Below are 576,716 nucleotides of genomic sequence, written 5' to 3'. Positions count from 1 at the left end.
CTCTTTTTTCAGGTAGGCCTCTATCACTATGAACTTCCCTCTCAGAACTGCCTTTGCTGTGTCCCATAAGTTTTGGGTTGTTTTGAGTTCATTTTCATTTGTTTCCAGAGACTTCTTTTTGATTTCTTCCTTAATCTTATTCTTGACCCACTCATTGTTTAATAGTATGCTATTCAATCTCTATGAGTTTGAGTGTTTTTGAGTTTTTTCCTTGAGGTTGGTTTCTAGTTTCAGTCCCTTGTGGTTTGAGAAAATGCTTGGTATGATTTCAATTTTCTTGAATTTGTTGAGGCTTGTTTTGTGTCCTATCATGTGGTCTATCTTTGAAAATGTTCCATGTGCATTTGAAAAGAATGTGTATTTTGCTTCTTTGGGATGAAAGGTTCTATATATGTCAGTTAAGGCCATTTGATCTAGGGCACTGTTCAATGCCACAATATCTTTGTTGACATTTTGTTTGGAAGATCTGTCCATTTTTGACAGTGGGGTGGTGAAATCCCCTACTATAATTGTGTTGCTGTCAATACATTTCTTGAAGTCCTCCAAGATTTTCTTTGTGTATTTGGGTGGTCCTATGTTGGGTACATATATATTTACAATGTTTATGTCTTCTTGATGGGTTCTTCCCTTGAGTATTATGAAGTGACCTCCAGGTCCTTTTTTATGGCTCTTTTTTAATGTCTATTTTGTCTGATATTAGTATCACTACCCCTGCTTTTTTTTTCCTTTCCTTTTGCTTGAACAGTTTGTTTGCAGCCCTCCACTTTCAGTCTGTGTAGGCCTTTTGTTCTGAGGTTGATTTCTTGTAGGCAGCACATGTGTGGGTCATGCTTTCTAATTGATTCAGCTATTCCATGTCTTATTATTGGAGCATTTTATCCATTTACATTAAAGGTTATTATTGATAGGTACTTATGCATTGCCATTTTTTCGTATTTGTGTTCCTCTCTATCTCACTCTTTTCCTTTGTTTTCTTAAAGCACTCCCTTTAGCATCTCTTGCAGAGCTGGTTTGGTGGAAGTATATTCTTTTAGACTTCTTTTGTCTGGGATTCTCCTTATTTGGCCTTCCATTTTAATTGAGAGCCTTACTAGATCAAGTAGTCTTTGATGCAGGCCTTTGGTTTTTATTACTTGGAATATTTCTTGCCATTCTCTTCTGGCTTAGAGCATTTCCATTGAGAAGTGGCTGCTAGTCTTATTCATGTTCCCTTGTATCTTACTTCCTGTTTCTCCCTTTTTGCCTTTAAGATTTTCTCTTTGCCTTGAAATTTTGCCATTTTAATTATGATGTGTGTTCAAGTGGGCCCGTTTGGTTTCCTCTTTATTGGAACTTTCTATGTTTCCTAGATTTGTGTGACTTTTTCTTTCATCAAATTGGTGACGTTTTCCATCAGTCCTATTTCAAACAGGTTTTTTATCCCTTGCTCTTCTTCCTCTCCTTCTGGTATCCCTATTATAAAGATATTATTGTGTTTCGTGATGCCTTGCAGTTCCCTTATCATCTCTTCATTCTTCCTAAGTCTCTTTTCCTTTTCTTGCTCTTTCTGGATGTTTTTTTTTTCTACCTTGTCATCTAATTCACTGATATGATCCTCTGCTTCATCTATCCTGCTTGTATTTCCTTCTAGTGTGTTTTTTATTTTGAGATTTTATTGTTCATTTCTTCCTTTTTTGTGTATCCTATTTCATTTTTCATACTGTTGTAGTTCTTACTCAGTTCCTTGTAGTTGTCTTTGAGTTCCTTGAGCATCTTTATAACTATTATTTTGAATTGTATACCTGAGAGTTTGCTTACCCCCATTACATTCAGCTTTTAGTAGGGAGTCTTCCATTCCTCTTGATTGCATGTTCTTTTTTTGTCTCCCCATTTTAGGTGACTCTTTTGTTTGTTTGTTTGTTTGTTTGTTTCTTTGCTTCCTGATATTTGGCTTTACTAGCTGTCTTTGTAGGGTGAACCTCTATGGTAGGATTTCAATGGGGTTCAGTGGTGTGGTTTCTTTGACCTTCTTGTCTGGATAGTCTAGCGTTGCCCTTCCTTCTGTTTGTGTGGGCTGTCTTGTTGTCCTTGGGTTTTTACTTTTTGGTGGTTCATTTTTTGGTGTTTTTTCTCCTCCAGCAGGTATACTGATGTTCTTAGCTCCCACCTATTCTTGCATATGATCACTGGGAGGGTGTAGGCAAAATTGATTAAGACTGCATGAGAGTATTTTTGGGGATTTAAAGTACCAGCAAGTAGAGAAGAGATAGGGGATTCTTTGGATCAGTATAGTGTTAATTGTGATATTTCACCCAACTAGCCACTTTTTATGAAAGGTGAAAGAGATAAGACTCTTGTTAGAGGGGAGGAAGATTGTGAGCTGAATCTGAAGAGCAGAGCACTTGTGCAAGGTTAGATGATGAGATATAGTGAGAGTAAAGGATAGAAAGCAGGCATAGTGTGAGATAGAATAGAGTTAACCACAACAATAATAATGCTCAGGAATAAAGTGAAGTGGGCTAAGGTGATGGAGGCTTGCTATGTAGTATGTAGAATTGTATGGAACAACAATTATTTAAAATAGTACTGGAACAACAATAATATGACAAGAAATATATGATTTGGATAGCCAGAACAGAAAGTATATGTTGAAGAGTAGTGTGTTATTGGAATATGAGTGAAGTAAAAGAAGGAAAATTAAAATACATCAAAAAGAGAATAAGGAAAACCAGTCAAACAATGTAATTAACAGAGAAATAAAACAGGGAAAACTAAACATACGGAAGAGATATAAAAATGCTAATAAAATAAAAGTAGTAAAATAATGAAAAATTATAATAATACACATAAATAATAAAATGCCAGCTCTATGGAATGGGAAAGTGAAATTTGTCAGTTTCTCAGTTTTGGGGGTTAGCTTTGTGCTCCCCCTTGGGTCTCTCTCTAGACCCTTCGTATCTCCATGTCTTATTGTCTCACTTGGGGGAAGAAAAAAGAGGAAAAGAAAGATAGAAGAAAGAAAAAAAAGCCTCCTGCTGACTTTAAACATATTCAGTGAGTTCTGCTAGTCTTCCTGGATGCCACAGGAAGAGGAGGCTCTGCTTCCCTTTTCTCCCTTCCTATGGTTTTGAGAGGATAGGGACCAGGTCTGGACCTCAATATTCAGTTGCCCAGCCCCTGGACCAGGTCTTCTGTGAGTTGCCAGTCTCAAATCAGCTACTCAGCCTCTAGGTGTGCAGTGTGAGACAAGCTCGGGTGGGTGATTCCACACAGCCACTCAGTCTCTGGTTGTGTGTAGCTCAAATCACCCTCGGGGTGAACCAGTTGCTGCTTGAGAGTTCCTTATGAAGCAGCTGTCTGCCATTTGTAACAAGTGCACGTCTTTTCACACAGCCCAACTTCCCAACCAGTGTGGAGACTATTCGAGTCAAGTACGACATAGCCCAATTCCTCCCTTCTCCAGGTGTCACCTGGCACCTCAATTTCTCTGCTGCCGGCGTTCATGGTCCCAGCGGGTGTATACCAGGTCTGTGTGTCTTCCACTTCATCTCTATTTTCTCTAGTGACTTCCAGCATCCAGGTCCCTCCTGATCCCAGGCTGCCCTACTTGCTCTGGTAGGGGAAGGAGCTGGTAATCTAACTCTCCTCCCCATATCCTGTGGCAGGTACCGGGCCAGTGGCCACAGCCACCTAGATCCCTGTGCAGATCGCAGGGACCTTACCATCCCAGTGCAATCTGCTCTATGTCTGTTTATAAATGTCCCCTACAATTTTGGGCTTCCAAACTTCATATAAGCTGGGATTCCATTGGCTGTTCACTCTGTTTCTCAGATTGGCTAGGTGTTCCAGGTGGGCACAGGGAGAACTGGGCTCCACTCTCATTCACCTTGCCACCATCTTGCCATAAACTAGGAAATGTCCTTTTGTGTCAAACTTCAAATCTCATATGCTACCACTTAAGCCATTTTTATTTGCCATATCTTTGCAGATATAAAGTAAGTCAGTAAGTATCACCCCTTAGTAAAGTGGGTACAGGATATGACCAGGAAATTCACTGAAGAAACACAAACATGCAATGATCATGTGAAAAAAAGCTGAAACTAATATGTAGTCTGGGAATTGGGATAAGTTTCAACCATATTAGCAAGAATATCAAGTGCTGGCAATTACACAGAAATGTAAGCACTCTTATACCATACTGATTCAAGGGCAAAGAAGCTTTTGTGGGGTAATTGAGCACTGGCTTTGAAAATTAAAAATGCCTAATACATTTGTATCTGGTAATTTTGATGCTTAGTATCTATGTTGGAGATGTGTACAAGGTGGCCTGTTAAAGGATTTCCACTGTAGCACTACCATTTCTTAAAATAGCAAGAACTTTAAAACAACCTAAGTGTTCATGAAAATGGAATGGCTAGACTAAGCTATGGGAGGGGAGATCTTAAAGACATATCCAGTGAACAACAAAAACAAAACAAAGCAAGGTGAAGTATATATATATAATATACATATGATTGTTATAATATATAATAGATATAATTTATATTATATTATATATATTTTGATGCAAAAACATAAAATGAAACTTTTTATACATATTTGTACATATCTCTGATTATGCACAGAAAAAGACCAGAAAGACAATAATGGGATGGAGAGAACATCAAGGGAGACTTTTGCATTGTTTTCATTGCTTGCTGTAGATAATTTGATTTTGGGTGGTGGGCACACAATGCAATATAAAGGGGTTGGAAAAAGTAGGTTTACAGTTGTAATACAAATAAATAATACAATAATTAATAAATAATACATTAATAAACTCTGTTTCACATACTTACAACTGTAAACCTGTTTTTGTCCACCTCTGTACAGATCAAATATCATAGATATGTACACTTGAAACCTATATATTAACCAATGTCACCCCAATAAATTTAATTTAAAAGAAAATGTATTCATATATTTATTGTCAAATTGTTTTTTCTAAAGTGTGTCTTGGTTGTTGATCAGAGTCAAGGGCATGGATCTTGGTGGCTATAGTGAACATGATTTACCTGGTAGACAGTGGTGGGTAAAGTAAATAGGGAAGAAATCAAAGGACCCAGGTAATAACTCAAAGTTGTCATCAATTTGCTGTGTGATACTGGGAAGCCATTTTCTTTTTCAGAATATCTGTACAATCAGTGGATAAGACTAGAAGCTCACTAAGATACCTTCCTTTTCTGGTATTTTGTGATTCTCTAAATGTATGACTTTAATGTAAAACGGGTCTGGTTCTTTTAGATAGGGAGATGACTTTTTATTCTCTTCTCTGAATTCTGGCATAGTTTAACATTTCACTTTACTGCAAATGGAAGATAATGAAAGAGAAGGTAGAGCAGTCACTCCGTTCCCTGTTTGGCTATGTTTTTGAGGATTTTGTTGACCTGTTTATGCTACCTTCCTTTGACAGTGTAAGCTCTTAGGCTTGTTTGAGTGGTATAGAAGTGTAAATACAATGCTGGAAGTCAGAAAATCTCAATTCTACAGTATGGCCATAAATTCTGGAAATATTTATTTATTTATTTTACAGGTTGAGTCCCCTTGAATACTTTTCTGAGTTATACTAAAGATACAGATTTATTCAGTGAAAGAGATACAAATCATCTGGGGTAATGCATCACATATTCATATACAAGGATTGATGGAAATGCTGCATGAATGCACTGTATTCATTGCAATCTACACAGTTTGAGCTGTGCATTGTTAATAGGGGACACTACATTGAATATTATCACATAATATTTTCACATATTCTATGTTTTAATATAATACCTATAAGTGACTCTTTATATATACTCACCTATATTTTTGGACTTTATGGATACCTTGTACTCTTGATATTGGATGAGTTCTATCCCTACTTTGTAGATAGCAATTGGACCACTTGATCCCCAGAGTAATAAGGAAGAACCACCTGGGTATAAATGAGCTATAATGATTTATATATATCTACAAACATATCATAATTTGGTTCTGCACAATCTAACTGGCTTTTGTAAATACTCCAAATAAAATCTTGAGGAAACCTTGGCATTAAGTCAATGAAGAAAACCTCTTCCTGGTCCCTCAGAAATTTTGACCAATTTAGTTCTGCCTATTAGTCAGCAAAGCTCCTTCCAGTTGGTCATTACTTTGCTTGTTCTATGAGGTCATAAGAGGAAATTCTAAGCAGTTTAATTCTTTAAAAACACACAGACTTCAGATCACTGCTCCTGTTACTATTTGTCTTTCAACAATGAAAGAAACAACTTACTCTCACTCCTTTCTCAGAAAAGCATTTACAGCCCCCACTGCAGTCTTGGCTTCCACATGGCTTTCCATAGGGTTTCTTCTCTCCCTATTTAAAAAAATAAAAGGAAGTTAGTAAACCATGTGAACCCAGAAAGAATGTTGCCCCAAGAAACTTAACCTTTAGCCACACTCCTCCTAACCAAGTGAATGTAGAATGTCTTTAATCATCTCACTTGATGGTGTCATGGGTCACACAATATAAAATGTCATCTTAAGCTCGTACCATTTTAGGTGAGTTTTTTACCTCACTAAATAGCCAGTTTGGTAGTGGGTGTATGGCTGTGATGCCCTCTTATTGGTAGAAATTCTGGTCACAAAATACAAAAGACTTTCTTTACATGGGGCTCAAAGTAGACCCTTGACATATCTCTGTGCCCCACTGGACTTATGTATTTGCCCTCATTGAGAAAGCAGTAGATGTAACAGAGAACTTGAGAAAATTCAAGTGCTAGAAATGTAATGATAGATGAAAATGGGCACCCTGTACTCTGCTCTCAGAATTTTCCCCCTGAGGCTGCACTGTTAACACTCCATTCAAACCTTACAGTGACACCACTGTGCCCAGTTATTCAGATCCAAATTCCTCGGGTGATATTGCATAGTATCCTCAAACTCTCCAACTTCTTTTTGTCTTCTCTGCTTGATGATGATGATGAAGAAGAGGAGGAGGAGCTGAATTTCTACAAGACCCCTGCATGACCTGACCCGTGCTGACCCTCTCCAATTTCATCTCCTCATTCTCTCCCGTGTTTGCTTTGCTTCAATCACAACGGCATTCATTCTATTTTAAAAACTTAAACTTTGCCTTGGCTGGCATAGCTCAGTGGATTGAGCGCGGGCTGAGGACCAAGGTGTCGCAGGTTCGATTCCCAGCCAGGGTACATGCCTGGGTTGCAGGCCACAGCCCCCAGCAACCATACACTGATGTTTCTCTCTCTCTCTCTTTTTCTCCCTCCCTTCCCTCTCTAAAAATAAATAAATAAATCTTTAAAAACAAAACAAAAAAACAAACAAAAAAAACCTTAAACTTGTTTCTGCCTCAGGGCTTTTGCCCTACTGTTACTTTTGCCTGAAATGGTCTTCTCTTAGATATATTTTATTGCTGGCTTTGTGCAGGTCTTACTTCAATCCTGACCACTCACCCTGAGGTAGCCCCTCATTACTTCCAATCATATCACTAGGTTATCTTTCCCACATTAAACATTCTGTCTTTCTCCACTAGAATGTAAGCTCCATGTTAGAAGGGACCTTATCTGCATTGTCCAATATTGTATCCCCAATGTCTAAAACAGTGGATGGCACATAAGGAATATTTGATGACCACATGAAAGGAGCTGGTTGAACCCAGGGCTGACAAACTCCAAAGTCTTGATTTTGACCCTTATGCTTTAGTGTTTTCTAAGTCCTTTGTCTACCAGACCCTTAATGTGAAAACCAAAAAATGAGGAAATTGCCATTGTGACCCTTTCCACCTTGGAAAAAAATAAAACATAAATTCTAACTATTACCTGTAATAACAACTTTATCTCTGGGATGGATTTAGTATAATCTAACTTTTTTTTTAATGTTGGCAGTTTTTGTTTTTGTTTTTGTTTTTGTTTTACAAAAGAGGAAGGCATATTTATGAACCAGCCTCATACTTAATCACTCTTACCTCTTTGTGCTGTAAGCCTTTTCCTAATTCACAGGGAATTTTTTAGATGGTCTCTTATCTCTTTAGACATTCCCACAATGCTTTATCACCAAAACACCTTAGTAATAAGGTAGTGATGTCAGAACTATGACAAAATATTGCTATTTTAGATTCCAAACACCTTCCTGATATCAGACATTTTCTCTCTCTTATATGGCTTTGGCATGGTAAGTGCTATGGTGCACTTTGCAGTTTTCCTCCCATTTTATGGGATATAAGACAGGCAAGTTTTCATAAGCTTGAGATCAAGAAGTACTGTGGGAAGAGGAAACTAGGGGCTGGCAGAGAAGAAAGACAGAGTATCATTGAATTTAACCTTCACCTATGTTGTCATATTGTCTAATGTTGAGTACTATATTTCTTCATATAATGGATAATTTATATTTGCTTTTCCAAATATTTCTGTACTTTCCAAACAGTCTTCAATGAGTACATATAATTAGAAAGAAGAACAAACAATATGTTACTAAATGATAAAAAGCCATTCCTTTCAAACAGAAAGGACTGAACAGGCATTGCCAAAGTTGAAGTTGTATCTGTTTGGAGCTACGGTCTACTTACAAACAATGACTTTTGAGTGTCCCATAACTCTGACTATTGTGAACCAAAAGTTTCCATATCTCTAGCACAGAGCAAGAAGGCCTGAGGTAAGAGAGCTGAATAAGGCAAGGGATAAACTCTCAGTAACAGGAGCTGAACAAAAATGTTCTTTTGGGTCCTTACCCAAAGTTATGGTTTTTTGGGAACTTGGCAGGAAACAAAAGGGCAAAAGCATCCATCTAACAGACAAGAAGCCATCACTGTCTCTGTCACTGAGGAAAGTAACCAGAGAAACTTCTGGCCACAAGCAATTTCCTGTAATGCTAGCTCTGGCAGTACCCCCAGGAGACTTCAATTACAGTTGAGGGGAAGGCATAAAAGGAGTGGCTTCCAGGGATCATTACAGGACCAGGCTTTAAGGAAGTTTCTGCCCTAACCTGCTTTGTCTGGGGTCATTTCAACCACTGCTTAATCAGGCCATATCACTGATGTCATTCCCACACTGGAATGCTCTCCTCCTTTCTCTCAAAGTCCAACCCCTCCTTGTTATACTCACAAAAATTTAGAACTAGAAATGCCCTAAGAGATTGTCTAATACAGTGGTTATTTCAATTGATTGATTGACTGATGGATTTGAAAGATAGAAACATTGATTTGTTGTTCCACTTACACATATGCATTCATTGGTTGCTTCTTGTATGTGCCCTGACCAGGGATCGAACCTGGTGTATTGGGATGATGCTCTAAACAACTGAACTACCCAGCCAGGGCCAATAATACAGTGGTTCTTTATCAGACCAGAACATCATTTTTATTATAAGTATTTATTATTCTTTCTTGCTATCCTGAAAAGAAAGAACATAAGAACAACATAATAAAGATGTAAATGATAATTTAAAACATACATAGTATGCCATAATTGTATTGCAAAGAAAAAATAAAAGTAATTTATAATGAAGCAATACATATTTTAATATATAAATGATTAGATATGGTCGTATTAGAAGATATAATGAAATTGTCGGAGGCTAGCAGCTCAATGCAGAATCACCGTGAAGGGAACAACCTGCCGAAGCAGAACGAGAGTGGGAAAACTTTATTGGTGGCTCAAATGCTATGGATGGAGTTGCTTTTAGTGTGGTGATTCTCTGAAATGGAGAATAACTCATGGGAAAGTTCTGAAAAAATAGTTCAGTCTTTTCTTCATTTATAGGATAATTTTAATCAATAGTAATAAAGCCATGAAAATATATTTCAATATGTAAAATGTGGTTATGTTATAGGATCAGATAAACGCTTTTCAACTCCATGAATGTCCAGAGATCTTCCAAGTGTAGGGCAGGATGCAGGACAATTCTTTGTAGTGTACAGAATACCTATCATTCCTGGCCCCTACCTCAGAGCCTCACCTAATTGTTTTGACAAACAAAATGCTCTCACAACTTCCAAAATACCTCATGGGGTTAGGGTACATCTTAAGAGAACCACTAGTATAATCCAAATCATCCATTTTACAGATGAGAACTCTGAAGAAAATTTCTCTGGCCTAGGTCACACTGCTAGCTAGTGGACCCTAGCACCTCTAACCCTAATTCCATGTTCTTTATACTATTCCATATTTCTCAAGGCCAAACTCAACTTCCATTTCTTACATGATCACTCCAGCTCAGTGAAAGGACACAGCACACATTATATGTCTCACTCATTGGGGAAGTGTCCTGTGTTCCCGTAGGATAGTCCTTGCAATGTTCCTTAGGTTGCATGGCTGAGAGTCTTGTTTTTTCAACCAAAAAACAATGTCTATAATGGAAATGTCAACCTATTTTACCTCTTTCTATATCCCCACAGTGTTAGAAGCCAACTATCTTCTAGCCCTTACCTGAGGCAATGTACCTTAGTAAAGCATATAAGCTCCGGAGTCAGCCTGTATGGGCTTAAATTCCAGCTCTAATATTCCTGAGTTGTGTGATTTTTGGCAAATGACTTAATATCTTTGATATCCAATTTTCAGTCTGTAAAATTTGTATGGCAATAGTATTTACTGTATAGGGGTTGACTGGAGTATTCTATGAGATAAAGCATGCAAAGCACAGTGCCTGGCTTATAGCAAGCACTCAGTTGCAGCTATTATTATTACATTAATATCAGCCATGCCATACTACTCGGAATTTCTGTAACACCAATACCCTAGTCTTTCTTTGGAGCTGATAATGAAGTTTGTATTTAATAATGTGGTCATGTCAGTTTGTTTATGGATGATGTCTACTCTACTTGGTTAGGATAACATTTGGATTTGTTGTCTGCGTATACCTGATTATTAAACATTTTCAATATCACCAGTATTGTACACATCTCTCCTTTTGCTCATGCTGGTTCTTTTGTATTACATTCCTTTCTTACCCTTTTTTGCCATTTCCCACAATACCACAAACCTAATTTCTACTCATTTGTCAAAACCCAGTTCAGTCACCATACTCTTGGTGAAAAACTGCCCCCCACCCCTGCCAACCTGTCCAGTCTTTCCCTCTCAGAAATTTTAGGCAGCAGATCTTACTCCCTCCTCTTTGTTAATGGTACCAGCCATATTTGACTCCATCTATATGGTTATACCATCAGACTGGAAATAAGACTTGATATTTGTATCAAGTCTTCTTTGTATTTTTCTTTGTATTCTTCTTTGTTTTCCTTGCACAAGCAGGTGATGAGTAAAGGGGTGTGAAATAATTACTCTCAGAACAATTGATTACCAGTGTTAGATGAGCTCCACTTGAGATTCTCCCTCTCCCTTTGGTTTCCTGAAACAGAGTTAACTCACAGTGTCCCTTCTACAAACTAGCATGCTTTTTCACACATCACCAGTACTTTCTGGCATGAGCAGTAGCAGGGGTGACAATTATACAATAGGTAATCCAGGAAGCTGGAGATGAAATATAAGAGCAGCTTAGCTGCAATGACTGAATGATTGGCAAAGGTGAGCTATCCTTGTGAGTAATTTCTCCAGAATCTTGGATCACAAAAAGCTTGCTGTACAATTTTATTTTGACCATCTAATCAACAAATATTTATTAAGCACCTATTATATGCCAGGCACTGTACTACACATAGGGGATAGAGGCTACATCATAGAGCCACAAATGAAACCAAATCCCTCCTCTCATGGCATTTACAATCCAGAAAGACACACAGTAAACAAAACATTACATGTGTAATTGTTAGATTGCATGTGTTATGGAAGAAAATATAGCATGTTAAGGGGCATACAAAAATGTTGGGGTCAGATTGTTACTTTATTAGGGTAATCAGGGAAGGCTTTGCTCATAAGGTGACTTCTGAGCAGAGAATAGTGCTTCTCAAAGCAACAGAACTTGGGATTGATGATGTCCTGAAAACTTGTTTAAAATGCAAATAATTGCTCCTCAGTCATAAACTTAGAATGGGGCCCAGAAATCTGTGTTTTAACAAGGCCTTCAGGTGATTGTTATGCACAGTAAAGTCTGAGAACATATGTGGGTGATCAAGCTCTGTAGTAATCTGGGGAAAGAGTGTTTCAGGCAAAGGAAAAACTAAAAGCAGGGACACTAAATAAGAAAACATACTTGATGTTTTGGCTGAGCAGAAAAGAGGCTAGAGTGCTGGAATGGAGTCTAAGGGGATTAGGGTTGATGATGAGGTCAGAGATGTAGCAGGGACCAGGTCATGTAAGATTTTTATAGACCACTATAAGAAATTTGGCTTTGGAAAAACATTGAATTGTTTTGAACATAGGAGTGACATCTACTGATTTATTTTTCAAAATGGATCACTCTAGGTGCTATGTGAACTGAAGTGGGGCAAGGGTGGAAGCAAGAAGGCCATCTAGGAGACTGTCACAATAATTCAGAAAAAGGAGGATGATGACTTGAACCAGAGGGGCAGTTGTAGAGACTGGCAAAAATAGGAAGATTCTGGATATGTTATAAAGTTAGAGCTCATAGGAATTGCTGATGGACTGGATATGGGGTGTGACTGAAAGAGAGAAGTGAAGGATGACTACAAAGTTTCTGCACTAAGCAACTAGAAAGATGGCATTGTCATTTACTCAGGTGGAGAAAACTTTTGGAAGGGCTGGCTTGGGAAGCATCAGGAATTCTGGTTTTAAGATGTCTATTAGACATATAAATGGAGAAATGGAGTACATAGCTATCTGTGGTTGTCTGGAGCTCAGAGGAAATGGCTAGCTTGGATATGTGCATGTGATACCTTAGTCAATATAGACTCAACTATGCTGTGGTAACAAACCTCAAAGTCTCAGTTGTTCAATATAACTAAGGTATATTTTTTTTGTTCTTGTCACAAACCAGTGATGACACACTGCTCTCCTTAGTGTCTTTCTTCCAAAGATAACTTAGATTTCCAAGCTGCTGCTTTTTTAAAAAGATTTATTTATTTATTTATTTTTAGAGAGGGAAGGGAGGGAGAAAGAGACAGAGAGAAACAGGAATGTGCGTTTGCTGGGGGCCATGGCCTGCAACCCTGGCATGTGCCCTGGCTGGGAATCGAACCTGTGACACTTTGGTTCCCAGTCCAAGCTCAATCCACTGAGCTATGCCAGCCAGGGCTCCAAGCTGCTTTTGTCTAGCAACTACACCACCTCAGATGCTAGTAGTTGCTCTTAATTGCCCCTGAGTGTGTTTATATGCCTCTTAACAGGAACTACACACTGGGCAACCCAACAGTATGGAAAGTAGAAGAGAACAGGACTATTTGATGAGCACCATCTTTGCCAGCACTGCTATGTAAATAAACCTACAAGACTAGATGGGATCATCAAGGGAGTGAATGCAGATAAAGGGAAGAGAAGACATTCTGGAATTGAGACTGAGGTACTTCGATGTTAAGAGAACAGGAGGAGGTACCAGAGAAGGAGTAGCTATTGTGGTATGGAGAGAATCGACATAGAGAGGGGGGCTTGGAGGCATGTCAAGGAAGTATTTCTAGGAGAAAAGAGTACTAATAAACTGTGCTAATTTGTTAAGTCAAATAACATGGGGTATGAGGACACATCAATGAATTTAGCAATGTGGTGATATGGACCCAAGCAATTTCAGGAAGAAGAACTAGAGAAATTTGGTAGGACTGCAAGGAAACCCAAGGGTCCACTTGAGGGCAATGGTCATGGATTTAAAGGAACAGCAGTTATAAACATTGTGAGGTTTCCTTTAGTCTCGTTCAGCCATGTGGGTACAGATGCACATTAGTGGAAGGATTGGATTTAACCAGGGTTGTGTTCTTAAAAGTGAGAATGGTAAAAAAAAAAAAAAAAAAGAGGGGCAAGGAATTCAAAGGCTTATGAAAAAAACAATTATGATAATGAATCACTGACTTTAGGCTTCCTAAAGAGGAAACTGAGCACTGGCAGTGGGTAAGAGGCAGTAAAAAAAGGTAGTAGATCCTTTGTCCACTTATTATTATTTATTTATGTATTGCTTTTTATTTTCTTTAATTTTTATTTTGACTTTTCATTTAGTGGGATCTAATGGACTGGGTAGACCCAGATCTGATTTTCTTTTTCTTTTCTTTTTTATTGTTGTTCAAGTAGAGTTGTCTCAATTTTCACCCCACCACGCCCTCCTGCCCCACCCATCCCCACCTCTCAAACTTGAACCTACCCCATTTGGCTTTGTCCATGTGTCTTTTGTACATGTTCTTTGATGGCTCTTCCCCTATTATCCTCTATTGTCCTTCTCCACCCTCCTCTCTGGTTCCTGTCAGATTGTTCTTTATTTCAATGTCTCTGGTTATATTTTGCTTGCTTGTTTGTTTTGTTGATTAGGTTCCACTTATAGGTGAGATCATATGGTGTTTGTCTTTTACCACCTGATTTATTTCACTTAGCATAATGTTCTCCAGTTCCATCTGTGCTGTCACAAAGGGTGGGAGTTCCTTCTTTCTTTTTGTTGCACAGTATTCCATCATGTAAATGTACCACAGTTTTTTGATCCACTCATTTGCTGATGGGCACTTAGGTTGCTTCCAGCACTCGGCTATTGTAATTGTGCTGCTGTGATTATTGGGGTGCATGGGTTCTTTTGAATTGGTGTTTCAGGATCCTTAGGATATAATCCCAGCAGTGGGATTGCTGGGTCAAAAGGCAGCTCCATTTTTAGTTTTGGATTGTTTGGGTTTTGGCGTTGAGTACTATAAGTTCTTTATATATTTTTTCTCTTTATTGAATTTATTGGGGTGGCACTGGTTAACCTAATTATACAGATTTCAGGTGTACAATTCCATAACACATCATCTGTACACTGTATTTTGTGTTCACCATTCTAAGTGTCTGTCCACCACCATTAATCCTTCCTCTACCCCCTCGTCCCTTCCCCCTCCCCCCAACAATCACCACACTGTTGTCCATGTCCATGAGTTTTTTTCTTTTTTGCTCAATCCCTCCATCCCCACATAGCCCCACAACCCCCTCCCAACAGTGTCAGCCTGCTTTCTCTCTATGAATCTTTCTCTATTTTGCTTATTAGTTTATTTCAGGGGTGTCAAACTCATTTTCACTGGGGGCCACATCAGCCTCAAGGTTGCCTTCAAAGGACCAAATGTAATTTTAGGACTGTATAAATGTAACTACTCCTTAATAGTGATGCGAGAACTCAGCGCTGCTGCTGGGTAGAAACAAGGTGCCGGGCTGGATAAAACAAGGTGGAGTCGGCCCTTGGGTCTTATGTTTGCCACCTGTGGTTTATTTGGTTCATTAGATTCCATATATGAGTGTAATCATATGGCACTTATCTATGACTGGTTTATTTCACTTATCATAATGCTCTCCGTGTTCATCTATGCTGCTGCAAAAGGTAATATCCTTTTTTTACAAATGAAGTAGTATTCCATTATGTAAATGTATCACAGCTTTTTATTTCATATTAACCCCCTATCAGATGTATCATTGGTATGTTCTACCATTCAGTGGGTTATCTTTTCATTTTATTGATGGCTTCCTTTGATGAGCAAAAACTTTTTAGTTTGATATAATCCTATTTATTTTCTCTTTTGTTTTTTTAAACACATTTTTTAAAGATTTTATTTATTTATTTTTAGAGAAGGAAGGGAGGGAGATATATACAGAGAGAGAAACATCAATGTGCGGTTGCTGGGGGTCATGGCCTGCAACCCAGGCATGCACCCTGACTGGGAATCGAACCTGTGACACTTTGGTTCACAGCCCACGCTCAATCCACTGAGCTATGCCAGCCAGGGCTCTCTTTTGTTTTTCTTTGCCAAGGAACTATATTAGAAAAATATATTCCTAGGAGAAATGTCTGAGGTTTTATTCCCAATTTTTTTTTAGGATTTTTATAGTATCTAGTGTTACATTTAAGTCATTATTCCATTTTGAGTTTATTATTGTATATGGTGTTAGAAGATAGTCTAGTTTCTTCTTTTGCATGTATCTAATTTTCCCAACACTGCTTAGTGAATAGACTGTATTTACCCCATTGTATGTTCTTGCCTCCTTTGCCAAATATTAATTGACCATATAGACATGGGTTTAATTCTGAGCTCTCTATTCTGTTCCATTGACCTATATGTCTGTTTTTATACCAGTGCCTTGCTGTTTTGATTACTATGGCCTTGTAGGGTATTTTGATATCAGGCAGCATGATTCCTCCAAATCTGTGTTCTTCTTTCTCAAGATTGCTCCGGCTATTACAAAATAATCATGAGGATATCAAGTAAAGCATAGGAAATATAGTCAATAATATTGTAATAACTATGTATGGAGCCAGTTGGGTAATGCAAATTTAAGGGGAACACTTCATAAAGTATGTAATTGTCTAACCACAATGCTGTACACCTGAAACCAATACACAATACCATTGACTATAAACTGTAATTTCAAAAAAATTTAAGAAAAATTTTGATTTAAACATTATTGTATTTTTTTCCATTACTGACAAAGAGAGATCTGATCAGATCACTGGGGAGATGTAGGGAGGGGCCGTACAAGGATTTGCCCGAGACGATGGCAAACAGTCTAGGATGGGATTGGCTGAGAAGCTGGATGCCTCCAGAGTGCATAGAAATAAAAAGAGGGCTGGCTCTCTGGCTGGCTGGCTCTTGGGATCATTCGCCAGCTCTCTCTTCCTTGAGGATACCTGGATAACCATGCTGCAGCTTCCTATGATATTTTTAATGGGAAGGAACTCCAGGTGCAGCTTAGGATCAGGTTGGCCTTGCAGAAGGTGGCAGGGTTATTCTTCTTTGGGTGTTCTGGAGGGCGACCTCTGAGGCAGAAGCCTGCCATTCTCCCAAGATTGTGTAGCTTTTGTATCTTATGTTGTTTTAGTGTATAAACTAAACCTATAGAAATAAGATAATTAAAAACTAGCAGGGGCATGATAGGAGAACTCAGGTGTTAAGGAGTTTATCCTTAATTGATAGGTTTAAGTGATTAAAGCTGTATCTAAAGAGTTAAAGAGTTTAGCCTTAATTGATAGGCTTAAGTGACTAATACATATGGAAAGCTGTTATTCCAAAATTGTGAAACTTTTGAATAAAAACTCCTTTATCACCAAACCCTTGACTCTGGAATTTTGCCTAGAGGGTGGTAGCAGGCAGAAGGACTACACTCACTGTTCCATAAAACATTACCATTTACTCCCTTATACCCCCTTCCTGACCACAATCACCACACTGTTGTCCATGTCTATGAGTCCTTTTTCTTTTTTGCTCAATCCCTCCCCCCCTCTAGCTGTCATCCTGCTCTCCATTTTATATGTCTGTCCCCATTTTCCTTGTTATTTCAGTTTGTTCATTAGATTCCACATATGAGTGAAATCATATACTACTTGTCTTTCTCTGACTGGCTTGTTTCACTTAGCATAATGTTCTCCAGGCCCAACCATACTGTGGCAAAGGGTGAAATTTTCCTTTTTAGTGGCTGAGTAGTGTTCTATTTTGTAAATGCCCAATAGTTGTTTTATCCACTCATCTACTGATGGACACCTGGGCTGCTTCCATATCTTGGTGATTGTAAACAATGCTGCAGTGGACATAGGGATGCTTTTGTTGTTTTGAATTAGTGTTTTGGGTTCCTTCAGATATATTACCAGAAGTGGGATCACTGGGTCAAAATTTTTAAAAGGTAGTAGAATCAATGAATGATTGATTCTGTTGAGGTTGAAGAAATGTGTGGATTTTAGTATTGTGACCAGGTCTCAGAAAAAAGAAGAGGTGGTGCTGTAAAGAGGCTGGGGTCTGTTAATACCCTATTTAGTTCAAAACAAGACTTTCCTTGGAATATAAGTACTTCTGGAATTAGCTCAGTAAGTGGTTGTTGAAATGTATGCTAATTTCAACATAACAAAACTATTTCTGTTTTAATAACATTAGGTTTCTTTAACACATCTTTCATACCAAATCTCGTGTGCTTTTCTACCACAGATCTGAAATAGGTAATGTAGATGTATATGTATGTGTAGAGACACACACAATATTACAATAATTTCATTATACCTTCACCTACCCTCCTAGACAGTAAGTTCCTCTGAGAAGACCTTGGTTTGTTCACCATAGGCAAATCAATTTAAACCCTCAAAGCCTCAATTTCCTCAACTCTACAATAAGGATATGTCTATTTTAAATTACTAGGGCATTGTAGGGTTAGAGAAATGCCCCTAGCAAAATTGTTGGCACATATAGTATGGTCAGTGTATTTTATATTAGTTGATGTTATTTATAATTATAACACCTATTAGATACTGTGCCTGCAGGTACCTCATAGGTGCTTACCCAATGACTGATATATATTTTAAATATGATAAAATGGAGGTTCAGCTGTTAGTGACTTCCTCAATATAAGAAATTAAATATCAGAGTTGGGATATGAAACCAGTTATCCTCACTCTCAGCGTTTTTCCCCCAACTACACCCAATGTCACTACTTCCAGTAATTGGCCTGAAGTTAAGAAGTTAGGAAAAGAGGAATGTCAAGAGAAGTGCCTTTTTAAAAATCAACATTGTTTCACTGACTTTACAATATTACTTATACTGTTTTTACACTTTCTGAAGAATCTTCATAGATGATTCTCGTGCTTTTGAAACAAAGGAAGAATTTTATGTCCCTTTTCCAGATTTAAAAAGAAAATTTGATGCTAAGAAAATTTGTGTCACTTGCTAGCTATATGACAAAGCAAAAACTCAATTCTCCTTTTTTCAATGCACAACTAAACCTCTAAAAGGGAAATAGAATACAGAATGCTGAGGTTCACTTTAATAACCTTAATTGCCTGCCAGTGGCCTCAGGATCTAGAAACCCAGAGAGGTATCTCTGGTGGAGGCATATTCCTGAGGCCCACATTCACAATAATGGCTACCACTTATTGAACATCTGCAATGTGCCTTGCTAAGTACTTCATTTTCGTTACCTCACAGAACTGACCCAACTACACTGTGAGGTAAGTGCTATTACCAATGTTATTTCACAGACAAGGGAGATGAATGCTAATATTAAATAGTTTGCCTACCCAAGGTCAGACATGTAGGGAGTGACACAAATTCAAACCCAGGTCTTAGTGTTTTTCCACTAAGCCAGGTCCTGTTTAATATCATCCTAGGTTTCTGAACTTTGTGCTAATAATATGGAGAGTCTGGTTTTACTTTGACCAATTCTACAAGAACCTGTCCACTGAAATTTAAACATGCACACATATTTAATGTGCATTGCCTTTTAAGAACATAAGAATTCATAGCTCCCTATGAATTTATAAATGAAAGGATCTCAGAAGAGAAGTGAGTGATCTATGGGAGCTTGTTCCTACCAGGTAGAACTTGTTACCTACACTTTATTTTAAGGATGAAGCTAACACTGGACACTGCTGAATAGTTCAGGAAGGTATTTCCCTCCAACATCTATCTGACTGTGTTCACACACATATGCAAACATAACTGACAGGGTCAGGAATGTGGGAGAAATAGGCATGCTAGATTTCACTTGGTAAAGCCCCAACAAGCTGCAGTGAACCAGGGCTGAAAGAAACACACTGTCCAGTTAGACCTTGAAGTGAATTCACCAAGCAAATGCCTAACACACAAATAGACAAACTAAATGTTGCTCATAATGTTCTTAAAATAGATACCTCCTTTTCCTTTGCAAGTTAGTACCTAATGAACAGATATGAAAGAACAGCAATTTCTAGGGCCAGTCACTGGAGCAAGTGAGGAATCTTTACATTTTAAGGCTAGAAGGGGTTTGAGGATCAGAGGACTAAGTTCACAGTTAGAGTGAACAGATTTAGGAAATAAAAATTCAGAATGCCAAGTTAAATATAAATACATTTCAGAGAAACAACAAGAACTTTTTATCATAAGTGTGTCCCAAATTAGTATAGCTATGTTCCATACAATGTTTGGGATATACTTATACTAAAAAATCTCTGTCAGCTGTGCATCTGAAATTCAAATTTAACATGGCGTCCTATATTTTATCTGGAAATCTTACAGTTGGCACCATGACACACATGTGACAAGTTTAGTTATGAGGTACATCAAAAGTAATTGTTAGTAATAATAATAACAAAAGTACAAATTCTGCAACTTTTTAGAAAATTAAGAGGGTATTCAAGTTTCTTTCTATAACTGAATCACTCTTACTAATTTTATTCTAATATGCTTTCCAAAGCAGGAGGGGAAGGTAGGCATTACTAACATTGTGATAATTAGAATCATTCATTTCCTCAACAAATATTTATGGAGTGCCTACTGTGTACCAGGCACTGTTCTAGGTGCTGGGTATATGATGATAAAAAGTTGAATATGACTTGTACAGGAATATTCACAGCAACTTTATTCATAATAAACCCAAAGTGAAAAGAGCCTAAATTTCCAACAGTAGCTGATGTATAAACAAGTTGTGGTATATTTGTACAATGGACTAGTATTCAGGAATAAAAAATGAACAAATTATTGATATGTATAACTACATGAGTGAATCTCACAGACATTATATTGAGTGAAACAAGCTAGAAACATTAGGAACATATTCAGTATGTGTCCACTTATATATGCTCTAGAATAATAAAAGTGAATACATGATGATAGAAATCAGAATAGTGGTTTCCCCAGGGGTTGGGGGTGAGGTTGACTAAGGGTGTAAGGGGATTTTCTGGAATGATGGATATATTATTTGGGGTGATGTTTATGAATACACACATTTGTCAAAACTTATCAAACTGTACAATTATAGTCAGTATATTTTATTGTTTGCAAACTATAACTCAATTAAAAAATATCTATAAACCATCACAGAGCTTACATTTTCATATGAGATAAAGATAAATACAGAAATATTTAAAGAATAATGATTGTGAAAAGTGTGATAGAGAAAAACAGGATGCTATGAAAGTTTACAATGTTTAAGTCATTAAGATATAAGCATTAATTCTTCATTCAACAAATATTTATTGAGCTCCTACTCTACACCAGGCACTGGATTATACCCTGAGAGTATACTGTTACATAAAATAGGCTAGATCCCCTGCCTTTATATTCTGCAAGTAAGAAAGGCATTAGAAAAATAAATAATAATCTTTTAATTATAATCGTGCTATGTAATACAATGTTGACTGATGGAAGGATATGAAAACATAAAACAGTGGCACTTGGCCTCCTTGGTGGGATCAGAGGAGGTTTATGTATGAAAGTATGGTTAAATGAGGTCTGAAGAATGAGAGAGCATCAATTAGGTTAATAGTTGGGAGTGAGGTAGAGAATCTTCCAGGCTGAGGGAACAATATATGCACATGTCCTGTGGTGAGTGAGAGCATGGCAAATAAAAGAAACTGAAAGAAAGCCAGAGTGACTGAAAAAGGAATGTAAGTGGGAAAGTGACATGAGATGATACTGTATAGGCAGGTAAAGACGTGCTCATGCAGAATCTTGTAGGCCAAGTTAGGGAGGTTGGTTTTTATCCTTATGGCAACAGAAAGTCATTGGATAATTTTAAGCAGAGAATAACATGATCAGATTGATATTTTAGAAAATATTTTTTTTCTAGTGGCAATATGTATGGTAGTGAGGTAGGAGCCCAATTAGGAGATTGTTGCAGTGACAGAAGGTGATAGCCTGAACAAGGATTGTGGCAGTTTAATGAGGAGAAGTGAATGGGGTCTAAGACATATTTAAATAGAGGGGACACAACCAGAAAGGGACAAGACTAGAACCAAAGCCTTCTCACAACAAGTTCACTTTACTGTTTTGAAGACAATCTTTAACACACAGCTGCAGAATATAAAGGCACTATATTTGATACTATGGAAAAAAAGGTAAATATTTAGAACACATTTATTGCACTGAAGGAACTTAAAGCTTAATGAAGGAAATAACCAGAATCAAAAGAACTGAGAAGTATCATTGGAAAAGGTATAGATACCTTTCTAAAACTTAGATGTGACCGTGTCCTATTTTGTCTCAAAAACCTTTGATGGCTCTTACCTGCAATGTTCAAAATCCAAGCAGGACATTTAAGAGCCCCTCTAAATCAGGCTCTACCTACCATTGAAGACCCACCTATCACCTCCAATATTCTACTTATAGATGTCTATTTTTCAGCGATTCCATTTTACTGGTTTGTCTTTTGTGACCCATCCATTCTTCTGAAAACCCTAGACATACCCTTTCTTTTTCATATATGATATACTCACACATCCTTTCTCAAATGTCACCTTCACTCTTCCAAAAATACCATTTATTTATGTTTCATTATGGTATTAATTGTCCACTCTAAAATCCTCCCTTTTGACTGCTTCAGAGAAATTGTGATGGCAGTTTTATAATAAAAATGTACATGATTATTTTGAGTGGTTAGCCTGAGCCTCAGTTTGCTCGGCTGTGTAATGAAGGGTGGAATGGATATCATTCTACTTACTGTGTGCCTACTTTTGCTACTGGAACTTATGTGCACAGTATCATAGGCTTTAGAGGTTTGGCCCAAGGCCTTATCACTTATTGATAATGTGATTCCTTCAAGAAAATTGTCTCAAGTTGGAGACAAAAATCCTTTATTGTTTTTAGTTGGGGGCCTAAGTTAGAAGGGAAGACTTGATAAGCACTCTTTGAGTTGAGCCTACAGGAATAGAATGATTACAATTCCAGGATAGAGACTACAGCTTGGTAGAAATATTTTGATAGACTGTTTCATCTGTTATTGAAGCCAAATAATCAAGGACACTGCCCTTTCTGTCTTTCATACTAGAGGGAAGTAATCTAACAAGTGCTCAGCTGATATGGACAGTGAGTCCATGTGGAGTCCACCAGCAGTAGCAACTATAAGAAGGAGACAGAATGGGAAACAAATATAGGTTGTCTCCATAAAGATCATATGTAGCTAGATATTTAGCTCATGATTTAGATAGTCTCTAAGACCTACTGATGTAGATGAGGCTAAAGATGTTTTGCCTTGCTCAAAGATGAGGAAAGATGACCTGGGATGGAGCATCTAAACCAGGAAATTAGAAATTCTCATAGCAAATCCATCCCTCATAAATAGAATAAAAATGATAGAAACTCCCTTGACCCCAAGTACAAAACCCAGTAAATAGCAGACTAAGATCTCTGTCTTCATTTGCCAAGAACAGCATAATACTTTTACCTAATTTTATGGCTGCAATTTTAATCTGTAAATCCTCTCAAAAGTTAATTTTAACTTGCTCACAGGGTGAACAAGACAAATCAACTTGTCATGTACACCTGGCACTTCTAAAATTAAGACAAACAACCCTGCCCTGGCTGGTGTGGCTCAGTGGATTGAGTGCCAGCCTGTGAACCAAAAGGTTGCTGGTTTGATCACCAGTCAGGGCACATGCCTGGGTTGTCAGAAAAATCAAACTGTATGGAAGCCTGACAAGCAAGGAGTTAAAGAAGAAAGATGATCAGAAGGAGATTAAATGCTCTTTAATCTCTTAAGATTAAATGAATTAAATGCTCCAGTCAAGACATGTGGTTGCTGAATGGACAAGAAAACAAGATTCACATATATGCCGTCAATAAGAGACCCACCTCAGAACAAAATATCTGCACAGATTGAAAGTGAAGGGATGAAAAAAAAATATTCCCAGCAAACAGACATGAAAAGAAAGCTGGGGTAGCAATACTTATATCAGACAAAATAGACTTCAAAACAAAAGCTATAAAAAGGGAAAAAAGGTCACATAATATTTAAAGAAACAATCTAGTAGTAAGATATAACCCATGTAAACATAAATGCACCCAACATAGGAGCATATGTGTATATATATATATATATATATATATATATATATATACACACATAAAGAAAATCTTGGAGGATTTCAGGAAAGATATGGATAGCAACACAATCATCATAGGGAATTTCAATGTCCCACTGTCAACAATGTATAGATCTTCCAAACAAAGATTCAACAAGGATATTGTGGCACTGAACGACACTCTAGATCAAATGGACTTAATTGATATTATAGAACATGTCAACCCAAAAAAGCAAAGCATACATTCCTTTCAAATGGACATGGAATATTTTCAAAGATAAACTGCATGGTGGGACACAAAACAAGCCTCAACAAATTCAAGAAAATTGAAATCATATCAAGCATGTGCACAGGTTACAATGGATTGAAAGTAGAAACCAATCTCAAGAAAAAAACTCAAAAACATTCAAATGCATGGAGACTGAGCAACATGTTATTAAATAATGCATGGGTCAACAATGAGACCAAGGAAGAAATAAAAACATACTTGGAACTAATGAAAATAAACACACAACAACCTACAACCCATGGAACACAGCAAAGGCAGTACTGAGAGGGAAGTATATAACAACACAGGCCTACCTAAAAAAGATAGAAACATTTCAAATAAACAACCTAATCTTTCATGTACAAATACTAGGGCAAACAATGCCCAGAGCGACTAAACAGAAGGAAATAAGCATGATCAAAGAAGAATTAAATGACATAGAGACTAAAAGAACAATTCAAAGGATCAATAAATCAAGGAGGTGGTTCTTTGGAAAGATAAATAAGATTGACAAACCATTAACCAGACTCATCAAGTAAAAAAGAGAGAGGACCCAAATAAATAAAATTAGAAATGGAAGAGGAGAAGTTACAATTGATACCACAGAAACAAAAAGGATTGTAAGAAATTACTATGAAGAACTATATGCCAAGAAATTTGAAAACCTGAGATAAACAGACAAATTTTTAGAAACATACAATCTACCAAAACTGAATCAAGAAGAAGCAGAAAGCCTGAGGAGAAAGATAACAACTAGTTAAATTGAAGTAGGAATCAAAAACTCCTGGCACACAAAAGCCCTGCACCATGTGGCTTTAGAGGTGAATTTTACCAAATATTTAAGGAGGAGCTAACTCCTATTATTCTCAAACTACTAAAAAAAACCCAAGAGGGAAGACTCCCAAACTCTGTTTATGAGGCCAGTATCATCCTTATTCTAAAACCAAGTAAAGGCTGAAGAAAGAAGGGAAACTACAGGCCGATATCTCTGATAAGCACACATGCTAAAATCCTCCACAAAATACTGGCAATCTGGATTCACAAAGACATTAAAAAGATCATACACCATGATCCAGTGGAATTCATCCCAGTATTAGAAGGATGATAAAATATTCACAAATCAATAAACATAATACACCACATAAAATGAAGGACTAAAACCACATAATCATATCAAAGGTGCTTAAAAAGCATTTCATTAAATCCAACACCCATTTATGGTAAAAACCCTCATCAAGGTGGGAATAGAGGGAGATTATCACAACATAAATATAAGCCATTTATGAGAAACCCACAGACATCATTATACTTAACAGGCAATAATTAAAAGCTTTCCCCTTAAGATCAGGAACAAGATAAGGGTGTCCACTCTCAGCACCCTTATTTAACATAGTACTGGAAGTTCTAGACACAGTGATCAGAGAAGAAAAAAATAAAAGGCATCCAAATTAGAAAGTAAGAAGTAAAACTGACATTGTCATTACTTACAGATGACTTAAAAATGTACATAGAAAATCCTATAGTCTCCACCAAAAAACCACTCAACCTAATGAGTGAATTTGGCAAAATGGCAGGATACAAAGTCAATATTCAGAAATCAATGGCACTTTTGTACACACAAAAAAATGAAATATCAGAAAGAGAAACCAGGAAAAAAAATCCCATTTGCTATAGGAGAAGAAGAATAAAATACCAATATATAAATTTAACCAAGGAAGTAAACAACCAGGACTCAGAAAAGTATAGAACACTGAAGAAAGGAATTGAGGAAGATACAAATAAATGGAAGCATATATCATGTTCATGGATTAGAAGAATTAACATCATTAAAATGTCCATACTTCCCAAAGCAATATGTAGATTCAACACAATTCCTGTTAAAATACCAATGGCATACTTCACAGATTAGAAAAAATATTTCAAAAATTTGTATGGAACCAAAAAAGACCCTGAATAGCCTTAGCAATTTTGAGAAAGAAGAACAAAACAGTAAGGGTCACAATACCCTGTATAAGACTATACTACACGGCCACTGTAATCAAAACCATTTGATGCTGTCATAACAACAAACACATCGATCAATGGAACAGAATAGAAAGCCTGGAAATGAATCCAGGTTCTATGGTTAATATTTGGCAAAGGGGGCATGAGCATACAATGGATTAAAGATAGCCTCTTCAATAAATGGTGTTAAGAGGACTGGAATTGTATATGCAAAAGAAATGAAACTAGACCACCAACTTACATCATATATCAGATTAAACTCAAGATGGGTAAAAGACTTAAATATAAGTCATGACACCATAAAAGTCTGAAAGGAAAACATATGCAGGAAAATTTCAGATATCCCATATAGCAATATTTGTGTATATATCTCCTAGAGAAGGGAAATAAATGGGAAAATAAACAAATGAAACTACATAAAACTAAAAAGCTTCTGCACAGTAAAGAAACCATCAACAAAATGTAAATAAACTGACTGTAAGAGAGAACATATTTACCAATTATACATCACACAGGGTTTCATCTCCAAAATATATAAAGAACTTATATGATTCAACACTAGGAATACTAACAATCCAATTAAAAGGTGGCAAAGGACCTGAATAGACATTTCTCCAAGGAGGACATAGTGATGGCCCCATGGACATAAGAGTAGATGTTCAACATCAATCGCCCTCAGAGAGATGCAAATTAAAACCACAATGAGATATCACTTCATACTGGTCAGAATGACCATCATTAATAAATCAACAAACAACATTGCTAGCAGATCCATTTTTTTAGTTTTCTGAGAAAATTCCATACTGTTTTCCATAGTGATTGTACCAGTCTGCAATTCCACCAAAAAATGCACTAGGGTCCCCTTTTCTCCACAACCTTTCCAACACTTGTTTGTTGCTTTGTTTATGATGGCCATTCTGACCCATGTGAAGTGGTATCTCATTGTCCTAAGAACCCTGAAACACCAATCCAAAAGAACCTATGCACCCCAATGTTCATAGCAGCACAATTTACAATAGCCAAGTGCTGGAAGCAACCTAGGTGCCCACCAGTAAATGAATGGATCAAAAAACTATGGTACATTTACACAATGAAATTCTATGCAGCAGAAAGAAAGAAGGAGCTCCTACCCTTTGCAAAAGCATGGATGCAACTGGAGAGCATTATGCTAAGTGAAATAAGCCAGGTAGTGAAAGACAAATACCATATGATCTCACCTTTAACAGTAACCTAAACAACAAAACAAAGAAACAAGCAAAATATAACCAAAGACACTGAAATAGAGAACAGGCTGACAATGACCAGAGGGGAGAGGGGAGGGAATTTCAGGGGAAAAGGGGAAGGGTTTACAGGAACAAGTATAAAGGACACATGGGCAAAAACTAGGGGTGGTGGAAATGGGAGAGAGGTGGGGAGCACGGGGGGGGGGGCTGGGATGGGAGTAAAAGACAGAAAACTGTACTTGAACAACAAATAAAATAAAAAATAAAAATTATAAAAAGATAACCAAAACACACACACACACACACACACACACACACACACACACACACACACACACATTGCTAATGGAGAAAAGGTAACCCTAGTGCAGTTTGGGTGGGAATGCAGACAGGTGCAGCTGCTGTGGAAAAGAATATGGGATTTCTTTGAATAACTAAAAATGGAATTTCCTTTCAATCCAGTGATTCTGCTGCTAGTAATATACCCTAAGAATCCCAAAACACCAATTCTACGAACTTACATGCCCCTGTGTTCATAGCAGCACTATTTACAATAGCCAACTGCTGGAAACAGCCTATGTGCCCATCAGTAAATGAGTGGATCAAAAAACCGAGGTGCATTCATACAATGGAATACTACACAGAAGAAAGAAAGAATGAACTTCTACCTTTTACAAAAGCATGGATATAACTGGTGAATATCATGCTAAGAGAAATAAGCCAGTCAGTGAAAGACAAATACCATATGATCCTACCTATAAAAGGAATCTAATGAACAAAGTAAACTAATAGACAAAATACAACCACATGGAACAAACTGAGAGTGACCAGAAGGGAGAGGGAAGGGGGATAATAGTAGAAAGAAGGGGGAAGGACTAAACAAAGAACATATTTGAATGACCCATGGAAATGGACAACAGTGTGGGAATTGACTGTGGAGGTAGGTGTTGGTATGGGCGTAGGAGAGGAAAGGGGAAAAATTAGGACAACAATAATAGAATAACAAAAAACATGATTTAATTTTAAAAAGATAAAAAACATATTTGAATTATATCAAGTATTAACAAATTAGTTCCTAAGCAATATGTACCAGTTATACTATTTATTGTACAACCAAAAAATAAGAAATAAAAAATAAAAGACATCAAAATTAGTGAATTTTTGTGTAACCATTTTATTATTGAACATGGAAAATGTACACAACATTTTTGGCATATTATGTTTTATTATTTCAAGAAAGGTAAAAATGCAAATGAAATACAAAACAAGACTTGTACAGTTTATGGAGAAGGTGTTGTGATTGATTGAACATGTCAAAAGTGGTTTGCAAAGTGTCATGCTGGAGGTTTCTCGTTGGATCATGTTCCACAATCGGGGAGACCACTTGAAGTTGATAGCGATCAAATTGAGACATTAATTGAGAACAATCCACATTATACCACGTAGGAGATAGCCAGCATACCCAAAATATTCAAATCAATAAAGTTACTGGTGAAAATGAAAATTGTATCTTTTATTTTACAGAATAAAAAACATACAGAATTTTTGGTCAATCCAATATTTTGGCTGAAAAAAATGGAATTGTACATGGATGACACTGTGCAAAGAGAGAAGAGGTCCTAGGACAAAGACCTGAGGAACACCCACATTAAAGACCTGAGCAGAGGATGTAAGGCCCAAATTGTATGAATACAAAGGAGAATCAGACAAAGACTTTGCTTACATTTTAGCTTAGAGAAATACAGTTAGTAAGTTCTATAGGCCTGGTACTAACCCAGATACAATATTTTTAGAATAGGCATATGCTTTTTCACCCACCCATTCCTAATAATCTCTCTTCTGGTGACCACCAATTTGTTCTCTGTATTGACCAGTTTGTTTCCATTTTGTTTGTTCATTTATTTGGTTTTTGTAGATTTCACATATAAGTGAAAGCATATGTTATTTGCCTTTATCTGACTTATTCCACTTAGCATAATACACTCTAGATGCATCCATGTTGTCACAAATGGAAAGATTTCATTCTTTTTATGGCTGAGTAATATTCCCTTGTATATAAGGTGAAAGGGACTACTAGGAAGTACAAATTGCCCTTTATGAAAATAGTCATAGGGATGGAAAGTACAGCATCATAAATACAGTCAATAATACTATAATAACTATATATGGTGTCAGATGGGTACTAGACTTATTGGGGTATTACTTCATAGGGTATATAAATGTATAATCACAATGTAATATTTTACATCAACTATAATTGGAAAATAAATTAATTTAAAATAAAACATAAAAATTTAAAAATAAAATACTCACATGCTGCCTTGCATGGCTTTCTAAATATTCTATGGGCATTAGTCTTCTCTCTCCTGAGACTGTAAATGACTCTAGTACAGGGAGTCAGAGAAAAGTTTGCATCTTTGGTAATACATGGAATTCACATTTTAAGCCTTCTCTAAAATACCCAGGGTCAGCCTTTTTGACAGGCAGTATATGCAAACTGGACACTGATAGAGTATCAACACTGAGGAAGCAGTTCTGGAAACCAAGAAGTAGAAGGCTGGGGACAGGTTACTGACCCAGCCAATAGATACATTATCTAACTGGACCTAAATCAAGTTGTCAGAGAGACAAGTGGGCTGACCAGGAGCTTCCATGTGTGTGGTTTTCACTTCATAGCTACATCAACTTCTTTCCTGACCTGTTTCCAGAGATTAGGCCAAGATTAAGGAGAGGCCCTGGCAACCTTGAGATTTCTCAGACCATCACCACTTTGTCATTACACACTGTGCACAAGGCCAAGATTCAGTAAATATTTACTAGATTAATAAATTCAATGAATAGATTTAAATACTCAGGGTAGTCTAAAGAGAGGAGGGGAATCTATTTTTCCTAGTGGCAAGATTTGTCCTTCAGAATTAAGTAAATTGTCCACTTAAACTTTTAGTGTTAATATTGGCAAGTGTAAAGGGTATTAGGAAATACACATGGGTGCTTTCCCTTTTTAAAAATTTTCAATTACAGTCTATATTCAATATTATTATGTATTAGTTTCAAGTATACAGCATAATAGTTACATAATCATATACTTTACAAAGTGGTCCCCCCAATTTTTGGAGTATCCACTTGGCCTAATACAGTTATTACAATATTATTGACTCTATTCTCTATTCTCTTGTGGCTTTACTTTCCCATTTTGTCTTACTTTTGTCCATGTGCTTTGTCATATTTCACCAGATTGTACACATCTCTTTATAAAGAGATCTCTTCTCTATATCCCCAGAGGCTGTGCATGTTTGTGTGAGAGAGAGAAATATTATCTATCTATTTATCTACATATTTATTTATTTAAAATAATTCACTCAACATCAAAGTGAGACAGAGACATAAATCAGTTGCTTCTTGCACGCACCCTGACTGGGGACCAAACCCACAACTGAGGTATGTGCACCCAACCAGGAATTGAGTTTGTGACCCTTTGCTTTGTGGGAGGATGCCCAATCAACTGAGCCAGAACATTTAGGGAAAGAACATACACTTTTAACTACTACACTGAATTGCCTTTTCTTGAAAAATATTTCTAAAAAACACACAGGTGGAAAGAAGGGGCAAGGACTAGACAAAGAACATGTATACCTGATCCGCGAGCATGGACAACAGTGTGGGGATTGACTGTAGGAGCAGGAGGTGGGATGGGTGGGGGAGAGCAAAGGGGGGAAATTTGGAACAATTGTAATAGAATAACAATAAAAATAATTTGAAAAACACACACAGGATTTAACATTTTAGGAAAGCTTTTCCACTAGAATAATTACAGTGTATATGTGTGTGTGTATATATACATATATACATACAATTTAAATAATTAAAAAATTGAGGGGTTAAGGAACCAGCGTAGCTCATTTTTTTCCCCTGAAAATTTTGATCATCTCTTGAGTTTTACAATGAGGAGGGGCAAGGATAAGTAGCAAAGTCAATGAGAGGGCTGCTGTTTCTCTACTATCTGTATGTTGACTATACATTATATTTATTTAGCATGAGACTTACACAGGCTATTCCTAGTAGCTGCCATTTATATAATGCTGTCTATGTACCAGGCATTGTGATAGGTGATTTATGTGCTTTATGTCATGTAATCCCTGATACAACCCTATTCAGCACATGAGAAAACTGAGGTTCAGAGGTTATTTCACACACTCAAGATCATGCAGTTAGTAACTAGCACAGCCAGTATTCAACTCAAATTTCAAACCCTTTGTTTTTAACCCCTATGCTAGATTTTCATGAAAGAACATGGCATTTTTCAATAAATTTAACATGTAATCGCCATATGACACAAATTCCTTTGCTAGTTAATACCCAGAAGAATTGAAAACAAGTGTTAAAACAAAATCTTACACACCAATGTTCATAGAAGCTCTAGTCACAATAGCCAAAAGGTGAAAACAACACAAATGTCTATCAATAGATGAATGAATAAAAAAATATGGTATATATCTATATAATGGAATATAATCCAGCCATATAAAGCAATGAAAATTTTGATATATACCAAAACATGGGTAAATCTTAAAAATATTATGCTAAGTGAAAGAAACCAGACCCACAAGGCTATACATTATATGATTCCATTTATATGAAATATTAATAATAGGCAAATTTGTAGATACAGAAACAGATTAGTGGTTGCCAGGGGCTGGGAAGAGGGGGGAATGAGGAATGAGTGCGTAATAGGTATGAGGTTCCCATTTAGTGTGATGAACACTTCTGGAACTGGATAGTTGTAATGGTATACAACATTGTGAATGTACTTAAATGCTACTGAATTGTACACTTTAAAATGGTTAAAATGGTAAATTTTATATGAATTTTACCACAGTAAAAAGCAATCAATTAGTTTAATAGGCATTGATTTCTCCTGTGCCTAACTTTGTGGGTCTTGCTCTTTAAAACATTTGTGAGTGTCTCCTCTCTGCTGGCCCATATACACTCTAGGCTCATCTCCCCCTCTCTGCCATAACTCCTACTGTCTCTTTCCTATTCTTCCTTGGACCTGTAGTCTCTTCTGTCCTCTCTACCAATATAAATTTTAGACATCCTTAACAGTTCAGCCCATCCATGAAGACTTCCCTGATCACTTCTTCTCTTCTGCTTCTATTCATGAAACCCAGAATGATCTAAGTTGGCCCACTTTATTTTTAAATCAACATTAAAAGTTAACATTATACAACTATTTCTAAAACAATGTCTTTTGGTTTTCATGACAATGTTCTTTCTATTAACACCTCAGTCTCCTACAGCAATTAGAGTTGTCACGTGAGTTAACATATTATTTTCTATGAATATATATATTCTAGGAAGGATTCCTGGAAGTTAGCCTTATTTCTGCAGTAAGACAGTCACTTCTTGATGATAATGCCCATTCTTTATACACCCTTGAATCACCCAACATGTGTTTGCACATAATAGATGCCCAATCAATTATTATGGTGAATGATCTGCAAATTTTTACAACCTGCCTCAAACTCATTGTTGACATGTAAAATAGGTCAGCATAAGCCATTATTTCATCAGAAAGGAAACATCTGTTTATTCTACTGTATTTTACTTTCTAAGAAATTAAAATCAGGTGAACTCTTGCCTGCAAAGCAAGGAGCAAATAGACACTTTCCAAAAAGAGGCAACTCAGTGTTGTAGTTAAGAGTTTGTGATCTGAATCAGAACAGAATGTGAATAAATTCCAATTCCGTGTTTATTATCTGTGTAGTCGTGGGCAAGTCACCTTACTTCTCTGAGTCTCATTGTCCTCATCCATAAACATGGGATATTTATAATAGTAGCTTCCCTTGTCTTTTTTGTTGTGAATATTAAATGAGTAATACAAGTATAGGGCCAGACATATAACAGCATATATATGTTACTGCTTATGATTATCAATTGCTTTTTCAAAACTTATTCCTAAGTAAACAGTTTATTCACTGACCTAGGGCTCAGGGAAGCATTAAACCTAGTTGTCTATAATATAGTGGCTTCAACCATTGGGTCATAATGGTGGCACTGGGACCCAGAGATATACATTAGGAAGGTTCAATAATCAAATCCAGGAAAATATAGCCTGATGCTGTGATACTGTAATTATAACCTATAAAGTTCAATTAACTGTGCCAGCCAGATTCCTTTTGGAATAACTGCAGTATTCCTAAGCCTGAGAACAAAAGTGGAACTTCAAAGAAGGGCTAGTTTGCACCCTGGCAGATGAACAAGGGATCTGTATGTGGTTTATCAGCTGACAATAGAGAAATCAATGAACAGGAATGAGATGGCAGTCCCAGTGTTTAACCACAAGAATAATCCTTTTAATTCCCTAAACTTTATGGGTCTCTTGGACACATGGCTATTCACCAACTGTCTGCAAATTTCTGATTGCCTAGCTATGCAAAGACCCATGTTTCAGTAGATTAGCTCATGCCTGGGCACAGGGACTTGAGGCTGAAGAGTGAAGTTACATGAGCTGGAAAGAAGTAGGGAGTCAGAGAAAGAAATGGCCTGGGGAACTGAAAAGCTGTGATCTTTGTAAAGAATTAGCAATGTACACACACAGCTCTTTCAGACTGGTCTTGCTCAGGAATCCAAACTTGTGTCAGCATTGCTAGAAGGTATAGAAAACCATTAGGAAAGATTTGGGATTGTAAACCAATGCTGGTAACAGTTGGCTGCTCTTATGATGCATAATCTCCATTTAAAGGATTACTTTCCTAAGGCCAGATAGGTTTGTTTGCCCCTTTGAGTGAACTCTACTTCTTCTGCCACATGCTGTAATTCTCAAAAGCCATGGTTAGAAATGAGTTTTCCCTGTTATAAAGAAGCAAATAAGCAGAACTTTGTTTGCTCTGGTCCTAGAATTGGTTATACCTTTATTTGTTTTGAAGAAAGGCACTTATCTGATCATTGAGTTTTGAAAATAATAACTGAGTTTGGACTACTTATAGTATGTATGTAAAAGGACAGGGTTGGGCAGGAGAGATAGACTTTTATTGTCAAGCTTAGCTTCACAAGAGTGACATAGAATATCCTGCTTGACTCACACACATTAAAAAATAGATGTTTCCAAAAAAAAAAGATGTCTTCATGAGTTTTTTCTCTTTTTTTTGCTCAATCCCTCCACTGCTCCACCCAGCCTCCCAATCCCCACTCCTGACAGCTGTCAGCCTGCTCTCTATCATGAGTCTGTCTCTATTTTGCTTCTTAGTTCATTTTGTTCATTAGACTCCACATATGAGTGAAATAATATAGTACTCGCCTTTCTCTGACTGGCTTATTTCACTTAGCATAATGTTCTCCAGGACCATCCATGCTGTCGCAAAGAGTAAGAGTTCCTTCTGTTTTTATGGCAGAGTAGTATTCCATTGTGTAAATATACCAGAAGCTTTTTTTAATCTACTCATCTACTGGTAGATACTTGGGCTGTTTTGAAAGTTTGGCTATTGTAAATAATGATACAATGAACATATCAGTGCATGTATTCTTTTGAATTAGTGTTTTGTGGTTCTTTGGATAAATTCCCAGAAATGAAATAATACAATGTACAGATGTTGTGTTGCGGAATCATGTACCTGAAACCTGTATAATTTTGTTAATTAGTGTCACCCTAATGAATTCAATAAAAAGGAAAAATAAAAATAAAAAATAAAATAAATGTCTCTGATTTTTCACTCATACTCAACTTCCCCTGTAGCCTCATACCTGTCCCCTCCCTTCCAAAAATGTTGGGAATCAGAATTCTTAAATCACTGCCTCTGACTTGTGAAGGTAATGGAGTTGAGGGTAAGAGCTAGAAAATCTATGAGGAAAACCAGGAGTGGACAATGCAGCAGCTCAGACAACTTCGCAGAAACCTGGGGCTAGAACTGTACTTCCCATCTAAAGCAGACCCATGGCTTTTAAATCCCACACCACATTCCTGCTATGTCATTTTAATTTACAAGAACTGTACAATTAACTAAAAACCAATATTAAGACCTGTATAATGTCACCTCTCTCCACCTGTACTCTGTCTCCACCTGACCATTGTTCTTCTCATCCCCCTTTCCTTTTTGATATGTTCTTCTTGTACTACATGCTCCCTCCTTGGTCTCTGACTCTTCCCAGAGTAATTACTGTCTTGGAAATGCAGTTCTTAGCAGCCTAGTCCAGGTCCTGCCCTCCTTCACCCATCCAAATGTTCACAGCTACTTAAAGTGGAAGCCAAATCCTAATCTTCCTCCACATTGTTACAGATAACCTTCTCCTAACCATAGCTTTCACTATGGCAATCTCCTTTGGAAATGAATACACTTTTTTTTTTCCAATTAATGAAGCAATATGAATTTATTTCATGAGCTCAAGTTTATAATTTACATTAAGACTCACTGTTTTTGCTGTACAGTCTTATGGGTTTTGATGAATTCATAATGTAATTTATTCACCATTATAATTATAATCCAGAATGGTTCTACTGCCCCAATTCCCTACACTTCACCTATTTATTTCCTCCACACCCTCCCTCTGCTTCCTCCTTGAAGTCTTGGAAATTACGGATCTTTTCATTATCTCTATAGTTTCCTTTTTCCAGAATGTTGTATAGTAGGAAACAGTATGTGCTATTTTCCTTTCACACAGCCTTATTTTATTTAGCAAAATGTATTTAATATTCCTCCATGTCTTTTTGTCGCTTCATAGCCTATACCCTTATTTCTGGACAATATTCTTTGTACAATGCATCATAGATTGTTTATACATTTTCCTATTGAAGGACATCTTGACTGCCTCCAAGTTTTGAAAATTATGAATACAGCTGCTGTAAACATTTGTGTACAAATTTTTTTAGTGTACTTAAGTTTTCAAGTCATTTGGGTAAATACCAAGGAGTGCAATCGCTGGATCATATGATAAGCCTATGTCTAGCTTTGTAGTAAAACAAACAAACAAACAAACAAAAACAGAATAAATCCATGGATATATAATCACATGATCGTTCATAAAGAAGCAAAGTTAATTCAGTGGAAAAGAATATTTTCCAAAAATGGTTCTGAAACAATTGGACATTCATATGTCAAAAAAGAATCTCAACATACAACCTAACTTTTCACAAAAAATAACTCAAAATAGATCATTTACCTAAATGTAAAACTATAAAATTACTAGAAGATAACATAGGAGAAATAATAGGTACAGTGGGCTTGGCAATGAATTTTCAGAGGTAACATCAAAAGCACTATCCATGAATGAAAATATGATGTTACACTTAATTAAAATTAAAAACTTCCTCTTTGTGAAAGACATTGTTATGAAAATAAAATGATAAACCACAAATTGGGAGAAAATGTTTGCAAAACAGATAACTAATAAAGGGCCATTATCTAAAATATACAAAGAATTCTTAAAAGTTAGCAATAAAAAAAATGAACAATCCAATTAAAAAATGAGCAAAAAAAAAAAGCCCTGAACAGATATCTCACTAAAGAAGGTATACAGATGGCAAAGAAGCATATAAAAAGATGTTCTATATCATACATCAGTAAGGAATTGCAAATTCAAACAACAAAGATACCACTGAGCAACTATAATAGCCAAAATCCAAAACACTGACAGCACCAAATGCTGGTGAAGGTGCAGAGCTACGGGATCTCTCTTTTATTGCTGGTGGTAAGGCAAAATGGGATGGTCACTACAGAAGACAGTTTGGACATTTACTAGAAATGAATAGGTTTTGATCTCAAAGCCAGGAGCAGAGGCTTCAGAGACCTACATATTTTCCACAGCCTCTGTCTTGAATTGCTCTCTTTGACCTGCCTTGCACTCCACCTCTTGGCCTCCTTTTAATCTATTTGGCTTCTGACCTCATGATTCATTTTCCCCACTCACAGTCATGCCTTGGATCTGATTCTTGCTACAGCTTCTCTGTTTTTGAGCTATCTGATTTCCTCCATAATAGTGATTCCAACTCCTTCTCCTGCTATGTTGCAGTTGACTTCCCTGGATAAACACCTTATTCAATTCCCCTCCAAACTGATGAATAGGACCCTGAAACTCTGCTCAAATTTTACCTGCTCTAAACTTGTTCTGTTATTATTCCTGGACCTCATTTAACACTTACTATATATAGAGTTGTAATGCAATATTTTGATATTCATTTATCCCATTGATATTAAGTGGTTCTTACATTCATGGTATAGTGGGAATATGCAAATAAAGTCTTTCTCCAAGAGAATGTTGCATAATTTAATAGAACTTTCTGCAATGCTGGAAATGTTCTATATCTGCATTGTTCGATTCAGTAGCCACTAACTATTTGTGCCTACTAAGCCCCTGAAAAGTGGCTAGTTTTACTGCGGAACAGATATTTGAATTTTACTCAATTTTGATTCATTAAAATTTAAATAGCCATATATGATTAATGGCTACCCTACCTGAACAGTGTGGATCTAGTGTATATATCTAGGAATTGATTGCTTGGGTTCAAGAGTGTGTATATTTTCGGTTTACTAGATATTGCCAAATATTTTCCAAAATGGTTGTCCCAAAAATGGAAAAATAAGTTAAATATTCAACAAGAGACAAAAAGATAAACACATTATAGGTATATACATAAGATGAAATACTACATAACAGTTATAATGAAAGAAACAGAACTATAATATAGATGACTCTTAAGACAATGTTCAATGGACACAGCACTCTGTAGAATGTCGTGTCTCATATCATTTACATTAAATTTATGAACATGTAAAACAATACTCTGTGTTTTTGAGGAATGTAGTGAAAGTATAAAGACAATCATCAGAATGACAAGTATGTAAAATCATTCATTAAAAAATAAAGTTTAAAAAAGAGTCGGAAGATGGTGGCGAGGTAGGTGGGAGTGGAGCCCAGTTCTCCCTGTGCCCAGCTGGAACACCTAGCAGATCTTCTGAGGAACAGAGTGAGTAGCCAATAGAATCACAATTTATAGGAGGCAAAAATTTGCGGCGGACATTGAAAAACAGACGGTGAGGAGAGTGTGCTAGAATGGTAAGGTCCCTGGGATCTGCGTGGGGACCAAGGCTGTGGAGGCCCCCAGCCTGGTACCTGCCACAGGATATGGGGAGGAGAGTTAGAGCACCAGCTCCCTCCCATACCAGACCAGGGAGGGCATCCCAGCACCAGGAGGGACCTGGATGCTGGAAGTCACTGGGGGGGGAATAGAGGCAAAGTGGGAGACACACAGAGGCAGTACACATCTGCTGGGACTATGGATGCTAGCACCAGAGAAACAGGGGTGTTGGGCAACACCTGGAGAAGGGAGGAGTTGGGCCATGTTGGACCCTGACTCAGATAGTCTCTAGACTGGTTGGGAAGTTGGACTGTGTGAAAAGCTGTGCACTGGTTAATAACTGTGGGCAGCTGCTTTATAAGGAACTCTCCAGCAGCTGCTGGCTTGCCTCAAGGGTGATTTCAGCTGTGCGAGCCCAGAGACTAAGTAGTTGAGCAGAACTATGCATCCCACTTGTCTTGCACTGCGCACCCAGAGGCTGAGTAGATGAGCAGAACCAAGTGCCCAGCTTGTCTCCAGCTCTGTGCCCAAGATTGACTCATGCTGTGAGAAGCTGAGTGGCTGATTTGAGCCTGGAACCTCAAGGAGAACCTGGGCCAGAGGCCGGGAAACTGAATATTGCAACCCAGACCTGGTCCCCATCATCTCAAAACCACAGGAAGGGAGAAAAGCGAAGCCCAGCCCCCATCTTCCTGTGCCATCTGGGAAAACCAGCAGAACTCGCTGAACAGGTTTAAAGTCTACAGGAGGCTTATTATTATTTTTTTGTTTTGTTTTGGACCTTCTCCTTTTTTCCCCTTTTTTTCTTCCCCCCAAGTGAGACAATAAGACATGGGTTATAAAGGGTCCAGAGACAGATCAAAAAGGGAAGCACAAGGCTAACCCCCAAAATGGAGAAACTGAGACAAATTTCACTTTCTATCCCATAGAGCTGGCATTTTATTGTTTATGAGTATTATTATTATTTTGCCATTATTTTACCACTTTTATTTTATTAGTATATTTTTATTTTTCTTTCTTATGTTTAGTTTTCCACATTTTATTTCACTGTTTACTTGCATTGCTTGACTGGTTTTCCTTATTCTCTTTTTGTTGTATTTTAATTTTCCTTCTTTTACTTCACCTATGTTCCAATCACACACCTCTTGATTGGGCACTTTCTATTCTGGTTACCCGAATCATATATTTCTTGTCATATTATTGTTGTTCCAGTAGTATTGTAAATAATTGTTGTTCAATACAATTGTACATACTACACAGCAACCCTCCATGATCTTAGCCCACCTCACATTAATCCTGAGAATTATTATTGTTGTGGTTAATACTATTCTCGCTCACACTATGCCTACTTTCTATCCTTTACTCTCACTATATTTCATCATCTAACCTTACACAAGCACTCTATTTTCTGGATTGAGCTCACAATCCTCCTAACCTCTAACAAGAGTATTATCTCTTTCTCCTTTCATAAAAAGTGGCTAGTTGGGTGAAATATCATAGTTAATGCTATAGTTATCCAAAGAATCTCCTATCTCTTTTCTACTTGCTGGTACTTTAAATCCCATAAAATACTCTCCCATGGTCTTAATCCATTTTGCCTACTCCCTGCCACTGATCATATACAAGAATAGGTGGGAGCTGAGAACATCAGTGTACCTGCTGGAGGAGAAAAACCACCAACAAAGGAACCACCAAAAGCTAAAAACCCAAGTACAATAAGAGAGCTCACACAAACAGAAAAAAGGGCAATCCTAGATGATGCAGACAAGATCAAAGAGACCACACTAATGAACCTCACAGAATTCCTACCATAGAAGTTCACCCTACAAAGACAGCTAGCAAAGAGAAACATCAGGAAGTGCACAAACAAATAAAAAGAGTCACCTAAAATGGGGATACAAAAAAGAACATGCAATCAAAAGGAATGAAAGACACCTTACTAAAAGAGCTAAATGAAATTTAGGTAAACAAACTATCAGGTATAGAATTAAAAATAATTATTATAAGCATGCTCAAGGAACTCACAGACAACTCCAAGGAACTGAGTAAGAACTACATCAGCATGAAAAAGGAAATAGAAACTATACACAAAAAACAGGAAGAAATGAACAATAAAATCTCATATAAAAAACACATTAGAAGGAATTAAAAGCAGGCTGTATGTAGCAGAGGATTGAATTAGCAAGTTGGAGGACAAGGTAGAAAAAAACAGCCAGATAGAGCATAAAAACAAAAAGAGACTCAGAAAGAAAGAAGAGATCGTAAGAAAACTGCAAGTCACAATGAAATGTAATAATATCTTTATAATAGGGATACCAGAAGGAGAAGAAGAGCAAGGGATAGAAAACCTGTTTAAAAAGTAATGAAGGAAAACTTCCCAAATTTGATGAGAGAAAAAGTCACACAAATCTGGGAAACACAGAGAGTCCCAATCAATAGGAAGCCAAAGAGCCCCCTTCAACACACATGACAATTAAAATGGAAAAATTCCAATGCAAAGAGAGAATCTTAAAAGCAGCAAGGAAGACACAGGAAGTAACATACAAGGGAGCCCCAATAAGGTTAGCAGCTGACTTCTGCATGGAAACTCACCAAGGAAAAAGAGAATGGCAAGAAATATTCCAAGTAATGAGAACCAGAAACTTGCCACCAAGACTACGTCACTCAGCGAGGCTCTCAATTAAGATGGAAGGCCAAATAAGGAGCTTCCCAGACAAAAGAAGTCTAAAAGAATACACCTCCACCAAACCAGCTCTGCAAGAGATGTTAAAGGGACTGCTTTAAGAAAAGGAAGAAAAAGAGTGAGAGAAAGGGGAACACAGATATGAAAACATGGCAATGAATAAGACCTTATCAATAATAACCTTAAATATAAAGGGATAAAATGCTCCAATCAAAAGACATAGAATAGCTGAATGGATAAGAAAGCATGACCCACACATATGCTGCCTATAAGAGACCCACTTCAGAACAAAAGACCTACAAGACAGAAATTAAGGGCTCAAAACAAATGTTCCAAGTAAATGGACAGGAAAAAAATGCTGGGGTAGCAATACTCATATCAGACAAAATAGACTTCAAAAATAAAGGCCATAAATAGACACTCAGTAGGTCACTTCATAATACTCAAGGGAAGAATCCATCAAGAAGACATAAACATTGTAAGTATATATGCACCCAATATAGGAGCACCCAAATACATAAAGAAAATATTGGAGGACTTCAAGAAATATACTGATAGCAATACAATTATAGTAGGGGATTTCACAACCTCATTGTCAAAATGTAGGGTAGATCTTCTAAACAGTATATCAAGAAAGGTATTGCAGCATTGAATAATATAATAGAAAAAATGAAATTAACTGATATATATATATATATATATATATATATATATATATAGAGAGAGAGAGAGAGAGAGAGAGAGAGAGAGAGAGAGAGGAGAGAGAGCATCGTTCATCACAAAGAAAGAAAATATACATTCTTTTCTATTGCACATGGAACATTGTCAAACATAGACCAAATAATAGGACATGAAACAAGCCTCAACAAATTCAAGAACATTGAAATCATATCGAGCATTTTCTCTGACCACAAGAGACTGAAACTAGAAACCAACCTCAAGGAAAAAACTAAAAAACACACAAATGCATGGAGATTGAATAGCATGGCATGAAATAATGAATGGGTCAAGAATGAGATCAAAGAATAAATCAAAATGTTTTTGCATATAAATTAAAACGAACTCAAAATTACCCAAAACTTATGGGACATAGTGAAGGCATCCAGAGAGAGAGGTTGATAGTGATACAGGCCTACCTAAAAAAGATAGAAACATTTCAAATAAACAACCTAAATCTACATCTACAAGAACTCGAAGGACAACAAGAAAGACAGCCCAGAGCAAGTAGAAGGAAGGAAATAACCAAGATCAGTGCATAATTAAATGACATAGAGACTACAAGCACAATCCTAAGGATCAATAAATCCAGGAGGTGGTTCTTTCAAAAGATAAACAAAATTGACAAGCCTTTAAACAGACTCATTAAGAAAAAAAGAGAGAACCCAAATAGACACATTCAGAAATGAAAGAGGAGAGATTACAACTGATACCACAGAAATATAAAGGATTGTAAGAAATGACTATGAAGAACTACATGCCCAGAAATTTGAAAACCTAGGTGAAATGGAGAAATTTCCAGAAAAATATAATCTCCTAAAACTGAATGAAGAAGTAGAAAGCCTAAACAGATCTTTAAACCTGATGAAATTGAAGCAGTAATCAAAAATCTCCCAGCACACAAAAGCCCTGGATCAGATGGTTTCACAGGAGAATTCTACAAATCATTTAAGGAAGAGCTAACCTGTATCCTTTCCAGACTATTCCAAAAAGTCCAAGAAGATGGAGGACTCCCAACCTCTTTTTATGAAACCAGAATCATCCTAATCCCAAAACCAGATGAAGACACAACAAAGAAAGAAAACTTCAGGCCAATATCACTGATGAACATGGGCTCTAAAATCCTCAAAAAAATATTGGCAAACCACATGCAACAATACATTAAAAAGATCATACAACATGATGAAGTATGATTCATCCCTGGGATGCAAGGATGGTACAATATTTGCAAATCAATAAACTTAATACATTATATAAACAAAAGCAAAGACAAAAATCACATGATCATATCAACAGATGGAGAAAAAACATTTGGTAAGGTACAGCACCTATTTATGATCAAAACACTCAACAAAGTGGGAATAGACGGAGCATTCCTCAACATAATAAAGGCCATAGATGAGAGACCTACAGCCAAGAACATACTCAATGGGCACACACTAAAATCTTTCCCACTAAGATCAGGAACAAGACAAGGTTGTCCATTTTCACGATGTCTACTCAACATAGTATTAGAAGTTTTAGCCGCAGTGGTCAGACAAGAAAAGGAAATAAAAGGCATCCAAATCAGAAAGGAGGAAACAAAACTGTCATTTTTTGTAGATGACATGATAGTGTACATAGAAAATCCTATAGACTCCACCAAAAAACTATTGCACCTAATAAATGAATTTGGCAAAACAGCAGGATACAAAGTCAATATCCAGAAATCAAAGGCATTTTTGTACACCAACCATGAAACATCAGAAGCAGAAGTCAAGAAAAAAATCCATTTGATATAGCAACAAGAAAAATAAAATACCTGGGAATATACCTAACCAAAAAGGTAAAAGACCTGTACTCAGAAAACTATACAACACTGAAGAAAGAAATCAAGGAAGACACAAACAAATGGAAATGTATACCATGTTCATGGATTGGAAGAAGTAACATCATCAAAATGTCCATACTACCCAAAGCAATTTACAGATTCAATGCAATACCTATTTAAGTACCAATGGAATATTTCACAGACATAGAACAAACACTTCAAAAATTTATATGGAACCATAAATAACCTTGAATAGCTGCTACAATTTTCAGAAAGAAGAGCAAAGCAGGAGGGATCACAATATCTGATGCCAAACTGTACTACAATGCCACTGTAATCAAAACAGCCTGGTACTGGCATAAAAACAGGCACATAGACCAGTGGAACAGAATAGAGAGCCCAGAAATAAACCCAAGTCTCTACAGTCAATTAATATTTGACAAAGGGAACAGCAACATAAAATGAAGTAAAAACAGCCTCTTCAACAAATGGTGTTGGTCTAACTGAACAGCTACAGGCAAAGAAATGAAACTCGAGCACCAACTTACACCATACACAAAAATAAATTCAAGGTGGATAAAAGATTTAAATATAAGCGGTGACACCATTAAAGTTGTAGAGAAGAACAAAGACAGAAAAATCTCAGATATTACATGCAGCAACATTTTCAGTGATATGTCCCCTAGAGCAAGGGACATAAAGGAAAGAATAAACAAATAGGATCTCATCAAAATAAAAAGCTTCTGCACAGCTAAAGAAAACAGCATTAAAATAAAAGAAGACCAACCATGTGGGAAAACATATTTGACAATGATACCTCAGACAAGGGTTTAATCTCAAAAATATATAAAGAACTTACACTATTCCACTCTAAGAAGACAAGCAACCCAATTAAAAATGGGCAAAGGACTTGAACAGACACTTCTCCAAGGAGGACATACAGAGGATCCAGAGACACATGAAAAGATGCTTAATATTGCTAGCTATCAGAGAGATGCAAATTAAAACCACAGTGGGATACCACTTCACACCAGTTAGAATGGCCATCATAAACAAAGCAACAAATAAAAAGTGTTGGAGAGGTTGTGGAGAAAAGGGAACCCTAGTGCACTGTTGGTGGGATTGCAGACTGGTACAACCACTATGGAAAACAGTATGGAATTTTCTCAGAAAACTGAAAATGGATCTGCCATTTGACCCAGCAATTCCACTGCTACTATTATATGCTGAGAACCCTGAAACACCAATCTAAAAGAACTTATGCACTCCAATGTTCATAGCAGCACAATTTACAATAGCCAAGTGCTGGAAGCAACCTAGGTGCCCATCAGTAAATGAATGCACCAAGAAACTATGGTACATTTAAACAATGGAATTCTATGCAGCAGAAAGAAAGAAGGAGCTCCTACCCTTCATAACAGCATGGATGGAACTGGAGAGCATTATGCTATGCAAAATAAGCCAGGCAGTGAAAGACAAAGACATGGACGGAAACAACAGTGGTAGTGGGAAAACGGAAGGGATGTGCTAGGGCTTGGGGTGTAGGAGGCTGGGATGGGAGTATAAGGCAGAAAACTGTAGTTGAACAACCATCAAAAGTAAAAAAAATTAAAAATTAATATAAATAAATACATAAATAAAAAAGAAACTCAAGCTAGAAATGATAACCTAAAATAATGAGTAGCGAGAAAGAGACAAAGAGAGATTATATAAGTGTAATATAAGATAAAACTTAACAGGATTTAGTGAGCAATGTGATATGTGGGATGAGGGACAGGAATAAAGGAAGGATGATATGCAGGTTTCTCCTTCAGCACAAAGGTGGATGGTAAAACCATTCACTGTGATAAAGAATAATGGAGCCCTGGCCATTGTGGCTCAGTGGATTGAGCACTGGCCTATGTTCGATTCCCACTCAAGGCACATGCCTGGGGTGTGGGCCAGGTCCCCAGTTGGGGACATGCAAAAAGCAACCAATCAATGTTTCTATCTTGCACATTGATGTTTATTTCTCTCCCTTTCTCCCATCCTTCCCCTCTCTCTAAAAATAAATAAATAAACTCTTTAAAAAAAGAAAAAGGGAAAAAGGAATGATGCAGGAGGGCCCGTTTGGGTTTGTGTGGGGAGGGGAAAGGGGGATGTCTTTTGTTGAGTTTCAGATGCATTTGAGATATCCAAGATGAGCTATTAAGTAGATAATTTAATATATAATCTCCTACTGGCCTTCCTCATCTATTCTTGCCCCACCCCGGTGGCAGCCAGTCATCCTTTTTAAACATAGTGTTGGAGTTCTGACCAAAATGAAGGTGTAGGTAGAAACACTTTGCTTCCTCGCACAATCAGAAGAAGGATAACAACCAATTTTAAAATAATAAAAACCAGAAGTGCCAGAAAATCAAATTACATGGAACTCCATCAACCAAGGAATTAAGGAAACATTCTTCCAGCCCAGTAGGAGGGACAGAGAAAAGGAAACCTACCAGAGAGGATGTGTGACAAGGTGGCAGACCTGTGGACAAGGTGGGGCTGGCTGAATGGGAAACCAAAGACTCAAAACCTCTAGCTGCAAAATACTGTGAGGTTTGTAACAGTGGGAGAAATTGCAAGCCTCACAGGAGCGTTCATTGGAAAGTGGGGCTAGAGCAGAGCGAGCAAGAGGTATTGTTCTCTCCCTGAACCCTTCCCCACACAGAGCGCCACAATGCAGTGAAAAGGGTTACCCACCCTGGTGAATACCTAAGGCTCCACCCTTTACCATGAAACAGGTGCTCTGACACAAAGAAATATGACTCAAATGAGAGAATAGATTAAGACTCCAGAAAAAGAACTAAGTGACGATTAGATAGAAAATCTATCTGATGCACAGTTCAAACCACTGGTAATCAGGATGCTTGCAGAAATGGTTGAGTGTGGTTGCAAAATGAAGGAAGAAATGAAGCCTACAGAAAGTGAAATAAAGGAAAACATACAGGGAACCAACAGTGAATGGAAGGAACCCAAGAATCAAATCAATGATTTGTAATAAAAGGAAGAAATAAATATTCAACTGGAACAGAATGAAGAAACAAGAATTCAAAAAAGAAATGAGGAGAGGTTTAGGAACCTCTGGTACAACTTCAAATACTCCAACATCCAGAGCACAGGCACGCCTGAAGAGGAAGACCAAGAAATTGAAAACTTATTTGAATAAATAAAGAAGGAAAACATCCCCAGTCTGGTAAAGGACATAGACTTCCAGGAAGTCCAGGAAGCCCATAGCAACCCAAGAAATTGGACCCAAGGAGGAACACACCAAGGAACATCAGAATTAAGTTACCCAAGATGAAAGATGAAAAATCTTTCTTTTTAAAATATATTTTATTGATTATGCTATTACAGTTGTCCCATCCCCCCCTTTTATTCCCCTCCATCCTGCATACCCACTTCTGCCCACATGCCCAGTCCCCTTAGTTCATGTCCATGGGTTGTACATATAAGTTTGTTGGCTTCTCCATTTCCTATACTATTCTTAACCTCACTCTGTCTATTTTGTACCTACCCTTTATATTTTTTATTCCCTGTACCTTATCCCCCATTCTAAACCCTCCACCTACCAGCTGATAACCCTCCATGTGATCTTCATTTCTGTGATTCTGTTCCTGTTCTACTTGTTTGCCTTTGTTTTTGTTTTGTTTTGTTTGTTTATTTTTGATTTTTTAGGTTCACTTGTTGATGCTTGTTAGTTTGTTGTCATTTTGCTGTTCATATTTTGATCATCCTCTTTTTCTTATATAAGTCTCTTTAACTTTTCATACAATAAGGGCTTGGTAATGCTGAACTCCTTTAACTTGACCTTATCTTGGAAGCACTTCATCTGCCCTTCCATTCTACATTATAGCTTTGCTGGATAATCTTGGATGTAGGTCCTTGCCTTTCATGACTTTTAATACTTCTTTCCAGCTTCCTCTTGCCTGCAAGGATTTTTTTTTTTTGAGAAATCAGCTGATAGTCTTATGGGAACTGCTTTGTGGGTAACTGTCTCCTTTTCTCTTGCTGCTGTTAGGATTCTCTCCTTCTCTCTAATCTTGCATAATGATATTATGATGTGCCTTGGTGTGTACTTCCTTGGATCCAATTTCTTTGGGACTCTCTGAGCTTCCTGGACTTCCTGGAAGTCTATTTCCTTTCCCATATTGAAAAAGTTCTCTTTCATTATTTGTTCAAATAAGTTTTCAATTTCCTGCTCTTTCTTTTCTCCTTCTGGCAGCCCTGTGATTTTTATGCTGAAGTGTTTGAGGTTGTCCCAGAATTTCCTAAGCCTCTCCTTATTTTTTTTTGAAGTCTTATTTCTTCATTCTCTTCTGGCTGAAAATTTTTTCTTCCTTGTGGTCCCAATCATTGATTTGAGTCCCAGTCCTTTACTGTTGGTTACCTGTATATTTTGCTTTATTTCAATTTACATAGCCTTCACTTCTTTAACTATTTTGTGACCATACGCAACCATTTCTGTGAGCATCCCGATTACCAGAGTTTTGAACTCTGTATCTGATAGGTTGGCTGTCTCTTTATTGCTTAGTTCTATTTTTGAAGTTTTGATCTGTTGTTTCATTTGAGCCACATTTTTTCTTCTTGGTGTACCTCTCACATATTATGGGGCAGAGACATAGGTATTCACCAGGGCAGGGCAACCTTCTTTGCTGCTTTGTGGTGTTGTGTGTGGGTGATAGGTGTGAATGGGAACAATGCCACTCATTCCAATTCAGCCCCACTTTCACTCAATTCCTTCACTATTCACTAGCAAATTGGGCACTCCTGGTGGTGATTCCCATGTGGGTAGGTTTGTGCACAATCTAGGACCCTATGGGTCTGTCCACCGAACTTTCCTGTGAGACTGGGAGTTTCTCTTCCTGCCACACCCTGACAGGTTTTTATAGCCAGAGGTTTTGAGGCTTTATTTCCCCTCATTGGAACCCTGGGTTGCACACTCCATCTCGCTCCCTAGTTGTTACTCCCAGTTTATCCAGACACAAATGTGGAACCACCCAGTCTGCCAGCTGCCGCCTCACCAACCCCGGTCCTCCAGTCTGCCACCTCTCTGTGAGTTGTCTCTGCCCCAGCTGCCTGTCTCTGCCCCTCCTACCAGTGTGTGTGAATTTTTTTTCATTAACTCCTTGGTGGTCAGTCTTCCATTCACTGCAATTTTCTGGCAGTTCTGGTTATTTTTTGTTTTTAAATTTGTTGTTCTTCTTTTGGTTGTGTAAGGAGGCAAAATGTATCACCCTACATCTCCATCTTCAAAAATTAAGGCATATTGTACACTAGCAATGAGATATCAGAAGAATAAATTCAGGGGAAAATCCTATTTATTATGGAAACAAGAAAAATAAAATACCTACGAGTAAACTTAACCAAGGAGGTAAAAGATATGTACTCAGAAAACTACAGAACACTGAAGGAGAAAATTAAGGAAGACACAAATAAATGGAAGCATATACCCTGTTCATTGATTGAAAGAATTAACATCATTAAAATGTCTTTACTACCCAAAAGAATCTATATATTCAATGCAATTTCTATCCACACACCAATGACATATTTCACCAATGTAGAACAAATATTTCAAAAATTTATATGTAACTGTAATGACCCTGAATAGCCTAAGCAATTTTGAGAAAGTAGAACAAAGTAGGAGGGATCACAATACCTGATGCCAAATTGTACTACAATGTCACTGTAATCAAAATAGCCTGGTACTGGCATAAGAACAGACACATAGATGAATGGAAGAGAGTATTGCACCCAGAAATAAACCTATGTCTCTATGGACAATTAATATTTGACAAAGGGGGCAGGAGTGTGAAATAAAGTAAAAATAGCCTCTTCAATAAATGGTATGAGGCAGTGTGGACAGATACATAGAAAGAAATGAAACTTGACCACCAACTTACACCATATCAAAATAAACACAAGATGGATAAAAGGCTTAAATATACATTGTGACACCATGAAAGTCCAAGAAGAGAATGTATGCAGGAATATTTCAGGTATCCCATGCAGCAATTTTTCACTGATATGTCACATAGGACAAGGCATTTAAGGGAAACAATAAACAAAAAGGACAGCATCAAATTAAAAAGCTTCTGCACAGATAAAATAAACAACATCAATATGAAAGGGAACCCACTGTATGGGAGAGCATATTTATCAATGATATATTGGATAAGAGTTCAGTCTCCAAAATATATAAAGATTTCACATGACTCTGCACCAGGAAGACAAACAATTCAATTAAAAAATGGGAAAGGACCTGAATAGACAGCTCTCCAAAGAGGACATACAGATGGCCCATAGACATGTGAAGGAATGCTCAACATCACTAGCTCAACATCAACAATGATGCTGAGTGAAGTAATCACTCAATGTCATTTGCATCAGATTGATGCAAATTAAAACTACAATGAGATATCACCTCACACTAGCCAAAATGGCTGTCATTAATAAATCAACAAACAACAGGTGCTAGTGAGGATATGGGTAAAAAGAAACTCTAGTACACTGCTGGTGGGAATGCAGACTGGTGCAGCCAGTGTAGAAAACAGTATGTAGTTTCCTCAAAAAATTAAAAATGGAACTGTCTTTTGACCCAGTGATTTCACCCCTGGGAATATAACTTAAGAATCATGAAATACTAATTCAATAGGATTTAAGAATCCCTATGTTCATAGCAGCACTGTTTATAATAAACAGGATTTGGAAACAGCCTAAGTGCCCATTAGTGGATGAGTGGATTAAAAATCTGTGATACATTTGAGGAGGGGCAAGATGACAGTGAAATAGGTGGGGGCAGAGCCCAGTTCTCCCTGTGCCCAGATGGAACACCTAGCCGATCTTGTGAATAACAGAGTGAACAGCCAGTGGAATCCCGGCTTATATGAAGTTTGGAGGCCAAAAATTTGTAGAGGGCACTGTAAAAAGAGGGAGAAGAGATTGTGTTGGGATGGTGAGGTCCCTGGGATCTGTGCAGGGACCTAAGCCACTGTGGCCCCAAGCCTGGCACTGGCCACAGGATATGGGGAGGAGAGTTAGATCACCATCTCCCTCCCCTACCAGAGCAGGGAGGGCAGCCCGGCACCAGGAGGGACCTGGATGCTGGAAGTTGCTGGAGGGGGGGAATAGAGACAGTATACATCTGCAGGGACTATGGATGCCAGCTAGGTCATTATAAAAAATTGGGGTGCCAGGTGACACCTGGAGAAGGGAGGAGTTGGGCCATGTCAGTCCCTGACTCAAATAGTCCCCAGACTGGTTGGAAAGTTAGGCTGTGTGAAAAGTTATGCACTTGTTAAGAACAGTGGGAAACTGCTTTACAAGGAACTCTCAAGCAGTGGCTTGCTAGCCCCAAGAGTGATTTGAGCTGCATGCAACTAGAGACCGAGCTTGTCTCATGCTGCCTGCCCAGAGGCTGAGTGGCTGAGCAGAGCAGTGTGCCCGGGCTTGACCCACACTGCCTGCACAGAGACTGAGTGGCCGATTGGAATAGCCTGCCTGAGCTTGAATCACACAGTGCGTGCAGAGACTGAGTGGCTGATTTGAGCCTGACAGGTCACAGAGGACCTGGGCTGGAGGCAGGGCAACTGTGAATATTGCAGCCCAGACCTGGTCCCTATCCTTTCAAACCCATAGGAAGGGAGAAAAGGAAGCCCAGCCCCTGTCTTTATGTGGTATCCAGGAAGACCAGCAGAGTTGGCTGAATGGGTTTGAAGTATGCAAGAGGCTTATTTATTTTTCTTTCCTCTATCTCTCTTTTTCTTCCCCAAAGTGAGACAATAGCACATGGAGATACGAAGGGTACAAAGGCAGAACAAAAGTGGGAGCACAAGGCTAACCCCCAAAACTAAGAAATTGAAACAAATGTCACTGTGCCTTCCCATAGAGCTGGCATTTTATTGTTTATGTGTACTATTATTATTTTTCATTATTTTTACCACTGTTATTTTATTAGCATTTTTTATTTCTCTTATGTTTAATTTTCCTCACTTTATTTCTCTGTTAATTTCATTGTTTGACTGGTTTTCCTTATTCTCTTTTTTAAAAATATATTTATTGATTATGCTATTACAGTTGTCCCATTTCACCCCCTTCATTCCCCTCCACCCTGCACACCCCCTCCCACCCACATTCCCCCTCGTTAGTCTATGTCCATGTGTCATAAGTTCTTTAACTTCTACATTTCCCATACTATTCTCACCCTCCCCCTATTTTCTACCTACTATCTATGCTACTTATTCTCTGTACCTTTCCCCCCTCTTTCCTATTGATAACCCTCCATGTGATTTCCATTTCTGTGGTTCTGTTCCTGTTCTAGTTGTCTGCTTAGTTCGTTTTTCTTTTTGTTTTAGATGTGGTTGTTAATAATTGTGAGTTTGCTCTCATTTTACTATACATGTTTTTTATCTTCTTTTTCTCAGATAACTCCCTTTAACATTTCATATAATAAGGGCTTGGGGTGATGAACTCCTTTAACTTGACCTTATCTGGGAAGCACTTTATCTGCCCTTCCATTCTAAATGAGAGCTTTGATGGATAGAGTAATCTGGGATATAGGTCCTTGCCTTTCATGATTTGGAATACTTATTTCCAGCCCCTTCCTACCTGTAAGGTCTCTTTTGAGAAATCAGCTGACAGTCTGATGGGAACTCCTTTGTAGGTGACTGTCCCCTTATCTCTTGCTGCTTCTAGAATTCTCTCCTTCATTTTAATATTGGCTAAAGTAATTATGCTGTGCCTTGGTGTGTTCCTCCTTGAGTCCAACTTCTTTGGAACTCTCTGAGCTTCCTGGACTTCCTGGAAGTCTATTTCCTTTGCCAGATTGGGGAAGTTCTCCTTTATTGTTTGTTCAAATAATTTTTCCACTTATTGCTCTTCCTCTTCCCCTTCTGGTACCCCTATAATTCAGATGTTGGAACGTTTAAAGATGTCATTGAGGTTCCTAAGCCTCCCCGCAGTTTTTTGAATTCTTATTTCTTCATTCTTTCCTGATTGTATGTTTTTTTCTTCCTTCTGGTCCACTCTATTGATTTGAGACCTAGTTTTCTTTTCATCACTATTGGTTCCCTGTGCATTTTTCTTCATTTCACGTAGAGTAGTCTTCATTTTTTCATCTAATTTGTGACCCAAATCAACCAATTCCGTGAGCATCCTGATCACCAGTGCTTTGAACTGTGCATCTCATAGGTTGGTTATCTCTCAGTCACTTAAAAGTACTGGCTCTGGGGCATTGATTTGTTTTTCCGTTTGAGCCATCTTTTTTTTTTTTTTTGTCTTTTTGTGCCTGTTACATAGTAAGAGGTGGAACCTTAGGTGTTCACCAGGGCAGGGCAACCCAGTGGCTGGGTTGAGATGCTGTATGTGGGGGTGGGGTCAGAGGGGGAACAATGGTGCTTGCTCCACTCTCTGTCAGATTTCAGTCCCTTCTGCCACTTCCCACAAGCAAATTGGGCCCTTCTGGTGCTGGTTCCTGGGTGGGTGGGCTTGTATACATTCTAGAACCTTGTGGGTCTCTCCAGTGAACTATCCTGTGAAGCTGGGAGTCTCTCCTGATACCTCAACCTCCACGAGTGTTTTCAATCAGTGCTTTTAGCTTTTTTCTCCTGGTACTGGGGCCCAGGGTTGTGTGGTCTATCTCGCTGTCTGTTTTCATGCTGTTTATCTGCGCATGAATGTGTGACTGCGGACAGCCAGCTGCCTTGTGTGCCTCACTGGGTCTGATCGTTGGCTCCCTGCGCCAACCACCACCTTTGCCCTGCACTCCCAGGGCTGCCAGCCATCACTTTTCCCTGTCTTGACCCCTCTCTGCCGGCTGCCAACTCCACCCTTCTTAGGCGTCTGGATGAATGGTTGTCGGACTTCCGTACAGTTCAATTTTCTGTCCTGGTTGTTTTTTTGTTTCTAAATTTTTGTTGTCCTTAATTTTGGTTGTGTGAGGAGGCACAGTGTGTCCACCTACACGTCCATCTTGGCCAGAAGTGTCTTTTTATTCTATTAAAATTTTCCTTCTTACACTTTACTTGTGTCCCAATAACACACTACTCTTCACTGTGTACTTTCTATTCTGCTTTTCCAAGTCATATATTTTGTGTCATATTATTGTTGTTTCAGTACTATTGTAAATAATTGTTGTTCCATACAATTGCACGCACTAAACAGCAACTAAGTATATGTGCTGGAGGAGAAAAACCACCAAAAAATGAACCACCAAAAAGTAAAAACCCAAGGACAACAAGACAGCCCACACAAACAGAAGAAGGCAACCCTAGAGTGTCCAGACAAGGAGATCAAAGACCACACCACTTAACCCGATAGAATTCCTACCATAGAGGTTCACCCTACAAATACAGCTAGCAAAGGAAAATATCAGGAAGTGCACAAACAAAAAGAGTCACCTAAAATGGGGAGACAAAAAAAGAACATGCAATCAAGAGGAATGAAAGACTCCCCACTAGAAGAGCTAAATGCAACGGAGGTAAGCAAACTATCAGATATAGGATTCAAAATAAGCTTATAAAGATGCTCAAGGAACTCAAAGACAACTACAAGGAACTGAGTGAGAATTACAACAGTATGAAGAGGAAATAGAAAAGATAAACAGAAAGAAGAAAGAAATGAGCAATAGAATCTCAGAAAAAAAAACACACTAGAAGAAATTACACGCAGGCTGGTTGAAGCAGAGGAATGAATCAGCAAGTTGGAGAACAAGGTAGAATAAAAATACACCCAGAAAGAATAGGAAAATAAAGAGACTTAGAAAGAATGAAGAGATGGTAAGGGAACTGCAAGACAACATGAAACATAACAATATATGTATAATAGGGATACCACAAAGTGAAGAGGAAGAGCAAGGAAGAGAAAACCTGTTTGAAAAAGTAATGATAGAAAACTTCCCTAATTTGGTGAGAGAAAAAGTCACACGAATCCAGGAAACACAGAGATTCCCAATCAAGAGGAACCCAAAGAGCCCCCTTTCAACACACATAATAATTAAAATGGCAAAACTCCAATGCAAAGAGAGAATCTTAAAGGCATCAAGAGAGAAACAGGAAGTAACATTCAAGGGAGCCCCAATAAGTTTAGCAGCTGACTTCTCAATGGAAATGCTCCAAGCCAGAAGAGAATGGCAAGAAATATTCCAAGTAATGAGAACCAGAAGCCTGCAACCATGGGTACTTTACCCAGCAAGGCTCTCAATCAAGATAGGAGGCCAAACAAGGAGATTCACAGACTAAAGAAGTCTAAAAGAATACACCTCCACCAAACCAGCTCTGCAAGAGATGCTAAAGAGACTGATCTAAGGAAAGGAAGAAAAAGAGAGAGAGAGAGAGAGAGAGAGAGAGAAACACAGGTATGTAAATGGCAATAAATAAGTACTTATCAATAATAACCTTAAACATAAAGGGATAAAATGCTCCAATCAAAACACGGGATAGCTGAATGGATAAGAAAGCATGACCTACACATATGCTGCCTATAAGAGACCCACTTTAGAAGAAAAGACCTACATAGACTGAAAGTAAAGGGCTGGAAACAAATATTCCAACAAATGGACAGGAAAAAAAATGCTGGGGTAGCAATAATCATATCAGACAAAATAGACTTCAAAAATAACGGCCATAAAACAATATTCAGTGGATCACTTCATAATACTCAAAAGAAGAATCCATCAAGAAGACAAAAACATTGTAAATATATATGTACACAACATAGGACCACCCAAATACACAAAGACAATCTTGGAGGACTTCAAGAAAGATATTGAGAGCAACATGATTATAGTAGGAGATTTCACCACCCCATTGTCAAAAATGGATAAATCTTCCAAAAAAATATCAACAAAGATATTGTGGCATTGGCAATGTCCTAGATCAAATGGGCTTAACTGATACATATAGAGCCTTTCATCCCAAAGAAGCTAAATACACATTATTTTCAAGTGCACATGGGATATTTTTAAAGATAGATGACATGATAGAACACAAAACAAGTCTCGAAAAATTCAAGGAAACTGAAATCACATCAAGCATTTTCTCTGACCAAAAGAGATTGAAACTAAAAATCAAATGCCAGAAAAAAATTGAAAACAGTCAAACTAGTGGAGATTGAATAGCATCCTATCAAATAATGAATGGATCAAGAATGAATTTAAGGAAGAAATCAAAAAGTATCTGGAAACAAACGAAAATGAACTCACAACAGTCCAAAACTCATGAGACACAACAAAGGAAGTCCTGAGAGAGAATTTCATTGCAATACAGGCCTACCTAAAAAAAGATAGAAACATTTCAAATAAAAACTCTAACCCTACATCTACAAGAACTGCAGGTACAATAATGAAGACAGCCCAGAACAAGTACAAGAAAGGAAACAACCAATATTGGAGAAGAATTAAATGACATAGAGACTACAAGCACAATCCTAAGGATCAATAAATCCAGGAGATGGTTCTTTGAAAAGATAAATAAAATCAACAAGTCCTTTAAGCAGACCCATCAAGAAAAAAAGAGAGAGGACCAAAATAAACACAATCAGAAATGAAAGGGGAGAGATTACAATTGATAGCACAGAAATACAAAGGATTGTAAGAAATTACTACGAAGAAGTATATGCCAAGAAATTTGAAAAGCTAGGTGAAGTAGACAAATTTTTAGAAAAATATAATCTTCCAAAACTCAAGGAAGAAGAAGCAGAAAGCCTGAACAGACCAATAAGAGATGATGAAATTGAAGTGGTAATCAAAAATCTACCAACACAGAAAAGCCCGAGACTAGATGGTTTCACAGGAGAATTCTACAAAGCATTTAAGGAAGAGTTAAACCCTATCCTTCACAGGCTTTTCCACAAATTCCAAGAAGATGGAAGACTCCCAAACTCTTTTTATGAAGTCAGCATCATCCTGGTAGCAAAGCCAGATAAAGACACAACAAAAGAAGCAAACTTCAGGCCAAAATTGCTGATGTACATAGCTTCTAAAATCCTAAACAAAATATTGGCAAACGGCATCCAGCAAAACATTAAAAAAATCATACACCATGACCAAGTGGGATTCATCCCAGGGATGCAAGGATGGTTCAATATTCACAAATCAGTAAATGTAATGCATCATGTCAACAAAAGCAAAGACAAAAATCACATGATCATATCAATAGATGTGGAAAAAGCATTTGGTAATATACAGCACCCATTTATGATAAAAAACACTCAGCAGAGTGAGAATAGAGGGAGCATTCCTCAACATCATAAAGGCCATATATGAGAGACCTACAGCCAACATCATCATCAATGGGCAAAAATTAAAAACTTTCCCACTAAGATCAGGAACAATACAAGTTTGTCCACTTTCACCACTTCTATTCAACATAGTATTGGAAGTCCTAGCCATAGCAATCAGACAAAAAGAGGAAATAAAAGTCATTGAAATTTCAAAAGTGGCAGAGTTTGCAGAGGGCATGATAGTGTACATAGAAAATCCTATAGACTCCACCAAAAAACCTGGTGGGCCTAAGAAATGAATTGGGCAAAACAGTGGGATACAAAGTCTATATTCAGAAATGAAAGGCATCTTTGTATACCAACAATGTAATATCAGAAATAGAAATAATGAAAAAAATCCCATTTGATATACCAACAAGGAAAACAAAGTACCTAGGAATAAATCTAACCAAGAAGGTAAAAGACCTGTACTCAGAAAACTATACAACACTGAAGAAAGAAATTAAGGAAGACACAAACAAATTGAAACATATACCATGTTCATGGATTGGAAGAATTAACATCATCAAAATGTCCATGATGCCCAAAGCAATTTACAGGTTCAATGCAATACCTATTAAAGTACTAATGGCATATTTCACACACATAGAACAAACACTTCAAAGCCTTATATGGAACCATAAATGACCCTGAATAGCTGCAGTAATTTTGAGAAAGAAGAAGAAAGTAGGAGGGACCACCATACCTGATATCAAACTGTATTACAAAGCCAATGTATCAAAACAGTCTGGTACTGGCATAATAACTGACACATGGACCAACGGACCAGGTTAGAGAGCCCAGAAATAAATCCAACTCTCTATGGTTAATTAATAATTGACAAAGTGGTAGCAGCATAAAATGGAGCAAAAATAGCCTCCTCAACAAAGGGTGCTGGGAGACCTGGACAGTTTACATGCAAAAAAAAAAAAAAAAAAAAAGAAAGTAAGAAACTTGAGCACAACTTACACCATACACAAAAATATATTCAAGGTGGATAAAAGACTTAAATATAATTTGGGACCCCATAAAAATCCTTCAGGAGAACATAGGCAGGAAAATCTCAGATATTCCATGCAGCAATATTTTCACTGATATGTCCACTAGAGCAAGGGACATAAAGAATAAAGAAATGGACTTAATCAAAATAAAAAGCTTATGCACAGCTAAAGAAAAGAGCATTAAAATGAAAAGAGAACCAACCATATGGGAAAATGTATTTGCTAGTGATACCTCAGACAGGGTTTGATCTCCAAAACATATAAAGAACTCAAAAGACTGCACTCTTGAGAAGCAAGCCAATTAAAAAATGGGCAAATGACTTGAACAGACACTTCTCCAAGATGCATACAGTGGGCCTAGAAACACAGGAAAGGATGTTCAGCATCTCTACCATCACAGAGATGCAAATTAAAACCACATTGAGATAGCACTTCACACCAGTTAGAATGGCTACCATAAACAAATCAACAAAAGAGTGTTGGAGATGTTGGGGAGAAAAGGGAAACCCCGTGCACTGCTGGTGGGATTGCAGAGTGGTGCAACCACTATGGAAAACAGTATGGAATTTCCTCACGAAACTAAAAATGGAACTGCCTTTTGATCTGGCAGTTCCACTGGTAGGATTATATCCTAAGAACCCTGAAACACCAACCCAGAAGAACCTATAAACCAGAGTGTTCATAGCAGCACAAATTACAATAGCTAAGTGCTTGAGGTAACATAAGTGCCCATAGTAAATTAATGGATCGAAGTCTATGGTACATTTACACAATGAAATTATATGCAGCAGAAAGAAAGAAGGAACTCCTACCCATTGGGACAGCATTGATGGAACTGGAAAGCATTATGCTAAGTGAAAATAGGTAGGTGGTAAAAGACAAATACCATAGGATCTCAGGTTTAACTGTAACCTAATCAACAAAACAAACAAGCAAGCAAAATATAACCAAAGACATTAAAATTAAGAATAAACTGACAGTAACTAGAGGGGAAAGGTGAGAGGATACTAGGGGAAAATGGTGAAGGGTTTACAGAACTATAAAGGACACATGGACACAGAAAAGAGGGAGTCGAAATAGGGGAGGGAGGTGAGGATGGCTGGTATGGTGGGGAGTAGTGGGGGGGAAAAGTCAGAACACCATAGTTAAACAAAAATAAAATTCAAAAGTATTTAATAAAAAAAGAAAAAAGAAAAATTCAGCGATGATCAAGCATGTTTTTCTGCGATGCCAAACATCTGTATGGCAATTTGAAAATTGCATAAATAAATCTAAATATTGCTAAATATGCAGAAATTTAGTGTTTAAGCCGAGATCTTAGTTCTTCATTTCATTTTAATTCTTCAAATTAAAAAAAAAAATCTGTGGTACATTTACAGAATGGAACACTACACAGCTTAAAAAAGGAAGGAATTTCTGCCTTTTTAAAAATTTTTATTTTAATCATTATTCAAGTACAGTTTTCTCCCTTTTAGTCTCATTCCAGCCCACCCACCCAAACCTCCGCACTTCCCTCCCATTACCACCCTCCCCCTAGCTTTTGTCCATTTGTCCTTTAAATTTATTCCTGTAAACCCTTCCCATTCCCCCCTGAAATTCCCTCTTCTCTCCCTTTGGTCACTGTCAGACTGTCCCCTATTTCAGTGACTTTGGTTACATTTTGCTTGTTTCTTTGTTTTGTTGTTTAGGTTCCTGTCACAGGTGAGATCATATGGTATTTGTCTTTCACTGCCTGGCTTGTTTCGCTTAGCATAATGCTTTCCAGCTCCATCCATGCTGTTGCAAAAGGTAGGAGCTCCTTCTTTCTTTCTGCTGCATAGAATTCCATTGTGTAAATATACCATAGTTTTTTGATCCATTCATTTACTGATGGGCATCTAGGTTGCTTCCAGCACCTTGCTATTGTAAATTGTGCTGCTATGAATATCGGGGTGCAAAGGTATTTTTGTATTGGTGTTTTATGTTGGGAACCACCCTGACTGGTATCAGAAGCTGAAACCCCCACCTACGCTAAGGCTAAGGGAACGCCCTTGGAACCCTAAGCCAGCAAGGAGACAAAAGCTTATCTTCCTGGCAGGAATGCTGCTTCTGCTGCTTTATTCATAACTGAACCCCAAAAAGCTTGGTCGGTTAGCCAAAGACGGGTAAGATTCCCCACAGGGGGAACGACCTAAGACAGGCACGATCACTTTGGGAGGCCCCCCCCAAAAGGAAGGACTTGGGGGGCTGCAGCAAAAGGGGGGTGATGGACCCTCGCTCCTCGGCTTTGACATAGCCTGAGTTCTCAGCATCTGGGGAAAAAACCTCCTTGTCTCCCAGTTGCCTTAGTTCCCTTGCTCCACCTAAGCCTGAAACAATGACAGGGTGGTGCAGCTCTGTACTGAGAAGTGCGGATTCCCCGGGGCGATCAGGCCTAAGAAAGAACATGTAAATTACTGTGAAACCTTCTTTGTTTAGAATGCTCTCAGTTGAATGAGAAGGGTCTTAGGAGGAAGTTATTTTGTTCCTCAGTCTTACAGCTCTTTGACCCCCAACTCAATAGACCAGCAGAGTTCTTTGTTTTCTATGGTTCCTTACTTCCCCCTAATGAGTAATATACTTTACCTGAATTATTATGCAGAATGAGCCCAATAAAAGCAGGTATGGACTGTAAATTGGCGCGCTCCCCACTAGGTGGGGTGGCCATTTCGTCCCTACTTCCCCACAGAAACTAGTTTGTCTCTGTGCATGTGTGTTTTTTCTCGCATGTTTATCGTCGAGCCATCCACAGCGTTCCGTGGTCACTGCTGGCCGGAGACCCACGCGCAACAGTTTTAGTGCTCTTAGGATATAGACACAGCAGAGAATTGCAGGGTCAAAAGGCAGATCCATTTTTAGTTTTCTGAGGAAGTTCCATACTGCTTTCCATAGTGGTTGTACCAGTCTGCAGTCCCACCAGCAGCACACTAGGGTCCCCTTATCTCCACAACCTCTCCAACACTTGTTGTTTGTTGCTTTGTTTATGATGGCCATTCTGACAGGTGTGAAGTGGTATCTCATTGCGGTTTTACTTTGCATCTCTCTGACAGCTAGTGATATTGAACATTGTTTCATGTGTCTTTGGATCTTCTGTATGTCCTCCTTGGAGAAGTGTCTGTTCAAGTCCTTTGCCCGTTTTTTAATTGAGTTACTTCTCTTCTTAGAGTGGAGTCATGTAAGTTCTTTATATATTTTGGAGGTTAAACCCTTGTCTGAGGTATCATTGGCAAATATGTTTTCCCATACAGTTGGTTCTCTTTTTATTTTAATACTGTTTTCTTTAGCTGTGCAAAAGCTTTTTATTTTGATGAGGTCCCATTTGTTTATTCTTTCCTTTATGTCCCTTGCTCTAGGAGACATGTCAGTAAAAATGTTTCTGGGTGAAATATCTGAGATTTTCCTACCTACATTCTCTTCTAGGACTTTAATGGTGTCACAGTTTATATTTAAGTCTTTTATCCACCTTGAATTTATTTTTGTATAAGGTGTAAGTTGGTGCTCGAGTTTCATTTTTTTGCATGTAGCTGTCCAGTTCTCCCAACACCATTTGTTGAAGAGGCTATTTTTATTCCATTTTATGTTGCAGCTTCGTTTGTCAAACATTAATTGACTGTAGAGACTTGGGTTTATTTCTGGGCTCTCTGTTCTGTTCTATTGGTCCATGTGCCTGTTTTTATGCCAGTACCAGGCTGTTTTGATTACAGAGGCCTTGTAGCATAGTTTAGTGTCAGGTCTTGTGATCCCTCATACTTTATTCTTCTTTCTCAATGTTGCAGAAGGTATTTGGGGTCGTTTATGGTCCCATATAAATTTTTGAAGTGTTTGTTCTATGTCTGTGAAATAAGCCATTGGTACGTTAATAGGTATTGCATTGAATGTGTAAATTGCTTTTGGTAGTATGGACATTTTGATGATATTAATCCTTCCAATCCATGAACACGGTATATGTTTCCATTTGTTTGTGTCTTCCTTGGTTTCTCTCCTCGGTGTTATGTAGTTTTCTGAATACAGGTCTTTTACCTCTTTGGTTAGGTTTATTCCTAGGCATTTTATTTTTCATTTTGCTATTTTAAATGGGATTTTTTTTTATTTCTGCTCTGCTGTTTCATTGTTGGTTTACACAAATGCCTTTGATTTCTGGATATTGACTTTGTATCCCGCGGTTTTGCCAAATTCATTTATTAGTTCAAGCAGATTTTTGGTGGAGTCTATAGGATTTTCTATGTACACTATCATGTCATCTGCAAACAGTGACAGTTTTGTTTCCCCCTTTCCGATTTGAATGCCTTTTATTTCTTTTTCTTGTCTGATCGCTGTGGCTAAAACTTCCACTACTATATTGAATAGAAGTGGTCAAAGTGGACAGCCTTGTCTTGTTCCTGATCTTAGTGGAAAAGATTTTAATTTTTGCCCATTGAATATGATGCTGGCTGTAGGTCTCTCATATATGGCCTTTATTATGTTGAAGAATGCTTCCTCTATTCCCACTTTGCTGAGTGTTCTTATCATGAATGGGTGCTGTACCTTATCAAATGCTTTTTCTGCATCTATTGATATGATCATGTTGTTTTTGTCTTTGCTTTTGCTTAGGTGATGTATTACATTTACTGATTTGCGAATATTGTACCATCCTTGCACCCCTGGAATGAATCCTACTTGGTCAAGGTGTATGATCTTTTTAATGTACTGTTGGATGCAGTTTGCCAATATTTTGTTGATGATTTTAGTGTTAATGTTCATCAGCGATATTGGCCTGAAGTTTTCTTTCTTTGTTGTGTCTTTATCTGGTTTTGGAATTAGGATGATGTTGGCCTCATAAAAAGAGTTTGGGAGTCTTCCAACTTTTTGGATTTTTTGAAATAGTCTGTGAAGGATAGGGGTTAGCTCCTCCTTAAATGCTTTGTAGAATTGTCCTGTGAAACCATCTGGACAAGGGCTTTTGTGTATTGGGAGTTTTTTGATTACTGCTTCAATTTCTTTTGCTGTTATTGGTTTGTTCAGGCTTTCTGCTTCTTTTCCATTGAGTTTTGGGAGATTATATTTTTCTAGAAATTTGTCCATTTCATGTAGGTTTTCAAATTTTTTGGCATACAGTTCTTTGTAGTAATTTCTTACAATCCTTTGTATTTCTGTGGTATCTGTTGTAATCTCTCCTCTTTCATTTCTGATTGTGTTTATTTGGGTTTTCTCTCTTTTTTTCTTGATGAGCCTGCTTAAAGGCTTGTCAATTTTGTTTATCTTTTCAAAGAACCAGCTCTTGGATTCATTGATCCTTAGAATTATGCTTTTAGTCTCTATGTCATTTAATTCTGCTCTGAGCTTGGTTATTTTCTTCTTAGTGCTTGCTTTGGGCTGTCTTTGTTGTTGGTCCTCGAGTTCTTGTAGACGTAGGGTTAGGCTGTTTGTTTGAAATGTTTCTAACTTTTTCAGGTTGGCTTGTATCGCTATGAACTTCCCTCTCAGGACTGCCTCGGCTGTGTCCCATAAGTTTTGGGTTGTTGTGAGTTCGTTTTCATTTGTTTCCAGAAACCTTTTGATTTCTCCCCTTATTTCATTCTTGACGCATTCATTGTTTAATAGCATGCTATTTAATCTTCATGATTTTGAATGTTTTGGTTTTTTTTCCTTGGGGTTGGTTTCTAGCTTCAGCCCCTGTGATTCAAGAAAATGCTTGGTATGATTTCAATTTTTTTTGGAATTGTGGAGGCTTGTTTTGTGTCCTGTCATGTGGTCAATCTTTCAAAATGTTCCATGTACATTTGAAAAGAATGTGTATTTAGCTTCTTTGGGATGGAGGGCTCAGTATATATCAGTAAAGCCCATTTCATCTAGGGTATTGTTCAGTGCCACAATATTTTCGTTGATATTTTGTTTGGAAGATCTGTCCATTTTTGACAGTGGGGTGTTAAAATCCCCCACAATAATTGTGCTGCTGTCAATATCTTTCTTGAAGTCCTCTAAGATTTTCTTTATGTATTTGGGTGCTCATATGTTGGGTGCATATATATTTACAATATTTATGTCTTCTTGGTGGATTCTTCCCTTGAATATTATGAAATGACCTTCTCGGTCTCTCTTCATGGTCCTTTTTTGGAAGTCTATTTTGTCAGATATGAATATTGCTATCCCGGCTGTTTTTTCCTGACCATTTTCTTGGAAAATTTGTTTTCAGCCATTCACTTTCAGCCTGTGCAGGTCTTTTATCCTGAGGTGAGTCTCTTGTAAGCAGCATATGTGTGGGTCATGTTTTCTTATCCAATCAGCTATTATATGTCGTTTGATTGGAGCATTTAATCCATTTACATTTAAGGTTATTATTGATAGGTACTTATTCATTGCCTTTTAAGTACGTGTGTTACTCTCTCACTCTCTCTTTTCCTTTCTTTCCTTAAAGCAGTCCCTTTAGCATCTCTTGCAGAGCTGGTTTACTGGAGGTGTATTCTTTTAGACTTCTTTTGTCTGAGAAGCTTCTTATTTGGCCTCCTGTCTTGATTGAGAGCCTTGCTGGGTAAAGTAGTGTTGATTGCAGACCTCTGGTTCTCATTACTTGGAATATTTCTTGCCATTCTCATCTGGCTTGGAGTGTTTCCACTGAGAAGTCAGCTGTTAGCCTTATTGGGGCTCCTTTGTATGTTACTTCCTGTTTCTCTCTTGCTGCCTTTAAGATTCTCTCTTTGTCTTGAAATTTTGCCATTTTAATTATGATGTGTCTTGAGGTGGGTCTCTTTGGGTTCCTCTTGATTGGGACTCTCTGTGTTTCCTGGATTTGTGTGACTTTTTCTCTCATCAAATTAGGGAAGTTTTCCATCATTACTTTTTCAAATAGGTTTTCTATCCCTTGTTTTTCTTCTTCTCCTTCTGGTATCCCTATTATACCGGTATTATTACATTTCATATTGTCTTGCATTTCTCTTAATCCCTCTTCATTCTTTCTGAGCCTTTTTTCCTTTTGTTGCTCTTTCTGGGTGATTTCTTCTACTCTGTCCTCTAGCTCGCTGATCCGATCTCCTGCTTCATCGATCCTGCTTTTCATGCCTTCTACTGTGTTCTTCAGTTCAGAAATTGTATTCTTCATTTCCTCTTGGCCCTTGTTGAGAGTTTCCATTTCCTTTTTCATGTTGATGTAGTTTTCAGTGAGTTCATTGTAGCTTCCCTGTAGTTTCTGGTGGCTCATTATGAGCTCACTGAGCTTCCTGGTAACCATTGCTTTCAACTCAATATCTGATAGTTGAATTGCCTCTATTTCATTTAGCATTCTTTCTGAGGCTTCCTCCTTTCCTTTCATTTGGGGATTGTTTCTTTGTCTTCCCATTGTTTGTGAGACTCTTCATGTTAGGCTCAGCTTCTTAAATTGATCTGTTCTGGCTCCCTGGGTTTGTGGTGTGAACTTCTTCAGTAGAATAGCAGTGAGTTTTAGTGGTGCAGTTTCCTTGATCTCCCAAGCTCACTGGTCTTGGGCTGTCATTTAAATTGGCTTTGTGTTTGCCTTTGGGTTTTGATTGTTGTTGAGTCTTTCTTTGGTGGGCCTTCCCACCAGCTGGTTAAATGAGGGTCACTCTGTCCACCACCTCCTGTATTTTGTTGTGCTGGTGAGGGCAGGTTGTGTTGAAGCTCGTTCTTCTGTGTGTATAAGGTTTAATGAATTCTCTCTTGCTCTGTTCAATTGTTTGTATTGGGTACTGTCTCTACTGTTTAGGTGTATTTCCAAATAAGTCCTGGATTGAGGTTTGTGTGGTTACTAGTCCCTCCTTCACCTTCTTCTGTTGTTATCTGTTAGTGGTTTCTTTGTTGTTGGGTTTCCTCTTCCAGTGGGTATCCTGGTGTTCACCACCTCCACCTATTCTTTTTTGTCATCAGTTGAAGGGGGAAGGCAAAATGGTTTAAGACAGCAAGAGAGAATTCTATGATATTTACATTAGCAGCAAGTAGGGAAGAGGTAGGAGATCCTTTGACTATGTATAGTGTTAATCGTGATCTTCCAATCAGCTAGCTGATTTTTAGAAAGGATGGAAAGAAGATAAGACTGTTGTTGGGGAAGGAAGGATTGTGAGTTGGATCTATAAAGCAGGGAGGTTGTGGGAGGTCAAATTCTGAGTTAAGGTGAGAGTAAAGGATAGTGAATGGGTGTAGTGTGTGAGAGAATAGAGTTAACCACTACAGTAATAGAGTTCAGGAAACTTTGAAATGGGCTAAGAATCGCGGCGGGGGGGGGGGTGTTGTGAAGTAATTACAATTGCTTGGAACAGCAGTTATTTACAAAAATATTATGGCAACAGTCATATGACAGAATCTCTGAGATCTAGGTAACAAGAATAGGGAGTACAGAACCTCGAGTAGTGTGCTAATGGGACACAGGTGAGTTAAAGGACAGTAGATTAGCAATACAGTATGGAAAGAGATATCAGGGGAAAGCTGTCAGATAATACAATATATCCAGCGTAGCAAAGGAGACTATACAAAAAGAAGAGGGATACAAAAATGCTATTTAAAAAGAGTAGAAATACTGGAAACATAATAATAATACAAATATGCAATAACTTGCAGGTTCTCTGTAATAGCAGAGTGAAATTTATCTCACTGTCCCAGCTGTTGTGATGTCCCTTCTTTGGGTTCAACTTTGGTCTTTTCGCAAATCCAGGATTTTGTCTCACTTGTAGGTATTTAGCAAAAATTTTAAAAAGTAAAAATAGAGAAGGCAGATGAAGGAAGGAAGAAGAGATAAAATTGGAGGAAAGGAAGGAGGAAGGAATAAAACAAGAAATCAGGAAAGAGACGAAAAAGAAATCAAAAGAGAATAAAAACAATAAAAATTAAAAAAATAAAAATTATTAAAAAAATAGAATCAAGTTAAAAAGTCTCTTGGTTTCAGAGTGGCCAAACCAGTTTTTCTGCTCAGCAGGCTGAGGGGTGATTGGTATGACTTTTCTTCCTTGGCCAGGGGAGCTCACACTGGCTCCTCAGCCTTGCGCCCTGGGTTTGGGAATCAGGTCTTTCCCCAGGGTTACTGCTGTGGACTGGGGTGCGGGGATGCTCTCCCTGCATGCGCGCCTGTGTGCCTGGTGCCCACAGCTGGGTGGCAGGGAGGCTGGAGCCACTGATCACTTTAGGAGAATTCCCCAAACAGTGTCTGTGTCTATTCACTCCTTCCTCTTGGGAAATTCCTTCTGTTCAAGATTGCCGCTCCCCACAGTGGCCTGGCTTCTCCCTCCGCCACCAAACTCTCCAGCCAGACTGGTGACTCTCGGCGTCGGGGCCTGCTGCGTGACCCAGCCTCTCCGGTGTCCACCGCTTCCAAAGGTGCTCACAGCCCCTGTGTGTTTGCTAGCACCTGGATTCTTTCCACTGCCACTCAGACCTTGTTTGGCTGGGGAGGGAGCAGTTGTCCCAACTCTCTCCCAAAGACTCTGTGGCAAACCCAGCAGGGGGCCCTGGGCCTGGGGCTGCAGCCCCCCGGACCACACGCTGGTCCCCAGGACCCTACCTTGTTGCAGCACTCTTCCTAGGGTCCTGTTTTTTGGTTCCGCCACAATCCTTGGTCTCCTATTTTCACATATGCTGAAGTCTGTTGGTTGCTTGCTTCTCTACTCCGTATATTGGTCAGGATTTTCTCCCCTGAGCAGAGGGAAGCCGAATCTGCTCCTTCCTACTCCGACACCATCTTAGCCCTCTGCGGAATTTCTGCCTTTTTTGACAACATGGATGGAACTGGCGACTATTATGCAGAGTGAAATAAGCCAGTTGGTGAATATCAAATATTATATGATCTCAGTTATAAGAGGAAGCTAATGAAAAAAGTAATGAGCAAAATGGAACCAGAGGCATGAAATGATTGAATAGGCTGACAGCTTTAAGGGGTTGTTGGTGACTAATTGAAGGAATGTAAAAGGATTAGTCAAAGAACATATATGAATGACCCATGGACATGGACAATGGTATGGGGTTTGAATATGGAAATGAGGTACAGGGTACATGGAGGGAAGGAAGGGGAAAAATAGGGTATCTGTAATAACATAAACTATAAAATATCAAAAATGAAAAAGTATAATAATAGTAATAGTAAAAACAATGAAATAAAATACTCTGAAATAAATGAGAGTGAAGAAAAAATCCTGGAACTTATAGAGGGGGAAGGTCAAGTTGTGATTAAAGAGGAATTTATAGCTCTAAATACCTATATTAAGAATGAAAAAAGTTATCAAATCCATAAACTAATTTTACATTTTAAGGAATTAGAAAAGAAAGAAAATTAAACATAATAAATTATGTAATACACTATGTCACATGATTATCTCACATACTTAAAGCATTTGATAAAATCTAACACCTTTTAATAATAAAAAAGCACACATTAAACCTGTTAAAGGACATCCACCAAAAAAAAATATACCACTAACATCATAGTTAGTGGTGAAAGATTGAAAGCTTTCACCCTAAGGTCAAGAATAAGATAAAGATGTCTGTTCTCATAACTTTTATTCAACACTGTATTGAAAATTCTAGGTAGAGCAATTAAACAAGAGAAAGAAAGTCATACAAATTGTAAAAGAGCAAGCAAATCTAAAAGCTATCTCTCTTTATCAATGACATACTCTTGTATATAAAACATCTTAAGTAATTCATTAGAACTAGTAAAAGAAAAAACTATTAAAACTAGTAGAGTTCAACAAAGTTTCAGTTTACAAGACCAAGTTACAAAAATCAATTGTATTTCTATACAATGTGAAGAAACAACTTGCAAATTAAATTAAGAAAACAATTCCATTTACAGTAGCATCAAAAAATTAAATAATTAGGAATTAGTTGAATAAGAAGAGTCTAAAATGTATATACTCTGAAATTTATAAAACATATTTGAAACAATTATAGAAAGTCTAAATATATGACAAAAATCTGTTTATTGATCAAAAGACAATATTTTTAGTGGCAATACTCCCCAAATTGACATAGATTGAATACAATTCCATCAGAATCCTATATGGTTTCTTTGTAGAAACTGAGAAGCTGAGTCTACAATCCTTGTGGAATTGCAAGTATCTCAAAATAGGCAAAACACTTTTGAAAAATAAGATCAAAGTTGGAGTATTTATGCTTCCTGATTTCAAGACTTACTACAAAGCAACAGTAATCAATAAGTATATAACTCATGTACAGAGGATAATCACACAAATAAATGGAATAGAATGGAGACTCCAAAAATAAACCTATACATCTTAATCAATTCATTTTTGACAAGGGCTCTAAGATCATTTAAGGGGGAAGAAAGTATTTTCAACAAATGATGCTGGGACAACTGGATATCCACATGCAAAAGAATGAAGTTGGATTCTTACCTCATACCATAAACAAAAATTAATTGAAATGTACCAAAGTCCTAAATGTAGTAGCTAAAACTATAAAGCTCAGAAGCAAATGCATAAATCTTCAGATTTGACAAATGGATTCTCATATATGATTTCAAAAGAATAAGCAAAAAAGAAAAAAATATAGACTTTATCAAAATCAAGAATGTTTGTGCCTCAAAGGACATTGTCAGCAAATTAAAAAATACAATTCAACCCTGACTGGTGTGGCTCAGTGGGTTGGGTCCTTTCCTGCAAACCAAAAGGACACCAGTTCAATTCCTGATCAGGGCACATGCCTGGGTTGTGGACCAGGTCCCAGGTTGGGGGTATGTGAGAGGCAAATGATCAATGTTTCTTCCCCTCTCTTTTCCCTCTCTTCCCCTCTCTCTAAAAATGAATAAATAATATCTTTTTTAAAAAGATAAAATCCAGGGAATGAAAGAAAATCATATATCTGATAAGGAACTCATATCTAGAATATGTAAAAAGGTTTTACAATTGAATAATTAAAAAACAACCCAATTAAAATGGACAAATGATCTGAACAGGCATTTCTCCAATGAAAATATATAGATGGCCAAAAAACATATAAGAAGATGCTCAACATCATAGCTGTGAGGGAAATGCAATCAAAACCTCAATGAGATACTATCTCACACCTGCTAGGATGGTTATAATCAAAAGGTCATGTAAGAACAAGTGCTAAAAATGATTGGAAATATTTGAACCTTCATACACTGTTGGTGGGACTGCAAATGGTTCAGTCACTTTGGAAAACACTCTGGCAGTACCTTAAAAATGTACAGAGTTACCATTTGATCCACTAATTCCACTTCTAGGCATATACTCAAGAGAAATGAAAACCTGTCTAAAACAAATACTTGTACATGAATGTTCATAGCAACATAATTTATAATATTAAAAAAATGGAAAAATTCAAATGTCCTTAAAGTGATGAATAGATAAACACAATGTGATATATCCATGTAAAAATATAATCTTATTTGACCATTAAAAAGAATGAAGTACTAAAACATTGCATAAATTAGTGAACCTTGAAAATATGCTAAGTGAAAGAAACCAGTTATAAAACACCACATACTATATGTTTGTATTTACATGAAATGTCTAGAATAATCAACTCTTTAGAAACAGAATGTAGATTAGTTGTTGCTGATTGATAATGGGTAAAGGGTTTCTTTTTGATACGGTGAAAATGTTCTAAAATTAACTGTAGTGATGTTTGCACATATCTGACTATGCGAAATATCATGGAATTGTACTCTTTAAATAAGTGAATTGAATATTATATTATGTAAATTATGTCACAATAAAGCTGTTACAAAATAATTATGAGGACATAACTAGGTCGAATGTAAAGGATGGGAAAGGTACACCTTTCAAACATTCATCATAAGAAAAAGGTGTAGCTATATTATTACTTTTAACCTGTAGATATACTATTATTTTAAATCTGTGGAGTTTCTTGAAGGCAGAGACCATATATAACTGGACTATGGATTCCTAATCCTGCATAATGCCTGCCATGTAAGAAACATTTATTATCTATTTGTGGAATCACTGAATTATTCACTAATTAATTTGTATTAAAATAGTAAATGCTACTTGCAACAACATAAATGAATCTCATAGACCTGATGGCACAATAAAACTAGAAATAAAAGAGTACACCTGTATGATTCCATTTTTATGAAGTTCAATAACACTCATAACTAATCAATAGAAAGTATACAGAAATGAGTCTCATACAATTCTGGAAATGTTCCATATCTTTTTTTAAAATTTTATTTAAATTGTTGTTGCAGTACAATTTTCTGTCTTTTACTCCCATCCCAACCCACCAACCCAACCCACTCCTCCTCCCTCCCATTTCAACCTGCCCTTAGTTTTTATCCTTGTGTCCTTATACTCGTTCCTGTAAATCCTTCCCCCTTTTCCCCTGAAATTCCCCTGAAATTCCCTCTCCTCTCCCCTCTGAACTCTGTCAGTCTGTTCTTTATTTCAGTGTCTTTGGTTATATTTTGCTTGTTTCTTTGTTTTGTTGTTTAGGTTCCTGTTAAAGGTGAGATCATATGGTATTTGTATTTCACTGCCTGGCTTATTTAGCTTAGCATAATACTTTCAAGCTCCATCCATGTGTCCCAAAGGGTAGGAGCTCCTTCTTTCTTTCTGCTGCATAGAATTCCATTGTGTAAATGTACCATAGTTTTTTGATCCATTCATTTGCTGATGGGCACCTAGGTTGCTTCCAACACTTGGCTATTGTAAATTGTGCTGCTATGAACATTGGGATGCATAGGTTCTTTTGGATTGGTGTTTCAGGGTTCTTAGGATATAATCCAAGCAGTGGAATTGCTGGGTCAAATGGCAGATCCATTTTCAGTTTTCTGAGAAAATTCCATACTGTTTTCCATAGTGGTTGTACCAGTCTGCAATCCCACCAACAGTGCACTAGGGTCCCCTTTTCACCACAACCTCTCCAACACTTGTTGTTTGTTGCTTTGTTTATGACGGCCATTCTGACTGGTGTGACGTGGTATCTCATTGTGGTTTTAATTTTCATCTCTCTGATAGCTAGTGATATTGGGCATCTTTTCATGTGTTTCTGGATCCTCTGTATGTCCTCCTTGGAGAAGTGTCTGTTCAAGTCCTTTGCCCATTTTTTAATTGGGTTGCTTGTCTTCTTAGAGTGGAGTCATGTAAGTTCTTTATGTATTTTGGAGACTAAACCCTTGTCTGAGGTATCATTGGCAAATATGTTTTCCCATACAGTTGGTTCTCTTTTTATTTTAATACTGTTTTCTTTAGCCATGCAGAAGCTTTTTATTTTGATGAGATCCCATTTGTTTATTCTTTCCTTTATGTCCCTTGCTCTGGGGGATGTATCAGTAAAAAAGTTTCTGCGTGAAATATCTGAGATTTTCCTGCCTATGTTTTCCTCTAGGACTTTAATGGTGACATGGCTTATATTTAAATCTTTTATCCACCTTGAATTTATTTTTGTGTATGGTGTAAGTTGGTGCTCGAGTGTCATTTTTTTGCATGTAGCTGTCCAGTTTTCCCAACACCATTTGTTGAAGAGACTGTTTTTACTCCATTTTATGTCGCTGCCCTCTTTGTCAAATATTAATTGACTGTAGAGACTTGGGCTTATTTCCGGGCTCTCTGTTCTGTTCCATTGGTCCATGTGCCTGTTTTTATGCCAGTACCAGGCTATTTTGATTACAGTGGCCTTGTAATACAGTTTGGTATCAGGTATTGTGATCCCTCCTACCTTGCTCTTCCTTCTCAAAATTGCAGCAGCTATTTGGGGTCGTTTATGGTTCCATATAAATTTTTGAAGTGTTTGTTCTATGTCTGTGAAATATGCCATTGGTAATTTAATAGGTATTGCATTGAATGTGTAAATTGCTTTGGGTAATATGGACATTTTGATGATGTTAATTCTTCCAATCCATGAACATCGTATATGTTTCCATTTGTTTGTGTCTTCCTTAATTTCTTTCTTCAGTGTTGTGTAGTTTTCTTTATATAGGTCTTTTGCTTCCTTGGCTAGATTTATTCCTAGGTACTTTATTTTTCTTTTTGCTATGTCAAATGCGATTTTTTTTCTGATTTCTGCTTCTGCTGTTTCATTGTTGGTATACAAAAATGCCTTTGATTTCTGAATATTGACTTTGTATCCCGCTGTTTTGTCAAATTCATTTATTAGGTCAAGTAGTTTTATCAGAGTCTATAGGATTTTCTATGTACACTATCATGTCATCTGCAAACAGTGACAGTTTTATTTCCTCCTTTCTGATTTGGATGCCTTTTATTTCTTTTTCTTGTCTGATTGCTGTGGCTAAAGCTTCCAATACTATATTGAATAGGACTGGTGAAAGTGGACAGCCTTGTCTTGTTCCTGATCTTAGGGGAAAAGATTTCAATTTTTGTCCATTGAGTATGATGTTGGCTGTAGGTCTCTCAAATATGGCCTTTATTATGTTGAGGAATGCTCCCTCTATTGCCACTTTGCTGAGTGTTTTTATCAAAAATGGGTGCTGCACCTTATCAAATCATTTTTCCGCACCTATTGATATGATCATGTGATTTTTGTCTTTGCTTTTGTTTATGTGATGTATTACATTTACTGATATCCAAATATTGAACCATCCTTGCGTCTCTGGGATGAATCCCACTTGGTCATGGTGTATGATCTTTTTAATGTATTGTTGAATGCGGTTTGCCAATATTTTGTTGAGGATTTTAGCGTTAATGTTCATCAGCGATATTGGCCTGAAGTTTTCTTTCTTTGTTGTGTCTTTATCTGGTTTTCGGATTACGATGATGGTGGCTTCATAAAAAGAGTTTGGGAATCTTCCATCATTCTGGATTTTTTGGAATAGTCTGTGAAGGATAAGGATTAGCTCTTCCTTAAATGCTTTGTAGAATTCACCGATGAAACCATCTGGTCCCGGACTTTTGTGTGTCGGGAGTTTTTTGATTACTGCTTCAATTTCATCTGCGCTTACTGGTCTGTTCAGGCATTCTACTGCTTTATTGAGTTTTGGGAGATTATATTTTTCTAGAAATTTGTCCATTTCATCTAGGTTTTCAAATTTCTTGGCATACAGTTCTTCGTAGTAATTTCTTACAATCCTTTTTATTTCTGTGTTGTCAGTTGTAATCTCTCCTCTTTCATTTCTGATTGTGTTTATTTGGATCCTTTCTCTTTTTTTCTTGATGAGCTTGCTTAAAGACTTGTCGATTTTGTTTATCTTTTCAAATTAGCAGCTCCTGAATTCATTGATCCATAGAATTGTGATTTTAGTCTCTATGTCATTTAATTCTGCTCTGATCTTGGTTATTTTTTTCCTTCTGCTTGCTCTGGGCTGTCTTTGTTGTTTTTTCTCAAGTTCTTGTAGACGTAGGGTTAGGTTGTTTGTTTGAAATGTCTCTTTCTTAGGTAGGTCTGTATCGCTATGAACTTCCCTCTGAGGACTGTCTTGGCTGTGTCCCATAAATTTTGGGTTGTTGTGACTTTCTTTTTGTTTTTTTCCAGAAACTTTTTGATTTCTCCCCTTATTTCATTCTTGACCCATTGATGGTTTAATAGCATGCTATTTAATCTCTATGAATTTGAGTGTTTTGGGTTTCTTCCCTTGGAGTTGGTTTCTAGTTTCAGTCCCTTGTGGTCAGAGAAAATGGTTGGTATAATTTCAATTTTCTTAATTTTGCTGAGGCTTGCTTTGTGTCCTATCATGTGGTCTATCTTTGGAAATGTTCCATGTGCATTTGAAAAGAATGTGTATTTTGCTTCTTTGGGATGAAGGTCTCTATATAAATCAGTTAAGTCCCTTTCCTCTAGGGCATTGTTCAATGCCACAATATCTTTGTTGATATTTTGTTTGGAAGATCTGTCCATTTTTGACAGTGGGGTGTTAAAATCCCCTACTATAATTGTGTTGCTGTCGATATCCTTCTTAACGTCCTGTAAGATTTTCTTTATGTATTTGGGTGCTCCTATTTTGGGTGCATATATATTTACAAAATTTATGTCTTCTTGGTCGATTCTTCCCTTGAGTATTATGAAGTGACCTTCTAGGTCTCTTTTCATGGCCCTTTTTTGGAAGTCTATTTTATCTGATATGAGTATTGCTTCCCTGGCTTTTTCTCCTGTCCATTTGCTTGGAATATTCATTTCCAGCCCTTCACTTTTAGTCTGTGTAGATCTTTTGTCCTGAGGTGGGTCTCTTGTAGGCAACATATGTGTAGGTCATGCTTTCTTATCCATTCAGCTCTTCTTTGTCTTTTGATTGGAGCATTTAATCCATTTATGTTTAAGGTTATTATGGATAGGTACTTATTCATTTCCATTTTCATACCTGTGTTCCTCTCTGTCTCTCTCTCTCTCTCTTCCTTCTTTTCCTTAAAGCAGGTCCTTTAGCATCTCTTGCAGTGGTGGTTTAGTGGAAGTGTATTCTTTTAGACTTCTTTTTGTCTGGGAAGCTTCTTATTTGGCCTTCTATCTTGATTGAGAGCCTTGCTGGGTAAAGTAGTGTTGATTGCAGACCTCTGGTTTTCATTACTTGGAATATTTCTTGCCAATCTCTTCTGGCTTGGAGTGTTTCCACTGAGAAGTCAGCTGCTAACCTTATTGGGGCTCCCTTGTATGTTACTTCCTGTTTCTCCCTTGCTGCCTTTAAGATTCTCTCTTTTTCTTGGTATTTTGCCATTTTAATTTATGATATGTCTTGACGTGACCCACTTTGGTTTCCTCTTGAGTGGAACTCTCTGTTTCCTGGATTTGTGTGACTTTTTCTCTTATCAAATTAGGGAAGTTTTCCATAATTATATTTTCAAATAGGTGTTCTATCCCTTGCGCTTCTTCTTCTCCTTCTGGTATCCCTATTATACCGGTATTATTACATTTCATATTGTCTTGCATTTCTCTTAATCCCTCTTCATTCTTTCTGAGCCTTTTTTCCTTTTGTTGCTCTTTCTGGGTGATTTCTTCTACTTTGTCCTCTAGCTCGCTGATCCGATCTCCTGCTTCATCGATCCTGCTTTTCATGCCTTCTACTGTGTTCTTCAGTTCAGAAATTGTATTCTTCATTTCCTCTTGGCCCTTGTTGAGAGTTTCCATTTCCTTTTTCATGTTGATGTAGTTTTCAGTGAGTTCATTGTAGCTTCCCTGTAGTTTCTGGTGGCTCATTATGAGCTCACTGAGCTTCCTGATAACCATTGCTTTCAACTCAATATCTGATAGTTGAATTGCCTCTATTTCATTTAGCATTCTTTCTGAGGCTTCCTCCTTTCCTTTCATTTGGGGATTGTTTCTTTGTCTTCCATTGTTTGTGAGACTCTTCATGTTAGGCTCAGCTTCTTAAATTGATCTGTTCTGGCTCCCTGGGTTTGTGGTGTGAACTTCTTCAGTAGAATAGCAGTGAGTTTCAGTGGTGTAGTTTCCTTGATTTCCCGAGCTCACTGGTCTTGGGCTGTCATTTAAGTTGGCTTTGTGTTTGCCTTTAGGGTTTGATTGTTGTTGGGTGTTTCTTTGGTGGTTCCTCCCACCAGCTGGTTAAATGAGGGTCTCTCTGTCCATCACCTCTTGTATTTTGTTGTGCTGGTGTGGGCAGGTTGTGTTGAAGCTCGTTCTTCTGTGTGTATAAGGTTTTAAGAATTCTCTCTTGTTCTTGTTCAGTTGTTCGTATTGGGTACTGTCTCTACTGTTTAGGTGTATTTCCAGATATGTCCTGGATTGAGGTTTGTGTGGTTACCACTCCCTACTTCACCTTCTTCTGTTGTTATCTGTTAGTGGTTCCTTTGTTGTTGGGTTTCCTCTTCCAGTGGGTATCCTGGTGTTCACCGCTTACACTTGCCCTTTTTTGCGATCAGTTGGAGGGGGAAGGCCAAATGGTTTAAGACAGCAAGAGAGAATTCTATGATATTTACAGTAGCAGCCAGTAGAGAAGAGATAGGAGATCCTTTGATTATGTATAGTGTTAACCGTGATCTTCCACTCAGCTAGCTGATTTTTAGAAAGGATGGAAAGAAGATAAGACTCTTGTTGGGGAAGGAAGGATTGCGAGTTGGATCTATAAAGCAGGGAGGTTGTGGGAGGTCAGATTCTGAGGTAAGGTGAGAGTAAAGGATAGTGAATAGGTGTAGTGTGTGAGAGAATAGAGTTAACCACTACAGTAATAGAGTTCAGGAAACTTTGAAATGGGCTAAGATCTGGGAGGGGTGTTGTGAAATAATTACAATTGCATGGAACAGCAATTATTTACAATAATATTAGGGCAGCAATAATATGACAGTATCTCTGAGATCTAGGTAACAAGAATAGGGAGTACAGAACCTCGAGTAGTGTGCTAATGGGACACAGGTGGGTTAAAAGATAGTATATTAGCAATACACTATGAAAGAGATATCAGGGGAAAGCTGTCAGGTCATACTATCTAACCAGCCTAGCAAAACAGACTATACAAAAAGAAGAGGGATACAAAAAATACTAAAAAAAGATGTAAGAATACTGGAAACATAATAATAATACAAATATGCAATAACTTGCAGGTTCTCTGTAACAGCAGAGTGAAATTTATCTCACTGTCCCAGCTGTTGTTATGCCCCTTCTTTGGGTTCAACTTTGGTCTTTTCGCAAATCCAGTTTTTTTTTCTCACTTGTAGGTATTTAGAAAAAACTTAAAATAAGGGAGACGAAGGAAGGAAGAAGAAATAAAATTGGAGGAAAGAAAGGAGGAAGGAATACAACAACAAATCAGAAAAGAGGGTGAAAAGAAATCAAAAGAGAATAAAAACAATAAAAATTAAAAAATTAAGAATTGTTAAAAAAATAGAATGAAATTAAAAAGTCTCTTGGTTTCAAAGTGGCTAAATTGTTTTTTTCTGTTCTTGCTGGCTGCGGTAGAATGAAGGGTGATTGGTATGGCTTTTCTTCCTCAGTCAGGGACCTTGCGGACTGGCTCCTGCACTGGCTGGGAAGCTAACATTGCTCCTCAGCCTGGTGTTCTGGGTGTGGTTCAGGCCTTTCCCCAGGGTTACTACTGTGGACTGGGGTGAGGGGATGCTCTCCCCATGCGCACATGCCCGTGCACCCTAGGCTGGGTAGCAGGGAGGCTGGAGCCACTGATCACTTTAGGAGAATTCCCCAAATAGTGTCTGTCTTTTCAGTCCTTTCTCTTGAGAAGTTCCTCCTGTTCAAGCCTGCCGCTCTGCACAATAGCCTGGCTTCTCCCGCAGCCGAACTCTCCAGCCAGACCAGCGTCTGTGGGGATCAGGGCCCTGCTGCACGACCCAGCCCCTCTGGTGTCCACAGCCTCCAAAGGTGCTCACAGCCCTTGTGTGTTTGCTAGCACCTGGATTCTTTCCACTGTCGCTCAGACCTTGTTTGGCTGGGGAGGGAGCAGTTGTCTTGGCTCTCTCCCAAGGACTCTGTGGCAAACCCAGCAGCGGGCCCTGGGCCTGGGGCTGCAGCCCCCTGACCCCGCTCTGGTCCCCAGGAGCCTACCTTGTTGCAGCACTCTTCTTAAGGTTCGGTTTTTCGGTTCTGCCACAATCTTTGGTCCCCTATTTTTGTATATGCTGAAGTAGGTTGGTTGCTTGCTTCTCTACTCCATAGATGGGCCAGGATTTTCTCCCCTGAGCAGAGGGAAGCTAAATCTGCTCCTTCCTACTCCAACACTATCTTGGATCTGTGTTCTATATCTTTATCTAAGTGATTGTTGTAGATATTAAACTGAACAGCTGTTTGTATACTTCATTGAATGTATATTATTACTCAGAAAAAATTGATACTAAAAATGATCCATATATAAATATAGATTCTGGGTTCTATGTTGCCATATACTACTTTCTTTAGTAAGATATATTTACATCGATTATTTAGAAAAGCTTGTTTTTATATTGATAGCATAACCATCCCATCCGAGCCTCAACTAATTTACTACTGCTTGCCTTCATGTCTTAATGCACTACAGAATAGAAAAAAAAGTTAAGAAGAGTACCCTTTCCTAGCAAAGACTAAACATGTTACTATATGACCTTCCACATGTTACCTTGAACATCAGATTCTTACAGCTTAAAATGGAAAACACTTACCATTTTGGAGGTTGTGAGAGACTATGTGCACTATGAAACATGCCCATCAGCTAAAAGAATCATTCTTTTTTAAGTATTTTATTTTTTATGCTGTTATAGTTGTTCCAATTTTTCCCCCTTTGTCCCTGTCTACCCAGCTTGACCCCCCTACTCCCACAATCCCTATACCATCCATTGATGTATGTATGTTCATTGATGTATATATGTATATACCATACATATATGTTCTTTGACTAATCCCTTCACCTTCTTTCAACCAGCCCTCACCCCCCACCACTCTTACAGCTATAAGTCTGTTCCATGTTTCTATGCCTCTGGTTCTATTTTGCTTGTTAGTTTATTTTATTCATTAGATTCCACTTACAAGTGAGATCATATGGTATTTGTCTCACTGACTGGCTAAAAGGATCATTCTTTAGGTAGAAAGAAAAATGCTCCCTGACTGACAGTATTCATCAATCTCAAAGGAAAAGTACTATAGATGGGAAAAATCACAATGAGTGCATACTATAACTGTAGGTATCTCTTATTTATTATTAACCCAATAACTGTGGCATATTACATCGGATTAAATAGAAATGACTTGACTTCAGTTTACCCTGTCACTCTGATGAAGCACTTTCCACATTTCTTTTACCTTTTTATGTGCTCTAAATTATATTTGCCTTTACACTTTACATGGCAACTAAAACAGATGTACTATGCTTGTGCCAGCAGATGTTTTGAATTTTCTGAATTTAACTTCTGTCCCAAAAGTCTCTCACTGAAGCAGTTTAAGATACATTTAACTAGACTTTTCCAGAAGATTCCATAATAAGAGGGGCTGACCTCATTTTCTTTCCCAGTTAACCATCTTGTAGTTTCTTGAGGAATCAGACACAATTCGTGCTCCTCATATTCCTCATTGAAACATGACTGATCCAGGAAAGATTTAACCAGCATGAAACCATTCATGTTGTATTTCTGGATATCCTTATAAACATTTTAAAATGTTGTTTCCCTCTTCTCTCCTTTTCAAGGTAACCCCCTCTCATTTCCCAAGCTCTGGGATAGGGAGCTAAAGGCAGAAAAATATTAATTCTTTGGAGCAAACTGTCAATCGTTATGGAGTAATGGGAGTTGGAGAAGAGGTGCTTTCTCCAGGTATGTGAGAGCACTAGCTTGTACCCGTGCCTTTTGCTGTTCATACATTCTTTTGTTGTGGAATTCAGGTCAGAAACTCTGTATCACCTATCTTCTACTCCTCTTTCTACTGTTTCCACCCTCCTTTCTCAAAGCCTTCCAAGAATGAATTCACGACCTTGGAATGAAGAGAGTGAACAGAGCTTTCTCTTCATTCATCTTAACTTTTGTGCACTGGCTTGAGCTCTCCCAAACTGAGTGGATTCATCAACTGTGTCAGGACAGAGGTACTCTTGATCATTAAGTGCACTCCAGCACAAAGGCACTTCTCTTATCTAAATTCTGTGGCCCAGTGCAGTGAGATACTTATAGAAGCCCTGTTAACTCTTCCTGGACAGAAAGGTATGATACAGCACTACCTGCACATGCAAAATAATCCTTCAACAGGCTGGTTGGGGAAATAAAGCTTACAATTCAAAAACAATTCAAGGCACCATTCATTTAAGATTCATAAAATGATGTCATTCAGAAGGTGAGCCCCAGGAGGAAAGTTCAATGATAACTAGGAAGTTAGGGAAGGCAATCAATGTAATTCTGCCTGGGCTCCCTCTTTCTGCCTATCCAATTACCATGTTTCTTTCAAGGCCTACATAAAGTTCCACTTGATCTAGGCCACAAAAGTAAATTCTGAGCTCTCTCTTTTTTGATCAATTATTGCTTAAACTTGACACATTTTCATATCATACCTCTCCATATAGGGTGCAACTTTCTTGAGAATAAGAACCCTGTGTTACATATCATATCCTCCACAAAGGCATTTATACACACAGTAGATTCTAAATCCTCAATGAAGAAGACCCTCTCTCCATCCCTAAGCCAGACCTCATCTATTCTTCAAGATCCACCACTAATAAGCCTATAATCCATATACAAATACTGCATTTGTAATGTAAATGCAACTTCAAGACAAGTCCTCCAGCCTTCCCTTCTAATCAGATTGCCAGCCCCTAAGCCAGGGGTGTCAAACTCATTTTCAGCAGGGGCCACATCAGCCTCTCAGTTGTCTTCAAAGGGCTCAAGTAATTTTAGGACTGTATAAATGTAATGACTCCTTAACTGTTAAGGAGTTGAAATTACATCCAGCCCCTTGAAGGCAATCGTGAGGCTGATGTGGCCCCTGGCACAAATGAGTTTGACAACCCTTCCCTAAGCCTCTCCTGTATAGAAATTCTGAATCAGCTGAAATAGTAATGATCTTTTTTAAGGCCTTCTCCAATCTCCCCAGAGGGGAGTTACTCATTTAATATTCAGTAATTTTATTGTCTTTACCATTTATTGTTGTTGTTTAAATATAGTCTGCCTCATAGCTTTCTTTAGCTCTTTTTTGTTATTATATATTGCTTCTCAAATTAGTTATTACATTATTGGATGATTGGCCTCAGCATATTCTATTGATCTTTCATCTGCCACAGCCCTTGAATGTAGCACTGGGTGCCATAGTAAGCACTCGAAATGACATTAAAAGAATAGAAGATATTTAGGACAACAAAAATGCCAGGCAAAAAGAACACAATTAGGTAGATTAGTCTCTCCCTATATTTGGAGGTCTGTGTAGTGTTGTTCATCCTCAAGTGCAAACATTTCCCTACAAATGACACCAAACAAATAAATTCCACTGGAGTTTGATTAAACACAGCCACTTAGATGAGACAGGTCTTTTTGAAAGAACTTATTAGTTAACATTTTGTTTCAGGATGACCAACTGAAGCAAAAAAATGAATAATCCTGTATTTATTGTGGTCCTTTTCCATGTAAGACCCTGTGCTAGGTGATGTGAGAGTTTAATCCCCAAAACAGGTGACTATCCTTAAAATTATTTTGAAAGAGAAAAACACAAAAGCTTGAGCAATATATGATAAAAGAGTTAAATAAAGCTTTATGACATGATGCAGTTCCATTTCACAAACGTTTACTAAATTCCTACTAGATTTAATGTATAGTAGTAATCAGCTAGAATCTTCTCTGGTTCATGGTTTTAAACAGACCCTAAGAGTATCTGCTTTGTGCCTTTTATAACTACTAGAACTATCAAATTTGTAAATTGAAGAATTATATTTACATTATATGTTGGTATAAATTAAGACTGCTGTTTATTCAAAAATGTGATCTTTAGATACTACAAACCAAGCAAAACTGGCAAAAAGACAATAGAATATGTTCCTACTTGGGTTAGGAACATGCCTCAAAGATTTTAGATGGATTGTTTTCAAGTGCCCTGGCCAGTGTAGCTTAGTTTGTTGTGCATGGTACCACAAACTAAAGGGTCAATTCCTAGTCAGGGCTCATGCCTGGGCTTCAGGTTGGGTCTCAATTAGGGGCATGTGCAGGAGGTAATCAATCGATGTTTCTCTACCTCTTTTTCCCTCCCTTACTCTCTCTGGAATCAAGTTTTAAAAAGAAAACAATGTTTTTAAAAACCCTGTTTGTCCAAGTGTTCCTCCTTTAGGCAATGTTCTTTTCAACATAAAAATTGCTAGGGCTATATAGAAGATGAGACACACTAGGAGGGCAGCAGACTTTAATAACCACTAAATTAATCCAATGATTCACTCTGGCATCTTCTATTATTAACCATTTTCAAAGCTTGATGATGAAAAAGGACCATGGAAAAGTCCATCCAAGTATAGAAACCCAGATAATGGAGAAGCTTCCAAACTTCACAACCTTCTCTGTTTTTCTATTATCTAACATGAAGGTCACACTGAGTTTTAAGTTAGGAATAGTCTATTTCACATTGAGGAAGATAGTAGAGATGGCTAAATTCAGGGAGCTTGCTGTGTTTCTTTCAGTGCCTAAAAGCTATTCTATCTTTGTCATCATGACTACCAGTCAAGGAATGTTTTATAACAGACTACATGACTGCCAATAAAACTTTTTTTTTTTCAGAAAACCAACACTAAGTGTCCTATATTATGTGGTGAAGTTTAGTAAGGGTTACTATTTAATAGGAAAATATGTCTAAGACAACTCTAAAGAAATAGTTTCTCTGCAGCAGTGACTGCTGGGCTAATATTTTGCTGTTACTACCTTTAGGAAACAGAAGTCCCTAGGTTCGTAATTTAATTCTGCTCTTTCTCCTCTCCTCTTCTCTCTTCTACCCTTCCCTACTGTCCCCTTTCCTCTCTTCTGTTTCTTTACTCTATCCTTTCTCCTTCAGAGTATTTTATTTTTTAATATTTGATTTTTATTGTATTTTTCCATTACCATTTAGTCTCCTTATACCTCCTTACCCCTGCAATCACCACACTGTTTTCTATGTCTATGAGTACTTTGTTTTTTTTTGCTCAATCCCTCCAACCCCTAACCTCCCTGCCCTTAGCTGTCATCCTGCACTCTATTAGTGTAACTTTATTTTGCTTCTTAGTTCAGTTTGTTCATTAGATTCCACAGTGAGTGAAATCATACAATATTTGTCTTTCCCTAATTGGCTTATTTTACTTAGTTTTTGTTGTCCAGGTCCACCCATACTGTTGCATAGGGTAGAAGATACAAATAAGTAGAAGAACAAACCATGTTCATAGATAGGAAGAATTAACATCATTAAAATGTCCATACTACCCAAAGCAAGCTATAGATTCAATGCAATTCCTATCAACTTTCCAATGATGTATTTCATAGAACTTAAACAAATATTTCAAAAATGTATATGAAACCACAAAAGGCCCCACACAGCAACAGTGATCCTCAGAAAGAAGAAGAAAGTTGGAGGAATCGTGCTACCTCATATCAAACTATACTATAATGCCATAATAATATGGCATTCAAAACAGCATGGTACTAGCATAAAAACAGACACATAGATCAGTGGAACAGATAGAGAGCCCATAAATAAACCCACACCTTTAGAATCAATTAATATGTGACAGAGAAAGCCAGCACATACAAAAGGCTAAAGATAGTTTATTCAATAAATGGTGTTGGGAAAGTTGGACTGACGTGTGCAGAAATATGAAACTAGACCACCTTTTGAAACCACACACAAGAATAAATTCTAAAAGATTGAAGACTTAAATGTTAGACCCCAAACCATAAAATCCTAGAACAAAACATGGGCAGCAAAATCTCGGACATTGCTTGTAGTAATATTTTAACAGATATATATCCTAAGGCAAGGGAAACAAAAGAAAAAATAAACAAATATGACTACATCAAACTAAAAAGTTTTGCACAACAAAGGAAATCATCAACAAAATAAAAAAGACACCTCAGAGAATAGGAAAACATATTTGCAGACACATATGATAAGGGGTTAATATCCAAAATTTATAAAGAACTTACAGAACTCAGTATTTAAAAAAAAACAAAATCCCAAATAACCCAATTAAAAAATGAACAAAGGACCTGAATATACACTTCTCCAGGTTGCAAACAGATGGCCCATAGACATATGAAAAGAAGCTAAACGTCATTAATCATCAAAGAAATACAAATTAAAACCCCACTAAGATACCATCTCACACCTGTCAGAGTGGCTATCATCAATGAACCAACAAACAAGAAGTGCTGGCAAGGATGTGTAGAATGTTTGAAAGTGTAAGACTTCTTGTTACAATGTATAAAGATTGTCCATATATGTCACACACAGGGGGTTCTGTTTCATTACTAATTTTATCTTGGAATAGTTTAAATTCCCAGCATTTTATTAGTCACACCCAGATTTTTCATAGCCCAATTGTCTTTGCCCTTAGCTCAACACTACTGCTGCATTTCAGAGAAATGTGCCTTCCATGTGGGCTCCAAAGTATAGCAAGGTGAAACTGTCAAGCCTCGTGTCACCTTAACCCCAGAGTAGAAAACCTTTTATAATTTCCATGTGGTCTCAGAAAATCTGTTTTCCAGCACTCAGAAGGCCAAAAATGAAAGCTTGGATTCCTTTCTTGAAAAAGAGCCAAGTATATTCAGAAAACTATAGGATACTGAAGAAAGAAATTGAAGAAGATACAAACAAGTGGGAGCATGTACCGTGTTCATTGATTGGAAGAATTAACACCATTAAATGTCCATACATCTCAAAGCAATCTACAGATTCAATGAAATTCCTATTAAAATACCAATGGTATATTTCACAGATATAGGACAAATATTCTGAAAATTCATAAAGAACTAAAATAGACTCCAAATAGTCTCAGCAATCTTGAGAAAGAAAAACAAAGTTAGAGGGATCACAATACCTGATATCAAACTATACTATAAGGCCACTGTAATCAAAACAGCCTGGTACTGGCATAAGAACAGACACATAGTAGACTATGTTGTGTTTCCTAAATTTGGGTATTTATGTCTTTTATCAGTTCTGAAAAATTATCAGTAAACATGTCTGCAAATAGTGCCTCTCCTCTATTCTCTCTAGTCTCTTTATGTATAGATATAAATTAAGTGTTTGCACTCTGTATTCTATCTCCTTTTTTCATTCCAGCTCCTTTTATTTCTGTTTCCATTATAAGTAATTCTTCTAGGTTTTTCTTCTAGCTTGCTAATTCTCTCTTCACCTGTGGTCTGAGCTGGGGTTTTTTGTTTGTTTTTTACCATTCAATGAATTTCTTATTTAAATAAATATATTGCTCATTCCTAATAATTTAGTTCCATTTAATAATTTTTCAAAATTTCCATGCAACTTCTAATAGTTTTGTTGCTTCCTCATCTTAGTGATAACATCCTTAATTTTTAAAAATATTTCACACATAAGTATTCTAAATATCTGGAGTCCTCAGGAATATAAATCTGCTCATTATTGTTTTTGTGGACTCTTGCTTATGGTGTTTTCCTTTTATAGGTGTTTGGTGATTTTTCATTATTGTTAACTCATATCTGATATTCCATAGTCTATCATAAAACTTCAGGCCTAAATTGGAATTTTTTTCAGAATACATCTTTATGCTTCTCATAGGGAGGAAGGACACTACTAACCTGCAATCACATTAGTTCTTTCATGTGTTCTGGTTTAATGAGGGAGTCTCAGGTTCAGAGCCCCCTTTCATGTGCTCCCAATCTTACTGCTATTTTAAGTATTAATGAACTGAAAGCAGAACTACCATATTATTGGTATTTAAACTCAGAGCAATGCCCGTGTATCTAATTTTATTACCCTTACTCCTAACTTTTGTTTCAGTTCATGGTCTATACCTTTTGAACTGAGGTGGTTTTTGCAATCTCCCCTCTATATTCTGTAATCCAAGAAGTACACAAAAACTATATTTTATCCAGGATCTTACTTTTTTTTTCAATTAGTAAATATTCTCAGTATGTCCATTACATTGCATGGCTGGAAGCAGAAGTATCCAGGCAATGTAAAGTTTTATACCCAATTACCATATTAAATGCCTTGACTCTTGGCTCAAACAGACTACTATAAACTACTACTAATTCTGCACCACTAATAATTTCGTAAAATGTATAACTTGTCTTCCCTGCAAATAACATTAATTGTTGAACTTAAACTATTGATAAATCAGCAACAAATGCAGTATGCCTTTCCTGAATATTTGACTTGGCAGATAGATAGTCATACAAGAATGGTTTGTCCTAACCTTATCAAATCTAAACAAATAAAAGTTTTCTCTTTTCTACTTGCTGGGAGCAAATCTTCTTGCCATCCTACTCCCCATGACCCTATTAAAGTTCTTCCTCCATTTCTGCTGCAATATTTAATGTATGGAATTTCATTTCACAATGAAATTGACTAGAATAGAGGTTTTCCACAAATGGAGGGAAACCTATAAGCTTTTATAATAATAATGCAATAAATAAACAGAATTATTGTATTTTAATGAATTTTATAGCATATTTTAATAATAATAATGATTTGCCAATAATTACCTCATTTTTAACAATTTTAAATATGCAAACTTAATTTTTTAAATTTTTAATTAAATTTATTGAGGTGACATTAAAGATTATATAGGTTTCCTTTTTAAATAATATTTGTTAATTATTTTAAAGAGAGGGGAAAGGAGAGAGAAAGAGTGGGAGTGAAACATCAATATGTGGTTGCCTCTCATGCATCCCCAACTAGGTACCTGGCCTGCAACCAAGCATGTGCCCTGGCTGGGAATTGAACCTGCAACATTTTGGTTCATAGGCCGGCACTTGATCTACTGAGCCAGACCAGTCAGTGCATATACAGGTTTCAAATGCACATTTCTATGATACATGATCTGTATTTTGGATGGTGTGCTCACCACCCAAAGTTAAGTGATCTTCTGTCAATGTATATTTTGCTCTTTACTACCCTCCAACCCCCTTCCCTCTGGTCAAATATGCAAACTTTATTAATCCATTCCTATCAGAGAACTGTACCACTGATTATCTTTATATGTTTGATTTCCAGGGATTTATTTCCTCTGCTAATAAGTCATAAAGCTGATCTATGTTTTATTTCTTAATTACTGAAGTGGAATGGAGGGGAGACAGAAGCCATTATTCCCATATAAAATCATCCTTTTCCCAGGTTTTCAGATGAAACATTGACCAATATCCCAGGAAAAAGTTTTAGTTCATGGAAATTTCATAATTTAGAATGGTAATAGTCAATTCATCTTATGTGTTATATGTAATTAGTGAAAAAGCTGAATGGCAGAGGCCCACTGGAGAACAAGTCTTCTAATTGTTCATCTGATCATATCCAGAATCAGGAGCATAATATTTAAATATTACCTTATTTGACCTTATTTCAATGTCTCTGGTTATATGTTGCTTGCTTTTATATAAAGATAATCAGTGATACATAGATCAGCTTTATGACTTATTAGCAGAGGAAATAAATCCCTAGAAATCAAACATATAAAGATAATCAGTGGTATAGTTCTCTGATAGGAATGGATTAATAAAGTTTGCATATTTAACCAGAGGGTGTTTCAGGTCTTAATACCTCATCTGGCAGGCACCTCCTAAAAAATACATACCCCACCTTCCCATCTAGTAGTTTATATTTAGCAATATGTGATGATTTTTAGAAGATTTTATTTATTTAATCTTAGAAAGAGGGGAAGGGAGAAAGAGAGGGAGAGAAACATTGATGTGCCAGAGAAACATCAATTGGTTGCTTCTCCCATACGCCCCACCTAGGACCCAGCCCACAACTTTGAGGCATATGCCCTGACTGGGAATCAAACCAGTGACCTTTCATTTTGTGGGACGATGCTGAACCATCTGAGTCACATTGGTCAGGGTGATATGTGATGATTTAATGAAGCTGAGTTGAATGAAATAGAACTGAATGCTGAAAAAATATCATTATCATGTTTTTAAACATTACTCTCATCCTTTGCTTTTCATCAAAAGTAAGGTTTGAGCCATATGTTTATCCCACATATTTGGATTCTTGATAATATTTAAATCAGTCCTTTAGAGAAGTGGTTGCCAAATTTCTCTTTTTTAATAGTAGGGTTATGATCCTTCCCCACCCATACCAAAAGTACAATGAAAACAGAAATATAATAAGCTAGGAGGTGGAAGAAAAATACCACATGATCTCACCTTTAACTGGAACCTAACCAACAAAACAAACAAGCAAGCAACATATAACCAGAGACACTGAAATTAAGAACAAATGGACAGTAACCAGAGGGGAGATAGAAAGGGATAATTGGGGGAAGAGGGAAGGGGTTTATAGGAACAACTATAAAGGACAAATGGACAAAACCAAGGGGGTTGAAATCAGAGGAGGGAGATGAGGATGGATGGAGTGGGGGAAATACATGGGGGGAGGCTGAAAACTGTACTTGAACAACAATAAAATTTAAAAAAAAATTTGAGGTATTGGCACTTTTATGCTACCCATTTTGGATAGTGTGTGTGTGTGTCTGTGCATTTGTGTGTGTTTGAGATATTAATGATAAAAGGCCAAGTTCTAAGTGAGGACACTTATCTTTTACTAATGTGTCTTGCTAGTTCTAAACACATTATAGATGCTCAACAAACATTTTCTAAATGAAAGAAAAAACATAAATACATACACAGACACAAACACACACACAAAGTAGATGTGAAGCATGTTCTAACATTAGTTAAGGGGGCTGGTCAGTCTCTTCCTTGCCCCATGCTAAAATCTGAATGGTAACTCCTCAGAACTCTGCCACTTTGAGGGAGACTTTGAAATTCAATATCATTGTTAACTAGGTTGCAAAATGCTCAAGTTGAGGGTCTTCCTATATTTAGTATAGACACTTAAGAAATATTTGTTAAATATTATTGTACCAGAATTATGTTCTCAGATCTCTGTTGCTTTTATTCTACATGTTCTCTCTGAGTAAGCTAATTCATTATTATAGTTATAATTACCATCGATATATATACCATTCCTGTATCTATATTTAGCTCAATCATCTACCAAGAATTAGAATTTCCAACTACCCTATGGTTATTTCCACTCCTGTGAACCTTGCAAGGACAGTCAGGCATCACACACTTAAAACTTCCAAAATTGATGTCAAGTCCATCCTAAATCTTTTCTTCTTCCCATGTTGTCTCTATCAGTCATTGCCATCAATAAATTAGACACCTAGGGTGAACAGTTTTCTTAATAATTGACATATCATGACCTCATGTACACTAAATCATAAAATCCTGCTAATTTTATCTACTAAATATTTTTAATCTGTTTTTTTCCACTTTGTTTTGATAATCCTTGCCTTAGTTTGTGCCCTTATTGCCTCTTACTCAAAAGAGTATTTAGGAAAATTTTTTCCCAACCATTCTACTAGCCTTACAGTATCAAATCTCATGTTAGAATCTTCTAGTAGATCACTAACACTAACTTAATGTACTTCAGTTTTTATGTTATACAAGTCCTTCTTTATCTGGTGCTTGCTTATTCTGGCCTTTTTAAAAATTGTTCTATTCAAGTTGTCCCAATTTTCCCTGTTGCTCTCCACTGCCTTGTCCACCCTCCGCTCCCACAGTCAATCTCCACCCTGTTGTCCATGTCCATGGATCATTTATACCTGTTCCCTGACTGTACCCCTCCCCTTCTTTACCCCATTACTGCTAGTGCCTCCCCTCTGGTGGCTGCCAGTCTGTTCCTTGTTTCTATGCCTCTGGTTCTATTTTGCATATTTGTTTGTTTTGTTCATTAGGTTCCTCTTACAGGTGAGATCATATGGTATTTGTCTTTTGCAATCTGGCTTATTTCACTTAGCATAATGCTCTCCAGTTCCATCCATGCTGTTGCAAAGGGTAAGAGTTCCCTGTCATTCTTCTGCATAGTATTCCATTCTGTAAATGTACCACAGTTTTTTGATTCACTCATTTACTGATGGGCACTTAGGTTGCATCCAGCACTTGACTATTGTAAATGATGCTGCTATGAACATAGGGCACACAGGTTCTTTTGAAATGGTATTTCGAGATTCTTAAGGTATAATTCCAGCAGTGGAATTGTCGGGCCAAAGGCAATTCCATTTTTAGTTTTCTGAGGAAATTCTGTACTGTTTTCCACAGTGGCCACACTAGTCTGCATTCCCACCAACAGTGAACTAGGATTCCATTTTTCCACAACCTCACCAGCACTTGTTGATTTGGCTATGATGGTCATTCTGACCCGTGTGAAGTGGTATCTTATTATGGTTTTAATTTGCATCTTTCTGATGGCTAGTGATGCTGAGCATCCTTTCATATGTTTCTAGGCCCCCTATATGTCTTCCTTGGAGAGGTGTCTATTCAGGTCCTTTGCCAAACTTTTAATTGGATTCTTTGTCTTCCTGGTGTTGAGTTGTATGAGTTCTGTATATATTTTGGAGATCAAACCCTTGTCCATGTATCACTGACAAAGAAGTTTTCCCATACAGTTGGTTCCCTTTTCATTTTGATGATGTTTTCTTTAGCCATGCAGATGCATTTTAATTTGATGTAGTCACATTTGTTTGTACTTTCCTTTATTTCCCTTCCCCTAGAGGATATACTAGCAAAAATATTGTTGCATGTGATATCTGAAATTTTCCTGCCTATGTTTTCCTCTAGGACTTTTATGGTGTCGTGGCTTATGTTTAAGTTTTATATCCATTTTGAGTTTATTCTTGTGTATGGTGTAAGTTGGTGGTCTAGTTTCATTTTGTTTGCATGTATCACTCCAGTTCTCCCTACACCATTTGTTGAAGAAGCTATTTTTACTCCATTTTATGCTCATGCTTCCTTTGTCAAATATTAATTGACCATGAAGACCTGGGTTTATTTTTGTTCTCTCTATTCTGTTCCATTGATCCATGTGTCTGTTCTTATGACAGTACCAGACTGTTTTGATTTCAGTGGCCTTGTAATAAGTTTGATATCAGGTATTGTGATCACTCCAACTTTGTTCTTCTTTCAAATGATTGTTGAGGCTATTCGGGGTTGTCTTGGGTTCCTCATAAGTTTTTGAAATGTTGTTCTCTATCTGTGAAATATATCATTGGTATTTTAATAAGGATTGCATTGAATCTATAGATTGCTTTGGGTAGTATGGATATTTTGATGATGATAATTCTTCTAATCCATGAACACAGTATGTGCTTCCATTTATTTGTGTCTTCCTTAATTTCTTTCTTCAGCATTAAGTAATTTTATGAGTACAGGTCTATTATTTCCTTGGTTAGGTTTATTCTTAGGTACTGTATTTTTCTTGTTGCTATAGTAAATGGGATTTTTTTGCTAGTTTCTGTTCCTTATTTTTCACTGTTATACAAAATGCCTTTGAATTCTGAATATTGACTTTGTATCCTGCCATTTTGCCAAATTCACTTATTATGTTTAATAGTTTTTTGGTGGAGTCTATAGGGTTTTCTACATACAAGATCATGTCATCTGCATATAATCACAGTTTTACTTCCTCCTCTACAATTCAGATGCCTTTTTATTTCTTTTTCTTGTCTGATCACTGTGGTAAGAACTTCCAATACTATGTTGAATAACAGAGGTGTAAGCAGAGATTCCATCTTGTTCCTGATCTTAGAGGGAAATATGTTAGTTTTTCCAGCTGAATATAATGGTGCCTGTAGGTTTCTTATATATCACCCTCCATTATATTGAGGTATGATCCTTCTACTCCTAATTTCCCTAGCATTTTTATCACAAGTAGGTGCTATAATTTATCAAATGCTTTTTCAGCATTTATGGATGTGATCATGTGATTTTTGTCTTTCATTTTGTTTATGTGGTGTATTATGGTTATTCATTTGTGACTGTTATAACATGTTTGCATCCCTAGGATGAATCTGTTTTTATCATGGTATATGATCTTTTTAATGTATTGCTGGATCTGGTTTGCCAAAATTTTGTTTAGGATTTTAGCATCTATCATCATTGCAAATATTGGTCTGTAGTTTTCTTTCTGTGTTGTGTCTTTACCTAGTTGTGGAATTAGGATGATATTGGCCCTGTAGAATGAATTTGGGAGTCTTCCCTCTTGTACTTGTGGGGTAGTGTATAGGGGTTAGCTCTTCCCTAAATATTTGGTAAAATTCACCTGTGAAGCCATCTGGTCCAGGGATTTTGTATGCTGGGAGTTATTGATTACTGCTTCAATTTCACTACTTGTTTTGGGTCCATTCAAGCTTTCTATTTTTTCTTGATTCAGTTTTTGAAGAGTGCATGCTTCCAGAAGTTAGTCCATTTTGCCCAGGTTGTCCAATTTCTTGGCATATAGTCATTCATAGTACTTTCTTACAACCCTTTGTATTTCTGTGATATTGGTTGTAATTTCTCCTCTTTTGTTTCTGATTTTATTTACTTGGGTTCTCTCTACTTTTTTCTTGATCAATCTGGTTAAAGGCTTGTCATTTTGTTTATCTTTTCAAAGAACCAGCTTCTGGACTTATTGATCATTTTGATTTTTCTTCTACTCTCTCTGTCATTTAATTCTGCTCTGATCTTGATTATTTACTTTCTTCTACTCATTCTAGGTTTTGTTTGTTGTTGTTCCTCTAGTTCTTATAGATGTAAGGTTAAGTCCTTTTTTGAGATTTTTCTACCTTCTTTAGGTAAGCCTGTATTGCTATAAACTTGCCTCTCATGACTCCCTTTGCTGTGTCCCATAGGTTTGGGGTTGTTGTGTGTTCATTTTCATTTGTTTCCAGAAACCTTTTGATTTCTTCCTTGATCTCACTCTTAACACACTAATTATTTAATAGCATGCTATTCAGTCTGCATGAATTTGAATGTTTTTGAGTTTTTTCCTTGAGGTTTGTTTCCAGTTTCAAGCCATTGTGATCCGAGAAGAAGCTTGATATTATCTCAATATTCTTGAATTGGTTGAGACTTGTTTTGTCTCCTACCATGTGTTCTATCATTGAAAATGTTCCATGTGCATTTGAAAGGAATGTACATTATGCCTTTTGGAGACGAAACATTCTATAATACCAATCAAGTCCATTTGATATAGAGTGTTGTTCAATGCTTTAATATTCTTGTTGATTCTTTGTTTGAAAGATGTATCCATTGTTGACAATGGGGTGTTAAAATTCCCTACTATGAACGTGTTGCTACATGTAAGTATCCTTCTTGAAGCTCCAAGATTTTCCTTATATATTTGGGTGCTCCTATATTGGGTACATATATGTTTACAAGGTTTATATTATCTTGATGGATTATTCCCTTTAGTATTATGAAGTATACTTCCTTGTCTCTATTTATGATTCTTGTTTTGAAATCTATTTTGTGTGATATAAGTACTGCTACTTCAGCTTTGTTTTTAAGTCTGTTTCCTAGGAATGTTTTTTCTATCCCTTCATTTTAAGTCTATGGAGATCTTTTGTTATGAGGTGAGTATGTTGTAGGCAGCATACATGTGGATCTTGTTTTCTTATACATTCAGCTACCTTATGTCTTTTGATTGGAACATTTAACCCATTTTCATTTAGGGTTATAATTGATAGGTACTTATTCATTGCCATTTTTGCCTTTGTACCTGTGTTCCTCTCTCTCTTCCCCACCCTTTTTTTCCATTTTAAAACAGTCCCTTTAGCATGTCTTGCAATGCTGGTTTGGCGGAGATGTATTCTTTGAGCTTTCTTTTGTCTGGGAAACTTTTTATTTTGCCCTCCATTTTAAATGAGAGCCTTGCTGGGTAGAGTAAGGTTGGCTGTAGTCATTTGCTTTCATTACTTGGAATATTTCTCGCCATTCCCTTCTGGCTTGTAGTGTTTCTGTTTAGAAATCATCTGATAACCTTATTGGAGCTCCCTTGTATATTACTTGGTATTTATTCCTTGCAGCCTTTACAATTCTCTCTTTGTCTTGGAATTTTGACATTTTGATTAGATGTGTCTTGGAGTGGGTCTCTTTAAATTCATCTTGATTCAGACCCTCTGTGTTTCTTGGACTTGTGTGACTTTTTCTGTCATCAAGTTATGGAAGTTGTCTGATATTACTTTTTCAAACAGGTTTTCTATTCCTTGCTCCTTGCTTCTATTCTTCTCCTTCTCATATCCTTATTATACAGATACTATTATGTTTCATGTTGTCTTGCAGCCCCCTTTACCCCTTCATTCATTTTGAGTTTCTTTTGTTTGTTTTGTTTCTGTGTCTGGGAACTTTTTTTTTTACCTTGTCCTCCAGATCATAGATTCAATACTCTGCTTCATCTAGCCTGCTTTCAATTCCTTCTACTATGTTCTTTATTTCAGATACTGTATTCTTCATTTCCTCCTGGCTTTTATTGATAGTTTCTATGTATTTTTTCATGCTGGTGTGGTTTGCATTAAGTTTCTTGTAGCTTTCCTGGAGTTCTTTGTGGTTCTCACTGAGCTCATTGAGCATTTTTATTACCATTTTTTAAACTCTATGTCTGATAGTTTACTTGCCTGTATTTCATTTAGGACTCTTTCTGGGGATTCATCCTTTCCTTTCAATTGCAGGTTGTTTTTTGTCTAACTATTTTAGGTGACTGTTCTTGTTTGGTTCTGTTTCTTAGATTGATCTGCTTTGACTCCCTGTCTTCATGATGTGATCTTCTGTGGTAGGAGAACTGTGGGATTCACTGTTGTAGTATCTTTGATCTCCTGAACTTGATGCTCTTGGGATGGACACTCTAGATGTAATTAGGTTTTAGTTGTTTTTGGATCATTCTTTGGTCAGTCCTTCCCTCCAGGTGGCTGTGAGTCACTCCACCAAACATGTCTTGTATTTTCTTGTACATGTGCTGCCAGAACAAAACCACAAAGCCCAGAAAACAAACCCACACCTGCAAAAATAACCTCCACCCACAATCATACCATCAATAGCAAATGAACCAATATTAACAGAGGTATAAAGAGATTAAGACTATCATAAGAAAGAAAAAATGAATATGAAATGACTAACTGAAACAGCAGTGGTTTTGAGAAGTTAGAGAGAAGAAAAATAATAAGTGTAGAGAATATAGACAAGGTGAAGTGTGAACAAAAGTAAAATGTACATCATAAATAAAAAAGGGAGGGAAGAAAGTGGAATGGAATAAGACAAGGGAAGCATATAGTATTAGGTTTAAACTGAAATTTATAATATATAGTGACAGAGAGAAAAATAATATGAACCAAATTATAGAAAAAGATCCATCACATCACTATCAATAACAAATGAGCAAAGATTAATATAAGTGGGATGGGAATAAGAGGCAAGAAAGAAAGGAAGAAAAAAAGAAGGAAGGAAGGAAGGAAGGAAGGAAGGAAGGAAAGCTTAATAGATGTTTAGATGAAAGAGAAGTGATTTTGAGAGGATAAACGGAGAAGGAATACTAAGAGTGAGGAATGAAAACTAGCGTAAGGCAGGGAAAATGAAAATTTAAGATGAAAAAAGAAAGTCAAGAGGAAGGTACAATGGAGTAGAAGAGGGGAATGATAAAATTTGAGATTTGAAATATAAAAATAGTAAAGGTCTAGAAGTAAAATTCTAGAAATGAAACAACCACCACCATATCCACAACCAACAAGAAAAGACTGACAAATGTGGAGAGTGAATAAGGGCATTTTAAGAACAAGAAAAAGAATGTGAGGTGACTAATGGCAAGAAAAATGGTTTTGAGAGTCTGCAGGAGGGAGAATTAGTAATAGTAAGGAATGGAAACAAGTCATAGCTAGAGAGAAAATAAAATTTAAAATGATAATAATCAGAATTAATAAGAAGGTGAAATGGAGTAAGAGAAGGGGGAATAAAATATGAGACTTAAAATAAACTAATATAAAAACTAGTGTCCTAATAGGCACAAACTTGAAGGACAAGAAATGAGTATTAAAAAGCTATGCAGGAGAAAAAATAATGCAAATCATGAAGACTGTGGTGGAATTCATCTCAGGAGAATCTAGTGTATACCACTGTCTTTTCTTTCTGGATCCACCTCTGGTGATATCAGGTGGTGTCCCAATCTGACTCTAGGCAGCATGTTCGAAACAACCAGTGATCAACAGTCTGTATCTGTCTCCTTCAGTTGCTAGTCTAGTCAATTTGTAATCAGCACTACAGGGTGGGGCAGAGTAATTCCTGCAGGCAGGGCTATTACTTCCTGTCAGGCTGCTGCCATTTGGAGAAGAGTACTCTGCCTGAGAAAGATGGCTCCTGCATCATGGGGATGACTCAGTGCCAGGATCCTAGTGGCTGCTCTCTCCATTTTCTCCCCAAAGCCTCCATCCCGAGTGTCTCCACCACTGTCTCTAGTCCACTCTGCCCTCCATTTGCCTGCACCCAGGGTAAGTGGCTGCAAACTAAACTTTGTGTGTTGGCCCTTTAAGAGGCTCTCTATATCTCCAGCTATTTTTCCCTGGCAGACAGAAACCCTACCACTTTTCACAGCTGAATGTTTTCTGGATTCCATTCTGGCTCTGGTGCTGTAGGCTGGAGAGCCCAACTTGGGGTTCAGACCCTCATGCTTCTCAGCAGCCCTCTCCCCCAGCCACTGAAACATCCCTCTTGCACTTCAGCTGCCACCTTGGGAGCCCAGACAACCTCCTTGTGTCTCCTCTGCACTCTGTACCAATCATGTTGTGGTGAAGTGGTTTGCCCTGTCTGTCCACGATTATAAGGCTTCTCTCCAGCTAATGTTCAGTTGTTTATTCTGGATGATTTCTGTACAAATTAGTTATAATTCCAGATTGGTCCAGGGAGGAGGTTAGTGTAGCTTCTACTTACTCCTCCACCATCTTGGATCCTCTCTTATTCTGGCCTTTTTAAAAAATTAATTTCTACCTGGCATATGGTGCTTTTCTAATACTGAATTCCTTGGAGTTTTCTAAATACCACTCTGGTCTTTCTGTGATTTTATGCTCAGTGCAGTAACTTCTGCCTTAAATAATCTTTGTTTGTACCTTCACTCTTTTTCTGGAAGACTCCTTTCTACCTTTTAGAATGTCCTATGCAGGTTGCCTTGGTGCTTCCCTCCTCTGTGCTTTCATAATATTCTTTGCATATTTTAATTAGAATGCTATGCAATAAATGCAACAGAAATCTTTTTGTGTGTTTGTGTCCTGTGTTAGACTTTTAACTATTTGAGGGCAAGGACTAATGGTGGTGGTCATAATAGTGATGGTCACACAACATTTTTGGAGGGAAAGAAGGAATGAAAACAAGAAGAAAGGAAAGCAAGAAGGCAGGAGCTCTGTAACTATTTTAGAAATAGCAATATAAATTTGCCTGCTGGATTATAAGAACAGGTTGTATTAATATACAATTATCATGGTTTTATGACATCTGTGAATTTACTACCAGAAACCTCAACTCTGGCAGCAAATTACATGTAATCAAATGACTTTGCTATGACTGCTAGTGACTTTTATTTTATCTGTCTACTTATTTATTTGAGAGAAGGGAACGGAAAGAGAAAAGAGGGAGAGAAACATCAGTGTGAGAGAGAAACATCAATTGGTTGCCTCTTGAACATGCCTTGATCAGGGACTGAATCCACAACCTAGGCATGTGCCCTGACCAGGAAACAAACTAGTGACCATTTGCTTTGCAGGATGACACTCAACCAACTGAGCTACACCAGTCTGGGCTGACTGCTAATGACTTTAAAAGGGTGCTAAAAGCAATTTGTATAACCAAAGAGTGTAAAGCATAAAATAAAACATTTCTTGCCTCTCCCATGAGCTATTAATGCTAAGTGCACACTCATAGCATGAACACAAACTATGGTTTGAGAAGGTAGGCCAGGAACCTCTTAGTGACTATTGAGCAATAGTAATTTGCTTTTCTCCTTTAGAGGATGTGAAGGCCTTAAAAATCTGGAGGTTCCAGCTGAGAAACTGAGGAACTCCTTAACTACAAAAGGTTGGGATGCTTGATTCAGGAGACAATACAAAGTATAGTATTATTGGAGGTAACAGAGAAAGAACAGGAAAAAATTAATTTTATATAGGAAGTTGATTAAGAGTGATTTTTTTCATCCAGAGTAATAAACTTGAATATAATCTAATATTCAAAACTGGAAATAGTTTTTGAACACCTATTGTCTGGGGCATATAAGGAATATACAAATAAATAAAATATAGCTCTTGCTCCCAAAGAGCTCATAATCTGCTAGGTGAAGACTTTGCAGAAACCTTGTCAATTGTCTATATCAATCATTTCCAAATTGTGTTTGACCGAACCTAGAGTTAGTATCTGATAGAGATGGACATATAAAATTGAACATTTTACAATGTTGTAAGATACATTTGCAAAAGTGTTTCCCACCAAACACTGAAGATGAAAGGAATAAAGGAATCTGGTGATCAATTCTGCTGCTGTATGATTTAAGGAATTCAAAGTGATATAGCTGCTAGTGACCATGCCAGTGCCAGTTAGTATTTACTGAGTGCTTATTATGTGTCAGGAAATCTGAAAAGCCTGCAATATTTTACAGACTTTACATATGGTTTCTTACTTAACCCTCATAACATTTTGAGATAGGTATTATTATGCAAACAAGGAAAAAAGGCTCAAGGAAATTAATTAACTTATACAAGTCCAGGCAAACTGTTTCTATTAACATTCTTTTAAGCTTCTAGATCAGTTATTAAAACAAAGAAAGAAACTGCAACTATGAACAATTACTACATCTATGTAAATTTTATGTTAAAAACTGTAGAAAATGTTTTCCCTAAGGTGGGCATGATCAACTCTTCTCTGTATCTTAAGCAGCTTATTCTAAGGTGGCCCCTTGAAGTCTTCCCCTGGTTCCTCCTATCATCCAGGAGAAAGATCCTTGGGAAAGGTAACAAATTGAAAATAAAGAGTTTCTCAAGTGGCTGTTTAGGGTCTAAGGGTGTTTGGGAAGTGATGAATAAGTTTACTGAAGGTTCCTATCTCAAGGGCAATGACACAAAGTCCTGAAACAGTGAAATTCTCTCCAAACATTTTCTGGTAGGCCTAAGAGTAAAGCCTGAGGAAGATATTGTTATATGGTCACTAAGTCAATGGGCTTTATATCACTCCTTACCCTCTATGATTTTGTACCTCTCGGTATTTTAAACTTCCTGATTAACTAATTTTGTATTTATTGAACACCTACTCTGAACAAAAGCACTTTGGTAGGTACATAAGAAAGAATATGCTATCAATAAAACAGTTCAGGAAATTAAACATGTTTTCAGCCAGATGGTGAAGCAGACATATAAAAGAGGTAATATGCCAGACATCTGGATGGTTGGCCTTTACTAGGGTTTTACAGAAGGTATTGATATATAACTTTCTCAATTAAATAAGCACACAGCATTTGCTGGTCAGTAGTAGTACCTGAGACCTGTAAATCCAGGGTACCTGTGCATAATCTTTCTGGATAAAACATGATAAAATTAAAACATATCCAAGTTAGAAGATAACTCAAAAGTCATCTTAGTCAATTTCTGTAGGAAAAGGACTGGGTATTACAATTAAAAATAATTAACCCTACTCCCTAATATGTTATCCACAAATACATAATTAATATAACTGATCAATAAATATCTCTTCAATAACTGATTATCACCATGTTAGGGTAAACAAAGTCTTGCTTTGCACCCTCTCCAGTAGGACTCCAACCTTTCATGTCAGTTTACTATCTCAAATTTCTATTTTCTGAAGTGACATTTGCATCAAGAACTCAATTTTCATTTCAAATTAATGACAAATGAGTTGTGATTTTTAAAAGTTTACACAGAGAATGTTTACTCTTAAGCTAACCCTACATCAGCCGAACTGAGACAACAATCATTTCCCAAACTTTTAATAACTGTTATCTATCTAGATATCAGTTCATACAATAAAGGAAGAAGAAGCTTTCAAAGGGTAAAATAACCAGCATCTGCAAATATGAAAGATTTGAGCACAACAGAGGTAGATGAGAAATAAATAAATTGCACACAAGAAAGATAAGCCCAGAGGTGGGCCAAGGCAGGCAGTATTAAATATTCTTCTCTTATAAATCTTACCAGTAAGCTATAATTAATACCAGGATAATAGTCTTTTTGAGGCAGTACCTTTTAATTGCAAATAGACAGAGCCTTAAAAATATAATACAACTACAGAAAAGATTGATGATTATAATAAGTTTACCCTTTGACTTCTAGCTGCCAACTGATTGGAAATGGTAGGCAATTTTCTCTCCCCTGTGATAGGAAAGGGAGGTGTCTGAAATAACATAACTTTAAAGTTCTGTGGGGTCTTGTGTACACATTCACTATTATGTGGGAACTTGTGAGGGATGCAGAGCAGGTACTGTTAGCACCATTTTGCAAAAGAAGAAACTCAGGAAGAGTTGAATTGCCTAAGGCCGTAGTGGTAGGGCCAGAAGTCCTCCAATTGGTTCCCAGAGAATTTTCATTACACCCCATCCCCTTGAAACAAAGTGTTAGTAAAAGATCCTAGGTCATCTATGAATTTAATGTATCCAGGGTATTCTAATCCATTAGCAGCAAAATCAGCGAGAGAGTGAGATGTACTTCAACTGCTTTAGAACTGAAAATATCTGAGATCTGTAAATCCAGGGTGCCTGTGCATACCAAAGTTGATGCTTAGAACATTAAGCTTTATTTTAAAACCTACAAACATTTTTTATCTATACATATTTATGTATGAAAACTAACCTATATAATACAAGGGTTATGATTCCAGTTAACACAGAATTATAACACTTAACGTACTCTTTCCCACGGAATGCAGCTATAAAACCTGAATAGAACTCATGGAGCAACTATTTAAGGATGCTCTTTAAAAAAAGTTTATTTTATTTTAATTGTTGTTCAAGTACAGTTTTCTGCCTTTTACCCCCAACCCAGCCCACCCCCAGCCCTCCCCACCTCCCTCCCGTTTCCACCCCCACCTTGTTTTTGTCCATGTGTCCTCTATACTTGTTCTGGCAAACCCTTTCCCTTTTTCCTTAAAATTCCCTCCCCTTCCCCCTCTGGTCACTGTCAGCCTGTCCTCTATTTCAGTGTCTTTGGTTATATTTTGCTTGTCCATTTGTTCTGTTGATTAGGTTCCTGTTAAAGGTGAGATCATATGGTATTTGTCTTTCACCACCTGGCTTATTTCGCTTAGCATAATACTTTCCAGTTCCATTCATGCTACCAAAAGGGTAGGAGCTCTTCTATCTTTCTGCTGCATAGAATTCCATCGTGTAAATGTACCATAGTTTTTTGATTATTCATTCACTGATGGGCACTTAGGCTGCTTCCAGCACTTGACTATTGTAAATTGTGCTGTTATGAACATTGAGGTGCATAGGTTCTTTTGGATTGGTGTTTCAGGGCTCTTAGGGTATAATCCCAGCAGTGGAATTGCTGGGTCAAAAGGAAGATCCATTTTTAGTTTTCTGAGAAAACTCCATACTCTTTTCCATAGTGGCTGCACCAGTCTGCAATCCCACCAACAGTGCACTAGGGTTCCCTTTTCTCCACAATCTCTCCAACACTTGTTTGTTGATTTGTTTATGATGTCCATTCTGACCAGTGTGAAGTGGTATCTCATTGTGGTTTTAATTTGCATCTCTCTGATAGCTAGCAATACTGAGCATCTTTTCATGTGTATCTGGACCCTCTATGCATCTTGGAGAAGTGTCTGTTCAAGTCCTTTGCCCATTTTTTAAATTGGGTTGCTTGTCTTCTTAGAGTGGAGTCGTGTAAGTTCTTTATATATTTTGGAGATTAAACCCTTCTCTGAGGTATCATTGGCAAATAAGTTTTTCCATACGGTTGGTTCTCTTTTTACTTTAATACTATAAAACCTACAAGCATTTTAAGTGCTTCTTTGTATTTTCATGTTTTTCCCTCTACTACTATAATTGGGTAGAGTAGGTGCTCAAGATGAGGATGGGGTGGGATCAGATGGAAGAGAGATATATGGAGGCCATGCAAGGGAGGCCATCGGGTCCCTGTGTTTTTTTTTTGGGGGGGGCGCGTTTCACATGCTGAAATAGGCATTTTCACAAAAGCATGCCTAGGTCTTAATGAGGAAGAGCAAGAGATAAGTCTTATCAGGGAAAAAGAAAAGAATCACAAGAATAACGTTAGTGTTTGTTTTTATAGAAATTCAGGAAATGTGTTTTGGGACTTATCCAAAATGTTTGTCCAGTAAAAGAAATGAGACATGATGTCAGTAGATCTGTGGGCTTATCTAGCTTTCCCAAAACAAGTATTATATGTAAATATTGGTTTATTATTTATTACTCACTGTATATTAGTTAGAGGATCTGGCATAACATAGTATAAACAAAGATCTACATTCTCTCAGAAAGATGAGATGCAGTACAGCACACCAGACATAATTTTTGTGTCCCTCTCACTGAAAATTTGAAAATATAGTTTCTCATTGTTTAACATGTTTTAAGCCTAGTGTGTGAAGAAACACTCTACTAAATCCAGGACTGCCATAAAGTCAGAAAGAATGAAGAAGCAGAGGTGAGGCTCAGGGTGCAACATCATCAACATGGACCATTTGAAAAACCATTTTTGATTTGTAGGAGAACTGCAGAAAGATAATCCCACCCACTTCTGCCCCACTAATTTCACAAAAGCACTAAATGCCTTTGCCTCTCCTGTGATCTTCTGGCCCTCAATCACCTCAGGCACCACCTCTGTTAAATGAAAAAGGAGCCCAGATGACATTAAAAAGTTTCCAGAATTTTGACAACCAGTATGTATAATGACCAAGTGGATAAACACCTGTTAGCCAAACAACCAGTGCATAACAAAGGCATCTCTATGATTCAGCAAACAACACAATGAATTTCATATTATAGCTAATTCAGAAAAAATCTGGCATAATGCAAAAGTCAGCACTGCTCAAGGTCCCATGAAATTAATTTGGTTTATGAATGCCAAATAATGAAAACCATTGGTTAAATTCTTGTAGCTAACAGGCAAATTGAATATAATATTTTCCTCTTCAACTTATTAGTCACCAACTACGGAGTGTAACTCTGCGAGGTTTTATTAGAATATTCCATTGAAAATTACTATATAAGAAAGGTCTTGTTAGTCATTGCTGGACAGTCTTTATCATTTGACACTTTTGCTCCTGTTTGGGAAAAGCTGAGGTTGGTAATAACTTATTTGTGGGATTTGGAAGAGCAGGTTACATATCCTGAACATTTAGTAGTCTTAATGGCACACAAGAGGATTGCTACATTGGTTAAAGCAAGACAAGGTAAAAACGCTTTTTTAGAGATCTTCATATTAGAGTTAGCAGCATGATCCCACACAAAATTAGTTTGTAATAATGTGAATCTCCAAAAGAAAGTACAAATGTTAAAATCCAGGTGCAAGATGCTAGGTTTAATCGTAATGCATTTTAAAAGAGAAGAAATAATCTTCTTGCTGGAGCTGAGTCCATGGATTGCCTGGTTTACAAAGTTCATCATAACACTGGGGGCTAGGGTCAGTCCAGTCCATCTGAGCTGATTAAATATGCTCTACAGGCCCCCAAAAGGAAGAGATAACTGGACCTGCTATGTTTCTAGCATCTTTCAGGCAGTTTCCACTGCTTTTCTAGAAATAAGATGCACTAGCCTTACTTGGCTTATAGACAGTTCAGTCAGAACTAGTTCCCCAGCCTAGGTCCATGGAACTCTGGAGATTCACAAAGACTAAAGGCAGGGTAGGAGTTAAAAAAAATCTATGAATACTGGTTTTCTGACACAGTGTAGACAATATCAGGCAGGTGACCACTTAAAATCAGTACTTTTTTTCTATACAAAGCTGCTCAGAGCCATCACATCCTGAAGAGACACTATCTAAATGTTTCATTCTCTCCCAATATCATTTCTTACAAAGTGCATGGGCTGAGGGTTAAGTCTATGGCCAACACACAAAGTAAAGGGAAATTCATAGAGACAAGGAAAATGCATTGGATGAAAATTTTTAATGGAACATTTTAATAAAATCTCTCAGAGTTATGCTCAGTAGTGAGTGACTAATAAGTTGAAGAGAAGAATATTATATGCAATCTGCCTGTTAGCTACAAGACTTTAATCTATTTCAGTGGAGAATGCTCTGAGGAAGAAAGAAATATAAAGCAGTGATCTAATATATCAGAAAGCTTGGTGCCATTTTCTGTTTTCTCTGCAATTGGGAAGATGCTTATGCTGAGACCATTCCTAAATGTATTTTACATCATTGCTAAGGAAATAGTGGGCCATCTTTCTCAATGAATGACACATGTCTTTAACTGTTGGGAACCACCCTGCCTGGTTTCAGAAGCTGTAACCACTCCCCACCCCCATGACTAAGGCTGAGTGAGAGACCTTGGGAACATAAGCCACTAAGGAGACAAAGTTTATCTCCCTGGCAGGAGCACCGCCTCTGTCCATTTTATTGCACCCTGCCTGGCCCCCAATGCTTGATTGGTTAGTCAATGATGGATAAGATTCCTCAAGGGAGGATTGATCTAAGACAGGCACGATCACGTGGGAAGGCCCTCAGGGAAGAACTTGGGGGGCTGTAGAAAAAGGGGGTGATGGACCCCCGCCCTTTGGCTTTGACATAGCCTGAGTCCTCATTCTGTCTGCAAGAAGTGTCCTAATCTCTTGGCTGTCTTAGTTCCCTTGCTCCACCTAAGCCTGAAACAATGCCAATGGAGAGTGCGGCCCTGTGCTAGAAAGGGTAGGTTCCCTGGGGCAATCAGGCCTAAGAAAGAAAGCATAAAATCCTATCAAACCTGCTTTGCTAATACCCTTAATTTAAATGATAAGGGTCTAAGCCTGAAAAGAGTTTGTTTCCCCAAAGTTACAAGGCCCTTTAGCTATCTGACCCTGACTCAAAATAGACCCTCAGAGTTCTTTGAATGTTATCTATTTGATCATTACTGCCTGACAATGATTGATGGGGTTAATCTGAGAATGTGGGTCTTTGGAACTGCTGGTTGCTTACTAATTGTAATAATGCTCTGTGTACTTTGATGTATTTGCGAATTATTTTCCCAGAGTCCTGTGAGAGACCAGCAAATAGCAATCTTTGTGGGATCTATAGTGGTCCTAACTAAAAACAAAGGGGGGAGAGATGTAGGAGACCATTCTGCATGGCGTGGGCCCAGCTCCCACTCAGAGATGCACAGGACCCATGCCCACAGATAGGTTCTCCCATGGGGAATCAGGCCTGCAATGTACCAAGGCTGCTATGAGTCTTGCTTGTTGCTAAAACTCCCTCACCCTGAATTGAGGACATTTACTGCTAAGCAACTTCCTAAAATCCATGCTAAACCTTCCAAGGATGAGTGTAACTGGTTCAACCACTTTTGCCTTTTCATTTGCAAATATCCCTCTCCTGTGATGTGATTAGCAGCATTGCCTCCTTTGTTTTCTGTAAAGGTAACCACGTAAAGGAAACCAGTGCATAGTAAATGAGGACCATCATGCAGTGGGCGGAGAAAGCCAATAAAGGCCTGTTATGGTGGAGACAGCAGCTTTTGCTTTTCTAGAGAGAAAAGCTGTACTCTCCCTTTTCCTCCACCAGATTCAGTAATCCATGTGAATGTCTCATTTTATCCATAATGATGTGGACACTGCGGGCCGGTGTCTGCATCATTTAACTATGAACTTAGTTAAAGTTCATAACTAAGTTGGACTTTATCTCCCAGTATAGTTATATTTCATCACAGAAGAACATCTGGAGGGTCTTGTTGCAGGGGGTATGACAAGCCAGTGTGGTCAAACTTCTGCCCTCCTCTCCAAAGAAAGCCAATAAAATCTTACCTCTAGCAGAGAAGCAGCACTGGTGAAAACAGTACATGTCTTTGAAACACATCTGGAGTATGGGTCACCAGTTTATAACCTCTAATCTACAGCATAATTATTAAAGGATTTCAGAGAAAAGGGAGATTAATGGAGGCCAGAACAGTTATATTGTATTTTGTGGAGGTAGTATAATTTGAATAGACCTTGGCAAATGAGTAGGATTTCTTTTCTCTCCAACTATTTTGTCTCATGCACACAAACTTTCAAAAGATCTATAAACATTACCTCCTCATATACTCATCAATCTCTATCAGCACATAATCTATATCTCCCATCATTTACAATAGAATCAAGGAAACATGCTCCTTTCCCACTTATAGAATTTACTAAAGAAGGAGGAACATTGATCAACCATCCTTTCATGCTGCAATTCAAATTTCATCTCCTCCAAGAAAACTTTCCAGATTGCCCTCTTCCCAAATGGGGTCTCTCCTCTACCACCCCAATTGAATACTCTAGGGTTTAATGCCCATACCATTTAATATTTGGTTCACAGAAGAGGCTTGCAATTAAGTAACAAGTTCCTTTGTAAGATGGGATGTATCAAGTCCGACTATGCACAGAAAAACAAACAATTTGAGGTTGTCGGAAAACTACCAGGTTTAGGTTGTGGCTCTGTAAATGGCTTTCCTACCTATCAGACAGGTAACCACTTAAAATCAGTAAATCTGCCCTGGCTGGTGTAGCTCAGTGGATTGAGTGCAAGCTGTAAAGCAAAGGGTTGCAGGTTAGATTCCCAGTCAGGGCACATGCCTGGGTTGTGGGCCAGGTCCCCAGTGTGGGGCACGAGAGAGATAACCACACATTGATGTTTCTCTCCCTCTCTTTCTCCTTCCCTTCCCCTCTCTCTAAAAATAAATAAAATATTTTTAAAAATCAGTAAATCTCAGCTTATTTCATCTATAAATAGGTATAATAATCTTTACATATCTTATATAACTGGTGAATAGCTCAACTCAGATAACATGAAAGCCCTAAACACAAATGTAAAGGTAATGCCATCATCATTATTATTCATCATTCCAGATGGTGGGAAAGGATTGTTTAAAGTTCACTCTTGACGAATTATCAAACTTTAAATTTACTAGTTGTATAAAGCAACACTCATTGTGTATTATCAATTATTCCTAATAGTCTTGTATGCTAATTTATAAGTAAAATGTTTGAGATGCACATTGAAGATAAGTCTTATATGGAGGAGATCTGACTATATTGTGTTGGCTCCACTTGAGAAACAAGCACAATGAAGACCAAACTAGGTAACCAAATGTGAAGTAGCTAGAAATGCTGAATGAAAGGGAGGTGATTACTTAGGGGAAGCAGGGCCAAAATACCTGCCATAGAACTTGAGCTCACAGAGTTACAGTTTCCACTGTGACTTCAGTAAATTTTTAACTTGGGTTATCTTCCTAGCAACCCTTTATATCTCCTTTTCAATTCTTCTTCAGGTAGTATAGGGTAATGGTTGAGAATGGGAGATTTGGATAAGCATATTTTGGTTAAAAATCCCAGTTCTGCCTCTTTATAGCCTTGTGACCCTCAGAAAATTATTTAACTCTTTTGAAGCTCAGATACCTCATTTGTAAAATGGAATAATTATAGCACAGAGTCTGGAATAGAGCTTATGCTAAACAAGTATTAGGTATTGTTATAGTAGATAATAAACAATTTGTTAATATTCTCCTTCACAACTCTCCACATTAGTGATCCATGCTCCAAAATGATCTTTTAACTTTTTAAAAAGTACTCTGGCCAAATTCTCAGGAAAGATTAAAAAACTATTCTACACTAGTATGTAAATGGCTTTTATGTTCTAAAGATATATGTAATTTAGGATAATGTCTAGGGGTATCAGTTACCAAAATAATGGCTCTATAACAGCCAATTTTAGACAGTGTGTGATAAACAAAAGGAAAAATATTTAAGGTCTTCTGCAGTAGGGAGTTCTTAGGAAGATTTAGAGATTATACATCTTAATTAATAGCCACATAGTAACTAACAGAAAGCCTTATTTAAAATTTATTTTATTCTCTTAGCTCTTCCTCCATTTAAGTATAAAACCTAACAAGCCAAGTCAACAGGCATTTATATATCTGTTGTATGCCTGACATCATGCTTGGTGAAGGATATAGTAAATGAGGATTAGTTTCTGTCTCCCTCTTAAGCAATTTATATGTATATATGTGTATACACACACACACACACACACACATACACACACTTTGAACAGTTCAAGAGCAGTCAGTATTGACATAATGGTAGCAGAAGGTGATGTGAAGAAGACCTGTACCTTGAGCAAGTAAGAAGTATCTGAGCCTTCATTTTTTTTCATCGTAAGTGCATATAATACAGTATAATATTTTCCTTTCCTTTTTCAGAGTTCCTGCCAAAATCAAATGAGACAGCATGCATAAAAGAGATTTTGTTAACTGAGTACACTTACTAGATGCTGATGGAGTACTCATAGTGTGACATGGGAATGGGTATTAAAGCAGTAATAGCCCATTGCAAAATGGAAAGGAGTAATAGCCCACATAAAATACAAAAAGATGAGTTCTAGGGACTTCCACCAAAGTATACTACCTGACAGCACTTTAAGATCCTACCATCCTACTGCCTTGGGTTGTTGTGAGGACGAAATGAAATTATAAATAAGATTCTTAGTATGATGATTAGCACATGGTATTATCATCATCTTTTTGCTATTGTTATCATATTATCCGTAGTAGCAAGCATTAATTTGTATACAATAGTTTAAGCTAGTTATTGTTTTTCAGAGTCAGTGTAAAATAAAAGCATTAGTAAGTTTCTATCCCCAAACCTGCTCAGAATTCTCCAACTGTCACTAAGTAACATGTGTGCCAGCAGAGGGGTATCCTCCTCCTAGCAGATTATTGTTCCATGTAACATAGGTATAAAAATAAAATAATCAACTCTGCATGACAAAGAAGACTAAAATCTTCATTATTGTCAATTTCAATACTTATTAATGGAAGCAAATGTGGGGAAAATATTTTATTTACACAGTACTATACTCATATTCTTGGGAATCCTTTCATCTCTATCAGAATGCCACATTCTGTTCACTGAAGAAATCATAACCTTTAGGGCCTGTGTATTTGTTTCAACGGCAACTTGTTTGCTAAAACTCAAATTTTTCTGTTTTTCCATTAGAGTGCTACTTCTCATCCTTCAGAACTCTAGAATGGATTCATGGATTTTTTGAGAAACACTGACATAGGGAGGTTAAATCTGATTTTATGAAAATGCCTTCAAATAATATGTAGCTATTTTAAAAAACAAGTACTGGTAAAAGAATTCAAAATGAGTGCAAAAGTAAACACTCAGAAGGATTTTTATCAGTTTGATATTAGAAGAATGTTTCTTAAACTAAAGAACTTGTAGATCCCAAAGAATAAATTTGCTGACACCCCAAGGTTGATAAAAAATATGAGAAACTTGATTTGATATAATGTATAGATCTTAATAAAAGGACGCTGACACCTTTGTCTCCAAAAATTTCTCAGGAAACTGGTTGGTAATATCTGTGGCTGAGCAAGTGAAATGAATATTTTAGATACCATTTTATAGTGGTGTAAATAAATTATTTTTCTTTACATAAAAGCTTAAAATTTATACTTACAGTTTTCATAACAAGTGAAAAGACATTAAAAAACAGTTCACAGCCATGAAATGCAAATTATTATAATAATCTTTATAAAGGTCTCATAGTAGATTGGCCATGAGTTGATAATTATTGAAGCTGGGTGATAGGAATGAGGAGTCTTATTTTACTATTCTGTCAGCTTTGTTCATGTATAAAATTTTTCATGATGAAAATATTGACCTGGTAGTTAAATGACTACAACAAAGGACTCTCTGTAAGAAAATATTATGGAAGATATTCTATCACCACAGGTCGACATCGCTTTTGATTTTGCACTAATAACCAGTGTCCTCATATATCTAGTTCTGTGATTCAATATATGATAATAATCCAGGTTTTAGCATTAGAAGAGTACTCAAGATCACCTGATGCCAAAAGACAAAGTATTGGAACAATGCAGAACATCATTTTAATGAGCTTTGTGGTGGTATTCATTGAAGAGTTTCCTTCTTCCTAACCTACAATTTATATAGTAGTCCCTCTTTATCTGTGGGGGATGCTTTCCAAGACCCCCAATGGATTCATGAAACCAAACCCTAATATACAGAATGGGGAAAAATTTGGATTACAGTTGTGAGTACTGAAAAATCAGAGTTTAGCCTTGACTGGTATGGCTCAGTGAATTGAGTGCTGGCCTGCAAACCATAAGGGTCGCTGGTCTGATTCCCAGTCAAGTCACATGCCTGCATTGTGGGCCAGGTCCCCAGTGGGGGCCACGTGACAGGCAACCACACATTGATTCAATCTCTCCCTTTCCCCCTCCCTTCCCTTCTCTCTAAAAATGAATAAATAAAATCTTTTAAAAAATAAAAAAGGAAGAGCTTTCCTTTCATTAAAAAATCAGTTTATTCTTTATTATTTGTTAATAATATTATTTACTTACTATTTATTTATTTATTATTGCATTATTTTCCATATGAACAACTATAAACCTACTTTTTGGCTTTACCTTGTACTATTTTTTTCCTATATATGCATACATATGATGAACTTTAGTTTAGAAGTTAGGTATAGTAAGAAATTAACAATAATAAAATAGAAAAAGTATAACAATATATTGCATATGAATGTGGTCTCTTTTCCCCTCAAAATATCTTATTGTACTTTATTTATCCTTCTTGTGATGATGTGAGATGATAAAATGCCTACATGGTAAGAAGTGAGGTGAATGGCATAGGCATTGCGGCATAACATTGGGCTGCTATTGACCTTCTGATGATAAGTCAAAAAAGGGATCATCTGCTTTGGGTGATCCTAGATCATGGAACAATAGTATTGTCAGTGATTGAATATCAGGTGCAGATGATGTCTATGGTTGGGAAAATTTTATATTATCAGGCTGCAGTTGATAATGGGTATCTGAAACTGTGAAAAGTGAAATTGTGGGTAAGGGATGTATTATCAAATCTACATAAAACCTCAGTGATGTACTCCTCTACTAAGCCTGGGCTTGTGGTACCTCAGATACCCTGAGACCCCCATGTCATATCTGATCTTTTTCTAAAGCTTTTATTAAAATATATTATTTTTTATCCTCACCTGAGGACATTTTTCCATCACTTATTTTAGAGAGAGGTGAAGGGAGAGAAGAAGGGGGAGAAACATGTGAGAGAGAAGCATCAATCAGTTGCCTACAATATGTGCCTGGACCAGGGATTGTACCTGCCCAGACAAGAGATTGAACCCACAACTAGGCATGTGCCCTGACTAGGAATCAACCTCAAAACCTTTCAGTTATGGGACAATGCTCCAACCAATTGAACAACACTGGCCAGGGCTCTGATTGATATTTTGACAAGAGCTCCATTCGTCTGTGTTAAGACTTATTTTTATATGAGAGATGCCTCCTTTATTACCTATGATTTTTAGTGGTAGTCACCTTGACCTGGGCCTTTGCCTAAGCCATTATAAATAGTAAATTTGGTTAAGATAAGAAGCATTATTAAAGAACTTTATAGTAAACTATACATGAGGAGAGCCCACAGCAGTTCACAGAAAAACAAACTTCAAATTGACACACGTTGACACATCTTATTCATTAATACTTTCACCAGGCCATTCATGTTATTTGTAAATTTTAATCCATTGTCTCACATTCTAAGTACTAGTAATAAATAAACCTGTAATAACACAAGCATACAATTCTTATTATAGATTGAGATGCAGCAGAGGTGGTGAAAGTCCTTCTTTCGGTCTTACAGATAGTCAGGATCATGTTATTGAGTTATTTAGAACAAGTCATTTGTTTCAAGAAAGAATGCGAAACTTATCAGCATAGGAATCTCAGAAATCTGATGTCATGGCCTGTATGGAACTCATCAAAATACTCAAAATGAGACATTTAAATGGAAAATTCCTTCCGTTCAAGATTAAAGACCAGATTCTGTTTTTACCAGTCCTGTTTGGGAGTACATTATACAGCTGCCAGTTATACAGCTTTCTTTATAATAGGACCTGGTGTAATAAAAAGAAAACAGACTGTGAGTCAGAAAACCTGAGTTCTAGTTCAGATTCCTCTAATACTAACTATGTACCCTTGGGCAAGTCATTTAATCAGATTTTTATGGTCAGAGGATCACAGAATTTTAACTATTCTGTTACTAGCAGAATGTAAATAGCAGGAGGTGAGGAAGAGCCCAAAAGAGAAAATTTTATTGAAACACAACCATTCTAAGGTAATACCTTTGTATGTCACTGCACAAACAACTATAGAAACACCAAAGAGACAGAAGGAACTCAAATTAAGGGGGAAAAACACCTTGCATTAAACAGCCTAGCCTACAACGTACACAATAATTACCAAGCTGATAAGAAGTACTTTGATTTCTGCAAAAGCAAGGACATGAGAATGAATAATTGAAAGGAATTGACTTAGCAAGATGTCCCAGGGTAAGAGAAGGGGCAAGAGAAACCAGCAATGTCTTTCTATAAGGCACATCAAGTAACAGTGTGACTGAATATTTCTAGCTCTTTACCTTTGGAGCACATGGTAGGCTTGTGTTTCCTCGCCTCCAACTGGTCCTTAACCAAGATTGATCAATAGTACATGAGAAAAGTGACATGTGTCACATGCAGAAATAAGATTTAATTGGTAGTGCAGTGTGACATCTCGAGAGCTCTTTCTCTCTGCCCTGACAATCAGAAATGTTCCAAAGGATGGCTGCTCCACCTGGATTCTAGCTTGAGGACTACATAATATTCCTTAGGTGACACATGATAGGCATGCAGTATAAACATAAATAAACTTTTCTTATTTTGAGATACTGAGATTTTGGGAGTCTTTTGCTATAGCAACATAACTTACTGTATCCTGACTAAAGGGATGGGAGGTATGAAGTCAAGCACTCTACCTAACAGAAGTCAAAGGTAACTTGGCAGCTTTGTTCTTGACAGAGTTGCCACAATAAGGGCATTGGTGCTTCTCAGAGGCTTTGCTCCCAAATATTGTATGGTTCTATTATGCATACAAACAAAAGTATGTCACTGTTACTAGCAGCTAATAGTAGACATGAAAATAAAGAAGACAGGGAAGGCTTAAGGGACTGGTAACTTGATATAAATCTTTCCTGTCATTCTGTTCTAAGTAAATAGTGACTAAAAGTCTCATGGCTCTTCAATGGCCTGTCCAGAAGCCATCAGGTATTCTTCATAATAGAATTGGCACTTTCATTTGTCAATCTATTTAGTAGCAGAGTGGGCAAACAAACTGAACAAACTGGGAAGGGAAAATTACCTTTATACCATCTGAGCCCTTAAAAGGGACCAAGCTGAGAATAGTGTTACAAACTTTGGGGTATAAAATTTAAAATATGTATCCCTATGCAATTTAAAGCTAACTGGTCTTCACCTACATTATTTTCTTCTGAAAACTCTAATGATCATTGTTTCTGTCCTAACCTGAACTACTTATAGGTATAAGGCTACTACTAAACTAATAAACAGCATGGCAGGAAATTGAAGCAGTAATTACAGGCTCTCTTCTTGGCATGACCTTCCTCCATTAGCAACAACACCTTAAATAGGGTGCTAGGATATGAAAAGACACACAAAAGTGGTATGAGAATTAACTGTCAATATTGGCTACAGTTTATTAAACACATACAGCAACCAGACAATTTATAACAATGTTATAGCTCTATTCCTCACAACTACATGAAGCAGGAATTATATTTTTCAAATGAGCAGACTGAAGAATGTCAAGAGAAAGCAGAAGCAAGGGAGAGAGTCTAGAAGGAGAAGTGAGTCAAGAGTAAAATGCTATTGGTAGTTCAATAAGAATAAGGAATGAGAAAAAGTAATTGAATTTGGCAATTAGGAAGTAACCTTTAAGAAATGGATTTCAGTAAATTGGTTGGGGGAGAAAGCCAGATTGCAAACAGCTAAACAATAAATAAGTGACAGGAAAGGATATACACTAACTGTAGGCTATTTTTTCATGAAATATGGTACTTCACACATGGCTTACCTTTATTCATATAAATCTCATCAAAGCTATGAACCTTTCCCCAGAAAAATACATATATATATATATATATATATATATAACTTTGTATACAATTTCAGGGCATTCATAAATCCACTTAAAATCCCCTTAGGGACCTTAGCTTAAGAATAAATGATATATACCAAATTCAAGATAGTGGATCTGGGGCTGTGGGAATGGTACACATGTGATTTTAACTGCATTGGTAATATTTTGTTTCTTAGGCTGGGTTATTTATGGTCACATGTTGATTATCTTTATTTGTTATATAATGACATATGTTCACTACAGTTTTTATATAATTATATGTGTTATATACTATATGTATTATATATAGCATTTTAGTTGCCTAAATTTTTCGTAAATTTTTTAAATAGAAAAAATGATCATATAACACAATATCTTTGTTTATAGGAAATATACACTAAAACATTTGGGAGTCATATAACATCATGTTGACAATTTACTCTAAAATGGTAAAAGAAAAACGTTTTATTTTAAAAAATATTTTATGTATTTATTTTGAGAGAGAGGGGAAGGGAAGGAGAAAGAGGGCGAGAGGAAAATCAATGTGTGGTTGCCTCTTGTGCACCCTCTACTGGGGACCTGGCCAACAACCCAGGCATGTGCCTGAATCTAACCAGCAATCCTTTGGTTCACAGGCCATTGCTTGATCCACTGAGCTACACCAGCCAGGGCTAAGAAAACAGTGTTAGACTATCCATTGAAATGTTGCTGTGAACTGGAGAGTATTATGCTAAGTGCGATAAGCCAAGCAGTGAAAGACAAATACCATATTATCTTACCTATAAGTGAAACCTAATCAACAAAACAAACAAGTGAGCAAAATGAAACCAGAGACATGGAAATAAAGAAGAAACTGACAGTAATCAGAGGGGAGGGGGAAGGGGATAACAGGGGAAAGAAGGGGAAGGGTCAAGTCAAGGAACATACATAAAGGACCCACCTATGAAGACAAGAGGGGGAATGGGATTGAATTTGGGAGGTGGGTGTGGGTAGGGCAGCAGAGAATGATGGGGGAAAATGGGGACAACTGTAAGTGAACAACAATAAAAAAAAACTTAAAAAGAAAAAATAAAAGAAGAAGAAAAAGGTTGCTATGAGTTTGAGATTATTTCAAAATTTAAAAAAGACAGTAAAAGACACTTAACACTAAAAAGAAAACTGACAAAAAAAATCTTAAATACCTACATACTCTCAGAGATATATAGGAAGGAATAACCAAATTTACAAAGAAATGTACACTTAGAAATGCATAGAGAGATCCTTCAAAATAGAGAAACTGCTGTTAATTTGACCCTAAAGTACACTGTTTATATCAAAAGTGTCTTTCTCCTACTGGCTTAAATTCTGACTGAGAGAGTACAAGCTGGCTATCACAGACATTAGGGAAAGTTGGAGCCTCAATCTCCTGTCATAGCTTCAAGACAGAGTTGCAGACACTGAGAGCTCAAAACAGGAACTCAAAATCAGACCAGAGAAAACTACAGATCTCTTCCAACTTGACCATTATACCTTAAATTCTTCTGGTAGTCCATTATGGAGAGATTTGGGAGGTGCAGAAGGAAGATAATTTTTTAATTGCATAGGCATCTGTGTGATGTCATAACTTCTTGATCAAGAGGATAAAAGCAGTGATTTAGGAAGATAGTATGTAGAGGCAAAGGCTGTGGTTAGAGAGTCAGTCTTTATAATAAAAATATTTAAAAATGAATAAACAAATTAAATTTATGTGTATTTGTATCTGGTATGTATATTTATGCAGGCTACATAGGATACAAGGAGTTATATATATGTTCGGGTAATTGTCTGGCAAAAGACTGAACAAAAGACCCATTGATCATCTCAGTATTTCCTGCAAATAGCAATCAGCACAATGCTTTGCAGTAAAATTGATCTCTCTGTATGGTTTTTAGGGCCTAACCCTGTTTCAACTGCCATAGTCATTTCCTTCTACTGCTTTGCTTTAGCCAGGAAGCTGTTCTCATGGTCCTCCAATCAACCATATTTATTCTAGCTAGAGCTGCTTTGCATGGTTGTTCATAGGATTCACTGCAAAAGGAAACTTGATTAAGAGGGTAAGCATGGGCTGAAATTCAGGCTGCTTGCTGCTCACCAAAGAGTGAGGCCTGACAAGAGCTAGGACTGTCTAGAACAGGATTTCCCAAACTCAGCCATGGACCAATACCCATCTGTGGCCTGTTAGGAACCTGGCTACACAGCAGGAGGTGAGAAGTGGGCAAGCCAGTGAAGCTTCATATGTATTTATAGTCACTCGCATTGCTGCCTGAGCTCTGCTTCCTCTCAGATCAGCAGCAGCATTAGATTCTCATAGGAGTGTGAACCCTACTATGAACTGTGGATACAAGGGACCTAGGTTGTGCACTACTAATGAGAATCTATGATGATCTGAGGTGGAGCTAAGGAGGTGATGGTAGCACTGGGGAGTGGCTACAAATACAGATCATTAGCAGAGGGATGTGACTGTGCAGAAACCATAATAAATCAATTGCTTGCAGACTCATATAAAAACCCTATTACTGAGTGGCAAGTGACAATTAAGCTGCATCTGGTGGCAGACTTTAAGTCAGAATCTGACACTTATTTTAGTCTGTGCCTGGCCCGCCAATTATTTCATTTACCACTTCTGTTGGTGCCTCTTTCCGGCACTGTGCAGTTGTCTCAGTCAGTTTTTAGTAAGCCCACATGCTAACCCTAGCATGTGGAGAGTTGTATAATTATTTCATTGTATATTACAGTGTAATAATAATAGAAATAAAGTGCACAAAAATGAAATGCACTTTGATCATCCCAAAACCACCCCTCCACCCTGGTCTGTGGAAAAATTGTCTTTCATGAAATTGGTCCCTGGTGCCAAAAGGTTGGAGACCACTAGACTAGATGAAAGTGTGCCTTTTTCTAATTCTCTCAAAGACACCATGCCCTGATACCACCTCCATATTTTTGCTCATGTTCTAATAAGCTTGTCTTTCCAATATTTACTAGACTACATTTTATTTATTTATTTTATATGCTCACCATTTTTTACTATTTGTTTTCACATCTTGAATTTCCTCCTAGACATATTTTTGTTCTCCTTGAGGTATATTTTTTAATTCAGCCCATTAGTGAAAAGTCATTTTTAATTTGACAGTATTATTTTATTCTGTTTTTAACTTTTTGTATTTCATTTCATTTATTTTTAATATTTTTATTTTTTCAATTACAGTTTACATTCAATATTATTTCAAATTAGTTTCAAGTGTACCGCATAGGGATTAGACAATCATATATTTCCTATGCTGTACTTTATATTCCCATGACTATTTTGTAACTACCAATCTTTACTTCTCAATCTCTTTACCTGTTTCACCCAGCCTCCCATTCCCCCTGCCCTCTGGCAACCATCAGTCTGTAAGACTACATTTTTAAGTCAAAGATGAATCATCTGTTTTGACAAACACAAATATAGAGACCTAGAGAAGAAAACTTGAAATCTAAGATGTCCTGGAAAATCTAGAATATACAGTACCTACATTTATCATTTATTTTCTGCCAATCCTTTATTGCCCAGCATGAATCATACTTCTGTGAAGGCTTCCCTAAATATAATCCATAATGACCTTCTATATATATTGTTCCTTTTTCACCTTCTGTAGCACTTCATTCTGTCCCATCAAGTTTGATGCCTGGTTATCATATAATTTGGTGTTTTAAAATTGTAGACATATTTCAACAGTTCTACAGCATCTGATTTTAATTTCATTATATATATTTAAACTAGTAAAACACAGCACATATCATTCAAATAGGTTACATACCAAACATTATTAACACACCAGAAACTACCACTGGTGTGTTAATGTGTACTAACAAGTTAACAAGTTAACACTGTGAATGTATGTGTGTATGAAAGAAAGAGAGGTGTGTGTTGAGACCTGGGAATATACATTTTCTTGCTATGTCTGTTTAACTGAAGACTATCGTGGGATATCAGGACAAAGGGTTAAACAAAAAAGCCTTCACCCCATGGTGTCCAGTATTTATTTGGGTACATCAGAATTTTCTCCACACTCTGTAAAACAAAATAAAACATAAATAAACTGAAGACAGTGATTGCTATAGCCCTCAATTACAGATTTTATTTTTTAAAATATTTTTATTGATCATGCTATTACAGTTGTTCCATTTTTTGTAAGCTTTATTCCCCTCTGCCCTGTACCCCACCCACCTTCATTCCTCCAACTTAGTTCATGTCCATGGGTCATACATATAAGTTCTTTGGCTTCTCCATTTCCCATACTATTCATAACTCCCCCTGTCTATTTTGTACCTACAATTTATGCTTCTTATTCCCTGTACCTTTTGCCCCATTCCCTCTCCGCCCCTCCCTGCTGATAACTGTCCATGTGATCTTTACTTCTGTGAATCTGTTCCTGTTCTAGTTGTTTGCTTAGTTCATTGTAGCTTTTTTGGGTTTGGTAGTTGATAGTTGTGAGTTTGTTGTCAGTTTACTGTTCATATTTTTAATATATTTTTATTGATTATTAATATATTTTATTTTATTATATTTTATTAATATATTTTATTACAGTTGTCCCATTCTCCCCCTTTATTCCCTTCAGCCCTGCGCACCCCCTCCCACCTGCTTTCCCCCCCTTTAGTTCATGTCCATGGGTTGTACGTATAAGTTCTTTGGCTTCTACATTTCCTACACTATTCTTAACCTCCCCTTGTCTATTCTGTACCTATCATTTATGCTACTTATTCTCTGTATTTTTCCCCCTCTCTCCTCCTCCCACTCCCCCACTGATAACCTTCCATGTGATCTCCATTTCTGTGATTCTATTCCTGTTCCGGTTGTTTGCTTAGTTTGTTTTTGTTATTTTTAGGTTCAGTTTGTAATAGCTGTGTGTTTGTTATCATTTTACTGTTCATATTTTTTATCTTCTTTTTCTTAGATAAGTCCCTTTTACATTTCATATAATAAGGGCTTGGCGATGACGAACTCCTTTAACTTGACTTTATCTGGGAAGCACTTTATCTGCCCCTCCATTCTAAATGATAGCTTTGCTGGATAGAGTCATCTTGGATGTAGGTCCTTGCCTTTCATGACTTGGGATACTACTTTCCAGCCCCTTCTTGCCTGGAACATTTTTTTTTTTTTGAGAAATCAGCTGATGGTCCTTTGGGAACTCCTTTATAGGAAACTATCTCTTTTTCTCTTGCTTCCTTTAAAATTCTCTCCTTATCTTTAATCTTGGCTAATGTAATTATGATGTGCCTTGGTGTGCTCCTCCTTGGGTCCAACTTCTTTGGGCCTCTCTGAGCTCTCTGGACTTCCTAGAAGTCTATTTCCTTTGCCAGATTGGGGAAGTTCTCCTCCATTATTTGTTCAAATAAGTTTTCAATTTCTTGCTGTTCCTCTTTTTCTTCTGGCACCCCTATGATTAGGATGTTAGAATGTTTAAAAGATGTCCTGGAGGTTCCTAAGCCTCTCCTCATTTTTGTTTTTGTTTTTTTTTTGTTTGTTTTGTTTTTGGGTTTTTTTTTGAATTCTTGTTTCTTCATTCTATTCTGGTTGAATGTTTCTTTCTTCCTTCTGGTCCACACAGTTGATTTGAGTCCCAGTTTCCTTCCCATCACTATTGGTTCCCTGTACATTTTCCTTTATTTCACTTAGAATAGCCTTCATTTTTTCACCTAATTTGCAACTGTATTCAACCAATTCTGTGAGCATCCTGATTACCAATATTTTGAATTGTGCATCTGATAGGTTGGCTATCTCTTTGTTGCTTAGTTATATTTTTTCTGGAGCTTTGATCTATTCTTTCATTTGGGACACATTTTTTTTTTGTTTCAGCGCATCCGTTAAGTAGTAAGGGGCAGAGCCTTAGGTATTCTGCAGGGCTGGGAAACCCATGTAGCTGTGTTTTGGTGCTGTATATTGTGGAGGGGTCTGAGAAGGAACAACGTGAGTTGCTTAGCTCTTGGCTGACTTTCATTCACTTCCTCCTCTACCTACATGCAAATTGGGCCCTTCTGGTGCTGATTCCCAGGTGGGTGGGTTTGTGTGCATTGTGGGATGCTGTTGGTCTCCCCAAGGAACTCTCCTGTGAGACCGGGAGTTTCTCCTGCTGCCTCAACCCACACAGGTTTTTTTTCAGTTAGAGGTTTTGAGGTTTTACTACCCCACACTGGAACCCTGGGTTGCATGGTCTGTCTCACTCCCTAGTTGTTCCTCCTGGCTTATCCACACAAAAGTGGGACCTCTTGCCTTGCTGCACATCCTCTCTTCCCTCACTGCCTGTCTCTGCCCATACTACCAGTCTGAATAAATATTTATTCTTTAACTCCTTGGTCGTTGGACTTCCACACAGCTCTATTTCCTGGCAATTCTGGTTATTTTTGTTTTTAAATTTGCTGTTGTGCTTATTTTGGTTGTGTGAAGAGGCTACCTATGCTCAACTTCAGACTTTAATGTTTTCTTTAGTATATTCCTTCTTACTGACTTTACAAATAAATAAATGTTAGAAACTTGGACTTATTATAGAAACAATTATTTTAGTTTAGTTTTTCTATTGGGGGTCATATGACATCTTGTGTTTGGGGGAAAAGAATCTACTGCTGTAAATTTTGAAAAATGCTGTAATAATTCTTTTTCTTATTCATCACAATTATCAACATCAACATCATTATGTATAAGCATGTTCTGAATATGTAGTTGCATGCTAGGTGCTCGTAGGTATGCAACTTATTCATATCTCCAAGACAAGATCACATAGATCTTATAAATCTAGACATGAACCTCATCTTTTTTTTAAATTTTACTTTAATCATTGTTCAAATACAGTTTTCTCCTTTTTAGAAATCCAGCCCCCCTCCCACCCCTCCCCACTTCCTTCGCATTACCACCCTCCCCTTAGTTTATGACCATGTGTCCTTTAAGTTTGTTCCCGTGAACCTTTCCCACTGTTCCCTGAAATTCCCTCTACTCTCTTCTGTGGGCACTGTCAGCCTGACCTCTATTTCAGTGTCTTTGGTTATATTTTGCTTGTTTCTTTGTTTTGTTGTTTAGGTTCCTATTAAAGGTGAGATCATATGGTATTTGTCTTTCACTGCCTGGCTTGTTTCGCTTAGCATAATGTTTTCCAGCTCCATCCAAGCTGTTGCAAAGGGTAGGAGCTCCTTCTTTCTTTCTGCTGCATAGAATTCCATTGTGTAAATGTATCATAGTTTTTTGATCCATTCATTGACTGATGGGCATCTTGGTTGCTTCCAGCATCTAGCTATTGTAAATTGTACTGCTATGAGCATTGGGATGCATAGGTTCTTTTGGATTGGTGTTTTAGTATTCTTAGGATAGAGTCCCACCAGTGGAATCGCAGGGGCAAAAGGCAGATCCATGTTTAGTTTTCTGAGGAAGTTCCATACTGCTTTCCATAGTAGTTATACCAGTCTGCAGTCCCACCAACAGTGCACTAGGGATCCCTTTTCTCCACAACCTCTCCAACACTTGTTGTTTGTTGCTTTCTTTATGATGGCCATTCTGTCTGGTGTGAAGTGGTATCTCATTGTGGTTTTAATTTGCATCTCTCTGATAGCTAGCGATACTGAACATTGTTTCATGTGTCTTTGGATTTTCTGTATGTCCTCCTTGGAGAAGTGGCTGTTCAAGTCCTTTGCCCACTTTTTAATTGTATTCCTTGTCTTCTTAGAGTGCAGTCTTGTAAGTTCTTTATATATTTTGGAGATTAAACCCTTGTCTGAGGTGTCATTGGCAAATATGTTTTCCCACACAGTTGGTTCTCTTTTTACTTTGATACTGTTTTCTTTAGCTGTGCAGAAGCTTTTAATTTTGATGAGGTCCCATTTGTTTATTCTTTCCTTTATGCCCCTTGCTTTAGGGACAAGTAAGTAAAAAAGTTTCTTCATGAAATATCTGAGATTTTCCTACCTATGTTCTCCTCTAGGACTTTAATGGTGTTACGTTTTATATTTAAGTCTTTTATCCACCTTGAATTTATTTTTGTATATGGTGTAAGTTGGTGCTCAAGTTTCATTTTTTTGCACGTGGCTGTCCAGTTCTCCCAACACCATTTGTTGAAGAGGCTATTTGTACTCCATTTTATGTTGCTGCCTCCTTTGTCAAATATTAATTGACCATAGAGACTTGGGTTTATTTCTGGGCTCTCTGTTCTGTCCCATTGGTCTATATGCCTGTTTTTACGCCAGTACCAGGCTGTTTTGATTACAGTGGCCTTGTAGTATAGTTTAGTGTCAGGTATTCTGCTCCATCCTACTTTACTCTTCTTTCTCAAAATTGCAGCAGCTATTCGAGGTCGTTTATAATTCCATATAAATTTTTGAAGTGTTTGTTCTATGTCTGTGAAATATGCCATTGGTACTTTAATAGGAATTGCATTGAATGTGTAAATTGCTTTGGGTAGTATGGACATTTTGATGATATTAATTCTTCCAATCCATGAACACGGTATATGTTTCCATTTGTTTATGTCTTCCTTGATTTCTTTCCTGAGTGTTATATCGTTTTCTGAATACAGGTCTTTTACCTCTTTGGTTAGGTTTATTCCTAGATATTTTACTTTTCTTTTTGCTATTTCAAATGGGATTTTTTCCTTGATCTCTGCTTCTGCTGTTTCATGTTGGTGTACAGAAATGCCTTTGATTTCTGGATATTGACTTTGTATCCCGCTGTTTTGCCAAATTCATTTATTAGGTCAAGCAGTTTTTGAGTAGAGTCTATAGGATTTTCTATGTATGCTATCATGTCATCTGCAAACAGTGACAGTTTTGTTTCCTCCTTTCCGATTTGCATGCCTTTTATTTCTTTTTCCTGCCTGATTGCTGTGGCTAAAACTTCCAGTACTATATTGAATAGAAGTGGTCAAAGTGGACAGCCTTGTCTTGTTCCTGATCTTAGTGGAAAAGATTTTAATTTTTGCCCATTGAGTATGATGTTGGCTGTAGGTCTCTCATATATGGCCTTTATTATGTTGAGGAATGCTCCCTCTATTCCCACTTTGCTGAGTGTTTTTATCATGAATGGGTGCTGTACCTTATCAAATGCTTTTTCTGCATCAGTTGATATAGTCATGTGGTTTTTGTCTTTGCTTTTGTTTCTGTGATGTATTACATTTACTGACTTGCGAATATTGAACCATCCTTGCATCCCTGGAATGAATCCCACTTGGTCATGGTGTATGACCTTTTTAATGTATTGTTGGATGCGGTTTGCCAGTATTTTGTTGAGGATTTTAGCGTCAATGTTCATCAGTGATATTGGCCTGAAGTTTTCTTTCTTTGTTGTGTCTTTACCTAGTTTTGGAATTAGGATGATGTTAGCCTCATAAAAAGAGTTTGGGAGACTCCCATCTTTTTGAATTTTTTGGAGTAGTCTGTGAAGGATAGGGGTTAGCTCTTCCTTAAATGCTTTGTAGAATTCTCCTGTGAAACCATCTGATCCAGGGCTTTTGTGTGTTGGGAGTTTTTAGATTACTGCTTCAATTTCTTTTGTTGTTATTGGTCTGTTCAGGCTTTCTGCTTCTTTTCCATTGAGTTTTGGAAGATTATATTTTTCTAGAAATTTGTCCATTTCACCTAGGTTTTCAAATTTTTTGGCATACAGTTCTTTGTAGTAATTGCTTACAATCGTTTGTGTTTCTGTGGTATCTGTTGTAATCTCTCCTCTTTCATTTCTGATTGTGTTTATTTGGGTCCTCTCTTTTTTTTTTCTTGATGAGTCTGCTTAAAGGCTTGTCGATTTTTTTTTTATATTTTCAAAGAACCAGCTCTTGGATCATTGATCCTTAGAATTGTGCTTTTAGTCTCTATGTCATTTAATTCTGCTCTGATCTTGGTTATTTCCTTCCTTCTGATTGCTCTGGGCTGTCTTTGTTGTTGTTCCTCGAGTTTTTGTGGACGTGGGATTAGGTTGTTTGTTTGGAATGTTTCTAATCTTTTTAGGTGGGCGACTTGAACCTCATCTTTAAGGGATCTGCTACATTAACAAAAACAATTTAGAGATACTAGATATTTTAGATTTTTCCCTGCCAACCATTTTTCCTTTTGGTAAAAAATAGAAAAGTTCATTCAGAGCTTTATAGATCAAGGAAAAATACTACTTTTCATTTCCTTCCCCAGACACAATTTGTTTCCCAAAGCATTAATTCATCCTCTTGGCCAGAGGTCCCAGGTATTTCTTGTAAAAGCTGGTCTTTCTGAGGTAAATGCTGTGGATTTGTTATGACCAGGGAAATTTCCTCTGAGGAGCATCTACTCCCCCAAGTACAAGGAGGCCAGATTTAAAGATAATGACAAAGTAGTCTTATTGTTAAACAAAGGGAAACTGGGACTTCAAAGATGATGCCTGGAGAGGTTATCTTCAGACAAAAATCTTTAATTGGGAAGTTGTTTTCCACAGGAGGTTACTAAGGTAAGGCAGCATTGTAGAAGTGGATTTGGGGAACCTGGAATAAGTATAATAATTCTCTTTTTTCCTCCCCTAGGAAGTTTGAAATACAAATTCAACACACCATTAGCAATTTTCTTTAAACTGCTCCCAAAATGTGCTTACAACCAATTTGTAGCACAGAGGCAATCACAGTGAGTAGTAGGAGAATAATAACAGCAATAATTTTATAGCTAATAATATATTTAGTGATTTCTCTTAAGGTTATAGTTAGTGTTGGAGTCTGTATTCAAATTTTGGAACATTTGGCTCCAAGTTTGAAGCTTTGTATTTTTTAAAAATTATTTTAATTTTGTTCAATTACAGTTGTCTGCATTTACCCCCCACTACTCCCCCTGCACCCCAGCTAAACCAACCTCCCTCCCTTGCTTCCACCCTCCCCCTCGGTTTTGTCCATGTGTACTTTATAGTTCTTTCTGCAAACCCTTTTCCCCATTATCCCCTCCCACCTCCCCTGTGTTTACTGTCAGATTGTTCTTAATTTCCATGCCTCTGGTTATAATTTGCTTGCTTTTTCTCTTTTGTTGATTAAGTTCTTGTGAAAGGTGAGATCATATGGTATTTGTCCTTCACAGCCTGGCTTATTTCGCTTAGCATAATGCTTTCTAGTTCCATCCATGCTGTCATGAAGGGTAGGAGCTCCTTCTTTCTCTCTGCTGTGTAGTATTCAATTGTTAAAATGTACCATAGTTTTTTGATTCACTCATTTACTGATGGGCACTTAGATTGCTTCCAGCAATTGACTATTGTAAATTGTGCTGCTATGAACATTGGGGTGCATAGGTTCTTTTGAATTGGTGTTTCAGGGCTCTTAGGGTATAATCCCAGCAGTGGAATTGCCAGGTCAAAAGGCAGTTTCATTTTTAGTTTTCTGAGGAAATTCCATATTGTTTTCCACAGTGGCTGCACCAGTCTGCAATCCCACCAACAGTGCACCAGGGTTCCCTTTTCTCCACATACTTTCCAACACTCGTTATTTGTTGATTTGTTTATGATGGCATTCTCACTGCTGTGAAGTGGTATCTCATTGTGGTTTTAATTTGTATCTCTCTGATGGCTAGTGCTGCTGAGCATCTTTTCATATGTCTCTGGGCCTTCTGTATGTCCTCCTTGGAGAAGTGTCTGTTCAAGTCTTTTGCCCATATTTTAATTGGTTGTTTGTCTTCCTGAAGTGCAGTTATGTGAGTTCTTTATATATTTGAAGATCAAACCCTTGTCCTAGGTATCATTGGCAAATATATTTGCCTGTACAGTTGGTTCTCTTTTTATTTTAATGCTGTTTTCTTTAGTCATACAGAAACCTTTTAATTTGATGAGGTCCTATTTGTTTCTTCTTTCCTTTATGTCCCTTGCTCTAGGGGACATATCAGTGAAAATATTGCTGCGTGAAATACTGAGATTTTTCTGCCTGTGTTCTCCTCTAGGACTTTGTGTCACAACTTATATTTAAATCTTTTATCTACCTCAAATTTATTTTTGTGTATGGTGTAAGTTGGTGATTGAGTTTCATTTTTTTGTGTGCGAAGCTTTATATTTTTTAACCACACTATACTCTATGAAAGGAAAAAAATCAGGAAAGAGACCACTATACATAAGCATGGAACCCAAAAGAGCTTGAATAAAGACACATACATCATGTCTTGCCTACATTTTAGAAAATTGGATGGGGCAGATATTTGCTACAGGAGTGATCTTTTCATATATAAAAGGCATGTCAGTGCTGGATACAGAGTTAATGACAGGTAATAACCATAATGCCTACCATACCTCACCCAGGGAAATACACCTTCACTCAGGCATTAGGCAAATGCTCTGAGAAGTCAGGGAGCAAATAAGAGTACAGGGCTGGTCTGGCCCTATTCTATTCCTCCAGCCTCATCTCACACAGTGATCTGCCTACCTCCCTCCACTTTAACTTCCACCTGCTCCAGTCACACTGGCTTAGTACTTGCCATGGTCCTTCAAACAGGGATAATCAGGTGTTTGGCACATAGTAGACACTAAATAAATATTCATTGAAGGAAAGAAAGAAGGAAAAACAAAGAGAACTAAAAGGACAGAAAGAAGGGGACACTTCAGAAAAATGTTCACTGAAGTGGGCCTTCAGGGAAGTATATGTCCATCTGCTGAGACAGGAGGAAAGAAAAGAATGAGAAAAGAACAGTGTTTCAAACAGAAGGAAAAACATGTATATTGATTCACCATAAAAGTATAACTGTAATTTAAACATGAGTATAAGCACAATAACAGGAGATAGGGTCAGATGAGTAGGCAGGGCCAGATGATGACAGGTATAGGGAGCTTTTATAAATGTTGGGTGGCACGATCACATTTGTATTTTAGAATAGACCCTTTGCTTGCAAAGAGAATAGATATTAAGAAACAGGGTGGGGCCCTGGCTGGCGTAGCTCAGTGGATTGAGCACGGGCTGAGAATCAAAGTGTTGCAGGTTGGATTCCCAGTCAGGGTACATGCCTGGGTTGCAGGCCATGACCCCCAGCAACCTCACATTGGAAAAAAGAACAGGGTGGGAGACAGGGGATGGTTGAAATCAGAAGTCAGGTCTGTTGTGGGAATCCAGATAAAAGATGATAAAAATCCTGTTTTAGAGAGACAGCATGACATAGTGGGTTTTAACCCAAATTCTAGTCTTTGCTGGATTTGTAATTTTGGGTAAATCAGTTAATCTCTCTGGGCTGAGGATGTTTTCCTTACATATTTCATAGGGTAGTCTTGAGTAAATAAGACAATATTAGGAAGTGCTTCATAAAATTAAAGCACTAGAAATCATATGTCATTCTTAAAGTGATGGGATAGGGAAAAAAAGATGAGGGGAACAGTTAAGAAACATGACCATTCTTGTAGATATACCATCTACAATGTATATTCTTCTTTGATAGCTCCCTTTTACTCATCATGTATATCAGTTGTCAAAATTGGGAAAGGATTTTTAACAAGGTTAATTTTTCCATCAAAGCAATTGGTATTAGGGTTAACAACCCTAGTAGGCTTAGTAATTCCTAAGATAGACAGGAAAAAGTCAGTTGTTGCAGAATATTAGGAATAGATCTGTTTAATCATTTAAAATTCGTTATTGATCACTTAATATATGCCCGGCCTTATCCTGGACATTGTTAGTATAAGGTTGAAGAGGGTACCATAGACATACAAGCATAGAAATTTCACAGCCACATAGTAGGTGCTACCAAAGGAGCCCAAAGACCCTTAGAGGCACAGGGGATGAAAGAATGAATTATTTCTGGAGAGCTCTGTTTCACAGAGGTAATGACATTTTATCTGGGTTAGGAGTTCACTAAGTAGAAGAGAAGGTGTAAAATATGGAGAAGGGCATTCCAGATTCAAGGGGCATCATATGTAATCAAAGAAATGTAAAAAGCCATAAAGTGGTTTGGCAATGGAGAGCAGTTCAGTTGCAATTAAGTGTAATGTACACTATGAGTTTGAGATGAATGGGTAGCAGGAAGAGAAAAAACAGAGACACAAAGCTAGAAAAGTAGCTCTGGTCAGATAATGAAAGCCCTTAAATGTACCAAGGTGAGGAGCATGTATTTTAACTTTGGAAGAAGCAAGAAACCAAAAAAGGTTTTAAATCAAGAGATAATATAATTGAATTTGTTGCTAGTGAAATAACTGGTGGCAGTGGAGATATTAGAATGGAGTCAGGAGGTAGAAAAACTAGTTAAGAAGCTATTGATTTATTCTGATTATGAGGTTTGAAACTAACATAATGTGAATGGAAAAGCTCAATTCTACTTTTTTTGGTGCAACTAACAGAAGTTAATGAGACAGATGGAGATAATGAGAGTTGGTGGCTGATTCTATAGTTTCTTGCTTGCAATTAGGTGGATGGTGATATTTAACAAAGGTCAAAAAATGGTAGCATGAGGTTGAAGTATCCTAGAAGGACTAGCAATAGTTTTATTTTTGGATACACAGTATTTGGGGCAATACAAAATGAAAATAGCTGGCATTGGTTGAGTGCTTATACTAAGGTCTGGTTTTAAGTACTTTGTATGTATCAACTTATTGATATACAGGAACAAGAGCTTAGTAGGTAACTGGCAATATAGGTTTGGCGATTAAGAGATGTCTAACCTCAAAATGGCAGTTATCAACATATAGGAGGCATGGTTAATACTATTGAGACAAGAAGGCAAAGGATAATTTGGCATAATTTGGCAGTTATCAACATATAGGAGGCATGGTTAATACTATTGAGACAAGAAGGCAAAGGATAAAATGAAAAATCACCATTTTAGGACCAGGGAGTAATGAAAATTGTAAGCTTCACATCAGCAAAGATCATCCCTGACTTGTTCACCACTGTGTCACCAGAACCTCACATACTATTTAGGACATAGTGGTTGCTCAGTCAATAAATGTTGAATGAATAAAATAAAAAATATCAGAGAAATGTAAGGAGAAGCAAGAAGGTACAGTGTCTTGGAAGTCAAAGGGGAAAAAGGTAATTTCAGAATGATTATAATATACCAAACACTACAGAAGAGAAGTCAGATAGAATGGAGATGGAAAAGTAACCATTGGGTTTCTCATTAGTAACTCAAAAGGCTGTAGTTTTGGTGGAATAGGATTAGTCTAAATCGTTAGATGCATAAGGTTAAATGGTTGTTGAAAAAGAGTAGACAATGACCAGGAAATTGGCAATACTATAACTGAGGTCATTAGAGTCACGGAGGAAAATGAAGCCATGTTTTTAAGCATGTTTTAATAATGGAAGGGAGCCCTGGCTGGCGCAGCTCAGTGGATTGAGCTCAGGCTGCGAACCAAAGTGTCGCAGGTTCGATTCCCAGTCAGGGCATATGCCTGGGTTGCAGGCCATGACCCCCAGCAACCACACATTGATGTTTCTCTCTCTCTTTCTCTTTCTCCCTCCCTTCCCTCTCTAAAAATAAATAAATAAATAAAGTCTTTTAAAAAATAATGGAAGGGACTTCAATATTATGTGTAGAAATTAAAAAAAAAAAAGAAGTCCTGGCAGAGGGATAGATTAAAGATGGTAAGAGGGTGGATAATTGTTCTTAACTAATTTTCACATCATTGGTATTCTTGGGAATGCTTATCAGGTTTTGTATTTACATTTAGTTAAACTTTAAAACAAGTTAGAGCCCTAATATCTGCCTCAATGGGACATTTAGTTAAGCTTAAAAGGACTTAATAATTTAACACAACTTGTTGCTTTCTTATGTTTTTTCTATATTTATGTCCTGCCATCGATACAGCATAGGGCAAGTCTATACGATAAGCATGAATGGTGAAATTACTAGATTATCCATATAACACATGCAAACAAAAACTAATATATATCTGATATTTGAGGTCAATTTATTTGTTTCATTCTTTTCTTTAAAGATTTTATTTATTTATTTAGAGAGGGAAGGAAGGGAGACAGAGAGATAGAAACATCAGTGTGCAGTTGCTGGGGGTCATGGCCTGCAACCCAGGCATGTACCCTGACTGGGAATCGAACCTGCGACACTTTGGTTTGCAGCCTGCGCTCAATCCACTAAGCTACACCACGGCTTATTTGTTTCATTCTTATACTAATTAAATAATTAGAGGAACAGCATACTTTGTTCCTGTGATCTGGTTTTCCTATAAGTTTATAAAATATGGGGGTACATTTACTGAAGACTTAATAATATGCTTAAAATCTAAAAGATTGTTGATATTTGTAGTCAGTACAAATGCCTTCTCATGCCTGAACAAGCCTTAGAAAGTGACACTTTGTTTGCTGTATAATCTAAGGTTTCTATATTAATGTCATGTATCTCTTTAGCAATGTAGTGAAGCCTATGGATTCCTTCGCAGAATATTTTTAAATATATTCAATAAAATACATAGGATTGCAATAGAAACCAATTGTATTAAAATCTAATCATTAAAACTTATAAGAAAACAAATTAATATGGTAATATAGCTGCATATTTACTAACACATTAAATAATACCTATTTCCCCTCTTGTACTGTCTTAAAATATGTTTGTATTTGACCTGCCAATAATGTAACTATATTATCATTTGTGTATTATCTATTTATGTAACTATTGATAATTCACTTGATGATGTAATTATATATCTACATTAGTATCCCCATTCATCCCAAGATATATATTCTGTGTACATACATATACATATTATATATTTTAATTATTCATAACTAGTTGATATAGATAATTGTTAGCAGACAAAGCAAAAGGTTACCATAAAAATTCATATTAAGAAAATGAAAAGATAAGCAACAGACTGGAGGAGAATGTTGGAAAATCACATATATGGCTAAAGACTTGTATCCATAACATACAAACTCTTACAACTCAATAATAAACAGATGACCCAATTTTAAAATGGGCAAAATATTTGAATTGACATTTCTCCAAAGAAAATATACAAGTGGGTAATAAGCACTTGAAAAGATGCCTAAGACCTCTAGTCAATAGGGAAATGCAAATAAAAATCACGTCAAGATACCACTTTACATCCACCAGGATGGCTATAATCAAAACTAGATGATAACAAGTGTGGACAAAGGATGTGGAGAAACAGAAACTCTTAAGAGATTGCTGGTGGGAATGTGAAGTAGTACAGCCACTTTAGGAAACTGTTTTGCAGTTTCTTAAAAGGTTATAAATTTTTCAAAAGACCCAGCAATTCCATTCCTAAATACCTACCCAAGAAAAATAAAACTATATGTCCATACAAAGATTTGTAGATTAATATTTATAGCAGCATTAATAATAGCTAAAAATAGAAAGAGCCCCAAAGTCCATTAACTGGTGAATGCATAAATAAAATGTGGTATATCCATAATGGAACACCTATTAAAAAAAGAGTAAAATACTGACACATTCTACAACATGAATGAACTTAAAAAGCATTATGCTAAGTGAAAGATGCCAAACACAAAAGATTACTACATATTATTCTATTCTATTCTATTCTATTCTATTTCTATTTATGAATGTCCAGAAAAAAGCAAATCTATGAAGATAGAAAAGTAGATTCATGTTTGCCTGGGGTTATGGGTGGGAATGGGGATTTACTGTAAATGAAGGATCTTACTGGGGTGACGACAGTGTTCTAAAACTGGATATCATTATAGTTGCACAGCTTGGTAAACATACTAAAATCATTGAATTGTATACATAAAATAGGTGAATTTATGGTATGTAAATTATATCTCAGTATAGTTGTTTTTAAAAGAAAAAATGTGGCCCTGGCTGGTGTGGCTCAGTGGATTGAGTGCTGGCCTGTGAACCAAAGGGTCACATCTTCTATTCCTACTTCAGGGTACATGCCTGAGTTGCAGGCCAGCCAGGTCCCCAATAGGGGATGCATGAGAGGGAACCACACATTGATGTTTTTCTCCCTCTCTTTCTCTCTCCCTTCCCCTCTCTCTAAAAATAAATAAATAAACTCCTTTAAAAAAAGAAAACATGTGTACAGACATAGCCCCCAACAAGGCAAATACTCCTTTTAATCCACAGGGTAGGAAGGGGTTTTCTCCATCTCTGGAAAACCTTAACACTCAATTCATACTTTGATAACTACAATACCACAGAAAATTACAATGGAAGGAACCAACCTGAGCAAGTTACAACTTTAAGGCAAAAAAGTTGTGTTTCAATCTGAACTTGATTTGAATGTGGCTAAAGGCATTTTACTTATGCTTTTAGCAGAAGGGACAACAGATGACATGTTTTCTCCCCTTTGCCCATTCTCCACCCAAATAATACTCCTAGCAGGCTTTGACTTTTAAATATGCTTGGTTGTATTAGAGGCTTTCCTGAAAGTAGACTTTGGGTAAATTGGAAAGGATGCATAAGGACCCTGGCTACTTTGGAACACATTTTAACTCCTAGATATGTTGCCCTATGGTGAGACATGAATCTTTCTATTCTTTTGTCTAACACAATGCAGACACATGTAGATAATAATTTATCATTAATTACCCTATCTTTTAAGGAACTCAGTGACCACCATTGTCTAAGAAAGAAAACTTTTAGAGAGTTAGACTATGTTTAGATAATATTTTGTGTGTTGTATCTTACCAAAAACATTTATGGATATTCTGAAATCCTAAACTCTGTCTCATTCAGATAAATTGTGTAAATGCTTCACCTGAATGAAGATCATCACTCCTTTAAAAGAAATTTAATGATAATTCATTTGTCAATCCTGGGTCTTAACATTCATCTTTCCATCCTTTTAATAAAGAACACTGCTTTATAAATTCTGAAAAAGAAATAATTGAAAAGCACCTAAATGACCCTATCTTAAATGCTCACCAATATTCCATTATTGGCAGCTTAACTCTTACAGTGAAGACACTTTCTCAGAGTGAAGTACAACATAATTCCTGTCAATCTATTTATAATCATTATTTTTCACTAATATTAGTCAAAGGCTGTACAGAGAATTAAATGTCTAAAACTATGTAAAAGTTGAAAAACATTGCAAGTCCAGAGGATAAACTGGAATTGAGAGTAAAAGACGAGAACGAGCCAAAATAGATAAAAATCCAGTATAAAGAATACAAAGGAAAATAATAACTTCCCCTCAGAAAAGTCACCTTCTGAGAACTTACCCTGTGACTCTCCTCTTTCTCTTGCCATTTTTCCAAAAATTAAAAAAAAACAGCTTTACAACATTAAAGATATTATGCAGAAGTAAACAAGTGAAGGAAGCAGCTCTGAACTTAAGGCAAGAAAGTACTGTCAGTGAATCTCGAGGTTTATAAAATATGACAAAGCAGTTGAAATTGTAAAACAATGAATAAAAAAGCTCACCAAAGCAGTGCTTGATTTTGGAGACACACTTCAATACTTCTAAGAATTGAAGGCATCATCCTCTGTTGACTTTTAAGGATATCAAGTGATAGGATGTAGTGTTTGGGAAATTTACAGCTACATAATTTGTTAATGCTTTTCCCATAAGTACACTGAACATGATCAGCCAGTTTCTGAAAATAAAGATTTCTACTGGAGGTTATTCTGCCCAAGCATGACATTTTTACAAGAGGCAAGATTCTTGGAAAAATTGTTAACTAATCAAAATCTGGCATTTTCAATGCTAAAATGTAGTATTGAGCCTCAAGGTAACATGTAACTAAACTTGTATACTGGAGGAACCAGATGCAGAAGTGTGCAGAACCCTTGATCAATACCTCTTCTTACAAAGCCTAAAATTTACTTAAATAAGAGCTGATGTTCTGAGTTATGAGGTCACAAAATGTTAAAATTCAAAATTTCTGGGACCATCCTCTTTTCATAAGAGAAATCATTTCACTTCATTCTGATATCTTCTTGAAGACATATGTCAGGACAAAGTAATCCATTTTTTTCATAAAGTTATTAGGTAAAATTAATGGGCTAAATTAAGTGTGGTTCTAAAAATAGGATTTTAAGATATTTAAAGTAGAATCAATCTGTTAAAATAGTCAAAACCCACAAAGTAAATATTTGGAATATATAATCGTCATCTATATGTGCATGACTCGATCTATTAAGATCTTTTAAAAAAAATAGAGCAGTGAAATAGTAGTCAATAGTTGAAGAACTTCATATTTGAACTCAGCAGTTAACTTTGTATCTGTCCACATAAGTAGCTAATGAGACTGGAAAACTGCAGCACCTCTGATTACCGGAATCACTCCACCTTTGGTAAATTATCCTAGTAATTCCATTAGAGGTCTTTCTACTTTGGGGGATCCATTAAACTTTTCTTTACCAAATGTCTACAGAAATTCCTTTGCCTTCAATCACTAGCTGATTTTATGTAAGATATCTAAACGGTCTATGAAATGTTAATTTTAATTTTTTTCTATTCTAAGCACTTTAATTTTCCGATGACACACACACACATACACAAAAAAAAAAACCAGTAAGAGGAAACATGAGGCAGAAATTGAACATTATCTAGTGGTATCAGTTTAGTTCGGGTAGTTAAAGAATCCAGATGTTGTGTCCTGGTACTGTCAAAGGACTCACAAGCAAATACTTAAGTTTAACTCCCACAACATTCGCGGTACATTAAAGTCCCACTCCTAGTGCTCTGCTTTCACTCTTAAAATTGTGTGCCAAATTCATGTTCTTGTAGACCCAGGACAATTACATTTCTTCTGTCTTGGAGATCAATGTAGAGAAAAGTATCAGATGTCACTCATCTCAAGTGGTCCAGTAAAGGCTCAGAAATGTGTGTCTCTTGTGTCTTCTACAATACTTTTATTTTCCCAACCCGTTACAATGTTTTTCCACAGAAATATGCCTGATTCCCAATGTCATTAGTCTGACTCTGCAATTTCTTTCTAAGAACCCCATTATCTTCCACAATAAATGAGAGTGTTGTGACCTCTGTTTTGTGAGACAATGCTCTATAACCACCCCCACCCCAACACAAACACAAGAGGTGGGATGAGGGGGTGGTCAAAAGAAGAGGAGGGAAAGGGGTCAGGAAAAAAGACTCACCGCTCCTGCAAGTTTCTCTGTCAGGCCGAAAGTAACCAGAAGCAGCCACAACCTGAAACTGGAGGGAGGGTGAGTAACAAGGGATCTTTAGGCTCTGGGGTCCTGTGTCTGCTCATAGACCCCCGCCCCCTTTTTGCTGCCTAACCCGACTTTCTCAGCAATGACAAAAGTACACGTGTATATAGTCCCAGTTCAGCAAAACAGCCCAACCAAAGAAAGAGGAGAGGAGGTGGGGCAGCAAGAACTCACCCAGGGTGCGTGCTTGCCGCTCCTCCTTTGCCGGGTCCCAGGAGACTGCTAACGGGCTCTGTGGCGGGAGCAGTTGGTGGGGGTGGCGGCTTATTGGGTCTCCACCGATACTTGGAGGCTGCTTCCTTAGCCAGGAGTACAGGGTAGGGGGGTGGCGAAGTGGCTCACTTTGGAGGAAACTACATTCAGCTCCTAGGCAAGAACCCTGAAGGGAAACACGCTCAGCGGTGCCCCCTACAACTTGCCACACTCAAAAGAGTTCCATGCCCCAGGAGAGGAAGGAATGGAAGGGATGGGGGCGGAGCTGTCTGCTGTCAATCACCCCCCTACCCTGGACAGCCAGTTGTTATTTCTCACTTTCAGGCACCTCTGCACACATCATTCCCACGCATCTCCACAGCTTCAAGCACGGCCCATAGTGACTTATACTCTAAGATGTAAGCAATTATGCATCACACACTTCCATAAAAAACTGTTAACTGTTACACATAATACATATATAGATTAAGGCACAGGGCTTTTATGTAGACAAGTGAGCCTCAAGGTTCCCTTGCATGATTGTCCAAATACATACAACACTCATTCCAATGGATTGTATACCAAGCCCTTGGGAGTAGCGGGGTTGGTGCTGCTGCTGTTGGTGGTTTCTGGAGTTGTAAATCTGCTGTAAACTGAGTAGAACCTAAGGATAAGTGGGATGCCATGAAATAGCTCTAAAGCTTTGAAAGGCTCTAAAGTGGTAAATTCTAGGGTTTGAGATAAAAATGTCCTGAAGAATTTTTCAGTCAATCCTTGTAAGATCCTTCAAGGAGTCCACATCAAGTATTTTTTCTGGACCTGTTGGTACTTAAAAACATCTATATATTAAAACTATGAAAGTAATGTTCAGGTTTTTTTGGGAGACATCTATACAACTGACATAAACTCAAAGTAAATATTTCCAGTTAGGTGTTTGTGTTACTTTTAAAAAATGCACAATAACTATTTAAGTCTCTGTCCAAAATCCCTCTGAAACACAATTGCAATGAAAGTCAGTAACTTTTATGTTAGTTCAATATGAGATAAATATTAATTCTGGCATTCAGTGTAGCTAAATAAAAAGATATGACTCTATTACAATAACATTCAACCATATAATAATTACTAATAACTACCGAATTCTACCAAATGGCATATGTATATATCCTGCAGTGGAGTCACTTTCTTAATTCTTTGGTTATAAGCATTATTTACTTATACAAATATATTTATATATTTCTACTATTTTCACACATTCCGTTGTATGTAGAAACTCTTTCCCGTGAGCAGGTGGTAGAAAAATAACACCAGCAGTCTAAGGAGCGGTGATTAAAATTTGTTTCTAATCATTAACAATAAAAATTCCCGTTCTCCCTGAGATCCATCCGCTAAAAAATAGTCCCAGGTCCGGTCTATTTGTAATCGACTTGGATGCTTACGCCAATGAGAGGGGGACTGTGCAGAGAAGAGTAGTATTAACTGAACATGCAAGTGACAAATAGGGAAGCTTCCCGGTTGCACACGCAGTGCTTGGTCATTTGGTCTGGGAGATTCCCTTGCCAAATAACTGAGCTTCATTCCCTCACAGGTTGCTGGTGCAGTCTAAAGCTGTGGCGGAGTGATCCTCTAAATCCCCAGTGCTGGTGGGCAGGAGGGGAAGTGCGGAAGGAAAGAGGGAGGAAAGTAGATCTGTTGCTTTTGCGTGAGGAAAAAGTTTGCGAGTCTGGACGGAAGAGAAAAGTGCTCTGGAGAGCCTGGCTTTAGGAGTGGGAGGAGGAAAAAAGAATTGCTGCTGCTGCTGCCTTTTTTCTTTCTCTTCACTCTAAAAAAGCTTTCTCCTCACCCAAGCCGACCTGCACAATTGGCGAACCCTTGCTGTACTTCTCCGGCTCTAGCTCTCCTCCAATAACCCCTCAGGATTATGTCAGTTGGTCAGAGCCGGTCAGGGATTTCCTGTGGGTGCTGAAGGAGCTGCGGCAGCATGAGAATGAAACGGCGAGGAGTCAGCCAGGCTGCAGGCTTGTTCTTATTGGCCCTGAGTCTTTGGGGGCACCCAACAGAGGCTGCGGTAAGTCCTTACTTCTAACCCAACCCCCACTCCCACCGCCACCCTATCACCTCCCTCTCAAACTGAAATCATTTTTTGTCCCTTTTCCTTCCTTTATCTTAAGCTGTGGCTTGAGAATTCAAATTTGCCTTCACTTATTTAGGAAGAAACATTTGAATTTAACCTTGGTAACTCAAGTCTTAAATTCAATGGAGAGGTTTAAGTGTTTTAAAATAGGGCTGCTTGCTTTTCTGCTGCTAGCTGCTGTGCGGACTAGAGCAGAGCATGGGGTGGGGGAACTCAAGCTAATAAATCGCTAGTCTCTGGTGGGTATTTAAAATTTTTTCTCCCCACCCTTTCTCTTGGGTGTTTTGCTTCCTGCCTGCCTTCCGGCTAACTTTTTTCACTAGTTGTACGCAACGCACTCACTTTTAAACTTTGTCTATAGTTTGATATTTTAGCTTTTCTAATTTCGAGTTTCCATTCAAGTGTTAAGGGCGCCCATGAAGTTCTTCCCTTCTCCCCTTAAGCAACTTGAACCTACCCTCTCCTGTGGTCAGTAAAGCCTCTCTAACACACTGTGCCATCCTTGCCATCCTTGTTGCAAATGCTCAGGTACAGAAGAATGAAGAGGATGGCCTCAGGCTTTGGGTCTTCAATATCTTTTTTAAAAGTTCTGGGTTTGTTGTTTACTTTTGTTTTTAAAACTTACTAAGGCACCTGAACAAATTGAGAAAATTTCCGTCACCTGTTTAAAGGAAAATAGTTGCCTTTTTTCAAAGGAAAATGAGTGCTCTGATTCAAAGGAGAGTGGAGGAGGATGCACTTGTGAAATGACAGAGCAAAAATTTCCACTCTGTTTTAGGAATGTAGAATCAAAACCTCAATAAATCTTCTAGGCAGGTATCCGGACAGTCCCACCCAGCATTCTTCTGTGGTTGAGAGGCAGATGTAAAGGAATGAATGGCTTTGCCAGAGAAAATGTTTGCAACCCTAAAGCCTATCATCCTTAGTTTCATTTAACCTCTAACGAGTTTAGAAACTAAAATATCTCTGTAAGAATATTCAAGAAACTAATAAGACGGATTGCCTGGGGGAGGGGAAGAGTATGGTTTAGGAATAAAAATTTGAAGAAAAAAAGAACTGTGCATCAAATTATTTCAAAGTTATATTTGAATAATCATAATAGCTGATTCTAAAACCACTTCAGTATGAGATCATGGCTTAGGCCTTTATATGGTTGAGTGACTATCAATTATTTACATGTTATAGTTTGTCTGGGTCCACTTTATTTTTTTAACTTTTTAAAAAATTATTTTATTGTTCTTCAAGTACAGTTGTTTGCACTTACCCCCCACTTTTAAGTTAGCTGTCTAGCTTCTGTCTGCACTTAGGATGCCACAAATTACATTGCCCTCCATCTATCTTCCAGAAAGTATGTACTCAAGGTAGAAAAGCTAACTGTCATAATATTCTAAGTACACCACATATGATAGCACATCTGCTTAAAAGCCATGCATGTAAAATATTTTTAATTACACTTGCCATAATTTTTCCTCCATCAAAGTAGATGGATGACTTAAAATTGCTTTTTTATTTAGAGTATCTTAATGAGATAAGGTTTACACACTCCATACTCCTACAGACTCTTGGATAAAAGTACACTTGTGTTGTTGAAAATAGTTACTTCTAAAAACATCTAGGTGCTTACTGCTTATGGCATTTGGCCTAGGGACAAAGATTTCATAGATATTTGATTAAATATTTCAATTTTATTTTGATATTTCTATATGCAGCATGAAGGTTTTTTTTCCTTTCTTCTCCTATATAAGTTTTTACAGAACATTTTATATTACATTTCTATATCATTAGGATATTGTACCTTTAATAAAAGTGTTCTTTCTGCTTCATGCATCAATGTCATAGTTAGATGAATGTTTTATTCATTTCAAAGATATGAATGGTATCTGCTCTCCATACTAGTGCTGGGGACATTAGTGTCCTTTTCTAGAGTAAACTGGATGGTAGTGGGGCTGGTTGTTGACTGAAGTAGTCTAGTATTGGGATTTTTATATCAGGAAGAGCAGTGCTACTTAAATTGCTTTAATTTTTCACAGTTAAGTGATTTTATCTCTGAAGCCATGCCAAATTGGGATGTCACAAATATGTGGAAGTTTGTTTTTTTTTCTAGGTAAAGTGTGTATTAGATGGGATAAAATAATCCATATGCCAACAGGTTAGCAGTAAGAGAAATAGGCAGCTTTAGGTTGGAAAAGTCATTTCTAGCAATGGAAATAATGTATTTTTTAAAGATGATTACCTGTACTGACACTTGCAGTAGTATATGCAATCCTACTTTGTGCATATGGCCTGTAAAATTACACTATTCTTACTGTTCAAAATTGTGTGTATATGTGTGGTTAGTAGAGTAGATAGTTTTCTCTAATTCAAATGTACTATTTCCTTCTGTTCAGAGGCAACGACTCATTCAAGGTTGTAGTGTGGTTCGCAGCCATGGGATAATCTTTCCTCTGTGAAGTAGACTGCTCCGTAGGAAGAATTTGTCAATATTCTTATAACTTACTTTTTTGAGTGCTTACTATGTGCTAGGCACTGTGCTGATATGGTGATATACATGATCATATTTAATTTTCACCAAAAAAATCTACGAGGTATATGCCATTGATATCTCCACTTTACAGATCAAGAAGCTACAGATCGTAGAGGTTAAGTAACTTGCTGAAAATCACCTAGCTAATACATTGTGGAGCTGGAAATTTGAATCCAGGCAGTTTGATGTCAGTTTCTTTGCCCTTAACAACTGTCCTATACTGCCTCCTTTGTATGTGTTCTATAGAGATTTATTTGTTGTTTAGAGTATTTTAATTTCTGCTACTTTTTTGAGTGGGTGGAGGGGCAGACACAGGAGGTAAAAAGTAAATGATATAATGGGGATTACATCTGTTCCAGCTGATGTTAGAAGTGGCATGGTATAATGGAAATAGCTTTGGGCTTAGAATAAAAATATTAGAGTTTGATCTCTATATGCATGTATATATAGAGAGAGAATTTAGAAACAACCTAGAAACAACTTTAATTTGTGGTAGATGGTTATTTTGAAGAATGATTTGCCTTATTGTTCTTTTAATTAGTCAGTTTCCATAAAAAATGAAATACACTGAACTTTTCAGGTATATGTCCATTGTGATGAAACAGGGTATGTTTTCTTAAGATGTCCATTCATTTTTGTTGTTTTTATCAACCCATCATATCCAATTCTATTCACTCAACTGTATATAGTTTTGTGCACATATTTACATATGTATCTGTTCTGTGATTATGTAAGAGTGTACATAATATGGTTTTTGATGTCTCTATATGTAACACATGAAACTCTTTACCTTGAGTTAACAGTGGTAACTTGGTTAAGGTTGTGTTTGCCAGGTTTATCCACTGTAAAGTCACTTATTTTCCCTTTGTAATTACAAAGTGAGTAGATTTTGTGAGACTATATGAGCAATATTGTGAGACAAAGTAAATATCCTGTCTCACCAAACTTTGCCTGATAATTTTAATATCTATTGAGGATTCTGGCCTGAATAATTATTACTGTGATATTTGCCAAATGGTGATTTTGAGCTTTCAACATTTTCTGCATTTTAAAAGTATATTTTATTGATTATGCTATTACAGTTTTCCCATTTTTTCTCTACCCTTTATTCCCCTCTGCCCAGCAACCTCCCTTCCATCAGCATTGCCCCCTTTAGTCCATGTCCATGGGTCGTACATGTAAGTTCTCTGGCTTCTCCATTTCCTATACTATTCTTAACCTCCCCCTGTCTATTTTTTACCTACAATTTATGGTTCTTATTCACTGCACCTCTTCCCCCATTCACCCCCGCCTCTTCCCACTGATAACCCCCATGTGACCTCCATTTCTGTGATTCTTTCCTGTTCTGGTTGTTTGCTTAGTTTGTTTTTGTTTTCATTGTTGTTTTTTAGGTTCAGTTGATAGTTGTGAATTTGCTGTCATTTTATTGTTCATATTTTTGATCATCCTCTTTTTCTTAGATAAGCCCCTTTATTTAACCTTTCATATAATAAGGGCTTGATAATGATGAACTCCTTTAACTTGACCTTATCTGGGAAGCACTTTGTCTGCCCTTCCATTCTAAATGAAAACTTGGCTGGGTAGAGTCATCTTGGATGTAGGTCTTTGCCTTACATGACTTCAAATACCTCTTTCTAGCCCCTTCTTGCCTTCAAGGTTTCTTTTGAGAAATCAGCTGATAGTCTTATGGGAACTCCTTTGTATGTAACTGTCTCCTTTTCTCTCACTGCTTTTAAGATTTGCTCCTTTATCTTTAATCTTGGGTAATATGATTATCATGTACCTTGGTGTGTGTTTCCTTGGGTCCAACTTCTTTGGGACTCTGTGAGCTTTCTGGACTTCCTGGAAGTCTATTTCCTTTGCCAGATTAGGGAAGTTCTCCTTCATTATTTTTTTCAAATAGATTTTCAATTTCTTGCTCTTCTTCTCCTTCTGACACCCTGTGATTCAGATGTTGGGACATGGAATGTTTAAAGTTGTCTGGGAGGTTAAGCCTCTTCTTTTTTTTTTTTTTTTTAATTCTTGTTTCTTCATTCTGTTCTTGTTGAATGTTTATTTCTTCCTTCTGCTCCAAACCATTGATTTGAGACCCAGTTTCCTTACCTTCACTCTTGGTTCTCTGTATATTTTTATTTCACTTTGTATAGCCTTCACCTTTTTCTCTATTTTGTGACCATACTAAATCATTTCTGTGAGCATCCTGATTACTAGTGTTTTGAACTCTGCATCTGATAGGTTGGCTCTCTCTTCATTCCTTTGTTCTAATTTTGGAGTTTTCATCTGTTCTTTCATTTGGACCATATTTCTTTGTTTCAGTGAGCCTGTTATGTTGTGAGGGGGGAGGCTTAGGTATTTGCCAGGGCTGGACAACACACATCACTGTGTTGTGGTTCAGTCTGAATGAATGTTTCTTTCTTTTTTTTTTTTAATACTTTATTTATTTATTTTTAGGGAGGGAAGGGAGGGAGTGGAAGAGAGAAAGAGAGAGAGAGAGAGATCAATGTGCGGTTGCTGGGGGTTATGGCCTGCAACCCAGGAATGTACCCCTGGCTGGGAATCGAACCTGGGACACTTTGGTTCCCAGCCCGCGCTCAATCCACTGAGCTACGCCAGCCAGGGCTTGAATGAATGTTTCTTTAACTACTTGGTTGTTGGACTTCCATACAGTTTGATTTTATGGCTGTTCTGGTTATTTTTTGTTTTTAAATTTGTTGTTGTCCTTTTTTGGTTGTGGGAGGAGGCAAAGTGTATCTTGGCTGGAAGTCATTTTCTGCATTTTTAATTGAATTTTAAATGTAACAAATAACTTTACATTCTCTGCTATTTATTCGGTTGCTTGTTTATAGCAGTATAAATTTATGGATATTTATTTGTTTTAATTCTATGTGTTATAATAACTTACGCTATTTTCACATTTTTTTGTGGAAATTACCCCAGATTTGGCCAGTAGAAGCCCCTTTCAGTTGGCTCCTGTGTCTTTTCAATGCATCTCTTTTTTATTTTGAGCATTCCCTTAAATTCTGGCACCACAAGAAGTTCCAGGATCATTTTCTACTTTCCCTGCCACAGCCCTGGAATCAGACATTTCTCTAAGGAACTCTTAATTCTTTTCATTGGGTATTGGGATTTAGAGATCAGGATCTGGGTGCTTGGCTTATTCATTGCTGCTAAGGTATTATTGCTTTTAGACCTTTTCAGCAAACAAATCTAGGAAATATATGTGTGTATATATATACACTTCTATATTTATTTTTTAATTTCTCTTTATATGTGTGTGTATGTTAAAAAAAACATGATTTGTACTGATACCCCTGATTCTATATCTAGACCACAGAATAAATATACATCTTTGATGTCATGTAATCTCAACTGCTTTCTGGTATCTGTTTCCTCAGACATGTTTTGTGGGATTTGTAGAGGTCTCATACAGAATCTTTAAGAGCTTGGCTTCTGGAGTTAGACCTGCAGTTTGACTGGTAGATGTGTGACATTTAGCCAAGTAGTAATCTCTGAGCCATAATTTCCTCGTAGTCAAAAGGGGACTAGTTGTACATACCTGACAGATTCATTTGAGGATAAAATGAGAAAAGGCATGTAAAGCATTTAGAAAAGTACTTGGCACATAGTAAATGCTGAATAAATTTTAGATTTCATTATTGCCATTACAAGCTCACCATTTATTGACTCACCATTTGTTATTGCATTAATTCTGAAATTCTCTGCCTGATTTTCAAGGCCTATCATGATCTTTTCCTTTATGTAACCTCATTTTTCATTATATTTTACAACACACTCCATTCTAGCCTAGATTAGCTTTCCTATAATCTCTTGAGCATTGCATACATATTTTGTCTCTCCATCTTGATTAGAATCCTATGGATTCAAATCTTTACTCAATTTCAGTATAATGTTTATATTCTTGCAGCAGATATTTATTCAGTAACTTGTAAGTACTATAGAATTGTATTTATGTTGTTCATGAGTATGTACTGTCAACAAAATCATTTTGTGCTAGACACAGTGGATACAACAGAGTAAGATAGACAGGATCCCTGCCTTCATGGAGTTTACATGCTAGTAAAAATATATAAATAGTCCCTGTGAGAAAGTTTTTTTACTATTATATCAATTGCTGATTTACCCTTCTTTGAATGTTTGCAGTATTTAGCCTCTTCCTGTCTAGTATCTAAATGCATTTTTCCTAAAAATATTTTATTTCATGAGATTTCATCTGTTTTCCCTATTAATTCTAGACTCTTTGAGGACAAGAACTGTATATTTGTTTATTTATTCAACTAATTTACATGTTGATTTTGTCTAATAACAAAATTAATACATGCTGCTCAGTGTTAGAAACTTTCAAGATACAGAAAATTATAGAGAAGAAAATAATCTGTCTATAATTCTGCCAACTGTATAGGAATACCTCTATTACTGTTTTGATGATTTTCCTTCTTATGTATTTAATGTTCTTTAAAAAGTAAAATGGTAATATTACTGGTGATGTTAACCTTGATCAGTTGGTTATGGTGGTGTCTGCAAGGTTTCTCAAAAGTAAAGTTACTATTTTTCCCATTCAATAAAAGAGAGTAATCTTTATAGATTATTTAGTGATGTGTATATTCAGATCTTTTGCCCATTTTTAAAAATCTGGTTATTTGTTTTCTTATTACTTAGTTTTAAGAATTCTTTATGTATTCGCTATACAAAACCTTTATCAGATACATGATTTGAATATATATTTTCCAAGTCTATGGCTTTTCATTCTCTTAAAAATATCTTTTGCAGACCAAATGTTTTTAATTTGATAAATTTCAATATGTCAATTTATTTCTTTCATAGATATGCTTTGAGTATCATGTATTGTCAAACCCAAGGTGAGACAATTTTTCTCCTATGTCTTCTAGAAGTTTTATAGTTTCAGGTTTTACATTTAGGTCCACAGTTCATTTTGAATTAACTTTTGTATAAGGTAAGATATATGTGTCTGGTTATTTTTTTAAATGGACATCCAATTGTTCCAGTGCCATTTGTTGAAAAGAATTCTTTCTACATTTAATTGCCTTTTGCAACTTTGCCAAAAATGCATTGATTATATTTGTGCAAGTCTATTTTTGGACTCTCTTATGTTGTTTCCATCTGTGCTGTCTTTTCACCTATACCACCCTGTTTTGATTACTGTAGCTTTATAGTAAATGGTAAAATCAGCTACTGTGGGTTTTCTAACTTTTTTAAAAAATTACAGAATTGTTTTGTATATTCTAATTTATTTTTTCCATGTAAATTTCAGAATTAGCTTGTTGAGATCAGCAAAGAAGCAAATAGATGGGTCTCGTTTTTATCTAATCTGACTATCTCTGCCTTTTAATTAGCATTTAGACCATTCACATGTAAAATTAAAAGATTAATGTAAATTTTAACATTAAAATTTATCTTCTAACTGAAAGAAATGAAAATTGGTTAAAATAAAAAGTTAGGGGTAGTCTACATACAGCTTTATATCTTAATGGTCTTTCTACTTGTGAATCATTTTTTCATGTTATTACAATTATTGGTTTTAAAATAATTTAAAATGATTGCATGTAATTTATAGTTATACACACCACAATCAATTTTGTAGAGTAATGTATTTTTAAATTTCAATTTTTAAGCCCTTGTAAGAAATATTGCCATGAGCAATTTTTATTCTATATTTTGTATTATTTTATTAGTACTACTTTCTTCATCGGGAATTCAGTGGGTTAAAGGACATCAGTATTTTTAGTCTTTGGTATGTGCAATAGACAGTGACATTTAGAAAGGCTGTATCAGCAGGTAAAGTATGATAGCTAACTTTTTTTTTAGAGATTGCTATGTTATATCCTGTAGGTAGATAATACTATTCCCATTTTTATATACAAGGAATTTGAGGCTCACAGTGTATTTAGTATATAACTTGCTCAAGGTTACACAGTTATATCATTGCTCTAGAACCTGCTAATGAGATTTTCCTCAGTCTCTATTTTATACATGACAGATAATACAGAAAAATAAAGTTAATGTTTAAAAGTTGAATAATTCCTACTGCCCTTTCCATTACCCCTTCCTGTGACTTGTCATTTGACTTTATTCTAAAGATAGGCTCACCACCAGACCATTCTTTAACAACTTTACTATAATCGCTGGGCTATTTACGCTCAAGGCCCTAAATTTTAATTTTGTGAATGATGTGTCTCCTTACATTTCTCCCTTGGACAGAAGATGGAGCCTGCTCTCTAATAATACCATCCCCCATTTACCTCTTCATGGCTAGCTATAGCAATATATACATACCCACTGACATCCCCTCTCCCTGAAGAAAGTTTTGGAATGCATCTGAAATGGGAGCTTCTTTTGCCTACCTTCCCCAGCCCCTTCACCATCCCTTACCACATGGTTGCCTATAAGGCTTACATTTAAATGGCTGTGTCTTTTCCTAGTGCTATCCCTTGCTTTCTTCTCTTCCTTAGAGATACTCCAGAACCTTTCCCTCATTAATTGTAAATCTGTTTTTCCCACTTTCGGGTGATACTATTCCAGCTCCCATTTCCTTTTTAAAACTTACTTTTGTTTTTGTTATTTTTTTAAATTTTACTTTACTATATGTTTTCATTGCCATTTATCCCCCCATCCCCTCTTCCACCTCCACCCACCCCCTCCCCCATCTTTGTTAAGAAGCAAACTTGCAAGTACATACGGAATAAGTGTTTTCCACTCATTTTTTTTGTACTACTCCCACTGAACCTTCTCCTGCTCCCTTGCTAGTTGACTATTGCCTTTATGCAAGTATTGTAGCTTGTGCGATTCAAATGTATTCCTCCACAAAATCACAAATGCATTATGGCTTTTCCAGGTGGCATTTGAACAGCTGAAATTTAAGCTTCTGAATGACAGGGATCTGTTCTTGCCAGATTACTTTCCAGAGTGGTTCTGCCAATTATATTCCTATCAGTAGTGTATAAGAGCACCTATGAGACACTCTTAATGATTTTTTTTCTATCTAGTACAGTGACTATGGGATTGATGCTCAATTGATTGGCATTTGGTTGGCTGATTTGGTTTTATCATCTAATGATTTTTCTTTTTCAAATGTAATCATTCCATCATCTCATCCCCTCTGACAATAGCAACCATGGACAGAACTAATTTTTGAGAATATATTCTCTCTAATTAACACTATAAATGAACCACCCAGCCACCTAACTAAATCTTTATCACAAAGATTTCTTTTTCAATAGCAGTAATTCTTGAGGATTTTGGACAGACATCTTTAGTATAATCTCTAATGCATAGGTCCTGGTTTGTTCATTTTAATAAACCAGACTCTCATTTAATGCGTCAGTGCTTAAGTTTATTTACTTTCATAACCTGTCCAGGCCCAAATGGCCTTTGTTCCTTTAGCAGCTTCTGCTAGCCTTCAAGCAAAAGTGTAGTGTGTTATGGTCCCTGCTACGTTATCAAAATGGGAACTTTAAATCCCCTGCTTTCTGCTAACAAAAGACAACCAAGGACAAATGTTATAAAAAAAACAGGCTTAAATAAATTTTAACTTATTTTTTTATCTTACTGAATCTGATTGTAAACATTAGATTTATTTGTTAACTTGTAGAGAAAAACTTAAGCATCATTTATGAGCAAGTGCTAGCTAGTCAGGTTAATGGAACTGGTTTTATGACAGTAAATACTAAACTAGGACTTTAAGAAATTCTTTTGTCATTTGTATCATCTCATAATTAAGTAAAATAACACTCTTTCTACATGTTATGCAAACTAGTTGAATTGCTTCCTAAATTTCTTATAGCAGGTACTACATTAGTGGAATATAAAAGGAGATATTGGAACTTGGGGAGGCTGAGGAGGAATGGCGTTAAGAGTGGGGTACTAGTTAGAAATTGTTTCATGTATTCTGTATTTTGAGCTCTCTAGGACTTTGCTCAAGGAGGATGGGTCACTCTCTTTCCATTATTACATAATCTAATTGATGTAGTAAAACATTTCTGTATATGAAAGATAGGCATAATAGTGCTTTTTCATTATCAGATAGATTATTTCCTGTTGCAAGTGGTAGAAAACACTAATTCAGCTGTCTTAACAACAAAGAAAAATTTTAGCTTGCATAACAAGAATTTTGGAGGTGGAGTATTTCCAAGGTTAATTAATTCCACCAAACAATGACCTGGGTTCTTTCCACTTTCTGTTTCATCGTACTCTATCAGTTTACTCTCTCAGATTAGTGCCCCTCATATTTGCAAGGTTTATGCTGCAGTTCCAAGGATCACATGCAGACACCACCATGTCCAGTATAAGACGGGTATGAACTGTTCACTTGTGTCCCTTTTTATCTGTAATGAAACAACTCATCAGTAGTCCCACACCTCAACCCTGAAAATGTCCCTTATACCTCATTGATTAGAATTGTGTTATATGTATATGCTTATACCAATACATTGGCAAGTGGAATCAGACCATAAAGGTGGAGTTAGACCAGTTACTTATCCACCCATCCCCCAACTCCCCAACAAAGATCATTGCTGCTTGGAAAAGTTGGAGTTCCAGGAAAACTGAATAAAATCAAGGTTCTTTTAGGAAGAAAGAAATAGTTCTTGCTTTATGACCTCATGACTTTCTCTTCAGGATCAGTTGCATAAAAGCTTTGTAAGACATTGATATATGTGTTAAATATAGATGTATTACTTCAAAGGGAAAGGTATGTTTGGTAGAGTTGTACAAATGAAAGATGTTGACGTTTTACATACTTATAGACATTTCAGAGCTGAAGGGACGTTAGGGATCCTTTATGTCAGTGGTCCTCAATGTGTTGTGTGTGGACCCCTGGGATTCCTGCAGTCCTAGGAGGAGGAGCATGGCTATTTCAACAATGATATGAAGACTGTTTTGCCTTTATTACTGTGTTGACATGTGCACTGATGGTGGGTAAAACTGCTAATGCAGTGTATCCAATTGCCCCAGTACAGGCATACCTTGTTTTATTGCACTTTGCTTTATTGTACTTCATAGATGCTCTGTGTATGTGTATATATATGTTTATGTTTATGTGTGTGTGTGTGTGTGTGTATATATATATATATATTTTTTTTTTACTAACTGAAGGCAAGACCTTCCACTAGAAAAATGTTACAGCTTACTTGATTGCAGCAGCCTGGAACAAAATCTTCATATCTCCTTCCATCACCATTTATTTCTCCTTTATCCTCTTCTATCTCCCTCCATCTCCTTTCCTTTTGGTAATCACCATGCTGTTGTCTGTGTCTATGAGGTTTTTTTTTTAATCTCTTCACCATATCTTTTAAACAATCTGTATGATAAAATGGAAAGTGTATATAAGGCGATTCTATATGGTGATGTAAGATTGTTTCTAGGAAAAGTACGTGTGCAGTTGTTTGAGGTGTGGGCTGAACTAGCTCATTTTTGCATGGAACACATTTTTCCTTGAAAGAACAATTGAGACAAACTATGGTTATTCCAACTTGGGTACTTGGCTGGCATTTTCTTGCAAATGAGCAAAGTGAGTTTATCACTTCAAGGAAAGCTATTGCCAATATGTGTTGCCAATCAAAAAATTTGAACTTTTCAAGTAAGAATTGAAATTTTGGAAAACTTGAATCTACTGCTGTGAACTTGAAAGCTTCCCAAATCTCAGCCTTTTCTAATGAGATTGGTAATTATATTACTGTGTATGATTTTTGCTATTGTATAATAAAATGTGTTAACATTTAAAAGTTCTGCAAATCTCAGTGAACTAATATTTTCCAAATAACTAGTGCATGATGTTAAAATTAGGCATATGTAACAAATCCAGTCAAAAGCAAGATAGATCAATGAGTTTTAATATAATCAAGTCCAAAAGTTAATGAGGTTTCAGATTCTATATTGCAATGAACAAAGAGCCTTCCACTTGTATAATTTTGATATAGTGTCAAAGAATAGCCACAATTATCTTAAGGTTATTAACATACTCAGTTTTCCAAATATATAACTCTATTAAGCCAGATTTTCTTCATATATTTTCAACCAAAACAATATATTGTAACAGAATGAATGTAGAAGCAGACATAAAGGTATTGCTTTTTATAACAAGACAATCTCTTTTATCTCATAGTATAATTAGTTTTCATATAAAAATACATGATATATATTAACATGTGATGAGTTAATTGTTGTCGGTTTTTTAATGGTGAATTTCAAAATTTTTATTGTATTTTTAAGTATATTTTATTGATCATGCTGTTACAGTTTTCCCAATTTTTCTCCCCCTTATCTCCCCTTTGCCCAGCACCCCCTCCACCCTACAGCATTCCTGCCCTTGGTTTATGTCCATGGTTTGTACATATAAGTTCTTTGGCTTCTCTATTTCCTATACTATTCTTAACCTGCCTTTGTCTATTTTATGTCTACCAATTATGCCTCTTATTCCCTGTACCTTTCTCCCCCATTCTCCCCCTCCCCATCTCCACTGATAACACTCCATGTGATTTTTATTTCTGTGACACGGTCCCTGTTCTAGTTGTTTGTTTAATTTTTGTTTTTCTTGTTTAGGTTCAGTTGTTGATAGTTAGGAGTTTGTTGTCATTTTATTGTTCATAGTTTTTGATCTTCTATTTCTTAGGTAAGTCCCTTTAACATTTCATATAATAAGGGCTTTTAACTTGACCTTATCTGGGAAGCACTTTATCTGTCCTTCCATTCTAAGTGATAGCTTTTCTGGATAGAGTAATCTTGGATGTAGATCCTTGGCTTTCATGACTTTGAATAGTTTCCAGCCCCTTCTTGCCTGTAAGGTTTCTTTTGAGAAATCAGCTGATAGTCTTATGGGAACTCCTTTGTAGGTAACTCTCATTTCCTCTTACTGCTTTTAAGATTCTTTCTTTATCTTTAATCTTGGGTAACTTGATTATGATGTGCCTTGGTATGTGCCCTTGGGTCCAATTTCTTTGGGACGCTCTAGGCTTTCTGGACTTCCTGGAAGTCTATTTCATTTGCCAGATTACAGAAGTTTTCCTTCGGTATTTTTTCACATAAGTTTTTAACTTCTTGCTTTTCCTCTTCTCCTTCTGGCACCCCTATGACTCGGATATTGGAGTGCTTTAAGTTGTCCCAAAGGTTCCAAAGCCTTTCCTCATTTTTTTGAATTCTTGTTTCTTCGGTCTGTGGTTGGATGCAGATTTCGTCCTTTTGCTCCAAATCATTGATTGAGTCCTAGTTTCCTTCCGTTCATTGTTGGTTCCCTGTATATCTTGCTTTATTTTCACTTTGTGTAGTCCTCATTTCTTCCTTCGTTTTGCCATGAAGCTCATTCAATTCTGTGAGCATTCTGATTACCTGTGTTTTGAACTCTGCAACAGATAGATTGCCTTATTTTTTCATCACTTGAGCTCTTTTTCTGGAGTTTTGATCTGTTCCTTTGGTTTGGACATATTTCTCTGTCTTGCCACACTTGTTAAATTGTAAGGGGGCAGATCCTTAGGTATTTGTCAGGGCAGGGCAACCCTCTTTGCAATGTTGTGGCATTGTCTGTGGGGGAGGTGTCAGAGAGGGAACAATACCACTGGCTTGCTCTGCTCTAGCCCCACTTTCTAAGGAACCCTCCTGTGAGACTGGGAGTTTCTCCTGTCTTCACAGCCCCCACAGAATATTACAGCCAGAGTTTTTGAGTTTAGTTTCCTGGTGAGCCAGCCTCTCCTCACCCACACAGTCTGCTATCTTGCTGCAGGTCCTCTCCACCAACCTGGCTGCCATCTCAACCCCTCCTACTGGTCTGGATGAATGTTTCTTTAACTGCTTAGTTGTCAGAGTTCCATGAAGTTTGTTATTCTGGCAGTTATGGTTGTTTATTGTTTTTAAATTGGTTGTTATCCTTCTTTTTATTTTGCAAGGAAGCGAAGCATTAGTACCTACACCTCCATCTTGGCTAGAACTCTTATTGTATCTTTTCTCTTACCATTGTCAGTTTCAAATGAATAATTATTAAAATATTACTCAGTTTTATCTTATATGGTACATATTGATAGATATAATACATGTAAACATAAGTTATTGGTATCCTCAATGACTTTTAACAGAGTAAAAAAGTCTTGAGACCTGAAAGTTTGAAAACTACTCCTTTATAGAGAACAACTCCATCATTGATGAGAGTTATTTAGTTGAAGAGGCAGAGTAAAAGTCTTATTCTAGTCCTTTCGCCAGTATTCTTCATGAATTTATGGATTGGTAAGCTGATCATATGATTTTGTAATGTTTTAAAGATGTTATTTATTTGATGAGGTCCCATTTGTTTATTTTTCCCTTTATGTTCTTTGCTTTAGGGGACGTATCAGTGAAGATGTTGCTGCATGGAATGTCTGAGATTTTCCTGCTAATGTTTTCCTCTAGGACTTTTGTGGTGTCACAACTTCTATTTAAGTCTTTTATCCATCTTGAATTTATTTTTGTGTGTGGTATAAGTTGGTGGTTGAGTTTCATTTTTTTTTTTTTTTGCATGTAGCTGTCCAGATGTCCCAACACCATTTGTTGAAGAGGCTGTTTTTACTCCATTTTATGTTGCTGCCCCCTTGGTCAAATATTAATTGACCATAGAGACTTGGGTTTATTTCTGGGCTCTCTGTTTTGTTCCATTGGTCTATATGTCTGTTCTTATGCCAGTAACAGGCTGTTTTGATTACAGTGGCCTTGTAGTATAGTTTAGTGTCGGGTATTGTGATCCCTCCTACTTTGTTCTTCTTTCTCAAAATTGCTGCAGCTATTGAGGATCATTTATGGTTACATATAAATTTCTGAAATGTATGTTCATAGCAACATGATTTACAATAGCCAAGTGCTGAAAACAGCCTAGGTGCCCATCAGTAAATGAGTGGATCAAAATGCTATAGTACATTTACACAGTGGAATTTTACACAGCAGAGAGAAATAAGGAGCTCCTTCCCTTTGCAACAACATGTATGGAATTGGAGAGCATTATGCTAAGTGAAATAAGTCAGGTGGTGAGGGACAAATATCATATGATATCACCTTTAACTGGAACTTAATCAACAAAAGAAAAAAAACAAAGAAAATATAAACAGAAACATTGAAATTAAGGGCAATCTAACAATAGCCAGTGGGGCAGAGGGGACAGTAAGGGGAAGGGTTTTCAGGAACTACTATAAAGGACACATGGACAAAACATAGGGGGAGGGTGGAAGCAAGGGAGAGAGGTAAGATTGGCTGGGGTGGTAGGGGGAAAATACAGACAACTGTAATTGAACAACAATGAATTAATTTTTTAAAAGGTATTATTTATTTATTTTTATAGAGGCAAAGGGAGGGAAAGGGAGAGAAACATCAGTATGTGGTTGCCCCTCACGTGCCCCCACACTAGGGACCTGGCCAGCAACCCAGGCATGTGCCCTGAGTGGGGATCGAACTGGTCACCCTTTGGTTCGCAGGCCCATGCTCAATCCACTGAGCCAAACCAGCCAAGGCTGATTTTGTAATTTTATTTATCCTAGTAGATGCAGTTAAAATACCACATAGAAAGTGGAGAGTGGACTTGCGGCAAGATAGAGGCATAGGTGGACGCACCATACCTCCACACACAAACAAGATTGGAACAACAACAATTTAGAGGCAGAATAACACCCAGAACTGATAGAGAATTTATCTGAATGGAAGTCGGACAGCTAAGAAGTTGAAGTAGACCTATTTATCCAGACCAGTAGGAAGGGCGGAGAGGAGGAGCTGGGCACAGCATGGGGTGCGAGCGGAGAGTAGGGAGAATGGGGCGCCTAAGGCAACTGGGAGCGCGTTAGCCATCCAGGGCACGCAGGATCGCAGCGGGTAGACCCTGAGTACGCAAGCGGTGGCTGGTGGACCCAGTGTGGTGGCGATTGTGGACCAGGGCAGAGCGCTCAACCCAGGATCCCAGGAGGGGTACTGAGGTGCCAGGAGAGTGGAGATACTGCCATTGTTCCCCCCCGCCCCCACATACAACGTCACAATCTAGGGACACAGGTGCCCAGCCCTGGTAAACATCTAATGCTCCGCCCCTCACTGTAACAGGAGCGACCAGACCAAAAAAAAAAAAAAAGAGAGAGAGAGAGAGAGACAGAGAGGGACATGTCTCAAATAGAAAAACAGAGTGATGCCCCAGGGCTCATTCTTTTGAGCGACCAAGAGATAGCCAATCTATCAGATGCACAGTTCAAAACACTGGTGATCAGAAAGCTCACAGAATTGGTTGATTTTGGGTGCAAAGTACATGAAAAAATGCAAGTTACCATAAAAGAGATGAAGGAAGATGCACGGAGAACCAATAGTGATGCGAGGGAAACTGGGACTCAAGCCAATGGAGTGGACCAGAAGGAAGAAAAATACAGCCAAACAGGAAATAATGAAGAAATAAGAATTCAAAAAAAGGAGGAGAAGCTTAGGAACCTCCAGGACATCTTTAAACGTTGCAACATCCGAATTATAGGGGTACCAGAAGGGGAAGAGGACAAGCAACAGATTGAACACATATTTGAACAAATAATAAAGGAGAACTTCCTCAATCTGGCAAAGGAAATAGACTTCCAGGAAATCCAGGAAGCTCAGAGAGCCCCAAAGAAGTTGGACCCAAGAAGAAACACACCAAGGCACATCATCATTACATTAGCCAAGGTAAAAATGAAGGAGAGAATCCTAGAAACAGCAAGAGATAAGGGGACAGTAACCTACAAAGGAGTTCCCATCAGACTGTCAGCAGATTTTTCAAAAGAGACCTTAGAGGCAAGAGGGGCTGGAAAGAAATATTCCAAGTCATGAAAGACAAGGACCTAGATCTCAGATTACTCTATCCAGCAAAGCTATTATTTAGAATGGAAGGGCAGATAAAGTGCTTCTCAGATAAGGTCAAGTTAAAGGAGTTCATCATCACCAAGCCCTTATTTTATGAAATGTTAAAGGGACTTATCTAAGAAAAGAAGATAAAGAAAAAACATGTATAGTAAAAAGGACAGCAAACTCACAATTATTAACAACCACACCTAAAGCAAAACCAAAAGAAACTAAGCAAACAACTAGAACAGGAACAGAACCATGGAAATGGAGATCACATGGAGGGTTAGCAACAGGGGGGTGGGAGGAGGAGAGAGGGGGAAAAGGTACAGAGAATAAGTAGCGTAGATTGTAGGCTGAAAATAGATAGGGGGAGGGTAAGAAAAGTATGGGAAATGTAGAAGCTAAAGAACTTATAAATATGACACATGGACATGACTAAAGGGGAGGATATGGGTGGGAGAGGGTATACAGGGTGGAGGGGAGTGAAAGGGGGAAAATGGGACAACTGTAATAGCATTATCAATAAAATATATTAAAAAAAGAAAGTGGAGATACTAGATTGTACTTATATCTTTCCTGTCATTGTTGACATACAAACCACAGCAGAGAAGACACTGATGAGGAAAGACAATGAGTTAAAATTATAGTTATTTTAAAGATTTTTTAAATTTATTAAGGTGACGTTGGTTAATAAGATTATATAGGTTTCAGGGGTGCAATTCTATAATACATCATTTATATATTGCATTGTGTGTTTACCACTCCAAGTCAAGTCTCCTTCCATCACCATTTATCCCCATACCTTCTTCTGCCTCCTCCCATTCTCTTCTGGTAATCACCCAAAAAATAAAAGAAAATTATGGTTATTTTTAGATACTAAATTGGAAAATCCATTAAACCAGGGTCCTTGTCTTGAATATCTTTTATTCACCCCAGTGTATAGATTGGCTCCTTGCATATAATTGGTTCTTAGTAGTTACTTGTTGAATAAATTTTGAATTTAAGGAGAGGGTGGATTTATTTATATAGCACAAAGAAGGATGATCTGGAATCAGTGGGTTAAGTTACAGGAATTGTCAATGTCAATAGTTTTCTGTTAAGCTATTTAGGAATTGGAATGCCCCATTTAGGGAGGGAATACCACTTCCTATCCCCATTCCCCTTCCTTAAGTAATCACCTATCTGTATTCTGTACATTAGTGTTATTTTTTGGAGTTTTATATAAATGGAGTCATATGATATGTACACTTTCTTTGTTCTGGCCTCTTCCTCTCAGTATTTGAGATTCATCATGGTTGTGGTGAATTTTCATAGTTCGTTATTTTCCTACTGAATATTCCACTGTATAGCTATAATTAATTTTTTTGCTGTTCACCTATTGATGGACATTTTGGTTGTTTTCAGTTTGTGGCTATTACAGGTAAAGGTGTTATAAACATTTTATTTTTGCATTTTAACAGTTATATTTTTTAATCTTTATTTTTAATTATAGTTTATATTCTATATTATGTTGTATTAGTTTCAGGTGTACAGCATAGTGGTGAACAACTTAATTATTTGACAGTTGAATACACCAACCATGTCAAGATATAGAACATTTCCATTACTCCAAGTTGTGTCATGCCCCTGCCCTTTCAGTGTCTTTTGTGTCTTGTCTAAGATTAAAGATTGATCAGGATTAAGATTAATCCTGAACTCCAAGGCTGCAAAGATATTATCATATGTTTCTTCTAGAACCTTTATAGTTTCAGAGTTCATCTTTAGACCCATTTTTCCATATAACTAGTTGTTTCAGTACCACATATTGAAAAAATTCTCTTTTCATTGATGTTCTATGATGACTTTATCGAAAATCACTTGGATGTGTGTATATATATATAGGTCTAGGTCAGAACTCACTAGGCTGTTTTGTTTTTCTGTTTGTCTGTTCTTATGGCAATATCACACTGTCTTAATTATCTTTGTCATTATAAGTCTATAAACCTTGTATAAGTTCTTTAAATTTGTTCTTCAAGATTGCCTTGACTATTGCCTTGATTATTTATTACATATAAATTTAAATTTGCTTTATAAATTTCTACTAAAAACCTTTTGAGATTTTTATAAGGAGAGTAATAATTGTATGGATCAATTTAGGAATAATTGAAATCTTAAATTATTGTTTTTTTTCTAGTACATGAACACAGTACATCTCCCCATTAATTCACCTATTCTTTAGTTCCTTTCATCATAGAAGTCATGCATAGCATTTGGTCAATTTTTTCCTATGTATATGTTTGTTTCTACAGTAAATGGTATCATTTTTAAAATTTTATTTTCTGTTGCTCTTTGCTAAGATCTAGGTATATAATTAATTTTATATTGATATTTTTATCCTGAGGTATTACTACTTTTTTCTTTTTTAGGATATGGTGTACATATTATAAAATTCACCCGTTTTATGCACAGTTCTATGAATTTTTAAAGATGCATACAATAATGTAAGTGTAGTCTATAATCAAGATACAGAACAATAATGCTGAATTATTCATTAGATCTAGTAGTTACTTTGTATTTTCCATGTACATAATTAGATCATCTGCAAATAAAGAGAGTTATATTTATTTTACTTCTCCCTTTCTAGTCTGTATGCCTAACTGCACTGGCTAGGACCTCCAGTACAAGTTTTAGAAGACACCCATTTTTTGGCAGGGAAGTTATTCACTGTTTCATTCTTGTGCTAGATTTACTTTTTCCATAGTTGCAGATTGAAGAGGTCCCTTTCCATTTCTTTTTGCTGAGATTTTTTTAAAATGTTAAAATTTCATCAAAAAATAATTTGCACCTATTTAAACAATCTTATTGAAAGAGCCTCAGCTGAGCTGCTAGGTGTCTGAGTAGTTAATTAAAAAAATCCAAAATGAAAGTAACAGTCAAGTTTTTAACTGCTTACTGTGATTGCACAAGCAAGAGGCTAAACCAGGGTAACTGCCAACTTTCCCTCTTTCCCATTTACAGTTTTCTCCATGCAGTGGCTCCAGATCAGTGGATTAGTACAGACTTGGGGGGTCAGGTTTTGTCACTGAAAGTACCTGAAATAAAAATCTTCAGATTTATGGACCTAAGGACCTAGGGGAGGAAGGGGAGAAAGGCTAGGAGTGGAAAAGTACTGAGTGCTGAGTCAGAGTGGAGAAAAGCATCTTAAAAATTTTGCCTCACTTCTGCTATGAACCTGAGTAAATCTTTGTGTGAACATATGCTTTCATTTTTCTTAGGTAAATATATATATAAATAAATTGAATTGCTGGGTTGTATCAAAGTTTATTTTTAACTTTATAGGAAACTGTTAAATTGTTTTCCAAAGTGGTTTTAACACTATACATTTTACCTATGAATATACATACATACATTCTAGCTGTTCCTCATCCTCGCCTGCATTGGCTATCATTATTACTCTTATTAATTTTAGCCATTTTACTGTCTAATTATTTCTAGCTCCTTGTAGTTTTCTTATAGTTATCTTTTTAATTTATATCATGGCATTTACTGTCTTTGGTGTACCATTCTGTGAATTTTGATAAAAGCATACAAGCTTGTAACCACTGCCATAATCAAGATTCAGAACAGTTTTGTCACCTCAAAATATTTCCTCATGCTTCCCTTTGTAATTAGACCCTCCACTTACCCATAGTACCTGGAAATCATACATCTATTTTCTGTTCCTATAATTTTACCTTTTAAAAATAATGTCATATAGATTAGATCATCCACTATGTAACCTTTTTTAAATTTTAATTTTATTGTTATATTTTGAAACAGCTCACATTTAATATTACTTTTTATATTTGTTTTAGGTGTACAGTATAGTGGTTAGACAATCATGTACTTTACAAAGCGTCCCCTCACCAATATTTCAGTACTCACCTAGCACCATATATAGTTATTACAATATTTCTGACTATATAATGTCTGTCCTGAAAAAGTCCAGCCATTGTTAATACAATGAGAACAGTCAAAATGAGCCAGTAAAGGAACAAATCTGCATTAAACTTTACATTAAACTTCCTTCACGGAAACTATTTGGATGATTCAGAAGGCCGCAGCTATGATCAATTGGTGTTTGGCAGCTTCATCACAACAATGTGCCCACTCATGCATCATGTCTGGTGCAGAAGATTTTGATAAAACATCAAATCACTCAGGTGACTCAGTCTCCCTACAGTCGATATTTGGCACCCTGCAACTTCTGGCTTTTCCCTTTTTTTTTTCTAAAATTGAAATCTCCTTTGAAAGGACAGAGATTTCAGACTGCCAGTGAGATTCAAGAAAATACAATAGTGAAGCTGATGTCTACTGGAAGGACTGTGTGAAGTCCCAAAGTGTCTACTTTGAAGGGAACAGAGGTATCATTTTCCTCTGTTTAATGGTTCTTATATCTTCTTAAATGAATATGTCTATTTTTCATAGCCCATGGCTGGATACTTTATGGACACACCTGGTATTTCCTATGCTATAAACTTTGAGTCTAGCTTTTTTTTCTCTTAAGGTAATACATTTAAAATTTATCTATGTTTTGTATATCAGTAGGCAATTTATTTTAATTTTAATTGATTAATATCAAAAAGAGAGAGAGACAGATATAGATATGAGAGAGGAACATGGATCAGTTGCCTCCGTGTGTGTCCCGAGTGACTGGGGATTGAACCCACAAACTAGGTACGTGCCTTGGCTGGGAATCAGACTTACAACCTTTTGGTGTATGGGATAGTGTTCCAACAAACTGAGACTTTCGGCCAGGGCAGACCATTTCTTTCTTTCTTTTCTTTTTTTTTTTTAAGATTTTATTTATTTATTTTTAGAGAGGGAAGGAAGGGAGAAAGAGAGAGAGAAACATCAATGTGTGGTTGCTGGGGGCTGTGGCCTGCAACCCAGGCATGTGCTCTGACTGGGTATGGGACCTGCAATGCTTTGGTTCACAGCCCGTACTCAATCCACTGAGCTACGCCAGCCAGGGCAGACCATTTCTTTTTTAATGTTTTTTTTATAATTAAGTGATAAGAGCTCTATGTTCTGGATGTAGCATCTCTCTTTAAGTATATTTTATTGATTATGCTATTACAATTATCACATTTTGTTTCTACCCTGTATACCACTCCACCCTCTACCCCACCTCCAACCAGCATTCCCTGCCCCTGGTTGGTTCATGTCCCTGGGTTGTACATATAAATTCTTTGGCTTCTCCATTTCCTATACTATTCTTAACCTGCCCTTGTCTATTTTATGTCTACCAATTATGCCTTTTATTCCCTGTACCCTTTCCCCGACTCTTCCCCCACTCCTTCCCCGCTGATAATGCTCCATGTGATCTTCATTTCTGTGACACGGTTTCTGTTCTAGTTGTTTGTTTAATTTTTGTTTTTCTTTTTAAGGTTCAGTTGTTAATAGTTAGGAGTTTGTTGTCATTTCATTGTTCATAGTTTTTGATCTTCTATTTCCTACGTGAGTCCCTTTAATATTTTATATAATAAGGGCTTGGTGATGATGAACTCCTTTAACTTGACCTTATCTGGGAAGCACTATATCTGCCCTTCCATTCTAAGTTATAGTTTTGCTGGATAGAGTAACCTTGGATGTAGATCCTTGCCTTTCATGACTTTGAATACTTTCCAGCCCCTTCTTGCATGCATGGTTTCTTTTGAGAAATCAGCTGATAGTCTTATGGGAACTCCTTTGCAGGTACCTGTCTCGTTTCCTCTTACTGCTTTTAAGCTTTTCTCCTTATCTTTAATCTTGGGTAATTTAATTATGATGTGCCTTGGTGTGTTCCCCCTCGGGTCCAATTTCTTTGGGACTCTGAGCTTCCTGAACTTCCTCAAAGTCTCTATCCTCAGGGAAGCTTTCCTTAGTATTTTTTTAAGTAAGTTTTCAATTTCTTGTTCTTCCTTTTCTCCTGGAACCCCTATGATTTGGATGTTGGAATGTTTAAAGTTGTTCCAAAGATTCCAGAGCCTCTTCTCATTTTTTTGAATTCTTGTTTCTTCATCCTGTTCTGGTTGAATGTTTCTTTCTTCCTTCCATTCCAAATCATTGATTTGAGTCCTGGTTTCCTTCCCTTCACTGTTGGTTCCTAGTATATTTTGCTTTATTTCACTTTGCATAGCCTTCACATCTTCCTCTATTTTGTGTCTGTACTCAATCATTTCTGTGAGCATCCTGACTACCAGTGCATCTGCATGGGATAGGTTGGCTTAGTTCTTTTTCTGGAGCTTTGGTCTGTTCTTTCATTTAGAACATATTTCTTTATCTTGGTGAACCTGTTATGTTTATAGATACATATTTTATAGCTATGATCTTTCCACTTGGTGGCTTGACTTTTCACTTTCTTAACTGCTATTTTCAGAGAATAAAAGTTAAATTTTGTCACAGTACAGTTCATCATTTTTTTTTCTAGTTATGGCTTTGTGTCCTGTATAAGAAATCTGTAACTACCCCAAAGTCACTAAAATTTCTTTCCAGATTTTGTTCTAAAAGTTTTTATTTTAGTTTTAGCTTTCAACCCACTTAGTTATTTTGTGTGTGGTGTTTAATATGGATCCTTGTTCATTTTTTCTCCCATGTGTTTAACTAGTTCTAGCACCATTTATTGAAACGACAATCCCTTCTCCATTGAATTACCTTGGTACTGTTGTTGAAAATCAATTAAACATATATTTGTGGGTCTATTTTTGGAGTTTAGACTGTTCTATTAATCTATATATCTATGTTTCTGCTAATGCCACACTGTCTTCATTACTGTTCTTTTATAATAAGGCTTGAAATCAGGTGGTGCTAATTCTCCACATTTGCTCTTTTTTTTTTTTTCCAAATTTTTGGTCCTCTTCCTCCTCCTTTCTACTCTTCCTCCTCCTCTCTTTCCTCCTCCCATTCTTATTCCTATTCCTATTCCCTATTCCCATTCCCCTTCCTCATTCTCTCATCCCTTTACTTCTCCTTCTTCTGCTTCTCCTGTTTCTTTGAGTTTCTATATAATTTTACAATTAGGTTGTCAATTCATAGAAATAAAACTTTTGAAATTTTTAATGGGATTGGGTTTAATTTTCAGATTATTTTGGGGAAATTTTATTTCTTAACAGTACTCCGTATTCTACAAAATGAACATGGTATATTTTTCTGTTTATTATGGTCTTCTTTAATTTATCTCAGTAATGTTTTATACTTTCAGCGTGTAGGTCTTATACATACTTTGCTAGATTTATACTTAAATATACATGTGTTTGAATAGTATTATAAATGGTACTGTATTTTGTTTTCTGTTTTAATTATGTGTTGTTAGTATATATAAATAAAATAGATTTTTCTATTGATCTGTATACTGCAATTTTACTAAATGAATTTATTATTTATCATAGCTCTTTTATCATTTACTTAGAACTATCTACATACATGATTATGTTATGTATTCTCTGAATTAAGATAGATTTTCTTCTTCCTTTCTAGTCTGTGTATTACTTTCCCCATTTTGTTAGGACCTTCAGAAGAATGTTTGATACAGGTTTGAGACCACAGTCCTTGGTAACTCCAATGTCTGAAAATATTGTTTCTCATATTTTGTATAGTTTTCTGGTTGTTTATGGCAAGAGGGAAATCCAGTAACAATTGTTTCAACATAGCCATCATTTGTTTTTCCAATTAACACTGCTGTGAACTTTTTGAACAAAATTGTTTGCATTTCAGCTTATTTCACCAGACTTTTAAAACTAGATATTGTCGCCCTGGCTAGTGTAGCTCAGTGGATTGAGCACGGGCTGCGAACCAGTGTCGCAGGTTCGATTCCCAGTCAGGGTACATGCCTGGGTTGCAGGCCATGACCCCCAGCAACCACACATTGATGTTTCTCTTTCTCTCTCTTTCTCCCTCCCTTCCCTCTCTAAAAATAAATAAATACAGTCTTAAAAAAAACTAGATATTGTCATCTGTATACCTATAGCTCTATTTATCTAATTATATCTATCTATGCATCTATCTTTTATATACCTACTTATCTACTTACCTATTAATTAATTCATATATGTAAAACTGTAGTTTAAGAGTTACCTCAGGAGCATTGATCACATTTTCTATTTCTAATAACTAATGTCAGGTAGCTAGCTTTTCAGTGAATTAATAGAAGGTATTTTTTTCTTTCAATGATTTTTTATTCTTATATATTACAGTTTTCCAAATTTTCCCCCTTAGCCCTCCTATACTCATTATACCCCTTCCTCCTGCAGTCAGTTCCCACACTGTTGCTATGTCAGAGAATCATTCATACCTGCTCTTTAACTAATTCCTTCTCTATCTTGCTGCCATTATCCACTTCACCCTGGTCACTTTCAGTCTGTTCAGTGTTTTCATGTCTGTTATTCTGTTTTGTTCAATAGTTTATTTTGTTCATTAGATTCCTCCTACAGGTGAGATGATATGGTATTTGTCTTTTACTGCTTGGCTTATGTCATTTAGCATAATATTCTCCAGTTCCATCCATGCTGTCACAAAAGGTAGGAGTTCCTTCTTTCTGCTGCATAGTATTCCATTGTATGATTGTGCCACAGTTTTTTTATCCACTCATGTACTGATGGGTACTTAGGCTGTTTCTAGAACTTGGCTATTGTAAATAACACTGCTATGAAAATATGGGTACGTAAGTACTTTTGAATTGGTGATTTTTGATTCTAGGGTATATTCTCAACAGTGGAATTGTTGAGTCAAAAGGCAATTCTATTTTCAGTTTTTTGAGGAAATTTCATACTGTTTTCCACAGTGGCTGCACCAGTCTGCATCCCCACCAACAGTGTACTAAGGTTACCTTTTCTCCACATCCTTGCCAGCACTTGTTTGTTGAGGTACTAAAAATGGCCATCCTGTCAGATGTGAGGAGATCACTCATTGTGGTTTTAATTTACTTCTCTCTAATGGCTAATGACATTAAGCACTTTTAGACAGGAGAAGGGGAAGTGTGGGAGGAAGAGAGGGAGAGAAACATCAATATCAATGTGTGGTATGTTGAGCATTTTTTCATATATGTATGGGCCATGTATATGTCCTCCTTGGAGAAGTGTCTGTTCAGTTCCTTTGCCCATTTTTAATTGGATTGTTTGTATTCCTGATGTTGAGTCATATAAATTCTTTATGTATTTTGGATATCAAACTCTTGATTGATGTATCATTGGCAAATATGTTCTCTCCTACAGTTGGTTCCTTTTTCATTTTGATGATGGTTTCTTTAGCCATGCAGAAGCTCTTTAGTTTTATGTAGTCCAATTTGTTTATTTTTTCCTTTATTTCCCTTCCCTAGGAGATATATCAGCAAAAATATTGCTATGTGGGGTATCTGAAATTTTCCTGCCTCTTTTTCCCTAGGACTTTTATGGTGTCATGACTTATATTTAAGTCTTTTATCCATTTTGAGTTTATTCTGGCATATGGTGTAAGTTGGTGGTCCAGTATAATTTTTTTTCAATGTACCATTCAAGCTCACCCAACACCAATTATTGAAGAGGCTATCTTTAATCCATTGTATGCTCATACCCTGTTTGTCAAATATTAATTGACCATAGAGACTTGGGTTTATTTCTGTTCTCTATTCTGCTCCATTGATCTATGTCTGTTCTTACGTCAGTACCAGACTTTTGATTACAGTGGCCTTGAAATATAGTTTGATATTGGGTATTGTGATCCCTTCTGTTTGTTCTTCTTTCTCAAGATTGCTGAGGCTATTCAGGGTCCTTTTTGGTTCCATATAATTTTTTGAAATTTTGTAGATCTGTGAAATACGACATTGGTATTTTAATAGGAATTACATTGAATGTATAAATCACTTTAAGTAGTACAGACATTTTAATGATGTTAATTCTTCTAATCCATAAACATGATTTATACTTCCATTTATTTGTATCTTAATTTCTTTCTTCAATGTTCTATAGTTTTCTGAGTGTAGATCTTTTACATTCTTGGTTAAATTTATTTCTAGATACTTTATTTTTCTTTTTGCTATAGTAAATGGGATTATTTACTAGTTTCTGTTTCTGATATTTCATTGTTGGTACACAAAAATGCTATCAATTTCAGAATATTGACTTTGTATCGCATTATTTTGCCATGTTCACTTATTAGGTTGAATAGATTTTGAGAGAGCCTGTAGGTTTTCATATGTGCACTATCATGTCATCTGCAAACAATGAAAGATTTACTTCCTCTTTTTGAATTTGGATGCCTTTAATTTCTTTGTCTTGTCTGATCACTGTGGTTAGAACTTCTAGTACTATATTGAATTAGAGTGGTGAGAGCGGATACACTTGTTTTTTCCTGAAGCTTTTAGGTTTTGCTCTTAAAGTACAACGTTGGTTATAGGTTTCTCATATATGGCCTCTACTAAGTTGAAGTATGCTCCCTCTATTCCCACTCTGCTGGGTCACTTTATCACAAATGGGTGCTGGATTTTATCAAATGCTTTTTCAGCATCTACTGATATGATCATGTGGTTTTTCTCCTTCATTTTGTTTATGTGGTGTATTACATTTATTGATTCACAAATATTGTACCATCCTTGCATCCCTGGGATGAATCCCACTTGATTATGGTGTATGACCTTTTTAATGTATTTCTGACTATGAATTGTCAGTATTTTGTTGAGGATTTGAGCATGTGTGCTCATCAAAGATATTGCCTACAGTTTTCTTTCTTTGTTGTGTCTTTACCTGGTTCTGGAATTAGGATGATACTAGCCTTGTAAAAAGAGTCTGGGAGTCTTCTTTTTTTCTTGGATTGTTTAGAATAGTTTGAGAAGGATAGGAGTTAGCTCTTCCCTAAATATTTGGTAAAATTCACCTGTGAAGCTGTCTGGTTCAGGGCTTTTGAATGCTGGGAGTGTTCTTGATTTCTGCTTCAATTTCACTAGTTGTTCCCAGTCTATTCAATTTTTCTGCTTCTTCCTGATTCAGTTTTGACAGATTTTATGTTTCTATAAATTTCTACATTTCATCCAGGTTATGTATTCTTGTGGTATAGTAGTTCGTAATAATTTCTTACAATTCTTTATATTTCTGTTGTATCAGTTGTAACTTCTCCTCTTTCATTTTTTATTTTATTATTTGCATCCTCTCTTTTCTTACCTTGATGAGCCTGGTTAATGGTTTGTTAATTTTGTTTATCTTTTCAAAAAACCAGCTCCTAGATTTATTGATCCTTTGAATTGTTCTTTTAGTCTCTATGTCATATAAATCTGTCTTGATCTTTATCATTTCCCTCTTTGTACTGACTCTAGGCATTGTTGGTTGTTGTTCCTCCAGTTTTTATAGATGTAGGGTTAGGTTCCTTATTTGACATTTTTCTATGTTCTTTAGGTAGACCTGCATTGCTATGAAATTCCCTCTCAGTACTGAATTTGCTGTATTCCATAGGTTTTGGGTTGTTGTGTGTTCATTTTCATGTGTTTCCAGATACTTTTTCATTTCCTCCTTCTCATTGTTATTAAATACTGAATGGGTCAACATATTATTCAGTCTCTGTGTATTTGATTGTTTTTGAGTTTTTCCCTTGAGATTCATTCCTACTTTCAATCCATTGTAATCTGAGCACATGCTTGATATTATTTCAGTTTTCTTGAATTTGTTAAGGCTTGTTTTGTGTTCTGTCTTGTCTATTTTTGAAAACGTTCCATCTGCATTTGAGTAGAATGTATATTTTGCTTCTTTGGTGTGAAAGTTTTTATACATAACAATTAAGTCCATTTGATCTAGAGTATTGTTCAGTGCCACAATATTTTTGTTGATTCTTTATAGGAAGATCTATCCATTGTCAACAGTGGGTGTTAAAATCCCCTGCGATGACTGTGTTACTGTCAGTATCATTCTAGAAGTCCTTAATCATTTTCTATATATATATTTATATGCTCCTATGCTGTCTGCATACATTTTTACAAGAGTTATATCTTGCCGTTGGATTGTTCCTTAAAATATTAGATAGAGACCTTCTTTTTCCCCTTTTATGGCTTTTGTTTTGAATGCTATTTTGTCTCATTTAAGTATTGCTACCCCAGCTGTCTTTTTGTTTTGTTTTGTTTTGTTTTTTTGCTGGGAATATGTTTTTTTCCATCTTTACACTTTTAGTCTTTGTAGATACTTTGTTCTGAGGTGGGTCTCTTTACAGACAGCATATATTTGGGTCATATGTTTTTATCCATTCAGCTACCCTATGTCTTTTGATAGGAGAATTAAAGCATTTACATTTAAGGTTAGTATTGATAGGTACTTATTCATTTCCATTTTTTCCTTACCTGTGTTTCTATCCTTTCCCCTCTATCTCTGCCTTTCTCTCTTTTCCTTTTTATAGCAGTCTCTTTACCATCTCTTGCAATGCTGACTTGACAGAAATATACTCTTTTAGCCTTTTGTCTAGCATGCTCCTTATTTCACCTTTCATTTTAAAGGAGAGCATTGCTGGAAAGAGTAGTCTGGGTTGTATGTCCTTGTTTTTTATTGCCTGGAATATTTCATGCCAATCCCTTCTGGCCTGTACTGTTTCTGCTGAAAAATCAGCTGATAACCTTACTGGAGTTCCATTGTATGTTACTTGCTGTTTCTCTCTTACAGCCTGTATTATTCTCTCTTTGTCTTTAAAATTTACCATTTTAATTATAATTTGTCTTTGAGTAAACCTCTTTGGATTCATCTTGATTGGGATCTCTGTGCTTACTGAACTTGCATGATTTTTTTTTCCCTCACCAACTTAAGAAAAATTTCTATCCTATTTTTTTCAAACAATTTTTCTATCTCGTTTCTTTTCTTCTCATTGTGATGTTCCTATGATGCGAATGTTGTTACATTGCATGTTGTGTTGAAGTTCCCTTAAGGTATCTTTGTTCTTTTTGAGTCTTTTATTATTTTGTTGCTCTGACTGGATACTGGTTTATACCTTGTCTTCCAGCTCATTGATTTGGTCCTCTTCTTTATCCAGCCTGCTTTTAATTCTTCCTAGTGTATTTTTCATTTCAGATATTGTATTCTTCAATTCTTCCTGGTTCTTGTTCATAGTTTCTGTGTCCTTTTTTATGCTGTTATATTTCCCACTAAGTTCCTTATAGTTCTCATTGAGTTCCTTTAGCATTCTTATTTCTATTATTTTGAATACTATATCAGATGGATTGTTTGACTCAATTTCATTTAGCTCTTTTTCTGGGGAATTCCTCCTTTCCTTTTGATTGGGGGTTTTCTTCTTTGTCTCTGTATTTTAGATGACTCTTTTTGTTTGTTTCTGCATCTCAGGTTGCTTTGTTTTGCCTGCCTGGCTTCATGTAGTGGACTTCTGTGATTTGAGATTTTTGGGACTCAGTGGTGCAGTCTCTTTGACCTCCTGATCTGGATGCTCTAGGGTTGCCATTTATTCAGTTTATGTGAGTTCTCTTGTTGTACTTGGGCTTTGATTATGGATGGCTTATTTATTGGTGGGTTCTGCCCTCCAGCTGGCTGAGTGTCACAGCTTCCATGATGCTGTTGTACAGGTGCTGGTTAACAAAACAATGTTACCAGAAAACCAACCTACGCCAGGAAAAATACGCCCCCTGCCACATCAACAATATCAACAGCAATTGAGCAAAGTTAATGAAGGTGGAGAGAAATTAAGAATAGTATAAGCTAGGATAGAGGGACTATAAGATGATTAAAGGAGAAGATAATAATTTTGAATGGGAAATGGGGGAAGAAATAAGAGTAAGAAATACAAACAATGCAAATAAATGGAGATAATAAAATTTAAAACATAAGTAGTATAGGAAAGAGAGATGGCAAAATGGACTAAGAAAAGGGAAGAGTGTAATATGAATTTTGAAATAAAATAAAAAGGTAATGACCCAAAGGGAACAAAATTACAGAAAAACCACAGCAGGATCAATAACAGTGACAGTTGAGCAAAAATTAATAATGTGGAAAGGTTATAAGAGTGTTATACAAAATAGAAAATAGAATATGAGATGTCTACAGTAAAAAAAAAACGATTTTGAGAGGATGGGGGAGGGAACATATTAAGTGTCATATAGAATAGAATCCAGGCTAAGAAAGGGAAAAAAGATAAAAACCCTAACTCAAATAAGCAAGGGCAGGAGGGAGGCTATGTGGAGTAATATAGAGGAGCATAACCTATGAGATTTGAAGTATGAAAAAGTAGTGAACAAATAGGAATACCATTGAAGAACAGCCATAACTATAATCCACGTCAAACAAAGCACAATTTATAAAGGTGGGAAGGAAAAAAGAATGTTATAAGATGGGGATAAAGAATGTGAGCTGACTAAAGGAAGGAGGAATGCTTTTGAGAGGATAGAGAGGAGAAATAGTAAGAGTGAGGAATAGAAACAAGGTGTAGTGTGGGAGAAAATAAAACTTACAATGAAAATAAGAAAGGGCAGGAAGAAGATTAAATGGAGTTGGACATGGGAAGGGTGCAGTGTGAAATTTGAAATAACAATAAAATAAAAAATACTATGAAATCTAAATAAAAAGAAAAAATACACTGAATATCCCTTTAATCCTAGGATAGAGATTTCTGATCTTGCATATGAAGTTGAAGAGAAGAGAAAACCAGCATAATTACCATAGTTTTTATTTATTATTACCTTACTTTACTTGATGTAGGTGTGTGATTTCTCTTTAATGTTGTCATAAAAAGCATTTAATTAAACTATATGCAGATCTCAAATTTGGTCACTGAAAAAATATTTTAGAAAAAATAGTTAATTTTATTTTGATAGGAAGAAGTTTCTTTTTCAATCTTTCCTTCATTTTGACCTAATTTTATAGAAGAAATGTTCAAAGAATGATGCTGTAGGAAATGGCATTATCTATTTTGATTTCATTTAGTTTCAGGAAGCCCCATGAAATGTGAAGCATTTACAGTAGTCCCCCTTTATCTGCAGTATTCCTTTCCATGGTTTTAGTTACCTGCAGTCTGAAAATATTAAATTTATCCACCAATTGACATTTTCTGCTCCTGCCATCCAACCATTGGCATTGTTATGGTTCAGTGATCTAGGATGCAGTTGACCTTCTTTCTGATATATCATCAGAAGGTCAAGAGTAACCTAACACTACATCACAGTGGCTAGATCATTCACCTCACTTCATCTCAACACATAGACATGTCATATCTCACATCATTTACAAGAAGGGTGAGTATAGTATAATAAGATATTTTGAGAGAAAGAGAGAGACCACATTCACATAACTGTCACTGCACTATATTGTTATAATTGTTCTATTTTATTATTGTTAATTTTTTCACTTATTTATAAACTAAAATTTATGTATGTATGTATGTATGTATGTATAGGAAAAAGCAGAGTATATGTAGGGTTTGGTGCTATGTGCAGTTTCAGGCATCTACTGGGGATCTTGGAACATGCCTTCAGACAAGGGGAGGCTACTGTATTTAAACTTAATATTCCTTCATTGTGTAAATGTCCCATAGATGTTTTATCCACTCATCTCCTGATGGACACTTGGGCAGCTCGCATATCTTGGCACATGTAAATAATGCTGCAGTGAACATAGGGGTGCTTATATTCTTTCAAATATAAGTGTTTTAGGTTCCTTTGGATATGGGGTCTGTCCAGAAGGTATCCAGCCATGTAATATGAAAAAATAGAGACATTTATTGTTGAAAACATTTATTGGAGAAGATACAAGATACAAAACACATTTTACATAGGACAATGATGCCTCAGTCCCCTTAAAAATAGGTACCTTGGGACCACACACAGTTCTCCCAGTCACCATCAGCTACCCCATCATATTTTCCTGAATCTCATCAGCAGTCTGAAATCTCCTCCCTTTCAAAGGTGATTTTAGTTTTGGGAAAAACATGCAATTGCAGGACACCAAGTATGGGCTGTAAGGTGATTTGACATTTCACCAAACATCTCTGCAAGCAGAGACGTGATGAATGAGTGGGCATATGGTTGAGATGAAGATGCCAACTGCCAGGTGTCCATAGCTGTGCCTTCTTAATTATCTAAATAGTTTTTGTGGAGGAAGCTTAATACAAAATTTGATGCAGATTCATTGCTTTATTGGCTTAGTCATTTTGAATGCCATGACCACACAGTATACATGCTTACTCAGTGGCATTTACTGCCCCCACTGACTAGTACAGTGAAGTTGTCATTGTTCATGCAGGCACTTTCCAGTCCACACTCCTTGGCTTCCAGGTTACATCCGTATCACGGAAACCATTCTTGTTGTATTAACAATGACTGGACTTTCTCTGGACAGACCTTGTATTCCCAGAATTGGAATCACTGGGTCAGAAGGCAGATCCATTTTTAACTTTTTGAGGTACCTCCATTTTGCTTTTCCAAGTGGCTACACCAGTCTTCATTCCCACAAACAGTACAAAAGTGTTCCCCTTTCTCCACATCATTGCCAGCCTTGTCTGTTGATTTATTAATGATGGCCATTCCGACAAGTATGAGATGATATTTCATTGTGGTTTTAATTTGCATCTCTCTGATGATTAGTGACTTTGAGCATTTTTTCATGTCTTTGGACCATCTGTATGTCCTCTGTGGAGAAGTGTCTTTCCAGGTTCTTTGCCCATTTTAAAATTGGGTTGTTTGTGTGTTTGGTGTTGAGTTTTGTAAGTTCTTTATAAAGTTTGGATATTAACCCCTTATCAGATGTATTGGTGAATATGTTCTCCCATTCTGGGGGGTCGTCTTTTTATTTTGTTGATGTGTTCCATTGCTGTGCAGAACCTTTTTAGTTTCATTAAATCCCAAGGGTTTTTTTTTTTCTTTTGTTTCCTTTACCTGGGGAGATACACAGTGGAATATTACTGAGTCATACAAAAGAAGATGAATGTACCTGGGAAACATTATGCTAAGAGAAATAAGCCAGTCAGAGAAAGGCAAATACCATATTGTTTCACTCATATGTGGAATCTAATAAAACTAAACTAGCAAGCAAAGACAGACTCATAGATACAGAGCAGGATGATGAAAAGGGGAGGGAAGTGAGGGAGTAGGAGGATTGAAAAATAAGGAAAAAGGACTCATGGACAAGGACAACAGTGTTGTGATGAGGGTAGGGGTAAAAGGGGACTAAATGGCAATGGTAAAAATACAAAAAAGTGTTTTTTTTTATATTTTTCTGAATAGTTTTCCTAGGTGGCTATAAATGGGCCTTTTGTTCTAGCTTTAAGATCATGTTAATTTTCATTGTTTTGATTCATTAGGAAGAGCTGAGCTCCATTTATGTTGTCACTTTTAAAATAAGCTATACATATTCTTCAGATTGTGGGTATGTTGAAAGTTCCCACTCTTGTAAAATTTATCTCCCTAAGTTGTATATATCCCCATCACCTGTTTTCTTCACATTTTTTTCTTGTAGTTCTTATGGCCAATTAAATTCTTGCTTTTTTAAATTACTTTTTGCCTAAGTGAATATACTAAATTTATAGTGATTTCATTGATAGTAAATAAATTCATTCTTTTTACCTCTCTAAATTCTATTTGCTGGCTTATCTGTTACAGCCTACTTAGGCAATCCATTTTTTTCCACAGGTGCAGTGAATAATTCTTTTTGTTATAACACAAGCTTATTAGATCTTATCATAACCTTCATGCCTTCATTTGCATATACAAGTGATGAAAAAACCCACAGACTAATGTTGTAAAATAACAAATGAGATTAAACTGACAAAGATGACCTTTCTTAGATGAAAAAGAGGTTCATCTTCAGGGTCTTGCATTTGGTTTTCTAATTTGATTGATATGTTTGAATTTGCAGATTGATAACCCTTATATTAAAAACATGATTTTATAAACTTATCTGTATCCTAGCAGATTTTCACAGCTATAGTCTCATTTTTTCTCTACTCTGACATGCAGATAGGGAAAGGGAAGTATCTTTTTCTTCAGATGGTTATATTATAATTTGAAATTGATGATATGCTAAAAAACAAAGGTAAGTTGAAAATCAGTTTTTCCTGATTTTCATGTGGCATTGTAAACATTTTGTTACACAGGCTTTGTTTTAAAATCAAGTCCTGATTTAGGTTGAAAAAAAAATATTCAGAGGTAAAAATGATTAAGATATTTCAGGTTATATTCTTTTTCTTAGTTTTGCTTACATGTCTACTTCTTCATCTGTATTGTACTTCATGGCACTTAAAAATTCTGAAGATATGGTATTTGTCTTTCACTGCCTGGCTTATTTCACTTAACATAATACTCTCCAATTCCATCCATGTTGTCACGAAAAGTAGGAGTGTCTTCTTTCTTTCTGCTGTGTAGTATTCCATTGTATAAATGTACCATAGCTTTTTGATCTGCTCATTTTCTGATGAGCACTTAGGCTGTTTCTAGCACTTGGCTATTGTAAATAACACTTTTATGAAAATATGGGTGCATATGTTGTTTTGAATTGGTATTTCAGGATTTTTAGGGTATAGTCTCAGCAGTGGAATTGCTGGATAAAAAGGCAGTTCCATTCTTAGTTTTTGTGGAAATTCCATACTGTTTTCCAGTGGCTGCACCAGTCTGCATTCCCACCAACAGTGCACTAGGGTTCCCTTTTCTCCCCATCCTCACCACATTTGTTGTTTATTGATTTGTTAATGATGGCCATTCTGACCAGTGTGAAATGGTATCTCAGTGTGGTTTTAATTTGCATATCTCAGATGGTTAGTGGTGCTGAGCATCCTTTCATATGTCTCTGGCCCCTCTATATGTTCTCCTTGGAAAAGTGTACGTTCAGGTCCTTTACCCACTTTTTAATTGGCTTGTTAGTCTTTCTGGTGTGAAGTCATGTCCACATATAGTTCTTTATATATTTTGTAGATCAAAACCTTGTCCAAAGTATCATTGGCAGGGATGTTTACCCATATATTTGGTTCCCTTTTTATTTTGCTGATGTTTTCTTTAGCCATGCGATCTTACCTACAAGTGGACCTAATCAATAAAACAAACAAACAAGCAAAAAAGAACCAGAGACTTGGATATAAAGTACAAACTGATAGTGACCAGTGGGGAGGGAGGATGGGGATAATGGGGGATAAAAGGGGAAGGGTGAATTCAAGGAATATGTACAAAGGATCCATGGACAAGGATAATGGGATGGGGATTATCTTTGGGAGGGGGGCTTGTATGGTGCAGGGGAGAGCAAGGGGGACAATGGGGACAACTGTAACTGAACTGCAATAAAAAACCCTATTCTGTAAATATTTTATTTGGGTTTAAACATTAATACAACATAAAATAAAGTAGAAGACGAGTATAGGCATAGGTTCCTATTACATCACAATTAATAGGCATGTTTGCTGAATGGAACAATAACTTGGCTAACTTTGAGTAGAATACTCTAGGGCATAAAGTTTCATCTCCTTTATTGGCCTATACATGAATTATTTTTTATTGTTTTATTTCATGGAATCTGTTTTTTTTAAAGATTTTATTTATTTTTAGAGAGAGGAGAAGAGAGAGAGAAAGAAAGGAAGAGAAACGTCAATGTGTGGTTGCCTCTCGCACGCCCCCACTGGGGACCTCACCCATAACCAAGTCATGTGCCCTGACTGGGAATTGAACCTGCAACCCTTTGTTTCACAGCCCACGCTCAATCCACTGAGCTACACCAGCCTGGGCTTACATGAATTTTTTTATATTAATATCGGTCTTCTGTATGATAAATGTTTATTCAAAATTAAATGGAGAAAAAAGACTCAGAAGTGCTTTTTTCTTCTTCTTTATCTATATTTTCTCAGTAATATACAGTAAATGTTTATTACTTTGCCATTAAAATGTTTTAAAAGTACTGTACTTAGCTTATGGCTCTATATTTTAACATTTTTCATATTTAAACAATTTAACAACATATTTCACAGTTAACTATTTTTATGCCATTATTCTTGTTTTACTGTTTTATTTTACTTTTTATTGTTGTTCAATTACATTTGTACTAATTTCCCCCCCTTTCTTTCCCCGGCCCTGCCCATGTCCCCTTCCACTATTATTCTTATTAAAGGAAAAGAGGGCTAGGTGAATTGGTGAAAACTGAAACAGCTTTAAGTATTTTAATTAATATTTCAGATCAATTTTAGAGTGCTCCTTTACCAGCTTTTCTAAACTTAAAACTTCAGTGGTTGCTTTTTTGGGAAAAAATTCCAGAGGTTGTGAGTAATAATTAATAATTTTGGCATTGAACACAATGAAGAACTCATATTTAACTTGTATGCATTCTTGCATATAAAGTATAACACATATTGTCCTTATCCTTTCCCCTCTGAGTGACAGACATCTTTCCACTTTTCATGTTATCAACACTAAAAAGAGTGATTTCAATTGTTGGATCCACCTATTTCATTTATGTTTGGAGCAAAATGTGTAATGTATGTATGAAAACTGCTGTTATTTTACAGTCTTCTGAATGTATCCAAAATCTTTAGATAAATTGGCACAGAAGTTACTATAAAATACAAATTCCTTTCTGGTAAAAAAAAAGATGAATTTTAAACATTTATGATTTAATTCAGTGTCTTCTGATTGAATTAAAAATATTCAAGATATGTAAAAAGTATTACAGTATATAATACTTTTAAATTGTATAATTTATGCTAAAGCCTTAATACAATTACTTTAACCAATTTATGCTTTCCCAATATTGATTGAAAATATTGGTTTATATTACCTGTTCCTTCCCTAATCCCAGTCCAATCTTACAATTTTCCTGAGGAACAAAATTTTGTCAACCTCAGGGTGTGTTTGAAAGTTGCCTCAATAGTTGAACTGGAAGAGAGGATGTTGTGGAAGGGAGATAGAATTTTAGGGTTTTTATTGCTGAGAGGATGAAGATTTTTCTGATTCTGTCTGGAAAATGATAGCAGTGAATGCAGCTGGGAAACTGTGAATGGCATCCCACTAGTTATGTCATATTTATCCTCTTTTAGTATTCTGCACTTTTCATAGTCATTCCATTGTCAGGTAGTCAAAGTGTAGTGTGGGAGGTACATTTGGCTTCTCCACATTGTTGTAGTAGTTTATCACAGCAAATTATTGAAAAGAGCAGGATTTGGAAGTTAGGCCAGACTTTAGAACTAAGAGTAGAGAGAGAATGCTCAGAGAATTTATCCTGGACACTGTAGATTTAGGAATTAGAATGATGGTGTTTTGCAGTAGGTAGGTCAGATTCCTTTTTATGACAGTATAAAACCCCCATCGTAGCTAGTTCTAAAGTTACTATGGTAATATAATATAATGGTTTAGTTTACAGGATGAGCATTGACACAGGCTTGGTTTAAGTTATGACTCTTGCACTTACTAATTACGCTATGTGTCTTAATGACTAACACTGATAATTGTTCAATAAATGATAACTGATTTTTCCACAAGATCTGTATTCTCTTCCAGTATAGTTTAGTGAAATCTCATTGCCTTACATTAGGTATAGTAATTTGTTTTCCTTCTTGACTAGCTTTATTCATCTTTAGTCTTTACCATAAAGAGAAAAGATGACTTAAAAACACTTTTTTTCACACTTATTTCTGGAGGCATTGGTTAGATATTGTGTCATTTAAATATATATATACTAATCTTTGGTATATTAAAAAAAAGATGGAATTCCTTAAGTACTGTTGTCTGACTAGAGATAAAATGTTCCAAAAGAGAGATAGGAAAATTAGGGAGTGGGAATTGTTGTAGAGAAAAATAAAACTAATGTGTAAACATGAAAGCAAGTTTATCATCATAGGGAAAAACAGTTGAAACTATTCTGCCTACTTTACTTTTCTAAAACAGCTTCTTAAGGTTTTTAAATATTATTTATTATGTTGAAATTAAACATTTAGATAATTGCAGTATAGATATATGTCTGTATGCATATGTTACATATATGTAAGTTTGTTATTTCTTAAACTGATTTTGGGGTTCCATTACAACCAAAGGAAATTTAAATAAATTCTTTGCATATTTCAGGAAATACAGCATGCCATTTAGTAAATTTAAGGGAACAAGTGAATAACTTAGCTATTCCAACAATGTTTTGCCTCCACATTCCTTGGCACAAACAGGAACCTCAGTGAAGCATTTTTCATGGGAGTTGCCTGTGGAAGCCTTACTTAAGAGGGTCAAGTTCCAGTTCAGGCTCCCCTTCCTTCTGTTTTTTAAAAATCAATTTTGTTGAAGTAAGTTTGCATATAGTAAACTGAATCCCTTTTAAGTATACAGTTTAATGAGTTTTGACAAATATATACACCCAGAACAAGACATTAAATAGTTTTATCATCTTCAATATTTCACTTGTGTCCCTTGCCCATCCTATGTACCTTAGAAGCCATTGATCTGCTGTCTTTGCTATGAACATTTGTGTACAAGTCATTTCGTACACATAATTTTCATTTCTCTTGGGTAAGTGCAAAGGAGTAGAATATATAATGTGTTTAAGTTAAAAAGAAACAGCTAAAATATTTGTCAGTGATTGTATTATGTTAGCTAAAAAGTTCATTTGTTTTTTTCTGTAAGATGGCTCTAGTAGCAAATGCTAAGTTGTCTAACTTAATTCAAAACAATTTTGTTAGATTGTATTGGACAACTGTCATATCAGTGTGCATTTACAAAAAGTATTAAAATTGGTGAATTTTTGTGTAGCCATTTTAATATTGAAGGTGGAAGAAAATATGCAACATTTTTGGCATATTATGCTTTATTATTTCAAGAAAGGGGAAAATGCAACTGAAATGAAAAAAAAAAAGATTGGTGCAATATGTGGAGTACAGTGTGTGGAGAAGGTGCTGTGATTGATTGAACCTGTCAAAAGAACTTTGTTAAGTTTCATGCTGGAGATTTCTCTCTGGACAATGCTCTGTGGTCAGGTATACCAGTTGAAGTTATTAGCTATCAAATAGAGACATTAATTGAGAAAAATCAATGTTATATCATGTGGGAGACAGCTGACATACTTAAAATATCCAAATCAATAAAGTTATTGGTGAAAATGAAAAAAATCTTTTATTTTATGGAAAAACCATACAGACTTTTTGGCCAGCCAAATACTATTTTATGTTCCTACCAGCATCATATATGACTTTTTCAATTACAGCTATCATAGTAAATTTTAAGTGATATCTTGTTTTATTTGCACTTTACTGATGCTGAGCATATGCTCATGAAGTTATTGGCCATTCAGATATCTTATTTTGTGTAGTGTCTTCTCTAATCTTTGCCTATTTTTAAATAAATTTGATTGCTTTATATTATGTTCTTTTTTATATTCTGAAAACAAAATATTACACACAATGATTTTCCCATTCTGTGGGTTGTATTTTCTTTTCCTTCATAGTATATATCAATTAGCAGTGTTTTAAAATTTTGATAAAGTCCAGCTTATCATTTTTATTTTATTAATATTATTTTTTGTGTCATGTATAAGAAAACTTTATACTAAATTTTTCAGTTTTTAAAAAAATATATTTTATTGATTATGCTGTTAACAGTTGTATGCCATTATTCCCCCCTTTATTCCCCTCCACCTTACACCCCCGCACCACCTGCATCCCCCCTCAGTTAATGTTCATGATTTGTACATATAAGTTCTTTGGCTTCTACATTTCCCATACTATTCTTAACCTCCCGCTGTCTATTTTGGACCCACTATTATGCTTCTTATTCCGTGCACCTTTTGCCCCATTCTCCGTCCTCCCAGTCCACGCTGGTAACCCTCCATGTGATCTCTATTTATGTGATTCTCTTCCTGTTCTAGTTGTTTGCTTAGTTTTTTTTTGTTTTTTTTTTTGGTTTGGTTGTTGATAGTTGTGAGTTTGTTGTCATTTTACTGATCAGTTTTCCATCTTCTTCTTTGTCTTAGGTAAGTCCCTTTGACATTTCATATAATGAGGGCTTGGTGATGATGAACTTCTTTAACTTGACCTTATCTGGCAAGTACTTTATCTGCTTTTCCATTCCACTAAATAGCTTTGCTGTATAGAATAATCTTGGATGTAGGTCCTTGCCTTTCATGACTTGAAATACTTCTTTCCAGCCCCTTCCTGCATGGATGGTTTCTTTTGAGAAATCAGCTGATAGTCTTATGGGAACTCCTTTGCAGGTAACTGTCTCCTTTTCTCTTGCTGCTTTTAAGATTCTCTCTTTATCTTTAATCTTGGGTAACTTAATGATGATGTGCTTTGGTGTGTTCCATCTTGGGTCCAATTTTGGGGGGGAACTCTCTGGACTTCCTGGAAGTCTCTTTCCTTCCAAGATTGGGGAAGTTTTCCTTCATTATTTTTTAAATAAGTTTTTTAATTTCTTCCTCTTCCTCTCCTCCTTCTGGCACCCCTATGACTCAGATTTTGGCATGCTTAAAGTTGTCCCAAAGGTCCTAGAGCCTCTCTTCTTATTTTTGAATTCTTGTTTCTTCATTCTGTTCTGATTGAAAATTTATTTCTTCCTTCTGCTGTTGGTTTCTGTGCGTTTTCCTTTAATTCACTTTTCATAGCCTTCACTCTTTCCTGTATTTTGTGACATATCAACCATTTCTGTGAGCATCCTAATTACCAGTGTTTTGAACTCTGCATATGATAGGTTGGCTATGTCTTCATTGCTTAGTTGTATTTTTTTCTGGAGCTTTGATCTGTTCTTTCATTTGGGCCAAATTTTTGGCTCCGTGGGCCTGTTATGTAGTAAGGGACAGTCCTTAGATATTCGTCAGGGCGGGGCAACCCACATTGCTGTGTTTTGGTGTTGTATGTGGGGGAGGGATCTAAAAGGGAACAATGCTGCTTGCTCAGCTCTTGGCTGGCTTTTAGTAACTTCCTCCACTACCCACAAACAAATTGGGCCCTTCTGGTGCTGATTCCTGGGTGGGTGGGTTTGTGTACATTCTAGGTCCATGTGGGTCTCTCCAAGGAACTCGCCTGTGGGCTGGGAGTTTTTCCTGCTGTCATAACACCCACATTTTTTTTTTTCAGTTAGAGGCTTTGAGGCTTTATTTCCCTGCACTGGAACCCTGGTTTGCTCTGTCCGTCTCACTCCCCAGTTGTTCCTCCAGGTTTATCTGCATGCAAATGTAGACCAACCACTCCATCAGCTGCTACTTCATCCTGTCCCCCAGCTGCTGCCTTGCTGTGAGTCCTCTCCACCCGAGCTACCTGTCTATGCCCCTCTTAGTGGTCTGGATAAATATTTCTTCTTTAACTCCTTGGTTGTTGGACTTCCATACACTTTGGTTTTTTGGCAGTTCTAGTTGTTTTTTGTTTTTAAATTTTTGTTGTCCTGCTTTTGGTTGGAGGCACAGTGTATCTACGTATGGCTCCATCTTGCCCAGAAGTCTATATTTTTCAATTTTTAATATCTTCTATATGTTTGATGCTTTCAGCTTGTGAAACAGTTATTTTTGTGTGCAGTATAAGGTAAGGATTTTGCTTAAATCCTTTAAAAATTTATTAGGTGAAATTCACTTAATATAAAGTTAACCATTTTACATGAACAATTCATTTCTATTTAGCACATTTACCATGTTGTGCAACTATAGCCTCCATCTAGTTCTGAGTGTTTTATTTTACTCCAAAATAAAACCTCACACCCAGTGGGCAGTTTTTCCCATTTTTACCCCTCCCTACAGCCCCTGAAAACCACCAGTCGCCTTCTGTGGATTTACCTATTCTGGATATGTCAAATAAATGTATTCCTACATTTTGTGATCTTTTGAGTCTGATTTCTTTGACTTAGTAGTGTTTATAAGGTTTATATAACATTGCACAATATTATGTTCCAGTACTTCATTCTTTTTTATGGTGGTATCATATTGCATTGTATGAATATACTGTATTTTGTTTACCCATTCATCCATTGATGGACATTTGGGCTTTTTACCTTTGTGAATAATGCTGCTGTGAACATGTGTGTACATATATTTGTGTTGATCTTTTCTAAAAACTAATTTTTGTTTTGATTTTCTCTATTATTTGTCTATTCTCTATATCATTCATCTCCATTCTAATCTTTATACTTTCCTTCCTTCTGATAGCTTTGCATTCAGTTTGGTCTTCTTTTTCAAGTTTTCCTACACTTCAAGATTAGGTTATTGATTTGAAATCTTCCTCTCTTTTTAATATAAGCATTTGCTTCTATATTTTCTTGTGACCATTTCCTTTACTTCATTGTGTAAGTTTTGGTATGTTGTGTTTTCATTTGAATCCTTCTGTAAGTGTTTTCTAATTTTCTTCAAGATTTCTTCTTTGACCTACTGGTTGTTTAAGAGTGTATTATTTAATTTCTACATATTTGTGATTTTTCCAATTTTTTTTCCTTTTATTGGTTTTTAGCTTCATTCCTCTGTGATTAGGGAACACACTTTGTATGATTTCAGTCTTTTTATATTTATCGAGACTGTTTTCTGACCTAAAATATGTTCTCTCTTGGAGAATGTTCTATTTGTACTTTACAAGTATGTGCATTCTGCTCCTGAATGGAGTGTTCTATTTATGTCTTTAAGGTTTAGTTTTATGGTATTGTTCAATATTTCTATCTTTTTATTAATCTTTGGTCTAGATGTTCAATCTATATTGAAAGTTGGTCATTAAAGTCTCCAACTATTATTGTTTACTTATTTAATTATCTCTTAAATTCTGTCAATATGTTTTTCACATATTGCAGAATTCATCATTTGGTGTGTATGTTTATAATTGTTAAAATTATTAATGAATTCATCTTTTAACGATATATAATGCCCTTCTTTGTCCTTTGTAATAGCTTTTACCATTAATTCTAGTTTGTCAGATATTACAGCCAGCTACCTCAGTTCTCTTTTAGTCATTATTTGCATGAAATATCTTTTCCCTCTCTGGACCTTTCAACTTATTTTGTAACTTGGATTAAAGTGAATCTTTTGTAGAGAGCATATAATTCGATCCATGATTTCTTATCCTTTATGCTAATCTCTGCCTTTTTTGAAAAGATTTAATTATTTATGCTTTTATTTTTAGAGCTAGGGGAAGGGAGGAAAAACAAGATGGACAGAAACATCAATGTGTGGTTGCCTCTTGTGCACCCACCACCATGGACCTGTCCCACAACCCAAGCATGCACCTGACAGGGAATTGAACCAGCGACCCTTTGGTTCGCAGGTGGATGCTCAATCAATCCACTGAGCCACACCAGCCAAGGGTAACCTCTGCCTTTTGATTAGAGAGTTTAATTCATTTGCATTTGAAATAATGATTTATAAAAAGGAGTTCTGCCATTTAGCCTTTTGTTTTCTTTTTATAAACTCAGTGCTTGATGTATATAAGAAACTCAGCTCATGTTCATTAAATGAGATAATGAAATTAAAGTAGGCAGTAAAAATAACTTCATGAACTGAAAGTATCCATATTGTGGCCTTCATATTGCACTTGAAGACTAAAGGAGCCATGGACAATCTTTTTGTTTTCTGTATATCTTATAGACTTTTTGCCCCTCATTTTCTCCATTATTTCTCCTTTTCTGTTTAATCAATTTTTTTGTATTGTACCATTTTGATTCCCTCTTCATTTCCTTTCATGTATTTCTCTTACATATTTCCTAAGTGAGGAGTAAAATTAATGTTCCTAAAATTTAGGAATGTGTGTATAACATCTGATTTAAATTGATACTCTATTGTTGTTCTCACAAGTTACATCTTTATATATTGTGTCCTTTTTAACATATATTTATAATTGTGTTTTATAATGTGTTGCTTATATTATATAGGAAATAAAACATTATAAAATAAATATAGAAAATAAAATGTTACAAAATAAAAATACAGTATACTTGATTTTATATGTACCTATATAGCTATCTTTACCAGAGATGTTTCTTTAGAAGGCTCTGAGTTAATGTCCAGTGTCCTTTCATTCCAGTCTGAACATAAACCTTCAGCATTTATTATAAAGCAAGTCTACTGCTAATGAACACCCTCAGATTGTGTTCATCTAAACATGTCTTTTTTAAAGATTTTTTTATTGTTATTCTATTACTGTTGTCCTAATTTTTCCCCCTTTGCACTCCTTTGCCAATCCCGCCAACTCCCACAGTCATTTCTACACTTTCAACCCTGTCTGTGGGTCATTCATATATGCCCATTAAGTAGTCTCTTCCTCTTCTTTTCACCATTATCCCTCTCCCCCCACTCTCTGCTGATCACTGTCAACCTGTTTCATTTTTCCATGCCTATGGTTCTATTTTGGTTCATTAGTTTATTGTATTCATTAGATTCCTCTTACAGGTGAGATCATTTGGTATTTGTATTTCAATGACTGGCTTATTTCACTTAGCATAATATTCTCCAGTTCTATCCATGCTGTCACAAAAGGTAGGAGTTCCTCCTTTCTTTCTGTTGTGTAGTATTCCATTGTGTAAATGTACCAGTTTTTTGATCTACTCATATACTGATGTGCACTTAAGTTGTTTTTACCACTTGACTATTGTAAATTGTGCTGCTATGAACATTGGAGTGCACAGGTTGTTTTGAATTGGTGATTAGGGATTCGTAGAGTATATTCCCAGCAGAAAAGTTGCTGGATCAAAAGACAGTTCCATTTTTAGTTTTTTGAGGAAATTCTATAGAGTTTTCCATAGTGGTTGCACCAGTTTGTAATCCCAACAACTGCACTAGGGTTTCCTTTTCTCCACAGTCTCGCCAGCACTTGTTGTTTATTGCTTTATTTATGATAGCCATTCTCATGGCTGTGAAGTAGTATCTCACTGTGGTTTTAATTTGCATTTCTATTATGGCTAGTGATTCTGGTCATCCTTTCATATGTCTCTAGGACATCTGTATGTCCTCTTTGGAAAAGTGTCTGTTCAGGTCCTTTTTCCATTTTTTTAATTGCATTGTTTGTCTTCCTGGTATTGAGTCTTAATGAGTTCTTTGTATATTTTGGAGATTAAACCTTTGTCCAAGGTATCATTAAATCATATCCTTGCTGGATAAGAGTAGTCATGGTTGTAGGTCCTTGCTTTCTAATACTTGGATTATTTTGTGCCAGTCCCTTCTGGCTTATAATGTTTCTGTTGAGAAATCAGCTGATAGTTTTATCAGAGCTGCCTGGTTTGCTACTACCTGTTTCTCTCTTGTTGCCTTTAAGATTTTATCTTTAAATTTTGCCATTTTAATTATGATGTGTCTTGGAGTGGTCCTCTTTGAGTTAATCTTGATTGGGACCCTCTGTGCTTCCTTAACTTGCGTGACATTTTTCCTCATCAAGTTAGGGAAGTTTTCTGTCATTTTTTTTTCAAACAGTTTTTCTATTCCTTGCTCCTTTTCTTCTTGTGATATTACTATGATGTGAATATTGTTATGTTTCATGTTGTCCTGAAGCACCCTTAAACTATCCTCCTTCGTTTTGAGGTTTGTTTGTTTGTTTTTTTTTTCATTTTGTGCTCTGACTGGGTATTTCTTTCTACCTTGTGTTCCAGCTCATTAATTTGGTTCTCCGCTTCATCTAGCCTGCTTTTGATTCCTTCTAGTGTATTTTTAATTTCAGATATTGTATTCTTCTTTTCTTATTCTTCCTGATTCTTATTCATAGTTTATATGTCCTTTTTCATCCTGCTCTAGTTTCCACTGAGTTCCTTGAGCATCTTTACAACCATTATTTTGAATTGTATGTCTGATAGATTGCTTGCTCAATTTCATTTAGCTCTCTGAGGATTTCTCCTTTCCTTTCAATTGGGGTTATTACTTTGTCTCCCCATTTTAGGAGACACTTTTTGTTTGTTTCTGCTTCTCTGGGTGCTCTGCTTTGCCTGCTGTCTTCATGGGGTGGACTTCTATGGTAGGAGTTCTGTGGGACTCAGTGGTGTAGTCTCTTTGATGTCTTGATCTGGTTGCTCTTTATTCAATTATGTGGGCTCCCTTGTACTTGTACTTTTATTATTGGTGCCTCACTCATTGGTGGGTTCTCTCTTCCAACTGGCTGACTTGGAGTCACAACCCTTGCCAGTCTTGTTTGCTGTTGTACAGGTGCTGGTTAACAAAACAATAGTACACAGAAAACCAAACACACACCAGCAAAATTACCCCCTACCACACCAGCAATATCAACAACAAATGAGCAATGATTAATAAAGGTGGAAAGAGATTATGAAGATTATAAGATAGGAAAAAAGAATATGAGATGACTAAAGTAGAGAATAATGATTTTGAGTGTGAAGGAGGAAGAGGAATAATACTAGTAGGGAATAGAAACAAAGTAAAGAAAGGGAGTAAATAAAATAAAAATGTAAATAAAAAGGGAAGTGTGATTACAAAATGGAGAAAGAACAAGGAAGAGTATAGTATGAGGTTTGAAATTTTTAGAAAATAGTGAACCAGTGGGAACAAAATTGAAGAAAAACCACAACAGGGTCACTAACAACAATAGATAAGCAAAAATTAATAAAAGTGGAAAGAGAACAAGAATATTATAAGAAAGAGAAGAGAGAATTTACTTTTCTAAAGTAAAGAAAAATGACTTTGAGAGGATAGGGGATGGAAATATAATAATAGCAAGGAATAGAATCCAAGCTAAGAAAAGGAAAATAAAATTCCTAACTCAAATAAGCAAGGGCCAGAGGAAGGCAAAATGGAATAAGATGGGGAGAGTAACCTATGGGATTTGAAATGAAAAAAATAAGTGAACAAATAGGAATACAATTGAAGAAAAACAGCAATAACTGTAATATCCACACCAAAGAAGCCAAAATTAATAAAAGTGGAAAGAAAATAAGAATATTATAAGAAAGGGAAAAAGACTGTGAGCTTATTAAAGGTAGGAAGAATGATTTTGAGAGGATAGGGGGAGGAGAAATAGTAAGAGTAAGATATAGGAACAAGGTGTAGCATGGGAGAAAATAAGATTTACAATGAAAATAAGAAAGGGCAGGAAGAAGACAAGATAGAGTAAGGTAAGAGAAAGGTACTGTGTGAGATTTGAAATTAAAATAAAGCATTTAAAAATCTAAAAGAATGAAAAATAAAAGACACAATATAGTGAATTAATTGGAATACACTTGAAAAAAAAGAAATGTTAAAGAGCTATGCAAGAGAAGAAAAGAACACAAATTCTGAAGAAGAACAAGGTGGAATTTGTCTCAGTGGAGTTTGGTGTTTGCTTTCTTTCTTCTTCTGAATCTACCTCTGGCTTTTTTTCAGCTCAAGATCCATAAGTACATCATGCAACTTCTAGCACCACCATTTTACCACCTTCACCTGCCTATGGAGGGGGCTTGTATTACCTTTTGGAGGATGGGACCCATCAGTCTCCCCTGGGAGGCATTGTTCAGTCTTCTGGGAAAACTGTGGTTGTGTTCTCCTGCTCCTACGCCACCCATCTTGGTCTGCCCCATCTTATATCCAGTAATGTATAGTTTCTGGTGAACTAGTTGTCTGTTTCAAGGGAGGGGCCAACCTGTATAGGAGGGTCACCTCTTTCCTACTTGGTGCTCTTGGCAGCTATGTGAGAGCTGAAGCTGTGGGGAGGTGGCTTGATTACCACTTGCTTTGCTGACCTCAGTGGAATAGGGCCCTAGGAACCAATGTATTCTGTCTCCCTGAGAAAAGTTCAAAACAGTCCTTTCAGAGATTCTCTTCCTGCCTTTCTCCTGTGGATATGCACTCTGCATGGAGTTCTTGAGTCTGTCCTGCCTGTTCTGCCAGTCTTGTAGGAGGTAGAGGCTGGGTAATCCTTCCCTTCCCAGAGGTTTCATTTCTACCAAGAAATGGGCTCTGCCTGGCTATAAATAATCTCAGGTACTCAACTCTTTCCTATCTAATCCCCAGCCCCCTGTCCTCATAGTAGACCCAGTCCCAAACTTTGTTTTGCATAACCCCTGGCTAGCCGAGCTGGGCTGGGACCAGAAATCCCTTTGCTGTATAATTTTCTGATTTCCTTACCCAGCTGTATTCAGTAGGAGCAAACCATGGTCTCAGTCTTGTCCCTTTGTTGGCATGGCAGTTACACACAGGGTCCTTGCCAAGCATGTTTCAGCTCCCCTATTGCAAAGTCTTTATGAGGCATACCCACTGCAGCACCAAGTCACTGTCTGGCTTTCCACCCATACCACCTTTCTACAAAGCCAGAGTCTCTCAAGGGCATGGCTGGTCTCTCAGCCTGCCTCTGCCCAACCCAGGTGCAGATAGAGTCCTCCCCTCTCTCTCTGGCAGTCTCCCAGTTGGCATTTGGTGCTGTAGCTATGAATGATGAGCTCCTTGCAGTGTGTGACCTCACACAATCTCCCAAATCATTCCTGGCCTTAGTCTGTAGGCTCCCCTCTTGGGACTAGGGCCCCCTGCTTTGAGAGGAGAGGGAGCCACAATTTATGATCGATCTCCCTGCACCTACAGACACCACACATGGGGTGTTTCCCCTTCAATTTATAAAATCTCCTTACTGTCCATTGTGAAGCGTTTTCTGTACTCCTTGGCTCAGACTTTCTAGTCAGCTAAGATTCCATTGATTGTTCAGGTCTTTTGTCAGAAGATCACCTGAGAATCTGAGTTGGGTGCTAGATCAAATGGACTCAGCTTCCACCTACTTGGCTGCCATCTTGAAAAAGCTGATGCCTGCATCTAAACATGTCTTAATTTTACCTTCATTTTTGAAGGATGGTTTCTGCTAGGTAACTAGAACTCTTAATTTTTAAGGATTTTTTTTTTTAATTTACAGTACCTTGACATTGTAAACCCATTGCCTTCTGACCTCCATGGTTTCTGATGAGACATCAGTTGTTATTTATTTAAAATCCCTTCTTTGTGATGAGTTGCTTCTTTTGAAACTGTAAAAGACACCGGCATTCAGCTGCCTGTAACTACCAAACCCAATAAGCAATGACAGGGATAGAATCTTTATGGGTGCTTTATTCAGATGACCGGTGATCTGAGAAGATGGTGGGTTCATACCCTAACACACCATCTTGTCTCTTCTTTCCAGGCCAATGTTTTTATACCAGGGAATAAACAAGGTGTGGTGAGGGCTTTGAGATTTAGGGAGGATTAGGTGAAAGAAGCTGCAACATTCCTGTCCTGGGCAGTTAGCTATTCCCAGGGGAGAGTGGTCATCTGTCTCTCCCTGGAACATAAAGGCCTGGATGCCTCCAGTTGTCTCCAGGCAGTAATCTTTAGCAGTGCCCCAAGAGCCCGGCTCTTTTCCTAGGAGCCAGGATGGGCCTTATCTTTAGTTTCTGAAACAAAAGCTTTAACATACACATTACTTGCAAGGCTTATAACTTTTTACCTTGAACTAAAATTTTCCATTCTTGAGTCCCCTATCACTTTCTTGCAGAACAGATTGTCTCTATATCTTTGACTGTTGACAGTTTGATTTAAATTTGTAGTGAATCTCTTTGAAGTTATCCTACCTGGAATTCATTGAACTTCTTGAATGTGTAGATTCGTATATAATCCAACTTGGGATGTTTCATGCTACTATTTCTTCAAATATTCTCACTTACTTTCTTTTTTCCTGTAGTACTTCAGAAATACACAGTTATCAAAGCTGCACACATTTCACTTGGCATCTCCAGCACCTTCAGCTTTCTGTGCCTGGTCTATTTGGCATTTCCTTTTTCTACAGGGTTATTCCCATCCTTGCCAGCATCAGCTTTCCCCTTCTTCCTTTGGGTACCTTCTCCCTTCTTTGCAGGGGGCTTTGTAGGTTTGGGCTCTGGCTTTGGAGGAGCAAGTTTAGCCAATAACCTGGAAGGTCTTCTCTGTGGTTTGTTCTTCACCTCTAAGATTGCCTTCAACCTTTCTCTTGGTCATGATAATGAAGGTGGCAGGACATACGGGTCTGGGTGTATGATGCAGCAGAGTGTGGACTTTGTTCGGTCCAGGGGTTGTTCTTACCTCTTCTTCACACTGCTCACTCAATTCTTTTTTTAATGTGAATATCCAGTTTTTCTTTCAGTGTTTTTCTGAAAAACAATCCTTTCCCTATTGAGTTGTCTTTTCACTTCTGTAATAAGCCAACTGACCATATAAGTATGAATATATTTCTGGATCCTCTACTCTGTTTTGTTGATTTGCTTATCTATCCATATGCCAATACCAAACTGTCTTGATCACTGTAGCTTTATAATAAGGTTTGAAACCAGGCAGTGCAAGTTTGTTTTAACTATTTTAATTTTATTGCTTCCTTATACATTTTGGAAACAGTTTGTAAATGTTTGAAAATACTTCTGGAATCTTGATTGGAATTGCATTTAGTCTATAGATTAACATTAATAATATTGAATCTTATTTTACATGTCTATGATATATTTATTTTTATGTCTTTAATTTCCCTTAACAATGTCTTGTATATTTTAGTGTACCAGTTTTATTATTTCTAATAGAAGCTTTTTGGTAGGTTCTTCAGAATTTCTATATGCACACAATTACAGTGTCTTTTCAAAGAGAAAACTTTATGTTTCCATTTCCATTTTATGTGCCTATTAGTTGTTTTTTCTTTCTGTCCTGGCTAGGACCTCCAACACAATATTCAATAGAAGTGGTGACAGCAAAGTGGTGAGATCAAATCCTCCCTGCCTTGTTTCTGTTATTAGGGGGGAAGGATTCAGTTTCTTACCACTAAATGTGATATTAGTTCAGTAGTTGTCATTATGGAGGTAAATTTGTATGAAATGAACAGCTGACAATGTCTGGGGGCATTCTTTTTCTTTTACAACAAAATCAGTTACTTTTCTTTAAAAGAAACATTAAAAAGTATGCAAGAATAAATACTATGATTAAACACACATAAATGGGATATGCATAATTTGCATTGAAACCCACATGCAAAGTTCGTTGATCACCTGACAGTAAAAGAACTGGCATATTTAAGATACTTAAGAATATCAGATACAGACTGCAAGTAGTAGTAACAACAGTGAGCTCTTAACCTATTTTAGATACTAAATATTTAAAAATGTTATTTGTCTTCTCACTGTCAGAGAGATGCAAATTAAAACCACAATGAGATACCACCTCACACTGGTCAGAATGGCCATCATAAACAAATCAACAAACAAGTATTGGAGAGGATGAAGAGAAAAGGGAACGCTAGTGCACTGGTGGTGGGAATGCAGACTGGTGCAGCCACTGTGGAAAACAGTATGGAATTTCCTCAGAAAACTAAAAATGGAACTTCCATTTGATGCAGCAATTCCACTGCTGGGATTATACCCTAAGAGCCCTGAAACACCAACCCAAAAGAACCTATGCACTCCAGTGTTCATAGCAGCACAATTTACAGTAGCCAAGTGCTGGAAGCAACCTAAGTGCCCATCAGTAAATGAATGGATAAAAAAACCATACATTTACACAATGGAATTCTACGCAGCAGAGAGAATGAAGGCGTTTATACCCTTTGTGACAGCATGGGTGGAACTGGAAAGCATTATGCTCAGTGAAATAAGCCTGGTGGTGAGGGACAAATACCATATGATATCACCTTTAACTGGAACATAATGGACAAAAGGAAAAAGCAAACAAAATATAACCAGAAACATTGAAATTAAGATCAATCTAACAATAGCCAGAGGGAGGTGGGAGGGGACAGTGGGGAGAAAGGTTTTCAGGAACTACTATAAAGGACACATGGACAAAACTGAGGGGGAGGGTGGAAGCAAGGACTGGAGGTGGGTTTGGATGGGGTGGTGGTGGGGAGTGGTGGGGGGGAAATGCAGACAACTGTAATTGAACAACAGTAAAGTAATTAAAATGTTATGTGTCTTTCATTCTCAAAATGTTGGTGTTTAGCTCTTCTTTTTTTTATTGTTCAAATACAGTGTCTACATTTTCCCCTACCATTCCCTCCCACCCTACCCATCTCTACCTCCCACCCTCGAATCTACCCCCTTTGGCTTTGTCCATGTGTCCTTTATATATGTTCCTTGACTGCCCTTCCTCTATTTTCCCCCATTATCCCTCTCCCTCCTTCCCTTTGGTTACTGTCAGTTTTTTTTCCTTATTTCAATGTCTCTGGTTCTATTTTGCTTGCTTGTTTGTTTTGTTGATTAGGTTCCACTTATAGGTGAGATTATATGGTGTTTGTCTTTTACTAACTGGCTTATTTCACTTAGCAAACTGTTCTCCCGTTCCATCCATGCTGTTGGGAAGGGTAGGAGCTCCTTCTTTCTTTCAGCTGCATAGTATTCTATTGTATAAATGTACCACAGGTTTTTGATCTACTCATTTACTGGTGAGCATTTAGGTTACTTCCAGCACTTGGCTCTTGTAAATTGTGCTGCTGTGAACATTGAGATGTATAGGTTCTTTTAGATTGGTGTTTCAGGGTTCTGAAGGTAAGCCCAGCAGTGGAATTGCCAGGTCAAAAGGCAGTTCCATTTTTAGTTTTCTGAGGAAATTCATACTGTTTTTTACCCACTCATTTACTGATGGGCACTTAGGTTGCTTCTTATAAGTGTTGGGAAGAGGAAAGGATGGTGAGACAGGAAGGTGTAAACAGGGTCAAGGAATCTTGTCCCACTTTGTTTAGATGTCAGATGTTTCCCTTCATATCTTCTAAATTAAGTGATGCTTTTTCTTCTGTGACTAACTTTTAAAGTCCGTGCATTACTCTTCTCTGCATACAACAGTGAAACTCAGTTCTCACTGGGAATTTCACCAAGAGACCCCAGGTGATGCACAAAGCACCCTACTCACTGGGTAGGCCTGGTGTTTGCCTCGTTTCCAACAGCAAGACAAAATACCAGCATGTGCATGTACATGGCCAAACCGTAGGGTTACAACAGGCACAGAAAGGACCATGATACAGGACTCATGACATAAATGCCCACCTGTGTTCTCTAACACAGCTATGTCTCTTTTCTTCATTTTCTTATGGGAGAAAATCCCTTTTCTTTTCTAAGGCAAGCTCCTGTCATTATTATTCTGCTTAAATCTGATTACAATGTAAGAACCAACATTTACACATATCTGTTCATTTCCCCATTCTATAATGGGGAAACATCTATGAGTCTATACTCAGTTAAAATGATAGAACCTGTTGCCAAAAAACACATTTTGATTTGTCCATATTTTTCTCAACCCAGTTCCTAAGTTTGTATGGAGCCTTGAATGCATGTGTGAGGAAGCAGCTAGTGTCGCAGTTGAACTACAGGTAACAAGCCAGTAGTCAGGCGTGGGCTGCTCAGAGCAATTTGAGTGCTTATGGTGCCTCAGTGATTATTCTTCCTTTATTCTGAAAATACAAAGCACTGCTTAGGAAAACAGACAACTACCTATGGTTTCAAGACCAAGGTCCTGGGGTAGTCCCTCTGGTCTGTCACCCAGGAGGCCCAAGGGTGCTGGCACCAGCCTTAGGACTTGAGGGACACACTCAGCACTTTGGGGGCCCTCAGCCATGGGTGTTGATTACACCCCAGGTGAAGAATCACAGCTTGTCGTTGGTCATTTTTAGAAACTGGGTAGACATGCTGGATGCAGCCCCCTTTTTGTCCTTTTCGGTTGAACAGGAATTTGTAGTAGCTGCCCTCTGCACAAATTGCAGTGAAAGCATTTGCCTCTGTTCCAAAGGCACAAATGCATAGACAGCCCGAGGGAATCTGAAACTTGGAAAAGCTCTGGTTGGAACTGAAATATTTTGGAAGGAAACTAGCTCATGCCAAACTAGACTGTTTATTCCTTTTTGGATCTTCAGCAGCAAAAATGTGCGTTGTGCTCTGGTCACTGGACACACAGATAACGGACAAGTACAGTTGAAGTTAATGCAATAAATATTAGCTGCTTGAGATCCTCTTTGTAGTTCTTTGATTAAATACCCTGATGAAATATCCAAATTAGGTCACATTCTGAGGTTTTATGTGAACATGAATTTTGAGAGGACACTATTCAAACCACTGTCTCCATAGTGGTATATTTATGAAAATTTCTTATTTGTACTTTCAAAGGACACCAAGAAAATTATTTTCATTTTAATATATTTTGGTCTATATGCCAAATTTAAATAGTTTATGGGCAAATATTCAGATAAACTAACATTAAAATAGAATTTCTTGAAGTTTTTAAAACACAAAAAATGTAGGACATGATATCACTTTTATTTTTTTATTTTTTTCTGATTTAAGTTTATGAGAATAAAACACGCAATGATTCCATTAGAAAGTGTTTGGAAGAGGAAGGAGGTTGTGACACTGTCCTTAAACTTTTGCATTGCCACACATGTGTCAGGCTAAGTATATAATCTATTTCAGCCTCAAAGAGCTCACAGTTCTGTTGAGACAAATTACAATATAGCATGACTGCAACAGTAGAATTGTACATAAGGCACAGAGAGAATTACCTGTATTGACTTCTAAAACTCTATGTGTGTGTGTGTAAGAGAGGCAAAGAGAGATAGAGCATTAACCAATTAGTTTTGACAGGAAAAATAAGTAAATCAAATAAAATTGTTTATTTCAATTACACTAATTCAAAAATGATGACTCTTCCAGTGTTGTAAAATTGTTCCACTGTATATCCAAAATATTCACATACTTATTCCAAAATGTTGATTCTCTGACCAAATATTTTCTTTTGTTTCTTTTGTATCTGGAGGATCCATTAAAAGTAAAGCTATTACATACCTAATCACAAAATTTCATTGCAGAAAACATACCATAATACCATGAAACAAATATCAGCCTGATTACTGATTTTGCAACTGAAATAATTTGGTACTTTTGGTTCTTACTCTGCCTCAAGGCATTTTTTTTAGACAAGAGAAATTAGCTGTAATAATTTCCTCTGAAAGGTGAGCTGGGTTACTTTGGATTGTTTTTCTTTTTCTTCCCCACCCCCTTACATTTATTGTTGGTTATGTAATGCATTCAGGTGGTTCAAATTTGATCATTATAAAAGAGTATACAGTTAAAAGCTTTCCACTCTATGTGCCCAGACACAGTTTTCCTTCCCAGAAGTAATGTGTTAATATCTCTTGTTTTCACTTCTAGATCTATTTCATGCATATACAGCCATGGACATTTACAAACTCTCTCTTGTTTTATTCCTTGTTTTTGTACTTCTGTTTGTAATTTGCTTTAAATCATTCCATATTTTAACATAAAGAACTACAGCTACATAGTGTTATTTAATTATATGCTATGCCATAATTTTCTTAACCAATTCCCTATTGATGAATATGTAGCTTGTTTCCTGCTTTTCCTATTGCATTTCTACAATGAATAAGCATTTAAAGAATCATTTCAGATATATACTATCTACAGGATAAATTTCTAGAAAATGAACTACTGGTTTAGATGTTATATACCTTTGTCATTATGATGGATATGCCTTATTGCTCTTTATAGAGGTTGTACCAATTTACACTTATACCAGCAATAGAGACAAGTGGTTTTTCACCAACTTTCACCAATACATTGTGCTGTCAATATTATATGTTTCCTGGATATGATAGGAGAAAAATATCTCATTGTGGTTCTAATTTATATTTATGTTCTGAGTAAAGTTTAGTATCTTATTATATATTGAAGACTCTGTAATGTTTATAAAAATTTATTCTTTAGGATTCTTGGGATTTTACTGGATTGCAGGGTACAATGTCTTTTTTCCTGAACATACCAATGGGCATGTTCTTTTATGCAAGAACAATTGTAATTAAAAAGTGCATGTTTAGATAAAATAAATGTTGAGACATTTTATGTGTTTAAAAAAAAGTTCATTAGCTTTTCATAATTTACTTATATAGCTAAAATATCATGGTTGACAAACAACTAAACCAACATTCCTTAGTAATTTTAAATAATTTAAATTACTCATAAGTTGAACTTAATATTTTGTAACTTCTTAATATACATTGTATTTTATTTTATTTTTTACATTTATTTTATTAAAATAACATAATTGAGGTACCATTGCATAACTGTATTTCATCAGGTACAATAAAAACAAAATTAAAGCCCAAATCATCAAGAAAATATATTTCTTGTATTCCTGGCTTCCTTGCATACATATGTGATTATTGAGAGACTAGGCTGGCCGGTGGACCCACCCCATAGGGGCAGCTCCTGAAAGAAAAAATTCAGCATGATAGAAGACTGCTTCCTGAGACTGGGAGGGGCAGGCCAGGCACCTCCTCTGAAAAACCATCCCAATGCCTTGGAGATCTCCAAGAAATGGAAGTGTCCCCAAACTCAAGTTCCATAGTACCAAAGCAGACTCCTTTAACTGGTTGTGATATCAACAGTCCTGGGCTGTTTGGTGCATTATATGCAAAACTACCTGTTTGGTGCCATACCATTCTCTCTGATGAAAAGTACTTCCTGTGATATAAGTATTTTTCATAGGACCTGCTACTCAAAATTCATCCATGTATCTCCTCATCAGGGCTGGTTTGCCTACCATCATTTCCCCTCTGGCTGCTTTTTTTTACCCTAAAAGTACTCAGTTAACCAATAGCCTGGGGCCCAGATCATACATATATTGCCATCAGCAGCCACTGGTACAGCTAGAAGGGGCACAGCTGATGAGCATGGAGGACACGGGTCCCAGGGAGTAAGACAAACCAGCATCATGAATGGCATGTCTCTTCCAGGGCCAGACAGGGTAGAAAAGCAGACAGCATGAAGTAAGGCCCTATGAGTAGTCTAGAAAGTCCTTAGCAGGAGCTTCTCTGAAAACGAGCTCTCTGTTCCCATAGAAAGGGAGCAGAAGGGTGATGTCTGCTGACTTCCCTTTTTCCCCTGGTGGCATAAGTGGAGGTGCAGTCAGCTACAAAACAGGCAGTCTAGGGGACATGATCAGCATTGATATCCTCGGTGTGGGCTGCCTGATGCAGAGTTAGCTCAGAAGTGCTATCTTGATTTTTGGTGGAGTGTTGGAGTAGCGCAGTGGAAGGTAGGATCTTGGGAAAAAGAAACCTGTCTTCCTTTCTTCACATAGCCTGTGACAAGCTGCTTCATTGCTTTGGGGCAGTTCTTGTATAGCTTACTAAGGTCTGGGGAGGCATACTCTTGGCACACCATAAAGATGATCTGATCTCAGTTGTTGATGTGGGAATAAGGTAACTCCCCTGCCATAAGCTCATACAGCACAATGCCATAGGAGTAGACATCAGAATGGAAGCTGAAAGGGTTATTATTCTACATTTGGATTACCTCTGGGGCCATCCACAGAATAAAGTCAGTGGGTTCAACATGCTGAGAACCACTACAGTGTGACTTTACTGTTGCTAAACCAAAATCTTCAAATTTCACTGTCAGGCCTTCATGGAAAAATATAATGTTGGATTTCATGTCTCTTTGGATGATGTCCTTTGTATGCACTTATTCCATTCCCCGAGCCATCTTCTTGGCAATGTCAATCAACTGGAACATCTGGAACTTTGTCTCTTGGACATGCAAGTGATTCTAGAGGCTGCTGCCTTCGCACCATTGGGTCACAATCGCCACATTGTCTTTCATTGTGTACCCCGTGAAGACTAAGATGTTCATGCACTGTGTTTTGCACAGGACAGCTACTTGTTGCGCGTGGGTCACCGGCTAGCAGTGACCACGGCACACTGTGGATGGCTCGACGATAAACACGCGAGAAAAAACATGCACAGAGACAAACTGGTTTCTGTGGAGAAGTAGGGACGAAATGGCCACCCCTTCTAGTGAGGAGCGCGCCGATTTACAGTCCATACCTGCTTTTATTGGGCTCATGCTACATAATAACTCAGGTAACGTACAATACTCATTAGGGGAAGTAAGGAACATATAAAACAAAGAACTCTGCCGGTCTATTGAGTTGGGGGTCAAAGAGCTGTAAGGCTGAGGAACAAACTAGCTTCCTCCTAAGACCCTCCTCATTCAACTAAGAGCATTCTTGGACAAAGAAGGTTTCACAGTAATTTACATGTTCTTTCTTAGGCCTGATCACCCCGGGAAATCCGCACTTCCCAGTACCGAACTGTACTTCCCCGTCATTGTTTCAGGCTTAGGTGGAGCGCGGGAACTAAGGCCACCGAGAGATAAGGAGATTTTCTTCCGGACGCTGAGAACTCAGACTTTGTCAGAGCCGAGGAGTGAGGGTCCATCACCCCCCTTTTGCTGCAGCCCCCCCAAGTCCTTCTTTTGGGGGGGCCTCCCAAAAGTGATCGTGCCTGGCTTGGGTTGTTCCCCCCGTGGGGAATCTTACCCGTCTTTGGCTAACCGACCAAGCTTTTTTGGGGTTCAGCAGCAGAAACAGCATTACTGCCAGGGAGATAAGCCTTTGTCTCCTTGCTGGCTCACGGTTCCAAGGGCGTTCCCTTAGCTTTAGCCTAGGCGGGGGTCTCAGCTTCTAATACCAGTCAGGGCGGTTCCCAACAGCTACTTTGTTCCTGAAGGGCTGGAACTGCTCAGGTGTGGGATCAACAATCTTTAGGATACTTACTGTAATGTCTCCATGCCACTTGCCCTTATAAACAGTTCCAAAGGAGCCTGACCCAATCTGAGTTGAGAGCATCACCTTACTGGCTTGTTTCCCAGTGATAGCTTTAATCTCTCTGTCTTTGAGGCCTAATTTTGTTTTTCTCCTGGGTGCCAGATCCTGGTGCACACTCTCTCTGTGCTAGTATAGTGGTTTTTGAGCTGTGACCAGCCCATTGGGCTTAGATTGTTGGGACTACTGGACAAGACTGAAGGTGAGACTGATTCACTGTGACTTTGAATTGCATCCCCAATCATCCTGCTGTCCACAGGCAGGGTGGTGCTGACCACATGGACATTTGGTGTGGACATTGACCTCTGACTCTAGGAGTGGGAACCTTCAGAGGAGGGGCTGGATGTGCTGAATGTGGAAGTGTGAGGTGTGGAGTATCTGCTGGGAACTAACAGGCATCCAGGAAACAGACTCGCATCAATGTATTGTAAAAGAAGGTAGTATTGGGACCCCCCATCACCAATAGTGGAATTTGGAAACAATAAGAGTTGTCTGGCATTACTCCAGTCCACACACTTAGTAGATACTTTGGTGCTACAGTGCGCATGAAATTTGTAGTAACAAGTCTGACATCGAAATCCATTTTGCAGGATCTTCTGACATATGTCACAGAAGGCAAGCATCAGGAACGTCTTCCGAGCAAAGCTGTGTGTTGTGAGGGTAACATGATCTAGGCTATCTACTTGAAGTTCTTCTCCAATCAGTGAGGCAGCATCAGTATTCCAATTTAAATGTGCTTTTCTACCTTTGTGTTCATGAAGTCTGAACACTTTCAGGAGAAAGAGAGGGAGAGAAACATCAGTGTGTGGTTGTCTCTTGTGCACCCCCTACTGGGGACTTGGCCCACGATCCAGGCATATTCCCTGACTGGGGATTGAACCAGTGACCCTTATAGTTTGCAGGCCAGTATTCAATCCACTGAGCCACACCAGCCAGGGCATACATTGTATTTTATGAACATTTATTTCATATCCCAAGAAAAACAATTATTTTTTACTGAGAAACTTACCAATATGTTAGAATTTACACAGAATTATTTAAAATTATATATTTTTATATTTAATATGTATTTGTAATTTTCCTTCTCAACTCTTAAGCCACATTACAGAAAGTTTTGAAGTTCAGTGTATATTTAAATGTGTTGGTTGATATGTAAATGGCTCTGGACTCTTGCATCATACAACAAATCTTTCTCAAAGCTTTGTCCGTTGCACTGTAGATCACTACTGTTATAATACTTCATGTCTGCCATGTATCATCATTAGTTATTTATGTGTCTGACCTTCTAACTAGATTGTGAACTTCTAAGGAACAGGTAGCAAACACAAGGTCCATGGGCCAAATCCGGCTTTCCACCTTGTTTTATCCAGCCCAACACTTTGTTTCTACTCAGCAGCAGTGCTGAGCTCTCACTTAGCTGTTAAGGAGTAGTTACATTTCTACAGTACTAAAATTACATTCGGCCCTTTGAAGGCAACAGCGAGGCTGATATGGCCCCCAGGAAAAATGAGTTTGACAGCCCTGTTCTAGAGGATATAATTTGTATTCCCCTTCAGAACTAAGAGCACTGCATATATCACATATTCATAAAATGCTTGGTGAATTGAATAGAATCATAGTTACACTGGGTTCTAAAGTGGCATTTTTAAAAACATTTTTCCACATATTGTTTGATTTTCATTTTATGTTAAGTCTTATGATAATGTTGGCCAAGTTTGCTTTCTGCTAATATTATTGACTTTGTATTGAAAAGAATTACTCAAAATGCCCCTGAAATAATAGCATTGAAGAGGTAGTTTTTTAAATTGTGCATAATACCTTGCTGTTCTTAATTGTTTCCATCAAAGCCCTAGTTAATTATAGACACAGGTAGTTATAAATGTTTATTTGGCAATGGTGGGTAGATTGAACATTTTGGAAAAGTATATTAATTGTTTCATCTCAGTAAAATTCCCAGTTTAGGTAGGCAATTTTGAAATGTGCAATTAAGGTTTGGGTCATTGATAATATTAACTAATTTAGAAGGTTCTGTAGCAGAGTGAACAACTTTACAAATGCCTAAGATTTTTTTAGTTTTATATTTTATTGAAATAACTGTGATTAGAGAAGATGGTAGCAAGGTAGGTGGGAGTGGAGCCCAGTTCTCCTTGTGCCCAACTGGAACACCTAGCCTATCTTCTGAGGAACAGAGTGAACAGCCAATGGAATCACAGCTTATATGAAGTTTGGAGGCCAAACATTGCAGAGGACATTGAAAAACAGATGCTAAGGAGATTGCACTGGGACAGTAAGGTCCCTGGGATCTGCATGGGGACCAAGGCTGCTGAGGCCCCTGACCTGGCACTTGCCGAAGTATATGGGGAGGAGAGTTAGAGCACCAGCACCCTCCAATACCAGAGCAGGGAGAGCAGCTTGGCACGAAGAGGGACCTGGATGCTAGAAGTCACTGGGGGGAATAGAGGTGAGGTGGAAGACACACAGAGGTGGTACACATCTGCAGGGACTGTGGACGATGACACCAGAGAAACTGAGGTGCTAGACAACACCGGGAGAAGGAAGGAGATGGGCTGTATTGGACCCTAACAAAGATAGTCTCTGGAGTGGCTGGAAATTTGGGCTGTGCGAAAAGCCGAGCACTTGTTAAGAATGGCAGGCAGCTGCTTTGTAAGGAACTCTCAGCAGCAGCTGGCATACCCCAAGGGAGATTTCAACTTCACATGCCCAGAGACTCTGTAGCTGAATAGAAACATGCATGTGTGGCTTGCCTCAGGCTCTGTGTGCCCGAGAATGACTCATGATGGGCGCCCGGAGAATGAGTGGCTGATTTGAGCCTGGCAGCTCACGGAGGACCTGGCCCAGCAGAGGCCAGGAAATTGTGAACCAGACCTGGTCCCCATCCTCTCAAAACCATAGGAAGGGAGAAAAATGAAGCCCAGCCTGCCTTTTCCTGTGGCATCTAGGAAGACCAGCAGAACTCACTTTAAACTTGTTCAAAGTCTCCAGGAGGCTTTTTTTTTTCTCTTTGGATCCTCTCTTTTTGCTTCTTTTTGGATCCTCTCTTTTTGCTTCTTTTTGGATCCTCTCTTTTTTTTTTTCCTTTTTTTTCTCCCTCCAAGTAAGACAATAAGATGTGGAGTTATGAAGGGTCCAGAGACAGAATGAAAGGATGAGCACAAGGCTAACCCCAAAAAACTGAGAAACTGAGACAAATAACACTTTGCTATCCCACAGAGCTAACATTTTATTGTTTATGTGTATTATTATTATCTCTTCATTATTTTAGCACTTTTATTAGTATTCATTTATTTCTCTTATGTTTAGTATTCCGCCTTTTATTTCTCTGTTTAATTTCGTTGTTTGACTGGTTTTCCTTATTCTGTCTTTATTGTATTTAAATTTTCCTTCTTTTATTTCACCCGTGTTGCAATAACATACAACTCTTGATCATGTACTTTCTCCTGGTTATCCAAATCATATATTTCTAATCATGCTATTGTTCCAGTACTACTATAAATAATTGTTGTTCCATACAATTGTACATACTACACAGAAACCCTCCATGATCTTAGCATACTTCACTTCAATCCCGAGCATTATTATTATTGTGGTTAACTCTATTCTTTCTCATACTACACCTGCTTTCTCTCCTTTACTCTCACTATATCTCAATGTCTAACCTTGCACAAGCACTCTGTTCTCCGGATTCAGCTCACAATCCTCCTCCTCTCTAACAAGAGTCTTATCTGTTTCATCTTTCATAAAAAGTTGCCAGTTGGGTGAAATATCACAATTAATACCATTCTTATCCAAAGAATCTCCTGTCTCTTCTCAACTTGCTGGTACTTTAAATTCCATAAAAATACTCTCCTGCTCTCTTAATCCATTTTGCCTACCCCTTGCGCTGATCACATACCTACTGGAGGAGAAAAGCCACCAACAAAGGAGCCACCAAAGGGTAAAAACCCAACTACAATAAGAGAGCCCACACAAAAGAAGAAAGGGCAAACCTAGAGCATCCAGACAAGGAGATCAAAGAGACCACACCACTGAACCTCATAGAATTCCTACCATTGAAGTTCACCCTACAAAGACAGCTAGCAAAGTGAAACATCAGGAAGTGCAGAAATAAACAAAAAGAGTCACTTAAAATGGGGAAAAACAAAAAGAACATGCAATCAAGGTGAATGAAAGACTCCCAACTAAAAGACCTAAATGCAATGGAGGTAAGCAAACTGTCAGATATAGAATTCAAAATAATGGTTATAAAGATGCTCAAGAAACTCACAGGCAACTACACGGAACTGAGTGAGAACTACATCAGCAAGCAAAAGAAAATAGAAACTATAAAAAACCCCAGGAAGAAATGAACAATAAAATCTTAGAAATAAAAAAAACCCACACACATTGGAAGGAATTACAAGGAGGCTGGATGAAGCAGAGGATTGAATCAGCGAGCTGTAGGACAAGGTAGAAATATCACCCAGAAGGAGCAAGAAAAGGAAAAGAGTCTCAGAAAGAACGAAGAGATGGTAAGGGAGCTGCAAGACGACATGAAATGTAGTAATATCCATATCATAGGGATACCAGAAAGAGAAGAATAAGAGCAAGGAATAGAAAACCTGTTTGAAAAAGTAATGATGGAAAACTTGCCTAATTTGATGAGAGAAAAATCACACAAATCCAGGAAACACAGAGAGTCCCAATCAAGAGAAACCCAAAGAGGCCCACTTCAAGACACATCATAATTAAAATGGCAAAATTCCAAGACAAAGAGAGAATCTTAAAGGCAGCAAGGGAGAAACAGGAAGTAACATACAAGGGAGCCCCAATAGCCTAGCAGCTGACTTCTCAATGGAAATGTTCCCAGCCAGAAGAAAATGGCAAGAAATATTCCAAGTCATGAAAACTAGAGGCCGCAATCAAGGCTACTTTACCCAGCAAGGCTGTCAATTAAGACAGAAGACCAAATAGTGAGCATCCCATACAAAAGAAGTCTAAAAGAATACACCTCGACCAGACAAGCTCTGCAAGAGATACTAAAGGGACTGCTTTAAGAGAAAGAGTGAGAGAGAGAGGAACACAGGCATGAAAAAATGGCAATGAATAAGTACCTATCATTAATAACCTTAAATGTGAATGGATTGAATGCTCCAATCAAAAGACATAGAATAGCTGAATGGATAAGAAAGCATGACTCACATATATGCTGCCTACAAGAGACACACCTCAGGACAAAAGACCTACACAGACTGAAAGTGAAGGGGTAGAAACAAATTTTCCAAGCAAATAATCAGGAAGAAAAAAGCCGGGGTAGCAATACTCATATCAGACAAAATAGACTTCAAGAAAAGGGCAAAAAAAAAAAGACCCAGAAGGTCATGTCATAGTACTCACGAGAAGAATCCATCAAGATAACATAAACATTGTAAATATATATGTACCCCACATAGGAGCACCCAAATACATAAAGAAAATGTTGGAGGACTTCAAGAAAGATATTGACAGCAGCACAAATATAGTAGGGGATTTCACCACCCCACTGTCAAAAATGGATATATTTTCCAAACAAAATATCAACAAAGATATTGTGGCATGGAATGATACCCTAGATCAAATGCACTTCATTGATATGTATATAGAGAGAGCCTTTCATCCCAAAGAAGCAAAATACCCATTCTTTTCAAATACACATGGAACACTTTCAAAGATAGACCACATGATAGGACACAAAACAAGCCTCAACAAATTCAAGAAAATTGAAATCATATCAAGCAGTTTCTGACCACAAGGGACTGAAAGTAGAAACCAACCTCAAGGAAGAAATTCAGAAACACTGAAACTCATGGAGATTGAACAGCATGCTATTAAACATTGAATGAATCAAAAGTGAGATCAAGGAAGAAATCAAAAAGTTTCCGAAAACAAATGAAAATGAACTCACAACAATCCAGAAATTATGGGACACAGCAAAGGCAGTCCTGAGAGGGAAATTCATAGTGACACAGGCCTACCTAGAAAATATAGAAATATTTCAAATAAACAACCTAACCCTACACCTACAAGAACTTGAAGAACAACAACAAAGACAGCCCAGAGCAAGTAGAAGGAAGGAAATAACCCAAATCAGAGCAGAATGTAATGTCATAGAGACTAAAAGCACAGTTCTAAGGATCAATAAAACCAGGAGGTGGTTCTTTGAAAATATAAACAAAATGGAGAAGCCTTTAAGCAGGCTCATCAAGAAAGAAAGAGACCCAAATACCCATAATCAGAAATGAAAGGGGAGACATTACAGCTGATACCACAGAAATACAAAGGATTGTAAGAAATTATTACAAAGAACTTATGGCAAGAAATTTGAAAACACAGGAGAAATGGACAAATTTCTAGAAAAATACAGTCTTTCAAAACTGAATGAAAAAGAAGAAAGCCTGAACAGACCAATAAGAACTGATGAAACTGATGCAGTAATCAAAACACTCCCAACACACAAAAGCCTTGGACCAGGAGGTTTCACAGGAGGATTCTCCAAAGTATTTAAGGTAGAACTAACCCCCATCCTTCACAGATTATTCCAAAAAATTCAAGAAATGGAAGACTCCCAAACTTTTTCTTTATGAAGGCTGCATCATCCTAATCCCAAAATCACATAAAGACAACAAAGAAAGAAAACTACAGTACAGTATCTCTGATGAACATAGACGCTAAAATCCTCAACAAAATATTGGCAAACCACATCCAGCAATATATTAAAAAGATCATACACCATGACTAAGTGGGATTCATCCCAGGGATGCAAGGATGGTACAATATTCACAAATCAATAAATGTAATACATCACATAAACAAACGCAAAGACAAAAATCACATGATCATATCAGTAGGTGTGGAAAAAGCATTTGATAAGGTACAGCACCCATTTATGATAATGACACTCAACAAAGTGGGAAGAGAGGGAGCCCTGGCTGGCGTAGCTCAGTAGATTGAGCACCGGCTGTGAAACGAAGAGAGGGAGCATTCCTCAACATAATAAAGGCCATATATCAGAGATCTACAGCCAACATTGTATTCAATGGGCATAAAAGATGGTGCTTCATTGTTTAACAGAACCCCAAGTTGAATTACTTGCAAAGATTCATCTACGAAAAAAAATTCACTTGGGCACATGATTTTCTTTATTTTTTTAAATTTTTAAAACTATATTTTATTGATTGTGCTATTACAATTGTCTTAATTTTCCGCTTTTGCCCTCTTCCACCCAACACCCCCCCACTCCCTCAGGCAATCCCCTCACCATTGTTCATGTCCATGGGTAACATGTATAAGTTCTTTGGCTACTCCATTTCCTATACTGTACTGTACTTTATTTTTAAAATTCAGTTTGTACCAATTATAGTTGACATTCAATATTATTTTATTTTATGTCCAACATATTTTTTTATTGCTCATCATTTCATATAAAGGATCCTTATGGCAAGTGGGTGATAGGAAGGGCAAAGGAGAAAAGATCCTTAAGTAAAGATGTAATAAAGTGCAGTTAGCACAGGGGCAAAAAATGAAAAGAAATCTGGTTCTTCATCCTGTCTTTTTAATTTGTGGTGCTTAAATCTTTTCTAGACAAGAAAATATTTCAAGTGTTAACATTTATAGTAAATTGTTAATTTTTATTTCAGTATTTTATAACCATTTACTTTCAGAGAGACTGATCTATTGTATATAAATTAAATCACTGATGTTTTTATGTGTTATTTAGTGCATGTGTAGGTTAGATAATGTAGAGAGAGGTCTATGTGAAAAGGACTGATTTCACAAAATCACTCATCCAGTGTGTCACTCACATGTTCTCAAAATGCTTTATGTGAATTACGATATGGGAGTGGCAGTCCTTGCACTGCAGAAATAATACCAATTTTGTAACAACCTAAAATTAAACTTTTCATGGTCTCATTCTTTTCACTCCCCATGATTGAATTTTCTGTCTTTAAGAATAGGTATTTACCTGGCTGGCGTAGCTCAGTGGATTGAGCACAGCCTGCGAACCAAAGTGTCGCAGTTTCGATTCCCAGTCAGGGTACATGCCTGGGTTGCAGGCCATGACTCCCAGCAACTGCACATTGATGTTTCTCTCTCTCTCTCTCTTTCTCCCTCCATTCCCTCTATGGAAATAAATAAATTTAAAAAAATCTTTAAAAATAAAGAGTCCTACTTTCTTTAAAAAAAAAAAAAAAAAAAACAGCCAGAGTACCTGCCTGGGTTGCAGGCCATAATCCTCAGCAACTGCACATTGATGTTTCTCTCTCTCTTTCTCTATCTCGCTCCCTTCCCTCTCTAAAAATAAATAAATAAAATCTTAAAAAATTAAAAAATAAAGAATAGGTATTTATACCATATGATCTCACCTTTAACTGGAACCTAATCAACAGAAGAAAAAAGCAAGCAAAATATAACCAGATACATTGAAATAAAGAACAAACTGGCAGTAACCAGAGGGGAAGTGGGAGGGGGATAACAGGGGGAAGGGGTGAAGCATTTTCAGGAACAACTATAAAGGACACATGGACAAAACCAAGGGGGTTGTGGAAACAAGGTAGGGAGGAGGGTCTGGCTGCGGTGGGGTGGGGCGTGGTAGGGAGTAAATGCAGACAACTAATTGAACAGGAATAAAATAATTAAAAATAAAAAAAATAAAATAACAAGCTATTAAAATTTTTTTAAAAGAATGGGGTATTTACTTAGAGGTACATTTGATGTGTTCAGGCTCTAGGTTAGAGTAAGGTACTTAAAAACTCAGTTATGAATATTGAGAAATACAATAAAGGTGGGAGGAATTTGTCTGATATTAAGGTCTACTATAAAGCTACAGTTAGTCAACATAGCTGTGTTAATTGTAGAAGGATAGACACAGTGGTCAATGAAACAAGAAACAATTATGAAATTGACCTACGTGCATATACCCAGCTAATTTGTAACAGAGGAGGAAAAACAATTTGATAAGGGGAGCATAGTTATTTCAACAAGTAATGCTAGAGCCATTGGACATCCAATGAGAAAAAAATTAACCTTATTGACTGTGGAAGCTGGGGGTGGGTGGGGCAAGGGAGAGCAATGGAGAAAGGGGAAGGACCATCAAGGAAAATGTATGGGGGACACATGGACAAAACCAAGGAAGGGTAGGATCAAAGGTGGGAGGTGGGCATGGGTTTGGAGGGGGTAGTGAGGGAAAAGTGGAGACAACTATACTTGAACAACAATACAAAAATAAGGTGGGTAAAAGACGTGAACATACATTTCAAGTAAAATAATGTATAGATGACAATTAAGTACATGAAATGTTCAAAATCATCACCCATTGAGAAATGCAAATTAAAACCACAATCAATATATCATTATGTACCAGTAAGAATGATTAAAATTAAAAAAATAGTAACAACAACAAATGTTGATGAGGATGTAGAGAATCTGAATCATTCATACATTATTGCTCCTTTGTAGCACATGCTATTTCATAATCATTTCTATTACCTTAATGGTTCATGACATTGCACATCTTTTCATAACTTCTTTTGTGAAGTATCTGTTAAAGACCTTTTTTAATTTTAAATTAGGCCATTTATTTACGTTGTGGTGATATTTAAGATTTTTTAATATTGTACTTGGGACCCAAGTCCTTTACTTACTATGTGATTTACAACATTTTTTCCCAGTCTGTAGGTTTTCTTTTTATTCACTTAACAGTGTTTTTCCCAGTTCAAAAATTTTTAAATTTATGAAATCCAAATAATCCTTTTTATTTCCTGTGGAATGTGTTTTTTCTGGTCTCTAAGGAGTATTTTTTTGCATTAGACAAATTTTATTGTCTAAGTTTTTTGGTCTAAGATTTTCTTCTATACTCTCATAAAAACCTTATAGTTTTAAAGCTTATATTTAATTGTATCTTCCATTTTGTGTTAAATTTTGTATAAGATGTAGTATATCATTTAAGATTCTTGTTTTTGTATATAGAGTTCCAAATTTCTCCATTGAATTGTTTTTGTACTTTTGTTAAAAATCACTGGATCGTATTTGCATGCTTTTACTTCCTGGCTATTCTTTTAGGTTGATCTGTGTGTGTATCTCTTCATTAATACCATTCTGTGGCTTTGTTGTTAAGTCTTAAAATCCTTTAGTGAGTTTCTTACTACTTCATTTTAATTTTATGTTTTTTCACATAAATTTTAATAATTGTCTTTCTATTTCTACAAAAATCACTACTAAGATTTTGGTTGGTATTACACCAAATGTATGTATCATTTTGGGCAAAGTTGACATATTTACTATGTTGTATCTTCCAATCCACAAACACCATTTATTTATATTGTCTTTAAATTCTTTTGTGAGCATTTTATTGTAAAAAATGCTTAAAAACATAAAACTTTTCATATTTTTTTAGATTTACATTACAGTATTTTATTTGTTGGGGTAGCTGCTGTAAATGATCTTTTTTAGTTTCAGTTTTCAATTGCACATTCCTACTATATAAGAATAAAATTGAATTTTTCACTTATTTATATTAATTAATTTTAAATTGATTTTTGCATGTTGTTCTTTTATGCTACAGCCTTGGTGAACTCATTTATTACTTCTAGGAGATGTTTTGTAGATTCCCTGGAATTTTTTACATATAAAATCATATAATCTGTGAATTAAGACCTTTTTATTTCTTTTTTCCAATATGTATGATTTGTATTTCTTTTTCTTATCTAATTACTGTTAAAGAAGAAAAATTCAATCGAATACTAGCCTGAGACAACAAAGGATTGGCAGAAAGTTGTACTGGTTTGGTATACATTTGGTAAATGTAATAGTTGTACATTGGTCTACCAGTGACAAAGATCTAATTGGCCTGCTTGCTTGATTCATGAGTCATGAAGCATTCCATCTGGCATGGTGAGAGGTGATCTGAGAAACTGTACACACAATATGGAAGGCTTTTATAGGCAGATAATGGGTGGGACAAGAAAGTTATTAGCAAAATACATAAAAAATGTTTCAGGCAAGGTCACTTTCCTTTAGGGAAGGCAGGTGTTTGATCAGGCAGATTGCCCCAGCTTTGTTGCGGGGGGTGGGGGGGCGGGAATGGAGAGGGCCCATGAGACATATTACTTCATTGGTAGTTACTGTAAAATTCTAGATTTACTGATTAAGATTACATTTCTGAAGAAGGTTGAAGGTGCAATTGAGTTAGATATTAAGTTTAAGTTTGGTGTTTTGAGTTTTAGCACAAGGGACTCCATTTTGGGTCTGTGATTTTCTTTTTAATGATTCCTCCCTTTTGATCACACTCTCAGCTTGACTGAGAAGTATGATCAAAATTTAAAGCATTGGCACCACTGTCAGCTACCACTCTGTAGTTCTCACAGCTTTTATTGGCCCTCTTTATGAAATTCACAGGTCAGGATGCTCTTGCTTGAATTGATCCTTGTGATAATCTCAGATCACAGCTTCAGTTTCACAATATTTCTTTTCACACTATACAACCCCCTTCAGTGCTCACAGCCCACAGATGAGGCTGGGCAATGGTTCGAGGTTGCAATTTACTCTGGCATGGGTACACTATGAGAGGTGTTTCACAATCTTTAACTTGGTCATTCTATTCATTTCCCTTTTGACATTCCAAAGTTAAGGAGATCATTTGCTTGGTGGACAGTGCTGTGAACACACATGTAAAGCTTTTGAGAATACAATGCACCAGGGAGGTTATTTATAATTATAAGCAAGATAATTACCAATGTTTGAAGTACACATCTGGACCATAGTCCCCAAGACCCAAACCAATCAAAGAAAGACCCTGTTGAAGGAGTCACCATTTTATTTTTTTTAAGATTTTATTTATTTACTTTCAGAGAGAGGGGAAAGGAGGGAGAAAGTGAGGGAGAGAAACATCAGTGTGTGAGAGATATTAGTTTCCTCTCACAAGGCCCCCAACTGGGGACCTGGCCTGCAACCCAGGCATGTGCCCTGACTAGGAATTGAACTGGCAACTTCACAGTCTGGCTCTCAATCCACTGAGCCACACCAAACTTGGCAGGAGTCACCATTTTAAACCAAGTGGCTTGCTCAGTGATGGTATGTAATTGAGTTTCAACTTCCTCAGAAGTATTACTCCAGGTATAGCAGTGGTGTTGGCCACAGCACAGACACTTTTTCCTTAGCTAAAAGAAAATCAAGGACTATCCTATTTTCTAAAACAACTTTGGCCAGAGAGTCTAAGGATTTTTTTTTTTGAGCGGCTGTTGGATTAACTGGATTCTGTAATATTTTCAAGAGCTTATGAGAGGTTCCTGATTACAGCCTCATTTGTATTTACTTCTAATCAGGAAAGTATCTGTGTGTCAGAGGAAGCAAATTCTAAATCATGAGAAACCTAGTAGTTCCTAACTTGAAAATGTAAATTCAGGGAAGTTGACCAATGAGGTATCTCAGTTTTTTTTGTAAGCAATTAGTAGTATAGTTGGATAACCTAAGAGGCATTTCCAGGTTGTAGCCATTCATGTAGCCATTCATAGACCCAAGGAGAGTAATAATAACCACCAAAGACAAAGATGAATTCTCTAAGGCATAAACTACTTCCACTAAGGTGGCACTATTAATGAACAGATGAGCTTTTTGATGATGAAAACTGAAAAGCGATGACAAAATCTGAAAGTTTATAACCCTTGCAATGTAACTCCCAGCAATGACCTGGGAGTTGCAGATGATGGTTTTATCTTTCCAGGATAATACCAGTGAAAATGTACCAATACCATTTTTTTAAATTGATTCCAGAATTGGGGGAAGGGAGGGAGAAAGAGAGGGAGAGAAATATCAATGTGAGAAACATTAATCAGTTGACTCTTGCATGCGCCCCAACTGGGGTCTGAACCCTCAACACAACCATGTGTCTAGACTGGGAATCAGACGCTGGACCTTTGGGTTTGCAGGACAGTACCCAAAAAACTGAGATACAGCAGCCATGGCTGTTCCTCATTTTTGATTGGGGTCCCAGGGGACTTAAGAAACCCTTTTTTTTTTTCATAATATCCCAGAATCATGGATTATTCCAAAGACATACCCACTATCAATGTAAATAATTACAGTTTTTCCTTCTGATAACTGGCATGCTAATTTAAGGGAGTGAAGCTTTGCTTGTTAGACTGATTTAGCTTGTGGAAGGTTTCCTCTTTTGAGTACGTCAGTCATATTTGTTATTAATAGCATAACGAGCTTGACAACTCCCTATTCCATTTCTACAGTATGACCCATCAACAAGCAAGATTAGATTAGAATTATTTTAAAGGGTGTCTTGTAAATCAGGATGTAGTATCACATAATGGAACTTTATAACCTCAGTCATGCTGCTGGCCTTTGTAAGGTAGAGGTAGTAATGTAGGAAGATTAAGGATGTTACAGAGTTTAAGAAGGATCTTACATAAATGTTGTGCCAATTCAGAATTAAGATGACTTTAGAGAACATATGGAGTTTGCAAATCAACATCATTTCTCAGCGTTAAATCTGCTGGGTTTTCCACTAACTTTGCAGCTGCAGTTATGGTCCTAAAACAGCTGAGATAGGCACAATCAATTGAATTAAGTTATGTTTTTACCATGTTCTTCCATGAGATTTCCCAGTGCTTGGTTATTTCCTTCACACACAAATAAAGTAAACGGTTTTGGATAGGTATCCCTAAGAAAGGTGGTTCCTGCAGTGATTTAAGTCTTATAAGAACCTGCTCATTTTTTATCTTCCTAAGGATGTGGTTCAGGGACTGCAATTGTACTAATTTTATAGAGTAGGGAAGTTAATAGAGGAAAATTAGAAACCCATAGTCTGCGATAAGCAGCCAAGCCTTGAAATCTACAAAGCTGTTACTTAGCTGTGGGTCTATGAAATTCCTGGATTAGTTTAAATCTTTTAAGAGACAGTTTAGATCATGTCCCAGGTAATGAAGACTATCCAAAGATAATTGTTAATTTTTCCTTAGAATTTGTCTTTCTTCAGCTATCTGTTGCTGCCAATAAATGGAACCTTTTATGAATGCCTCTTTGGTAACTGAGCACAGCAATAGGTCATCTACATATTGTAAAAAGGCCAATTTCTCCTGGAACAGGTGGGTGTTTAAATCTTGGTGAAGTACATGGGTGGGAGAAATACGAAGGGTCCTCAGTGAATCCTTGAGGCCTAACTGTCGAGGTATATTGTTGATTGTTAATGTAATCAATGATAGGAGTAATGACTTTCTAGTTCTGAAGCTAAAAATACTATTTAATGTTGAGTTTTAGCTATTCTTTATATATTGTGCATACCACTCTTTTATTATATATAGTTTTGTAAACTTTTTTTCCAGTCTGTGGCTTGCATATTCACTTATAGTCATAGTGGTTAGACAATGGTCTTTTTGATGATCAGAATTTTTTAATTTTGATGAAATTTAATTTATTTTTCTTTTATTGTTTGTACTTTCTGTATCTTATTTAACAAATTGTTTACTATAAGGTCACAAAGATATTTCTAATTTTTCCTAGGAGGTATAAAATATTATCTCATATTTAAGGCATTATTGATATTGAAATAATGTTTGAATGAAGTGAGATAGAGACTGACATTTCTTTTTAAAAGTATGAATGTTTCATTTTATTAAAATTTATTGGAGAGAATTGTTTTTTCCAAATGAACTTTTCTGGTACCATTTCTGGAAACATTTGACTTTATTTGTGTGTCTAACTTTGGGCTCTCCATTTTGTTCCATTGATCTGTTCATTTACTATTATCACACTGTCTTTGTTGAAGTAGCATTATAGTGAGTAAGTCTTCAAATCAGGTAGACTTAAGTCTTACAACTTTCTTCCTCTTTTGATTATTATTTTGTGTAGATTATATCCTTTGCATTTCTAAATAACTTTTAGAATCAGTTTGTACATTTCTATAATTTTGGGATAATTGATAACAATATTTAGACCTCAATACATAAACTAGTATATATTTCCATTTACTTAAGAACCTTTTAATTTTTATAATCAATATCTTATTATTTTTATTATATAGGGACTGGACTTTCATTAAGTAATTTATGACTTTAGATGTTATTGTAAATGGTATTTAATTTTTTATCTTATAAATATTAATTGACTTAGTATTATTTTTACTTTTATATAATTACTTTTTATACTGCAATACTATAAAATTACTTCTTTTCATTTCATAGTTGTTTTAAAGATGACTTGGAATTTTCTGCATTTAACAATCATAACATCTTCAAATAAAAGCCATTTTATTTTTCCCTTTCCATTCATTTTACCTTTCTTATTATTTAACCATTGTGCCAATGCCTAGACACAATAACACAATGTTGAATAGAAATGATGAGAGGATATTTATGTCTGTCCCCAATCATAGGGAGAAAATTCTTCAATGTTTCATTACTAAGTATAATGTTAGATATATGGGTTTTTTTACATGCACATTATTATGTTGAGGAAGTTCCCTTCTGTTTTTACTTTGGAGACAATATTTATTATAAATGATGTTGAATTTTGTCCAATGACCATGTTATTTTACTCCATTACTCTGGTAGTGAACAGGATTATAGTTACTGATTTTTGATTGTTAAGCCAATCTTACCCTTTGGAAGTTAAACACTATATGACCAAGATGTAATATTGTGCACACACATTGCATTTGGTTTCGTAATATTTTATTAAATATTTTTAAATGTTTTATAGATTATGCTATTATAGTTGTCCCTTTTCCCCCCTGTATTCCCCTGTACCTTGCATACCCCTTCCCACCCACATTCCCCACCTTTAGTTGATGCCCATGGGTGATATATATAAGTTCTTTGGTTTCTGCATTTCCTATACTATTCTTAACCTCCACCTGTCTATCTTCTACCTATCGTTTATGCTACTTATTATCTGTATCTATTCCCCCTCTCTCCCTGTCCCTCTCCCCAGCTGATAACCCTCCATGTGATCTCCATTTCTGTGATTCTGTTTCTGTTTTAGTTGTTTGCTTAGTTTGTCTTTGTTTTTGTTTTAGGTTGTTGTTAATAACTGTGAGTTTGTTGTCATTTTACTGTTCATATTTTTATCTTCTTTTTCTTAGATAAGTCCCTTCAACATTTCATATAATAAGGGCTTGGTGATGAGGAACTCTTTTAACTTGGCTTTATCTGGGAAGCACTTTATCTGCCCTTCCATTCTAAATGATAGCGTTGTTGGATGGAGTCACCTTGGATGTAAGTCCTTGCCTTTCATGACTTGGAATACTTCTTTCCAGCCCCTTCTTGCCTGCAAAGTTTCTTTGGAGAAATTAGCTGACAGTCTTATGGGGGACTCCATTGTAGGTAACTGTCTCCTTTTTTCTTGCTGCTTTTAAGATTCTCTCTTTATCTTTAATCTTGTGTAATGTAATAATGATGTGCTTTGGTATGTTCCTCTTTGGGTCCAACTTGTTTGGGCCTCTCTGAGCTTCCTGGACTTCCTAGAAGTCTATTTCCTTTGCCAGATGGGGAAGTTCTCCTTCATTGTTTATTCAAATAAGTTTTCAATTTCTTGGTCTTTCTTTTCTCCTTCTGGCACCCCTATAATTCAGATGTTGGGACGGTTAAAGATGTCCTGGAGGTTCCTAAGCCTCTCCTCATTTTTTTCGTTTTTTGAAATCTTGTTTCTTCATTTTGTTCTCATTGAATGTTTCTTTCTTCCTTCTGGTCCACTCCATTGATTTGAGTCCCAGTTTCCTTCCTGTTACTGTTGGTTCCCTGTACATTTTCCTTTATTTCACTTAGCATAGCCTTCATTTTTTCATGTAATTTGCAACCATATTCAACCAATTCTGTGAGCATCCTGATTACCAGTGTTTTGAACTGTGCACCTGATAGGTTGGCTATCTCTTTGTCGCTTAGTTGTATTTTTTCTGGAGCTTTTATCTGTTCTTTCACTTGGGCCATTTTTTTTGTTTTTGTTTCAGCCTGCCTGTTATGTAGTAAGGGGTGGAGCCTTAGGTGTTCACCAGGGGAAGGCAACCCACCTTGCTGCATTGTGACACTGTTTGTGGGGGAGGGGTTCGAGAGGGAACAATGCTGCTTGCTCTGCTCAGCCAGTTTTCAGTCATTCCCCCACTACCTACAAACAAATTGGACCCTTATGGTGTTGATTCCCAGGTTGGTGGGTTTGTGTACATTCTAGGATTCTGTAGGTCTCTCCAATGAACTCTCCTGTGAGGCTGGGAGTTTCTCCCACTGCTGCCTCAGCCCCTACAGGTGTTTTCAATCAGAAGTTTGAGGCTTTATTTCCCTGCACTGTAACCCTAGGTTGGGCAGTCTATTTTGCTCCCCAGTTGTTCCTCCCAGTTTATCTGCATGTGAATGTGAGACTGCCATGTCAGCAAGCCACCGCCTCAGTGGGTCCACCAGCTGCCTCCTTGCCATGAGTCCTCTCTACCCTGGCAGAGAACATCTCCACCCCTCCTACTGGTCTGGATGTATGTTTCTTCTTTAACTCCTTGGTTGCCAGACTTCCATACAGTTCGATTTTCTGTCAATTCTGGTTGTTTTTTATTTTTAAATTTGTTGTTGTCCTTCTGGTTTTGCGAGGAGGTACAGTGTGTCTACCTACATCTACATCTTGTCTGGAAGTCCATATTTTATTAAATATTTTTGCATCTTATTCTTGAGGGATATTTTAAGTATATTTTATTGATTATGCTATTATGGTTGTCCTATTTTTTCCTACCCTTAATCACCCTGCACTCTACACTCCACTCCCACCAGCATTCCACCCCGTAGTTCGTGTAAGTTCTTTGGCTTCTCCATTTTCTATACTGTTCTTAACCTTTCCCTGTCTATTTTGTACCTACCAATTATGCATATTCCCCGTACCTTTTCCCTCATTTTACCCCTCCATGTGATCTCCATTTCTGTGATTCTGTTCCTGTTCTAATTGTTTGCTGTTTCTTTTTGTTTTTGTTTTAGGTTCAGTTGTTAATAACTGTGAGTTTGTTTTCATTTTACTGTTTGTATTTTTTATCTTCTTTTTCTTAGATAAATCCCTTTAACATTTCATATAATAAGGGCCTGGTGATGATGAACTCTTTTAACTTGACCTTATCTAGGAAGCACTTTATCTGCCCTCCCATTCTAAATGAAAGCTTTGCTGGATAGAGTAATCTTGCATGTAAGTCCTTGGTTTTCATGACTTGGAATACTTCTTTCCAGCCCCTTCTTTCCTGCAAGGTTTCTTTAGAAAAATCAGCTCATAGTCTTATGGGAACTCCTTTTTCCCTTGCTGCTTTTAAGATTCTCTCTTTATCTTTAACCTTGGGTAATGTAATGATGATGTGTCTTGGTGTGTTCCTCCTTGGGTCTAATTTCTTTGGGGCTCTCTGAACTTTCTGGACTTCCTGGAAGTCTGTTTCCTTTACCAGATTGGAAAAGTTCTCCTTCATTATTTTTTCAAAGACATTTTCAATTTTTGCTCTTTCTATTCTTCTGGCACCCCTATGATTCAGATGTTGGAGCATCTGAAGTTGTCCCAGAGGTTCCTAAGCTTTTCCTCATTTTTTTTTGGGGGGGGGAATTCTTGTTTCTTCATTCTGTTCCAGTTGAATGTCTCTTTCTTCCTTCTGCTCCAAACTGCTGATTTTGAGTCCCAGTTTCCTTCCCTTCATTGGTGGTTACCTGTATATTTTCCTTTGTTTCACTTTGCACAGCCTTCACATTTTCCTCTATTTTGTTACTGAACTCAATCAAATCTGTGAGCATCCTGATTACCAGTGTTTTGAATTCTGCATCAGATAGGTTGTCTATCTCCTTGTCACTTAGTTCTTCTTCTGGAGTTTTGATCTGTTCTTCCATTTGGGCCATATTTCTTTATCTTGGCATACCTATTATGTGGCAGGAGGTGGAGCCTTAGGTTTTTGCCAGGGCGGGGCCCACCCTCTCTGCTGCATTGTAGTGCTGTCTATGGGGAAGGGGTCAGAGAGGGAATTGTCTGGGTTGCTCCACTTTCATCTCACTTTCCCCCACTTCCCTCACTTCCCATAAGCAGATTGTGCCCTTTTGTGTGCTGATTCACAGGTGGGTGTGTTTGTGTACATTTTAGGACCCTGTGGGCCTTTCCAGTGGTCTCTGGGGTGAGACTTGGAGTCTACCCTGCCGCTTTAACCCCCACAGATTTTTTTGCAGCCAGGGGTTTTGAGTCTTTATTTTCACATGCTTAAACCCCGGGTTGGCTGATCTGTCTCACTACCCAGTTATTCCTCCTGGTTTATCTGCACTGGAATGTGGGACTGCCCAAGTGGTGCACTACCTTGCCACATGTCCTCTCAGGCCTGGCTGCCCGTCTCTCCACCCCTCCTACCAGTCTGGATGAATGTTTCTTAACTCCTTGTTTGTTGGACTTACATGCAAATTATTTTCTGGCAGTTCTGGTTGTTCTTTGTTTTTAAATTGGTTGTTATCCTTCTTTTGGTTGTGTGAGGAAGTGAAGCCTCCATCTTGGCTGGAACTACCCATTTATATGTCCCTGTATATTTTTCTTTATTTCACTTTGTATAGCTTTCATTTCCTCCTTCATTTTGTGAGCAACCTCAATTCTGGGACCATCCTAATTACCAGTGTTTTGAACTCTGCATCAGATAGTTTGTTTATCTCCTTGTCACTTAGTTCTTTTTCTGGAGTTTTTATCTGTTCTTCCATTTGGGCCATACTTTTTTGTCTCTGCACACCTGTTACATGTTCAGGGGTAGAGCCTTAGGTATTTGCCAGGGTGGGGCAACCCTCTTTGCTGTGTTGTGGTGCTATCTGTGGGGAAAGGGTCAGAGAGGGAACAATGCCACTTGCATGGTTTTCGCCCTGCTTTCAGTCACTTCCCCTGCTACCCACAAGTTAATTGAGCCCTTCAAGGTGATGCCCTGGTACTGATTCCCAGGTGGGTGGGCTTGTGTTGTTCTAGGACCCTGTGGGCCCCTCCAGCAGACCTTCCTGTGACACTGGCATTTTCTTCTTCTGCTGCTGCAGCTGCCACAGGTTTTTACCACCAAAAGTTTTGAAGTTTTCTTTTCCTGTGCTGGAACACTGGGTTGCATGGTCTGTCTTGCTCCCCAATTCTTCCCCCCCAATTCTTCCTCCCAGCTTACCTGCACTCTATTGTGGGTCTTCCTGGTCCACCAGCTGCTGCCTTGCCATGTGTCCTCTCCACTCTGGCTGCCCATCTCTACCTCTCCTACCAGTCTGAATGAATGTTTCTTTAACTCCTTGGTTGTCAGACTTTCATACAGTTCAATTTTCTGATAGTTCTACATTTTTGTTTGTTTGTTTTTAAATTGGTTGTTATCCTTCTTTTCATTGTACAAGGAAGTGAAGCTTATCTACCTCTGCCTCCATCTTGGCTGGAAGCCCCTTGGGGACATTTTTTGTACTTTAGCCCCTTTATTTATGAGGGATACCTTTCAATGCCTATTAGATACCTGAAACAGCAGATAGTGGCAAATTCTATACATACTATATTTTTCCTATACATATATATCTATGATAAACTTCAGTTTGTAAATTAGGCATAGTAGGAGATTAACTACTATAATTATCAATAAAATAAAACAATTTTATCAGTATACTGTAATAACACATGACTCTGGATCTATCTGTTTCTCTAGGTATCATAATGTACTGTAGTCACTCTTCTTGTTATGATGTGAGATGATAAAATGACTTACTAAGTCAAGAACTTATACCTTTTCACTTAAAGGAAGCGCATTAAGGCTTATCTTTGGCATATCAAAATTGCCAGCATCATTACTCTTGCAATTTGGGCCATTATTAAGTAAAATAAGGGCTACTTGATTACTCGAACACAAGCACTGCTATACCTTGACAGTCAATCTGATAACTAAGACAGCCACTAAGCTAATAGTGGGCATGTAGTTGTGTAGAGCATGGATATGCTGAATAAACGGATGATTTACATCTTGGGCTGGGCAGAGTGAGATGGCATGAGATTCCATCATACTACTCAGAATGACATGTAATTTAAAACTCATGAATTGTTTATTTCTGGAATTTCCCATTTAATATTTTCTGACTGTAGTTGACATCGGGTAACAAACTACAGAAAACAAAATTGCAGATAATGGGGGATATTGTATAATATTTTCTTGTGATTCATTTCTCTAGTTTTTGTATCAAGTTAATAGAGGTCTTTTACATGAATTTCTCTTTCTTTTTGCATTTTCTAAAAGTGTTTATAGCATTGGTATTATTTTTTTCTTAAATGTTTTATCAGATTCAAAAATGAATCCATCTGGTGGAGATTTTCATTTGTGCTATAATACAGTTTTATATTGTGCTTATTTAATTAACATTATAGCATGAGTAATCTATTCATGAAATATTTTTCAAAAACAAGATTTTTCCCACTTGCATAATGTTTATTAGGATAAATATACAGTAATGTATTAACTGGGCTTCTACATATGGATATATTGGTTGTTAAATATATTCCCCTCATTGGTTTCTTATTACCAGGCAACCAAACAATTTAATTATGATGATTTTTTCCTAAGGCATATGTCTATTGGTATGAATATTTATATATATTATATAACATATGATATATACTAAATGTAGTAAATATAACATTATATTGTATAAAACTATATAATGAAGAATATTATATTAGGTAACATGTAATAAACATATGTGCATATAAAGTATATATACACACACATGCACACACACTGAGAGATACAGACAGATGACAAACTCGTATTAAATACATTAATACATTAATGCAGTCCAATTTTGGATATTCAGAGTTTGGGAATATTTTTTTCTTTTTTGTAGTTTTTTGAATTTTTATATATACTTTTCTAGACTGAGAATGTCACTTTATAATTAGAAAGAGAAGAAGAAACCTGAACTGTTTGGTTCTTAGGAATTAAAAAAAAATAAAGGATTTCTTCAGGTATCACAGGCAGATTTAGAAATCACTATACTATATGATAATTAAAATTCCAGCATTGTTCACATTTGAGATTATATCCCCCAGCACCAACCCATTAAATGATATCTGAGTAAGTATAGCATTTCAGGTTCCTCTGCAAATTGCCAAATGATTAAGGGGATGCTTACCCTTTTTGGAAATAAGTCCCAAGTTGTATTTTTCTTCATCTTCAAAGGCTTAAAGAAATGGAAATCTTCACACCAAAATGTATTTTTCCCCTTTGATTTAGACCATGGAAGCTACCCAATATCAGGAGACATGATAAGAATTGGCTTGACTTTTAAAAGTTGTTTGAGAGGGGAAGGGAAATAAGAACTACTTAGAATATAGCCAATGACAGGATAAAGTAAAAACTTTAGAACATCTAATATATTGTGATTGCTCCAGTTTTCCAGGACAATTAAGAAATAAACTTTATTGCCTAAAGTTTCAAGAGACACTGGGAAATTTTTATGGATACTTCATTAGATGCCTGAAAAATTAAGTGAGTGACAGTTTAGAGGTGTTACATATACTGTTTAACTTCTTATTTGGCCTTTAACAAAGGTATATGACAGCTTTTAAGTTTTAGAAGTAAACCCTGGCTGGCGTAGCTCAGTGGATTGAGCGTGGGCTGCGAACCAAAGTGTCACAGGTTCAATTCCCAGTCAGGGTACATGCCTGGGTTGCAGGCCATGACCCCCAGCAACCGCACATTGATGTTTCTCTCTATCTCCGTCCCTTTCCTCTTTAAAAATAAATAAATAAAATCTTTAAAAAATGTTTTAGAAGTAACATTGAAAAAAACACAAATCAGAGGACTTTTAAAAGGGGGGATATACAGAGATCTGATATCAACCCTGTCTTCAAATAAAATTGTGGAAAGAAAGATATATAATCATTATTAGTCTGTTTACTTAGGCTGTTTCAGATCAACAGTGAGGGATGAGTAATGCAGGAGTAATGGAACCAGGGGACAGGTTGTTGGGAAGTGGAGAAAAACTAGAAACAAAATACTTACAGAAAAATCCTAAGGACATTGGGCATAGGGTGAGGAAGTTTTTTTTTTAACTTCCAAATTTGGATGATTTTCGGATGCTCCTATAAGCATCTGTACCTAAAATATGTTATTGTTAAATCAGTCTAGGATTAAATGATGCTAGGAACAAATAATGATGCCATAAGAAGGTGGAGAAAGAATGGAGAGGAGTAACATCTTATTTACCCAATTTCTCTAGCTTAGTATTTTATAATGTGTAGTTGGGAAAGTACCCACAGTTGCTTCACTTAGGGTACTTTACTAAATAAATATGTCCTGAATCCCACTTCAAACCTTACGAAATTCTGATGGTTTGAATTCAGGACCAGGGCCTGAGTACAGGTCTTTACCTCCTTGATTAAATTTATTGCTAAGTACCTTATGTTTTTGCAATAGTACACAGTCTTACTTACTGTATCTTTATGATAAGTCTTGAAATGAAGTTTGTGACTTCTTCCCTCAAGATTAAGCAAAAGATCTAATAAAGAAAACCAAGCTTTTAACTAATTTATAATGAATTCCTTCCTCTTCCTAATATGAATAAGGGTTGAATTTTAGTATTTTCAACTTGGCTAAATGAACCATTGTAATATTCACAAAGTCATTACCATTTACTGGGGAAACTGTTCTGATATATGCATAATTTGGGACATAATCCTTAGGGATATTTGAACTTCTTAATAGGTAACCTTTCCTGAAACTCTTTAAGACTCAGGCATCCAGGACCTCTGCACTAGTTTTGTATTGTTGAACTCCAGGGGGCACCATTCACTGGCATAGCTAGAAAAGTAAAGAAAGAAAATCAGAGCCCTGGCTGGCGTAGCTCAGTGGATTGAGCACAGGCTGCCAACCAAAGCATTGCAGGTTCGATTCCCAGTCAGGGCACATGCCTGGGTTGCAGGCCATGACCCCCAGCAACCGCACATTGATGTTTCTCTCTCTCTTTCTCCCTCCCTTCCCTCTCTAAAAATAAATAAATAAAATCTTTAAAAAACCTATAAAAAAGAAAGAAAAGCAAGAGTTTAGAAGAACAGAGAGGAAAGATGAGGAGAAAGATAAGAAAACTATATGTGATATAAACAGTAGTTCCTCACAGGTCTGGTATCCTTTAAATAGGCTAGGAGAGTTCATTTTAAATATTTATTTTAAATGCATCAACAAATTAAAGCAGTTAAAATTGGAGTATCCTCAAAAAATTAAAAATTAAAAATAGAACTACTTTTTGGCCCAACAATTCTGCTCCTGGGAATTTGTGTATTTGAAGTTACTGATATTTATCTATTTAAACTTAATGTAATGAATAAAGTGTAATTTTGCCCATACACTTACAAATATTTTATTTATTTGTACATTTCTCCCACTTTCTTTACATGTTCTGATAATGAAAAGATGCTTGAAAAATTGATACCAGCATGATCACCTCAATCAGAAGCTATTACTTTCTTCTTACAAGTTAAAGATTTAAAATTATTGTCTGTTACTATTATGTAAGTGGAAGAAATGAGAGAAGTTTGCTCTTGTTTTTTTTTTTGTTTTTTTTTTTTACTATTTTTCTATACATGGATGTTTGTCAGGCCAACTGTACTCATGGAGATACACTGCAAATGTTATATTCAGTGATAGCATTGCAGATGATAACATCATGTTGGTTTTAGGTATTGAGTTGGTCAAAAAATCCATTCCTTTTTTCCCATACAGTGGCTCTAGAAGTGCTTAGTTATTTTTAACTTCATTTGAAACAATTTTTTTAGATTGTGTTGTGACAGCTGTCATATCTGTGCATTAAAAAATCTTATCAAAGTTGGTGAATTTTGTGCAGCCATTTTAATATTGAAGATGGAGAAAATATGTAATATTTTTGGCATATTATGCTTTATTATTTCAAGAAAGGTAAAATGCAACTGAAATGCGAAAAAAATTGTTCAGTGTATGGAGTAGGTGCTGGGACTGATCAAACATGTCAAAAGTGGTTTGTGAAGTTTCTTGGTACTATTGACATTTTGGCCAAATAATTCTTTGCTGTGGCTATGTTGTGCATTGGAAGATGTTTAGCAGAACACCTGGCCTCTACCCACTAGAAGCCAACATACTCAGAATATCCAAATCAATAAAGTTATTGGCAAAAATGAAAAATGTCTTTTATTTTGTGGATAAAAACATAACAGACTTTTTAGCCAATCCAATCCAATAGTAATGTTTTACCTGTTTCAATTGAATATCAATGAAAATACAGACTTCTCACTGTTTAATAGTAATTATCTTGAAGATATATTATAAAGGACGTATTGGTATTGAAGTAAATATAAACATAATTTAAGGAACTAGCAATCATATAGTATGTGTTCAAGAAACTAGACTGGATTAAGTGATTAAATAGCACTGTAATAAAAAAAATAGTTTGTCACATGTATTTAGGCTTATCTGTTTTCTCTAAAATCACGTCTCTTTGAAATGGTGATTCACAATTTTTATGATTTCATTATGTATTTTATCTGGCAGTCCTTTATCACTTTTTGTATTATTGTCATCACTTCTTTCTGAAAATGTTAGAGCCTTCAGTAGGCAACACAATTTTAATACTTGGGCTAGTTCAAAGAGGTATCCTAAACTGCAGAGAGGCAGGCAGGGAACACTTTAAATTTGCACTGTAAGTATGACACCTGTGAAAAGACAGGGGGAAGGACAAACTGAATAGGAAACATGTCAGACTACAGTGAAGTTCTAACAAAATTTTGGCCAGGCAAATGTAAATCCTTTGATCCAACATCTCCTATCAGTGGAGTCCCTTGTCCTATAAAAATGAATCTGTTCTAATATCCCTGCTATTCTCAGTCATTTTCTGGGAGTAGCCTGGGTGAAGTGTGGATTTGTTCTGAACATATGATGGTGGATCTAGAGGGGTGGCAGCTTGGACTATAAATCAATCATGACCCCCACAGCAGATTTGAGTGGCACATTTCTATGACCTGCGTATTTCCATGTGCTACACAAATACATTTTTCCATATAAATTTTGGGGAGCAGTTTGTCCATGTATGGTGTCCATGGTCCTGGGTTCCTGAGGGCTAACTTAGAAGAGACATTATTTGGATGAACCATTATCTCCCATTCTTGTAGTTAATCTTGGAGCTTCTATCCTGGCAGGGATAATTGATGCTAATGAGGAGGAGGTTGGGCTCCTTTTACACAGTGGACTCAGAGAAGGATTTATATGGAACCCAGGGGATCTACTTGATGTCTTCTGGTACTTCCTTGCCCCATTTAAACTGTGAATGGACACTCGGAGCATCTCTAACATTACAGATTTATAATTGCCAAAGGAACAATGCCCTCTGGAATTAATATTTGAGTCACAACTCTAGGTTGTATAAGACCCAATAAGTGAATAGCTAATTATGAGAAGTATTTAGAATGTCTAGTAGAGGGTGAAGGTGATTGAGTAGTACCACTGTTTAAGATACTGGGATTCACTGGTGAACAAAACAAATGCACTGTCCCCATAAAGGTTGTGTTCTAGGTTAGAGATACTTATTTTGTCCTAACTTACTCCTTTATATTTTCTCCTGTAGCACTTTGTTTACACTTTTATTATAGCATTTCCTGTTGTTTTTATTATATTACAGTAATTGATTTGTCTGTGTATTTCTCCAACTAAATCATAAGGTCTCTGAAAGCATGTTCTGTCTATTATATTCATCTTTGTGCCATCTTTCCCCATCCCAAACATTTCTCATTGCTCTTTTTCTCATTTCTCATTGAGATAGTAAAGCATGCAATGAATGTTCATGGACGTGAATTGCATCCAGCCCATCTCTTGATGTGCCTACATGTTGCAGAGGGTTAATAACTAGGAATATGGTCAGTATTCCCTCAAGAATAAAGAGACATTCCATTTTCAAAAATCCAGACACAGGTCAAGATAGTGTACATTCTTTTCTGATTTTGTCTACTCACATATGCGTCCCTCTTGTTTTATCAGATGTAACATTTGAATTTCATTTTATGATTTTCTGGTATGCAATATTTCTTTCATTCTTTTTGTTTCAAATTCAATGTTGCATTGAATTATGTTTGCAGATGACAAGCCAGATAAACTTTGATTTCTAAAATTGTTTTACTAACTTATGTATAGTTCATAAAGGTTATTATCCAGCACTATGGTATTCATTCACTAGAAATGAGCTGACAATAGAAATCAGGTACAACATCATTATTAACAAACTTGGTTAAATAGCAAATTGCTAGGTTGTTCCTGTTTTTATTAAGACAAAAGCTCATTGATTAACTCTGTGTATGTAAAGTATATTGCGACTATTTCTGCCTAAAGAGGATTTTTCATCTTAACCTCCCAGATCTCTTTGTAAAATCATGTCTTTCTCACCTATACTTCCACCATTTTCTCTAAGAGGGGATAAAGAACAGACTTTTGTTGTGACAAGAGCATAAAGTGACAGTAGATTTTGAGTACTATATAAATTAAAGCTGCTTTGGAAATCATTGTTTTATTTGGCAAATATTGAAAAAGTACTGTCAGCTTTAATATTAGAGGAAGTTGTAAGTTATCTAAATATTAACTTGACAATTACCAGCCTATTTCATGGAGCTGGACTTCTTGTGATTTGGGAGGGGCTATGATACTGGGTAGTATACAATTTCTCACCTTTGGTATGTGATTTCATTTGATCAGTGCCCTATAATCAAATACATTATTAAAAGGCATTTTTCCCTGTTGATTATAAGTGAAACAGCTGGAACTAAAGCACTCCTGCTCTGTGTGATTGTACTAAACTAAGGTTTTCCTGATTTCTGCCTATGATGGAAAATGCCATAAAGGCCTTCATGCAGAACACTTGCATTACTCAAAGTGTTAGGAAGCTTTCCTGCTTTTATGCCTATGAAATCAAGATCATATTAGCTACTCTTACCATGAATGTCAGCTGCTGAGATGATCAGGAAGGAATTCTGTAAGAAGTGTGCAGGAAATGTTGGTCTACTCTGTGTAAGGGCAAAAACTACTTTTTTCTTTTTACATTCCTGCCAGCAGTCAGCAGAGAGGCCTAGGGCATGTTAGTACATTTTTTACATTGGCATAGAGCCCTGGAGTTGGATTCACTGTGTCTCAAATGCACTTAGAACACAGGTTTTGACTGCTTCATAGGAGACATTCCACACATATTTTATGCTCAGCACGATTCTGCAGTTTTTATTCTTATCATTCTACTGAGGTCTTTTCGTTTCTTTTGTCTGTGATGTTAGTACTTTTCCAAGGCCAAGTTAAGACAAATAACCACAGATAAATTCAAGTTGTGCTAATCTCCTTACTTTTATAGAACTACTTTACTGCAATTCTAAGAAAGATGTTGAAACTCAGGATATGTCAGTAAGGCCTGGTAGAATGGAAGGCTGCAGTGCTGTCAATAGCCAGCCCTTAAAAATCTCATTGCTGCACAATCAAGGTGTATCTTCTCAATTTTCTTTTCTCAGTAAAGACTTGCCTTTGGTTAACTCATTTATGTGAAAATAAATCATTTTAATGATATTGGAAATTTTTATAATATCCATAAATAAATGATAACAATCCAATGATTTTATTGTGTTATTTATGTTTATCATCCCATCATTCTGGACCACTGATCTTTAGTTGGAAGTTTTGGGTACTTTCTTCCAGCATTAGTAGCTGAAGGAACATGGCATTTGAAGGTAAAAGACAAAAATCTGTGTTCAAATATTACCCTACTGTGTAATCCTAAACAAGTCATTTAAACTTTCTAAACCTCAGTTTCTATATTTGAAAGTATAGATAAGTATATCTGCATACATCACAGCATTATTACTGAAAAGACCCAAACTATATATGTCATAGCATTCGTAAATTATAAAGAGCTACACAAATGTTGGTTATCACTTTTGTTTGGAAACCCTTTTACCCCCAAATCTTAATCTACCTCATGCATATAATCCCTTAGTGGCATGTTAGCTATGATAGTATTACTTGAGAATGTAAGTTTCATTTTATTGTCGAACATGTATAATATATATCACCAGATTTTCTTACCAAGGTTCTGTATTAAAAATGAATAATAATCATTGTGGCAATAACAATTTATAAACATGGTTTCTCTCTACCTATCCCTAAAGTAAAATAACTGCTTTCAGTATGAATATGGAAAGTTAATGTTTCTTCTGCTGCTTATACCTTTTAAGAAACAATTTTAAGTGACTTATTGGATTGATCTCATTTTAAGATGATTTTAATCTTTCACTTGCTTAAATTCCCATTGTTGAATTTTCTTTGTAAAGGACTTTACAAAGAAAGTCCTTTAAGCATATTAAGCATATTAAATCACTTAGACTGCAGAAGTGTCTTAAACCTTACTACTATGGGCAGACTTTATGAGTTCACCATCATTGGAAGTTTTAATGAGGTGAGGCTGAATGGTTAGCAGTGTTTTAGCAGAATATCATAGATCATGTAGAACTCAATACTAGAAAACTTCTAATTCTGCTATTCTTTGACGTTTACTTGTGTTTATTTTCAAATTTACATCATGAACATGCTTATCTATACTTATTTTCTTCAAATATTTTAAATATTCCTTGTTCCATTTAAAAGCTTTGGGGATTTTTGTTAGGGAAAAAATGCCTAGAGTAACATGTGAAAAATACATTTTGTGTGTGTTACCACTTTTCTTTTTCTTTTTGTAATTGAGAAGTAATTTTGTAAATTTGTTGGGATGATATTGGTTAATAAGATTATATATGTTTCAAGTGTACAGTTCTGTTATATGTGATCTCTGTCTTGAATTGTGTGCCCACCACCCAAAGTCAAATCATCCTTCATCACTATATATTTGACCCTGTTTACCCTTTACTACTGCCCACCCCCACAGTTACCAGTTTTCTAAACAATGTTTTCTCTTTGGAATGCTCATAATACTTTGTTTACATTCATCTTAAGTAATTTATCTCAGTCTGTCTAATGAGCATAATTTTATTATTTCTCTAATTCCTCTTTTCAGTTTATAAAATCTGAAAAAGTATTTAATAATATTCAGACATCCCATATTAATTTGTACAGAGCCAGGTTCAGGAACACTTGTCAAATTTAATTTATGGGGTGAGGGTGGCAGTGTTACAGGGTGCAGCCAAGAGGGGGGACCCCAAATGGGTATTTGAAATGGGGTCTAGAACTTAAGGTGTCCAGGAGATTTTAGGATGTCTTCACCCTCCCCCAGGGTGTGGGTTGGGGGAAGGGACAAATGGAGCAGGGCCTTTGAGAGCTGTTTTGCATAGCAACAGCCTTGTAGCTAACCTCTTGTGTGGTCATTTAACATATCTATAGCCTTTGGCTGGTCACTTAGATATGTTAAATAGCTGTGGCCATGCTCAGAGCCAAGGGAATGGAAGTAACTTCCCCACCAAGATGTAACTGGGGGGCAGGTCCCCTGAGTTACAGCGCCTCCGTGGGAGTTTGGAGATAATTGGCTTCAGGACTTGGGGCCACACCTGCCCAGACTCATGATGGCAGTCCAGTAAAGCTGGAAGGGTATGAGTTCTGGCATGTGAGGCCAAGTGTGGGAGGAGTCAGAAATGGGGCTGCAGAGGAAGATTGGCGCGGGGATTTAAACCCAGATGCAGCAGCCATTAGGGAGAAAACCACACAGCTTTAGCAGAGTGAAGACTCCCGCGGCCCTGAGGGAGAGAACCACGTGGCTCTGGCAGAGTGGGGACTCCCATGGCCCGGAGAGAGAGGACCATGTGCCTTTGCTAAAGTGGGGACCCCCGCAGCTTTAGAAGGGGGAACACTGCCTGGTTCTAGCAGAGATCCTGGCGACTCAGCTGAGGGTGCTGGGAACCCAGGGAGGTCTCCCAGTCGAAATCGAGTACTAACTGGGAATAACCAGAGGACTGCCTGAGCCATGGACTTCTATTTCCTTTCCTGAGATACGGTAGTCCGGACTGGGCAAAGGGGGAAGGAAGGAAGGACTGTGTCTGTTTGTGGTCACTACTTTAAGTCTGTATAGCATTAAATAAACATTTCCTTTCCTTTTCACAAATCTCTGGCATTGAAAGACGTCTTTCCACTGGTGGCGGACATAATGGACCTGGGGGCTTTTTTTTTCAATAATAGTATATCATCCCAAGCCCCCACTTTTTTGTTCTGTAACAGCAGCAGTGCTGGTGGTAGTTCATGGTGAGGGTGAATACTCTGAGGTAGAGTGGCAATCAGGTGGTGACCTCAGTTCCTTCCTCCGCATGATCCGCTTGTGAAATTGCTCACAGGGAATCTGAAATCAGTATACTGGAGAACCAGAGAAAAAACAAATCTACTTTTGAATTAACTTCTCTACCACATAATAGTTGGATGAATAGGTGTAGGAAGAGGATTTAAGATGGCGGAAGGGTGAGTAGATCCGTAGTATTCTCTAACAGGCTGCCTAAGGTCAGATTGGGACACTACCTGACATCACCAGAGGTGGATCCACAAAGAAAAAGAAAAGTGGTAAATACTAGATGCTACTGAGGTGAAAACCACCTTGGTCTTCTTCATGAATTGTGATATTTTCTCTCTTCCATAGTTTTTTAATATTCATTTCTTGACCTTCAAGTTTGTGCATATTAAGTCACTAGATTTTATATTATAGTTTATTTCAAATCTCATATTGTGCTCCTGTCTTCTTTTAGCCCATTTTACCTTCTTCTTTCCTTTTTTTATTTTCTTTAAATTTTGTTTTCTCTCCTGCTGCAACTTGTTTCCATTCTGCACTCCTACTATTTCTTCCACTCCTTCAGCCTCTCAAAACTGTTTCTCTTGTTATTGGTCATCTCACATTATTTTTCCTGCTCTTAAAATATCTGTGTTCTCCCACTACCTTTATCAGTTTTTGCTCATAGGTGGTGGATAAGGTGGTTGTTGTTACATTTCTTCAATCTTATTTCTAGATAGTGACTATCTTTGTATTTCATATCTCAGATTTCACCGTTCCCCTCTCCTACTCCATCTTTGTCTTCCTGCCCTTTCCTCTTTTCATTTTAAATGTTAATTTTCCCTCTTTTAGCTGGATTTTCATCCTGCACTCTTAGTATTCTTCCTCCCTTTGTCCCCTCAAAATAACTTCTCTTTCCTTTAGACATCTCTTAAACGCTTCTTTCTCTCTTATTCCCATTCCACTTATATAACTCTTAGCTCATTGGTTGTTGGTATCTCTGTAGTAGAGATTTTTCTGCAATTAGGGCATATGTATATATGTATATATACATATACATATATATATGTGTGTATGCTTATATATGTATGTATATACATATATACAAACATATATAAGCATACATATAAATAAATATATATATAGTGTTGTGATGATGGTGGTGGTTTCTTCTCTTACTAGATACATAAAAATATATACATTTTCTTTAAATTTCTATTTTAACCTATTATTACATGCTCATCCTCACTTACTCCATTCTACCTTCCCTCCACCTTTTTTTGTTACAAAGTAAATTTTATTTTCTTTCCTGCTCTGTCTTGTCTGTATTCCCTACCCTTATTATTGCCTCTCCCTCTGTGCTCACAAAATCTCTTTTCTTTCAGTTAGTCATCTTGTATTCACTTTTCCTTTCTTATAATAGTCAATCTCTATACCTTTATTAATATTGGTGCATTGGCTGTTGATAGTGTAATTGTGGGTAGGGGATATCTTTCCAGGTGTGGGTCTATTTCTTGGGCTGTTTGTTTTTTCTCCTGGTAGCACCTGTAAAACAGTAACCAAGACCTGGAGGGTGGAGTGACTCTCACTCAATCAGCCAGAGGGCAGAACCCACCAAAAACCAAACCAACAACAACCAAAACCCAATTACAACCACATAAAAAGCACAGAGGGAAACATAAGAACATCAAGCACTGTGGTCAAAGAGATTGCACCACTGAGTTCCATGGGTCTCCTGCCACAGAAGATCACACCATGAAGACAGGGAGTTAAGAAGATAAATCTAACAAGCAGAAAGAAAAAAAAAAAACAAGAAGAGTCATCTAAAATGGGGTGACAAAGAAACAACACCCAATCAAAAGGAAAGGAGGAATCCCCAGAGAGACTGCTAAATGAAACTGAGGCAAGCAAATTATCAGACATTGAGTTCAAAATAATGATTATAAGGATGCTTAAGGACCTCGGTGAGAACTTCAAAGAACTCCAGGGAATCTTCAAGGAACTTACTTGTAACTGCACCAGCATGAAAAAGCACATAGAAAATTTCAGTAAGAGACAGGAGGAATTGAGGAATACAATTTCTGAAATGAAGAACACAGCAGAAGGAAATAAAATCAGGTTAGATGAAGAAGAGGATCAAATCAGCGAGTTAGATGCCAAGGTAGAAAAAATTCCCAGAAATAACAAAACAATGAAAAAAGACTCAAAAAGAATGAAAAGGGTTAAGGGAGATGCAAGACAACGTGCAATGTACTAGTATCCATATAATACGGATACCAGAAGGAGAAGAAGAAGAGCAAGAGAGAGAAAACCAATTTGAAAAAGTAATGACAGAAAACTTCCCTAACTTGATGAGAGAAAAAAAAATCACACAAGTCCAGGAAGCACAGAGATTCCCAATGAACATGAACCCAAAGAAGCCTACTCTAAGACACATCATAATTAAAATGACAAAATTTGCCCTACTGGTGTGGCTCAGTGGAATGAGCACCAGACTGCGAACCAAAAGGTTGCCAGTTTGATTCCCAGTCAGGGCACATGTCTGGGTTGTGGGATAGCTCTCCAGTTTGGGATGCTTAAGAGGCAACCACACACTGATGTTTCTCTCCCTCTCTTTCTCCCTTCCTTCCCTTCTCTAAAAATAAGTAAACAAATAAATAATTTTAAATGGCAAAATTCAAAAACAAAGAAAGAACATTAAAGGCAGCAAGGGAGGAATACAAAGTAACATACAAGGGAGCTCCAATAAGGCTATCAGTTTATTTCTCAACAAAAACACTACAAGCCAGAAGGTAATGGAGAGAAATATCCCAGGTAATGAAAAAAAAAAGACCTGCAACCAAAACTACTCTGCCCAGCAAGGCTCTCATTTAAAATGGAAGGCGAAATGGAATTAAAGAGTTTCCCAGGCAAAATAAGGTTAAAAGAATATATACCCACCAAATTCTAAAGGGAGTGCTTTAAGAAGATGAAGAAAAAGAGTGAAAGAGGAACACAGGTACAAAGGTGGGGAACATGAACAAGTATCTATCAATAATAACCTTAAATATAAATGGATCAAATGCTCACATTTAAAGACATAAGGTACCTGAATGGGTAAGAAAACATGACCCGCACATATGCTGCCTATAAGAGACTCATCTCAGAACAAAATACCTACATAGACTGAAAGTGAAGATATGAAAAAAATATTCCAAGAAAATGGACAGGTTAAAAAAGCCAGTGTAGCCCTGGCTGGTGTGGTTCAGTGGATTGAGTGCTAGCCTGGCAACCAAAGTGTCACTTTTTTGATTCCCAGTCAGGGCACATGCCTGGGTTGTGGGTCAGGTCCCCAGTAGGGGGCACTCAAGAGGCAATCACACACTGATGTTTCTCTTCCTTTTTCCCTCCCTTCCCCTCTCTCTAAAAATAAGTACATAAAATCTTTAATTATAAAAAAGCTCATGTAGCAATACTTATATCAGAAAAAAACAGATTTGAAAACCAAGGCCATAAAAGGAGAAATAGTCACTTCATAATACTGAAGGGAATAATTCATCAAAATGACATAAATGTTGTAAACATATGCTCCCAATATAGGAGCCCCCAAATATATAAGGAAAAAATCTTGGAGGACTTTAAGAAAGATATAGGCAGTAACACACTTATACTAGGGGATTTTGACATCCCACCCCACTGTCAAAAATGGATAGATCTTCCAAAGCATCAACAAAGATATTGTGGCCCTGAATGACACCATAGATCAAATGGAGTTAATTGGTATATATAGAACCTTTCATAGCAAAGAAGCAAAATGTACATTATTTTCTAATGCACATGGAATATTCTCAAATATAGATCACATGATAGGACACAAAACCAGCTTTAGCAAATTCAAGAAAATTGAATTCACATCAAACATTTTCTTGAATCACAATGAATTGAAATAGAAACCAACCAAAAGCAGAAAAGTCAAAAACAGTCAAATCCACAGAAACTGAATAACATGTCATTAAACGATGAATGCATTAACAACAAGATCAGGAAGAAACCAAAAAGTTCCTGGAAACAAATGAAAATGAAAACAAAATAGACCAAAACCTATGGGACACAGTGAAGGCAGTCCTGACAGGGAAGTTCATAGCAATACGGGCCTCCATAAAAAAGAGAAACATTTCAAATAAACAACTTAACCCTGCAACTACAAGAATTGGAGGAACAACAAAGAAAGCCCAGAGTGAGTAGAAGAAAAGAAATATGATCAGAGAGAATTATACCTTTGTGTGGCTTTGCTGGGTTATATATTTTCTTGAGAAATTACCACTTTTCTAAAGCATTTGTACCATTTTGTACCCCCACTGGCAATATATGTATGAGGTTCCAATTTCTTTGGAATCCTTGCTAACACTTGCTATTGTCTGTCTTTTGCATTATAGCTGTTCTACTCTGAGTGAAGCGGTATTTCATGTGGTTTTGATCTGCATTTCCCTGATGGCTAAAGATATTGAACATTTTTTATGTACTTAATGGACATTTGGACATCTTTTTTTGGAGAAGTGTCTATTCAGATCCTCTGCTTATTTTTAAATTGGGTTATTTGCTAGTAAGTTGATGTTATAGAAGGTTTTTATATATTTTTGGTGCAAATCCCTCATATCCATGATTTACAAACATGTTTTCCCATTTTATGGATTGTCAATTTATTTTTTGATAATGCCCTTTAAAGCACAAAATTTTTTAATTTTGATGAAAATTTTAAAGAAAAAAATAGGAAATTAAAGTGTATAGCTATTGTTTTCTTTTATAACTGTGCTTTTGGTGTTTTTTATAAGAAGGTTTTGACTAACCCCAAAGGAAGATTTACTCCTGTGTCTCATTTTAAGAGTTTTATAGTTCTAGCCCTTGTGTTTATTTGGTGATCCAATTTGAGTTAATTTTATGAATAGTGTGAGGAAGAGGTTTAATTTCACTCATCTGCATGTATACATTTAGTTGTCCCAGCACTATTTTTGAAAAATCTATTCTTTTCCTTCAGTGATCATTCTTGACACCATTATGAAACATAAATTTGCCATAGACACATGGGTTTATTTCTGGACTTTCCATTTTATTCTATTGGTCTATGTGTTTAGGCTGATGCCAGTATCACACTGGTTTAATTATTGTAGATTTATAGTAAGTTTTGAATTGGGGAGTGTGTGTCTTCCTGCCTTGTTCTTTTTCAAGGTTGTTTTGAATTTTTAAAAAAGAATTTATTATTTTAGAAATAGGGGAAGGGAGGGAGAAAGAGAGGGAGAGAAACACCCATGTGTGGTTGCCTCTCATGCGCCCTCCACCAGAGATGTGCCTTGGAACCCAGGCGTGTTCCCTGAGTAGGAATCAAACCAGTGAGCCTTTGGTTCACAGGCCAGCCCTCAGTCCACTGAGCCACATCAACCAGGGCTGAATTTTTTTAAATTGGCCATTCTTAAGTTAGTTTTGTGTTTTGAAGTTTGAAATACCGTGTAATTCCATATACGTTCAATGTGAATGTTAGAGTCAGCTATCTATTTCTGCAAAAAAATCCGTTGAATTTGGTAAGGTTGCCTTGAATCTGCAGAATATTGGGTATTATTTTTATATTAGTAATGTTGAGCCTTCTGATCCTTGAACATGGGATATTTTCCATTTATTTAGGTCTTATTTGAATTCTTGCAACAGTGTTTAATAGTTTGAATGTAAATTTATATTTCTTTAGTTAAGTTTATCCCCAAGTATTTTATTCTTTATGCTATTGTAAATTAACTTTTACTTAATTTCATGCTAGTATATAGAAATACACTTGATTTTTTGTATATCAAATTTGTACCTTGTAATGTTGTGAACTTATTTATTAGCTAGCTCTAACAGGATTTTCTGTATACAAGATGATGTTGTATGTGAGTAGAGATAGTTTTACTTCTTCCTTTTTAATATGGATGGCTCATTTTTTGTTAAAATGCCCTGGTTAAAACTTCAAGGATGATGTTGGAATGAAGTGAGAGTAGAAATCCTTGTCTTGTTTCTATTTTTGTAGGGAAAGGAGTCAGTCTTTAAACATTAATTGTTATGTTAGTTAAGTTTCTTTTTGCCCAATCAGGCTAAGGAAGTTCACTGCTATTCTTAAGTTGGTAGTAAAGTCTCTTTCATTCCTGATTTTAATCATTTGAGTATTTAAATAAAAAAAAGTTTATTTTAATCAAAACTCAATAACTTTAGTGTTTCTCTTGGTAGTTTGTTGATTTTGATGATCTTTTTTCAAGAACCCCCTGTTGACCCTGGCTGGTGTGGCTCAGTGGATTAAGCACTAGCCTGCAAACCAGAAAAAGTTGCCAGTTTGATTCCCAGTCAGGGCACATGCCTGGGTTGAAGGCCAAGGTCCACAGGTGGGGGTGAGAGGCAACTGATCAGTGTGTTTCTCACACATTGATGTTAAAAAAAAAAAAAGAACCACCTTTTCGTTTCTTTGATTTCATATATTTCTATTCTGTATTTCATTAATTTCTACTCAAATCTTTTGTTAGTTTAATTTCTTTTCTAATGTCTAAAAGTGGAAGTTTAGTTTATTGATTTGATGTATTTTTAATACAGTCATTTACCACTTTATACTTCCCTCTAAGTACTTCTTTAAATGTATGCTACATTTGGTGCCTTGTGGTTTTATTTTCAGTTATCTCATAGAATTTCTAGTATACCTTGTGATTTCTCCTTTGACCCAAAATTAGGAGTTGTTTATTTTCTGCATGTGAATATCCCAAATTTCTTTGTTATTGATTTCTGATTTAATTTCATTGTGATAGGAACATACACTTTGTATGGTTTTATTACCTTTAAGTTTATTAAGGTTTATTTTATGGCCTAGCATATGACCTATCATATGACCTATCTTGGAGAATATTATATGCATTCTTGAGTAGAATGTATATTGTGCTCTTGTTAGATAGAATGTTGAATAAATGTTCTTTGGGCCTAGTTAGTTTATATTGTTCAAGCCCTATAATTCCTTACTGATCTTCTTCCTAGTTGTCATACCCATTAGTGAAAGTGGGGTATTGAAGTTGACTTCAATGTTTGTTGATTTGTCTATTTCTCACTTCAGTCAGTTTTTATTTCATGAATTTTGGTGCTCTGTTCTTAGGTGTATCTACATTTATACTTACAGCTTCCTGGAAAATTGAACATTTTAACATTATAAAAAATCCTTTATCTCTGGTAATATTTTTTTATTTTATGATATATTTTGTCTGTTTTTAATATATCGGCCTCAGCTTTCCTATGGTTATTGTCTTAGTCAGCTTGTGCTCTCATCATGAAGTTCCCCAAATTGGGTGTCTTGTAAATAACAGAGATTTCTTTCTTACAATTCTGGAGGTTTAAATTTCTATATTAGGCTGCCACCATGACTGGGTTCTGGTGAGAGTCCTTTTCCAGATTGTATACGGCTGACTTCTCCTTTTATCCTCACATGGCAGATAGAGGGCAAGGTAGCTCTTTGTCGTCTTCCTGAAAGGGCACTAACCCTACTCATGAGACACTTTCCTTCATTATCCAGTTACCTCTCAAATTTCCCCACCTCCAAATATAATAACATTGGATTAAGTGTCTGTTTAGGTCTCCTGCCCATTTTTTAATTGGGTTGTTTGTCATCCAGGAGTGGAGTAGTGTGAGTTCTTTATATATTTTGGAGATGAAACGCTTGTCCAAGGTATAATTGGCAAATGTGATTTCCCATTAGAGTTGGTTCTCTTTTCATTTTAAAGCTATCCTCTTTAGCCATGCACAAGCTTTTTAATTTGATGAGGTCCCATTTGTCTATTCTTTCCTTTATGTCCCTTGCTCTAGGGGACATCTCAGTGAAAATATTGCTGCATGTAATATCTGAGATTTTCCTGCTGCTGTTTTCCTCTAGGACTTTTATAGTGTCACGAATTATATTTAAGTCTTTTATCCACCTTGAATTTATTTTTGTTTATGGTTTAAGTGTGATCGAGTTTCACTTTTTTACATGTAGCTGTCCAGGTCTCCAAACACCATTTGTTGAAGAGGCTATTTTTACTCCATTTTATGTTGCTGCCTCCTTTGTCAAATATTAATTGACCATAGAGACTTGGGTTTATTTCTGGGCTCTCTGTTTTGTTCCATTGGTTTGTGTCTGTTCTTATGCCAGTGCCAGGCTGTTTTGATTACAGTGGCCTTGTAATACAGTTTGGTATCAGGTATTGTGATCCCTCCTACTTTGTTCTTCTTTCTCAAAATTGCTGCAGCAATTGAGGGTCATTTATGGTAACATAAATTTCTGAAATGTTTGTTCTATATCTGTGAAATATGCCATTGGTACTTCAATGTGGATTGCATTGAATCTATAAATTGCTTTGGATAGGGTGCACATTTCAATGATGTTAATTCTTCCAGTCCATGAACATGGTACATACTTTCATTTGTTTGTATCCTCCTTAATTTCTTTCTTCAGTGTTGTGTAGTTTTCTGAGTACAGGTCTTTTACCTCTCTGGTTAGGTTTATTCCTAGGTATTTTATTTTTCTTGTTTCTATATCAAGTGGGATTTTTTTTCTGATTTCTGTTTCTGATATTTCATTATTGGTATACAAAAATGCCTTTGATTTCTGAATATTGAATTTGTATCCCGCCATTCTGCCAAATTCACTAATTAGATCCATTAGTGTTTTGGTGGAGTCTGTAGGGTTTTCCATTCACACTATCATGTCATCTGTAAACAATGATGGTTTTACTTCATCCTTTCCAATTTGTATGCCTTTTATTTGTTCTTCTTGTCTAATTGCTATGACTAGGACTTCTGATACTATGTGCAATAGAAGTGGTGAGAGTAGGCATCCTTGTCTTGTTCCTGATCTTAGTGGGACAGCTTTTCATATTTTCCCATTGAGTATGATGTTGGCTGTAGGTCTCTCATATATGGCCTTTATTAGGTTAAGGAATGTCCCCTCTATTTCCACTTTGCTGAGTATTTCTGTCATAAATGGGTGCTGTATCTTATCAAATGCTTTTCTGCATCTATTGATCTGATCATGTGATTTTTATCTTTCCTTTTGTTTATGTGATATATTACATTTCTTGATTTGCAAATACTGGACCATCTTTGCATCCATGAATCCCACTTGGTCATGGCGTATGATCTATAAAACATATTCCTGGTTGTAGTTTGCAAATATTTTGTTGAGGATTTTAGCATCTATGTTCATCAGCAATATTGGCCTATAGTTTTCTTTCTTGGTTGTGTCTTTACCTGGTTTTTGGATTAGGATGATGCTGGCTTCATAAAAAGAGTTTGAGTCTTCTTTTCTTTTAAATTTTAATCATTCTTCAAATACAGTTTTCTCCCCTTGACTCCCAATACAGCCCACCCTCCCAACCCTCCCCACTTCCCTCCCATTACCACCCTCCCCCTAGTTTTTGTCCATGCGTCCTTTAAGTTTGTTCCCGTAAACCCTTCCCAATGTCCCCTGAAATTCCCTCTTCTCTCCCTGTGATCACTGTCAGCCTGTCCTCTATTTCAGTGTCTTTGGTTATATTTTGCTTGTTTCTTTGTTTTGTTGTTTAGGTTCCTCATAAGGGTGAGATCATATGGTATTTGTCTTTCACTGTCTGGCTTGTTTCACTTAGCATAATGTTTTCCAGCTCCATCCAAGCTGTTGCGAAGGGTAAGAGCTCCTTCTTTCTTTCTGCTGCATAGAATTCCATTGTGTAATTGTACCATAGTTTTTTGATCCATTCATTGACTGATGGGCATCTTGGTTGCTTCCAGCATCTAGCTATTGTAAATTGTGCTGCTATGAACATTGGGATGCATAGGTTCTTTTGAATTGGTGTTTTAGTATTCTTAGGATAGAGTCCCACCAGTGGAATTGCAGGGTCAAAAGGCAGATCCAATTTTAGTTTTCTAAGGAAGTTCCATACTGCTTTCCGTAGTGGTTGTACCAGTCTGCAGTCCCACCAGCAGTGCACTAGGGTCCCCTTTTCTCCACAACCTCTCCAACACTTGTTATTTGTTGCTTTGTTTATGATGGCCATTCTGACTGGTGTGAAGTGGTATCTCATTGTGGTTTTAATTTGCATCTCTCTGATAGCTAGCGATATTGAACACCGTTTCATGTGTCCTTGGATTTTCTGTATGTCCTCTTGGAGGAGTGTCTGTTCAAGTCCTTTCCCCATTTTTTAATTGGATTCCTTGTCTTCTTAGAGTGCAGTGCTGTAAGTTCTTTATATATTTTGGAGATTAAACCCTTGTCTGAGGTATCATTGGCAAATATGTTTTCCTATACAGTTGGTTCTCTTTTTACTTTGATACTGTTTTCTTTAGCTGTGCAGAAGCTTCTTATTTTGATGAGGTCCCATTTGTTTATTCTTTCCTTTATATCCCTTGCTCTAGGAGACATGTCAGTAAAAAAGTTTCTTTGTGAAATATGTGAGATTTTCCTACCTACGTTCTCCTCTAGGACTTTAATGGTGTCACGCTTTATATTTAAGTCTTTTATCCACCTTGAATTTATTTTTCTATATGGTGTAAGTTGGTGCTCAAGTTTCATTTTTTTTGCATGTGGCTGTCCAGTTCTCCCAAAACCATTTGTTGAAGAGGCTATTTTTACTCCATTTTATGTTGCTGCCTCCTTTGTCAAATATTAATTGACCATAGAGACTTGGGTTTATTTCTGGGCTGTCTGTTTTCTTTCATTGGTCTATGTGCCTGTTTTTAGGCCAGTACCAGGCTGTTTTGATTACAGTGGCCTTGTAGTATAGTTTAGTGTCAGGTATTGTGATCCATACTACTTTACTCTTCCTTCTCAAAATTGCAGCAGCTATTCGGGGTCGTTTATGATTCCATATGAATTTTTGAAGTGTTTGTTCTGTGTCTGTGAAAGAAGGTATTGGTACTTTAATAAGAATTGCATTGAATGTGTTAATTGCTTTGGGTAGTATGGACATTTTGATGATGTTATTTCTTCCAATCCATGAACATGGTATATGTTTCCATTTGTTTGTGTCCTCCTTGATTTCTTTCTTCAGTGTTATGTAGTTTTCTGAATACAGGTCTTTTACCTCTTTGGTTAGGTTTATTCCTAGATATTTTACTTTTCTTTTTGCTATTTGAAATGGGATTTTTTTCTTGATATCTGCTTCTGCTGTTTCATTGTTGGTGTACAGAAATGCCTTTGATTTCTAGATATTGACTTTGTATTCCACTGTTTTGCCAAATTCATTTATTAGGTCAAGCAGTTTTTTGGTGGAGTCTATAGGATTTTCTATGTACACTATCATGTCATCTGCAAACAGTGACAGTTTTGTTTCCTCCTTTCCGGTTTGGATGCCTTTTATTTCTTTTTCTTGTCTGATTGCTGTGGCTAAAACTTCCAGTTCTATATTGAATAGAAGTGGTGAAAGTGGACAGCCTTGTCTTGTTCCTGATCTTAGTGGAAAAGATTTTAATTTTTGCCCATTGAGTATGATTTTGGCTGTAGGTCTCTCATATATGGTTTTTATTATGTTGAGGAATGCTTCCTCTATTCCCTCTTTGCCAAGTGTTTTTATCATGAATGGGTGCTGTACCTTATCAAATGCTTTTTCTGCATCAATTGATATAGTCATGTGGTTTTTGTCTTTGCTTTTGTTTATGTGATGTATTACATTTACTGATTTGCGAATATTTTACCCTCCTTGCATCCCTGGAGTGAATCCCACTTGGTCATGGTGTATGATCTTTTTAATGTATTGTTGGATGCGGTTTGCCAGTATTTTGTTGAGGATTTTAGCATCAGTGTTCATCAGTGATATTGGCCTGAGGTTTTCTTTCTTTGTTGTGTCTTTATTTGGTTTTGGAATTAGGATGATGTTGGCCTCATAAAAAGAGTTTGGGAGACTCCCATCTTTTTGCATTTTTTGGAATAGTCTGTGAAAGATAGGGCTTAGCTCTTCCTTAAATGCTTTGTAGAATTCTCCTGTGAAACCATCTGGCCCAGGACTTTTGTGTGTTCAGAGTTTTTTGATTCCTGCTCCAATTTCATTTGTTGTTATTGGTCTGTTCAAGCATTCTCCTTCTTTTTCATTGAGTTTTGGGAGATTATATTTTTCTAGAAATTTGTCCATTTCATCTAGGTTTTCAAATTTCTTGGCCTACAGTTCTTCGTAGTAATTTCTTACAATCAATTGTATTTCTGTGGTATCTGTTGTAATCTCTCCTCTTTCATTTCTGATTGTGTTTATTTGGGTCTTCTCTCTTTTTTTCTTGATGAGTCTGCTTAAAGGCTTGTCGAGTTTGTTTATCTTTTCAAAGAACCAGCTCTTGGATTCATTGATCCTTAGAATTGTGCTTTTAGTCTCTATGTCATTTAATTCTGCTCTGATCTTGGTTATTTCCTTCCTTCTGCTTATCTGTGCTGCCTTTGTTGTTGTTCCTCGAGTTCTTGTAGACGTAGGGTTAGGTTGTTTGTTTGGAATGTTTCTAACTTTTTTAGGTGGGCCTGTATTGCTATGAACTTTCCTCTCAGGACTGCCTTGGCTGTGTCCCATAAGTTTTGGGTTGTTGTGAGTTCGTTTTCATTTGTTTCCAGAAACCTTTTGATTTGTTCCCTAATATCATTCTTGACCCATTCATTGTTTAATAGCATGTTATTTCATCTCCATTATTTTGAGTGTTTTGGGTTTTTTTTTCCTTGGGGTTGATTTCTAGCTGCAGTCCCTTGTGGTAGAGAAAATGCTTGGTATGATTTCAATTTTTTTGAAATTCTTGAGTCTTGTTTTGTGTCCTATCTTTGAAAATGTTCTGTGTATATTTGAAAAGAATTTATATTTAGCTTCTTTTGGATGGAGGGCTCTGTATATATCAGTAAAGTCCATTTCATTAAGGGTATTGTGCAATGCCACAATATCTTGGTGATATTTTGTTTGGAAGATCTGTCCATTTTTGATAGTAGGGTGTTAAAATCCCCACTATAATTGTGTTGCTGTCAATATCTTTGTTGAAGTCCTCCAAGATTTTCTTTATGTATTTGGGTGCTCCTCTGTTGGTTGTATATATATTTATAATATTTATGTCTTCTAGGTGGATTCTTCCCTTGAGTATTATGAAGTGACTTTCTGGGTCTCTCTTTATGGACCTTTTTCGGAAGTCTATTTTGTCTGATATGAGTATTGCTACCCTGGCTTCTTTTTTCTGTCCATTTGCTTGGAAGATTTGTTTCCAGCCCTTCACTTTCAGCCTGTGCAGGTCTTTTATCCTGAGGTGGGTCTCTTGTAGGCAGAATATATGTGGGTCATTTTTTTCTTATCCATTCAGCTTTTCTATGTCTTTTGATTCGAGCATTTAATCCATTTACATTTAAGGTTATTATTGATAGGTACTTATTTATTGTCTTTTATGTACGTGTGTTGCGCGCTCTCTCTCTCTCTCTCTCTCTCTCTCTCTCTCTCTCTCTCTCTCTCTCTCTCTCTCTCTTTCTCTCTCTCTCTCTCCTTCCTTCCCTTCCTTAAAGCACTCCCTTTAGAATCTCTTGCAGAGCTGGTTTGGTGGAGGTGTATTCTTTTAGACTTCTTTTTGTCTGGGAAGCTACTTATTTGGCCTTCTATCTTGATTGAGAGCTGTGCTGGATAATGTAGCCTTGGTTGTAGACCTCTGGTTCTCATTACTTTGGGTATTTCTTGCCATTCTCTTCTGGCTTGAATTGTTTCCATTGAGAAGTCAGCTGTTAGCCTTATTGGGGCTCCCTTGTATGTTACTTCCTGTTTCTCCCTCACTGCCTTTAAGATTCTCTCTTTGTCTTGAAATTTTGCCATTTTAATTATGATGTGTCTTGAGGTGGGTCTCTTTGTGTTCCTCTTGATTGGGACTCTCTGTGTTACCTGGATTTGTGTGACTTTTTCTCTCATCAAATTAGGGAAGTTTTCCTCATTACTTTTTCAACTAGGTTTTCGATCCCTTGCTGTTCTTCTCCTTCTGGTATCTCTATTATATGGATATTATTACATTTCATATTGTCTTGCATTTCTCTTAATCCCTCTTCATTCTTTCTGAGCCTCTTTTCCTTTTCTTGCTCTTTCTCGGTGTTGTTTTCTACTTTGTCCTCTAGCTCGCTGATCCGATCTTCAGCTTCATCAGTCCTGCTTTTGATTCCTTGTACTGTGTTCTTCAGTTCAGAAATTGTATTCTTCATTTCCTCTTGGACCTTGTTGAGAGTTTCTATTTCATTTTTCATGTTTATATAGTTTGCAGTGAGATTGTTGTAGTTTCCCTCTAGTTTCTGATAGCTCATTTTGAGTTCATTAAACTTCCTGATAATCATTGTTTTGAACTCACTATCTGATAGTTGAGTTGCCTCTATTTCATTTAGCATTTTTCCTGAGGCTTCCTCTTTTCCCTTCAATTGAGAATTGTTTCTTTGTTTTGTCATTGTTCGTGAGTTACTTCGTGTTAGCCTCTGTTTCTTAAATTGATCTGTTCTAGTTCCCTGTAATTATGGTGTGAACTTCTGTGGTAGAATACTTGTGATATTCAGTGGTGCAGTCTCCTTTGTGTATCCTGGTGTTCACAACTTCCCCCTACTCTTTTTTGTGATCAGTTGGAGGAGTAAGGCAAAATGGTTTAAGACAGCAAGACAGTATACTATGATATTTACATTAGCAGCCAGTAGCGAAGAGATGGTTATCCTTTGGCTCCTTATAGTGTTAACCGTGATCCTCCACCCCACTATCCACGTTTTAGAAAGGATGGAAAGAAGGTAAGACTTTTATTGTGGATGCAGGGATTGTTAGTTGGATCTAGAAAGCTGTGAGTCTGTGGGAGGTGGGATTCTAAGGTAGGGTTGGAATAAAGATTAGTAAATAGGAGTAGTGTGTAAAAGAATAGAGACAGCCCGCACAATAATATAGTTCAGGAAATTGCCCAGTGGGCTGAGATCAGGTAGGGGTATTGAGTCATATTTACAATTGTATGAACTAAGTCTTATTAACAGTAATAGTAAAGTGACAGTCTTGTGGCAGAATCGATGAGATCTAGATAACAAGAATAAAGAGTATAGAACCCTGAGAGGTGTATTAATGGAACACACATGAAGGATAGTAACTTATCAACACATTCTGACTGAGATACCAGGGGGAACCTATCAAATGGCAGTATAACCAGCCAAGCAAAGAAGATTATACAGAAAGAAAAAGAATACCAAAATACTATTAAAATAAAAAAATGTCGGAAAAGTGAGAAAAAGATAATACAAATTTACAGTAACTTGCAAGATCAAAAAAAAGGAAAAAAGCAGAAGATGGAGTGCAGGAGAGAGAAATTTGGAGTGGAAGGAATAATACTAGGATGAATGGAAGAAAAACATAAGGGATTGAGAGATATAAAAATAATAAGAATTGAAAAATAAAATGTCACTTAAAACACAAGATAAAATCAACCAATCAACAACAGCCACAAAAACAAAACAAAACAAAACAAAATAAAAAAAAAACCCCACCTTTTTTTGGTTTCTAACTGGCCAGACCAGTTTTTCTGATCTTGCTGGCTTCATCTGGCTGAGGGACCTTTGAAATGCTTATCACTCTTCCCCGCCAAATCTCAGCAAGTTTCTCAGGTACCCTGGGCACTCCGGAGCACACTCGCTCTCCGGAGCTCACTACCGCGTTCTTCTGGGCTCCGGGGTCCCTGCAGGGTTCCAGCTCTATGATCTCAGGAGTCACCTGTGATGTTTTGGGATTCACTGTGCCCTCTCTGGGAATCGTAAATGGGCGCGCCCATCCACCAAATTTTTGAGTTTTGGGCTCTAGGAATGCCCTAAGTGCCGTGTCCCTTCTGGGTTCACAGTGCAAGAGTCAGGATTCCTGATGGGGTTCGCGCTTCCACAGTGGAGCACCACAGGCTTCAGAAACCTGAGAACCCCTGTGCCCTTTCCTGGATCGGGGCTGCGATGTCTGGGTTTTCCACCAATCCACACTCCCACCGGGGTAGGGGTGCGGGCGCTCTTCCAGGCCACCCCTGGTCATGCCGGCTGGAGGCACTCACCTCTCCCATGGCTCTGGGTGGGTGTTCACAGACCCTGGGTGATTTTTTCCCCCCAGTCCAACTGGCTTCTCTGTGCCTTCAAGCAACAAGTTCTCCCCTGGTGTTGCTCAACCCCCATATTCGGGGGAGGGAGAAGCGACTCCCCTCTCCCCGGAGCCCTGAGGCAGACCCAGGAGCACAGGGCCTGGGGCCTGCAAACCCCTGGTCCCCGCACTGATCCCTGGGTCCCTTTTGTCCTGAAGCAGTCTCCTTACTGTCTGGTTTTTCAATGATCGCAATAATTTTTGATGTCCTGCTTTCAAAAATGAGTTGGTAACCTAGGCCACTTGCTCTGTTTCTCCACCAATCTGCGAGTTTCCCTCCTCTTCACAGAAGCCGAGAAACATGCTGCCTAGAGTAAAGCCGCCATCTTTTTCTCGAGTCTTCTCTATTCTTGGATGTTTTTGGAATAGTCTGTGAAGGCTAGGGATTAGCTCTTCCTTAAATGCTTTGTAAAATTTTCATGTGAAATCATCTGGTCCAGGGCTTTTGTGTGCCAGGAGTTTTTTGATTACTGCTTCAATTTCATTTGCTGTTATTGGTCCTTCTTCTTCCTTGAGCTTTGGAAGATTATATTTTTCTAGAAATTTGCCCATTTCACCTAGGTTTTCAAATTTCTTGGCATACAGTTCTTCATAGTAATTTCTTATAGTTCTTTGTGTTTCTGTGGTATCAGTTGTAATCTTTCCCCTTTCATTTCTGATTGTGTTTATTTGGGTTCTCTCTCTTTTTTTCTTGATAAACCTTCTTAAAGGCTTGTTGATTTTGTTCGTCTTTTCAAAGCACCAGCTGCTGGATTTATTGATCCTTAGGATTGTGCTTGTAGTCTCTATGTCATTTAATTCTTCTCTGATCTTGGTTACTTCCTTTCTTGTACTTGCTCTGGGCTGTCTTTATTGTTGTCCCTCAAGTTCTTGTAGGTGTAGGGTTAGGTTGTTTATTTGAAATAGTTCTATCTTTTTTAGGTAGGCCTGTATTGCTATGAACTTCCCTCTCAGGTCTGCCTTTGTTTCGCTGTGTCCTATAAATTTTAGGCTGTTGTGAGTTCATTTTCATTATTTTCCAGAAACTTTTTGAGTTCTTCCCAAATCTCATTCTTGGCCCATTTGTTGTTTAATAGCATGCTATTTAATCTCCATGAGTTTGAATGTTTTTGGTTTCTAGTTTTAGTCCTTTGTGATCATAGAAAATGGTTGATATGATGTCAGTTTCCTTTAATTCTTTGAGTTTTGTGTTTTGTCCTATCATGTGGTCTATCTTTGAAAATGGTCCATGTGCATTTGAAAAGAATGTGTATTTTGCTTCTTTGGGATGAAAGGTTCCCTCTCAATATATATCAGTTAAGTCCATTTCATCTAGGACATTGTTCAATGCCACAGTATCTTTGTTGATATTTTTTTGGAAGATCTACCCATTTTTGACAGTGGAGTGTTAATATCCCCGAGTATAATTGTATTGGTGTAAATATGTTTCTTGAAGTCTTCCAAGGTTTTCTTTATGTATTTGGGTGCTCCTATGTGGGGTACCTATATATTTACAGTGTTTTTGTCTTCTTGATGTGTTGTTCCCTGAGTATTATGAAGTGACCTTCTGGGTCTCTTTTTATGGCCCTTGCTTTGAAGTCTGTTTTGTCTGATATTAGTATTGCTACCACAGCTTTTTTTCCCATGCCTATTTGCTTGGAATATTTTTTTCTAGCCTTTCCCTTTCAGTCTGTGTAGTGTGTAGGTCTTTTGTTCTGAGGTGCGTCTTTTGTAGGCCGCATATGTGTAGGTGATGTTTTCTTTTCCATTCCGCTATTCTATGTCTTTTGATTGGAGCATTTAATCCATTTGCATTGTAGGTTATTATTGATATGTACTTATTTATTGTCATTTGACTTCCTTTGTACTTGTGTTTCTCTCACTCTCCCTCTTTTTTCCCTTTTCTTAAAGCATTCCCTTTAGCATGTCTTACAGAGCTGGTTTTGTTAAGGTGTATGTATTCTTTGAGGCTTCTTTTGTCAGTGAAACTCCTTATTTGGCCTTCCATTGTAAATGAGAGCCTTGCTGGATAGAGTAGTCTTAGATGCAGGCCTTTGGTTTTCATTACTGGGAATATTCCTTGTCATTCTCTTCTGGCTTGGAGCATTTCCATTGAGAAGTCAGCTGCTAACCTTATCGGGGCTCCCTTTATGTTACTTCCTGTTTTTCCCTTGCTAACTTTAAGATTCTCTCTTTGCCTTGGAGTTTTGCCATTTTAATTATGATGTGTCTTGAAGTGCACCTCTTTGGGTTTCTCTTGATTGGGACTCTCTGTGTTTCCTGGATTTGTGTGACTTTTTCTCTCATCAAATTAGGGAAGTCTGCCATCATTACTTTGTCAAACAGGTGTTCTATCCCTTGCTCTTCTTATTCACTTTGTGATATCCCTATTATGCGAATATTATTATGTTTCATGTTGTCTTGCTGTTCCCTTAACACCTCTTCATTCTTTCTGAGTCTTTTTTTGCCTTTTCTTGCTCTTTCTGGGTGTTTTTTTCTACCTTGTCTTTCAGCTCGCTGATTTGATCCTCTCCTTCATGTAGCCTGCTTTTGATTCCTTGTACTGTGTTCTTCAATTCAGAAATTGTATTCTTCATTTCCTCTTGGCCCTTGTTGATAGTTTCTATTTTCTGTTTCATGTTTATGTAGTTTGCAGAGAGTTCATCATAGTTTCCCTGTGGTATTTGGTAATTCTCTGTGAGCTCATTGATCTTCCTGATTACCATTGCTCTGAACTCAATATGTGTTAGTTGACTTGAATCTATTTCATTTAGCATTTTTTGTAAGGATTCCTCTTTTCCTTTCATTTGGGGTTTATTTCTTTGTTTTCCCATTGTTTGTGAGACTCTTCTTTTTAGCCTGTGCTTCTTCAATTGATCTGGTTCCCTGGGTTTGTGGTGTGAACTTCTGTAGTAGGATACCTTTGAGATTCAGTAATGCAGTCTCCTTGATCCCCTTAACTTGCTGATCTTGGGCTGTCATTTATGTTGGCTCTCTGGATGTATTTGGGTTTTGATTGTTGTCGGGTCTCTCTGTGGTGGGTTTTTCTCTCCAGCTTATTGACTGAGGTTCACTCTGCCCACCTCCTCTTGTATGCTGTTGTGCAGGTGTGAATAGGTTGTGTTGAAATTGGTTCTTCTCTGTGTCCGAGGTTTTGAGGCTTCTGTCTCGCTATTGTTCAGGTGTTTGTTCTGGGCATTTTCTCCACAGTTTGGTTGTAATTCCACAATGCTCCTGGGTGGAGGTTAGTGGGCTTCCATGCACTCCTTCTCCATCTTCCTTTATTATCTGTCAGTAGTTCCTTTGTTGTGGCTTCTCCCTTCCAGCAGATATACTGGTGTTCACAGCTCCCACCTTCTCTTTTATGTGATCAGCTGGAGGGGGAAGGCAAAAGGATTTAAGACAATAGGAGTGTATTCTATGGGATTTAAAGTACCAACCTATAGAATAGAGATAGGAGATACTTTGGGTAAGTATAGTGTTAACTGCGATATTTAACCCAACTAGTCACTTTTTATAAAGCATGGAAAAGGATAAGATTCTTGATAAAGTGGGGAAGGATTGTGAGTTGAATCCAGAAAGCAGTGAGCTGGTGGGAGGTCAGATTATGAGATATAGTGAGAGTAAAGGATAGAAAATAGGCGTAGTGTGTGAGAGAATAGTTAACCACAACAGTAATAAAGTTCTGGAAGTCAGTGAAATGGGCTAAGATCCAGGATGGGGTGCTGTGTAGTATTTACAATTTTATGGAACAGTAATTATTTACCATAATACTGAAACAAGAGTCATGTGACAGAATCTGTATGATCTGAATAAGAAGATTAGGAAGTACACAACCTAGAGTAGTATGCTATTGGAACACAAGTGAAGTGAAAGAAGGAAAATTAAAAATACACTATAAAAGAGAACAAGGAAAACCAGTCAAACAGTGCAATTAAACAAATAAAATGAGGAAAACTAAACAGAAAGAAATTTAAAAATAGTAATAAAATAAAAGAAGTAAAACAATGAAAACATAATAATAGAAATAACAATAACATGCAAGTTCTCTGGAATAGCAAAGTGAAATTTGTCTCAGTTTCTCAATTGTTGGGATTAACCTTGTGATCCCTGTTTGGGCCTGACTCTGGTCCTTTCATAGAAATATGGAACTTTTGTCAAGCTGAGTCGAGCATGAGAAGAAAGGAGTGGGTTGTGGTTAAGATGCCATATATTCTTGATGTTAATGCTGAGATTTAGTAAATTGTGTTTGGATGGGTGTTTCATCATTTGCTATAGGTTCTTAGGGGAGTAGTCAGAGACTCAAATTTTGTGTTTTTCAATTTTTCATCAATTGTTTTTTTGCTAGGTATACATTCCACAGAGGTTCTCAAGCTGTTGTAAACAAAGTCATCTCTATAGAATGGCATTGACTTTTTGAGGAGTCCATTCTAGCTGTCTTATAATATACCACATTCCAAATTAGTCTGATTATTTCCTCATGCTGTACCATTTTACACTTAATTACACTTAATGTAATTACTGACATGTGTCTTCTACTTGTCTTTCCTTTTCTTTTTTAAATCTTTTTGTCTTATTTTTTCCATTACTATTTATCCCCCTTATACCCACTTCCACCTACTCCTATCCCTGCCACCTGCAGTCACCACACTGTAGTCCATTCATGAGTTCTTTTTCTTTATTTGCTCCATCCCTCCACCCCCTAACCGCCACCCCCTAGAGCAATCATCCTGCTCTCTATGAGTCTCTCTCTATTTTGCTTGTTAGTTCAGTTTGTTCATTAGAATCCACATATGAGTTCTGTCTCTATCTGCCTTTCTCTTTTGTCATCTTTGGATTTGTTGAGTGTTATCCCCCCTCTTCTAGTTTAGAATTAGTTCCTCACTTATCTTCTTTTAAGGGTTCCCTTGGGAATTAGAATCCTAAGTTGTATGCTTATGTTATCAAAGTTCTAAACAATGACAAGGACCTTAGAATGCTTTAACTTTGCTTATGCTGTCCTGATTTATGTTGTATTATCACTGTGTTTTTCTTTTAATTCTGTATTTTAAACCCTGCAATTATTTTTATAAGTGTGTTTTTATAGTTAGTATTTATTTAAAATCACCCACAAATTTCCCCCCTCTTCATTCCTTTTGGCATTTTAGACCTTCTATGTTATTCTTATTACCTATGATATAAACAACAGGATACCATTGAAAAACTTTGAATTTTTTTTTTCCTGAGGAGCGCTAAGAGCATACTTTCTCAGTTTTTATTTGTCTAAAAAAATCTTTATTTTCACCTTGTTCTTGAAAGGTAATTTCACTGGGTAAAAATGTAGGTTGAAAGTTTTCTCTCAGCACATTAAAGATGTCATTCCAAGGCTTCTGGCTTCCATAGTACTTCTGAGAACTATTCTATAAATTAAATGTCACTCCTGAAGGCAATGTGTTTTATTTTCTTTATACTTTTAAGATGTTGTCTTTGGTTTTATTTTCTGAGGTTACACTACTTTGTGTCTGGCTTGGGGTTTTATTTTTCTTCCATTCAATTTGTTGGACATCTTGAATAACTGATATCTTTATTTCTTGAAGATTCTGTGTCATTAAGTCTAACTCCTCCCCATTTTCTCTCATCTCTTTTTTAAAAATTCTCATTACCTGTATGCTATAGTTCTCACACTTTCTTCCATGTCTCTTAGCTATAATTTCCTGTGTTCCAAAAGTTTTATCAGTGTGCTACATTATAGATGTTATACTTTCTTTTCCTCTGCAATGTATTATAACTTTAGTAAGTTTCTCTTCAGCTGTATGTAGTCTACTGTGATCCCCATCTATTGAGTTTTAAATTGCAAAGTTTTTACTTCTAGAATTTACATTTTATTTCAATTCAGCTTTTTTTCAATTTCCTGTTCCCTTTATTATTTTCAAGTTTAAAAATATCTTTAATAATGTTAAAAATAGTTATTATATACTATATGTGTAATAATTCCAATATCTTAAGTCTTTGCTTAGTAGTTTCTGCTGTCAGATGTTTCTCCTGGTTCCTGATTTTACTTTGCTTAGTGAATTTTGAGTGGAGTATCTTATTTTTCTTTCAAAACTGATATTTTTGCAATTCTTTGTAATTTACTATGACAGAATGTTCTTCTACATAGGACTTTGTTGCATTTCTGCCCAGACTCTGGGGATCAATGCAGTTTTTTAAAAAAATTATTGTTTACTCTATTACAGTTGTCACAATTTCCCCCCTTTGCCCTCCTCTGTCTATCTCAACCCCTGCTCCCACAGTCGTTCCCACACTGTTGTCCATGTCCATGGGTGATTCACACACATTCTTTGATTAATCCCTTCCCTTTCTTTCCACCATTCCCTATGCCCCCCTTCCTCTGGCAGCTCTCAGTCTGTTCCATGTTTCCATGTCTCTGATTCTGTTTTGTGTGTTAGTTTATTTTGTTCATAAGATTCTTCTTTTTCAGTGTGATCATATGGTATTTGTCTTTCACCAAATGGCTTATTTCATTTAGCATGACAATCTGCAGTTCCATCCCAACTGTTGCAAAGGGTTTGGATTCCTTTGTCTTTTTCCTGCTATGTAGTATTCTGTTATGTAAATGTACCACAGCTTTTTTAATCCATTCATCTACTGATGGGTACTTAGGCTGTTTCCAATACTTAGCTATTATATATAGCACTACTATGAACATAGGAGTGCATAAGCTCTTTTGAATTGGTGTTTCAGGATTCTTAGAGTTTAATTTTTTGAGGAAATTCCATACTGTTTTCCTCAGGGGCTGCACCAGTCTGCATTCCCAGCAACAGTGCACTAGGGTTCCCTTTTCACCACATCCTCGCCAGCACTTGTTGATTTATTAATGATGTCCATTCTAACAGGTGTGAGAATCCTCTCATTGTAGTTTTAATTTGCATCTCTCTGATAGCTAGTGACATTGAGCATTTTTTCATATGACTATGGGCCCTCTCTGTGTCCTCTTTAGAGAAGTGTCTATTCAGGTACTTTGTCCGTTTTTTAATTGGATTGTTTGTCTTCCTGCTGTTGAGTTGTATGTGTTGTTCATTTTATATTTTGGAGATCAAACCCTTGTCCAATATATCATTGGCAAATAGGTTCTCCCATACAGTAGATTCTCTTTTCATTTTGATACTTGTTTCTTTATCTGTGCAAAAGGTTTTTAATTTGATATAGCCCCATATTAATTTTTTTTTCCTTTATTTCCCTTGCCCTAGGAGATATGTTGGCAAAAATATTTCTACATAAGATATATGAAATTTTATTACCTGTGTTTTTTTCTCTAGGATTTTTATATTATTATGACTTATAGTTAAGTCTTTTATACATTTTGAGTTTATTCTGTTGTATGGTATAAATTGATGGTCTAGTTTCATTTATTTTTTTGCAAGTACTAGTTCAGTTATTCCAACACCATTTATTGAAGGGACTGTTTTTATTCCATTGTGTGCTCTTGCCTCCTTTGACAAATATTAATTGACCATAAGGGCATGGGTTTATTTCTGGGCTCTCTATTCTGTTCCATTAATCTATGTGTCTATTCTTGTGCCATCACCAAACTGTTTTGATTACAGTAGCCTTGTAGTATAGTTTGATATCAGGTATTATGATCACTCCAATTTTGTTCTTCTTTCTTAACATTGCTGAGGCTATTTGGAGTCTTTTGTAGTTCCATTTAAACTTTTGAAGTATTTGTTCTAGATCTATGAAATATGTTATTAATATTTAAGAAGGAATTGTATTGAATCTATAGATTGCTTTAGATGATATGAACATTTTAATGATGTTAAATCTTCCAGTTCATGAACAGGTTATATGCTTCCATTTATTTGATCTTCCTCAATTTTTTTTCATTGTTTTATAGTTTTCTGAGTACTAGTCTTTTACCTCTTTAGTTAAATTTATTCCTAAGTACTTTATTTTGTTGTTGTTGTTGTTACAATAGTAATTGGAATTTTTTCATAGTTTCTCTTTCTGATATTCATTGTTGGTGTACAAAAATGCCATCAATTTCTGAATATTGATTTTGTATCACACTTCTTTCCCAAATTCACTTATTAGGTCAAGTAGTTTTTGACGGAGCCTTTAGGGTTTTCTATGTACCGTGTCATGTCATCTACAAACAATGACAATTTTACTTCCTCCTTTCCCATTTGAACACCTTTTATTTCTTCTTGTATGAATACTGTGGCCTGGACTTCCAGTACTATGTTGAATAAGAGTGCTGAAACCTGACACCCTTATCTTGTTCCTCATATTAGTGAAACGCTTTTAGTTTTTGCCCATTGAATGTGCTGTTGGCAGTAGGTTTTTTTGCATATGGCCTTTATTATGTTGAGGCATGTTCCCTCTATTCTCACTTTGCTGAGTGTTTTTTATCATAAATGGGTGCTAGATTTTATCAATTTCCTTTTCTGCATCTATTGATATAATCACATGATTTCAAAGAAGTGTGAGTCTACTTTGAATTTGCAGTTTGAGGTTAGTGGGCTACCCAGCTAAATACTAATTTAGATTGCAAAACTCTATGAGGGCCTGAATTTAGTTATAGTTTCTCAAGGATTTTTCCCCTGTTCTTCTCTGCTGAGAGCCAAGATATCCTTTTTAAAAGAATTCTCTGGGGAAAGGATTGTGGGTACTTTTATATATGGTACACCCTTACATTGAATAAATTATGAAAGAATACTCTCAATTTCTCCAAATTTGGTAAATGGCTTCAGGGCAAAAATAATTGCATTAGTCAGTTTATCAAGCTTTTCCCTACAATATTGTGTCCTGATAAAGCCTATTTTGCTTCTCTTTGATGCCCTTAAGATATTTCCTACATTGTCAAGCATCTGTAGTTTTTCTTTTTTAGGCAAGCATATTAGTCTGGGTACCTAACAACTACATTATTGAGATATTTCTTATTTATCTATACCATTATTTTATAGTATACATTTTAGAGCACCTGAATCAGAATCACCTAGTGATGTTTATTAGAATTTTATATTCTGGTAGCCAACCTCAGGGTTATTGAAATAGAATCTCTAGAATGGTGTCCTAGTATCTGGATTTTTATGAGGTTCTTTAAGTAATCCTAATGCATACAGAAGTTTGTTTTTATTCCTACTTTGAAGTCTGGTATTTTTTATTGTGGGATCCTAACAATATATTGTTTTTTATACTTGTCCTAGTTGAAGAATCCATTATTTTCACATCTCTTTGATATGCCCACTTTCATCATATTTTTAAAAATTTTATTTATTTTTTAAAACATTTTTTATTTTTGTTGTTGTTTTAGTACAGTTTTCTGCCTTTTCCCCCTACCTCTCCCAGCACTGCAGCCTTCTCTACTTCTCTCCCCTGTTTCTGTTACGGAAAAGACAACTCAGATGGCCTCGGAGTTTGCAAAGTGGGGTTTGTTCAAGCATGTGGACCCAGAGGAGATAATAAAAAGTCCAAATTCTGGGCAATGAGCTTAAGCTGGAGTTTCCTTATATGCTTGTTACACAGGCAGAAGGAGGAGGGGAAGGAGTGCAGCTGCTAAAATGGGGGTTAGTGTACGACCTTGAGATAACTGCTTATCTGGGAATGGCTGCTGTCTGGGAACGCCTGCTGGTCAGCTCCTACCTAAGAATAGCTACTGCTCAGCTATGTCCTGTCACATTTCCATACTCTTTGTTATTGTCCTTGTGTCCTTTATAGTTGTTCCTGCAAACCCTTCACCCTTGTCCCCCATTATCTCCTCCCCTCTCCACTCTGGTCACTGTCAGCTGGTACCAATTTCAATGTCTGTGGTTATAGTGTTTTTGCTTGTTCATTTTGTTGATTAGGTCCCACTTATAGGTGAAATCATATAGTATTTGTCTTTCAAAGCCTGGCTTATTCCACTTAGCATAAACTTTCCAGTTCCATCCATGCTCTTGCAAAGGGTAGGGGCTCCTTTTTTCTTTCTGCTGTGTAGAAATCCATTATGTAACTATACCATAGTTTTTTGATCCATTCATTTACTGATTGGCACTTTTATCATATTTTAAGTGTATGTGTATCTGTCTGTTTCTGTTCTTTATGCTTAGGTTCATTGAGCTGCCTATTCTTTGAGCAATACCATAGTTTTTAATTAGTGTTGCGTTATGATGTGTTGTACTATGTGATAAAAAAAAAATCTTCCTTAGTTTTTATTTTATTATTTTCTACCACACTAAAAATTTTGAAAATAGCATCATTATCTTGCTTCAGTTGTCTTTAGTGACTCTATAGAATTAAATAATTTTTCTACACTTTTTGAGAAAGTTTTAATTGGCCTTGTCTCATACTGTACTTTCTTCATATTGACTTAAGAAACCCTTTTGATTGAGGTACTGTAGTCTCTTTTACCTGACTCTTTACCCACAAAATATTTGTTTTTTAATCCTAGTGCCCAGCATGGCCACTTTTCCTCTACATGTCTGTCCACCCATTTCTCAGAACTGAAGTCAAGGTATTTACCTTTGCTACAGAGCTATGATGAACACACTCAGGCTCAATGGAACCCTCCTAAATTTGAACACAATTATTGACTATACAATTCATTTTAACTTGGTGATTCCTACTGAATCGCAGACTATAAAAGCTACAAGCTACTTAAAGAAATCATACTCTCTATCTCTGCCCTCTTACCAAAGAGAAAACTGAATCCCAGTGTATGGGAATGACATGATCATAATGATTTAATGATTTGAATGATTTAATCGCTGAGGTAAACTCGGGATGTATTTCTTGTATTTTAGAGCTCTTTCTATTACCATTGTTCGTGATGTAATATTTCCACTATATTTTATTTTCTTTTGTTTGGGCCTAGTTTTTTTTTTTTCTTTAACTACATTGAATGTTCCTTAAAGGCAGGACACAAGTCTACATAATTTTTTCTATAGGAGACCATTCTGTGTGGTGTGGGCCCAGCTTCCACTCAGAGATTCACAGGACTCACCCGCATGGATAGGTTCTCCCATGGGGAATCAGGCCTGCAATGTGCCTAGGCCGCTTTGAGTCTTGCTCTTACTAAACAACTCCCTCACCCTGAATTGAGGACATTTACTGCAAAGTAACTTCCTAAAATCCATGCTAAACCTCCCAAGGATGAGTGTAACCAGTTCAACCACTTTTGCCTTTTCATTTGAAAATATCCCTCTTCTGTGATGTGATTAGCAGCGTTGGCTCCTTTGTTTTCTGTAAAAGGTAATCACCTAAAGTGAACCTGTGCATAGTAAATGAGGACCATCATGTAATGTGCCCAGAGATAGAAATAAAGGCCTGTCATGGCAGAGGCCGTGGCTTTTGCTCCTCTAGAGAGAAAAGCCAAGCTGTCCCTTTTCCTCCACCAGACTCTGTAGTCCCTGTGAGTGTCTCATTTCATCTATAACGACGTGGATGGTGTCCTCATCATTTTCTACAACTCATAGCCCTAATGTTGTCCTCTTTGCTGATTTGATATCTAATCAATATTAATACATATTGGTAAAAATCAAGATGTTCTGTTAACCAGATGTCAAATTGGGGCTATTTCCTTGTGGGAATTCCTATTATAATCGCATGAAAAGTGGCATCTAGTGGTTGGTGTATACATGACAATTGCTTTTAATTTTACACAGGTAATGCATTTTTTAAAATTTCCTTTTACTTTTTAAAGTATATTTTATTATGTTATTATAGTTGTCCCATTTTTTCTCCCCATTATTCCCCTCTGTCCTGTGCCCCACCTACATCCAGCATCCCCCCTCCCCTTAGTTCATGTCTATGGGTCACACATGTAAGTTCTTTGGCTTCTCCATTTCCCATACTATTCTTAACCTCCCCCTTTCCATTTTGTACCTATCATTTATGCTTCCTATTCCCTGTACCTTTTCCCCCATTCTCCCTGACCCCCCTCCCCCCCCCCCCGATAACCCTCCGTATAATCTCCATTTCTGTGATTCTGTTCCTGGTCTAGTTGTTTGCTCAGTTCTTGTTTGTTTTTTAGGTTCACTTGTTGATAATTGTGTTTGTTGTCATTTTCCTCTTCATATTTTTTATCTTCTTTTTCTTAGATAAGTCCCTTTAACAATTCATAAAATAAGGGCTTGGTGATGATGAACTTCTTTAACTTGACCTTATCTGGGAATCATTTTATCTGCCCTCCCATTCTAAATGATAGCTTTGCTGAATATTCTTAGATGTAGGTCCTTGCCTTTCATGACTTCAAATACTTCTTTCCAGCCCCTTCTTGCCTGCAAGGTTTCTTTGGAGAAATCAGCTGATAGTCTTATTGGAACTCCTTTGTGGGTAACTGTCTCCTTTTCTTTTGCTGATTTTAAGATTGTCTCCTTATCTTTAATCTTGGGTAATGTAATTATCATGTACCTTGGTGTGTGCTTCCTTGCATCCAACTTTTTTGGGATTCTCTGAGCTTCCTGGACTTCCTATGTATTAAAATATATATTTATTCTTCCATGTTTACACTCCAGTCACCTTCATAATTTGATGCAACATACCTATCGAGATGTTTTTTCCAATGCTCAAAACAGTTTTTGAACTTGTTGATTTTTATGCTTTTAGTGGTTCTGCCATTTTTTTTTCACCTCTTCTACATCAGTAAAATGTTTTTTTTTTGAGGACCTTCTTTTTTCATCTGGGGCACTAAAAATATAGTCCTTTGGGGTGAGATTGGGTGAATAGGCAGGACAGGTCACAGGGTCTTTCCAATTTTGGTCAGTAACTACGGAACATTCAGCAGGGTGTGGACAGGTGTGCTCATAAGTCATGAAATAGGCACATGCATTGGAAGAGTTTTCAAAAAAATTCACCGAAGCCTTTCTCAGCCTCCCACAATAACGCCATATGGTTCACTAATACAGATGGGTTCCTAGAATACTCAACTCACAGTGGAAGCCTGTACTACAAGAGGCCTGTCCTCCAGAAGATAATTTTGTTTTTTGGGGTCTCCTGTCATATACATCACATAAAAGTTTCTCTTATTTGATGAGAAGCATACTACTTTATTGTACATAAATACTGAGCTATTTACATGTGTTAAACTAATTAACTATTAGTTTTTCTAAGCAGTTAAGCTTCAGGCCAGAGTAAAGTATTTTTCTGGATGGAAGAAGTCATCTACTGTCTTCTTGTCCTATAGGTTCTTATTTTATAGGAGGATATTTTTCTATCATTAAGACCTCGGTTCTTAATATGAGTGAATTAAATTGTTAATAGTGGCTATTATGAACATTTAGGTTGTGGGAACAGCTTTTGCAATAAAGGTTGAGGCTGTTAAAGACTGAGCTACTAGAGATGAGAGAGTGTTTATACTCCATGATTACGCATGAATGCAGAAAAGAAGCAGCTTCAAGTGGAAGGCATTTTTAACTAAATGCCAAGGTTATTGCTAATATATAATGATAGGTAATTTCTTACAGGAGATGTTAGGAACAAAAAAGGAGTTTTTAAGAGCGTACACAGTGGCAAATTATATTACAGAAAATTTTCATTAATTTATTTTTCATTTTAAAATATATATGTTTTGCTTTAAAGTTATAAAAATATACTATAACAGATGATGTGTTGGTAATGATGTGGAGAAAAAAGAACTCATGTGCATTGTTGATGGGACTGCAAATTGGTGCAACCAGTGTCGAAAGCAGTGTGGCGATCTCTTGAAAAACTAAAAAGAGATATACTATATGACCTAGCAATTCCACTCCTGAATATATTTATCTGAAGCAAATGAAAACACTAATTTGCAAAGATATTTGCACCCCTATGTTCATTGCAGCATTATTTATAATACCCAAGATATGGAAGCAACGAAGGTGTCAATAAGTGATTGTATAAAAACATGATACATACAGACACATACAATGGAATGTTACACAGCAGGAGAAAAGAATGAAATGTTGCCATTTGTGACAATGTGGGTGGATATAGAGGGCATTATTCTAAGTTAAGTCCAGTCAGGCAGAAAAAAGACAAATACCACATGATTTCACTTATGTGAGGAATCTAAAATACAAGCAAACAAAAGTACTCTGATGGAAACAGAGACCAAAAGAATGGTTGCCAGAAGGAAGGTGGTGAGGGGATGGGAAAAAGAGAGGAAGGGGAAAATAGTTAACAACATTGTGACAAGTTTGCATGGTGACAGATGATTGCTAGAATTAGTGAAGTGTGATCACATTGTAAAGTATAAAAATGTCAAAACACTCTATGGTACACCTGAAACTAAATATATCTAATACAATATTGTATAACAACTATACTTAAATAATAATAAAATTTACAATTATATTTGCTGATTGTGAAAAGTTGTAACAGAAATGTATATAATGAACAGGTGAAAACTTCCCCAGAGGTAATCACTGTTTGCAATTTGTTATATAGCCTTTCAGATATTTTTCGTATATTTTTATGAATTTGGATTATTGAATTCAGTTGACCTGTAAGTCACAGTCTGATGTTCAGGTTTATATTTAATGATTGTCTTCCCTCTTTCTCTTTCTTTATAGGCTTGCTATGGGTGTTCTCCAGGATCAAAGTATTACTGTAGTGCTGTAAAAGCAGAAAAGGTAAGATCTGAGATGGGCCTTTGAAAACATAGGAAAACTAATAAAATAATGTTTTTAATTTTTTTCAGCATGGTTTCTACCTCAGCACCTAATAAATATAATGAAGTCTACTATACTTCTTATTTTAGATAGTTGCAAGGATTAGACTATATCCTAGGGATCATAAAATATTTCCTGTAAGATCATACAACAAATGTTTAAGGTTTTATGACCCAATAAGGTCTCTGTCACATATTTCTCTCCTCTTTTATAATACCCCTTTAAATGTGTAAAAAACATTTTTACCTCTGGAACTATATAAAATAAGCTTCTGGTTGCATCTGACCTGGGAGCTACAATTTGCTAACCTTTGATCAATCCTGTCGAAAGCACTTAATAAACATAGGAAAGGAAAAAACATTTAACAAGGAACTAAATGTCAGGATACTCTTCTGTGCTGGATACTGTGCTGAGCAATTTTGTGTGTATTTTTCTAGTCCATGTAAATTAATAATTGGTGAATCTCTATTTTTATCTCACTTTTTCCACCACAGCACCTTTGTTGTATACATATGATGATTAAAAAGTGAATATTCATGAGGATTAAATACCATAAACCTAGTCACTATGAGTCAGTTACTCACACTGAAATTGGAAGATTAAAAAGAGATAGTGAATTGTGGCCCTAAGAGAGTTGTAAGTAGAAAGGGGGCTATACTCCAGTCTCCACTCTTTGTAGCTTAATAAATATTTTTCAATAAATGAACGCATGCTACTAATTATGTATTAAAAAGTTTGGGGAGTATTTCAAGAACATATTCTATGTAAGGATATAGAAAGTTCACTAGCATATTAAAGTGTTTAAAAGTCCTGGGGTAAAGAAACCTGTTTGTTTTGCAAAACTATATTCCCAAGGTACATTTGATCATGTAACCCACCTTTCTCTTTTACAGTAGTTCCCCCTTATCCATGGTTCTACTTTCCATTGTTTGATTTACTCAGTCTACTGAGGTTCAAAATACTAAATGGAAAATTTCTAACTTTTAAATTGTGTGCCATTCTGGGTAGCATGATGAAATATTGCTCTGTTATGCTCTATACTGTCCAAGACATGAATCATCCCTTTGTCCAGTGTATACATGCTGCATACACTATCTGTCCATTAGTCACTTAGTAGCCATATCACCAGAAGGTCAGTAGTTGCCTGACACTACTTCACAAGGCCTACATAATTCACCTCACTTCATGTATCACATCATATTATCACAAGAATAAGGGTGAGTACAGTATACTAAAATATTTTGAATGAGAGAGACACTATATCCATATAACTTTTTTCATCCTCACCTGAGGACATTCTTACTGATTTTAGTGAGAAGAGAAGGGAGGAATAGAGAGGTAGAGAAATATCCATGTGAGAGAGAAGTATCAATCATTTGCCTCCTGCACATACCCTGACGAGGGACTGAACATGCAAAGTAGGCATGAGCCCTGGCTGGGAATTGTACCTTTTGGTCCACAGGATAATGCTCCTCCCAACAGAGCCACACCAGACAGGGCTTATGTAACTTTTATTATAGCATATTGTCACAATTGTTCTATTTTATTATTAGTTATTGTTGTTAACCTCTTACTCTGCCTAATTTATGATTTAATTTTTACTATAAGTATATATGTATGAAAAACACTATATAGAGAGTTCAGTATTATACATGCTTTCAGGCATTGACTGAGGGTCTTAGAATATATCCCCCATGCATAAATGAGACAACTATAATAAGAAGTATAAAGGACACATGGATAAAAACTAGGGGCAGGTGGAAATGGGAGGGAGGAGGGGAGGGCTGGGTGGATGGGTTGGGATGGGAGTAAAAGATAGAAAATTGTGCTGCAACAACAATTAAAATAATATATATATATTAATAATAATAATAATTAGTGTTGTGCAGAACACCTGTTTGAATAACATAGTTTGAGAGGAATAGTTTTTTTAGTAAGAGTGCTTTCTGTCATGGTAAATAAAAGACCAAGGGTGATTTATTTCTGATATTGGCACAGTGACTTTTATCAGATTAATTCTTCTTGAGATAAGTATACACTCTGGACAAAATATGGTAGCTATTTAATATGTTAGGCATAGGAGAGGAACCAAAAACATTAAAAAAAGGAGAGAAGACTCTATCCTTGAAAGAAAGGAAGTACACTGGGCAAGTTTGTGTTTATGCAGCTTTTCTCCTGAGTATCTCCTTCAGTCTGCATGGCATAGGATGGCTAGAACCCAGACAAGAAACCACAGTGTTACTGGCTTGAGAAGTCAGAAGGTAGAGGTAAGGATGCTGGAATGGTTGGAAATTGATATGGATTATGCTTGAAAGGAGGGAGCCACAGAGTGGAAAGCCAAAAAATCTGCTTGGAAACTCCACACAAATTCTTTCTAAATTATTATTATTATTATATTTTATTGTTCATGCTATTATAGTTGTCCCAAATTTTCTCCCTTTGTCACCCTCCACTCAGCCCCCCACTCCTTCAGGCAGTCCCTACACTATTATCCATGTCCATGGGTCATGCATATATATTATTTAGCTACTCTATTCCCTGTGCTGTCCTTTACATCCCCATGTCTATTCTGTAAGTACCAATTTGTACTTCTTAATCTCATCACCTTTTCACCCATCCCTCAGATCCCCTCCCATCTGGTAACCATCAAAATGTTCACTGTATCTCTGATTATATTTCTATTATGCTTATTTGTTTATTTTGTTTCTTAAATTCAATTGTTGAGTGGGAACCAAACTGGTGACCCTTTGGTTTGCAGCCTGGTGCTCAATACACTGAGCCACACCAGCCAGGGCTTATTCTTCTTCTTAAAGAAGACCCTTTAACATTTTATATAATACTCATTTGGTGATGATGAACTCCTTTAGCTTTCTCTTGTCTGGGAAGCTCTTTATCTGTTTTGATTCTTCGATCCTAAGTGATAACTTTGCTGGGTAAAGTAATCTTGATTGTAGGTCCTTGCTTTTCATCACTTTAAATATTTCTTGCCAATTTCTTCTAGCCTGCAAGTTTCTTTTGACAAATCAGCTGAAAGTCTTATGGGAGCTCCCTTGTAGGTAACTACCTGCTTTTCTCTTGCTGCTTTTAAGATTCTCTCTCTGTATTTAACCTTGGCATTTTAATTATGTGTCTTGAAGTGGGCCTTTTTGGGTCCATCTTGCTTGGGACTCTCTGTGCTTCTTTGACTTGTATGTCTATTTCCTTCAAGTTAAAGAGATTTTCTTTCTTAATTTTTTCAAATAGATTTCCAATATCCTGCTCTTTCTCGTCTCCTTCCAGCACCCCTGTGATGTGAATGTTGGTACACTTGAAGTTGTTCCAGAGGCTCATTACACTGTCCACATTTTTTTGGATTCTTTTTTTCTTCTTGCCGTTCTAATTGGTTATTTCTTACTTTCTTATGTTCCAAATCACTGATATGATTCTTGGTTTCATCCACTGTACTGTTTATTCCCTGTAAACTGTTCTTTATATCAATTAGTATATCCTTTGTTTCTGACTGGACCTTTTTTATGCTGTTGAGGTCCTCAATAAGTTCCTTGAGCATCCCCATAATCAGTGTTTTGAACTCTACATCTGATAGATTGCTTTTCTCCATTTCACTTAGTTCTATTCTGGAGTTTTGTTCTGTTCTTTCATTTGGGCCATGTTACTTTGTCCCCTCATTTTGACAGCCTCCCTGTTTTGTCTGCTTTTATGTATTAGGTGATGCTACTACATCTTCCAGGCTTGGCAGAGTGGCCTAGTGTTGTAGGTGTCCTGTAGGGTCCAGTGGCACAGCCTCCCCTATCACCCAACCTGGATACTTGAGTTGTACCCTGGTATGGGCTGTGTATACTCTCCTCTTAATAGTTAAGCTTTGATTGCTTTTTGCATGTCCAAGGTCAGCCACAGCTTGTGTTCTGTCTGGAGTTGCAGAGCATTAGCTGCAAAGTGATCTACAGATGGCTGCTACTTGTGCTAGCCTTGGAGGTACCCAGGCGAGGCCAAGCTGTGAACCAAGGCTAGCTGCTGATAGCTCTAGGTATGGGGCCACTTAACAAGAGGTATGGGACTCTCTGGAGCCAGATGTTGCTTGTTTGAGAAAATTTAGGAAAATCTTAGCTTGGGCCAAGACATGCCATTTGTATGGATAACCACTGGAAACAGCTTTGGTGGACCTGAAAGTTGGATGGGGCAGGGCCTCTGGGATTCCCTGAGGATACAGTGTGAGCCAGGTTGATGGAGTCTTAGATATGGTACCCACTTGCCAGCTCTGTGAGCTGTGGGGGGAGTGCTAAGAAAAGGAACAGTGGCATCTGCCAACACTTCCATCTGGGACAAAGCTGCCCCCCAATTCTTGGCCTGATGCTAGACAATTCAGTTCTTCCCCATATGTCTCAGATGCCTTTCAATCTGCTGCCCCTATACCAGAACTCAGAAGGAGTGAGTCTGTGCATGAGCCCTTTAAGAGGAACTGCCTGAGACTGCAGCAGTTTCTGTCTTCCACAAACTCAGTCCCCACTGGTATTTGCAGCCACAGGTTATGGGGACCTATATTCTGGGCATCTGGGCATATGGGTACTAGAAACCTGGGCTGGAGGGCCTGATGTGGGGCTGGGGCCACTTGCTCCTGCCTATCCCTACTGATTTTTCTCCACCACATGTGGGTGTGGGACCAGCTAGTTCTGCATCTCTGCCCCTCCTACCAGTCTCATTGTGGTTTCTTCTTTAATTCCATAGTTGTAGGACTCCATTCAGCACATTTTCTGATGGTTTTGAAAGAGAGTTGTTCTGTTGTCTAGTTATAAATTTGATGTGGTTTTGTGAGGAAGCAAGTCCCACATTTACCTACGCCTTCTAGACTAGAAGTCCACACAAATTTGTGTTTGAATCCTGAACTTTACATGTAAGGGAGGATTCATACAACCTAGTAGGAGGAAGTAACATCTAGAAAGCTGTAATAACTGAACATAAATTAACTGCTTTCCATTGAAAGGTAAACAGAGTTTTAAGTTTTAATTCAGCTGAGATAACTATTTCCTAAAACAAAATTTCAACACTTTTCAGAGAAAGATAAAATAATCTTGGATGTCTACACATTAACTACAATGCCCAATATACAATGAAACCTTACTAGCTGTGAGAAGTAACAACTAAAAGTGACCCATAGTCAACAAAAGACCAACCAATAAAAACTAACTCTAAATTAACACAGATGTTAGAAATTGTACATAGTATTTTAAAGCTAATGGGATAAATATATTTGCAATTCAAAGGGAAATCTCAAAATGAGTGAACAGGGAATCACAATACAACACTGGAAACTTAAAAAAAAAGAAAATCTATATTTGAAAAGCAAAATATAACAGAAGGCAATTCACCAGATGGGCTTTTTAAAAACTGTTTTTATTATTGTTTAATTACAGTTATCCCCATTTCCCCCCTCCTGCCCTACCTACCCCCACCCCCATATTTAATCCTCTGTGATTGTCCTTGTCCATGGGTCCTTTATACATGTTCCTTGAGGACCTTTTCCTTTCTTTCCCCAGTTAGCCCCCTCACCCCTCCCTCTACCCCTCTGGTCACTGTCAGTTTGTTCTTTATTTCCATGTGTCTGCTTCTTTTTTGCTCACTTGTTTGGTTTGTTGATTAGGTCCCACTTATAGGTGAGATCATATGGTATTTGTCTTTCACCGCCTGGCTTATTTCACTTAGCATAAAGCTCTCCAGTTCCATCCATGCTGTCTCAAAGGGTAGGATTTCCTTTCTGCTGCATAGTATTCCATGGAGATGACTGAAGAAATGGGCAGTAAACTTAAAGATAAATTAGAAGAAAGATCCAATATCATGAACACAGAGAAGGAAAATAATAGCGGCCTTAGTGACCTGTGAGATAGTGTCAAATGATTTAATATAAATGTAAATGAGTTCCTTAAGAACAAGAGGGGGAAATCAGGTGAGTAAAAATAATAATTAATGGAGCAGTAATGCAAGAATTTTCTGTATTTGGTTAAAAATATAAATTTACAGAAAAATATAAATTTAAGAAGTTCAGTACAACCCCAGCAGGATAAAAACATAGAAAACTACACCCAGGCAAATCATAATGAATCCACTAGGAAAAACAATCTGTGATTAAAAGAAAACATGAAAGAAGCTACAAAAAATATACATGTACAGGGTCACAATGATATGACTAAGGATGAACTTCTTATAAGAATTAATGGATAATGAACAACAATGTAAAATCATTAGGGAGGTGAAAATATCTGCAAAGAGAATTATATGCAGTGAAAATATATACCAAAAATAAGAGCAAATTTAAGACATTTTATGATAATAAAAAGAAAACAGAATTCTTCATCAGCATACTTGCACTAAAAGAAATTTCAGGCTGAAAGACTTTAAAGCATAACAACAGAGCTTCAAAAGCATAACAACATAAGCCAGAACAGACAAAAGTAAAGAAATAAACAAATCCACACTCACAGTTGTAGATCCTAATACTTCTATCTCAGTCATTGACAGAATAGGAAAACATCAGTAAAGGCATAGATGATCTGAATTACAATATTAACAACCTTGACCTAATTGACATATATAGAGTCCTAAATCCAATAACTACAGAATACAATTTTTTCAAAGGCATATGGAATTTTCTTCAAGTTACACTGTATAATGGGCCATAAAATGAGACCCTATAAATATCAAAAGATTGAAAGCATCAGCATATATTCTCTTAACACATGAATTGAATAAGAAATCAATAGCAATAAATCTGTAGAAAATCCCTAATTATTTGGAAATTAGAAAGCACATTCTTAAAAAAAAAGGAGAGAAAAGAAAAAGAAAGCACTATTGTAAATAACTGATAGACTAAAGAAGAAATCACAAGGAAAATTAGAAACTATTGTAAGTTGCATAATAATTATAATGATAATTATAATAATAATAATTAAAAGTAAAGAGGCTCTTACAAACCTCTGGGACAACCTGAAACATTCCAATATCCAAATTATAGGGGTACCAGAAGGAGAAGAACAACAGCAAGAAATTGAAAATTTATTTGAACAAATAATGAAAGAAGACTCCCCCAGTCTGGCAAAGGAAATAGACTTCCAGGAAGTCCAGGAATCCCAGAGAGTCCCAAAGAAGTTGGACCCAAAGAGGAACACACCAAGGCATATCATCATTAAGTTACCCAAGATTAAAGATAAAGAGAGAATCCTAGAAGCAGCAAGAGAAATGGAGATAGTTACCAACAAAGGAGTTCCCATCAGACTGTCAGTTGATTTCTCAAAAGAAACCTTGCAAGCAAGAAGGGGCCGGAAAGAAGTATTCAAAGTCATAAAAACCAAGGACCGACATCCAAGATTACTCTATCCAGCAAAGCTATCATTTATAATGGAAGGGCAGATAAAGTGTTTCCCAGATAAGGTCAAGTTAAAGGAGTTCATCATCACCAAGCCCTTATTATAAGAAATGTTAAAGGGACTTATCTAAAAAAAGAAGATCAAAACTATGAACAGTAAAATGACAACAAACTCACAAGTATCAACAAATGAAACTAAAAGAAAACAGCAGAAACAAAAACTAAGCAACCTACCAGAACAGGAACAGAATCAGAGAAATGGACATCACACGGAGGGAGAAGGACATTTTAGTGGGGAGGAGAAAGGGGAAGAATAGGGGGAAAATGTACAGGGAAGAAGAAACATGGTTAGTAGGCACGAGGTAGACAGGGGGAGATTCAAAATGTTATGAGAAACAGAGGACTCAAAGAACTTATATATACAACCCATGGACATGGACTAAGGCAGGGAATGCTGGAAGGGGGCGCAGGGCAGAGGGGTGTAGAAGGGGAATATTGGGAAAAATGTAATAGAATAATCAATAAAAATATTTAAAAACCTAACTAACTAAATCAAATAAAACATGAATAACCTTATATTTGCTGAGGAAGTTGAATTCTCAAACACTTTCCACATACATAAAAATTTAGCCTAAAAGTTTTCACTGGTGAATTAAATAAAACAATTATAGAAAAGATGATATCAATTTTTCATAAACTATTTCTGAAAATAGAGGAATAAGATCAGATGCCCAACTCATTTTATGAAATTCATATGCCCTGTTACCCAAACCAAAGACAAAATTACAGAATTATAAAATTACAACTCAATATCCCTCATTATAACAGAAATGCAGAAATTCTTAACAAAATTTTGGAAAATGAGATCCAATGGAATACAAAGTGGATGATACATTATTACTTAGTGGGGTTAATGGCAGGAATGCATGGCATTAACATTTGAAAATCATGGCTTTACAAAGTGGATAATACATTATGACTTAGTGGGGTTAATGCCAGGCATGCTTGGCTTTAACATTTGAAAATCAAAAATTGTAATTCACCGTATTGAAAGACTAAAAAATTAAAGTTCAACCCTGGTTCATGTGCCTCAGTGGATTGAGTGCTGGCCTGTAAACCAAAGGGTTGCCAGTTTGATTCCCAGTCAGGGTGCATGCCTGGGTTGTGAGCCAAGTCCCCAGATGGGGGAGGGCGAGAGGCAACCACACATTGATGTTTCTCTCCCGCTCCTTCTCCCTCCCTTTCCCTCTCTCTAAAAAAATAAAATAAAATATTTTTTAAAATTAAAACAATATCAGCCAACCATATAACACATCTCAATAGATGTAGAAAAACATTTAAAAAACATTATTTGTGCGAAAACATCTCAGCAAACTAGGAATCTAAGGGGTTTTCTTGACCTGAGGGGCATCTATCAAACCCCTTCAGCTAAATTTATACTCAATGAAGAAAGATGTCATTCCTTTTCTTAAGATCAAAAACATGTACTCTCTCACCACTTCTATTCAAAATTGCCAGTACAGTAAGATAAGATGACTGGAAAGGAACAAGTAAAAACTGTCTCTTCTTTTTTCAGATGTCATGATTTGTCAATGTATAAAATTTGATGGGCAATACTAAAATGCTCCTAAAGCTTATGAGTTTAAAAAGATCACAGAATAAACAAAACCAATGAAATAAGTTCAATAAATCAGAATCAGTTACATTTCTAAGTTCTAATAATGAAAAATAGGAAATAGAAATTATAAAATATATTTTATAATAGCATCAAAATTTTGAAATACAATAGAGTAAGTCAGACCAAAATGTGCAATTCCTATACATTGTAAACTACAAAAATACTGCTGAGAGAAATAAAAGACCTGGATTAATGGAGATATATATCATGCTCATGGATTAGAAGACTCAATATCATTAATGAGCTAGTTCTTTCCAAATACATCCACAGATTCAATGCAATTTCAAGGTTTAGTATAAAACTACAGTAAATTTGATAGAAAAAGGATAGACATATAGATGAATAGAACAGAATAAAGAGTCCATAAATACACCCAGGTGTATGAGTAGTTGATATTTTTGATGAAAGTATAAAGGCAATTCCGTGGAGAAAAGATAGTCTTTTCAACAAATAATACTGGAAGAATTGGATATGAACATGCACAAAAATGGGCTTTGATTCATTGCTTGATCTGTATATAAAAATTAACTCAAAATGGATCATAATCCTAAATTTAAGCCTAAACATACAAATATTTCAGAATAAATCATAGGACAAAATTTTGACCTTGGGTTAGGCAGATATTTATCTTAGATTTGATACAAAAAATGTCATCCATAAAAGAAAAGACTAATAGATTGTATTTCATCAAATTTAAGAACTTGCTCTTTCCTGAAAACATTGTTAAGAGAATGAAAAGAGAAACTACAGTCTAAAAAAATGTATAAATCTCATATCTGATAAAAGTCTTGTATCCATTTAAAGTTCCTCTATGTCTTTTCATGGCTTAATAGTGTTTTATTTTTAGTAGTGAATAATATTCCATTGTCTGAATGTCCCACAGTTTCTTCATACATTCACTTACTGAAGGACGTGGTTCCTTTCAAGGTTTGGCAGTTCCGAATACCTGTGTGCAGGTATTTGCACGAACATAAGTTTACAATCCTTTGGATAAGTACCAAAGAGGGCTGTTACTAGATCATATGGTAAGAATATTTAGTTTTGTAAGACACCCCCATCTGTCTTCCAAAGTAGCTATACCATTTATCATTCCCACTAGCAATGAATGAGAGTTTCTCCTGTTCTATATCCTTGTCACATTTGGAGTTGTCACTGTTCTGGATTTTGGCCATTCTAGTGGGTGTGTAGTGGCATATCATTGTTTTTTTTAATTTGCATTTCACTGATGCCATGCCTGGAGCATTCTTTCATATGCTTATTATGTCCTTTGGTTAGGTGTCTGTTAAAGTCTTTCACCCTTTTTTAAGTCATGTTGTTTGTTTCCTCGTTGAGTTTTAAGAGACCTTTGTACATTTTGGGTAACAGTCCTCTATCAAATGAATCTTTTGCAAATATTTTTCTCCCAGTTTGTGGCTTGTATTCTCACTCTCTTGAAATTGTATTTTGCAAAGCAGAACTTTTTAATGTAATAAAATATAGGTTGTCAATTATTTCTTCCACGTATCATGCATTTGTTTTTCTATCTAAAAAGTCATCACTATATCCAGTGTCATCTAATTTTTTTCCTGTATTATCTACTAGGAGCTTTATAGTTTTGTGTTTTACATTTATGTCTCTGATCCATTTTGAGTTAATTTTGTGGAGTTGTAAGGTCTGTGTCTAGATTCATTTTAGCATGGAAGTCCAGTTGTTTCAGCACCGTTTCTTAAAAAGATAAAGAAATTTTTGTGAATGATGCTTATGTTCACTATTTGGATTGTTACACATGAAGGGGGACCCCCAAAATGAAATTTATTTACAAAAACTGTATATTTATTCTTTCTTTTTAAATATATTTTGTTGATTATGGTATTACAGTTGTCCCAATTTTTTTTCCATTTAATCTCCTCCCTTTTGCACCACCCATCCCACTGTCATTCCCCCAACTTATTTCATGTATATGGGTTATACATATAAGTTCTTTGGCTTCTCTATTTTTCATACTATTCTTAACCTCCCCCTGTCTATTTTGTACCTACCTTTTATAATTCATATTCCCTGTACCTTTCCCCACATTCTCTCCCTACCCTCTCTCCACTGATAACCCTCTATGTGATCTCCATTTCTCTGGTTCTGTTCCTGTTCTAGTTGTTTGCTTACTTTGTTTTTGTTTTTGTTTTTGTTTTTAGGTTCAGTTGGTGATAGTTGTGAGTTTGTCATCATTTTACTGTTTGTATTTTTTATCTTTTTCTTAGATAAAGTTCTTTTAACATTTCATATAATAAGGGCTTGGTGATGATGAACTCCTTTAACTTGACCTTATCTGGCAAGTGCTTTATCTGCCTTTCCATTCTAAATGAAAGCTTTGCTGGATAGAGTAATCTTGGATATAGGTCCATTCATTTCATGACTTTGAATACTTCTTTCCAGCCCCTTCTTGCCTGCAATATTTCTTTTGAGAAATCAGTTGATAGTCGTATGGGAACTCCTTTGTTGGTAACTGTCTCTATTACTCTTGCTGCTTATAGGATTCTGTCTTTATCTTTAATCTTGGGTAATGTAATTATGATGTGCCTTGGGGTGTGCTTCCTTGAGTCCAACCTCTTTGGCATTCTCTGAACTTCCTGAACTTCCTGGAAGTCTATTTCCTTTGCCAGATTAGGGAAGTTCTCCTTCCTTATTTTTTCAAATAAATTTTCTATTTCTTGCTCTTCCTCTTCTTCCCCTTTTGGTACCCCTATGGTTTGGATGTTGGAATGTTTAATGTTGTCCCAGAGGTTCCTAAGGCTCTCCTCATTTTTTTGAATTCTTGTTTCTTCATTCTGTTCTGGTTGAATATTTATTTCTTCCTTCTGGTCCAAATCCTTGATTTGCATCCCAGTTTCCTTCCTGCCACTGTTGATTCCCTGTACATTTTTCTTTGTTTTACTTTATATGGCCTTCACTTTTTCCTCTCTTTTGGGACAATACTCAACCATTTCTGTGAGCCTCCTGATTTCCATTGTTTGAACTCTGCATCTGATAGGTTAGCTATCTCTTCATCGCTTAGTTCTGTTTTTGGAGCTTTGATCTGTTCTTTCATTTAGATCATAATTTTTTGTTTCAGTGCACCTGTTACATTGTAAGGGGCAGAGCCTTAGGTATTTATCCCAGCAGGGCAACCGACCTAGCTGCCTTGTGGAGCTGTATCTGGGGGAGGAGTCCAAGAGGGAACAGTGCAGCTTGCTGGGCTCTTAGCAGGCTTTTCAGGCACTTCCCCTGCTACCCAGAAGCAAATTGGGCCCTTCTGGTGCTGATTCCTGGGTGAGTGGGTTTGTGTACTACTACCCAGTGGGTCTCTCCAATGAACTCTCTTGTGAGACTCAGAGTTTCTCCTACCACCACAACCCCCACAGGTTTTTTATAGTCAGAGGTTTTAAGTCTTTATTTCCCCACTCTGGAACCCTGGGTTTTGTGGTCTGTCTCACTTCCCAGTTGTTCCTCCAGGTTTATCCACAAATGTGGGACTGCCCAGTCTGCCAGCTGCTGCCTCACCTGCCCCGGTCCTCCAGCCACCACCTTCCTAGGAGTCCTCTCTGCCCTAGCTTCCCATCTCCACCCCTCCTACTGGTCTAGATGAATGTTTCTTCTGTAATTCCTTGGTTGTCAGATTTCCATAGAGTTCAATTTTCTGGCATTTCTGGTTATTTTTTGTTTTTAAATTTGTTGTTTTCTTTCCTTCAGTTGTGTGAGGAAGCAAAGTGTATCTACCTACACCTCCATCTTGGCCAGAAGTCTGTGTATTGTCTATGGCCATATCACCCTGAATGTGTCTGATCACATCTGATCTCAGAAGTCTTTGTATTTATTCTTACACATTTCAACCTCAGTCACCTTCTTCCCCGGATGGTGTGGCTCAGCGGATTGAACGCTGGCCTGTGAACCAAAGGATCACTGGTTTGATTGTCAGTCAGGGCACATGCCTAGCTTGTGGGCCAGGTCACCAGTAAGGTGCATGCGAGAGGCAATCATACATTGATATTTCTCTCCCTCTCTCCCTTCCCTTCTGTCTAAAAATAAATAAGTAAAATCTTTAAAAATTAAAAAACAAATGACTGATTTAAAAGAAATAAACCTCAGTCATCTTCAAAGTAGTCTCCATTTGATGCAATACACCTATCGAGATGTTTTTTCCACTGCTCAAAACAGACTTTGAACTTGTTGATTTGATGCCATTTAGTGCTTCTGCTGGTCTTTTTTGTTTGTTTGTTTCACCTCTTCCACATCAGCAAAATGCTTCCCTTTGAGAACTTTTTTTATTCAGAGGGGAAAAAAGGGCGCTTGGGGTGAGATAGGGTGAATAGGGATGGTAGGGCTGGGGGTCATGCTGTTTTTTGGTCAAAAACTGCTGAAAATTCTGCATGGTGTAGGCAGGTGCATTCATAAATCACCCATCATGAAATGATCAAACACATTGAAAGAGTCATCAAGAATATAACTAAAGCCGAAAGCCTTTCAAAACAATTTATAGGTATGTAATTTTATCAATACCAACACAATTAAACTTTTTAGCATTCTCCACTTTCATTTTTAAATATTTTATTGATTATGCTATTACAGTTTTCCCAATTTTCCCCCTTTATCCCCCCTCAGCCCTGTATTCCCTAACCCTCCAGTATTACCACCCTTAGTTCATGTCCATATAAGTTCTTTGACTTCTCCATTTCCTATACCATTCTTAACCTCTCCCTCTCTCTTTTTTGCCTACCAATTATGTTTCTTTTTCCCTGTACCTTCCCCCCTATTCTTCCCCTTCCCCCTCCCCACTGAAAACCCTCCATGTGATGCCTATTTCTCTGAATCTGTTCCTGTTCTAGTTGTTTGCTCAGTCTTTGTTTTTGTATTTGGTTCAGTTGTTAGTAGTTTTGAGTTTGTTTTCATTTTACTATTGATAGTTTTTGATCTTCTCCTATTTCTTAGATAAGTCCCTTTAACATTTAATCAGTCCCTTAACATACAATAAGGGCTTGGTAATGATGAACTCCTTTAACTGGACCTTATCTGGGAAGCACTTTATCTGCCCTTCTATTCTGAATGATAGCTTTGCTGGACAGAGTAATCTTAGATGTAGGTCCTTGCCTTTCACTATTTTGAATACTTCTTTCCAGCTCCTTCTTGCTTGTAAGGCTTCTTTTGAGAAATCAGCTGATAGTCTTGTGGGTACTCCTTTGTAGGTAACTCTCCTTTCTTCTTACTGCTTTTAAGATTCTTTCCTTATCTTTAATCTTGGGTAACTTAATGATAATGTGCCTTGGTGTATTCCTGTTTGAATCCAATTTCTTTGGGAGTCTCTGGGCTTCCTGGACTTCCTGGAAGTCTGTTTCCTTGGCCAGATTGGGCAAGTTTTTCTTCATTATTTGTTCAAATAAGTTTTCAATTTCTTGCTGTTGTTCTTCTCCTTCTGGCACCCCTATAATTCAGATATTGGAATGTTTAACGTTGTCCGAGAATTCCCTAGGCCTCTCCTCATTTTTTTGAATTCTTGTTTCTTCATTCTGTTCTTATTGAATGTTTTATTTCTTCTTTTTGTTCCAAATTGTTGAATTGAGTCCCAATTTCCTTTCTGTCACTGTTGGTTCCCTGTATATTTTCTTTTATTTCACTTTGCGTAGCCCTCCTTTGTTCCTTCATTTTGCAACTGAGCTCAATCAGTTCTGTCAGCATCCTGATTACCAGTGTTTTGAACTTTGCATCAGATGGGTTGTCTATATCCTTGTCGCTTTGCTCTTTTTCTGGTGTTTTTATCTATTCTTTCATTTGGGCCATGTTTTGGTGCACCTCTAATGTTGTAAGGGAGCAGAGCCTTAGGTATTCTTCAGGGCTGGATAACCCTCTTTGCTGTGTTGTGGCATTGTCTTTGGGGGACCTGTCAGAGAAGGAACAATGCAGTTCACTTGCTTGACTCTAGCCCACTTTCAAAGGAACTATCTCTCATGTGAGACTGGGAGTTTCTCACAGCATAGCAATCACCCTTTAGTTGCCAGCTAACTTTGACCACCACCTTGCCATAGGTCTTCTTGGCCAGCCTTGTCTCTTACCTGCACAGTCCCCCACTTGGCCACAGGTCCTCTCTGCCCACCCAGTTTCCTGTCTCTGTCCCTCCTACCAATCTGGGTGAGTATTTCTTTAATTCCTTGATTGTTGGAGTTCTATGGAGTTTGATTGTCTGGTACTTCTGGTTGTTTATTGTTTTTAAATTGATTATTTATAGTTTTTAGATTGGTTCTTATCCACCTTTTGGTTGTGTGAGGAAGCAAATGGTTTCTATCTACACCTCCATCTTGGCCACAATCCCCCCCAGCACTCTCCACTTTTAATTTCTAGTTTATTCCTTTGTTATTTGTAGCCTAGCTAGCAGTTATGCTTTGGAGAAAATATAGCTCTTTTCAAGCACTATTGTCAAGTTTTGGCAGAGATACACTGTATATACCAGGAGAGCTCCCAAAATGTAGCTGTTGTCACATATGGAAATCTACTAAAACTAAGCTTTATTTTCCTTCTAGATTCCTTTCTGACTGGCACTTGTGATCACCTTTCTAACACCAGCCCTACCAGGAATGGGCTATGTAATGATTTGAGGCAATCCAGAACTAGTTTTTTTACATCTAACTTCTGGTCTCTCCTTTTATTTTCTTCAAAATAATTAGGTTGAGGAGATGAATACTAAGTTGTCATAGTTTTGTGACTAATTAAAATAAATAGATAATTTATAGAAAATTTAGCAATATGTCAATAATGTTATTAAAGCTACACAAGTGTTTAGACCTGCCATTAATTTGCTTTCTTGCCTTTGAAGTAGTAAATGGAAACTGACCAGAATAACCTTTTGAAATTATTTATATTTATTATGGTATGATTCAATATAACAAGGAATTTTTTCAGTACAAAATTATCTGAGCTGTTTGGACTAAGTTTAGTACTTACCACACTCACACATACACACTGAGGATATGAATAAAGGTCTACTGTACCTTAACCTCTAGGGGAATGTGCCTCCAATGAATGGCCCATTAGTTAATCATCTTGTAGATACGGGTGCTCTCTCTTTCTTAGATGCTGCCTAGGCTGTCACTGTGGATAGGATCCAGTGAGAGGGTTCAAAAACGAGGTCCAGAGTCTCTGGGCAGGGACTCCACCTTTAAGCCTTAGGAAAGTAAAGGAACTGTTTGTGGCTCTGCAGTTGGGAGCATGTATCATGAAGCTATGAGCCCTTGGAGTTCTTAAATTTACTAGTGGTGAATTTGCTTTCTCTTGGGGTTCATGTTCTTGCTATGACTGGCTGTATACAAGCTAACTAACCCTAATGTGTTGATCTAATGATATGTTAATACACATGGAGAGTCTGTTACCACACCTATCTGGCTGTACTGACAGTGTATATCAAACAACCTTACTTTATAGATGCTGGTAAGATACTGATGAGTGGACCCTCACTAGTAGGTAGGCAGCTCTCCTTTGCTGGTGTTGATCAAGTGCTATAGTCAGAACTGGGACTTGCGTCACAATTCAAATTGTAATTCTGAGTAGAGGAATTATTGGTGATTTTCTCTTTATTTTTTTGTTTTCTACATTAAGCATCTTTTTCATATTGATGTTGCAATCAGGAAAACTATACTTTTTTTATGTTCAAGAGAAAGTCTTTTTCCAGGTAATGAATTTCTATTCTGGATAATCCTGCCACTCTTCTACTTTAGAACAAATCTGAAAGCTTTGATTTTTTAAGATTATTTATTTATTTATTTATTTATTTATTTATTTATTTATTTTTAGGGAAGGCAAGGAGGGAGAAAGAGAGAGAGAGAGAAACATCAATGTGTGGTTGCTGGGGGTTATGGCCTGCAACCCAGGTGTGTACCCTGGCTGGGAATCGAACCTGTGACACTTTGGTTTGCAGCCCGTGCTCAATCCACTAAGCTACGCCAGCCAGGGCTTTTTTTTACCATTCTTCATCCCTGTACCATATTTATTTCATTTAACCTTTGCAGACCTTGTTTCCTGGATTTATTACCATATTTTCTGTTAAACTCTTGATGTCAGAATGTTTAAATCTCACTTCATCACTGAGATTATATTACCATACATGAAATAAATTCAGAGTGATTTGCATTTTTCCACTCACATCTTAAAGATTTCTCCATATTGATGAATACTGTGAATTTTGTTGTTTTAAATTAGTTTTCTGTAGATAGTTGTTTGATCCTTTTGAATCTCAGCCATCCCTATACTTGAAAACTCACAAATGATGAGTTTATCTTTCATTTTTGTTCAATTGCAGGGGGAGAGAGGATTTCCAGGTTTGGAAGGCCATCCAGGTTTGCCTGGATTTCCAGGTCCAGAAGGGCCTCCAGGGCCTCGAGGACAAAAGGTATGTGCCAGGTTGACAACCAGCAATACCATAGGAATTGTGCTATCTCAAATGTGGAAATAGATATCAAATCAACCTAAAAAGTTACTGAATTATAGCCAGAAACTAATATTTAAATAAAACAGTAGAATGGCTGAGTCTTATGATTGGTTAAAAAATGAATATTACTGCTATAATCAAACACTTTTGGAAGATGCTATTAATTGTATGTGGTTATTGGGATTCTTAACAAAAAATAAGTTCTGTCAGGATATTACCTGTACTGAAAAGAGCTAAACTGCCAAGTGTCAAAGTAGCTGATTAAGACAGCCAAAAGGAAATTAACAGTCAAACATTTAGTGACTTACTGTGACAGTATAAGCAAAAAGTTAAACCAGAAAAAGTGCCAACTTCCCCACTGTTCCATTTTTCCCAATGGAAGAGCACCAGTGAAGGTCAGATGGATCAGTGCAGACATGGAAAATTGTTTGACTACTGAAAGACCTTGGAGCAAAAATCTCCTGCTATTTTTTATGGACCTTGAGTGGGTTGGGGGAAGGGAAAGGGCAAAGTGCTAAGAGTGGAAAACTACTAAGTCAGAGTACAAAAAAAGTGTCCTTATGGATCCTCCCTCCCTCCTGTGTATTTTCATTCAGGCTCCAGGGGCCTTTCAATGCATAAGTAAGTATGTGACCAGTCAGAAGGCACCAAGTCTGATGTGGGATTGGCAGCATTCCCCTCTGAGGCCTACCATGAGGCCTTTGTAATTGCTTGTGTTTGGGCCTGGAAAATCACATGTAGGATTTTAGCCAGAAGTCATACTTCTCAATTCCATCGCTTGATATTTCGGGACCTGAGTGAGGAACATAGGCTACCCCATTCTCGGCCTGGATGAGTTGGACATTGAGGGGCTATGCCAAAAATTGGATAATTAGTTTGAGGCCAAAGTAGATCATAGTCATAATTAAAATCATTCCAACTCTTCCTGGGTGACTGAGTATAACTATGAGCCCCAACCATTGCCAATCTAGGGATAAATGACTCACAGCCTACCCAATCTACTTTAGAAAGCAAAGAGGCTTTTATCTTAAGTCTTATGATGGACACTTCTACTTTGCCAGTTTCAGTGGTCTAGATTCAACACAAAGCACTGGCAATAGCAAGACCCTTCCTTGGCTGGCCAGCAGGAAGTTGAAGGCTATGCTGTGATCCAATATTTCTCTGGCTAAGGATTTGAGGCCACCCTGTTGTGCTTCCAAAGCTGAAGTAGTATCACTAATGACTTCAATAGAGGTAAATAACAGGTTGCAAAATATGTTTTCTAATTGAATGACCCTGACAGCGAGAAAAGTTGCCTGGAGCATACACATGAGCAACAGATACCATATGACAAATCCTCTGAGTAATGAGAGTCTGCCTGGTTTGGGAATTCTCCGTTCATTCTATTTAGTGTGATATGTTCAATGGGAGGGACTGGTTTGAATATCTGGAAGTTTTTTTTATCAGTACCCCATATGTAAATATTATATTGGTAAGAATTTTGAAAGCCTGGCTTTTAAAAAAGAAATAATACCCCAAGGGGGACACTCACAGTGATACTCACAGATTACTATTGGTCAATCAGCCAGAAGACCTTCCTAGTGGATACAATTCTTGAGTGGAATTGAAAAATTTGTGTAAAGTGGGGGCAAGTGTAAGAAGGGAGAAGACCACCTCTATGGAGGTAAAAAAGAAAGCCATATCTCTTTTCTCAGAAACTTCAGTTAATCCCATCTCTGAGGAGGCATCTTATTTCTATAGTGTCAGAGTCCAACTGTGGCAGTGAATCAGGTTCAGTGTAATAAGGTTGAGGTATCTGAGTTAGTAAAAAGTTCCATGTTTATAGGAGTGTCTGTTTATTGCATTTAGTGGTACAGCTGTCAGACATTAATCTACGGATTGAGTGTTAGGTGACATATACAGCAGTTTGTCATATTTAGAGTGATGACAACTAAGTGGGACAGGTATTTCAAAGAATTTGGTGAAGTAGAAGTCATAAGGTTATTTTGTGGGAGACAAAGAAGAGAGAACAGGCCCTGGCTGGTGTGGCTCAGTGGATTGAGTGCTGGCCTGTGAACCAAAGGGTCATGGTTCGATTCCCAGTCAGGGCACATGCCTGAGTTGTGAGCCAGGTCCCCAGGTGGGGGAGCATGAGAGGCAAACACACATTGATGTTTCTCTCCTTCTCTTTCTCCATCCCTTCCCCTCTCTAGAAATAAATTAATAAAATCTTTAAAAATTTTTAAAAAGAAGAGAGAACAGATCCATATGTCCTCCCTCTCCGATTCCCAGGCTCATAGACCTGAAGGTACTGTTGTCTTATAACTTGGGAAGACTTTTCCTCATTGACTGCAATGTGAGAGGTCTCTCCTATACCACGAGCAAGGATAGCATCTTATATGCATGTTAAGAAGGGGAATGGGAAGAGATAATAATGAACTGTAAGACTTGGAGAAAACTATGCTTTTTTTAATGTCTCTTTGGCTCATCATCCTTTACCATCTGTATTAGGTAGGCTGGTGAACTAATATATGAAAGGGACTGTTCTGTTCATTTGCCTGGAAAGTAAATTTGTTTCAAAACTCTTTTAATTTTTTTCCATGTAATAGTGGTCCATCATATCACTAGAGTATTAAGGAAATCAAATGGATACTCATTATGTAGTCCTCCCAATAAAGGGGGAAATTAATTTAAGTGCATAAATACTTTTTAACACTTATGTATACCAGAGCATAGATTGTAGGGATATGGTTGAGTGTGATTTCTGAGGAGGTGACAGTACATCAAGGTGTTTTGTTAGATTTAAGAGCATGAGGGACCTGTACTAAACTTCCTGAATAGAACTTTACACTGATGAAAAAATAAGACTCTGCATGATTGCATAGACTTTAAGCACGTGGGGCACTCAAGAGAATTCCCTGTATCCAATGAAGTTCAAAAACAGTAGAAGGTTTCCTGTGCATCCAGGAGGGGCACAGAAGTAGCAGAGAGATGTGAAAGAGTAAAATGGATGGAATTGAGCACTAACTCAGCAGTAGTCCATACAAACAATTGGCATAGGATATCTCAATGAATTCCAGCTTAAACTCCCCATAATTTAGGCACAGCCTTGTGAAAATCAGGTGGGAACTCCAATTGAGAGAAAATTTCAGCCATATTAGTGAAGTGAGTACTTTGAAATAGAAATTAAGAGTCCAACTTTGGCAATGCCTCACATCTAGTGTAATAAAAAAACATAGAAAAATAAAGTTATATTTTTTGCATCTGAGTTTATCTGGAATCAGGGACTCCATTTCATATACACCATGCTTGCTGAGAGGTAATAGTTGTATCAGATTAAAAAAGTTAACTACATCAGAATTCCTTTGGAATAATTTAACATTAATTGGGACTATTCTATAGTACTATGATAATTTTTAAATGTGTGGTTGTATACAGTTTAAATTTAAAAGCAGGCTTGAATGTGGGAGGTGAGGGTGGGAAGGGCAGGAGAGAGTAAAGGGGGAAAATAGGGACAGCTGTAATTGAACAATAATATAAAAAGAAATTAAAATAAATAATAAATTTAAAAGCGGTCCAATGTTTTGCTTTGATTCTATCTCAATATCTATAAATTGAGAAGGTGGACTGCTTTCTAAACTTTTGGGATTCGGAATTTGAAGCACTTCATGCTTTTGTCTCCACTATGACTTCATGATTCCCAACATATACAAATTTGTCCTTTTTATGTAACTGGGTATTATAGTACATGTATGTATTAACATATACACATATACTAAATCTGTATACTCCCATATATGAAAGTAAAATATATAAAACATATATACATGTGAGTGTATATATAAATTTTTCCAAAGGATTTATTTATTATTAAAGTAAACTTAAATTAACTTTTGGTAGATCTATATCCACCTCATTCAAAATAAATGAACATAAAAAGATCTAAAATGAAAAATATACCCTTTCTACCTGTGTCAGTTAGCCACTGAATTCCCCATAAACCTAATAGGTACCCATCTATGTTATTTTCTTATGCCTGATAATTTTTATGGATATACATGCACATGTGAATATATACATACATATGCATGCATATATATATGCAGACACTTTTAATCCTTTTTATTTATCAAATGGTAGTATATTCAATACATTGTTTTAACTTTGCTTTTCACTTAACACATAGTAGATATCCCACATCAGTATGCACAAAACCTCTTCCTTATTTTTTATAACTGCATTTTATATCATTATGTGTATATAACATAATTTATTATGACAGCCCCCTATTGATCATTTAGGTAGTTTTCAATTTTTTGTTAAGTATAAACAATATTGCTAAGATATAATTTTTAAAAATTTTTAAATTATAGTTTTATTTAAATATTATTTTGTATATAGTTTCAGGTGTACAGCATAGTGGTTAGATAATAATATACTTTACAAAGTGTTCTCCCCAATATTTTTGGTACCCCTGGCATCATACATAATTATTACAATATTATTAACTATATTCCCTATGCTGTACTTTACAGCCCTGTGACTATTTTGTAACTGCCAATTTGTACTTCTTAAACCCTTCACCTCTTTTACACAATGAGATATACAACTTTAATAGATTTATTTTCCCCAGTCAGATATTATCTCTGTAAGATTACTAGAAGTGGTATTGCTGGATCCAGTGGTTCATGTATTTATTATATATCTTTATGGATATTGCCAAATTGTCCCCCCATTAATGTATATGATTTATTTTTTCCTGTTTTATTTTTATTTTTCTATTGCAGCTTACCTTCAATATTATTTCTATTGGTTTCAAGTATACAGCACAGTGATTAACTGCTGTATACTTGCAGCATAGTGATTAAATAATATTATATGATTTGATTCTTTTTTGTTTTGTTTTGATTTTTATTATTGTTTATGCTGTTACAATTATTCCAATATTTCCCCCTTCACCCACCCCTGCTCAGCCTGCCCCCGACTTCCATAGTCAATCCTCACATCATTGTCTATGTCCATGGGTCATGCATATATGTTTTTTGACTAATCCTTTCACCCTCTTTCAAACAGTCCCTACCTCCCTCTTCCACTCCTACTGCTGTCAGTGTATTACATGATTCTATACCTCTGGTTCAGACTTTTTCATTAGATTCCTCTTATAAGTGGCATCATATGGTATTTGTCTTTCACCAACTGGTTTATTTCACTTAGTTTAACAGTCTCCAATTCCACCCATGCTTTCCCAAACGGTAGGAATTCTTTCTTTTTCTCTGCTGCATAGAATTCCATTGTGCAAATGTACCACAGTTTTTAATCCACTCATCTACTGATGGGCACTTAGGCTGTTTCCAACTCTTGGCTATTATAAATAGTGATGGTATGAACATGGGGGTGCATAAATCCTTGAATTGTTATATCAGAATTCTTGAGGTATATTCCCAGCAATGGATATGTAGGGTCAAAAGGCAGTTCCATTCTTAATTTTTTGAGGAAATTCCATACTGTTTTCCACAGTGGTTGTACCAGTCTGCATTCCCACCAATAGTGCATTAGGGCTCCCTTTTTTCTACATCCTTACCAGCACTTCTTGTTTGTTGATTTATTGATGATAGCCATTTTGACAGGTGTGAAGTGATATCTCATTGTGCTTTTAATTTTTATCTCTCTAATGGCTAGTGATGTTGAGCATTTTTTCATATGTCATCTGTATGTCCTCCTTGGAGAAGTGTCTATTCAGGTCCTTTCCCTATTTTTTAATTTTGTTTTATTTATTGACTTTAGAGAGGGAGAGAAAGGGAGAGAGAGAGATCAATTTGTTGTTCCACTTATTTATGCATTCATTGGTTGATTGTTTTATGTGCCCTCACTGGGAATCAAACTGGCAACCTTGGCATATCCAGACAAAGATATAACCAACTGAGCTACAGAGCCAGGGCCCCCCATTTTTTAATTGGATTGTTTGTCTTCCTAGTGTGTAGTCCTATGAGTTCTTTATATGTTTTGGAGATCAAATCTTTGTGTCATTGGCAAATATGTTCTCCCATTAAATTGGTATGCTTTTCATGTTGATGATGGTTTCTTTAGCCATGCAGAAGCTTTTTAATTTGATGTAGTATAATTTGTTTATTATTTCCTTTATTTCCCTTGCCCTTGGTGATGTGTTGGCAAAAATATCACTATGTGAGATATCTGAAATTTTACAGCCTGTGCTTTCCTCTGGAATTTTTATGTTGTCACAACTTATATTTAAATCTTTTATCCATTTTGAGTTTATTTTTGTGTATGGTGTAAGTTGGTCGTCTAGTTTCATTTTTTTGCATGCACCAGTCCAGTTCCCCCAACACCATTTATTGAAGAGACTGTCTTTACTACATTGTATGTTCATGCCCCCTTTGTCAAATATTGACCATAGAGACATGGATATTTTTCTGGGCTCTCTATTCTGTCCCATTGATCTCTGTGTCTGTTCTTATGCCAATATCAGACTATTTTTTATTACAGTGGCCTTGTAGTGTAGTTTGATCAAGTATTGTGATCTCTCCAACTTTGATCTTTTTCAAGATTGCCGAGGCTATTCGGGGTCTCTTGATTCCATATAAATTTTCGGAGTGTTTTTTCTAGATTTGTGGAACATGCCATTGATACTTCAGTAGGAATTGCATTGAATCTATAGATTGCTTTGGGTAGTATAGGCATTTTAATGATGTTAATTTTTCCAGTCCATGAACAGGGTATATGCTTCCATTTATTTGTATCTTCCTCATTTTCTTCAGTGTTCTATAGCAAGGGTGTCCAACCTTTTAGCATCTCTAGGCCACATTGGAAGAAAGAGAATTTTGGGGGGTCACACATTAAATACATTGTAACACGTAATAACAAAATAATCTCATAATGTTTTAAGTAAATTTACGATATTGTGTTGGACCATATTTACAGCCATCCGAGGCTGCATGTGTTCTGCAGACCACAGGTTAGACACCCCTGTTTTCTGAGTACAGGTTGTTTACCTCCTTGGTGAAATTTATTCCAAGTACTTTATATTTTTCATTGCTATAGTAAATGGGATTTTTTTTTTTTTTAGTTTCTCTTTCTGATAGGTCATTGTTGATCTAAAAAAATTGGCACTAGTTTCTGAATGTTAACTTTGTATCCTGCTATTTTGCTGAATTCACTTATTAGATCGAGCCGTTTTTTGGTGGAGACTATAGGGTATTCTATGTATGCTATCATGTCATCTGCAAATAATGATAGTTTTACTTCTTTCCAATTTTGATGCCTTTTATTTCTTTTTCTTGTCTGATTGCTGTGGCTAGAACTTCTAGTACTATATTGAACGAGTGGCAAAAGTGGACACACTTGTCTTGTTCCTGATCTTAAGGGAAACACTTTTAGTGTTCGCCCACTCAGTGTGATGTTGACAGTAGGTTTTTCGTATATGGCTTTTATTAGGTTGAGGTATGTTCTGTCTACTCCCACTTTGCTGAGTGTTTTTATCATAAATGGTGTTGATTTTATCAAATGCTTTTTCTGCATCTATGGATATGATCATTTGATTTTTGTCCTTCATTTTGTTTATGTGATGTATTGTTTATTGATTTGTGAATATTGTCCATCCATGCATCCTTGGGAATAAATCCCACTTGATCATACAGTGTGATCTTTTCAATGTATTGCTGGATCTGGTTTGCTAATATTTTGTTGAGTATTTTAGATTTCTGTTCATCAGGGATATTGGCCTGTAATTTTTTTCTTTGTTGTGTCTTTACCTGATGTTGGAATTAGGATACTACTGGCCTCATAAAACGAGTTTTGGAGTCTTCTCTCTTCTTGATAGGTATGTATCCATTGCCATTTTTCCCCTTTGTACCTATGTTCCCCTCTGTCCCTCTTTGTTCTTTCTTCTTCCAGTCCTTTTAGCTTCTCTTGCAATGCTAGTTGGGTGGAGATGTACTCTTTTAGCTTTTTTTTTTTCCTGGGAAGCTCTGTTTTTCTTCCATTTTAAATGAGAGACTTGCTGGGTAGAGTAGTCTTGGTTGTAGGTCCTTGCTTTTCATTAGTTGAAGTATTTTGTGCTAGTTCTTTCTGGCTTATAGTGATTCTGTTGAGAAATCAGCTGATAGTCTTATGAGAGCTCCTTTGTATATTACTACCTCTTTCTCTTTTTCTTCCTTTAACATTCTCTTTTTTTCTTTAAATTTTGAAATTTTTATTGTAATGTATATTGGAATGGGCCGCTTTGGGTTCATCTTGATTGGGAACCTCTGCTTGCTGGACTTTTGTGACATTTTCCCTCACCAAATTAGGGACGTTTTCTGTCATTTTTTCAAACAACTTTTCTATACCTGCTCATTTTCTTTTCCTTCTGGGTATCTCTATGATGCGAACATTGTTACCTTTTTATCCCAAAGCACCCTCAAACTATCCTTGTTCTTTTTTAGTTGTTTTTTTTTTGTTTTTTTTATTGCTCTAACTGGGTGCTTTTTTCTACCTTGTTTTCCAACTTGTTGATTCAGTCCTCTGTTTTATCTAGTCTACTTTTAATTCCTTCTAGTATATTCTTTATTTTCGATATGGTATTCTTTATTTCTTCCTGATTCTTATTTATACTTTCTATGTACTTTTTCCTGCTGCTGTAGTCCCCACTAAGTTCCTTGAAGCTCTCATAAAGTTCCTTTCAGTTCTCACTGAGTTCTTTGATCATCCTTATAACTGTTACTTTGAACTCTGTGTCTGAAAAATTGCTTGCTTCACATTCATTTAACTCTTTTTCTGAGGATTCCTCCTTTTCTTTTGATTGGGGGTTGGTTCTTTGTCTTCCCATTTTAGGTGACTCTTTTTGTTTGTTTCTGCATGTTGCAGTGATCTGCTTTGACGCCCTGACTTCACGGGGTGGCATTCTGTGGTAGGAGACTTGTGGTAGGAGACCTGTGGGACTCAGTAGTGCAGCCTCCTTGATCTCCTGAGCTGGATGATCTAGGAATACCCTTTATGCTGTTTATGTGCGCTCTCCTGTTTTATTTGGGTTTTGGTTGTTATTGTCTTATTTGTTGGTGGGCTCTCCCCTCTAGTTGGCTGACTGAGAGTCAATCCCCACCACATCTTGTATGCTATTGCACAGGTGCTACCAGAACAGAACAAAACAAAACAACACAGAAAGCAAAACCCACACCAGGAAAATACCACCCAACAACAGCAATATCAATAACAAGTGAGCAAATATTAATAAAATTGGAAAAAGAATAAAAATATTATAAGAAGGGAAAATCGCATTAGATGACTAAAGAAAGGAAAACTCATTTTGAGAGGGTAGAGGGAGAAGAAATAATGAGAGTAGAATAGAATCAAGGCAAAGAAAGGGAAAAATGAAATGTTAAATGTAAGTAAGAAAGGAAGGAAGAAGGCAAAATGGAATAAGAAAAAAGAAGATTAAAATATGAAATTTGTCCCTGGCTGGTATGCCTCAGTGGTTGTGTGCCAGCCTGCGAATCAAAGGGTCACCAATTCAATTCCCAGTCTAGGGTACATGCCTGGGTTGCTGGCCACGTCCCCAGTAGGGGGTGCCAAGAGGCAACCACACATTGATGTTTCTCTCCCTCTCTTTCTCTCTCCCTTCCGATCTCTAAAAAAATAAAATAATTCAAATCTTTTAAAAAAGAAAATAAAATGTGAAATTTAAATTGAAAACAGTGAAAAATAGTAACAAAATTAAAAATAACAATGTAAATGAAAAATGAGCAAACTTTAATAAAAGTGGAAAAGAATAAGAATATTATACAAAGTAGAAAAAAGAATATGAGATGACTAAAGGAAAGAAAAATGATTTTGAGTAAATAGAATGAGGAGAAATAATAAAGGTAAGGAATAGAAATAAGGTGAAGAAAGAAAAAATAAAATGAATATAAGAAGGGGAAGGAAGAAGGCAGAATAGAGTACGAAAGGGAAGAGTAAGCTATGAGATTTGAAATAAAAAATAGTGAAGAAATAGAAACAAAATGGGAAAAATGTTAAAAATCTGTGTGAAAGAAAAATAATGCAAGTAATGAAAAAGAACAAGATGGACTTCATCTAAGCAGAGTTTAGTGCTTTCTGTTGGCTTCTTGTTCTAGATATGTCTCTGGTAATATTCCCCATCTAACTCTAGGCAGCCTGTTCGTGGGTGGAAGTGATGAACAGTCTGTGGCTGTATCCTTCAGACTTGGCTGCATCCAGAATGGACCTTGCTGCTCTGCACTGCTGGCTTTTTATCAGCACTAGGCCCAGGAGTGGGTCGTCTAATGTCTGAAAGTATTGCAGGTACCACCTCCACCTGCATCTATCTGCAGTCCTGCCATTAGTCCTAGCCTCGCTGCTGACCCATCTGTTTCTGAGAGGGCTTCTTGTGCAATTGGGGGTGGGGAGGATGGGGGCCCTGGATCTCCCCTTGGAGGTGCTGTTCAGACTTCAGGGAAGTTGGTGGGTGTGTTCTCCCACCCCTGCACCACATGTCTTGGTCTTCCCCAGATTATTTTCAGTAATGTATAGTTTCTGATGAGTTAGCTGTCTGCTTCATGTGAGGGGCCAATTTGTGTAACAGGGTCAGCTCTTTCCTGCTTGGCTCTGATAGTAGCTCTCTATAAGAGCCTAGTGTTGGCGGGGCCCTGAGTACCCCTTGTTGTGCCAAATTCTGATCTCTCTGCCCACTGTTTTTAGTGCAATAGGACTTGGAGATCTAGTGTGGCTTTTTGGGGCCAAGAAAAGTTTAGAACGGGCTAAAAAGCAATTTTTCCCTTCTGCAAGGTTCCTCTCCACAGTTGTATCAGCAGCAACTGATTAGCTCTTGCTGGGTGGTTGGGCACCTCTCACAGACTTGAGACTAGGGAATCCAGTTTTCTTCTCCAGTCTTCTCAGCAAGGTCTCTGTTCTGCCCTCCCCCATGTTGCATCAATCTCTGATCTCTCTGCCCAGCTATTCTCAATGGGAAAGAACCCATAGGTCCAGTGTGGCTTGGTGCAGCTGAGAGAGGTTTAGAATGGTTCCAAGAGAAGCACTTTTCTCCTTCTGCTAGGTTTCTCTCCCTAACTGCACTTGCAATCTGGTCTCTTTACTGGCAGAGCCACTGTTTGTGGGGCCCTTGCCCAACCACATTTCAGCTCCTTTTCAAAACATCTCTATGCAGTACCCACACTGCAGTATTGAGTCACTCTGGTTTAATGTACATACCACCTCCCTCAAAAGTAAAATATCCCTTGAGGTCACAGCTGGCTGAAGCCTGCAGGTACCTCTGACAGACCCAAGTTCCCTATCTGGAAATTTCCAAATTTGTGCTAGGCTGTGGATGTGCTGCTCACTGTGTGTGTAGCCTGGGTCTCACAGGCCCTGTGTGTTCTCCCAAGTCACTCCTGATTAGGATTAGGGATGCCTGTGCAGGACTTTGGCCCCCTGGTCCAAGAGAGGAGGGAGATCCAAAGTCATGATTTCTGTCTGGTCCCTCCACTGCTGCAGGTACCATACACAGGGTATTTCCCCTTCAACTTATAAAATCTCCTTACCAGATGGTATAAAGTATCTTCTGTACTTATTGACTTCAAAGCTTCATATCAGCTAAGATTCTGTTGATTGTTTAAGTTAATTGTTCAAAAATCATCTGAAAATCCAAGTCAGGGACAAGAGCAAGAAGCTGAGTCTACCTACTTGGCCTCCATCTTCCTCCTGTATGATTTATTCTTGATTCAGAAGTATACAAGATCAATTTCCCTATATCTTAATCAATGCTGTTATGAAACTTGGATTTTTTTTTTTGGCTGGGTACAGTGAACTTTATTGATGGTGCATGACATAGTAGGGCTCTCTGAGCCCTTCCCCTTCTTCACGGGGTCTGGGATGGAAACTGTGGAAGTCATGAGGTTCTCAGTATGTTGGGGGATTGATTTGAGGCAAGAACTCCCCAGCATCTGAGGGTCTCTCTTCCTGTTGCTGGCGCTGATGGTCCAGGGGACTCTTAACCCTTGGAGGCCATGTGAACCACAAGGTCTACCACCCTGTTGCTGTAGCCAAATTCATTGTCATACCAGGAAATGAGCTTGACAAAGTGGTCATTGAGGGCAATGCCAGCTCTGGCATCAAAGGTGGAGGAGTGAGTGTGATTGTTAAAGTTGCAGGAAACAACCTGATCCTTCGTGTAGCCCAGGATGCCTTTAAGGGGGCCCTCTGACATCTGCTTCACTATCTTTATCATGTCATCATATTTGGCAGCTTTCTCCAGGTGGCAGATCAGATCCACAGCTGACACATTGAGGGTGGGGACATGTAAGACCATGCCAGTGTGCCTCCCATTCAGCTGAAGGATGACCTTTCCCACAGCCTTGGCAGTGCCAGTGGTAGCAGGGATGGTGTTCTGGGTGGCAGTGATGCATGGACTGTGGTCATGAGTCCCTCCATGATGCCAAAGTTGTCATGGATGACCTTGGCCAGGGGTACCAAGCAGTTGGTGGTGCAGGAGGCATTTCTGACAATCTTCATGGAGTTGTCATACCTCCCATCACAAACATGGAGGTATCCACAGAAGGGGCAGAGATGATGACCTTCTTGGCTCCACTCTTCAAGTGAGCCCCAGCCTTCTCCATGGTGGTAAAGATACCAGTGGGGTCCACAGCATATTCAGCATGAGCATCATCACCCCATTTGATGTTGGCAGGATCTCACTCCTGGAAGATGCAGGTGGACTTTCCATTGCTGACAAGCCTTTGAACTTGCCATGAGTAGAATCATGCTGGAACACGTAGACTATGTAGGTGAGATCAATGAAGGGGTCATTGATGGTGACAATATCCACTTTGCCAGAGTTGAAGACAGCCCTGGTGACCAGATGCCCAATATGGCCAAATCTGTTCACTGCCACCTTCACCATTGTGTCTCGAGGCAGCAGTTGGCACTGCACAGGAAGTTGCAGCTGTCTGTCAAACAGAAGGAACAGAGAGCCTGAAACTTGGATTTTTGACAGTCAGATGAAAGCTGGTCTCTCAATGTACTTATAGCTTGAATTTCTCATATTAAAAGTGGGATTTAGCCATCTTTTCATATGTCTAAGAATCAGTTGTGTTTTCTTTGAACTGTCTATTCATATCATTTGCCCATTTTCTACTGTATTGTTGGTGTTTTCATACTTCGATGATCTATTTATATAGTAGGAAGATTAACCTGTGTGTTGTGAGTTGCAGTTATTTTCCCCTGGTTTGTCATTTGTCTTTGTTGGATGTCTACATTGTGTATATATTTATGTGTTTCTATGTGTGTTTTTCCGAGGTCTTTTATGGCTTTTAGATTTTGAGTAGGAAGTGCTTTCCCCATCATATACTAGAATTTAAAAATAATTATCCAATGTTTTCTTCCATTATTTTAGTTAGTTTCATTTTTTATGTATAAACATTTTATCCACTTATAATTCATTCTGGCATATAATTTTTGATGTAAGCACTACCTTTATTTTTTCCTGATGTTCTTTACAAGTATGTCCCAATATAGTTTTCTTCAACTGCTTTGCAATGCTACCTTCATTATGTACCAAATTCACATGAATATATGGGATTGTTTATGAACCTTCCATATTGTTCCAGTGGTTTGCTTATTCAATCTCAGAACCAAACTTTTAAATATTGACATGCTATATTTTTATATCTCACAGGGCTAGTGTCCCCTTGTTGGTCTTTTTTCATTTGTTTTCAGAATTTTCCTCAGTGTCCATGCTTGTTTATCTTCCCACATGAACTTTAGAGTCACCTTGTCCAGTTAAAAACTCTCCTGTTATTTATATTCTTATTGTACCTAATTTATAAGAAGTTGGTTGAGAATTCACTTTTTCATACAGAATCCTATTATCTAAGAACATTTTGCCTTTCTATTTGTTCAGATCTTCCTTATGAATATTGTACATTTCTTGTTAAGCCCATTTTTAAATATTTTATCTTGTTTTTGCTATTATAAATTATATGTTTTCTTCCCTTATGTTTTCTAACGGGTTGTTGTTGGTATATAAGAAAGCTATTGATTTCTTAACATTAATTTTATATACAGTTATTTTACTGCATTATCTCATTGATTATAGTATATTTTCATTTAATTATCTTGGGTTTTCTATGCATGCCATCATATTACTTGCAAATAGTCATTGTTTTTGCTTCATCCTTTCCAATTTTGTTTACCTCTAATTTCTCTCTCTTATCTAACCATTTTGGGTAGCACAACTAGTACAATCTAAGGTATCCTTATCTTATTTCTGCCTCTAGTGGAAATACACAAAAGGATTCATTGTGCAAATGGTCTTCTAGTTGTTTTAAAATAGAATTACTTTTCTTTAATCTTTTTAGAGATGTATCTGTTGTAGAAAGAGTAGAATATTAAACATTTTTTTAAGAAGCAAGGTATGGTAGGCAGAATAATACCCACCCCTAAAGGTGTCCTTGACCTAATCCCCAGAACCTGTGAATAGTTAGATTACACAGTCAAGTGAAATTAAGAATGCAGAAGGAATTGAAGTTGATAATTCGCCGTTCTTAAACCAGGGAAGTTATTCTGGATTGTGTGGGTGGCCCCAGTGTACTCATGAGGGTCCTTTAAATGTGGGGGAAGAAGACTGAAGAGTCAGTGTCAGAGTGTTACGTTAGAAAGACTTGTTCGGTCATTGCTGGTTTTGAAGATTTAAGATGGCCAAGAGCTGAGAAATGCTGGTAGCTCTAGAAGCTGGAAAAAGGTAGGAAATTGATTCTCCCCCTAAAACCTACAGGGGAGAAGTAACAGTTTTGCCACTGAAACATTTGTCATACTTCTGATTTCTAGAACAGTAAGGTTGTGTTGTTTTAAGCTGCAAAGTTTATAGTAATTTGTGACAACAGTATAGGAAACTAATATACCAGGTAACCTTTTCTCAAAATGAAATTTTTCACAGGAGCCCCACATAAAACAGATAAAAACAGAGCTGCACTGATTGAAGGAGGGCTGTGACATAGTCATGAAGGAACATCCAATGGAACCTCTAAGGGTGTGAATTGAATAGTTTAGAAACCACTTTTATAAAGTAAAGTGTCCCAGTTTAATTAAAGCTATTTAAAGTTTCAGCCAGTGGGATACTAGCTACATATTCCACTGAAATTCCTGCCTTTTGGAGCAAAATAAGGTTTTATGTATTTCATTTTTAAAGAAACAAATTAATAAAAAGATTAATTTTATATTTTAAGCATTGCAATTACAATTAGGAAGGGGTAAATAGATTAACACATGTGGGCAGCCTCTTTTTGCATGGAATCTAGCAGAAACTAGAAAGAATAGGAATGATTCTTTCTTGTTATTTCTTAAGCTCGGCCAGTAGAAAGTGCCTATAAAAGAAAGAAGAGGTTTAAAACAAAAAACCTGAAGAATAGTACATTTTTGGGCTCAGGGATGGTGCTACTTATTAAAAGCATGGCAAACAGATTAGCATAATATAGAAACTGCCCAGATTTTCAGCACTTACTTTGTTTATACATAAATAACTTGTGGGATATTTAGCCAACTACTTCATTTTTGTTTTCTTGCATAATTCATAATTTACTTCACAGGTATAAAGTTTCATCTACATGTCAGCAATTTCCTTATCAGTAAATAAAGGCCTTTAGTATTTTGATCACATAATAACTTATCTCAGTGCTTTCAATTTCAATAATAAATGCTTCTTCCTTGGGTATGAAATTTCTCATTAATTTTCACCAAGTTTCATAAAAATTTAATTCTCTCCTTTTGCATTCTAAAATTTTTTGAATATTGTATTTTTCAGGGTGATGATGGAATTCCAGGGCCACCAGGACCAAAAGGAATCAGAGTAAGTAATATTTGCTTGTGTATCAATGTGTTGTTGGTCAAAACACAGAAAAAGCCAATGAAGTATTACAAGACAAAAGAAGAAAGCACTCATATTGAAATACAAAAAAAATGTAGTATTTAAAAAGTTGAATGTAGGAGTTATCTTTACACATCCAGATGTCTATATAAACTAATATAAGAAGAATTTTAAATAGTTTATGGTTAAAAAATTACAACATGATAAATTCTAACAACTCGCCAATTTATTAAAAATATATATCATACAAGTGGTCTAAACCAGAACTTCCCAAATCACTGTGATCATCTCAGTCCTCTGGGTTCAGACGGCTGGACCCTCAGGCTGTGTATCCTCTCAGTGTACTATGTACACATACTATAATTTTCTTTGTGTATCTTGAAGAGGATAAGTTTGGTATGTAATGGTTTAAACTGCTCTTAAAGGTAACTACTTTTGAAAGAATGCAACATTTCCTTAATTCTAGAATGATTGAATTGTCAAGTTGTAATGTTCTGGAAATCAGGATGTCTCTCAAATTTGAAATGTGCATTTAGTGTAATTTTTCTGACAAGCTTTTAAGTGAACTTATGTTTCAGTGTGCTCTGGAATTGGCAGGTACTAAAGTATAAAAGTAGTACTGGCTTTTGGAAAATCATATTCAACTTTTCAGAGCCTCAGTTTCTTTATTTGTTAAACTAGAGACTCAAACAATACTGTCTCCAAGGTTCATTTTAGCTTTGAAATTCTGTGTTCATAGACTGATGAGGCACCTTAATTTGAGTATAAATTACATGGGTGGTGGCATAACATGTTTATCTGTGTGACAAAGACAATTAAACATTTTGATCCTTTGACCTCTAGAAATTTAATGTCTATACACATTTTCTGTAAACTTTAAAACATTTTGTTTACTGCTTTGTGCAGAAAACTGTACTTGAACAATTAAAATAAATAATTTAAAAACATTCTGTTTACTGTATTAAAATTTTTAGCAACAACTAGTTAGCTTTGTATGCTCTTTATAACTAGTGTGGGTAGGGTACTGGAAAAGCAGGGAAGAAACTCAAAATCCTTAGTTTATTTTATCAGACATATTTCTGTATTTTTCTGTAATAAGTGAATATCAATATACTATTAAAGCTCTTCATAAAAATCATAACATATCTTATATTAACTTTGGCTATTGTTAACTATATCCTAAGCACTATTGAGGCAAAAAAAAAAAAGAACAACCTGTCCATCCTATCAGTTCCAATTTCCAAGTGTCTGGGAGTGCCTAAATAGCCCATGTTCCTCAGCTAGAACTCCAGAAGTGCTTAGAACTAGGTGGCCTGATAGTTCCTATATCCTCAGGTCTCAGCTCACAGGCAACTTTTGACATGCAGATTGAATAATATACTATTATGGAAATTTTAAGCATATACAAATGTAAGGAGACTATAGTACAATAAAGCACATTCCTCCCAGCATATCTCTCTGATAACCACTCTATTATTATGACACTTGAAAAATTAGTAATGATTTTTCAGTGTACTTTAAAACTCAGTCCATATTCAGATTTCCTCAATTGTCTCAAAGATGTCTTTTTATAATTGATTTGTTTGAATCAGTATCAAAGTAAGTTACACATATTACATTGAGTTGCTATTTTCCTTAAGCATCTTTTATTATGCCATTGGAGAAACTGAGTCATTTGTATTGTACTATGGTCCACATTCTGAAACAGGCTGATTGTTTACTTCTGTTGTCATTTAAGTGGTTCCTCTGTTCCCTCATATTTTCTGCAAATTGGAGGTTGCCTTGGAAGAGGCACTAGAGAACTTTCTGGGAATTCAGAATGAGCTATACACTTAAGATTTGTGCATTTTACAGTATGTACATTATACTGCAAAAAAATTTAAAGAAAACAGAAAAAAGAACCAAAAACGTACCAATAAAAAAGATCCTGCTATGTTTGTAACCATTAAGTGGATGGTTCAAAACATATCTAAGAAGGATTTATGTACTGATCACTTCAATAAAATCGTGTGGCTTGTGGAAAAAAACACTTTATATGTAGTGCTGTGTACTTACTACTGAATTACATCTTATGGCCCAAATATCTGTCTATCCCCCTTCTTGATGCTAGGTTTGATCAGTGGTCTCAGGGTTATGAGCCTGATTCTGCCTTCAAAAATTTCCCCTTCAGCTTTCACGTAACGGTTTAGCATCCATTGATGACCATTGCCTAAATCCATTTTTTTTTCATTTAGAATTACAAACTGATGATTTTAAAAATCTATTAATCTTTCATTTATTAGCTAGAATTCTAATTTATCAGCTAGAATTCTAATAGGGTAATGAGTTGGTACAAAAGCAACGCCAAGTGATGATCAAGGAAGGATTTTGGTTGTTATCCTTACAAACACACGGAATTTACTGGTTTCAATCATTCATACTCATTATTCTTTTTGAAGCCCAAATTGTCCCATCTTAAATCTGTACATGCCCGTTCAAGTTGGTCCCTGTCCTGTATCCTTTTGACAAAACACTATTGATCTTTGATAACTTCCTTGCTTCATGATATAAAGCCCTTTAGGCTTATTCTGTACACTTCCTTTTCAGATCTGTAATTGACCATATTTATGACTACAGGTTCTTTTTAGTGAAAAATGTGAATGTTAGTCTGAATGTTAAGGGTTTTTGTTGCTATTGTATTTGTCATTGTTTTGACCTCTTTTTAGTGGGCAGAGTTAGGAAATATGTATTTTTTTATTTTATTTTAATCATTGTTCAAGTACAGTTTTCTCCCATTTACTCCCATTCCAGCCCACCCACCCAACCCTCCCTACTTCCCTCCCATTACCCGCCACCCCTAGTTGTTGTCCATGTGTCCTTTAAATTTGTTTCTGTAAACCCTACCCATTCCCTCCTGAAATTCCCTCTTCTCTCCCCTCTGGCCACTGTTAGTCTGTCCCCTATTTCAGTGTCTTTGGTTATATTTTACTTGTTTCTTTGTTTTGTTGTTTAGGTTCCTGTTAAAGGTGATATCATGTGGTATTTGTCTTTCACTGCCTGGTTTGTTTCGCTTGGCATAATGCTTTCCAGCTCCATCCATGCTGTTGCAAAGGGTAGGAGCTCCTTCTTTCTTTCTGTTGCATAGAATTCCATTGTGGAAATGTACCATAGATTTTTGATCCATTCATTTACTGATGGGCATCTAGGTTGCTTCCAGCACCTAGCTATTGTAAATTGTACTGCTATGAACATCGGGGTGCAAAGGTTCTTTTGTATTGGTGTTTTAGTGTTCTTAGGATATAGTCCCAGCAGTGGAATTGCAGGGTCAAAAGGCAGATCCATTTTTAGTTTCTTGAGGAAGTTCCATACTGCTTTCCATAGTGATTGTACCAGTCTGCAGTCCCACCAGCAGTGCACTAGGGTCCCCTTTTCTCCACAACCTCTCCAACAATAGTTGTTTGTTGCTTTGTTTATGATGGCCATTCTGACTGGTGTGAAGTGGTGTCTCATTGTGGTTTTAATCTGCATCTCTCTGATAGCTAGTGATATTGAACATCGTTTCATGTGTCTTTGGATTTTCTGTATGTCCTTCTTGAAGAAGTGTCTGTTCAAGTCCTTTGCCCATTTCTTATTTGGGTTACTTGTCTTCTTAGAGTGGAGTCGTGTAAGCTCTTTATATATTGTGGAGATTAAACCCTTGTCTGAGGTATCATTGGCAGATATGTTTTTCCATACAGTTGGTTCTCTTTTTATTTTGATACTGTTTTCTTTAGCTGTGCAAAAGCTTTTTATTTTGATGAGGTCCCATTTGTTTATTCTTTCCTTTAAGTCCCTTGCTCTAGGAGACATGTCAGTAAAAAAGTTTCTGCATGAAATATCTGAGATTTTCCTGCCTACGTTCTCTTCTAGGACTTTAATGGTGTCACAGTTTATATTTATGCCTTTTATCTACCTTGAATTTATTTTTGTGTAAGTTGTAAGTTGGTGCTCAAGTTTCATTTTTTTGCACGTAGCTGTCCCGTTCTCCCAACACCATTTATTGAAGAGGCTATTTTTATTCCATTTTATGTTGCTGCTTCCTTTGTCAAATATTAATTGACCGTAGAGACTTGGGTTTATTTCTGGGCTCTCTGTTCTATTCCATTGCTCCATGTGCCTGTATTTACGCCAGTACCAGGCTGTTTTGATTACAGTGGCCTTGTAGTATAGTTTAGTGTCAGGTATTGTGATCCCTCCTACTTTACTCTTCTTTCTCAAAATTGCAGCAGCTATTCGGGGTCGTTTATGGTTCCATATAAATTGTTGAAGTGTTTTTTCTATGCCTGTGAAATAAGCCATTGGTACTTTAATAGGTATTGCATTGAATGTGTAAATTGGTTTTGGTAGTATGGACATTTTGATGATATTAATTCTTCCAATCCATGAACACAGTATATGTTTCCATTTGTTTGTGTCTTCCTTGATTTCTCTCCTCAGTGTTATCTGGTTTTGTGAATACACGTCTTTTACCTCTTTGGTTAGGTTTATTCCTAGGTATTTTATTTTTCGTTTTGCTATTTCAAATGGGATTTTTATCTTGATTTCTGCTTCTGCTGTTTCATTGTTCGTGTATTGAAATGCCTTTGATTTCTGGATATTGACTTTGTATCCCACGGTTTTGCCAAATTCATTTATTAGGTCAAGCAGATTTTTGGTGGAGTCTGTAGGATTTTCTATGTACATTATCATGTCATCTGCAAACAGTGACAGTTTTGTTTCCTTCTTTCCGATTTGGATGCCTGTTACTTCTTTTTTTTGTCTGATCGCTGTGGCTAAAACTTCCGGTACTATATTGAATAGAAGTGGAGAAAGTGGACAGCCTTGTCTTGTTCCTGATCTTAGTGGAAAAGATTTTAATTTTTTCCCATTGAGTATAATGTTGGCTGTAGGTTTCTCATATATGCACTTTATTATGTTGAGGAATGCTCCCTCTATTCCCACTTTGCTGAGTGTTTTTATCATAAATGGGTGCTGTACCTTATCAAATGCTTTTTCTGCGTCTATTGATATGATCATGTGGTTTTTGTCTTTGCTTTTGTTTATGTGAGGTATTACATTTACTGATTTGCGAATATTGTACCATCCTTGCATCCCTGGAATGAATCCCACTTGGTCATGGTGTATGATCTTTTTAATGTACTATTGGATGCGGTTTGCCAGTATCTTGTTGAGGATTTTAGCGTCAATGTTCATCAGCGATACTGGCCTGAAGTTTTCCTTCTTTGTTATGTGTTTATCTGGTTTTGGAATTAGGATGGTGTTGGCCTCATAAAAAGATTTTGGGAGTCTTCCATCTTTTTGGATTGTTTGAAATAGTCTGTGAAGGATAAGGGTTAGCTCTTCCTTAAATGCTTTGTAGAATTCTCCTGTGAAACCATCTGGTCCAGGGCTTTTGTGTGTTGGGAGTTTTTTTATTACTGCTTCATTTCTTTTGCTGTTATTGGTCTGTTCAGGCTTTCTGCTTCTTTTCCATTGAGTTTTGGAAGATTATATTTTTCTAGAAATTTGTCCATTTCATCTAGGTTTTCAAATTTCTTGGCCTACAGTTCTTCATAGTAATTTCTTACAATGCTTTGTATTTCTGTGGTATCTGTTGTAATCTCTCCTCTTTCATTTCTGATTGTGTTTATTTGCATCTTCTCTCTCTTTTTCTTGATGAATCTGCTTAAAGGCTTGTCGATTTTGTTTATCCTTTCAAAGAACCAGCTCTTGGATTCATTGATCTTTAGAATTGTGCTTTTAGTCTCTATGTCATTTAATTCTGCTCTGATCTTGGTTATTTCCTTCCTTCTGCTTGCTCTGGGCTGCCTTTGTTGTTGTTCCTCGAGTTCTTGTAGACGTAGGGTTAGGTTGTTTGTTTGGAATGTTTCTAACTTTTTTAGGTGGGTCTGTATTGCTATGAACTTCCCTCTCATGACTGCCTTGGCTGTGTCCCATAAGTTTTGGGTTGTTGTGAGTTCGTTTTCATTTGTTTCCAGAAACCTTTTGATTTCTTCCCTAATATCATTCTTGACCCATTCATTGTTTAATAGCATGCTATTTAATCTCCATGAATTTGAGTGTTTTGGATTTTTTTCCCTTGGGGTTGGTTTCTAGTTTCAGTGCCTTGTGGTCCGAGAAAATGCTTGGTATGATTTCAGTTTTTTGAAATTGTTGAGGCTTGTTTTGTGTCCTGTCATGTGGTCAGTCTTTGAAAATGTTCCATGTACATTTGAAAAAAAAAGTCTATTTAGCTTCTTTGGGATGGAGGGTTCTTTATATATCAGTAAAGCCCATTTCATCTAGGGTATTGTTCAATTCCACAAAATCTTTGTTGATATTTTGTTTGGAAGATCTGTCCATTTTTGATAGTGGGGTGTTAAAATCCCCCACAATAATTGTGTTGCTGTCCATATCTTTCTTGAAGTCCTCTAAGATTTTCTGTATGTATTTGGGTGTTCCTATGTTGGGTGCATATATATTTACAGGGTTTATGTCTTTTTGGTGGATTCTTCCCTTGAGTGTTATGAAATGACCTTCTGGGTCTCTCTTTATGGTCCTTTTTTGGAAGTCTATTTTGTCAGATATGAGTATTGCTACCCGGGTTTTTTTTTTCTGTCTATTTGCTTGGAAAATTTGTTTCCAGCCCTTCACTTTCAGCCTGTGCAGATCTTTTATCCTGAGATGGGTCTCTTGTAGGCAGCATAAGTGTGGGTCATGTTTTCTTATCCAATCAGCTATTCTATGTCTTTTGATTCAAGCATTTAATCCATTTACGTTTAAGGTTATTATTGATATGTACTTATTCATTGCCTTTTAAGTACGTGTGTTACTCTCTCACTGACTCTTTTCCTTTCTTTCCTTAAAGCAGTCCCTTTAGCATCTCTTGCAGAGCTGGTTTCATGGAGGTGTATTCTTTTAGACTTCCTTTCTCTGAGAAGCTTCTTATTTGGCCTTCTAGCTTGATTGAGAGCCTTGCTGGGTAAAGTAGTCGTGGTTGCAGGCCTCTGGTTCTCATTACTTGGATTATTTCTTGCCATTCTCTTCCTGCTTGGAGTGTTTCCATTGAGAAGTCAGCTGTTAGCCTTATTGGGGCTCCCTTGTATGTTACTTCCTGTTTCTCCCTCACTGCCTTTAAGATTCTCTCTTTGTCTTGAAATTTTGCCATTTTAATTATGATGTGTCTTGAGGTGGGTCTCTTTGGGTTCCTCTTGATTGGGACTCTCTGTGTTTCCTGGATTTGTGTGACTTTTTCTCTCATCAAATTAGGGCAGTTTTCCTTCATTACTTTTTCAAACAGGTTTTCTATCCCTTGTTCTTCTCCTTCTGGAATCCCTGTCATATGGATATTATTACGTTTCATATTGTCTTGCATTTCTCTTAATCCCTCTTCATTCTTTCTGAGCCTCTTTTCCTTTTCTTGCTCTTTCTGGGTGTTTTCTTCTACTTTGTCCTTTAGCTCGCTGATCTGATCTTCTGCTTCATTGATCCTGCTTTTCATTCCTTCTACTGTGTTCTTCAGTTCAGAAATTGTATTCTTCATTTCCTCTTGGCCCTTGTTGAGAGTTTCTATTTCCTTTTTCATGCTGATATAGTTTTCAGTGAGTTCATTGTAGCTTCCCTGTAGTTTCTGGTGGCTCATTGTGAGCTCCTTGAGCTTCCTGACAATCATTGCTTTGAACTCTATATCTGATAGTTGAATTGCCTCTATTTCATTTAGCATTCTTTCTGAGGCTTCCTCCTTTCCTTTCATTTGGGGTTTGTTTCTTTGTCTTCCCATTGTTTGTGAGACTCTTCTTGTTCGCCTCAGCTTCTTATATTGATCTGTTCTGGCTCCCTGGGTTTATGTTGTGACCTTCTTTAGTAGAATAGCAGTGAGTTTCAGTGGTGCTGTTTCCTTGATCTCCCAAGCTCACTGGTCTTGGGCTGTCGTTTAAGTTGGCTTTGTGTTTGCCTTTGGGTTTTGATTGTTGTTTAGTCTTTCTTTGGTGATTCCTTCCCACCAGCTCGTTAAATGAGGGTCACTCTGTCCACCATCTCCTGTATTTTGTTGTGCTGGTGAGGGCAGGTTGTGTTGAAGCTGGTTCTTCTGTGTGTATAAATTTAAAGAATTCTTGTTCAGTTGTTTGTATTGGGTAGTGTCTCCACTGTTTAGTTGTATTTCCAGATAGGTTCTGGATTCAGGTTTGTGTGGTCACTACTCCCTCCTTCACCTTTTTCTGTTGTTATCTGTTAGTGGTTCCTTCGTTGTTGGCTTTCCTCTTTCAGTGGGTATCCTGGTGTTCACCTCCTCCACCTATTCTCTTTTGTCTTGTTGCAGCACTCTTCTTAGGGTCCGGTCTTTGGTCTTTTGGTTCTGCCACAATCCTTGGTCCCCTATTTTCAAAAATGCTGAAGTATGTTGGTTGCTTGCCTCTCTACTCCAAAGATCAGTCAGGATTTTCTCCCCTGAGCAAAGGAAAGCCGAATCTGCTCCTTCCTACTCAATGCCATCTTAGCCCCCCTCAGGAAATGTGTATTTTTAAGAGGAAAATCATGCATTCATATTATTACTTCCAACTGAAATTTAAAATAATTTTTTGTATACTTATTCTTTCTTCCTGCCATCTCTCTCTCCCTAAGGTGAAAATCTTGATTTCAAATGACCTTAATATGATTTATTATTTCCTTTACCCTACAATACATCTATCTTGTTTTCAAAATAGCAGTTTACAAATTAACAAAATAACAATTTCAACTTTAATGATAGTAATAGAATTCTTAAATGCCACTAATTATTTCTTTGCTTTTCTCTTTTCCTGTTTGAATTTACTAATTTCAGAAAGGAATCGTAGTTAAAATACAGCATGTGTCTGGAAAAAGTCCAGCCATTGTTAATAAAATGAGAATGGTTTGTGCAACACCAGTGTGACCTGGCAGCCAAGGAGAGTGGACTGGAATGTACATGCGTGAACAGTGTACTTCATTGTACTAGTCAGTGGGCACAGTAGACACCACCAAGTGAGCATGTATACTGTGTGGCTGTCATATTAAAAATGACTGAGCAAATACAGCAACAAATCTGCATCAAATTTTGCCTTAAGCTTGAACATTCCTCTGCAGAAACTATTCAGATGATTCAGAAGGCCACCACTATGGGCTCCTGGTAACGGGCAGCTTCATCATGAAAACTCGCCAGCTCATTCATCATGTCTCATGCAGAGCTGTTTGGTGAAATATCAAATCACCCAGGTGACTCAGTCCCCCTACATCCTAGATTTGGCATCCTGCAGCTTCTGGCTTTTCCCAAAACTAAAATCACCTTTGAAAGGAAAGAGATTTCAGACTGTTGATGAGATTCAGGAAAATAATGACGGGGCAGCTGATGGCAATTAGGAGAACTGTGTGAGGTCCTAAGGTGCCTGCCTACTTGGAAGGAGCCTGGAGTGTCACTGTCCTATGTACAATTTTTCTTTTATCTTGTATCTTCTTCAATAGACATCTCTATTTTTCATATTATATGGCTGGATACCTTCTGGTCAGACCTCATATGCTGTTTTAAAGGCACTTGAAGTAATTCTTTTCTCTATATGATTATGTCAGAAACTTGATATATATTAAATTCATTAGTTCCCCTTTGTTTTCAACTTTTTTATGATTTAATTTATTTATTTTTAGAGAGGGAAGGGAGGGAGAAAGAGAGAGAGAGAGAAACATCAATGTGTGGTTGCTAGGGGCCTGGCCTGCAACCCAGGCATGTGCCCTGACTGGGAATCGAACTTGCAATGCTTTGGTTCGCAGCCCACGCTCAATCCACTGAGCTATGCCAGCCAGGGCTTAGTTTCAACTTTTAATGATTTCCCTTTTACTGCTTTTTAATTTTAATTTCTAATATATTTACATTGTTTTTAAGGTATATTCAGAGATGTTCATCATCCATCCTTGCCATCCTCTTATTTTGTTTTCTCCTTTATCCCAGAAATAATCATTTATCATTATTTTAATCATTTTTTATTTTTTCATTGCTAAGTTATCACTACCATTCTTATACCATGGTAGCATATTATATATACCTCTTACACTTTGTTTCTTTTATTTAACATTATATGCTGGAGACCACAACTTACTTCAATGTACAGAAATCTTCCCTCATTTTTTTCTAACAGCTGCATGAGTTTACATTATGTGCATTTACCATAATTTATTTAGTCGTGTCTCTATTGTTTCTAATCTTTAGCTGTCACTCCAGTTCTATGGTCTTGTCTAAAATTCAGCTATAATAATGCTGCAATGAATAACCTTGAATTTCATATTTTGTTTAATAATTTCTAGAGTATCTTTGGAGTAAATCCTTAGAAATGAACTGCTTCAAAGGGTAAATATATGTATAGTTTTACTAGATACTTCCAAATTTTTCTCCATGGCATTTGAATCCCATTAGCAGTATATTAGAGTACTATTTTCTTGTACCCTTACCTACAAAGAATATTGTAAAATTTGTATTTTAGCTAATTTTGACAGGGAAATTCATTGAAGGAATTTTGGGTGATCACATTGATATTCTCTGAGGCAGATATATTTTCCCCTTATCCTCCCCTGCTAAGATCAATATTTATAACAAACCTGGGAGAGCCACTTTATCTTTTAGAAAAGACATTTCATCTACTAATTTGCCTGCTCTTAGTAAGTACAATGAAGACAATGCTCCCTCAAATAGTAGTTTCTTTTATACTTTTTTATAGAGACTTATAACATGTATAGAGATTTTTTTCTATGATTTTTGAAAGAATAGTGATTAGTAATCAATGAGACACATTTTGTCCATTGCATTTCAAAATGCAGTTTTTATAATTTCCTTAAGTAGGATATTATTTTATTGTTACTAATTCTTATTTGGTTCAATTAATTTATTTCTTCTCATAGGGTCCTCCTGGGCTTCCTGGATTTCCAGGGACACCAGGTCTTCCAGTAAGTAGGATTTGGCTTCTTATTTTTTTAAGATTTTATTTATTTATTTTTAGACAGAGGGGAAGGGAGGGAGAAAGAGGGAGAGAAACATTAGTGTATGGTTGTCTCTTGCACACTCCCCACCAGGGACCTGGCCCACAACCTAGGCATGTGCCCTGACTGGGGATTCGACTGGGGATTCAACTGGTGACCCTTTGGTTCGCAGGCCAGCACTCAGTCCACTGAGCCACACCAGCCAGGGCAATGGCTCCTTATTTTTAAGTCCCTTAAAAAGTAATCTAAGATTTCCTTTTTTTATGGCTGAGTAGTATTGCATTGTGTAAATGTACCACAGCTTTTTTATCCCTTCATTCATTGATGGACACTTGGGCTGCTTCCAAATTTTGCCTATTAATAACACTACAATGAACATAGGGGTGCCTAAGTTCTTTTGGATCAGTGTTTTAGGTTTCTTTGTATATTTTCCCAGAAGTGAATTCCCTGGGTCATAAGGAAGTTCCATTTTTAATTATCTGAGTAAATTTTGTAGTGTTTTCCACAGTGGCTGCACTAATCTGCATTCCAACAAATATTGCATGAGAGATCCCTATTCTCTACATCATGGCCAATTAAGCCAGTCAGAGAAAGACAAATACCATATGATTTTACTTATATGAGGAGTTGAATGTACAAAATAAACAAACAAATGAAATAGAAATAGACTGAAGATACAGAGAACAGACTGACAGCTATCAGAGGGGAGGGGCTTGAGGGGCTGGGTAAAATAGAAGAGGGTAAAAAAAGAGAAATGGTGTTGGAAGGAGACTAGATTTGGAGTGGTGAACACAATACAGTATACAAATGATGTATTATAGAATTGTATACTTGAAACCTATATAATTTTTATTAACCACTGTAACCCCAACAAATTTTATGAATTTTTTTTAAAAAGTAATCTAAGAACTTTTATATATGCTTATATCTCTTTTCAAAGGGAATGCCAGGCCATGATGGGGCACCAGGACCTCAAGGTATCCCTGGATGCAATGGAACCAAGGTGAGATCTCAACTTAAGTTTATGCAATATGCTTGATAATAATAGATTTTAAAAACTAAATCAATATGAGCAATGTTGCAGAAGAGACTGAAGCAAATAGCTTCATGTCTAGGACATGAAAATGTTAAATGTTAACTCATGATAACATTTTTAATATACTAAAACATGAATAATGCTTTAAGTATGTTTAAGAAGCTGGGATATTGCATTGGGTTGAAGATTATTTACCAAATCCTTTTCTTACTTTAGTGTAAAGTAGGATGAGAGTTAAAAAGGAATTAGGATATGTATGTTTTAAATATTATATCAGTTGTTAAAAGTAATACTTATGAATGTCATTTATTAGCTTTACTTCTTTAAAAACTAGGTACAATTTAAGTTTTCAAATATTTCACATTTTAATTTTTTTTCCCTTGCTTAATGACATCTTTAAGGAAAATATCCTAAAAATCTATATATAATACAACACATCTATTTTTAACTATAAACTATTAGTATGAAACATGAAACTTTGCTCCATCAGTGAAAATAATTTAACCATTTAAAAAGAAAAAGAATGGAGACAACTGTACTTGAATAACAATAAAAAGAAACAGAAAACATTACATGTGACAAACATCTTTTCCTGACCCACTGTTCTTGTTCTGAGTTATAACTACATTTAATATAAAGTGATAGTAAGACAAAAATGAGGAAAATTTGCTCTTTTTAAAAGATTACATATTACAACCTTACATATTTTATTCCTTCAGTTTTCTCCTTTTCCTATATGTTAATGCAACAATGTTATTATTTTTGTATATTCTTTTAGTATTTTCGATTTTGCACTTAATGTTCTGTGAAATTATTCATGAAATACCCTGGGTTTTTCTAACTAATGGCATGTGTCAGATTTTATATTAGGACATGTATTTTGAAAAACTTGAATAAAATATGTTACATTATAAAAACTATATTTTGTGATATTTATTGTAGCATATACTTGAAAGCAATAAAATATTCTTACACCCAGTATTTCTCCAGGTCAGTATGACCCTTGCCAATATGATGATGATACTAACAATAGTAAGAAACTATTAGATTTGTGAAACTTACTTATGATCTTTGTTTCAGCTAGGGCAACCTTACAGGGAGAGGACCAATGTGGAGCTAACATGACAAATATCATGTTAAAAGTGGGCTACAATACATTCTTGTGCCTATTCTAGTTATTTAGCAATTTAAAAGGAAAAAGAAAATATTACATATGAGAAACATTTTTTCCTGACCCACTTTTCTTGTCTTGAGCAGCAAACAGACCACTGGCCAAAGTCTTAATTTTGAAGACTCATCATCATCTATAATGAGCATAGTATGCTATATGATTAAAAGGACAGTTTTCTTTTTATAAAACAGCACCTTAGCAGAATGCATAATAAGTTTGTGTCTGAGGCCTCCAATTATATGAGCAATAGATTTTTTAAAAAATTGATTTATTATGTATACCTTTATTTTTAAAGATTTTATTTATTTATTTTTAGAGAGAGGGTAAGGGAAGGAAAAAGAGAGGGAGAGAAACATCTGTGTGTTTGCCTCTCATGTACCCCTATCTAGGGACCTGGCCCACAACTCAGACATGTGCCCTAACTAGGAATTGAGCTGGTGACCCTTTGGTTCACAGGCCTGGGCTCAATTCACTGAGCTACACTAGCCAGGGCTCCTATGTGTACCTTTAGAGAAAAAGGTTTTTTTTTAATGTTTCTTACTGTGTAACTAATAGAGTAAACCCCATATGTGGAACCAGAATATATGAGTTGTTTTGTTTTCTGTCTTCTAACTTGATGTCAAGACCTCTTCCTTTCTCTCTGGACCTACCTTTTCCATGTGTACAAAATGGTGGAGGGGTATTGGACAATAACTAAAGTCACTCAGATGTAATAATTTTACTCTTTTAAACCTCTGATAAGGATATTTCTAGGATTACTATGGCATATAGATATTTGAGAGGAGGTTGAATTAGGGTTTTTCTACAGCAATTTTGGCTTTTGTTTTATAAACCAAATGTCCATATACCTTACAATAGTGAGTGGGAACAAATGGGTGCTTAGGAAACCTAATGACCTGCAATTGTTAGAACTATTGCTATTATTGTCTTCTTGGCAACATTAATGGCATTCTTTCATACTATCTTTTCCTCCTAGCAAAAAATAAATTAGTTTACAATAAAATAAAAAATCAGTAAGGCAGTTAAAATAAGAATCTACATAATACATTGGCAGGAAATTGGGACAAATTATTAACTGTTAAATGTGATTATGGCCAGTAATCTGTGTTGTGATTGTATCAGAATGAATTTGTCAGAAGTAAATGACTGAGATAGAAGGTTGTTTTGTTTCTATTTCTTTTACTATATTTTATTTTTAATGTGTTTTTTAAAGATTTTATGTGCTTTTAGAGAAAGAGAAACATCCATGTGTGAGAGAAACATCAATTGGTTGCCTCTCACACGCCCGCAACTCGGGACCTGGCCCACAACCCAGGCATGTGTCCTGACTGATGACCTGAACCGGTGACCTTTTGGTTTGCAGGACAGCACTCAAGCCACTGAGCCACAGCAGCCAGGCCTTTTTTTAAAATTTATGATTTGATTGATGAGTAGAGATAAAAGTATCTTAGAAGTTTGACATGATATGGATAGTTAATGAAGTAATTGGAAAGTGAAGACTAATGAATTTTTAGCAATCTGTCAGGTTTCAGAATGGCATTTACATAAATGTTTTCAATAAATCATTGTTTGTTGGTATAATTATGCTTTGTTTCTTGTTCTTCCATGCTCTTTCTTTTTAACTCTTTCTAGGGAGAATGTGGATTTCCAGGCAGTCCCGGTTTTCCTGGTTTACAGGGTCCTCCAGTAAGTTATAAAATTTGGGATTATAATGAACATAGGAATTGACAGAAGAAGCAGAATTGTAAAAAAGTGAGCTCAATGCATTCATGTAGAACAAAGTAGTAAATTTTAAAGCAGTAAAGTAGAAAATGATTTTTTTTTTGAAAAAGAAGTTTGTAGTATAGTTCTGTGCTGGGTAAAAGCAAGGATTCTATGTTGTTTAATACAGAGAAGTGCAAAAGTAGATTTACAGTAGTGAGTATGTTCAACACAGAGTTTATTCTGTTATTATTATTTATTATTGTATTATTTTTCATATAAACAGTTGTAAACCTCATTTTGCCCCACCCTCAATAAATGTCATCTTTAAGTATCCTAACATACATTGTACTCAGAGTGACCCTACAGAAATCTATTCAATTTTAACTTTATTTGGAAAGCGTTGTATCCTTTTGCTTGCTCTGTTCTCATATTTATATGTATGTATGTATGTTTGTATGTATTATATATGTTCATATATAAAAGAAAATCTTTTCTTAATAATAGGGACCTCCTGGGATTCCAGGTATAAAGGTAAGCATCTCATGCTGGCAAGGTAAACATTTTTAATAAAATGTTTGGAAAGCCTGCAACTTGAATCGGATAATGTCTCTGACTTGTCTTAAAATGGGTGCAGTTGTTCACTTATAAGATCTCTTTAAGTCATCTCGTTTGTTCCTATGGCTTTTAGTACCTGCTGTGTGCTCAGACACTTGCAAATACGTATATCATATGCAAATATCTTTTCTGAAACCTTCTGTCCTCATTGCATTTTGATACAGTTTAACACCGGCTCTCTGTAGAAACACTTTTCCCGTGTATTCTGTGACACTACACTTCCCTGATTCTTCTCTTGCATCTCTGGTCATTCTGCAGTCTTGTATGCAAGCTGACACTATTCTATCCAGCAAGCATTAGGGCACAGTTTGAGTCTTCTCTTCTATGCCTAGGAATATTATTAATGCTCACAATATTGATTATCATTTAATTACTGAATAGCAACATTTTTATCTCTAAAACAAACTTTTCTTTTAACCTAGATGCCTCCCTGATATCTTGATTCAGATATTTCCCAGATATTCAAATTAGTGTGTTCAAAGTTAACCCAGAACCCCAAATAAAACTGTTCTTCCCTCTGGCTTCTCCATCTGTAAAATTTGCATCACTATATATTATATATACTATCACATGAGCACCAAATCTGAGAGTGTTTCATTTTTTTTACTCCTTCACATGCCTCTACCTCTTCATTCCATTATTTCACTAAATACTGTGAATTTTTCCTATAAAATATATCTTAAATTCGCCCATCTCCACTGTCACCACACTAACCACAACATCTCATCTGGACTATTGTAATAACCCCGTAAATTGTCTGTCTGTCTGTCTGTCTGTCTCTGTCTCTGTCTCTTCTTTTTGTGTAGTACCCCTGACCTATGAAACAGATTTAATCTCTACAAAACAGCCAAGAATGATCTTTTAAAAATGTAAATAAATAATTTAATCTCCCTGCTTATAACTTTCAAGAGTTTCCCATTGCATTTAACACAGTCTATCTACCATTCTTTTCCATGGCCTATACAACCTGCATGCTCTGGGCCCTGCTTACATTTTCAGGTGTATCTTTAAACCACTTTTCCCTTGGCTCACCAGTCACCCCACTCTTCATTACATTATTTGAATGTTCCAAACTCTTCCCTTTGAGGGTCCTTTGTACATGTTATTTCCACTACCCAATACTCTTTCTCCAACTTCACCTGGCTGACTCATTATTCTTTAGTCCTAAGCCTGAATGTTACTTTCCCAAATTGCCCTTTTGTGAGTACCCACACTAAATTAATTTCCTTTTCTATTTATTTTTAATTGAAATATATTTCACATATAACATTGTATAAATTTAAGGTATACAACATGTTAATTTGATATACTTATATATAATTGTCATTATAACAATAATTAGCACCTCTGCCATGTCACACGATTATCATTTCTTTCTAATCCTCCACTATTTTTTTTTATGTACCATGATGTTTTTCTTTACTGCCCTTAATGGAACATTTGGTCATCTTATTTGTTTTCATATTATGGTCTCCATTTCACCAGTATATTGTTAGCACCACAAGAACAGAGGTCTTGTTTGTTTTTTACTTCTGAGTACTCAGGGCCTAACAGTTTTGGGCAAATATTAATATTTAATAAATGTTTTTTTTTCATGAATGAGTAACTGAAAGTACCACAGTCTCTTACTAAATTGAGTGTACTTGAGTGTTCTCTGTCCACTTCCTCACTTCCCTTTAAAAGGTAAATTTATTCATGTTAATTACTGTGTTTGCCTAATCTTCCATGATATTTATGTGACAAATTGAAGTCTCAGATCATTTTTCATGCTCTTGGTAGTTTTTATGTAGCATAACTGTGATTTATAACTTTCATTGATGGTTTTTTTCAGGGAGAACCAGGTAGTATAATTATATCATCATCACTGCCAGGACCAAAGGGTAATCCAGGATATCCAGGTCCTCCTGGAGTACAAGTAAGCATCTAGTAATTTTCTTCTCTGCAATACTGATTTAATCACATCACAGCATCACATTTTTTTCTCCTTTTCAGCCTTTAATTATAAAAATTATCATCTAAAGTTTGATAGACATTACATGTACCTTCTACTTGAAGATAAAAGCAATCTGGACCATGGAGAATTTTAAGAAGTACTGCCTTGTTCTCTTACTTTTCTATCCAATTTCCACAGAAATACTTGTTTTGGTGTTTGGCAGTAGAAATAGGCTTCTATATTTTTATTCTTGTACTGTGGGGATCAGTAGAGTAGCAGGAATAGTCCTGATGATTGTAAATGATCTGATTAAAAATAAAATCAGATTTTATTTTTTGTCCCATTTAAGATATTAGAAGACATCATTTATAACACTATAGTTATGCATAATATATGAACATATTTCAGGCTGAAGGAGTACAATGTATGCATCAATTATGATCCTAAGAAAAACATTATGTTAGCCTACAGATAACGTATGCATAAAAACAGCAATAAATTTAGAATATTTATAGATTAAGAAGTCAGTTTCTTGAGGTTTATATTTCATGAGGATTGATCTCAAAAGTAATAATCAGTACTTTCTAATATTTGATCACTAAGATAACATGTTGGGGACTTTTTTTAAAACTACCTTCTCATATACTTATCACCCATCCATATGCTATTACGTACTCTCAATCTTACCCTTTACCTTTTATAAATTTTATTATGTAATATTTGAAACTACAGAAGAATGCATGCAATATATATCCATATATATAGATATATATGTTGAGAAGCATAACAACCAAATGAACACCTGTGAACCCAGCACAGCATGTAAGAAATAGAATATTAAAAATGACTTTTAATCAACCTGTGGTTTCTGCTTTCTCTGAAGACATAACTATCATCCTGTGTTTTCCATTGGTTCTTAAAAATAGTCTTACTACATATGCGTATATCTCTAAACCATAAAATATCTGGCTTTGCTTTTTTCCCCCAGTTTGTTTGTTTGTTTGTTTTAATTGCTGTTCAAGTACAGTTTTCTGTCTTTACCCCCATCCCAGCCCACCCCCCCAGCCCTCTAGGTAACATGTTGGGATGCACCTTAACATATAAAGAGAAAAATCTGCAGAAAACCTCCCTCTCATTTCTACCTCCCTTTGTTATTATACATGTGTCCTTTATACTTATTCCTGCAAACTCTTCCCCCTTTCCCCTGAAATTCCCTCCCCTGTGGTAACTGTCAGCCTATTCTCTATTTCAGTATCTTTGGTTATATTTTGCTTCTTTCTTTGTTTTGTTGATTAGATTCCTGTTAAAGGTGAGATCATATGGTATTTGTCTTTCGCCACCTGACTTATTTCACTTAGCATAATGCTTTCCAGTTCCTTTTAAAATAATAAAATATTTATGTGGTTTTCTGCAGATTTTTCTCTTTATATGTTAAGGTGCATCCAAGGATTGTATGTGGCTCTAGTTTATTAAGTTTCACTTCCACAAAACATTTCATTGTGTAAACATATTACAATTTGTTTCTCCAGTCTCCTGTTGTTTAATATTTGTGTTGCTTTGGGATTTTTTTAAATTAAAAAACAATCCAGGATTTATATGTAGATATAGAATTACTAGATTTCAAAACAGTCCAATTTTCAAGATTTTAAGATGCAAAATTGTGTTCCACAACAGTTGTCATTTTCTTATTTTTTTCCAGTTATTCTTACTTCCCTTATCATCTTTAATCTTATTTTTTTAATTTTAAAATTATAAAAACCATCTTGAAACTAATAGTCTTTCTCTTTCCATTTCTAGCATAAAAGCCCCACTCAAGGCCCATCTTTATCACTTTATTTTCTAAAATTCCTTATGATATGTTTGCCCCACATTTGTTATCTACCACTGTAAAACAAGTATTCTAAAAGCTGCTTTCTGCCTAGTTGAATTTTTTATAGTTATTCAGTCCATTTATTCTTACATATTTCAATGGTTATGATATTTCAGAGCTATAGAACTGTAGAACAGAATTCTGGCAACTACTTAAGTTTAAATTTCATCTACTTAGTTCTTTGTACAACACAGTGAAGGTTTTGTTTTGTTCTGTTTTCTTTTCTTCATTTATAACAGGGCTCAGCTGGTCCTGTTGGTATACCAGGGCCAATTGGTCCTCCAGGACCACCAGGCTTGATGGTAAGCTTACTTGTATAATTTAGTTTCTCCCTCTTTTATTTTGATTTCCTTCACAAATATTCATATTATATATGTTATAATATAAATATACTTGATTGTAATGTGTTTTTAATGTTCACAATATAGAATATTCTTATTTACAAGAGATTTTACAATGTAATCATGAATGATACATGCTAAGTAATTGCTCCTTTAAATTAATTCTGATTCAACAGGTGAAGCCAAGACTTAGATATGACACCAAGGTACAATATGTAAATAAATTGGTCCCTTGATATCAAGAAGCGATACATTTTGGCAGATAAATGCCTATTTAACTTTTAAAACCTTGAAATATTCTCAAAAATTTAAAGTCAGATAACAAAAATAAAACTGGACTAAAAAATTCAACACATACTATTTATTGATTTAATTTTTTCTCTTTTTACTTATTATTATTAAAAAACAAATAGGTTATTCTTAACTCATGCATGCTCAATTTTAATTTAATGTATTGTCATTTCCCCAAGTTACAAGATACAGAATCTCTTGGAAGTAATAATTTCATGGGTTTAGGTTTAACAATACTGTTAACATTCTATTTTATTTTATTTAGTTTTTATTGAATTTATTGTAGGTGACACTGGTTAACAAAATTATACATGTTTCAGGCACATAATTCTACAGCACATAATCTATACACTATATTCACTGTATTTTGTATTCACTGCTCCTGTCAAGTCTTCGTCCATCACTATTTATCCCTCTTACCCCAAGGAAAGCAACACACTGTTGTCATTTCCCATGGGTTTTCTCCTTTTTTTCTCCATCCCTGCACCTTTCTCAACCAGACCCACTCCATGATAGCTGTCAGCCTGTTTTCTGTCTATGAGCCTGTCACTATTTTGCATGTTAATTCATTTTGTTCACTAGATTCCACATATGAGTAAAATCATGTGATACTTGTCTTTGTCTGGCTGGCCTATTTCACTTAACATAATGTAATGCTCTCCAGGTTGTTTCATCCTGTCACAAAGAGTAAGGTTGAGTAGTAGATTCCATTGTGTAAATGTAGCAGTTTTTTATCCACTCATCTGGTGACACTTGGGCTGTCTCCAAATATTTGTTATTGTAAATAACACTGCAATGAACATAGGGGTATATATAGTCTTTCAAAATAGTGTTTTGGGTTTCCCTGGATAAATTCTCAGAAGTAGATTTGATAGGTAATAAGGCATTTCCATTTTTAATTTTTGAGGTAACTCTATACTGTTTTCCACAGAGGCTGCACCAGTCTGCATTCCGACCAATAGTGTACTGGGGTTCCCTTTCCTCCACATTCTCACCAACACTGGTTGTTTGTTGATTTATTGATGATAGCCATTCTGACACTTGTGAGGTGATATCTAATTGTGGTTGTAATTTGCATTTGTCTGATAAGTAGTGGTGTTGAGCATCTTTTCATATGACTATCAGTCATCTGTATGTCCTCTTTGGAGAAGTGTCTATTTAGGTTGTTTGCCAATTTTTAATTAGAATGTTTGTTTTTTGGGTATTGATTTTTTTAAGTTTTTTAATAAATTTTGAATATTAACCCTTTATCAAATGTATCATTGCTGAATATGTTCTCCTATTCAATGGGTTCTTTTTATTTTGTTAATGATTTCCTTTGCTGTGCTAAAACATTTTAGTTTGATGTAGTACCATTTGTTTATTTTTTTCTTTTGCTTCCCTTGCCCAAGGAGATATATCAGAAAAAACATTTTCATGAGAAATGCCTGAGATTTTGCTGCCTGTGTTTTCATCTAGGATTTTTATGGTCTTGAGTCTAACATTTAAGCCTTTAATCAATTTTGCATTTATTCTTGTGTATGGTGTAAGAAGGTGTTCTAGTTTTATTTTTTGAAAGTACCTCTCCAATATTCTCAGCACCATTTCTTGAATTGACTACTTTTACCCAATTATATGTTTTTGCCTCCTTAGTCAAATATTTAGTATAAAAGCCTGGGTTTGTTTCTGAGCATTCTATTCTACTTCATTGATGTGTAGATCTTTTTCATGTGAGCACCAAGCTTGTTGGATCACCATGGCTTTATAGTATAGTTTAATATCGAGTATCGTGATTCCTCCAACTTTGTTCTTCTTTCTCAGGATTGCTGTTACTATTCAGGGTCTTTGGTGGTTCCATATAAATTGTTGGATTATTTGTTCTAGTTCTGTGAAATATGCCATTGGTATCTTGACAGCAATTGCATTTAATCTATAGATTTCTTTGGGTGGTATGGACATTGTGTGATGTTAATTCTTCCTATCTATGAACAAGGTATGTACTTCCACTTATTTTTTTCCTTCTTTTCTACAGATTTTATGTATTTGTTTCTAGAGAGGAACAGGGAGGGAGAAAGAGAGGGAGAGAAACACCATTGTGTGGTTGCCTCCCATGTGCCCCCAATTGGGGACTGGGACCAAAACCCAGGCATGTGCCCTGACTGGGAATCAAACAGACAACCCTTTGGTTTGCAGGCCTGCACTGTCTACTGAGCCACACCAGCCAGAACTACTTCCACTTATTTTATATTATTCATTTTCTTTCATCATTGCCTTATAATTTTCTGGGCACAGGTCTTTTACCTCATTGGTTAAATTTATTCCTAGATATTTTACTATTTTTGAAGCAATTGTTAATGGGGCAGTTTTCTTAGTTTTCCTTTCTGATAGTGCTTTATTCGTGTATAAAAATGCAACTGATCACTGGATATTTGTTTTATCTTGCTATAATACTTTACTGAATTCATTAATCAGTTCTAGTAGGGGTTTTTTTTTTTGGTGTAATCTTTACAGTTCTCTATATACAATATCATGTCACCTACAAATAATTACAGTTGTATAGTTGTATTTCTTCCTTTTCAGTTTGGATGCCTTTTATTTTCCCTTCTTGTCTGACTGATGTTGGTAGGTCTTACAGTACTATATTTAATAATAATAGTGAAAGTGGAAATCTCTGTTGTGTTCCCAATATTAAGGGAAATCCTTTTAGTTTTTACCACCTGGAGTATGATGTTGGCTGTGGGTTTGTCATATATGGCCTTTACTATGTTGAGGAATATTTCTTCTATTCCCACTTTTCTGAGAGTTTTTTAGTATAAATAAGTACTGGATTTTATCAAATACTTTTTCTGAATCTATTGATATGATCATGTGGTTTTTACCCATCTTCTTTTTATTTATGTGATGTCTCATGTTTATTGATTTGTGGGTATTGTACTGATTTTGCATCCCTGGAATAAATACTAATTGATCACGATGTGAGATATTTTTAATTTATTGCTAGATCAGATTTGCTAATATTTTGTTGAGGGTCTAAGGATTTTGTTTAGCATCTAAGTTCATCAGAGATATTGACCTATAATATTTTTTCTATTGTCTTTATCTTGTTTTAGAATTAGGATAATGCTGGCCTCCTAAAATGAGCTTGGGAGTCTTCTGTCTTCTTGAATTTTTTTGAAAATGGTTGAAAAGAATAGGTGTTAGTTCTCCTTTGGATGTTTGGTAAAATTCAGCTGTGAAACCATCCTGTCCACGACTTTTGTTGGTGTAGATTTTTTTATTACTACTTCAGTTTCACTAGTTGTAATCTAGTCTATTCATATATGGTTTTTCCTGATTCAGTTTTGGAAGACTGTATGGTTCTAGGAATTTATCCTATATGCCCAGATGGTCCAGTTTGTTGGCATATAGTTGTTCATAACATTTTCTTGCAATCCTTCATATTTCTTTGGTGTCAATTGTTACTTCTCCTCTTTCATTTCTGATTTACTTATTTGGGTCCTCTCTGTTTTTTTCCTTGATGAGTCTAGTTCAAGTTTCGTCAGTCCTCTTCATCTATTCAAAGAACTTAGATCTTGTTTCATTTATCTAGTTTTTGCTTTTTAGGCACTATTTTTTATGTTTATTAAAAACATTTCTCCAATGTTTAGTATTTCCTTTCTTCTCACTTGGGCTTTGTTTATTGTTCTTTTTTCAAGTTGTTTTAAATATAAAGTTAGATTGCTTATTTGATATTTTTCTTGTTTTTTGAGGTAGGCTTGTAATGCTATGAATTTCCCTGATAGGTCTGCTTTCACTCTGTCCCATAAATTTTGCATTGTTGTGGTCTCATTGTCATTTGTTTCCAAGTATCCTTTCATATCTTTCTTGATCTTATTTTTAAACAATTCATTGTTTAGTAATATGTTATTTAGCCTCCTTGTCTTTGGGTGTTTTTCAGTTTCCTCCTAGTGATTGATTTCTACTTTCACACCATTATGGTAAAGAAGATACTTTATATGATTTCAGTCTTCCTAAATTTATTGAGACTGTTTCTTTGGTTTAGCATGTAGTCTGTCCTGGAAAGTGCTTCATGTGCAATTGAAAACAATGTATATTCTGCTGCTTTGGAGTGAAATGCTGTAAAGGTATCAATTAAATCTGTCTGATCTATTGTGTCATTAAGGCCACCATTTCCTTGTTGATTTCCTGTCTGGAACATCTATCACTTGATGTAAGTGAGGTGTTAAAATCCTCTACAATGACTGTATAACTGTCAACCTCTCCCTCTCTCTCTCTCTCTCTGTCTCTCTCTCTCTGTCTCTCTCTCTCTCTGTCTCTGTCTCTCTCTCTCTCTCTCTCTCTTTGTCTCTCTCTCCCCCCCCTTCCCCATCAAGATTTGCTTTACAGCCCAGGCTGGTGTGGCTCAGTTGGTTGGAGCATCGCCTCATAAACTAGGTCACAAGTTTGATTCCTTGTCAGGATATATGCCTAGTTTGCAGATTTGGTCCTCAGATGGGGTGCATACAGGAGACAGCCAGTTGATGTTTCCCTCTTGAATTAGTGTTTCCTTCCTCTTCTCTCTCCCTCCCTTCTCTTCTCTGTGAAATCAGTGAGCGTGTTTTCAGGCGAAGATTTAAAATTAAAGAAAGATATACTTTACATATTTAGGTTCTCCTATGTTGAGTTCATATATGTTTATTGGGATTATATCATCTTGCTGGACTGTTCCCTTTATCGTTATGAGCTATCCTTATTTCTCTCATACTATAGCCATTATTTTAAAGTTTATTTTGTCAGATACAAGTATTGCTATTCCAACTTTTTTTATTTCTATTTCCATGAAATATCTTTTTTCATATCTTTATTATTAGTCTGTGTGTATCTTTTGTTATCAGCTATGTTTCTTGTATATGGCGCATATATATCTTGTTTCCTTGCCCATTTAGCTCCCCTATGTCTTTTGAAGTCTTTGTGCATGCTGTTGGGCATTTAAGATATTTACATTTTTAAAATATATAATCTTTATTATATTTTTCCATTACTGTGTAGTTCTCTTATACCCTCTCCTCCTATCAATCACCACACTGTTGTCCATATCCATGAGTCCTTTTTCCCTTAGTGTTCAATCCCTCTACCCCCTATCCTCCCCACCCCACAACCCACTAGCTGTCATCTGTTCCCCATCTGTGAGCCTTTCTCTGTTTTGTTTGTAAGTTCAGTTTGTCCACATATGAGTGAAATCCTATGGTATTTGTCCTCCTCTGACTGGCTTATTTCACTTAGCGTAATGTTCTCCATGTCCATTCATACTGTCACGAAGGATAAAATTTTCTTCTTTTTATGGTAGGGTAGTATTCCATTGTGTAAATCTCCCATAGTTGTTTTATCCACTCATCTATTGATGAACACTTAGGCTACTTCCATATCTTGGCAATTGTAAATAACACTGCAGTGAACATAGGGATGCTTGTGTTCTTTTGAATTAGTATTTTGGGTTCCTTCGGATATGTTCCCAGAGTGGGATCCCTGGGTCGAAAGGAAGATCCATTTTTAATTTTTTGAGGTATCTCTATACTGCTTTCCACAGTGGCTGCACTGTGCATTCCTGCCAACAGTACAAAGGGTTTCCCCTTTCTCCACATCCTCGCCAGCACTTATTATTTGTTGATATATTGTGATAACCATTCTGAGAGGTGTGAGGTGATAATCTCATTGTGGTTTTAATTTGCATTTCTCTGATGATTCATGATGTTGAAAAGATTGCATCTTTTCATATGTCTATTGGCTATCTATATGTCCTCTTTGGAAAAGTGTCTATTCAGGTCCTTTGTCCATTTGTTAATTTGGGGGGACTTTTTTGTGTTGAGTTTTGTAAGTACTTTATAAATTTTGTATATTAACCCCTTCTCAGATATTTCAGTGAATACATTCTCCCATTCTATGGGTTGTCTTTTATTTTGTTGATGATTTTGCTGTGCAAAAACTTTTTAGTGTCTGTGGTTGTAAGGCTTCTCTCCAGCTAATGTTCAGTTGGTTATCCAGGATGATTTCTGTACAATTTAGTTGTAAGTGCATATTGGTCCTGGGAGGACATTAGTGCAGATTTCATTTACTCCTCTGCGATCTTGGATCACTCAAACCATTTACATTTAAAATAATTATTTATAGGTGTATATTTATTGCCATTTTATTCTTTTAACTATGTTCTTTTGGGTTTTTTGTTCTTCTTAAAGCAGGACTTTGAACATTTCTTGTAATATTGGTTTGGAGGTAATAAACTCCTTTAGTTTTATTCTTGTCTGGGTAGCTCTTAAGTTCTCCTTCAATTTTAAATGATACCCTTATTAGGTAAAGTAGTCTTGATTGTAGATGTTTCCTTTTCATCACTTTGAATATTTCATGACAGTCCCTTCTTATGTGAAACGTTTCTGTTGAGAAATCAGCTGATAGTATTATGGGAGCTCCCTTGTAGCAAATCTTTTTTTTTTTTTTCTCATGGCTTTTAAGATTCTCTCTTTGTCTTTAACTTTTGCCAATATAATTATGATGTGTCCTGGTGTGGGCTTCTTTGGGTCCATCTTGTTTGGGACTTCTTGTGCTTCCTGAACTTGTGTGTCTTTTTCTTTCACCAGATTAAGGAAGTTTTCAGTCATAATTTCTTCAAATAGGTTCTCAACCCCTTGCCTATTCTCTTCTCCTTCTGGTATTCCCATGAGTGGATATTATTACACTTCATGCTGTCCTAAAGATTTCTTAAGCTCTCCTCATTCTTTTTAATTTATTTTTTCTTTTGCTGCTCTGCCTGGGTGTTTTTTTTTTCTTCCTTCTCTTCCAAATTGCTGGTTCAATCCTCGTCTTTATCTAATCTATTGTTTATTCCTTCCACTGTATTATTTATATCAGATATTGCATTCTTTATTTCTGACTGGCCTTTTTTATGGTTTCTATGTCTTTGTCCATGCTGTTGGGCATCCCTATAATCATTACTCTAAGCTCTATATTTGATAAATTGCTTGTCTCCCTTTCATTTAGTTTTTATTCTGGGAAATGCTCTTGTTCTTTCATTTGGTGCATGTTTCTTTGTCTTCCCATTTTGGCTGCCTCTTTATGGTTGTTTCTATGTATTAGATAGTTCTACAAAGACTCTGGTTCAGACCTATGTCAGATGCTGCCTGTGACTAGCTCTGGGCAACCAGTTTGGGGCTATCAATGATCTACAGTTTGTGTGGCTCCCTCTGTGGGACTTAAGTGTGTATAGAAAGAATTAGGCTACACACTGAAGCCAGCTTTTACCAGGGCTGGGCCTGGGGGAAGTCAGCTAGTATCAAAGCTCCTATAGATCCATCCCCCTTCACCTACAGGATTTCTTTCAGCCTTAATCACTGAAAGTGTCTCCAGCTGTACTCATCTGCAGTCTGCTTAAGCTCTACAGGGTGGGGCAAGAAGGGTTCTCATGGGTGGAGCTGTTGCTTCCCCTCAGGCTGAAGCCACATGGTGGGGGACACTTCCAGAGGAAGATGGCTTCTGCAGTATAGGGAATAACTCAGCACAGGGATTTTGGTAGCTGTTCCTTCAGTTCACTCCCCAGAGCCACTACATGTCTTTAGTGCACCCTGCCATCCCTCTGCTGGAGCTCAGGGTAAATGGCTGCAAATGAAATTATGAGTGTTGGCCTTTTAAGAGGCTCTCAGCATCTCTAGCCATCTCTCCCTGATGGACAGAAACCTTGTTGCTTCTCGCAGATATTTGGGTTCTTTTCTCAGTTCTGATGCTGTAGACTGGGGAGCCCAGCTTGGCGTTTACCCCCACTTTTCAAGGGGAGGCCCCTCCTGGCTGCTTAAATATCCCTCCAGCATTTCAGCTGTCACCTGCCAGAGCCCATTCAGCCTTCTCCTGCCTCTGCACTCCCTACCAGTCTTGTTGTAGTTGTGAGGCTTCTCTCCAACTTCTGTTCAGTGGTTATTGAGGATGATTTCTCTATAATTTAGCTGTAGGTCCAGTTTGGTCCTGGAACAAGGTTAATGAACCTTCCACCTGCACTACTGTCCTCTTGGATCCTCAAAACTGTAGACATTTATTTTATTTTTTCTAATATATTTTTTATTTTTTTTAATTATTTTATTATTGTTCAATTACATTTGTCTGCATTTTCTCTCAACCACTCCCCCCAACCCCAGTCACACTCACCTCTCTCCCTTGCTTTCACCCTCCCCCTTGGTTTTGTCCATGTGTCCTTTATATTTGTTCCTAAAAACCCTTCCCCCATTGTCCCCTCCCCACTCCCATCTGGCTTTTGTTAGATTGTTCTTAATTTCAATGTCTCTGGTTATAGGTTGTTTGCTTTTTTCTTTTGTTGATTATGTTCAGTTCAAGGTGAGATCACATGGTATTTGTCCCTCATCACCAGGCTTATTTCACTTAGCATAATGCTCTCCAGTTCCATCCATGTTGTTGCAAAGGGTAGGAGCTCCTTCTTCCTATCTGCTGTATAGTATTCCATTCTCTAAATGTACCATACTTTTGGGATCCACTCATTTACTGATGGGTACTTAGGTTGCTTCCAGCATTTGGCTATTGTAAATTGTGCTGCTGTGAACATTGGGCCGCATAGGTTTTTTTGGATTGGTGTTTCACTGCTCTTAGTATATAATCCCACCAGCGGAATTGCTCAGTCAAAAGGCAGTTCCATTTTTAGTTTTCTAAGGAAATTTCATACTGTTTTCCACAGTGAGTGCACCAGTCTGCATTCCCACCAACAGTATACTAGGGTTCCCTTTTCTCCACATTCTCTCCAACATTTGTTGTTTGTTGATTTGTTTATGATGGCCATTCTGACCAATGTGAAGTGGTATCTCATTGTGGTTTTAATTTGCATCTCTCTGATGGCAGGTTATGCTGAGCATCTTTTCATATGTCTCTGGGCCCTCTGTATGTCCTCCTTGAAGGAGTGTCTGTTCAAGTCTTTTGCCCTTTTTTTTAATTGAGTTTTGTTTCTTCCTGGAGTGGAGTTGTGTGAGTTCTTTATGTATTTTAGAGATCAAACTTTTGTCTGAGGTGTCATTGGCAAATATGTTTTCCCATACACTTAGTTCTGTTTTCATTTTGATGATGTTTTCTTCAGCCATGCAAAAGCTGTTAATTTGATGAGGTCCCATTTGTTTATTTTTTCTTTTATGTCTCTTTCTTTAGGTGACATATCAGTGAAGATGTTGCTGCGTGGAATGTTTGAGATTTTCTTGTTCATGTTTACCTCTAGGCCTTTTATGGTGTCATGACTTCTATTTAAGTCTTTTATCCATCTTGAATTTATTTTTGTGTATGGTGTAAGTTGGTGATCGAGTTTCATTTTTTTGCATGTAGCTGTTGAGCTCTCTCAACACCATTTGTTGAAGAGGCTATTTTTGCTCCATTTTATGCTGCTGCCCCCTTTGTCAAATATTAATTGACCATAGAGACATGGGAGTATTTCTGGGCTCTCTATTCTCTTCCATTGGTCCATGTGTTTGTTCTTATGCCAGTACCAGGCTGTTTTGATTAATGTGGCCTTGTAATACAGTTTGGTATCAGGTATTGTGATCCCTCCTACTTTGCTTTTCTTTCTGAAAATTGCAGCAGCTATTTGGGGTCATTTATGGTTCCAAATAAATTTTTGAAGTGTTTGTTCTGTATCTGTCAAATATGCCATTGGTACTTTAATAGGTATTTCATTGAATCTATAAATTGCTTTGGGTAGTATGGACATTTTGATGATGTTAATTCTCCCGATCCATGAACATGGTATATTTTTCTATTTGTTTGTGTCTTCCTTAATTTCTTTCTTCTCTGTTGCATAGTTTTCTGAGTATGGGTCTTTTATCTCCTTGGTTAGATTTATTCCTAGGTATTATATTTTTCTTGTTGCTATATCAAATGGGATTTTTTCCTGATTATATTTATATTTCATTGTTGGTATACAAAAATGCCTTTGATTTCTGAGTATTGACTTTGTAACTGGCTCTTTTGCCAAATTCATTTATTAGGTCAAGCAGCTTTATGGTGGAGTCTATAGAATTTTGTATGTACACTATCATGTCATCTGCAAACAATGAAAGTTTTGTTTTTTCCAATTTGGAGGCCTTTTGTTTATTTTTCTTTTCTGGTCACTGTGGCTAAGACTTCCAATACTATGTTGGATAGAAATGGTTAAAATGGACAAACTTGTCTTGTTCCTGATCTAAGTAGGAAAGTTTTTAGTTGTTGCCCATTGAGTATGATGTTGGCTGTAGGTCTCTCCTATATGGTCTTTATTATGTTGAGGAATGCTCCCTCTATTCTCACTTTGCTGAGTGTTTTTATCATAAATGGGTGCTGTACCTTATCGAAGGCTTTTTCCACATCTAGTGATATGACCATATGCTTTTTTCTTTGCTTTTGTTTATGTCATGTGTAATGTTTATTTATTTGCAAATATTGTACCATCTTTGCATCCCTGGGCTGAATCCCACTTGGTCATGGTGTATAATCTTGTTAACATATTGCTGGATACAGGTTGCCAATATTTTGTTGACGACTTTAGTGTCTATGTTCATCAGCGATATTGGCATGAAGTTTTCTTTCTTTGCTGTGTCTTTACTTGTTTTTGCTATTAGGATGATGCTAGCTTCATAAAAACAGTTTGGGAGTCTCCATCTTCTTGAATTTTTGGAATAGTCTGTGAAGTATAAGGGTTAGCTCTTCCTTAAATGCTTTTTAGAATTCTGTCAAACTGTCTGGTCCAGGGCTTTTGTGCGTTTGGAGCTCTTTGATTATTGCCTCAATTTCATCAGGTCTTGTTGGTCTGTTTAGGCTTTCTGCTTCTTCTTCATTGAGTTTTGGAAGATTATGTTTTTCTAGAAATTTGTCCATTTTACTCACGTTTTCAAATTTCTTGGCATATAGTTCTTTGTAATGATTTTGTACATCCTCTGTATTTCTGTGGTATCAGTTGTAATCTCTTCTCTTTCATTTCTAATTGTGTTTATTTGGGTCCTCTCTCTTTTTTTCTGCTGAGCCTGCTTAAATGCTTGTCAATTTTGTTTATCTTTTCAAAGAACCAGCTGATGGATTTATCAATCCTTACAATTGTGCTTTTAGTCTCTATATCATTTAATTCTCCTCTGATCTTGGTTATTTCCTGTCTTCTACTTGCTCTGGGCTGTCTTTGTTGTTGTTCCTCCAGTTCTTCTAGATGTAGTGTTAGGTTATGTATTTTAAATATTTCTGTCTTTTTTATGTAGGCCCCTATTGCTATGAACTTCCCTCCTAGGTCTGCCTTCGATGTGTCATAAGTTTTGGGTTGTTGTGAGTTCATTTTCATTTGCTTCCAGAAACTTTTGGGTTTCTTCCATAATCTCATTCTTGACCCATTTATTGTTTAATAACATGCTATTCAATCTCCAAGAGTTTGCATGTTTTGGGGTTTTTCCTTTGAGGTTGGTTTCTATTTCAGTCCCTTGTGGTTAGAGAAAATGATTGATATCATTTTAATTTTCTTGAATTTTTTGAGGCTTGTTTTGTGTCCTATCATGTGGTCTATCTTTAAAACTGTTCCATGTGCATTTGAAAAAAAAATGTGTATTTTGCTTTTAGGGGTCAAAGGCTCTCTCTCTCTCTATATATATATATCAGTTAAGTCCATTTGAACTAGGGCATTGTTCAATGCCACAATATCTTTGTTGATATTTTGTTTGGAAGATTTGTCCATTTGATAGTGCATTGTTAAAATCCCCTACTATAATTTTGTTGCTCTCAATATCTTTGTTGAAGTCCTCCAAGTTTTTCTTTATGTATTTGGGTGCTCCTGTATAAGGTACTTATATATTTATAATGTTTATATCTTCTTGATGGGTTCTTCCCTTGAGTATTATGAAGTGACCTTCTGGTTATTTTTTTATGGCTCTTTTCTTGAAGCATATTTTTTCTGATATGAGTATTGCTACCCTGGATTTTTATCCTGTCCATTTGCTTGGAATTTTTGTTTCCAGCCCTTCACTTTCAGTCTGTGTAGGTTTTTTGATCTCAGGTGGGTCTCTTGTAGTCAGCATGTGTGTGCATCATGCTTTCTTATCTATTTAGCTATTCCATGTCTTTTGATTGTGGCATTTAATCCATTTATGTTTAAGGTTATTATTGATAGGTACTTATTCATTGCCATTTTTTTTGTACCTGTGTTCCTCTCTCTCTCACTGTTTTTCTTCCTGTTGTTAAAGCAGTCCCTTTAGCATCTCTTGCAGAGCTGGTTTAGAGGAGGTATATTCTTTTAGACTTCTTTTGTCAGGGAAGCTCATTATTTCACCTTCCTTTTTTTTTTTTTTTGAAAGCCTTGATGGATAATTTAGTTTTGGTTGCAGGCCTCTGGTTCTCATTACTTGGAGTATTTCTTGCTGTTCCCTTCTGGCTGGAGCATTTGCATTGAGAAGTCAGCTGCTAGTCTTATCATGGCTCCCTTGTATGTTGCTTCCAGTTTTTCCCTTGCTGCCTTTAAGATTCTCTCTTTATGTTGGAATTTTACCATTTTAATTATGATGTGTCTTGAAGTGGGCTTGTTTGGGTTCTTCCTGATTGGGTCTCTCTGTGATGCCTGGATTTGTGTGACTTTTTCTTTCATCAAATTAAGGAAGTTTTCCATCATTACTTTTTCAAACAGGTTTTTTATCCCTTGTTCTTCCTCTTCTCCTTCTGGTATCCCTATTATATGGTTATAATTATATTTCATGTTGCCCTACATTCTCTTAACCCCTCTTCATTCTTTCTGAGCCTCTTTTCCTTTTCTTGCTTTTTCTGGGTGTTTTTTTTCTACTTTGTCCTTCAGCTTGCTCATCCAATCCTCTGCTTCATCTAGCCTGGTTTTGATTTCTTCTACTGTGTTCTTCAGTTCAGAAATTGTATTCTTCATTTCCTCTTGGCCCTTGTTGATAGTTCCCATTTCCTTTTTCATGCTGATATAGTTTTCAGTGAGTTCATTGTAGCTTCCCTGTAGTTTCTGGTGGCTCATTGTGAGCTCCTTGAGCTTCCTGACAATCATTGCTTTGAACTCTATATCTGATAGTTGAATTGCCTCTATTTCATTTAGCATTCTTTCTGAGGCTTCCTCCTTTCCTTTCATTTGGGGTTTGTTTCTTTGTCTTCCCATTGTTTGTGAGACTCTTCTTGTTAGCCTCTGCTTCTTAAATTGATCTGTTCTGGCTGCCTGGGTTTATGGCGTGAACTTCTGTGGTAGAAGACCTGTGAGGTTCAGTGGTGCAGTCTCCTTGATCTCCCAAGCTCACTGGTCTTGGGCTGTCATTTAAGTTGGCTCTGTGTTTGTCTTTGGGTTTTGATTGCTGTTGAGTCTTTCTTTCATGGGTCCTTCCCACCAGCTGGTTAATTGACAGTCACTCTGTCCACCACCTCTTGTATTTTGTTGTGCTGGTGAGGGCAGGTTGTGTTGAAGCTGGTTCTTCCATGTGTACAAGGTTTTGAGGATTCTCTCTTGCTCTTGTTCAGTTGTTTACACTTGGTAGTGTTTCCACTATTTAGATGTATTTCCAGATATGACCTGGATTGATGTTTGTGTGGTTTCCACTCCCTCTTTCACCTTCTTCTGTTGTTATCTGTTGGTGGTTCAATTGTTGGTCGGTTTCCTCTTCCAGAAGGTATACTGGTGTTCACATCTCCAACTTACTCCTTTTTGTGATCAGCTGGAGGTCAAAGGAAAAATGGTTTAAGACAGCAGGAGTGTATCCTATGGTATATAAAGTACCAACCCATAGAGAAGAGATAGGAGATCCTTTGGCTATGTATAGTGTTAACTGATATTTTACACAACTAGCCACTTTTCATAAAGTTTGAAAGAATGATAAGACTTTTGTTAGTGGAGGAAGGATCGTGAGTTGGATCTAGAAAGCAGTGAGCTTCTGGGGTGTCAGATTATGAGGTAAAGTGAGAGTAAAGGATACATGGACAATAATGGGGGCGTGGAAACCAGAGGGAGGTGGGGAGGGCTGGGGTGTGTGGGCTGGGCTGGGGAGAAAAGGCAAAAACTGTACTTGAATAACAATTAAAAGAAAAAAAGAAAATTGGTGTAGTGTGCTAGAGAATAGAGTTAACCACAACAGTAATAAAGTTCAGGAAACAGTGAAGTGGGCTAAGGTTCAAGAGGGGTGCTGGGTAGTATTTACAAATGGGCGGAACAGCAATTGTTTACAATGGTAATAGACAACAATCATATGACAGAATCTATGTGATGTGAATACCAAGAATAGGAAGTACAGGACCTAGAGTAGTGTGCTATTGGAACACAAGTGAAGTGAAAGACAAAAAGTTAGAAATACACTATGAAACAGAGGACAAGGGAAACCACCCAATCAATGCAATTTAACAAACCAAGCATAGAAGACTAAACAGAAAGAAGAAAAGTTTAAAAAATACTAATAAAAGAAAATATGTAAGAATAATGAAAAAATAATAATACAAATATACAATGACTTGCAAGTTCTATGTAGTAGCAAAGTGAAATTTGTTTCACTGTCTCAGTTGTTGGGATTACCCCTCTTTGGGTCCAACTCTGGTCTTTCCACAGCTCCATGTTTTATTGTCTTACTTGTGGGAATTTTTTAAAAGAGGAAGGAAGGAAGAAGGAATAAAAAAAGAAAGAGAGGAAGAAGGAATAAAAAAAAGAAAGAAGGAAAGAAAGGAAGAAGGAATTTTTTTTTTAAATCTTCCTGCTGGCTTTAAAATGACTAAGCCAGTTCTGTTGGCCTTCCTGGATGCAGCAGGCTGAGAGGGGATTGGTTTCGCTTTTTCCCCTTCCTTAGCATCACTCTTCACAGTTTCCCTGCCTCCAACCCAGTTCCTCAGTTTGCTGCAGGGCCCCCAGTGCCCTTCTGCACCCAGCATAGGCCTTCAATCCACCAGTTGCACTGTCCTGGAGGTGCACCATTTAGGTGCAACTCACACACCATCTTCGTGCTCTTTGCTGTCCTGGATGCTAGGGACTCTCAGAGTTTCTTTAGGATAGTTCAGCCCCCCAATTGAGTTAAGTCTTTCTGGGGATTGCTGACTACTGAGCCCTGCAGCTCTCCTCTGTGGGGGCATCTCTGCCTTCCTCTTAGAGAGTCAATTGGCCCTGCAGTGCGGGGGCTCTACTGTGGCTGCTGCTGCAGATGTAAGCTCAAGCCTGAGGCACTGGGGTTGGGTGTGAGGTGCCTCTGGGTGGGGGAGGTCTGGTGTGCACCATCCTTGAGCCGCTTGAGGGCATGGGCGCTTGGCCTCCACTGCTGGGATGGATTGGCAGCCGCTGGGACTCAGGTTCATGTGTGCACCATGCCCCAGGGCTTCGGGTATGAGTGCATGGCCTCTACTGCTACAGCAGGAGTGCAGCTGCTGTAGCTGGCAGGGTAGGGGCACAGGAGGCTTGGGTGGCTACTACAGGAGAATTCCCTAAACAGCCACTGAGTGCCTCTTTTTCCTCTTTCTCTTTTTGAAAAATTCCTCCTATTTAAGCCTGCTGCTCCAAACAAGCACCTGGCCTCATGCACAGCCCAACTCTCCAACCAGACTGCAGACTATCCAGGTCAGGGTCCCTCATGGCCCAAGTCTTCCCAGCTGGTGTCCACACTCTCAGTGGGTGCACACCTCCCCTGTGTGTTTGCCACTACATCCTTATTCCCCCTCTGTGACTTCAAGCATCCAGGTTCATCCAGGTGCTGCTCAAACCTTGTTTGGAAGGGAAGGGAGCCATTGAGCTGACTGTCTCCTAAGAATCTTCCTCAGATCCCGCGGGCACCAGGCCTGGGACCGTAGCTGCCCTGGTCCCCTTGCTGGTGCCAGGGACCTTATTGTCCTGAAGCACTCTCCTTACTGTCTGATTTTTCAATGTCCTCTACAATTTTTGGCCTCCAATCTTCATATATGCTGGGTTATGGTTGGCTGTTCACTGTTCCTCAAAAGATTGTCTAGGTGTTTCACCCATGCGCAGGGGGAAGCAGACACCCACATGTGTTGACATTTTAAATTGGTCTCTATTTCTCTCAATCCTCAAGAAAGTCGCTAATATGAATTTCAATATAACATTTATTCATGAAACCATTTTGGTTTTGTATATACATAGTTGTAAAATTGCTTTCATCAATCAAAACTACACCACATTTCATAAAACTCTAAACAAATTAATAACTGTGATGTAGAAGAATTACACATGGTAAAACAGATACCAGCACTATGTTAAAATATTTTAATGTTTATGAGACTATACTAACAGCTAAGCGTACACTCAGGGGAGCAAAACATCAAAAAAGAAAATGAAAGAAAAAAACTATGACACAAATGATCACATCTAGAATGCTACTCAGTCTTTATTCAAGTAGTGACAAATCCCTTAAAAATGATCTTTCTGTTATTAGAGAATTAATTGTCTTTTGCTACTTAAATTAATCTGTAATTCTGATATGAGAAAACTGATGTTTGTTGACATTAACCTTTGCACTTATATTTGGTACTGGTGCTATCCTCTGTCCCTACCCACCCTTGCATGTTTTAAGCATCCCACTGGTATCCTCTCATGAGGAGTCTCCACATTCATCTATTTTGTTTAAATCATTTAAAATGTGTGTCTGACTAGAAAGCAATGAGAAAAAACAGGAAATATTATTTTGAAGAGCTATTCAGTCTTCACATTTATTAAACTAAATAAATTTTTTAAAGTCTTATTAATGTTATACTTGCTTCCTTTTCTGTGTCTTCTACTCTTAGGGCCCTCCTGGTCCACTAGGACGTCCAGGACCAAAGGTATTCTCTTTTTCTTTACATTTTTTGTGTGTGAATTCTTGTTTTATTGTCAATGAGATATTAAACCAAAATGTGTCTCTCTTGCAGGGGAATATGGGCTTAAATTTCCAAGGACCCAAGGGTGAAAAGGTGAGTAAAGAGAAAAGGGGATCATTCAACCTTAAGCTTTCTCCTTCCATAGTCATTTGAACTTGTCATTTTGCTTCTTGCCTCTGACTTTGTTTGCATGTTATATTATTGTCTGTATAAATTATGAAATACCACTTTCCTCTTTTTCACTTTTTTGTTTTATACTGCAAATAGGGTGAGCAAGGTCTTCGGGGCCCTCCTGGACCACCTGGCCAGATCAGTGAGCAGAAAAGACCAGTTGATACAGAGTTTCAGAAAGAAGATCAGGTGAGTATACAGAGAGGAATACAATGAACAATTTATTATGAAAGTGGCATTTATTCCATTAAAATGCATTATAAGGGAAATATGATTGTGTGAAGGTATTTTCAAAATAATAAGAATTTGAGATAATTACATTTTTAAAGAGCTGTATTGTTATATAATGTACATGCCATAAAATTCACCCAGTTAAAATATATAGTTACATTTATTAGTATATTTACAGAGTAATGAAACCATCACTACACTCTAATTTTATCACATTCTCATTACCCCTTGACCATTAGGAAGTCCTATACCTATTAGTTGTGACTCTCCATTTTCCCCCAAACTTTCCAGCCATAGGCAACCACTAGTTTACATTTTTCCATGTAGATTTCCCTATTCTTGAAATTTTACATAAATGGAATGATATAATATGTGGTCTTCTGTGCCTGGCTTCTTTAACTTAATATAATGTTTTCAAGTTCATCCATGTCATAGCATGTATCAGTATTTCATTCCTTCTTATGGCTGAACAATATTCTTTTGTATACATATTCCACATTCTGTTTATCCATTCATCAATAGATGGACATTTGGATTTTTTCCATTTTTGTCTATCATGAGTAATACATTCATGTACAAATTAGGTCATGGAAAGGTGGATTATAATGGCCTTAGATGACTATGTTCTCTACATTTCATTGATATTCAAGGAAAAAGATGGTGTTACTCTATAAACCTTTGTTATGTTTAGAAATAATTACCTTAAATAGTGCTTCTTTTGTAGTAGAAAAAGGTGTCAAAAATGTCTTGTATAGTATAGTGGCCCACCCTTGAATGGAGTATGCATTTATTTGGTGCATACTTTATTATTATTATTATACTTTATGTATTAAAGTATTGTTTAGTACATATTTTAGTACAATGGATTTGGATTACTTAAAGGCTAATAAGGAAGTTAAGAATAAAGGACAAATTATACTGAAACTCTACCATCAATATGGATTGGATCATTTAATTCTCTGCCAAAATGTATATATTGTATATAGCCCTCACATCTCCTGGTTTTAGAGATACTTGCTTTTCACAAAACATTTTATAAGATAAAATTATTAATATTTTTATTGTAAATCTTGTTTGTTACTTACCTCAAAACTTGGCTTGAATATACACTAAAAATCAATTGACATTAGCACCAATTTGAAAGAATATATGCATCCCTGTGTTCATAACAGTGTTATTTACAATAGCCAAAATCTGGAAACAGTCTAAGTGCCCATCAATATATGAGTGTATAAAAAAGTGGTGGTATATTTACACAATGGAATACTAATCAGCCATAAAAAATAGAGGGAACTCTTATCTTTGCAACAACATTGATGGACCTGGAGATTATTATGCTAAGTGAAATAAGCCAATTAGAGAAAATCAAATGCCATATGATCTCACTTATATGTGGAATCTGATGAACAAAATAGAAACAAATGCATAGATACATGGAACCAGACAGCTGTCAGAGGGGAGGTAGCACGGGTGGGGCCTGGATGAAAGAAAGGGAAGGAATTAGCCAGAGAACATATATGCATAACCTATAGACACAGACAATAGTGTGGCGATCGCCAGAAGGAAGGGAGGGATGGGGGCATAGGGGCAGGAATGGGAGCATCTGTAATAGTGTCAACAGCCCTGGCTCTTGTGGCTCAGTGGTTGAGTGTCATCCTGTGAATCAAAGGGTGGCAGGTTCTATTCCCAGTCTAGGACACAAGCCTGGGTTGCAGGCCAGGTCCCCAGTAAGGGGGTGCATAAGAAGCAACCACACATTGATGTTTCTCTCCCTCTTTTTCTCCCTCCCCTCCCCTCTCTAAAAAAATAAATAAGTAAAATCTTTTTAAAAAGATGTGAACAATAAAAATAACGTTAAAAAAGAAATAATAAATAAAATAAGCTAGCAAAAATGGTTCTAGGTCCCTTTGCCTGGCAGATTTCAACTTTGAATTAGAAACCTCCTATTATCTTTGGCAATACTACATAAGTCATAGTTCAGTGTGATAAAAACATTTCTAGCTAACTGTACTATTAACAGTATTTTTTAAAAGATTTTATTTATTTATTTTTAGACAGAGGGGAGGGGAAGGAGAAAGAGAAGGAGAGAAATAATGTGTGGTTACCTCTTGCACACCCCCTACCAGGGACCTGGTCCACAACCCAGTCACGTGCCCTGACTGGGAATCAAACTGCCACCCTTTGGTTCACAGGCCCATGCTCAGTCCACTGAGCCACACCAGCCAGGGCCTATTAACAGTATTAATAGTGCTTTCCTTTCCCCTACTACTGCATAGGGACTTCCTGGTGACCGAGGGCCTCCTGGACCTCCAGGGATGCGTGGTGCTCCAGTAAGTAACCTAAAATTCTTCAGCATCATTTAATGTAAATTAGTATTGTTATATAGTATTCCATGAAGCAATGTAAAACTATCTTTGTGTTTACAGGGTCCTTCAGGTGGTCTGAAAGGGGAGAAGGGTGAGCAAGGAGAGCCTGGCAAAAGGGTAAGTATTATAATTACTAATACACTTTGCAAAAATTTTTAAATATGTGTGTGTATAATTTTATTCTTTCCTCTTAAATCCTACTTTCATTGTTTCAAAATGTCAGAATTGAATAAAGTATTATTTTATTTATTATGATATTGGAGACTAAAATTTCACTTAATTTAGTCCAAGGCAGGAATAAAGGTTGTTAGGTTCTTGAACCTCATACTTCCTAAATAACAAATTTTTATTCTTTCATTTCTTTTAACTCTATAGGGTAAACCAGGCAAAGATGGAGAGAATGGCCAACCAGGAATTCCAGTGAGTAAAGTCCATTCCCCTCAAAAGAAAAAAAAAAAAAGACAAGGTCAGAAAGCAGGATCACAAAGAAGCTTATATTTGGAAATAATTTAAATGAATGGAAATTACTTTTTCTCTTTTGAATATGAATTTGATATTCCTCTGTTTTTAACTTACATTTTTTTAAAACCAAAATCTGATTTTTATTTTATTTTTAATTAAGTTTATTGCATTAATATTGGTTAATAACATTTTATAGGTTTCAAGTGTATAGTTCTATAATACATCATCTGTATCTTTCACTGTGTATTTATAACCCAAAGTCAAATTTCCTTTCCTCACCATATGTTTGACCCACTTTACCTTTTATTACTCTCTACCCCTTTCCCTCTGGTAACCACCACACTGTTGTCTGTGTGTATGAGTTTTTGTTTGTCTTGTTTATTCATTTATTGCTTTTAGTTTTATATCCCACATATGGGTGAAATCATATGAATCTTCACTTTTTCTGACTGACTTATTTCACTTAGCCCGATATTCTCTAGATCCATCCATGCTCTTGCAAATGACAGTGTTTCATCTTTTTTATGGCTGAATAGGATTCCATTGTATTTATATATGTATATATACATATATATTTAAGTCAGATTTATTGAGATATAATGTGTGTACAGTAAAATGAACCATTATTAGAGTACAGTTCTGTTTTGACAAATGCATACAGTTGTATAACCAACTCCATAGTCATAAACAATTTCACCTCCCTCAAAAGTTTCCTCACACTCTTTTTTTATAGTCATCCCCTTCCCACCACTCCATCCAAAGCCTCCAGCAAAAATCGATCTGTTCTTTATCCTTATAATATTGCCTATTCCAAAGTGTCATGTAAATGGAATCATATTGTATATGGCAGTTTTTAAATTTTATTTTTCAATTTCAGTTTACATTCAATAGTAATTTGTATTAGTTTCAGGTGCATAGCATTGTGGTTAGGCAATTATAGTTTACAATGTACTCCCCCCAATACTTCAGTCACCCATCTGGCACCATACATAGTTATTAGAATATTTTGACTATATTCCCTATGCTCCTAGTACTCTACATCCCCATGAGTATTTTGTAACTACCAATCTGTACTTCTCAATCCCTTTGTGTTTTTCACCCAGTCCCTCAATCCTCCTCCCTTCTGACAACTATCAGTCTGTTTCTATTTTGTTTGTTCATTTATTTTGCTCTTTAGATTTTACATATGGACCTAAAAGGTATTATGCTAAGTGAAATAATTCAGACAGAAAATGACAAATACCATATGATTTCACTTATATGTTTTATAGCCTTTTGAAACAGCATTCATTCACATAGCATAATATATCATACTGCATGTCAATAGTTCAATAATTTTTGTTGCTGAGTAGTATTAGTTTGTATGGGTATACCGGGGTATGTTTATCCATTTACCTATTGAAAGATATTTTGGTTGTCTTTGGTTTTGGCCATTATGAATAAAATTGCTAAAAACATTCACATACAAATTTTTGTGTTAACATAAGTTTTTTCAGGAAAAGTTTTGACAGATAATTCTAATTACTACAAAAAGAAGAAAATGTAACACAAGTGAGTCCAGCAACCATATTTCAAGCACCCTTACTATTAAGAGCATCCAAAGTAGATATTAAAAGAAGTTTTCAATGACAGGAAATTTGATGACATTTGGAGAGAGTTCCAAAGGAAAGAGAGTATTCTTATCTAGACTAGAAATTGGAAGCAGTAAAATCATGTAAATTTATTTATATGTGATTTTGCTAAACAGGCAGTTCTCAATTTATAAACTCCAGATTCACAAATGACTTAAACATATAAAATGACATAAGAGGAGGTAAATGCAGCACCTCAGCTTCTGGCTTCTTTGTTTCATGATTAGGTAGCCGTGATATTCAACAATTTGCCTTATTGTTTTCTACAGATATTCCCTAGGGAAAAGGCTGTTCTCTGTACTGAGAGAACTCAAGTTAGGTCAAACAAAGTTAGTTTTGCTAGTGGGGTCTTTTAGGGAACCACCAGCCAAGTGAATTAATGACACTTCTCTAGGCAAGGAGCTTTGAAGAAGCTCTAACTCAGTATTTTTTTCCCTTCCAGTTGCTGCCAGGCCACCATTTTTAACCTTGATTAAGTGCTATTTGTTTTCAAGGCTACTCTGGAGCTGAGGACTGGTGATGGGAATAGAGCAAGTTAAAATGCTACTCATTTTCAATCAATGCTTCCTGTATTGCTGCAAGCTTTTGGTTAATTTCTGGTGTTCTAAAAAAGTTGACTTGAGCCATTTTTATGGAGAAGAGGTTTTTAAGGTGGTCCTTACCCCACCATTTTTGCTGATGTTACTCTGTCCTCTGTTTTAAAGGGTTTGCCTGGTGATCCTGGTTACCCTGGTGGACCAGGAAGGGTTGGAGAAAAGGTAAGAATTTTAAAATTTGAAGTAACTAGTTTTATTCCCATTAACATAATTCTTTTCTCTCCTAATGTTTACTTATAAACAAAAAAGTTCTCATAAAAAGTTCTCAATAACTACCTTTTATATTCAAAACATACCTTCTTTATCCATCTTTTGATTTTTCCCCCTTCTAAGATTTCATCCATTATTCTAAATCACAGTCCATGTAGTGAAAGTAGATAAAGAATTATTGAACTTCAGCTATTTCCATTGTGAAAAGTTGATGTCTTTGCTTTGAACATATATCGGCAAAACTTGGTTCTCCAGAAAGTAAATTCAGCACCATTTCAGTGAAGTCCTCCTACTGAAAAGACCTGTAAGCCATGAATTTAGAATGTCTCCACTAGACATTTCCATGCTCTATACAATCATTGCCTAGAAGTCTGTGGCTAATTCTTTTTTTTTAATTTGGCTATGCAGCCTGACTGAAGTAATTTGTTTAGTTGCCTATTTAAAAAGTGACTTCAAAATAATGTATGAAGCACTCAGTTCCCTATAGGGGAATTCTCTATAGCAGATGACAAAATAACCAGTTTTTCAGTCTCTATGGTCTCTAATTGCTTTGTATGAAAACTAAAACTGAAAAGCTTTGTTTTGTAGGCAAGGTGTTACAAAATTAAATGTATTCCAAGGGCACATATTTTAGTGGTGGTTTATCTCTAAATTAGACCTAAATTCTATCTTGGCATAAGAGGCACAATTAGAATAAAAGAGGCACAACTAGAATACTCAGAGAGTAATATTGTTTTTCAAGTATTAAGTAAAGTTATAGTGCAGAGTAACTTCTTAAACTAAAAGGAGCTTATAGATAGTTGAAAAGTTTTTTATGAATAAGTCTAGAATGAGAACAGAGGTGTGAGAGAGACATCTATCCTTAGGTTTTGGCAGTGGAGTAATGGTTGAATACTGTGTTCTTCATGCTGTTGTAGCTACTGGTTAAGGGTAATATTTTTGTATGAATTTGTCTTTCTTTAGCTTCTAAGAACAAACTCACAGGAGCAATTATGATTGATTAGCTATTCCTGGTGATACTTAAGTCCATCAGCTCTAACATATCTGTCAATGATGGAAATTGTGCCCTTGACAAATTTTATGGCTAAATGTAAAAAATGTAATGGTTTTAACTAATTTGGTTCCAATTTCTTTATTCAGTATCTTCTTTATAAAATGTTTATATTTTCTTAGAAATATGAATCTTAAAATCAAAGGGTATTAGAGCTGGAAATATCTTAGAATATTGACTTACAGATAACACAGACAAATTAATTGATTTGGTCAAGATCATATAGGTAGTAAATCTGAAAGAACATCACAGGTCTTCTTAGGCTTAGCTCACTATTGTTTTGTTTACTTTGTGTTATATATTTTGATATATTTTATTATGGATTTCTGGGTCTTTATGGAACTTAGTTATCTGTTATGTTTTTGAAGAAATGGATGTTTTCATATGATTTTTACTAACCTATTTTAAAATTGTATTGAATAGGGCCAAAAAGGTGACATTGGCCCACCTGGCCCACCTGGACTTGTAAGTTATTTTTTAGTCTTCATTTATCAAGTTTATTAATGCATTTTCATTTTTGCACCTTAATTATATACTCTGTTCCCTTTCCTAGTAGAACACAAAATTCCAAGTAATTTTCAACTTCTACTGTTTAAAAATCTTTACATCTGAACATTTCAGTGTTGACCTCAGAGTCTTTGTATTTTTCTGTCTGTGTATTACATCTCCATGCTAAAGCTCCAAAATTATGACATTGGTTTTTTTTGCATCATGATTGCCAAATCATTTATCAGGTAACCAGAAGGTGCTGCAAGTATTGCTTACAAAATTTCAATTAAGAAATTGTTGGGAAACTAAGAATTGGTTCTTTCCCCTGCAGAACTCGGGGGAAAGGATTGAGTTGTAATAGGTTTTCTCAGTTTGTAATTGTCTGAGTCACACCTCTCTTTTTCACTGAGTGTGTACTTCTTGGGGCTTTTAATAACAACTGTAGGAAACTGCTCTGTGAATTAATAACTGGGGAGGGGTGTACAGATTTTCTGTCATATTTGCATTTCCATGAAATTTAAATCAAATGTATTTCCAATCTTATTTAGAATAAAATATTATTGCTGCAATTTAACAGATTGTTTTTCCTTTGGCTGAAATTTGGTAAGACCCTTGACTTTAAACTGCAGTAAAGCTGCAAGGTGCAAGTGCCATGAAACCTGTATGTTCTAATATCAATTTCATTCTTTTTGCCCAGATATTGATACTTAGTAGCTTACTAAATTTAATGAGGATATACTTTTAGTTTTGTTAAATATTTTTATTCATTTTTATTTTAAAATCAGTTTTAGTTATCTAAGGAAGAATTTCTTTATCAAATGAGATGAAAAATTTTGGTGAATATCAGAAGAAATTGAAAATTTGAAAGTGCAGTTCCCTCTAGCATCTCACTTTCCTCTTTGAATTGCTATTCCAATTCTAAGTCCCACAACTTTTAGTGTTCTTCTTTTGTCTGAATATTTCTTATGTCAAATAAAATACCACACTTTGTCAGTAGGTGTTGATTTGTACCTTGGACTGACACTTTCTTAAATCTAAGGCTTATTTACCTTTATAGCTCTTTGAGTTTAATTTCTTTATATTTAGATTATTAACATGAAATCCTTCATGTGCTGAGGTTCTAAGAAGACAGAGAAAAGGAATAATCAGTTAGTTGATTTTAATCAGTAGAGACTTCCTGGAAGAAATAAATTTTTTTATGAGGAAGGAAGAAAAAATATGGATTGCTAAAGGGAAAGATTGAAGGAAGGCATTACTGATGTTTAAAATAGCATATTCAAAAACAAAGACAAAAATGTTCAAGATGCAAGAAATGACCTCACTCTACTAAAAATTCATCACTGGAAATAGCAGAAGATGAAAAAGTGAGAAAGGCATTGGAAGTGAAAAGTGACTTGACACAATCCAAGATTAAAAATAACATCAGATATAGTAAAAAGTAGTGAACAATTTTGAATCCTTAAACACAAAAAATTGGTTTTTGAAGAAGCTTATCCTAGCAGTAGATTTGGATTCAAGAGTCAAAGTTCAGAGGTTCTTCTCTTAGTCCAAGTGTGAGGTAAGGATAGTAGCTTTAGCAACAGGAAGGAGGAAGACAAATTAGGGAGACATTTGAGATGAAGAATGATCTGCTTAGGTGATTAAATGAATTGAATGTGAATTATAAGATAAGAGACATCTAAAATAATTATAGCTCTCTAATCCTGGAGTTCAGGAGAATGGTAATATTATTACGAGTTTGGGGAAATTTCTAACCAGTTGAAGAAGTGATAGAGGTGTGAATCATAATCTATGTATTAGTCAATGATTTTGCATCGGAGCACTTTGTGAAAATGATGGCATTGTGATCATATGTAGCTGTTATGTTATCTTCAGGAGAACAAGCTTCTTCCTCTTTGAGTTCCTTAATTTTTTTCTTTTATAATAAAGGTAATGCGTAGACCTGGGACTGGTGTAACTGTAGGAGAAAAAGGAAACATGGGGTTGCTTGGCTTGCCTGGAGAAAAAGGAAAGCGAGGAATTCCTGGAATACAGGGTCCCCCTGGCCTTCCTGGACCTCCAGGTAAAAGCAGTTGTACTAATGTGCTTGTGTTCAGAACTTTTTGACCAATCACATATAAAATATTATCATACTAGATCCAGGGTGAACATGGCAATAAAAGATATGAGTACTTTCTAATTGAAAAAAATTTCTCCACTCTTAGATTTTCTCAACAAATTTTTCACCTATTGATTTTACTTCATTTTTTTTTAAATTGTGTTTTTCCATTGCCATTTAACTCCCTAAAATCCCCATGCCCTCTGCAATCACCACACTGTTGTTCATGTCCATGAGTCCTTTTCCCTTTTTTCTCAATCCCTGCACCATACCCTTCCCACCTTAGCTGTCAGCCTGTCCTCTATCTGAGTCTGTCTCTACTTTGCTTGTTAGTTCAGTTTCTTCATTAGACTCCACATATAAGTGAAATCATATGGTATTTGTCTTTCTCTAACTGGCTTATTTCACTTAGCATAATGTTCCTCAGGTCCATCCATGCTCTTGCAAAGGGTAAAATTTTCTTCTTATTTTCAACCAAGGGGTATTCCATTGCGTAAATGTCCCTTAGTTGTTTCATCCACTCATCTAATGATCGACAATTAAGCTGTTTCCATATCTTGGTGATTGTAAATAACACTGCAACAAAAAAAAAAGAGGTGCTTATGTTCTTTCAAATTAGTGGTTTGGGTTTCTTCAGATATATTCTCATAAGTGGGATCACTGGATCAAAAGGCAGACTCATTTTTAATTTTTTGAGGTATCTCCATACTGCTTTCCACAGTGGCTTTGTATGTCTGCATTCCAACTAACACTTACAAAAGGGTTTGCTTTTCTCCACATTCTCACCAGCACTTGTTGTTTGTTGATTTATTGATGATAGCCATTGTGATATATGTGAGATGATGTCTCATTGTGGTTTTAGTTTGCATTTCAATGATTAATGACATTGAGCATATTTTCATATGTCTATTGGCTATCTGTATATCCTTTTTGGAGAAGAGTCTATTCAGGTCCTTTGCCCATTTTTAATTGGATTATTTATTTTTATGGTGTTGAGTTTTATAAGTTCTTTATAAATTTTGGATATTAACCCCTTATCAGATATATCAGTAAATATATCTCCCATTCTGTGGGTTGTCTTTTTATTTTGTTGATGATTTCCATTGCTGTGCAAACACCTTTTAGTTTGATGTTATTCCATTTGTTTATTTTTTCTTTTGTTTTCCATTCTTGGGGAGATACATATATGATAAAATATTAGTACAAGCTATGTCCAAGATTTTGCTACCTATGTTTTCTTCTACTATGTTTATGGTTTCAGGTCTAACATTTAAGTCTTTGACTGATTTTGAATTTATTCTTGTGTGTGGTATAAAAAGGTAGTCTAGTTTCATTTTTCTGCATGTATCTGTCCAATTTTCCCAGCACCTCTCATTGAACAAACCATCTTTAGCCCATTGTATGTGTTTGCTTCCTCTATCAAATATTCATTGACTATAAAGGTGTTTTATTTCTGGGCTTTCAATTCCATTCCATTGATGTATGTGTCTGTTTTTAGGCCAGTGCCATGCTATTTTCATTACTATGGCTTTATAGTATAGTCTGATATTAAGTAGCATGATTTCTCCAACTTTGTTCTTCTTTCTCAGGATTGCTGTTGTTATGTGGGGCCTTTTGTGGTTCCATATAAATGTTTGAAATATTTGTTCTAGTTCTATGAGGTATGTGCTTGGAATCTTGGTAAGAATTGCATTGAGTCTATAGATTACTTTGGGTAATATGGACATTTTAATGATGTTAGTTCTTCCTATCCATGATCACAGTTATGTGCTTCCACTTATTTCTATCTTCTTCAATATCTTTCTTCAGCATCTTACAATTTTCTGAGTACAGGATTTTTACTTCCTTGGTTAAATTTATTCCTAGGTATTTCCCTCCAAAAATATTTGGCTAATGAAAAATTAACATGATGAGGTGAGAGAGACTCAGTGATCTATCCTGAAAGAAAGAGAATAAATTTGGGTCTCCTTTTGGTTTAACTAATTATCTAATTTCAAGATAATGGACTAAGCACATACTATGTCTGGAAAATTGAGATAAGGAATTCTCTCAGGATGCAGTAAAAACATTAAAGACTTAGATAGCATGGAAGAGAAGTTGAGAGACATAAAGGATAAACTTAGAAGTTTAAAACTCCACCATTAACCAGAAAATGAGACAACAGGCAATATTTGAAAAATTAATAACAACTTTTATGTATTAAAAAAAAGACATGAGTCCCTGTGAAAAGGCTTATAAAATATTAAGCAAGAGGAAATTATATATTTATATATATATATATATATATATATATATAAAATTGGACACATTGTAGGGATATTTTAGAATTTAAGGATATAAACTCTTAAAATCTGTCTGAGAGAAAAGGCATATCACCCATAAAGCAGTGAGTGCCAGAGGAAGATAATATACAACATTTTCAAAGTGATAAGGAAAAATAACTTTGGATTTAGGATTGTATTTTACATCAAGATGTCATCCTCTTATAAATATTAGATACTTAGAAAGTTCACTACCTCCAGAACTTCTGTAGCATAGTTACTAGAGGTTTTATTCCAGGAAAAAGGACATGAATTCAGGATAAAATTGGGATTGTGGGCATAAGATGCAAGAATCAATGGTTAGGAAAAATATTATTAAAGTATATTAAGTCTAAAGTATTGATCATAAAAGCAGATATTTTTTAAATTTTATTGAATTTAATAAGGTTCTATATGTTTCAGGTGCACAATTCTAAAATGCAGCATCTGTATATTGTATTGTGTGTTCACCAACCCAAGTCAAGTCTTCCGTCAACCATTTATCCCTCCTTTTCCTTCTTGTGCCTCCCTCCACCCCACCTTTCCCTCTGGTAATCACCATACTGATGTCTGTCTCTATGACTTTTTTTATTTGTTTAATTTCTTCACCCTTTTCACTCAGCCCCCACCCCTACCCCTATTATTAACTCTATTGGTTTTTAGAAAAACATAGGTTTAATTGCATATGTTTTATTTTAAATTTTAGTAGTAACTGCTAGAGAAGAAAAGAAATAAAATGCATGATTTACACACTAGTTAATGGAAAAGATATGACCAAAATTTTTGATCTATGTAATACAAGTTAGGACTGGGTCAAAACAAGCATAGATAAATCTGAGTAAATAGAAAATAAAATATAGGATGACAAGAAGTTAAAAATCAATCAGTAATTCTAATACATGTGAATGGACCAAACACTGAATAAAAGAGAAAAACTAAAAAAAAATTGGACTAAAAAATATCTATACTGTGTATAATAGACATATCCGAAGTAAAAGGACATAGAAAATTTGTAAATAAGGCAATGGAAAGATGTTAAGCAACTGCTATCAAAAGAAAACTGGCTAATTAATTAGTATGAAATATACTATGAAGAATAGTATGAAATAGAATTTAATGTAAAAATGTATTAAAGAGACAAAGAGATATGTAAAAACTCCAAGTTATACCACAATGATATAAAAGTCATGAAACTTTATGCATCTAACAATATAGCTTTGAATATATAAAGTGAAAACTGATAAACTACAAGAGATAAATTAGCAAATACCTACCATATCAGGTAGGTGAAATATAGGTAAGGATATAATGACCTGAGCAAAACTATCAAGCTGTACATTTGGGGGAGAAAAAAACTGTGAAACAGAGAATGTACATTCTTTTCAAACATACATGAAACATTTATAGTAATTGACTCTATTAGAGCAGGAAAAAATTTGAAAATTATACACAGATCATGTTCTGTGACCACAGTGAAATAAAGTTAGGAATTAACAAGAGAAAGCATGAAATGTCATTATTTTTGTATATTAAAATGCACATTTGTAAATAACTCTAGAGGTAAAAAGGAAACAGAAATGGAAATAACAAACTACTGAATGTAAAACTACCACAAATCAAACTTCATTAAATATAAGCAAAGTAGTACTCTTTTTTATTTAATCTTTATTGTATTTTTTCCATTACCATGTAATACCCTTATATACCCATCAAAGTAATACACTTAATTTATCACAAAATTAGGGATACTAAAAATAAATGAGCTAAGTTAAAAAATAAGAAACAAAACAAAACAACTACAAACAAAAGAGGAGAAACTTGATAAAGGTAAGAAAAAATATGAGAAATATAAAGGCAAGGGGTGCACAAATAAAATCAGTAAAGAAAAATGATTATTGCCAAAAATAATTAAAAATTTTAAATTACAAGAGAACTGTGAAACTGTATGTATATGTTTGAAATTCTAGTTGAAATATATATTCCTTTTGAAACAGAAAACATAAATTATCAAAATTGTCTTGAGAGTAGGAAATCTAAGTATAGATTAATTATCATGGAAGATTTTGAAATGTTAAAGATCTCTATTGAAAAGCATTGGTTTAACAAATTTAGAGGACACATGGACAAAAACTAGGGGGAGGTTGGTAATGGAAGGGAGGTGGGGAGGGTTGGGTGGGTGGGCTAGAGTGGGAGTAAAAGGGAGAAAACTGTACTGAACAATGATTAAAATTTTAAAAAAATGTTAAAAAAAGAAAAGCATTGGTTTCATTTTTTTTTATATTTTATTGATTGTGCTATTACAGTTATCCTGATCTTTGCCCCTTTTCCCCCTCCACCCAGCACCCCCTACTCCCTCAAGTAATACCTCCACCATCGTTCATGTCCATGGGTCACTTATATAAGTTCTTTGGCTACTCCGTGTCCTATACTGTACTTTACATCCCCATGGCTTTTCTCTAACTACCTATTTGTATTTCTTAATCCTCTCCCCCTCCCATCTGGCAACCATCTGGTAACCAACTTCCTTTCTCTTGCTGCTTTTAAGTCTCTCTTTATTTTTAACCTTTGGCCCTTTAATTATGATGTGTCTTGGAGTGGGCCTTTTTGCATCCATCATCGTTGGTACTCTCTGTGCCTCCTGGACTTGCATGTCTATTTCCTTCACCAAATTAGAGAAGATTTCTTTCACTATTTTTTCAGATAGATTTCCAATTTCTTGCTTTCTCTTCTCTTCTGGTATCCCTATGATACACATGTTGGACCTGTTGAAGTTTTCCCAGAGGCTGTTTTATATTATTCTCATATTTTTGGATTATTTTTTCTTCTTGTGCTGACTGGTTGTTTTTCGGTTCCTTATGTTCCAAATCATTGATTTTATTCTCAACTTCAAGACTCTACAGTTATTTCATTGTAAATTTATCTTTATTTCAATTAGTGTATCCCTCATTTCTGACTGGATATTTTCTTTTTATGGAGAAATCTGTTTGCTTTATTTCCAAAATGTGGGGATACTGGTTATCATTGACTGTAGAATCAGTGGATCCCAGAGGGCCCCAGGAGCTACTGGGGATCCATGTCAGATTTCTAGGCTGGCTTGGCTCACTAGCTGAGTGTCCTTGGGAGCAGCTCCTGTGCCTTCTGGAGTCCCTGAAGGCCCCCTCCCTGGAGTGTGGGGTCTGAGTCCTTCCTGAGTTAATGGATGGCCAGAGCAGTGTAAACACTGGGCTCATCTGCGGGTTCCTCTGACAGGGAGGAAATGGTTTCACTTGTCTCCTGTCTGAGGCCCAAGTGGTTCAGTTGGGTGTAGGTCACATCCTGGGGGCAGCAGATACAGCAGCCTGAGGGTCCAGCTCCATGCCCTTCCCAGGCTGTGGGTCCTTCATGGCAGCATCTGACATCCTTCCTTTGCTCTGATGCTGGCATTGGAAGAAGAGGAAGAGGAGGAGGGAGAGCAGAAGGATGAGAGCTACCAAGACCACAATCAGCCTGTTCCAGTACCTTTGGAGATCACTCTGTGGGCCTGACTCTGAATTGGGGAGGGGCCGATCCTCAGAGACTTCTAAGAACAGGAGGTCCAGGGGGGTCACTGGGGTAAAACCATATCTGGGGGCCATAGCATCTGAATGTCTACCTGTGGCTGGGTATCACAGGGCCCACAGGGAACAGGGCCTAGAACTGCCCACTGGGCTATTGCTATCAGTCCAGGGTCCAGAAGAGCCTGTCTTCTCCTTCCTTAGTCAGAATGAACCTGTCAGATCGTATTCCAGAGCCACATTGGAGGGTCATGTTCCTTCCTGAGATCGTGACAGTGGTGGGCAGGGCTGAGGGGGCTGGGTTTGTAGTAGTATACCGCTGTCACTACCAGCTCCAGGGGGTCACGGGGCTCTGTCCAACCAGTGTGGCTAAGTTTTTACAATAATATCTCCCTACACAAAAGTCTTCCATGAAGAACTTGGCATTGTCCCCAGGCTCCAGAGGTTTCTTTCTGTGCAAGGGTGTATCCATTTCTTCTCTATAAAGACAGTATCTCTGGGCCTGCAGGGTCCCCTGACACCACATGAACTCTTCCAGGGGATCACAAAGCCTGGCTCAGCCCAGATGGTGGGTGTGGGGAGAGTCCTTGCCTGCACACTGGTTTTCTGGTCCAGACTCAGCCCAAGGCAGAGAAGAGCAGGGAGGATAGACGTAATGCTATCTGCTCTGAGTGCTCCCGCTCTGCAGGTAGATGAGACCCTGGGCCCTGGGTTCCAAGAAGCAAGGGCAGGGTGTACTGCAGTTACCTGGGGAGCATCTGAGGCTTGTAGCTCTGGACTCTGACTGGATATTTTTTATGCTGCTGAGGATCCTCACTATTTTCCTTGAGTATCCTATAACCAGTGTTTTGAACTCTACATCTGATAGATTCCTTATCTTCTTTTCGTTTAGCTCTTTTTCTGGAGTTTTGATCTGTGCTTTCATTTGGGCCATGTTCCTTTGTATCCTCATTTTGGCAGCCTCCTTGTGTGTTTCTACGTATTAGGCCGAGCTTTGACTCTGTTTCTTGGTAGAGTGGCCTAAATTAGTAGGTGTCCTATAGGCTCCAATGGCACAACTTCCCCTATCCCCCAAGCTGAGTATTCTAGGCATGCCCTTTGTGTAAACTGAGTAAACCCTCCTCTTGTAGTTGAGCCTTGGTTGCTGTTGGTAGATCAATGGGAGGGATTTACCCAGGCCATTCAGCTGCAAGGACAGGCCATCACCACTGACCACCAGCATCCATCATCTGTGGAGCTATGCAGAGCCAGAGTAGTGGTGCTCTGACATGGTCTGTAGCTGTCCACTGATGTGCTGGCTCTGGGGTTTCCCAGGTGGTTCAGGGCAAGGTCAGCCCCCACCTGTGTTTTGCCTGGGACTGCCCTGCCTGAGCTATAAAGCAATCGGAGATGGTTGTTATTTCTGCTGGGCTTAGAGACTCCCAGTCTGTGAATCTAATCAGGCTGCCAGCAGGGCTCACTCAGGTCAACTGTTGCTTGTTTGATAGGATTTAGGAACCAAGACCAGGCATTCATATGAAAAAGTAGATTGAGTGGGCCTATAAATTGGGTGGGGCAGAGCCTATGGGGATTTCCAAAGTGGGTCAAACAGTGTTAGCCAGGTAGATGGAATCTCAGATATGGCACCAGCTTATCAGCTCTTAGGGGGGAGAGTTTAGTAAAGGGACAATGGCCTCTGCTCATCTTGATGCCAGATACTTCAGTTTCTCCCTGTATACCACTAGTGCTTTTCAAGCTATTACCCATTGCTGGAGCTCAGAGGGAGTGAGTCTGAGTAGGTGAGTCCATGTGTGTGTTCTTTACAGGGAACTACTTGGAGCTCCACCAGTTTCTTTCACTGACACAATCCACTCTGGGTTTTGCAGCCAGAATTTGTGGGAACTTATCTTCCTGGCATTGGAATCCTGGGCTATGGTGCCTGCTGTGGGGCTAGGACTCCTTGCTCCCAAGATATCACTCCTGAATTTTTATCCACCTGAGTGTGGGTCCAGCTCATTCCGCAACTCCACCCCTCCTACTAGTCTGGATGGATATGGTTTCTTTAACTCTGTAGTTGTCAGACTTTCATTCAACTCGACTTTGTAGTTGTCAGACTTCCATTCAGTTAGATTTCTGATGTACTTGAATGATGGTTGTTCTATATTTTACTTGTAATTTTGATGTGGTTTTATGAAGGGGCAAGCCATGCCAGCCAATGCCACCACCTTGACCAGAAGTCTGAACCTTCATGGTTGGTTTTGTATAGATTTGCAATGAATTCTACCAGTTTTTTAGCAGATAATTCTCATATTTTTAACTGTTTCAGAACATTTTTAATAAAGGAAATTCAATTGCATAACATTGATATCAAAGCACCAAAGAGATGGCATTAGAAATACCTATAAATCAATCTCCCTTATGAACATAAAAGCAACAATTCTAAGTAAAAATATTATCAAATTAATCCAGAAGTTATTACAATAAATGACATAATATTATGACCAACTAATTTTTAACCTAAGATTGCAAGGATGGTTCAGCATTGCTGTAATGGACTATGACAGATTAAAAGAGAATATACCAATAGGTACAGAGAATAATTTCAAAAATATTCAATGTCCATTCATTTTTAATGTTTAAAAGGGAACTACCTTAACTTGATGAAACTGTGTACTTCATACAGGAAGTGCAGGGCTGTACAGGAAATGTCATACTTTGTAGTGACACATCAGGAGCATTCTCATTCAAGTAAAAAAATAAGATAAAGATACTCAGAGACACCACTACTGTTTGTCCTTATACTGGTGATCACAGCCAGTTGTACTAAGTCTGGAAGAAAAAAGAGGTGTAAGAATGGAACAAAAAATGTTGGTTATCCAAAAACCACATGATTATCTACCGAGAAAGACTGAAATAATCAAATGACAAATTACCAGAACTTAAATGTTTGCAAGGTGACCAGATATGGTTGCATACTTAAATAATTTGCTTTATTCTGTACTAGCAATACAAAAATTAAACATATAACAAAAAATCAAGTTAACAATAGTAACAGTAAAATTTACTATAGTAGTATATTAACTAACAAACACAGCAAAAGATGTATAAGACCTCTTTGAAGAATTTTGTAGAAATTTTATTAAATATAAAATTAATTATTAAATGGAAAGATATACTTAACTATTACTTGATGATGTGAGAACAGGTGATTCTACTAAATTTAATCTTTGAACTCAAATTAATTTCATCCAAAATTCCAATGATTTTTATAATGAAATTAATAAGTTGATTATACAATTCATTTAGAAGAGTAAATTTATCAATATAGTGGAGATGGTTTTTAAAAAGAACAAAAATGGGTATATCTTCCTTGTCAGTTTTGAAAACATTGTAAAGCTGTAGTAATGAAAAAGTGTGTCAGTGGTACAGAAATAGGTAGTGAAACAGAAGAATGTCCAGAAACAGACACATGGAAAGTTTGAAATGCTTCTTTTTCTCTTGCTAAAGGCTTTCTAGTGTTTCTGAGATTAAAAGATCTCAGTGTCAAAGAAGAGTGGATGGAGATTTATTATACATTTCCAAAAGTAATAAAGCTACTTTAAATTAATTCTTTCCTACACTCAGACTGGTACATACAGTATTTGAAATTTTTCATCCTTTTTTCAAATGTTGATTCTCATAGCAAACAATAAATACATAACAGGCATTACACGTTAAAGGAAGATCTTATCATTACTTACTGTCTCATTGAGAACCAAAGTAATATTGCCAAAATATCATTTTGATCATTTCAATTGGTATTTTTTTTCCTTTTTGTTTTCCACAATGTCTCACAAAACAGCAGAACATACCTCTGAAGACAGGAGGCAAAATAATGGTAGCTCTGTGAATTGTCTCTTTCCATGAGAATCAATGGGTAATTTTTTTTTATCTTAGGGATTGCAGTTATGGGTCCTCCTGGCCCTCCTGGCTTTCCTGGAGAAAGAGGACAGAAAGGAGATGAAGGTCCACCTGGAATTTACTTTCCTGGATCTCCTGGTCTTGATGGAAAGTCTGGGGCTCCTGGCCTTCCAGGGCCTCCTGGCCCTCCAGGTTCTCACATCCCGCCTAGTAAGCTATTCTTTTCTTCTAAATTCTATTGTTGTATTTTGTTTTCATTTATAAGTGAAGCTAACTGAAATTTGGCACCATTCTTTGTGTTTCTGATATCTAAGAGATGCTATGGCAGCTTGTACTTTGATTTTTTGGTGGATCTTTGATGTTTAAATTTGCTTTTCAAATTCTTGACAATATTGTATTTTCCTTTTGCTTATAGTTAGTTTTATTACTGCAGAGAAGTAGCTGAAAAGAGGTCTTTTTTCTACCCTGCCAGGCTTCTTTTTTGTTTAGTCTTCTGCGCATTTCACAGTTAACTTGCTGTCCTTTTTTATTCTTATCTCAGGAGATAAGATATGTGAAGCAGGCCCCCCAGGCCCTCCAGGATCTCCAGGTGGTAGAGGATTCCAAGGAGAACAAGGAGTGAAAGGTTTGATCCCCACATTTTGTTTTGTCCTTCATTATTTCATCCATTTTGAATTTATTCTTGTGTTTAGTATAAGAAAGTGGTCTTTTTATCCATGTAGCTGTCCAATTTTCACAACACCATTCATTCTTACAAAGCATCTCAAAATCCTCTGTATCCTCCACCGTACTTCAGCTACTCACTCCCATGAACACATCCAAGACCATTTGTTTCACAGTAGTGCACACTTCCATAACCTTGATTTCATGAGTCCCATTTTCTGACCACTGTCTCATTTTTTAAGCTCAACTAACTCTAATAAACTGACTCCAACATCAACCTCAGTGAGACGTACCAACTTTGACTATCCCTCAGTGTTTGGGTGTTTTGTTTTGTTTTTTTTTCCTTCCCTCAACCTAGCTTAAATTCCATGATCAATCATTGGAATCAATACCACGCATAAACCCTTGACTACTTTACCATCCACTCACTTTGTTGTACTTACTTACAACAAAAAAAATAGCCTTGGTGGGTCCAAAATACCACCTCTTCTGAGCCTGAATCTTCTCTTCTCTCTTTATAATTTTAACATCTCCTCTTTCATTCTCATTTTAAGATTCTGACTGTTTTCCTCCTTCACTGACCAATTGAAGCAATAAGACAACTTTCATAGGTAGCCACCATGACATTTACCCACCTGTTTGCATCTGTGCCCATATATTCTCTCTTCCTGCTTGTTACTATTAATACTCCTATCTAAAGCCAATTTTTCTATTTGTACAATAGATTCCATTTCCTCTTGTTTTCCCAAGAATTTTGTTCCAGAAACTTTTGTATCTCTCACACCATCAATTTTTCACTTTTTTAAATAAATATTTTCTTTTTTTTCTTTTATTTATTTTTAGAGAGAGGGGAAGGGAGAGAGAAAGAGACAGAGAGAAACATTAGTGTGTGATTGCCTCTCACATAACCCACACTGAGGCTCTGGCCTGCAACCTAGGAATGTGCCCTGACTGGGAATTGAACCGATGACCCTTTGGTTCACAGCCCATGCTCAATCCACTGAGCTACACCAGCCAGGGCAATTTTTCGCTTTTACTGAATCATTGCTAGTATCATACACATATGCTCTTTTCACCAATCTAAAAAATACCTTATCATAAACCCACTTCCCCTGCCAAATAATGCTCTATTCTTCTGCTCCCATTAAGAGCAAAATGCCTCAAGAAATTTCTACTCATTGTCTCTAGATACTGTCCTCTAATTTTCTCTTAAACATACCCCAATCAGGATTTTACTTCCCTCCATAGATGCTTTTGTCAAAGTCACCAGCAGCCTATAACCTTCTCATCCAAATGTCAAGTCTCTGTCCTTTTTTACTTGATTTATTTTCATTCTTTAAACACTTTTCTCAATTGGTTTTCAATACATTACATGCCTTGTTTTTCTTCATATCTACCTGGCATAATATATATTTATATAGCAAGTCCTCAATTCACATCGTCAGTAGGATTGGTGACTTTCAGTGAAATGATGTATAATGAAACCAATTTACCATAGGCTATTTGATATGAACAAGAGTTGGTTCATCAACATTATAATGAAATGATGTTGAATGAATTGAAATTATTCGAGGATCTGCTGTATGTGTGTGTGTATGTCTGTTTGAAGTATATAATTTATATCTCCTATCTATCTATTATCTGTCTATTTCTGTATGGAATCTCTCATGTAACTACCATCTAAATCAAAATATAGAACTTTCCCAGAACTCGAGAAGACTGTCTTGTGCCCCCTAGTTAGCATTCTAAAAAATACCCTTTGTGACAGCACGGGTGGAACTGGAAAGCATTATGCTAAGCAAAATAAGCCAGTCAGTGAAAGACAAATATCATATGATCTCACAATTAACAGGAACCTAAAAACAAAACAAACAAACAAACAAGCAAAATATGACCAAAGACACTGAAATAGAGAACAGGCTGACAGTGACCAGAGGAGAGAGGGGAGGGAAATTCAAGGGAAAAGGGAAAGGGTTTGCAGGAACAAGTATAAAGGACACGTGGACAAAAACAAGGTGGGGGTGGAAATGGGAGGTGGGGAGGGCTGGGGGGGTGTGGGCTTGGATGGGAGTAAAAGACAGAAAACTGTACTTGAACAATTAAAATAAAATTTTTAAAAAAGAGTAGAGAAGAACAATGATCACTTGTAGCCCCAGGATCACAATGTCACCAATCCCATCAAAGAGGTAGTTATAGATCAAGTGGAAGTGTGTAAGAAGTGCTAAGGAGGGAAAAAAAACTATGAGTATGGTAGTATAAAGTATATTAAGGAGAAATACAATGGAATAGAGAAATAGAGATGGCTGTATTTTCCTGTAATTAAATTTTGTATAAGCAAAAAAAAAAATAACCATGATTTTACCATCTATCATACATTAGTTTGCCTAATTTTGAACTTTGTATAAATGGAATAATACAGTATGTGCTCTTTTGTATCTTTTGTTGCTCAATATTATATCTATGAGATATATTTATGTTTTTGTTTATACTAGGGTTTTTTTCCCCTGCTCTTTGGTATTTCCATGTACAAATATATCTAAATATTCATTCTAATGTTAACAGATGTTTGGTTTGGATCTATTATGAATAAAGCTGCTATAAGCATTCTTATACATTTTCTGATTATCAGCATTCATTTCTATTATATATACACACACACACACACACACACACACACACACACACACACACACCTGGGAATAGAATTGCTGGGTTATAGATATGTGTCAATTTTGTTTATATAGAAATCACTAAACCAATTTCCAAAGTGGTTTCAGGTCCCATTTCCCTGATGACTTATTGATGCTGAGCTTCTTTCCTTACAGTTTGTATATTCTTTGTAAAGTACCTCTTTCCTAGTTTTAATTGGGTTGTTGGAGATATATATATATCTTCATATAAATATAGATATATTTACACATACTTACATGCATCACAACTATCTTCTTCCATTCTGTGACTTGCTTTTGTACTCGTGTCTTTTCTTGAACAGATATTATTAATTAAAAGAAATCCAATTATTAATGTCTTCTTTTATTGTTAGTACTATTTAGGTCCTATTTAAAAATATCTGCTTACCCCAAGGATGACAAATATTTTCTACGATTTTTTTTCCAAGAACTCGTACTAGTTTGCTTTTGTGTTTTGATCTTTGGTCCATCTTCAATTAGTTTTTGTGTATAGTTGGAAGCAGGGATCAAAGTTCATGTTTTTCCTATATGTATATCCAATTGATTCCATACCATTATACAAATGACCATTTCCCATTGAATTGCATTAGCACTTTTGTTGTAAATATTATGACTATACATTGTGTGAGTCTATTTTTGACCTATTTTGTTCCATTGTTCTACTTTTTCTCCTGACATCAATGCCAAACTGTCCAAATTATTATAGCTTTATAGTAACTCTTGGCTTACTTTGTATTTTCATATGCATTTTTAGAATTATCTATCCAACTTTCAAATTTAGAATATTTCAGTTTCATCTTTTTCTTCTGTTCTATTCGAAACTCATTTATTAAGTTAACAGATTTTAAAATAATATCTACTTGCCAGTGACTTCAAAATTTATGTCTCCTGTCCAGATATAGATCTTTCCCCTTAGATTAGTGTATCTAGTTGTCTACTTAACATTTTGAACTTCACATCCTTGTCTTTACTACCACCTCCCCCATAATCTTTCAAGTAACATCTTTGCCTTTTTACTTAAAAGCAGGCCACTCTAGCCTTCTGGTTCCTTGGGCTGAAAACCTTAAAGGTATCCTTGATTTCCCTCTTATTTTTTTTAATTTATTTTTAGACAGAGAGGGAAGGAGGGGGGAAGATGGGGAGAGAAATATCAATGTGTGGTTGCCTCTCATGCACCCCCTACTGGGGATGTGGCCTGCAGCTCAGGCATGTGCCCTGACTGGGAATTGAATCAACAACCCTTTAGTTCTCAGGTTGGCCCTGAATCCACTGAGCCACACAAGGCAGGGCTCCCTCTTATTTTGTATTCTTTATGATATCCATGAGAAATTCTCATTGATTTTACTTTAAAATATGTTCAGAATTTAACAGTTTCTCATCATCTTTATTGTTGCCACTCTAGAATGAGCTGCCATCTTTCCTAGATCACTGCAGCAGTAGCCACTTAAATGGTTACCCAGTTTCTATCCTTGTGCTTATATTCTATTCTTAATATAGCAGCCAGTCATTCTCTTTTTTTTAACTTTTTTAAAACATTTTTTCATTGTTGTTTATGTACAGTTTTCTGCCTTTTCCCACCACCCCTCCCAACAACCCCAGCCCTTCCCACCTCCTGCCCCTGTTTCTAACCCCCTTGTTAATTCTTCATATGTCCTTTATAATTGTTCTTGTAAAGCCTTCAAACATTTCCCCCATTATCCCCTCCCCTCTCCCCTCTGGTCACTGTCAGCCTGTTCCCAATTTCAATGTCTTTGGCTATACTTTGCTTGCTTGTTAATTTTGTTGATTAAGTTCCTGTTAATGGTAAGATCATATAGTATTTGTATTTCACCACCTGGCTTATTTCACTTAGCATAATGCTTTCCAATTCCATCCATGCTTTCGCAAAGAGTATAAGCTCCTTCTTTCTCTCTGCTGAGTAGAATTCCATTGTGTAAATGTATCATAGTTTTTTGATCCATTCATTTACTGGTGGGCACTTAACTTGCCTCCAGTACTTGGCTATTGTAAATTGTGCTGCTATGAACATTGGGGTGCATAGGTTCTTTTGGATTGCTGTTTCAGGATTCTCAGGATATAATACTAACAGTGGAATTGCCGGGTCAAAAGGCAGATCCATTTTTAGTTTTCTGAGGAAATTCCATACTGTTTTCCATAGGGGTTACACCAGTCTACAATCCCACCAACAGTGCACTAGGGTTCCCTTTTCTCCACAACCTCTCCAACACTTGTTGTTTGTTGCTTTGTTTATGGTGGCCATTTTGACCAATATGAAGTGGTATCTTGTTGTGGTTTTAATTTGCATATCTCTGATGGCTAGTGATACTGCGCGTCTTTTCATATATCTCTGAGTCTCTGTATGTCCTCCTTGCAGAAGTGTCTGTTCAAGACCTTTGCCCATTTTTTTTATTGGGTTGCTTGTCTTAGAGTGGAGTCATAGGAGTACTTTATATATTTTGGAGATCAAACTTTCGTCTGAGGTATCATTGGCAAATATATTTTCCCATACAGTTGTTTCTCTTTTCATTTTAATGCTATCTTCTTGAGCCTTGCAGAAGCTTTAAAATTGGATGCAGTCCCATTTGTTTATTCTTTCCTTTATGTCCCTTGCTCTAGGAGACATAGCCGTGAAAATATTGCTTTGTGGAATATTTAAGATTTTTCTGCCTATGTTCTCCTCTAGGACTTTAATAATGTTACGACTTATATTTAAATCTTTTATCCACCTTGAATTTATTTTTGCATATAGTATAAATTGGTGATCAAGTTTCATCTTTTTGCATGTAGCTGTCCAGATCTCCTAGCACCATTTGTTGAAGAGGCTATTTTTATTCCATTGTGTGCTTCTTCCCCTTTCATCAAATATTAATTGACCATAGAAACTTGGATTTATTTCTGGGCTTTCTGTTCTGTTCCATTGGTCTATGTGCCTGTCCTTATGCCTATACCAGGCTGCTTTGATTACTCTGGCCTTGTAATACAATTTGATATCAGGTATTGTGATAGTTCCTACTCTGTTCTTCTTTCTCAAAATGGCTGTAGCTATTTGAGGTCATTTATAGTTCCAAATAAATTTCTGAAATATTTGTTCTATATCCATGAAATATGCCATTGGTACTTTAATAAGTATTGCATTGACTCTATAAATTGCTTTGGATAGTATAGACATTTTGATGATGTTAATTCTTCCGATCCATGAACATGGTATATGTTTCCATTTGTTTGTGTCTTCCTTAATTTCTTTCTTCAGTGTTATGTGTACTTTTCTGAATACAGGTCTTTTACCTCCTTGATTATATTTATTCCTAGGTATTTTATTTTTCTTCTTGCTATATCAAATGGGATTTTGTTCCTGATTTCTGTTTCTGATGTTTCATTGTTGGTATACAAAAGTGCCTTTCATTTCTGAATATTGACTTTGTATCCTGCTGTCATGCCAAATTCATTTATTAGGTTGAGCAGCTTTTTGGTGGAGTCTGTAGGATTTTCTGTGTATACTATCATGTCGTCTCCAAACAATGACAGTTTTGCTTCCTCCTTTCCAATTTGGATGCTTTTTATTTCTTCTTCTTCTCCTTCTTCTCCTCCTTCTTCTTCTCCTTCTCCTTCTCCTTCTTCTTCTTCTTCTTCTTCTTCTTCTTCTTCTTCTTCTTCTTTCTTCTTTCTTCTTCTTTCTTCTTTATCTTCTTTCTTCTTCTCTTTCTTCTTTTTTTTGTCTGATTGCTGTGGCTAGGACTTCCAATACTAAGTTTAATAGGAGTGGTAAAAGTAGACATCTTTTTCTTGTTCCTGATTTTAGTGGGAAAGTTTTTAGTTTTTGCCCATTGAGTATGATGTTGGCTGTAGGTCTTTCATATATGGTTTTTATTATGTTGAGGAATGCTCCCTGTATTCCCACTTTGCTGAGTGTTTTTATCATAAATGGGTGCTGTACCTTATCAAAGGCTTTTTCCACATCTGTTGATATGATCATATGATTCTTTCTTTGCTTTTGTTTATGTAATGTGTTACATTTATTGATTTGCAAATATTGTACCATCTTTGCATTCCTGGGATGAATCCCACATGGTCATGGTGTATAATCTTTTTAACATATTGCTGGATGCAGTTTGCGAATATTTTGTTGAGGATTTTAGCGCCTATGTTCATCAGTGATAGTGGCCTGCAGTTTTCTTTCTTGTATCTTTATCTGGTCTTGGGATTAGGAGAATACTGGCTTCATAAAAAGAGTTTGGGAGCCTTCCATCTCCTTGGATTTTTTGGAATAGTCTGTGAAGTATAGGGGTTAGCTCTTCCTTAAATGCTGTGTAAAATTCTCCAGTGAAACTGTTTAGTCCCGGGCTTTAGTGTGTCGGGAGCTTTTTGATTACTGCTTCAATTTCATCAGCTTTTATTGGTCTGTTCTGGCTTTCTGCTTCTTCTTCACTGAGTTTTGGAAGATTATATTTTTCTAGAAATTTGTCCATTTCACCCAGGTTTTCAAATTTCTTAGTGTAAATTCTTTGTGGTAATTTCATACATCCTTTGTATTTCTGTGGTATAAATTGTAATACCTCTTCTTTCGTTTCTGATTGTGTTTATTTGAGTCCTCTCTCTTTTTTTCGTGATGAGCCTGCTTAAAGGCTTGTCAATTTTGTTTATCTTTTCAAAGAACCGGCTCCTGGATTTATTGATCCTTAGAATTGTGCTTTTAGCCTCTGTGTCATTTAACTCTGTTTTGATCTTGGTTATTTTTTTTTCTTCTACTTATTCTGGGCTGCCTTTGTTGTTGTTCCAGTTTTTGTAGGCATAAGGTTAGGTTGTTTATTTGAAATGTTTCTATCTTTTTTAGGTAGGCCTGTATCGCTATGAACTTCTCCCTCAGTACTGCCTTGGATGTTTCCCATAAGTTTTTGGTTTTTGTCAGTTCATTTTCATTAGTTTCCAGAAACTTTTTGATTTCTTTGCAAATCTCATTCTTGACCCATTCATTGTTTAATAGCATGCTATTCAATCTACATGAGTTTGAGTGTTTTTGAGTTTGTTCCTTGAGGTTGGTTTCTAGTTTCAGTTCCTTTGTCGTCAGAGGAAATGCTTGATATGATTTTGTTTTTCTTGAATTTGTTGAGGGTTGTTTGTAACTGATCATATGGTCTATCTTTGAAACTGTCCCATGTGCATTTGAAAAGAATTTGTATTTTGCTTCTTTGGGATGAATGGTTCTCTCTCTCTCTATATATATATATCAGTTAAGTTCATTTGATGTAGGACATTGTTCACTGCCGCAATATCTTTGTTGATATTTTTTTCAGAAGATCTATCCATTTTTGACAGTGGGGCGCTGAAATTCTCTACTATAATTGTGTTGCTATCAATATCTTTGTTGAAGTCCTCCAAGGTTTTCTTTATGTATTTGGGTGCTCCTGTGTTGGGTGCATATATATTTACAATGTTTATATCTTCTTGATGGGTTCTTCCCTTGAGTATTATGATGTGACCTTTTGAGTCTCTTTGTATGGCTATTATTATTTTTTGATGTCTTTTTTGTCTGATATGAGTGTTGCTACCTCGCCTTTTTGTACCTGTCCATTTGCTTGGAATATTTTTTTCCAGCCCTTCACTTTCAGTCTGTGTAGGTCTTTTGTTTTCAGGTGGGTCTCTTGTAGGCAGCATATGTGTGGGTCATGTTGTATTATCCATTCAGATACTCTGTCTTTTGATTGGAGCATATAATTCCTTTACATTTAAGGTTATTATTGATAGGTACTTATTCATTGCCATTTTTTTGTACCTGTGTTCCTCTCTCTCACTGTTTTTCTTCTTGTTCTTAAAGCAGTCCCTTTAGCATCTCTTGCAGAGCTGGTTTGGTGGAGGTGTATTCTTTTAGACTTCTTTTGTCTGTGAAGCTCCTTATTTGGCCTTCCATTTTAATTGAGAGCCTTGCTCGGTAATCTTGGTTGCACGCCTCTGGCTTTCATTACTTGGAATATTTCTTGCCATTCTCTTCTGGCTTAGAGTGTTTCCTTTGAAAAGTCAGGTGCTAGCCTTATCAGGGCTCCCTTGTATGTTGCTTCCAGTTTTTCCCTTGCTGCCTTTAAGATTCTCTCTTTGTCTTGGAATTATGCCATTTTAACTATGATCTGTGTTGAAGTGGGCCTGTTTGGGTTCCTCTTGATTGGGACTCTGTGATGCCTGGATTTGTGTGATTTTTTTCTCATCAAGTTAGGAAGTTTTCCATCATTACATTTTCAAACAGGTTTTCTATCCCTTGCTCTCTTCTTTTCCTTCTGGTATCCCTATTATACAGATATTATTACGTTTCATGTTGTCTTGCAGCTCCCTTACCACCTGTTCATTCATTTTGAGTGTCTATTCCTTTTCTTGCTCTCTCTGGTGTTTTTTTCTACCTTGTCCTCCAACTCGCTGATTCGATTTTCTGCTTCATCCAGCCTGCTTATAATTTCTTGTGATATGTTTTCTTTTTATTTCTGAGATTTTATTTTTCATTTCTTCCTGGTTTCTGTTCATAGTCTCTATTTCCTTTTTAATGCTGATGTAGTTCTTATTCAGTTTTTTGTAGTTGTTTGTGAATACCTTGAGCATCCTTATAACCATTAATTTGAATTCTACATCTGATATTTTGGTTACCTCCATTTCATTTAGCTCTTTTAGTGGGGAGTCTTTCATTCCTTTTGATTGCATGTTCTTTTTGTTTCTCCCCATTTTAGGGGACTCTTTGTTTCTGCGCTTCCTGATGTTTTGCTTCGGTAGCTATCTTTGTGGGGTGAACTTCTACGGTATGAATTCTATGAGGTTCAGTGGTGTGGTCTCTGACCTCCTTGTCTGGACACTCTAGGTTTGCACTTTCTTTTGTTTATGCGGGCTCTCTTGTTGTACTTGTTTTTTACCTATTGGTGGTTCCTTTGTTGGTGGGTTTCTCCTCCAGCAGGTATACTGATGTTCACAGTTCCCACCTATTCTTGTATGTGATCAATGGCAGGGGGGAGGCAAACTGAATTAAGACAGCAGGAGAGTATTTTATGGGATTTAAAGTACCAGGAATTAGAGAAGTGATAACAGATTCTTTGGATAAGTATAGCGTTAACTGTGACATTTCACACAACTGGCCACTTTATACAAAAGGTAAGAGATAAGACTCTTGTGAGAGGGGAGAAGGATTGTGAGCTGAATGCAGAAAATAGTGTGCTTGTGCAAGGTTAGATGATGAGATATAGTGAGAGTAAAGAATAGAAAGCAGGCATAGTGTGAGAGAGAATAGAGTATAACAATGGTCAGGATTGAAGTGAAGTGGGCCAAGATCAGGGAGTATTGCTGTGTAGTATGTACAGTTGTGTGGAACAACAATTATTTATAATAGTACTGAAATAACAATAATGTGACAAGAAATATATGATTTGGATAACCAGAATAGAAAGTATCCAATCAAGAGTTGTGTGTTATTGGAACACAGGTCAAATGAAAGAAGGAAAATTAAGGAACAATACAGAGAGAATAAGGAAAACCAGTCAAACCATGCAATTAAACAGGTAAATACAATGAGGAAAATTAACATAAGGAAGAGAAATTAAAAAATACTAATAAAATAGAAGTAAAAAATGATGAGATAATAATAATACACATACACAATAAAATGCCAGCTATCTGGGATAGCAAAGTGACATTTGTCTCAGTTACTCAGTTTTGGGGGTTAGCCTTGTGTTCCCCCTTTCGATCTTTCTCTGGACCATTTGTAACTCCATGTCTTATTGTCTCACTTGGTGGAAGAAAAAAGAAAGGGAAACAAGAGAGAGAGGATCCAAAGATAAAAAAATAATATTAGTAAGCCTCCTGCTGACTTTAAACCTGTTCAGCAAGTTCTGCTGGTCTTTCTAAATACCACAGGAAGAGGGTGGCTAGGATTCACTTGTCTCCCTTCTTTTGGTTCTGAGAGGATGAGGACCAGGTCTGGGTCGCAATATTCACAGTTTCCAGGCCTCCAGCCCAGGTCTTCTGTGAGCTACCAGGCTCAAATCAGCCACTCAGCTCTTCACAGCATGAGTCCATCTCTTGCGAGGAGCCTGAGACAAACGGGGTGCACGGTGCAGCTCAGCTACTATCTCTGAGCATGCAGTTCCAGATACACAGGGCGCACTGTTCAGCTACTATCTCTGTGCAATGCCAGACACGTGGGGTGCATGGTTCCCCTCAGCTACTGTCTCTGGGCATGCAGTTCCAGATACACAGGGCGCACCGTTCTCCTTAGCCACTTACTCTGGGGGCATGCAGCTGAAATCTGCCTCAGGGCCCGCAAGCGGCTGCTGGAGAGTTCCCTACAAAGCAGCTGCCCGCAGTTCCCAACAAGCTCATGGTTTTTCACACAGCCCCACTTTCCAACCAGTCGGGAGACTATCCAAGTCAGGGTCTGACATGGCCCAGCTCCTCCCTTCTCTAGGTGTCTCCAGGCACCCCAATTTCTCTGGTGCCTGCATCCACAGTCCCAGCAGATGTGTACTGCCTCTGTGTGTCTCCCACTTCATCTCTATTACCCCCAGTGACTTCCAGCACCCAGGTCCCTCCTAGTGCCAACCTGCCCTCCCTGCTCTGGAAGGGGAGGGAGCTGGTGATCTAACTCTCCTTCTGGTATCCTGCGGCAGGTGCCAGGCAGGGGACGCAGCAGCCTTGGTCCTGGTGCATATCCCAGGGACCTTACCATCCTAGTGCACTTTCCTCACCATCTGTTTTTCAATGTCCTCTGCAATTTTTGGCTTCTAAACTTCATGTAAGCTGGGATTCTGTTGGCTATTCCCTCTGTTCCTCAGGAGATCGGCTAGGTGTTCATTCCGACTGGGCACAACAAGAACTCGGCTTTGCTCCCACCTACCTCGTCACCATTTTCACCAAGACAGAGTCATTCTTTTTAAAACTTAACATAGATCATGCTGCTTTTCTTTTTAAATTCTTCTACTAGATTCTCATTTCACTCACACTAAAAGCCACAGTATTTAGGGAGGCCTATGTAAGGTTTTATAATACACCACTAGTTATAATCCGTTAACTGTTTTTTCCTGGTTCCTCTTTCTCACTCTCCTCCAGCCATATAGTCTCACTGATGTTCCTTGTGCATGCCAAACATGGTTATTTTTGTTGCCTAAAATACTCTATACTTGTTGTGTATGTCTACATCCTTTAATATTTTTATTTTGTATTATCTTCTCAATGAGGTCTATTCTGACCACCCTATATAAAATTGAAACCTGTAAACCATCCCCAGTATATCCTATATGCAGTCCTGTTATTCAGCTCTATATTTCCCTATAAATATAATTCTTTTGATACAAGGAGTCTGTCCAGAATGTATTCAGCCATGTAAAATGAAAAACAGACGTTTATAGAAGAACAGACAAGGTACAAGAAACATTGTACATAGGACAATAACATCTCAGTCCGCTTCGATGTAGGCACCTTGGGACCTCACACAGTTCTCCCAGTCGCCTCAGTTGCCCTGTTGTATTTTCCTGAATCTCATTGACGGTCTGAAATCTCTTCCCTTTCAAAGATGATTTTAGTTTTGGGAAAAGCCAGAAGTCACAGAGTACCAAATATAGGCTGTAGGGGTATGAGTCACCTAAATGATTCAATGTTTTGCCAAAAAACTCTGCATGAGATGGGATGCATGACTGGGTGCATTGTTGTGTTGAAGTTGCCAATCACCAGTTGCCCATTGCTTGGCCTTCTGAATTGTCCGAACAGTTTCTGTGGAGGAATGTTGAAGGTTAACACAAAATTTGATGCAGATTTGTTGCTGTACTCACTCAATCATTTTGAATGCAACAGCCACACAATACACATGCACACTCAACAGTGTCTATCACCCCCACTGACTAGTACAGTAATGTCATCATTGTTCATGCACATCCATTTCAGTCCACTCTCCTTGGCTGCCAGGTTACATCGATGTTAAACACACTATTCTTGTTTTATTAACAATGGCTGGACTTTTTCCAGACAGATCTCATATATATATATGTAATTTAATAATTTGTCACCTTTATTTTTTATTATCCTTTTCCACTACTATATTGTGAGTACCATGAAGACATGAATTTTTCTCTGATTTGTTTATCAATGTATTACAAACACCTAGAACAATGCTTGGTACACAATAAATATTTATCAAATAGATTGATTCAAGATGTAGGCTTCTGTAACTACACTGTTAGGTGGGAATGTTGTCCATTAGTGCTAACTTCTTTAGAACCTATCTAAACAAGGTAGATTAGTAATTTTTTTTCATTATGGTTTTCTCTAGGTGACAAAGGTGATACCTGCTTCAACTGTATTAGAACTGGTATTTCAGGGCCTCCAGGTCAACCTGGTTTGCCAGGTCTTCCAGGTCCTCCAGGTAAACCATCTTGCCCCAGGGCAAACTTTTAAATTATTTCTTGGCTAGCTTTTAGTGAGCTCACAGCTTTAGAGTAATGCCAGTTTCTTATTTTATCACTTGTTACTCATATTAATAAATAAATATGTAATGTCTGTGTTACATTTATGTTATGAAATAAGTTATACTCTTGTTTCTAATTTCTGAAGCTACCAGCAGTTTCTAACCAATTGAAACCAAATTTGATATCCATCTGACCCACAAGTCTTTTACTCAACTGCCTCTTGGGATATCTCAATACTATAATATCTTGAAATCACACTTTAAATTTGTGTTAGGGCTTAGAATAGACACCAGATCACTTACCTTTCTGTCTAGTATGTCTCCCAAGGAAACCAATTCATTTAGCACTTGGAAATAGATTTTTAGCAACTCTTATAGCTGCCAGTGGAATTTAATAATCTAGTCTTACAACTCCAGTCTAGTGGTTCTTAAACTTGGGAATGCATCAGAATTACCTGGAAGACTTGTTAAAGCACAGATTTCTGCATCCTACCCTCAAATGTTCTGATTTGGTAGATCTGGGGTGAGGGCCCAAGAACTAGCATTTTAAACCAGTACTCAGGTGATGCTGACGCAACTGGTTGAGGGACCCATTTGGGGAATGACTGCTTTAGTAACATTTCCTCTAGTGGTTGAATACTAAACATTTCTGATAAATCCAATGTTACGAGTGAAAAAACAAAGAAAGAACTGGTAAGTATCTAGGAAAATTGTTTAAGTCAGAACAAAGAAAGATATTCAGACTTTGTGTCCTTGTGATAGTTGAAGGAGCTCTGTACACCGTACTTGGTAGCTGTGAGCTCTTGAGAGGATTTGGGGTTGGAAATAACTGAGACTACAATATTGTATGTAACACAAAATGTTAGATTTACCTAAAAAGAAGAACAATTTCTTCATTTTGAGAGCATAAGATGCTCTCAAAAATGGGATTGAATGGGATTCTTATTTTAAAACTTGACTTCCTGACTTGCTTATTTTTGTACTTTGTTAGGGATTCAACTTCAAAGCTCACATTATTGTGTGTATGTTTGTGTGTCTTAGGATCTCTTGGTTTTTCTGGACAGAAAGGTGAAAAAGGACACGCTGGTGCAGCCAGTCCCAAAGGACTAAGAGTAAGTTTTCAGCATATTATAGAACAAAAGGACTTGAAGAAATCTATTTTCACTTATGCATACGTATTAAATAAATTTATTTTTCTATTAAATTTATTTGATTCCTTGACACTCCATGATTTACATGGCTCTTCCAATTCATAGCTTTTTACACTAAATGTTATGGGTGGGTTGATGAGGTAAACTGGAGATAGGAGAGTTTTAGAAAAAGATAAAGTGACTTTCTTTTTCTCTTTCCCCCATTCTTTCTTTTTTCCCCCTTCAGGGCATACCAGGATCTCCAGGTGCTCCAGGCTTTCCTGGACCTAAAGGAGAACCTGGTGACATCCTCACTTTTCCAGGAATGAAGGGTGACAAAGGACAGTTGGGTTTCCCTGGACCTCCAGGTCTCCCTGGTTTACCTGGCATCCCTGGACAAGATGGATTGCCAGGGCTACCTGGACCCAAAGGAGAACCCGTGAGTTGGTTTAGTATCTTTGGTTTTCTAATGTCAAAATGTTACTTAGGTATGTTTCCTAGGTTGTGCCTGTTGCTGGCGTGAATACCTAATCAGTTCTTAAAGAAAATGATTAATATATAGAAACGTTACATTGTTATTGACTATGTAGGGTTTCTTTACCACTCCTTTCTCTCAGTTGTTTCTTAAATTCCTTTTTAACCCATTTCTATACTAAGTAATATAGGCTATAAATTTCTGAGCAGAAGGTTAAGATATTGTGGTTCACTGTAAGGTTCCCCTTCTCCTGCCTCACACATCCTCGTCTGGGTTTATTTACACACAACAGAAGAAGCCTAATTTGGTCTTTATATGTAGTAAGCTTAGAGATTCATGTGAGTGGATGGCCATGTTAAATGGTACATGGAGCCTAAAGGTTGAACACAAATGAACAGTGCCTTATTTTGTGTATAACACACAGTCCAGAATATTTATGTGGGAAGTTATATTTATATAAAATATTAGCTAGACTGTAAACTTCTTGATGTATTGTAGAATATAAACTGCATTATGGCAGACTTTTTGTCTGTTTTTATTCTTTGTAACACCAGCACCTGACACATAGTAAGAACTCAGAAGTATTTGTTGAAGAAATGAATAAGTGGAGTGATCACACATAGTGTTCCATAATACACATTTATACAGCTTTTAAGAACTGTTTGTGTCTGTATCATTTTTCTGGTTGTATTCAGTAATACCAACCTTTGGAGAGCTGTTATATCTATGTCTCTGTATTAAACTTTTCCCTTTTCAGGGTGGAATTGCTTTTAAGGGTGAAAGAGGTCCCCCTGGAAACCCAGGTTTGCCAGGTCTCCCAGGGAATAGGGGGCCTATGGGCCCTCTTGGTATTGGCCCTCCAGGCCCAGTAGGTGAAAAAGGCATACAAGGTGTGGCAGGAAATTTAGGCCAGCCAGGAATACCAGGTGAGTTCACTACATTTGTTTTGTTCTTAATTTGGTGCTTAAAAGCAGAAAAGTATTATATTTGGCCACTCTTGGCTTCCCTTCATGAGAGATGTGTTTCCCTGGACATTTATATTGGGGCTTTTCAGAGTTCCTTAGCAAGGGAAAACAATATGTGTGTGGTTTTTATGGAAGGTTTCCTCTTTAATTTTTTTTTCTGAATTTTTTTGTTGTTTTGAAGTACATGATACATAATGCAAAGTTTAACAAATAATGATATTGGAGAAACACATATAACACATATAACTACCATAGACATTAAGGAACAGAACATTGCTAGCATCCTAAAGCCTCCAAATTCTTTTCTATCCTTTTTTGGCCAAAATCTCCTTCCATTTCTCCAAGAGTAACCACTGCCCTGACTTTTGCATAATTTCCTTCAATTTACCCCCTAGTGTTATGACCTAGATGTGCATTCCTAAACAGATTACTTTAAGCTTCTTTTTGAAATTCATGTTGATGGAATCATAGGTATCCTTTATGTTTACTCTGTGTATAGCTATAGTATATTCATTTTCATTGCTGTTTAGTATCCTATTATATGTGTGTATAACAGTCGATTTGTCCATTCTGTTGTTAATGGACAATTGGTTATTCTATAGTTCAGGCCTATTCTGATTAATGCTTCTATGTACATTCTTGTATATATGCCCTTCTGTATATATGCACACACTTCTCTGGGGCAAGGATCAGTAAACTACAGCATGTGGAATAAAACTGACCAGCACTTTTTGTCATGAATGAAAGTTTTGTTTCAACAAAACCATTCACTACTGACTGGTTGCTTTTTCACCACAATCACAGTGTTGAACAGTTGTGACAGAGATCATGGTGGCCCACAAAAAAAGTATTTACTGTCTGGTCCTTTATAGAAACAATTTGCTAGTCCCTTGACTAGGCTATATATTTAAGATTAGCATTTTCAAGGCATAGAATAAGTCCATCTTAAGTTTTACTTGTTAATTCCAAATTATATCCAGAGGAATTGTATGAATTTATACTCCCATCAGAACTATTAGAGATTTTTTTATTGTTCTATATCCTCATAAACATTTTGTATTGTCAGATTTTTATATTGTTGCCAATCTGTGGAAGTATGGGATATCTCATGGCAGTTTTATTTTACATTTCTCTGATTACATTTAAGTTTAGCACCTTTTCATATGTCTACTGACCATTTTAATTTCCTTGTATGAAATGCCTATTCAAGTGTTTTGACCATTTTTCTGTTGGATTAAATCTATTTCTTATTGACATAGAGGATTTTATCTCACACACACACACATACATATACACATTATATACAGAGTGAGGCAAAAGTAAATTTACAGTCCATATGGAAAATAATATAATAATAAATGATAATACAAAAATTAATTCTGTGTTTCACATACTCAGAACTGTAAACTGATTTTTGCCCTGTCCTGTATATTCTATTCTATTAGTTCTTTGTTAGCTATTTATATTGGAAAATTTTCACTTACTATTGCTTGCCATTTTTTACTCTCTATATGGCATCTTTAATGTACAGGAATCAATTTGAATGTAGTCAAATTTATCAGACTTTTCTCTCATGGTTAGTGCTTTTTATTTCATGTTTAAGAAACTACTTTGTCCTGAGTCTATTTTAAGTTCTTAATTCAATTAATGAGAAGAAGATGTACTTGGACTTTGCACACATAAAATCTTAAGGTACCATTACTTTACCAAAAAGAAGTATTTTTCTTGTTTACTACAGTTTGATTTTTTTAAGATTCTTTTGGCTTATATTTTAACGAGTTTTTATAAATGCCATCTTGAATAATGGAAGCTTTTTTTGGCTTTTCATCACCTTTTATTTATTTTCTTTCTTTATTTTTATTGTATTTTCCCATTAATATTTAGTCCCCTTAGCTTTTAAAGCTATCATCTACTTTTCCTTATTTGAAATTTCATCCTCCTATTTGGTATATTCCTAGAATATATAATATGGGATTGTTTTTCTTGTAGATTTTTGTTAGATTGCACTTTTAAAAGATTATATTTTATTTTTTGTTTTCAACTAAAAGGGATCTTTAGTCAAGAGAACACTTATTTTGCTGTTGATTCCTGTGTGTTCTTAGGTCCTAAAGGTGATCCAGGTTGGACCATAACCCAGCCAGGAAAGCCTGGCCTGCCTGGTATACCAGGCAGAGATGGTGAAGTTGGTCCTCCAGGTATGTGAGGAATTTATTTGACCACATTTTCACCACTTACTGGTTTCTTTATTTAAAAGTTTCCCTTTCAAAAATCTGTTGCTTCTCTTCTTAGGTGACCCTGGACTCCCAGGCCAGCCAGGTTTGCCAGGAATACCAGGTAGCAAAGGAAAACCAGGTATTCCTGGAATAGGGCTTCCTGGACCACCCGGTCCCAAAGGTATGTAGGGGTGGGTAGTAGTCAGGGTAGGTTAGCTGCTTAGTATGACATTATTTCTTGATATAGTTCATTCAACAAATAAAATATATTAATTGTACCCTTTTTCTATATACTGTAATGAGTATAAATGAAAAGTAACAGCATACATGCACTGTAATTTCATTTTCTTTATCTAAAATTGTCCAGGCAAGAAAATATCTAAGTTGTAGATATGTAAAAATGATATTTAAGCTATAAAAATCACAGTGATTATTTTCTTTTATGTTCATTGTTATATTTTCAGGGCTTAGAACAGTTCCTGGAACATAGTAAGCATTCAGTAGATATTTGTTAGATAAATGGATTACATTAAACAGAATACAGATTTATTGCACACATGTAACCAAATAATGTTTTGTTCTAAATCATATTTTCTTGATTTCCTGAAAATTTAAAACCTATTGCTTCAGTTCTGCTTCATCCCTCACAAAATTTATTCTCATTATCGTCAAGAGTGTGCATTGGTCTGAGAATAGTGCTTAATATGCCCTTACTTGTTTAAACTGAATGACTTACAAGGAGTCAGATTTTATTTTTGTATATATATGTGCATCATATCTGCAATTGTTTTTAGCTCATTTCCAGAATTATATGGTAGACCTTTTATTACACTATGTCCCAATGTAAGCAGAAGAAAATATTTTCTGCATTTTTGTGTGAGATTCATTCCTTATGTTCAGTTTTACCTCATAATAGCCCTCATGCCCCTTTAGAAGAGAATATTTTCCACACATGTTAGCTCTATGTGAAAATTAGAAGGACCATAGGTGATTGAGAAGAACTATCAAGTATCAGTAAGGCTTGAGCCTTAGTCATCATACAAAATGTCATTGTGGTTTTAACATCTTAGTGTAGTCACTAAGCCTGATTAGATAGGGTAGAAATGTTGGTTTGAGAGTTTGGGTATTTTTCTTAGAGTATCTTCTATTTGGAGATTAAAAACGACTTATCATTTTTCAGGTTTTCCTGGAATTCCAGGACCTTCAGGAGCACCTGGTACACCTGGAAGAATGGGTCTAGAAAGCCCTTCTGGGCCACCAGGCTTACAAGGACCAAAGGTCAGGGGACAGTTTAATATTTCTTAAAGATTTCATTTATTTGTTTTTAGAGAAAGGGAAATGGAGGGAGAAAGAGAGGGAGAAAAACATCAATGTGAGAGAGAAACATCAATAGGTAACCTCTCACCCTGACAAGGGACCGAACCTGCAACCCAGGTATGTGCCCTGACTAGAAACTAAACTAGCAACCTTTCATTTTGTGGGATGATACCCAACCAACTGAGCCACACTGGTCAGGGCAGGTCTAGGACATTTTAATTTATTTTTTCCCACAATCCTGTTTCTCCTACCTTCCTTTATTTTTTGTTTATTTGTTTGTTTATTTGTTTATTTAAAATCTTTATTCTATTTTCCATTACCATTTAGTCCCCTTATATTCCCTACCCCCACAAATCACCACACTGTTTTCCATGTCCATGAGTCCTTTCCCTTTTTGCTTAATCCTTCCACTCTGTAACCCCCCCACCACCTCTATAGCTGTCATCTGCTCTCCATGAGTCTGTCCCCATTTTCTTTGTTAATTCAGTTTGATCATTAGATTCCATATATGAGTGAAATCCTATGGTATTTGTCTTTTTCTGGCTGGCTTATTTCACTTAGCATAATATTCTTCAGGTCCATCCATACTGTTGCAAAGGGTAAAATTTTCTTCTTTTTTTACTGCCAAGTAGTATTCCATTGTGTAAATGTCCTGTACTTGTTTTATCCACTCACCTATTGATGGACACTTGGGCTGCTTCCATATCTTGGCAATTGTAAATAACACTACAGTGAACATAGGGGTGCTTGTGTTCTTTTGAATTAGTGTTTTGGGTTCCTGTAGATATTTTCCCAGAAATGAGGTTACTGGGTAAAAAGTCAGATCCATTTTTAATTTTTTAAAATATTTTTATTGATTATGCTATTACAGTTTTCCCAATTTTCCCCCCTTATCTCCCCTCCGCCCTGTACCCCCCAATCCTCCAGCATTCCCCACCCCTTCGTTCATGTCCATGGGTTATACATATAAGTCCTTTGAGTCCTCTATTTCCTATACCATTTTTTATATTTCCCCATATATTTTATGCCTACTGATTATGCTTCTTTTTCCCTGTACCTTTCCCCCACTATTCTTCCCTTCCCAAACCCCACTGAACTTCCTCTGTGTTATGTCCATTTCTCTGAAACTATTCCTGTACTAGTAGTTTGCTTAGTTTTTTTCATTGTTTTTATTTTCTTTTAGGTTCATTTTGTTGATAGTTATAAGTTTGTTGCCATTTTACTATTCATATTTTTCATCATTTTCTTAGATAAGTCCCTTTAACATTTCATATAATAATGGCTTGGTGATGATGAACTCCTTTAACTTGACCTTATCTGGGAAGCATTTTATCTATCCTTCCATTCTAAATGAAAGCTTTGCTGGATAGATTAATCTTGGATGTAGGTCCTTGCCTTTCATGACTTTGAATACTTCTTTCCAGCCCCTTCTTGCCTGCAAGGTTTCTTTTGAGAAATCAGCTCATAGCCTTATGGGCATTCCTTTGTAGGTAACTAACTGTCTCCTTTTCTCTTGCTGCTTTTAGGATTCTCTATTTATCTTTAATCTTGGGTAACTTAATGATGATGTACCTTGGTGTGTTCCTCTTTGGATCCAATTTGTTTGGGACACTCTGGGTTTCCTGGACTTCCTAGAAGTCTATTTCCTTTGCCATATTGGGGAAGTTTTCCTTCATTATTTGTACAAATAAGTTTTCAATTTCTTGCTGTTGTTGTTCTCCTTCTGACACCCCTATAATTCGAATATTGGAACGTTTCAGGCTGTCCCAGAGATTCATACGTCTCTTCACTTTTTTGAATTCTTGTTTCTTCATTTTGATCTGGATGGATGTTTATTTTTTCCTTTTGTTCCAAATTGTTGATTTGAGTCCTAGTTTCCTTCCTGTCACTGTTGGTTCCCTGAATATTTTGCTTTATTTAATTTGGGGTATCTTTCATTTGTTTTTTCATTTTTCGACCAAGTTCAATCAGTACTGTGAGCATTTTGATTACCAGGGCTTTAAATTCTCCACCAAATAGGTTGGCTATCTCCTCATCACTTAGCTGTCTTTCTGAAGTTTTGCTCTGTCCTTTCATTTGGGCGCTATTCCTTTGTCTCAGTGTACCTGTTAAGTTATAAGGGGGCAGGGCCTTAGGTATTCACCAGGATCTGGCAACCCTCCTTGCTGTGCTACAGTGCTGCCTGTGGAGGAGGGGACAGAGAGGGAACAATGCAGCTCGCCTGCTTAGCTCTATCCCAGTTTTCAATGAACTCTCTAATGTGACACTGGGAATTTCTCCAGTTGGCAACTGCCATAGTCCACAGTCACCTCCATGAGTCTCAGTTTCATCTTCAGCCAGTCCCGCCTATGCCGTCCACCATCTCGCCTACTGGCCTGATTGTCCTGGTTGAGTTTTTCTTTAATTTCGTGTTTGTCGGAGTTCCATGAAGTTTGGTTTTCTGGCACTTCTGGTTGTTTATTGATTTTAGATTGGTTGCTATTCTGCTTTTGGTTACATGAGGAAGTGAAGGGTATCCACCTACGCCTTCATCTTGGCCAGAACTCCATTTTTAATTTTTTGAGGTATCTCTATACTGCTTTCCACAGTGGCTATACCAGTCTACGTTCCCACCAACAGTGCATAAAGGTTCCTTTTTTTCCACATCCTCGTCAGCACTTGTTGTTATTTGATTTATTGATGATAGCCATTCTGACAAGTGTGAGGTAATATATCATTGTGGTTTTAACTTGCATTTCTTTGATGATTAGTGACATTGAGCATCTCTTCATATGTCTGTTGGACATCTGTATGTCCTCTTTGGAGAAGTATCTATTCAGGTCCTTTGCCCATTTTTTAATTGGGGTGTTTGTTTTTTTGGTGTTGAGATCATGTATAAAGGACCCATGATAATGGAGAGCAGGGTCAGGACTCACTGAGGGAAGGGTAGTTGGTGGGGCAGGAGAGAGCAATGAGAGAAAAATTGAGACAACTGTAACTGAACAACAATAAAAAAAAATAAATTTCAAGTAGAATAATAAAAAAAATTTGGGTATTAACCCCTTATCAGCTCCATCAGTGAATATGTTCCCCCAATCTGTGGGTGGTCTTTTTACTGTGTTGATGATTTCCTTTGCTGTGCAAAAACTTTTTGGTATGATTTAGTCCCATTTGTTTATTTTTTCCTTTGTTTCCCTTCCTTGGGGAGATATACACGATAAAAATTTCTACAAACAATGTCTGAGATTTTGCTGTCTATGTTTTCTTCTAGGATTTTTATGGTTTTGGTTGTAACATTTAAGTCTTTGATCCATTTTGAATTTCTTCTTATGTGTGGTGTAAGAAGGTAGTCTGGTTTCATTTTTATGCATGTATCTGTTTAATTTTCCCAGCACCACTTATTTTTTTAATTACTTGCTTGTTGTTCAATTACAGTTGTCTGCATTTTCTTCCCATGCCTCCCCCCCACCCCAGTAGAACCCACCTCCCTCCCTTGCCTCCACCCTCCCCCTTCGTTTTGTCCATGTGTCCTTTATAGTAGTTCCTGAAAACTCTTCTCCCCACTGTCCCCTTCCCCTCCCATCTGGCTATTGTTAGATTGTTCTTCAATGTCTCTGGTTATATTTTGTTTGCTTTTTTTCTTTTGTTGATTATGTTCCAGTTAAAGGTGAGATTACATGGTATTTGTCCCTCACTGCCTGGCTTATTTTCACTTGGCATAATGCTCTCCAGTTCCATCCATGCTTTTGCAAAGGGTATAAGCTCCTTCTTTCTCTCTGCTGTGTAGACTTCCCTTGTGTAAATGTACCAGTTTTTTGATCCATTCATTTGCTGATGGGCACTTAGGTTGCTCCCACAACTTGGCTATTGTAAATTGTGCTGCTATGAACATTAAAGTGCATAGGTTTTTTTGGATTGGTGTTTCAGGGTTCTTAGGATATAGTCCCAGCAGTGGAATTGCTGGGGCAAAAGGCAGTTCTATTTTTAGTTTTCTGAGGAAATTTCATACTGTTTTCCACAGCGACTGTACCAGTCTTCTGCATTCCCACCAACAGTGCACTAGGGTTCCCATTTCTCCCCATCCTCTCCAATACTTATTTGCTCATTTGCTTATGTTGGCCATTCTGACCGGTGTGAGGTGGTATCTCATTTTGGTTTTCATTTGCATCTCTCTAATGACTAGTGATGCTGAACATCTTTTCATATATCTCTGGGCCCTCTGTATGTCCTCCTTGAAGAAGTGTCTGTTCAAGTCTTTTGCCCATTTTTTAATTGGGTTGTTTGTCTTCCTGGAGTGGAGTCATGTGAGTTCTTTACGTATTTTGGAGATCAAACCCTTGTCTGAGGTATCATTGGCTAATATGTTTTCCCAAATAGTTCATTCTCTTTTCATTTTAATGCTGTTTTTTTTTCAGCCATGCAGAAGCTTTTTAATTTGATGGGATTCCATTTGTTTATTCTTTCCTTTATGTCCCTTGCTTTAGGGACATAGCAATGTAGATGTTGCTGCATGGAATGTCTGAGATTTTCCTGCCAATGTTTTCCTCTAAGACTTTTATGGTGTTATGACTGATATTTAAGTCTTTTATCCATCTTGAATTTATTTTTGTGTATGGTGTAAGTTGGTGATCGAGTTTCATTTTTTTGCATTTAGCTGTCCAACTCTCCCAACACCTTTTGTTGAAGAGGTTATTTTTGTTCCATTTCATGCTTCTTCCCCCTTTTTCAAATATTAATTGACCATAGAGACTTGGGTTTATTTCTGGGCTCTCTGTTCTGTTTCATTGGTCTATGTGCCTGTTTTTAAACCAGTACCAGGGTGTTTTGATTACAGTGGCCTTGTATTAGAGTTTTATATCAGGTATTGCGATCCCTCCTGCTTTGTTCTTCTGTCTCAAAATTGTTGCAGCTATTTGGGGTCGTTTATAGTTCCATATAAATTTCTGAAATGTTTGTTCTATATCCGTGAAATATGCCATTGGTACTTTAATAGGGATTGCATTGAATCTGTAAATTGCTTTGGGTAGTATGGACATTCTGATGATGTTATTTCTTCCAATCCATGAGCATGGTATATGCTTCCATTTGTTTGTGTCTTCCTTAATTTCTTTCTTCAGTGTTGTATAGTTTTCTGAGTACAGGTCTTTTACCTTGTTGGTTAGGTTTATTCCTAAGTAACTTATTTTTCTTATTGCTATATCAAATGGGATTTTTTTCCTGATTTCTGCTTCTGATGTTTCATTGTTGGTATACAAAAATGCCTTTGATTTCTGAGTATTGAGTTTGTATCTGGCTGTTTTGCCAAATTCATTTATTAGGTTGAGTAGGTTTTTGGCGAAGTCTATAAGATTTTCTATGTACACTATGATGCCATCTGCAAACAATGACAGATTTGTTTCCTCCTTTCCAATTTGGATGCCTTTCATTTCTTTTTCTTGTCTTATTGCTGTGGCTGGGACTTCCAGTATTATGTTGAATAAGAGTGTTGAAAGTGAGCATCCTTGTCTTGTTCCTGATCTTAGTGCAAAAACTGTAAGTTTTTGCCCATTGAGTATGATGTTGGCTGTAGGTTTCTCATATGTAGCTTTTATTATGTTGAGGAATGCTACCTGTATTCCCTCTTTGATGAGTATTTTTGTCATAAATGGGCACTGTACCTTATCAAATGAGTTTTTTGAATCTCTTGGACATGATCATGTGATTTTTGTGTTTCATTTTGTTTATGTGGTGTATTAGGTTACTGATTTGCGAATATTGTACCATCCTTGCATCCCTGGGATGAATCCTACTTGATCATTGTGTGTGATCTTTTTAACGTATTGCTGGATGCAGTTTGCCAATATTTTGTTGAGGATTTTAGCATCTATGTTCATCAGCGATATTGGTCTGAAGTTTTCTTTCTTTGTTCTGTCTTTGTCTGGTTTTGGGATTTGAATGATGCTGGCTTCATAAAAAGAGTTTGGGAGTGTTATGTCTTCTTGAATTTTTTCCATACCATGGCTTAATGAACCAACCATCTTTAGCCCATTTTATGTGCTTTCTTCTTCTATTGAATACTAATTGACTATAAAGTTGTTCATTTATTTCTGAGCTCTCACTTCTGTTCCATTGATGTATGTGTCTTTTTTTAGGCTAGTACCATGCTGTTTTGATTACTTTGGTCTCATAATAATTGGAATGGAAGGTGTAAAACTACCTTTATTTTCAGCTGACATGATACTATGCAGAGAACCCCAAAGATTCCACCAAGAAACTACAAGAACTGATAAATGAATTCAGCAAAGTAGCAGGATACAAAATTAATATCCAGAAGTCAGTTGTATTTTTATATGACAATAATGGGCTAACAGAAAGGGAAATTAATATTTCCCAATTTTATTCAAAATTATAATTTTGCTACCTAATATTCAAACTTCCTTTGTTTTAACTCTCATTTGACTTACACATCATCCCATCTTCACTATATAAAGACACTTAACTGATTATATTTTCATTTGAAAGTATTTAACCAAAAACAGTCTCTAATAGTCCAAGAAGTCATATTTGAAGCAAAAAAAAGTTTTTGAACATGTTTCATAGTGACAAATTATTTTCTGAGATAAGAGATTACAGGCAAAATAATACAGTCATTGTCTCCCCAATCCTTCCTTGTAGTATCACCATCCCATTTAATGTCTGTTCATGCCTATTTGTGATTATTGGTTGAAATGCTATTGAATATCATGTCAAGAGCTTTCCATGCTGTCCCTCTGTCCCAATTGGTATCAATTTTTAATATGACGATGATGGTGATGATGATGATGAATTTGTTTAAGTCACTTTGCATTCCTTGTGATGTGTCTTAGCTAATTTAAAATTTTATGGAGCCCTGGCCAGCTAGCTCAGTTAGAGCATTGCCCCAATAAACCAATGTTGTAGGTTTGATCCCCAGTCAGGGCACATAACAGAAACAGCCAGCCCTGGATGGTATGGCTCAGTGAAAAAACCACAATGCCATACTTATTCAAATTAAAAATAATCATATAATACTCAGTCTATAATCACATCTCCTCACTTGGATTTACTCTTATACTCTCTCAGTTATCTCTTTCTTGTCCTGAAAGCAATTCAACTTAATTTAATTTGTTTTACTAAGCCCTGACCCCTATCCTTTCTGGTATTCTCTCCAACATACCAATTACTTTTCATTTAATTGTTCTACTTCCTCACCCATGGGGGGAGAAATATTACCTTGTATTTTCTGCTTTAAATTATCTGTGATAAACAATCAGTACTGAGAAAGTCACAGTAGTTTTTGTTGTGTTGTGTCATGTATATGCTCTAGGGAGAACCAGGATTTGGGTTACCTGGGCCACCAGGGCCTCCAGGACTCCCAGGTTTCAAAGGAACACTTGGTCCAAAAGGAGATCATGGTTTCCCAGGACCTCCGGGTCCTCCAGGATACACTGGATTGGATGGACTACCTGGACCCAAAGGTATTAAGGATGTTGCTATTTTTCAGTTTGCTTTTAGCTTTTATAGATATTGAAACTGTTAGGAAAGTTTGTGGGTGATGAGTCCAATTAACTGGAAAATCTATGATGCTACTCTGTCAACTGCTTTTTTTTTTCATTCTTCACAGATATCTTTTGTGTTTTATTTCATTAAATAAATGATACAATCATATATGTGTAAAAATAACACTGAGAAGTCTTCTTTTTATCCCATCTCTATCCACTCTTTTCTTCCCCATTCTTTATGTAGCCAGTTATAGTTACTTATTTAGTTATTTCCAGTGATCCTTTAGACAAATACAAACCTTTCTCAAAAGATAGTGTATGACTTTTTGCACTTTACATATTTCACTTAAATTATATACTAGATATCACTCCATATGGATACATAGAGATCTTGACTTTCAAAAAATAGCTGACTAATGTTGAATTGCTTGGGTATACCGTAGTTATTTTATCAGTTACTAGTTACTAGATTGAGTTTGTTGACATTTTTTCCTTATTAAAAGTAATCCCATATTGAATAAACTTTCATACAAGTTATTGCATATGGGTATAGGTGTGATAGTAGAATAGTAAAAATAAAAATGGATTTTCTGAATTGAAGGGTAAGTGCATCTCTAGATATTGTTATACTCCTCTTCATTGAACCATTTTACACTCCCAACAGCAATGCATGAGTGTGACTGTTGCTGTACAGCATTGGTACCTATGTTGAAAAACTTGGATTTTTGCCAACCTGATGGAAATAAATAGGTATCTCAGCAAAGCCTTTTAAACATGTTATTGTGAAAATTTTCAAAAACATGAGAAAGTATTGTACAATGAATACCTATATATCTACCACCCAGATTCTACAATTAACATTTTATCTCTTTGCCAACATTTTAAAAAAATTTCTATATACAACAATGTAGAAAGAATTTTAGAGTGCCCACTATATATCCATCATTGATTTTTACCCATCAACATCTTATATACATGTTTTAACATATATTTGTCCATTTCTTTCTCCATTCTTTCACTTATTTTTTATATATTTCAACGTAAATTGAAACAACTGCATACTTCTTCCCAATTACTTCAGCATGCATGTCATAACTACAATTATGTGGTTGTTCATTTCCTTTTAATATAAAATTCATATTAAATGAGATGCACAAATCTTAAGGGTACATTTGCTAGATTTTGACAAACGCTTGTGTAACCAAACCCCTATCAAGATATAACTCCAGCCCTGGCCAGGCAGCTTACTTGGTTGGAGCATTGTCCCATTCACCAAGAAATTGTGTGTTCAATTCTCTGTCAGGGCACATACCTAAGTTTCAGGTAGGATCCCTGGACAGGACTTGTATGGGATACAACCAATCAATATTTCTCCCTTGTGTCAATCTCTCTCTCTCTCTCTCTCTCTCTCTCTCTCTCTCTCCCCCTTCTCCCTCTCTCTCTGCCTCTCCTTCCTCTCTCTCCAAAATAAATAAATGTGTCCTTGTGTACAGATTTTTTTAAAAAGATATAATCCCTGAAATTCCCCTTTGGCCCTTTCCTCAGTCCTTACCCCAAATGCCACAGTGGCAACTACACTGTAATCACTTTTTTTGTTGTTGTTCAATTATAGTTGTCTCCATCTCACCCCATCACTCTTCCCTGCCCTACCCACCTACACCTTTCACATTCAATCTGTCCCCTGTTGTCTTTGTCCATGGGTATTTTATACATGTTCCTTGACTTGACCTTACCTTTCTTTCCCCTGTTATTTCCCTCCCCCTTCCCTCTGGTCACTATCACTTTGTTCTTTATTTCCATGTCCCTGGTTCTATTTTTCTCACTTGTTTGTTTTGTTGATTAGGTTCCACTTATAGGTGAGATCATATGATGTTTGTCTTTCACCGCCTGGCTTGTTTCACTTAGCATAATACTCTCCAGTTCCATACATGCTGTCATGAAGGGTAGGAGCTCCTTTTTTCTGTTCCATAGCATTATATTGTGTAAATGTACCTCAGTTTTTTGATCCATTCTTGTAGTGATGAGCACCTAGGCTGCTTCCAGCACTTGGCTATTGTAAATTGTGCTGCTATGAACATTGGGGTACATAGGTTCTGAATTAATGTATCAGGATTCTTAGGGTATAATCCCAGCAGTGGAATTGCCAAGTCACAAGGCAATTTTTAGTTCCAGGTGAGATGGAGGTGTAGGCAGAAATGCTTTGTTTCCTCACACAACCAAAAGAATGATAACAACCAATTTAAAAACAAAGAGCAACCAGAACTGCCAGAAAAACAGTTGCATGGAAGTCCAACAACCAAGGAGTTAAAGAAACATTCACCAGACAGTAGGAGTGGTGGAGAAGGACAGCTGGGTGGAATAGGGCAGCTATGCAGAGAGGACACATAGCAAGGCAACAGCTGGAGGACCAGGGAGGGCAAGGCAGCAGCAGGAGGACCCAATGGACAGTCCCACATTCACAGGCAGACAAGCCCGTGGGAACAATGAGGGAGAGAGACAGATTGCAAAACACTGAGTTTCCGCATGGGAAATTAAAGACTCAAAACCCCAGGCTGTAAAAAATATGTGGGGTTTGTGGTGGCAAGAGAAACCACCAGCCTCATAGGAGAGTTTGTTGGAGAGATCCACAGGGTCCTAAAACATACACAAACCTACCCACCTGCGAATCAGCACCTGAAATGATACAATCTGCTTGTGGGAAGTGAGGGAAGTGACAGAAAGTGTGATAAGAGCTGAATAGTTGACATTGTTCCCTCTCTGATCCTCCCCCACAGAGAGCACCAGACTGTAGCAAACAGGGTTGCCTCACCATGGCAAATACCTAAGCCTCCACCCCTTGCATGTAACAGGTGCACCAAGACAAAATAATATGGCCCAAATAAAAGAACAAATCAAAACTCCAGAAAAAAGAACTATGTGATGAAGAGATAGACAACCTATCTGATACACAGTTCAAAGCACTTCTAATCAGGATGCTCACAGATTTGATTGAGCTCAGTCACAAAATGAAGAGAGAAATGAAGGCTATACAAAGTGTAAAGGATAACATACAGGGAACCAACAGTGAAGGGAAGGAAACTGGGACTCAAATCTACAATTTGGAGCAAAAGAAAGAAATCAACATTCAACTGGAACAGAATGAAGAGACAATAATTCAAAAAATGAGGAAAGGCTTAGGAACCTCTGGGACAACTTCAGATGCACTAACATCCAAATCATGAGTGCCAGAAGAATAGGAAGAACAAGAACTTGAAAACTTATTTGAAAAAATAATGAAGAAGAACTTTCCCAACCTAGCAAAGGAAATAGACTTCCAGGAAGTCCAGGAAGCTCAGAGAGCTTTGGGCAATTTCTTTTGCCCAAAGAAATTGGACAAAAGGAGGAACACACCAAGACACATCATCATTACATTACCCAAGATTAAAGATAAGGAGAGAATCTTAAAAACAGCAAGAGAAAAGGAGAGTGTAACCTACAAGGAGTTTCCATAAGACTGTCAGATGATTTCTCAAAAGAAACCTTACAGGCAAGAAGGGGTTGGAAAAAAGTATTCAAAGTCATGAAAGGCAAGGTGCTACATCCAAGATTACTCTGTCCAGCAAAGCTATCATTTAGAATGGAAAGGCAGATAAATGTGTTTCCCAGATAAGGTCAAGTTTGAAGAGTTCAGCATCACCAAGCCCTTATTATATAATATGGGAAAAGAACTTATCTAAGAAATACAATCTGTGAACAGTAAAAAAATGACAACAAACTCACAACTATCAACAACTGAACCTAAAAAATAAAACCAACAACAAAAAAGCAAAAGCAAAAGCAATCTCAGGAAACAACTACAACAGGAGCAGCTTCACAGAAATGGAGATCACATGGAAAGTTATTAGTGGGGAGGGGAGAATGGGTGTAAAAGGTATAGGGAATAAGAAGTAAAATAGGTAGGTACAAAATAGACAGGGGGAGGTTAAGAATAGTATAGGAAATGGAGAAGCCAAAGAACTTATATGTACAGCCCATGGACATGAACTGTGGCAGGGGAATTCTGGAGGGTAAAGGGGGCAGTGCAGGGAGGAGGGGGATAAAGGGAAGCAAAAAAATTGAGACAACTGTAATAGCAAAATCAATAAAATATACTTAAAAATACCTAGGAATAAATTTAACCAAGAATGTAAAAGACTTGTATTTCAAAAATTATAAGACACTGAAGACACTAACTGAAGAAGATATTAATAAATGGAAGCATATACTGTGCTCATGGATAGGAAGAATTAACATCATTAAAATGTCTATACTGACTAAAAAATTAAAGAGTAAGACAATAAGAACTGGAGTTGTGAGAAAACAGGAGACAGATCCAGAAAGACAGAAGGTGAACACCAACAGCTGAGACACATTTCACTTTGCTATCCTTCAGAACTTGCATGTTTCTTTTTATATCTCTTCTTTCTGCTTCTGTAGTTTATTTGTTTGTTTTTATTGTTTGATTTGTTTTTTTAGTTTCCCTTTCATACTACATTTTAATTTTCCTACTTTCATTTCACTCGTATTCCAAATAACACACTACTGTTGGTCTTTTAAATTTTATTCTCTTTATTCAGATTATATATTAGTTATCATACAATTGCTTTTCCAAATGCAACACAGCACCCTTCCCTGGTCTTAATCCATTTCACCATCTTCCTGAGTGTTATCACTATTGTGGTTAACTTTATTTTCTCTCACACTATGCCAAGTTTCTATCCCTTACTTTCACTATTTCTCCCGCATCTAATCTCATATAAGGGCTCTTCTTTCACAGGTGAACTCACATTTTTTTTTCCTTCTAATGAGAGTCTTATTTCTTTTTCACCTTTTATGGCTAAACAATGGCTAGTTGGGTGAAATATCACAGTTATTTCCATACTTCTCCAAAGGAACTCACATTTGTTCACTACTCATTTGTACTTTAAATTCCATAGAACACTCTCCTGCTTTCTTACTCTGTTTAGCCTTTGCCCTGCCCTGATCATTTGAGTGAGGAATTTTATTTCATTTTCTCTGTCCCTTTTTTTTCTTTTTTTACCATCACTCAACCTGGGCTTTGCTCCTTACTCGCATTAGTTTGCTTCCCCCATCCTCTCAAAATCATCTTTCTTTACTATAGACATCTCATATTCACTTTACACTTTTCTACAATATTCTTATTCTTATTCCATCTTTATTAAACATCATTCAGCTATCATTGCTATCAACCTGCTGTGGTTTTTCTGCACTTTTGCTTCCATTGGTCCAGTACCTTTTCAATTTTACTTCAGACCTTATTGTATACCCTTCCCTCTTCTTACCCCATTGTTGCTATCACCCTTCTGAGTTTTACTTATGTTGTAAGTTTTGCCCTCTCCCTTTCTTTGCCTCAGTTCTATCATAATTCTTATCAGCTCTCCCTCTTACCACACAACATTTCCCCTCTTTTAGTTACCCCATATTCCTTTTGTCATATCTTATAATATCCTCAATCTCTCTTCAACTTAATTAATCTTAGTTCAGTTATAGTTAATACTGCTGATGTTTAGGGGGTTTCTTTTTGCTGGTATAGGTTTTGTTGTCTGGTAATACTTTGTTACAACTGTATAACAGCATACAAGACAAGGGGGGAGTTGTGAATAACAGTAAACCACTGAAGGGGAAAACCCACCAACAAAGGAGCCACCAACAGGTAAAACCCAAATACTGCAAGAGAGCCTGATACCTGATATCAAACTGTATCACAAGACCACTGTAATCAAAACAGCCTGGTACTGGCATATGAACAGACATATAGATCAGTGGAACAGAATAGATAGCCTAGAAATAAACTTATGTCTCTGTGGTCAATTAATATTCGACAAAGGTATAAAAGCATTAAACGGAGTAATCATAACCTCTTCAACAAAATAATGTTGGTATATCTTCACAGCTACATGCGAAAAACTGAAACTCAACCTCCATCTTACACCATACACCAAAATAAACTCAAGATGGATAAAACACTTAACTATAGTTACAATGCCATAAAAGTCCTAGAGGAAAACATAGGCAGGAAAATGTCAGAATATTCCATGCAGCAGTATTTTCACCGATATGTTCCCTAGAGCAAGGGATATAAAGGAAGGAATAAACAAATGAGTCTTCATGAAAATAGCTTCTACATGGCTAAAGAAAACATAAGCAAAATGAAAAGGAAACCAACCATATGGGAAAATATATTTTCCAGTGATACTCTGACAAGGGTTTGATCTCCAAAATATATAAAGAACTCACACAACTCCACTCCAGGAAGACAAACAATCCAGTTAAAAATGAGCACAGTACCTGAACAGACACTTCTCCAAGGACATACAGAGGGCCCAGAGGCACATGAAAGGATGCTCAGCATCACTAGCCATCAGAGAAATGCAAATTAAAACCACCATGAGACACCTCTTCACACAGGTGAGAATGGCCATTATGACCAAATCAACAAACAACAAGTGCTGGCAAGGTTGTGGGTAAAAGGGAACCCTAGAGCACCGTTGGTGGGAATGCAGGCTGGTGTGGCTACTGTGGAAAACAGTATGGAATTTCCTCAGAAAACTAATAGTGGAGCTGCCTTTTGACCTGGCAATTCCACCACTGGGATTATACCATAGCAATTCTGAAACACCAATTCAAAAGACCCTATGCACCTCAATATTCATAGCAGCACTTTTTATAATAGCCAAGTTCCGGAAGCAACCTAAGCATACATCAGTAAAGGAATGGATAAAAAAAAACTATGGTACATTTACACAGTGGAATACTGTACAGCAGAAAGAAAGAAGGGGTTCCTACCCTTTGTGACAGCATGGATGGAATTGGAAAGCATTATGCTAAGGGAATAAGTAAGCCAGGTGGTGAAAGACAAATACCATATGATCTCACTTATAAATGAAACATAATCAACAAAGCAAATAAGCAAGAAAATATATCCAGAGACATGGGAATAAAGAACAAGCTGACAGCAACCAGAGGGGAGAGGGGAGGAGGATAGTGGTGGAGAGTAGGTGAAGAGTTGTCGAGGAACATGTATAAAGAACCCATGGACAAAACCAAAGGGGTGTAGCGAGTTGGGGTGGGTGGGTTGGGAGAGAGTGCTGGGGGGAAAATGGAGACAACTGTACTTGAACAGCAATAAGGAAAACTAAGTATTCAATAAATTTAAAAAAAGTGTGTGTGTGTGTGTAATCTCGAAATTATTTTAATTATAACTTTGTGAACCAGTAGTGGAACAGACAAGTAGATCAGTAGAATAAAATTCAGAAACATACTGATGTATATACAGAAACTTGGTATTTAACAGAAATGTTGTCTTTGGTCAATAGGGAAAGAATAGATTCTTTAGAAGTTGGTAATTAAGTGATCTCAACTAAATAAATCCCAAGTGCACAATGTATAAAAAAAGAATTACAGTAGTAAATAACACTGAACTAACAAGCAAAACACAGACAGATTTTTAGATATAGAGCAGGCTGACAGATCTAAGGTTTTGGCTGGGGAGTAGAGGAATTGAGCCAATAAGAAAAAGGACTGATGGACATGGACAAAAGGGTGGTGATTGTAGGGGTAGAAAGGGTGGGTGGAGTTGGAACACAGTACAAGGGGGATAAATGGTAATGGAAATAAAATACAATAAATAATGGAGAAAAATAAATTTAAAAAAATATATGAGCAAATGAGGGAAACCAGGAAAGATAGATTTTCATGACACATTAATAATATAAAATTTTGGCAATTCCTTTTAATAAAGGAATACAAAATACAAGATAGAAAATTGGGTATTTCAAAGCCCAATATCAGGTGGTATTCAATCCAAATAGACTTTTCATGATTATTCAACTATCATGGACCATACTAGGCATAGCCTTCATGTACAAGGATATAAGGATAAGATATACAGTATTTTAGCAGGGCAATGTCAGGAGTATCTCTTCAGCATAACTCTTCAACTTTGACATTTATAGAACATTCCATACAATAAGAGCAGACAACATATTCTGTGTGAGTACAAATGTAACCTTCACCATGATGGACCACAATTGGGCCAATTAATCAAACTCTGGCAAATTAAAAATATTTAAATCATACAGTAGACTCTCTTTCTGTTAACATATTTAATAAGAAATCAGTAATAGAAAGCTATCTGAAAAAAAAAACCCTGTCATATTTAGAAAATAACCAAAATACTTCTAAATAATCCATTAATCAAAAGGGATAACTAGAAAGTTTTTTTATATATTTCCATTACCATTTATCCACCTTAAGCCCCCTACCACCCACAGTCACCAAATTTGTTCACGTCAATTAGTCTTTTTTTCTTTTTACTAGATTCCACCACTTCCTAATGCCCCCATAGCTGTCACCCTACTCTCTATCTATGAGTCTTTCTCTATCTTGCCTGTTAGTTCAGTCTCTTCATTAGATTCCACATATGACTGAAATCATATGGTATTTGTCTTTCTCTAACTGGCCTACTTTCACTTAACATAATGTTCTGCAGATCCATCCATGCTGTCACAAAGGTTAAAATTTCTTCTTTTTGAAGGCAGAGTAACATTCCATTGTGTAAATGTCCCATAGTTGTTTTACCCAGTCATCTATTAATGGACATTTGGGCTGCTTCCATACCTTGGCAATTGTTGAAAATGCTGCAGTAAATGTTGGGGTGCTTATGTTTTTTCAAATTAGTGCTTTGGGTTTCTTCAGATATATTCCCAGAAGTGGGATCACTGGGTCAAAAGGCAAACCCATTTTTAATTTTTTGAGTTATCTTCATATTGCTTCATATCCCACGAAAATTGCAAAAGTGTTCCCTTTCCTCCACATCCTCACCAGTACTTGCTGTTTGTTGATTTACTGATGATATCCATTCTGACAAGTGTGAGATGGTATCTCACTGTTGTTTTAATTTGCATTTCTATGATGATTAGTGACATTGAGCATCTTTTCATATGTCTGTTGGCCATCTGTATGACCACTTTGCAGAACTGTCTATTAGGGTCCTTTACCCATTTTTAATTGAATTGTTTTTGTGGTGTTGAGTTTTATAAGTTCTATATAAATTTTGGATATTAACACCTTGTCAGATGTATTGGTGAATATGTTCTCCCATTCCATGGGTTGTCTTTTTATTTTGTTGATGGTTTCCTTTGCCACACAAAAAGTTTTAGTCTCATGTAGTCCTATTTGTTTATCATTTCTTTTGTTTCCCTCACCTGAGGAGATATATCAGATAAAATATTGCTACATGCAGTGTCTGAGACTTTACTGCCTATGTTTTCTTCTAGGATTTTTATGGTTTGGGGGTCTAACATTTAAGTATTTAATCCATTTTGAATTTATTCTTGTGTGTGGTGTAAGAAGGTAGTCTAGTTTCATTTTTTCTTCACGTATCTGTCCAAATTTTTCAATACCAATTTTTGAATAAAGTATCTTTAGCCCATTGTATGTGCTTACTTCCTCTATCAAATATTAATTGACTATAAAGGTGTAGGTTTGTTTCTGGACTCTCTATTCTGCTCCATTGATCCATGTGTATTTTTATGCTAAGACTATGCTGTTTTGATTACTGTGGGCTTATAGTTTAATATTAGGTAGCATTATTCCTCCAACTTTGTTCTTTCTCGGGATCACGGTTGCTATAGAAGGTCTTTTGTGAATCCATATAGTATTTTGAAATATTTGTTCTAGTCCTGTGAAATACGTCATTGGAATTTTTATAGGAATTGCATTGAATATATAGATTGCTTAGTGTTGGCATTGACATTTTAATGATGTTAATTCTTCTTATCCATGAACATGGTATGCACTTCCACTTCTTGGTATCTTCTTCAATATCTTTCTTCAGTGTTTTATATTTTCCAAGTACAGGTCTTTCACATCTTTGGTTAAATTTATTGCTAGTATTTTTCATGTATTCTTTTTGAAACAATAATGAATTCGATTGTTTTCTTAATTTCCCTTTGTAATAGTTTATTATTGACACATAGAAAGTATTTTGAATTTAATGAAAATGAAAACAAAACTCAAAATTTGTAGAATGCAGATAAAGAAGTGATTATAAAAAATTCATATATAAAAAAATTCATATATGGAAATCTTTTATTAGAAAAGAGAACAATCTCAAATAAATTATCTAACTTTTTCCCCTAAGAAACTAGACAAGAAAAGCCAACTATAATAACTATAGGAGCAGATAAAAATGCAATTAATAACTGCAAAACAGTAGAAAAACTCTGAGACCAAATGAGGTTCTCTGAAAAGATCAATAGAACAGATGCATCTTTAGCGAGGCCAACCAAGAAAAAAGATGAGAAATGTTAACAATACTAGGAATGAAAAAAGGACCATTATTATACACCCTATATACATTAAAGGAATGATAAGGCAGTATGACAAACAACTATATGCCCATATATTTGACCCCTTAGATGAAGTAAATGAATTTCTTGAATGGTACAAACTACTGGAGCTCACTGAAGAAGAAAGACATAATGCAGATATTCATTAAAGTAATTGAGTTTCTATTTAAAATTCTCCCAATAATGAAATACTATGAGGACATAGAAAAGAGGATTTTACCCTTTGCAATAGCATGGGTGGACATGGAGAACATTATGCTAAGTGAAATAAGCCAGTCAGAGAAAGACAAATACCATATGATTTCAGTCATATGTGGAATCTAATGAAGAAACTGAACTAACAAGCAAAATAGAGACAGATTCATAGAGAGCAGGATGACAGCTCTGGGGGAAAGTTAGGAGGTGGAAGGATCAAGCAAAAAGGAAAAAGGGCCCATGGATGCACAACAGTGTGGGATTGTGGGAGGGAGAGGGTGTAAGGGGGATAAATGGTAATGAGAAAAAATGCAATAAAAAATAAATAATGAAACACAATTCTCCCAATAAAGAAAACTACAGGTTCATTTGGCATTCCTGATAAATTCTAACAAAAATTTAAAGAAGCAACAACACCAGTTTCACATTATTTCTTTCTCAAAGTAGAAGGGAATGGTCTGCTTACGAATCATTGTATGAGGCCAGCATTACCCTAATATTTAAACAAGGCAAAGAAATTATAAGGAAAAACAAAAGCTATAGATCAATGTCTCTCATGAACATGGATGTAAATATCCTCATGGAAATATTAGCAAATCAAATGTAACAGTAGGGCTCCACAATTTGATTTTTGTCAAAGTTGCAAAGGTGATTCCAATATAAAAATAAGTATATCCTATAAAGGGTGCCAAATCAATTGGACATCTATATGCAAAATAAAGCTATATTTATTTCTTAAAGGTGACCTTGGACCAAATGGACAACCTGGGCCAATGGGACCTCCTGGGCTACCAGAAATAGGTGTTCAGGGAGCACCAGGGCCACCAGGGATTCCTGGACCAATAGGCCCACCTGGTAAGATTGGAGTAAATGTATATTTTGTAGTAGCACTCATTGTATAGATGTTCTTCAGCTCATCAATATAGTGTAACCTATGTAACAGTCTCCCAGAAAAGAAATTTGAGAGGTAACATGTCTACTTGTATAATTAATTAATCTCTGATATTTCCCCTCTCTGTTCATTTAAAATTGAACTATTAAAAATAATGTAATTTCATAATTGTAGTATATTGTCACAGGATATAGTCATGATTCTAGTCATTGGCCTGGAATCACTAAGAATTTCTAGTGATGATTATTTCAGACCTGAGTAGCTACATATACAGCATTAATAGACTTTTGTTTATGGGAACTCTTTAACATTTCTTAACATGTAGAACTAGTTACCATTTTATTAAAAATAGTTTTTGGTATTCTCATTTTTTAAATAAAATGAGTTGAATTTTCTCCTCCTATGGCCCTAAATCAGCAATCACTTCACAACTGAGAAGCACTCTAAACTCTTTTTATATGGATATGGAAAACCTTTTGTCATCTTGTAACCTTCTAGAGAAACATATGGTTCCTCTACATTTGTATGAGAGTTTGATTACTCAAGGCTGTAGATTCTGAGCCATCTGTTAATGTGAATTCTTTTTATCTTAATCCAGACAGGCACAGTCAGGCCCACTCTTGAGCCAACATTGTGTTATTGGAAAACACTATAATAACTCATAAAATTAAAACAAATATGGAACATTTAATCATTCCTTATTAGTTTGAACACATCAGACGACTTAAACACACAGTTAAGATGTAGACACATTGACTTTGAACAAAGGAAATATATTTTCTGACCCTAAATGTCAGTAGGTATTTTGTTAGTTATGATGCTAAAAATGTAGGGACACCAATTAACAATATAAAACAAACCTTGGAAAGTAAAGTTTACTATCATTTATGTTCTATTTTTAAAAAATTATTTTATGTCATATTGTACCATTTTTATGGCCCCTAACATGTAACAACTGATTTAAAAATGAGAAAATTTATAGTGTTTGAAGCAGGTTGTTAGAAAGTAGCTGTTCCAACACTCAAGAAATGAAAACATTCTTAACTAGCATACACAGGGATGTAGAGAAAAACAATTTTTTGGTTTGTCCATTATAGTCTTGTCCTGCAATTCCACAACAATGGCTAAAATGAATTCATAATTTCTTGTGCTTTGTCATTTCCTTTTTAAAATATTTATTAAATTTATTGGGATGGATAATGTTGCTTAATAAAATTATATAGGTTTCAAGTGTATAATGATCTAATACATCATCTATATATTGCCTTGTGTATTTACTACCCTAAGTCATATCTCCTTCCAACACTGTATATTTGGTCCCCTTTACCCTCTTCTACGTCCCCCAATTCCCTTACCTCTGGTAGCCACCATACTAGTATCTGTCTCTATGAGGGCTTTTTGTTTGTTTATTTGTGGTTTTCAATTTTCTATCCCACAGATGAGTGAAATCATATGGTTCTTGATATTTCTTTTATTTCCCTACATTGCATGAGGTTTTGAAAGCATTTTTAATTTATTTTGCATTTTTAATTATTTACGTTATTACAGTTGTCCTGATTTTTTCCCTTTGCCCTTTCCACCCAGCCCACACCTCTAGCCCACCATCAATCAGTTGTTGTCCATGTCCATGTGTCATTCATACATGTTCTTTAACTAGTCCCTTTCTTTTTCTTCCACCATTCCCCTCTCCTTCTTCCCCTCTTACAGCTATCAGTCTGTTCCATGTTTGCATGTCTCTGATTCTACTTTTCTCATGAGTTTATTTTGTTCATTAGATTACAGTTATAAGTCAGGTCATATGGTATTGGTCTTTCTGAAACACCAATTCAAAAGAACGTATGCACCCCTATGTTCATACCAATGCTATTCACAATAGCTAAGTGTTGGAAACAGCCCAAGTGCCCATCACTAGATGAGTGGATTTGAAAACTGTGGTACATTTACATAATGGAATACTATGCAACAGAAAGAAAGAAGGAACTCCTACCCTTCGCAACAACATGTATGAAACTGTAGACTATTATACTAGGTGAAATAAGCCAGGTGGTGAAAGACAAATACCATATGATCTCACTTATAAGAGGATTATAGTGAACAAAATAAACTAATGAGCAAAATAGAACCAGATTTATGGAAATAAAGAACAAACTGATAGTGACCAGAAGAGGGGAAATGGGGGAAAGAATTGGAAGGGTCAAGTCAAGGAACATGCATAAAGGACCCATGGTACTGGACAACAGGATGGGGACTCACTGATGGAGGGGTGGTTGGCAGAGCAGAGAAGAGCAATTGGGGGGGGTGGAATTGGGACAACTGTAATTGAACAACAATAAAAAAAACTACTCAGACTTAAAAAAAAAAGAAAGAAGGTATTCCTACCTTTTTTGGCTGCATGGATGCAACTGGAGACTATTATGCTAAGTGAAATAAGCCAATCCACAAAAGACCATAGGAAAGCAATTTTAATTATTCAATCACAGCTTAGCAACTATAAAAAGAGATCACTGTTAACACTAACCTGAACAAAATAAAAATACATTTATTCACACTTTTTCAAATTTAGCTAATACTCTACAACGTTTCATTTATCTAATGTTCTTATTCTTTTTTTAACTAATGCCTCTATGGATATATTGATTTTTAAAGTCCAGATAAGATGGGACAGGGAAAATATAATGGTGCTGAATTTAATCCCTTGCCTGAATATAAGGGTGGGGAAAAGTAGGTTTCAAATTGTGAGTATGTGAAACAGAGTTTATCCTTGTATTATTATTTATTGTATTATTTATTATTACTAACCTACTTTTGCCCACCACTGTATATATTTTGCCATAGAACTCAAGAGCTTAACTAATATTATTCAACAGGTGAAGTTAACAGCAACTAGAATGAAAATGTATTGAATTCATTCTTATTAATATAGAAATGTTGTTAAGTCACATTTTTTTGCCACAGGAGAGGCCTCATTTTAAATTTGATACTAGCCATATATTCTCAACCTTCAAAGTAAATTTTATTAAATCACCAAAGCCAAATATTATCCTAACCCATTTCAAAAAATATCATTTCTGTTTATCCATTTTAATAGCATGATGATCAGCAAGACTATTACTAACATCTTGATAACCCTGACTTATACTGCATGACTGAAATTCTTACTACCAATTTTTAAATAAGAAATTTATTTAATACACTTACTGTGTTTCATTTTGTAATATAGTGGTTAATGGAAAGTATATTATCCTATCTCCAGTGTATGTTTGCATTATGCTTTCCAGTCTTTTCTGTTGACTCATTTTCTGCTATTATTTAATTATGTTTTACTATTTGTCATTCTCTATTTCAAGGCAGACTATAACAGTTGAATGCATGTTCATAAATTAAGGACCTGTTAGATATCATCAGTTCCTCATTTGACAGCAGGGAAATAAAAGAAAAAAATGCCAAGAGACAAAAAGTAAATTGCTTTTCCATCCCATGTGGAAATTGAAGTTTTTGGTTCTTGTTATTTGACTTGGCCATTAGCTAGAAGATTACTATTTTAATTATTCTTTCTAGTGCTCACTTATATATACTCAATTCCATATCCAAAAATTTATTATAATGCTTGTGCAGTCTCAGGACAAAGTATGTGGCTGAATGGCTCAAGTTCGTCATGACTAATGTGAATCAAAGAAACTAAGATATATTAATGTCATTTTCATAAATGAATGAGAGTATATTACAGTGTTTAAACTTTCTTGGCTATAAAACCTCTTTGCAGTGTGTGTGTATGTAAACTTCTCACAGATAATACATGTTTTTTAAGTTTTTCTTTTTTTTCCATTAACTGGTTCCATTGGGCTACCAATAAATTTAGAACACCCATACAACCCTAATGCACTTAACCTCTATAGATATACCCATGTAATTCCTGTTTTTGTATAAGGAGATTCAGCAGAGTTTTTAATTTAACTGACTTTCTTCCTCCTGATTGTACCAGAATGACCATTCCTGGCAATATGCACAGAAAAAGATCAAAGCTGTTAAATGTACAGCATAGTATTTTTTACTACTAAAAATAATAATTAAGAAAAATATTTCTGTAGGTTGTTTAACCATAGTCATCCTCTAATAACTATTGAGTTATTTATAACTATTATGTAACAGCATAAAATCAAATTAATTTTTAAATACTAACTAACCTTAGAAGCTTTAATTACAAAATGACTATTCAGTTTTTTTGAGGTAAAAAATAAATACCATATCATCTCACCTGTAAGTGGAACCTAATCAACAAAACAAACAAGCAAGCAAAATATAACCAGAGACACGGGAATAAAGAATAAGCTGACAGCAACCAGAGTGGGAAGGAGGATAACGGGGGAAAGTAGGTGAATGGTTGTCAATGAACATGTATAAAGGACCCATGGACAAAGCCAGAGGGGTGGGAGGTGGGGGTGGGTGGGGAGGGGTAGAATAATGGGTAGAAAATGGGGACAACTGTAATTGAACAAGAATTTTAAAAATGATTATTCATTGCAATAAAAATCAGAGGTAAGTAAAAGTGTAAAGCTGATCATTTTCAAAGACTTAATTTTTGTGAATGTAAATATTCTATCTCTATTAGCAAATACCTTTGATTTATAAAATATCGTATATATCTGAGCTAATATCTAAAATAATTTTCTTTATGCATTACTAAGATGATAGTAGCAAATCAATATCTATTAACATGTATTTATAAACATTTTAAATTTAATCTTTACGTGCTTTGTTTCCTAACCCAATGATTCTTTTGCAACTTACTTCTTGTTTTTTTTTTTTGCTTATCTTGCTGCTGAACTGTAATACCCTGCCTCTTGAACTTTAGGTTGACCAGGTACTATAGTTCCTCCTCAAAAGCTATATCATAAATGTAAAGCTTTAAACATAAAAAATATGATTTATCTAGACTTAAGACTTTGGTTCCTTATCATTATTTTGTATAATTGTTGTCTTGGGTCATATTTCAAAGGATAAATAAGTAATCTTGAATACTCAGATATTAAGAAACTACCTGGGCCATAACATAACAGTCAGTGATTCGTATAGAACTGTAACAGTGCTCATTATTAGGTATCTCACCACACTTCACAAATATAATATAAAACCTCTTTCCCTTTCATAGTATTATACTATAAAATGTCAGCAATGGAACCATAACCTCTGTGCTAAGTAAAAGGAATTCTCAAATCAGTTTAATGACATACTGGTATATAACATCAAACAGATTTTTAAAAAAATGCTGTCTTACAAAAAATAATTGCTTATAGATCTTCAACAATAAAATTAGATCTTATTGTTAAAGAGATGCTTAGAATTTTTAATTCCTCAGCCCCCAGCTTACAGTCAGTTATGACATGTCCCATTTAACAGACAAGGACCAACGATGTTAAATGACTCAGTAAGTTATATGATAGTATTGGAGTGGGAACTCCCCCCATGTTTGTAGTATAATTATTTTCCTTATGCTTATTCTTTTTAACCACCTTGTTTGTTGGAGTAATTCAGTCTTCCAGAAACTTACTAAGGTTAAATATTTTTGTGGTGTCATATCTTTTTCTGTAAAACCCTGGCTAGAATGCCGAGAAACAAAATAACAATAAAATCTAATAATAATTATTAAAACAGCATATACAAAGCCAAAGTATAGTTAAGAGGATCCATGTAACTGACTTACTCATTAATCACTTTTTGGATTATAGATATCCCGATAATTTATAATACCTTAGAGCAATAGAAGTTCAAGGACCAGTTTAGAATCACAGACTGTTACTAGTCTACATTGGAATTAGTAGAAATTAAACATAAGCATTTAGAAACTTTTATAGCAATTTCTCAGTGTAATTATATTTGTTGAATATAGTAACTAAAAGGTAAGCTCATATTCTATTTGTCATTGGATTTTTACTTTATTTTTTAGTAATTTTACTGTATTTTATAAAAAATATTAGTCCATTGGAGGGGTGGAAATGGGAGGGAGGTGGGGAGGGATGGGTGGGTGGGCTGGAATGGGAGTAAAGGACAGAAAAATGTACTTGAACAATGATTAAAATAAAATTTAAAAAATTAGTCCATGAGAAACTAGGAATTAAGAAATGATGGATCTTTCACCAGATCTAATTTGAAAAGTACTTTCTTAGAGAAATATATGAGGTCTGTTCAGAAGGTATCCAGCAATGTAAGATGAAAAATAGAGACATTTATTGAAGAAAATAGAAGAAACATTGTACATAGGACAGTGATGCCTCAGTCCCCTTCAAAGTAGGCACCTTGGGACCTCACACAGTTCTCCCAGTTTCCATCATCTGCCCTGTCATATTTTCCTGAATCTCAATGATGGTCTAAAATCTCTTCCCTTTCAAAGGTGACTTTAGTTTTGGGAAAAGTCAGAGAAGTCACAAGGTACAAAATCTGGGTTGTAGGGTGGCTGAGTCACCTGGGTGATTATATGTTTCACCAAAAAACTCTGCACCAGATATGATGCATGAGTGGATGTGTTGTCATGATGAAGCTGCTAATCATCAGTTGCCCATAGCAGCAGCTTTCTGAATCATCCCAGTAGTTTCCAGGGAGGAATGTTCAACCTTAACAAAAAAATTGATGCAGATTCATTGCTTTACTTGATCAGTCATTTTGAATGCAACAGCCACACAGTACACATGCTCAGTCAACAGCATCTACTGCCCCCACTAACTAGTACATTGAAGTTGTCATTGTTCACGCATGCTTATTCCAGTACACTCTCGTTGGTTGCCAGGTTATATCGATGTCTTGCAAACTGTTCTTATTATATTATCAGTGGCTGGACATTTTCCACACAAACCTTGAACTTGAAAATCCTTAATTTTGATTGCTAGGTCATTTCATGTACATGATGTCAAAAATGTTTCTAACTCACTGTTATGTTTGTTATATACAAATTCTAGTACCTGATTGCTAGGAAAATAACCAGATATATCTCTTAAAATTGCTTCAACGCTTGTTAACAATGATGTTGTATTAATTAGGCTTGCATGGAATACCAGGAGAGAAGGGGGATCCTGGCCCTCCTGGGTTTGATGTTCCAGGACCCTCTGGTGACAGAGGCAGTCCGGGGATCCCTGGAGCACCTGGTCCTATGGGACCCCCAGGATTGCCAGGGCCTCCAGGAAAAGTAGGTGCCTCTGGATTACCAGGTAATTTGTTTAAAGTTTTCTCTGGTTTTGAATTCATTAAATTAAAACTGATGTGACTGTGGCTTATTATTCTCTTATTGTACTTTCTGGATTGACACTATCCCTTAAGGAAAAGTGTTAAATGTTTTTGATTGCAGGAAAGTGACTGCTATTTGCATTATACTTTGTGGGAATTCTACATTGGTGTATAACAAACAACCCCAAAATTTAATGGTTAAGATCAACCATTCTATTTTGCTGAAGATTTTGCAGGTCAGGAATTAAGGGATGACTTAATGAGTTTCTTAGCTCTGATCTAGTGGCATCAGCTAGAGTGGTTGGGGGTAAAGGATCTACTTCCAAAATAGCAATTGTTTGACAAATGAGTGTTCCTTAGCCTCTTCACATAGTATCTCATTATCTATAACGTCTCCTAACATGGCTTGAGCTCCTTCCACTATGGTAGTGTCAGGGTAGTTACCCTCCTTTCAAGGCAAGTGGTTTTCAAAGGAGAGAATTCCGAAAACCAAAATTTAGTGTTCCAAAAGCTCCAGGTAGAAGCTGCAAGACTTCTTATGATCTAGTCTTGGAAGTCATACAGTGTCACATACATTGTCAGTCAAAGGCAAGTCACAGAGTCAGCCACAATGTGTATGTGTATGGGGACCTGTCATTCTTTAAGGAGGACCATCTTTGAATATTAGCTACCACATTGAGGCTTTTTATTTATGGGTATCAACAGTAGTGGTACTAAGTTACAAAAGTAGAGAAGGGGTAAAAACTTAGTGCTTTCCCTCCAAATCTCAATAGTTTTCCAATTGACATCTTATAATTTACCTTTTGTCTTTCCAAGGTCCAGAAAAGGTAAAATTTACTTATCAATATTATTCAAAGGTACCAAAGGTGAAATGGGTGTGATGGGACCTCCAGGCCCACCAGGACCTTTGGGAATTCCTGGCAGAAGTGGTGCTCCTGGTCTCAAAGGTAATATTCAGTGTTTGCTGGCAGATGCATATAAGATAGAAAATTAAACATTGCTGTATTTCAATACAGGATATTTTTATTTGACTACTTTAAAAAGAGCATTAATTGGTTGCAATTTGTTTCTATATGATATGGCATTTAAATAAGTCCTTTGTTCAACTTGGTGGCATATTTAGTTTGGATACCATGAGACATGGTAAATAATAAAATATAGGAATTAAATTTTGACTTTATTTACAGTCTCTATAATAGTCAAAGAACCCCAGAGAAAGAGAGATTGTCATTTGAATATAAAAAATGTGTTTTAGATAGCCAGTGGCCTATCCAACTGCAGAACATATGATATAAATAATATTTATATTCATTAACTCTAGATGGGTAAATATATGTTTTGTCTTCTCCACACTTGTTGGTTTTAGGTGATGATGGTTTGCAGGGTCAGCCAGGGCCTCCTGGTCCTACAGGAGAAAAAGGTAGTATAGGGGAACCTGGTCTTCCTGGCCCTCCTGGACCAATGGATCTGGAGCTGCTGGGCTCAAAAGGAGGAAAGGGGGACCCTGGTTTACCAGGTAAATGGATTTATTTATTCTTTAATACATTTCCAGGTATAGCAAAAGTTTAATTTTTAATGTCATGAAAAGTGACTTGTAGTCTTGGATTCACCAACTAAAGGTATTTAGATGCATCACATTTTTGTAATGTAAATTAATTTCCAGTTGGTTTTTACTATTTCATTGATCTACTTTTGTTTGAGTATTGTCTTCTTAGTTTATATGTCACACACTGAGAGGTTTTAAAAATACATTTAGGCAGTCACCTTGAGGATTCCAGAAGGTAGTATACGATGTAGTTGAGAGAAAAAGATAAGTAGCCACAAATACTTGAAAAACAGATTGCAGTGTTTGGAAAATTTGCTGGTCCTTTAGTTTTTACCCCTGAAACAAGATGGGGATGAGCGGTACATTGTTGCCCTGTAGTATTTTGATATCCATATCATACTTGGCTTTTTTAAAGTATATTTTATTAATTACATTATTACAGTTGTCCCAACTTTTCCCCCTTGCCCCCTCCTCTGCCCAGTACCCCTTTCCCTCCAGCAGTCCCTTCCTTAGTTCATGTCCATGGGTCATGTGTATAAGTTCTTTCACTTCTCCATTTCCTATAGTATCCTTAATATCCCCCTGTCTGTTTTCTACCCAATTATGCTTCTTAATCCCTGTACCTTTTTCCCCATTTTCCCCTTTCCCCTCCCAGCTGATAACCCTTCATATGATCTCCATATCTTTGATTCTGTTCTTTTATAGTTGTTTTCTTAGTGTGTTTTTCTTTTTGTTTTTGTTTTTTTTTTTATATTTGGCTGTTGGTAGTTGTGAGTTTATTGTCATTTTAATGTTCATAGTTTTGATCTTCTTTTTCTTAAATAAGTAAGTCCCTTTAACATTTCATCTAATAATGACTTGCTAGTGATGTATTCCTGTAGTTTTACCTTATCTGTGAAGCACTTTTTCTGCCCTTCCATTCTGGATAGAGTAATCTAAGTTGTAGGTCCTTGCTTTTCATCACTTTGAGTACTTCTTCCCAACTCCTTCTTGCCTGTAAGGTTCCTTTTGAGAAATCAGCTGACAGTCTTATGGGAATTCCTTTATAGGTAACTCTCTTCTTTTTTCTTGTTGCTTTTAAGATTCTCTCTTTATCTTTAACCTTGGCATTTTAATTGTGATGTGTCTTGGTGTAGTCTTCTTTGGGTCCAACTTGTTTGGTATTTTTTGTGCTTCCTGGACTTGTATGTCTATTTCTTTCATCAAATTAGGGAAATTTTCTTTAATTATTTTTTCAAGTAAGTTTTCAATTTCTTGTTCTTCCACTTTTCCTTCTGGCTTCCCTATGATTGAGATGTTGGCACATTTGGATATGTCCCAGTGTCTTCTTATACTCTCCTCATTTTTGGAATTCTTATTTCTAAATTCTGTTCTACCTGACTGTTTATTTCTTCCTTATGTTCCAAATTGTTGATTTGAATCCGGCTTCCTTCCCTTCACTGGTGGTTTCCTGTGGATTTTTCTTTATGTCATTTAATGTAGCTTTCATTTCCTCTCTTATGTTTTTGCAGTACTGAATGAGTTCTCAGAGCATCCTGATCACCAATGTTTTGAACTCTACATCTGATAGGTTGGCTATCTCCATTTCATTTAGTTCTTTTTCTGGGTTTTGTTCTATTCTCTCATTTGGGCCATATTTCTTTGTCTTCTTGTTTTGGCAGCCTCCCTGTGTTTGTTTCTGTGTATTAGTTAGAGCTATTTTGACTCCCAGTATTAGCATATGTGTTACATTTTATGGGGCAGAGCTTTAGATATTCACCATGGCCAGGCAACCCACTTCACCACTCTGTAGTGCTATGTAGGGGAGAGGGGTTAGAGAGGGAACAATGACTCTGCTTGGCTTCTGAAGTCTTGCCCGGCACTCACCTTGTTTCCAGTCACTTCACCCGCTTCCTGTATGTAACTGGCACCATTCCAGCTGTTGCCCTGGTGGTGATTCCCAGAGTGGAAGGGTTTGCATATGTTCTAAGTTTGTGTGGGCTCATTAAACAGACTCTCTTGAGTAACGAGAAGTTTCTTCCACTGCCCCAACCCCCACTGATTTTTACAACCAGAATTTATAAGGCTTTCTCTTCCCAGCTCTGGAGCCTGGACTTCACAGTCTGGTATGGCAGTGAGATTGGTCACTCCCAAGGTATCCCTCCCTATTTTTATCCACCACACGTGAATGTAGGACTGCCCATTCTACCACTACCGCCTCTCTGCCCCACACCATGTCCTCTCTGCCCTTCCTATCCATCTGGATGAATATGACTTCTTTAAATCCTTCATTGTCAGACTTCCATTCAGTTCGATTTTCTGGCAGTTCTGGGTGTTTCTGTCTTGAGGTTAGTTGTGATCCTTCTTTTGGTTGTTCAAGGAGGCAAAGCTTGTCTACCTACTCCTCTATCTTAACCAGAAGGCCATACTTGGCTTTTAAATACACTTCATTATTATACTGCCTTGGCAGAATAAACAAGTACTGCAATTTGAACAGCCAAGCTGGGCCCTGGGGTGAAGTCACTGAAAATAGATCTAGGGAACAGCTGTGCTTTTTATAGTTATTTTATTAAAACCAAATAAATTATGAAGTATAGCATTTTTAATGAAAAGTTATTTTTATAAAAATATAGCACATTCATAGCAAAGCATCAGAAAATTTGGATAAGTACAAATCAATAAAACACTTATAATCAAATCTATATAGAATAGCCTTTCAAATAACATGGAACTCCAAAACAGGCTTGAAGTAAAGTTTGTGGCTCTCTTTGTTTTGTAATCATTAATATTGTTAGTCCATATGTACACATGAGTGTGTGTTTGGGTATGCATGTACACTGATGTTAAAATTTTCCTTAAGAGCAGGACTTGGTGTTTTGTTTTGTTTTTCATCAAAAATGTGTTTAAGGCATCACAGTAGTTTTGTATGTAGTCAAAAAAGATGCAAGGCCATCTAATTTTTTATTGCTAAAATGACATATCTTTCTTGAATTACTCCTTGCAAGAATTCTTTTTCATTTTATGCTATCTGTGAAACAGAGTTAGTAAAGACTCTGTACTTGCCTCTAACATAGGGTTATTAAAGGTAATTGTAAAATATGAGATAGCCTAGAGATAATCTGTCCCAAATCCTTCATTTTACAGTGTAAGGAATTATAGCCCAAAGAGGAAAGTGACTTAATTGTTGAATGCTCTGAATTCTTAATGGTAGCTAAATAAAAAGTGAGGACTTCAGTATGACTCCAGTGCTGTTGGTTCATACTATGTCTGTATATCACTGATGTCTGTATTTCACTCACAGTTCAGAATATTGGTATCCTCCTTTGCCAAATTAATTTAACAGATTTATGATATCAACCTAACTTGTCTCTTATACTCCTCCTTGGAAGGTATTCCTGGAGTGCCAGGGCCAAAAGGTTACCAGGGTTTGCCTGGAGACCCAGGGCAGCCTGGACTGAGTGGGAACCCTGGATTACCAGGACTACCAGGTATGTATGATAGACCACCTGTAGCAATTGGATAGCTGATCCTAAACCCTGAAAAATTATTATGCATTTGTCATGTGTCATATGTGATGTCATGTGTCATGTGCCATCTGGTCATGGCAATATGAGTAGCTACTGAGTAGGTTGAGTAGCTACTGAGATACGGAGTTCTCTTTTAGCAAAAAAAAAAAATGTTGCCATTTGGCCCAACTATTAATACAGGAGATTTATAGATTGTTTTGGTCAAATTTTTTTATTCTTTTTGTGGTAGCAAAGTTTACACATAACCAGAAGTATATCCAAGTAAGGTGCTGGATTTTATTTACATAAATTCCAACACATGTAAATAAGACAATTATCTGGTGGGAGCCTGAAGAATTCGCTTTTTTTAGTTCTTTACCTTCAGACAGGTCAATTATTAAACCATGTTAATCACCCTCATACAGTCAACATGGATTTTTCTTATCGCTAACAAAACTCTTTCTTGCTGGTTCATAAACCATTTTCTTTTAGTTAGGCCCCTAATGAGTAAAGAGGAGCTAGTCCCCATCTTCACAAGAACCCTTTAAGTCTGTTTTTCTCTACTACATTACCTTAATGTGGTTGAAAAGAGAAATTACCTCCCTTTCTGTCCTTCACATCTTCTGTTTTTCCTTTTCCAAGTTGGAAATAAATGTGAAAGAAAAAATGTTTAAGGCAACATTGGGGTCCTTGGAAAATACCAATGTGACACCATAGAACTCAGGCACCTAACCTCTAGGAAGAATGTGTAAACACAGCAGCCAGGACTGTAGGAGGTGACTGTCCAGAACCTCTTCATCAACACATGTATCCATGGACAAATTTACTGGGGGTATACCATGACACGTTACCACTTTGCTCTTCTTTTTTTTTTTTAAAGATTTTATTTATTTATCTTTTTAGAGAAAGGGGAAGGGAAGGAGAAAGAGAGGGAGAGAAACATCAATGCATGGTTGCCTTTCCCATGCCCCCTACCAGGGATCTGGCCTGCAATCAAGGCATGCACCCCAACTGGGAATCGAACCAGCGATCCCCCACTTCGCAGTCCAGCGCTCAATCCACTGAGCCACACCAGCCAGGGCTGCTCTTCTTGCTTTCATATAATTAGAATCTACATGGTAAAGCTACTTCTGCATATTTTAAAAGCAGACTCATTATATTGGATTTGTATGTGACAGATACAGTAAGGATAGTTATGCACATGCAACAAATAGGACTTTGAGTGTTTGAAATAGTTTTAAAGCAAGAAACAAGGTGTCCTGGTAAAATTTTTTAATTTTTAAAATAAGTCTGTATTAGGAGATCTCTATTACCATGATTATATTGTAGTATGTCCCTAAGGAGATTTCTTAGGCACCACATATCTATTTAATGCAAGTTATATCTGCAGAACTTGATTGTGTATTAATATTTGATCCATCCAATTCCATGACTACATTTTAATTTTGACCCATTTCAGGGAATCAGGCAATCTCAATATTACCGACTTCTCTTAATTTTACCAATTTGACTTTCTTAGGTCCCCAGGGTAATCCTGGTCTTCCTGGGAAGCCAGGACTTACAGGACCCCCTGGACTTAAAGGAAACACAGGTGATATGGGTTTTCCAGGTGAGTGATGAAATCTCCCAAATATTCAGATACACTAATGGAAGATGGTTCACTCTGTTTGTTATCAGAAAAGAGACTGGTGTTCACAAAATCAAAATGAGACAATATCTAAGGTAATTAGTGGGTAAAGCTTCTCATTATACAAATATTTGAACTAGGAATTAAGGCACAGAGCTTTAGAAATCTTTAAAGTAAAAACTTATAAACTTGTATGTTTTTTCTAGTTGTATACCTTTCACTTAAACTTCCTGTAAAACAGCCTTTTATATAATCCTAGTTGTAAAGCTCATTATTATATTACACAGAATTTGCAGAGTTCTGTTTCAAACTCTTTTATTTGGTCATATATATCATAGGTATTTTACAAGTAAAACATATTTTGTAAAATATTGCATGTTGCATGTGTTCAACAGGCCCTCAGGGTGTGAAAGGGTCCCCTGGTACTCCTGGAGTTCCTGGACAACCTGGATCCCCAGGATTACCTGGGCAGAAAGGAGAAAAAGGTGATCCTGGTGTTTCAGGCATTGGTCTTCCAGGTCTTCCTGGCCCTAAGGTAATCCTATTCTAGACATATGCCAGAGCAGATGTGATTTTTTTAATACTGTGCTCATTCCTAATTCTTAATTAAATAAACTATAGACTAATATAGTATACTCTGACAAGAAATTTATCCCTTCTTCTTTCTCTTACATTGTAAAGAGATATGTTTTAGGGTTTGCAGCCAGTCCAAAAAAGTGGGGAGGGGGCTTCTGATTTCTTTCTTTACCTCTATCTTAATCTTAATCTCTTTGGATGTTTCAGTAAACTAAAGGCTTATTTCTGCCTGGTTTTGGTGTTCTTTTCCCTTTTTAGTGAAGGGGTTATTGGTCTTTGTCCAGTTATTATTAACTAATTTGAAAAGACATAAAGAAAGTAACTTAGGCAATTAATAAAAGTGCAGTAGTAGTCTTAACTGAATATCTGAGGTAGTGGAAATAATAAATAGTCAGAATATTAATATATTTTGTAGGTCAAGCCAGCACAATTTGCTTATAGAATAGGAGAAAAGAGAGATATCAAGGATGAATCTAAACTCTGTCTTGAGCAACTGGAAGAATGGAATTGCTAAACAGTGAGATAGGAAAGATTTGGGGAGAAGCAAATTTGGTGGTAAAGATCAGGAGCACAGTTTTCTGATTGTTATAAAGACTTCTATATCCTAAGAATTTTATAATCTTATTTTTTCCAGTACCTTTTTGATTTTGTTCTTAATATGAACATCTTTAATCCATATGACCTTTTCTATATATTGTGTAAGGTCAAACTTCATTCTTTACTCATTGATTTGAAATGTCATTTTAAAATATTTCTAAGTTTGTTCATATATATTCTTTTCTGTACTCACTGAATTTTAACATTTATATACTGGAAGCAAAATTACCATAAAAACTCATCTCTGAAATTATAACGAATGGAAGCAGAAAATGCTTCAATTGGCAAATGTCCTCAGTATATTCTTAAAATTTAATCATACAACAGATTCTAAACAATCTGTCATAATCCCAGATTGCTTTTTGCTAAAATTGACAAGCAGATCCTAAAATTCCTGTGAAAATACATGGAATCCAGAATAATCAAAATAATTTTGAAAATAAAAGAATGAATTTGGAGGACTCACTTTGTATAGTATGTTTTACTAAGTTTCAAAATTTACGATAAAACTACAGCAGTCCAGACTGTGTAATAGTGGCATAGGATAGACATAGGAATTGATGAAATAGAGTTCAGAAATAAAACTGTACATTTTTGGTCAGTTGATTTTCAACAAAGGTGCTAAGACAATTAGAAGAAATAAAAATCTTTTAACAAATGATGCTAAGCACAAGAAGATACCTATATGCAAATGAATGAATTTCTGCCCCCTAAATCACATCATACACAAAAATTAACCCTTAGTGGATAATTGACCTAAATATGAGAGTTAAACAATTAAAATCTTAGAAGAAAACATGATTAAATCTTCATGACTTTCAGTTAGGTTAATGATTTCTTAGATACTACAGAAAAAGTACAAACAACCAAAGAAAAATATAAATTGGAATATATTATTTTTTTTAATTTTGTGTTGCAAATGATAACATCAAGGAAGTAAGAGGATAACCCACAGAAAGGGAGAAAATATTTACAAGTGATAGATATATCAGAGATTTGTATATAAAATATATAAATATATAAATAACTGCTATATTCAATAAGAAAGCAAATAAAACAGTTATTAAAATGGACAATGTTAGTTGCACCAAACAGACCCCAACCACATACAGTATATAGAACATTCCAACCACAACAGTAGAGTACACATTTTTTAGGGAACATGGAACATTCCCCAGAATAGACCATATGTTAGGCCAAGATCTTCCAAAAGAAAAAATGAAAAGGAGGGAACACTTCCAAACTCAATCTATTATGCCAGCATTTTCCTGATTCCAAAGCCAGACAAAAATACTATAAGAAAATTAGAGACCAATATCCTTTATATATATTGATGTAAATTTTTTCAACAAAATACATCCATGTAGATTATTGGACCATGGTTAATATAAATTCCCCTCTTCTGCAAGACTTGAAACCAGACCCATCTACCTGACTCCATTTTCCATTATCATCTACACTACTGAGGCAAGAAGGATTATTATTGGAAATAAAACTACAACACAGTTATTGGACCAATAAAACATGACAGTATTTTATGTGTTAATTCTGTAATCCCAAAATTAGAAATAAACATGGGCTATTTGAACCAGGGACATTTTCTAAGTGTGGATGTTTGGGACAGGACCAAATATCAAGGAATGTTTGGCATGGACCAAATGTCTCTGTGAATGTTTTGGATAGAACTATGTATCTGCTATTCCTATGGAAAACAGTATGGACCATCCTCAAAAAATTAAAATAGAATTACAATGTGAATGAGCAATTTAACTTCTGTGCATTTATGCAAAGAAAAAAAGACTATCCTGAAAAGATAAATGCACTCCCATGTTCATGCAGCATTATTTACAAAATCCAAGTTATAAAAGCAAACTAAATATCCAACAATGGATGAATGGATAACCAAAATAATGCAATGGTATAATACACACACACACACATATCACATTATTCAGCCATAAAAAAGAGGGAAATCTTGCCATTTGATACAACATAGATGGACGCTGAGGGTATTATTCTAAGTGAAATAAGTCAGACAGAGAAAGCCAAATACCATGTGATCTCACTTATACATTGAATCTAAAAATAATGAATAAATAAACAAAATAAAATCAACCACAAAAAAAATGAGCTCATAGGTATAGAGAAAGAATAGCAGTTTCCAAAAGTGGAGGGTGGATGTGGACAAAATGGGTGAAGGGAATTAAAGAGTACAAACAGATTCATAGATACAAAAAACAGACTGACAGTTGCCAGAGGGGTGGAGGGATTTGGGGTACTAGGGTGAAAAAGGTGAAGGGATTAAGAAGTACAAATTGGTAGTTAAAATAGTTATGAAGATATAAAGTACAGCATAGGGAATATAATATTGTAATAAGTATGTATGATGCCAGGTGAGTAGTAGAAATTTTGGGAGAACCACTTTGTATAAATGTTTCCTTAACTACTATGCAGTCCACGTGAAACAAAAACAAAATAATATTGAATGTAAACTATAATTGAGAAATAAAATTCAAAAATTATAAACTTCTAGCTATAACATAATTAAGTCATGGGATATAATGTACACCATGATGTCTTTTGTAAATATACTGAAATTTGATTAAAGAGTGAATATTAAACATTTTTCTAGGCTTCATTTTTTTAGATTTTATTTTTTTTTAGACAGAGGGGAAGTAGAGGAGAAAGAGGGAAAGAAACATCAATGTGTGGTTGCACTCGTGCGCCCCGGGATCTGGCCCACAACCCAGGCATGTGTCCTGACTGGGAATCGAACCCATGACCCTTTGGTTTGCAGCCTGCACTCAATCCATTGACCTACACCACTCAGGGCTGAATATTAAACATTTTTATCACAAGAACAAAGTTTTGTAATTATGTAAAGTGATAGATGTTAACTAGATTTATTGTGGTGATCATTTCACAAATATATACAAATAACAAATCATTATGTTGTAGATCTGAAACTAATATAATATTATATGTTGCTTATATCTAAATTTTTAAAAAATTATCAAAGCCTGGCAGAAGAAATGTACATATTTGTGGTTTAAGTATATTTAAGTCATGTCTAGCTTTTGCTAAAAGTGTAGGTATACTATAATTTCCCTTTATCAGAGTGATTTACAAGATTCCTGGCCATTTTGTTGATTCTCTGAATACTGCCTTCATTTTTATCTCCTTTCTTATCTTTTTTCTCTTTTTTATTGTTGACACTATTGAAGATGTCCTTATTGCCCACCTTTGCCTCCCTGCCTCACCGCTGCTACCCCTTCCTACAAGCCATTGCCACACTATTGTCTGTGTCCATGGGTTATGCATATATGCTCTTTGGCTAATCCCTTCACCGTCTTTCATCCAGGCCTCCTCTGCCCCCACCCCTCTGACAGCTGTCAGTCTTCTTGCTTACCTCTTTTGAAGTTCATTGTTTCCTCTGAAAGTAGGTATAAATAATAAAAGTTTAGATAAAATTTAATTAGCAAATTTTAGTTCTTTTCAGAAATCCCAGTAAAATGTTTACTCTTTTTTTACAGTTTAAATGGTTTTGAAGGATTAGGGCCATAAGGTAGTGAAAAAGAACTGTATTAAAGAACAAGTACTAGTTGAAATTATGGATTGTGATATTTCTAGAACTTAACATACTTCACCATAGTTTGTCTACTACCTTTCAAGTTTACCATTAGAATATCTGAATTTTCTTCTTGTTTTTTCATTTTAGCATATAAATGTCATTGGTTCATGAATTACAAGAATAATTACGATATTTTATTAAAAGCTTTTCTGTGTAAATACCTAAGATGGAACCAATTCAATCCAAAATTTAATTGTATCCCTATTACATGTGTGAATGTTTAGACTATATATATATATGTACTATGTATATTTTATATATATATATATATATATATATATATATATATAGTCTGTCCATAAGGTGTACAGCCATGTGATAGGAAAAATAGAGATGTTTATTGAAGAAGATACAAGAAACATTGTACATAGAACAATGACGCCTCAGTCCCCTTCAAAGTAGGCACCTTGGGACCTCACACAATTTTCCCAATCCCCATCAGCTGCCCTGTCATATTTTCCTGAATCTCATCAGTGGTCTAATATCTTTTCCCTTTCAAAGGTGACTTTAGTTTGGGGAAAAGCCGGAAGTTGCAGGGTGCCAAATCTGGGCTGTAGAGGGGCTGAGTCACCTGGTTAATTTGGTGTTTCACAAAAAATACTCTGCAGGAGACGTGATGCATGAGTGGGTATGTTGTAATGCAGCTGCCCATCACCACTTGCCCATAGCTGCAGCCTTCTAAATCATCTCAGTAGTTGCTGTGGAGGAATGTCCAAGCTTAACACAAAATTTGATGCAGATTCATTGTTCTACTTGCTCAGTCATTTTGAATGCTATGGCCACATAGTACACATGCTCACTCAATGGTATCTACCTTCCCCACTGACTTACTAGTACAGTTAAGTTGTCATTGTTCACATATACCCATTCCTGTATACTCTTCTTGTCTTCCAGGTTACATTGATGTCATACAAACTGTTCTCATTATATTAATAATAGCTGGATTGTTCCAGATAGGCATTGTTTATGTATAGCCCAAGTCTCTTGATTTTTTTAAAAGAGGAGGTGTAAAGGGCATTAGTTTAAAAAGGTTTTACTATAGTGCAGAAAAAATTGAATCACAAATAGATTATCTGATTTGCCTAGACAAACATAAGCACTAAATCTGGGAGGAAGTATTCAATAGATGATATTGAATACTAACAGTTTGTTAGATAGGTCATGATTCTCATGAGCAGAGCAGTGAATACTGTGATAGCTATAGATATAACGTTATGACATATGTTCTCATTGTTCTTGGGGAAAACTGTTAACTTGTGAAAGTGGGTCTGAATTTTTCTATGTATTTACTATAGAACTTAATACAAATGTTCATTAAGCAAAAATGGTTATATATGAATTGTCTCTGACCCCAAAGAAATTTTCATTGTAGTTGGAGAGTGAAGACATGCATATGTAAAACCATTATAGACATGACAGAATAAGAATCTACACTAAATTCTTAGGGTAAGCTCTGTGCCCTGGAAGGTGTCATGGAAGAAATGGGATTTGAGATGTCCACTGAAGAATGACAGACTTCTTTATGTTAAGATGAAATTAACTTTTTGCAGTAGAGCCTGCTTATTCTAAGTAATGAATTTTATTGTAGCATACTAGGAATGATTATCACAGGTTCTGAAATCAGACTATTTGGATCCAAATCCAGATTCTACCACTTACCAGCTAAATCACTGTAAAAAAGGATAATGACAGTATCTTTCTTATAGTGTTGTTAAGGATTAATGGCAATAATGCATTTATATAATATATCAGGGGTATAGCAAGAGCTCTGGACTCTGACAGGCCTTGGATGCAAATCCTAATTCTTCCACTTACTGGCAACCTTAGGCACTTGAGTTCTCCAAAATTCAGTTTTCTTATTTACAAATGGAAATGATAAAACCTAACTCAAAGGGCTTTTGAGATGATTAAATGAAGCAATTTAACACATAGTAAAATCTCTTTAATGTTGTCTTGTTATATGATCTGAGAAATGGAAAGACTTCAGTTTTATCTTTTTATTTATATTTTAGGGTGAACCTGGTCTGCCTGGATTCCCAGGGAACCCTGGTGTCAAAGGTCCTGTAGGAGATACTGGTTTGCCTGGATTACCAGGGACCCCAGGAGCAAAAGGACAACCAAGTCTTCCTGGATTTCCTGGTAATATATTTTTCTTAAATGCTTCCTTCTCTCCTTCCTTATTTATTGTAGCCAATATCACAGAGCATAGTCTTATTTGGTGGACTTTTATTCTATTTCCCAATCAGATACTGACTAGCAACACAATCTTGAACTAGATCTTTAACATTTCTTTGTCCAAATTTCTTTCTGTATAAAATGAGAATGAATATTATAAACTCAGCAGGACAATATCCTGTGGACAGAGATAATATTTGGTGGAGCATTTTTCAATCTTTGATTGCTAGCCATAATTCAATTAAGGGGCCTTACTCTTTTTATGGGTGATAATGTGCATTGCCAAGCCCCAGCCTGATTCTGATTCTCTTAGAACGTTGCACTCAGGTACACAGTGGGTGGCTGTTGGTAGAATGAACAATCATCCAGTTCATTAAAATGACAAGGGCCATGTCATGCAAGCAAATGGACTTAGTACTATAAACAAAAAAGTGGCCTGAACTATTAGATTGTTATAGTCCCTCCTCTGTTTATGCTTGTATTTAATTTGTTTTGTTTATTTTGGAATAAACAGTGGCATGGATGGAGTGGGCCTTTAGATATCTTTTTCTTAAGATTTTTATTGAAATATAACACACAGTAAAGTGTACAAGACTATAGATGCATTTTTACCCGTTAATATATCCACACACTCACCATACTTATCAAGATATAAAATAGTTCCTTCACACCATAAAGCTTACCCATTGTTCACAGTGAACCCACACCCCCAGGTAACCACTACTGTGATTTCTGTCACTATTGATTAATTTTGCCTGTTTTTTAAATTCATATAAATGGAATCATTATATATATTCTCAGATAAGGTCAAGTTAAAGGAGTTCATCATCACCAAGCCCTTATTATATGAAATGTTAAAGGGACTTATCTAAGAAAAAGATGATCAAAACTGTGAACAGTAAAATGACAACAAACAACCATCAACAACTGAACCTAAAAAACTAAAACAAAACCAAACTAAGCAAACTACAATAGGAACAGAATCAGACATGATCAGGCGCATTCAGGGTGGTATGGCCATAGACTGAACAGGAACAAAATCACAGAAATGGGGATTACATGGAGGGTTATCAGTGGCTTAAGGGAGGGAGTGGAATGGGGGAAAAGGTACATGGAATAAGAAGCATAATTGGTAGGTACAGAATAGACAGGGGGAGATTAAGAATAGTATAGGACATAGAGAGGGCAAAGAACTTATATGTACGACCCATGCACATTAACTAAGGGGAGGGATAAAGGGGAGAAAAAAATGGGACAGGTATAATAGCATAATCAATAAAATATACTCTAAACAATAGAAAAGAAAGAAAATAAATAGGGAAGCTACAGAGTAGGAGAAAATACTTCCAAAACATATATCTCACAAATGACTGATTTCTGGGATATATAAAGAACATCCACAAGTCAATAATAATAATAAAATATACAGTTTAATATTTTTAAATGGGGAAAACTTTGAGCAGATATTTTATAAAAGAAGGTATATGGATGGCCACTAGCACATGAAAAGTTCATCAATATCCTTAGCCATCAGAGAAATGCTAATTAAAATCACAATAAATTAACACTACATTCCTATAAGGATGGCTATTAAAACAACTGATATCAGCATGTGTTGTTCAAAGATCTGGAGCAACTGGAATTTCCAAACGTTATTATGAACATCAAATGGTTTGGCAGATATATATCTATATAGGTATGTATCTATAGATATATAGGTGTACATATATATATATACACACCTGCTCTCTGACTCAGTTGTTCCACTCCTATGTAGGTGTTTACCCAAGATAAATAAGGACATATACCTGCAAAAATATCAATGCAAAAATATCCATAGCAGCATTATTCATAATAACCCATAACTAGAATTAGACCAAGTTTCTATAAATACAATAGTATCTATTATGGAATAGCTAAAGCATGACCAAATGTTCAAAAATGTATGAATAGATTAAAATTTTTGATATATCTATACAATGGAATCCTGCCAGTTCTACTAGTATAATATGGTGGTAGTTACTTTTATTATGAATATATAATAAATATAGCCTCTAGATAAATAAACTTAAAATTTAAAATTCTTAAAACACCTAGCAAACACCAGCATCTTTTTGTGTATTTTTCTATTCTTCACTGTTTCTATGCTAACACTATAAATTGTAAGTTTGAGTTGTAGCTCCCAAAGCAGCACAGTTTTTCTTTTTTGATTAAACTGAACACTTTGCTCTAGGAACCCATGGTCTTCCTGGACCAAAAGGCATTACTGGTCCTCCTGGGAACCCAGGACTTCCAGGAGAATCTGGTCCTGTAGGTAAGCATGAAAAGGGTTTGCTATTCTGCAAAACCAAGCCTCATGTTCATTTTGGTAAGTCAAATCATTTCAGGGAGCTGAGAACGTTTTCATGACAAGAAAAGAGTGATCATTCACTTAGCTCTGCTTGTTAGGTGCAAAGTGCAGAACTCAATAAAAGTTATATGAAATTATTGTTGTTAGAACTTATTTTGGGGCTCACTTTTTCCAGAAAGAGTTATTTCAAGTGTCCTATAATAGAGAGAAAGCTTGATTTTTTTAGAATGGCAAGGAGTAGCACTTTTATTTGTTTACTGAATTATGAAGCAAATCACTTCCATTGACCCCATATAAGGTCTATAAGGCACCCCATCTCCCACACCTTATATTTTGGATAGTCTAAAGCTTGATTAAAATGAGAAACTGAAACATTTTGGATAATGAGTGGATGATAAGACTGTTACTTATTCACATCATTATTTTTTATGCTTTTTCATAATATTTCATAATTTAAAGGAGTGTCTCAGAGGCACTTTTTGTCTTTTGGATAGAACTATTTGAATCTAGGATGGGGATACTGGGGAATATGGAAGGAAAAGGGAATGGAGGAAATAGATGTAACCTTCCTAATCTGTAATCTAGGTGGCAGAGGTCATCCTGGGCCATCAGGACCCCCAGGTGAAAAAGGAAATCCAGGTCAAGATGGTATTCCTGGACCAGCTGGACAGAAGGGTGAACCAGGTACTATATTTTTTATTGTTTTTAATTTTATAATTTCCCCCTTGTATACTTTAACTTTTGCCCTTTTTTACCCACAATGAAATTATATCTTCTTTCTTACCCTTTAAGCTACCACACCCTTTCCCATACTAATTATATTCCACTGTATCCTGAGAATGTAACCTCACATTTATCATTCAACTTGTTTCCCTCTTATGAAAAACTCCATATCTTTTCTTGCTCAATTTTTCATGTCAAGAAGCTGTTACCTTTTATGAAGTTCTCTGGATGACTTTCTTTTATTATGCAATCCATATTCCATTTATATATAGTCATATGATATAAGTATATATCTAACATTCATCACAAATAATATATATGTATATATAGTTTTCTCATGTTAGAATTGTAGTTCCATGTTTGAAATAAATCTTCTACATGTTTCATATAATATACATTGTAGCACTTAATAAAAACCTAAATAATTGGAAGATAATCTGTGCTGTTTCAGTTATTATTATCTATTTGAGAATTTTTGGTTTATTTCCTGACAGGTCAACCAGGCTTTGGAATCCCAGGACCCCCTGGACTCCCAGGACTTTCTGGTAAACTTTAATAAAATATGCTAGCTTTGCACAGTGGCAATATCATAGCCAATGAGGTTTGTCTGAGGAGTGATTATTCCTAATTGAAAACATTTCCTAATAAACATGCTAAATAAGTCCATACATGAGAATATTCTTCAGTACAATAATTTTAGTTTTATAAAATGTGCATATGACCTCAGAAAACTCAAAACTAGAGTTATAGCTAATTAAAGTGGTTCTTAATTAGCAATTTAATATGAGGAGTTATACTATAGAAAATGTATTCTTAAGGAAATTCACATATAGGTATCTATTTATTAACTTCATAAATAAATGCTGAGGAAAAATAAAGAAAGGAAACAAACTTTGAGGAAGAAGTAGATTTCACTAAATTTTTAAAACTCTTTTTGCCAGAAAAAAACACTTTTACTCACGTAATATAAGGAAACTGTAGAAATACATACTAATAGTAAAAATGTCTCTTCAAAACTACATGTTAATATTCATCTTGCATTTTGAATGTGTATGTGTGCACACACATCTACTTTCACTCACATGTTCTTATTCTCCTTGTAAGAACAAAATAGGTAAATGATAGAATGTGTATACAGCTGTGTATATTTATGTTCTCTAATAACCATTTTATATTCTATGGAGGCTTTTTCAAACCACATCCATATCTCATAGAAATTCCCATATCCTTCCCATGATCCCAACATAAAAATGATTGATATAACGTGTCACTGGTGTGTTGTTCTCAGGCATGTTGGTAGTGTAAAAAGTTGATAACAATTTGTCTAGATTGTGATTTTAAATTTTGGATAGAATAAACTTTGAGGGCACATAGATAACATTGAAGATCTGTATCTTCCACTAGCCTCAAAATTAGTCTTAAAACATTTGTTTTACACCCTGGCCGATGTGGCTCAGTTGGTTGGAATGCTGTCCAAAAACTGAAAGATCGCAAATGTGATTCCCAGTTAGAGCACATAACTAGGTTGAGAATTTTACTCCTGGTCAGGGTGGGTGAAGGAGGCAACCAATATATGTTTCTCTCTCACATTGATGTTTCTCTCCCTCTCTCTTTCCCTCCCTTTTTCTCTCTCTAAAATCAATAAGCATGTCCTCAGGTGAGGATAACTACAACAAAACATTTGTTTTAGGAATTTCACCCAGCCATCTCTAACCTTGCAGATATTTTATACTTTTCTATTTATCTCTTTTTTGTTCACAGCCATTTGTCATGTGATCATTGCTCTATGTCTTGATACAAAAGCTATCTTTCAGTATACAAGCTATTATTGCTTATATATTTCTATACATAGTCTAGTAAACACTTCGATAACAGATAAATATATTTTATAGGAACAATGGATTTTTGATAAAGATTGTTTACTTATTTATCTTTAGAGAGAGGGGAAGGGAGGAAGAAGGAGAGGGAGGGAAACATTGATGTGCAAGAGATATATCACTCGGTTGCCTCTTGCATGCCCCCAACTGGAAACCTGGCCTGCAACCCAGGCATGTGCTCTGACTGGGAATTGAACCAGTGACCTTTCAGTTCACAGGCCAGCACTCAATCTGCTGAGGCACACCAGCCAGGGCAAGAATGAGTTTTTTGGATGCACTGGGTATTTGGTGAGAGATAGAAATGACCCTATTATATTCCATTCCTTGTTCTAATAAGTATAAATAGCTTTAGCCTTACAGGCCAGCCTAATACCCAGCATCATTTAATGTGTTCTTTAATGTCATTTCAATGTCACTTTGTTTTCATAGGTCAAAAGGGTGATGGAGGATTACCTGGCATTCCAGGTAACCCTGGCCTTCCAGGTCCAAAGGGTGAACCAGGCTCTCCTGGTTTCCCTGGTGTGCAGGGTCCCCCTGGCCCCCCTGGTTCTCCAGGTCCAGTTCTACAAGGCCCTAAAGGCAACCCTGGGCCCCAAGGTCCTCCTGGGAGACCAGGTATGTACCTGACTGTAGGGGAATGATCTATTTATTTGTCTATTTACTTCATTTTGCTGGCAGGTTTTTCAGTCTTTAGGACTTTAAAATCTATAATTGAAGAACTTAAAAGTATATAGCTTGGTTTATACTTTGCTTCTTCCAGTTCTATGGCATCTAATAATTCTTTTCAGTAATGCCTTTCATCATTTTCTTAAAGTTGTACTAAAACAAATCAACATAGAGTAAAAAGGAAATAGTGGATGTATTAGTTTTTCTATTAAATGTAAAGCTATCCTGATAACCTGGCAACAAAATGCCATCTGCATTTTTAATGTTAAGTTCTCAGCATGTCATCACAGAAATCATTTTAGTGATCACCCAAAAGATGCTTGTGGTTCACACCAAAATGTTGCTATGGTCTTGTCATATGATCAGCAAATGTAACCAAGCACGATAAAAATGTGTATCTTCTCTAGGAACTAGGCAATCCAAACTTATCTGGAGAATCACAGCATGATTAAATTGTATAGTGATCTCTTCATACCAGCTTCATTTCTGTACTTCATTTGTCTTGTGTTAACTGCTCTAATAATCTCAATTTTGCATCCAAGGTTCACTTTTCATTTTGTGTCTGTGCTGTGTCATTCCATTTTACTAAGTTTGGAAATGCTCATTTTCATCCTGAATTAATGTTGCTGAGCCCAATCACTGGTGACAGATTATTAACAGATTTTTGAGACTTGATATTCAATTTCTGTATTTATGGTAATTTAAAATTTGGCTTTCATTGATTTAAAAAATAAGAAAAAGAAATAAAAAGTTGCCTTTTTTCCATTTGAAAGTCTTAACTCATTTTAACTGTATTTTAAAATGAAATTTTCAGCCCTGGCTGGTGTAGTTCAATGGCTAGAGCTCTGCCTGTGAACCAAAGGGTTGCTGTTTTGATTCTCACACAGGGCACATGCCTGGGTTGTGGGCCAGGTCTCCAGTAGGGGGCATGTGAGAGGCAACCACACATTGATGTTTCTCTCTCTCTCTTCCTTTCTTCCCCTCTCTCTAAAAATAAATAAGATCTTTAAAAAAAATGAAAACTTTCATTTAAGTTCCATAAATTCTGAAGTAATTGGAGTTAAATTTAATAAAATATGCTCTAAAAAACCATAAATTTAATAGGACACATTTTCTTCAGAGAATCACTTTGTTTCTTTTTCATCGTAATTTATTGAAATATAATGTATATACAACATTGTATAAGTTTAGATGTAAGATGTAATAATTTGATATATATATGTAACTAAAAATGACTACCACAATAGTTAATCTATCACCTCACCAAATAAAAAAATTGTATCCATGTGAGGATCATTTTCCAAACTGCATTTTATCTGATCTGACTTGGACATGTATAGAGGGTGTTATTTAAAGTTTTACCTTAGAATACTCTTGAAGAATACCAGTGAAACTCTCATCAGCCATGTTAACTGTCTTGCATTCAACATAATGAATTGACACAAACATCTTGCTTGGTTATTCAGTTATTGCATGCAGTTATTCAAATAAACCAAACTATTATCATGATTTATATTTTAATCAGCACTGTGGTTATTGTTCTTACTAGTAATAAAGCTCACTATTGAAATAGGTCAACATAAAGACATTAGTGTCAAAACCACTTTTAAAAGGTACTGTTTCTAAAGAAGTAATAACAAGAGTAGTCAATCTAAAAACACACCTGATGAGTGTGTGTGACTTTTTGATCTGTTCATAAACTACAAAGTAAAACTGAGTTTTAAACCCGCTTGCTCTCAGATTGATTGTTTTAGTCTGAGCTTATAGTAATGATTATTAAAAATGATTTTGGCCATTTCAAAATATGTCATATGCTGTTTTTATTTTAGTGATGATAATTTGGTTTATATACAGATGCATGAAAATGAACTTTCAGAGTATTCATTTATTGAATTAAAGTTTAACTTGAAAGAAGTGTGTGTAATGCTTTAGTTTCTTGATATTTCTAACAATGTTGATATTTTTCCTTTTTGTTAATAATGATATTGGGCCTTGGTGAACTTTGATCCATATCCAAGTCCTACAGGTTAGCTCCTTAACTCTGAAGTAGTAACTGCATGCAGTTTGAAATCTATACACATGAATACACACATATGTGTACATATAATTAGATACATATATATGTGTGTGTGTATATATGTATACATATTTATTGGTACCTAATGTTTTTAAGTGTTTGAATATATTTTAAGAGCATATATGCCAGTTCAGTTCTTACATGTTGATCTATCTCTGAAAGTTGTCAGGAGTATGTAGTGTCTAGTGTTTATATCTGTTGGCAGAACCAAAATTACTTAATTAAAAGACTAATTTAATATGTTATTTTATTTTTATGATTTAATTCTTTTTAAATATATTTTATTGATTATGCTATTACAGTTTTCCTAATTTTCCCCCCTTTATCCCCCCTCCACCCTGTACTCCTCAACCCTCCAGAATTTGCCCCCACCCTTACTTCATGTCCATGGGTTGTACATATAAGTTTTTTCACTTCTGTTTCCTATTCTTAACCTCCCCTTGTCTATTTTATGCCTACCAATTATACTTCTTATTCCCTGTACCTTTCCCCCACTCTTCCCCTCCCACTCCCCACTGAAAACCCTCCATGTGATGTTCATTTCTCTGATTCTGTTCCTCTTATAATTGTTTGCCTAGTTTGTTTTTCTTTTTAGGTTCACTTCTTGATAGTTGTGAGTTTGTTGTCATTTTACTGTTCATAGCTTTTGATCTTCTTCTATTTCTTAGATAACTCCCTTTAACATTTCATGTAATAAGGGCTTCGTAATGAACTCCTTTACATTGACCTTATCTGGGAAGCACTTTATCTACCCTTCCAATCTAAATGAAAGCTTTCCTGGATAAAGTAATCTTGGATGTAGAACTTTGCCTTTCATAGTAAGGAATACTTCTTTCCAACCCCTTCTTGTTTGTAAGGTTTCTTTGGAGAAATCAGCTGACAGTCTGTGGGCACTTCTTTATAGGTAACTATCTCCTTTTCTTTTGCTGCTTTTAAGATTCTCTCCTTATCTATAATCTTGGGTAAATTAATGATGATGTGCCTTGGTGTGTTCCTTCTTGGGTCTCATTTCTTTGGGACTCTCTGAGCTTCCTGGACTTCCTGGAAGTCTATTTCCTTTACCAGATTGGGGACGTTTTCCTTCATTATTTGTTCAAATAAGTTTTCAATTTCTTGTTCTTCTTCTTTTCCCTCTGGCACCCCTATTATTCTGATGTTAGAGCATTTAAAGTTGTCCCAGGGGTTCCTAAGCCTCTCCTCATTTTTCCAATTGTTTCTTCATTCTGTTCTGGTCCAATGTTTATTTCTTCCTTTTGTTCCAAACTGTTGATTTGAGTCCCAGTTTCCTTCCCTTCACTTTTGGTCCCTTGTACATTTTCCTTTATTTTACTTTGTGTAGTCTTCATTTGTTCCTTCATGTTGCAACTGAGCTCAATCAGTTCTTTGAGTATCTTGATTACCAGTGTTTTGAACTCTACATCTGATAGGTTGCCTATCTCCTTGTCACTTAGCTCCTTTTCTGGAGTTCTGGTCTGTTCTTTCATTCAGGCCATATCTCGGTGCACCTGTAATGTTGTAAGGGGACAGAGCCTTAGCTATTCCACAGGGCTGGGCAACCCTCTTTGCTGCTTTGTGGTGCTATGGGCGGGAGAGCTCCAGAGAGGGAACAATGAGGCTAGCTTGCTCTGCTCAAGTCCCACTTTCTAATAAACTCTGTCCTGTGAGACTGGGAGTTCCTCCCACCGTGGCAACCCCCACAATAGTTTACAGCTAGATTGGAGTCTTTAGTTTTCTGTTCAGCCAGCCCTGCATTACCCATGCAGTTAGCCACCTTGCCACAAGTCCTCTCCACTTGGCTGCCTGTTTCCACCCTCCTACTGGTTTGGGTGAATGTTTCTTTAACTCCATGGTTGTCAGAGTTTCATGCAGTTTAATATTCTGGGACTTATGGTTGTTTATTGTTTATAGATTGATTGTTATTATTCTTTTGGTTGTGTGAAGAAGGGTAATGTTTCTACCTATAGCTCCATCTTGGCCAGAACTCTAGCATCATTATTTTAAAACTGATTTGACAACTTGTTATTTACCAGATGTACGCTAAATTATATAATTATTGTAACCTGGTATCTCCAGTGTTCTCTTTGCAATAGTTGGATAATGTAACCTTAAATGCAGGCTGGATTTAAAATTTATGAGTCACTTCATCAGTTCGTCTTTACTTATTACAACTTACTACAGTACTTCAGGGTTTTTATTTTGTTTTGTTTTTCAGTTAAAATTTGTTAGGTCATTGGGAAATAATGGATTGAGAGTCTCATGTAGAAAACCGATTTGGCATATAACTCACTAAAAAGGCCATACATAATATGACCTTTTAGGAATAAAATCTTACAAGTTTTGCTATGATATGGTCTAAAGTTTTCCTTGATACTTACTCAGACCAAATATATTTCAATGACTTATTTTTCTAAGAGTTTTTATTAATGGTTCTTGTATACTGAACACATGTATAAAATGTCTTTATTGTATTCTATTAATTCTATGTATTGTATTAATTACAATTAATTTATTTAATTAATTATGTGGTGAGACTCTGCTCAATGTGTTGTTTTGAGTCAGTTTGCTCTATGTGGTGTAGAAACCATTTAATCTGGTTTCTGAATTTCAAATTATGAAATGCTATAAAAGTTTTATTTCTATTCAGTAATGGCAATGTTTTACATATATTTATATGACATTCCACCACTTATATAATGTACTTTCATTGTAAGCTCCTAGAGGGCAGAGTTTGTGTTTGGCTAATCTTTGTATTCCCTGTTAATGCCTTGAATATGGCAGATATCAGGCCAATAGTTTAAAAATTGAATTTGCTCTTTAAAATAATTCTGTAAGGGAAGTTAAGGCAGACATACTGTTCCCATTATGTGGGTGAGAATAGAAGCTCAGAGAGATTGAATTGCCCAAAATCTCCATAGATTGAAGTAGTAGAGCCAAGACTAAATCTCAGGTCTTCTAATTCCTAGGGTTCAGTGCTTTAGCATAATTTGTTCTCTTTGCTAACCTCAGTGTTTATAAATCATAGCAAGACTTGTAAGTAAAGGAAACTGTGTTTATAGTGAATTAAAATTAATCAACAATTGTCCTATTTGTAGGCTTATCTTTTTATGTCATGATTCTTCTTTCAGTAGTTAATAGTTTGTGCCTTGAATAATAATAAAGTAAGTGTGATATTTTCTGTAGTTTGGGATACGATAGTGCATGCCAAAATATTTAAAAGTACCCCTTCACTGATGATGTTTACATCTTTGGAAAATTCTACTCTTTATATTCAAGTTCAGTGGTGAACAAATGTATATTGGCTTTTTCTCTTTGAGTAGGTTATTACAAGTAATAATTCCCAAAAGAAAGCCTTTTGATGAATTATAAGAAAAAGATCAGAATGTGGCTCATTGAATGATTTTCAGAGAAGTCAAACAGAAGTATAGCTGGTTATGGCCATTGTATACTAGTGTTTTTATCTCTTTATGTAGTCACCAATGATCTTTGAATTTTTGTCTAATGAGGCATTTAAATTAATTATATCTCCTTAGGGCAGTCTGGACATATCAAGAAATTGGCACCTTGTGTTTTTACTAAAGGATAGCAGAGGCCAAGATAAACAGTTATCCAAACATATCCCTCTGTGAAAGGAATGAAAAGATATCAGTGAAATAGTACTATTTTGCCAACTGTAATGTTTTGAGATGCTAACATTTGGAAAGCCACAGTAGCAGTGTTAACCTGATGTCTTCAGTGGAATTTGTCATTTTGAGGATTAATAAAAACTAGCAGCTTATTTCCCTAATAAATAAGTTTGGTTTGAAAATATTTGACTCTCCATACTCCAGTATGGTTCTGTTTGCATACTAAATATGCTATAAGAAGAAGAAAAGCTGACAAAGGATATTGTTTAATTTGTACTGTAATGTGAACCACTTCTAATTCATAATCTTATTTTGTACTGTGTGATGTCTGATACTGCTAACATTAATCTTTGGGATTTGGTAAACTCTGATCTCCCCAGGTTTTCCAGGTTAGATTCTTCACTGGTCAATTCTTTTTTTGTTGTGCTTTGTATGTATGGTAAGAACATTTCACTTTTTTGCTATAATTCAGAAGTCATTGAAGAGCACTATTATCCTCAAACACTACCTGCTCTGGTATTTAACATTTTGGTGAAGGTAATGTGACTGGTTTATAATCATGTATGAAATGATATTAGGTCTTTGTGGTTTCATTTCTTTATATATAATATGTAATTAATACATAAAAGCATGTTGAATTTAAATGTAAATGCACTTATTTTTATCTTTAAGACTACATTATGATATTTAGGAGGCACTTGGCCCATTTGTAATCTCTGTACATTGATATTTTATTAAATTTATGTTGCCTGAGATTATTCTGATCTGTGTTTTCATGATTATTTACAGTAATCAAAGAAGTTAACTATTGATTACTGTTAAAAAATAAAACTGATATGTCCCTTGTGCCATTAGCAAATCATTAAATTAAATTTGAGGGACTCTAGAATGGCAGGTCAAAATTAATAGCATATAAGTTTCTCAATACTTAGTTTTCATTGCAAAAAGAGCAATGCCCATAACATGTGTAGTTTTTTTCCAAATGATAATAATGTTCATACCTTTCAACCTGGTGGAGAGACTCATAAAATATTTATGTTTTTCTTATCTTAATCTTACTTTGTAATTGTTGGGCTGATTCACAGATGATTTGCTACCTAATTTCTAGTCCAAATTATAAATTATGGATGAAAATAACCATTTTGGGACTTCTAGCCAATATGGAGATATAGGTAGACACACTGTACCTCCTTGCACAACCAAAAGAAAAACAACAAATTAAAAAAAAAAACAGAACTGACAGGAAATCGAACTGTACTGAGGTCTGACAACCAAGGAGTTAAAGAAGAAACATTCATCCAGACCAGTAGGAGGGGCGGAGTTGTGCAGCCGAGTGGAGAGGACTTCACAAGGCAGCAGCTGGTGGAACAGGGCAGGCAAGGCGGTGGCTGGTGGACCCGGCGAGGCAGTGGATTGTGGACTGGGTGGTCCCACATTGTGTGCAGATAAATCAGGAGGAACAACTGGGGAGCAAAACAGTGAGCAAGCTGGAGTTTCAGGGCAGGGGAAAAAAGCCTCAAACCTATGATTAAGAACACCTGTGGGGGTTGATACTGTAGCGGGAGAAACCCCCAGCCTCACAACAGAGTTCATTGGAGAGACCCACAGGGTCCCAGAATGTACACAAGCCCCCACACCTGGGAATCAGCACCAGAAGGGCCCAATTTGATTGTGGGTAGCCAGGGAAGTGACTGACAATGGGCAGAGAGCAGAGCAGATGGCATTGTTCCCTCTCAGACCCCTCCCCCACATACAGCGTCACAACACAGCAACATGGGTTGCCCCACCCTGATGAGCACCTAAGGCTCTGTGCCTTACTACATAACACATGCACCGAGACAAAAAAAAAAAAATGGTCCAAATGAAAGAACAGATCAAAGCTCCGGAAAAAAAATAAAGCTAAGTGATGAAGAGGTAGCCAACCTATCAACTGTGCAGTTCAAAACACTGGCAATCAAGATGTTCACAGAAATGGTTGAATATGGTCGCAAATTAGATGAAAAAATGAAAGCTATGCTAAGTGAAATAAAGGAAAATGTACAGGAAACCAACAGTAATGGGAAGGAAACTGGAACTCAAATCAATGGTGTGGACAGAAAGGAAGATAGAAACATTCAACAAGAACAGAATGAAGAAACAAGAATTCAAAAAAATGAGGAGAGGCTTAGGAACCTCCAGGGCATCTTTAAACGTCCCAATATTCCAAATGATAGGGGTGCCAGAAGGAGAACCCAAAAAGCAACAAATTGAAAACTTATTTTAACAAATAATGAAGGACTTCCCCAATCTGGCAAAGGAAATAGAATTCCAGGAAGCTCAGAGAGTCCCAAAGAAGTTGGACCCAAGGAGGAATACACCAAGGCACATCCTAATTACATTACCCAAGATTAAAGATAAGGAGAGAATCTTAAAAGCAGCAAAAGAAAAGGAGATAGTTACCTATAATGGAGTGCCCATAAGAGTGTCAGCTGATTTCTCAAAAGAAACCTTACAGGCAAGAAGGGGCTAGAAAGAAGTATTTGAAGTCATGAACGGTAAGGACCTTCACCCAAGATTACTCTATCCATTGAAGCTATAATTTAGAATGGAAAGACAGATAATATGCTTCCCAGATAAGGTCAAGTTAAAGGAGTTCATCATCACCAAGCCCTTTTTTTATGAAATGTTAAAAGGATTTATCTAAGAAAAAGAAGATAAAAAATATGAACAGTAAAATGACAACAAATTCACAGTTATTAACAACTGAACCTAAAACAAAAACAAAAACAAAAACTAAGGAAACAACTGGAACAGGAACAGAATCACAGAAATGGAGATCACATGGAGAATTATCAGCAGGGGAGTGGGAGGAGGAAAGGTGGGGAAAAAAAGTACTGGGAATAAGTAGCATAAATGGTAGGTAGAAAATAGACAGGAGGTTAAGAATAGTATAGGAAATGTAGAAGCCAAAGAACTTATATGTATGACCCATGGACATGAACTAAAGGGGGGGAAATGTGGATGGGAGTGGGTGTGCAGGACAGAGGGTAATAAAGGGGGGAAATGTGACAACTGTAATAGCATAATCAATAAAATATATTAAAAAAAGAAAATAACCACTGTGCTTTAAAAATCCTACCTAGGGAGTTTGTACTCAGTGTTTATTTTTATTCTCCTGCTTAAGTGTAAAATACCCCAACCTATTCTGTATGTTTGGGAAGGGAATTTTTGAGTATCTGTCTGGATGCCAGGCTAAGGTGACTATATAATTTAAATCATTTAAAGATTAAAACAATTGTTGTATTGTTGTGGGCCTCTTTCTCTATTTCTAATCACATAGAAATAGCTGGAAGATTAAAAATGGGTTCATATTTTAAAGATACAATTATAGTAACAATAATAATTTTTAAAAAACATTAACATAAATTCTTACACTCTGCTAGGAACTGAGTTAAGTAATTTATACATATTATCTTATTTAATCCTTGGAACAACCTGACAAAGTAGGTTGTTCTTACTGTAAAGTAAAAATTTCCATTTTTTAAAAAAATTATTTATTGGGGTGGCATTGGTTAATAAGATTATATAGGTTTCAAATGTACATTTCTGATACACGATCTGAATATTGCATTGTGTCCCCACCACACAAAGTCAAATTATTTTCTATCACTATATAGTTGGCCCCATTTGCCCTTTACTACCTCCCCAGCCCCCTTCCCTCTGGTAACCACCATACAGTTTGTGTTTTTGAGTTTCAGTTGTGTATCTTGCATATAAGTGAAATCATATCATTCTAGCTTTTACTGACTGACTTATTTTGTTTAGCATAATATTTTCAAGGTTCATCCATAATGAAGATGTGGTACATGTATACAAAAGAATTTCCATTTTAAAGAAGATAAAATTGAGGCCAAGGAGATTGATAAACTTCCTAAGGTCAAACAGCTAATGATTAATGGAGTTAGAATTCCAACTGAGATTTCTAGCTCCAAAGTCCAGCACTCTTAATCTGGATTCGATGCTGCCTTGTTAGCATGTAGCCATTGGTTCTGGGTGTCAAGAGTGCTGGAAAAGGAACTAAAGTTCAAATGTTATTTCTGATAAAAAAAATGACCCTTTGTGAAGGATGACAACTAGACTTTTGTCATTAATAAATTAGTAATATATACAGATATCGAATTACAATTGTACACCTGAAACTTACATAATATTCTATACCAATTTTTCCTCAATAAAAAGATAACCCTTTGTCCATATGTAGGCATGAAATCGTAATTCTAAATTCACATGGCTGTGGTATGTCCTACATATCTTTCTTTTTTTGTTGAACTGAGGAACAACTAAGATTGCTAGAAAAGAGAGATGGTGTAAGGGCTAACTATTGGCTTTTTGTTATTTAGGGCTTTATAATTATTTTCTTAAGGCAGGTCTACTTACTCTCGGCCTCAGCCACTATTTAGCACTCTGCAAGCAAGCATCAGCTATATCCCACCTAGTGAAAAAACGATGTGGCTATTGATAACATCTCCTTTGTTGCTTAATGAACATATCTTTAATTTAGAAAGGAAAGGTAAAACAAACAAAAGAGCTTAGCAAAATTCCATTTTACATTATTTTATTTATTCACAAGGTATATGCAAAATTCTTTATTTTTCAGAAATATTTAAAATGTAAAGAATATGAAATATTGTTAAATTATAAAGTATAATATTAAATCAATTACTTTCTGACATTTTAAAATATTATCATGCATTAAGCATGTTACTAAAATGAAATTGAACAGTTTGCTTAAATCCCTGTCTTAGTTGCATAATTAAGTAATAAAAGCTGAATAAAAGCTCTGGCTGGTGTGGATCAGTGGATTGAGTGCAGGCCTGTGAACCAAAAGGTCACTGGTTCAATTCCCATTCAGCACACATGCCTGGGTTGTGGGCCAGGTCCCTGGTGGGGGGTGCAGGCAACCACTCATTGTTTCTCTCCCTCTCTTTCTCTCTCCCTTCCACTCTCTAAAATAAATAGTATCTTTTTTAAAATGCTGAATAAAAATACTACTTCCAGTAAAGCAATTTGATTTTAATCACACTGACACAAGTAGCTTGAATACATGATTGCTCTGTAACAATGATTCTGAAAGTATGGTCCAGAAGAACCCGCAGCTTTAGCTACAGAGCGCTTGTACATGTACAGGGTACTTGCTAGAATACAAATTCTTAGGCCCCTCCCCAGCCTCACAGAATCGAAAATTCTTGGGGTTGGGCCCAGAAGTCTGTTTTAACAGGCCATCCTTGGGATTCTGATGAATGTTCAAATTTTAGGACAGTGCCCTATGTCTATTTCCTTTGACTTAAATCAAAAAAGGGTTATAGATGCAATCTCTATTATAATGTTACAGGTGTACTATATTTAATATATAATAAAATACAAATTAAAACTGAAAACCAGTGTTTATAACAAAAATAACACAGCCCCATTTACATTACAGGACCAGCATAGTCCTATATAATTTAATGTAGTCTGAATTTTATTTTGCAAACTAATAATATTTAGATGGCTGATACTTTAAAAGCCTACATTTTATGCTATTTTTTAATGAGAAAATAACCAAATTTAATATACACATATGTATGGGAGCCCTGTATACATGAGAGATCCCCATGTATGAGAAATTCAGAGACAGAAAGGAAGAATGTGTATATAAGGTATTCTGAACCGGGGATGAGTTAAACCGCCTTAGGGACTTCAAGGGTCATTGCAGGATGATAGGAAGAGAAGATGTTTATTTTAAATTTTGTTAATTTTAAAATATTTTTTAATTTTTCAATTATAGTTGACATACAATATTATATTAGTATCAGGCATACACCCCAATGGTCAGACATTATATAACTTACTAAGTCATCATCCCAATAAATCTGATACCTATCTGACAACATATATAATTATTAGAATATTTTTTACTATATTACCTATGTTATACTTTACAACTGAAAATCAAAATAAACAAGCAGAGCAGAAACAGACTCATAGATACAGAGAACATTTTGGTAGTTGCCAGATGGAAGGTGGATGGAAGGATGTGTGGGTAAGGTGAAGGGATTTAGAAGTACAAATAGGTAGTTACAGAATAGTTATGCTACTTTTATGCTGTGCTGACATGTGGTCATTTGTTGTGTATTATCAAGGTCTACCAGGTCCAGAAGGTCCCTGGGGTCTCCCTGGAAATGGAGGTATTAAAGGAGAGAAAGGAAACCCAGGTCAACCTGGGCAACCTGGTTTGCCTGGTTTGAAAGGAGATCAAGGACCACCAGGACTCCAGGTAAGAAATGAGAGTAGATATTTGATGAGAAATGGATGTGGCTGTTTGCAAGCAAAATGAGAATTCCATGCTGAATTATTTTAATTAGCATTTACTGGTCAAGCATCTATATATAGTTCATTGGTGAATTATAAAGAAAGAAAATGTCAAGTTTCCTATCTTCTTCCATCTAAAGGGACTTTGCTACCTTCTAGATAAAGGGTCTTTGGTATGTATAGTATTTAGATTTAAAAGACCTTCATTTTAGTGTAAGCAAATTTATAAAAGGAGGCGTGTATATCAGAGCACTGCAGGTAGAAGAGTACACTCAAGGAAGTAATTATGGTGAGTGGGTATATTTTAGACTTTGAAATTAGATAGTTTTAGGGTCATATTTTAGCTCTAATGCATATTTCTGCTTTGTGTCTATGAGAAAGGTGGATAGATTCTTTGGGTTTCTGTCTTCACCTGCGAAAAGAGGGTAATAGCATATTCCTACATCTGTATTCATGTGCTTTCCACCTTGTTTTGAGTGACCCAGAAAGTCACTTTCTTCTTTTAATTATTTTTTGTCGTAATTCAATTACCATTGTCCCAATTTTCCCCCATTACTCTCCCCTGCCCTACCCACCCCCACATTCAATCCTCCCCTGCCTTGCTGTCTTTGTCTGTGGATCCTTTATAAATGGTCCTTGATGCCCCTTTCCCTTCTTTCCCCAGTATCCCCTTTCCCCCACCCCCACTGGTCAGTGTCAGTTTGCTCCTTATTTCCATGTCTCTGTTTCTATTTTGTTTTGTTGATTAGCTTCCATGTATAGGTGAGATCATATGGTATTTGTCTTTCACCACCTGGCTTATTTCACTTAGCATAATGCTCTCCAGTTCTGGATCCTCCAAGTTTCTTTCAGTCATTCAGGAGGATTGTCATTAGATTTGGCAGCCAACACAGGCTGGGTCAGTCTTTGTCCCTTAGAGTTTTCCAACAACTAACCTGCTTTTATCGTGATATTACTATTTTTCTGGACACCTAGAGTTAAAGTTTTAGTTCTGTCCTTATTCATTCTGTATTTACTCCCTCCTCATTCATTTCCCATGTACTTCCAGTTCATATGTTATGCCTGATCCAAGACTCCTTGATACCAATATTTTATAAATCTAGTATTATCAAATTCTGTTCATTTGCTTTTGTACAAGTCAGTTCTTACACTTGTGCTTTTTCTAACTTTTATTTGGAAATAATGTTAAACATACAGAAAAATTGCAAAAATGTTGAAAAACCTGCCATGTATCATTTACCCAAATGAACCAATTGTTAACATTTTTCCTCACTTGCTTTCTGTATGTATGTTGTGTTGTGTAATTATATATTTATAGATAGACTTCTGAAACATTTGAGAATAAGTTGTATCCATCATGGCCCTTTACCACTAAATATTTCAGTGCATAAAATTTCTAAGATTAAATAATTTTAATATAACCACAGTATAGCTACCAATTCCAGAAAATTGAACATCAATATAATACTTGTATTTCTACATTACATATTCCAATTGTGTCAGGTGACCTAGTAATGCCCTTTATAGCATTTTCTCCTACAATATAAGATCCAGACCAAACCATGCATTGCATTTAACTGCCGTATCTCTTTATTATTCCTTAATCTGAAACAGTTTTTAAAACTATTGTCTTCTTCCCTGATCTTGACATTTTTGGAGAAATGTAGCCCCTTCCTATGTTTTAAAAATAGAATTTTCCTTCCTTTGTTTTGCTTCTCCAGCTGGAATACTACATGAGTGATTTTGTGTCCATTTCAGATATGAAGGCTCAAGATGTTAATCTGCCCCTTATTGGTGATCTTAATTTTGATCACCTCATGAAGTTGTTATCTGATTTCTCCACTATATAGTTACAATGTTCTTCCTTGTAACTAATAAGTAAAACTACAGGAAGGCACACATTAAATTAATGCAAGTATACTGTTTCTCATCAAAATCTCCCCTTAGAGTTAATATCTGTTTACAATTTTTGTCTCAACCAGTCAACAGTGTGATAGTGGCAGATGATTTTCTAACCTTTAGCACTATCCACACGTATACTACTCAGCTCTACTGTAAGAGAGAGTCCAATTTCTTCCATTTATTGTCCATTTGTTATCAGTATGGCCTCATAAATTATTTTTTAATTATTTATAATTTTTAAACTATCGTTACTTATTTTGATGCTCAAATTGCCTTAGATTTGGGAACCCCTTCAAGCTGGATCCTGTGTCTTTCTGACATACATGCCTCTCTCCCCCTTTTTTTCTATTTTCTTACATTTTAGCATAATATTATGTTCCAGGTTTGCCCTTTTTTTCATTTATACTAATAGCTTTATTGTCTCACACTTATTCTTCCTTTAGGTTCATTCTACATTTATTTTCAACTCTTCTTCATATAGTTTTCTTAGCCCTCAAATCCAGTTAATTAATAGGCTCTACTATATTTTTTGCCAAGTCTTTCAGTTGTTATCATTTGTGCACATGTGATTCTAATCCAAGTACTTATTATCTCAGAGATACACTAAAAAGTAGCATCTTTGCTAATGATAACAAAATAATAGCTATCATTTATTAAGCACACAACATACGCCAGTCAGTTTTCTAAGTACTTAATATAAACTGTCTCATTTAATCCTTAAAACAACCTCATAAAGTGGATATTATTTTCTGTATAAGTGAGAAAACTATGAATCAAAGAGGTTAAACAGTCAACTCAAGGTTACACAAGCTAATAAGAAGCAAAATTGGGATTTAAATCCTGGAAGTTTGACTCTAGAGCCAGTGCTATAAATCACTATGCAACACCACCTATATCTTCATTCTCCCCCCCCCCACCAATTTTTTTCTCTAAAATTAATTATTTTATTTATTCAGGGTAATCCTGGCTGGCCAGGTCTCAATGGAATAAAAGGAGATCCTGGTCTCCCTGGTGTTCTAGGATTTCCAGGTATTTGAAGGGATGTTTTGATGTTCCCCCTTTTCATTAAACATTTTCTGACTTGGCTCAGCAAAGACTATGGTCCTGGTGCTTTACTGTGTAATTGTATGTCCCTCTTTTGCAGGCATGAAAGGACCCAGTGGACTACCTGGTTCAACTGGCCCTGAGGGAGATCCAGGATTTATTGGTCCTCCAGGTAAGACTTACTCTTGAAGTGAGTTATACCTGATACTTAAAATGCATTGAAGAATTTGAAAGTTTACATTTCTTCTTTCTACCAAGATTTCAGAGTCTTAGCCCCCAACAACTGAGGGGAAATAGATAGGACTCTCCCTCTATTTACTAATCTCTCAAACTCTGCATTTTATTAATATAATATTGAGAGCAGACCTTTTATATTTAAGATAGCTGCAGGACCAACAAAAATGCTTCACTTAGATTTTCTTATTGCCTACTATATGAACTTTCCCATATTCAATTGAACAGACCACAAGAAGAAGTCACACAGGTATGTTTTAATATGAAAATAGGTTTTTTGTTTTGTTTTATTTATTTATTTTTTTGCTGACCCCATTGGTTCAGTGGATTCCTTGACAAGTGAAACAAACAAAAACTGCAAATGATGTAAGAATTAGAATGAACTTGTCAGGAAATAGAATTGTCTTCTCCTGACACCAATGTTCACAGATTTGAAATGAATTATTCTTTCTAGTAATCAGTCATTCTTCAAATCTTGAAAATAGGGATAATATGTCTAATTTTTCCATTGACTCTAAGAAAATTTTATTTTTTTCAGTCTTCTGGGTAGATAATGATATCTTTCCCAAACAGATTTCTGTTGAACATGACAACAGTCCCATACATGTAATTTGTTTCTCTCATACCAGTTCTTATTCTAGCCTTAGGTCACTTTGGCATCCATTCCTTCTAAACTTTGCCTTCCCTACCTTTAAATTTGTGTGTTTCTACTTTTAGGTCCCCCTGGATTACCTGGTCCTTCAGGTCAGAGTATCGTAATCAAAGGAGATGCTGGTCCGCCAGGGGTCCCAGGCCAGCCTGGATTTAAAGGTCTACCAGGACTACCAGGACCTCATGGATTACCAGGTACCTTTGCAGATCTTCTTTTTAAGCCTTATCTATTTGAGAACATTTCCCTAATTCTCCTTTCACTTGTCAGAGTTTGTCTCTGACAATAGGAATACCAATAACTGATAGAATACTAGACCACCACAGGTTTCATTTCCTTTTGTTTTGGGGTTTTTTTTTTGAAATTTCAATTTATCAGGGAGAAAACTGTACTTGAACAATGATTGAAATTAAAAAAAAATTTCAATTTATCATGTCCTAACTTCTTTTAGTCCCAGTTCAATTTCTTGTAGCTCCTCTGGGTATTCTAATTTGAATAATTAGGTTAATATTTTATAAAACACTGTAATGAAATTAATTTGCATTTAAGGTCTGCTGCTTTCTCTATCCCAACTACCATAAGGATAGAAGGCTAATTTGCTGGGCCATTAGTTCTCCACCGTGAGACCTCATTATTTTAGAACTAAACCCTGTGTAGTTGGCCACTTGACTCCATGCTTGCAGCCAACTTTGATTCTAAAACATCTAGAAACAAATTTTAGTCTTTCTCTCTTAACAAGTAATTGAATGGCAGTCTTTCCATAAATAAAAGGTACCAGGTAGTAACAACCTTATTTATGGTGGGATAGATAACAAAAGTTGCATCTTATACTCCAATCTTGTTTTGAAGGCAAAGAGAATACAACTGTCATAGTATGGGAATCTCCACAGAGGCAAATGTGTTGTTTAAAACTAACACTAAATCCTTGTCTACTTCCTTTGTCCTGAGTTTGAGCTGTTCCTTCATGTATCTTGATTAAAGACAAAACCAGATTATGAGTTCATTGACTTCAAGGACTTTAAGTCTGCTAGATCTGTTTGGTGTTGAATTATTTTCCTTACATTTGTAAACCTTCTTTTTCCCCTGTAGGTCCAATTGGCCCTCCAGGAGATCCTGGACGCAATGGACTCCCTGGCTTCGATGGTGCAGGAGGGTATAAAGGAGACCCAGGTCTGCCAGGCCAGCCAGGTCCGACAACTATAACACTGCTTGCTGAAACTATTCTTTAAGTCTTGGAAATGTCTGGAAAACATGGCCTCCAATTGTAGCTGTGAGAGCGCCTCTTGAGAGAGTGTAGCTAGTTGGTAAATCTGTTGCTGGGGAATAGATACAAGGATATTTGCCAGTATAAGAGAAGCATAGAAAAAATGTATTTATATGTTTAGAGCACTGGAAAACCCAGCTCTTTCTCAAAATGGGGATGTCCCAGGTACTTGCTGTATTTGTCTGTTCTGATAAGTTTTAATGTGTATCTTGTGACTATCTTGAAACTATTGTGAATCCTCCACATTTGAAAATATGACAATAGAGTACAATTTCCATTATTAAATGCAGTAAATACAGTTGCAAAGTTTAAGCAATCTCCTTGGTTTTGAGAGTCATAGTGCCTTCTTATACTAAGATGGCAAATTGATATGCATATATTTGAGGTCACTCATTAATAAGTGCTCCTGATAATATTGTATTGGTATCTACTAGATTTCCAATCTACTCAACCTACTTCCAAAAATAATTTGATTCAGTTTTGTAATAAAAATATGCTAAAGGTAGCTAAAATAGAAATAAAATATTATAAACCCAATATTTTTAATATTTGGCAAAGATCTAACAGCTTTTTATAATAAACACACCCTACAGAAATTCCTTACCTATTAAAGGGCATCTATGAAATGCCAGTTATTTTTATACTTAATAGCTAACCATTGAAAGCTTTTTCCATAAGTTCAGAAATAGACAATGATGTCTGCAATTATCACTTCTATTCAACATTGTACTGGAGGCTCTAGCCAGGGCAATTAAGAAAGGAAAGGGGGAAAGAGACATGCAAACTTGAAAAGGAGTAAAATTATTTGTGTTTACAGAAGGCATAATCTTACATATAGCATTCCCTAAAGAATCCACACAAAAAATTATTAGAGCCAATAAATCAGTTGAGCAAGACTGCAGGATACAAGAGATTGTGTGTGTATGTGTGTACATATTTATATACAATTATGTTTCTGCACATTAACAATGAACACTGCAAGCATGAAATTAAGAGACAAATTACATGTATAATAACATAACAACAAAATACTTGGGAATACATTTAAGAATGTCCATCAACTGATAGGTGGATAAAGAATATGTGTTATATTTTTATGGTGGAATATTATTAAGCCATGAAAAGAAGGAAGTACAGATAAACACTACACTATGTTCAAACTGTTGAAACATTAAGCTAAATGTAAAACACTAATCACAAAAGGACCTATATTGTGTTTCAGTGTGAAATATTCCAAAAAAGCAAATCTATGGAGAAAGCATAATAGTGGTTGTCTGCATCTAGGTCTAGAATTGGGAGCACAAGTGAAATGTATTAATAATATATGTCAGCAACTCTAGATAATAAAAATATAACTCTAAATAATATAAACATAAAGAGTTTGTACTGGCAAAAATATTGTGGCAACAAGGCAGAATGATGAGACTTATGGCCTTCCTAGAACCAACATCCTGCCATTTCATTAACTGTAATGTATTTCTGGGGAGGAAACAACTTAGTGTCATCTTCATCACAGGGAATTGCTATAAAGTTTCCCCCAAATCAAAATCTATACACACACTGGCCAAAAACCTGTATATAATGAGAATTTTAAAAGGACCTCAAATCAAGAGGCTAAGTGGAGAAAGGGAACCTCAAAGTAGACATTTTTGAAAGGCTACTTTAGAGTGCCCTGCCTATTCTCTAAACAAACAGGTATGCCTGAGAATAATTCCCAAGACAGATCCGAAGGAAAATGTTTTTTAGCACCGAAGCTGGCAGATTAATGACAACCACACTCTTCCTTTCTTGTTGAGGAACAAAACAGCAAGCGGAAATTTTGTCATGGAGTTTGGACTCCTTTAGTGCAGCAAGAGACTACATAACACACAGATTCCCTAAATAAACATCACTGCTTCCCATTTAATATTCCATTTACCTGATATTTATTTAGTGCCTCATGTCATCAACCAATTCCAGGATTTTATATGTATAGTGTGTGTATATATATATCTTTGAGGCAGGAACCATCTTTTATTTATTTCCAAACAAATGATATTTGACAGTGCTTTATAGAAACTATAAATATTGACTAAATTAACTAATCAAATGAGATCATAACATTTTGTCAACAAACATAATGGTGGATCAGAGCTTACTTAATCTTACATACTGATGATTCCATGGAAATAGGTATCCGTGGTTTGGATGGTCCCCCTGGGCCACATGGATTTCAAGGTCCCCCAGGACCCCCTGGAACTTCTTCTATTGCTCATGGATTCCTCATCACACGTCACAGCCAGACAACAGATGCACCACAGTGCCCACAGGGAACTGTCCAAATTTATGAAGGCTTTTCTCTCTTATATGTACAAGGAAATAAACAAGCTCATGGTCAAGACTTGGGTGAGATAATTGGCATCTTATTTCTTACTTCGTATTTTGTTTTTGTTTTGAAAATCCTATTGTATTTATAGAGTAGCCTTGGCCAAAGTACATATCTCTATTGCTTTGGGGCTTCCAAATTGAAGACTATGTCAAGGGCAGCTGAATATATTCACTGAGTTTAAAATAAATACTATCTAACTTTAAACCCAAAACATTAATTAGCCTACTGTGAGGTGCAATTCTTGTTTTTAATCTTTATTGTATTTTCCCCACAATTCTTGGCCTAAAGTAAGTCGTTTTGGAAAGGGCCAAATTTGTTTTTGTTAGCTTAGTTATTAAGGAAACAGATTGCCTGGGTTCTCTACAGTATAGCAGCTGCTTGAGTGAGCAGTGTTTATAACTAATGGGAGATAGTTTTCTCTTCTCTGGCACTGGTCTTCATCAAATTAAAAGATAGGGTCTGAAGAGAATCTTGCTTTCTAGATCAAAGACAGTAAGGTCATTGCTTAATTATCCCAGTTTATAGTCTCTAAAATAAGTGTCTTAACTGTATACAGTATTATCAGAGTAATTTGAAGCTATATAAAATACAATGTTAACATAAAATAGACTTCATTTAATGTGGTCCCATGCATCTTCTCAGTACTAGGGTGTACAGTTTAGAATGGAATGCAGCTTGACTTGATGACTCTTAAGATCTCTTTCAACCCCCAAGATTTTGTTGTGCAGAATTTTCACTTTAGATTTTGGTGGCCTATTGTTTGACCTGGGGCTGCCTATTTTGGGGGTCACTATCTTCTTTGCCTCCAAGATATTTTGGGTTCCCAGTTTCTGGAGTCTCTGTTGTAAGAGGCCTGCTGAGGTCTCTATCTGTATCATTCTATAAAAACAGTTCTGTAGCAACAGAGACCTCCAGGGGTCTGCTTTGCTTACTTTGTTCCCAGGGCATATGGCCATACCTGCCTGGCAGTTCTGACCAACCAGAGAAAACACATCCATTTACATGGAAGACAATAGGCACAGGTCATTTTTTGAGGCCAAACAAAATGGGGATTTAGCCATCTTTCTTCTCCCTCTTCTCTTCTCCTTTTTATCTTTCCTCTGCTACTTTTCCTTTCCTCTTTTGAATTCTTTATGCAACATCTTCTTTTTCTGATTTTACAATCAACAAATTTTCATTGTGAAAGTAGTCTCATATTTTAGATAATTCTCTATATTATTTTTTTATAAAATTATTTTCCTTTTAGTCCATTCTCTCCTCATCATCACAATCTAACTTATACCCATAACCAATCTTATATACTTTAAATTTTTAACTTAGCAAGTCAGTGGGAGCCATTAGAAGTGTTTGAGTACCATGAAATTCAAAATGTTAGAGAAATGCAAAGAGAAAATGGGATCTGCTATCTGCTATGTCACTATAACTTGTCAAAATACATGCATTTGGTCAAACAAGGGCTATCATCGTGTGCATTCAGACTTTGAGGCTACAAACTGGCCCTGACTTGGAAGGACTTCAGACATAGGAAAGCCCAGAAAGGGCTCAAGATCCCAAGGGTGATCCTGATTGCAGAGTCTCTGCTAGAGCTCACACAAATATCAAATTGGAAATATCTTGATGGCTAAGCAAACAATAGAGATAATTACAGCTTTGATGTTAAAGAAACAATCACTTGGTAAAAAAATACATCATGTTGGATTATTAAAAGGATTTTTCCAGCTCTGTCTCTAATAAGGCAGTAATGTTAGTTGTATTTTAAAATTACTTTATAATTATAAAGCACTATCATATTTATTTGTAACTTCATCATCACAACTAGATCAAGAAAGATGTAGGACAGGTATTTTTTCCCATTTTATACACAAATAAACTAGCTAAGAGGCTAAGTGACTTACTCAAAGCCACACACTCGGAAACTCTTGGAGATGAGAATTGAATATAACATCTATCAATTCTAAATCCATTTCTTTTTCTTTTTTCTTTTAAAATTATATTTTATTGATTACGCTACTACAGCATAATCAAAATTGTCCCAGTTTTTTCCCCTTTACCCCAGTCTACCCAGCAACCTCATTCCCTCAGGCAATCTCCCCACCATTGTTCATGTCCATAGGTCATGCGTATAAGTTCTTTGGCTACTGCCTTTCCTATACTGTTCTTTACATCCCCATGGTTATTCTGTAACTACCTATTTGTACTTCTTAATTCCCTCACCTCGTACCCATTCCCTCACACACCCCTCCCATCTGGCAGCCAACAAAATGTTCTCATATCCATGATTCTGTCTCTATTCTTCTTGTTTGAATTTTGTTTCTAGATTCAGTTGTTGATAGGTATGTGTTTATTGCCATTTTATTGTTCAAAGTTTCTATCTACTTTTTCTTAAGTAACTTCCTTTAACATTTCTTATAATAATGGTTAGGTGATGATGAACTCCTTCAGTTTGTTTGTTTGTTTGTTTGTTTGTTTGTTTGTTTGTTTAGTCCGGGAAGCTCTTTATCTGCCCTTTGATTCTAAGTGATAGCTTTACTTGGTAGAGCAATCTTGGCTATAGGTCCCTGCTTTTACTAACTTTGAATATTTCTTGCCAATCCTTTCTGGTCTGCAAAGTTCCTTTCAGAAATCAGCTGACAGTCTTATGGGAACTCCCTTGTATGTAACTAACTTCTTTTCTCTTGCTGGTTTTAAGATTCTCTCTTTGTGTTTAACCTTTGACATTTAAAAAAAATATATATTTATTTTTAGACCTAGGGGAAAGGAAGGAGAAAGAGAGGTAGAGAAACATCCATGTGTGGTTGCTTCTCGCACACCCCCTACTGGGGACTTGGCCTGCAACCCAGGCATGTGTCCTGACTGGGAATCGAACCAGCCACTCTTTGTTTCACAGGCTAGCACTCAATCCACTAAGCCAACCAGCCAGAGCAACCTTTGACATTTTAATTATGATGTGTCTTAGAGTGGGCCTGTTTGCATCCTTCATCCCTGGGATTTTCTGTGCTGCCTGGACTTGCATATCTATTTTCTTCACCAAATTGGGAAAGTTTTCTTTCACTATTTTCTCAAATAGGTTTCCAATTTCTTGTTCTTTCTTGTCTTTTTCTGGCACTCCTATTGTGTGAATGGTGGACCTCTTCAAGTTTTCCCACAGGCTGCTTATACTATCTTCATTTTTTAGATTCTTTTTGCTTCTTATTGTTCTGACTAGTTGTTTTTCAGTTCCTTGTGTTCCAAATCATTGATTTGATTCTCAGTTTCATTCACTCTACTATTGTGTCCCTGTAAACTCTTCTTTATTTCAGTTAGTTTATCCTTCATTCCTGGCTGGGTCTTTTATATGGTGTTGAAGTCCTCACTAAGTTCCTTGAACATCTTTATAACCAGTGTTTTGGTCTCTGCATCTGTTAGATTGCTTATCTCCATTTTGTTTAATTCTTTTTCTAGAGTTTTGTCTGTGCATTGGCTGTTTAAGAGAACTTGCTTCGGAATCTAGCAGTTTCTGTCTTCCACAGCCTCAATCTGTGCTGGTTTTTAAAGTGAGAAATTATGGGACTTAGTTTCCTGGCACTGAAATACTGGGCTGAGGAGCCTGGTGTGGGGCTGGGACCCCCAAATCCCAAGATATCCCCCCTGATTTTTATCTGCCACACATGGGTGTGGGGCCAACCCGTTCTGTGTTTCTGCCCCTCCAACCAGTGTCAATGTCATTTCTTCTTTAATTCCATAGTTGTAGGATTGCCATTCAGCTCGATTTCTGGCAGTTCTGAATGATGGTTTTCTGTAGTTTAGTTATAATTTTGATGTGGTTGTGTGAGGAGGTGAACTGTGTTTACCTATGCCACCATCTTAGCTTTCCCCAACAAACCACTAATTTAAAAACAGTGTTAGGGAACACATGATGAGTTACCACAGTAAATGTCTATGTAAATTTCAAGATATATCCTGATTTTAGAAATGTTAAAATTAAGTAAATGTGCATCTTATAATTGAAGAATTAAAGTACTGGAGTTGGCAAAAGTAGTTTTATAGTTGTTCATATGAGAAATAATGCAATAACTAATAAATAATAATACAAGAATAAATACTGTTTCATGTGTTCAAAACTATAAACCTATTTTTACCCACCCCTGTATATTTATTATCTAAGAAATGTGGGCAAGTTTTTTTTGAAAAGTTGTTTGTTACTTTTTTAGAAGAAATTAAAGTGGCATCATGATGTAGTTATTCATCTTTTTTCTGCAATTCTTTCTAGGGACAGCTGGCAGCTGCCTTCATCATTTCAGTACCATGCCTTTCATGTTCTGCAACATCAACAACGTTTGTAACTTTGCTTCAAGAAATGACTATTCTTACTGGCTCTCCACTCCAGAGTCTATGCCAATGAACATGGAGCCCCTGAAGGGCCAGGGCATTCAGCCATTCATTAGTCGGTGAGACATTGGTATAACTTCAACTTGTTCCAATACCCAATTAGTTTAGCTAGTCAGAAATAAGTCCAAATCTAATAATCTGATCATACTTCTCCCAAGTTAGGTAGAATAAAAATGTGTTTATTTCAATTCAGTATTTAGTTTGATTCATTTTTATTGTAGATCCATTTTGAGCAGGCCTGTGATAGACATAATGTAATATACAAAGAGCTTATAGTCTAGTCTAGTCATTAGGCAAATATATATAAATTAATTTAATATATATTAGGCTTGAGCTAAGTACTACAATAGATTTAATAAAAATGTTCTGAAAGCATAGGTAAAGTGATATTTAATTTAACTAGAGAAATGTGGAATGACTATATGGAAGAAATGTGTATTGAACTGATTAGTCCTTGAAGGATGGAAAGGACTTGAGACATAGGCAGTTATAATGAGGAATGACATATGAGACAGAGAACATAAGAATAGATAGCAGATTGGTGTATTTAGAATGTGGTTTGTAAAGGTTGCATCGGGAGAGGGAAGATTGGATAGTTAGCTTAAACCCAGATGGTAGCAGACTTTCAGTGTCAGATTTTAGTTTGGATTTTATTTGGTATGTGATAGAGATCCCTGAAGATTTTTTGACCTTCATTTTAGGGAAGAATGCAGAACCATTGGTGTGTAACGTGGATTATAGAGGGAGAGTCCCTGATGATTCTTCAGGTTAAAACCCTAGTGTAACTTGATCTCCTAGGCATATTAGATATTGCCATTTTCATTCTGATCATAACCTAATTTATCTAGGAATTCAGTATACAGGATGACTCACTGGAAAGGCTAGTTTTTTTTTTTCTTTTACCTTGAATATAAAGGTTAAATCTAGTCTAGTCTCTCTTAGTAGCAAATGAATCATGCCCTTTTAAAATACATTTACCCAGATCCTTTGGGAATTTGCTTTTTGTGATTTTTGTCCATTCCAACTCTTGGGAGTAAAAGGTCCCCTAAAGGTATTCCCTGTATTATAGATAAATTTTGCCAGTTTGGTTCAGCATTTCAAAAGGTCTGCTCTTTTACTTTATTAAAGATTTGGTAGACTCTGCTGTATTTACAGTGTTACTGTTTTACTTGATTTTGTAGATTTAAGCCCCATCTCCAAGTGTCTGGGTACCTTCCCAGTATTCTGGGTATGTAGTGCATACCAAATGGTTAACAAATACCTTTGGACCAAAAATAATGGGTGAGAGTTAAGAAAGTGGTGTTACTTGTCTTTTTTATAGTTTACCAGGCATTGTTCTTAACCACAGTTTCAGCATTACTAAATGTCTATCTTCCAGCTGGGCATTTGTCAGCAAGTAGTATGTGTAATACACTAAGCCAAACTTCTACAGCAATTATGGCACTACCTATAGCAAGTATGAATTTAGGGAAGAGTGAAAAATGAAAATGCTAAAGCAGTGATTCTTTAGTTTCTTGAAAAAAGCTTACAGTTATTATTTATAATTTTGCTATGTATATTGGGAGACAGAGCTTATGCAAAAGCAATTCTCAAAGTGTAATTTCTCTTCCTTTCCTAGTATTTAAGACACTTTACTGGGCTTCTATACCAGGATGGCTTCCAAAAAAGGACTGCTATATCCCATATACTCACTTTGTAGATTGTGTTCCCTCTCCCTTTGCTTTACTAGATGTGCAGTGTGTGAAGCTCCAGCTGTGGTGATTGCAGTTCACAGTCAGACCATCCAGATTCCCCATTGTCCTCAGGGATGGAATTCTCTCTGGATTGGTTATTCCTTCATGATGGTATGAAACACTCTTTCTTGTCTTTGTCATCATAGCTGACTGTCCATCATATCAGCATTTCTTCCCAATATGAAAAATCTCTGTCATTTTCATAGTAAGAAGCTTGATTTCAAATAGGTTCTGTCCAAGCACCATGTTCCCCTTCACACATTTTGAGAACATGTTTTTATAATCTGCCTTGTTTGTTGTTGTTTTTTTTCACTACCCTTGATGTGGATATTATTCCCTTACCTATGGCCCTAGTTACTTCGCTGGATTTGAATTTTTGGCCAAGTTCAACACATATATTTGAGTATTCACTAAGGTATGCACATGGGTGTTGTGGCATATTTTCCTTTGTCTTTTCTAGCATACAAGTGCTGGGGCAGAGGGTTCAGGTCAAGCCCTGGCCTCCCCTGGTTCTTGCTTGGAAGAGTTTCGTTCTGTGCCCTTCATTGAATGCCATGGGCAGGGTACCTGCAACTACTATGCCAATTCCTACAGCTTTTGGCTGGCAACTGTAGATGTATCAGACATGTTCAGGTAAGGTACTTATGGCTTTAGTCTACTTTAGGTCTTTAGTTTCCTTCAGAGATGCTAGGGAAAAGAAAGATGATTCATGGATGGTTTATACTCAACAAATGTTAGTAACTTAGTAGACTGTGTCCTTTATTCTTGTTCTCCTCATATATTTGTCTCAGATCAGAAAAACAAACTTAGCTAATAGTTTTGAGATGGCTTATTTGTAATTCTTCAATAGCAAAACAGGCAAAGCCATAAAAGGTTATGTGATCTGCCCAGTAACGTGTGAGTAGCTGTTCAGTTACATTGAGGCCATCCCAGTAATTGAAACTATGGTCTGTGTTTCCTCCCTCAGTCCAATGAACTGTTTTCCCAGGATGTTTTCAAGCCTCTCATCCAACATTTAAATTAGTGAGACCATGTATATAACACATGTACTTTTTTTGAATTGTTATTACTTAATAATTTCTTATGTATTATCTTTCTGCATATCTTATATATTATCATTTTTTCACCATCAGTTGCCCAGAGCGCCTTGATTCTAGGACTATTAGAAAAATATATAAAAGGGAGAGACAAACAGACAAAGATAATAGTGGTGCAGAGAACTGTCACGATAGTACCTACCAGTAATGGTTCTTAGACCACACCAGTCACTGTACTTGATCATATTGCTCAAAAGTTGACCATTCAGTCATCAGGAGAGCTTCTTAAACGCGAAAATAATGTTTGCATGTGAATTTGAATCAATCCATAATAGAATAGAAATACAAAAAGAGGCAAATCTGATTGTCTTGTTTCTTATTTCCCAGCAAACCTCAGTCAGAAACGCTGAAGACAGGAGACTTGATAACACGTATTAGCCGATGTCAAGTGTGCATGAAGAGGACATAATATTTTGAAGAATTTCTTGTGTGCTTTTCAATGTGACATACATATATAATTCCCAGAATGCAATGTTTCACTCTCCCTAACTTGACCACTGCTGCCACCAAAGGTGCTGCTGTATATGACCAAGAGCGCTTGCTGACTAGTAACCATGAAGATTCAGATGTACCTCAGCAGTGTGCCAGAACAAGGTCGCTATTATTTTTTTTTAAAGAAATGAGGAAATGAATTTACTTTTTGGTACAGAATGACTTTCTCTAAGGATTATGACATGAAGATTATATATTTCACCCAGTAAATAAAACAGCACATTAAAATTCAATTAAGAGAAGAATCACACTGAGTAAAATAAAAGACTGCAGTTTTGGGGAAGAATTATTTTTCATGATGCTACTAATCCTACTATATCCTAGGTTTTTAATATAAAAGTGTCAAGCTTATTTTGATCTGTAAGTGAAGAATGTGTATGTTATGAAAACAGCCTTTTAGTTCAAAATATTGAGTCATTTAGATGTGACTTGACATGAGTCACTCTTTACAAAAAATGTAGGAAATCCTTGAGTACAGAGAGCAGGATTGTATATCCATGTTTATCAAAGTGAAAGAATTTATAATGTTACTACTGAGAGCACATTTATTTTGAGTTTTATCCCCTAAGTTCTTATTTGACTTTTTAAAATATAGGTAATTTTAGTCACTTTAATCATAATTTTAAATGTTTATTTTACATACCAAATTATAATATCTACTGGAGCAATTTCTCCTTTGCTGTATTCTCCAAGATACTGAATACTAGATGTCCCCCATTTTAATGTTTCTTACATCTTATTTTTGCTCATCCATGACTAGGCAAAGTTCTCCCAAACAATTTTGAGAAACAAAAATATACACAAAATGATCATTCTTTTTTTAATGCTTCCTAAGTAAGAATTATTCTTTTGTGGTCTCTACCCATACAAGAACTGAGAAGACAGTTAGTCTTGTCTCTTCAATTACAAAGCCAACTGATGTTTCTTACTCTTTTTCACTCTAAACATTTTATTATAGTCATAAAATACTGAATTTCCTTAGCTGTATTCTTCTGATTTAATGTTTTTTAACTCACCAATATCAATTTAATTAAAGATATCATATGTTTAAGGATGATTTGTTGTATATGTCTTCAGCCTATGTGTAAATATCTACTCATTTATAGATAGACTACATGACTGCATATCCATAAGTACTCATTTCTAGGAGTTATATTTCATTTACATTAATATACATAAACACAGAGAGAAGTGACTTGAGTTTGCTAACTGACCTCCATTGGTCATACTTCACTTCCAGTAACTTTCCTTATTGAGCTCACTTTGGCAAAAATTTAAACTGGAACCAAATGAACAAACATCAAGCCAGCTGGGCCAAGAAGTATGTGCTTATCAGTTTCTAGAGGCAGAAAATGTTAAAAACTAGTTGGAAAACATTTAAGCTCAGACAGAGCCCTGCTTAGCTTATCGTAATCAGTATAGTAAGAAGCCAGGTTTTGAGATGGCTGGGTTTAAATATATTCTTAGGTTAACTATGTACCTTCAGCTATGGCAGCTGTTGCTCACCTTATGGCCAGCAGAAGGACAGAAAATTCTCCCAATGGAGTAAAAAGAGGTAATAGCCTAAAGCCATTTTCACAAATACATCATTCTCCTGCTCTAAGAAACAAGTATTTTCTTCCCCTCTGATCAAGCAGTAGCAGCTGTGGGCACATGAAAAGCATGCTAAGGCTTTTCTCCTCACAGCTCTGTCAGTTTTTGCTTCATCTGTTTTGAAGATCTATTATAGGTGCATAAACATTTATGACTCTTTTGTTTTTTGTTTTTCAGTGTACTTTTATCTTATGACAAAGATTTCATACTTTGTTTGGTTTTGTAAATGAATGTGCTTTACATGTTTTCAGTAAGCTGGGAAAAATACAGACAGTCATTCATGGTATTTCATAAACCATCATAATCTCCACTTCCAAAACTTGCTGATGAAGAGTCTTATTTATTTTTAGCTCGTAGGACATCAACAGGTTGCTCCAGTTGATGCATAAATCTTTTGAACACACCATTTTATCCTATTGAAGAAATCTTGCCCTGGCTGGTGTGGCTCAGTGCATTGAGTGCCAGGCTGTGAACCAAAGGGCTGCTGGTTCAATTCCCAGTCAGGACACATGCTTGAGTTGTGGGCCAGGTCCCCAGTAGGGGGCATACATGAGGCAATCACATATTGATGTTCTCCCCTTCTCTTTTTCCCTCCCTTCCCCTCTGTCTAAAAATAAAATAAATAAAATCTTTTTTAAAAAAATCTGGGTAAAAATTTTAAAATATGAACAAACCAATTTCCACTTAGCTTTTAAGTCAATGAGGTTTTCCATACTCTTTTAATGTATGATTCCAATAAAGACTTAGCATCCTTTTGTTTTTTCCCATCCCACCCACCTCCACCCCTCAATCCTTCCCTCCTTTCGCTTTGTCCATGGGTCCTTTACACATGTTCATTGACAACCCTTCCCCTTCTTTACCCCGTTTTGCCCCTCCTACCTCCCTTGTGGTTACTGTCAATTTGTTCTTTATTTCAATGTCTCTGTTTATATTTTGCATGTTTGTTTTTTTGTTGATTAGGTTCTACTTATAGCCGAGATCATATGATATTTCTCTTGATATAATCAACTCCTCATTATGATAATGGTAACATGGTGAAGAAAATGTTAATATCCTTTGCTCTGAAATCTACATAGAGAACAATACAGCTCTCCAGCTTTCTTTGTTTTAATTGCTAATACTATTACATTTGTTGCCACTTTCTCTCCCCATTCTATTTTTTAGGTTTACAAAGTAAACCTAAATCAAAAAAAGTCTTTTTTATTATGCTATTACAGTTTTCTCAACTTTCCTCCCTTTATCCTCTGCACCCCCAACCCTCCAGCATTCCCCACCCCTTAGTTCATGCCCATGGGTTGTACATATAAGTTCTTTGACTTCTCTGTTTCCTATACCATTCTTAACCTTCCCTGACTATTTTATGCCTACTAATTATATTTGTTATTCCCTGTACCTTTCCCCACATTCTTCCCCTCCCACTCCCCACTGAAAACCCTCCATGTGATCTCCATTTCTCTGATTCTGTTCCTCTTCTAGTTGTTTGCTTAGTTTGTTTTTGTTTTTTTTTTCCTTAGGTTCAATTGTTGATAGTTGTGAGTTTATTGTCATTTTATTGTTCATAGTTTTTGATCTTCTATTCCTTGGATAAGTCCCTTTAACATTTCATATAATAGAAGCTTGGTAATTATGAACTCATTTAAATTGACCTTATCTGTGAAGCACTTTATCTGCCATTTCACTCTAAATGATAGCTTTGCTAGATAGAGTTATCTTGGATGTAGAACCTTGCCTTTCATGGCAAGCAATACTTCTTTCCAGCCCCTTCTTGCCTGTAAGGTTTCTTTGGATAAACCAGCTGATCGTCTTATGGGCGCTCCTTTGTAGGTAACTCTCTCCTTTCCTCATGCAGCTTTTAAGATTCTCTCCTTATCTTTAATCTTGGGTAACTTAATGATGATGTACCCTGATGTGTTCCTGTTCGGGTTCAATTTCTTTGGGATTCTCTGGGATTCCTGGACTTTCTGGAAGCCTATTTCCTTTGCCAGATTGGGGAAGTTTTCCTTCATTATTTGTTCAAATAAGTTTTCAATTTTTTGCTCTTGTTCTACTCCTTCTGGCTCCCCTATGATTCTAATGTTAGAATGTTTAAAATTGTCCCAGAGTTTCCTAAGCCTGTCCTCATGTTTTTGAATTGTTGTTTCTTCATTCCACTCTGGTTGAATGTTTATTTCTTCCTTTTGTTCCAAATTGTTGATTTGAGTCCTGGTTTCCTTCCCTTCAGGGTTGGTTCCCTGTACATTTTACTTTATTTCACCTTGGGTAGCCTTTATTTGTTCCTTCATTTTGTGACCAAGCTCAATCAGTTCTGTGAGTATCCTTATTACCAGTGATTTGAACTCTGCATCAGATAAGTTGGCTATCTCCTTGTCGCTTAGCTCTTTTTCTGGAGTTTTGATCTGTTCTTTCATTTGGGCCATCTTTCTTTGTCTCAGTGCACCTGTTATGTGTAAGGAGCCAGGCCTTAGGTATTCACCCAGATGAGGGAACCCTCTTTGCTGCCTTGTGCTGTCTGTGGAGGAGTAGTCAGAAAGGGAACAATATGGCTCACTTGGTCCACTCTAGCCCCACTTTCCAACAAACTCTCTCATGTGAGACTGGGAGTTTCTTTTGCTATGGCAACCCTGACAGTAGTTTACAGCTAGCTTTGAGACTTTAGTTTCCTGTTCAGTCAGCCCAGCCTTGTCCAGTCAGTCTGCCAGCTTGCTGCAAGTCCTCTCAGCCAGCCTCACCTCGCCCATGTGGTCCACCACCTTGCCGTGCATCCTCTGCACTCAGCTCCCTGTCTCCACCCCTCTTACCCTCCTACTGGTCCAGGTGAATGTTTCTTTAACTCCCTGGTTGTCAGAGTCCCATTTTGATTTTCTGGCACTTCTGATTGCTTATTGTTTTTAGGTTGGTTGTTATCCTTCTGTTGCTTGTTTGAGGAAGTGAAGTGTTTCTACCTATGCCTCCATATGGGACAGAATTTTCTGTCCCCATTCTTAACTCCACCCAGCCCTAGCCTCTCCCTTCCCTCAGTCAATCTCCATATCATTGCCCATGCCTGTAGGTCATGCATAAATGTTCTTTAGATAATTCCTTTATCACCTTTCCTCCATTTTCCTCACCACCACCTCTGGCCATTGTCAGTCTGTTCCATGTATCTATGCTTGTGTTTCTATTTCGTTTGTTAGTTTATTGTGTTCATTAGATTCCACATATTAGTGAGATCATGTGGTATTTGTCTTTCACTGACTGGCTTATTTCACTTAGCATAATATTCTCCAGGTCCATCCATGCTGTTGCAAAAGATTTCCTTCTTACACCCTGGCTGGCGTAGCTCAGTGGATTGAGCTCGGGCTGTGAACCAAAGTGTCACAGGTTCAATTCCCAGCCAGGGTACATGACTGGGTTGCAGGCCATAACCCCCAGCAACCGCACATTGATGTTTCTCTCTATCTCCCTCCCTTCCCTCTCTAAAAAATAAATAAAATATTTAAAAAAAGATTTCCTTCTTTTATACTGCTGTACAATATTCCATTATGTAAATATGCCACAGGTTTTCTTATCCACTTTGGCTGTTTCCAGATCTTGGCTATTGTAAATAGTGCTGCTATGAACATAGAGGTGTATATTTTTTATATTGACGTTTTGGGATTCTGAGGATATATTCTCAGAAGTGGAATCCTTTATTCAAAAGGGAGTTTCATTTTAATATTTTTAGAATACTCCATATTGTTTTCCACAGTGGCTTCACCAGTCTGCATTTCCACCAACAGTGTGCCAGGATTTGCTTTTCTCCACATCCTCACCAACACTTGTTGTTTGTTGATTTATTGATGGTAGCCATTCTGACAGACATAGATTAGTGAAACAAAACAGAGAGCCCCCAAAATAAACCCTTGCCTTTATGGTGGATTGATATTTGACAAACTAGGCAAGAGCATACAATGGAGAAAAAACAGTGCCTTCAATAAATGGTGTTGGGAAAACTGGACTGGTACATGCAAAAAGAAACTATACCCTGAACTTACACCATAAACAAGAATAAACTCAAAATTTAAGTTGCAAAACCATAAATAACTAGAAGTAAACATAGGCAGTGAAATCTCAGATATCTGACATAGCAATCTTTTTGACAATATGTCTCCTAAAGCAAGGAAAACAAAGGAGAAAATAAATAAATGGGACTACATCAAATTAAAAAGCTTCTGCATGGCTAAAGAAGCCATCAGCAAGATGAAAAGAAAACCCACTGTATGAGAGCACATTTTTGCCAGTGATATATCTGACAGTGGTTTCACTTCCAAAATATAAAAGGCATTACTACAACAACAATAGGAAGATAAACAGTACAATTAAAAATGGGTAAAGGATCTAAATAGAAACTTCTCTACCCTAGTGCACTGTTGGTGGGATTGTAGACTGGTACAACCACTATGGAAAACAGTATGGAATTTTCTCAGAAAAATAAGAAGGAACTGCTTTTTCACCTGGCAATTCCACTGCTAGTATTATATCCTAAGAACCCTGAAACACCAATCCAAATGAACATATGCACACCAATGTTCATAGCAGCACAATTTACAATAGCCAAGTGCTGGAGGTTACCTAAGTGCCCATCAGTAAACAACTGGATCAAAAAATTATGATACATTTACACAATGGAATTCTATGCAGCAGAAAGAAGGAGCTCCTACCCTTTGTGACAGCATGGATGGAACTGGAGAGCATTATGTTAAGTGAAATAAGCCAGGAGGTAAAAGACAAACACCATAGGATCTCATCTTTAATGGGAACCTAATCAACAAAATGAACAAGCAAGTAAAGTATAGCCAAAGACACTGAAATTGAGAATACATGAACAATGACAAGAGGGGAGAGGGAGGAGATAATGGGGGGAAAGGGTGAAGGGTTTACAGGAACAATTATAAAGAGCACATGGACAATAACAAGGGGAGGTAGAAATGGGAGGGAGTTCTGGAGGGCTATGGTGGTGGGAAGGGGTGGGGAGGGAGTCAGAAAACTGTACTTGAACAACAATAAAAAAAAAAAACTTCTACAAAGAGGACATGCAGATGACCCAGAGACAACTGAAAAAAAAAATGCTCAGTACCACTTATTATCAGAGAGATGCAAATTAAAACCACACTGAGAGAACTCCAGCCAGGATGAAGGTGTAGGTACATACACTTCGCTTCCTTGCACAGCGAAAAGAAGGAAACAACCAACCAAAGTAAATGAAGAAGTGAAGGCTATACATAGTGACATAAAGAAAAATATACAGGGAACCAATAGTGAAGGGAAGGAGACAGAGAATCAAGCAATTTGGAACAAAAGGAAGAAATAAACGTTCAACAAGAACAGAATGAAGAAAGAAGAATTCAGAAAAATGTGAAGAGGCTTTGGAACCTCTGGGACAATTTAAATGTTCCAACATCTAAATCATAGAGGTGCCAGAAGGAGAAGAGTAAGAGCAAGAGACTGGAACCTTATTTGAAAAAAATGAAAGGCAACTTCCCCAATTTGGTGAAGAAAGTAGACATACAAGTCCAGGAAGCTCAAGAGAATCCAAAAAAAAAAAAAGTACCCAAAGAGAAACATGCCAAAACATTATAATTAAATTACCCAAGATAAAGATAAGGAGAGAATCTTAAAAGCAGCAAAAGAAAAGGACACAGTTACCTACAAAGGAGTTCCCATAACTCTATCAGCTGATTTTTTCAAAAGAAACCTTATAGTTCTGGCTGGTGTGGCTCAGTGGATTGAGTGCTGACCTGCAAAACAATGGGTCACCAGTTCAATTCCCAGTCAGGGCACATGCCTGGGTTGTGGGCCAGGTCCCCAGGGGTGGGGTGAGTTGTGAGAGGCAACCACATATTGATGTTTCTCTCCCCCTTTTTCTTCCTCCCTTTCCCTCTCAAATAATAAATAAAATATTTTTTAAAAAAGAAAAAGTAATAAATCTTACAGGCACGAAGGGCCTGCAAAGAAGTATTCAAAGTCATGAAAACCAAGGACCTACATCCAAGATTGTCTATCCAGCAAAGCTTTCATTTAGAATGAAAGGGTAGATAAAGTACTTGCCAGATAAGGTCAAGTTAAAGGAGTTCATCATCACCAAGCCCATATTATATAATATGTTAAGGGGACTTATCTAAGAAACAGAAGATCAAAACCATGAACAGTAAAATGACACAACAAACTCATAACTATCAGCAAATGAACCTAAAAAAAAAACTAAGTAAACAACTAGAACAGGAACAGAATCACAGAAATGGAGATCACATGCAGGGTTATCAGTATGTGGTGGGTGAAGGGGGAGAATGGGGAGAAAGGTCTAGGAAAGCATTATCGGTAGGTACAAAATAGACAGGGAGGTTAAGAATAGTATATGAAATGGAGAAGCCAGAGAACTTACATATAAGACCCATGAAAATGAACCAAGGGGTAAATGCTGGGAGGAATAGGTGTACTGGGTAGAGGGGAGTAAAGGGGAGAGAAAAAGAATGGAACAACTATAATAGTGTAATAAATAAAATATAGTTTAAGAAAACCACAATGAGATATTGCCATCCAGCTTTCTTTGTTTTAGTGTTCAATGTCTTTTTTTTTCCATCATTTAAATTTACTTCTATCTTTAGATTTGAAGTAGACTTCTTGTAGTAGCGTGTAGTTGGGTTGGATGTTGCTTTCTTATTCAATCTAACGACCTCTGCCTTTTGGTAGCCTGCATTTAATGTGTTTATTTTTATGGTTTGTTTTAAATCTGTCATCTTGCTATTTTTTTGTGCCCCTTGTAATTTATTCACTTTTTAATGACTTGTTTTGGCTTGTTTTTCTAACTACATTTTATCTTTCTTGAGGCATATTAACTATAACTTTTGTTTGATTAATGACTGCTTTAAGGTTAAGGTATACATATTTAATTTATCTACATTCAAGTTATATAATACCACTTCATGTATGCTTTAAAAATGTTACAGTAGTATACTTTAAATTCTCCCCTCCTCATCTTCTTATCTTCATGCTGTTATTTTCATATACTGTAGCTTTAATGTTATAAACACTGTACTTCACCCTTATTATTTTTGTTTAAACAGTGCATTCTCTTTTTTATTTTACATAAATCACATATCATAGAATTTATCCTCTCAACATGTATGATTCAATGTTTTTAGTATGTTCACAAAGTTACACAAGCATCATCACTATCAAATTGCAGAACATTTTCATCAACCCAGAAAAAAATCTCTACACATTAGCAACAACTCCCTACCCCACCATTTCTCCCTCCCCTCAGCCTTAGAAAATGACTTTTTCTCTAATGATTAGCATACCTGGACATTTTGTACTAATGTACTCATACAGTATATGACTTTTTGCCTGGTTTCTTTTCACTTAGCATAATATTTTCAAGCATTAGTCACATTGCAGCATTGTCACTTCTTCATTCCTTTATTTTTTTTTCATTACAGTGAAAGTTACATAACATGAAATTATTTCTTTTAAGATTTTATTTATTTTTAGAGAGGGAAAGGGAAGGAGAAAAAAGGAGGGAAACATCAATGTGTGGTTGTCTCTTGTGTGCCCCCGACTGGGGACCTGGCCCACAGCACAGGCATGTGCCCTGACTAGAAATCAAACTGGCGACCCTTTGGTTCTCAGGCCAGCATTCAATCCACTGAGCTGTTACAGGGTGCAGCCAAGAGGGGGGACCCCAAATGGGCATTTGAATGGGGTCCAGAACTTCAGGTGTCCAGGAGATTTTAAGATGTCTCCATCCCCCCCACCCAGGGTGTGGGTTGGGGGAAGGGACAAATGGAGCAGGGCCATTGAGAGCTGTTTTGCATAGCAACAGTCTTGCAGCTACCCTCTGGCATGGTCATTTAACATATCTATAGCCTTTGGCTGGTCGCTTAGATATGTTAAATAGCTGTGGTCATCTCTGAGCCAGGGGAATGGAAGTAACTTCCCCACCAAGACGTGACTGGGGGCAGATACCCCCCCCCAAGCTACAGCGCCTGCGTGGGAGCTCAGAGAAGATTGGCTCAAGGACATGGGGCCACACCTGCCCAGACTCAAGATGGCAGCCCAGTAAAGCTGGAAGGATATGAATTCTGGCAAGTGAAGCCAAGTGTGGGAGGAGCCGGAAATGAGGCTGCAGAGGAAGATTGGCTGCGGGGATTTAAAACCCAGACTTGGCGGCCATTGAAAAAGAGAACCACGTGGCTTTGGCAGAGTGGGGACTCTCCCCTTCCCGCAGCCCTGAGAGAGAGAGAACCATGCGCAGCTCTCAGAAGGAGAACCATGCGGCTTTAGCAGAATAGGGAGGACCTCAGCCATTGAGGGAGAACCATGCTGCTTTAGGAAGGAGAGCCATGCGCAGCCCTGAGAGAGAGAACCATGCGCAGCCCTGAGAAGGAGAGCCATGCACAGCCACTGAAGGGGAGAACAGTGCTGCTTTAGGAGAGAGAACCACGCAGCCTTGACAGAGTGGAGGCTCCCGTGGCCCTGGGAGAGAGGACCACGTGCCTGTGCCAGAGTGGGGACCCCCACAGCTTTAGAAGGGGGAACCACCACCTGGTTTTAGCAGAGATCCTGGCAACTCAGCCAAGGGTGCCGGGAACCCAGGGAGGTCTCCCAGTCGAGAGGGAGGACTAAGTAAGAACCAGAGGACTGTCTGAGCCATGGACTCCGTTTTCCTTTCCTGAGATACGGTACTCTGGACTGGGCAAAGGGGGAAGGAAGGAAGGACTGTGTCTGTGGGTGTTTTAAGGGACTTTGGGATTTTTGATAAAGACATTAGGTCACTACTTTAAGTTTGTATAGCATTAAATAAACATTTCCTTTCCTTTTCACGAATCTCTGGCATTGAGAGACGTCTTCCCTAGGGCGGCGGACATAACGGACCCGGGGCCTTCTTTCAATAATAGTATATTGTCTCAGGCCCCCCTTGTTCTGTTCTGTAACAGAGCCACACCAGCCAGGACACATGAAACTATATTAAAGCAAACAACTCAAATGGTATTTTGTTGCGCGTGGGTCCCCGGCCAGCAGTGACCACAGAACGCTGCGGATGGCTCGACGATAAACACGTGAGAAAAAACAACATGCACAGAGACAGACTAGTTTCTGTGGGGAAGTAGGGACAAAATGGCCACCCCCCCCAGTGGGGAGCGCGCTGATTTAACGCCCATACCTGCTTTTATTGGGCTCATTCTGCATAATAATTCAGGTAAAGTACAGTACTCATTAGGGGGAAGTAAGGAACCATAGAAAACAAAGAACTCTGCCGGTCTATTTTGAGTTGGGGTCAAAGAGCTGTAAGACTTTGAGGAACAAACTGACTTCTTCCTAAGACCCTTCTCATTCAACTGAGAGCATTCTAAACAAAGAAGGTTTCACAGGAATTTACATATTCTTTCTTAGGCCTGATCACCCCGGGGAATCCGCACTTCTCAGCACAGAGCTGCACCACCCTGTCATTGTTTCAGGCTTAGGTGGAGCAAGGGAACTAAGGCAACTGGGAGACAAGGAGGTTTTTTCCCAGACTCTGAGAACTCAGGCTATGTCAAAGCTGAGGAGCGAGGGTCCATCACCCCCTTTTGCTGCAGCCCCCCAAGTCCTTTTGGGGGGCCTCCCAAAGTGATCGTGTCTGTCTTAGGTCATTCCCCCCGTGGGGAATCTTACCTGTCTTTGGCTAACCGACCAAGCTTTTGGGGGTTCAGTTATGAATAAAGCAGCAGAAGCAGCATTCCTGCCAGGGAGATAAGCTTTTGTCTCCTTACTGGCTTATGGTTCCAAGGGCATTCCCTTAGCCTTAGCCTAGGTGGGGGTTTCAGCTTCTGATACCAGTCAGGGCGGTTCCCAACAGTATTTAGTACTCAGAGTGTGTGCAACCACCACCTCTATGTAGTTGCAAAACATTTTCATCATCCTGAAGGGAAACCTCATACCCATTAAGCAGTCACTCCCCATTCCCGGATGTCCCTGGAAGCCACTAATCTGTTTTCTGTTTCTATGAATTTACATATTCTGGATGTTCTATATAAAAGGAATCATACATATATGATGTATGTGACCCTTTCTGTGTGGTTTATTCATTTAGCATAATGATTTCAAGGTCCATCCACATGTGTGAGTACTTCAGTCTTTTTCAAATTTAATAATAATCCATTATATAGACATACTAAACTTTGTGCATTCATTCATTCATTTGCATTGGGGTGGTTTCCAACTTTTGATGGTTGTGAATCATGCTGTTATGAATATGCATGTACAAATATATTTTTGAAAATATGTTTTCAATTTTTTGGTATATATACCTAGGAGTAGATTTGATTGGTCATATAGCAATTCTATGTTTAATTTTTTTAGGAACTGTCAAGCTGTTTTCCACAGCAATGTGCAAGGGTTTCCATTTTTTCCACATCCTTTCCAATACTGATTTTTCCATTTTTAAATTGTAACAATCTCAGTGGCTATGAAGTGGTATGTTATTGTGGTTTTGATTTGCATTTCCCTAATGACTAACAATGCTGAATATCTTTTTTTGTGTTTGTTGGTCTTTTGCATGTATTCATTTTTTTTATTTTTAATTTTTTATTTTATTTTAATTATTGTTCAAGTACAATTTTCTATCTACTCCCATCCCAGCCCACCCACCCATCAGTCCCCACCTCCCTCCCATTTCTACCCCCCACCTAGTTTTTGTCCATCTGTCCTTTATACTTGTTCCTGTAAACCCTTCCCCTTTTCCCCTGAAATTCCCTCCCCTCTCCCCACTGAACACTGTCAGCCTGTTCTCTATTTCAGTGTCTTTGGTTATGTTTTGCTTGTTTCTTTGTTTTCTAGATTAGGTTCCTGTTAAAGGTGAGATCATATGGTATTTATCTTTCACTGCCTGGCTTATTTCGCTTAGCATAATGCTTTCCAGTTCCATCCATGCTGTCACAAAGGGTAGAAGCTCCTTCTTTCTGTTGCATAGAATTCCATTGTGTAAATGTACCATAGTTTTTTGATCCATTCATTTACTGATGGGCACCTATGTTGATTCCAACACTTGGCTATTGTAAATTGTGCTGCTATGAACATTGGGGTGCATAGGTTCTTTTGGATTGGTGATTCAGAGTTCTTAGGATATAGTCCAAGTACTGGAATTGCTGGGTCAAAAAGCAGTTCCTTTTTATTTTTCTGAGAAAATTCCATGCTGTTTTCCATAGTGGTTGTATCAGTCTGAAATCCCACCAACAGTGCACTAGGGTCCCCTTTTCTCCACAACCTCTCCAACACTGGTTGTTTGTTGCTTTATGATGGCCATTCTGACTGGTGTAAAGTGGTATCTCATTGTGGTTTTAATTTGCATCCCTCTGATAGCTAGTAATATTGAGCATCTTTTCATATGTTTCTGGATCCTCTGTATGTCCTCCTTGGAGAAGTGACTGTTCAAGTCCTTTGCCCAGTTTTGATTGGGTTGCTTGTCTTCTTAGAGTGGAGTCGTGTAAGTTCTTTATATATTTTGGAGATTAAACCCTTGTCTGTGGTGTCACTGGCAAATATATTTCCCCATACAGTTGGTTCTCTTTTTATTTTGATACTGTTTTCTTTAGCTGTGCAGAAGCTTTTTATTTTGATGAGATCCCATTTGTTTATTCTTTCCTTTATGTCCCTTGCTCTGGGGGACGTATCAGTAAAAATGTTGTTGCGTGAAATATCTGAGATTTTCCTACCTATGTTTTCCTCTAGGACTTTAATGGTGACATGGCTTATATTTAAATCTTTTATCCACCTTGAATTTATTTTTGTGTATGGTGTAAGTTGGTGCTCGAGTTTCATTATTTTGCATATAGCCATCTAGTTCTCCCAACACCATTTGTTGAAGAGAATATTGTTACTCCATTTTATGTTGCTGCCCTATTTGTCGAATAATTGACGGTAGAGACTTGGGTTTTTTTCTGGCCTCTGTGCAGTTCCATTGCTCCATGTGCCTGTTTTTATGCCAGTACCAGGCTGTTTTGATTACAGCAGCCTTGTCATAGAGTTTGGTATCAAGTATTGTGATCCCTCCTACTTTGTTCTTGTTTCTCAAAATTGCACCAGCTATTCGAGGTTGTTTAAGGTTCCATGTAAATTTTTGAAGTGTTTGTTCTATGTCTGTGAAATATGCCATTGGTACTTTAATAGGTATTACATTGAATCTGTAAATTGCTTTGGGTAGTATGGACATTTTAATGATGTTAATTCTTCCAATCCACGAACACGGTATATGTTTCCATTTATTTGTGTCTTCCTTGATTTCTTTCTTCAGTGTTTTGTACTTTTCTGCATACAGGTCTTTTACCTCCTTGGTTAGGTTTATTCCTAGGTATTTTATTTTTCTTTTCACTATATCAAATGAGATTTTTTTTCTTGATTTTTGCTTGTGCTGTTTCATTGTTGGAATACAAAAATGCCTTTGATTTATGAATATAGAATTTGTATACAGCTGTTTTTCCAAATTCATTTATTAGGTTGAGTAGGTTTTGCTGAAGTCTATAGGATTTTCTATGTACACTATCATGTCATCTGCAAACAATGACAGTTTTGGTTCCTCTTTTTTGATTTCGATGCCTTTTATTTCCTTTTCTTCTCTGATTGCTGTGGCTAAAACTTCCAATACTATGTTTAATAGAAGTGGTGAAAGCGGACAGCCTTGTCTTGTTCCTAATCTTGGTGGAAAAGTTTCTACTTTTTGCCCATTAAATATGATGTTGGCTGTAGGTCTCCCATATATGGTCTTTATTATATTGAGGAATGCTCCCTCTATTCCCACTTTACTGAGTGCTTTTAACATAAATGGGTTCTGTAACTTATCAAATGCTTTTTCTGCATCTATTGATATGACCATGTGATTTTTGTCTTCACTTTTGTTTATGTGATACATTACATTTACTGATTTGCGAATATTGTACCATCCTTGCATCCCTGGGCTGAATCCAACTTGATCATGGTGTATGATCTTTTTAATGTATTGTTGGATGCAGTTTGCCAATATTCAGTTGAGGATTTCAGTGTCTATGTTCATCAGCGATATTGGCCTGAAGTTTTCTTTCTTTGTTGTGTCCTTATCTGGTTTTGGGATCCAGATGATGTTGGCTTCATAAAAAGAGTTTGGGAGTCTTCCATCATTTTTGATTTTTTGGAATAGTCTGTGAAGGATAGGGGTTAGCTCTTCCTTAAATGTTTTGTAGAATTCTCCTGTGAAACCATCTGGTTCAGGGCTTTTGTGTGCCAGGAGTTTTTTGATTACTGCTTCAATTTCATTTGCTGTTATTGGTCTGTTCAGGCATCTGCTCCTTCTTCCTTGAGTTTTGGAAGAATATATTTTTCTAGAAATTTGTCCATTTCACCTAGATTTTCAAATTTCTTGACATACAGTTCTTTATAGTAATTTCTTACAATCATCTGTATTACTGTGGTATCATTAATAATCTCTTTCATTTCTGATTATGTTTATTTTGGTCTTCTCTCTTTTTTTTTTCTTGATGAGCCTGCTTAAAGGCTTGTCGATTTTGTTTATCTTTTCAAACAACCAGCTCCTGGATTTATTGATCCTAAGAATTGTGTTTTTACTCTCCATGTCATTTAATTCTGCTCTGATCCTGGTTATTTCTTTCCTTCTACCTTTGCTTTTGTTCCTCAAGTTCTTGTAGGCGTATGGTTAGGTTGTTTGTTTGAAATGTTTCTATCTTTTTTAGGTAGGCCTGTATCACTATGAACTTCCCTCTCAGGACTGACTTTGCTGTGTCCCATAAGTTTTGGGTTGTTGTGAGTTCATTTTCATTTGTTTCCAGAAACTTTTGGATTTCTTCCCTAATTTCAGTCTTAACCCATTCATTGTTTAATACCATGCTATTTAACCTCCATGGTTTTGAATGTTTAGGGTCTTTTTACTTAAGGTTGGTTTCTGGTTCCAGTCCCTTGTGATCCAAGAAAATGCTTGGTATGATTTAAATTTTCTTGAATTTGATGAGGCTTTTTTGTGTCCTATCATATGGTCTATCTTTGAAAATGTTCCAAGTGCATTTGGAAAGAATATGTATTTAGCTTCTTTGGGATGGAGGGCTCTATATATATCAGGTAAGTCCATTTCATCTAGGTCACTGATCAATGCCACAATATCTTTGTTGATATTTTGTTTGGAGCATCTGTCCATTTTTGACAGTGGGGTGTTAAAATCCCCCACTATAATTGTGTTGTTGTCAGTATCTTTCCTGAAGTCCTCCAAGATTTTCTTTATGCATTTGGCTGCTCCTATATTGGGTGCATATATATTTACAATGTTTATCTCTTCTTGGTGGGTTCTTTCCTTGAGTATTATGAAGTGACCCTCTGGGTCTCTCTTTATGGCCCTTTTTTGGAAGTCTATTTTGTCTGATATGAGTACTGCTACCCTGGCTTTTTTTTTCCTGTCCGTTTGCTTGGAAAATTTGTTTCCAGCCCTTCACTTTCAGCCTGTGTAGGTCTTTTATCCTCAGGTGAGCCTCTTGTAGGCAGCATATGTGTGGGTCATGGTGTATTATCCATTCCGTTATTCTGTCCTTTGATTGGAGCATTTAATCCATTTACATTTAAGGTTATTATTGATAGGTACTTATTCATAGCCATTTATGTACCTGTGTTCCTCTCTCTCTCTCTCTGTCTCTCTCTTCCTTCCTTTCCTTAAAGCAGTCCCTTTAGCATGTTCTGCAGAGCTGGTTGGTGGAGGTGTATTCTTTTAGACTTCTTTTTTCTATGAAGCTTCTTATTTGGCCTTCTATCTTGATTGAGAGCCTTGCTGGGTAAAGTAGCCTTGGTTGCAGACAGATGTCTGGATCTCGTTACTTGGAATATTTCTTGCCATTCTCTTCTGGCTTGGAGTGTTTCCATTGAGAGACCAGCTGCTAGCCTTATTGGGACTCCCTTTAAATTTTGCCATTTCAATTATGATGTGTCTTGAAATAGGCCTCTTTGGGTTCCTCTTGATTGGGACTCTCTGTGTTTCCTGGATTTGTGCGACTTTTTCTCTCATCAAATGAGGAAAGTTTTCCATCATTACTTTTTCAAATAGGTTTTCTATCCTTTGCTCTTCTTCTACTGGCATCCCTCTTATATGGATATTATTACGTTTCATATTGTCTTGCATTTCTCTTCATCCCTCTTCATTCTTTCTGAGCCTCTTTTCTTGCTCGTTCTGTGTGTTTTTTTTCTACTTTGTCCTCCAATTCGCTGATTCGATCTTCTGCTTCATCAATCCTGCTTTTCATTTCTTCTACTGTGTTCTTCAGCTCAGAAATTGTATTCTTCATTTCCTCTTGTCTCTTTTTGATAGTTTCTATTTCTTTTTTCATGCTGATATAGTTTGCAGTGAGTTCATTGTAGCTTCCCTGTAGTTTATGGTAGCTCATTGTGAGCTCATTGAGCTTCCTGATAACCATTGCTTTGAACTCATTATCTGATAGTGGAGTTGCCTCTATTTCATTTAGCATTCTTTCTGTGGCTTCCTCCTTTCCTGTCATTTGGGGATTGTTTCTTTGTCTTCCCATTGTCCGTTAGACTCTTCTTGTTAGCCTCTGCTTTTTAAATTGACCTGTTCTGTCTCCCTGCATTTATGGTGTGAACTTCCATAGTAGAATACCTGTGAAATTCAGTGGTGCAGTCTCCTTCGGGTATCCTGATGTTCACAGCTTCCACCTACTCTTTTTTGTGATCAGTTGGAGGAGGAAAGCAAAATGGTTTAAGACAGCAAGAGAATGTTCTATGATATTTACAGTAGCAGCCAGTAGAGAAGATATAGGAGATCCTCTGGCTATGTATAATGTTAACTGTGATCTTCCACCCAACCTGCCACTATTTAGAAAGGCTGGAAAGAAGATACAACTCTTGTTAGGGAGGGAAGGATGGTGAGTTGGATCTAGAAAGAAGTAAGGTTGTGGGAGGTCAGATTTTGAGGTAAGGTGAGAGTAAAGGATAGTAAATAGGTGTAGTGTGAGAGAATAGAGTTAACCACTACAGTAATAGAGTTTGGGAAACTTTGAAGTGAGCTAAGATCCAGGAGGAGTGTTGTGAAGTATTTTCAATTGTATGAAACAGCTATTATTTACAATAATATTAGAGCATACATCATATGACAGAATCTTTGTGATCTGAATAACAGGAATGAGGACTATGGGACCTTGAGTAATGTGCTAAAGGAACACAAGTGACATGAAGGACAGTAAATTAGCAATTCACTATGTCAGAGAACAGGGGAAACCTGTCAAATGCTACAATATAACCAGCCAAGCAAAGAAGACTATACAGAAAGAAGAGGAGTACAAAAATACTATTAAAATAAAAAATGTATGAATAATGAAAAAAATAATACAAATGTGCAATAACTTGCAGGTTCTCTGTAATAGCAAAGTGAATTTTGTCCCACTGTGTCAACTGTTGGGATGCCCCTCGTTTGGGTCCAACTCTGGTCTTTTCACAGTTCCAGGTTTGTTTGTTTTTTTCACTTGTGGGTATTCAAAAAAAAAAGGTAGAAGGGAGGAAGAAGAGATAAAATTAGAAAGAAAGGAAGACGGAAAGAGAGGGAGAAGGTATTGAAAGATAAAACAATAATAAAAATTAAGAAAATAAAATATTTCTACAAACAAACAACAAAAAAAAACTCCTGTTGGTTTCAAATTCGCCAAACCGCAAACCGGTTTTTCTGGTCTTGCTGTCTGAGGGGCAATTGGTATGGCTTTTCTCCCTTCCCCTTCTGCACTCTGCCAGTCTTGTGCCCACTCTCCCCAGAGCTAGTCTGATACCTCTCCCCAGAGCCTTGGATGTCAGATTCAGGTCTCCCTGAGTGTGTTCTTTCCCCCGGGGTTACTGCTGTGGATTGGAGTGCAGCACGTGCTCCCTCGGTCAGGCTGTCTCGGTGCATTGGGCTTGAGCGTGCACCCTTCCTAATGGTATGGAAGTGCGCAGGGCCTTCTGCACAAACTTCCCCGCCACCTTGGAATCGCTGCCCTGCTTGTTGGGGCGGAGGCTGAGCGGCTGATGCCAGAGTATTCCCCAAACAGTTTTTCTTTTTGGGAAATTGTTCCTAGTCAAGCCTGTGTCTCTGTACGGCCTAATTCTCCAGCCAGACCAGTGATTATCCGGGTCAGTGCTCGTCACTGCATGGCTCTCAACTCTCCCAAACCAGTGTCCACAGACTCTGCAGGTGATCCCCTCTCTGCCACTTCAAGCAACCAGGTCTCTCCCAGTGCCATTTAAACCTTGATTGGCCAGGGAGGTAGGGAGCAGTTGACCCGGCTCTCTCCCAAGGACTCTGTGGCAAGCCCAGGGGTGGGCGTCGGGCCGGAGCTGCAGCTGCCCTGGTTCCTGAACTGGTCTCTGGGACCTTATTGTCCTGAAGCACTCTCCTTACCATCTGGTTTTTCAGTGTCTGCTACAATTTTTGGTCTCTTATTTTCATATGCTGGGGTACTGTTTGCTGTTTGCTCTGTTCCTCTGTAATTCAGCTAGGTTTTTCTCCCATGTGTAGGAGGAAGTGGAATCTGCTCCCTCCTACCCCAGTGCCATCTTCCTCTCCCTTGCATATATTCTTTTAAAAATATTTTGTTTATTTCTTTTTAGAGAGAGGGAAAGGGAGGGAGAAAAACAGAGCTTCATCAATGCAAGAAACATTGATCTGTTTTCTTCCATATGTGCCTGACCAGGGACCAGACTCACAGCCCAAGCATGTGTCCTGTTGAACTAGTGACCTTTCACTCTGCAAAATCATTCCCAAATAACTGAGACACAATGGTCAAGGGTGCACATATTCTTTAGAGAAGTGTTTGCTTAGGTGCTTTGTCCATTTTTAAATTTGGTAATTTTTCCTTTTATTGTTGAGCTGTATGAATACTTGATATATTCTGAATACTACTCCCTTATCAAATATATGACTTCCAAATATTTTATCCAATTCTGAAGGTTGTCTTGTTATTTTCTTGATAGTGTCCTCTAAAGTACAAAATATTTGAATTTTGATGAAATCTCATTCATCTATTTTTCCTTTTGTGTCTTTTGCTGTTGGTATCATATCTAAGAAACCATTCCCTAATCCAAAGTAATGAAGATTTGCCACTATGTTTTCTTCCCCTAAGAGTTTTATAGTTTTAGCTCTTACATTTAAATATCTGATTCCCTTTGAGTAAATTCTTGTACATGATGTGAGATAAAGGTGCACCCTAATTCTTTTGCATTCAGTTATCCAGGTGTTCCAGCAACATTTGTTGAAAAGACTATTCTTTCTCCCATTGAATTGTTTTGACATCCTTTGAAAAATCAATTGACCATAACTATATGGGTTTATTTCTGGACTCTCAATTCCATTCTATTGATTTATAAGTCTGTCCTATGCCAGTACCACACAGTCATGATTACTGCAACTTATTGGTAAGTTTGAAACTGTCAATTGTAAATCTTCCAACTTTGTTCCTTTTCAAAATGGTTTGACTATTCACTCTCTTGTGATTCCACATACATTTTAGGATTAGCTTGTCATGTCAAGAAAAAAAGCCATCTGGCATTTTGGTAGATTGCATTGTATCTATACATCACTTTGGGGAATATTGTATTTTAGCAATAGTAAATCTTCCAACCCACGAATACAAGATGTCTTTATATAGATCTTTAATTTTTTTCAACTATGTTTTATATTTTTGGTTTACATACTACTTTAGTTCAATTTATTTCTAAATATCTTATTATTTTATATGCTATTTTACATGGAATTGTTGCCTTAGTTCTCTTTTTGGATTGTTCATTGCTGATTTATAGAATACAATTATTGTTTAATATATTGATCTTGTATCCTACAACTATGCTGAATGCATTTGCTAGCTATGATAGCTTTTGAGTGGGTTTCTTAAGATTTTCTATATATAAGGTCATGTCATTTGCAAATAGAAATAGTTTTACTGCTTTCTTTTCAGGCTTTATGCATTTTATTTATATCCTTTGCCTAGTTGATTGGGCTAGAAACTTCAGTGCATTATTAAATAGAAATGAGGGGGGACATCTTTTTCTTATTCTTAATCCAAGGAGGAAAACTTTTAGTCTTTCACCATTAAGTATGATATTAGCTGTGGTTTTTCATAGATGCCATTTGTCAAGTTGAGGAATCTTCCTTCTATTCATAGTTTGATTGTTTTTATCATGAAGGGTTCTTGGATATTATCAGATACTTTTTATAACTCAATCACAATAATCATGTGGGTTTTTTCTACATTCTATTAGTTAGGTGTATTATATTGATAGATTGTAATATGTTGAAGAAACCTTGCATTCTGGTATAATCCCACTTAATCATGGTGTTAATCCTTTTAATATGTTCTTAAATTTATTTTCCTAGTATTTTGTTGAGGCTTTTTTTTTGCATCAATATTTATATGAGATATGGATGTGGAGTTTTCTTGTAGCATCTTCCTCCAGCTTTAGTATTAGCATATAACTGGCATCATACAAGAACTTGGGAAATATTCATTCCTCTTTAATATTTAGAAAAGTTTGATCAGGATAATTGTTCATTCTTCTTTAAAGATTTGATGTAGTATACCAATGAAACTATATCTTGTCCTGTGCTTTTCATATGTCACTTAATTAGATTTGCTAGGTATTTTATTGTTTTTTATGTTTTTGTGCTGTCTTTTTCTGATTTTGTTGTCTAGATTTTGGTATCTATGAGGTTTTGGCCTTGATGAATGAGTTGGGAAGTTTTGACTCTTCTTCCTTTTTTTGTGTAAAATTTTGTAAATGATTATTTATTTTTTTAGAACATTTCACAGAACTCACCAGTTAAATTATTTGGTCCTAGGCTTTTATTTGTGGGATTTTTATTTTTCATTTTTTATTAAATATTTTGAATTATATTTTTGTTCAAGTACAGTTTTTTGCCTTTTCCCCTCTTCCCTCCCCACCACCCAAGCCAAACCCACCTCCTTCCCCGATCCCAACCCCCCTTGTTTTTGTCCATGTGTCCTTTATAATTGTTCCTATAAACCCTTCACCCTTTTCCCCCCATTATCCCCTCCCCTCTCCCCTCTGGTAACTGTCAGTTTGTTCTTAATTTCAATGTCTTTGGTTACAATTTGCTTGCTTGTTTTGTTTTGTTTTGTTGTTTAGGTTCCTGTTAAAGGTGAGATCATATGGTATTTGTCTTTCACCACCAGGCTTATTTTGCTTAGCATAATGCTCTCCAGTTCCATCCATGCTGTCACAAAGAGCAGGAGCTCTTTCTTTCTTTCTGCTGCATAGAATTCCATTGTGTAAATGTACCAAAGTTTTTAGATCCATTCATTTTCTGATGGGCACTTAGGTTGCTATCAGCACTTAGTTATTGTAAATTGTGCTGCTATGAACATTGGGGTGCATAGGATCTTTTGGGTTGGTGCTTCAGGGTTCTCAGGATATAATCCTAGCACTGGAATTGCTGGGTCAAAAAGCAGTTCCATTTTTAGTTTTCTGAGGAAATTTCATACTATTTTCCACAGTGGCTACACCAGTCTGCATTCCCACCAACAGTGTACAAGGGTTCCTTTTTCTTCACATCCTCTCCAACACTTGTTGTTTGTTGCTTTGTTTATGATGGCCATTCTATTTGTGCGATTTTTAAGAAAATATTTTATTTATTTATTTTAGAGAGAAGGGATGGGAGGGAAAAGACAGAGAAACTCAATGTGACAGAGCAACATGGATCAGTTGTCCCTTGTATGAGCACTGACTAAGGACAGAACCTGCAACTCAGGCATGTGCCCTGACTGGATATTGAACCAGCAGCATTTTGCTTGGTGGGACAACACTCAACCCACTGAACCACACTGGCCAGGGGTATTTGTGGGATTACCTTAAGCTTTTATTTATTTATTTTTATAGAGAAGGGAGGGAGAGAGGGAGAAAAACATCAATGTGTAGATACCTCTCATGCACTCCCTACTGGAGACCTGGCCCACAACCCAGGCTTGTGCCCTGACCGGGAATCAAACCAGTGACCCTTTGGTTCACAGGCAGCACTCAGTCCACTGAGCCACAACAGCTAGGGCTATTTGTGGGATTTTGTTAAAAATTAATTATTCCAGCCCTGGCTGGCGTAGCTCAGTGGATTGAGCGCGGGCTGCGAACCAAAGTGTCGCAGGTTCGATTCCCAGGCAGGGTACATGCCTGGGTTGCAGGCTATAACCCCCAGCAACCACACATTGATGTTTCTCTCTACCTCCCTTCCCTCTCTAAAAATAAAAATAAATAAAATCTTTAAAAATAACTGCATTTAAAAAATTAATTATTCCATCTCTTTATTTGTATCTAGTCATTTTTTCCATTTCTTCTTGTCAGTTTTGGTAGTGTTCCAGAAATCTGTCAATTTGATGTAGTGTGTCTAACTTGTCTACATAGAATTATTCATAGTATTCTTATGACTACATAGTAGTCAGTTTTGTTTCTGAAATGTCAGTAGTAATGCCCCTTGTTTTGTACCTGATTTTAATGATTTGCACTTTCTCTCTTATCTTTGTCTAGCTAAAGGTATGTCAATTTTGTTATTTATTTTTCAAGAACAAACTTTTGATTTTGTTGATTTACTATATTATTTTTCCTACTTTTCATTTCATTGATTTCCATTCTAATCTTTATTATTGCATCCCTTCTAGTACTTCATATTTAATTTGTTCTCCTCTATGTAATTTTTTTAAACTAGTGGGTTAGGTATTGACTTTGAGATATTTCTGTTCATTTTTTAAAAAATATTTTATTTATTTTTTTAGAGAGGGAAGGGGGGGAGAGAGAGAGAGAGAGAGAGAGAAACATCAATGTACGGTTGCTGGGGGTTATGGCCTGCAACCCAGGAATGTACCCTGGCTGGGAATCGAACCTGGGACACTTTGGTTCCCAGCCCGCGCTCAATCCACTGAGCTACGCCAGCCAGGGCTCTGTTCATTTTAAAAAAATGTACATATATAGGCTTCTGGCCAAGATGGAGGTGTAGGTAGATACACTTTGCCTACTCGCACAACCAAAAGAAGGACAACAACAAATTTTAAAACAAAAAACAAGCACAACTGCCAGAAAATTGAACTGTATGGAAGTCAGACAACCAAGGAATTAAAGAAGAAACATTCGTTCAGACTGGTAGGAGGGACGGAGACAGATAGAAGAGGGCAGAGATGGGCAGCAAGGGTGGAGGGGACATATGGCAAGGTGGCATTTGGAGGACTGGTAGGGCAAAGCAGAGACTGGTAGACCAAGCAATCCCACATTTTCATGCAGATAAACTGGGAGGAACAACTGGGGAGTAAACAGACTGCACAACCCAGGGTTCCAGCGCAGGGAAATAAAGCCTCAAAACCTCTGACTGTAAAATTCTCAGGGGTTGTGGCAGTGGAAGAAACTCTATCCAGCAAAGCTATCATTTAGAATGGAAGGGTGGATAAAGTGCTTCCCAGATAAGGTCAATTTAAAGGAATTCATCATCACCAAGCTCCTATTATATGAAATGTTAAAGGGACTTACCTAAGAAAAAGATGATCAAAACTATGAACAGTGAAATGACAACAAACTCACAACTGTCCACAACTGAACCTAAACAAAAACAAAAAATTAGGTAAACAACTAGAACAGGAACAGAATCACAGAAATGGAGATCACATGGATGGTTTCAGTGGGGAGGGGGAAGGGGGAGAATAGGAGGAAAGGTATAGGGAATAAGAAGTGTATATGATAGGTATGAAATAGACAGGGGCAGGTTAAGTATAGTACAGGAAATGTGGAAGCCAAAGAACCTATATGTAGGACCCATGGGCATAAACTAAGGTGTGGGGGATTGCTGGTGGGATTGGGTTGCAGGGTGGAGGCAAATAAAGGGGAGAAAAAATGGGACAACTGTAACAACATAATCAATAAAATATATTGTTTGAAAAGGAAAAAAAATGTACACACTTAAAACTATAAATTTCTCTCTAAACACTCATTTAGCCATACTCTAAAAAAATTTTTTTAACAAGTGAGTCATTTCTTTAAAAGGTTGATTTAAGCCTCTGCAGCGGCGACCTCAACCTCGACTCCTGGCTCAATATTAATAGAAGTAATCTGTTTAATAGTCTCAGAAGGGCTGTGAAAGTGAATAAATCTTGTGGATCCTCATCTGAAACCAATCCCAAGCCTTAGAACCCTCCTTACAGGGAATCTTGCCTATAGTGAACCTCAGAATTTTTGTAGGCATCCAAACTGGTTCTTTCACTTTGAGATTCTTTTCCTTTGCTCCTCTGAGCAATTCAGTATACACTTTCTACAAAGGCCTTACACAGAAGCTGCTTAAAGTAATTCTAATTAAATGCATCACCACCCCTTGTTCCACAAGTGTCTTTCCAGTATTTTTAAAATCCATGACTGTGGCCCAGCTTTCTGACCAACTTTTTCCTAGACAAAAGTGAACAGTGGTGAGTTTGAATAGTGGTGGTCAGGAGCAGGATGGGCAGGATGGAGTTCTGTTGCACCTGCAACCGCATCTTCCTAAAAGAGCCCAATATGATGTGGTTTTGTTTTCATTCATTTTGAAGTATTTTCTAATTCACCTTATTTCTTCACTTAGCCATTGATTATTTAAGGATGTGTTGTTTATGCATGCACAAATATATTTACATATGCACAAATATATTGTTGCATCTTTTTATGTATCCACACTTTTATTCTGATAAAATGTCTTTCTGTGTCTATTGTGACAATTTTATCTTAGAAGTCAACCAATGTCATTTTTTTTATACTAGTATAGCCACTCCATCTCTCTTTTTGTTACTAAATGTTTTCATGACATGTGTTTTCATTCCCTTTACTCAATCTATTTATGTATTTGAATCTGAAATGTGTCTATTTTGGACAGCATATAAATGGACCATAATTTTATAGCCATTTTGCTAATATCTTCCTTTATATTTTATTGTTTAATCCATTTACATTTAATGTAATTACTGATAATGTAGGATTTCTGACAACAATGTTATTTTTTCTATACTTTTAAATATATTTTATTGATTATCTTATTACAGTTTCCCAATTTTTCCTTTTCACCCCCCTTCAACTGGCACCCCCATTCCCTCTAGCAATCCCCTCACTTAGTTCATGTCCATGGGTCATACATATAAGTTCTTTGGCTTCTCCATTTCCTATACTATTCTGAGCTTCCTCCTGTCTGTTTTGTACCTACCAGTTATGCTTCTTAATCCCTGTACATTTTCCTCCATTTCTCCCTCCCCACTGATAACCTTCTATATGATCTACATATCTGTGATTCTGTTCCTGATCTGATGGTTTGCTTAGTTTGTTTTTTAGATACAAATGTTGATAGTTGTGAATTTGTTGCCATTTTAATGTTTAGAGACTTGATCTTGTTTTTCTTAAATAAGTCCCTTTAACAACTCATGGAATAATGGCTTAGTGATGATGATCTCCTTTAGCTTTATGTTGTCTGGGAAGCACTTTATCTGCCCTTCCATTCTAAATGATAGCTTTGCTGGATAGAATAATCTACGTTGTAGGTCCTTGCTTTTCATCATTTTGAATAACTCTTGCCAGTTCCTTCTTGCATGCAAAGTTTATTTTGAGAAATCAGCTGAGAGTTTTATGGGAACTCCTTCATAAGTAACTGCCTGCTTTTCTCTTGCTGTTTTTAAGATTCTCTCCTTATCTTTAACCTGTGTCATTTTAATTATGATGTATCTTTGTGTGGTTGTCTTTGGGCCCAGCTTGTGTAGGACTGCCTGTGCTTCCTGGACTTATATTTCTATTTTCTTCACCAAATTGGGGAAGTTTTCTTTCATTATTTTTTCAAATAAGTTTTCAAATTCTTGCTCTTCCTCTTCTCCTTCTGACATCTCTTGGATTCAGATGTTGATATGTTTGGAAATGTCCCAAAGGCTCCTTATATTATCCTCATTTGTTTCTTTGTTTTTTAAAAAATTATTTTTTATTCTTGCTGTTCTAGTTGAATGCTTATTTTTCCTTATGTTCCAAATCATTGATTTTAATCTCAGCTTCATCCCCTACACTGAGAGTTCATTATAGATTTTTCTTTATTTCACTTAATGTAACTTTAATTTCTTCCTGGGTCTTTTTTATGCTGTTACTGTGCTCAGTGATTTCTTTGAGCATTCTGACAACCAGTGTTTTGAACTCTGTATCTGATAGTTTGGCTACCTCCATTTTGTTTAGGTTTTTTCCTAGAATTTTGTTCCAGTACTTCATTTAGGCCATATTTCTTTGTCTCCTCAATTTGGCAGCCTCCCTGTGTTTGTTTCTATATATTACATAGAGCTGCTTTGACTCCCTGTCTCAGTAGTATAGCCTATTGTAGAAAAGCCACCAGTAAATTGTGTTGCAGAGCCTTAGATAATCACCAGGGCAGGGCAACCTACTTCACAGCTTTGTGGCTCTGTGTGGAGGGAGGGCTTCAAACTTCTAGTGCCACTGCCTGGCTTCTAGAGGTTTTTCAGGTGCTTGCCCTCTTTCCAGTCACTTCACTTACTCCCCATATGCAACTGGTACCCATCCAGCTGCTGCCCTGGTGCTTAATCCAAGAGGGGGTTGGTCTGCATATGTTTTAAGTCAGTGCAGGCCCTTTAAGTGACGCCTCCTGGAAATCCAGCAGTTCTTTCTACTGCCCCCACCCACACTGGTCTTTACAGCTAGAACTTATGGGGATTTATCTTCCTGGTGCTGGAACCCTGGGCTGTGATTTCTGGCCTGAGACTAGGATTCCTTGGTCTCAAGGTAGCCCTCTTGATTTTTATCTACAACACTTGGAAATGGGACTACCTATTACACCACCCCTCCACGCCTCTCCATGCCTGTCCACCCATCTCTACCACTCCTACCTGTCTGTATGAATGTGGCTTTTTTAAATCCTTGGTTGTCAAACTTCCATACAGCTTGATTTTCTGATGGTTCCAGGTGTTGTTTTGAGATCTAGTTATATTTTTTCTGTAATTGTGCAAGGAGGCAAAGCATGTTTACCTACACCTCCATCTTGACCAGAAGTCCATCTGTTTTCTATATATCCTATATAATTTTTGTTCCTATATTACTCCATCACTTCAATATTATATGTTAAATAGAATGTTCTTTGTCAGTTTTACTCTATTTTATGCAATTATTTTGTTATCATTTGCACCATATATTACAATTACTATCTTAAATTATAACAATCTATTTTGACTAAAGGGCAACTCAATTTCAAAAGTGTACAAAAAGTTTGCTCCTATAGAGATCCATTATCTAGCTCTCCCTTTGTGCTGTTATTGTCATATAAATGAAATCTTTATACATTATATACCCATCAATATAGATTTATAAGTATTGCTTTATGTAGCTGTTTTTTAAATTACAAGATAAAGTTATAAGCAAAATATACATTGTATTTTATTTTATATTTACCTATACAGTTACCTGTACTAGTCTTCTTTACTCATGTGGATTCACATTAATATCTAGTATTTTCATTTCACCCTGATTGATGCCTTTTACTATTTCTAATAAAATACTCTTCTTATCATGAATTGCCTAAATGGTTATTGATCTAGTGATGTCCTTTTCTAGTCTTTTTTAAGACTTTATTTACTTATTTCTAGAGAGAAGGTAAAGGAGGGAGGAAAAGAGGGAGAGAAACATCAATGTGTGGTTGCCTCTTGCACAACCCCCATGGGGACCTGGCCCACAACCCAGGCATGTGTCCTGAATGGGAATTGAACTGGTGATTCTTTGGTTCACAGGCTGGTGCTCTACCCACTGAGCCACACCAGCCAGGGATCTTTTAAAGCATTTTTATTGATTGATTTTAGAGAGAGAGGAAGGGGACAGAGAGAAACATCAATTTGTTGTTCCACTTATTTATATACTTATTTATTGATTCTTGTATGTGCCCTGAATGGGAATAAACCCCACAAACTTGGTGTATTGGAACAATGATCTAACCAATTGACATACCCAGCCTGGGTGTCTGGTGATAACTTAATATCTCATTCATATAAAAGGATAATTCTCAAGTTCCTTTCAAAATGGCAGCTTAGGCAGACATGGCTCACTTATTTGTACAACCACATCAAAATTACAACTAAAATATAGAACAACAATCACTTAGAACCATCAGAAAGTAAGTAGAATGGGAATCTGACAACTACAGAATTAAAGAAACCACATTCATGTAGACTGCTAGAAGGAGTACAGATATGGAACAGGCTGGTCCCACACCCACGTGTGGTGTATTAAAATTTAGGAGGGCCCTCTTGGGAGCAAGGAGTCCCAGCCCCACACCACGGCCCCCAGCCCAGGGTTCCAGTGCCAGGAAGATAAGTCCCCACAACTTATAGCTGCAAAAACCAGCAGGGATTGACTCAGTGGGAGAAAACGCTGGAGCTCTAAGCAGTTCCTCTTAAAGAACACACACACAGACTCACCTACTCAGACTTACTCCCTCTGAGCTCCAACACCAGGGTAGCAGCTTGAAAGGCACCAGTGGTATACAGGGAGAAACTGAAGTGTCTGGCATCAAGGTAAGCAAAGGCCATTGTCCCTTTGCTAAACTCTCCCCCCACAGAGCTTGCAAGCCTGTGCCATGTCTGAAACTCCATTTACCTGGCTTGCACTCTTTGCCCCTCTTTGGATATCCCAACACTCTGCCACATCCAACTTATGGACCCATCCAAAATGCTTTTCCATATGAATGGCTGTTCTTGGCTCATGGTTCACAACATTCTAATTCTCAAATAAGCAATAGCTGGTATCAGTGAGCTGCAGGCCTAGCATAGCAGCAGCCAGCCTTGATTCACAGTGTGGCTTTGCCTGGGAATCTCCAAGTAGCAGCCATATCAGATTGCTTTATAGCTCAGGCAGGGAGGCTCCAGGAAAAAATACACGTGGGGGCTTACCTTGGCCTGTACCACCAAGGAAACCCCAAAGCCAGTGCACCCCATAGACAGCTACAGACCATGTATGAGTACCACCACTCTGCCCCCACACAGCTGATTCTCCACGGAGGGTGGAGGTTGATGATAAATTGTCGCAGCCAGTCTTTGCAGCTGAATAACCTGTATAACCCCTCCCATTGATCTTCCAACAGCAACCAAGGATTAACTACAAGAGGAGGGTGTACTCAGCCCACAGGAAGGGCACATGTCAAGTACCCAGCTTGGGTGATAGGGGAGGCTGTGCCACTGGACCCTATAGGACACCCACTACATTAGGCCACACTACCAAGATACGAAGTCAAAGCAGCTCTACTTAATACAGAAACAAACACAAGGAGGTTGCCAAAACAAAGAGACAAAGATAACCCACAGGAAAGAACAGAACAAAAATCCAGAAAAAGAGCTAAACAAAATGGAGATAAGCAATCTATCAGATGCAGAGTTCAAAACACTGCTTATAAGGATGCTCAAGGAACTTAGGACCTCAACAGCATAAAAAAGATTTAATCAGAAACCAAGGATAAACTAACTGAAATAAAGACCAATATACAGGGAAAAAAAAAACACCAGTAGAATGGATGAAGCCCAATATCACGTTAATGATTTAGAACATGAGGAACAAAAAACAACCACTCAGAACAACAAAAAGAAAAAATCCAAAAAATTGAGGATAGTATAAACAGCTTCTGGGACAACTGAAAGAGGTCTAACATTTGCTCATAGGGGTGCCAGAAAGAGAAGAGAAAGAGCAAGAAATTGGAAATCTGTTTGAAAAGGTAGAGGAAGAAAACTCCTAATTTGGTGAAGGAAGTGGTCATGAAAGTCCAGGAAGCACAGAGAGTCCCAGTTATGATAGATGCAAAGAAACCCACTCTAAGTCGCATCATAACTGTAAGGCCAAAGTTTAAAGATAAAGAGATTCTTAAAAGCAACAGGAGAAAAGCAGTTAGTTACCTACAAGGGATCTCCCATAAGAGTGTTGGCTGATTTGTCAAAAGAAACTTTGCAGGCTAGAAGGGAATTGCAAGAAATATTCAAAGTCATTGAAAGCAGGGACCTATACACAAGATTGATCTCTACCTAGCAAAGATATCATTTAGAATTGAAGAGCAGAAAGAGCTTCCCAGACAAGAAAAAGATAAAGTTCATCACTACCAAACCACTGTTATATGAAATGTTAAAGTAACATATTTAAGAAAAAGATCAAAACTATGAACAATAAAGTAGCAAATAATACAAATGTATGGACAATTGAATCTAAAAAACAAAGTAAGTAAACAAGAAGAGCAGAGACAGAGTCATGGATACAGAGAGTGTTTTGATGGTTGCCAGATGGGAGAGGGGCATGAGGGAATGGATGAAGAACTGAGGGGATTAAGAAGTACAAATAGGTAGTTACAGAATAGCTACGTAAGTATAAAGTACAGTATCGGAAATGGAGTAGCCAAAGAACATACACATGACCCATGAACATGAACAATGTTTGGATGATTGCCTGAGGGAGTGAAGGATGCTGGTTAGAGAAGGAGCAACAGGGGGGAAATCAGGACAATTGTAATAGCATAATCAATGAAATATAATAAAAATATAAAAAGATAGTTCTGCCAAATTAGAATACTTATTTAATAGTGTTTTCTTTTTTAATTTTAGAACTTTGAATATGCTATCTCAATTGATCTAGCCTCTGATTTTTTATGGATAATTGGCAGGTAATATTATGGAAGATGTCTTGTTAATAATGAGTTGCTTCTGTCTTCCTGTTTTGAATATTTATCTTTGACTTTTTAAAAAAAGATTTTATTTGTTTTTAGACAGAGGGGGAGGGAGAGAGAAAGAGAGGGAGAGAAACATCAATGTGTGGTTGCCTCTCATGCACCCCCTACTGAGGACTTGGCCAGCAACCCAGGCATGTGCCCTGACTGGGAATTGAACCAGCAACCCTTTGGTTTGCAGGACCATGCTCAATCCACTGAGCTACACCAGCCAGAGCCTGAATATTTGTCTTTGACTTTTAATAGTTTGATTCTAACATATCTTGGTGATGTTCTCATTGGATTATTTCTACTTGGATTTTATTGTGTTCTTTGAATGAGCAGATTGACATATTTAATAAAACTTTGGAAGTTTGTAGCCATTATTTCTTTAAACATTTTTTTCCTGCCCTTTTGTCTCTCCCTTTACCTTGTGGGACTTTTGTCATTATATATGTTGGTTCACTTGATGGTGTCCCATAGTTCTCAGAGGCTCTGTTTATTTTTCTTCATTTTTTTTTCTATTTTTCAGAGTTGAAACTCATACAACCAGTCTTCAAATTTGCTGATTCTTCTGCCAGTTCAGATGTATTATGGAACCCCTCTAGTAAATTTGTAATTTCAGTTTTTATACTTTTGAACTCTAGAATTTCTATGTAGTTTTTTTTTATATGTAATTTCTATCTCTGTACTGACTTTCACTATGAGGCATAAATATCATATTTTCCTTTATTCTTTTAGAATCAGTTACCTTTAGTTCTTTGAACACCAAAATTGATGATTTAAAGTCCTTGTCTAGTAAGTCCAAAGTCAAGGCTTCCTCAGGGACAGTTTCTGTTTACTACTTATTTTTGTGTATATGGGCCACACTTTCTTGCTTATTTGCATGTCTCGTTTTTTTTTTTTTTTTGAAAATTGGACATTTAAAGTAATTATGTGATGATATTGGATATCAGATGACCTCAAAAGGGCTTGTTGTAGCTATTTGTTGTTGTTTATTTGCTTATTTAATGATGTTTCTGTACTAATTCTATAAAAATGTGTATTCTTTGTCATGTGTCACCACTAAAGTCTCTGCTCAGTTAGTGTTCAGATTATTACTTTATAGGGATTTCCTTAAATACCTGCAGCTAATAAATCTCCCTGTCATTTCTGAGTGGATCTATGGGCTCATTTAGGTAAATCTTTAACACTTAGCCATGAAGTTAACAACTCTCCTTTAGCCCTTAATTTCTGCTTTCATATAAGCCTAGTGTTTAAGCATAGGTGAGAGCTTTGAGTCCTCTCGGGTATCTCATGAGCATGTATGTGTACAGTCCTGGGCATACTCACATCACTACACCTGTTCTTTTTCTTCTAGGTCCACAAAAATATTTCAGGGCTTTATAAAGCCTCCTGTGGACATCTCATCCCCCATATTTTTCTTATATTATTTGCAGTAAGCCTTTGTTTATACTAACTGTTATCCTCAGCCTTAGGTAGCTGTAATATATTAAACAACAAATACTGATCGGTTTTGGCAAATGCTCCTAGGGAAAGGTTTGTTTGCACTGGCAAAACTCTGTGTTAGGTCAAATAAAGACAAACCTAGTGAGTGGATTCATCTTGGCAACCACCAAACAGGTCAATAATGGCAGCTGTTTGGGAATGAGGCTTTGAAGGAACTCCTAGCCTGTTCTGCTCTCTCCATTGACTGCCTAGCGGTTGGTTTTCACAGTGATTGAGGGCTATTAGTGTTCTAGGCTGCCACACTGCTGGGGATAGGGAGATGAAAATAAAGCAAGTTAAAACACTAGGGAGGTCACTATTCTTATTGACATTCAATCATTTTTCTTAAGTAAACAGTCCCTGGATTGCTTCAAGCCTTTTGTTAATTTCCAGAATTCTGAAAAAGTTGGTTCTAATAATTTTTGTTAGTGTTCTCCTTGCTTTTGTGGGGCAGAAAATTTTCAGAGGCCCTTATATTTCCATTTATGTCCTCAAGGACCTTCTAAAGACATTTAAATAATGGACTGTATTGGGGTGGCATTGGTTTGTAAAACTATACAGGTTACAAGTGTATAACTCAATAAAACAGCATCTGCCCACCGCATCAAGTGCCCACAACCCCAAGCACAGTCTATTTCTGTCCTTATTTTTCTGAATATTTTTAAAATTTAAATAAAATTTATACAGCATAAAATTCATCATTTTAAAGTGAGCAATTAAGAGGTTTTTCACATATTCACAGTGTTGCATAACCATCACCATTATCTAATTCCAGAACTGTTTCATCATGCCAAAAAAATCCCCATATTTAGTAGTTTCTTCCCATCCCCTGCCCCCAACCCCAGTCCTTGGCAACCTCTAACCTATTTTCTGTCTTTATTGATTTCCCTATTTTGGAGATTTAATTTTAATGAAACCAAATAATAGGTGGTCTTTTGTGACTGAATTCTTTCATTTAGCATAACGTTATAAAGGTTCATCCATGTTTTGGCATGTAATAGTACTTCATTCTTTTTTATGAGTTTATTAGAGTTTATATGAGCCAAACAAAGCATACACCTGAAAGAAAGATCTCAACAGACTGAAAAAAATCCTTAGTAAACTTTTTTCTTTTTAAAACCCATTTTATGCCCAACAGCATCACATTGTGTGGACACACTACATTTTTTTAATCCATCATTTGCTGATAAATATATACGTTGTTTCCACTTTGGGACTATTATAAACAATACTGATATGTACACACATGTACAAGATTTTGTGCAAACATGTTTTCAATTCTCTTGGTCAAAGAATATTTTAATAACATTTCAGGAAAAATAATAAAGACATTTAAATAATATGAAAAATAGTTTATTAATTTACTTATATAGTTTCCAGTTTTAGTCTACTTTATTCTTTTGTGTAGATCTGTATTTCCATCTTGTTTCATTTTCCCTGTATGAGAAAATTTCTTTCTTTTTTTAAAAGATTTTATGTATTTACTTTTAGAGAGAGGGAAAGGAAGGGAGAAAGACATAAACATCAATATAAGAGAGAAATGTCGATCAGTTGCCTCTCACATGTGTCCTGACCAGGGACCAAACCTGCAACCCAGACATTGTGCCCTGAGCAGGAATCAACTACTGACCTTTCACTTTGGGGTATGATACCCAACCAACTGAGCCATATGGGTCAGGGCAAAACTTCCTTTCTTAAAGAGCAGTCTATTGGTGATGAATTCCTTCAGCTGTTACATGTCCAAAAAAGCCTTTATTTCATCTTTAATTTTTAAAGCTGTTTTACTGTATATAGAATTCTAGGTGTGCTTTTTTATTCTCTCAGTGCTTTAAAGATTTGCCTCCAATGTCTTCTCGCTGCATGAGTTCTAATGAGAAAGCTGCTGTCATCTTTGTCTTTGTTCCTCTGTATATAATGTGATCATGAAGTGACTGGGTGTAGTTTCTTCATGTTTCTTGTGTTTGGGATGTATTAAGCCTCTTGAACCTGTGGATTTATAGTATTCATTAAATTTGGAAAATTTTTGTCCATTATTTCTTAAAATGTTTTTCTGTCCCTCCCCCTCTCCTGAATGGACTCCACTAATATATTCCAAGATGATTGAAGTTTCCTACATTCTAAGATGATTGATGCTCTACTAATTTATTTTTTAATTTTTAATTTTTAACTTTATTGTTGATAAATTTGATTACTGATGCCCCCCACTGGCCCCCCTTTATGGAGCCCCCAGCCCCCCCCACCCCTGGCCTTCACCTCATTGTTGTAGGTGTCCGTGATCTATGTACACATGCTTATATGTTCTTTGGTTCATCCCTTCCAGTCTCCCCACACCCTTCCCCTCTGAGATCTGTCAGTCTGTGCTCTGTTAATTTTTTGTAACTTCTCTCTTGTGTTCAATGTTGAATTTATTACCATGACTTCCAGTTGAACAATCTTTTCTTCTGCAGTGTCCTATTATATGCAATTAATCCCATCCAGTATTTTTTCTCTGAAATTACAGTTTTCACCTCTAGCAGTACTATTTGTGTCCTTTATATATTTACCCTTTGTCTATTTAAATTTTTAATGTATGTTATAATATAGTTATAATCACTGTATGTATGACCTTGTTTATTAATTTTATCACTTGTGTTATTTCTGGATAAATTTCCATTGATCTCTGTCTTCATTATTGGCCATATTTTTGTTTCTTTGAATATCTAATAATTTTTTTATTTAATGGCAGACATTTTGATTTTTATCTTGTTGGATGTTAGATATTTTGTAATCCTATAAATATTGTTTAGTTTGTTCTGGAACACAATTAAATTATTTAGAAGGTGTTTGTTCCTTTCAGATCTTAGTTGTAGGATTTTTTTTTAGGTAAGTCTGTAACCCCGCTAAGCCTAGGACTTATTTTCCCCAATACCGAAGCAAGACCCTTATGAATACTCTAGCCAACTTCCCATGAATATTAAGGTTTTCCATTCTGGTTTGTAGAAATATGTCCCATTTCTGAATGTTTGTGAGTACCAAGCACTGTTACATCTGATCCTTTCAGGGTGTTTTTTTTTTTTCTATGCTGTTAAAAAAATCAAAACTTTTTTTCCCCTAGCAGACAATTTCTTCACCTGCTAGGGTAGTTAGTATTCTGCTAAACATTTAAGGAGGACCTGCTACAGATCTCTGGAGTTCTGTATCTGTGAAGCTCCCACCTCTGTGGTACTCTTTACCATGAATTCTAGTCACTTTGTCCTCCTTGGACTTAGAGGCCCATCTTTTAGTTCCAGAAGTTGACTTGGATTCCATGACCCTGCACCATGGCCTGAAATTGTTCTCAATGCAGTAAAACAGGAAATTATAAGGCTTACTAGGTTTGTTTGTCATCTCTTATGGATCACTGTCCCTTATGATTTGATATCAAGCATCTTAAGAATCCTTGTTTCACATTTAAGGGCTTTTTTTTTTTTGGTTGCTCAGGTGGGAGGGTAAATCTGGTCTATCTTGGCCAGAAGTGGATTCTTGTATCTCATCACTTACAATTACTTGATGCCAACGCAGAATCTGTATTTATTATAACAGTAGATCAAAATCATTCTTGAGTATTTTGTTGGCTATGCACCACATCCATGGCTTACAATGTAGGGTCATCTAGTGTGTCTATAGTAATGTGAATATTTGTATTTGGGTAGCTTAGTGTTTTTTCTCAGTTTTGATTTAGCAATTGGAGTTTGGGAGAAAATATGCTTCTCATTAATTATAGCAAGATGTAGTTTTGCTTTATCATAAATGGTTTTAGTTTCTGAATTCACAAAGGAAAATATTGTGAACACCATTGATATAAAGAAGACATTTATTGGTGGTGGTGGAGAGTATCAAAACAGAGTGAGAAGAGAAAAATCCTCTTTTCACATCTTATATAGAAAACTCATTTTTCTTGAAGTGTCATGGGTCATAAAACTATAGACTAAAAAAAAAATCTCCAATTATTTCAACCTATTCTTCTACCAGACCTCTTATCAGGATATTAATAGCTAGGGAAAAATGATTAAAATAGCCTCTCCACAGAAGAGGAGTGGATGAATACAGAACTAGTTAGAAGGGTGATAGGACCTGGTCTACACCATGTCTAAGATCCCTCGTAGTTCTAAACCGAATTCCAGAATACCAACTCCACAAACCAAGAGTCAACTACAATTTTCTAAGGTGTTAAGAAACCAAACTAGAACTATTGAAAATTAAAATGTTGACCAAGTGTCATTATCACATCCCCACAAAAAAGATGTGGTAGTCTTACAAAATAAGACTTTTTGCACTCACTGTATCTGCTATGGGTTATATCTGCTGTGTAATTGATGTGACATATTTATTATAATGCTAAGCATTATCTAAGCACCACCATCAATACAGCCTGTCTTCCTGGAATGAACATGATCTTAACTTAAAGAGGAAATTTAAAAAATACAGAATAAACCCTGGCTGGCGTAGCTCAGTGGATTGAACGCGGGCTGTGAACCAAAGTGTCACAGGTTTGATTCCCAGTCAGGGTACATGCCTGGGTTGCAGGCCATGACCCCCAGCAACCACACATTGATGTTTCTCTCTCTCCCTTCCCTCTCTAAAAATAAATAAATAAAATCTTTTAAAAATACAGAATAAAAAAGCAAGATAAAACACATGGTGCCTGAAAATGCTGCAAACATGTTGAAAACCCTCTTGGAGGCTGAAAGTGTGGAAATACAGAATGAACTGTAAGATTCACACTTTTTATCTGCAGACACATAATCTACTTTCCATTTCAATATTTCCTAGTCCTTCTTATTAAAAGGCTAATTCATATAATAATGGTTTGGTAATGATGAACTCCTTTAATTTTACCTTGCCTGGGAATCACTCTAACTGCCCTGCCATTCTAAATGATAGCTTTGCCAGATAGAGTTTCTAGGTTGCAGGTCCTTGCCTTTATGACTTTGAATACTTCTTTCCAGCCCCTTCTTGCCTGCAAGGTTGCTTTTCAAATATCAGCTGACAGTCCGATGGGAACTCCTTTGTAGGTAACTCTCTGCTTCTCTCTTGCTGCTTTTAAGATTGTCTCCTTATCTTTTACCTTTGGCATTTTAATTATGATGTGTCTTGGTGTGTTCCTCTTTGGGTCCAACTTGTTTGGGATTCTATGCTTCCTGGGCTTGCATGTCCATTTCTTTCACCAAATTAGGGAAGTTTTCTTTATTATTTTTTCAAATAAGTTTTCAAATTTCTTGCTCTTCCTCTTTAAAACTATGAATATTAAAATGGCAACAAATGTACCACTATCAACAAATTAATCTAATAAATGAACTAAGTAAACAAGCAGAACAGGAACTGAATCATAGATATGGTGATCATTTGGAGGGTTATCAGCTGGGAGGCGGAAGGGAGAGAATGGGGGCAAAGGTGCAGGGATTAAGAAGTACAAATTGGTAGGTATGAAATAGACAATGGGATTTTAAGAACAGTATAGGTAATGGGGTAGACAAAGAACTTATATGTATGACCCATTGACATGAACTAAGGGAGGAGATTGCTAGAGGGAATGGGAGTATCAGGTAGAAGAAGGGTGCAAAGGGGGTAAAATTGGGACAACTGTAATAGCAAAATCAATAGAATATATTTTTAAAAAGAAATGCTAATTCAGATTACTGCCAGTGAAATAAAACACCTTATAATAGATATTCTGATATTGAAAGTCAAGAAAGGGATTGCTTCTAGTTCAGTTCTATAGACCCAAATGTTTAATATCAAGTTAAACAAATCTCCTACTAAGTTGTCAGGAGTTATTCTAAATAATTTCCCCCCATTTATATAGCACAGTGCTGATGTTACAAGTTCCAATGTAGCATAGAACAGTGGCTCCCAATTGCTTTAGCATTTATCATGCACAAGAGACAGGAGATATGTTGCCTTATTTGTATAACTTAGTTGCATTTCTGATCTCTGAAGTACACTTAAGCAGCAAATTGGGATTTAAGGTTGCTGCCTGAAAAGTAGCATCCATGAACATGCATGAGTTGGAAGGAAAATGAATTAGTTTTTCTAAAGCAAAATGCAGTTCAATATCATTCTGTGCATTAATTGTGCATAATTTCTTTTGCATACTTGATTAAACTAGGAGCCCTGATATGGCTTACCTACACAAATTTTCATACTCGTATTTTTCAGGTCCTGCCTTTGGCTAGTTTGGTTTTCAAAACATTTTTTAAAAAACATTTTCATGCATTTCCAAGACACCCTTTGGGGTCAGTTAGCACCTAATATTTTTCTGAGCAGTCACTGAAGGTGCTTAACTAACATGTTGTACCTGAAAAGTCTTCTGTATAGGTTTTATACTTTAAAGAAAACAGTTCCCCTTAACATTCTATAGTGAGTATGTGGTTCCTTGTATGAGACTAGGGGAATGGAGAAGCTGAAATTCTGTTCACCCACTATTCAATGCACTATTCACATCTTGCCAGCCAGTGAGTTCTGATTGTTTAAGCAGCCACACTACCCATGCTATTCCATGAATTCAAACCCCATTAAGATGATAATCACTAAATGACTATAAAAATATCACATAACTTGGTAATCACAGATGTGCTTATCTGTCTTTGAGGGACTGTTTGGGATGAATAAAATATACTTGGATTATGCCCTAACAAATATAGATTGTCTCCCTTGAACTAGGGTGATTATAAAATCAACTGATCATTGAACAATATGAGTTTGAACTCTGCAGGCATGTATCCAAAAATACATATTTTTTCAATAAATACTGTAAATATATTTTCTCTTCCTTATGATTTTCTTAATTATATTTTCTCTTGCTTTATTGTAAGAATACAGAATATCATACATATAACAAACAAAAATTGTATTAATCAATTGTTTGTTATCAGTAAGTCTTTTGGTCATCAGTAGTTAAGTTTTGTGGAAGTATACATGCATTTTCAACTTCATGGGGGTTGGTGCCCCAGCCCATGTTCACAGGTCAACTCTACACACACACACACACACATATACACACATATGTATATAGATTCTAAGATGTTCTCTGTTGTTGTGGACAGTTTCTTATGACAAAGACAGTCTAACTACACCTTCCCATTGTGATATTATTTTACACATAACTGCTTGGGTGCATCAAATAAGCACAAACTGCACAATAAACTCAATTATCCGCAAATACACAATCCACATACCTTGTGTATTATGCACATGATGTAAGAACTGCCTCCCTACTCTGGGGCCCTTCTGATTCCACAGATTCCTCCCCACCACCCACTGGCCATAGGGAAAGCATTGGTTGCTAAGTTATATTTACTTTCACTGCCTCCCTGTGTGGCAAGAGTGGTAAAAGAAAGAATCATGAAGCAACTATTTTTCTAGTGTTCCTTAAAACCTTTGGTTTTTGATAAGGCTAAAAATATAATTTGCTAATATATTCTTTTTAAAAAAGATTTTATTTCTTTTTAGAGGGGGGAAGGGAGGGAGAGAGGGAGAGAAACATCGATGTGTGGTTGCCTCTCATGTGCCCCCTATTGGGGACCTGGCTCACAACCCAGGCATGTGCCCTAGACTTGGAATTGAACCTTGACCCTTTGGTTCACAACCAATGAATGCATAAATAAGTGGTAAAACAAATCAATGTTTCTTTCTCCCCCCACCTTCCTCTCTCTAAAAGTCAATTTTAATAAATTCAGTAACTTCTACTAGTATCAATTCCATATTTGGAGAATCATGAGTTGATGTATTAACTCTAACAAAAAGCCTCATTTCTAAGCATAGTGACTTTAACTGAAACCCAAAAATATCTGAACTGCTTTATTCTGAAAAAAAAAAATGCAGTCAATTCCACCATAGAGCAGAAAAATATATTTATAATGAAATAGGGACAACACTATTAAGAAAAACTGATGAGTCTACACACAAATAACTTTCATGAACACATTTATTGCAAGTAACTCTATGGCAAGGCAAGTCTGATATATATAAACACTGTACAGAGTTGCAAGATTGTCTCCCAAAACTGAAAACAAGATGTTTACAAAGAAAAGACAATATAAGAGTATTTACAAAGGAAGACAAAGCCAGGGCAACTTAAAGCAGATCTGTAAAACAGAAATACCAAATGAAATTAACTACTATAACTAAGTTTTAGGTTTTACTGGCCAAGTGAGTATTTCTGATACCAAATTAAATGTAGAGGTCACCAAAAAATATAATTTCATCATTGATTTTTCTTAACAGCAGCATAACAGTAGCTGAAAGGTAAGTGATATGTTGGTACACATATTCTAAAAAGATTCTTCCAGCACAATACTGAATAAATTAGTTGTGTCTGTAAACTAAGAAGTAGTGTTCAAAAGACTGCATATTTGTTATGCTGTATCTGTGACTATTTGTACCTATTTCTATTTGTATGTACTGTTGTGTATGAGGTTTACCATTTATTTATTCAGCAAGTATTATATTTGTGCAATACCTTGTCTGCTGGCAGCCCCTAAACCTAATATGCAAATAAAGTGGTATACCATTTTCCCCCAAATAATCTTTCTTTCCACAATTCTGAATGATTATGACTTTATACTTGAAAATAAAATGATGACAGAAGGCTTGAAAAATGGCTGCCTAAAAGACTGCAAGGTTATCCAAATGAACAAAAGCCACACTATATTATTTGATTACATTGGAAAAAAAAGAGTCTGAAGGAACTGAGGAAACTGATGCCTTAGCAGAGACCAGTAACTGGAGTAATTATTGGTACTGCAGCCACATCCTCTTCTCAGTGCCACTCACAAGGAAAATACAAAGAACCTCCCTGCCATCTCTTTGTTTGGTAGGCAAGGAGAAATAATAGATGTTAACTTGGTTCTTCAGAAAAACTAGTTTAGCAACATGTACTATAATAAGCCTGCTTGAAGACAGAAGTACACATTCAAAGACATCAAAACCTAGTGGTGAAACACTTTAGGAAAATATTACCCAATTTCAAAGTTGCACATTAAATGCAAAGCAATTCTTTTAACAGTTACAACAGGTACATCTACAATCACATGTACACAGGTACACAAGGGTGTGCATACACAAATATGTGCACACACACACTAGCACTTGCACACTTCTACAGACACTGATACTCACCTGTGGTCTGATGAGGTTTGCCAGTGATGGTACAAGTCATGAATTGCGTGTCACCACCTAACAAAGCTCTAAGTAAGTTTCAAGACCTTTGTACCTATTCTCTGTGATGACCACCTGTTAGCGTCCTGTTCCCAAAGGTCCATGTTCCTAAAATCTTCAGTTTCCATCAGAGGCAAGCAAAACCAGAAGCAGGGAGCTTGGTCTGATTTTTTTTTAATATGAGACATCTGACATAGGCTAATTGTCCAAAGAAAAACAAGGCCTTGCATTCTTTTCAGTTTAAGTTTTAGAATATTGATTGATATGTACATACTGATTTCTTAAATATGGGAAACTGATATATTTAAAAGAGCCCTGGAAATAGGAGGGGGAATGTGTGGCAAGGAAAGAGCCAAAAATAGGGGGAAAGTGAAGGGTGAAAGTGGGGAGGCCCAGAGAGGCATAAAGGGGCTTTATGAGGAGACTTTTTGAAGAACTTCTTTTATGGGGTCGAGTATAGGTTTCAAAATAGAAAAAAAAATGGTTTTGGAAATGTTCAATTGATTTGTAAGCAGAACATCACAGTGTTGTATGTGAACAAAGAGATAACCTGTTCCTCAGTTCTGCATTTACAATGTTGGAAATGCTAAACTAAGATATCAATTTAGCTGACATTTAATGTGAACAGAATGTCGCATTTTTGCTAATGGGCAATAAATGAGGTAATCTGCCCTTTGGTACTGCCTTTAAAATATTGGAAATGTCCCATTAAGATAACAGTTCAGTTGACATTTAATTCCTTGATCAAGAAATGCTTTCCATATGTACTACACAGAAAAAAATTCCAGATCCTACCTACCTTCTCATGAATATAACTTTTCTTTATCTGCTCTTGTTTAAAGAATGTTCAACTTCAAAACTAAATTTAAGTATTATACATCAATAAAATCCACATTTATACATATGTAAATAATGTTTTTGTAAAGAGAGGAGTTATGAGATGCTCTCTTTTACAGTATTTGTTTCCTTTCAAAAAAGATATATTGGGGAAGGAAACTAGAAAACTAGGACCAACTACAGAGTAAATATCCTAATTCAAAAATCACTGATTCCATAAGGCAACAGTACTAATGATCTGTGTTACGATCATTCAACCGCTACATCATCCACTTGTAGGTTTTAGAAATTCAGGTTGCTTTCTATTCAGAAGACTGAATTTTCTTTTCTTTTAGGCAGATCTGGAGTAGACAAACTCCATAAGCATCACTTTTCTTCCAAAATGTGTTTTTGTGGTGATACAATCACTCTAGAAAGAGATAATAAAACAAAAGTTAGTTACATAATTAAAGTATCAAGTGTTTTCACCTCCACCCTGTTCCAAAACAGAAGAACACAAAATCAAAATTGAACTAGTAGTTTTCGAGAGCCACAATGAGGAGACTGACTTGGTACGGACTTGCCTTACTCTGCTTACTGTCTATAACAAACACCAGTAAAGGCCCAGCAAAGACATGACCACAGTTACTGCTTTTGAACCCAGGCTGCCACTCTGACATTTGTGGTGGATATCAGCTTTGTACACATATGCATGAGCTGTTCTATTTCCTTTCACTTGGGCCAGGAAATGAACCAGGCATTGAGCAAAGATAATTTTTTTCTCTCCTACATTCTCGATTATTCCTTCACCAGATTATGTAGCACATGTCAAAGGATTCAAGCACAGCCTTGGTGATAGTATCCAGACCCACCACTGAATTTCTTCTAAAAGAGCAAAGTTATATGTGCAAAGGAGATTTGATAGAAATCCCCATCTGTGTAATAAAAAGAAATTCTGCCATTACTCTCTCGGACTTCTGCTTATTGAGAGGTTGCATAATTGGGAGTAGGGCAAAAGAAGGGTATCTGGTACATTGAAGAAAGCATTTAGCTGGAGAAGAAATGGGGATAAATGGTCAGCAAATTGATTATGGGATGCTAGTGTTATTTAAAGATCAGGTCACAAAGTACCAAGTATTCTATTTCATAACAGCCAAATTAACAGAATCAGTGGAAAGCATCCCCCAGAGTAAGCTTTGAGTACAAGATCTTGTATTAAACCACCAGTATACACTCTGCATATTCATTTTTTTATTAGAGGTTTAAAACATGTAACAGACTTGCATTTCAATGAAGCATCAAAGGTCACCATTTCTCTCCCACTTACTTGTGGGTATTAGTTATAATTCATTGCATAGGACTGTTCCTCCACATTAAAATGTTTAAAAAATAAACACCCTAGATTAGTAAAGGTACTAAGCTTTCCTGTCAGCAGTGAACTTAGGAAATTGTAGATTCTGTATATGAATCAAGTTTACATAAGATGAAAAGTGTCTATGATAGCCAAAGATTAACTGTGAGAATGAATGCATTAACAACTCAATTATCTACTGTAAAATTAGACTAACCTACTATTAAAGAATTTTACAGTTACTATCAGCTATACGTTTTTAACAGAAATTTAAGATTAGAAAGTTATTGCACCTAATTTAGTTTGCTATTTTTCTTTTCCTTTCTATTTATTTATTTTTTAATTCTCACCCAAGGACATTTTTTTCATTGCTTTTTGGAGAGAGGGAGAGAAATATCTATTTAATAGAAGGGCATTGACTGGCTGCCTCCTGAATGACTGGGGATCACATGCACCCTGGCTGGGGACTGCTGCCCCCTGGGGATCAAACCCACAACCTAGGTATGTGTCCTGATGGGGAATAAAACCTGCACTTCTTTGACTACTGGATGACTATCCAACCAACTGAGCAACACCAGCCAGGGTGCTACTGTTTCATATGAAATTATATTCACATATACAGCATACTGCATGTGCTTGAAAGAGAATTTCTCACTAATCTATATAATACAATACATTTCATATGTCTTTTCCCAGAACATACAAATTAAGCTCCATGTAACTACCCCATCAACATTATACTAAGCCTGAAATTAGAACCATTTGTTATCAGAGTTGTTTTCCTTTCTTTGTTACTATTTTTAAATGACAGAAGCTCTACTAAAAATTTGATTCCTATTTCAATTGCTTTCCAATAACACCTGCACCAGCATTGAGTGAATACTTGATAATACACTAAAATCTAGGTGGTATTATTTCAAGTTTACTTTACCAAATGTACTTGCCAACTCTTTTTTTTCTTGCAAGTACCATCAGTATTTTATTTGATACATTTATCTCCCAGTCTTTTTGGTTTATGCCTCACCATTTTTTTTATTTTATTTTAATCATTGTTCAAGTACAGTTTTCTCCCTTTTACTCCCATTCCAGCCCATCCACCCACCCAACTCTTGATTAAACATGCTAATAGAAAGTAATAATGCTTTCCAAAACCAGCTAATCACAAAGTAATTTAATTTGCTTTTGAAATGCATTATGGGAACTTGAGCCACAGATTCACCTTTATAATCCTGTTCTACTAAGACCAACATTAAAATAAGTTCACATTCCCTGAGCACATTCCAAAGAACAAAATAAGGAAGTAACTTAGAAGCTTGCCAGGTGGCAAAAGTAAGCAATTCAGGAACAGTCTGAAAAGTGAATATCAAAGAGCTGACAATCACATCTTAGTTCTGCCTTCTGTTTATTTTGATATTATTTATCAAATGTCAATGCTTTTAATCATCTGGTCTGTTTTTGATGTATTATTTCCACTTGATATGGACAGGTTATAAATAATGACCTTATTGATATCGCTACTTTCCTGTTAACCAAAGGTCTTTTCAATGACAAGTTAATTACTTCCCTTTTAACTAGAGGTATACTCTTCAAGTAATTTTTCTCTGTAGGAGAGAAAACCTCAATGGACTCTGAATGGTCAAAACATTTTCCTATTTCTGCCCTAGAATCTGGCAGGTAACATTTTCTTCTCAAAAAACAAATAAACTTTTATTTTTCAATTTGTATAATGATATAAACCTGAACATTAATCTTTAATGCAATAATAAAGCACATATGACTTTAATATCCCTGAAAATTTGTAAAATGAGTCAAGGAGGCAGTTTCTCCAGGGCATTCCAGACCTCTTTATATGAATCATAAACATCCTCTAATTACAGTTTGAAGTCCAAAACAGCAATGGTTTCTTCCCCTGACCTTGGAAAGCCAAAACTATAAGAATATATTCTCTTTCCACTTTTTTCTATCTAATTAACTTAGTTACCTTTCAACTCCAATTTTCCTACAAGTCAAAAAACATTTTTCAAGTTCTTTTGAAAATTCCTCACTGTTTATTAGTCCACATGCTATCACTGCAAACAACACAGGCAGTGGCAACCAAATAAACATTTGGAGACAAAGAAATAGAAGGAAATGAAGAGAAATGGAAGCATATGTCTCAAAGATGAATGTATAATAATACAATTATATTATTTAACTCAGCATTGCCTTGGGCTTGTATTAATATATAGTTTATTTTTTCCCAATAAGAACGGATTATCATACTTTTCTGAGTCCTGTATATAAATGTATAGGAGGATGTTTCTCTAAGACTTGATAAAAATTCAAGTGCTATCTTTCAAGAATGAATATTTGCAATAATTGCTGCTAGTCTTTCCAATGACAATCATACCAGACTATTGTCTCCTTCATAGATCAGAACATCAAATATGCTCCTTCCCATGATGACAACAAGTTTGTGACAGATTAGACAATAGAATCTATAAGGAAATGGATGACACTTGTAAACCCCCATCTCCTCAAAGGTCAGCTCAATTGTTTCACATCTGCCCTTCACTAGCATGACCTGGACCACATATATATATTCATTCCAGCCTTGATTATCTGGATACAAACTAGTTGGGGATCAGCTACGGATTTTCATTTCAGGTCACTAGCTCCCAATGCACACTTAGGCTACTTTACTTTCCTGCCTAGTTACTGCAGACCTAAAGAATGCAAGTTACCAGAATTCTAATACAAGCAGTCTCCAATTTACAAAAGAGGTATATTCCAAGCCTCCTTGTTTAGTTGAAACTCAAAATAAATTATACCATAGAAACAAGGTTACAAATAAATAGTGAATAGATTCATAGCTTCATCTACACATGCCTATATTAAACCTATGCATTTCCTGAACTAACAAGAGGAACTACTTTGACTACATTCAACCAGCACTTATAACATCATTTCTGTGGGAAGACATATTTGAAGTTTCAACTTGGGACTCCAAGGAAACATCTCTTCTACCCATGGCAATAGGAACAAGCTGCTGAAATAACTGGGGGCAAGGCAGCAGTGGAAATTATGGTAAGAGTTTCATTCACTATTAGGACTCTTTCATGGGGTGGGGATTAGGGTTCTGAGGGTGAGGACTGTGTTGTTATGCCTTCAAGGCTGGAGGCACAACTTATGAAAAAGCAGGAGTTAAAAATCACATTCATTGTTCAAATTTTCAAGCACCTTGGGTGTGCATGTGAATAATTTTCAAGACACATTTAAAGATAGAGACTTCACTGATATTCTAAGTTTCAAGTCTACAAATAGGAAATTATTAATCATACAGAGGTAAATTATATAAATCATGAAAACTAGCTAAAGTGACTATAATTTATGGAGAATTAAATATTCAGTAAAACCAGAAGGCTTGGCTAACATCAACGATAGTGTGATCAATCCAACCATGAAAATAGCTTTCAAAACTTGTGGAATTGGTGTCAGTAATTAGGAGAAAGTCCTAGAGACAAAGTCACACTCTGGGCATGGCTGTATCACTGGTGCTCTCAGCAATACAGAGGCCAATGGTATGGGCAAACAGGGACATCACAAAACATGACTTGGAGCTGCACTCTGTGTTTTCAAAACATTGTATTCTGCTTACATTTTCATTGTAAACTATACATTAAGTATGATATATAATAAAATTTGTTTAAGTTAGTAAAAAAAAAAGCTTTAAACACTGGCCCACCTGCCTCAGTGCCAGCAAGCAAGAGTAGAGCAGGCAGCATAGCATTGGACCTGTAGGACAAGGAGCCCTGCAGAGAATGTTGTTTTTGCAGGCTGTGAAATAAAAAGCAAACAATATTTGGGCAAAATGAGTCTTCTGCAGGTCCTGTGGGACTCTCAGAGTGGCTGTTATGCTTTCAGCCAGTGGGAGACCAGGAAAGGGCATGTTATCCTGAAATTAGGGACACAAGTCATGCCAAGAGCACATAAGGGTAAGATGTAATAAAACCAATGCAACCTTCACCGATAAGAAAGGGGTGTCAGGAAGCTAGAGAAAAATAGCAATAACTTTCTCATTTCACAAAATAAATATCTAAGTACACATTTTCTGTTAATTCTAAAATGAATTAACTCCTCACCCAGAAATTGTAAAGTATCCTTTAAAAGAAGGTAAACCTGGAGGAGGGAGAGGGTAATGGGGGATTATAGGGAAAAGGCCATCAAGGAACATGTATAAAGGACACATGGACAAAGCCAAAGAGGGTAGGTTCAAGGGTGGGAGGCAGGGGTGGGTGGGGCAGGGGGGCATAGTGGGGTGAAAATGGAGACAACTGTATTTGAACAACAACAAAAAAGGATATAAAACAATAACATGAAATAGGGTATATGTCTACATTTTTAAAAAAATATTTACAAATTCCCTGTTTCTCAAGTGTTTAGTCTACATTGCCAAAAGATGTAAATGTAAAACCATAACTGCATAACCAATAACCAATGCAGAATTGCTAGAGAATATATTTTAAATTCATATGGCAGGCACATTATCTTGGCAATTTTATCAATAACTTTAAAAGTAACAATCTGATAGTGTGGTAAAAACTGAGTGTGTGGTAATATATTCATGACATAATTATAAAAACTGGCCTTTTTCAGCTCTCATTTCTCACTCAAGACCAAGCAATGTGTTCCAGTAAATGATCCTCACCATCTAAGAGCCTGGCAACACCTTTTAGCCAAAATACACTGGGAGCTTTAATTCAGCATTTTACAAAAGCTACTTTCCAATATTGTCAATAAAATGTCTGGGCTATTTTTATATACTTAAATCATCAAAAAGATGATAAACAATATGCTTTAATTTTAAACAAGGATTTTTATGTCCCCAGGAGAGGACCTGATTTTCAAGGCTTCTAAAATCTACCAGCCTGACTGCCAAAAGCAAATTTACTTTTTAAACAAATAAATAACATCTACTTCTACAGCACTTTTTTCCCCACCTGCTCACTTTATCCTGTTTTTGCCCACTGTGATTGTTTAGATTATAATATCAGCTTTTATACATATGGAAAAATAAAATTAAAATAATTTTGTTGGGGGAAATAATTGGAACAATTGTAAAACATAAAGATTTAAAAATAAAATAATAAAAAAACCAAAATACTTTTGTTATAACTGGCGATGTCAATAAATTATTAGAGAAACCAAAGATGCCCACCTTCAGTTAAGGACATGATCATTAATGGACATTTACTGAATGCATCCTAATTATACTTTTCTTCCATTCAGTGTTTCCATGGGATCCAAATAGATACACACACTATTTCTGTTTCAGAAAGTTATTTTATTCTAAGTGCCATGGCCAACAGTTCAATGTAATGAAAGTTACCCAAGCTCTGGCAGGCGGTTCACAGTTATAACACTGTGAATGAATTACTTACCAAAAAATTGTGACTACCAAATTCACAAAAACTTGTAATTTTTCCCCATCCTTGACTATATAGTTATCTTTCATCAATAGGAAAATAACGGATTGAACATATGATTGAAGGGCAGAGTAATGTGCTGCATGGAGCAATGGGTTTAAAATCAGATGTATGGGTTTGATTTTCAGCTCTGTCACTAACCTGTTTGAAATTCTTAATACCAGCTTCAGTTCCAGTACCCACTGTCCCTAAGTAAAATAATGAATGTGAATGCACTTTGCAAATTATAAGGTAGTTTGTAACTGTAAAGCATTCCCTCAATCAACAAGTTGAGAATTTAACAGTCCCTTTTAAATCACACACAATATTCCATATTTCTCCTTGTACTGGTTATCTTCATCTATTCCAACACAGAAAAATTGGGGGTCACTCTAAGAAGCCCAAATTTATTCCCACAATAGATCATTATCAATGATTCAAGCATTTTAGTTCATGTTTGGCAATTAAAGAAGGGAAAAGAAAACAAGAGACCTTATTTGAGTTTTTATGCATGTTTGATATTCTGCTCTGGTCAATTAAAGTTCTAGTCCTTGCTTGAAAATGTTTTGCTGGTAACCCAAATTTTTACCCTGGAAAGTGTCACTGTTAGAATGAACACAAATGAATAATGTTTGCCAACAATTTTAGTTAACTTTAATTGAATTAATTCCTCTTTAGTCGTTATAGGTTAAATATCCCTACAACAAACGCCTGTCAATTTTTTTTGGGGGGGGGGGGAGGCAAATGTTGCCAAAAATAAGTGACCCATAATGGTGACAGAGAAATCTCTGATATATGGGAACTTTAGTAATTTATAATAAGTCCAATGCAACACAATTTGCTCTCACCACCTATAATTTATGATAAGAATTTGGCAATAATACACTGAAAAGAAGCTTACACTTCCTTCATGTTAATAAGTGTCTAAAATTTCAAAAGGTAGTTATTATAATTTTCCTTGTTTTTGAATACCAAGTGTTATCATAACATTGCAAATTGGGCTAACCAATTCTCTCACTTCTCCCACAGCTGTCCTTATCCACCTATCCCTATAATTGAAAACTCAGTGAATTTGTCACTTTAAGTCATTTCAAATTCTACACGAGATATAGCAATAAAAAAGGGCAAAAATTCATGTGGCCAAGAGTTAGACTAAACCATATAAGAAACTACATTCACCTCCTACATGCTAATGCTCATAACCCATGTGTATAAAATGTGAACACTTCACACTTTTTAAATTACTTCATTTATAAAATGGTCAAGTTCAGGTCATATTTCTGGGTGATTTTTTTCTAATAGTCTTGAACAAAGCACCTATTTATATGCAATGTGATTGTGGGTAAATATTATATCTTAATTTTGTGTTACATGAACAAAGCTATAGTCTCTAGACTGCCTTATAGTCTCAACACATTTAGCATATGTTCGAAACAGATCCCAACTATAAGAATCCCAACTCTGAATAACCATATAAAGCACATTAAATGAAAGTAAAAACTAGCTGAAAAGTGGATTTTGAGAACAAAGAACTTGAATTTAGCTTTGAGTTTCCAAAGGAAGTAACAGTAACAACAATGATAATAGTTATATAATAATTCATGTACAACACTTTACTATGTGCCAGATACTGTTTTAAGCACTAGCCATAAATTAAAATCACCCTTGAGATACATAACTGCTAATGAAGACTGTGCTTTTATTCCTTCATTAAAGCTTTTTAAAAATATATTTATTTTTTTAGAGAGAGGGAAAGGGAGAGAGAAAGAGAGGGAGAGAAATATCAATCGCCCCTAACTGGGGACCTGGTTCACAATCCAGGCATGTGCCCTGACTGGGAATTAAACTGGCAACCTTTTTGGTTTGCAGGCCAGTTGTCATTCCACTGAGCCACACCAGACAGGGCGTTTTTTTGTTTGCTTTCTAACATGAACCACATTTTTTAATGTTTGATAGAAAGGTGAAGAGAAAGCAAAAATAGATGAAAATTATTCCACAGCTTTATATTCAAAACACATCAGAATTAACTAGCCTGTTATTCACAGATAATATTCTACCATATTAACTTACATTGAAATGGTAGGAAGTCAATTCCTGCAGTGAGTTCTTTCTATCCTCCTTTTAAATAGCTCAGTAAATTATGTCCCTAAATTATCCTGAGGACCAACAATTTTTACAGGAAAATAAATTAAACTGTTGAAACTTTGCATTAATATTAATCCAACAACAAAATAAAAATATATTTGTAAAGTGCTTTAAAGTTCCAAAGTGCTTCTACATACATTCTTGTGTTTCAACCTAAGCTCCAACTTCTCTGTGAAACACAGCCTGCTTGCTGTAGTCATTCAATAAAAGTAAAGTTAGGAATTTCCTCAATGAACAATATATTTAGAGAACATTAAATCTTTAAAATAGCTACAAAGTCATGTGAAGTTATTTATAAATCAGTAACCTATGCTAAAATAATGATAATTGAATCTATATAATCCTTGGGAAGTCAGGATTTACTTAAGAAGATTTCAATAATTTTAATCCTTACTGAAACAGAAAACTATTGGAAAATATAGATAAACCTCTATGAAAACTTGATCTTTCCAAAATACCACAGGGACACAGGTAGCTATGGAACACCTACACCAGTATCATAAAGGGTGTCTTCAGCAGTTAGGCTCAAACAATAACTTGAGACCAATTTTCAGATGTACTTTAGAGAATAAAATAGATCTGTTCCTGAAAAGCTGATTATGATTTAAATTCTTGAAAATAGAATTTATACTTCAAATGCATGGCTTGTGTAATAGGGATGATCATGTTTGTGCATGTGCATGGAGAGGGGCTCAAATTTAAAGGACATCTGAATGGAATCCTCTGGCAAGCCAAAGCATCCTTTTGTCCTTTTAATGATCACTCCTTAATGTGTCTGTGCTGCAAATGTGAGTATTTGTATGGCAAATTCTCTAAAGTAGGGGGAGAAGGGGTGGGGGTGTTACACCTGAACTAAATAGGAAGCTTGTTAGGTGTCTGTTGTGATCAGTCCGTGACTTGTTCTGCCTGATTAAGCACAGTGGGCCAATCACAAAAGAGATCCAATCACAAAAGCATTCCAGAAAGCAAGCAAAGCAAAAACATTCACTAAACTGACTACTGGAATGAAAACTGCTGCAGTTCACCCCTTTCCTTCATTGGGAAAGCACATTCCACTAAAGAGGGAAGGCACTTGAGACTATAGAGACATCACCTTCTGAAATCATTTCTTCAGAATGTCTCCAGACACACTGATAACAACCTTGCACAATGTACACAGATTTACTCAAAGTCTTATTTTCAACTCTAACAGTTCCTACTCTTCCTTATTTCTTCCTTAGGAAAAGTAACCCTTTTAAAAATCTTCACTGTTGCCAGGTAGGCTGCCCTTAAGGTCAGGTCTTCCTCTAGCCTTATTATCTTGCTTTCCTGGATTTCCCAAAAGACACACCAATTAAATGTTTTAAACACTTTTTAAACCTTTGAAATAATATTCATACCCATTATAAACTTTCACTGTATCCTTTGGGGAGAGTTACACGAAGAAAAAAAAAAGCACAGAGAAGGTGACTTGCCTGTCAGTAATAGAGGCAATTTGTTCTCTGTGTAAAAACAAAACAAATCAACACAAAAACACATTCTGGAGCCAAATATGTTCTTCTCTTAATCACTTGTTGTTTTGAATTATTTATGCTTTGTGCTCCCCAGACATTTATGGTAACAACTGAGATTTAATCTTCTTGGTAAATCATAGTAAACTAGCATAAGGATGACTGCTTTTTAAAAAGTAACTTTCAGGGAAGAAAGTCATTCTCTCCTAAATGCTAACAGTTGATTATTACTCCTCAATATTCTGTGTTCCTATTAAAACTCCTGCAATTAACTACGGGTATTTGTAGAAAAACACCTTTTACTTGTTGATTTGAAAATGAGTTCATGAGATTCAGTTCAAGGTGTCCTGTTTGCATAAATCCTTAAGCGTAGGGGAAGGATGTTTGAAAGCATCACAAGTGATAATCGGTACTTTCCAGATAAAGAAACAATGATTGGATTAAACTTAAGTTTTTCTGTAAACATCAGAGAGTATTACATGCATAATTAAAACTGAATTCTATTTTCCATGCTAAATAGGCATCAGCTAATGAAATATTAACTCACTTTTCCTTAACACCGTAGACATAGTAGCGCATTGATTCATTAAGCAATAACCATCAACTTTAGGGAAATTCATTCTAAAATTACAAACCTCTTTGGGGAGAGTCGAACTACTTGTCCTCAGGTCTGGCAAAGTCATTTCTCAAGTAAGTGTTGTTGTCATCAGAATCTTCTCTTTCTGGGGGTCTCGGCACTCCACGGCGAGGTGGTGGGGTGCGAGCCGCAGCTGCGGCCATAGCCCCACCAGCCTCATTCTCACCTCCAGCAAGATCTGCAGCAGGGTTTGGGGCTCTAGGGTTCGAGCCACCGGCAGCAACCTGGGCACCCCTTACAGCTTCAGCACTAGCAGCATTAGCAACAGGTTGGAACCAGCGGACGCAAGCAAAGTTAAATCCAGCAGCAGCCTCAAAGCCTGCAGCGGCTGCGCCTAAACCCGGAGCTGCAGCTAGGGCGGAGGCGGTGGCTAAAGCACGGCCCACAGCTAAGGTTGGCTCAAGGACCACAGTGGGGGCCAAGGCTAAAGAGGCGTACAGGTCTCTCTCCAGGCACTCTGTTGGGAAAGCCGAGACAGCAGCTCTGGCGGAAGTAAAGAAAGTTTGCGAACAGCTTTGTGGGTGCCTTCTCTCTAGCTTTTCTTCCTGCAGTAGCCTAGCTACAGTTGGTAGTTCGGAGCAGTGGCTAGAGAAGAGAGAAATGTCCATACAGCACTCAGAAAATGGGTCGACCACATAGATTCGACCTGTTTCGGCATCATAGCAAATGGCATGCTCAGCAAAAGGCAAGGCTGGTGTCATTGCTGGGTTGAACATAACTTCAATGTACTCACACACTTCCTCATTAGCACTGCTACCTGTAGCACTGGTAAAAAGAGGCAAAAGTGGCCACCTAGCACCGTCCAGAGAGAAGCGGTTGGCACCTGGAATAGCTCGTAAAATATTTGAGAGGACATTTGCTGGATTTCGAAATGGCACTCTGAACTCATTATTCATGTAATGAGAAAAGGCTGACTGTCTGGGGTTAGCAATTATGCCCCATGAATGTGGAAGTCCTTGAGTAAAAGGGACTGGCATATTGCTACTTCTTTTAGTGAAGTCAGTGTTGACACAGCCACTAGAGTTGTCAGCCTCTCTCTGCTCATGTGTGGGCTTTTGTGGTTTTGGCTTGACTTTATTTCCTTTTGTAATAAAAGAAAGTCGGTTAGGTCTCTTAACCTTGTCCTTGGGGGACCCATCATCTGAAGACTTTGAAGATGACCCCCAATCTCCAGGCTTTGAGAATGACTGAAGGGCAGCTTCAAAGCCTTCAATGGAAGGCTTTGAAGTTACATATTTGGGGCCCCTGATAGATGATGCTTCTTTATCTAGGCCTTTCCCCAGAAGTTTTCCAGATAACACTGGCACATACTCACCGTGGTCACTCTGTTCCAACAGGGAGCCATGAAAAGGATTTGGCAGAGAGAAGCAGGAGCTCCAACTTTTGGAGGAAAAGTCTCCCTCAGGATTTCTGGGGTTTTTGAGAATTTCAACGGCTCCAGGAGCCATAAACATGTAATCACTGTCACTCTCATTGTCCTTAGAGTCACCCTCTTTATCAGGATCAGGTGTTTTTGGAGGACGTGAGGCAGGTGGTGGGATTACTCTGGGAAACATCATCATGTACCCTCTTGAATCTTCAAAAGAGGGTTGAGACTGGCACTTTCTTGAAGTAAAAACATTTTGAGGAGCCATTGGCATATAATCACTAAAGCTTTCAAGAGGGGCAGCCACCCCAGGCCTCATTGGCACATACGGGTCTTCCTCATCTTCAACAGAAGTTCTGGCTCTCTGGGGGCCACAAGCTGCACCTTCTGGAGTCTCTGCATATTTGACTTCTTTGGCTACTTTGCGTTCTTTTGCAACTGCTCTGTCAGTACAAGAGTAAACTTGGAATCTTCCCCCAGATTTCCCTTTTCCACCAGTTGCTCCAGATGGCTGGGATGGAGATGGAGGTGGAGGTGGTGGAGGTGGTGGCATTTGCTGTTGCTTGTTTTGAATAATTTTGCCCAAATAAGATAGTTTCTTCAGAGATTTTTTACATTCAACATTGCCATCAGAGCCTTTCCCACTTCCTGAGCTTTTGCCCCCTCCAGACTTCATGCCACCACCTGATCCATGGCCATCTCCTGGTCCCTGGCCACTGCCTGAGCCATGCCCACCACTGGCTCCCTGGCCACTGCCTGAACTGTGCCCACCTGTGGGGCCTTGGCCATCTCCTGAGCACTGGTTTCCTCCTGTACCCTGGCCCCCTGAGCCTTTGCTACTTGAAATTTGACTACCACCTGAGCCCTGGCCACCTCCAGAGCCCTGCCCCCTGCCTAAGCACTGGTTTCCTCCTGACCCCTGGCCAACTCTTGAGCCCCAGTTGCTCATGGGCATGTAGTTGCCTGTGTTTCCTTCCTGACCCTCTTGGCCTTGAGGATTGCCTTTTCCCACAGAACTGCCAGAACCAGAACCAGATGCTTTAGAAAACAGGCAAGCTCTGTCGCTGGGGGCTTCTGTGGGCTGCAGGGCAAGCACGGGACTGGGTGATAGGGGCCAAAAAAACCTGGCTGGCACTGAAATCGGTCTTCTGGACCTGCACGGTCTGGCCAGGTGCAGTTTTCTTTGCCTGGAGTGGGGCATAGGCTCACGGGGTGTTATGTAGCGCCTGGTGAGGATCATCTCATCTTCCCCATCACCCATGGCCCTGAGGTGGCAAAACTGCTTAAAGCGGGACCTTCTGAGCCAGCCGCCAGGTTCGAGTGGCATCATGTCCAGATGCCTACTAGTGGACAGCAGGGTTAACAGGTGGGCCCTGATGCTGACGCTGTAGGTGCGGCAGCGGGCTCTGTATTCATCTGCACATAAGGCTCTCATCTTCTCCAAAAAGAGCTCATGCATGTTTTGAGCCACTACACAGTCATCAACCTGCATCCAGAGTTCCCCCGGACCGATTACTGTGGACCTGCCTACTTCTAAGAAGAAATACTGTTCGGAGTGCCCGCAGCGACGGATGCTCAGGAGCTGGACAACCACGCTCGCCACTTCGGTATTCAGCCTCACAAACACAACCTCCTCATCAGTAAGACAGAGTCGGAACACGCCGCTCAGCTCTTTTCTATGCCCCAGCCCCCTGGGTTTGACTATTACTTGCCACACATCTTTGTAGAAGGGTGGCTCCACAACCGCTGTGGCGGCCAGCACCGCGGGCTCTCTACCTGGCTGCACGCTGGGCATGCCATAGTAGCAGCGTTTGCTCTGGAGGATGAGGCGGCTGAGCAGCAAGTACCAGCTCTCTTGCTCTGACTCGTTCTCGGCTACCATAGCAAAGTACTCGTCCTGGGTGAAAAGAGCGATGAGGTGTTGGTACCTTGCATCCGCTCGCTGGCTCACCGAGAAGCACTGGTACAGGGTGATCACGCGCCGAGGTGGGATGGGCGGGGGGACCACAGCACCCGAGGCTGACGCTGGTGCTGCAGCCGCCGCTGTGCGGACACTGTGCCGGAACTTCCTGGCATTTTCATAGTATTCCAGCCGAGCTGGGGCATCTGCGGTCTCGAGTTTGAGTACGAAGTAGCGCCTGTGCCCATGCTTCTGCTTCCGCAGGTACCCACGTTTACAGACTTCCTCGCCTACGGGAAGGTCCTCCTCATCGGACTCGGAGTGTGACCGGGAGCCAGTGGTAGTGGAGAGCCACATGGCTCCCGGACAAGACAACCCGGTCCCAATGAGTGCGGTTGGGGTTCCCAAGGAAAGAAGTGGGGTGGTCGCCACCGCAGCTAGAGCTGCTGTTGTAGTCCCTGGTGCAGTTCTCAGTCTCCTCACTCGGTCTGGAACCAAGGAGCAACTCGCCATGGTGATGCACAATGGTTTTAAGGTGAGTAAAGGGTGGGGGGGGTGGTTCTGGGGAGGGAGGGCTTGGGTAGAAGAGGGCGTCTACCCTGGACCGCCCGCCCAGCCCTCCCGCCTCAGCCCTCACCCACTCCACTCCCAACACTCAGCGGAGGGCAAAACCACACGTGACCGCAGCCTCATGCGCTGGCCGCTTATGCTCCAGCTACCAGTGCAGTGGTGGGGCGCAAGCTGCAGCCAACAGAAGTATACATGGGAGGGGACGGCAGGCTTGAGAGGTGGGCCACCTCCAACCCAGCCTAGACTGTCTATGTGAATCTCCTGGCCTGTGGGTCCCCAGGGGACCTATGAGGGGAGGCAGGGCCTCTGGGCAAGCCGGCCCTAACAAGGAGTCCTCGAAGGCACAGAAGGGCGGGAGAACGCCAGGAGGGGCGGGGGAGAAAGTGACTGGTGGTCCGGTCAGGGTGGCAGCGCCACTGCCCAAGCTCTATTGGCTGCAGGATGCTAGAGGTTGTAGGAGGGAGCAGAGTGCAACCGCATAGGGCAGAGCGCAGGCAGGAGAGCTGGCACAGAAGCAGAAGGGGTGGGCAGGGCAGGGGAGAATAATGGAGGAAAATGGGGACAGCTGTAATTGAACAACAAGAAAAACAATTTTAAAAATAAATGAAATAAAAGTGAAAAAAAAAAAGAAGCAGGAGGGTTTGTTTATCTGGGAAATGGGAGCCAGGTGAAACTGTTGCAAGGTTCTCATTGGATAGGGTGGGGGACCAATGGAAGTGTCTGGCAGAAAGGCAGCCCTGAATTAATTAGTTTGGGGGGTAGGAGAGGAGTTTAGAGTGAGGGGGCGTGTCTTGGGTGGTGGTGTGAGCTCCGCCTTCTGGTTGTCGCGCATTCAGGCTGTAAACAACCCTTTCCAAGTAGCTGTTAATGGTAGTAATAAACTCGTGTAAATCCATGAGCCTCGGTGACCAGGGAACAGAACCGAGAGCCCTCTTTTTCTCCTTGTCCTTCACATAAATTCTCTATTTCCTGTCACAGTCTGGCTGCTCATGGTGAGCACCCTGTGAGTCTTGGGAGAAAGTGTGGGCATCTCCTTGGAAACGTGTTAATGACCAGGGCTTTCAGAGCTGCTGCCCACCGCACTGCAGGCACTCCTGAGCCTGCTCCAGCTCTGACAAAAGCCCGCGGCTCAAGGCATAGGCATAACAGTGATGCCTTAGAAATTAGTATAATCTTTAATCAGAGCCCATTTCAAGCCCAGGAAATGCAGGTTGGCTAAAAGATGGTGTTTCTGGCTCTTTGATTAATGGTGACTGAAAGCACAAATTTGGGGACCTGCAAAGTATACAGCCATGTTGAAAAAAAAATCAGACTCGAATCTTACTGAAAAACACCAGTGTTGAGCTGGCGTGGTATTTTCCCGCGGGAGATGCTTTGAAAGGCGCCTTTAAGAGAATTTCACAATAAGTTTTTCTTTCCTTGAGTGAAGCCGAAAAACTTTAGAAGAAAAGCTTCTACCTAGAACAAAGGATCATACCAAATACATATCATAGAATATATTTCACAACCCTCAAGTCAAGAAAAGATTTTTGCCGAATTTCAGTGTACAACTTGACACTACAAAAATAAGAACTACTGCATCCCACATTTCTGGAAAAACTGCTAGAGTGTAAGTGCAACCTCCTGAAGTGTTTCTCAGTCTTCCATTCTCTCCTCCCCTCTCTATTTGTTTTTCACTAGGATTTTTGGAAATGTGTTGATATTACATTAAAATGTCAAAGGAGTGACCACTATCACAAAGACCCAACTGGGCTCAGGGAATAGGGTGGGGTGTGAGACATGGTATTCCTTTCTAAAAGTATAAAATGTTGGTTCATCTTTGCCGTAGAGTAGATGCTGCCAAGGATATTATTTATAAAATATAAAAGTAAACTAGGCAATGTATGCATCATAAAATAAACCCCATCTCTGCCCTCTTAAGAATTTGTTCTCTGTTGGAAACAGAATCACAATAAACATATTTCAATGAATGGTTTCTTTCCAATACTCCCATTCAGTGAGAAAGAAATTGGTTTTGGTCATCCCTGAAATATTAGAAACAATCATAACATTCTCTCTGCTGCCACAGGTGTGTAAGGACAGTATATTCACAGATGCTAAAAGCAGCCATGATTTCTGAAAAAGGCTAGAGACAGAATGAATGTGGATGCAGAGGAAGCCGTGACTGGAGCTGCTGCCTACATGTTTCAGCTGTCTAGTCACATAGGTAGAAGATTCCCTACACTCATAACTAAAATGATAATGGATAAAATAATTAAAGATGTTAATAATAGATATGATATTTCACAAGTCTTTCCAAACACAAGGGTTTGCTTTTGATAGATATGTTTTAAAAACAAGGTAATGCATTTGCAAGTACTTTGAGTAAAAACATGACATTTTAAAATTTATTGAAAAACATTAAATGGTATGTTATGTAAAATTTGGAAAATACTGAAAACAATGGCTTTTAAAATCCTCAGGTTTTTATAGAATTTTTCATATAGAGTGGTAGGCTTACAATGTATATATATGATATTGCATCTTGTTCTTTTCCCTTATATAACATGTCCCCACAGTTTTACTGATGAACCTAAACATCATTTAAAATGCAGCAAAGTATTCCCAGCAGCTGTGTATTAGTGCACTTAATCATCCCTCTGCTTTGAGTTTATTCATGTTGTTTGTATTTTTTCAATATTGTAAGTAATGCTGCAATGAACATCGTGTACCTATTGCTTGTTTTAATGCTTAGAATTATTCCTTTCAGATGGGAACCAAGGGATGGAATTACTGATTTAAAGGGTATAACTATTTGATGCATTATTTTAAAAATATATTGTATCACTTTTCCCTGTCACCACACTGATGGCCAGATTGAGCATTCCTGTTTTCTAAAAATTCACTGAAAGTGTATATCAAATGGTATTCCACTGTTCTTTTCATTTGCATTTTTGCTTACTAGTGAGTTAAAAACACACACACACGTATATATATATTTGCTGACAATAGATTATCTTGTGTTTCATGTTCTTTACCTTACCTATTGAATTCTTAGTGTTATTTCTGGTTATGTGTGACTTGTTTACATAATAAAGATTTTACAACTTTTTTTTTGTTGTTGCAAGTTTTTTCCCAGTCTGTTGATTAAAAACAACACATTTAAACTTGATTATCTTCTATTTTGAAAGATGTGTAAATTTGGCAAAGTGAGGTTTGTAGTGCAGTTTAGAAGGGAGCTATTGACAAACACAAATGTCACTATGATCATTTCCAACCTTCTTTTAAACTACCATATGTTTAAGTTTATATGCTATTGTAAAGAGAAAACTTTGTTCTCATATCAGCAAACTATAAAAGTGCATCTAAACTTGTTAATGTATGTATCACTCTTAAACAATACTTTGTAAGACATTCTCTACTTTAGGGTCGACCTCTAGGACTAAATAATGTATTTTAAAAAGAAGTATGAAAATAATTTTAAACAATTTCAGTGAAGGATTAACAATGCTGGTAATTTGTACTCAAAGTTTATTATTATGCTGCAACAAAATGGAATTAGAGATGCAGTGAGATGTTTCCTAGAGGGATTTTACTTTGTATATCTCCTATAATAGAAAAGAACTGGGCAAATATTAGTACTTTAAAACAGGGAGAATGTGTAGGTAGAATAACCTTATTTTCTTTACATAGGTTAACCAAATTTCAGTTCTAAAATTTGTCCAACACTGAAGCTGGAAGATACCATCATTACTGAATTGTACCAGGTGGTACAGCTTGTCTGACATGTATTTAAACTTTAATCTTCCTGGGTAACTTAATGATATAAGTCAGGTTTCCTTGGACAAAATAAAGTGGAGGGCTCAGACAGACATCTAGATGGTGTAGGCAAAAAGTCCAGACTTTGTATCTGGGCTGAACTCACCAGAAGGTTGCTTTAATGTTCTACTCTTTGGTTATAGAGTCCTCTTAATCTTTATTTGTTTGTTTGTTTGTTTGTTTTTATGTTTAAGACAAGTTATCCCAGAAAGCTAAAGTTTTTTCCATATCTAGTTATAATTTCTGTGAAGTTTGGACTCTGAACCAAGAATCTCAAACATTTTTAAAACAACTAATTAAAAGTAATAAAACCAGCAATATTTCTTATTTGTTTGTCAGTTTAGCTGAGGGGGTGTGGGGAAAAGCATTTCAGCTGGTATTTTACACCTAGAAATTAAGGTAAATGGACAAACACAGCCACAGTGTTTTAAACCAGTTTCCATCTAATGAAGAAATATGTCTTTAAAGGGGTTTGCTTTTGAAAGGAATGTTCTGTGACTCCTGTTTTAAGAAAGCAGTTGTTTAACTAATTGAGTAGTCAGTAGTGTTACAGGGTGCAGCCAAGAGGGGGGACCCCAAATGGGCATTTGAAATGGGGTCCAGAACTTAAGGTGTCCAGGAGATTTCCCCCCTCCCACCCAGGGTGTGGGTTGGGAGAAGGAACAAATGGAGCAGGGCCATTGAGAGCTGTTTTGCATAGCAACAGTCTTGCAGCTACCCTCTGGCATGGTCATTTAACATATCTATAGCCTTTGGCTGGTCGCTTAGATATGTTAAATAGCTGTGATCATCTCTGAGCCAGGGGAATGGAAGTAACTTCCCCACCAACACGTGACTGGGGGCAGATCCCCCCCCCCCCCAAGCTACAGCGCCTGCGTGGGAGCTCGGAGAAGATTGGCTCCAGGACATGGGGCCACACCTGCCCAGACTCAAGATGGCAGCCCAGTAAAGCTGGAAGGATATGAGTTCTGGCATGTGAAGCCGAGTGTGGGAGGAGTCGGAAATGAGGCTGCAGAGGAAGACTGGCCGCGGGGATTTAAAACCCAGACTTGGCGGCCATTGGGGAGAGAACTATGCGCATCCCAGAGAGAGAGAACCACGCGGCTTTGGACAGAGTGAGGACTCTCCCTTCCCGCAGCCATAGGAAGGAGAACCACGCGGCTTTGGCAGAGTGGGGACTCTCCCCTTCCCGCAGCCCTGAAAGGGAGAACCACGAGGCCTGGACAGAGCGGGGACCCCTGCAGCTTTAGAAGGGGGAACCACCACCTGGTTTTAGCAGAGATCCCGGCGACTCAGACGAGGGTGCCGGGAACCCAGGGAGGTCTCCCAGTCGAGAAGGAAGACTAACTAAGAACCAGAGGGCTGTCTGAGCCATGGACTTCGTTTTCCTTCCCTGAGATACGGTACTCTGGACTGGGCAAAGGGGGAAGGAAGGAAGGACTGTGTCTGTTTGTGGGTGTTTTGGGGGACTTTGGGATTTTTGATAAAGACATTAGGTCACTACTTTAAGTTTGTATAGCATTAAATAAACATTTCCTTTCCTTTTCACGAATCTCTGGCATTGAGAGACGTCTTTCCTCGGGTGGCGGACATGACGGACCTGGGGCCTTTTAAATAATAGTATATCGTCCCAGGCCCCCCCTTGTTCTGTGTTCTGTAACAGTAGTAATAAAAACTCTTCTTTTTTCCTCATATACATGATCATCAGTATTCTAAACTCTACTTAACTAAAATAAAAATAGATAATAGATGTAGGGATTTGCTTACCTTAAAAATTAAACTGTTGCATTAAGTATGGACATTATTTAAGAGAATAAAACCTAAGAGGAAAAAGTAACCAGTATAAAAGCACCATTATTCTTGCCCAATATATACATCATACTTTAATAACTCTGTAGTTTTTGTGGGCTAACACTCAATTATGTTGATGAAATGTGTCTTCCTTGATATTCAGCAATGATGCTAGTGATTATGATTGCTTTCTCTGTGTTTAGATGTAAATAAAATCATAGATGATGAATGATGTTTTCTGCACTATGCAGGAATTAGGGCAGCCCTGTGGTTTATGGCTGCAGCCACCACTTGCAGATGATAGCTTTGCATCTCGGCTTGTTTCTTCCTGTGCTATTGAAAACCTCTGTTGGAAAAAGCTACCCTCAAATGCCTCACTGCTGTACACAGGAAAGGTCTGTTTGCTGCATTCATTTCCATGAAGTCTGCAACTAAAGTAATTAGAGCAAATGCATGGTTTAATTAGGCTCTTAAAGCTTCCTTTCCCTGTTATCTTAGAAGACAACTAAAAATTAGCTCAATTAAAAATCAAGCTTTTCTTCCCACCTCCAAAAAATAAAACTTTGATTTCAAAATAAATTTTAGTATGTAAACTAAAAATAAGACCAATAAAATCTAGCATATTTCAGGTAACTTTCCATGATTTCATACCACATACATTTTCTATGTTAATATAAATGAACAATAAAAAAATTAGCTTTATGCTATTCTTTATTGGTATATAGCAACCTTGTTCTTAGTGTTGAAAACATTATCAGTTCATACTGCCTTGTCTTAAAAAATGAGGACCCTTATTTTGTAAATTAAATAGGATCTTTACCTGGCTAAATTTAGTATTTTAAAGGAATTAGTATGAGAGACTTGCAGTTTCCTTTGGATGTTTAGACAACCAGCTATCATATTCAAGACGTAATATGTATCATGGTTATCATCAATTCCTTTTCTTTACTCCTCATGTGGCCCTGCAATATCTGTCAGTTTGAAGTCTTTCTTTCATTTCCATAGTCACAATCCTGGTCCACGACCTAATCAACTCTACCAGGTTTGCTGAAGTATCCTCTTAAACTGGCCTTACCCTTCTTCAGGGTCTCTATAGTCAATAGAATGTTTCCCCTTATATTTCTCTTGCATTATACCATTCTCTCCTCAAGGTTGTATAAAGTGTCCCCCCTTCCTCTTTCTTCTGCTCTGTCAGAACTAAACTCCTAACCCCAGCATATGTTTCCCTCTTCCCAATTGACACCACAACCAATATCTTTTTTCACACCCTTGCTGCAAACAACCTATTTTTCCAAATTCACAACTCACTCTATTACAATACATTCTTACTGCCCACACTTCTAGATAGATTGGTATCTTTAGGATATTTTGCATATGACTTTATTTCCACTGTTACTTGGGCCATTTTTCATGTCTGAATATTCTCCCCTTCCCAATCACCAATTAATGTCAATCATCCTCAAGACCAAGCTTCTCTTAACTCACATAATCTCACTACAACCACTACCCAATTTTCCTAATCATTGCATGTATTGTACATAGAGCTAAGGATTAAGTAGTTTTTCATTTATATATTCATAGCATTGTTAAACAGCAAAATTCTTAAAATGACTAATACTTCTCTATCACTTTAAGTAGCTAATGCCCTGAACCTTTCACAACCACTCTACCCACATCCTCCCCAGAAATGTTCTTACTCACCTAATTGTCCTGCTATGTCAGCCCTTCCTTCAGGACCTCCCACCTCTCCAATGTTCAGCCACAATAAGATTAACTACAGGCACAGCAGTGGATTTCCTGGACCCTACTCCAGAACCTTGACTGGCATACATTCTGATTGGTAGGCTTGTACTACACAGGTTGTTAAGCAGTTAAAAGTACTACCCCTAGAGATAGCTAATCCATGAGTTGGTAACACTGTTCTAGACTATAAATATTATGAAGACCAGGACTAGGACTACTTAATATTCACCTTTGAATCCCTAATGCTTAGTACAGTGCCTGAAAAGTAATCAATACATGTTTGATTGAAGAAAGGAAGGGAAGGGGAGGGGAGGGAAGGGGAGAATGGGGAAGGGGAGGGGAGGGAGCAAGGTGGAAGGGAAGGACAAAAGTAGAGAAAGAGGAAAAAAAAAGTCCAAGGCATGTTTAAATGGCCACTGCAGACTATTTCCACCTCCAGATTACATTTAATGGGTGCCTGCACTCCCTATTACTGATGGCAAGACTTGGTGACTTCTGCTTGGCACCTCTTTCTCCTCAGAGAATTATGCCCATTTTATTCTCTCATTTATCATAGTTGAGCTAATATTTTCCCATACATATTCCTTTCCCACCTTGGGGTTGTTGTCAGAAAGCTAAGGAAATGTCCTTACCCTATATTTCCCCTCCTGTTTCAAGTTCCTTTTGGGAACACAGAGGTATTTCAATACTGATCATGTTGGGTGATAAATATAAAATTAGTGCTGACCATAAACATAGAGTAATGGTGATGATAAACCTTTATCAAGGAAGAATACATCACTTCTTCCCTGCCAATAGAATGTAAGCTCCATGTGTTCCAGTGTGTTCTTCATGTATTCTCACCATGTGTTTCTAGTGCCTAGAACAGTGCCTGATATATAGTAGAGAGCTTCAATAAATACTTGTTTAATGGGTGAATGAAAATGAAAATATGTATATCTTTTAAAGTTAAGTTAGTGATACCTCATCAAACACAAGCACTCTTGATGGGGATCTCTTTCAGAATCTTCAAAGAAATCTACATCCACCTGTTTTAATTAAACATGTTTTTCTCAAGCATTAAGATTCAAAATATGTTCAGATATATTTACAAACCTATTTCTATATTTTAGAAAATATACAGATATAATTTTCATATATTGTGAATTAAATGAGGTTTTTTTAGCAAATCTATAAATTCAGTTAACATTTATAACATTTCTGCTGGTAGGATGTTTTCTAAGTTCAAAACAACTGCCTTACAAACTACTTTTGAAATTTAATCATTTTTAGTTTCATGATTCTGCGTTCAGTCCGTACTATCAGACAATTATTTATGGATTGTAAGTACTTTTCAGTTGCCTCATTAGTGGGTGGTTTATCTTCTTCATTGTTTTGTAAGCCCCCCTGAAGGCAGGGATTATGTTTTTCTACTTTTGTTCACTGCTTCAGGGTGCCTAGGACTGCATTGAACTCAGTAATTCCTTGTTAAATGAAGGATTTTACCAAAATGTGAAGTACTACATAAGGTGATGATCCCAGAAGATGATGTATTATTATTTTTTAATAATGAAATACTATTTAATGCTCTTCTTCCATATTTAGCATCACTGCACTTGAGAGTAATGTTAGAGACTGCATTTTGTTTATACTTGTTAAGCATTCCTACTTTGTCAAACTTTTTCACATGAGATTTATTAAAAATAGCAACAATACAGGACAATAAATCCTAATTATGAGAACATCAAGAACATACTAAGTTTAAATTGTTTCATTCTTAGTTAATTATATGTTCCCTTTTCCCCTTAAATACACTATTGATAGCATTATGAACTATTATATAAAAAGTTAATTTGGGTCCACAAGAGAGGACGTAGAATGTTTGTGCTTATTTATTTACTTCTGGACCTTTTCCTAATTTGGGACTAAGGAATCAATAGAGAAAAAAAGGATGGAAAACTCTCATTATAGATAAAGGAACAACAAGGAAATTTAGATTGTGTCCCATAGTAAACTGCTCCCCACCTTCTGTGAAAAATACCTTGGATCTTACTTCATTTTCTTACTTTATTTTTATTTTTTGTAAATTTTTATTGTATTTTTTCTATTACCATTTAACTTCCTTATACCGCCCCACCCTGCAATCACCACACTATTGTCCATGTCCAGGAGTCCTTTCTCCTTTTGCTCAATCCCTCTACCCTCTAAACTCCCCTCAACCCCCCACCAATGGCTGTCATCCTGCTCTCTGTGAGTCTGGGGTCTTATTTCTTAATCGGAGTGATGGTAGTGTGGGCATTCATCATGCAGTTATTATTTGAACTGCACAATGCTTTTTATATGCTCTTCCATATATATGATATATTTTACAATCAAAGAAAAGATACCTTAAAGAAAAATCTGGTCCCAAGAGGGAAATATCAGTATTTCTCATTGATTCAAAATCTGGAACCAAGCATAAACCATTCCTTCCTTTTGTTAATTAGCATTCAGAAAGGAATAATGTTAACATTTGAATAGAAAGTTTAAGAAATAGTTATATTTGCATCTGAAAAGAGGTGTCCCTTGGAAAATGAAATTGGTGCTTTCAGCATTAAAAATACAAAATCCAAACTGAACAAAATGTTTTATCTACTGAAAAAAAATTTCTTTAAACATAGCTTCAAGGTCCACCTGAAGACTTTTGTCACATGGTTCAGCACTCCTCTGGAATCTTTGAGGTGTTACAGAATCAAAGCTGAGAGCACTCCAAAAAGTGAGACATGTAAATTGAGAAACCCTATTCACAGTACCTAATAGTATCAGGGAAGACTTACTTTTATCTTGTTTGTTCTCTCTGATTTTACCCTCTTTGTATATGTGTGTGAAATATAATAGCAGCTTATAATGTAATTTTTTTTTCTCATCAACAAGATTGTAAACTTTTTGAGTCCAGGGATAATCTGTTGTTTTTCATACTCCCTGCAGGGTGTACCTCTGTGTTAGTCACTTAATACTTTGGCTTGATTTGCAAATGCATACATGTCATATTCTGATAGCTTGTGACTCCTTTGTCTCATCCATTTTAAACCCAAAAGAATGTGCTGGATAATACAAGGATCACAGTCTCCTATTTTGTAATGTGCATGATCTAGAAGCAGTTATAATAATTAACTGTGAGTTTTAGGATATTTGTACAATTAAAAAGTTTGACATATAAATGTGAAAGCAGCATGTGATATGGAAATCTTTTAAACTATTATTAATTCAACAAGTCAATTCTGGAAATTTTTGGACATGCAGGAAAAGTTTAATCTTTGGTTTTCTGACTCTAAGTTAAAAAAAAAAACTTACTAAAACTATAGGCTTATCCCAAACAGAAGAGGCTTATGCCAGCATGGCCCAATAGAAGAGAAATATTTCTTTAAATTTATATTACTTGAAGTTGAAACTGATTTACTATACAAAATCTTTCTGTGAATTGAAAGTTTAATATGTTAAAAATTAATCATCATCTGTGACAATGTTACAAATTACTTTTAACAACTGCATTGTAATATGTCTAACTTCTAGGTGTTATCATTCAGTTTGCTAACTGTTAATATTTAATGAAGATTGTACATGTGTGATTTATATTTGTTTTATAATTTTAAGTACTCATACATAGCAGACCACATACTTATAAGTCAAACTTCTTTCCTTAATTCATTAGGCCTGCTCACTAACTAGTAAACCTTCTTTTAAGATTTGTTATGCCATAATAGAAGCAGTATTTGATAAGGACCAGAATGTTGCTGTTTAGTAATAAGGATGGTGTGGAAAGAATGCTATATTGGAACTTAGGAAAGGTGGGTTTTAGTCTCATTTCTGAAACTTACTTTTTGTGTGATTATTTAATCCTGTTTATTTTTGTTTACTCTTTTGAAAAGAGGCTAGGGAAAAGAGATTTCTAATGTTTCTGAGACCAGGAGAAAGATGACAGACATATACATTCCAGTTTCTGTATTTTAGGGTTTTCTTTATTTTGAACCATCCACAGACAAAGCTTTACTCTGCCCTTAGAGCAAAACATCTTAATAATTTAACATCAATTTAAATTATTAAATAAGTATTTGTTTTTATCCCTTTTCCCATTTGTTTATTTAAAAATATTTATCACAAATCAGATATGTTCCAGATAGTGTTTTAGAAGTCTTTTCTCTTATGGATTTTATATTCTAATAGAGGGTAGCCAACTAAATATATGCATAAGACAATATCAGGTAGTGAAAAGTGCTGTTTTAAAAATGGAATTGGGTAATATGATAAAGAATATAACTGTGTTGGGTGATCACAGAAGGCCTCTCTCAAAGGAGAGGACATTTGTTCTGAGACGCAAATGCCAAAAAGGAGCTAACCATGCAAAGATCAAAGGAAGAATTCCAGTCAGAAGAACAGAAGTATAAGGCAAAAAGGCAGGTGTGAGCTTAGGGGGTTGGAGAAACAGAAAGAAGGCAGTGTACTGGAACATAGTGGGGTCAGAGAGCCAGGGTCCACATCAGGGAGGGGTTTGTAGGTCAGGATAAGGAATCTGGATTTTATGCTAGATGCAACAGGCAGCCATTGAAGAGGTTTCAGCTGCAGTGTGACATGGACTGATTTATGTTTTAAAAAGGACACTACAGCTGTCAATTGGATTGATGGTGGCCAAAATGGAACCTGAGAGACCTGTGAGGAGAGTATTTCAGTGCTCCAGATAAAGGTGGCTTAGACAATGGTGACAGTTGTAGAGGTAGACATAAGTGGAAAAATTTGGGATATATTTGGGAAGTAAAGTTTACAGAAATTTCAGAGGGATTGGATTTAGGGTGCAAGGGATAGGAATGAATCAAAGATAATTCCTAGGTGTTCAACATGAATAGGTTTAGTGGAAATATTAACAATTTTATAGAAAATACAACCAATTGAACATTACACTCTGCAGGACTTCATATCTGTTTCTATCATTTAGTGTAGGCCCATGATTTTGTATAACTATACTCAATGAATCAGAATGCTTAAACACTTTGATGTTATTCTTTACATTATTTCACATAAATCTATATATCACCATAATCTGTAATTTTTTCTTTTTCACTATGACTCTATCACTCTTACACATTCCTCTGTTATTATTCTGATCACCCCAACTTAATATTTGTGTTTTAAAAAAACACCATCACTTTAATTTTTCAGCTAATTCTACACTATTTTCCCAGGTTTTTTTAAAGATTTTATTTATTTATTTTTAGAGAGGGAAGGGAGGGAGAAAGAGAGAGAGAAACATCAATGTGCGGTTGCTGGGGGCGTGGCCTGCAACCCAGGCATGTGCCCTGACTGGGAATCAAACCTGCGACACTTTGGTTCGCAGCCCGCGCTCAATCCACTGAGCTACGCCAGCCAGGGCCCAGGTTTGTTTTTAATTTTTATCAAATATTTATTAAACACTTTTAACTACTAGATACTGACTACATCATTTTATTATTTTTTTAATCTTGTGCAGCTTTGGAAGTACATGGAGAAGGTACATGGAAGACCTAAAAGCACTGAGAAAGTTTTGTCTGATAGAGTTTCAAATACAATATTAAACCACTTTATGATTAATGTTGTTATATTATGAATTAACTAATGTTTTTTACCTATCTTCATGTTTGGCTAGAACTGTAGAGCTGTTGCAGAAAACCAGTATGCATATGAAGATGGTTCATAGCTTTATAATTATCCTTTTTTTTTTCAGATTATTGTGGTATTATCATAGAAACTTTGTTTGGAAACATTCAGTCTTTGATAGTTACCCAAATCAAACTTACGTGCCTTCTGCTGCTGCTTTATCTCAGCTGCACATAGAATGCTACATTGTTTAAAGTTTTGTTTTAAAAATCCAGAATGGCCTTGAAATGCTTCGTTCATTCTCCTTGCTCATTTCCTCTCTGGATATCACTATTTCTGCTTTCATCCATCCTTATTATTTACTTTGCCAAGATCTATCTTGCCATTTAAAGTTAAGTGGGATACATGGAAGACACTAATGAAAAACTCCAAAAAGCTTTCCATAGTAGCCTATGATTGACAGTAATGAAAAAGATGAGATGCCAAATTCCAATGCTTCTATTTAATGTGGAACTATACTTATATTTCAGAGTCCTGGCAGGGTTATATTTATGTTCTTGTTATCAGTGCATTTGGCCACATGGTTTAAAAATTAAATATTTCTACAAAGCTTGTACATAGATCTATTTTCTCCAGAGGCATTCATATTTAATCTTTATATTCTTATACTTTGCTGCTTATCTCATTATTTCTGAACTAAATATTTATATTGCCATGTTTTGATTTTTCAATTTTACAGATCTGTTAGCACCTCACTAGGATGTATCAGGATTTTGCTCTTTTTCAAATACACAGTCATACCCACACCATATACATGCACTCTTCCCATCCCTACATTTTCCTATTATAGGTATACTATGTTTACAATGCTATGCCTATGTAAATGCAGTTAACAGATGAGCCAGTTACTATACTATGATATTTTAATTTCCTCTAAAACTTTGCATTTCCCTTGGAATTAATAATCAGTTTTCGTTTAATGCTTTTAGTTTTTATCACTAATTCACCCATCTATTTTTCACCTATATTTTAAGTATGCTTTCAATTCATTTGGATAAAAGAAGTTCTTCTATTTTCTTTCATGTCTTATTAGCCATATTTTTTTACACTTTGTTCTTATTGAGTTTTCCATTTCTGATTTCATATTTTTTCCATTTTCCAAGAGCTCTTTTTTCATTCTTTTTTTAATATTTCAAAATAATCTTTTTATTTTTATTTTTCCTTTTTTATTGATGTTCCTCTTCTTTCATTCTTAAAATGTTCATTAAAAATAGCATTTTATTATTTTTTCAGAGTTGTAACATCTCTAATATAAAGGGGGATATGATTATAGTTATAATTATTCTCTCTACATGTAACAAAGAAAATTCCTGATATCTCGAAAATGTGGAAATGTTTAGGTAACAGGTGACAAGGAAAGATTTTTCAGACCAAACGCCTGGTGGATTTTTGTTAATGGTAAAACAGTCACCTAGGATATCTTGTAACTCAGACCGCACACTCCTGACTAAGCCTGAAGTATTATAGAAATGGTTTTTAAAATTTAAAATTAAAATTAGAATATCTGTATATTTTTGGCCTTGTGCATTTTTACCTACTGCAGTATCTTAGCAAGGAACACAATACAGACCAGAGATAACCAAAGGAAGACTTGTGGTATATAATTTAATTTTTAAAATTTTTATAATTTGTAGAACTTTCAAATTGAAAAAAAACACACACTTAATATTCCAAAATAAAATAATGGTAATCAGTAGGACAGTATTAGCAGGAGATAAAATTTTGGCCCTAAGTACTTTTCAGGGCTCCACTTAAGAGTTCTTTTTCTGACAATGGGAGTCAGCAATAACCAGAGTAAGGAAATTTCTTTCCCACTTAAAATTATTTTTAGATGACATCCACATAACCCCCACTGAGCTGAGGGGAAATTAGAATTGGTCAGCCATAACACACAGACCAATAAATTAAAAAGAAAAGATAAAAGATTAAAAACTTAGCCAGGAAAAGATATTTGTATTGCTTACTCTCTCATGTGACTGACCAGAAGTAATGAGACTTGAAGTCTGTAACTTTTCTTTGTTGTTTGTTTGTTTTCCAGCTTCATTAAGATATAATTGACTTATTTAACATTGTGTAAGTTATGCAGTGTGTTGATTTGATATACTGATAAAATAAAGACCTAAAGAAATGGACAAATATGCTATGTTCATGTATTGGACGACTCAATATCCTCAATATGTTAATACTCACTGAAATGATCCTTAGATTCAGTGCAATTTCAATCAAAATCCTAGCAAGATCTTTTGTAGAGACCAACAAGCCAATTCCAGAATTTATATACAAAGCAAAAAAAAAAAAAATTACAATAGCCAAAAAACTTTGGAAAAAATGAAGTAGGAGTACTCACACATCATGAATTCAGAATTTACTATAAAAGCACAGAAATCAAGGCAATAGGGTATTTCTGAAAGGACAGACATATTTCTGAGAGGACAGAAAAGGATTAGTGGATTGACAGAATCCAGAAGCTAAGGCATAAAGAAGAAAGAGTAATTCCTTCTTTTATTTTATTCCTAAAAAAGGATCATTTTTTGGTTTTAATAAATAATTTTATTGTTATTTAAGTACAGTTGTCTCCATTCCCCCCATCACTCCCGCAAACCCCAGCCATCCTCACTTCCCATCCTTGATCCTACCCACCTCTGGTTTTGTCCATATGTCTTTTATACATGTTCCATGATGACCCAAACACTTTTTCCCCTGTTATCCACCCCCCTACTCTGGTTACTATCAGTTTATTCTTTATTTCAATGTCTCTAGTTATATTTTGCTTGCTTGTTTGTTTTGTTTATTAGGTTCACTTATAGGTGAAATCACATGGTATTTGTCTTTCACCGCCTGGCTTATTTCACTTAGCATAATACTCTCCAAATCCATTCACACTGTCATGAAGAGTTGGAGCTCCTTCTTTCTTTCTGCTGCATAGTATTCTATTGCCTAAATGTACCACAGTTTTTTGTATCCAAGAATTTACTGATGGGCACTTAGGTTGCTTTCAACACTTGGCTATTGTAAATTGTGCTACTATGAACACTAGAGTGCATAGGTTCTTTGTACTGGTGTTTCAGAATTCTTAGGGTATAATTCCAGCAGTGGAATTACTAGATCAAAAGGTAGTTCCATTTTTAGTTTTTTTGAAGAAATTCCATACTGTTCTCCACAGTGGCTACACCAGTCTACATTCCCACCAACAGTGCAGTAGGGTTCCTTTTTCTCCATATCCTCTGAAACACTTGTTGTTTTTTTATTTGTTTATGATGGCCATTCTCGCCAGTGTGAAGTGGTATCTCATTGTGGTTTTAATTTGCATCTCTCTGATGGCTAGTGATGTTAAGCATCCTTTCATATGTCTTTGGGCCCTCTGTATGTCCTCCTTGGAGAAGTGTCTGTTCAGGTGCTTTGCCCATTTTTCTAAAAAAGTTTATTTTTATTTTTTTAAATACAATTCAGTGTTTTTACTTAATTTTTAAAGATTTTATTTACTTATTTTTAGAGAGGGAAGGGAGGGAGATAGAGAGAGAGAAAGAGAAACATCAATGTGCGGTTGCTGGGGGTTATGGCCTGCAACCCAGGCATGTACCCTGGCTGGGAATCGAACCTGGGACACTTTGGTTCCCAGCCCACGCTCAATCCACTGAGCTACACCAGCCAGGGGTAAAAGTTTATTTTTTATAAAAGATCTTATTTATTTTAGAGAGACAGGAAGGGAGGGAGAGTGAGAGGGAGAGAAACATCAATGTGTGAGAGATATATTAGTTGGCTCTCACACACCCTTGACTAGGGACCTGGCCCACAATACGGGCATGTACTTTGATTGCAACAGAACCAGTGGTCTTTCAGTCCATAGGCTGGTGTTCAATCCACTGAGCCATAGCATCCAGGGCTACAAAAATGTCTTTAATCACTAAATCATATTAGCTTGCCAGTTGAAAAACACTATAAGAACTATGTAAATGATTCAAAACTAACATTCTAAAAGCAAAAAATCTTTTCAAAGTGTTTGTTAATAAATACAGCTTGCACAAACACAAAGTATGTCACAGTGTTTCCTACTTCCTTTCAAGTAAGGCATATACATAATGAATATGAAAACAGTATTTAGCATATAGTAGGATTATATTATTAGATTGAAGTGATACAAACACCTAAAAGGTGAAAACACTAAAGCTTAGATACAAGATTATAGCATCTTATTCAAGATGTAGCATGGTTAGATGTTATAATAGAGAAAAAATTTAGGGGCAATTGAGTTTTCTCACTCAGAACACAAGATGAAACTCTCATGCATCTGTAAATTAGTGGTCAGCTGAAATCTAAGAATTTTAATGTTCTCAAAATCCAGTAAATAATACTTTAATTTACTAACCTTTCAAAAGAGGAATATTTTCAAGAAATGGTGCTGGAAAAACTGGACATCCATATGCAAAAAAGGAACAATGACCCTTGACCCATACCTTGCATTTCATACAAAAATTAATTCAAAGTGTACCATATACCTAAATGTAAAACTATAAACTATAAGATTTCCAGAAGAAGAAACTGTTAAGCTTCAGTTCTAATTTCTTCGATATGACACTAAACACAAAATTCATAAAGGGAAAAGCTAATAAATCTGACTTCATCAAAATTTAATCTTCTACTATGTGGAAGACTAAGAGAATGAAAAAAGAAGACAAAGATTGGGAGAAAATATTTGCAAAGCTTGTATCTAACGAAGCACCTGCACCTAGAATATATAAAGAATTCTCCCAAAGTGTTGCAGGTTCAATTCCCAGTGAGGCCACATACCTGGGTTGCAGGCCATGGCCCCCAGCAACCACACATTGATGTTTCTCTCTCTTTCTCCCTCCCTCCCCTCTCTAAAAATAAATGAAATCTTAAAAAAAAAGAATTCTCAAAAACTAATAAGAAGAAAACAACACAATCATAAAAGGAGTACAAATTTTGGACAGACACTTCACCAAAGAACATACACAAATGGTAAATAAGCACACTAAAAATGCTTAGCATCGTAGTCATTAGTGAAGTAAAATTTTAAAGATTTTGTTTATTTATTTTTAGAGAGGGAAGGGAGGGAGATAGAGAGAGACAGAGAAACATCAATGTGCGGTTGCTGGGGGTCATGGCCTGCAACCCAGGCGTGTACCCTGACTGGGAATAGAACCTGCAACACTTTGGTTCACAGCCTGCTCTCAATCCACTGAGCTACACCAGCCAGGGTGTGAAGTACACTTTTAAACTACAATAGAATACCACTAGACACTTGGCAGATAGGTTAAAACAAAAAAATTACATTGCTGGTGACATGCAAAATGACAAAAATCACTTTGGAAATAGCTTGTCAGTTCCTTATGAATTTAAACATACACTTACCATATAACCCATCAATCCCACTCCTAGGTATTCAGGCACAAGAATGGAAACTTATGTTCCAACAAAAACTTTTGTGTGAATTTTTATAGTAGTTTATTTTTTCTGATCCCTCTGAACTGGAAACAACCCAAATGTCCTTCAATTTGGTGAGTAAAGAAACAAAAAGTTTGCTTCATCTATATAATGTAATACATGTCAGCAACAAAAGAGTATGAACTATTAATACAAGCAATAGCATTGATTATTATGATAACTGAAAGAAGTCAGACTCAAACTCTGCATATTATGCAATTCCACTTATAGAAATTTTGTAAAAAGGAATTCATTAGGGAAAGTGAATACATCAGTAGTTGCCAGGGGCTAGAGTTTTGGAGAGGGCTTGACTACAAAGTGGCACCATAAGTGTAGAATATGGTGTTGATTATACAGCTATATGTGTTTTAAAAACCATAAATGTGTTCAACAAAAGGAGTGAATTTTATTGTATATAAACTATATATCCATTAAAAAGTATGGAACAGAGGGGTGGAAATGGGAGGGAGGTGGGGAGGAATGGGTGGGTGGGCTGGGATGGCAGTAAAGGACAGAAAACAGTACTTGAACAATGATTAAAATAAAATTTAAAAAAAGAAACTAGAATAATAGCAAGTTAAATATAAATAAACAGTGGAGTGAAAATGGAAAAAAAATATGGAACAAATGGAACTTAAAATAGCCTGTGGATATTTAACCCCTTAGCCTACCTCCTGCACTACCATGTTTTTACTTTTAGGAAGTGGGCTGTAAAATCTCTCCAACTCCCAAAGAACAACATACTATCCACCTAACACCCACTTTCTATATACCCATGAAAGAAAATGAGGAAGGAAAAATTGTTGAAGTATAGACTTGGAGAAAATGAAGGAAATAGATGAAAGAAATATTACTGTACAGCAGAATTAGGGACTTTCAGAAGAATTTACTTCACTGCTAAAGTAGGAATGGAATCATGACAATTGTGCCTAGTAATGTTTGATAGTTTCTACAGGAAAGTGATCAACACATGTTCTCATTCTTACCTTGCTTGAGTGAGAAGTGTTTACTGCATTTTATCTTGTCCTTACCCTGTTTTGAAGGTGCAGTAAGGAAAGAAAGATTACATGTCATATACATGAAGTCGATTCTATAGCATATCTAATATACTGCCTAGTCTTTTTATTCCAGTTGATCTGTTTTGATTGTAATCTTTCATAAGAGAAAGTTATCAGGTTATGATTGGTTGTCTGTTCATGTTAAAGATCGTGGAACTAAAATGTTGATTGGGGACTTTTGCTTCTGGTAAATGTAGATTTGGCAAGGCAGACTGAATTTCCCACTGAGGATAACCACATAATCTTTCTTAAAATCTTCAGTGGATCAGAGAATAAACAAAGTAGTGAAGAAAAATTGGAATTGGATAAAATGAGAAGCTGGAAATCCAGAAACATGAGCTGCTTTTGGAGTTTGCTCTTCTCCTTGGATGTTGCCATTTCTACAGGGAATTGATAGGAAAGATACAAAATCCAGAAGTGCAAAAAAGTTTAAAACTTGCTAATAGGTAGGCAGCATGGGTAATCATATATGTTTTGGACTGGGGCCCTGAAGGGCCCACTGCAGAAGTAAGGGTAACCTTGAACTAGATTAACTTTAGATTGCAGCCTAGCTTCAAATCATATTAGTTCCTAAAATTATAGTATAGTGATTTCATATTGTAATTTTCTACGAGTGCTTGGGAAAAGTTAATACTAATTTTCTCTGGAGGAATATAACATTATTCTAAATTCTTTCTATAAATAAATATTAATTATAATGTTTAATATACAATAAAATTATAGCAGGAGACAAAACAAATTGAGCAAGAATCCACACAGAATATAGACAATAGCAACATACCTGCAGGGGATCCATAAATATGAAGTATCACACAGAAATTTAAAAATAACTATGTTTTGCCATGGCTGGTATGGCTCTGTGGATTGAATCCTGGCCTATGAACTCAAAGTTCACAGGTTCATCCCCCAGTTAGGGCACATACCTGGGTTGCGGGCCAGGTCCCATTTGGGGGTGTGTGAGAGGCAACTTCTCAGTGTATCTCTGTTGCACTGATGTTTCTCTCTTTTTCCATCCCTTCTCCATTTTCTAAAAATAAATATATAAAAAAATATTTTTAAAAAGGCATCCAGATTTGGCCTTCATACTCTCCCTCTGTTTTAGATGAAGTATGTGAGCTTCTCTTAAAAAAACAAACAAACAAACTATGTTTACCATTGTCAAGGGATTATAAGACAAGATTGAGAATTTTGGCAGAAGACTAAAGCCAATTTTTAAAAAGATGTAGATATTTGAAAAATAACAAGATGGATATTTTACGATTGAAGAACTATTTTAAGTAAAATTAGAAATTTGGTGGATGTGTTTTAACAACAGGTTAAACTTCACTGAAGAGTAATTTGGTGAACTGAATAATAGGTCAGAAAAAATAGCCATAATAAAGCATGAACAAAAGGTTAAAAAATGCTATGAAATGAAGAAAGAACCACAGAGAATGCATGGAGAAGATCTAATATATGTTTCACTTCAATTTCAGAATGAGAAGAGAGAGAAAATGGAGCAAAAGTAATATCTGTGGAAATAAGTCCTTTTTTTAAACCCAATCAATAGTGAAGGAACAATTAGATAGCAATTTAAAAGAAAAAATATTCTTATTTTTGCCATACCTAAAGAATTAAATTAATAAGAAGTGTTGATGTACATATGAAAAGCAAGACAGTAAAGCTTCTAGAAGAAAATGAGACTATTTTCATGTTTATAAAGTAGAGAGTATTTCTTAAATATGCAAAAAAAGCACTGAAAGGAAAAAAGGTGACAAAATTCAGAACACCTATTTAACCAAACATTTAGAAAGGGGAAAATGCTTATTTTTTTCTATCCCTGGATTGGCTCTACACAAGACTTCAACTTATTAACTCTGCATACAAGATGTGGCAAGAGTTGTGACTACCAGTCAGCCAGCTATAGGGGAAAATCCACCAACTAATGAACCACCAACAACCAAAGCCCAAATACAACAGGAGAAAACACACAAACTGAATAAAGGGCAACTGTAGAGCATCAAGATCAGGAGATCAAAGAGACTGCACCACTGAGTCCCACAGAAATCCTACCACACAAGTCCACCCTACAAAAACAGACAGGGAAAGCAGAGCATCCTTAGGCACAGGAATAAACAAAAAGAGTCATCTAAAATGGAGAGACTAAGAAAGAACAACCAATTGAAAGGAATGGAGGAATCCCCCCAAAAAGAGCTATACATGAAATTGAGGCAAGCAATGTATCACACACAGAATATACAAAAATGGTAATAAGGATGCTCAAGGAGTTCAGTGACAACCTCAGGGAACTGAGTGGGAATGATGGCAGTATAAAAAAGGAAATACAAACTATGAACAAGAACCAGGAAGTAATGAAGAATACAATATCTAAAACAAAAAAAAAATACTCTAGAAGGAATTAAAAGCAGAGCGGATGAAACAGAGGACCAAATCAGTGAGAAGAAAGACAAGGTAGAAAGATATATGCAGACAGAGCAACAAAACGAAAATAGACAGAAAAAGTATGAGGACAGTATAAGAAACTTAGTGACAAAACATAACATAATATCTATATAATAGTGATACCTGAAGGAGAAGAAGAGGGGCAAGAGATAGAAAACCTGTTTGAAAAAGTAATGAAAGAAAACTTCCCTAACTTAATGAGAGAAAAAGTCACACAAGTCCAGGAAGCACAGAGGGTCCCAAACACAATGAACTCAAAAGGCCCAGTCCAAGACACATCAGAATTAAAAAGGTAAAATTCAAAGATAAAGAGAGAATCTTAAAGGCCACAATGGAGAAACAGCTAGTAACATACAAGAGAGCTCCAGTAAGGCCAGCAGCTGATTTCTCAACAGAAACACTACAAGCCAGAGGGGAATGGCGAGAAATATTCCAAGTAATGAAAAGCAAAGGCCTGCAACCAAGAGTATTCTACCCAGCAAGGCTTCAAATTAAAATAGGGGAAATAAGGAGTTTCCCAGATAAAAAAGAAAAGTGTAAAAGAACACACTGCTACCAAACCACCATTGCAAGACATGCCAAAAGCAGTGCTTTAAGAAGATAAAGAGTGTATGTGTGTGTGTGTGAGAGAGAGAGGGGTGGGGGAGAGAGAGGAACACAGGTATTAAGGAGAAAATGGTAATGAATAAGTACCTATCAATAATAACCTTAAATATAAATTGATTAAATGCTCCAATCAAAAGACATAGGGTAGCTGAATGGATAAGAAAACATGACTCACATATATGCTGCCTACAAGAGATGCACCTCAGAACAAAAGACCTAGACAGACTGAAAGTAGGAAAAATGTATTATAAGCAAATGTACAGAAAAAAAAGTCAGCATAGCAATACTTATATCAGACAAAATAGAGTTCAAAACAAAAGAAATAAAAAGAGGCAGAGAAGTTCACTTCATAATACTGAAGGGAAGCATCCATCAAGAACACATAAACTATATATATACACACATATCTATATATCTATATATCTATCTATATCTATATCTCTCTCTATATATATCTATATATATCCAACGTAAGAGCACCTAAATATATAAGGAAAATCTTGGAGGGTTTCAAGAATGATATAGACAGCAACACACTTATAGTAGGGAATTTTAACTGCCCACTCTCAACAATGGAGAGATCTTTCAAACATAGAATCAACAAAGGGAGTGTGTCACTGACCAGCACCCTAGATCAAATAGACTTAATTGATATACATAGAACCTTTCTCTCAAAGAAGCAAAATACACATTAAATGCACATGGACAAAAAAACAAAGAAACAATCAAAATACAGTCAAAGACACTGAAATAGAGGACAGGCTGACAGTGACCAGGGGGGAGAGAAGAGGGAATTTCAGGGAAGAATGGGAAGGGTTTACAGGAACAAATTTAAAGGACACATGGACAAAAACTAGGGGGAGGGTGGTAATGGGAGGGAAGTAGGGAGGGATGGGTGGGTAGGCTGGAATGGGAGTAAAAGGGAGAAAACTGTACTTGAACAATGATTAAAATAAAATTAAAAAAATAACAGCAGAACTGATGCTTGTAGAGAGTGCAGGGAATGAGAGTGAATAATTTTATTGAATTAAGTAAAATGAAACCCTGCAATAATATTTTATCAAATATAAAAACTAGAGAGAATTTCAAAAATAATCTTAATTCCAGAGCACGAGAGAAAATATGGAGCAAGACTAGTGAAAATCAGGGAAAGAAAAGAAAAGAAATTTTCAACAAATTGAGTTCCTGTCTCTCCTAGTTGCCTATTCTTTTAAAATTCTCATATGATTTTTTATTTTTAAAAATATCTGAAGAAATATTATAAGCAAATGGATGTATGAATATTAGAAGGCAAAAATAATGTCAAACAAGGAAAGATAATTGTTCTGTTCTGCATATATTATTATTTTTTCAGGAGCAAAATATTTCATAAATATATCACTGAAAGTTTAGCATAGTTGCTTTGGTGCATAGATAAAAAAATGCACATGGAACATTTCCAAAGATAGACCACATGATAAGACACAAAACAAACCTCAACAGATTCATGAAAATTGAAATCAACAAGCATTTTGTTGGATTACAATGGCATGAAACTAGAAATAAACCTCAAGGAAAAAACTCAAAAACAGTCAAACTCATGAAAACTGAATAATATGTTATTAAACAATGAATGGGTTAATAATAAATCAAGGAGGAAATAAAAAAGTTTCTGGAAACAAATGAAAATGAACACACAACAGTCCAAAACGTATGGGACACAGTTAAAGGCAGTCCTGAGAGGGAAGTTCATAGCAAAACAGGCCTACCTAAAAAAGATAGAAAAATTCCAAATAAACAACCTAACCCTACACCTACAATAACTGGAGGAACAACAACAAAGAAAGCCCAGAGCAAGTAGAAGTAAGGAAATAAGCAAGTTCAGAGCAGAATTAAATGACATAGAAACTAAAAGAACAAATCAAAGGATCAATAGATCCAGGGACTGGTACTCTGAAAAGATAAACAAAATTGACAAGGCTTTAACCAGACCCATCAAGAAAAAAAGAGAGAAGACCCAAATAAACACAATCAGAAACAAAAGAGGAGAGATTACAACTGATATCACAAAAATACAAAGGATTGAAAGAAATTACCACAAAAAACTATATGCCAAGAAATTTGAACACTTGGGCAAAATGGACAAATTTGTAGAAACATATAATCTTCAAAAACTGAGTCAAGAAGATTCAGAAAGCCTGAACAGACAAATAATAGCTAGTGAAATTGAAGCAGTAATCAAAAAACACTCAGTACACAAAAGCACTGGTCCAGATGGCTACACAGGAAAATTTAACAAAACATTTAGGGAAGAGCTAACCCCTATCTTTCTCAAACCTGTCCAAAAAAGTCCAACAAGAGGGAACGCTCCCAAACTCTTTTTATGAAGCCAGCATCATCCTAATCCCAAAAACAGATACACAACAAATAAAGAAAACCACAGGCCAATATTGCAGATGAACATAGACACCAAAATCCTCAACAAAATATTGGCAAACCACATCCAACAATACATTGAAAAGATCATACACCATGATCAAGTGGGATTCGTCCCAGGGATGCAAGGATGATATAATACCCACAAATCAATAAATGTAATACATCACATAAACAAAAGGAAAGACAAAAATCATATGATCATATCAATAGATGTGTAGAAAGCATTTGCTAAGGTACATACCCATTTATGATAAAAACACTCAGCAATGTGGGAGTACATAGAGCATACTCAACATAATAAAGGCCATATATGAGAAAACTATAGCCAACATCATACTCAATGGGCAAAAACTACAAGCTTTCCCATTAAGATCAGGAATAAGACAAGGATATTCACTTTCACCACTTCTATTCAACATAGTACTGGAAGTTCTATCTCCAGCGATAAAACAAGAAAAAGAGGTAAAAGTCATCCAAATTGGAAAAGAAAAAGCAAGACTGTCATTGTTTGCAGATGACATGATAGTGTACATAGAAAAGTCTATTGACTCCATCAAAAAACTACCCAAACTAATCAGTGATTTTGGCAAAATAGCAGGATACAAAGTCAATATTCAGATACCAAAGGCATTTTTGTACAACAACAATGAGTATCAGAAAAAAAATTAGGAAAAGAATATCATTTGTTATAGCAACCAGAAAAATAAGGTACCTAGGAATAAACTTGACCAAGGAGTTAAAAGATCTTTACTCAGAAAAGTACACAACACTGAAGAAAGAAATTAAGGAAGACACAAATAAATGGAAGCATATACCATGTTAATGATGGATTGGAAAAATTAACATAATCAAAGTGTTCCTACTACCCAAAGCTATTTATAGATTCAGTGCAATCCCTGTTAAAATGACCAATGACATATTTAACAGATATAGAACAAATATTTCAAAAACTTATGTGGAACCATAAATCACCCCGAATAGCCTCAGCAATTTTGAGACAGAAGAACAAAGTAGGAGGAATCACAATACCTGATATCAAACTGTATTACAAAGCCACTGTAATCAAAACAGTCTATAGGAATAGACACAGAGATTAATGGAAGAGAATAGAGAACCCAGAAATAAACCCAAGTCTCTATGGTCAATTAATTTTTGACAAAAAGGGCAGGAACACAAAATGGAGTAAAAATAGTCTCTTCAACAAATGGTGTTGGGAGATCTGGACAGCAGCATGTGAAAATATGAAACTTGACCACCAACTTACACCATAATAAAAATAAACTGCAAATGGATAAAATACTTACATATAAGTTGTGACACCATAGAAGTTTTACAGGAGAACATAAGCAGGGAAATTTCAGATATTCCACACAGCAATATTTTTACTGATATGTCCCCTAGAGAAAAAGATATAAAGGAAAGATAAACAAAAGGGACTACATCAAATAAAAAAGTTTCTTCACAGCTAAGGAAAACATCAACAAAATGAACAAAGAACCAACCATATGGGAAAATATATTTGGCAATGATACCTTGTACAAGGGTTTGATCTCCAAAATGTACAAAAACTCACATGACTCCACTCTGGGAAGATACACAATCCAATTTAAAAAATGGGCAAAAGACCTGAACAGACACTTCAAGGAGGACATACAGAGGTCCCATAGACATATGAAAGGATGCTCAGAATCTCTAGCTATGAGAGAGATGCAAAGTAAAACCTCAATGAAATACCACTTCACACCAGTCAGAATAGTCATCATAAACAAAGCAACAAACAACAAGACCTGGGGAGGTTGTGGAGAAATGGGAACCCTGGTGTACTGTTGGTGGGAATGCTGGTGCAGCCACTGTGGAAAACAGTATGGAATTTCCTCAGAAAACTAAAAATGGAACTTCCTTTTGAGTTGGCTATCTCACGTCTGAGAGTATACCCTAAGAGTCCTGAAACACCAATTCAAAAGAACCTATGCCCCTCAATATTCATAGCAGCAGTATTTACAATAGCCAAGTGCTGGAAATAGCTTAAGGTCCTATCAGTAAATGAGTGTATCAAAAAACTGTGGTACATTTAAACAATGGAATACTACACAGCTGAAAGGAAGAAGGAGCTCCTACCCTCTGCAATAGTCTGGATGGAACTGGAGAGTATTATGGCAAGTGAAATAAGTCAGGTGGTGAAAGAGAAATACCGTATGATCTCATCTGTAAGTGGAACCTAATCAACAAACAAACAAGTGATCAAAATAGACCAGAGACATGGACATAAAGAACAACCTGACAGTAACCAGAGGGGAGGGCAGAGGGGGATAATGTGGAAAAGAAGCTGAAGGGTTCTTTCCCAAGGAACATGTATAAAGGACCCATGGACAAAGACAATGGCAGGGAGGATTGAATGTGGGAGGTGTTGGGTGTGTAGGGCAGGGGAGAATAATGGGAAAAATGGGGACAACTGTAACTAAACAACAATAAAGAAAATAAGTACACATTGGTTATTACAAAATAGTTCTGGGGATGTAAGATATAGCACAGGGAATATAGTAGCCAGGTAACATACAAGCATGACCCATGGATATGGACAACAATGTGGGGATTACCTGAGGGAGTGCGGGGGCTGGGTGAAGGGAGGGCAAAGGGGAAAATTGGGACAACTGTAATAGCATAAACAACAAAGCATAATTTAATTTAAAAATGAATAAAACCACTGCAAGCATAGGAGGGAGACAGGGACTGGATGATGAAAGGTGAAGGGAGTAGTCAAAGAATATATATGTGTAATCCATAGACCTAAACAACAGTTTGGTGATGGCCAGAGAGAAAGGGAGTTCAAGGATGGGGGGAGATGGACGAAGGAGGAGGAAATGGGGACATCTGTAATAGTGTTAACAATAAAAGTAAAGAAAATATCTTTAGCACAAATAAGGGCACCATGAAGAAAGTGGAAAGACAATTCACAGGATTAGAAAAATTAGTCATGTAACATCTATTGGACTAGTCACTTATATTTGGAATGAACAAACAATTCTTGTAATTTAATTATAAAAAGAAAAGACAACTAAAATGAGCAAAGGATTTGACTATACATTTCTCCAAAGAAGACATATAAATGGTCAGCAATCACATGAAAATATGTTCAACATCATTAGCCATCAGAGATATAAAAATTAAATGATGTCACACCCAGTAGGGTGGCTATAATAAAAAAAACAAATATAATAACAAGTGTTAATGAAGATACAGAGAAATGGGAACCCATACATGTTGTTAATGGGGATGTAAAAATGTTGCAGCCAATTTAGAAAAATGGTCTGGCAATTTTTTTCAAACAATTAAACATAGAGTTAAAATATGATCCAGCCATTTCACTCCTGACTCTATTCCCAAGATAAATTAAAACATTCCCATGCAAAATCAAGTGCATGAATGTTCACAAGAGCATTATTCATAATCACCAAAGACTGGAAAGACACCAGATACCTGTCAACAGATAAATAAATAACAAAATGTGGTATATCGATAAAAGAAAAAAGCAAGCAAAATATAACCAGAGACATTGAAATTAAGAACAATCTGACAGTAACCAGAGGGGAGGTGGGAGGGAATAATGGGGGGAAGGGTTTTCAGGAACAGCTCTAAAGGACGCATGGACAAAACCAAGGGGGGGAGGTGGGTTTGGCTGGGGTGGGAGCAGTGATGGGAGAAAATTCAGACAACTGTAATTAAACAACAATAAAATAATTTTTAAAAAATTGGTGGGTGCAGAATGGTCATGGGGATATAGTGTGCAACACAAGGAATATAATCAATAATATTGTAATGACTATGCATGATATCAGATGGATGCTGGATTTATCAGGGTGATAATTTCACAGGTAATAACTTTAATCACACTGTTCTACATCTAAAATTAATATAATATTGCACATCAACTGTATTTTTTAAGATTTTTTTTATTTATTCACTTTTAGAGAGAGAAGGGAGGGAGACACACACAGAGAGAGAGAGAGAGAGAAAGAGAGAGAGAGAAACATCAATGTGTGGTTGCTGGGGGTTATGGCCTGCAACCCAAGCATGTACCCTGGCTGGGAATCGAACCTGCGACATTTTGGTTTGCAACCCGTGCTCAATCCACTGAGCTACGCCAGCCAGGGCCAACATCAACTGTATTTTTAAAGAAGAGCAATACATTTTTAAAAAATTAAAACAAAAAAACCCCAAAAGAACATTTAAAATATTCCACCCAGTTCCTTGCACTTTCAGGCCGACTCCCAATTGAATGTCCCTTATTTGTGTATTTCAATAAAGTTGGTAATTCATCTCACAATTATAAAGTGTATATTCAGAGCTGTATTTTTGAAGCTATAAACTTTAAAAATTGGATCCCTATGCAAAAAATAAAAATATTAGTTTAATTAAAAAATGTGGTATATACATACAAAGGAATAGTATTTAGTCATATAAAGGAATCAAGTACTGACAGATGCTACAACACAGACCTTGAAAACATTATTCTAAATGAAAGAAGCCAGTTACAAAAATGACATATTGTATGAATCCATTTATAGGAAATTTCCAGAATATACACATCTACAGAGACAGAAAGGAGATTAGTGTTTGCCAAGGATTAGGCGTGTTGGGGAACAGTGGAGGGTGACTGCTAATGGATAAAGGATTTATTTGTGGGGTGGTAAGAATGTTCTGAAATTTGTTGTGTTAATGATTGCACAGTTCTAAAATGCATTGTATTGTACATTTTAAATGAGTAAATTATGTGGTCTGTGAATTTTTTCTCAGTAAGGCTGTTTAAAATTATATCACTATTAAACGTGAAAAACAAGCTAGAGGATTAAAAAAGATATTTGCCATTCATATAGCTGATAAATGACTCATATCAAGTATATGTAAATAAAACATAAAATTAATAAAAAAATAAGACAATACAAACATGGCAAAAACTTAAAGAAACACTTTACAGAAGAGGATATATAGATTACCATTAGCATATGAAAAGGTGATCATCATCATTAGTCCTTAGTGAAATACAAATTAATCCCACAACAAGATACCCCCACCAGACCTGCTGTAATTAAAATATCTATGACACTAATAGTTGGGAAATATATGGAAGAACTGGAACTCTCATACACTCCTGGAAATATAAAACTGTATAGCCACTTTGGAAAACTTTTTGGAAATATTTACCAAAGCTAGTCATATGTCTATTCTGTGACCTATGGCCTAACAATGTTACTCCCAGGCACATATCCCAATGTAATGAATGCGTATGTCCATAAAAAGTCATGTACAAGATTGCTCATAATGGTTTCTTTTATAGTAGTAGAAAACTGAAAGGAACCCAAACACTCATATTCAAAATATCATGGTATACTCATACAATATAATACTACTCAGTAATAGCAATAATGCACACTAATGGTATCACAGCACATGAATAAGTCTCAAATACAAAACTTTAATAAGCAAAATAAGCCAGACTCCAAAAGATCACATACTGTATGACTGCATTGAAATGAACTTCTAAAACAGCCAAAACTACCCATTTGTGATAGAAATCAGAATAGTAGTTTCTTCTGAGTGGGTTATATACAGAGAAAGCTTGTATGAGAATCTTATAGGGTACTGAAAAATCTTCATTTTTATCAGGGTAATGACTATATGTGTGTATATACAAATTACAAATGAGATATACAATAAAGATTAGTATACTATATGCACTTTATGTATGTTATCCCTCAGTATAAAACAATAACATCATCAGTAACAAAACATAATTCAAGCGAAAAAGCTAGATAGAAAAGAGTAGATATTTATGATTTTATGTATATAAAGTTCCAAAAACAGGCAGAACTAAACAATGTATTTTTTTTAAGATTTCATTTATTTATTTTTAGAGAGGGAAGGGAGGGGGAAAGAGAGAGAGAGAGAGAGAGAGAGAGAGAGAGAGAGAGACAGAGAGAGAGACAGAGAGAGAGAGAGATACATCAAGGTGTGGTTGCTGGGGGTCATGGCCTGCAACCCAGGCATGTACCCTGACTGGGAATCGAACCTGCGACACTTTGGTTCGCAGCCCACTGAGCTACGCCAGCCAGGGCAACAATGTATTTCTTAAGGACACATATTTAAGTATTAAAAGCTTTAAAGAAAACAAGACTAATTACCACAAAATTCAAATGTTAATCTCTTGGGGAATGTGAGGGAACTATGACAGAGTCATGAATAGGGCATTTGGGGTATAGGAATATTCTATTTCTTACTGAGTGGTACATACGTGGATGTTGATTTTTACCTTTTCCATACCTTGGCTATTGTAAATAACATTGCAATGAACACAGGGATGCATACATTCTTTTGAATTAGTGCTTTGTATTCCTCTGGATATATACCCAGTAGTGGAATGGTTAGGTTATAAGGCAGTTAAAAATATCCGTTTTTAATTTTTTGAGGAACCTCAGTAGTGTTTTCCAATGTGGGTGCACCAATCTGTATTCCCACCAACAGTGCATGAGTGACAAAAGACATGAATAGACAATTCTCCAAAGAGGACATATGTGTATGTATATATGTATATGTGTATGTATATACATGTGTGTGTATATATATGTATATATAGCCAATAGACATATGGAAAGATGCTCAATGCCAGAAATCATAAGAAAATGCAAATTAAAAGCACAATGATGTTTCTGCTTCCACCTGTGGGCATGGCTGTCATCAATAAGCCAACAAACAGGCAGTGTTGGTAAGGATGTGGAGAAAAGAGAACCTCATGATTTTTAATTTTATTAATCAACTGTACAAACTATTTTGTATACATTCTTTTGCAAGTATGCTAATTTTCAAAATTAAGAAAAATTCAAAATAAAACTACCCTACAAAGGTAAAAATACATTGGAGTATATCACATAAAGCTGGTTATCTGAAAATTTCACTAATATTCTAAGGCTAGTTAATTTTCTAAATTATCCATTTCTTACCATCAAAAGAGAAAGTGCTTTATAATTGGTATGGGATAAAAATATTTTATTCAGTTGTGCTAGGGAACTAATGTCCAAAAATGTACCTGCACATTAAGAAAATTTTCCAAAGGGAATACTCAGAATGTTAAAGTTCTGAAACATTTCTCCAGGTACAGCACAGTAGTTCCATACTAGAATTATGAGAGTAATCAAATAAACTATGTGTAGCAGCATATTAAGGTGTAGTTAGCAAATAATATTGTATACATTTAAGGTGTACAATGTAACAATATAATATATATATAGAATATTAAAATTATATATACATATACATGTATACATAGTAAAGTATAAAAATTACACGTATAACACACACACACACACACACACACACACACACACACATATAGTGAAATGATTAACACAATCAAGTTAATTAACACATCCATCACCTCAGAGTTATATTTTTGTGTGTCTGGTGGGAACACTTAGGATCTACTCTCTTAATACATATTAAGTATACAATACAACATTCTTAACTCTATAGTTACCACTAGATTTCCAGAATTTATTCATCTTATAATTGAAAGTTTGTACATTCTGAGCAACACCTGTCCATTTCACTTACCTCCAAGCCCCTGCCAACACTGTTCTACTCTTTGTTTCTGAGTATGATGTTGTTAGATCCACATATGAGTGAGATCATACAGTTCTTTCTGTGCCTGGCTTATTTCACTTAATGTCCTCCAAGTTCATAGGTGTTGTGGCAAATAGTAGGATTTCTTTCTTTTAATGTCTGAACATATTCCATTAAATATATATGCCATATTTTCTTTATACATTCACTCTTAGATGCTTAGGTTGTTTCCATAGCTTGGTTATTGTGAATAATGCTGCAATGACATAGGAATGTAAATATCTCTTCAAAATATTGATTTCATTTCTTTTGGACATACACCCAGAAGCAGGGTTGCTGTGCTTTTAAATTTTTGAGGAATTGCCATAGTGTTCTCTATAGTGGCTGTACCAGTACATTCCTACCAACAGTGATCAAGAGTTCCATTTTCTCCACAACCTCGCAAACACTTATTTCTTGTCTTTATGATAATAGTTATCCTATCAGGTGTGATATGATAACTCATTGTGGTTTTAATTTAATTTCTTTGATGGTTAGTGGTGTTGAGCATCTTTTCATATACCTGTTGGCCATTTTTATGTCTTCTTTGGAAGAATGTCTATTCAGATCCTCTGCTTATTTTAAAAATAAAAATATTTGTTTTATTTGCTACTGAGTTGTATAAATCCCTTATAGTTTTTAATATCAATTCCTTATCAGTTTATGGTTTGCAGATATTCTCTCCTATTCTCTAGAATGCCTTTTTTTTGTCAATTGTTTCATTTGCTGTACAGAAGCTGTAGTTCATTGAGGTTGGTATAATAAAATACCAGAGTGGGTTTATAAACAATGAAAATTTATTTCTCACAGTTCCAAAAGTTAGAAGTCTGAGAGTGCCAACATAGTGAGGTTCTGGTGAAGGCCCTCTTCTGGGTAGCAGACAACTAAGCTTCTGTATCCTCACATAATGGAAGGGGACTCAGTCAGTGCCTGGATTCTCCTAGGAAGGCAGAAATTCTCTAAGTGGGCCAGGAGGCGGTTCAGTAGTCTGCTTTAAGATATGCATTCAGGGCCCTGGCTGGAGTAGCTCAGTGGATTGAGCGTGGACTGCAAACTAAAGTGTCGCAGGTTTGATTCCCAGTCAAGGTACATGCCTGGGTTGCAGGCCACGGCCCCCAGCAACCGCACATTGGTGTTCCTCTCTCTCTTTCTCCCTCCCTTCCCTCTCTAAAAATAAATAAACAAAATCTTTAAAAAAAAAGATATGCATTCAGACTGAGATTGATAGGCCTGATTCTGGGGGCACTGAAAAATGTGTCTTCTGGTGGGTCCCTAAGTGGGCAGGACTGTTCTTGATTCATATCTGGGAGGGAATGGAGCTACTTTACAGTACTTCTTAAGATCTGAAGTTGGGCTGAGCTCTCAGTACTTATCTCTGGAAGCACAAATAGGTGTGTCTCCCAGTTGATCCCTGGGTGGGCAGAACTACTTCCAGATTGTCACTGAGAAAGCCTAGTACTGGGTTACTGACTGCTCCAGGGTCCACAATCAGGACCAAGGTTGGTGAGCCTTTTACCCGAATGGGCAGATGTAACTCCTTCCAGGTCCTTTGGAGGATGGTGTCACTTAGTGATAGGACCAAGCTAAATGGGGCTGTGTCTGAAGCCACACAGATCAACAGAGCTATTGCCTAGTCTATAACCAGGACCACAGTGGGAAAGTCTGCAATATGGGCATGGGACAGCCTTCTCAAAATGGTCCTCCTTAGTCTTGGTTTCCACCAGGGTGTCACAAAAGAACTTTTGTCTGCAGATGTACGCCAAATTATGGCTGCTGAGGGGGTATAAGCTAGGGAAACCTCCTAGTACGCCATGTTGTTGACTTTACTGTCTTACAGTTTAAATAACATGAGAAAATATACAGTTGATACAATGTTAAATGAAAAAATAGAAAGAATTATAGTATGTTATCAATTATGAAAAATACTAAAGACTAATTTTTAATTTCTTATTTATATTTATATTTTTTCTCAATGGGGATGTATTAACCACATAATATCATTAAGTTACAAACACAAGAAAAAAAGCATTTCCTTACAAAGTCTTCTAGCATGCCAAATAAAGTCCTAATGATAGAAGACTTTCAAAAAAAGATGAGTAACTGAATTCCTTCATTTTGGAAGGAAATTTCTTCCTTTATTTTGTGACTTATCTCAGTAAATTCTGTGAGCATCCTGATTACCAGTGCTTTGAACTCTGCATCAGAGTGATCGCCTCTCTTCTCATCGCTTAGCTCTTTTTCTGGAGTTTTGATCTGTTTTTTCATTTGGGCCATACATCTTTGTCTCAGTGCATCTGCTATGTTGTAAGGGGGTAGAGCCTTAGGTATTCTCCAGGGCTGGGCAACCCTGTGGGGGAGGGGTCCAAGAGGGAAAAAGCTGCTCTCTTGCTCACTGTAGCCCCACTTTCCAATAAACTCTCCTGTGAGACTGGGAGTTTCTCCCACTGTTGCTATCCCCTCAGTATGTTTTGAGTCTTTAATTTCCTCTTTAGCCAACCCCATGTCACCCACTCAGTCTGCCACCTTGCCAAGAGCCTTCTCTGCTAGGCTGCCTGTCTCCTGTCTCCCCGCTCCTCATCCTCTTCCATTTAAATACAATAGACATTTTCTCCCTGTCTTCACATGGCCTTTCCTCTGTGCATGAATGAAGAGAAAGAGGGACAGTGAGCTCTCTGTTATCTCTTCTTATAAGGACACATCCTATCAGATCAAGACTGCACTTTTGTGACCTCATTTAACCTTACTTATTGTAGTTAGAAGCCCCATTTTCAAATAGCCCACATCAGGTGACAGGGATTCAACATATGAAGTTTGAAGGAATACAACAAATCCACAACAAACTGTACCCAGGGTTTTGAAACAAATCTCAACAAATAGAAAATAATTGAAGTCACACAATATGTTTTTTGAACATAATGTAATCAAAACAGAATTAGTAACAGAAAAATAAAATCTTCAAAAATTAAGAATTAACACATTTATATACAACTCATGGGTGAAAAAAGAAGTCTCAAATGAAATATTAAAATGCATAGCACTGAATGAAATAAAACCACTACAACTCAAAATGAGTGGCTTGCAGTTAAAGCAATGCTGAGCAGGAAATTAGCAGAACTAAATGTTACACACTATGAAAATTCTCAAACCAATAATACAAGTTTCAATAAACTAAAAAAAGAGCAAAATAAATCCAAACTAAACAGAAGAAAGGAAATAATAAAGAGCAGAAATCAAAATTTTATTTACTTATTGATATATTTTAAAATATATTTTATGGATTAAGCTATTACAGTTGTTCCCATTTTTTCTCCCATTTATTCCCTTCCACTCTGTACCCCTCCTCCCATGATCATTGCTCCCATTCAGTTCATGTCTGTGGGTTGTACATATAAGTACTTTGGCTTCTCCATTTCCCATACTATTCTTAACCTCCTCCTGTCTATTTTGTACCTATCATTTATGCTTCTTATTCCTTGTACCTTTCCCCCCAATCTCTCCCCTCCCCCTCCCTACTGATAACCCTCCATGTGATCTCTATTTCTGTGAATTTGTTCCTGTTCTAGTTGTTTGCTTAGTTCATTTTTGTTTTTTTTTTAAGGTTTGGTTAATCATAATTGTGTGTTTGTTGTCATTTTACTGCTTGTATTTTTTATCTTCCTTTTCTTAGATAAGTCCCTATAACATTCCATATAATAATGGCTTGGTGATGATGAACTCCTTTAACTTGACCTGATCTGGGAAGCACTTTATCTGTCCTTCCATTCTGAATGATAGCTTTGCTGCATAGAGGAATCTTGGATGTAGGTCCTTGCCTTTCATGACTTCAAATACTTCTTTCCAGCCCCTTCTTGCCTGCAAGGTTTCTTTTGAGAAATCAGCTGAACTGTCTTATGGGAACTCCCTTGTAGGTAACTGTCTTTGCTGCTGTTAAGATTCTCTCCTTATCTTTGATCTTGAGTGATTTAATTATCATGTTTTTTGGTGTGTGCTTCCTTGGGTCCAACTTCTTTGGGATTCTCTGAGTTTCCTGGACTTCCTGGAAGTCTATTTCCTTTGCCAGATTAGGGAAGTTCTCCTTCATTGTGTTTTCAAATAAGTTTTCAATTTCTTGCTCTTCCTCTTCTCCTTCTGGCACCCCTATGATTTAGATGTTGGAATGTTTAATTTGTCCTGGAGGTTGTTAATCCTCTCCTCAGTTTTTTTGAATTCTTGTTTTGTTTTTGTTTTTTTGTTTTTTTAATTCTGTTCTGGCTGAATGTTTATTTCTTCTTTCTGTTCCAAACTGTTGACTTGAGTACTGGGTTCCTTCCCTTGACTGTTGGTTCCCTGTACCTTTTGCTTTATTTTAATTTGTGTAGCCTTCAGTTTTTCTTTTATTTTATGACCATATTCAACCATTTCTGTGAGCATCCTGATTACCAATGTTTTGAACTTTGCATCTGATAGTTTGGCTCTTTCTTTATCATGTAGTTGTATTTCTCTGGACCTTTGATCTGTTCTTTCTTTTGGGCCATATTTCTTTGTCTCAGTGCACCTGCTATGTTGTAAGGGGATGGGCCTTAGGTATTCACCCTGGTGAGGCAACCCTCTTTGCTGCATTGTGGCACTGTCTGTGGAGGAAGGGTAGAGAGGGAACAATGCTGCTCACTTGCTCTACTCTAGCCCCATTTTCCAATGAACTCTCTTGTGTGAGACTGGGAGTTTCTCCTGCCATGGCTCCCCCTGCAGTAGTTTATAGCTAGCTTTGAATCTTTAGTTTCCCATTTAGCCATCCCAGCCTCGCCCACATGGTCCCCTGCTTTGTTGCAAGTTTTCTCAGCCAGCCCTGCCTAGCCTGCTCAGTCCGCCACCTTGCCTTGTGTCCTATCCACTCAGCAGTCTACCAGTCTGGGTGAATGGTTCTTTAACTCCTTGGTTGTCAGAGTTCCATGAAGTTTCATTTTATGGTACTTCTGACTGTTTATTGTTTTTAGATTGTTTATTGTTTTTAGATTGTCTTTTGGTTGTGCAAGGAAGCAAAACGTTTCTACCTATGCTTCTATCTTGGCCAGAACTCCAACTTTCCTGACTTTTGAAAGGCACGTCCCATGGGAGATACAGGAATCCTTTTCACCTTTTCCACCAGAAGATTAATCTGTGATTTGTCTAAGACTGGCAGCAGGCCAGCATGCAGGGGAAGATCCTGAGGTGACTTGAGATTTTGCTGACCCACCACTTGAATCATCGTTGATAAAAGCTAGCTTTGTAGCACTTTTTGGCTCCTTCTGTATGTAGCCAAGCTCAGAGGAAACAGCCATACACTGTGGATCTCTTGTAGCTTTGAACAGGCTGCTAAGGGCTAGACATAGACAGCACCTGACATTAACTTACACAAGCCTCAGTCAACATCAGAACTGTATCCAAAGGGAGAAACCAGCAGAGCAGAGAAGCAATAAACTCTACTGAGATGATCTGCACTTTGTTCTTTGTCATTATTTTTGTTACTTTTTCTTTTTTGTAGCCTATTTATCTTTTTTCTTTTTCTTCTATTTTTTCTTTTATATCTTGTATTGTAGTCTTACCTTTGTATACACAATTTTCCCTTCTCCTTTCCTTTTCTAATTTTTGTTACTATTCCCTTGTCCCCTTTTCTCATTTTCCTCTTTTTATTCATCATTTATATTAGTTCTCTTCCATTTCTCCTGTTATAAATAACTTTTCTTTTCTGTGGTCTTTTCTTATTCTTTATTCTTTTTTTCCTTTCTCTACTATTTTATTTATCTTTCAGCTTTTATTAATCTTTGCTCTTTTGATGTTGACTTTGCTATTGTTGTTGGGGGGTTTGCTTGTTTTGTGTGTGTGTGTGTGTGTGTGTGTGTGTGTGTTGTTTTGCATTGTTCTGTCAGCACCTGTACAATAGCTTACATGTCATTGTGGGGGATTCAGCCTCTCAGCTAGCCAGCTGGAGGTAGAGATCCCATCAACAAACAGGCCAATAACATTCAGGACCAAAATATAAAAGGATAGTTCACATAATCCACACAAAGGATATTCCTAGAGCATCGAGATCAAGAGGTGAAGGAGGCTGCACTACTGGGTCCCACAGGAATCCTACCACAAATGGCCACCCCATGAAGACAGGAAATCAAAGCAGATCTATCTAATAAATGGAAGGAAACAAAAAGAGACCGCTAAAATGGGGACACAAAGACACAACACCCAAATGAAAGAAAAGGAGGAAACCCCATTTTATGAGCTAAATAAAATTGAGTGAAGCAAATTATCAGACATAGAGTTCAAAGTAATGGTTTTAAGGATGCTCAAAGAATGTAGTGAGAACTATGTCAGCATGTAGAAGAACACAGAAACTATGAATAAAAAGCAGTTGAAGATGAAGAATGAAGTATCTGATATGAAGAATGCACTAGAAGGATTAAAAGCAGGCTAGATGAAGCAGAGGATTGAATCAATGGTTTAGAAGACAAAGTAGGAAAAAACAGTCAGTGCACAAGAATGAAAAAAGACTTTAATAGAATGAGGATGGTTTAAAGGGGCTTTGAGACAACATGAAATGTAACAATATTTATATCATAGCAATACTAGAAGGAAAGAAAGGGAGCAAGGGATAGAAAATTTATTTGAAGAAATAATGACAGAAAACTTACCTAACTGGTGAAAGAAAAAGTCACAAAAGTTCATGAAGCACAGAGAGTCCCAATCAAGATACATTCAAAGAGACCCACACCAAAATGTCACAATTAAAATGACATAGTTTAAAGACAAAGGGAAAATCCTAAAGGCAGCAAGAGAGAAACCAAAATAGTTACCTACAAGGTAGGTCCAATAAAGCTATCAGCCTATTTCTCAACAGAAACACAGAAACAGTCCATAAGGGATTAGCATGAAGTATCCCATGTAATGAAAAACAAGGATCTACAACCAAGACTCCTCTATCCAGCAAGGTTTTCATTTAAAATAGAAGGCAAAATGAAGAGCTTCCCAAACTGAAAAAAAATGCTAAAGGAGTGCATTCCCACCAAACCAGTACTGCAAGAGATGTTAAAGGGACAAGAAGAAGAAGAAAAGAAGAAGAAGAAGGAGAAGAAGAAGGGGAAAAAGAGGAAGAAGAGGAAGAAGAGGAAGAAGAAGAAGAAGAAGAAGAAGAAGAAGAAGAAGAAGAAGAAGAGAGAGAGAGAGAGAGAGAGAGAGAGAGAGAGAGAGAGAGAGAGAGGAAGCCATGGTGGGGGGAAACAAAAGTTCAAAGGGGAAAAAAGCCAGTGATTAAGTACCTATCAATAATAACCTCAAATGTAAAGGGATTAAATGCTCCAATCAAAAGATGTAGGGTAGCTGAATGAGTAAGAATCTATAACCTGTATATTTGCTGTCTACAAGGGACCCACCATAGAACAAAAGATTTACATAGGCTGAAAGTGAAAAGGTGGAAAAATATTCCATGAAAATGAACATGAAAAAAAGTTGGGGCAGCAATTCTTTTATCAGACAAAATAAATTTCAAAACAAAGGCCATAACAAGAGACAGAGAAGGTCACTACATAATACTTAATGGAGTTGTCCAACAAGAGGATATAACCCTTGTAAACATATATGCACCTGACATAGGAGCACCTAAATAAATAAGGAGATCCTGGAGGACTTTAGGAAAGAGACTGATAGCAATACAGTCATTGTAGGGTAGTTTATCCACCACTGTCAACAGAAAATCAACAAGGAAACAGCTACCTTAAACAATACAGTAGACTGAATGGATTTAATTGACATTTACAAAACATCTCATCCCAATGCAACAGAATACACATTCTTCTCAAGTGCATGTGAATCATTGCCAAAGATAGGCCACATGGTAGGACACAAAATAAGTTGTAACAGATTAGAGAAAACTGAAATCATATCAAGTATTTTCTTGGATCACAATGGCTTAAACCTAGAAATTTCAACATTAATAAAAAAATCAAAAACATTCAAATACATGGAGGATAAATAACATGTTATTAAATGATGAATGGGTCAAAAATGAGATAAAGAAATGAAAAGTACCTGGAAACAAATTAAAAGAACACACCTTTAAAATTGAAGAAGATACAAATAAGCGGGAGCACATATCATATTCATGTGTAAGAAGAATTAACATGGGGGTAGTTTCGGCCAAGATGGAGGTGTAGGTAGAACCCCTTCACTTCCTTGCACAACCAAAAGGAGGATAACAACCAATCTAAAATCAGTAAACAACAAGGAGGAAAGGGAAGATGGCAGAGTGGTAAGAGGGAGTGGATTCTACTTTCTCCTACACACAGGAGAAAAACCTAGCTGATCTATGGAGGAACAGAGCAAACAGCCAACAATATTACAACATACATGAAAATAGGAGATCAAAAATTGTAGTGGACATTGAAAAACAAGATGGTAAAGACAGTGCTTCAGGATAATAAGGGCCTGGGGATCAGTGCAGGGACCAGGGAGGTTGGAGCCCCAGGCCCAGTGCTCCTTAGTCTGCCTCAGGGCACTCTGGAGAGAGCTGGGTCGACCCCTCCCTCCCCAGCCAAACAAGGATTGAGCAGCACCTGGGGAGGCCTGGGTGCTTGAAGGCACAGAGAGGGGAGTGAGGACAGAGAGCCAATCACACATGAGCTGTGAGCACCCACTCATACCCCTGGGAAGAGTGTGCACCCCAGCCTGTGTGACCCAGGGCTGCCTGGCTGCGCGCCTGCACCCACAACCCAGAGAGAGTGTGGTTTTGTGGAAGATCTAGAGCCCACAGCCATGAACACGGAAAAGGCATGGGCACTCTGCAGGATCCCCAGTGCCCACACCTGTGAACTCAGGGGAAATGTGTGCCCCTTAAGAGCCCCAGAGCCCACACCTATCAACCCAGAAAAGGGGCAGGCACTCTGCAGGATCCGCAGAGCACACAGCCATGAACACGGGGAAGGTGAGTGCACTCCACAGGATCCCAGGAGCCCACTGCTGTGAGCTCTGGAGAGCGTGTATAGGAGGGCCCAGATCCCACACCCCAGGCCCTGCGGAGAGGCACCAGACTGGCTCTGGGGAGAACACACAGCTAGCCCTGGGGATAGTACGCAAGAGGCAGCCTGAGTACTGATCAGGAAGGGAGAAAAGCGATACCAATCTCTCCTCAGCCTGCTGAAGCCAGCAAGACCAGAAAAAGTGGTTTGGCCAGCTTGAAACCAACAACAGGTTTTTTTTTGTTTGATTTTTGTCTTTTTTTAAGTAACTTATTTTTTAATTCTTATTATTTTTATATCTCTCAATTCTTTATGTTTTTCTTTCTTTCTAGTGTTATTCCTTCTTCCTTTCAAATTTATCACATCTTCTATCCATCTTCTGCTTTTTTCTCCTTTTTTTTTGAACCAGCAAGTTATTGCATATTCATATTATCATTTTTTCATTACTCTTACATTTTTTATTTTAATAGTATTTTGGTATTCCTCTTCTTTCTGTATAGTCTTCTTTGCTTGGCTGGTTATATTGTATCATTTGACAGGTTTCCCCTGTTCTCTCTGACATAGTGTATTGCTAATTTACTATCCTTAACTTGTGTTCCATTAGTACATCACTCAAGGTTCTGTATGCCCTATTCTTGTTATCTAGATCTCATAGATTCTGTCATATGATTGGTGTTCTAATATTATTGTAAATAATAGCTATTCCATATAATTGTAAATACTACACAACACACCTCCTAGATCTTAGCCCACTTCATGGTTTCCTGAATTCTATTACTGTAGTGGTTAACTCCATTCTCTCACACACTACACATATTTACTATTCTTCACTCTCACTCAATATCAGATTCTGACCTCCCACAAACTCACCGCCTTCTAGATCCAACTCACAATCCTTCCGCCCCTAACAAAAGTCTTATCTTCTTTCCATCCTTTCTAAATAGTGGCAGGTTGGGTGAAAGATCACGATTAACACTACACATAGCCAAAGGATCTCCTATATATTCTCTACTGGCTGCTACTGTAAATATCATAGAATACTCTCTTGCTGTCTTAAACCATTTGGCCTCCCCCCTCCAACTGATCACAAAAAAGAGTAGGTGGAAGCTGTGAACATCAGGATACCTGAAGGAGACTGCACCACTGAATTTCACAGGTATTCTACCACAGAAGTTCACACCATAAATACAGGGAGACAGAACAGGTCAATTTAAAAAGCAGAGGCTAACAAGAAGAGTCTCATGAACAATGGGAAGACAAAGAAACAATCCCCAAATGAAGGAAAAGGTGGAAGCCTCAGAAAGAATGCTAAATGAAATAGAGGCAACTCCACTATCAGATAATGAGTTCAAAGCAATGGTTATCAGGAAGCTCAATGAGCTCACAATGAGCTACCATAAACTACAGGGAAGCTACAATGAACTCACTGCAAACTATATCAACATGAAAAAGGAAATAGAAACTATCAAAAAGGGCCAAGAGGAAATGAAGAATACAATTTCTGAACTGAAGAACACAGTAGAAGGAATGAAAAGCAGGATCGATGAAGCAGAAGATTGGATCAGAGAACTGGAAGACAAAGTAGAAAACACACACAGAAAGAGCAATAAAAAGAAAAGAGGCTCAGAAAAAATGAGGAGGGATGAAGAGAAATGCAAGACAATATGAAACATAATAAATATCTGTATAATAGGGATACCAAAAGGAGAAGAAGAGCAAAGGATAGAAAACCTATTTGAAAAAGTAATGATGGAAAACTTCCCTCATTTGATGAGAGAAAAAGTTGCACCAATCCAGGAAACACAGAGAGTCCCAATCAAGAAGAACACAAAGAGGCCTATCTCAAGACACATCATGATTGAAATGGCAAAATTTAAAGGAAGTCCCAATAAGGCTAGCAGCTGATCTCTCAATGGAAACACTCCAAGCCAGAAGAGAATGGCAAGAAATATTCCAAGTAACAAGAACCAGATATCTGTCTGCAACCAAGGCTACTTTACCCAGCAAGGCTCTCAATCAAAATAAAAGGCCAAATACAAAGCTTCTCAGAAAAAAAAAGAAGTCTAAAAGAATACACCTCTACCAAACCAGCTCTGCAAGAGATGCTAAAGGGACTGCTTTAAGGAAAGGAAAGAAAAGAGAGAGAGAGAGAGGAACACAGGTACATAAATGGCTATGAATAAATACCTATCAATAATAACCTTAAATGTAAATGGATTAAATGCTCCAATCAAAAGACATAGAATAGCTGAATGGATAATAAAGCATGGCCAAGACATATGCTGCCTACAGGAGACCCACCTCAGGACAACAGACCTACACAGGCTGAAAGTGAAGGGCTAGAAACAAATTTTCCAAGATAACGACACGAAAAAAAAACCAAAAAACAGGGTAGTAATACTTGTACCAGAGAAAATAGACTTCAAAAACAGGGCCATAAGAGAGACCCAGAAGGTCACTTCATAACACTCAAGGGAAGAATCCACTAAGAAGACATAAATGTTGCAAATATATTGCACCCAACAAAGGAGCACCAAAATACATAAAGAAAATCTTAGAGGACTTCAAGAAAGATATTGACAGAAACACAATTATGGTGGGGGATTTTAACACCCACTCCCAAAAATGGACAGATCCTCCAAACAAAATATAAACAAAGATATTGTGGCACTGAACAATGCCCTAGATGAAATGCACTTAACTGGTATATATGCAGCCCTCAATCCCAAAGAAGCTAAATACACATTCTTTTCAAATGCACATGGAACATTTTCAAAGATAGACCACATGATAAGACACAAAACAATCCTCAACAAATTCAAGAAAATTGAAATCATACCAAGCATTTTCTCAGATTACAAGGTACTGAAACTAGAAACCAACCACAAGAAGAAAAAAAAAACCAGAACACTCAAAATCATGGAGATTAAATAGCATGCTATTAAATAATGAATGGGTCAAGAATGAAATTAGGGAAGAAATCAAAAAGTTTATGGAAGCAAATGAAAATGAACTCACAACAACCTAAAACTTATGGGAGACAGCAAAGGTAGTCCTGAGAGGGAAGTTCATAGCAACATAGGCCTACCTAAAAAACACAGAAACATTTCAAACCATCTCACCCTATGTCTACAAGAACTCAAGGAACAAAAACAAAGACATCCAGGAGCAAGTAGAAGACAGGAAATAACCAAGATCAGAGCAGAATTAAAAGACATACAGACTAAAAGCACAATTCTAAGGATCAATAAATCCAGGAGTCGGTTTTTTGAAAACGTAAACAAAATTGACAAGCCTTTAAGCAGGCTCATCAAGGAAAAAAGAGAGAAGACCCAAATAAACACAATCAGAAATGAAAGAGGAGAGATAACAACTAACACCACAGAAATACAAAGGATTGTAAGAAATTACTGTGAAGAAGTGTATAACAAGAAATTTGAAAACCTGGGTACAATGGACAAATTTCTAGAAAAATATGTTCTTCCAAAACTCAAGGAAGAAGAAGCAGAAAGGCTGAACAGACCAATAAAACCTGATGAAATTGAAGCAGTAATAAAAAAACTCCTGGTACACAAAAGCCCTGGACCAGATGGTTTCATGGGAGAATTCTACAAAGCATTTAAGGAAGAGCTAACCCCTATTCTTCACAGACTATTCCAAAAAATCAAAAATGATGGAAGACTCCCAAACTCTTTTTATGAAGCCAACATCATCCGGATCCCAAAACCAGATAAGGACACAACAAAGAAAGAAAACTTCAGGCCAATATCACTGATGAACATAGATGCTAAAATCCTCAACAAAATATTGGCAAATCACATCCAACAATACATTAAAAAGATCATACACCATGACCAAGTGGGATTCATCCCAGGGATGCAAGGATGGTACAATATTCGCAAATCAGTAAATGTAATACATCACATAAACAAAAGTAAAGAAAAACCACATGATCATATCAATAGATGCAGAAAAGTCATTTGATAAGGTACTGTAGCCATTTAAAATAAAAACATTCAGCAGAGTGGGAATAGAGGGAGCATTCCTCAACATAATAAAGGCCATATATGAGAGACCTATAGCCAACATCATACTCAATGGGCAAAAACTAAAATCTTTTTCACTAAGATCAGGAACAAGACAAGATTGTCCACTTTCCCCACTTCTATTCAACATAGTATTGGAAGTTTTACCCTCAGTGATCAGAGAAGAAAAGGAAATAAAACGCATCCAATCAGAAAGGAGGAAACAAATCTGTTATTTTTCATATATGACACGATAGTGTACATAGAAAATCCTATAGATTTGGCCAAAAAACTGCTTGGCCTAATAAATGTATTTGGCAAAACAGCGGGATCCAAAATCAATATCCAGAAATTAAAGGCACTTTTGTACACCAGCAATGAAGCAGCAGAAGCAGAAATCAAGAAAAAAAATCCCATTCGATATAGCAGAAAGACAAATAAAATACCTAGGAATAAACCTAACCAAGGAGGTAAAAGACCTGTACTCAGAAAACTACATAACACTGAATAAAGAAATCAAGGAAGACACAAACAAATGGAAACATATACGATGTTCATGGATTCGAAGAATTAACATCATCAAAATATCCATACTACCCAAAGTAATTTACATATTCAATGCAATACCTATTAAAGTACCAATGGCATATTTCACAGACATAGAACAAACACTTCCAAAATTTATATGGAACCATAAAAGCTGCAATTTTGAGAAAGAAGAGTAAAGTAGGAGAGATCACAATACCTGATACTAAACTGTATTACAAGGTCACTGTATTCGAAATAGCATGGTACTGGCATAGAAACAGGCACATGGACCCGTTGAACAAAACAGAGAGCCCAGAAAAAACCCAAGTCTCTACAGTCAATTAATATTCCACAAAGGGGGCAGCAACATAAACTGGAGTAAAAATAGCCTCTTCAAGAAATGGTATTGGGAGAACTGGACAGCTACATGCAAAAAAATGAAACTCGAGCACCAACTTACACCATACAGAAAAATAAATTCAAGGTGGGTGAAAAATTTAAATACAAACTGTGACACCAATAAAGTCCTAGAGGAGAAAATAGGCAGGAAAATCTCAGGTTTTTAATGACATGTCCCCTAGGTCAAGGGACATGAAGGAAAGAATAAACAAACAGGATCTCATCAAAATAAAAAGCTTCTGCATGGCTAAAGAAAACAGTATCAAAATAAAAATGGAATGAACTATATGGGCAAACATATTTGCAATGATACCTCAGACAAGGGTTTAATCTCCAAAATATATAAAGAACTTACACGACTCCACTCTAAAAAGACAAGTAACCCAATTAAAAAATGGGCAAAGGACTTGAACAGACACTTCTCCAAGAAGGAATCACATATGATCCAGAGAGACATGAAAAGATGCTCAATATCGATAGCTATCAGATAGATGCAAATTAAAACCACAATGGGATACCACTTCACACCAGTCAGAATGGCCACCATAAACAAAGCAACAAACAACAAGTGTTGGAGAGGTTGTAGAGAAAAAGGAACCCTAGTACACATTTGGTGGTATTGCAGACTCATACAACCACTATGGAAAACAGTATGGAATTTTCTCAGAAAAATAAAAATAGATCTGCCTTTTGACCCAGCAATTCCACTGCTAGGATTATACCCTAAGAACACTGAAACACCAATCCAAAAGAACCTATACACCCCAATGTTCATAGCAGCACAATTTATAATAGCCAAGTGCTGGAAGCAACCTAGGTACCCATCAGGAAATGAATGGATCAAAAAAGCATGGTACATTTACACAATGGAATTCTATGCAGCATAAAGAAAGAAGGAGCTCCTACCCTTTGCAACAGCTTGGATGGACCTGGAAAGCATCATGCTAAGTTAAATAAGCCAGGTAGTGAAAGACAAATATCATATGATCTCACCTTTAACAGGAATCTAAACAACAAAACAAACAAGCAAGCACTATATAACCAAAGGCAATGAAATAGAGAACAGGCTGACATTGACCAGAGTGGAGAGGGGAGAGAATTTCAGGGGAGAATGGGAAAGATTTACAGGAACAAATATAAAGGACACATGGACAAAAATTAGGGGGGTTCCCTAGGAGGGATGTGAGGAGGGATGGTTGGGTGGGCTGGGCTGGGAGTAAAGGACAGAAAACTGTACTTGAACAATGATTAAAATAAAATAAAATAAAATAAAATAAACAACAAGGAGTGCCAGAAAATCAAACTGCATGGAACTCTTGACAACCACGGAATTAAAGAAAGAGTCAAACAGAACAACCAGATCAGTAAGGTGGTGGATGGAGAGAAACCATTGTGAGGAAGCAGACCATGACAGTGGGTCTGGTTGTGTGGGAGGGGCTGACTTAAGGGGAAACTGAGACTCAGATGTGGCTGTGTAGTACAGCAGTTGCCACGGTGAGAGAAACTCCCAGTATCACATGAGAGTTCCTTGAAATTGTGCTAGAGACAAGCAGGTGAGCTGCATTGTTCCCTCTCTGGTCCCTCCCTCACAGGCAGTGAGGCAAGGAGGTTTGCCCTGCCTGGGAGAATACCTAAGGCCCTGCCCCCTTACAACTTAATGTGGTCCCAAAAAAGGAAATAGGGCCAAAGTGAAAGAACAGAGCAAATCCTCAGAAAGAGAGCTAAGTGATAAAGAGATAGCCAATTTATCTGATGGTCAATTTAAAGCCCTGGTAATCAAAATGCTCACACAACTGACTGAGCTTCGTCAAAAAATGAAAGAACAAGTGTAAGACACTCAAAGTGAAATAAAGCAAAATATTCAGGGACCCAAGCATGACAGGAGGGAAACCAGGACTCAAATCAATGATTTGGAACAAAAGGAAGAAAGAAACATCCAACTGGATCAGAATGAAGAAATAAGAATTCAAAAAAAAATGAGGAGAGGATTAGCAACCTCCAGGACAAATTAAACATTCCAACATCTGAATCATAGGGGTGCCAGAAGGAGAAGAGGAAGAGCAAGAAATTGAAAACTTATTTGAAAACACAATGAAGGAGAACTTCCCTAATCTGGCAAAGGAAATAGACTTCCAGGAAGTCCAGGAAGCTCAGAGAATCCCAAAGAAGTTGGACCCAAGGAAGCACACACCAAAAAACATGATAATTAAATCACTCAAGATCAAAGATAAGGAGAGAATCTTAACAGCAGCAAAGACAGTTACCTACAAGGGAGTTCCCATAAGACAGTTCAGCTGATTTCTCAAAAGAAACCTTGCAGGCAAGAAGGGGCTGGAAAGAAGTATTTGAAGTCATGAAAGGCAAGGACCTACATCCAAGATTCCTCTATGCAGCAAAGCTATCATTCAGAATGGAAGGACAGATAAAGTGCTTCCCAGATCAGGTCAAGTTAAAGGAGTTCATCATCACCAAGCCATTATTATATGGAATGTTATAGGGACTTATCTAAGAAAAGGAAGTTGAAAAATATGAACAATAAGACAACAAACTCACAAACTCAAACTATAAACAAATGAACCTAAAAAAAATAAAAGGAGAAAAACAGAGTTCTGGCCGAGTTGGAAGTGTAAGTAGAGACTTTTGCTACCCCACAAAACCAAAAGGAGGACAACAGCCAATCTGAAATCAATAAACAATCAAAAGCACCAGGAAATCAAACTGCATTGAACTCCAACAACCAAGGAATTAAAGAAAAAATCAACCAGAACAACCAGACCAGTAAGGCAATGGACCAGGCTGACCGAACAAGAAAAACCTCGGCATTGCATTGACATTGGGGGAGGGGCTGGATGCCAAGCTTGGGGGGCTGCATGGGATGGGCTGACTTAAAGGGACTCGAGGTGGCTGTGGGCTTCAACTGGGTTTGCCACAGTAGTAGAAGTTCCAAGTCTCACAGTAGAGTCCTAGAGTCCGTTGAGAAGTGCTCTATAGAGGAACAGGCTAGCCACAGTTTTCCTTCTCTGGCCCCTCCCCACAGGCAGTGCTACTGCGCAGCAAGGAGGGTTGCCCTGCCTGGGTGAACACCTTAGGCCCCACCCCTTACAACCTATCAGTTGTGCCAAGACAAAGAAATATGGCCCAAATGAAAGAATGGAGTAGAGCCTCAGAAAGAGCTAAGCGAGGAGATCACCAACCTATCTGCTGGGGAATTGAATATCCTGGTAATCAAAATGCTCACAGATCTGACTGAGCTTGGTCAAAAAATGAAAAAACAAATAAAGGATACCCAAAATGAAACAAAGCAGAATGTTCAGGGAACCCACAGTGACAGGAAGGAAACCAGTACTCAAAGCAACAATTTGGAACAAAAGGGGGGAAAAATCTATCCAGATCAAAATGAAGAAACAAGAATTTGAAAAAGTGAAGAGACTCTGACAAACCTCTGGAACAACCTGAAATCTTCCAATATCCAAATTATAGGAGTGCCAGAAGGAGAACAACAACGACAAGAAATTGGAAAATTATTTGAACAAATAATGAAGAAAACCTTCCCCAATCTGGGGAAGGAAATAGACTTCCAAGAAGTCCAGGAAGTCCAGAGAGTCCTAAGGAAGCTGGACCCAAAGAGGAACACAAGGCACATCATCATAAAGTTACACAAGGTTAAAGACAGGAGAGAATCTTAAAAACTGCAAAAGAAAAGGAAAAAGTTACCTACAGAGGAGTTCCCATTAGAATATCAGCTGATTTCTCAAAAGAAATCTTGCAGGCAAGAAGGGGCTGAAAAGAAGTATTCCAAGTCATGAAAGACAAGGACCTACATACAACATGACTCTATCCAGCAAAGCTTTCCTTTAGAATGGAAGGGCAGATAAAGTGCTTCCCACATATGGTCAAGTTAAAGAAGTTCATGATCACCAAGCACTTATTATATGAAATGTTAAAGGGACTTATCTAAGAAAAAGAAGATAAAAAATATGAACAGTAAAATGACAACAAACTGACAACTATCAACAAATGAACCTAAAAGGAAAGAAAAACAATGGAAACAAAAACTAAGCAAACAACCAGAACAGGTACAGAATCAAAGAAATGGGCATAACATGGAGGGTTTTCAGTGTGGAGGGGGAGGGGAGGAATAAGGGGGAAAATGTATAGGGAAGAAGAAGCATAGTGGGTAGGCATTAAATAGACAGACAGAGGTCAAAAATGGTACAGGAAACAGAGGACTCAAAGAACTTATATGTACAATCCATGGACATGAACTAAGAGGGGGTGCTAGAGGGTTGGGGGTGCAGGGTGGAAGGGGGATAAAGGAGGAAAATTTGGAAAACTGTACTAGTATAATCAATAAGATATAATAAAAAATAAAATAAAACAGCAAAAAAGTAGAAAAAAGTATTAAGAATATTAAAATATTCAAGTTACCTACAGATTCAACACCCTGTGCTACTTTACACAACTGAATACCATGCAGGAGAAAGAAAAAAGGAACTCCTAACTTTTGCAACACCATGGATGGAACTGGAGAGCATTATGCTAAGTGAAATAAGCCTGTTGGTGAAAGACACATACCATATGGTCTCACCTATAAGAGGAATCTAATGAACAAATAAACTACTGAACAAAATAGAACCATAGGCATGGAAACATGGAACAGACTGACAGTCACAAGAGGGGAGCTGGAGGGGTATAATGGTGGAAAGAAGGCGAAGGGACTAGTCAAAGAACATGTATGCAGGATCCATGGACATAGACAAGAGTGTGTTGATTTCAGGAGTGGGGGGTTGAGTGGCACAGGAGGGCAAGGGGGAAAAAATAGGACAACTATAATAGAATAACAATAAGAAAGATTTAAAAAGATTCCAATAACATATTTCACAGAATGAGAACAAATATTTCAAACATTTATATGGAGCCACAAAAAGCCCCACAGAGCAACAGTAATTGTGAGAAAGAAGAATAAAGTTGGAGGAATTGTGTTACATAATATCAAACTATATTATAAGGCCTTAGTAATAAAAACAGCATACACTGGACTAAAAAACAGACATACAGACCAATGGAACAGAGTAAAGAACCCAGAAATAAACTCATACCTTTGTAGTCAATTTTTGATAAAAGTAGTGAACACATACAATGGGCTAAAGATAGTTTATTCAATAAACAGTGTTGGGAAAAGTGGACACTTACATGTAAAAAAATGAAACTCTGCCACACAAGAATAAACTCAAAATGGCTTAAAGACTTAAATGTTAGATTTCAAACCATAACAATCCTAGAAGAAAACAAAGGCAATAAAATCTCAAATATTTCTCAGCAATATTTTTTCTGACATATCTCCTCTGTCAGGGGAAATAAAAGAATAATCAACAATGAGACTGTCAAAATAAAAAGTGTTTGTACAGCTTAGGAAACCATTAACAAACTGCAAAGATAACCCACTGAATGGGAGATCATATTTGCCAACACATATTATAAGGGGTTATCCAGAATTTATAAAGCACTTTCAAAACTCAACAACAACAAAAATAAACAATTGAATTAAAAAATGGGCAAAGAACTTGAATAGACATTTCTCCAAAGAGTACACAAAGGTGGCCGATAGACATATGAATAGATGCTCAGCATCACTAATCATCAGAGAAATGTAAGTTAAAACCACAATGAGATTATCACCTCACATTTGTCAGAATGGCTATTATCAATAAATCAACAAACAACAAAAGCTGGCTAGGATGTGGATTAAAAGGAAGAAACCCTTTTGCACTGTTCGTGGAAATGTAGACTGGTACAGCCACTGTGGAGGACAGTATGAAATTTCTTCAAAAAATTAAAAATGCAACGTCCTTTTGACCTGTGATCCCACTTCTGGGAGTACATCTGAAGAAACCCAAAACCTTAATTTGAAAGAATATATGCACCCCTGTGTTCACTGCAACACTATTTACAATAGCAAATACTTGGAAGCCCCCAAGTGTCCATTAGTGGACGAGGGGATAAAACATTCATGGTACAATTACACAATAGAATACTAGTTGGTTGTAAAAAAGAAGAAAATTTTACCTTGTGCTGATGCGGATACCAGCCAGCAGTGTCCGCGGCGTTATCGATGAGATACAAGATAAATTCACACAGAATACCGAGTCCTGTGGAGGAAAAGGGATGGCATGGCTAGTCTCCCAAGGGGAGAGCGCCTCAGAGCGACCTGACCACTCTCTCAAGAGGAGAGCGCACCGATCCTTCCCTTCACAGGTTTTTATTGGCTTTTAAATTGCACAGGAATACAGGTAAAGTTCATTAATCATTGTCAGGCAGTAATGATCAAACAACAAATAGCATACAAAGAACTATGAGGGTTTATTCTGAGTCATGGTCTGTTAGGTAAAGGGCTACAAAACTTTGGGAGACAAACTCATTTCCTGCTTGGACCTTTATCATTTAATTAAGAGCATTCTTAGTGAAGCAGGTTTCACAGTTTATGTATTCTTTCTCAGGCTTGATCACCCAGGGAAACCTGCCCCTTCCAGTGCAAGGCTGCACTACCCTCTGTCATTGTTTCAGAATTAAGTCAGGCAGAGGAGGCAAGATAGCCAGGAAATTAGGAGACTTCTTGCAGACAGAATGAAGACTCAGGCTTTGTCAAAGCCAAGGGGTGAGGGTCCATTACCCCCTTTTGCTTTAGCCCCCCAAGCCCTTCCCTGGGGCCTCCACATGATTATGCCTGTTTTAGGTCATCCCCCCCCTTGGGGAATCTTACCCATCATTGGCTAACTGATCAAGCATTGGGGCCCAGTTATGGAAAAAGGAGGAGAAGCAGCGCTCCTGCCAGGGAGATAAGCTCTGTCTCCTCCTTGGCTTATGGTCCAAAGGTCGCTCACTCAGCCTTAGCCATGGGGGGGTTACAGCTCCTGAAACCAGGCAGGGTGGCTCCCAACACTGTGTGACATCATGGATGGACCTGGAGGACATTATGTGAAATAAGCCAATTCAAGAAAGACAACTACCACATGATTTCACTTGTATGTGGAATCTAATGAACACTGAACTAAGAAACAAAAATAGAGACAGACTCATAGATAGAGAGCAGGTTGACAGCTCTGGGTGGATTTGGGTCTGGGTGGAGTTGAGGAGAAAAGAAAAAAGTGAAAGAATTCATGGAAAGGGACAAACAGTGTGGTGATTGCAGGTGGGAAGGAGATGGGTAGAGGTAAAAGGGGGTATAGGGGAATAAATTTTAATAAAAAAATACTATAAAAATAATGCAATGAAAACAAAGTTAATATAGTCACATAGTTTAAAATTGTAATAACTATTAAATGTAATAACTATTAAAAGTGTTGACCTTACAGTACTGTTGAAAGGATTAAATTAATTAATGCATTCAATGTCATATAATTTTACTATATAACTAAATATAAGTATATATGTTAATATAATAGATTTATACCACATGTAATATAGATATATATACTATATAATATATAGTATATATACTACTATATATTTTAATATTTTATTTATTTTTAGACAGAGGGGAAGGGAGGGAGAAAGAGAGGGAGAGAAACATCAATGTGAGGTTGCCTATCACTCGCCCCCTTCTGGGTACCTGGCCCACAACTCAGGTATGTGCCCTTACTGGGAATCAAACCAGTGACCCTTTGGTTAACAGGCTGGCACTCAATCCAGTGAACCACACCAGCGAGGCAATACTATATATTTTTTACAATTTATATTTTATAGACTCATAAACTATTAGACCAGGATACAGCCCTAGAGATCATTGAATCTAAAAACATACCTTTAAAGAATACTAGTCAGATTCTCCAAGGGGTCAAGAAAATTCCTAAGTTTAGTACAGCAAGTATGGTAGACTGCGAACTAGGACAGATGTGTCATAATATAGTCCTCTTTGTTTTTGTTTTTTATTTCCTTTAGTCAATCACCAAGTACTGTAGAATCTGCCTTAGAAAAGTGTTTGAATAATAGTCAGTATTTATTTATTTATTTATTTATTTATTTATATTATTTTGTCTCCATTTTCCTCCCACCACTTTCCCCCAATAGTCAGCATTTTAAAAATATTATTATGTGCTATATACTCTTCTAAGTATTTTACATGTATTTCCACATTTAATCATAATTATAACCTCAAAATGTGTTATTTTAACCTCCATTTTTCAGATAAAAATTGAGGATTAAAAAAAGATTAAATAATTTACCAAAATATGTGTAATTTCTCTATGTTTAAACTGTCAAAAACTAATGAAATTATGTGAATAGTAGAATATATGGAGTCCACCTTCAGAACTCATGTTATAAACCAATATACTTTATTGCCTCTGCTCTATTCTGTTCTCTACATTTCCATCACTGTCACTATAGGCAAGGCCCACAATTCCTCCTAAAGGATTTCCCTGCTTTCTTCTTGTTCTTTCCCCTACAATGTACTCTTCACCTTGATCTGATCAATATTCCTAAATCACCGCTTTATTCACATTATTTTCTTTTTTTAGGTACAAATCATGATTCTTTTTTTCTTTTTTTTTAAATATATTCTATTGATTATGCTATTACAGTTGTCCCATTTCCCTCCTTCTCTCCCCTCCACCCTGTACCCCCCTCCCACCCATGTTCCCCCCCTTTAGTTCTTGTCCATGTGTCATACTTATGAGTTCTTTAGCTTCTACATTTCCCATACTATTCTTGCCCTCCCCCTATCTATTTTCATCCTACATTCTATGCTACTTATTCTCTATACCTTTCCCCCCTCTCTCCTCCTCCCACCCCCCCTGTTGCTAGCCCTCCATGTGCCCTCCATTTCTGTGGTTCTGTTCCTGTTCTAGTTGTTTACTTAGTTTCTTTTGGTTTTGCTTTAGGTGTGGTTGTTCATAATTGTGAGTTTGCTGTCCTTTTACTATACATGTCTTTTCTTTATCTTCTTTTCTTAGATAAGTCCCTTTAGCATTTCATAAAATAAGGGCTTGGTGATGATGAACTCCTTTAACTTGACCTTATCTGAAAAGCACTTTATCTTCCCTTCCATTCAAAATGAGAGCTTTGCTGGATAGAGTCATCTGGGATGTAGGTCCTTGTCTTTCATGACTTGGAATATTTCTTTCCAGCCCCTTCTTGCCTGTAAGGTCTCTTTGGAGAAATCAGCTGACAGTCTGATGGGAACTCCTTTGTAGGTTACTGTCCCCTTATCTCTTGCTGCTTCTAGGATTCTCTCCTTCGTTTTTACCTTGGCTAATGTAATTATGATGTGCCTTGGTGTGTTTCTTCTTGGGTCCAACTTCTTTGGGGCTCTCTGAGCTTCTTGGATTTCTTGGAAGACTGTTCCCTTTGCCAGATTGGGGAAGTTCTCCTTTATTGTTTGTTCAAATACGTGCTCAATTTGCTGCTTTCCCCCTTCCCATTCTGGTACCCCTATAATTCGGATGTTGGAACGTTTAAAGGTGTCCTGGATGTTCTTAAGCTTTCCCTCGATTTTTTGAATTCTTATTTCATCATGCTTTCCTGCTTGGTTGATTCTATCTTCCTTCTGGTCCACTGTATTGTTTTGAGACTCAGATTCCTTCCTTTCACTATTGGCTCTCCTCCGAGTATCTTCCTGCATCTCTTTTATGGTAACCTGCATCCTTTCATCTAAATTGCACCCAAAATCAACCAATTCCGTGAGCTTTCTGATCACCAGTGTTTTGAACTGTGCATCTGATAGATTGGCTATTTCTTGGTTGCTCAAAAGGATGAGTCCTGGGGGACTGATCTGTTCTTTTGGAAACATGTCTTATGTCTTTCCCTGTCTCTCCTTTTTTTTTTTCCAGTCTGGTCACTCCTGTTACGGTGGGGGGTGGAGCCTTAGGTGTTCACCGGGGCTGGGCACCCCGGTTGCTAGATTGTGACGTTATATGTGGGGGCGGGGGCAGGAGCGGGGACGGGAGGGAACAATGGTGGTAGTTCCTTTCTCCTGGGCTCAGACCCTTCTCTGGGATCCTGGGCTGCGAGCTCTGCCCTGGTCCACAATCGCTGCCTCACTGGGTCTGCCAGCCGCAGCTTGTATACTCAGGGATCACCGCTGTGTTCTTGCGCCCCGGATGGCTGTCGAGCCGATTTCGCGCCAAATTTTCCCCGACCTCCGCACGCCGCCGACCCGTGCCAGCTCCCCGCCCACCCGGCTCATCGTCTCCTACCAGTCTGGATGTACAGGTCTACTTCAACTTCTTGGCTGTCCAACTTCCATTCAGATAAATCCTCTATCAGTTCTAAGTGTTATTCTATCTGTAAATTATTGTTGTTCTAATCTTGGTTGTGCGAGGAGGTACGGTGCGTCCACCTATTCCTCCATCTTGCCGGAAGTCCGATTCTTTTTTTTTTTCAAGATTTTATTTATTTATTTTTAGAGAAAGGGTAAGGCAAAGAAAAAGAGAGGGAGAGAATCACCAATGTGTGGTTGCTTCTCTCACCACCCTACTGAGAATCTGGCCCACAACCCAAGCATATGTCCTAACTGAGAATCAAACCGGTAACACGTTGGTTCCCAGCCCATGCTCAGTCCACTGAGCTACACCAGCCAGGGCTCAAATCATGATTCTTAATTGCATGTCAATTAAGTCCAAAATTTTATCCTTATTGCTTGTGTTTCTCTAGTATATGGGCACTCTTCATTGTCTAATATGATTGTCCACTATCTGCCAACATGAATCCTTTGTTGAAGTCAGGGGAATGGACAAAAGCTTATTGCATTCAAATAAAGCAAATATCCTAGCTAATATAACTGAAAAAATACAGAGATAATTTTGGCTTCAGGCAAGGATTGATATAACAGCTTAGTGATGTTACCAAGGATTCCATTTTACTTTGAATTTCTTCCACTCTGCTTTCAATGGTATCCATACCAACTGTCAAGGTCCATATAGTAGATCTTTGCAACTCCAGGATCCTCCACAACACACATGTTATTTGAATCTTCAAAATGTACTACCCAATAAAAGAGAAAATCTGTGCCCCAACATTCCCAGAAAATTCACAGAAGTTCACTCAGAAAGAATCCTTTTAGTATCTACTTTAAATTAATTATTAGGCCCAGAGGAATAAGATGTAGTAATTCATGTAGGCTTGGATTACATACCTATACCTAAGGCAGTCTCTAGTGCCAGTAGAATGGAATTATGATGTACACCTAGAGCTAGAGTCAACTTTGCTTAAGAACTTGGCTGAGAGTTGTGGATGGAATAGGTTTCCAAACAAGAATTCAGTGCTATTGCCAGCAGGAAGATACAGACTTTTTGAGGGCACTCAGCAAATATGTGCCACAGTTTTCCTCTCTGTTTTCAACAATTCAAAATATTTTCATTGATGTTTAACTTAATTTTGCTCACTCCTGCTCATATCAATCTCTGCAGCTATACAGCATGTACAATATTGTGTACTCTATACTTGAGTTTATACTGTTTTGACAGTTTGTATATGTACAAACTTATACTTATACTCAGGGATCACCGCTGCGTGATCCAAAATTATACATTCATTTAGGGCACAGACTATGTCTTATAACTATAGCCCTCACAGCATCTAGAACAATTCTGGGCATACAGCCAGTTCATACAAGCACTCGTTCACTTGACTTACTGACTTCTTGATTTAGGTACAGTCACTTTATTCATTTTCGTCATCTTCAAGATTGATGCTGATTGCTTTGGTTCACTCAGTTATTTGAGTCTCCACATCAATCATGAAGATAACCAAAATAAATGGATTGTCTAGGCTTCAGTTCATTCATTGTACACTTAGAGATAGATATAGTCTTGCTGATAAGTAGTGCTTATCTGTATGCACCCAAGTCATGCTCCATAGTTTTGTGTATGTTTTTGAAGATGTATCTTTTCATTTAGCTATAGCTACTATTAAAACCATTTCTATGGAAAACATTCTCTAATAATTGGTTTATCTGAGCTTACTGGCAAGTGCTTTCCATTTTGCTGTGTTTACTTGCATTAACTCTGGTACCCTATTTGATGTTCATCTACTTTAATTTTTTTCTACTTTGTTTTATTATATATTTCATGTCCCATAATCAAAATTCTGGAAAACAGTATTACGGATATTGAGTGCAGTTCATCTTGTACAAATAATCCACTATTAGCCTGATTTCCCCTAAGTGGAATGTTGGGAACCGCCCTGACTGGTATCAGAGGCTGAAACCCCCGCCAAGCTAAGGCTAAGGGAACGCCCTTGGAACTGTAAGCCAGCAAGGAGACAAAAGCTTATCTCCCTGGCAGGAATGCTGCTTCTGCTGCTTTATTCATGACTGAACCCCCAAAAGCTTGGTCGGTTAGCCAAAGACGGGTAAGATTCCCCACGGGGGGAACAACCTAAGACAGGCACGATCACTTTGGGAAGCTCCCCAAAAGGACTTGGGGGGCTGCAGCAAAAGGGGGTGATGGACCCTCGCTCCTAGGCTTTGACATAGCCTGAGTTCTCAGCGTCTGGAAGAAAATCTCCTTATCTCTCGGTTGCCTTAGTTCCCTTGCTCCACCTAAGCCTGAAACAATGACAGGGTGGTGCAGCTCGGTACTGAGAAGTGCGGATTCCCCAGGGTGATCAGGCCTAAGAAAGAATATGTAAATTACTGTGAAACCTTCTTTGTTTAGAATGCTCTCAGTTGAATGAGAAGGGTCTTAGGAGGAAGTTATTTTGTTCCTCAGTCTTACAGCTCTTTGACCCCGACTCAATAGACCGGCAGAGTTCTTTGTTTTCTATAGTTCCTTACTTCCCCCTAATGAGTACTGTACTTTACCTGAATTATTATGCAAAATGAGCCTAATAAAAGCAGGTATGGACGGTAAATCAGCGCTCTCCCCACTAGGGGGAGTGGCCATTTCGTCCCTACTTCCCCACAGAAACTAGTCTGTCTCTGTGCATGTGTTGTTTTCTCTCGCGTGTTTATCGTCGAGCCATCCACAGCATTCCGTGATCACTGCTGGCCGGTGACCCACGCGCAACAGTGGAACACTCAACTTTTTCTCCAGATCCATGGGACTTTTACTTTTTTATTAAAAAAAATAAATGGATTCCAAAGAGTTACCTTGTCCTGCCTTTTCAAAATTAAAGTTTTATTTTTTCTATCTATCATTTTTTACCTTTGGATTTATAGGGGTGGCACTGATTAATAAAATTATATAGGTTTAAGGAAGGGGTGTTAAACCCATTTCCACTGGGGGCCACATCAGCCTCGTGGTTGCCTTCAAAGGCCCAAATTAATTTCAACTCCTTAACAGTTAAGGAGTAGTTACATTTATACAGTCCTAAAATTACCTCAGCCCTTTGAAAACAACCATAGGGCTGATGTGGCCCCCGGTGAAAATGAGTTTGACACCCTTAGTTTAAGGTGCACAATTCCATAATACATTACCTGTATATTGTATTGTGTATTCACCACCCAAAGCCAAGTTCTTCTATCACCATTTATCCCCCTTTTACTCTCTTTTACCTTCTCCAACCCCATTTCCCCCAGTATGCCATACTGTTGTCTGTGTCTATGATGTGTTTTGGGGTATGCTTTTTTCTTAACCCTGTAACCTTTTTCACCCAGTACTGCAACCTCACATTCAAGATTAAAGTTTTAAAAGCTAATGGAAAGATGATTTGGATAGGTAAATACCAGTGATATGATTGGTATCTAAAGTAGGGTAATAAGGAGTATAAGATTTGGAGCCAGAATATCTCAATTAGTATTATTAGTGTTCCCCTTTACATGATATTTGTGAGTTCAATTATTTTGTGATGTTAAGTTTCTTCCTAAGTAAAGTGGGGAAAAATGTATCTATCCAACAGGATATGGAAAGATAATGTGTGTTGATAGGCCTTGGAAAATTTCAAGTACTCCCACATATCTCAATGTCTATTATTATAGCAAAAGAAACTTTGGAAAGTGACCTTTCTTAAAAAATACAATTGACTATGTCATCCTCTGCAATGGCTTCTTACTGAGTTTGAGGGTTATTATGCCTACAAGGTCCTTCATGATTAGGCTGCAATCTATCTTCATTTCCCTTTTCACCTCCTCCTTACACTCTAGCTATATTCTTCCTCACTCATATTAGGTCTTGAAGCATTTTATGCTTTTTCCTGCTTCTAGAAACTTTCAGAAGCTGGTTGCTCTTCCTGGAGTAGTGTTTCCCCCCATTCTCCATGTAATTATTATTACTTCTGCCCATTTTTCAGTCTTAAGTGAAGTTCCCCCTTTCACCAAAGCAGACATCAAGTCTGCTTCATTCACTGCTATACTAGGTACTCAATAAATATTATTGACTGAATGGATGACATATTATTTACTTTCATCTCTATACAATTTTAATTTGCAGTGCTGGAAGTATAATTTTTCAAGTCAATTCAACATCTAATTTAGAAACTAAGAGGGTCATACATATTTATCTGGTAAGTAATTTTAAGATTTTGGAGATGCCTATTTGTATTGCATTTATTGCTGTTACATTGGTTAATAAAATTATATAGGTTTCAAATGTACAGTTATATAACACATCATCTGTTATTTATTGTATGTTTACTATCCAAAGCCTAGTTTCCTTCCATCACAATTTATCTCCCATTTACCTTCTTCTACCTCTCCCCACCCTCCTTTCCCTCTGGATATCTCTTTTATAGTTTTATCATTTTTTATTTTTGTTTGAATACAGTTGTCTCCATTTTTGGATATCTCTTTTAAAGCAAAACACAGAAATTTTCAAGTTAAATGGAGGAAAGCTCAAGTCACAATAAAGATCTACAGTAAAATCTTCCTGTCCTGAAAATTTCAGGGAAAAGGAAATAAAACTTTCAGAGTTAACTTAGAAAGACTTATACAGGTTAATAAAGAACATATAAACACAGAGTGGAGAACCTATTTCCAAAGGCTAGTACAGAGTAATATTTGCTATTTGGGAAATGTAAGTTAACTGACAGTTATATTTGGTTTTTGCATTCCAAACTTCTAAAGATATCTGCTTCCTAATTCTTTTTTTCCATCACATATGGGTACATTTTAATAAGTAAATAAATGTATATGAGACTATAGAATTTGCATTTTTGTGGGGAACCATTTTTAAATATATTTTATTGATTATGCTATTACAGTTGTCCCATTTCCCCCCTTCATTCCCCTCCACCCTGCACACCCTCTGCCACCCACATTCCACCCCTTTAGTTCATGTCCATGTGTCACAAGTTCTTTAGCTTCTGCATTTCCCATACTATTCTTGCCCTCCCCCTGTCTATTTTCTATCTACCATCTATGCTACTTATTCTCTGTACCTTTTCTCCCTCTCTCCTCCTTCCACTCCCCTGTTACTAACCCTTCATGTGATCTTCACTTCTGTGGTTCTCTTCCTGTTCTAGTTGCTTGCTTAGTTTGTTTTTGTTTTAGGTGTGGTTGTTCATAATTGTGAGTTTGCTGTCATTTTACTATACATGTTTTTTATCTTCTATTTCTTAGATAAGTCCCTTTAACATTTCACAAAATAAGGGCTTGGTGATGATGAACTCCTTTAACTTGACCTTATCTGGGAGGCACTTTATCTGCCCTTCCATTCTAAATGAAAGCTTTGCTGGATAGAGTCATCTTGGATGTAGGTCCTTGCCTTTCATGACTTGGAATACTTCTTTCTAGCCCCTTCTTGTCTGCAAGGTCTCTTTTGAGAAATCAACTGACAGTCTGATGGGAACTCCTTTGTAGGTAACTGTCTCCTTATCTCTTGCTGCTTCTAGGATTCTCTCCTTCATTTTTACCTTGGCTAATGCAATTATGATGTGCCTTGGTGTGTTTCTTCTTGGGTCCAACTTCTTTGGGACTCTCTGAGCTTCCTGGACTTCCTAGAAGTCTATTTGCTTAACCAGATTGGGGAAGTTCTCTATTATTTGTTCAAATAACTTTTCCATTTGTTGCTCTTCCTCTTCCTCTTCTGGTACCCCTATAACTCAGATGTTGGAATGTTTAAAGATGTCCTGGAGGTTCCTAAGCCTCTCCTCATTTTTTAAAATTCTTATTTCTTCATTCTTTTCTATTTGATTATTTCTTTCTACCTTGTGGTCCACTCCATTGTTTTGAGTCCCAGTTTTCTTCCCATCACTATTGGTTCCCTGTGTATTTTCCTTCATTTCACTTAGCATAGCCTTCATTTGTTCATCTGCTTTGTGACCAAAGTCAACCAATTCTGTTAGCATCCTGATCACCAGTGCTTTGAACTGTGCATCTGATAGGTTGGCTATCTCTTGGTCACTTAGTTGTATTTGCTGCGGAGCTTTGCTCTGTTCTTCTATTTGGGCCATTTTTTTTTATCTTGTCACACCTGTTATGTATGAGGGGTGGAGCCTTAGGTGTTCATCAGGGCAGGGCAATCCATTTGCTGGGTTGTAATGTTGTATGTGTGGGCAGGATCCGAGAGGGAACAATGGCACTTGCTCTACTCTCTGTCAAATTTCAGTCCCTTCTGCTGCCTCCCCCAAGCAAACTGGGCCTTTCTGGTGCTAATTCCCATGTGGGTGGGCTTGTGCACATTCTAGGACAATGTGGGTTTCTGTAACAAACTCTCCTATGAGGCTGGGAGTCTCTCTGGGCACCTCAACCCCCACAGGTGTTTTCAATCAGTGTCCTGAGGCTCTATTTTCTTGAGCTGGGACCCTGGATTGCACAGTCTGTCTCTCTCCCTAATTTCCCCTAGTTTATCTGTGCAGGAATGTGGGACTGCCTGGTCAGCCTTGCCTGCAGTGGCTCACTTCACAATCGCCGCCTTGGTGGGTCTGCCCAGTGCCATCAGGTGCCCGGAGTCTGCCAGCCGCCACCTGAGCGTCCAGGGTCGGCCTGCTGTGCTCTTGTGTGCTCGGGATGCCTTACGTGCCTGGTGCCACTGGTTTTTGTGCCCCACCCCTCTCCACCCGGTTGCCCAATTCCACCCTTCCTACTGGTCTGGATGAATGTGTCTATTTTAACTCCTTGGTTGTCCAACTTCCACACAGTTCAATTTTCTGTCAGTTCTGGTTGTCATTTTGTTTCTAAATTGTTGTTGTTCATGTTTTGGTTGTGCGAGGAGGCACGGTGTGTCTACCTACACCTCCATCTTGGCTGGAAGTCTCTGCTTTCTAATTCTGTTCTTTCAAGCATCGTACATTTCTGATCACTTTTGATTTTTAAAAAATACCTTTGCACAAGTATTGCATATTTATGAAAGAAAAAGTACATATAATTAAATCACTCATAAAACCAGCACCTGACATAAAGTATTGTTTACACTGAGGTGCTTAATCAATTGGACATTTTTAATTGAGTATATACACATATGGTAGGTACAAAATTAATCATATTATAGTTATTTGCAATTTGCTTTTTAAATTGGAGTAAAATATACATAACATGAAATTTACCATATGAGCCATTTTTAAGTGTACAGTTCAGTGTCATTATGTACATTCACAGTATTGTGCAAACATCACTACAGTACACTTTTAGTACTTTTTGTTTCTTTAGTCATTTTATTAGTCTGATTTCATACCAGTAGGATTTAAATCACAAATCATTAACTATAGTTCAGTTTTTCCCCCAGAATATAACCCAATAACAAAGTCAATTTGTTAAACATGCTTGTGGATTCTTTTACCTTTTTTTCCTTTTATTTCACTGTTGTTCAAATATAGTTGTATCCATTTTCCTGCCACAGAATTCCCTGCCCCACCCACCTCTACTTTTCACTCTCATTCCAACCACCCTTTAGCTTTGTCCCTGGGTCCTTTATACATGTTCCTTGACAACCCCTCCACAACTTTCCCCTCTTATCTCCCTTCAACATCCCCATTGCTTACTGTCAGTCTGTTCTCTATTTCAATGTCTCTGGTTATATTTTGCTTGCTTGTTTAATTTCTTGATTGGATTCCACTTATAGGTGAAACCATATGGTATTTGTCTTTCACTGCCTGGCTTATTTCATTTAGCATAATGCTCTCCAGTTCTCTCCACACTGTCACAAAGGGTAGGAGCTCCTTCTTTCTTTCTGCTGTATAGAATTTCACTGTGTAAATGTACCATAGTTTTTTGATATATTCATTTACAGATAGGCACTTAGGTTGCTTCCAGCATTTCGCTATTGTAAATCATGCTGCTATGAACATTGTGGTGCATAGGTTCTTTTAAATTGCTGTTTCAGAACTCTTAGGCTATACTCCAGCAGTGGAATTGCAGGGTCAAAAGGCAGTTCCATTTTAAGTATTCTGAGGAAATTCCATAGTGTTTTCCACAGTGGCTATATCAGTCTCCACTCCCACCAAAAATGTACTAAGGTCCCCTTTTCTCCAAAGCCTTGCCAGCACTGATTGTTTGCTCATTTGCTTATGATAGCCCTAATGATAAGTGTGAAGTGGTAACTCATTGTGTTTTTAATTTGCATCTCTCTGATAGCTAGTGATGCTGAGCATCCTTTCACATGTGTATGAGCCCTCTGTATGTCTTTCTAGGAGAAGTGTTCATTCGGGTCTTTTGTCAGTTTTTAAATGGACTGTTTGTCTTCCTGGAGTGGAGTCATGTGAGTTCTTTGTATATTTTGGAGATCAAACCCTTGTCTGAGGTTTCATTGAAAAAATATATTTTCCCATAAGGTTGGTTTCCTTTTCATTTTGATGAACTCCCATTTGTTTATTCTTTCCTTTAAGTCTCTTGCTCGAGGGGACATATCAGTGAAAATATAGGTGAGTGGAATATCTGAGATTTTCCTGCCTATGTTCTCTTCTAAGACTTCTATGGTGTCGTAGCTCATATTTAAGTATTTTATCCATCTTGAGTTTATGTTTGTGTATGGTGTAAGTTGTTGGTCAAGTTTCACTTTTTGTATATACCAGTTGAGATCCCCCAATACCATTGGTTGAAGAGATTATGTTTATTCCCTTTTATGCTCCTGCCTCCTTTGTTGAATATTAACTGACCATAGAGACATAGGTTTATCTGCAGTCTCTATCCTGTTTCATTGATCTATATGTTTGTTCTCATGCCAGTACCAGACTGTTTTCATTACAGTGGCCTTGCAGTATTTTGATATCAGGTATTGTGATTCCTCCTACTTTGTTCTTTTGTCTCAAAATTTCTGAGGCTATTCAGGGTAGCTTATGGTTCCACATAAATTTTTGAACTCTTCATTCTATATCTGTGAAATATGTCATTGGTATTTTAATGGGGATTGCATTGAATCTATAAATAGCTTTGGGTACTATGGGCATATTCATGATGTTAATTCTTCCAACCCATAAACACAATATATGCTTCCATTTATTTGTGTCTTCCTTTATTTCTTTCTTCAGTGTTGTATAGTTTTCTGAGTACAGGTGTTTTACCTCCTTGGTTAGGTTTATTCCTCTGTGCTTTATTTTTCTTATTACTATAACAAATGGGATTTTGTTCCTGATTTCTGTTTCTGATATTTCATTGTTCATGTACAAAAATGCCTTTGATTTCTGAATATTGACTTTGTGTCCCACTGTTCTGCCAAATTCACTTATTAGGTTGTATAGTTTTTTGGTGGAGTCTATAAGACTTTCTATGTATACTATCATGTCATCTACAAACAATGACAGTTTTGCTTCCTCCTTTCCAATTTGGATGACTTTTATTTCTTTTTATTGTCTGGCAGCTGTGGCTAGGACTTCCAATACTATGTTTAATAGGAGTGGTGAAAATGGACATCCATATCTTGTTCCTGATCTTACTGGGAAAGCTCTAAGTTTTTGCCCATTGAGTATGATGTTGGCTATAGGTCTCTCATATATGGCCTTTATTATGTTGAGGAATGCTCCCTCTACTCCCACTTTGCTAAGTGTTTTTATCATAAATGAGGCTTCACCTTACCAAATGCTTTTTCCACATCTATTGATATGATCATGTGATTTTTATCTTTGCTTTTGTTTATGTGATGTATTACATTTATTGATTTGTGACTATTGTACCATCCTTGAATCCCTGGGATGGGTCCCATTTGATCATAATGTATGATCTTTTTAATATATTTTGTGAACCAGTTTGTCAATATTTTGTTGAGGATTTTAGGGTCTATGTTCATCAGTGATATTGGCCTGTAGTTTTCTTCCTTGGTTGTGTCTTTATCTGGTTCTGGGATTAGGATGATGCTGGCTTCATAAAAACAGTTTGGGAGTCTTCCCACTTCTTTTTTTTTTAAGAGTCTGTGAAGCGTATGGGGTTAGTTCTTTCTTAAATGTTTTGTAAAATTCTCTTGTGAAACTGTCCAGTCCAAGGCTTTTGTGTGCCGAGACTTTTTTTTTTTTTATCACTACTTTGATTTCACCCACTGTTATTGGTCTGTTCAGGCTTATGGTTTTTTTTTTTTTTTATCCAGGTTTGATGATTATATGCTTCTAGAAATTTGCCCATTGGTACATACTTCTTTGTAGTAATTTCTTACAATCTTCTGGATTTCTGTGGTATTGACTGTAATCTCTCCTCATTCATTCCTGATTGTGTTTATTTGGGTCCTCTCTCTTTTTTTCTTGATGAGTCTGCTTAAAGGTTTGTTGGTTTTGTTTATCTTTTCAAAGAACCAGCTTCTGTACTTATTGATCCTTTGAATTGTTATTTTAGTCTCTATGTTTTTTGATTCTGCTCTGATATTAGTTATTACCTTCCTTCTACTTGCTCTGGGCTGTCTTTGTTGTTGTTCCTACAGTTCTTGTAGGTGTAAGGTTAGGTTGTTTATTTGAAATGTTTCTATCTTTTTTAGGTAGGCCTGTATTGCTATACACTTCCCTCTAAGGAGTATCTTCATTGTGCCCTATAAGTTTTGGAATGTTGTCAGTTCATTTTCATTTGTTCCCAGAAATTATTTGATTTCTTCCTTGACTTCATTTTTAACCATTCATTGTTTAATAGCATGCTATTCAATTTCCATGAGTTTCAGTGTTTTTGAGTATTTCCCTTGAGGTTGGTTTCTAGTTTCAGGCCCTTGTGGTCCAAGAAACTGCTTGATATGATTTTATATTTCTTGAATTTGTTGAGGCTTGTTTTGTGTCCAATCATGTGGTTTATCTTTGAAAATGTTCCATGTGCATTTGAAAAGAATTTGTATTTAGCTTCTTTGGGATAAAAGGCTCGATATATATCAGTTAAGTCTACTTGATCTAGGGCGTTAATCAATGTCACCATATACTGGTTGATATTTTGTGTGGAAGATATGTCCATTTTTGACAGTGGCATGTTAAAATGCTTTAGTATTAGTGTTGCTGTCTATATCATTCTTGAAATCCTTGAAGGCATTCCTTATATATTTGAGTGCTCCTGTGTTGGGCGTACATATGTTTATAATGTTTATGTCTTCTTGATGGATTCTTCCCTTGATTCTCTTTTTATGGCCTTTGTTTTGAAGTGTATTTTGTCTGATATGAGTATTGCTACCCTGGCTTTTTTACCTGTGTATTTGCTCAGAATATTTTTTTCCAATGCTTCACTTTCAGTCTCTGTAAGTCTTTTGTTCTCAGGTGAGTCTCTTCTAGGCAGCACGCATGTGGGTCATAATTTCTTATTCATTCAGCTATATTACATGTTTTGATTGGAGCATTTAATGCATTTACATTTAAGGTTATTATTGGTTGGTACTAATTCATTGCCATTTTACCCCCCCTTTGTACCTTTGTTACTCTCTCTGTCTCACTCTTTTTCTTCTTCTTCTTAAAGCAATCCGTTTAGCATATTTTGCTGTGTTGGCTTGGTGGAGTTGTATTCTTTCAGCACACTTTTGTCTGGGAAAATCCTTATTTCACCTTCCATTTTAATTTAGAACCTTGCTGGGTAGAGTAGTCTAGTTTCCAGGCCTTTGCTCTTCATTACTTGGATTATTTCTTTCCATTCCCTTCTGGCTTGGAGCATTTCCTTTGAGAAGTCAGCTGCTAGCCTTATCAGGGCTCCCTTGTATATTATTTCCTATTTCTCCCTTGCTGACTTTAAGATTCTCTTTTTGTCTTGCAATTTTGCCAAGAATTTTTAATTCTGATGTTGTTTTTAGGGGGCTTCTTAGCATTCTTCTTGATTGGGACCCTCTGTGCTTCCTGGATTTATGTGCCATTGTTTCTTATCAAATTAGGGAAATTTTCTGTCATTTCTTTTTCAAACAGGTTTTCTATCACTTGCTCCTCTTCTTACCCTTCAGGTATCATTATTAAATGGATATTATTATGTTTTATGTTGTCCTGCAGTTCTTTTAACCCCCCTTCCTTCTTTTTGAGTCTTTTTCTTTCTTTTCTTGCTCTTTCTGGGAGTTTTTTTCTACCTTGTCCTCCAGCTCGCTGATTTGATCCTCTGCTCCATCTAGCCTGCTTTTCATTCATTCTTTTGTGTTCTTCAATTTAGAAATTGTATTCTTCATTTCCTCTTGGCTCTTATTGACACTTCTATGTTATTTTTTAATTCTGGTGTAGTTCACAGTAAGTTCCCTGAAGCTTCCCTGGAGTTCTTTGAAGGTCTCACTGAGCTGCTTGAGTACCCTTCTAACCATTATTTTGAACTCAGTGTCTGATAGTTTGGTTGCATCAATTTCATTTAACACCCTTTCTGGGGATTCCTCCTTCCCTTTCAATTGAGGGTTGTGTCTTTGTCTCCCCATTTTAGATGACTCTTCCTGTTTCTTTTGCTTGTTAGATTTTTCTGCTTTGACTCTCTGTCTTCATGGTATGATATTCTGTGCTAGGAGACCTGTGGGACTCAGTGGAGCAATCTCCCTGATCAATTGCAGTTTATGCTCTTGCACTGCCCTTTATGCGATTTATGTGATTGTAATTGGGTTTTAGTTGTTTTGGGGTTGTTCTTTGGTGGGTTCTTCCCTCTGGCTGACTGACTGAAAATCAATCCACCCTCCATGTCTTGTATACTGTTGTACAAGTGCTGCCAGAACGAAAACCAAACAGTCCAGGAAACAGACCCACACCTGCAAAGATATACCCCACCCACAATTACACTATCAAAAGCCAATGTGCCAATATGAATAAAGATATAAAGAGATTAAGACTATTGTAAGAAAGGAAAAATGAATATGACACCACTAATGGAAAGAAAAGAGATTTTGCAAAGGTAGAGGGAGGGGTAATAACAGTAGGGAATAGAGACAAGGAAAAGTGGGAAAGAAAATAAAAATTACTCATAACTAAATAAGGGAAGGTGGAATGGAGTAAGAGATGATAAATAAGTAGTATTAGTTTAAAATGCAAATTTAAATAATAGATATATATATATTTGCATATATCTAGTGAGAGAAAAAACAGATGACCACAACAAAATATATATTAGGTATATATAGTCCCCTTAATTGTCTCCTTAATTGCAGATAAATCTCCACCAAAGTTATTAACAGACAATGAGCTAAGATTTATACAGGTAGAATAGGAATAAGAGGGCACAAGGAAATAAAGAAGAGCTTAAGATATGTCTAGAGGAAAGAGAAGTTATTTTGAGAGGATATAGGAAGAAGGAATACTAAAAGTGTAAGATGGAAACCCAGATAAGATAGAGAAAAATTAAGATATAACATGAAAAAAAAAAGGAATAGCAGAAGGAAGGCAAAATAGAGGAGAGGGGAACAGTGAAATTTGAGATTTGATATACAAAGATAGTCACTATCTAGAAAGAGAATTGAAGAACTGTAGTAACAACCACCTTATCCACTACCTGTAAGCAAAGATTGATAAAGGTGGAGAGAGAATAAGTGTATTTTAAGAATGGGAGAAAGAATGTGAGATGACTAATGACAATCACAAATAGTTTTGAGAGGCTGGAGAGGGGAAGCAATATTAATAGTGCTGTACAGAAATAAGTCATGGCAAAAGAGAAAATAGAATTTACAACAAAAATACAAAGGAGGAGGTAGGAGATAGTATGGAATAAGAGAAGGGCAGAGCAATATATGAGATTTGAAATAAAGTATATTATAAAACCTGGTGCCATATTATGCCCAAACCTGAAGGATATGAAATGAATGTTAAACAGCTTTGCAGGAAAGAAGATAGCATCTTACTTTTGTCTCTATTTGCTCTGCTGGGTTTAGTAAATCAGGGCTCAAGGAGCTGTGTAGCACACAATGTCTGGTGAAGGGCCTTTTCTCTTTTTCCCTGAGGGATGTACACAGCAGGAAACTTCTGGGCCTGACCTTGCCACAGAACCTGTAATCCCACAGGTGGGAGTTGGGTCTGCCTGACTATTAAAGGCTCTGGCTGACTGGAGCAAATCTCAGGCATTCAACTGCTGCCTTCCAGACCTAAGCCTGTCACTCTCTCACAGAAGGTTCAGCTTGAATTCTTCAGTCTGCTCTGCCCTCTGCTTGTGAGCCATGTTGGGCCAGGTCCTCCCGTCCAGTGTTTTCTCTGCCTCTGAGTTTTTTGGTTAGCAAAGCTACTGGGTCCTGCCCACATGCACAGGCCTGAGTGACCAGGTCCTGCCAAGCCTCATGTACATCTCAGCTCCTCTTATAAAACAGTTGCTCTATGGCCCACACAGTATAGCATTGGTCCCTGGAGGTCTTGTTCTCCCCACGCTCCCTCTCCTCAAAAATCACACAGTGTCTCACAGTCAGGGCTGGCCACCTCCTTACAGGGCCTCCATCAAATTTAGATAAAGTTTCTTTGAATCTTTCCCAGATTATGTTGGGAAGATTCCCTCAGCTCTGCTACAGCACAAGACAGTGATGGTGTGCTGTCCTTGCTCCCTCAGAGGTGTTCATACTCGGGCCTGCCTGTTCTTGCCATGCTGTTTCTGAGATCCACACCTCCCAGGCTTTCTCTCATTGCCCCAGTAGCTCACAGCTTCTGAGCCAATATACAGCCACCTGACACTGTGCAGCCAGCAGTGCTGGGCTGGGCAGCAATGGTAGTTTACTTAGAAAGCCCAGGCTGTTGGCCCCCAGGTGCCCCGCAGGAGGGCTGGTTCCTGCGTAGTCCTATGCACTCTCTACTCTCTCCTCTGATTACACTCTCACTCACAGATACTTTTACTTACTCTCTGCTCTCTGTTCTGATTTCAAATCCAGTCCATGTCTGAGGGCAAATGAATGGAGCTGCCCAGTACTCTGCCACCATCTTGGATCTCTCACTTGAAAGTATCTTGTTATCTTTCCATATAACTACATGTTAAGCCACTGTGTTATTTTTAACAATTGCATAGTATTCCATTACGTTAATGTACCAAAACTTAACTAGTTCTCTGTGAGGTTGCTTCCAATATATTCCAAGTAAAATAAGGCTACAATAATTATTTCAGTCAAATATGACTATGTGTGTAGGATAAGCACTTAGGAGTAAAATTTCTAAGTCAAATAGTTTGTTCCTTCTTATTTTTGATAAAATTACAAACTGCTCTCCATGGAGGGTATATCATGATATGTTCTCCTTTTTTATTAAGATATTATTGACATAACATGGCAGAAATTTAAGGTTACAATATAGCGATTTGAAATATATATGTAGTGAAATACATATAGTTAAATCATGTATATGTATTTATAAATGGTTATCACAATAAGTTTAGTTAGCATCCATCACTTCACATAGTTATAATTTTTGCTTATGATGAGGACTTTTAAGGTCCTCTTATAAAACAGTTGTTTGGCAACTTTCAAATATACAATGATATATTGTCAATTAAAGTCACAATGATGTACGTCATATCCCCAGGGCTTATAATTGGAAGTTTGTATCTTTTGACCACCTTTACCCATTTCCCCATATCCTACTGATAAACCACTATTCTATTCTGCTCCCATTATTTATTTTTTTTAGATTCCACATATAAGTGAGATTACAGAGTATTTTTTTTCACCATCTGACTTAATCCACTGAAGGTATATGAATTTAAACTCACAGCAACAATGTATGAAACTGCCTGATTCCCTTGATTGTTCCAGAACAGAGTATTATAAGCTTTCTGATGTTTACTAATCAAATAAATGAAATAAAAACTTTACCTCACAGTTCTTTCATTTGTATTTCTTTTATAGTAAATGACTTTGATGTATTTTCATATTTTTGCAAGTCATTTTTCTTTCTTATGTAAATTATCTAAACATAACTTTCTCTATTTTTCCTAGCATATTGTTGGCCTATGGCTGCAGTGGCCAGCAGAACAAGTGGTCCCACATTCATGTACAATGGATAAAACCTGAGAAGGACAACTGGGGAAAGGGCAATCCCAGCCTCAAGCCAGACTGCACAGCCCAGGTTTCCAGCACTGGAAATAAAGCCTCTTAACCTCTGGCTGTAAAATCCAGTGGAGGCTGAAGTAGTGGAAGAAGCTGTCAGTCTCTCAGGAGTGTCCATTTAAAGGACTTAAAGGGTTCTAGAACTTCCACAAACCCACCTACTCAGGGAATCATCACTAGGGCATCAGCTAGAAGGGTGCCAGTTTTTTATGGGAAGTGGGGGAAGTGATTGAAAATGGGGCAAAAGCCAAGAAAGTGGCATTGTTTCCTTGCAGACACTTCCCCCACATACAGCACTACAAAGCAGTGAAGCAGGTTGTACCAACCTGGCAAATACCTAAGGCTTCACCCCTTGCAATGCAACAGATGTGCCAACACGGGAAGTCAAACCTTCTCTACTTATACACTGAAAGACAGGGAGGCTGTCAAGTTGAGGAGACAAAGAAATATGGCCCATATGATAGAACAGATCAAAGTTTCAGAAAAAGAACTAAGCAAAATGGAGAGAGCTAACCTATCAGATGCAGAGTTCAAAACACTGCTGATCAGGATGCACAGAGAAATCATTGAGTATAGCCACAAAATAAAGAAAGAGGTGAAGGTTATACAAAGTGAAATAAAAGAAAATATACAGGGAACCAACAGTGAAGGAAAGGAAGCCAGGATTCAAATCAATGATTTGGAACAAAAGGAAGGAAAAAACATTCACTCTGAACAGAAAGAAGAAACAAGGACTTTAAAAAGTAAGGGAAGGCCCCTGGCTGGTGTAGCTCAGTAGATTGAGCACCAGCCTGCCAACCAAAGGGTCACCAGTTCAATTCCCAGTCAGGGCACATGCCAGGGTCGCAGGCCAGGACTCCAGTAAGGGGCACACAAAAGACAACCACACATTGGTGTTTCTCTCTCCCTCTTTATTCTTCCTTTCCCCTCTCTCTAAAAATAAATAAATAAAATCTTTTAAAAAAACAAGTAAATAAATGCACAGATAGGATAAGTTCAGATAGTAATAAATGCCATGAAGACATTTAAACAAGGAACTATGATATGAATATCTGTTTCAGCAAATGGAGATGACTATTTTAGATCATGTGGCACTTGATAAGTTGATACTTGAACTGAGACCTTTAGCAATGAGAAGAAGCCTTATAAACACTGAAGGATAAGTGTCCCAAGTCGAAGTTAAAAATCAAGAGTTCAGCACTGACTGGTGCAGCTTAGTGGACTGAGCACTGGCCTATGAACCAAAAGGTCACTGGTTCGATTCCAAGTCAGGGCACATGCCTGGGTTGCGGACCAGATCCTTGGTTGGGGGCATGTGAGAGGCAACCACACATTGATATTTCTCTCACTCTTTCTCCCTCCCTTCCTCTCTCTCTGAAAATAAATAAATAAAATATTTTTAAAAAGATAAAAAATTCTGTTTTGTACCTTTGAAGTTCAATTTGCCTAAGACTCATCAGTGTGACAATATCAAATAGGTAGTTAGATATATGACTCTGCCAGTCAGGCTAGAGGTCAGGGCTGAAATCATCAACATATAGATGGTATATTTGAAATCACAGGAGAGTGAGAGTTCACTTAGGGAGAGTATAAATACAGAAGATAAGATGGTTAAGGACTAAATCCTTCAAAGGTGCCTGGGAAAAGGAGAACCCAAGAAAGGAGACTGAAAAGGAACAGGCAGTAACATAAAAATAAAACAGGGAAACCTTGTAGCATAAAAGCCAGGAGAAGCATATATTTCAAGAGGAAGAAAGTGGTCATATTTTTACACTATTCTTTCCATTGAGAAACATGTCTTTCCATTCATTTAATTCTTCTTTTATTTCTTTCTGTTTCTCAGTGAAATTTTGTGGCTGTCTTCACAGAGGTCCTCAACATACAAAATATTTATTTTTGCTCTGAGTAGAAAAATGACTCACTTTAGATTTGGTCTGGATTTATTTTGCTGGAAGATCCAACTGAAACTTGACATTTACATTTTTATCACTGACTCTTTTGATTATCTGTTATACTTTTCTATAGTATGTTTTTAAGTTGATTTTAGCTCTTGATATTTCTAGTCAAATTTCATTGTGAATGATTTGCTCTTTCTCTTCGAATTCAGATATCTACTCATGTGAATTCTTTTAAGTGGAAGATATTTTTAAAATTCATGAAAGTTATTCACACCCATTATAAAAATACAAGCAGTATAGTAAAATTAAAACATGAAAGTCTCTACTATTCTCACCTTTCAAAGAAAAACTTTGTTAATTGTTTTGTGTATATACTTCCATATTTTTTCTATGCATACATTAAATTGCATATACATGTTTTATTCTTATGAAATGGGATACTAGTTATATATTACATCCTATTTTTCCTCATTTAAAGCAGTTTTCCATGGCAATACATAGAGTTTTAACTAATTCTTTTTCTTTAACCAAGTAGATATTCACTTATTGTTAACAATTTCTTACTCTATCATTTGTGTGCACTTTTTCTGTTTTTTATTTCTGCTGTTTTATCTTGTGCTACTTTAGAATAAGTTGCATCATAACAGTTTACTCCTGAAACAATTCAGTGTGTGTTTTATAAGAATAGGTATATTCTGCCCTAGCTGATGTGGCTCAGTGGATTGAGTGCAGGCCTGCAAACCAAAGGGTCACCAGTTTGATTCCCAGTCAGGGCACGTGCCTTGTGTGGGCCAGGTCCCCAGATGGGGGTCCTTGAGAGGCAACCACACATTGATGTTTCTCTCCCTCTCTTTCTCCCTCCCTCCATCTCTCTCTAAAAATAAATAAAATAAATCTTATAGAAAGAATAGATGTATTCTCTTCTATAACAGTACAATTGCCAATTTCAATAAATATAACATTGAAACAATAATTTTTTTCTAATCTGCCATGCACATTACATTTTTGTCAATTGACCTAAAATGTAGTGTATAGCATTTATTTCCAGTGGAGGATCCACTCTATGGTTAGGTATTACAGTTATAGCTGTCGTGATATTTTTGTCTTTGATGACACTGACAGTTTTCAGAAATATATTCACCTCTTTTTTAATAAAATTTTTCTCTTTTTTTCCCAATATGTTCACATAATTCAATTCAGTTTATACATTTCTGGCTAGAGTATTACTTAAGTGATGATGTGTGCATGCCAGGGCACCATATCTGTAGGCACAAAATGCCCATCTGTTCCTCCTTAGTGATGTTACTTGTGATCATTCATTTGAGGTGTTATCTGATTTTTCCACTGTGTAATTAGTATTTTTCCCTTGGAAATAATAATCTATAGGGAGATACTTTCACAACATAAGAATATCCTTCCCATCAAAGATTTTCCCTATATTTAGCATGCATTGATGATTCTAGCCTGGACCAATCTTTATTATAGTGACTACAAAATGATAATTTTCCAACACCATTGCCCATTTCACATTTACCAGTTGGCACTCAGTGTTTTAGGTAAGTAAGAGAACTTTCTCCTCACCAATTTATTTATCTGCTTGTTATTTGTATGGATTCATGAATTCTTATTTTTTAATATTTTCTAACCACTGCCCCCCATCTTCATTTTGTTCCAGATTTGGCCAGTGTTAACCCTTCAAGTTGGCTCCTATGTACTTTTGATGTGCTCCCATCCTTTTTCAAACCATTTTCTTACTTTCTGGTATAAGAATGTATACCAGACTCCTCTTGTAATTCCCCTACCCCATATATGAAATTAGTCATTTTCCTCTACTTCCTTTTAGTACCATCTTCTTTTCAAAGGTTGTATATTATTCAACTATATAAATATATTATAATTTATTTAAACTTTCCTCTATGGTGGACAATTTAGGTTATTTCCAAATTTCTCATTATTATACATGCAGCTGGGTGTTCCAGTTGTACCTATAGTGGTTTGTAGTTTGTAGAAGCAATATGTGCTACAAAGTCAATGTTTGTGGAACCAAATACCTTTGAAGGGAGCTATTTGCATGAGTTTATATATGGGGATTTAGGAAGTTTTGTTTTGTTTCATGATGAAGTATGTTTGTAGACTTGGGTGATAAGGGATAATGGATAGTGGATGCATTTGGCAAATGCTGTACATAATCATTACAGAGCCAAACTGAAAATTTGTAGCCCCATATTTTTGTAACATCAAAGAGGAAAAAGAAAAGAAATTGTAAATCAAATGTAGATTTTATATTTTATTAAGAAAGGCCACTCCATATGGTGGCAGCAGGAAGGTAAACAGAACATAAATACACTTTTGGGGGGGTATTTTTCAATACAGGAATATTATTACTAGATTTAAGTGATGGTATAATAAGTCATAATTTGAAAGTCATGGAACCTGTTTACTTGTGAATTTGTGTGCCTAGTTTTGAGATCTCCTGATCTTTTGAGGTTTGGAATCTGTATTGAATGCAATGACCTATTTTCCTCCTTGATCCCTTTTCCAGTAAACACCAGCACTATGAGCAGGAAACAGAAAATCTAATAATCATCTTAAAACCAGTTCACAAGGTGGGGTACCCCATAAGCATATAGATAAAAGTCAGTGAGTGTGAACTTGATCACATGGCTTATAAAGCTGTTGGCAATTTATGTTTAAAGTTAATTGCACTTTTGTGAATAGGGCTGAGATTAAACCACTTACTTCCTCAGCATGCAACTTATGTAGGGAATTATGAAAAGACATGAAATAAATAGACAGATTGTTATGTAGAACAGCAGTCCCAATCTTTTTGGCACTGGTTTCACAGAAGACAATTTCTTCATGGACTGGGGAGCAGGGGATGGCTTTGGGGTGATTCAAGTGCATTACATTCAAGCTCACCTCCTACTCTGTGGCCCAGTTCCTAACAGGTCCTCATCAGTACCTGTCAGCAGCCTGGAGGTTGGAGACCCTTGATGTAGAGTATCTGATAACCCTTCTTTATGGCTTTTAATGAATACCAATAAATATCCTGGAAAAAAGAAGTGGTCTTTTCCAAAACCCAGAAGCCTTCAAGCAGAATGCTCTCCTGATTCAGAAATGAGAAAAACTGATAAGATTTTCTCTTCCCAAATTCTCAGGTGGCAAGTATAGCACATGCTATATTTTGAATGTTCATTCAAAATTTGTGTTTCAGATACTGGGATCTTAGTTATGAAATGGTCCCATCTTTACTCTTTTTCAAACAAAGAGTACTTTGGCAGGAAAAAATGGTTCAGTTAAATCAAAGTTAATACTTCTCAACTCCTTACCTTCAAATTCTTCTCTTATAAGAACTATACCCTTGGAAGGAGATAAATCCACCCCAGATACCATACTGTAGGATAAGTCGTTATATGCAGAACTTTCTCCCTTCATATACAATGAAAGATATATGCAGACACATTTA

At 36.8% G+C, this 576,716-nt stretch overlaps 2 protein-coding genes, 1 non-coding gene and 3 pseudogenes across 3 annotated transcripts; 2 read left to right on the top strand and 4 right to left on the bottom strand.

Annotated features, from left to right (window-relative positions):
* Positions 1–137,224: 137,224 nt before the first annotated feature.
* On the top strand, positions 137,225–441,976 carry COL4A5 (collagen type IV alpha 5 chain). Its single transcript, XM_045817489.1, has 51 exons — positions 137,225–137,663; positions 259,323–259,382; positions 276,747–276,836; positions 292,642–292,686; positions 303,604–303,648; positions 304,622–304,684; positions 307,521–307,574; positions 308,097–308,123; positions 310,039–310,122; positions 312,250–312,312; positions 329,350–329,385; positions 329,473–329,514; positions 329,689–329,781; positions 332,100–332,153; positions 332,250–332,306; positions 332,565–332,609; positions 334,987–335,040; positions 336,563–336,604; positions 338,558–338,690; positions 348,475–348,648; positions 348,980–349,063; positions 362,080–362,172; positions 363,256–363,326; positions 363,592–363,783; positions 364,577–364,745; positions 366,887–366,979; positions 367,074–367,178; positions 368,178–368,275; positions 375,618–375,768; positions 387,120–387,233; positions 394,302–394,469; positions 395,343–395,432; positions 395,852–396,001; positions 399,400–399,498; positions 401,036–401,125; positions 401,539–401,678; positions 407,960–408,086; positions 410,356–410,436; positions 411,058–411,156; positions 411,690–411,740; positions 413,502–413,687; positions 425,600–425,733; positions 428,627–428,699; positions 428,815–428,886; positions 429,666–429,794; positions 430,687–430,785; positions 433,034–433,246; positions 437,479–437,656; positions 439,327–439,441; positions 439,791–439,963; positions 440,755–441,976. Exons 1-51 carry the CDS (start codon positions 137,577–137,579, stop codon positions 440,834–440,836), a joined length of 5,067 nt encoding a protein of 1,688 aa, XP_045673445.1. The 5' UTR covers positions 137,225–137,576; the 3' UTR covers positions 440,837–441,976.
* LOC123805087 lies at positions 188,589–188,843 on the bottom strand (annotated as a pseudogene).
* On the bottom strand, positions 208,993–209,110 carry LOC123805266 (annotated as a pseudogene).
* LOC123805004 lies at positions 288,835–289,743 on the bottom strand (annotated as a pseudogene).
* Positions 411,763–411,905, top strand: LOC123805253. Its single transcript, XR_006783284.1, has one exon. It is a non-coding gene; the product is annotated as a U4 spliceosomal RNA (small nuclear RNA).
* A 39,713-nt stretch (positions 441,977–481,689) lies between the features above and the next one.
* On the bottom strand, positions 481,690–498,558 carry IRS4 (insulin receptor substrate 4). Its single transcript, XM_045817595.1, has 2 exons — positions 496,095–498,558; positions 481,690–484,142 (listed from the first exon to the last, which is right to left on the bottom strand). Exons 1-2 carry the CDS (start codon positions 498,556–498,558, stop codon positions 484,138–484,140), a joined length of 2,469 nt encoding a protein of 822 aa, XP_045673551.1. The 3' UTR covers positions 481,690–484,137.
* Positions 498,559–576,716: the final 78,158 nt, after the last annotated feature.

Source organism: Phyllostomus hastatus, unplaced genomic scaffold (genome assembly GCF_019186645.2).
Source record: "Phyllostomus hastatus isolate PE091 unplaced genomic scaffold, TTU_PhHast_1.1 phas_scaffold_28, whole genome shotgun sequence".
NCBI lineage: Eukaryota > Metazoa > Chordata > Mammalia > Chiroptera > Phyllostomidae > Phyllostomus > Phyllostomus hastatus.
Note: the sequence above shows the minus strand (reverse complement) of the source record. Positions and strands in the feature narration are given on the sequence as shown.

Excerpts from the sequence above, each read along its gene's own strand:
- COL4A5 (XM_045817489.1), top strand. The coding sequence starts at position 137,577 with ATGAGAATGAAACGGCGAGGAGTCAGCCAGGCTGCAGGCTTGTTCTTA. Across the intron at positions 367,179-368,177 it reads TGGACCACCCGGTCCCAAAG|GTTTTCCTGGAATTCCAGGA; the intron begins GTATGTAGGGGT and ends ATCATTTTTCAG. Across the intron at positions 410,437-411,057 it reads AGGAGAATCTGGTCCTGTAG|GTGGCAGAGGTCATCCTGGG; the intron begins GTAAGCATGAAA and ends TCTGTAATCTAG.
- IRS4 (XM_045817595.1), bottom strand. The coding sequence starts at position 498,558 with ATGGCGAGTTGCTCCTTGGTTCCAGACCGAGTGAGGAGACTGAGAACT.